We start from the raw sequence: 576,716 nt of genomic DNA on the forward strand, positions 1-576,716 counted from the left end.
ATCAGAGCTGGGGAATCAGAGGCGGGGATACAGAGGCGGGGAATCAGATATGGGCAATCAGAGGTGGGGAATCAGAGGTTGTGAATCAGAGATGGAGAATCAGAGGCGGGGAATCAGAGGCCGGTAATCAGACGCGGGGAATCAGAGGCGGGGTTTCAGAGCTGGGGAATCAGAGGCGGGGAATCAGAGTTGGGGAATCAGAGGCGGGGAATCAGATATGGGGAATCAGAGGCGGGGAATCAGAGGCGGGGAAACAGAGGCGGGGAATCAGATATGGGGAATCAGAGGTGGGGAATCAGAGTTGGGGAATCAGAGGCGGGGACTTAGATATTGGGAAACAGAGGCGGGGAATCAGAGGCGGGGAAACAGAGGCTGGAAATCAGATATGGGGAATCAGAGGTGGGGAATCAGAGGCAGGGACTCAGATGTGCGCAATCAGAGATGGGGAATCGGAGGCAGGGAATCAGAATCAGAAGCAGGGAATCAGAGGCCAGGAATCAGAGGCCGGAATCAGATGCCGGGAATAAGAGTCCGGGAATCAGAGGTGGGGAATCAGAGTCCGGGAATCAGAGATGGGGATTCAGAGGCGGGGAATGAGATATGGGGAATCAGAGGCGGGGAATCAGAGGCGGGGAAACAGAGGCGGGGAATCAGAGGCGGGGAATCAGAGGTGGCGAATGAAAGGCGGTGAATCAGAGATGGGGAATCAGAGGCCGGGAATCAGAGGCAGGGAATCAAACACGGGGAATAAGAGGCGGGGAATCAGAGCTGGGGAATCAGAGGCGGGGAATCAGTGTTGGGGAATCAGAGGCGGGGAATCAGAGGCAGGGAATCAATATGGGAATTCAGAGGTGCGGAATCAGATGTTGGGAATCAGAGGCAGGGAATCAGAGGCGAGGATTCAGAGCTGGGGAATCAGAGGCGGGGAATCAGAATTGGGGAATCAGAGATGGGGAATCAGAGATGGGGAATCAGAGATGGGGAATCAGAGGCGGGGAATCAGACGCTGGGAATCAGAGGTGGTGAATCAGAGATGTGGAATCAGAGGCGGGGAATCAGAGGCAGGGAATCAGACGCGGGGAATCAGAGGTGGGGAATCATAGCTGGCGAATCAGAGGCGGGGATTCAGAGGTGGGGAATCAGAGGCGGGGAATCAGATATTGTTAATCAGAGGTGGGGAATCAGAGGCGGGGAAACAGAGGCGGGGAATCAGATATGGGGAATCAGAGGTGGGGAATCAGAGGCCGGTAATCAGACGCGGGGAATCAGAGGCGGGGATTCAGAGCTGGGGAATCAGAGGCGGGGAATCAGAGTTGGGGAATCAGAGGCGGGGAATCAGAGTTGGGGAATCAGAGGCGGGGAATCAGAGGCAGGGAATCAATATGGGAATTCAGAGGTGCGGAATCAGATGTTGGGAATCAGAGGCAGGGAATCAGAGGCGAGGATTCAGAGCTGGGGAATCAGAGGCGGGGAATCAGAATTGGGGAATCAGAGATGGGGAATCAGAGATGGGGTATCAGAGATGGGGAATCAGAGGCGGGGAATCAGACGCTGGGAATCAGAGGTGGTGAATCAGAGATGTGGAATCAGAGGCGGGGAATCAGAGGCAGGGAATCAGACGCGGGGAATCAGAGGTGGGGAATCATAGCTGGCGAATCAGAGGCGGGGAATCAGAGGTGGGGAATCAGAGGCCGGGAATCAGATATTGTTAATCAGAGGTGGGGAATCAGAGGCGGGGAAACAGAGGCGGGGAATCAGATATGGGGAATCAGAGGTGGGGAATCAGAGGCCGGTATTCAGACGCGGGGAATCAGAGGCGGGGATTCAGAGCTGGGGAATCAGAGGCGGGGAATCAGAGTTGGGGAATCAGAGGCGGGGAATCAGATATGGGGAATCAGAGGCGGGGAATCAGAGGCGGGGAAACAGAGGCGGGGAATCAGATATGGGGAATCAGAGGTGGGGAATCAAGGGCGGGGTATCAGTGGCAGGGAATCAGAGGCGGGAAATCAGAGGCCGGGAATCAGAGGCGGTGAATCAGAGGCGGTGAATCAGAGGCGGGGAATCAGAGGCAGGGAATCTGATGTGCGGAATCAGAGATGGGGAATCAGAGGTGGGGAATCAGAGGCGGTGAATCAGACATGGGTAATCAGAGGCGGGGAATCAGAGGCAGGAAATCAGACACGGGGAATCAGATATGGGGAATCAGAGGTGGGGAATCAGAGGTGGTGAATCAGAGATGGGGAATCACAGGCGGGGAATCAGAGGCAGGGAAAAAAAAGCGGGGAATCAGAGGCAGGGAATTAGAGTTGGGGCATCAGAGGTTGGGAATTAGATATGGGGAAACAGAGGCGGGGAATCAGAGGCGGGGAAACAGAGGCGGGGAATCAGATATGGGGAATCAGAGGTGGGGAATCAGAGGCAGGGAATCAGATGTGCGGAATCAGAGATGGGGAATCAGAGGCAGGGAATCAGAATCAGAAGCGGGGAATCAGAGGCCGGGAATCAGAGGCCGGGAATCAGATGCTGGGAATAAGAGGCCGGGAATCAGAGGTGGGGAATCAGAGTCCGGGAATCAGAGATGGGGAATCAGAGGCGGGGAAACAGAGGTGGGGAATCAGATATGGGGAATCAGTGGTGGCGAATCAAAGGCGGTGAATCAGAGATGGGGAATCAGAGGCGGGCAATCAGAGGCAGGGAATCAAACACGGGGAATCAGAGGCGGGGAATCAGAGCTGGGGAATCAGAGGCGGGGAATCAGAGTTGGGGAATCAGAGGCGGGGAATCAGATATGGGGAAACAGGGGCGGGGAATCAGAGGCGGGGAAACAAGAGGCGAGGAATCAGATATGGGGAATCAGAGGTGTGGAATCAGAGGTTGGGAATCAGAGGCAGGGAATCAGAGGCGGGGAAACAGAGGACGGGAATCAGATATGGGGAATCAGAGGTGGCGAATCAAAGGCGGTGAAACAGAGATGGGGAATCAGGGCAGGGAATCAGAGGCAGGGAATCAAACACGGGGAATCAGAGCTGGGGAATCAGAGGCGGGGAATTAGAGTTGGGGAATCAGAGGAGGGGAGTCAGAGGCGGGGAAACAGGCGGGGAATCAGATATGGGGAATCAGAGGTGGAGAATCAGATGTTGGGAATCAGAGGCAGGGAATCAGAGGCGGGGAATCAGAGGCGGGGAATCAGAGGCAGGGAATCAGATGTGCGGAATCGGAGATGGGGAATCAGAGGCAGGGAATCAGAGGCGGGGAATCAGAGGCGGGGAATCAGAGGCCGGGAATCAGATATGGGGAAACAGAGGCGGGGAATCAGAGGCGGGGAAACAGAGGCGGGGAATCAGATATGGGAAATCAGAGGTGGGGAATCAGAGGTTGGGAATCAGAGGCAGGGAATCAGAGGCTTGGAATCAGATGCAGGGAATCAGATGTGGGGAATCAGAGGCGGGGAATCAGAGCTGGAGAATCAGAGGTGGGGAATCAGAGTTGGGGAATCAGAGGCGGGGACTTAGATATTGGGAAACAGAGGCGGGGAATCAGAGGCGGGGAAACAGAGGCGGGGAATCAGATATGGGGAATCAGAGGTGGGGAATCAGAGGCAGGGAATCAGATGTGCGCAATCAGAGATGGGGAATCAGAGGCAGGGAATCAGAATCAGAAGCAGGGAATCAGAGGCCGGGGATCAGAGGCCGGAATCAGATGCCGGGAATAAGAGGCCGGGAATCAGAGGTGGGGAATCAGAGTCCGGGAATCAGAGATGGGGATTCAGAGGCGGGGAATGAGATATGGTTAATAAGAGGCGGGGAATCAGAGGCGGGGAAACAGAGGCGGGGAATCAGATATGGGGAATCAGAGGTGGCGAATCAAAGGCGGTGAATCAGAGATGGGGAATCAGAGGCCGGGAATCAGAGGCAGGGAATCAAACACGGGGAATCAGAGGCAGGGAATCAGAGCTGGGGAATCAGAGGCGGGGAATCATAGCTGGCGAATCAGAGGCGGGGAATCAGAGGTGGGGAATCAGAGGCGGGGAATCAGATATTTTTAATCAGAGCTGGGGAATCAGAGGCGGGGATACAGAGGCGGGGAATCAGATATGGGCAATCAGAGGTGGGGAATCAGAGGTTGTGAATCAGAGATGGAGAATCAGAGGCGGGGAATCAGAGGCCGGTAATCAGACGCGGGGAATCAGAGGCGGGGTTTCAGAGCTGGGGAATCAGAGGCGGGGAATCAGAGTTGGGGAATCAGAGGCGGGGAATCAGATATGGGGAATCAGAGGCGGGGAATCAGAGGCGGGGAAACAGAGGCGGGGAATCAGATATGGGGAATCAGAGGTGGGGAATCAGTGTTGGGGAATCAGAGGCGGGGACTTAGATATTGGGAAACAGAGGCGGGGAATCAGAGGCGGGGAAACAGAGGCTGGAAATCAGATATGGGGAATCAGAGGTGGGGAATCAGAGGCAGGGAATCAGATGTGCGCAATCAGAGATGGGGAATCAGAGGCAGGGAATCAGAATCAGAAGCAGGGAATCAGAGGCCAGGAATCAGAGGCCGGAATCAGATGCCGGGAATAAGAGTCCGGGAATCAGAGGTGGGGAATCAGAGTCCGGGAATCAGAGATGGGGATTCAGAGGCGGGGAATGAGATATGGGGAATCAGAGGCGGGGAATCAGAGGCGGGGAAACAGAGGCGGGGAATCAGAGGCGGGGAATCAGAGGTGGCGAATGAAAGGCGGTGAATCAGAGATGGGGAATCAGAGGCCGGGAATCAGAGGCAGGGAATCAAACACGGGGAATAAGAGGCGGGGAATCAGAGCTGGGGAATCAGAGGCGGGGAATCAGTGTTGGGGAATCAGAGGCGGGGAATCAGAGGCAGGGAATCAATATGGGAATTCAGAGGTGCGGAATCAGATGTTGGGAATCAGAGGCAGGGAATCAGAGGCGAGGATTCAGAGCTGGGGAATCAGAGGCGGGGAATCAGAATTGGGGAATCAGAGATGGGGAATCAGAGATGGGGAATCAGAGATGGGGAATCAGAGGCGGGGAATCAGACGCTGGGAATCAGAGGTGGTGAATCAGAGATGTGGAATCAGAGGCGGGGAATCAGAGGCAGGGAATCAGACGCGGGGAATCAGAGGTGGGGAATCATAGCTGGCGAATCAGAGGCGGGGATTCAGAGGTGGGGAATCAGAGGCGGGGAATCAGATATTGTTAATCAGAGGTGGGGAATCAGAGGCGGGGAAACAGAGGCGGGGAATCAGATATGGGGAATCAGAGGTGGGGAATCAGAGGCCGGTAATCAGACGCGGGGAATCAGAGGCGGGGATTCAGAGCTGGGGAATCAGAGGCGGGGAATCAGAGTTGGGGAATCAGAGGCGGGGAAACAGAGGCGGGGAATCAGATATGGGGAATCAGAGGTGGGGAATCAGGGGCGGGGTATCAGTGGCAGGGAATCAGAGGCGGGAAATCAGAGGCCGGGAATCAGAGGCGGTGAATCAGAGGCGGTGAATCAGAGGCGGGGAATCAGAGGCAGGGAATCTGATGTGCGGAATCAGAGATGGGGAATCAGAGATGGGGAATCAGAGGCGGTGAATCAGACATGGGTAATCAGAGGCGGGGAATCAGAGGCAGGAAATCAGACACGGGGAATCAGATATGGGGAATCAGAGGTGGGGAATCAGAGGTGGTGAATCAGAGATGGGGAATCACAGGCGGGGAATCAGAGGCAGGGAATAGAACGCGGGGAATCAGAGGCAGGGAATTAGAATTGGGGCATCAGAGGTTGGGAATTAGATATGGGGAAACAGAGGCGGGGAATCAGAGGCGGGGAAACAGAGGTGGGGAATCAGATATGGGGAATCAGAGGTGGGGAATCAGAGGCAGGGAATCAGATGTGCGGAATCAGAGATGGGGAATCAGAGGCAGGGAATCAGAATCAGAAGCGGGGAATCAGAGGCCGGGAATCAGAGGCCGCGAATCAGATGCTGGGAATAAGAGGCCGGGAATCAGAGGTGGGGAATCAGAGTCCGGGAATCAGAGATGGGGATTCAGAGGCGGAGAATGAGATATGGAGAATCAGAGGCGGGGAATCAGAGGCGGGGAAACAGAGGTGGGGAATCAGATATGGGGAATCAGTGGTGGCGAATCAAAGGCGGTGAATCAGAGATGGGGAATCAGAGGCGGGCAATCAGAGGCAGGGAATCAAACACGGGGAATCAGAGGCGGGGAATCAGAGCTGGGGAAACAGAGGCGGGGAATCAGAGGCGGGGAATCAGAGGTGGCGAATGAAAGGCGGTGAATCAGAGATGGGGAATCAGAGGCCGGGAATCAGAGGCATGGAATCAAACACGGGGAATAAGAGGCGGGGAATCAGAGCTGGGGAATCAGAGGCGGGGAATCAGAGTTGGGGAATCAGAGGCGGGGAATCAGAGGCAGGGAATCAATATGGGAATTCAGAGGTGCGGAATCAGATGTTGGGAATCAGAGGCAGGGAATCAGAGGCGAGGATTCAGAGCTGGGGAATCAGAGGCGGGGAATCAGAATTGGGGAATCAGAGATGGGGAATCAGAGATGGGGAATCAGAGATGGGGAATCAGAGGCGGGGAATCAGACGCTGGGAATCAGAGGTGGTGAATCAGAGATGTGGAATCAGAGGCGGGGAATCAGAGGCAGGGAAGCAGACGCGGGGAATCAGAGGTGGGGAATCATAGCTGGCGAATCAGAGGCGGGGAATCAGAGGTGGGGAATCAGAGGCGGGGAATCAGATATTGTTAATCAGAGGTGGGGAATCAGAGGCGGGGAAACAGAGGCGGGGAATCAGATATGGGGAATCAGAGGTGGGGAATCAGAGGCCGGTAATCAGACGCGGGGAATCAGAGGCGGGGATTCAGAGCTGGGGAATCAGAGGCGGGGAATCAGAGTTGGGGAATCAGAGGCGGGGAATCAGATATGGGGAATCAGAGGCGGGGAATCAGAGGCGGGGAAACAGAGGCGGGGAATCAGATATGGGGAATCAGAGGTGGGGAATCAGGGGCGGGGTATCAGTGGCAGGGAATCAGAGGCGGGAAATCAGAGGCCGGGAATCAGAGGCGGTGAATCAGAGGCGGTGAATCAGAGGCGGGGAATCAGAGGCAGGGAATCTGATGTGCGGAATCAGAGATGGGGAATCAGAGGTGGGGAATCAGAGGCGGTGAATCAGACATGGGTAATCAGAGGCGGGGAATCAAAGGCGGTGAAACAGAGATGGGGAATCAGGGCAGGGAATCAGAGGCAGGGAATCAAACACGGGGAATCAGAGGTGGGGAATCAGAGTCCGGGAATCAGAGATGGGGATTCAGAGGCGGGGAATGAGATATGGGGAATAAGAGGCGGGGAATCAGAGGCGGGGAAACAGAGGCGGGGAATCAGATATGGGGAATCAGAGGTGGCGAATCAAAGGCGGTGAATCAGAGATGGGGAATCAGAGGCCGGGAATCAGAGGCAGGGAATCAAACACGGGGAATCAGAGGCAGGGAATCAGAGCTGGGGAATCAGAGGCGGGGAATCATAGCTGGCGAATCAGAGGCGGGGATACAGAGGCGGGGAATCAGATATGGGCAATCAGAGGTGGGGAATCAGAGGTTGTGAATCAGAGATGGAGAATCAGAGGCGGGGAATCAGAGGCCGGTAATCAGACGCGGGGAATCAGAGGCGGGGTTTCAGAGCTGGGGAATCAGAGGCGGGGAATCAGAGTTGGGGAATCAGAGGCGGGGAATCAGATATGGGGAATCAGAGGCAGGGAATCAGAGGCGGGGAAACAGAGGCGGGGAATCAGATATGGGGAATCAGAGGTGGGGAATCAGAGTTGGGGAATCAGAGGCGGGGACTTAGATATTGGGAAACAGAGGCGGGGAATCAGAGGCGGGGAAACAGAGGCTGGAAATCAGATATGGGGAATCAGAGGTGGGGAATCAGAGGCAGGGAATCAGATGTGCGCAATCAGAGATGGGGAATCAGAGGCAGGGAATCAGAATCAGAAGCAGGGAATCAGAGGCCAGGAATCAGAGGCCGGAATCAGATGCCGGGAATAAGAGTCCGGGAATCAGAGGTGGGGAAGCAGAGTCCGGGAATCAGAGATGGGGATTCAGAGGCGGGGAATGAGATATGGGGAATCAGAGGCGAGGAATCAGAGGCGGGGAAACAGAGGCGGGGAATCAGAGGCGGGGAATCAGAGGTGGCGAATGAAAGGCGGTGAATCAGAGATGGGGAATCAGAGGCCGGGAATCAGAGGCAGGGAATCAAACACGGGGAATAAGAGGCGGGGAATCAGAGCTGGGGAATCAGAGGCGGGGAATCAGAGTTGGGGAATCAGAGGCGGGGAATCAGAGGCAGGGAATCAATATGGGAATTCAGAGGTGCGGAATCAGATGTTGGGAATCAGAGGCAGGGAATCAGAGGCGAGGATTCAGAGCTGGGGAATCAGAGGCGGGGAATCAGAATTGGGGAATCAGAGATGGGGAATCAGAGATGGGGAATCAGAGATGGGGAATCAGAGGCGGGGAATCAGACGCTGGGAATCAGAGGTGGTGAATCAGAGATGTGGAATCAGAGGCGGGGAATCAGAGGCAGGGAATCAGACGCGGGGAATCAGAGGTGGGGAATCATAGCTGGCGAATCAGAGGCGGGGAATCAGAGGTGGGAAATCAGAGGCGGGGAATCAGATATTGTTAATCAGAGGTGGGGAATCAGAGGCGGGGAAACAGAGGCGGGGAATCAGATATGGGGAATCAGAGGTGGGGAATCAGAGGCCGGTAATCAGAGGCGGGGAATCAGAGGCGGGGATTCAGAGCTGGGGAATCAGAGGCGGGGAATCAGAGTTGGGGAATCAGAGGCGGGGAATCAGATATGGGGAATCAGAGGCGGGGAATCAGAGGCGGGGAAACAGAGGCGGGGAATCAGATATGGGGAATCAGAGGTGGGGAATCAGGGGCGGGGTATCAGTGGCAGGGAATCAGAGGCGGGAAATCAGAGGCCGGGAATCAGAGGCGGTGAATCAGAGGCGGTGAATCAGAGGCGGGGAATCAGAGGCAGGGAATCTGATGTGCGGAATCAGAGATGGGGAATCAGAGGTGGGGAATCAGAGGCGGTGAATCAGACATGGGTAATCAGAGGCGGGGAATCAGAGGCAGGAAATCAGACACGGGGAATCAGATATGGGGAATCAGAGGTGGGGAATCAGAGGTGGTGAATCAGAGATGGGGAATCACAGGCGGGGAATCAGAGGCAGGGAATAGAACGCGGGGAATCAGAGGCAGGGAATTAGAGTTGGGGCATCAGAGGTTGGGAATTAGATATGGGGAAACAGAGGCGGGGAATCAGAGGCGGGGAAACAGAGGCGGGGAATCAGATATGGGGAATCAGAGGTGGGGAATCAGAGGCAGGGAATCAGATGTGCGGAATCAGAGATGGGGAATCAGAGGCAGGGAATCAGAATCAGAAGCGGGGAATCAGAGGCCGGGAATCAGAGGCCGGGAATCAGATGCTGGGAATAAGAGGCCGGGAATCAGAGGTGGGGAATCAGAGTCCGGGAATCAGAGATGGGGATTCAGAGGCGGAGAATGAGATATGGAGAATCAGAGGCGGGGAATCAGAGGCGGGGAAACAGAGGTGGGGAATCAGATATGGGGAATCAGTGGTGGCGAATCAAAGGCGGTGAATCAGAGATGGGGAATCAGAGGCGGGCAATCAGAGGCAGGGAATCAAACACGGGGAATCAGAGGCGGGGAATCAGAGCTGGGGAATCAGAGGCGGGGAATCAGAGTTGGGGAATCAGAGGCGGGGAATCAGATATGGGGAAACAGGGGCGGGGAATCAGAGGCGGGGAAACAAGAGGCGAGGAATCAGATATGGGGAATCAGAGGTGTGGAATCAGAGGTTGGGAATCAGAGGCAGGGAATCAGAGGCGGGGAAACAGAGGACGGGAATCAGATATGGGGAATCAGAGGTGGCGAATCAAAGGCGGAGAAACAGAGATGGGGAATCAGGGCAGGGAATCAGAGGCAGGGAATCAAACACGGGGAATCAGAGCTGGGGAATCAGAGGCGGGGAATTAGAGTTGGAGAATCAGAGGAGGGGAGTCAGAGGCGGGGAAACAGGCGGGGAATCAGATATGGGGAATCAGAGGTGGAGAATCAGATGTTGGGAATCAGAGGCAGGGAATCAGAGGCGGGGAATCAGAGGCGGGGAATCAGAGGCAGGGAATCAGATGTGCGGAATCGGAGATGGGGAATCAGAGGCAGGGAATCAGAGGCGGGGAATCAGAGGCGAGGAATCAGAGGCCGGGAATCAGATATGGGGAAACAGAGGCGGGGAATCAGAGGCGGGGAAACAGAGGCGGGGAATCAGATATGGGAAATCAGAGGTGGGGAATCAGAGGTTGGGAATCAGAGGCAGGGAATCAGAGGCTTGGAATCAGATGCAGGGAATCAGATGTGGGGAATCAGAGGCGGGGAATCAGAGCTGGAGAATCAGAGGTGGGGAATCAGAGTTGGGGAATCAGAGGCGGGGACTTAGATATTGGGAAACAGAGGCGGGGAATCAGAGGCGGGGAAACAGAGGCGGGGAATCAGATATGGGGAATCAGAGGTGGGGAATCAGGGGCAGGGAATCAGATGTGCGCAATCAGAGATGGGGAATCAGAGGCAGGGAATCAGAATCAGAAGCAGGGAATCAGAGGCCGGGGATCAGAGGCCGGAATCAGATGCCGGGAATAAGAGGCCTGGAATCAGAGGTGGGGAATCAGAGTCCGGGAATCAGAGATGGGGATTCAGAGGCGGGGAATGAGATATGGGGAATAAGAGGCGGGGAATCAGAGGCGGGGAAACAGAGGCGGGGAATCAGATATGGGGAATCAGAGGTGGCGAATCAAAGGCGGTGAATCAGAGATGGGGAATCAGAGGCCGGGAATCAGAGGCATGGAATCAAACACGGGGAATCAGAGGCAGGGAATCAGAGCTGGGGAATCAGAGGCGGGGAATCATAGCTGGCGAATCAGAGGCGGGGAATCAGAGGTGGGGAATCAGAGGCGGGGAATCAGATATTTTTAATCAGAGCTGGGGAATCAGAGGCGGGGATACAGAGGCGGGGAATCAGATATGGGCAATCAGAGGTGGGGAATCAGAGGTTGTGAATCAGAGATGGAGAATCAGAGGCGGGGAATCAGAGGCCGGTAATCAGACGCGGGGAATCAGAGGCGGGGTTTCAGAGCTGGGGAATCAGAGGCGGGGAATCAGAGTTGGGGAATCAGAGGCGGGGAATCAGAGATGGGGAATCAGAGATGGGGAATCAGAGGCGGGGAATCAGACGCTGGGAATCAGAGGTGGTGAATCAGAGATGTGGAATCAGAGGCGGGGAATCAGAGGCAGGGAATCAGACGCGGGGAATCAGAGGTGGGGAATCATAGCTGGCGAATCAGATGCGGGGAATCAGAGGTGGGGAATCAGAGGCGGGGAATCAGATATTGTTAATCAGAGGTGGGGAATCAGAGGTGGGGAAACAGAGGCGGGGAATCAGATATGGGGAATCAGAGGTGGGGAATCAGAGGCCGGTAATCAGAGGCGGGGAATCAGAGGCGGGGATTCAGAGCTGGGGAATCAGAGGCGGGGAATCAGAGTTGGGGAATCAGAGGCGGGGAATCAGATATGGGGAATCAGAGGCGGGGAATCAGAGGCGGGGAAACAGAGGCGGGGAATCAGATATGGGGAATCAGAGGTGGGGAATCAGGGGCGGGGTATCAGTGGCAGGGAATCAGAGGTGGGAAATCAGAGGCCGGGAATCAGAGGCGGTGAATCAGAGGCGGTGAATCAGAGGCGGGGAATCAGAGGCAGGGAATCTGATGTGCGGAATCAGAGATGGGGAATCAGAGGTGGGGAATCAGAGGCGGTGAATCAGACATGGGTAATCAGAGGCGGGGAATCAGAGGCAGGAAATCAGACACGGGGAATCAGATATGGGGAATCAGAGGTGGGGAATCAGAGGTGGTGAATCAGAGATGGGGAATCACAGGCGGGGAATCAGAGGCAGGGAATAGAACGCGGGGAATCAGAGGCAGGGAATTAGAGTTGGGGCATCAGAGGTTGGGAATTAGATATGGGGAAACAGAGGCGGGGAATCAGAGGCGGGGAAACAGAGGCGGGGAATCAGATATGGGGAATCAGAGGTGGGGAATCAGAGGCAGGGAATCAGATGTGCGGAATCAGAGATGGGGAATCAGAGGCAGGGAATCAGAATCAGAAGCGGGGAATCAGAGGCCGGGAATCAGAGGCCGGGAATCAGATGCTGGGAATAAGAGGCCGGGAATCAGAGGTGGGGAATCAGAGTCCGGGAATCAGAGATGGGGATTCAGAGGCGGAGAATGAGATATGGAGAATCAGAGGCGGGGAATCAGAGGCGGGGAAACAGAGGTGGGGAATCAGATATGGGGAATCAGTGGTGGCGAATCAAAGGCGGTGAATCAGAGATGGGGAATCAGAGGCGGGCAATCAGAGGCAGGGAATCAAACACGGGGAATCAGAGGCGGGGAATCAGAGCTGGGGAATCAGAGGCGGGGAATCAGAGTTGGGGAATCAGAGGCGGGGAATCAGATATGGGGAAACAGGGGCGGGGAATCAGAGGCGGGGAAACAAGAGGCGAGGAATCAGATATGGGGAATCAGAGGTGTGGAATCAGAGGTTGGGAATCAGAGGCAGGGAATCAGAGGCGGGGAAACAGAGGACGGGAATCAGATATGGGGAATCAGAGGTGGCGAATCAAAGGCGGAGAAACAGAGATGGGGAATCAGGGCAGGGAATCAGAGGCAGGGAATCAAACACGGGGAATCAGAGCTGGGGAATCAGAGGCGGGGAATTAGAGTTGGAGAATCAGAGGAGGGGAGTCAGAGGCGGGGAAACAGGCGGGGAATCAGATATGGGGAATCAGAGGTGGAGAATCAGATGTTGGGAATCAGAGGCAGGGAATCAGAGGCGGGGAATCAGAGGCGGGGAATCAGAGGCAGGGAATCAGATGTGCGGAATCGGAGATGGGGAATCAGAGGCAGGGAATCAGAGGCGGGGAATCAGAGGCGAGGAATCAGAGGCTGGGAATCAGATATGGGGAAACAGAGGCGGGGAATCAGAGGCGGGGAAACAGAGGCGGGGAATCAGATATGGGAAATCAGAGGTGGGGAATCAGAGGTTGGGAATCAGAGGCAGGGAATCAGAGGCTTGGAATCAGATGCAGGGAATCAGATGTGGGGAATCAGAGGCGGGGAATCAGAGCTGGAGAATCAGAGGTGGGGAATCAGAGTTGGGGAATCAGAGGCGGGGACTTAGATATTGGGAAACAGAGGCGGGGAATCAGAGGCGGGGAAACAGAGGCGGGGAATCAGATATGGGGAATCAGAGGTGGGGAATCAGAGGCAGGGAATCAGATGTGCGCAATCAGAGATGGGGAATCAGAGGCAGGGAATCAGAATCAGAAGCAGGGAATCAGAGGCCGGGGATCAGAGGCCGGAATCAGATGCCGGGAATAAGAGGCCTGGAATCAGAGGTGGGGAATCAGAGTCCGGGAATCAGAGATGGGGATTCAGAGGCGGGGAATGAGATATGGGGAATAAGAGGCGGGGAATCAGAGGCGGGGAAACAGAGGCGGGGAATCAGATATGGGGAATCAGAGGTGGCGAATCAAAGGCGGTGAATCAGAGATGGGGAATCAGTGGCCGGGAATCAGAGGCAGGGAATCAAACACGGGGAATCAGAGGCAGGGAATCAGAGCTGGGGAATCAGAGGCGGGGAATCATAGCTGGCGAATCAGAGGCGGGGAATCAGAGGTGGGGAATCAGAGGCGGGGAATCAGATATTTTTAATCAGAGCTGGGGAATCAGAGGCGGGGATACAGAGGCGGGGAATCAGATATGGGCAATCAGAGGTGGGGAATCAGAGGTTGTGAATCAGAGATGGAGAATCAGAGGCGGGGAATCAGAGGCCGGTAATCAGACGCGGGGAATCAGAGGCGGGGTTTCAGAGCTGGGGAATCAGAGGCGGGGAATCAGAGTTGGGGAATCAGAGGCGGGGAATCAGATATGGGGAATCAGAGGCGGGGAATCAGAGGCGGGGAAACAGAGGCGGGGAATCAGATATGGGGAATCAGAGGTGGGGAATCAGAGTTGGGGAATCAGAGGCGGGGACTTAGATATTGGGAAACAGAGGCGGGGAATCAGAGGCGGGGAAACAGAGGCTGGAAATCAGATATGGGGAATCAGAGGTGGGGAATCAGAGGCAGGGACTCAGATGTGCGCAATCAGAGATGGGGAATCGGAGGCAGGGAATCAGAATCAGAAGCAGGGAATCAGAGGCCAGGAATCAGAGGCCGGAATCAGATGCCGGGAATAAGAGTCCGGGAATCAGAGGTGGGGAATCAGAGTCCGGGAATCAGAGATGGGGATTCAGAGGCGGGGAATGAGATATGGGGAATCAGAGGCGGGGAATCAGAGGCGGGGAAACAGAGGCGGGGAATCAGAGGCGGGGAATCAGAGGTGGCGAATGAAAGGCGGTGAATCAGAGATGGGGAATCAGAGGCCGGGAATCAGAGGCAGGGAATCAAACACGGGGAATAAGAGGCGGGGAATCAGAGCTGGGGAATCAGAGGCGGGGAATCAGTGTTGGGGAATCAGAGGCGGGGAATCAGAGGCAGGGAATCAATATGGGAATTCAGAGGTGCGGAATCAGATGTTGGGAATCAGAGGCAGGGAATCAGAGGCGAGGATTCAGAGCTGGGGAATCAGAGGCGGGGAATCAGAATTGGGGAATCAGAGATGGGGAATCAGAGATGGGGAATCAGAGATGGGGAATCAGAGGCGGGGAATCAGACGCTGGGAATCAGAGGTGGTGAATCAGAGATGTGGAATCAGAGGCGGGGAATCAGAGGCAGGGAATCAGACGCGGGGAATCAGAGGTGGGGAATCATAGCTGGCGAATCAGAGGCGGGGATTCAGAGGTGGGGAATCAGAGGCGGGGAATCAGATATTGTTAATCAGAGGTGGGGAATCAGAGGCGGGGAAACAGAGGCGGGGAATCAGATATGGGGAATCAGAGGTGGGGAATCAGAGGCCGGTAATCAGACGCGGGGAATCAGAGGCGGGGATTCAGAGCTGGGGAATCAGAGGCGGGGAATCAGAGTTGGGGAATCAGAGGCGGGGAATCAGAGTTGGGGAATCAGAGGCGGGGAATCAGAGGCAGGGAATCAATATGGGAATTCAGAGGTGCGGAATCAGATGTTGGGAATCAGAGGCAGGGAATCAGAGGCGAGGATTCAGAGCTGGGGAATCAGAGGCGGGGAATCAGAATTGGGGAATCAGAGATGGGGAATCAGAGATGGGGTATCAGAGATGGGGAATCAGAGGCGGGGAATCAGACGCTGGGAATCAGAGGTGGTGAATCAGAGATGTGGAATCAGAGGCGGGGAATCAGAGGCAGGGAATCAGACGCGGGGAATCAGAGGTGGGGAATCATAGCTGGCGAATCAGAGGCGGGGAATCAGAGGTGGGGAATCAGAGGCCGGGAATCAGATATTGTTAATCAGAGGTGGGGAATCAGAGGCGGGGAAACAGAGGCGGGGAATCAGATATGGGGAATCAGAGGTGGGGAATCAGAGGCCGGTATTCAGACGCGGGGAATCAGAGGCGGGGATTCAGAGCTGGGGAATCAGAGGCGGGGAATCAGAGTTGGGGAATCAGAGGCGGGGAATCAGATATGGGGAATCAGAGGCGGGGAATCAGAGGCGGGGAAACAGAGGCGGGGAATCAGATATGGGGAATCAGAGGTGGGGAATCAAGGGCGGGGTATCAGTGGCAGGGAATCAGAGGCGGGAAATCAGAGTCCGGGAATCAGAGGCGGTGAATCAGAGGCGGTGAATCAGAGGCGGGGAATCAGAGGCAGGGAATCTGATGTGCGGAATCAGAGATGGGGAATCAGAGGTGGGGAATCAGAGGCGGTGAATCAGACATGGGTAATCAGAGGCGGGGAATCAGACGCAGGAAATCAGACACGGGGAATCAGATATGGGGAATCAGAGGTGGGGAATCAGAGGTGGTGAATCAGAGATGGGGAATCACAGGCGGGGAATCAGAGGCAGGGAAAAAAAAGCGGGGAATCAGAGGCAGGGAATTAGAGTTGGGGCATCAGAGGTTGGGAATTAGATATGGGGAAACAGAGGCGGGGAATCAGAGGCGGGGAAACAGAGGCGGTGAATCAGATATGGGGAATCAGAGGTGGGGAATCAGAGGCAGGGAATCAGATGTGCGGAATCAGAGATGGGGAATCAGAGGCAGGGAATCAGAATCAGAAGCGGGGAATCAGAGGCCGGGAATCAGAGGCCGGGAATCAGATGCTGGGAATAAGAGGCCGGGAATCAGAGGTGGGGAATCAGAGTCCGGGAATCAGAGATGGGGAATCAGAGGCGGGGAAACAGAGGTGGGGAATCAGATATGGGGAATCAGTGGTGGCGAATCAAAGGCGGTGAATCAGAGATGGGGAATCAGAGGCGGGCAATCAGAGGCAGGGAATCAAACACGGGGAATCAGAGGCGGGGAATCAGAGCTGGGGAATCAGAGGCGGGGAATCAGAGTTGGGGAATCAGAGGCGGGGAATCAGATATGGGGAAACAGGGGCGGGGAATCAGAGGCGGGGAAACAAGAGGCGAGGAATCAGATATGGGGAATCAGAGGTGTGGAATCAGAGGTTGGGAATCAGAGGCAGGGAATCAGAGGCGGGGAAACAGAGGACGGGAATCAGATATGGGGAATCAGAGGTGGCGAATCAAAGGCGGTGAAACAGAGATGGGGAATCAGGGCAGGGAATCAGAGGCAGGGAATCAAACACGGGGAATCAGAGCTGGGGAATCAGAGGCGGGGAATTAGAGTTGGGGAATCAGAGGAGGGGAGTCAGAGGCGGGGAAACAGGCGGGGAATCAGATATGGGGAATCAGAGGTGGAGAATCAGATGTTGGGAATCAGAGGCAGGGAATCAGAGGCGGGGAATCAGAGGCGGGGAATCAGAGGCAGGGAATCAGATGTGCGGAATCGGAGATGGGGAATCAGAGGCAGGGAATCAGAGGCGGGGAATCAGAGGCGGGGAATCAGAGGCCGGGAATCAGATATGGGGAAACAGAGGCGGGGAATCAGAGGCGGGGAAACAGAGGCGGGGAATCAGATATGGGAAATCAGAGGTGGGGAATCAGAGGTTGGGAATCAGAGGCAGGGAATCAGAGGCTTGGAATCAGATGCAGGGAATCAGATGTGGGGAATCAGAGGCGGGGAATCAGAGCTGGAGAATCAGAGGTGGGGAATCAGAGTTGGGGAATCAGAGGCGGGGACTTAGATATTGGGAAACAGAGGCGGGGAATCAGAGGCGGGGAAACAGAGGCGGGGAATCAGATATGGGGAATCAGAGGTGGGGAATCAGAGGCAGGGAATCAGATGTGCGCAATCAGAGATGGGGAATCAGAGGCAGGGAATCAGAATCAGAAGCAGGGAATCAGAGGCCGGGGATCAGAGGCCGGAATCAGATGCCGGGAATAAGAGGCCGGGAATCAGAGGTGGGGAATCAGAGTCCGGGAATCAGAGATGGGGATTCAGAGGCGGGGAATGAGATATGGGGAATAAGAGGCGGGGAATCAGAGGCGGGGAAACAGAGGCGGGGAATCAGATATGGGGAATCAGAGGTGGCGAATCAAAGGCGGTGAATCAGAGATGGGGAATCAGAGGCCGGGAATCAGAGGCAGGGAATCAAACACGGGGAATCAGAGGCAGGGAATCAGAGCTGGGGAATCAGAGGCGGGGAATCATAGCTGGCGAATCAGAGGCGGGGAATCAGAGGTGGGGAATCAGAGGCGGGGAATCAGATATTTTTAATCAGAGCTGGGGAATCAGAGGCGGGGATACAGAGGCGGGGAATCAGATATGGGCAATCAGAGGTGGGGAATCAGAGGTTGTGAATCAGAGATGGAGAATCAGAGGCGGGGAATCAGAGGCCGGTAATCAGACGCGGGGAATCAGAGGCGGGGTTTCAGAGCTGGGGAATCAGAGGCGGGGAATCAGAGTTGGGGAATCAGAGGCGGGGAATCAGATATGGGGAATCAGAGGCGGGGAATCAGAGGCGGGGAAACAGAGGCGGGGAATCAGATATGGGGAATCAGAGGTGGGGAATCAGTGTTGGGGAATCAGAGGCGGGGACTTAGATATTGGGAAACAGAGGCGGGGAATCAGAGGCGGGGAAACAGAGGCTGGAAATCAGATATGGGGAATCAGAGGTGGGGAATCAGAGGCAGGGAATCAGATGTGCGCAATCAGAGATGGGGAATCAGAGGCAGGGAATCAGAATCAGAAGCAGGGAATCAGAGGCCAGGAATCAGAGGCCGGAATCAGATGCCGGGAATAAGAGTCCGGGAATCAGAGGTGGGGAATCAGAGTCCGGGAATCAGAGATGGGGATTCAGAGGCGGGGAATGAGATATGGGGAATCAGAGGCGGGGAATCAGAGGCGGGGAAACAGAGGCGGGGAATCAGAGGCGGGGAATCAGAGGTGGCGAATGAAAGGCGGTGAATCAGAGATGGGGAATCAGAGGCCGGGAATCAGAGGCAGGGAATCAAACACGGGGAATAAGAGGCGGGGAATCAGAGCTGGGGAATCAGAGGCGGGGAATCAGTGTTGGGGAATCAGAGGCGGGGAATCAGAGGCAGGGAATCAATATGGGAATTCAGAGGTGCGGAATCAGATGTTGGGAATCAGAGGCAGGGAATCAGAGGCGAGGATTCAGAGCTGGGGAATCAGAGGCGGGGAATCAGAATTGGGGAATCAGAGATGGGGAATCAGAGATGGGGAATCAGAGATGGGGAATCAGAGGCGGGGAATCAGACGCTGGGAATCAGAGGTGGTGAATCAGAGATGTGGAATCAGAGGCGGGGAATCAGAGGCAGGGAATCAGACGCGGGGAATCAGAGGTGGGGAATCATAGCTGGCGAATCAGAGGCGGGGATTCAGAGGTGGGGAATCAGAGGCGGGGAATCAGATATTGTTAATCAGAGGTGGGGAATCAGAGGCGGGGAAACAGAGGCGGGGAATCAGATATGGGGAATCAGAGGTGGGGAATCAGAGGCCGGTAATCAGACGCGGGGAATCAGAGGCGGGGATTCAGAGCTGGGGAATCAGAGGCGGGGAATCAGAGTTGGGGAATCAGAGGCGGGGAAACAGAGGCGGGGAATCAGATATGGGGAATCAGAGGTGGGGAATCAGGGGCGGGGTATCAGTGGCAGGGAATCAGAGGCGGGAAATCAGAGGCCGGGAATCAGAGGCGGTGAATCAGAGGCGGTGAATCAGAGGCGGGGAATCAGAGGCAGGGAATCTGATGTGCGGAATCAGAGATGGGGAATCAGAGATGGGGAATCAGAGGCGGTGAATCAGACATGGGTAATCAGAGGCGGGGAATCAGAGGCAGGAAATCAGACACGGGGAATCAGATATGGGGAATCAGAGGTGGGGAATCAGAGGTGGTGAATCAGAGATGGGGAATCACAGGCGGGGAATCAGAGGCAGGGAATAGAACGCGGGGAATCAGAGGCAGGGAATTAGAATTGGGGCATCAGAGGTTGGGAATTAGATATGGGGAAACAGAGGCGGGGAATCAGAGGCGGGGAAACAGAGGTGGGGAATCAGATATGGGGAATCAGAGGTGGGGAATCAGAGGCAGGGAATCAGATGTGCGGAATCAGAGATGGGGAATCAGAGGCAGGGAATCAGAATCAGAAGCGGGGAATCAGAGGCCGGGAATCAGAGGCCGCGAATCAGATGCTGGGAATAAGAGGCCGGGAATCAGAGGTGGGGAATCAGAGTCCGGGAATCAGAGATGGGGATTCAGAGGCGGAGAATGAGATATGGAGAATCAGAGGCGGGGAATCAGAGGCGGGGAAACAGAGGTGGGGAATCAGATATGGGGAATCAGTGGTGGCGAATCAAAGGCGGTGAATCAGAGATGGGGAATCAGAGGCGGGCAATCAGAGGCAGGGAATCAAACACGGGGAATCAGAGGCGGGGAATCAGAGCTGGGGAATCAGAGGCGGGGAATCAGAGTTGGGGAATCAGAGGCGGGGAATCAGATATGGGGAAACAGGGGCGGGGAATCAGAGGCGGGGAAACAAGAGGCGAGGAATCAGATATGGGGAATCAGAGGTGTGGAATCAGAGGTTGGGAATCAGAGGCAGGGAATCAGAGGCAGGGAAACAGAGGACGGGAATCAGATATGGGGAATCAGAAGTGGCGAATCAAAGGCGGTGAAACAGAGATGGGGAATCAGGGCAGGGAATCAGAGGCAGGGAATCAAACACGGGGAATCAGAGCTGGGGAATCAGAGGCGGGGAATAAGAGTTGGGGAATCAGAGGTGGGGAATCAGATGTTGGGAATCAGAGGCAGGGAATCAGAGGCGGGGAATCAGAGGCGGGGAATCAGAGGCAGGGAATCAGATGTGCGGAATCGGAGATGGGGAATCAGAGGCAGGGAATCAGAGGCGGGGAATCAGAGGCGGGGAATCAGAGGCCGGGAATCAGATATGGGGAAACAGAGGCGGGGAATCAGAGGCGGGGAAACAGAGGCGGGGAATCAGATATGGGGAATCAGAGGTGGGGAATCAGAGGTTGGGAATCAGATGCAGGGAATCAGAGGCTTGGAATCAGATGCAGGGAATCAGATGCGGGGAATCAGAGGCGGGGAATCAGAGCTGGAGAATCAGAGGTGGGGAATCAGAGTTGGGGTATCAGAGGCGGGGACTTAGATATTGGGAAACAGAGGCGGGGAATCAGAGGCGGGGAAACAGAGGCGGGAAATCAGATATGGGGAATCAGAGGTGGGGAATCAGAGGCAGGGAATCAGATGTGCGCAATCAGAGATGGGGAATCAGAGGCAGGGAATCAGAATCAGAAGCAGGGAATCAGAGGCCAGGAATCAGAGGCCGGAATCAGATGCCGGGAATAAGAGTCCGGGAATCAGAGGTGGGGAATCAGAGTCCGGGAATCAGAGATGGGGATTCAAAGGCGGGGAATGAGATATGGGGAATCAGAGGCGGGGAATCAGAGTCGGGGAAACAGAGGCGGGGAATCAGATATGGGGAATCAGAGGTGGCGAATGAAAGGCGGTGAATCAGAGATGGGGAATCAGAGGCCGGGAATCAGAGGCAGGGAATCAAACACGGGGAATAAGAGGCGGGGAATCAGAGCTGGGGAATCAGAGGCGGGGAATCAGAGTTGGGGAATCAGAGGCGGGGAATCAGAGGCAGGGAATCAATATGGGAATTCAGAGGTGGGGAATCAGATGTTGGGAATCAGAGGCAAGGAATCAGAGGCGAGGATTCAGAGCTGGGGAATCAGAGGCGGGGAATCAGAATTGGGGAATCAGAGATGGGGAATCAGAGATGGGGAATCAGAGATGGGGAATCAGAGGCGGGGAATCAGACGCTGGGAATCAGAGGTGGGGAATCATAGCTGGCGAATCAGAGGCGGGGAATCAGAGGTGGGGAATCAGAGGCGGGGAATCAGATATTGTTAATCAGAGGTGGGGAATCAGAGGCGGGGAAACAGAGGCGGGGAATCAGATATGGGGAATCAGAGGTGGGGAATCAGAGGCCGGTAATCAGATGCGGGGAATCAGAGGCGGGGATTCAGAGCTGGGGAATCAGAGGCGGGGAATCAGAGTTGGGGAATCAGAGGCGGGGAATCAGATATGGGAAATCAGAGGCGGGGAATCAGAGGCGGGGAAACAGAGGCGGGGAATCAGATATGGGGAATCAGAGGTGGGGAATCAGGGGCGGGGTATCAGTGGCAGGGAATCAGAGGCGGGAAATCAGAGGCCGGGAATCAGAGGCGGTGAATCAGAGGCGGGGAATCAGATGTGCGGAATCGGAGATGGGGAATCAGAGGCAGGGAATCAGAGGCGGGGAATCAGAGGCGGGGAATCAGAGGCGGGGAAACAGAGGCGGGGAATCAGATATGGGGAATCAGAGGTGGGGAATCAGAGATGGGGAATCAGAGATGGGGATTCAGAGGCGGAGAATGAGATATGGAGAATCAGAGGCGGGGAATCAGAGGCGGGGAAACAGAGGTGGGGAATCAGATATGGGGAATCAGTGGTGGCGAATCAAAGGCGGTGAATCAGAGATGGGGAATCAGAGGCGGGCAATCAGAGGCAGGGAATCAAACACGGGGAATCAGAGGCGGGGAATCAGAGCTGGGGAATCAGAGGCGGGGAATCAGAGTTGGGGAATCAGAGGCGGGGAATCAGATATGGGGAAACAGGGGCGGGGAATCAGAGGCGGGGAAACAAGAGGCGAGGAATCAGATATGGGGAATCAGAGGTGTGGAATCAGAGGTTGGGAATCAGAGGCAGGGAATCAGAGGCAGGGAAACAGAGGACGGGAATCAGATATGGGGAATCAGAGGTGGCGAATCAAAGGCGGTGAAACAGAGATGGGGAATCAGGGCAGGGAATCAGAGGCAGGGAATCAAACACGGGGAATCAGAGCTGGGGAATCAGAGGCGGGGAATAAGAGTTGGGGAATCAGAGGTGGGGAATCAGATGTTGGGAATCAGAGGCAGGGAATCAGAGGCGGGGAATCAGAGGCGGGGAATCAGAGGCAGGGAATCAGATGTGCGGAATCGGAGATGGGGAATCAGAGGCAGGGAATCAGAGGCGGGGAATCAGAGGCGGGGAATCAGAGGCCGGGAATCAGATATGGGGAAACAGAGGCGGGGAATCAGAGGCGGGGAAACAGAGGCGGGGAATCAGATATGGGGAATCAGAGGTGGGGAATCAGAGGTTGGGAATCAGATGCAGGGAATCAGAGGCTTGGAATCAGATGCAGGGAATCAGATGCGGGGAATCAGAGGCGGGGAATCAGAGCTGGAGAATCAGAGGTGGGGAATCAGAGTTGGGGTATCAGAGGCGGGGACTTAGATATTGGGAAACAGAGGCGGGGAATCAGAGGCGGGGAAACAGAGGCGGGAAATCAGATATGGGGAATCAGAGGTGGGGAATCAGAGGCAGGGAATCAGATGTGCGCAATCAGAGATGGGGAATCAGAGGCAGGGAATCAGAATCAGAAGCAGGGAATCAGAGGCCAGGAATCAGAGGCCGGAATCAGATGCCGGGAATAAGAGTCCGGGAATCAGAGGTGGGGAATCAGAGTCCGGGAATCAGAGATGGGGATTCAGAGGCTGGGAATGAGATATGGGGAATCAGAGGCGGGGAATCAGAGGCGGGGAAACAGAGGCGGGGAATCAGATATGGGGAATCAGAGGTGGCGAATGAAAGGCGGTGAATCAGAGATGGGGAATCAGAGGCCGGGAATCAGAGGCAGGGAATCAAACACGGGGAATAAGAGGCGGGGAATCAGAGCTGGGGAATCAGAGGCGGGGAATCAGAGTTGGGGAATCAGAGGCGGGGAATCAGAGGCAGGGAATCAATATGGGAATTCAGAGGTGGGGAATCAGATGTTGGGAATCAGAGGCAAGGAATCAGAGGCGAGGATTCAGAGCTGGGGAATCAGAGGCGGGGAATCAGAATTGGGGAATCAGAGATGGGGAATCAGAGATGGGGAATCAGAGATGGGGAATCAGAGGCGGGGAATCAGACGCTGGGAATCAGAGGTGGGGAATCATAGCTGGCGAATCAGAGGCGGGGAATCAGAGGTGGGGAATCAGAGGCGGGGAATCAGATATTGTTAATCAGAGGTGGGGAATCAGAGGCGGGGAAACAGAGGCGGGGAATCAGATATGGGGAATCAGAGGTGGGGAATCAGAGGCCGGTAATCAGATGCGGGGAATCAGAGGCGGGGATTCAGAGCTGGGGAATCAGAGGCGGGGAATCAGAGTTGGGGAATCAGAGGCGGGGAATCAGATATGGGAAATCAGAGGCGGGGAATCAGAGGCGGGGAAACAGAGGCGGGGAATCAGATATGGGGAATCAGAGGTGGGGAATCAGGGGCGGGGTATCAGTGGCAGGGAATCAGAGGCGGGAAATCAGAGGCCGGGAATCAGAGGCGGTGAATCAGAGGCGGGGAATCAGATGTGCGGAATCGGAGATGGGGAATCAGATGTGCGGAATCGGAGATGGGGAATCAGAGGCAGGGAATCAGAGGCGGGGAATCAGAGGCGGGGAATCAGAGGCCGGGAATCAGATATGGGGAAACAGAGGCGGGGAATCAGAGGCGGGGAAACAGAGGCGGGGAATCAGATATGGGGAATCAGAGGTGGGGAATCAGAGGTTGGGAATCGGATGCAGGGAATCAGAGGCTTGGAATCAGATGCAGGGAATCAGATGCGGGGAATCAGAGGCGGGGAATCAGAGCTGGAGAATCAGAGGTGGGGAATCAGAGTTGGGGTATCAGAGGCGGGGACTTAGATATTGGGAAACAGAGGCGGGGAATCAGAGGCGGGGAAACAGAGGCGGGAAATCAGATATGGGGAATCAGAGGTGGGGAATCAGAGGCAGGGAATCAGATGTGCGCAATCAGAGATGGGGAATCAGAGGCAGGGAATCAGAATCAGAAGCAGGGAATCAGAGGCCAGGAATCAGAGGCCGGAATCAGATGCCGGGAATAAGAGTCCGGGAATCAGAGGTGGGGAATCAGAGTCCGGGAATCAGAGATGGGGATTCAAAGGCGGGGAATGAGATATGGGGAATCAGAGGCGGGGAATCAGAGGCGGGGAAACAGAGGCGGGGAATCAGATATGGGGAATCAGAGGTGGCGAATGAAAGGCGGTGAATCAGAGATGGGGAATCAGAGGCCGGGAATCAGAGGCAGGGAATCAAACACGGGGAATAAGAGGCGGGGAATCAGAGCTGGGGAATCAGAGGCGGGGAATCAGAGTTGGGGAATCAGAGGCGGGGAATCAGAGGCAGGGAATCAATATGGGAATTCAGAGGTGGGGAATCAGATGTTGGGAATCAGAGGCAAGGAATCAGAGGCGAGGATTCAGAGCTGGGGAATCAGAGGCGGGGAATCAGAATTGGGGAATCAGAGATGGGGAATCAGAGATGGGGAATCAGAGATGGGGAATCAGAGGCGGGGAATCAGACGCTGGGAATCAGAGGTGGGGAATCATAGCTGGCGAATCAGAGGCGGGGAATCAGAGGTGGGGAATCAGAGGCGGGGAATCAGATATTGTTAATCAGAGGTGGGGAATCAGAGGCGGGGAAACAGAGGCAGGGAATCAGATATGGGGAATCAGAGGTGGGGAATCAGAGGCCGGTAATCAGACGCGGGGAATCAGAGGCGGGGATTCAGAGCTGGGGAATCAGAGGCGGGGAATCAGAGTTGGGGAATCAGAGGCGGGGAATCAGATATGGGAAATCAGAGGCGGGGAATCAGAGGCGGGGAAACAGAGGCGGGGAATCAGATATGGGGAATCAGAGGTGGGGAATCAGGGGCGGGGTATCAGTGGCAGGGAATCAGAGGCGGGAAATCAGAGGCCGGGAATCAGAGGCGGTGAATCAGAGGCGGTGAATCAGAGGCGGGGAATCAGAGGCAGGGAATCTGATGTGCGGAATCAGAGATGGGGAATCAGAGGTGGGGAATCAGAGGCGGTGAATCAGACATGGGTAATCAGAGGCGGGGAATCAGAGGCAGGAAATCTGACACGGGGAATCAGAGGCGGGGAATCAGAGCTGGGGAATTAGATGCAGGGAATCAGAGTTGGGGATTCAGAGGCGGGGCATCAGATATGGGGAAACAGTGGCGGGGAATCAGAGGCGGGGAAACAGAGGCGGGGAATCAGATATGGGGAATCAGAGGTGGGGAATCAGAGGCAGGGAATCAGATGTGTGGAATCAGAGATGGGGAATCAGAGGCAGGGAATCAGAATCAGAAGCAGGGAATAAGACGCGGGGAATCTGAGGCGGGGAATCAGAGCTGGGGAATCAGAGGCTGTGAATCAGAGGCGGGGAATCAGAAGCAGGGAATCGGATGTGCGGAATCAGAGATGGGGAATCAGAGATGGGGAATCAGAGGCGGTGAATCAGACATGGGTAATCAGAGGCGGGGAATCAGAGGCAGGAAATCAGACACGGGGAATCTGAGGCGGGGAATCAGAGGCGGGGAATCAGAGGCAGGGAATGGGATGTGCGGAATCAGAGATGGGGAATCAGAGGTGGGGAATCAGAGGCGGTGAATCAGACATGGGTAAACAGAGGCGGGGAATCAGAGGCAGGAAATCAGACACGGGGAATCAGAGGCGGGGAATCAGAGCTGGGGAATTAGATGCAGGGAATCAGAGTTGGGGATTCAGAGGCGGGGAATCAGATATGGGGAAACTGAGGTGGGGAATCAGAGGTGGGCAAATAGAGGCGGGGAATCAGATATGGGGAAACAGAGGCGGGGAATCAGAGGCGGGGAAACAGAGGCAGGGAATCAGATATGGGGAATAAGAGGTGGGGAATCAGAGTTTGGGAATCACAGGCAGGGAATCAGAGGCTGGGTATCAGATGCAGGGAATCAGATGCGGGGAATCAGAGGCGGGGAATCAGAGCTGGGGAATCAGAGGTGTGGAATCAGAGTTGGGGAATCAGAGGCGGGGACTTAGATATGGGGAAACAGAGGCGGGGAATCAGAGAAGGGGAAACAGAGGCGGTGAATCAGATATGGGGAATCAGAGGTGGGGAATCAGAGGCAGGGAATCAGATGTGCGGAATCAGAGATGGGGAATCAGAGGCAGGGAATCAGAATCAGAAGCAGGGAATAAGACGCGGGGAATCAGAGGCGGGGAATCAGAGCTGGGGAATCAGAGTCAGTGAATCAGAGGCGGGGAATCAGAGGCAGGGAATCGGATGTGCCGAATCAGAGATGGGGAATCAGAGGTGGGGAATCAGAGGCGGGGAATCAGACATGGGTAATCAGAGGCGGGGAATCAGAGGCAGGAAATCAGACACGGGGAATCAGAGGCGGGGAATCAGAGCTGGGAAATTAGAGGCAGGGAATCAGAGTTGGGGATTCAGAGGAGGGGAATCTGATATGGGGAAAAAGAGGCGGGGAAACAGAGGCGGGCAAATAGAGGCGGGGATCAGATATGGGGAAACAGAGGAGGGGAATCAGAGGCGGGGAAACAGAGGCGGGGAATCAGATATGGGGAATCAGAGGTGGGGAATCAGAGGTTGGGAATCAGAGGCAGGGAATCAGAGGCTGGGAATCATATGCATGGAATCAGATGCGGGGAATCAGAGGCGGGGAATCAGAGCTGGGGAATCAGAGGTGGGGAATCAAAGTTGGGGAATCAGAGTCGGGGACTTAGATATGGGGAAACAGAGGCGGGGAATCAGAGGCGGGGAACAGAAGGCGGGGAATCAGATATGGGGAATCAGAGATGGGGAATCAGAGGCAGGGAATTAGATGTGCGGAATCAGAGATGGGGAATCAGAGGTGGGGAATCAGAATCAGAAGCAGGGAATCAGAGGCAGGGAATCAGAGTTGGGGATTCAGAGGCGGGGAATCAGATATGGGGAAACAGAGGCGGGGAATCTGAGGCGGGAAAACAGAGGCGGGGAATTAGATATGGGGAATCAGAGGTGGGGAATCAGAGGTGGTGAATCAGAGATGGGGAATCACAGGCGTGGAATCAGAGGCAGGGAATAGAACGCGGGGAATCAGAGGCAGGGAATCAGAGTTGGGGCATCAGAGGTTGGGAATTAGATATGGGGAAACAGAGGCGGGGAATCAGAGGCGGGGAAACAGAGGCGGGGAATCAGATATGGGGAATCAGAGGTGGGGAATCAGAGGTTGGGAATCAGAGGCAGGGAATCAGAGGCTTGGAATCAGATGCAGGGAATCAGATGCGGGGAATCAGAAATGGGGAATCAGAGGTGGGGAATCAGAGGTTGGGAATCAGATGCAGGGAATCAGAGGCTTGGAATCAGATGCAGGGAATCAGATGCGGGGAATCAGAGGCGGGGAATCATAGCTGGAGAATCAGAGGTGGGGAATCAGAGTTGGGGAATCAGAGGCGGGTCTTAGATATTGGGAAACAGAGGCGGGGAATCAGAGGCGGGGAAACAGAGGCGGGAAATCAGATATGGGGAATCAGAGGTGGGGAATCAGAGGCAGGGAATCAGATGTGCGCAATCAGAGATGGGGAATCAGAGGCAGGGAATCAGAATCAGAAGCAGGGAATCAGAGGCCGGGAATCAGAGGCCGGAATCAGATGACGGGAATAAGAGGCCGGGAATCAGAGGTGGGGAATCAGAGTCCGGGAATCAGAGATGGGGATTCAGAGTCGGGGAATGAGATATGGGGAATCAGAGGCGGGGAATCAGAGGCGTGGAAACAGAGGCGGGGAATCAGATATGGGGAATCAGAGGTGGGGAATCAGAGGTGGTGAATCAGAGATGGGGAATCACAGGCGGGGAATCAGAGGCAGGGAATAGAACGCGGGGAATCAGAGGCAGGGAATCAGAGTTGGGGCATCAGAGGTTGGGAATTAGATATGGGGAAACAGAGGCGGGGAATCAGAGGTGGGGAAACAGAGGCGGGGAATCAGATATGGGGAATCAGAGGTGGGGAATCAGAGGCAGGGAATCAGATGTGCGGAATCAGAGATGGGGAATCAGAGGCAGGGAATCAGAATCAGAAGCGGGGAATCAGATATGGGGAATCAGAGGCCAGGAATCAGATGCTGGGAATAAGAGGCCGGGAATCAGAGGTGGGGAATCAGGGTCCGGGAATCAGAGATGGGGATTCAAAGGCGGGGAATGAGATATGGAGAATCAGAGGCGGGGAATTTGAGGCGTGGAAACAGTGGTGGGGAATCAGATATGGGGAATCAGAGGTGGCGAATCTAAGGCAGTGAATCAGAGATGGGGAATCAGAGGCGGGGAATCAGAGGCAGGGAATCAAACACAGGGAATCAGAGGCGGGGAATCAGAGCTGGGGAATCAGAGGCGGGGAATCTGAGTTGGGGAATAAGAGGCGGGGAATCAGATATGGGGAAACAGGGGCCGGGAATCAGAGGCGGGGAAACAGATGCGGGGAATCAGATATGGGGAATCAGAGGTGTGGAATCAGAGGTTGGGAAACAGAGGCGGGGAATCAGATATGGGGAATCAGAGGTGGGGAATCAGAGGTGGTGAATCAGAAATGGGGAATCACAGGCGGGGAATCAGAGGCAGGGAATAGAACGCGGGGAATCAGAGGCAGGGAATTAGAGTTGGGGCACCAGAGGTTCGGAATTAGATATGGGGAAACAGAGGCGGGGAATCAGAGGCGGGGAAACAGAGGCGGGGAATCAGATATGGGGAATCAGAGGTGGGGAATCAGAGGCAGGGAGTCAGATGTGCGGAATCAGAGATGGGGAATCAGAGGCAGGGAATCAGAATCAGAAGCGGGGAATCAGAGGCCGGGAATCAGAGGCCGGGAATCAGATGCTGGGAATAAGAGGCCGGGAATCAGAGGTGGGGAGTCAGTGTCCGGGAATCAGAGATGGGGATTCAGAGGCGGAGAATGAGATATGGAGAATCAGAGGCGGGGAATCAGAGGCGGGGAAACAGAGGTGGTGAATCAGATATGGGGAATCAGAGGTGGCGAATCAAAGGCGGTGAATCAGAGATGGGGAATCAGAGGCGGGCAATCAGAGGCAGGGAATCAAACACGGGGAATTTGAGGCGGGGAATCAGAGCTGGGGAATCAGAGGCGGGGAATCAGAGTTGGGGAATCAGAGGCGGGGAATCAGATATGGGGAAAGAGGGTCGGGGAATCAGAGGCGGGGAAACAGAGGCGAGGAATCAGAGATGGGGAATCAGAGGTGTGGAATCAGAGGTTGGGAATCAGAGGCAGGGAATCAGAGGCGGGGAAACAGAGGAGGGGAATCAGATATGGGGAATCAGAGGTGGCGAATCAAAGGCGGTGAAACAGAGATGGAGAATCAGGGCAGTGAATCAGAGGCAGGGAATCAAACACGGGGAATCAGAGCTGGGGAATCAGAGGCGGGGAATTAGAGTTGGGGAATCAGAGGAGGGGAGTCAGAGGCGGGGAAACAGGCGGGGAATCAGATATGGGGAATAAGAGGTGGGGAATCAGATGTTGGGAATCAGAGGCAGGGAATCAGAGGTGGGGAATCACAGGCGGGGAGTCAGAGGCAGGGAATCAGATGTGCGGAATCGGAGATGGGGAATCAGAGGCAGGGAATTAGAGGCGGGGAATCAGAGGCGGGGAATCAGAGGCCGGGAATCAGATATGGGGAAACAGAGGCGGGGAATCAGAGGCGGAGAAACAGAGGCGGGGAATCAGATATGGAAAATCAGAGGTGGGGAATCAGAGGTTGGGAATCAGAGGCAGGGAATCAGAGGCTTGGAATCAGATGCAGGGAATCAGAGGCGGGGAATCAGAGGCGGGGAAACAGAGACAGGGAATCAGATATGGGGAATCAGAGGTGGCGAATCAAAGGCGGTGAATCAGAGATGGGGAATCAGAGGCGGGCAATCAGCGGCAGGGAATCAAACACGGGGAATCAGAGGCGGGGAATCAGAGCTGGGGAATCAGAGGCTGGGAATCAGGGTTGGGGAATCAGAGGCGGGGAATCAGATATGGGGAAACAGGGGCGGGGAATCAGAGGTGGGGAAACACAGGCGGGGAATCAGATATGGGGAATCAGAGGTGTGGAATCAGAGGTTGGGAATCAGAGGCAGGGAATCAGAGGCGGGGAAACAGAGGCGGGGAATCAGATAAGGGGAATCAGAGGTGGCGAATCAAAGGCGGTGAAACAGAGATGGGGAATCAGGGCAGGGAATCAGAGGCAGGGAATCAAACACGGGGAATCAGAGCTGGGGAATCAGAGGCGGGGAATTAGAGTTGGGGAATCAGAGGAGGGGAATCAGAGGCAGGGAATCAGATGTGCGCAATCAGAGATGGGGAATCAGAGGCAGGGAATCAGAATCAGAAGCAGGGAATCAGAGGCCAGGAATCAGAGGCTGGAATCAGATGCCGGGAATAAGAGTCCGGGAATCAGAGGTGGGGAATCAGAGTCCGGGAATAAGAGATGGGGATTCAAAGGCGGGGAATGAGATATGGGGAATCAGAGGCGGGGAATCAGAGGCGGGGAAACAGAGGCGGGGAATCAGATATGGGGAATCAGAGGTGGCGAATGAAAGGCGGTGAATCAGAGATGGGGAATCAGAGGCCGGGAATCAGAGGCAGGGAATCAAACACGGGGAATAAGAGGCGGGGAATCAGAGCTGGGGAATCAGAGGCGGGGAATCAGAGTTGGGGAATCAGAGGCGGGGAATCAGAGGCAGGGAATCAATATGGGAATTCAGAGGTGGGGAATCAGATGTTGGGAATCAGAGGCAAGGAATCAGAGGCGAGGATTCAGAGCTGGGGAATCAGAGGCGGGGAATCAGAATTGGGGAATCAGAGATGGGGAATCAGAGATGGGGAATCAGAGATGGGGAATCAGAGGCGGGGAATCAGACGCTGGGAATCAGAGGTGGGGAATCATAGCTGGGGAATCAGAGGCGGGGAATCAGAGGTGGGGAATCAGAGGCGGGGAATCAGATATTGTTAATCAGAGGTGGGGAATCAGAGGCGGGGAAACAGAGGCAGGGAATCAGATATGGGGAATCAGAGGTGGGGAATCAGAGGCCGGTAATCAGACGCGGGGAATCAGAGGCGGGGATTCAGAGCTGGGGAATCAGAGGCGGGGAATCAGAGTTGGGGAATCAGAGGCGGGGAATCAGATATGGGAAATCAGAGGCGGGGAATCAGAGGCGGGGAAACAGAGGCGGGGAATCAGATATGGGGAATCAGAGGTGGGGAATCAGGGGCGGGGTATCAGTGGCAGGGAATCAGAGGCGGGAAATCAGAGGCCGGGAATCAGAGGCGGTGAATCAGAGGCGGCGAATCAGAGGCGGGGAATCAGAGGCAGGGAATCTGATGTGCGGAATCAGAGATGGGGAATCAGAGGTGGGGAATCAGAGGCGGTGAATCAGACATGGGTAATCAGAGGCGGGGAATCAGAGGCAGGAAATCTGACACGGGGAATCAGAGGCGGGGAATCAGAGCTGGGGAATTAGATGCAGGGAATCAGAGTTGGGGATTCAGAGGCGGGGCATCAGATATGGGGAAACAGTGGCGGGGAATCAGAGGCGGGGAAACAGAGGCGGGGAAAAAGATATGGGGAATCAGAGGTGGGGAATCAGAGGCAGGGAATCAGATGTGTGGAATCAGAGATGGGGAATCAGAGGCAGGGAATCAGAATCAGAAGCAGGGAATAAGACGCGGGGAATCTGAGGCGGGGAATCAGAGCTGGGGAATCAGAGGCTGTGAATCAGAGGCGGGGAATCAGAAGCAGGGAATCGGATGTGCGGAATCAGAGATGGGGAATCAGAGATGGGGAATCAGAGGCGGTGAATCAGACATGGGTAATCAGAGGCGGGGAATCAGAGGCAGGAAATCAGACACAGGGAATCTGAGGCGGGGAATCAGAGGCGGGGAATCAGAGGCAGGGAATGGGATGTGCGGAATCAGAGATGGGGAATCAGAGGTGGGGAATCAGAGGCGGTGAATCAGACATGGGTAAACAGAGGCGGGGAATCAGAGGCAGGAAATCAGACACGGGGAATCAGAGGCGGGGAATCAGAGCTGGGGAATTAGATGCAGGGAATCAGAGTTGGGGATTCAGAGGCGGGGAATCAGATATGGGGAAACTGAGGTGGGGAATCAGAGGTGGGCAAATAGAGGCGGGGAATCAGATATGGGGAAACAGAGGCGGGGAATCAGAGGCGGGGAAACAGAGGCGGGGAATCAGATATGGGGAATAAGAGGTGGGGAATCAGAGTTTGGGAATCACAGGCATGGAATCAGAGGCTGGGTATCAGATGCAGGGAATCAGATGCGGGGAATCAGAGGCGGGGAATCAGAGCTGGGGAATCAGAGGCGGGGACTTAGATATGGGGAAACAGAGGCGGGGAATCAGAGAAGGGGAAACAGAGGCGGGGAATCAGATATGGGGAATCAGAGGTGGGGAATCAGAGGCAGGGAATCAGATGTGCGGAATCAGAGATGGGGAATCAGAGGCAGGGAATCAGAATCAGAAGCAGGGAATAAGACGCGGGGAATCAGAGGCGGGGAATCAGAGCTGGGGAATCAGAGTCAGTGAATCAGAGGCGGGGAATCAGAGGCAGGGAATCGGATGTGCCGAATCAGAGATGGGGAATCAGAGGTGGGGAATCAGAGGCGGGGAATCAGACATGGGTAATCAGAGGCGGGGAATCAGAGGCAGGAAATCAGACACGGGGAATCAGAGGCGGGGAATCAGAGCTGGGAAATTAGAGGCAGGGATTCAGAGTTGGGGATTCAGAGGCGGGGAATCTGATATGGGGAAAAAGAGGCGGGGAAACAGAGGCGGGCAAATAGAGGCGGGGATCATATATGGGGAAACAGAGGAGGGGAATCAGAGGCGGGGAAACAGAGGCGGGGAATCAGATATGGGGAATCAGAGGTGGGGAATCAGAGGTTGGGAATCAGAGGCAGGGAATCAGAGGCTGGGAATCATATGCATGGAATCAGATGCGGGGAATCAGAGGCGGGGAATCAGAGCTGGGGAATCAGAGGTGGGGAATCAAAGTTGGGGAATCAGAGTCGGGGACTTAGATATGGGGAAACAGAGGCGGGGAATCAGAGGCGGGGAACAGAAGGCGGGGAATCAGATATGGGGAATCAGAGATGGGGAATCAGAGGCAGGGAATTAGATGTGCGGAATCAGAGATGGGGAATCAGAGGTGGGGAATCAGAATCAGAAGCAGGGAATCAGAGGCAGGGAATCAGAGTTGGGGATTCAGAGGCGGGGAATCAGATATGGGGAAACAGAGGCGGGGAATCTGAGGCGGGAAAACAGAGGCGGGGAATTAGATATGGGGAATCAGAGGTGGGGAATCAGAGGTGGTGAATCAGAGATGGGGAATCACAGGCGTGGAATCAGAGGCAGGGAATAGAACGCGGGGAATCAGAGGCAGGGAATCAGAGTTGGGGCATCAGAGGTTGGGAATTAGATATGGGGAAACAGAGGCGGGGAATCAGAGGCGGGGAAACAGAGGCGGGGAATCAGATATGGGGAATCAGAGGTGGGGAATCAGAGGTTGGGAATCAGAGGCAGGGAATCAGAGGCTTGGAATCAGATGCAGGGAATCAGATGCGGGGAATCAGAAATGGGGAATCAGAGGTGGGGAATCAGAGGTTGGGAATCAGATGCAGGGAATCAGAGGCTTGGAATCAGATGCAGGGAATCAGATGCGGGGAATCAGAGGCGGGGAATCATAGCTGGAGAATAAGAGGTGGGGAATCAGAGTTGGGGAATCAGAGGCGGGTCTTAGATATTGGGAAACAGAGGCGGGGAATCAGAGGCGGGGAAACAGAGGCGGGAAATCAGATATGGGGAATCAGAGGTGGGGAATCAGAGGCAGGGAATCAGATGTGCGCAATCAGAGATGGGGAATCAGAGGCAGGGAATCAGAATCAGAAGCAGGGAATCAGAGGCCGGGAATCAGAGGCCGGAATCAGATGACGGGAATAAGAGGCCGGGAATCAGAGGTGGGGAATCAGAGTCCGGGAATCAGAGATGGGGATTCAGAGTCGGGGAATGAGATATGGGGAATCAGAGGCGGGGAATCAGAGGCGTGGAAACAGAGGCGGGGAATCAGATATGGGGAATCAGAGGTGGGGAATCAGAGGTGGTGAATCAGAGATGGGGAATCACAGGCGGGGAATCAGAGGCAGGGAATCAGAGGCTGGGAATCATATGCATGGAATCAGATGCGGGGAATCAGAGGCGGGGAATCAGAGCTGGGGAATCAGAGGTGGGGAATCAAAGTTGGGGAATCAGAGTCGGGGACTTAGATATGGGGAAACAGAGGCGGGGAATCAGAGGCGGGGAACAGAAGGCGGGGAATCAGATATGGGGAATCAGAGATGGGGAATCAGAGGCAGGGAATTAGATGTGCGGAATCAGAGATGGGGAATCAGAGGTGGGGAATCAGAATCAGAAGCAGGGAATCAGAGGCAGGGAATCAGAGTTGGGGATTCAGAGGCGGGGAATCAGATATGGGGAAACAGAGGCGGGGAATCTGAGGCGGGAAAACAGAGGCGGGGAATTAGATATGGGGAATCAGAGGTGGGGAATCAGAGGTGGTGAATCAGAGATGGGGAATCACAGGCGTGGAATCAGAGGCAGGGAATAGAACGCGGGGAATCAGAGGCAGGGAATCAGAGTTGGGGCATCAGAGGTTGGGAATTAGATATGGGGAAACAGAGGCGGGGAATCAGAGGCGGGGAAACAGAGGCGGGGAATCAGATATGGGGAATCAGAGGTGGGGAATCAGAGGTTGGGAATCAGAGGCAGGGAATCAGAGGCTTGGAATCAGATGCAGGGAATCAGATGCGGGGAATCAGAAATGGGGAATCAGAGGTGGGGAATCAGAGGTTGGGAATCAGATGCAGGGAATCAGAGGCTTGGAATCAGATGCAGGGAATCAGATGCGGGGAATCAGAGGCGGGGAATCATAGCTGGAGAATCAGAGGTGGGGAATCAGAGTTGGGGAATCAGAGGCGGGTCTTAGATATTGGGAAACAGAGGCGGGGAATCAGAGGCGGGGAAACAGAGGCGGGAAATCAGATATGGGGAATCAGAGGTGGGGAATCAGAGGCAGGGAATCAGATGTGCGCAATCAGAGATGGGGAATCAGAGGCAGGGAATCAGAATCAGAAGCAGGGAATCAGAGGCCGGGAATCAGAGGCCGGAATCAGATGACGGGAATAAGAGGCCGGGAATCAGAGGTGGGGAATCAGAGTCCGGGAATCAGAGATGGGGATTCAGAGTCGGGGAATGAGATATGGGGAATCAGAGGCGGGGAATCAGAGGCGTGGAAACAGAGGCGGGGAATCAGATATGGGGAATCAGAGGTGGGGAATCAGAGGTGGTGAATCAGAGATGGGGAATCACAGGCGGGGAATCAGAGGCAGGGAATAGAACGCGGGGAATCAGAGGCAGGGAATCAGAGTTGGGGCATCAGAGGTTGGGAATTAGATATGGGGAAACAGAGGCGGGGAATCAGAGGTGGGGAAACAGAGGCGGGAAATCAGATATGGGGAATCAGAGGTGGGGAATCAGAGGCAGGGAATCAGATGTGCGGAATCAGAGATGGGGAATCAGAGGCAGGGAATCAGAATCAGAAGCGGGGAATCAGATATGGGGAATCAGAGGCCAGGAATCAGATGCTGGGAATAAGAGGCCGGGAATCAGAGGTGGGGAATCAGAGTCCGGGAATCAGAGATGGGGATTCAAAGGCGGGGAATGAGATATGGAGAATCAGAGGCGGGGAATTTGAGGCGTGGAAACAGTGGTGGGGAATCAGATATGGGGAATCAGAGGTGGCGAATCTAAGGCAGTGAATCAGAGATGGGGAATCAGAGGCGGGGAATCAGAGGCAGGGAATCAAACACAGGGAATCAGAGGCGGGGAATCAGAGCTGGGGAATCAGAGGCGGGGAATCTGAGTTGGGGAATAAGAGGCGGGGAATCAGATATGGGGAAACAGGGGCCGGGAATCAGAGGCGGGGAAACAGATGCGGGGAATCAGATATGGGGAATCAGAGGTGTGGAATCAGAGGTTGGGAAACAGAGGCGGGGAATCAGATATGGGGAATCAGAGGTGGGGAATCAGAGGTGGTGAATCAGAAATGGGGAATCACAGGCGGGGAATCAGAGGCAGGGAATAGAACGCGGGGAATCAGAGGCAGGGAATTAGAGTTGGGGCACCAGAGGTTCGGAATTAGATATGGGGAAACAGAGGCGGGGAATCAGAGGCGGGGAAACAGAGGCGGGGAATCAGATATGGGGAATCAGAGGTGGGGAATCAGAGGCAGGGAGTCAGATGTGCGGAATCAGAGATGGGGAATCAGAGGCAGGGAATCAGAATCAGAAGCGGGGAATCAGAGGCCGGGAATCAGAGGCCGGGAATCAGATGCTGGGAATAAGAGGCCGGGAATCAGAGGTGGGGAGTCAGTGTCCGGGAATCAGAGATGGGGATTCAGAGGCGGAGAATGAGATATGGAGAATCAGAGGCGGGGAATCAGAGGCGGGGAAACAGAGGTGGTGAATCAGATATGGGGAATCAGAGGTGGCGAATCAAAGGCGGTGAATCAGAGATGGGGAATCAGAGGCGGGCAATCAGAGGCAGGGAATCAAACACGGGGTATCAGAGGCGGGGAATCAGAGCTGGGGAATCAGAGGCGGGGAATCAGAGTTGGGGAATCAGAGGCGGGGAATCAGATATGGGGAAAGAGGGTCGGGGAATCAGAGGCGGGGAAGCAGAGCCGAGGAATCAGAGATGGGGAATCAGAGGTGTGGAATCAGAGGTTGGGAATCAGAGGCAGGGAATCAGAGGCGGGGAAACAGAGGAGGGGAATCAGATATGGGGAATCAGAGGTGGCGAATCAAAGGCGGTGAAACAGAGATGGAGAATCAGGGCAGTGAATCAGAGGCAGGGAATCAAACACGGGGAATCAGAGCTGGGGAATCAGAGGCGGGGAATTAGAGTTGGGGAATCAGAGGAGGGGAGTCAGAGGCGGGGAAACAGGCGGGGAATCAGATATGGGGAATAAGAGGTGGGGAATCAGATGTTGGGAATCAGAGGCAGGGAATCAGAGGTGGGGAATCACAGGCGGGGAGTCAGAGGCAGGGAATCAGATGTGCGGAATCGGAGATGGGGAATCAGAGGCAGGGAATTAGAGGCGGGGAATCAGAGGCGGGGAATCAGAGGCCGGGAATCAGATATGGGGAAACAGAGGCGGGGAATCAGAGGCGGGGAAACAGAGGCGGGGAATCAGATATGGAAAATCAGAGGTGGGGAATCAGAGGTTGGGAATCAGAGGCAGGGAATCAGAGGCTTGGAATCAGATGCAGGGAATCAGAGGCGGGGAATCAGAGGCGGGGAAACAGAGACAGGGAATCAGATATGGGGAATCAGAGGTGGCGAATCAAAGGCGGTGAATCAGAGATGGGGAATCAGAGGCGGGCAATCAGAGGCAGGGAATCAAACACGGGGAATCAGAGGCGGGGAATCAGAGCTGGGGAATCAGAGGCTGGGAATCAGGGTTGGGGAATCAGAGGCGGGGAATCAGATATGGGGAAACAGGGGCGGGGAATCAGAGGTGGGGAAACACAGGCGGGGAATCAGATATGGGGAATCAGAGGTGTGGAATAAGAGGTTGGGAATCAGAGGCAGGGAATCAGAGGCGGGGAAACAGAGGCGGGGAATCAGATAAGGGGAATCAGAGGTGGCGAATCAAAGGCGGTGAAACAGAGATGGGGAATCAGGGCAGGGAATCAGAGGCAGGGAATCAAACACGGGGAATCAGAGCTGGGGAATCAGAGGCGGGGAATTAGAGTTGGGGAATCAGAGGAGGGGAATCAGAGGCGGGGAAACAGAGGCGGGGAATCAGATATGGGGAATCAGAGGTGGGGAATCAGATGTTGGGAATCAGAGGCAGGGAATCAGAGGCGGGGAATCAGAGGCGGGGAATCAGAGGCAGGGAATCTGATGTGTGGAATCGGAGATGGGGAATCAGAGGCAGGGAATCAGAGGCGGGGAATCAGAGGCGGTGAATCAGATGTGCGGAATCAGAGATGGGGAATCAGAGGTGGGGAATCAGAGGCGGTGAGTCAGAGATGGGGAATCAGAGGCGGTGAATCAGAGGCAGGAAATCAGACACGGGAATCAGAGGCTGGGAATCAGACGGGGGGAATCAAAGGTGGGGAATCAGAGCTGGGGAATCAGAGGCAGGGAATCAGAGTTGGGGATTCAGAGGCGGGGAATCAGATATGGGGAAACAGAGGCGGGGAATCAGAGGCGGGAAAACAGAGGCGAGGAATTAGATATGGGGAATCAGAGGTGGGGAATCAGAGGTGGTGAATCAGAGATGGGGAATCACAGGCGGGGAATCAGAGGCAGGGAATAGAACGCGGGGAATCAGAGGCAGGGAATCAGAGTTGGGGCATCAGAGGTTGGGAATTAGATATGGGGAAACAGAGGCGGGGAATCAGAGGTGGGGAAACAGAGGAGGGGAATCAGATATGGGGAATCAGAGGTGGGGAATCAGAGGCAGGGAATCAGATGTGCGGAATCAGAGATGGGGAATCAGAGGCAGGGAATCAGAATCAGAAGCGGGGAATCAGATATGGGGAATCAGAGGCCAGGAATCAGATGCTGGGAATAAGAGGCCGGGAATCAGAGGTGGGGAATCAGAGTCCGGGAATCAGAGATGGGGATTCAAAGGCGGGGAATGAGATATGGAGAATCAGAGGCGGGGAATTTGAGGCGTGGAAACAGTGGTGGGGAATCAGATATGGGGAATCAGAGGTGGCGAATCAAAGGCAGTGAATCAGAGATGGGGAATCAGAGGCGGGGAATCAGAGGCAGGGAATCAAACACAGGGAATCAGAGGCGGGGAATCAGAGCTGGGGAATCAGAGGTGGGGAATCTGAGTTGGGGAATAAGAGGCGGGGAATCAGATATGGGGAAACAGGGGCCGGGAATCATAGGCGGTGAAACAGAGGCGGGGAATCAGATATGGGGAATCAAAGGTGTGGAATCAGAGGTTGGGAAACAGAGGCGGGGAATCAGATATGGGGAATCAGAGGTGGGGAATCAGAGGTGGTGAATCAGAGATGGGGAATCACAGGCGGGGAATCAGAGGCAGGGAATAGAACGCGGGGAATCAGATGCAGGGAATTAGAGTTGGGGCATCAGAGGTTCGGAATTAGATATGGGGAAACAGAGGCGGGGAATCAGAGGCGGGGAAACAGAGGCGGGGAATCAGATATGGGGAATCAGAGGTGGGGAATCAGAGGCAGGGAATCAGATGTGCGGAATCAGAGATGGGGAATCAGAGGCAGGGAATCAGAATCAGAAGCGGGGAATCAGAGGCCGGGATCAGAGGCCGGGAATCAGATGCTGGGAATAAGAGGCCGGGAATCAGAGGTGGGGAATCAGTGTCCGGGAATCAGAGATGGGGATTCAGAGGCGGAGAATGAGATATGGAGAATCAGAGGCGGGGAATCAGAGGCGGGGAAACAGAGGTGGGGAATCAGATATGGGGAATCAGAGGTGGCGAATCAAAGGCGGTGAATCAGAGATGGGGAATCAGAGGCGGGCAATCAGAGGCAGGGAATCAAACACGGGGAATCAGAGGCGGGGAATCAGAGCTGGGGAATCAGAGGCGGGGAATCAGAGTTGGGGAATCAGAGGCGGGGAATCAGATATGGGGAAAGAGGGGCGGGGAATCAGAGGCGGGGAAACAGAGGCGAGGAATCAGAGATGGGGAATCAGAGGTGTGGAATCAGAGGTTGGGAATCAGAGGCAGGGAATCAGAGGCGGGGAAACAGAGGAGGGGAATCAGATATGGGGAATCAGAGGTGGCGAATCAAAGGCGGTGAAACAGAGATGGGGAATCAGGGCAGGGAATCAGAGGCAGGGAATCAAACACGGGGAATCAGAGCTGGGGAATCAGAGGCGGGGAATTAGAGTTGGGGAATCAGAGGAGGGGAATCAGAGGCGGGGAAACAGAGGCGGGGAATCAGATATGGGGAATCAGAGGTGGGGAATCAGATGTTGGGAATCAGAGGCAGGGAATCAGAGGCGGGGAATCAGAGGCGGGGAATCAGAGGCAGGGAATCAGATGTGCGGAATCGGAGATGGGGAATCAGAGGCAGGGAATCAGAGGCGGGGAATCAGAGGCGGGGAATCAGAGGCCGGGAATCAGATATGGGGAAACAGAGGCGGGGAATCAGAGGCGGGGAAACAGAGGCGGGGAATCAGATATGGGGAATCAGAGGTGGGGAATCAGAGGTTGGGAATCAGATGCAGGGAATCAGAGGCTTGGAATCAGATGCAGGGAATCAGATGCGGGGAATCAGAGGCGGGGAATCAGAGCTGGAGAATCAGAGGTGGGGAATCAGAGTTGGGGAATCAGAGGCGGGGACTTAGATATTGGGAAACAGAGGCGGGGAATCAGAGGCGGGGAAACAGAGGCGGGAAATCAGATATGGGGAATCAGTGGTGGGGAATCAGAGGCAGGGAATCAGATGTGCGCAATCAGAGATGGGTAATCAGAGGCAGGGAATCAGAATCAGAAGCAGGGAATCAGAGGCCAGGAATCAGAGGCCGGAATCAGATGCCGGGAATAAGAGTCCGGGAATCAGAGGTGGGGAATCAGAGTCCGGGAATCAGAGATGGGGATTCAGAGGCGGGGAATGAGATATGGGGAATCAGAGGCGGGGAATCAGAGGCGGGGAAACAGAGGCGGGGAATCAGATATGGGGAATCAGAGGTGGCGAATGAAAGGCGGTGAATCAGAGATGGGGAATCAGAGGCCGGGAATCAGAGGCAGGGAATCAAACACGGGGAATAAGAGGCGGGGAATCAGAGCTGGGGAATCAGAGGCGGGGAATCAGAGTTGGGGAATCAGAGGCGGGGAATCAGAGGCAGGGAATCAATGTGGGAATTCAGAGGTGGGGAATCAGATGTTGGGAATCAGAGGCAGGGAATCAGAGGCGAGGATTCAGAGCTGGGGAATCAGAGGCGGGGAATCAGAATTGGGGAATCAGAGATGGGGAATCAGAGATGGGGAATCAAACACGGGGAATCAGAGCTGGGGAATCAGAGGCGGGGAATTAGAGTTGGGGAATCAGAGGAGGGGAGTCAGAGGCGGGGAAACAGGCGGGGAATCAGATATGGGGAATAAGAAGTGGGGAATCAGATGTTGGGAATCAGAGGCAGGGAATCAGAGGTGGGGAATCAGAGGCGGGGAATCAGAGGCAGGGAATCAGATGTGCGGAATCGGAGATGGGGAATCAGAGGCAGGGAATCAGAGGCGGGGAATCAGAGGCGGGGAATCAGAGGCCGGGAATCAGATATGGGGAAACAGAGGCGGGGAATCAGAGGCGGGGAAACAGAGGCGGGGAATCAGATATGGGAAATCAGAGGTGGGGAATCAGAGGTTGGGAATCAGAGGCAGGGAATCAGAGGCTTGGAATCAGATGCAGGGAATCAGAGGCGGGGAATCAGAGGCGGGGAAACAGAGACAGGGAATGAGATATGGGGAATCAGAGGTGGCGAATCAAAGGCGGTGAATCAGAGATGGGGAATCAGAGGCGGGCAATCAGAGGCAGGGAATCAAACACGGGGAATCAGAGGCGGGGAATCAGAGCTGGGGAATCAGAGGCTGGGAATCAGGGTTGGGGAATCAGAGGCGGGGAATCAGATATGGGGAAACAGGGGCGGGGAATCAGAGGTGGGGAAACACAGGCGGGGAATCAGATATGGGGAATCAGAGGTGTGGAATCAGAGGTTGGGAATCAGAGGCAGGGAATCAGAGGCGGGGAAACAGAGGCGGGGAATCAGATAAGGGGAATCAGAGGTGGCGAATCAAAGGCGGTGAAACAGAGATGGGGAATCAGGGCAGGGAATCAGAGGCAGGGAATCAAACACGGGGAATCAGAGCTGGGGAATCAGAGGCGGGGAATTAGAGTTGGGGAATCAGAGGAGGGGAATCAGAGGCGGGGAAACAGAGGCGTGGAATCAGATATGGGGAATCAGAGGTGGGGAATCAGATGTTGGGAATCAGAGGCAGGGAATCAGAGGCGGGGAATCAGAGGCGGGGAATCAGAGGCAGGGAATCAGATGTGCGGAATCGGAGATGGGGAATCAGAGGCAGGGAATCAGAGGCGGGGAATCAGAGGCGGGGAATCAGAGGCCGGGAATCAGATATGGGGAATCAGAGGTGGGGAATCAGAGGTTGGGAATCAGATGCAGGGAATCAGAGGCTTGGAATCAGATGCAGGGAATCAGATGCGGGGAATCAGAGGCGGGGAATCAGAGCTGGAGAATCAGAGGTGGGGAATCAGAGTTGGGGAATCAGAGGCGGGGACTTAGATATTGGGAAACAGAGGCGGGGAATCAGAGGCGGGGAAACAGAGGCGGGAAATCAGATATGGGGAATCAGAGGTGGGGAATCAGAGGCAGGGAATCAGATGTGCGCAATCAGAGATGGGTAATCAGAGGCAGGGAATCAGAATCAGAAGCAGGGAATCAGAGGCCAGGAATCAGAGGCCGGAATCAGATGCCGGGAATAAGAGTCCGGGAATCAGAGGTGGGGAATCAGAGTCCGGGAATCAGAGATGGGGATTCAGAGGCGGGGAATGAGATATGGGGAATCAGAGGCGGGGAATCAGAGGCGGGGAAACAGAGGCGGGGAATCAGATATGGGGAATCAGAGGTGGCGAATGAAAGGCGGTGAATCAGAGATGGGGAATCAGAGGCCGGGAATCAGAGGCAGGGAATCAAACACGGGGAATAAGAGGCGGGGAATCAGAGCTGGGGAATCAGAGGCGGGGAATCAGAGTTGGGGAATCAGAGGCGGGGAATCAGAGGCAGGGAATCAATATGGGAATTCAGAGGTGGGGAATCAGATGTTGGGAATCAGAGGCAGGGAATCAGAGGCGAGGATTCAGAGCTGGGGAATCAGAGGCGGGGAATCAGAATTGGGGAATCAGTAATGGGGAATCAGAGATGGGGAATCAGAGATGGGGAATCAGAGGCGGGGAATCAGACGCTGGGAATCAGAGGTGGTGAATCAGAGATGTGGAATCAGAGGAGGGGAATCAGAGGCAGGGAATCAGACGCGGGGAATCAGAGGTGGGGAATCATAGCTGGCGAATCAGAGGCGGGGAATCAGAGGTGGGGAATCAGAGGCAGGGAATCAGATGTGTGGAATCAGAGATGGGGAATCAGAGGCAGGGAATCAGAATCAGAAGCAGGGAATAAGACGCGGGGAATCTGAGGCGGGGAATCAGAGCTGGGGAATCAGAGGCTGTGAATCAGAGTCGGGGAATCAGAAGCAGGGAATCGGATGTGCGGAATCAGAGATGGGGAATCAGAGGTGGGGAATCAGAGGCGGTGAATCAGACATGCGTAAACAGAGGCGGGGAATCAGAGGCAGGAAATCAGACACGGGGAATCAGAGGCGGGGAATCATAGCTGGGGAATTAGATGCAGGTAATCAGAGTTGTGGATTCAGAGGCGGGGAATCAGATATGGGGAAACTGAGGTGGGGAATCATAGGTGGGCAAATAGAGGCGGGGAATCAGATATGGGGAAACAGAGGCGGGGAATCAGAGGCGGGGAAACAGAGGCGGGGAATCAGATATGGGGAATCAGAGGTGGGGAATCAGAGTTTGGGAATAACAGGCACGGAATCAGAGGCTGGGTATCAGATGCAGGGAATCAGATGCGGGGAATCAGAGGCGGGGAATCAGAGCTGGGGAATCAGAGGTGGGGAATCAGAGTTGGGGAATCAGAGGCGGGGACTTAGATATGGGGAAACAGAGGCGGGGAATCAGAGAAGGGGAAACAGAGGCGGGGAATCAGATATGGGGAATCAGAGGTGGGGAATCAGAGGCAGGGAATCAGATGTGCGGAATCAGAGATGGGGAATCAGAGGCAGGGAATCAGAATCAGAAGCAGGGAATAAGACGCGGGGAATCAGAGGCGGGGAATCAGAGCTGGGGAATCAGAGTCAGTGAATCAGAGGCGGGGAATCAGAGGCAGGGAATCGGATGTGCCGAATCAGAGATGGGGAATCAGAGGTGGGGAATCCGAGGCGGTGAATCAGACATGGGTAATCAGAGGCGGGGAATCAGAGGCAGGAAATCAGACACGGGGAATCAGAGGCGGGGAATCAGAGCTGGGAAATTAGAGGCAGGGAATCAGAGTTGGGGATTCAGAGGCGGGGAATCAGATATGGGGAAAAAGAGGCGGGGAAACAGAGGCGGGCAAATAGAGGCGGGGATCAGATATGGTGAAACAGAGGAAGGGAATCAGAGGCGGGGAAACAGAGGCGGGGAATCAGATATGGGGAATCAGAGGTGGGGAATCAGAGGTTGGGAATCAGAGGCAGGAAATCAGAGGCTGGGAATCATATGCATGGAATCAGATGCGGGGAATCAGAGGCGGGGAATCAGAGCTGGGGAATCAGAGGTGGGGAATCAAAGTTGGGGAATCAGAGTCGGGGACTTAGATATGGGGAAACAGAGGCGGGGAATCAGAGGCGGGGAACAGAAGGCGGGGAATCAGATATGGGGAATCAGAGATGGGGAATCAGAGGCAGGGAATTAGATGTGCGGAATCAGAGATGGGGAATCAGAGGTGGGGAATCAGAATCAGAAGCAGGGAATCAGAGGCAGGGAATCAGAGTTGGGGATTCAGAGGCGGGGAATTAGATATGGGGAATCAGAGGTGGGGAATCAGAGGTGGTGAATCAGGGATGGGGAATCACAGGCGTGGAATCAGAGGCAGGGAATAGAACGCGGGGAATCAGAGGCAGGGAATCAGAGTTGGGGCATCAGAGGTTGGGAATTAGATATGGGGAAACAGAGGCGGGGAATCAGAGGCGGGGAAACAGAGGCGGGGAATCAGATATGGGGAATCAGAGGTGGGGAATCAGAGGTTGGGAATCAGAGGCAGGGAATCAGAGGCTTGGAATCAGATGCAGGGAATCAGATGCGGGGAATCAGAAATGGGGAATCAGAGGTGGGGAATCAGAGGTTGGGAATCAGATGCAGGGAATCAGAGGCTTGGAATCAGATGCAGGGTATCAGATGCGGGGAATCAGAGGCGGGGAATCATAGCTGGAGAATCAGAGGTGGGGAATCAGAGTTGGGGAATCAGAGGCGGGTCTTAGATATTGGGAAACAGAGGCGGGGAATCAGAGGCGGGGATACAGAGGCGGGAAATCAGATATGGGGAATCAGAGGTGGGGAATCAGAGTCCGGGAATCAGAGATGGGGATTCAGAGTCGGGGAATGAGATATGGGGAATCAGAGGCGGGGAATCAGAGGCGGGGAAACAGAGGCGGGGAATCAGATATGGGGAATCAGAGGTGGCGAATCAAAGGCGGTGAATCAGAGCTGGGGAATCAGAGGCGGGGAATCAGAGTTGGGGAATCAGAGGCGGGGAATCAGAGCTGGGGAATCAGAGTCGGGGAATCAGAGGCAGGGAATCAGATGTGCGGAATCAGAGATGGGGAATCAGAGGTGGGGAATCAGAGGCGGTGAGTCAGAGATGGGGAATCAGAGGCGGTGAATCAGAGGCAGGAAATCAGACATGGGGATTCAGAGGCTGGGAATCAGACGGGGGGAATCAAAGGTGGGGAATCAGAGCTGCGGAATCAGAGGCAGGGAATCAGAGTTGGGGATTCAGAGGCGGGGAATCAGATATGGGGAAACAGAGGCGGGGAATCAGAGGCGGGAAAACAGAGGCGAGGAATTAGATATGGGGAATCAGAGGTGGGGAATCAGAGATGGGGAATCACAGGCGGGGAATCAGAGGCAGGGAATAGAACGCGGGGAATCAGAGGCAGGGAATCAGAGTTGGGGCATCAGAGGTTGGGAATTAGATATGGGGAAACAGAGGCGGGGAATCAGAGGTGGTGAATCAGAGATGGGGAATCACAGGCGGGGAATCAGAGGCAGGGAATAGAACGCGGGGAATCAGAGGCAGGGAATCAGAGTTGGGGCATCAGAGGTTGGGAATTAGATATGGGGAAACAGAGGCGGGGAATCAGAGGTGGGGAAACAGAGGCGGGGAATCAGATATGGGGAATCAGAGGTGGGGAATCAGAGGCAGGGAATCAGATGTGCGGAATCAGAGATGGGGAATCAGAGGCAGGGAATCAGAATCAGAAGCGGGGAATCAGATATGGGGAATCAGAGGCCAGGAATCAGATGCTGGGAATAAGAGGCCGGGAATCAGAGGTGGGGAATCAGAGTCCGGGAATCAGAGATGGGGATTCAAAGGCGGGGAATGAGATATGGAGAATCAGAGGCGGGGAATTTGAGGCGTGGAAACAGTGGTGGGGAATCAGATATGGGGAATCAGAGGTGGCGAATCAAAGGCAGTGAATCAGAGATGGGGAATCAGAGGCGGGGAATCAGAGGCAGGGAATCAAACACAGGGAATCAGAGGCGGGGAATCAGAGCTGGGGAATCAGAGGCGGGGAATCTGAGTTGGGGAATAAGTGGCGGGGAATCAGATATGGGGAAACAGGGGCCGGGAATCAGAGGCGGGGAAACAGAGGCGGGGAATCAGATATGGGGAATCAGAGGTGTGGAATCAGAGGTTGGGAAACAGAGGCGGGGAATCAGATATGGGGAATCAGAGGTGGGGAATCAGAGGTGGTGAATCAGAGATGGGGAATCACAGGCGGGGAATCAGAGGCAGGGAATAGAACGCGGGGAATCAGAGGCAGGAAATTAGAGTTGGGGCATCAGAGGTTCGGAATTAGATATGGGGAAACAGAGGCGGGGAATCAGAGGCGGGGAAACAGAGGCGGGGAATCAGATATGGGGAATCAGAGGTGGGGAATCAGAGGCAGGGAATCAGATGTGCGGAATCAGAGATGGGGAATCAGAGGCAGGGAATCAGAATCAGAAGCGGGGAATCAGAGGCCGGGAATCAGAGGCCGGGAATCAGATGCTGGGAATAAGAGGCCGGGAATCAGAGGTGGGGAATCAGTGTCCGGGAATCAGAGATGGGGATTCAGAGGCGGAGAATGAGATATGGAGAATCAGAGGCGGGGAATCAGAGGCGGGGAAACAGAGGTGGGGAATCAGATATGGTAAATCAGAGGTGGCGAATCAAAGGCGGTGAATCAGAGATGGGGAATCAGAGGCGGGCAATCAGAGGCAGGGAATCAAACACGGGGAATCAGAGGCGGGGAATCAGAGCTGGGGTATCAGAGGCGGGGAATCAGAGTTGGGGAATCAGAGGCGGGGAATCAGATATGGGGAAAGAGGGGCGGGGAATCAGAGGCGGGGAAACAGAGGCGAGGAATCTGAGATGGGGAATCAGAGGTGTGGAATCAGAGGTTGGGAATCAGAGGCAGGGAATCAGAGGCGGGGAAACAGAGGAGGGGAATCAGATATGGGGAATCAGAGGTGGCGAATCAAAGGCGGTGAAACAGAGATGGGGAATCAGGGCAGGGAATCAGAGGCAGGGAATCAAACACGGGGAATCAGAGCTGGGGAATCAGAGGCGGGGAATTAGAGTTGGGGAATCAGAGGAGGGGAGTCAGAGGCGGGGAAACAGGCGGGGAATCAGATATGGGGAATAAGAGGTGGGGAATCAGATGTTGGGAATCAGAGGCAGGGAATCAGAGGTGGGGAATCAGAGGCGGGGAATCAGAGGCAGGGAATCAGATGTGCGGAATCGGAGATGGGGAATCAGAGGCAGGGAATCAGAGGCGGGGAATCAGAGGCGGTGAATCAGAGGCCGGGAATCAGAGGCGGGGAAACAGAGGCGGGGAATCAGAGGCGGGGAAACAGAGGCGGGGAATCAGATATGGGAAATCAGAGGTGGGGAATCAGAGGTTGGGAATCAGAGGCAGGGAATCAGAGGCTTGGAATCAGATGCAGGGAATCAGATGCGGGGAATCAGAGGCGGGGAATCAGAGCTGGAGAATCAGAGGTGGGGAATCAGAGTTGGGGAATCAGAGGCGGGGACTTAGATATTGGGAAACAGAGGCGGGGAATCAGAGGCGGGGAAACAGAGGCGGGGAATCAGATATGGGGAATCAGAGGTGGGGAATCAGAGGCAGGGAATCAGATGTGCGCAATCAGAGATGGGGAATCAGAGGCAGGGAATCAGAATCAGAAGCAGGGAATCAGAGGCCGGGGATCAGAGGCCGGAATCAGATGCCGGGAATAAGAGGCCGGGAATCAGAGGTGGGGAATCAGAGTCCGGGAATCAGAGATGGGGATTCAGAGGCGGGGAATGAGATATGGGGAATCAGAGGCGGGGAATCAGAGGCGGGGAAACAGAGGCGGGGAATCAGATATGGGGAATCAGAGGTGGCGAATCAAAGGCGGTGAATCAGAGATGGGGAATCAGAGGCCGGGAATCAGAGGCAGAGAATCAAACACGGGGTATCAGAGGCGGGGAATAAGAGCTGGGGAATCAGAGGCGGGGAATCATAGCTGGCGAATCAGAGGCGGGGAATCAGAGGTGGGGAATCAGAGGCGGGGAATCAGATATTGTTAATCAGAGCTGGGGTATCAGAGGCGGGGAAACAGAGGCGGGGAATCAGATATTGTTAATCAGAGCTGGGGAATCAGAGGCGGGGAAACAGAGGCGGGGAATCAGATATGGGCAATCAGAGGTGGGGAATCAGAGGTTGTGAATCAGAGATGGAGAATCAGAGGCGGGGAATCAGAGGCCGGTAATCAGACGCGCGGAATCAGAGGCGGGGATTCAGAGCTGGGGAATCAGAGGCGGGGAATCAGAGTTGGGGAATCAGAGGCGGGGAATCAGATATGGGGAATCAGAGGCGGGGAATCAGAGGCGGGGAAACAGAGGAGGGGAATTAGATATGGGGAATCAGAGGTGGGGAATCAGGGGCGGGGTATCAGTGGCAGGGAATCAGAGGCGGGAAATCAGAGGCCGGGAATCAGAGGCGGTGAATCAGAGGCGGGGAATCAGAGGCAGGGAATCGGATGTGCGGAATCAGAGATGGGGAATCAGAGGTGGGGAATCAGAGGCGGTGAATCAGACATGGGTAATCAGAGGCGGGGAATCAGAGGCAGGAAATCAGACACGGGGAATCAGAGGCGGGGAATCAGAGCTGGGGAATTAGATGCAGGGAATCAGAGTTGGGGATTCAGAGGCGGGGAATCAGATATGGGGAATCAGAGGTGGGGAATCAGAGCTGGGGAATCAGAGGTGGGGAATCAGAGTTGGGGAATCAGAGGCAGGGACTTAGATATGGGGAAACAGAGGCGGGGAATCAGAGGCGGGGAAACAGAGGCGGGGAATCAGATATGGGGAATCAGAGGTGGGGAATCAGAGGCAGGGAATCAGATGTGCGGTATCAGAGATGGGGAATCAGAGGCAGGGAATCAGAATCAGAAGCAGGGAATAAGACGCGGGGAATCTGAGGCGGGGAATCAGAGCTGGGGAATCAGAGGCTGTGAATCAGTGGCGGGGAATCAGAAGCAGGGAATCGGATGTGCGGAATCAGAGATGGGGAATCAGAGGTGGGGAATCAGAGGCGGTGAATCAGACATGGGTAATCAGAGGCGGGGAATCAGAGGCAGGAAATCAGACACGGGGAATCTGAGGCGGGGAATCAGAGGCGGGGAATCAGAGGCAGGGAATGGGATGTGCGGAATCAGAGATGGGGAATCAGAGGTGGGGAATCAGAGGCGGTGAATCAGACATGGGTAATCAGAGGCGGGGAATCAGAGGCAGGAAATCAGACACGGGGAATCAGAGGCGGGGAATCAGAGCTGGTGAATTAGATGCAGGGAATCAGAGTTGGGGATTCAGAGGCGGGGAATCAGATATGGGGAAACTGAGGTGGGGAATCAGAGGTGGGCAAATAGAGGCGGGGAATCAGATATGGGGAAACAGAGGCGGGGAATCAGAGGTGGGGAAACAGAGGCGGGGAATCAGATATGGGGAATCAGAGGTGGGGAATCAGAGGTTGGGAATCACAGGCAGGGAATCAGAGGCGGGGAATCAGATATGGGGAATCAGAGGTGGGGAATCAGAGGCATGGAATCAGATGTGCGGAATCAGAGATGGGATCAGAGGCAGGGAATCTGAATCAGAAGCAGGGAATAAGACGCGGGGAATCAGAGGCGGAGAATCAGAGATGGGGAATCAGAGGTGGGGAATCAGAGGCGGTGATTCAGACATGGGTAATCAGAGGCGGGGAATCAGATGCAGGGAATCAGATGCGGGGAATCAGAGGCGGGGAATCAGAGCTGGGGAATCAGAGGTGGGGAATCAGAGTTGGGGAATCAGAGGCGGGGACTTAGATATGGGGAAACAGAGGCGGGGAATCAGAGGCGGGGAAACAGAGGCGGGGAATCAGATATGGGGAATCAGAGGTGGAGAATCAGAGGCAGGGAATCAGATGTGCGGAATCAGAGAATGGGAATCAGAGGCAGGGAATCAGAATCAGAAGCAGGGAATAAGACGCCGGGAATCAGAGGCGGGGAATCAGAGCTGGGGTATCAGAGGCAGTGAATCAGAGGCGGGGAATCAGAGGCAGGGAATCGGATGTGCGGAATCAGAGATGGGGAATCAGAGGTGGGGAATCAGAGGCGGTGAAATAGACATGGGTAATCAGAGGCGGGGAATCAGACGCAGGAAATCAGACACGGGGAATCAGAGGCGGGGAATCAGAGCTGGGAACTTAGAGGCAGGGAATCAGAGTTGGGGAATCAGATGCATGGAATCAGATGCGGGGAATCAGAGGCGGGGAATCAGAGCTGGGGAATCAGAGGTGGGGAATCAAAGTTGGGGAATCAGAGTCGGGGACTTAGATATGGGGAAACAGAGGAGGGGAATCAGAGGCGGGGAAACAGAGGCGGGGAATCAGATATGGGGAATCAGAGGTGGGGAATCAGAGGTTGGGAATCAGAGGCAGGGAATCAGAGGCTGGGAATCATATGCATGGAATCAGATGCGGGGAATCAGAGGCGGGGAATCAGAGCTGGGGAATCAGAGGTGGGGAATCAAAGTTGGGGATTCAGAGGCGGGGAATCAGATATGGGGAAACTGAGGCGGGGAATCAGAGGCGGGAAAACAGAGGCGAGGAATTAGATATGGGGAATCAGAGGTGGGGAATCAGAGGTGGGGAATCAGAGATGGGGAATCACAGGCGGGGAATCAGAGGCAGGGAATAGAACGCGGGGAATCAGAGGCAGGGAATCAGAGTTGGGGCATCAGAGGTTGGGAATTAGATATGGGGAACCAGAGGCGGGGAATCAGAGGTGGGGAAACAGAGGCGGGGAATCAGATATGGGGAATCAGAGGTGGGGAATCAGAGGCAGGGAATCAGATGTGCGGAATCAGAGATGGGGAATCAGAGGCAGGGAATCAGAATCAGAAGCGGGGAATCAGATATGGGGAATCAGAGGCCAGGAATCAGATGCTGGGAATAAGAGGCCGGGAATCAGAGGTGGGGAATCAGAGTCCGGGAATCAGAGATGGGGATTCAAAGGCGGGGAATGAGATATGGAGAATCAGAGGCGGGGAATTTGAGGCGTGGAAACAGTGTTGGGGAATCAGATATGGGGAATCAGATGTGGCGAATCAAAGGCAGTGAATCAGAGATGGGGAATCAGAGGCGGGGAATCAGAGGCAGGGAATCAAACACAGGGAATCAGAGGCGGGGAATCAGAGCTGGGGAATCAGAGGCGGGGAATCTGAGTTGGGGAATAAGTGGCGGGGAATCAGATATGGGGAAACAGGGGCCGGGAATCAGAGGCGGGGAAACAGAGGCGGGGAATCAGATATGGGGAATCAGAGGTGTGGAATCAGAGGTTGGGAAACAGAGGCGGGGAATCAGATATGGGGGATCAGAGGTGGGGAATCAGAGGTGGTGAATCAGAGATGGGGAATCACAGGCGGGGAATCAGAGGCAGGGAATAGAACGCGGGGAATCAGAGGCAGGGAATTAGAGTTGGGGCATCAGAGGTTCGGAATTAGATATGGGGAAACAGAGGCGGGGAATCAGAGGCGGGGAAACAGAGGCGGGGAATCAGATATGGGGAATCAGAGGTGGGGAATCAGAGGCAGGGAATCAGATGCTGGGAATAAGAGGCCGGGAATCAGAGGTGGGGAATCAGTGTCCGGGAATCAGAGATGGGGATTCAGAGGCGGAGAATGAGATATGGAGAATCAGAGGCGGGGAATCAGAGGCGGGGAAACAGAGGTGGGGAATCAGATATGGTAAATCAGAGGTGGCGAATCAAAGGCGGTGAATCAGAGATGGGGAATCAGAGGCGGGCAATCAGAGGCAGGGAATCAAACACGGGGAATCAGAGGCGGGGAATCAGAGCTGGGGAATCAGAGGCGGGGAATCAGAGTTGGGGAATCAGAGGCGGGGAATCAGATATGGGGAAAGAGGGGCGGGGAGTCAGAGGCGGGGAAACAGAGGCGAGGAATCTGAGATGGGGAATCAGAGGTGTGGAATCAGAGGTTGGGAATCAGAGGCAGGGAATCAGAGGCGGGGAAACAGAGGAGGGGAATCAGATATGGGGAATCAGAGGTGGCGAATCAAAGGCGGTGAAACAGAGATGGGGAATCAGGGCAGGGAATCAGAGGCAGGGAATCAAACACGGGGAATCAGAGCTGGGGAATCAGAGGCGGGGAATTAGAGTTGGGGAATCAGAGGAGGGGAGTCAGAGGCGGGGAAACAGGCGGGGAATCAGATATGGGGAATAAGAGGTGGGGAATCAGATGTTGGGAATCAGAGGCAGGGAATCAGAGGTGGGGAATCAGAGGCGGGGAATCAGAGGCAGGGAATCAGATGTGCGGAATCGGAGATGGGGAATCAGAGGCAGGGAATCAGAGGCGGGGAATCAGAGGCGGGGAATCAGAGGCCGGGAATCAGATATGGGGAAACAGAGGCGGGGAATCAGAGGCGGGGAAACAGAGGCGGGGAATCAGATATGGGAAATCAGAGGTGGGGAATCAGAGGTTGGGAATCAGAGGCAGGGAATCAGAGGCTTGGAATCAGATGCAGGGAATCAGATGCGGGGAATCAGAGGCGGGGAATCAGAGCTGGAGAATCAGAGGTGGGGAATCAGAGTTGGGGAATCAGAGGCGGGGACTTAGATATTGGGAAACAGAGGCGGGGAATCAGAGGCGGGGAAACAGAGGCGGGGAATCAGATATGGGGAATCAGAGGTGGGGAATCAGAGGCAGGGAATCAGATGTGCGCAATCAGAGATGGGGAATCAGAGGTAGGGAATCAGAATCAGAAGCAGGGAATCAGAGGCCGGGGATCAGAGGCCGGAATCAGATGCCGGGAATAAGAGGCCGGGAATCAGAGGTGGGGAATCAGAGTCCGGGAATCAGAGATGGGGATTCAGAGGCGGGGAATGAGATATGGGGAATCAGAGGCGGGGAATCAGAGGCGGGGAAACAGAGGCGGGGAATCAGATATGGGGAATCAGAGGTGGCGAATCAAAGGCGGTGAATCAGAGATGGGGAATCAGAGGCCGGGAATCAGAGGCAGAGAATCAAACACGGGGAATCAGAGGCGGGGAATAAGAGCTGGGGAATCAGAGGCGGGGAATCATAGCTGGCGAATCAGAGGCGGGGAATCAGAGGTGGGGAATCAGAGGCGGGGAATCAGATATTGTTAATCAGAGCTGGGGAATCAGAGGCGGGGAAACAGAGGCGGGGAATCAGATATTGTTAATCAGAGCTGGGGAATCAGAGGCGGGGAAACAGAGGCGGGGAATCAGATATTGTTAATCAGAGCTGGGGAATCAGAGGCGGGGAATCAGAGGCGGGGAAACAGAGGTGGGGAATCAGATATGGTAAATCAGAGGTGGCGAATCAAAGGCGGTGAATCAGAGATGGGGAATCAGAGGCGGGCAATCAGAGGCAGGGAATCAAACACGGGGAATCAGAGGCGGGGAATCAGAGCTGGGGAATCAGAGGCGGGGAATCAGAGTTGGGGAATCAGAGGCGGGGAATCAGATATGGGGAAAGAGGGGCGGGGAGTCAGAGGCGGGGAAACAGAGGCGAGGAATCTGAGATGGGGAATCAGAGGTGTGGAATCAGAGGTTGGGAATCAGAGGCAGGGAATCAGAGGCGGGGAAACAGAGGAGGGGAATCAGATATGGGGAATCAGAGGTGGCGAATCAAAGGCGGTGAAACAGAGATGGGGAATCAGGGCAGGGAATCAGAGGCAGGGAATCAAACACGGTGAATCAGAGCTGGGGAATCAGAGGCGGGGAATTAGAGTTGGGGAATCAGAGGAGGGGAGTCAGAGGCGGGGAAACAGGCGGGGAATCAGATATGGGGAATAAGAGGTGGGGAATCAGATGTTGGGAATCAGAGGCAGGGAATCAGAGGTGGGGAATCAGAGGCGGGGAATCAGAGGCAGGGAATCAGATGTGCGGAATCGGAGATGGGGAATCAGAGGCAGGGAATCAGAGGCGGGGAATCAGAGGCGGGGAATCAGAGGCCGGGAATCAGATATGGGGAAACAGAGGCGGGGAATCAGAGGCGGGGAAACAGAGGCGGGGAATCAGATATGGGAAATCAGAGGTGGGGCATCAGAGGTTGGGAATCAGAGGCAGGGAATCAGAGGCTTGGAATCAGATGCAGGGAATCAGATGCGGGGAATCAGAGGCGGGGAATCAGAGCTGGAGAATCAGAGGTGGGGAATCAGAGTTGGGGAATCAGAGGCGGGGACTTAGATATTGGGAAACAGAGGCGGGGAATCAGAGGCGGGGAAACAGAGGCGGGGAATCAGATATGGGGAATCAGAGGTGGGGAATCAGAGGCAGGGAATCAGATGTGCGCAATCAGAGATGGGGAATCAGAGGCAGGGAATCAGAATCAGAAGCAGGGAATCAGAGGCCGGGGATCAGAGGCCGGAATCAGATGCCGGGAATAAGAGGCCGGGAATCAGAGGTGGGGAATCAGAGTCCGGGAATCAGAGATGGGGATTCAGAGGCGGGGAATGAGATATGGGGAATCAGAGGCGGGGAATCAGAGGCGGGGAAACAGAGGCGGGGAATCAGATATGGGGAATCAGAGGTGGCGAATCAAAGGCGGTGAATCAGAGATGGGGAATCAGAGGCCGGGAATCAGAGGCAGAGAATCAAACACGGGGAATCAGAGGCGGGGAATAAGAGCTGGGGAATCAGAGGCGGGGAATCATAGCTGGCGAATCAGAGGCGGGGAATCAGAGGTGGGGAATCAGAGGCGGGGAATCAGATATTGTTAATCAGAGCTGGGGAATCAGAGGCGGGGAAACAGAGGCGGGGAATCAGATATTGTTAATCAGAGCTGGGGAATCAGAGGCGGGGAAACAGAGGCGGGGAATCAGATATGGGCAATCAGAGGTGGGGAATCAGAGGTTGTGAATCAGAGATGGAGAATCAGAGGCGGGGAATCAGAGGCCGGTAATCAGACGCGCGGAATCAGAGGCGGGGATTCAGAGCTGGGGAATCAGAGGCGGGGAATCAGAGTTGGGGAATCAGAGGCGGGGAATCAGATATGGGGAATCAGAGGCGGGGAATCAGAGGCGGGGAAACAGAGGAGGGGAATCAGATATGGGGAATCAGAGGTGGGGAATCAGGGGCGGGGTATCAGTGGCAGGGAATCAGAGGCGGGAAATCAGAGGCCGGGAATCAGAGGCGGTGAATCAGAGGCGGGGAATCAGAGGCAGGGAATCGGATGTGCGGAATCAGAGATGGGGAATCAGAGGTGGGGAATCAGAGGCGGTGAATCAGACATGGGTAATCAGAGGCGGGGAATCAGAGGCAGGAAATCAGACACGGGGAATCAGAGGCGGGGAATCAGAGCTGGGGAATTAGATGCAGGGAATCAGAGTTGGGGATTCAGAGGCGGGGAATCAGATATGGGGAATCAGAGGTGGGGAATCAGAGCTGGGGAATCAGAGGTGGGGAATCAGAGTTGGGGAATCAGAGGCGGGGACTTAGATATGGGGAAACAGAGGCGGGGAATCAGAGGCGGGGAAACAGAGGCGGGGAATCAGATATGGGGAATCAGAGGTGGGGAATCAGAGGCAGGGAATCAGATGTGCGGTATCAGAGATGGGGAATCAGAGGCAGGGAATCAGAATCAGAAGCAGGGAATAAGATGCGGGGAATCTGAGGCGGGGAATCAGAGCTGGGGAATCAGAGGCTGTGAATCAGAGGCGGGGAATCAGAAGCAGGGAATCGGATGTGCGGAATCAGAGATGGGGAATCAGAGGTGGGGAATCAGAGGCGGTGAATCAGACATGGGTAATCAGAGGCGGGGAATCAGAGGCAGGAAATCAGACACGGGGAATCTGAGGCGGGGAATCAGAGGCGGGGAATCAGAGGCAGGGAATGGGATGTGCGGAATCAGAGATGGGGAATCAGAGGTGGGGAATCAGAGGCGGTGAATCAGACATGGGTAATCAGAGGCGGGGAATCAGAGGCAGGAAATCAGACACGGGGAATCAGAGGCGGGGAATCAGAGCTGGGGAATTAGATGCAGGGAATCAGAGTTGGGGATTCAGAGGCGGGGAATCAGATATGGGGAAACTGAGGTGGGGAATCAGAGGTGGGCAAATAGAGGCGGGGAATCAGATATGGGGAAACAGAGGCGGGGAATCAGAGGTGGGGAAACAGAGGCGGGGAATCAGATATGGGGAATCAGAGGTGGGGAATCAGAGGTTGGGAATCACAGGCAGGGAATCAGAGGCGGGGAATCAGATATGGGGAATCAGAGGTGGGGAATCAGAGGCAGGGAATCAGATGTGCGGAATCAGAGATGGGATCAGAGGCAGGGAATCTGAATCAGAAGCAGGGAATAAGACGCGGGGAATCAGAGGCGGAGAATCAGAGATGGGGAATCAGAGGTGGGGAATCAGAGGCTGTGATTCAGACATGGGTAATCAGAGGCGGGGAATCAGATGCAGGGAATCAGATGCGGGGAATCAGAGGCGGGGAATCAGAGCTGGGGAATCAGAGGTGGGGAATCAGAGTTGGGGAATCAGAGGCGGGGACTTAGATATGGGGAAACAGAGGCGGGGAATCAGAGGCGGGGAAACAGAGGCGGGGAATCAGATATGGGGAATCAGAGGTGGAGAATCAGAGGCAGGGAATCAGATGTGCGGAATCAGAGATGGGGAATCAGAGGCAGGGAATCAGAATCAGAAGCAGGGAATAAGACGCGGGGAATCAGAGGCGGGGAATCAGAGCTGGGGTATCAGAGGCAGTGAATCAGAGGCGGGGAATCAGAGGCAGGGAATCGGATGTGCGGAATCAGAGATGGGTAATCAGAGGCGGGGAATCAGAGGCAGGAATTCAGACACGGGGAATCAGAGGCGGGGAATCAGAGCTGGGAACTTAGAGGCAGGGAATCAGAGTTGGGGAATCAGATGCATGGAATCAGATGCGGGGAATCAGAGGCGGGGAATCAGAGCTGGGGAATCAGAGGTGGGGAATCAAAGTTGGGGAATCAGAGTCGGGGACTTAGATATGGGGAAACAGAGGAGGGGAATCAGAGGCGGGGAAACAGAGGCGGGGAATCAGATATGGGGAATCAGAGGTGGGGAATCAGAGGTTGGGAATCAGAGGCAGAGAATCAGAGGCTGGGAATCATATGCATGGAATCAGATGCGGGGAATCAGAGGCGGGGAATCAGAGCTGGGGAATCAGAGGTGGGGAATCAAAGTTGGGGAATCAGAGTCGGGGACTTAGATATGGGGAAACAGAGGCGGGGAATCAGAGGCGGGGAACGGAAGGCGGGGAATCAGATATGGGGAATCAGAGATGGGGAATCAGAGGCAGGGAATTAGATGTGCGGATTCAGAGATGGGGAATCAGAGGTGGGGAATCAGAATCAGAAGCAGGGAATCAGAGGCAGGGAATCAGAGTTGGGGATTCAGAGGCGGGGAATCAGATATGGGGAAACAGAGGCGGGGAATCAGAGGCGGGAAAACAGAGGCGGGGAATTAGATATGGGGAATCAGAGGTGGGGAATCAGAGGTGGTGAATCAGAGATGGGGAATCACAGGCGTGGAATCAGAGGCAGGGAATAGAACGCGGGGAATCAGAGGCAGGGAATCAGAGTTGGGGCATCAGAGGTTGGGAATTAGATATGGGGAAACAGAGGCGGGGAATCAGAGGCGGGGAAACAGAGGCGGGGAATCAGAGGTGGGGAATCAGGGGCGGGGTATCAGTGGCAGGGAATCAGAGGCGGGAAATCAGAGGCCGGGAATCAGAGGCGGTGAATCAGAGGCGGTGAATCAGAGGCTGGGAATCAGAGGCAGGGAATCTGATGTGCGGAATCAGAGATGGGGAATCAGAGGTGGGGAATCAGAGGCGGTGAATCAGACATGGGTAATCAGAGGCGGGGAATCAGAGGCAGGAAATCTGACACGGGGAATCAGAGGCGGGGAATCAGAGCTGGGGAATTAGATGCAGGGAATCAGAATTGGGGATTCAGAGGCGGGGAATCAGATATGGGGAAACAGTGGCGGGGAATCAGAGGCGGGGAAACAGAGGCGGGGAATCAGATATGGGGAATCAGAGGTGGGTATTCAGAGCTGGGGAATCAGAGGTGTGGAATCAGAGTTGCGGAATCAGAGGCGGGGACTTAGATATGGGGAAACAGAGGCGGGGAATCAGAGGCGGGGAAACAGAGGCGGGGAATCAGATATGGGGAATCAGAGGTGGGGAATCAGAGGCAGGGAATCAGATGTGTGGATTCAGAGATGGGGAATCAGAGGCAGGGAATCAGAATCAGAAGCAGGGAATAAGACGCAGGGAATCTGAGGCGGGGAATCAGAGCTGGGGAATCAGTGGCTGTGAATCAGAGTCGGGGAATCAGAAGCAGGGAATCGGATATGCGGAATCAGAGATGGGGAATCAGAGGTGGGGAAGCAGAGGCGGTGAATCAGACATGGGTAATCAGAGGCGGGGAATCAGAGGCAGGAAATCAGACACGGGGAATCTGAGGCGGGGAATCAGAGGCGGGGAATCAGAGGCAGGGAATGGGATGTGCGGAATCAGAGATGGGGAATCAGAGGTGGGGAATCAGAGGCGGTGAATCAGACATGGGTAAACAGAGGCGGGTAATCAGAGGCAGGAAATCAGACACGGGGAATCAGAGGCGGGGAATCAGAGCTGGGGAATTAGATGCAGGGAATCAGAGTTGGGGATTCAGAGGCGGGGAATCAGATATGGGGAAACTGAGGTGGGGAATCATAGGTGGGCAAATAGAGGCGGGGAATCAGATATGGGGAAACAGAGGCGGGGAATCAGAGGCGGGGAAACAGAGGCGGGGAATCAGATATGGGGAATCAGAGGTGGGGAATCAGAGTTTGGGAATCACAGGCTGGGAATCAGAGGCTGGGTATCAGATGCAGGGAATCAGATGCGGGGAATCAGAGGCGGGGAATCAGAGCTGGGGAATCAGAGGTGGGGAATCAGAGTTGGGGAATCAGAGGCGGGGACTTAGATATGGGGAAACAGAGGCGGGGAATCAGAGAAGGGGAAACAGAGGCGGGGAATCAGAATCAGAAGCAGGGAATAAGACGCGGGGAATCAGAGGCGGGGAATCAGAGCTGGGGAATCAGAGTCAGTGAATCAGGGGCGGGGAATCAGAGGCAGGGAATCGGATGTGCCGAATCAGAGATGGGGAATCAGAGGTGGGGAATCCGAGGCGGTGAATCAGACATGGGTAATCAGAGGCGGAGAATCAGAGGCAGGAAATCAGACACGGGGAATCAGATGCGGGGAATCAGAGCTGGGAAATTAGAGGCAGGGAATCAGAGTTGGGGATTCAGAGGCGGGGAATCAGATATGGGGAAAAAGAGGCGGGGAAACAGAGGCGGGCAAATAGAGACGGGGATCAGATATGGGGAAACAGAGGAGGGGAATCAGAGGCGGGGAAACAGAGGCGGGGAATCAGATATGGGGAATCAGAGGTGGGGAATCAGAGGTTGGGAATCAGAGGCAGGGAATCAGAGGCTGGGAATCATATGCATGGAATCAGATGCGGGGAATCAGAGGCGGGGAATCAGAGCTGGGGAATCAGAGGTGGGGAATCAAAGTTGGGGAATCAGAGTCGGGGACTTAGATATGGGGAAACAGAGGCGGGGAATCAGAGGCGGGGAACAGAAGGCGGGGAATCAGATATGGGGAATCAGAGATGGGGAATCAGAGGCAGGGAATTAGATGTGCGGAATCAGAGATGGGGAATCAGAGGTGGGGAATCAGAATCAGAAGCAGGGAATCAGAGGCAGGGAATCAGAGTTGGGGATTCAGAGGCGGGGAATTAGATATGGGGAATCAGAGGTGGGGAATCAGAGGTGGTGAATCAGAGATGGGGAATCACAGGCGTGGAATCAGAGGCAGGGAATAGAACGCGGGGAATCAGAGGCAGGGAATCAGAGTTGGGGCATCAGAGGTTGGGAATTAGATATGGGGAAACAGAGGCGGGGAATCAGAGGCGGGGAAACAGAGGCGGGGAATCAGATATGGGGAATCAGAGGTGGGGAATCAGAGGTTGGGAATCAGAGGCAGTGAATCAGAGGCTTGGAATCAGATGCAGGGAATCAGATGCGGGGAATCAGAAATGGGGAATCAGAGGTGGGGAATCAGAGGTTGGGAATTAGATACAGGGAATCAGAGGCTTGGAATCAGATGCAGGGAATCAGATGCGGGGAATCAGAGGCGGGGAATCATAGCTGGAGAATCAGAGGTGGGGAATCAGAGTTGGGGAATCAGAGGCGGGTCTTAGATATTGGGAAACAGAGGCGGGGAATCAGAGGCGGGGAAACACAGGCGGGAAATCAGATATGGGGAATCAGAGGTGGGGAATCAGAGGCAGGGAATCAGATGTGCGCAATCAGAGATGGGGAATCAGAGGCAGGGAATCAGAATCAGAAGCAGGGAATCAGAGGCCGGGAATCAGAGGCCGGAATCAGATGACGGGAATAAGAGGCCGGGAATCAGAGGTGGGGAATCAGAGTCCGGGAATCAGAGATGGGGATGCAGAGTCGGGGAATGAGATATGGGGAATCAGAGGCGGGGAATCAGAGGCGGGGAAACAGAGGCGGGGAATCAGATATGGGGAATCAGAGGTGGCGAATCAAAGGCGGTGAATCAGAGCTGGGGAATCAGAGGCGGGGAATAAGAGCTGGGGAATCAGAGGCGGGGAATCATAGCTGGCGAATCAGAGGCGGGGAATCAGAGGTGGGGAATCAGAGGCGGGGAATCAGATATTGTTAATCAGAGCTGGGGAATCAGAGGCGGGGAAACAGAGGCGGGGAATCAGATATTGTTAATCAGAGCTGGGGAATCAGAGGCGGGGAAACAGAGATGGAGAATCAGAGGCGGGGAATCAGAGGCCGGTAATCAGACGCGCGGAATCAGAGGCGGGGATTCAGAGCTGGGGAATCAGAGGCGGGGAATCAGAGTTGGGGAATCAGAGGCGGGGAATCAGATATGGGGAATCAGAGGCGGGGAATCAGAGGCGGGGAAACAGAGGAGGGGAATCAGATATGGGGAATCAGAGGTGGGGAATCAGGGGCGGGGTATCAGTGGCAGGGAATCAGAGGCGGGAAATCAGAGGCCGGGAATCAGAGGCGGTGAATCAGAGGCGGGGAATCAGAGGCAGGGAATCGGATGTGCGAAATCAGAGATGGGGAATCAGAGGTGGGGAATCAGAGGCGGTGAATCAGACATGGGTAATCAGAGGCGGGGAATCAGAGGCAGGAAATCAGACACGGGGAATCAGAGGCGGGGAATCAGAGCTGGGGAATTTGATGCAGGGAATCAGAGTTGGGGATTCAGAGGCGGGGAATCAGATATGGGGAATCAGAGGTGGGGAATCAGAGCTGGGGAATCAGAGGTGGGGAATCAGAGTTGGGGAATCAGAGGCGGGGACTTAGATATGGGGAAACAGAGGCGGGGAATCAGAGGCGGGGAAACAGAGGCGGGGAATCAGATATGGGGAATCAGAGGTGGGGAATCAGAGGCAGGGAATCAGATGTGCGGTATCAGAGATGGGGAATCAGAGGCAGGGAATCAGAATCAGAAGCAGGGAATAAGACGCGGGGAATCTGAGGCGGGGAATCAGAGCTGGGGAATCAGAGGCTGTGAATCAGTGGCGAGGAATCAGAAGCAGGGAATCGGATGTGCGGAATCAGAGATGGGGAATCAGAGGTGGGGAATCAGAGGCGGTGAATCAGACATGGGTAATCAGAGGCGGGGAATCAGAGGCAGGAAATCAGACACGGGGAATCTGAGGCGGGGAATCAGAGGCGGGGAATCAGAGGCAGGGAATGGGATGTGCGGAATCAGAGATGGGGAATCAGAGGTGGGGAATCAGAGGCGGTGAATCAGACATGGGTAATCAGAGGCGGGGAATCAGAGGCAGGAAATCAGACACGGGGAATCAGAGGCGGGGAATCAGAGCTGGGGAATTAGATGCAGGGAATCAGAGTTGGGGATTCAGAGGCGGGGAATCAGATATGGGGAAACTGAGGTGGGGAATCAGAGGTGGGCAAATAGAGGCGGGGAATCAGATATGGGGAAACAGAGGCGGGGAATCAGAGGTGGGGAAACAGAGGCGGGGAATCAGATATGGGGAATCAGAGGTGGGGAATCAGAGGTTGGGAATCACAGGCAGGGAACCAGAGGCGGGGAATCAGATATGGGGAATCAGAGGTGGGGAATCAGAGGCAGGGAATCAGATGTGCGGAATCAGAGATGGGATCAGAGGCAGGGAATCTGAATCAGAAGCAGGGAATAAGACGCGGGGAATCAGAGGCGGAGAATCAGAGATGGGGAATCAGAGGTGGGGAATCAGAGGCGGTGATTCAGACATGGGTAATCAGAGGCGGGGAATCAGATGCAGGGAATCAGATGCGGGGAATCAGAGGCGGGGAATCAGAGCTGGGGAATCAGAGGTGGGGAATCAGAGTTGGGGAATCAGAGGCGGGGACTTAGATATGGGGAAACAGAGGCGGGGAATCAGAGGCGGGGAAACAGAGGCGGGGAATCAGATATGGGGAATCAGAGGTGGAGAATCAGAGGCAGGGAATCAGATGTGCGGAATCAGAGATGGGGAATCAGAGGCAGGGAATCAGAATCAGAAGCAGAGAATAAGACGCGGGGAATCTGAGGCGGGGAATCAGAGCTGGGGAATCAGAGGCTGTGAATCAGTGGCGGGGAATCAGAAGCAGGGAATCGGATGTGCGGAATCAGAGATGGGGAATCAGAGGTGGGGAATCAGAGGCGGTGAATCAGACATGGGTAATCAGAGGCGGGGAATCAGAGGCAGGAAATCAGACACGGGGAATCTGAGGCGGGGAATCAGAGGCGGGGAATCAGAGGCAGGGAATGGGATGTGCGGAATCAGAGATGGGGAATCAGAGGTGGGGAATCAGAGGCGGTGAATCAGACATGGGTAATCAGAGGCGGGGAATCAGAGGCAGGAAATCAGACACGGGGAATCAGAGGCGGGGAATCAGAGCTGGGGAATTAGATGCAGGGAATCAGAGTTGGGGATTCAGAGGCGGGGAATCAGATATGGGGAAACTGAGGTGGGGAATCAGAGGTGGGCAAATAGAGGCGGGGAATCAGATATGGGGAAACAGAGGCGGGGAATCAGAGGTGGGGAAACAGAGGCGGGGAATCAGATATGGGGAATCAGAGGTGGGGAATCAGAGGTTGGGAATCACAGGCAGGGAACCAGAGGCGGGGAATCAGATATGGGGAATCAGAGGTGGGGAATCAGAGGCAGGGAATCAGATGTGCGGAATCAGAGATGGGATCAGAGGCAGGGAATCTGAATCAGAAGCAGGGAATAAGACGCGGGGAATCAGAGGCGGAGAATCAGAGATGGGGAATCAGAGGTGGGGAATCAGAGGCGGTGATTCAGACATGGGTAATCAGAGGCGGGGAATCAGATGCAGGGAATCAGATGCGGGGAATCAGAGGCGGGGAATCAGAGCTGGGGAATCAGAGGTGGGGAATCAGAGTTGGGGAATCAGAGGCGGGGACTTAGATATGGGGAAACAGAGGCGGGGAATCAGAGGCGGGGAAACAGAGGCGGGGAATCAGATATGGGGAATCAGAGGTGGAGAATCAGAGGCAGGGAATCAGATGTGCGGAATCAGAGATGGGGAATCAGAGGCAGGGAATCAGAATCAGAAGCAGGGAATAAGACGCCGGGAATCAGAGGCGGGGAATCAGAGCTGGGGTATCAGAGGCAGTGAATCAGAGGCGGGGAATCAGAGGCAGGGAATCGGATGTGCGGAATCAGAGATGGGGAATCAGAGGTGGGGAATCAGAGGCGGTGAAATAGACATGGGTAATCAGAGGCGGGGAATCAGAGGCAGGAAATCAGACACGGGGAATCAGAGGCGGGGAATCAGAGCTGGGAACTTAGAGGCAGGGAATCAGAGTTGGGGAATCAGATGCATGGAATCAGATGCGGGGAATCAGAGGCGGGGAATCAGAGCTGGGGAATCAGAGGTGGGGAATCAAAGTTGGGGAATCAGAGTCGGGGACTTAGATATGGGGAAACAGAGGAGGGGAATCAGAGGCGGGGAAACAGAGGCGGGGAATCAGATATGGGGAATCAGAGGTGGGGAATCAGAGGTTGGGAATCAGAGGCAGGGAATCAGAGGCTGGGAATCATATGCATGGAATCAGATGCGGGGAATCAGAGGCGGGGAATCAGAGCTGGGGAATCAGAGGTGGGGAATCAAAGTTGGGGAATCAGAGTCGGGGACTTAGATATGGGGAAACAGAGGCGGGGAATCAGAGGCGGGGAACGGAAGGCGGGGAATCAGATATGGGGAATCAGAGATGGGGAATCAGAGGCAGGGAATTAGATGTGCGGATTCAGAGATGGGGAATCAGAGGTGGGGAATCAGAATCAGAAGCAGGGAATCAGAGGCAGGGAATCAGAGTTGGGGATTCAGAGGCGGGGAATCAGATATGGGGAAACTGAGGCGGGGAATCAGAGGCGGGAAAACAGAGGCGAGGAATTAGATATGGGGAATCAGAGGTGGGGAATCAGAGGTGGGGAATCAGAGATGGGGAATCACAGGCGGGGAATCAGAGGCAGGGAATAGAACGCGGGGAATCAGAGGCAGGGAATCAGAGTTGGGGCATCAGAGGTTGGGAATTAGATATGGGGAAACAGAGGCGGGGAATCAGAGGTGGGGAAACAGAGGCGGGGAATCAGATATGGGGAATCAGATGTGGGGAATCAGAGGCAGGGAATCAGATGTGCGGAATCAGAGATGGGGAATCAGAGGCAGGGAATCAGACTCAGAAGCGGGGAATCAGATATGGGGAATCAGAGGCCAGGAATCAGATGCTGGGAATAAGAGGCCGGGAATCAGAGGTGGGGAATCAGAGTCCGGGAATCAGAGATGGGGATTCAAAGGCGGGGAATGAGATATGGAGAATCAGAGGCGGGGAATTTGAGGCGTGGAAACAGTGTTGGGGAATCAGATATGGGGAATCAGATGTGGCGAATCAAAGGCAGTGAATCAGAGATGGGGAATCAGAGGCGGGGAATCAGAGGCAGGGAATCAAACACAGGGAATCAGAGGCGGGGAATCAGAGCTGGGGAATCAGAGGCGGGGAATCTGAGTTGGGGAATAAGTGGCGGGGAATCAGATATGGGGAAACAGGGGCCGGGAATCAGAGGCGGGGAAACAGAGGCGGGGAATCAGATATGGGGAATCAGAGGTGTGGAATCAGAGGTTGGGAAACAGAGGCGGGGAATCAGATATGGGGGATCAGTGGTGGGGAATCAGAGGTGGTGAATCAGAGATGGGGAATCACAGGCGGGGAATCAGAGGCAGGGAATCAGATGCGGGGAATCAGAGGCGGGGAATCAGAGCTGGGGAATCAGAGGTGGGGAATCAGAGTTGGGGAATCAGAGGCGGGGACTTAGATATGGGGAAACAGAGGCGGGGAATCAGAGGCGGGGAAACAGAGGCGGGGAATCAGATATGGGGAATCAGAGGTGGAGAATCAGAGGCAGGGAATCAGATGTGCGGAATCAGAGATGGGGAATCAGAGGCAGGGAATCAGAATCAGAAGCAGGGAATAAGACGCCGGGAATCAGAGGCGGGGAATCAGAGCTGGGGTATCAGAGGCAGTGAATCAGAGGCGGGGAATCAGAGGCAGGGAATCGGATGTGCGGAATCAGAGATGGGGAATCAGAGGTGGGGAATCAGAGGCGGTGAAATAGACATGGGTAATCAGAGGCGGGGAATCAGAGGCAGGAAATCAGACACGGGGAATCAGAGGCGGGGAATCAGAGCTGGGAACTTAGAGGCAGGGAATCAGAGTTGGGGAATCAGATGCATGGAATCAGATGCGGGGAATCAGAGGCGGGGAATCAGAGCTGGGGAATCAGAGGTGGGGAATCAAAGTTGGGGAATCAGAGTCGGGGACTTAGATATGGGGAAACAGAGGAGGGGAATCAGAGGCGGGGAAACAGAGGCGGGGAATCAGATATGGGGAATCAGAGGTGGGGAATCAGAGGTTGGGAATCACAGGCAGGGAACCAGAGGCGGGGAATCAGATATGGGGAATCAGAGGTGGGGAATCAGAGGCAGGGAATCAGATGTGCGGAATCAGAGATGGGATCAGAGGCAGGGAATCTGAATCAGAAGCAGGGAATAAGACGCGGGGAATCAGAGGCGGAGAATCAGAGATGGGGAATCAGAGGTGGGGAATCAGAGGCGGTGATTCAGACATGGGTAATCAGAGGCGGGGAATCAGATGCAGGGAATCAGATGCGGGGAATCAGAGGCGGGGAATCAGAGCTGGGGAATCAGAGGTGGGGAATCAGAGTTGGGGAATCAGAGGCGGGGACTTAGATATGGGGAAACAGAGGCGGGGAATCAGAGGCGGGGAAACAGAGGCGGGGAATCAGATATGGGGAATCAGAGGTGGAGAATCAGAGGCAGGGAATCAGATGTGCGGAATCAGAGATGGGGAATCAGAGGCAGGGAATCAGAATCAGAAGCAGGGAATAAGACGCCGGGAATCAGAGGCGGGGAATCAGAGCTGGGGTATCAGAGGCAGTGAATCAGAGGCGGGGAATCAGAGGCAGGGAATCGGATGTGCGGAATCAGAGATGGGGAATCAGAGGTGGGGAATCAGAGGCGGTGAAATAGACATGGGTAATCAGAGGCGGGGAATCAGAGGCAGGAAATCAGACACGGGGAATCAGAGGCGGGGAATCAGAGCTGGGAACTTAGAGGCAGGGAATCAGAGTTGGGGAATCAGATGCATGGAATCAGATGCGGGGAATCAGAGGCGGGGAATCAGAGCTGGGGAATCAGAGGTGGGGAATCAAAGTTGGGGAATCAGAGTCGGGGACTTAGATATGGGGAAACAGAGGAGGGGAATCAGAGGCGGGGAAACAGAGGCGGGGAATCAGATATGGGGAATCAGAGGTGGGGAATCAGAGGTTGGGAATCAGAGGCAGGGAATCAGAGGCTGGGAATCATATGCATGGAATCAGATGCGGGGAATCAGAGGCGGGGAATCAGAGCTGGGGAATCAGAGGTGGGGAATCAAAGTTGGGGAATCAGAGTCGGGGACTTAGATATGGGGAAACAGAGGCGGGGAATCAGAGGCGGGGAACGGAAGGCGGGGAATCAGATATGGGGAATCAGAGATGGGGAATCAGAGGCAGGGAATTAGATGTGCGGATTCAGAGATGGGGAATCAGAGGTGGGGAATCAGAATCAGAAGCAGGGAATCAGAGGCAGGGAATCAGAGTTGGGGATTCAGAGGCGGGGAATCAGATATGGGGAAACTGAGGCGGGGAATCAGAGGCGGGAAAACAGAGGCGAGGAATTAGATATGGGGAATCAGAGGTGGGGAATCAGAGGTGGGGAATCAGAGATGGGGAATCACAGGCGGGGAATCAGAGGCAGGGAATAGAACGCGGGGAATCAGAGGCAGGGAATCAGAGTTGGGGCATCAGAGGTTGGGAATTAGATATGGGGAAACAGAGGCGGGGAATCAGAGGTGGGGAAACAGAGGCGGGGAATCAGATATGGGGAATCAGATGTGGGGAATCAGAGGCAGGGAATCAGATGTGCGGAATCAGAGATGGGGAATCAGAGGCAGGGAATCAGACTCAGAAGCGGGGAATCAGATATGGGGAATCAGAGGCCAGGAATCAGATGCTGGGAATAAGAGGCCGGGAATCAGAGGTGGGGAATCAGAGTCCGGGAATCAGAGATGGGGATTCAAAGGCGGGGAATGAGATATGGAGAATCAGAGGCGGGGAATTTGAGGCGTGGAAACAGTGTTGGGGAATCAGATATGGGGAATCAGATGTGGCGAATCAAAGGCAGTGAATCAGAGATGGGGAATCAGAGGCGGGGAATCAGAGGCAGGGAATCAAACACAGGGAATCAGAGGCGGGGAATCAGAGCTGGGGAATCAGAGGCGGGGAATCTGAGTTGGGGAATAAGTGGCGGGGAATCAGATATGGGGAAACAGGGGCCGGGAATCAGAGGCGGGGAAACAGAGGCGGGGAATCAGATATGGGGAATCAGAGGTGTGGAATCAGAGGTTGGGAAACAGAGGCGGGGAATCAGATATGGGGGATCAGTGGTGGGGAATCAGAGGTGGTGAATCAGAGATGGGGAATCACAGGCGGGGAATCAGAGGCAGGGAATCAGATGCGGGGAATCAGAGGCGGGGAATCAGAGCTGGGGAATCAGAGGTGGGGAATCAGAGTTGGGGAATCAGAGGCGGGGACTTAGATATGGGGAAACAGAGGCGGGGAATCAGAGGCGGGGAAACAGAGGCGGGGAATCAGATATGGGGAATCAGAGGTGGAGAATCAGAGGCAGGGAATCAGATGTGCGGAATCAGAGATGGGGAATCAGAGGCAGGGAATCAGAATCAGAAGCAGGGAATAAGACGCCGGGAATCAGAGGCGGGGAATCAGAGCTGGGGTATCAGAGGCAGTGAATCAGAGGCGGGGAATCAGAGGCAGGGAATCGGATGTGCGGAATCAGAGATGGGGAATCAGAGGTGGGGAATCAGAGGCGGTGAAATAGACATGGGTAATCAGAGGCGGGGAATCAGAGGCAGGAAATCAGACACGGGGAATCAGAGGCGGGGAATCAGAGCTGGGAACTTAGAGGCAGGGAATCAGAGTTGGGGAATCAGATGCATGGAATCAGATGCGGGGAATCAGAGGCGGGGAATCAGAGCTGGGGAATCAGAGGTGGGGAATCAAAGTTGGGGAATCAGAGTCGGGGACTTAGATATGGGGAAACAGAGGAGGGGAATCAGAGGCGGGGAAACAGAGGCGGGGAATCAGATATGGGGAATCAGAGGTGGGGAATCAGAGGTTGGGAATCAGAGGCAGGGAATCAGAGGCTGGGAATCATATGCATGGAATCAGATGCGGGGAATCAGAGGCGGGGAATCAGAGCTGGGGAATCAGAGGTGGGGAATCAAAGTTGGGGAATCAGAGTCGGGGACTTAGATATGGGGAAACAGAGGCGGGGAATCAGAGGCGGGGAACGGAAGGCGGGGAATCAGATATGGGGAATCAGAGATGGGGAATCAGAGGCAGGGAATTAGATGTGCGGATTCAGAGATGGGGAATCAGAGGTGGGGAATCAGAATCAGAAGCAGGGAATCAGAGGCAGGGAATCAGAGTTGGGGATTCAGAGGCGGGGAATCAGATATGGGGAAACTGAGGCGGGGAATCAGAGGCGGGAAAACAGAGGCGAGGAATTAGATATGGGGAATCAGAGGTGGGGAATCAGAGGTGGGGAATCAGAGATGGGGAATCACAGGCGGGGAATCAGAGGCAGGGAATAGAACGCGGGGAATCAGAGGCAGGGAATCAGAGTTGGGGCATCAGAGGTTGGGAATTAGATATGGGGAAACAGAGGCGGGGAATCAGAGGTGGGGAAACAGAGGCGGGGAATCAGATATGGGGAATCAGATGTGGGGAATCAGAGGCAGGGAATCAGATGTGCGGAATCAGAGATGGGGAATCAGAGGCAGGGAATCAGACTCAGAAGCGGGGAATCAGATATGGGGAATCAGAGGCCAGGAATCAGATGCTGGGAATAAGAGGCCGGGAATCAGAGGTGGGGAATCAGAGTCCGGGAATCAGAGATGGGGATTCAAAGGCGGGGAATGAGATATGGAGAATCAGAGGCGGGGAATTTGAGGCGTGGAAACAGTGTTGGGGAATCAGATATGGGGAATCAGATGTGGCGAATCAAAGGCAGTGAATCAGAGATGGGGAATCAGAGGCGGGGAATCAGAGGCAGGGAATCAAACACAGGGAATCAGAGGCGGGGAATCAGAGCTGGGGAATCAGAGGCGGGGAATCTGAGTTGGGGAATAAGTGGCGGGGAATCAGATATGGGGAAACAGGGGCCGGGAATCAGAGGCGGGGAAACAGAGGCGGGGAATCAGATATGGGGAATCAGAGGTGTGGAATCAGAGGTTGGGAAACAGAGGCGGGGAATCAGATATGGGGGATCAGTGGTGGGGAATCAGAGGTGGTGAATCAGAGATGGGGAATCACAGGCGGGGAATCAGAGGCAGGGAATAGAACGCGGGGAATCAGAGGCAGGGAATTAGAGTTGGGGCATCGGAGGTTCGGAATTAGATATGGGGAAACAGAGGCGGGGAATCAGAGGCGGGGAAACAGAGGCGGGGAATCAGATATGGGGAATCAGAGGTGGGGAATCAGAGGCAGGGAATCAGATGCGCGGAATCAGAGATGGGGAATCAGAGGCAGGGAATCAGAATCAGAAGCGGGGAATCAGAGGCCGGGAATCAGAGGCCGGGAATCAGATGCTGGGAATAAGAGGCCGGGAATCAGAGGTGGGGAATCAGTGTCCGGGAATCAGAGATGGGGATTCAGAGGCGGAGAATGAGATATGGAGAATCAGAGGCGGGGAATCAGAGGCGGGGAAACAGAGGTGGGGAATCAGATATGGTAAATCAGAGGTGGCGAATCAAAGGCGGTGAATCAGAGATGGGGAATCAGAGGCGGGCAATCAGAGGCAGGGAATCAAACACGGGGAATCAGAGGCGGGGAATCAGAGCTGGGGAATCAGAGGCGGGGAATCAGAGTTGGGGAATCAGAGGCGGGGAATCAGATATGGGGAAAGAGGGGCGGGGAATCAGAGGCGGGGAAACAGAGGCGAGGAATCTGAGATGGGGAATCAGAGGTGTGGAATCAGAGGTTGGGAATCAGAGGCAGGGAATCAGAGGCGGGGAAACAGAGGAGGGGAATCAGATATGGGGAATCAGAGGTGGCGAATCAAAGGCGGTGAAACAGAGATGGGGAATCAGGGCAGGGAATCAGAGGCAGGGAATCAAACACGGGGAATCAGAGCTGGGGAATCAGAGGCGGGGAATTAGAGTTGGGGAATCAGAGGAGGGGAGTCAGAGGCGGGGAAACAGGCGGGGAATCAGATATGGGGAATAAGAGGTGGGGAATCAGATGTTGGGAATCAGAGGCAGGGAATCAGATGTGCGGAATCGGAGATGGGGAATCAGAGGCAGGGAATCAGAGGCGGGGAATCAGAGGCGGGGAATCAGAGGCCGGGAATCAGATATGGGGAAACAGAGGCGGGGAATCAGAGGCGGGGAAACAGAGGCGGGGAATCAGATATGGGAAATCAGAGGTGGGGAATCAGAGGTTGGGAATCAGAGGCAGGGAATCAGAGGCTTGGAATCAGATGCAGGGAATCAGATGCGGGGAATCAGAGGCGGGGAATCAGAGCTGGAGAATCAGAGGTGGGGAATCAGAGTTGGGGAATCAGAGGCGGGGACTTAGATATTGGGAAACAGAGGCGGGGAATCAGAGGCGGGGAAACAGAGGCGGGGAATCAGATATGGGGAATCAGAGGTGGGGAATCAGAGGCAGGGAATCAGATGTGCGCAATCAGAGATGGGGAATCAGAGGCAGGGAATCAGAATCAGAAGCAGTTAATCAGAGGCCGGGGATCAGAGGCCGGAATCAGATGCCGGGAATAAGAGGCCGGGAATCAGAGGTGGGGAATCAGAGTCCGGGAATCAGAGATGGGGATTCAGAGGCGGGGAATGAGATATGGGGAATCAGAGGCGGGGAATCAGAGGCGGCGAAACAGAGGCGGGGAATCAGATATGGGGAATCAGAGGTGGCGAATCAAAGGCGGTGAATCAGAGATGGGGAATCAGAGGCCGGGAATCAGAGGCAGAGAATCAAACACGGGGAATCAGAGGCGGGGAATAAGAGCTGGGGAATCAGAGGCGGGGAATCATAGCTGGCGAATCAGAGGCGGGGAATCAGAGGTGGGGAATCAGAGGCGGGGAATCAGATATTGTTAATCAGAGCTGGGGAATCAGAGGCGGGGAAACAGAGGCGGGGAATCAGATATTGTTAATCAGAGCTGGGGAATCAGAGGCGGGGAAACAGAGGCGGGGAATCAGATATGGGCAATCAGAGGTGGGGAATCAGAGGTTGTGAATCAGAGATGGAGAATCAGAGGCGGGGAATCAGAGGCCGGTAATCAGACGCGCGGAATCAGAGGCGGGGATTCAGAGCTGGGGAATCAGAGGCGGGGAATCAGAGTTGGGGAATCAGAGGCGGGGAATCAGATATGGGGAATCAGAGGCGGGGAATCAGAGGCGGGGAAACAGAGGAGGGGAATCAGATATGGGGAATCAGAGGTGGGGAATCAGGGGCGGGGTATCAGTGGCAGGGAATCAGAGGCGGGAAATCAGAGGCCGGGAATCAGAGGCGGTGAATCAGAGGCGGGGAATCAGAGGCAGGGAATCGGATGTGCGGAATCAGAGATGGGGAATCAGAGGTGGGGAATCAGAGGCGGTGAATCAGACATGGGTAATCAGAGGCGGGGAATCAGAGGCAGGAAATCAGACACGGGGAATCAGAGGCGGGGAATCAGAGCTGGGGAATTAGATGCAGGGAATCAGAGTTGGGGATTCAGAGGCGGGGAATCAGATATGGGGAATCAGAGGTGGGGAATCAGAGCTGGGGAATCAGAGGTGGGGAATCAGAGTTGGGGAATCAGAGGCGGGGACTTAGATATGGGGAAACAGAGGCGGGGAATCAGAGGCGGGGAAACAGAGGCGGGGAATCAGATATGGGGAATCAGAGGTGGGGAATCAGAGGCAGGGAATCAGATGTGCGGTATCAGAGATGGGGAATCAGAGGCAGGGAATCAGAATCAGAAGCAGGGAATAAGATGCGGGGAATCTGAGGCGGGGAATCAGAGCTGGGGAATCAGAGGCTGTGAATCAGAGGCGGGGAATCAGAAGCAGGGAATCGGATGTGCGGAATCAGAGATGGGGAATCAGAGGTGGGGAATCAGAGGCGGTGAATCAGACATGGGTAATCAGAGGCGGGGAATCAGAGGCAGGAAATCAGACACGGGGAATCTGAGGCGGGGAATCAGAGGCGGGGAATCAGAGGCAGGGAATGGGATGTGCGGAATCAGAGATGGGGAATCAGAGGTGGGGAATCAGAGGCGGTGAATCAGACATGGGTAATCAGAGGCGGGGAATCAGAGGCAGGAAATCAGACACGGGGAATCAGAGGCGGGGAATCAGAGCTGGGGAATTAGATGCAGGGAATCAGAGTTGGGGATTCAGAGGCGGGGAATCAGATATGGGGAAACTGAGGTGGGGAATCAGAGGTGGGCAAATAGAGGCGGGGAATCAGATATGGGGAAACAGAGGCGGGGAATCAGAGGTGGGGAAACAGAGGCGGGGAATCAGATATGGGGAATCAGAGGTGGGGAATCAGAGGTTGGGAATCACAGGCAGGGAATCAGAGGCGGGGAATCAGATATGGGGAATCAGAGGTGGGGAATCAGAGGCAGGGAATCAGATGTGCGGAATCAGAGATGGGATCAGAGGCAGGGAATCTGAATCAGAAGCAGGGAATAAGACGCGGGGAATCAGAGGCGGAGAATCAGAGATGGGGAATCAGAGGTGGGGAATCAGAGGCGGTGATTCAGACATGGGTAATCAGAGGCGGGGAATCAGATGCAGGGAATCAGATGCGGGGAATCAGAGGCGGGGAATCAGAGCTGGGGAATCAGAGGTGGGGAATCAGAGTTGGGGAATCAGAGGCGGGGACTTAGATATGGGGAAACAGAGGCGGGGAATCAGAGGCGGGGAAACAGAGGCGGGGAATCAGATATGGGGAATCAGAGGTGGAGAATCAGAGGCAGGGAATCAGATGTGCGGAATCAGAGATGGGGAATCAGAGGCAGGGAATCAGAATCAGAAGCAGGGAATAAGACGCGGGGTATCAGAGGCGGGGAATCAGAGCTGGGGTATCAGAGGCAGTGAATCAGAGGCGGGGAATCAGAGGCAGGGAATCGGATGTGCGGAATCAGAGATGGGGAATCAGAGGTGGGGAATCAGAGGCGGTGAAATAGACATGGGTAATCAGAGGCGGGGAATCAGAGGCAGGAAATCAGACACGGGGAATCAGAGGCGGGGAATCAGAGCTGGGAACTTAGAGGCAGGGAATCAGAGTTGGGGAATCAGATGCATGGAATCAGATGCGGGGAATCAGAGGCGGGGAATCAGAGCTGGGGAATCAGAGGTGGGGAATCAAAGTTGGGGAATCAGAGTCGGGGACTTAGATATGGGGAAACAGAGGAGGGGAATCAGAGGCGGGGAAACAGAGGCTGGGAATCAGATATGGGGAATCAGAGGTGGGGAATCAGAGTTTGGGAATCAGAGGCAGGGAATCAGAGGCTGGGAATCATATGCATGGAATCAGATGCGGGGAATCAGAGGCGGGGAATCAGAGCTGGGGAATCAGAGGTGGGGAATCAAAGTTGGGGAATCAGAGTCGGGGACTTAGATATGGGGAAACAGAGGCGGGGAATCAGAGGCGGGGAACGGAAGGCGGGGAATCAGATATGGGGAATCAGAGATGGGGAATCAGAGGCAGGGAATTAGATGTGCGGATTCAGAGATGGGGAATCAGAGGTGGGGAATCAGAATCAGAAGCAGGGAATCAGAGGCAGGGAATCAGAGTTGGGGATTCAGAGGCGGGGAATCAGATATGGGGAAACAGAGGCGGGGAATCAGAGGCGGGAAAACAGAGGCGGGGAATTAGATATGGGGAATCAGAGGTGGGGAATCAGAGGTGGTGAATCAGAGATGGGGAATCACAGGCGTGGAATCAGAGGCAGGGAATAGAACGCGGGGAATCAGAGGCAGGGAATCAGAGTTGGGGCATCAGAGGTTGGGAATTAGATATGGGGAAACAGAGGCGGGGAATCAGAGGCGGGGAAACAGAGGCGGGGAATCAGAGGTGGGGAATCAGGGGCGGGGTATCAGTGGCAGGGAATCAGAGGCGGGAAATCAGAGGCCGGGAATCAGAGGCGGTGAATCAGAGGCGGTGAATCAGAGGCTGGGAATCAGAGGCAGGGAATCTGATGTGCGGAATCAGAGATGGGGAATCAGAGGTGGGGAATCAGAGGCGGTGAATCAGACATGGGTAATCAGAGGCGGGGAATCAGAGGCAGGAAATCTGACACGGGGAATCAGAGGCGGGGAATCAGAGCTGGGGAATTAGATGCAGGGAATCAGAATTGGGGATTCAGAGGCGGGGAATCAGATATGGGGAAACAGTGGCGGGGAATCAGAGGCGGGGAAACAGAGGCGGGGAATCAGATATGGGGAATCAGAGGTGGGTATTCAGAGCTGGGGAATCAGAGGTGTGGAATCAGAGTTGCGGAATCAGAGGCGGGGACTTAGATATGGGGAAACAGAGGCGGGGAATCAGAGGCGGGGAAACAGAGGCGGGGAATCAGATATGGGGAATCAGAGGTGGGGAATCAGAGGCAGGGAATCAGATGTGTGGATTCAGAGATGGGGAATCAGAGGCAGGGAATCAGAATCAGAAGCAGGGAATAAGACGCGGGGAATCTGAGGCGGGGAATCAGAGCTGGGGAATCAGAGGCTGTGAATCAGAGTCGTGGAATCAGAAGCAGGGAATCGGATGTGCGGAATCAGAGATGGGGAATCAGAGGTGGGGAATCAGAGGCGGTGAATCAGACATGGGTAATCAGAGGCGGGGAATCAGAGGCAGGAAATCAGACACGGGGAATCTGAGGCGGGGAATCAGAGGCGGGGAATCAGAGGCAGGGAATGGGATGTGCGGAATCAGAGATGGGGAATCAGAGGTGGGGAATCAGAGGCGGTGAATCAGACATGGGTAAACAGAGGCGGGTAATCAGAGGCAGGAAATGAGACACGGGGAATCAGAGGCGGGGAATCAGAGCTGGGGAATTAGATGCAGGGAATCAGAGTTGGGGATTCAGAGGCGGGGAATCAGATATGGGGAAACTGAGGTGGGGAATCATAGGTGGGCAAATAGAGGCGGGGAATCAGATATGGGGAAACAGAGGCGGGGAATCAGAGGCGGGGAAACAGAGGCGGGGAATCAGATATGGGGAATCAGAGGTGGGGAATCAGAGTTTGGGAATCACAGGCTGGGAATCAGAGGCTGGGTATCAGATGCAGGGAATCAGATGCGGGGAATCAGAGGCGGGGAATCAGAGCTGGGGAATCAGAGGTGGGGAATCAGAGTTGGGGAATCAGAGGCGGGGACTTAGATATGGGGAAACAGAGGCGGGGAATCAGAGAAGGGGAAACAGAGGCGGGGAATCAGAATCAGAAGCAGGGAATAAGACGCGGGGAATCAGAGGCGGGGAATCAGAGCTGGGGAATCAGATTCAGTGAATCAGAGGCGGGGATTCAGAGGCAGGGAATCGGATGTGCCGAATCAGAGATGGGGAATCAGAGGTGGGGAATCCGAGGCGGTGAATCAGACATGGGTAATCAGAGGCGGAGAATCAGAGGCAGGAAATCAGACACGGGGAATCAGATGCGGGGAATCAGAGCTGGGAAATTAGAGGCAGGGAATCAGAGTTGGGGATTCAGAGGCGGGGAATCAGATATGGGGAAAAAGAGGCGGGGAAACAGAGGCGGGCAAATAGAGACGGGGATCAGATATGGGGAAACAGAGGAGGGGAATCAGAGGCGGGGAAACAGAGGCGGGGAATCAGATATGGGGAATCAGAGGTGGGAAATCAGAGGTTGGGAATCAGAGGCAGGGAATCAGAGGCTGGGAATCATATGCATGGAATCAGATGCGGGGAATCAGAGGCGGGGAATCAGAGCTGGGGAATCAGAGGTGGGGAATCAAAGTTGGGGAATCAGAGTCGGGGACTTAGATATGGGGAAACAGAGGCGGGGAATCAGAGGCGGGGAACAGAAGGCGGGGAATCAGATATGGGGAATCAGAGATGGGGAATCAGAGGCAGGGAATTAGATGTGCGGAATCAGAGATGGGGAATCAGAGGTGGGGAATCAGAATCAGAAGCAGGGAATCAGAGGCAGGGAATCAGAGTTGGGGATTCAGAGGCGGGGAATTAGATATGGGGAATCAGAGGTGGGGAATCAGAGGTGGTGAATCAGAGATGGGGAATCACAGGCGTGGAATCAGAGGCAGGGAATAGAACGCGGGGAATCAGAGGCAGGGAATCAGAGTTGGGGCATCAGAGGTTGGGAATTAGATATGGGGAAACAGAGGCGGGGAATCAGAGGCGGGGAAACAGAGGCGGGGAATCAGATATGGGGAATCAGAGGTGGGGAATCAGAGGTTGGGAATCAGAGGCAGGGAATCAGAGGCTTGGAATCAGATGCAGGGAATCAGATGCGGGGAATCAGAAATGGGGAATCAGAGGTGGGGAATCAGAGGTTGGGAATTAGATACAGGGAATCAGAGGCTTGGAATCAGATGCAGGGAATCAGATGCGGGGAATCAGAGGCGGGGAATCATAGCTGGAGAATCAGAGGTGGGGAATCAGAGTTGGGGAATCAGAGGCGGGTCTTAGATATTGGGAAACAGAGGCGGGGAATCAGAGGCGGGGAAACAGAGGCGGGAAATCAGATATGGGGAATCAGAGGTGGGGAATCAGAGGCAGGGAATCAGATGTGCGCAATCAGAGATGGGGAATCAGAGGCAGGGAATCAGAATCAGAAGCAGGGAATCAGAGGCCGGGAATCAGAGGCCGGAATCAGATGACGGGAATAAGAGGCCGGGAATCAGAGGTGGGGAATCAGAGTCCGGGAATCAGAGATGGGGATTCAGAGTCGGGGAATGAGATATGGGGAATCAGAGGCGGGGAATCAGAGGCGGGGAAACAGAGGCGGGGAATCAGATATGGGGAATCAGAGGTGGCGAATCAAAGGCGGTGAATCAGAGCTGGGGAATCAGAGGCGGGGAATCAGAGTTGGGGAATCAGAGGCGGGGAATCAGAGCTGGGGAATCAGAGTCGGGGAATCAGAGGCAGGGAATCAGATGTGCGGAATCAGAGATGGGGAATCAGAGGTGGGGAATCAGAGGCGGTGAGTCAGAGATGGGGAATCAGAGGCGGTGAATCAGAGGCAGGAAATCAGACACGGGGATTCAGAGGCTGGTAATCAGACGGGGGGAATCAAAGGTGGGGAATCAGAGCTGGGGAATCAGAGGCAGGGAATCAGAGTTGGGGATTCAGAGGCGGGGAATCAGATATGGGGAAACATAGGCGGGGAATCAGAGGCGGGAAAACAGAGGCGATGAATTAGATATGGGGAATCAGAGGTGGGGAATCAGAGGTGGTGAATCAGAGATGGGGAATCACAGGCGGGGAATCAGAGGCAGGGAATAGAACGCGGGGAATCAGAGGCAGGGAATCAGAGTTGGGGCATCAGAGGTTGGGAATTAGATATGGGGAAACAGAGGCGGGGAATCAGAGGTGGGGAAACAGAGGCGGGGAATCAGATATGGGGAATCAGAGGTGGGGAATCAGAGGCAGGGAATCAGATGTGCGGAATCAGAGATGGGGAATCAGAGGCAGGGAATCAGAATCAGAAGCGGGGAATCAGATATGGGGAATCAGAGGCCAGGAATCAGATGCTGGGAATAAGAGGCCGGGAATCAGAGGTGGGGAATCAGAGTCCGGGAATCAGAGATGGGGATTCAAAGGCGGGGAATGAGATATGGAGAATCAGAGGCGGGGAATTTGAGGCGTGGAAACAGTGGTGGGGAATCAGATATGGGGAATCAGAGGTGGCGAATCAAAGGCAGTGAATCAGAGATGGGGAATCAGAGGCGGGGAATCAGAGGCAGGGAATCAAACACAGGGAATCAGAGGCGGGGAATCAGAGCTGGGGAATCAGAGGCGGGGAATCTGAGTTGGGGAATAAGTGGCGGGGAATCAGATATGGGGAAACAGGGGCCGGGAATCAGAGGCGGGGAAACAGAGGCGGGGAATCAGATATGGGGAATCAGAGGTGTGGAATCAGAGGTTGGGAAACAGAGGCGGGGAATCAGATATGGGGAATCAGAGGTGGGGAATCAGAGGTGGTGAATCAGAGATGGGGAATCACAGGCGGGGAATCAGAGGCAGGGAATAGAACGCGGGGAATCAGAGGCAGGGAATTAGAGTTGGGGCATCAGAGGTTCGGAATTAGATATGGGGAAACAGAGGCGTGGAATCAGAGGCGGGGAAACAGAGGCGGGGAATCAGATATGGGGAATCAGAGGTGGGGAATCAGAGGCAGGGAATCAGATGTGCGGAATCAGAGATGGGGAATCAGAGGCAGGGAATCAGAATCAGAAGCGGGGAATCAGAGGCCGGGAATCAGAGGCCGGGAATCAGATGCTGGGAATAAGAGGCCGGGAATCAGAGGTGGGGAATCAGTGTCCGGGAATCAGAGATGGGGATTCAGAGGCGGAGAATGAGATATGGATAATTAGAGGCGGGGAATCAGAGGCGGGGAAACAGAGGTGGGGAATCAGATATGGTAAATCAGAGGTGGCGAAACAAAGGCGGTGAATCAGAGATGTGGAATCAGAGGCGGGCAATCAGAGGCAGGGAATCTAACACGGGGAATCAGAGGCGGGGAATCAGAGCTGGGGAATCAGAGGCGGGGAATCAGAGTTGGGGAATCAGAGGCGGGGAATCAGATATGGGGAAAGAGGGGCGGGGAATCAGAGGCGGGGAAACAGAGGCGAGGAATCTGAGATGGGGAATCAGAGGTGTGGAATCAGAGGTTGGGAATCAGAGGCAGGGAATCAGAGGCGGGGAAACAGAGGATGGGAATCAGATATGGGGAATCAGAGGTGGCGAATCAAAGGCGGTGAAACAGAGATGGGGAATCAGGGCAGGGATTCAGAGGCAGGGAATCAAACACGGGGAATCAGAGCTGGGGAATCAGAGGCGGGGAATTAGAGTTGGGGAATCAGAGGAGGGGAGTCAGAGGCGGGGAAACAGGCGGGGAATCAGATATGGGGAATAAGAGGTGGGGAATCAGATGTTGGGAATCAGAGGCAGGGAATCAGAGGTGGGGAATCAGAGGCGGGGAATCAGAGGCAGGGAATCAGATGTGCGGAAACGGAGATGGGGAATCAGAGGCAGGGAATCAGAGGCGGGGAATCAGAGGCGGGGATTCAGAGGCCGGGAATCAGATATGGGGAAACAGAGGCGGGGAATCAGAGGCGGGGAAACAGAGGCGGGGAATCAGATATGGGAAATCAGAGGTGGGGAATCAGAGGTTGGGAATCAGAGGCAGGGAATCAGAGGCTTGGAATCAGATGCAGGGAATCAGATGCGGGGAATCAGAGGCGGGGAATCAGAGCTGGAGAATCAGAGGTGGGGAATCAGAGTTGGGGAATCAGAGGCGGGGACTTAGATATTGGGAAACAGCGGCGGGGAATCAGAGGCGGGGAAACAGAGGCGGGGAATCAGATATGGGGAATCAGAGGTGGGGAATCAGAGGCAGGGAATCAGATGTGCGCAATCAGAGATGGGGAATCAGAGGCAGGGAATCAGAATCAGAAGCAGGGAATCAGAGGCCGGGGATCAGAGGCCGGAATCAGATGCCGGGAATAAGAGGCCGGGAATCAGAGGTGGGGAATCAGAGTCCGGGAATCAGAGATGGGGATTCAGAGGCGGGGAATGAGATATGGGGAATCAGAGGCGGGGAATCAGAGGCGGGGAAACAGAGGCGGGGAATCAGATATGGGGAATCAGAGGTGGCGAATCAAAGGCGGTGAATCAGAGATGGGGAATCAGAGGCCGGGAATCAGAGGCAGAGAATCAAACACGGGGAATCAGAGGCGGGGAATAAGAGCTGGATAATCAAGGCGGGGAATCATAGCTGGCGAATCAGAGGCGGGGAATCAGAGGTGGGGAATCAGAGGCGGGGAATCAGATATTGTTAATCAGAGCTGGGGAATCAGAGGCGGGGAAACAGAGGCGGGGAATAAGATATTGTTAATCAGAGCTGGGGAATCAGAGGCGGGGAAACAGAGGCGGGGAATCAGATATGGGCAATCAGAGGTGGGGAATCAGAGGTTGTGAATCAGAGATGGAGAATCAGAGGCGGGGAATCAGAGGCCGGTAATCAGACGCGCGGAATCAGAGGCGGGGATTCAGAGCTGGGGAATAGGAGGCGGGGAATCAGAGTTGGGGAATCAGAGGCGGGGAATCAGATATGGGGAATCAGAGGCGGGGAATCAGAGGCGGGGAAAAAGAGGAGGGGAATCAGATATGGGGAATCAGAGGTGGGGAATCAGGGGCGGGGTATCAGTGGCAGGGAATCAGAGGCGGGAAATCAGAGGCCGGGAATCAGAGGCGGTGTATCAGAGGCGGGGAATCAGAGGCAGGGAATCGGATGTGCGGAATCAGAGATGGGGAATCAGAGGTGGGGAATCAGAGGCGGTGAATCAGACATGGGTAATCAGAGGCGGGGAATCAGAGGCAGGAAATCAGACACGGGGAATCAGAGGCGGGGAATCAGAGCTGGGGAATTAGATGCAGGGAATCAGAGTTGGGGATTCAGAGGCGGGGAATCAGATATGGGGAATCAGAGGTGGGGAATCAGAGCTCGGGAATCAGAGGTGGGGAATCAGAGTTGGGGAATCAGAGGCGGGGACTTAGATATGGGGAAACAGAGGCGGGGAATCAGAGGCGGGGAAACAGAGGCGGGGAATCAGATATGGGGAATCAGAGGTGGGGAATCAGAGGCAGGGAATCAGATGTGCGGTATCAGAGATGGGGAATCAGAGGCAGGGAATCAGAATCAGAAGCAGGGAATAAGACGCGGGGAATCTGAGGCGGGGAGTCAGAGCTGGGGAATCAGAGGCTGTGAATCAGAGGCGGGGAATCAGAAGCAGGGAATCGGATGTGCGGAATCAGAGATGGGGAATCAGAGGTGGGGAATCAGAGGCGGTGAATCAGACATGGGTAATCAGAGGCGGGGAATCAGAGGCAGGAAATCAGACACGGGGAATCTGAGGCGGGGAATCAGAGGCGGGGAATCAGAGGCAGGGAATGGGATGTGCGGAATCAGAGATGGGGAATCAGAGGTGGGGAATCAGAGGCGGTGAATCAGAGCTGGGGAATTAGATGCAGGGAATCAGAGTTGGGGATTCAGAGGCGGGGAATCAGATATGGGGAAACTGAGGTGGGGAATCAGAGGTGGGCAAATAGAGGCGGGGAATCAGATATGGGGAAACAGAGGCGGGGAATCAGAGGTGGGGAAACAGAGGCGGGGAATCAGATATGGGGAATCAGAGGTGGGGAATCAGAGGTTGGGAATCACAGGCAGGGAATCAGAGGCGGGGAATCAGATATGGGGAATCAGAGGTGGGGAATCAGAGGCAGGGAATCAGATGTGCGGAATCAGAGATGGGATCAGAGGCAGGGAATCTGAATCAGAAGCAGGGAATAAGACGCGGGGAATCAGAGGCGGAGAATCAGAGATGGGGAATCAGAGGTGGGGAATCAGAGGCGGTGATTCAGACATGGGTAATCAGAGGTGGGGAATCAGATGCAGGGAATCAGATGCGGGGAATCAGAGGCGGGGAATCAGAGCTGGGGAATCAGAGGTGGGGAATCAGAGTTGGGGAATCAGAGGCGGGGACTTAGATATGGGGAAACAGAGGCGGGGAATCAGAGGCGGGGAAACAGAGGCGGGGAATCAGATATGGGGAATCAGAGGTGGAGAATCAGAGGCAGGGAATCAGATGTGCGGAATCAGAGATGGGGAATCAGAGGCAGGGAATCAGAATCAGAAGCAGGGAATAAGACGCGGGGAATCAGAGGCGGGGAATCAGAGCTGGGGTATCAGAGGCAGTGAATCAGAGGCGGGGAATCAGAGGCAGGGAATCGGATGTGCGGAATCAGAGATGGGGAATCAGAGGTGGGGAATCAGAGGCGGTGAAATAGACATGGGTAATCAGAGGCGGGGAATCAGAGGCAGGAAATCAGACACGGGGAATCAGAGGCGGGGAATCAGAGCTGGGAACTTAGAGGCAGGGAATCAGTGTTGGGGAATCAGATGCATGGAATCAGATGCGGGGAATCAGAGGCGGGGAATCAGAGCTGGGGAATCAGAGGTGGGGAATCAAAGTTGGGGAATCAGAGTCGGGGACTTAGATATGGGGAAACAGAGGAGGGGAATCAGAGGCGGGGAAACAGAGGCGGGGAATCAGATATGGGGAATCAGAGGTGGGGAATCAGAGGTTGGGAATCAGAGGCAGGGAATCAGAGGCTGGGAATCATATGCATGGAATCAGATGCGGGGAATCAGAGGCGGGGAATCAGAGCTGGGGAATCAGAGGTGGGGAATCAAAGTTGGGGAATCAGAGTCGGGGACTTAGATATGGGGAAACAGAGGCGGGGAATCAGAGGCGGGGAACAGAAGGCGGGGAATCAGATATGGGGAATCAGAGATTGGGAATCAGAGGCAGGGAATTAGATGTGCGGAATCAGAGATGGGGAATCAGAGGAGGGGAATCAGAATCAGAAGCAGGGAATCAGAGGCAGGGAATCAGAGTTGGGGATTCAGAGGCGGGGAATCAGATATGGGGAAACAGAGGCGGGGAATCAGAGGCGGGAAAACAGAGGCGGGGAATTAGATATGGGGAATCAGAGATGGGGAATCAGAGGTGGTGAATCAGAGATGGGGAATCACAGGCGTGGAATCAGAGGCAGGGAATAGAACGCGGGGAATCAGAGGCAGGGAATCAGAGTTGGGGCATCAGAGGTTGGGAATTAGATATGGGGAAACAGAGGCGGGGAATCAGAGGCGGGGAAACAGAGGCGGGGAATCAGATATGGGGAATCAGAGGTGGGGAATCAGAGGTTGGGAATCAGAGGCAGGGAATCAGAGGCTTGGAATCAGATGCAGGGAATCAGATGCGGGATATCAGAAATGGGGAATCAGAGGTGGGGAATCAGAGGTTGGGAATCAGATGCAGGGAATCAGAGGCTTGGAATCAGATGCAGGGAATCAGATGCGGGGAATCAGAGGCGGGGAATCATAGCTGGAGAATCAGAGGTGGGGAATCAGAGTTGGGGAATCAGAGGCGGGTCTTAGATATTGGGAAACAGAGACGGGGAATCAGAGGCGGGGAAACAGAGGCGGGAAATCAGATATGGGGAATCAGAGGTGGGGAATCAGAGGCAGGGAATCAGATGTGCGCAATCAGAGATGGGGAATCAGAGGCAGGGAATCAGAGGCAGGAAATCAGACACGGGGAATCAGAGGCGGGGAATCAGAGCTGGGAAATTAGAGGCAGGGAATCAGAGTTGGGGATTCAGAGGCGGTGAATCAGATATGGGGAAACAGGGGCAGGGAATCAGAGCTGGGGAATTAGATGCAGGGAATCAGAGTTGGGGATTCAGAGGCGGGGAATCAGATATGGGGAAACTGAGGTGGGGAATCAGAGGTGGGCAAATAGAGGCGGGGAATCAGATATGGGGAAACAGAGGCGGGGAATCAGAGGTGGGGAAACAGAGGCGGGGAATCAGATATGGGGAATCAGAGGTGGGGAATCAGAGGTTGGGAATCACAGGCAGGGAATCAGAGGCGGGGAATCAGATATGGGGAATCAGAGGTGGGGAATCAGAGGCAGGGAATCAGATGTGCGGAATCAGAGATGGGATCAGAGGCAGGGAATCTGAATCAGAAGCAGGGAATAAGACGCGGGGAATCAGAGGCGGAGATTCAGAGATGGGGAATCAGAGGTGGGGAATCAGAGGCGGTGATTCAGACATGGGTAATCAGAGGCGGGGAATCAGATGCGGGGAATCAGAGGCGGGGAATCAGAGCTGGGGAATCAGAGGTGGGGAATCAGAGTTGGGGAATCAGAGGCGGGGACTTAGATATGGGGAAACAGAGGCGGGGAATCAGAGGCGGGGAAACAGAGGCGGGGAATCAGATATGGGGAATCAGAGGTGGAGAATCAGAGGCAGGGAATCAGATGTGCGGAATCAGAGATGGGGAATCAGAGGCAGGGAATCAGAATCAGAAGCAGGGAATAAGACGCGGGGAATCAGAGGCGGGGAATCAGAGCTGGGGTATCAGAGGCAGTGAATCAGAGGCGGGGAATCAGAGGCAGGGAATCGGATGTGCGGAATCAGAGATGGGGAATCAGAGGTGGGGAATCAGAGGCGGTGAAATAGACATGGGTAATCAGAGGCGGGGAATCAGAGGCAGGAAATCAGACACGGGGAATCAGAGGCGGGGAATCAGAGCTGGGAACTTAGAGGCAGGGAATCAGAGTTGGGGAATCAGATGCATGGAATCAGATGCGGGGAATCAGAGGCGGGGAATCAGAGCTGGGGAATCAGAGGTGGGGAATCAAAGTTGGGGAATCAGAGTCGGGGACTTAGATATGGGGAAACAGAGGAGGGGAATCAGAGGCGGGGAAACAGAGGCGGGGAATCAGATATGGGGAATCAGAGGTGGGGAATCAGAGGTTGGGAATCAGAGGCAGGGAATCAGAGGCTGGGAATCATATGCATGGAATCAGATGCGGGGAATCAGAGGCGGGGAATCAGAGCTGGGGAATCAGAGGTGGGGAATCAAAGTTGGGGAATCAGAGTCGGGGACTTAGATATGGGGAAACAGAGGCGGGGAATCAGAGGCGGGGAACAGAAGGCGGGGAATCAGATATGGGGAATCAGAGATTGGGAATCAGAGGCAGGGAATTAGATGTGCGGAATCAGAGATGGGGAATCAGAGGTGGGGAATCAGAATCAGAAGCAGGGAATCAGAGGCAGGGAATCAGAGTTGGGGATTCAGAGGCGGGGAATCAGATATGGGGAAACAGAGGCGGGGAATCAGAGGCGGGAAAACAGAGGCGGGGAATTAGATATGGGGAATCAGAGGTGGGGAATCAGAGGTGGTGAATCAGAGATGGGGAATCACAGGCGTGGAATCAGAGGCAGGGAATAGAACGCGGGGAATCAGAGGCAGGGAATCAGAGTTGGGGCATCAGAGGTTGGGAATTAGATATGGGGAAACAGAGGCGGGGAATCAGAGGCGGGGAAACAGAGGCGGGGAATCAGATATGGGGAATCAGAGGTGGGGAATCAGAGGTTGGGAATCAGAGGCAGGGAATCAGAGGCTTGGAATCAGATGCAGGGAATCAGATGCGGGATATCAGAAATGGGGAATCAGAGGTGGGGAATCAGAGGTTGGGAATCAGATGCAGGGAATCAGAAGCTTGGAATCAGATGCAGGGAATCAGATGCGGGGAATCAGAGGCGGGGAATCATAGCTGGAGAATCAGAGGTGGGGAATCAGAGTTGGGGAATCAGAGGCGGGTCTTAGATATTGGGAAACAGAGGCGGGGAATCAGAGGCGGGGAAACAGAGGCGGGAAATCAGATATGGGGAATCAGAGGTGGGGAATCGGAGGCAGGGAATCAGATGTGCGCAATCAGAGATGGGGAATCAGAGGCAGGGAATCAGAATCAGAAGCAGGGAATCAGAGGCCGGGAATCAGAGGCCGGAATCAGATGACGGGAATAAGAGGCCGGGAATCAGAGGTGGGGAATCAGAGTCCGGGAATCAGAGATGGGGATTCAGAGTCGGGGAATGAGATATGGGGAATCAGAGGCGGGGAATCAGAGGCGGGGAAAAAGAGGCGGGGAATCAGATATGGGGAATCAGAGGTGGCGAATCAAAGGCGGTGAATCAGAGCTGGGGAATCAGAGGCGGGGAATCAGAGTTGGGGAAGCAGAGGCGGGGAATCAGAGCTGGGGAATCAGAGTCGGGGAATCAGAGGCAGGGAATCAGATGTGCGGAATCAGAGATGGGGAATCAGAGGTGGGGAATCAGAGGCGGTGAGTCAGAGATGGGGAATCAGAGGCGGTGAATCAGAGGCAGGAAATCAGACACGGGGTTTCAGAGGCTGGGAATCAGACGGGGGGAATCAAAGGTGGGGAATCAGAGCTGGGGAATCAGAGGCAGGGAATCAGAGTTGGGGATTCAGAGGCGGGGAATCAGATATGGGGAAACAGAGGCGGGGATTCAGAGGCGGGAAAACAGAGGCGAGGAATTAGATATGGGGAATCAGAGGTAGGGAATCAGAGGTGGTGAATCAGAGATGGGGAATCAGAGCTGGGGAATCAGAGGTGGGGAATCAGAGTTGGGGAATCAGAGGCGGGGACTTAGATATGGGGAAACAGAGGCGGGGAATCAGAGGCGGGGAAACAGAGGCGGGGAATCAGATATGGGGAATCAGAGGTGGAGAATCAGAGGCAGGGAATCAGATGTGCGGAATCAGAGATGGGGAATCAGAGGCAGGGAATCAGAATCAGAAGCAGGGAATAAGACGCGGGGAATCAGAGGCGGGGAATCAGAGCTGGGGAATCAGAGGCAGTGAATCAGAGGCGGGGAATCAGAGGCAGGGAATCGGATGTGCGGAATCAGAGATGGGGAATCAGAGGTGGGGAATCAGAGGCGGTGAAATAGACATGGGTAATCAGAGGCGGGGAATCAGAGGCAGGAAATCAGACACGGGGAATCAGAGGCGGGGAATCAGAGCTGGGAACTTAGAGGCAGGGAATCAGAGTTGGGGAATCAGATGCATGGAATCAGATGCGGGGAATCAGAGGCGGGGAATCAGAGCTGGGGAATCAGAGGTGGGGAATCAAAGTTGGGGAATCAGAGTCGGGGACTTAGATATGGGGAAACAGAGGAGGGGAATCAGAGGCGGGGAAACAGAGGCGGGGAATCAGATATGGGGAATCAGAGGTGGGGAATCAGAGGTTGGGAATCAGAGGCAGGGAATCAGAGGCTGGGAATCATATGCATGGAATCAGATGCGGGGAATCAGAGGCGGGGAATCAGAGCTGGGGAATCAGAGGTGGGGAATCAAAGTTGGGGAATCAGAGTCGGGGACTTAGATATGGGGAAACAGAGGCGGGAAATCAGAGGCGGGGAACAGAAGGTGGGGAATCAGATATGGGGAATCAGAGATGGGGAATCAGAGGCAGGGAATTAGATGTGCGGAATCAGAGATGGGGAATCAGAGGTGGGGAATCAGAATCAGAAGCAGGGAATCAGAGGCAGGGAATCAGAGTTGGGGATTCAGAGGCGGGGAATCAGATATGGGGAAACAGAGGCGGGGAATCAGAGGCGGGAAAACAGAGGCGGGGAATTAGATATGGGGAATCAGAGGTGGGGAATCAGAGGTGGTGAATCAGAGATGGGGAATCACAGGCGTGGAATCAGAGGCAGGGAATAGAACGCGGGGAATCAGAGGCAGGGAATCAGAGTTGGGGCATCAGAGGTTGGGAATTAGATATGGGGAAACAGAGGCGGGGAATCAGAGGCGGGGAAACAGAGGCGGGGAATCAGATATGGGGAATCAGAGGTGGGGAATCAGAGGTTGGGAATCAGAGGCAGGGAATCAGAGGCTTGGAATCAGATGCAGGGAATCAGATGCGGGATATCAGAAATGGGGAATCAGAGGTGGGGAATCAGAGGTTGGGCATCAGATGCAGGGAATCAGAGGCTTGAAATCAGATGCAGGGAATCAGATGCGGGGAATCAGAGGCGGGGAATCATAGCTGGAGAATCAGAGGTGGGGAATCAGAGTTGGGGAATCAGAGGCGGGTCTTAGATATTGGGAAACAGAGGCGGGGAATCAGAGGCGGGGAAACAGAGGCGGGAAATCAGATATGGGGAATCAGAGGTGGGGAATCAGAGGCAGGGAATCAGATGTGCACAATCAGAGATGGGGAATCAGAGGCAGGGAATCAGAATCAGAAGCAGGGAATCAGAGGCCGGGAATCTGAGGCCGGAATCAGATGACGGGAATAAGAGGCCGGGAATCAGAGGTGGGGAATCAGAGTCCGGGAATCAGAGATGGGGATTCAGAGTCGGGGAATGAGATATGGGGAATAAGAGGCGGGGAATCAGAGGCGGGGAAACAGAGGCGGGAAATCAGATATGGGGAATCAGAGGTGGCGAATCAAAGGCGGTGAATCAGAGCTGGGGAATCAGAGGCGGGGAATCAGAGTTGGGGAATCAGAGGCGGGGAATCAGAGCTGGGGAATCAGAGTCGGGGAATCAGAGGCAGGGAATCAGATGTGCGGAATCAGAGATGGGGAATCAGAGGTGGGGAATCAGAGGCGGTGAGTCAGAGATGGGGAATCAGAGGTGGTGAATCAGAGGCAGGAAATCAGACACGGGGATTCAGAGGCTGGGAATCAGACGGGGGGAATCAAAGGTGGGGAATCAGAGCTGGGGAATCAGAGGCAGGGAATCAGAGTTGGAGATTCAGAGGCGGGGAATCAGATATGGGGAAACAGAGGCGGGGAATCAGAGGCGGGAAAACAGAGGCGAGGAATTAGATATGGGGAATCAGAGGTGGGGAATCAGAGGTGGGGAATCAGAGGTGGTGAATCAGAGATGGGGAATCACAGGCGGGGAATCAGAGGCAGGGAATAGAACGCGGGGAATCAGAGGCAGGGAATCAGAGTTGGGGCATCAGAGGTTGGGAATTAGATATGGGGAAACAGAGGCGGGGAATCAGAGGTGGGGAAACAGAGGCGGGGAATCAGATATGGGGAATCAGAGGTGGGGAATCAGAGGCAGGGAATCAGATGTGCGGAATCAGAGATGGGGAATCAGAGGCAGGGAATCAGAATCAGAAGCGGGGAGTCAGATATGGGGAATCAGGGGCCAGGAATCAGATGCTGGGAATAAGAGGCCGGGAATCAGAGGTGGGGAATCAGAGTCCGGGAATCAGAGATGGGGATTCAAAGGCGGGGAATGAGATATGGAGAATCAGAGGCGGGGAATTTGAGGCGTGGAAACAGTGGTGGGGAATCAGATATGGGGAATCAGAGGTGGCGAATCAAAGGCAGTGAATCAGAGATGGGGAATCAGAGGCGGGGAATCAGAGGCAGGGAATCAAACACAGGGAATCAGAGGCGGGGAATCAGAGCTGGGGAATCAGAGGCGGGGAATCTGAGTTGGGGAATAAGTGGCGGGGAATCAGATATGGGGAAACAGGGGCCGGGAATCAGAGGCGGGGTAACAGAGGCGGGGAATCAGATATGGGGAATCAGAGGTGTGGAATCAGAGGTTGGGAAACAGAGGCGGGGAATCAGATATGGGGAATCAGAGGTGGGGAATCAGAGGTGGTGAATCAGAGATGGGGAATCACAGGCGGGGAATCGGAGGCAGGGAATAGAACGCGGGGAATCAGAGGCAGGGAATTAGAGTTGGGGCATCAGAGGTTCGGAATTAGATATGGGGAAACAGAGGCGGGGAATCAGAGGTGGGGAAACAGAGGCGGGGAATCAGATATGGGGAATCAGAGGTGGGGAATCAGAGGCAGGGAATCAGATGTGCGGAATCAGAGATGGGGAATCAGAGGCGGGGAAACAGAGGTGGGGAATCAGATATGGGGAATCAGAGGTGGCGAATCAAAGGCGGTGAATCAGAGATGGGGAATCAGAGGCGGGCAATCAGAGGCAGGGAATCAAACACGGGGAATCAGAGGCGGGGAATCAGAGCTGGGGAATCAGAGGCGGGGAATAAGAGTTGGGGAATCAGAGGCGGGGAATCAGATATGGGGAAAGAGGGGCGGGGAATCAGAGGCGGGGAAACAGAGGCGAGGAATCAGAGATGGGGAATCAGAGGTGTGGAATCAGAGGTTGGGAATCAGAGGCAGGGAATCAGAGGCGGGGAAACAGAGGAGGGGAATCAGATATGGGGAATCAGAGGTGGCGAATCAAAGGCGGTGAAACAGAGATGGGGAATCAGGGCAGGGAATCAGAGGCAGGGAATCAAACACGGGGAATCAGAGCTGGGGAATCAGAGGCGGGGAATCAGAGGCAGGGAATCAGATGTGCGGAATCGGAGATGGGGAATCAGAGGCAGGGAATCAGAGGCGGGGAATCAGAGGCGGGGAATCAGAGGCCGGGAATCAGATATGGGGAAACAGAGGCGGGGAATCAGAGGCGGGGAAACAGAGGCGGGGAATCAGATATGGGAAATCAGAGGTGGGGAATCAGACGTTGGGAATCAGAGGCAGGGAATCAGAGGCTTGGAATCAGATGCAGGGAATCAGATGCGGGGAATCAGAGGCGGGGAATCAGAGCTTGAGAATCAGAGGTGGGGAATCAGAGTTGGGGAATCAGAGGCGGGGACTTAGATATTGGGAAACAGAGGCGGGGAATCAGAGGCGGGGAAACAGAGGTGGGGAATCAGATATGGGGAATCAGAGGTGGGGAATCAGAGGCAGGGAATCAGATGTGCGCAATCAGAGATGGGGAATCAGAGGCAGGAAATCAGAATCAGAAGCAGGGAATCAGAGGCCGGGGATCAGAGGCCGGAATCAGATGCCGGGAATAAGAGGCCGGGAATCAGAGTTGGGGAATCAGAGTCCGGGAATCAGAGATGGGGATTCAGAGGCGGGGAATGAGATATGGGGAATCAGAGGCGGGGAATCAGAGGCGGGGAAACAGAGGCGGGGAATCAGATATGGGGAATCAGAGGTGGCGAATCAAAGGCGGTGAATCAGAGATGGGGAATCAGAGGCCGGGAATCAGAGGCAGAGAATCAAACAAGGGGAATCAGAGGCGGGGAATAAGAGCTGGGGAATCAGAGGCGGGGAATCATAGCTGGCGAATCAGAGGCGGGGAATCAGAGGTGGGGAATCAGAGGCGGGGAATCAGATATTGTTAATCAGAGCTGGGGAATCAGAGGCGGGGAAACTGAGGCGGGGAATCAGATATTGTTAATCAGAGCTGGGGAATCAGAGGCGGGGAAACAGAGGCGGGGAATCAGATATGGGCAATCAGAGGTGGGGAATCAGAGGTTGTGAATCAGAGATGGAGAATCAGAGGCGGGGAATCAGAGGCCGGTAATCAGACGCGCGGAATCAGAGGCGGGGATTCAGAGCTGGGGAATCAGAGGCGGGGAATCAGAGTTGGGGAATCAGAGGCGGGGAATCAGATATGGGGAATCAGAGGCGGGGAATCAGAGGCGGGGAAACAGAGGAGGGGAATCAGATATGGGGAATCAGAGGTGGGGAATCAGGGGCGGGGTATCAGTGGCAGGGAATCAGAGGCGGGAAATCAGAGGCCGGGAATCAGAGGCGGTGAATCAGAGGCGGGGAATCAGAGGCAGGGAATCGGATGTGCGGAATCAGAGATGGCGAATCAGAGGTGGGGAATCAGAGGCGGTGAATCAGACATGGGTAATCAGAGGCGGGGAATCAGAACTGGGGAATTAGATGCAGGGAATCAGAGTTGGGGATTCAGAGGCGGGGAATCAGATATGGGGAATCAGAGGTGGGGAATCAGAGCTGGGGAATCAGAGGTGGGGAATCAGAGTTGGGGAATCAGAGGCGGGGACTTAGATATGGGGAAACAGAGGCGGGGAATCAGAGGCGGGGAAACAGAGGCGGGGAATCAGATATGGGGAATCAGAGGTGGGGAATCAGAGGCAGGGAATCAGATGTGCGGTATCAGAGATGGGGAATCAGAGGCAGGGAATCAGAATCAGAAGTAGGGAATAAGACGCGGGGAATCTGAGGCGGGGAATCAGAGCTGGGGAATCAGATCCTGTGAATCAGAGGCGGGGAATCAGAAGCAGGGAATCGGATGTGCGGAATCAGAGATGGGGAATCAGAGGTGGGGAATCAGAGGCGGTGAATCAGACATGGGTAATCAGAGGCGGGGAATCAGAGGCAGGAAATCAGACACGGGGAATCTGAGGCGGGGAATCAGAGGCGGGGAATCAGAGGCAGGGAATGGGATGTGCGGAATCAGAGATGGGGAATCAGAGGTGGGGAATCAGAGGCGGTGAATCAGACATGGGTAATCAGAGGCGGGGAATCAGAGGCAGGAAATCAGACACGGGGAATCAGAGGCGGGGAATCAGAGCTGGGGAATTAGATGCAGGGAATCAGAGTTGGGGATTCAGAAGCGGGGAATCAGATATGGGGAAACTGAGGTGGGGAATCAGAGGTGGGCAAATAGAGGCGGGGAATCAGATATGGGGAAACAGAGGCGGGGAATCAGAGGTGGGGAAACAGAGGCGGGGAATCAGATATGGGGAATCAGAGGTGGGGAATCAGAGGTTGGGAATCACAGGCAGGGAATCAGAGGCGGGGAATCAGATATGGGGAATCAGAGGTGGGGAATCAGAGGCAGGGAATCAGATGTGCGGAATCAGAGATGGGATCAGAGGCAGGGAATCTGAATCAGAAGCAGGGAATAAGACGCGGGGAATCAGAGGCGTAGAATCAGAGATGGGGAATCAGAGGTGGGGAATCAGAGGCGGTGATTCAGACATGGGTAATCAGAGGCGGGGAATCAGATGCAGGGAATCAGATGCGGGGAATCAGAGGCGGGGAATCAGAGCTGGGGAATCAGAGGTGGGGAATCAGAGTTGGGGAATCAGAGGCGGGGACTTAGATATGGGGAAACAGAGGCGTGGAATCAGAGGCGGGGAAACAGAGGCGGGGAATCAGATATGGGGAATAAGAGGTGGGGAATCAGAGGCAGGGAATCAGATGTGCGGAATCAGAGATGGGGAATCAGAGGCAGGGAATCAGAATCAGAAGCAGGGAATAAGACGCGGGGAATCAGAGGCGGGGAATCAGAGCTGGGGAATCAGAGGCAGTGAATCAGAGGCGGGGAATCAGAGGCAGGGAATCGGATGTGCGGAATCAGAGATGGGGAATCAGAGGTGGGGAATCAGAGGCGGTGAAATAGACATGGGTAATCAGAGGCGGGGAATCAGAGGCAGGAAATCAGACACGGGGAATCAGAGGCGGGGAATCAGAGCTGGGAACTTAGAGGCAGGGAATCAGAGTTGGGGATTCAGAGGCGGGGAATCAGATATGGGGAAACAGAGGCGGGGAATCAGAGGCGGGCAAATAGAGGCGGGGATCAGATATGGGGAAACAGAGGAGGGGAATCAGAGGCGGGGAAACAGAGGCGGGGAATCAGATATGGGGAATCAGAGGTGGGAAATCAGAGGTTGGGAATCAGAGGCAGGGAATCAGAGGCTGGGAATCAGATGCATGGAATCAGATGCGGGGAATCAGAGGCGGGGAATCAGAGCTGGGGAATCAGAGGTGGGGAATCAAAGTTGGGGAATCAGAGTCGGGGACTTAGATATGGGGAAACAGAGGCGGGGAATCAGAGGTGGGGAACAGAAGGCGGGGAATCAGATATGGGGAATCAGAGATGGGGAATCAGAGGCAGGGAATTAGATGTGCGGAATCAGAGATGGGGAATCAGAGGTGGGGAATCAGAATCAGAAGCAGGGAATCAGAGGCAGGGAATCAGAGTTGGGGATTCAGAGGCGGGGAATCAGATATGGGGAAACAGAGGCGGGGAATCAGAGGCGGGAAAACAGAGGAGGGGAATTAGATATGGGGAATCAGAGGTGGGGAATCAGAGGTGGTGAATCAGAGATGGGGAATCACAGGCGGGGAATCAGAGGCAGGGAATAGAACGCGGGGAATCAGAGGCAGGGAATCAGAGTTGGGGCATCAGAGGTTGGGAATTAGGTATGGGGAAACAGAGGCGGGGAATCAGAGGCGGGGAAACAGAGGCGGGGAATCAGATATGGGGAATCAGAGGTGGGGAATCAGAGGTTGGGAATCAGAGGCAGGGAATCAGAGGCTTGGAATCAGATGCAGGGAATCAGATGCGGGGAATCAGATATGGGGAATCAGAGGCGGGGAATCAGAGGTGGGGAAACAGGGGCGGGGAATCTGATATGGGGAATCAGAGGTGGGGAATCAGGGGCGGGGTATCAGTGGCAGGGAATCAGAGGCGGGAAATCAGAGGCCGGGAATCAGAGGCGGTGAATCAGGGGCGGGGAATCAGAGGCAGGGAATCGGATGTGCGGAATCAGAGATGGGGAATCAGAGGTGGGGAATCAGAATCAGAAGCAGGGAATCAGAGGCCGGGAATTAGAGGCCGGAATCAGATGCCGGGAATAAGAGGCCGGGAATCAGAGGTTGGGAATCAGAGTCCGGGAATCAGAGATGGGGAATCAGAGGCGGGGAATGAGATATGGGGAATCAGAGGCGGGGAATCAGAGGCGGGGAAACAGAGGTGAGGAATCAAATATGGGGATTCAGAGGTGGCGAATCAAAGGCGGTGAATCAGAGGCGGGGAATCAGAGCTGGGGAATCAGAGGCGGGGAATCAGAGTTGGGGAATCAGAGGCGGGGAATCAGAGCTGGGGAATCAGAGTCGGGGAATCAGAGGCAGGGAATCAGATGTGCGGAATCAGAGATGGGGAATCAGATGTGGGGAATCAGAGCTGGAGAATCAGAGGTGGGGAATCAGAGTTGGGGAATCAGAGGCGGGGACTTAGATATTGGGAAACAGAGGCGGGGAATCAGAGCTGGGGAATCAGAGTCGGGGAATCAGAGTTGGGGAATCAGAGGCGTGGAATCAGATATGGGGAAACAGGGGCGGGGAATCAGAGGCGGGGAAAGAGAGGCGAGGAATCAGATATGGGGAATCAGAGGTGTGGAATCAGAGTTGGGGAATCAGAGGCAGGGACTTAGATATGGGGAAACAGAGGCGGGGAATCAGAGGCGGGGAAACAGAGGCGGGGAATCAGATATGGGGAATCAGAGGTGGGGAATCAGAGGCAGGGAATCAGATGTGCGGAATCAGAGATGGGGAATCAGAGGCAGGGAATCAGAATCAGAAGCAGGGAATAAGACGCGGGGAATCAGAGGCGGGGAATCAGAGCTGGGGAATCAGAGGCAGTGAATCAGAGGCGGGGAATCAGAGGCAGGGAATCGGATGTGCGGAATCAGAGATGGGGAATCAGAGGTGGGGAATCAGAGGCGGTGAATCAGAGGCAGGGATTTAGATGTGCGGAATCAGAGATGGGGAATCAGAGGTGGGGAATCAGAATCAGAAGCAGGGAATCAGAGGCAGGGAATCAGAGTTGGGGATTCAGAGGCGGGGAATCAGATATGGGGAAACAGAGGCGGGGAATCTGAGGCGGGAAAACAGAGGCGGGGAATTAGATATGGGGAATCAGAGGTGGGGAATCAGAGGTGGTGAATCAGAGATGGGGAATCACAGGCGGGAAATCAGAGGCCGGGAATCAGAGGCGGTGAATCAGGGGCGGGGAATCAGAGGCAGGGAATCGGATGTGCGGAATCAGAGATGGGGAATCAGAGGTGGGGAATCAGAATCAGAAGCAGGGAATCAGAGGCCGGGAATTAGAGGCCGGAATCAGATGCCGGGAATAAGAGGCCGGGAATCAGAGGTTGGGAATCAGAGTCCGGGAATCAGAGATGGGGAATCAGAGGCGGGGAATGAGATATGGGGAATCAGAGGCGGGGAATCAGAGGCGGGGAAACAGAGGCGAGGAATCAAATATGGGGATTCAGTGGTGGCGAATCAAAGGCGGTGAATCAGAGGCGGGGAATCAGAGCTGGGGAATCAGAGGCGGGGAATCAGAGTTGGGGAATCAGAGGCGGGGAATCAGAACTGGGGAATCAGAGTCGGGGAATCAGAGGCAGGGAATCAGATGTGCGGAATCAGAGATGGGGAATCAGAGGTGGGGAATCAGAGCTGGAGAATCAGAGGTGGGGAATCAGAGGCAGGGAATCAGAGGCGGGGACTTAGATATTGGGAAACAGAGGCGGGGAATCAGAGCTGGGGAATCAGAGGCGGGGAATCAGATATGGGGAAACAGGGGCGGGGAATCAGAGGCGGGGAAACAGAGGCGAGGAATCAGATATGGGGAATCAGAGGTGTGGAATCAGAGGTTGGGAATCAGAGGCAGGGAATCAGAGGCGGGGAAACAGAGGCGGGGAATCAGATATGGGGAATCAGAGGTGGCGAATCAAAGGCGGTGAAACAGAGATGGGGAATCAGGGCAGGGAATCAGAGGCAGGGAATCAAACACGTGGAATCAGAGCTGGGGAATCAGAGGCGGGGAATTAGAGTTGGGGAATCCGAGGAGGGGAATCAGAGGCGGGGAAACAGGCGGGGAATCAGATATGGGGAATCAGAGTTGGGGAATCAGATGTTGGGAATCAGAGGCAGGGAATCAGAGGCGGGTAATCAGAGGCGGGGAATCAGAGGCAGGGAATCAGATGTGCGGAATCGAAGATGGGGAATCAGAGGCAGGGAATCAGAGGCGGGGAATCAGAGGCGGGGAATCAGAGGCCGGGAATCAGATATGGGGAAACAGAGGCGGGGAATCAGAGGCGGGGAAACAGAGGCGGGGAATCAGATATGGGAAATCAGAGGTGGGGAATCAGAGGTTGGGAATCAGAGGCAGGGAATCAGAGGCTTGGAATCAGATGCAGGGTATCAGATGCGGGGAATCAGAGGCGGGGAATCAGAGCTGGAGAATCAGAGGTGGGGAATCAGAGTTGGGGAATCAGAGGCGGGGACTTAGATATTGGGAAACAGAGGCGGGGAATCAGAGGCGGGGAAACAGAGGCGGGGAATCAGATATGGGGAATCAGAGGTGGGGAATCAGAGGCAGGGAATCAGATGTGCGCAATCAGAGATGGGGAATCAGAGGCAGGGAATCAGAATCAGAAGCAGGGAATCAGAGGCCGGGGATCAGAGGCCGGAATCAGATGCCGGGAATAAGAGGCCGGGAATCAGAGGTGGGGAATCAGAGTCCGGGAATCAGAGATGGGGATTCAGAGGCGGGGAATGAGATATGGGAAATCAGAGGCGGGGAATCAGAGGCGGGGAAACAGAGGCGGGGAATCAGATATGGGGAATCAGAGGTGGTGAATCAAAGGCGGTGAATCAGAGATGGGGAATCAGAGGCCGGGAATCAGAGGCAGGGAATCAAACACGGGGAATCAGAGGCGGGGAATCAGAGCTGTGCAATCAGAGGCGGGGAATCATAGCTGGCGAATCAGAGGCGGGGAATCAGAGGTGGGGAATCAGAGGCGGGGAATCAGATATTGTTAATCAGAGCTGGGGAATCAGAGGCGGGGAAACAGAGGCGGGGAATCAGATATGGGGAATCAGAGGTGGGGAATCAGAGGTTGTGAATCAGATGCGGGGAATCAGAGGCGGGGATTCAGAGCTGGGGAATCAGAGGCGGGGAATCAGAGTTGGGGAATCAGAGGCGGGGAATCAGATATGGGGAATCAGAGGCGGGGAATAAGATATGGGGAATCAGAGGCGGGGAAACAGAGGCGGGGAATCAGATATGGGGAATCAGAGGTGGGGAATCAGGGGCGGGGTATCAGTGGCAGGGAATCAGAGGCGGGAAATCAGAGGCCGGGAATCAGAGGCGGGGAATCAGAGGCGGGGAAACAGAGGCGGGGAATCAGATATGGGGAATCAGAGGTGGAGAATCAGAGGCAGGGAATCAGATGTGCGGAATCAGAGATGGGGAATCAGAGGCAGGGAATCAGAATCAGAAGCAGGGAATAAGACGCGGGGAATCAGAGGCGGGGAATCAGAGCTGGGGAATCAGAGGCAGTGAATCAGAGGCGGGGAATCAGAGGCAGGGAATCGGATGTGCGGAATCAGAGATGGGGAATCAGAGGTGGGGAATCAGAGGCGGTGAAATAGACATGGGTAATCAGAGGCGGGGAATCAGAGGCAGGAAATCAGACACGGGGAATCAGAGGCGGGGAATCAGAGCTGGGAACTTAGAGGCAGGGAATCAGAGTTGGGGAATCAGATGCATGGAATCAGATGCGGGGAATCAGAGGCGGGGAATCAGAGCTGGGGAATCAGAGGTGGGGAATCAAAGTTGGGGAATCAGAGTCGGGGACTTAGATATGGGGAAACAGAGGAGGGGAATCAGAGGCGGGGAAACAGAGGCGGGGAATCAGATATGGGGAATCAGAGGTGGGGAATCAGAGGTTGGGAATCAGAGGCAGGGAATCAGAGGCTGGGAATCATATGCATGGAATCAGATGCGGGGAATCAGAGGCGGGGAATCAGAGCTGGGGAATCAGAGGTGGGGAATCAAAGTTGGGGAATCAGAGTCGGGGACTTAGATATGGGGAAACAGAGGCGGGAAATCAGAGGCGGGGAACAGAAGGCGGGGAATCAGATATGGGGAATCAGAGATGGGGAATCAGAGGCAGGGAATTAGATGTGCGGAATCAGAGATGGGGAATCAGAGGTGGGGAATCAGAATCAGAAGCAGGGAATCAGAGGCAGGGAATCAGAGTTGGGGATTCAGAGGCGGGGAATCAGATATGGGGAAACAGAGGCGGGGAATCAGAGGCGGGAAAACAGAGGCGGGGAATTAGATATGGGGAATCAGAGGTGGGGAATCAGAGGTGGTGAATCAGAGATGGGGAATCACAGGCGTGGAATCAGAGGCAGGGAATAGAACGCGGGGAATCAGAGGCAGGGAATCAGAGTTGGGGCATCAGAGGTTGGGAATTAGATATGGGGAAACAGAGGCGGGGAATCAGAGGCGGGGAAACAGAGGCGGGGAATCAGATATGGGGAATCAGAGGTGGGGAATCAGAGGTTGGGAATCAGAGGCAGGGAATCAGAGGCTTGGAATCAGATGCAGGGAATCAGATGCGGGATATCAGAAATGGGGAATCAGAGGTGGGGAATCAGAGGTTGGGAATCAGATGCAGGGAATCAGAGGCTTGAAATCAGATGCAGGGAATCAGATGCGGGGAATCAGAGGCGGGGAATCATAGCTGGAGAATCAGAGGTGGGGAATCAGAGTTGGGGAATCAGAGGCGGGTCTTAGATATTGGGAAACAGAGGCGGGGAATCAGAGGCGGGGAAACAGAGGCGGGAAATCAGATATGGGGAATCAGAGGTGGGGAATCAGAGGCAGGGAATCAGATGTGCACAATCAGAGATGGGGAATCAGAGGCAGGGAATCAGAATCAGAAGCAGGGAATCAGAGGCCGGGAATCTGAGGCCGGAATCAGATGACGGGAATAAGAGGCCGGGAATCAGAGGTGGGGAATCAGAGTCCGGGAATCAGAGATGGGGATTCAGAGTCGGGGAATGAGATATGGGGAATAAGAGGCGGGGAATCAGAGGCGGGGAAACAGAGGCGGGAAATCAGATATGGGGAATCAGAGGTGGCGAATCAAAGGCGGTGAATCAGAGCTGGGGAATCAGAGGCGGGGAATCAGAGTTGGGGAATCAGAGGCGGGGAATCAGAGCTGGGGAATCAGAGTCGGGGAATCAGAGGCAGGGAATCAGATGTGCGGAATCAGAGATGGGGAATCAGAGGTGGGGAATCAGAGGCGGTGAGTCAGAGATGGGGAATCAGAGGTGGTGAATCAGAGGCAGGAAATCAGACACGGGGATTCAGAGGCAGGGAATCAGAGTTGGGGCATCAGAGGTTGGGAATTAGATATGGGGAAACAGAGGCGGGGAATCAGAGGTGGGGAAACAGAGGCGGGGAATCAGATATGGGGAATCAGAGGTGGGGAATCAGAGGCAGGGAATTAGATGTGCGGAATCAGAGATGGGGAATCAGAGGCAGGGAATCAGAATCAGAAGCGGGGAGTCAGATATGGGGAATCAGGGGCCAGGAATCAGATGCTGGGAATAAGAGGCCGGGAATCAGAGGTGGGGAATCAGAGTCCGGGAATCAGAGATGGGGATTCAAAGGCGGGGAATGAGATATGGAGAATCAGAGGCGGGGAATTTGAGGCATGGAAACAGTGGTGGGGAATCAGATATGGGGAATCAGAGGTGGCGAATCAAAGGCAGTGAATCAGAGATGGGGAATCAGAGGCGGGGAATCAGAGGCAGGGAATCAAACACAGGGAATCAGAGGCGGGGAATCAGAGCTGGGGAATCAGAGGCGGGGAATCTGAGTTGGGGAATAAGTGGCGGGGAATCAGATATGGGGAAACAGGGGCCGGGAATCAGAGGCGGGGTAACAGAGGCGGGGAATCAGATATGGGGAATCAGAGGTGTGGAATCAGAGGTTGGGAAACAGAGGCGGGGAATCAGATATGGGGAATCAGAGGTGGGGAATCAGAGGTGGTGAATCAGAGATGGGGAATCACAGGCGGGGAATCGGAGGCAGGGAATAGAACGCGGGGAATCAGAGGCAGGGAATTAGAGTTGGGGCATCAGAGGTTCGGAATTAGATATGGGGAAACAGAGGCGGGGAATCAGAGGTGGGGAAACAGAGGCGGGGAATCAGATATGGGGAATCAGAGGTGGGGAATCAGAGGCAGGGAATCAGATGTGCGGAATCAGAGATGGGGAATCAGAGGCGGGGAAACAGAGGTGGGGAATCAGATATGGGGAATCAGAGGTGGCGAATCAAAGGCGGTGAATCAGAGATGGGGAATCAGAGGCGGGCAATCAGAGGCAGGGAATCAAACACGGGGAATCAGAGGCGGGGAATCAGAGCTGGGGAATCAGAGGCGGGGAATAAGAGTTGGGGAATCAGAGGCGGGGAATCAGATATGGGGAAAGAGGGGCGGGGAATCAGAGGCGGGGAAACAGAGGCGAGGAATCAGAGATGGGGAATCAGAGGTGTGGAATCGGAGGTTGGGAATCAGAGGCAGGGAATCAGAGGCGGGGAAACAGAGGAGGGGAATCAGATATGGGGAATCAGTGGTGGCGAATCAAAGGCGGTGAAACAGAGATGGGGAATCAGGGCAGGGAATCAGAGGCAGGGAATCAAACACGGGGAATCAGAGCTGGGGAATCAGAGGCGGGGAATCAGAGGCAGGGAATCAGATGTGCGGAATCGGAGATGGGGAATCAGAGGCAGGGAATCAGAGGCGGGGAATCAGAGGAGGGGAATCAGAGGCCGGGAATCAGATATGGGGAAACAGAGGCGGGGAATCAGAGGCGGGGAAACAGAGGCGGGGAATCAGATATGGGAAATCAGAGGTGGGGAATCAGACGTTGGGAATCAGAGGCAGGGAATCAGAGGCTTGGAATCAGATGCAGGGAATCAGATGCGGGGAATCAGAGGCGGGGAATCAGAGCTTGAGAATCAGAGGTGGGGAATCAGAGTTGGGGAATCAGAGGCGGGGACTTAGATATTGGGAAACAGAGGCGGGGAATCAGAGGCGGGGAAACAGAGGTGGGGAATCAGATATGGGGAATCAGAGGTGGGGAATCAGAGGCAGGGAATCAGATGTGCGCAATCAGAGATGGGGAATCAGAGGCAGGAAATCAGAATCAGAAGCAGGGAATCAGAGGCCGGGGATCAGAGGCCGGAATCAGATGCCGGGAATAAGAGGCCGGGAATCAGAGTTGGGGAATCAGAGTCCGGGAATCAGAGATGGTGATTCAGAGGCGGGGAATGAGATATGGGGAATCAGAGGCGGGGAATCAGAGGCGGGGAAACAGAGGCGGGGAATCAGATATGGGGAATCAGAGGTGGCGAATCAAAGGCGGTGAATCAGAGATGGGGAATCAGAGGCCGGGAATCAGAGGCAGAGAATCAAACAAGGGGAATCAGAGGCGGGGAATAAGAGCTGGGGAATCAGAGGCGGGGAATCATAGCTGGCGAATCAGAGGCGGGGAATCAGAGGTGGGGAATCAGAGGCGGGGAATCAGATATTGTTAATCAGAGCTGGGGAATCAGAGGCGGGGAAACAGAGGCGGGGAATCAGATATTGTTAATCAGAGCTGGGGAATCAGAGGCGGGGAAACAGAGGCGGGGAATCAGATATGGGCAATCAGAGGTGGGGAATCAGAGGTTGTGAATCAGAGATGGAGAATCAGAGGCGGGGAATCAGAGGCCGGTAATCAGACGCGCGGAATCAGAGGCGGGGATTCAGAGCTGGGGAATCAGAGGCGGGGAATCAGAGTTGGGGAATCAGAGGCGGGGAATCAGATATGGGGAATCAGAGGCGGGGAATCAGAGGCGGGGAAACAGAGGAGGGGAATCAGATATGGGGAATCAGAGGTGGGGAATCAGGGGCGGGGTATCAGTGGCAGGGAATCAGAGGCGGGAAATCAGAGGCCGGGAATCAGAGGCGGTGAATCAGAGGCGGGGAATCAGAGGCGGGGAATCAGAGGCAGGGAATCGGATGTGCGGAATCAGAGATGGCGAATCAGAGGTGGGGAATCAGAGGCGGTGAATCAGACATGGGTAATCAGAGGCGGGGAATCAGAACTGGGGAATTAGATGCAGGGAATCAGAGTTGGGGATTCAGAGGCGGGGAATCAGATATGGGGAATCAGAGGTGGGGAATCAGAGCTGGGGAATCAGAGGTGGGGAATCAGAGTTGGGGAATCAGAGGCGGGGACTTAGATATGGGGAAACAGAGGCGGGGAATCAGAGGCGGGGAAACAGAGGCGGGGAATCAGATATGGGGAATCAGAGGTGGGGAATCAGAGGCAGGGAATCAGATGTGCGGTATCAGAGATGGGGAATCAGAGGCAGGGAATCAGAATCAGAAGTAGGGAATAAAACGCGGGGAATCTGAGGCGGGGAATCAGAGCTGGGGAATCAGATCCTGTGAATCAGAGGCGGGGAATCAGAAGCAGGGAATCGGATGTGCGGAATCAGAGATGGGGAATCAGAGGTGGGGAATCAGAGGCGGTGAATCAGACATGGGTAATCAGAGGCGGGGAATCAGAGGCAGGAAATCAGACACGGGGAATCTGAGGCGGGGAATCAGAGGCGGGGAATCAGAGGCAGGGAATGGGATGTGCGGAATCAGAGATGGGGAATCAGAGGTGGGGAATCAGAGGCGGTGAATCAGACATGGGTAATCAGAGGCGGGGAATCAGAGGCAGGAAATCAGACACGGGGAATCAGAGGCGGGGAATCAGAGCTGGGGAATTAGATGCAGGGAATCAGAGTTGGGGATTCAGATGCGGGGAATCAGATATGGGGAAACTGAGGTGGGGAATCAGAGGTGGGCAAATAGAGGCGGGGAATCAGATATGGGGAAACAGAGGCGGGGAATCAGAGGTGGGGAAACAGAGGCGGGGAATCAGATATGGGGAATCAGAGGTGGGGAATCAGAGGTTGGGAATCACAGGCAGGGAATCAGAGGCGGGGAATCAGATATGGGGAATCAGAGGTGGGGAATCAGAGGCAGGGAATCAGATGTGCGGAATCAGAGATGGGATCAGAGGCAGGGAATCTGAATCAGAAGCAGGGAATAAGACGCGGGGAATCAGAGGCGTAGAATCAGAGATGGGGAATCAGAGGTGGGGAATCAGAGGCGGTGATTCAGACATGGGTAATCAGAGGCGGGGAATCAGATGCAGGGAATCAGATGCGGGGAATCAGAGGCGGGGAATCAGAGCTGGGGAATCAGAGGTGGGGAATCAGAGTTGGGGAATCAGAGGCGGGGACTTAGATATGGGGAAACAGAGGCGGGGAATCAGAGGCGGGGAAACAGAGGCGGGGAATCAGATATGGGGAATAAGAGGTGGGGAATCAGAGGCAGGGAATCAGATGTGCGGAATCAGAGATGGGGAATCAGAGGCAGGGAATCAGAATCAGAAGCAGGGAATAAGACGCGGGGAATCAGAGGCGGGGAATCAGAGCTGGGGAATCAGAGGCAGTGAATCAGAGGCGGGGAATCAGAGGCAGGGAATCGGATGTGCGGAATCAGAGATGGGGAATCAGAGGTGGGGAATCAGAGGCGGTGAAATAGACATGGGTAATCAGAGGCGGGGAATCAGAGGCAGGAAATCAGACACGGGGAATCAGAGGCGGGGAATCAGAGCTGGGAACTTAGAGGCAGGGAATCAGAGTTGGGGATTCAGAGGCGGGGAATCAGATATGGGGAAACAGAGGCGGGGAATCAGAGGCGGGCAAATAGAGGCGGGGATCAGATATGGGGAAACTGAGGAGGGGAATCAGAGGCGGGGAAACAGAGGCGGGGAATCAGATATGGGGAATCAGAGGTGGGAAATCAGAGGTTGGGAATCAGAGGCAGGGAATCAGAGGCTGGGAATCAGATGCATGGAATCAGATGCGGGGAATCAGAGGCGGGGAATCAGAGCTGGGGAATCAGAGGTGGGGAATCAAAGTTGGGGAATCAGAGTCGGGGACTTAGATATGGGGAAACAGAGGCGGGGAATCAGAGGTGGGGAACAGAAGGCGGGGAATCAGATATGGGGAATCAGAGATGGGGAATCAGAGGCAGGGAATTAGATGTGCGGAATCAGAGATGGGGAATCAGAGGTGGGGAATCAGAATCAGAAGCAGGGAATCAGAGGCAGGGAATCAGAGTTGGGGATTCAGAGGCGGGGAATCAGATATGGGGAAACAGAGGCGGGGAATCAGAGGCGGGAAAACAGAGGAGGGGAATTAGATATGGGGAATCAGAGGTGGGGAATCAGAGGTGGTGAATCAGAGATGGGGAATCACAGGCGGGGAATCAGAGGCAGGGAATAGATCGCGGGGAATCAGAGGCAGGGAATCAGAGTTGGGGCATCAGAGGTTGGGAATTAGGTATGGGGAAACAGAGGCGGGGAATCAGAGGCGGGGAAACAGAGGCGGGGAATCAGATATGGGGAATCAGAGGTGGGGAATCAGAGGTTGGGAATAAGAGGCAGGGAATCAGAGGCTTGGAATCAGATGCAGGGAATCAGATGCGGGGAATCAGATATGGGGAATCAGAGGCGGGGAATCAGAGGTGGGGAAACAGGGGCGGGGAATCAGATATGGGGAATCAGAGGTGGGGAATCAGGGGCGGGGTATCAGTGGCAGGGAATCAGAGGCGGGAAATCAGAGGCCGGGAATCAGAGGCGGTGAATCAGGGGCGGGGAATCAGAGGCAGGGAATCGGATGTGCGGAATCAGAGATGGGGAATCAGAGGTGGGGAATCAGAATCAGAAGCAGGGAATCAGAGGCCGGGAATTAGAGGCCGGAATCAGATGCCGGGAATAAGAGGCCGGGAATCAGAGGTTGGGAATCAGAGTCCGGGAATCAGAGATGGGGAATCAGAGGCGGGGAATGAGATATGGGGAATCAGAGGCGGGGAATCAGAGGCGGGGAAACAGAGGTGAGGAATCAAATATGGGGATTCAGAGGTGGCGAATCAAAGGCGGTGAATCAGAGGCGGGGAATCAGAGCTGGGGAATCAGAGGCGGGGAATCAGAGTTGGGGAATCAGAGGCGGGGAATCAGAGCTGGGGAATCAGAGTCGGGGAATCAGAGGCAGGGAATCAGATGTGCGGAATCAGAGATGGGGAATCAGAGGTGGGGAATCAGAGCTGGAGAATCAGAGGTGGGGAATCAGAGTTGGGGAATCAGAGGCGGGGACTTAGATATTGGGAAACAGAGGCGGGGAATCAGAGCTGGGGAATCAGAGTCGGGGAATCAGAGTTGGGGAATCAGAGGCGTGGAATCAGATATGGGGAAACAGGGGCGGGGAATCAGAGGCGGGGAAACAGAGGCGAGGAATCAGATATGGGGAATCAGAGGTGGGGAAACAGAGTTGGGGAATCAGAGGCAGGGACTTAGATATGGGGAAACAGAGGCGGGGAATCAGAGGCGGGGAAACAGAGGCGGGGAATCAGATATGGGGAATCAGAGGTGGGGAATCAGAGGCAGGGAATCAGATGTGCGGAATCAGAGATGGGGAATCAGAGGCAGGGAATCAGAATCAGAAGCAGGGAATAAGACGCGGGGAATCAGAGGCGGGGAATCAGAGCTGGGGAATCAGAGGCAGTGAATCAGAGGCGGGGAATCAGAGGCAGGGAATCGGATGTGCGGAATCAGAGATGGGGAATCAGAGGTGGGGAATCAGAGGCGGTGAATTAGACATGGGTAATCAGAGGCGGGGAATCAGAGGCAGGAAATCAGACACGGGGAATCAGAGGCGGGGAATCAGAGCTGGGAACTTAGAGGCAGGGAATCAGAGTTGGGGATTCAGAGGCGGGGAATCAGATATGGGGAAACAGAGGCGGGGAATCAGAGGCGGGCAAATAGAGGCGGGGATCAGATATGGGGAAACAGAGGAGGGGAATCAGAGGCGGGGAAACAGAGGCGGGGAATCAGATATGGGGAATCAGAGGTGGGGAATCAGAGTTTGGGAATCAGAGGCAGGGAATCAAAGGCTGGGAATCAGATGCATGGAATCAGATGCGGGGAATCAGAGGCGGGGAATCAGAGCTGGGGAATCAGAGGTGGGGAATCAAAGTTGGGGAATCAGAGTCGGGGACTTAGATATGGGGAAACAGAGGCGGGGAATCAGAGGTGGGGAACAGAAGGCGGGGAATCAGATATGGGGAGTCAGAGATGGGGAATCAGAGGCAGGGAATTAGATGTGCGGAATCAGAGATGGGGAATCAGAGGTGGGGAATCAGAATCAGAAGCAGGGAATCAGAGGCAGGGAATCAGAGTTGGGGATTCAGAGGCGGGGAATCAGATATGGGGAAACAGAGGCGGGGAATCAGAGGCGGTAAAACAGAGGCGGGGAATTAGATATGGGGAATCAGAGGTGGGGAATCAGAGGTGGTGAATCAGAGATGGGGAATCACAGGCGGGGAATCAGAGGCAGGGAATAGAACGCGGGGAATCAGAGGCAGGGAATCAGAGTTGGGGCATCAGAGGTTGGGAATTAGGTATGGGGAAACAGAGGCGGGGAATCAGAGGCGGGGAAACAGAGGCGGGGAATCAGATATGGGGAATCAGAGGTGGGGAATCAGAGGTTGGGAATCAGAGGCAGGGAATCAGAGGCTTGGAATCAGATGCAGGGAATCAGATGCGGGGAATCAGATATGGGGAATCAGAGGCGGGGAATCAGAGGTGGGGAAACAGGGCCGGGGAATCAGATATGGGGAATCAGAGGTGGGGAATCAGGGGCGGGGTATCAGTGGGAGGGAATCAGAGGCGGGAAATCAGAGGCCGGGTATCAGAGGCGGTGAATCAGGGGCGGGGAATCAGAGGCAGGGAATCGGATGTGCGGAATCAGAGATGGGGAATCAGAGGTGGGGAATCAGAATCAGAAGCAGGGAATCAGAGGCCGGGAATTAGAGGCCGGAAACAGATGCCGGGAATAAGAGGCCGGGAATCAGAGGTTGGGAATCAGAGTCCGGGAATCAGAGATGGGGAATCAGAGGCGGGGAATGAGATATGGGGAATCAGAGGCGGGGAATCAGAGGCGGGGAAACAGAGGCGAGGAATCAAATATGGGGATTCAGAGGTGGCGAATCAAAGGCGGTGAATCAGAGGCGGGGAATCAGAGCTGGGGAATCAGAGGCGGGGAATCAGAGTTGGGGAATCAGAGGCGGGGAATCAGAGCTGGGGAATCAGAGTCGGGGAATCAGAGGCAGGGAATCAGATGTGCGGAATCAGAGATGGGGAATCAGAGGTGGGGAATCAGAGCTGGAGAATCAGAGGTGGGGAATCAGAGTTGGGGAATAAGAGGCGGGGACTTAGATATTGGGAAACAGAGGCGGGGAATCAGAGCTGGGGAATCAGAGTCGGGGACTTAGATATGGGGAAACAGAGGCGGGGAATCAGAGGTGGGGAACAGAAGGCGGGGAATCAGATATGGGGAATCAGAGATGGGGAATCAGAGGCAGGGAATTAGATGTGCGGAATCAGAGATGGGGAATCAGAGGTGGGGAATCAGAATCAGAAGCAGGGAATCAGAGGCAGGGAATCAGAGTTGGGGATTCAGAGGCGGGGAATCAGATATGGGGAAACAGAGGCGGGGAATCAGAGGCGGGAAAACAGAGGCGGGGAATTAGATATGGGGAATCAGAGGTGGGGAATCAGAGGTGGTGAATCAGAGATGGGGAATCACTGGCGGGGAATCAGAGGCAGGGAATAGAACGCGGGGAATCAGAGGCAGGGAATCAGAGTTGGGGCATCAGAGGTTGGGAATTAGGTATGGGGAAACAGAGGCGGGGAATCAGAGTCGGGGAAACAGAGGCGGGGAATCAGATATGGGGAATCAAGGTGGGGAATCAGAGGTTGGGAATCAGAGGCAGGGAATCAGAGGCTTGGAATCAGATGCAGGGAATCAGATGCGGGGAATCAGATATGGGGAATCAGAGGCGGGGAATCAGAGGTGGGGAAACAGGGGCGGGGAATCAGATATGGGGAATCAGAGGTGGGGAATCAGGGGCGGGGTATCAGTGGCAGGGAATCAGAGGCGGGAAATCAGAGGCCGGGAATCAGAGGCGGTGAATCAGGGGCGGGGAATCAGAGGCAGGGAATCGGATGTGCGGAATCAGAGATGGGGAATCAGAGGTGTGGAATCAGAATCAGAAGCAGGGAATCAGAGGCCGGGAATTAGAGGCCGGAATCAGATGCCGGGAATAAGAGGCCGGGAATCAGAGGTTGGGAATCAGAGTCCGGGAATCAGAGATGGGGAATCAGAGGCGGGGAATGAGATATGGGGAATCAGAGGCGGGGAATCAGAGGCGGGGAAACAGAGGCGAGAAATCAAATATGGGGATTCAGAGGTGGCGAATCAAAGGCGGTGAATCAGAGGCGGGGAATCAGAGCTGGGGAATCAGAGGCGGGGAATCAGAGTTGGGGAATCAGAGGCGGGGAATCAGAACTGGGGAATCAGAGTCGGGGAATCAGAGGCAGGGAATCAGATGTGCGGAATCAGAGATGGGGAATCAGAGGTGGGGAATCAGAGCTGGAGAATCAGAGGTGGGGAATCAGAGGCAGGGAATCAGAGGCGGGGACTTAGATATTGGGAAACAGAGGCGGGGAATCAGAGCTGGGGAATCAGAGGCGGGGAATCAGATATGGGGAAACAGGGGCGGGGAATCAGAGGCGGGGAAACAGAGGCGAGGAATCAGATATGGGGAATCAGAGGTGTGGAATCAGAGGTTGGGAATCAGAGGCAGGGAATCAGAGGCGGGGAAACAGAGGCGGGGAATCAGATATGGGGAATCAGAGGTGGCGAATCAAAGGCGGTGAAACAGAGATGGGGAATCAGGGCAGGGAATCAGAGGCAGGGAATCAAACACGTGGAATCAGAGCTGGGGAATCAGAGGCGGGGAATTAGAGTTGGGGAATCCGAGGAGGGGAATCAGAGGCGGGGAAACAGGCGGGGAATCAGATATGGGGAATCAGAGTTGGGGAATCAGATGTTGGGAATCAGAGGCAGGGAATCAGAGGCGGGTAATCAGAGGCGGGGAATCAGAGGCAGGGAATCAGATGTGCGGAATCGAAGATGGGGAATCAGAGGCAGGGAATCAGAGGCGGGGAATCAGAGGCGGGGAATCAGAGGCCGGCAATCAGATATGGGGAAACAGAGGCGGGGAATCAGAGGCGGGGAAACAGAGGCGGGGAATCAGATATGGGAAATCAGAGGTGGGGAATCAGAGGTTGGGAATCAGAGGCAGGGAATCAGAGGCTTGGAATCAGATGCAGGGTATCAGATGCGGGGAATCAGAGGCGGGGAATCAGAGCTGGAGAATCAGAGGTGGGGAATCAGAGTTGGGGAAGCAGAGGCGGGGACTTAGATATTGGGAAACAGAGGCGGGGAATCAGAGGCGGGGAAACAGAGGCGGGGAATCAGATATGGGGAATCAGAGGTGGGGAATCAGAGGCAGGGAATCAGATGTGCGCAATCAGAGATGGGGAATCAGAGGCAGGGAATCAGAATCAGAAGCAGGGAATCAGAGGCCGGGGATCAGAGGCCGGAATCAGATGCCGGGAATAAGAGGCCGGGAATCAGAGGTGGGGAATCAGAGTCCGGGAATCAGAGATGGGGATTCAGAGGCGGGGAATGAGATATGGGGAATCAGAGGCGGGGAATCAGAGGCGGGGAAACAGAGGCGGGGAATCAGATATGGGGAATCAGAGGTGGTGAATCAAAGGCGGTGAATCAGAGATGGGGAATCAGAGGCCGGGAATCAGAGGCAGGGAATCAAACACGGGGAATCAGAGGCGGGGAATCAGAGCTGTGCAATCAGAGGCGGGGAATCATAGCTGGCGAATCAGAGGCGGGGAATCAGAGGTGGGGAATCAGAGGCGGGGAATCAGATATTGTTAATCAGAGCTGGGGAATCAGAGGCGGGGAAACAGAGGCGGGGAATCAGATATGGGGAATCAGAGGTGGGGAATCAGAGGTTGTGAATCAGATGCGGGGAATCAGAGGCGGGGATTCAGAGCTGGGGAATCAGAGGCGGGGAATCAGAGTTGGGGAATCAGAGGCGGGGAATCAGATATGGGGAATCAGAGGCGGGGAATAAGATATGGGGAATCAGAGGCGGGGAAACAGAGGCGGGGAATCAGATATGGGGAATCAGAGGTGGGGAATCAGGGGCGGGGTATCAGTGGCAGGGAATCAGAGGCGGGAAATCAGAGGCCGGGAATCAGAGGCGGGGAATCAGAGGCGGGGAAACAGAGGCGGGGAATCAGATATGGGGAATCAGAGGTGGAGAATCAGAGGCAGGGAATCAGATGTGCGGAATCAGAGATGGGGAATCAGAGGCAGGGAATCAGAATCAGAAGCAGGGAATAAGACGCGGGGAATCAGAGGCGGGGAATCAGAGCTGGGGAATCAGAGGCAGTGAATCAGAGGCGGGGAATCAGAGGCAGGGAATCGGATGTGCGGAATCAGAGATGGGGAATCAGAGGTGGGGAATCAGAGGCGGTGAAATAGACATGGGTAATCAGAGGCGGGGAATCAGAGGCAGGAAATCAGACACGGGGAATCAGAGGCGGGGAATCAGAGCTGGGAACTTAGAGGCAGGGAATCAGAGTTGGGGAATCAGATGCATGGAATCAGATGCGGGGAATCAGAGGCGGGGAATCAGAGCTGGGGAATCAGAGGTGGGGAATCAAAGTTGGGGAATCAGAGTCGGGGACTTAGATATGGGGAAACAGAGGAGGGGAATCAGAGGCGGGGAAACAGAGGCGGGGAATCAGATATGGGGAATCAGAGGTGGGGAATCAGAGGTTGGGAATCAGAGGCAGGGAATCAGAGGCTGGGAATCATATGCATGGAATCAGATGCGGGGAATCAGAGGCGGGGAATCAGAGCTGGGGAATCAGAGGTGGGGAATCAAAGTTGGGGAATCAGAGTCGGGGACTTAGATATGGGGAAACAGAGGCGGGAAATCAGAGGCGGGGAACAGAAGGCGGGGAATCAGATATGGGGAATCAGAGATGGGGAATCAGAGGCAGGGAATTAGATGTGCGGAATCAGAGATGGGGAATCAGAGGTGGGGAATCAGAATCAGAAGCAGGGAATCAGAGGCAGGGAATCAGAGTTGGGGATTCAGAGGCGGGGAATCAGATATGGGGAAACAGAGGCGGGGAATCAGAGGCGGGAAAACAGAGGCGGGGAATTAGATATGGGGAATCAGAGGTGGGGAATCAGAGGTGGTGAATCAGAGATGGGGAATCACAGGCGTGGAATCAGAGGCAGGGAATAGAACGCGGGGAATCAGAGGCAGGGAATCAGAGTTGGGGCATCAGAGGTTGGGAATTAGATATGGGGAAACAGAGGCGGGGAATCAGAGGCGGGGAAACAGAGGCGGGGAATCAGATATGGGGAATCAGAGGTGGGGAATCAGAGGTTGGGAATCAGAGGCAGGGAATCAGAGGCTTGGAATCAGATGCAGGGAATCAGATGCGGGATATCAGAAATGGGGAATCAGAGGTGGGGAATCAGAGGTTGGGAATCAGATGCAGGGAATCAGAGGCTTGAAATCAGATGCAGGGAATCAGATGCGGGGAATCAGAGGCGGGGAATCATAGCTGGAGAATCAGAGGTGGGGAATCAGAGTTGGGGAATCAGAGGCGGGTCTTAGATATTGGGAAACAGAGGCGGGGAATCAGAGGCGGGGAAACAGAGGCGGGAAATCAGATATGGGGAATCAGAGGTGGGGAATCAGAGGCAGGGAATCAGATGTGCACAATCAGAGATGGGGAATCAGAGGCAGGGAATCAGAATCAGAAGCAGGGAATCAGAGGCCGGGAATCTGAGGCCGGAATCAGATGACGGGAATAAGAGGCCGGGAATCAGAGGTGGGGAATCAGAGTCCGGGAATCAGAGATGGGGATTCAGAGTCGGGGAATGAGATATGGGGAATAAGAGGCGGGGAATCAGAGGCGGGGAAACAGAGGCGGGAAATCAGATATGGGGAATCAGAGGTGGCGAATCAAAGGCGGTGAATCAGAGCTGGGGAATCAGAGGCGGGGAATCAGAGTTGGGGAATCAGAGGCGGGGAATCAGAGCTGGGGAATCAGAGTCGGGGAATCAGAGGCAGGGAATCAGATGTGCGGAATCAGAGATGGGGAATCAGAGGTGGGGAATCAGAGGCGGTGAGTCAGAGATGGGGAATCAGAGGTGGTGAATCAGAGGCAGGAAATCAGACACGGGGATTCAGAGGCTGGGAATCAGACGGGGGGAATCAAAGGTGGGGAATCAGAGCTGGGGAATCAGAGGCAGGGAATCAGAGTTGGAGATTCAGAGGCGGGGAATCAGATATGGGGAAACAGAGGCGGGGAATCAGAGGCGGGAAAACAGAGGCGAGGAATTAGATATGGGGAATCAGAGGTGGGGAATCAGAGGTGGGGAATCAGAGGTGGTGAATCAGAGATGGGGAATCACAGGCGGGGAATCAAGGCAGGGAATAGAACGCGGGGAATCAGAGGCAGGGAATCAGAGTTGGGGCATCAGAGGTTGGGAATTAGATATGGGGAAACAGAGGCGGGGAATCAGAGGTGGGGAAACAGAGGCGGGGAATCAGATATGGGGAATCAGAGGTGGGGAATCAGAGGCAGGGAATTAGATGTGCGGAATCAGAGATGGGGAATCAGAGGCAGGGAATCAGAATCAGAAGCGGGGAGTCAGATATGGGGAATCAGGGGCCAGGAATCAGATGCTGGGAATAAGAGGCCGGGAATCAGAGGTGGGGAATCAGAGTCCGGGAATCAGAGATGGGGATTCAAAGGCGGGGAATGAGATATGGAGAATCAGAGGCGGGGAATTTGAGGCATGGAAACAGTGGTGGGGAATCAGATATGGGGAATCAGAGGTGGCGAATCAAAGGCAGTGAATCAGAGATGGGGAATCAGAGGCGGGGAATCAGAGGCAGGGAATCAAACACAGGGAATCAGAGGCGGGGAATCAGAGCTGGGGAATCAGAGGCGGGGAATCTGAGTTGGGGAATAAGTGGCGGGGAATCAGATATGGGGAAACAGGGGCCGGGAATCAGAGGCGGGGTAACAGAGGCGGGGAATCAGATATGGGGAATCAGAGGTGTGGAATCAGAGGTTGGGAAACAGAGGCGGGGAATCAGATATGGGGAATCAGAGGTGGGGAATCAGAGGTGGTGAATCAGAGATGGGGAATCACAGGCGGGGAATCGGAGGCAGGGAATAGAACGCGGGGAATCAGAGGCAGGGAATTAGAGTTGGGGCATCAGAGGTTCGGAATTAGATATGGGGAAACAGAGGCGGGGAATCAGAGGTGGGGAAACAGAGGCGGGGAATCAGATATGGGGAATCAGAGGTGGGGAATCAGAGGCAGGGAATCAGATGTGCGGAATCAGAGATGGGGAATCAGAGGCGGGGAAACAGAGGTGGGGAATCAGATATGGGGAATCAGAGGTGGCGAATCAAAGGCGGTGAATCAGAGATGGGGAATCAGAGGCGGGCAATCAGAGGCAGGGAATCAAACACGGGGAATCAGAGGCGGGGAATCAGAGCTGGGGAATCAGAGGCGGGGAATAAGAGTTGGGGAATCAGAGGCGGGGAATCAGATATGGGGAAAGAGGGGCGGGGAATCAGAGGCGGGGAAACAGAGGCGAGGAATCAGAGATGGGGAATCAGAGGTGTGGAATCGGAGGTTGGGAATCAGAGGCAGGGAATCAGAGGCGGGGAAACAGAGGAGGGGAATCAGATATGGGGAATCAGTGGTGGCGAATCAAAGGCGGTGAAACAGAGATGGGGAATCAGGGCAGGGAATCAGAGGCAGGGAATCAAACACGGGGAATCAGAGCTGGGGAATCAGAGGCGGGGAATCAGAGGCAGGGAATCAGATGTGCGGAATCGGAGATGGGGAATCAGAGGCAGGGAATCAGAGGCGGGGAATCAGAGGAGGGGAATCAGAGGCCGGGAATCAGATATGGGGAAACAGAGGCGGGGAATCAGAGGCGGGGAAACAGAGGCGGGGAATCAGATATGGGAAATCAGAGGTGGGGAATCAGACGTTGGGAATCAGAGGCAGGGAATCAGAGGCTTGGAATCAGATGCAGGGAATCAGATGCGGGGAATCAGAGGCGGGGAATCAGAGCTTGAGAATCAGAGGTGGGGAATCAGAGTTGGGGAATCAGAGGCGGGGACTTAGATATTGGGAAACAGAGGCGGGGAATCAGAGGCGGGGAAACAGAGGTGGGGAATCAGATATGGGGAATCAGAGGTGGGGAATCAGAGGCAGGGAATCAGATGTGCGCAATCAGAGATGGGGAATCAGAGGCAGGAAATCAGAATCAGAAGCAGGGAATCAGAGGCCGGGGATCAGAGGCCGGAATCAGATGCCGGGAATAAGAGGCCGGGAATCAGAGTTGGGGAATCAGAGTCCGGGAATCAGAGATGGTGATTCAGAGGCGGGGAATGAGATATGGGGAATCAGAGGCGGGGAATCAGAGGCGGGGAAACAGAGGCGGGGAATCAGATATGGGGAATCAGAGGTGGCGAATCAAAGGCGGTGAATCAGAGATGGGGAATCAGAGGCCGGGAATCAGAGGCAGAGAATCAAACAAGGGGAATCAGAGGCGGGGAATAAGAGCTGGGGAATCAGAGGCGGGGAATCATAGCTGGCGAATCAGAGGCGGGGAATCAGAGGTGGGGAATCAGAGGCGGGGAATCAGATATTGTTAATCAGAGCTGGGGAATCAGAGGCGGGGAAACAGAGGCGGGGAATCAGATATTGTTAATCAGAGCTGGGGAATCAGAGGCGGGGAAACAGAGGCGGGGAATCAGATATGGGCAATCAGAGGTGGGGAATCAGAGGTTGTGAATCAGAGATGGAGAATCAGAGGCGGGGAATCAGAGGCCGGTAATCAGACGCGCGGAATCAGAGGCGGGGATTCAGAGCTGGGGAATCAGAGGCGGGGAATCAGAGTTGGGGAATCAGAGGCGGGGAATCAGATATGGGGAATCAGAGGCGGGGAATCAGAGGCGGGGAAACAGAGGAGGGGAATCAGATATGGGGAATCAGAGGTGGGGAATCAGGGGCGGGGTATCAGTGGCAGGGAATCAGAGGCGGGAAATCAGAGGCCGGGAATCAGAGGCGGTGAATCAGAGGCGGGGAATCAGAGGCAGGGAATCGGATGTGCGGAATCAGAGATGGCGAATCAGAGGTGGGGAATCAGAGGCGGTGAATCAGACATGGGTAATCAGAGGCGGGGAATCAGAACTGGGGAATTAGATGCAGGGAATCAGAGTTGGGGATTCAGAGGCGGGGAATCAGATATGGGGAATCAGAGGTGGGGAATCAGAGCTGGGGAATCAGAGGTGGGGAATCAGAGTTGGGGAATCAGAGGCGGGGACTTAGATATGGGGAAACAGAGGCGGGGAATCAGAGGCGGGGAAACAGAGGCGGGGAATCAGATATGGGGAATCAGAGGTGGGGAATCAGAGGCAGGGAATCAGATGTGCGGTATCAGAGATGGGGAATCAGAGGCAGGGAATCAGAATCAGAAGTAGGGAATAAAACGCGGGGAATCTGAGGCGGGGAATCAGAGCTGGGGAATCAGATCCTGTGAATCAGAGGCGGGGAATCAGAAGCAGGGAATCGGATGTGCGGAATCAGAGATGGGGAATCAGAGGTGGGGAATCAGAGGCGGTGAATCAGACATGGGTAATCAGAGGCGGGGAATCAGAGGCAGGAAATCAGACACGGGGAATCTGAGGCGGGGAATCAGAGGCGGGGAATCAGAGGCAGGGAATGGGATGTGCGGAATCAGAGATGGGGAATCAGAGGTGGGGAATCAGAGGCGGTGAATCAGACATGGGTAATCAGAGGCGGGGAATCAGAGGCAGGAAATCAGACACGGGGAATCAGAGGCGGGGAATCAGAGCTGGGGAATTAGATGCAGGGAATCAGAGTTGGGGATTCAGATGCGGGGAATCAGATATGGGGAAACTGAGGTGGGGAATCAGAGGTGGGCAAATAGAGGCGGGGAATCAGATATGGGGAAACAGAGGCGGGGAATCAGAGGTGGGGAAACAGAGGCGGGGAATCAGATATGGGGAATCAGAGGTGGGGAATCAGAGGTTGGGAATCACAGGCAGGGAATCAGAGGCGGGGAATCAGATATGGGGAATCAGAGGTGGGGAATCAGAGGCAGGGAATCAGATGTGCGGAATCAGAGATGGGATCAGAGGCAGGGAATCTGAATCAGAAGCAGGGAATAAGACGCGGGGAATCAGAGGCGTAGAATCAGAGATGGGGAATCAGAGGTGGGGAATCAGAGGCGGTGATTCAGACATGGGTAATCAGAGGCGGGGAATCAGATGCAGGGAATCAGATGCGGGGAATCAGAGGCGGGGAATCAGAGCTGGGGAATCAGAGGTGGGGAATCAGAGTTGGGGAATCAGAGGCGGGGACTTAGATATGGGGAAACAGAGGCGGGGAATCAGAGGCGGGGAAACAGAGGCGGGGAATCAGATATGGGGAATAAGAGGTGGGGAATCAGAGGCAGGGAATCAGATGTGCGGAATCAGAGATGGGGAATCAGAGGCAGGGAATCAGAATCAGAAGCAGGGAATAAGACGCGGGGAATCAGAGGCGGGGAATCAGAGCTGGGGAATCAGAGGCAGTGAATCAGAGGCGGGGAATCAGAGGCAGGGAATCGGATGTGCGGAATCAGAGATGGGGAATCAGAGGTGGGGAATCAGAGGCGGTGAAATAGACATGGGTAATCAGAGGCGGGGAATCAGAGGCAGGAAATCAGACACGGGGAATCAGAGGCGGGGAATCAGAGCTGGGAACTTAGAGGCAGGGAATCAGAGTTGGGGATTCAGAGGCGGGGAATCAGATATGGGGAAACAGAGGCGGGGAATCAGAGGCGGGCAAATAGAGGCGGGGATCAGATATGGGGAAACTGAGGAGGGGAATCAGAGGCGGGGAAACAGAGGCGGGGAATCAGATATGGGGAATCAGAGGTGGGAAATCAGAGGTTGGGAATCAGAGGCAGGGAATCAGAGGCTGGGAATCAGATGCATGGAATCAGATGCGGGGAATCAGAGGCGGGGAATCAGAGCTGGGGAATCAGAGGTGGGGAATCAAAGTTGGGGAATCAGAGTCGGGGACTTAGATATGGGGAAACAGAGGCGGGGAATCAGAGGTGGGGAACAGAAGGCGGGGAATCAGATATGGGGAATCAGAGATGGGGAATCAGAGGCAGGGAATTAGATGTGCGGAATCAGAGATGGGGAATCAGAGGTGGGGAATCAGAATCAGAAGCAGGGAATCAGAGGCAGGGAATCAGAGTTGGGGATTCAGAGGCGGGGAATCAGATATGGGGAAACAGAGGCGGGGAATCAGAGGCGGGAAAACAGAGGAGGGGAATTAGATATGGGGAATCAGAGGTGGGGAATCAGAGGTGGTGAATCAGAGATGGGGAATCACAGGCGGGGAATCAGAGGCAGGGAATAGATCGCGGGGAATCAGAGGCAGGGAATCAGAGTTGGGGCATCAGAGGTTGGGAATTAGGTATGGGGAAACAGAGGCGGGGAATCAGAGGCGGGGAAACAGAGGCGGGGAATCAGATATGGGGAATCAGAGGTGGGGAATCAGAGGTTGGGAATCAGAGGCAGGGAATCAGAGGCTTGGAATCAGATGCAGGGAATCAGATGCGGGGAATCAGATATGGGGAATCAGAGGCGGGGAATCAGAGGTGGGGAAACAGGGGCGGGGAATCAGATATGGGGAATCAGAGGTGGGGAATCAGGGGCGGGGTATCAGTGGCAGGGAATCAGAGGCGGGAAATCAGAGGCCGGGAATCAGAGGCGGTGAATCAGGGGCGGGGAATCAGAGGCAGGGAATCGGATGTGCGGAATCAGAGATGGGGAATCAGAGGTGGGGAATCAGAATCAGAAGCAGGGAATCAGAGGCCGGGAATTAGAGGCCGGAATCAGATGCCGGGAATAAGAGGCCGGGAATCAGAGGTTGGGAATCAGAGTCCGGGAATCAGAGATGGGGAATCAGAGGCGGGGAATGAGATATGGGGAATCAGAGGCGGGGAATCAGAGGCGGGGAAACAGAGGTGAGGAATCAAATATGGGGATTCAGAGGTGGCGAATCAAAGGCGGTGAATCAGAGGCGGGGAATCAGAGCTGGGGAATCAGAGGCGGGGAATCAGAGTTGGGGAATCAGAGGCGGGGAATCAGAGCTGGGGAATCAGAGTCGGGGAATCAGAGGCAGGGAATCAGATGTGCGGAATCAGAGATGGGGAATCAGAGGTGGGGAATCAGAGCTGGAGAATCAGAGGTGGGGAATCAGAGTTGGGGAATCAGAGGCGGGGACTTAGATATTGGGAAACAGAGGCGGGGAATCAGAGCTGGGGAATCAGAGTCGGGGAATCAGAGTTGGGGAATCAGAGGCGTGGAATCAGATATGGGGAAACAGGGGCGGGGAATCAGAGGCGGGGAAACAGAGGCGAGGAATCAGATATGGGGAATCAGAGGTGGGGAAACAGAGTTGGGGAATCAGAGGCAGGGACTTAGATATGGGGAAACAGAGGCGGGGAATCAGAGGCGGGGAAACAGAGGCGGGGAATCAGATATGGGGAATCAGAGGTGGGGAATCAGAGGCAGGGAATCAGATGTGCGGAATCAGAGATGGGGAATCAGAGGCAGGGAATCAGAATCAGAAGCAGGGAATAAGACGCGGGGAATCAGAGGCGGGGAATCAGAGCTGGGGAATCAGAGGCAGTGAATCAGAGGCGGGGAATCAGAGGCAGGGAATCGGATGTGCGGAATCAGAGATGGGGAATCAGAGGTGGGGAATCAGAGGCGGTGAATTAGACATGGGTAATCAGAGGCGGGGAATCAGAGGCAGGAAATCAGACACGGGGAATCAGAGGCGGGGAATCAGAGCTGGGAACTTAGAGGCAGGGAATCAGAGTTGGGGATTCAGAGGCGGGGAATCAGATATGGGGAAACAGAGGCGGGGAATCAGAGGCGGGCAAATAGAGGCGGGGATCAGATATGGGGAAACAGAGGAGGGGAATCAGAGGCGGGGAAACAGAGGCGGGGAATCAGATATGGGGAATCAGAGGTGGGGAATCAGAGTTTGGGAATCAGAGGCAGGGAATCAAAGGCTGGGAATCAGATGCATGGAATCAGATGCGGGGAATCAGAGGCGGGGAATCAGAGCTGGGGAATCAGAGGTGGGGAATCAAAGTTGGGGAATCAGAGTCGGGGACTTAGATATGGGGAAACAGAGGCGGGGAATCAGAGGTGGGGAACAGAAGGCGGGGAATCAGATATGGGGAGTCAGAGATGGGGAATCAGAGGCAGGGAATTAGATGTGCGGAATCAGAGATGGGGAATCAGAGGTGGGGAATCAGAATCAGAAGCAGGGAATCAGAGGCAGGGAATCAGAGTTGGGGATTCAGAGGCGGGGAATCAGATATGGGGAAACAGAGGCGGGGAATCAGAGGCGGGAAAACAGAGGCGGGGAATTAGATATGGGGAATCAGAGGTGGGGAATCAGAGGTGGTGAATCAGAGATGGGGAATCACAGGCGGGGAATCAGAGGCAGGGAATAGAACGCGGGGAATCAGAGGCAGGGAATCAGAGTTGGGGCATCAGAGGTTGGGAATTAGGTATGGGGAAACAGAGGCGGGGAATCAGAGGCGGGGAAACAGAGGCGGGGAATCAGATATGGGGAATCAGAGGTGGGGAATCAGAGGTTGGGAATCAGAGGCAGGGAATCAGAGGCTTGGAATCAGATGCAGGGAATCAGATGCGGGGAATCAGATATGGGGAATCAGAGGCGGGGAATCAGAGGTGGGGAAACAGGGCCGGGGAATCAGATATGGGGAATCAGAGGTGGGGAATCAGGGGCGGGGTATCAGTGGGAGGGAATCAGAGGCGGGAAATCAGAGGCCGGGAATCAGAGGCGGTGAATCAGGGGCGGGGAATCAGAGGCAGGGAATCGGATGTGCGGAATCAGAGATGGGGAATCAGAGGTGGGGAATCAGAATCAGAAGCAGGGAATCAGAGGCCGGGAATTAGAGGCCGGAATCAGATGCCGGGAATAAGAGGCCGGGAATCAGAGGTTGGGAATCAGAGTCCGGGAATCAGAGATGGGGAATCAGAGGCGGGGAATGAGATATGGGGAATCAGAGGCGGGGAATCAGAGGCGGGGAAACAGAGGCGAGGAATCAAATATGGGGATTCAGAGGTGGCGAATCAAAGGCGGTGAATCAGAGGCGGGGAATCAGAGCTGGGGAATCAGAGGCGGGGAATCAGAGTTGGGGAATCAGAGGCGGGGAATCAGAGCTGGGGAATCAGAGTCGGGGAATCAGAGGCAGGGAATCAGATGTGCGGAATCAGAGATGGGGAATCAGAGGTGGGGAATCAGAGCTGGAGAATCAGAGGTGGGGAATCAGAGTTGGGGAATAAGAGGCGGGGACTTAGATATTGGGAAACAGAGGCGGGGAATCAGAGCTGGGGAATCAGAGTCGGGGACTTAGATATGGGGAAACAGAGGCGGGGAATCAGAGGTGGGGAACAGAAGGCGGGGAATCAGATATGGGGAATCAGAGATGGGGAATCAGAGGCAGGGAATTAGATGTGCGGAATCAGAGATGGGGAATCAGAGGTGGGGAATCAGAATCAGAAGCAGGGAATCAGAGGCAGGGAATCAGAGTTGGGGATTCAGAGGCGGGGAATCAGATATGGGGAAACAGAGGCGGGGAATCAGAGGCGGGAAAACAGAGGCGGGGAATTAGATATGGGGAATCAGAGGTGGGGAATCAGAGGTGGTTAATCAGAGATGGGGAATCACTGGCGGGGAATCAGAGGCAGGGAATAGAACGCGGGGAATCAGAGGCAGGGAATCAGAGTTGGGGCATCAGAGGTTGGGAATTAGGTATGGGGAAACAGAGGCGGGGAATCAGAGTCGGGGAAACAGAGGCGGGGAATCAGATATGGGGAATCAAGGTGGGGAATCAGAGGTTGGGAATCAGAGGCAGGGAATCAGAGGCTTGGAATCAGATGCAGGGAATCAGATGCGGGGAATCAGATATGGGGAATCAGAGGCGGGGAATCAGAGGTGGGGAAACAGGGGCGGGGAATCAGATATGGGGAATCAGAGGTGGGGAATCAGGGGCGGGGTATCAGTGGCAGGGAATCAGAGGCGGGAAATCAGAGGCCGGGAATCAGAGGCGGTGAATCAGGGGCGGGGAATCAGAGGCAGGGAATCGGATGTGCGGAATCAGAGATGGGGAATCAGAGGTGTGGAATCAGAATCAGAAGCAGGGAATCAGAGGCCGGGAATTAGAGGCCGGAATCAGATGCCGGGAATAAGAGGCCGGGAATCAGAGGTTGGGAATCAGAGTCCGGGAATCAGAGATGGGGAATCAGAGGCGGGGAATGAGATATGGGGAATCAGAGGCGGGGAATCAGAGGCGGGGAAACAGAGGCGAGGAATCAAATATGGGGATTCAGAGGTGGCGAATCAAAGGCGGTGAATCAGAGGCGGGGAATCAGAGCTGGGGAATCAGAGGCGGGGAATCAGAGTTGGGGAATCAGAGGCGGGGAATCAGAACTGGGGAATCAGAGTCGGGGAATCAGAGGCAGGGAATCAGATGTGCGGAATCAGAGATGGGGAATCAGAGGTGGGGAATCAGAGCTGGAGAATCAGAGGTGGGGAATCAGAGGCAGGGAATCAGAGGCGGGGACTTAGATATTGGGAAACAGAGGCGGGGAATCAGAGCTGGGGAATCAGAGGCGGGGAATCAGATATGGGGAAACAGGGGCGGGGAATCAGAGGCGGGGAAACAGAGGCGAGGAATCAGATATGGGGAATCAGAGGTGTGGAATCAGAGGTTGGGAATCAGAGGCAGGGAATCAGAGGCGGGGAAACAGAGGCGGGGAATCAGATATGGGGAATCAGAGGTGGCGAATCAAAGGCGGTGAAACAGAGATGGGGAATCAGGGCAGGGAATCAGAGGCAGGGAATCAAACACGTGGAATCAGAGCTGGGGAATCAGAGGCGGGGAATTAGAGGTGGGGAATCAGAGGCGGTGATTCAGACATGGGTAATCAGAGGCGGGGAATCAGATGCAGGGAATCAGATGCGGGGAATCAGAGGCGGGGAATCAGAGCTGGGGAATCAGAGGTGGGGAATCAGAGTTGGGGAATCAGAGGCGGGGACTTAGATATGGGGAAACAGAGGCGGGGAATCAGAGGCGGGGAAACAGAGGCGGGGAATCAGATATGGGGAATAAGAGGTGGGGAATCAGAGGCAGGGAATCAGATGTGCGGAATCAGAGATGGGGAATCAGAGGCAGGGAATCAGAATCAGAAGCAGGGAATAAGACGCGGGGAATCAGAGGCGGGGAATCAGAGCTGGGGAATCAGAGGCAGTGAATCAGAGGCGGGGAATCAGAGGCAGGGAATCGGATGTGCGGAATCAGAGATGGGGAATCAGAGGTGGGGAATCAGAGGCGGTGAAATAGACATGGGTAATCAGAGGCGGGGAATCAGAGGCAGGAAATCAGACACGGGGAATCAGAGGCGGGGAATCAGAGCTGGGAACTTAGAGGCAGGGAATCAGAGTTGGGGATTCAGAGGCGGGGAATCAGATATGGGGAAACAGAGGCGGGGAATCAGAGGCGGGCAAATAGAGGCGGGGATCAGATATGGGGAAACTGAGGAGGGGAATCAGAGGCGGGGAAACAGAGGCGGGGAATCAGATATGGGGAATCAGAGGTGGGAAATCAGAGGTTGGGAATCAGAGGCAGGGAATCAGAGGCTGGGAATCAGATGCATGGAATCAGATGCGGGGAATCAGAGGCGGGGAATCAGAGCTGGGGAATCAGAGGTGGGGAATCAAAGTTGGGGAATCAGAGTCGGGGACTTAGATATGGGGAAACAGAGGCGGGGAATCAGAGGTGGGGAACAGAAGGCGGGGAATCAGATATGGGGAATCAGAGATGGGGAATCAGAGGCAGGGAATTAGATGTGCGGAATCAGAGATGGGGAATCAGAGGTGGGGAATCAGAATCAGAAGCAGGGAATCAGAGGCAGGGAATCAGAGTTGGGGATTCAGAGGCGGGGAATCAGATATGGGGAAACAGAGGCGGGGAATCAGAGGCGGGAAAACAGAGGAGGGGAATTAGATATGGGGAATCAGAGGTGGGGAATCAGAGGTGGTGAATCAGAGATGGGGAATCACAGGCGGGGAATCAGAGGCAGGGAATAGATCGCGGGGAATCAGAGGCAGGGAATCAGAGTTGGGGCATCAGAGGTTGGGAATTAGGTATGGGGAAACAGAGGCGGGGAATCAGAGGCGGGGAAACAGAGGCGGGGAATCAGATATGGGGAATCAGAGGTGGGGAATCAGAGGTTGGGAATCAGAGGCAGGGAATCAGAGGCTTGGAATCAGATGCAGGGAATCAGATGCGGGGAATCAGATATGGGGAATCAGAGGCGGGGAATCAGAGGTGGGGAAACAGGGGCGGGGAATCAGATATGGGGAATCAGAGGTGGGGAATCAGGGGCGGGGTATCAGTGGCAGGGAATCAGAGGCGGGAAATCAGAGGCCGGGAATCAGAGGCGGTGAATCAGGGGCGGGGAATCAGAGGCAGGGAATCGGATGTGCGGAATCAGAGATGGGGAATCAGAGGTGGGGAATCAGAATCAGAAGCAGGGAATCAGAGGCCGGGAATTAGAGGCCGGAATCAGATGCCGGGAATAAGAGGCCGGGAATCAGAGGTTGGGAATCAGAGTCCGGGAATCAGAGATGGGGAATCAGAGGCGGGGAATGAGATATGGGGAATCAGAGGCGGGGAATCAGAGGCGGGGAAACAGAGGTGAGGAATCAAATATGGGGATTCAGAGGTGGCGAATCAAAGGCGGTGAATCAGAGGCGGGGAATCAGAGCTGGGGAATCAGAGGCGGGGAATCAGAGTTGGGGAATCAGAGGCGGGGAATCAGAGCTGGGGAATCAGAGTCGGGGAATCAGAGGCAGGGAATCAGATGTGCGGAATCAGAGATGGGGAATCAGAGGTGGGGAATCAGAGCTGGAGAATCAGAGGTGGGGAATCAGAGTTGGGGAATCAGAGGCGGGGACTTAGATATTGGGAAACAGAGGCGGGGAATCAGAGCTGGGGAATCAGAGTCGGGGAATCAGAGTTGGGGAATCAGAGGCGTGGAATCAGATATGGGGAAACAGGGGCGGGGAATCAGAGGCGGGGAAACAGAGGCGAGGAATCAGATATGGGGAATCAGAGGTGGGGAAACAGAGTTGGGGAATCAGAGGCAGGGACTTAGATATGGGGAAACAGAGGCGGGGAATCAGAGGCGGGGAAACAGAGGCGGGGAATCAGATATGGGGAATCAGAGGTGGGGAATCAGAGGCAGGGAATCAGATGTGCGGAATCAGAGATGGGGAATCAGAGGCAGGGAATCAGAATCAGAAGCAGGGAATAAGACGCGGGGAATCAGAGGCGGGGAATCAGAGCTGGGGAATCAGAGGCAGTGAATCAGAGGCGGGGAATCAGAGGCAGGGAATCGGATGTGCGGAATCAGAGATGGGGAATCAGAGGTGGGGAATCAGAGGCGGTGAATTAGACATGGGTAATCAGAGGCGGGGAATCAGAGGCAGGAAATCAGACACGGGGAATCAGAGGCGGGGAATCAGAGCTGGGAACTTAGAGGCAGGGAATCAGAGTTGGGGATTCAGAGGCGGGGAATCAGATATGGGGAAACAGAGGCGGGGAATCAGAGGCGGGCAAATAGAGGCGGGGATCAGATATGGGGAAACAGAGGAGGGGAATCAGAGGCGGGGAAACAGAGGCGGGGAATCAGATATGGGGAATCAGAGGTGGGGAATCAGAGTTTGGGAATCAGAGGCAGGGAATCAAAGGCTGGGAATCAGATGCATGGAATCAGATGCGGGGAATCAGAGGCGGGGAATCAGAGCTGGGGAATCAGAGGTGGGGAATCAAAGTTGGGGAATCAGAGTCGGGGACTTAGATATGGGGAAACAGAGGCGGGGAATCAGAGGTGGGGAACAGAAGGCGGGGAATCAGATATGGGGAGTCAGAGATGGGGAATCAGAGGCAGGGAATTAGATGTGCGGAATCAGAGATGGGGAATCAGAGGTGGGGAATCAGAATCAGAAGCAGGGAATCAGAGGCAGGGAATCAGAGTTGGGGATTCAGAGGCGGGGAATCAGATATGGGGAAACAGAGGCGGGGAATCAGAGGCGGGAAAACAGAGGCGGGGAATTAGATATGGGGAATCAGAGGTGGGGAATCAGAGGTGGTGAATCAGAGATGGGGAATCACAGGCGGGGAATCAGAGGCAGGGAATAGAACGCGGGGAATCAGAGGCAGGGAATCAGAGTTGGGGCATCAGAGGTTGGGAATTAGGTATGGGGAAACAGAGGCGGGGAATCAGAGGCGGGGAAACAGAGGCGGGGAATCAGATATGGGGAATCAGAGGTGGGGAATCAGAGGTTGGGAATCAGAGGCAGGGAATCAGAGGCTTGGAATCAGATGCAGGGAATCAGATGCGGGGAATCAGATATGGGGAATCAGAGGCGGGGAATCAGAGGTGGGGAAACAGGGCCGGGGAATCAGATATGGGGAATCAGAGGTGGGGAATCAGGGGCGGGGTATCAGTGGGAGGGAATCAGAGGCGGGAAATCAGAGGCCGGGAATCAGAGGCGGTGAATCAGGGGCGGGGAATCAGAGGCAGGGAATCGGATGTGCGGAATCAGAGATGGGGAATCAGAGGTGGGGAATCAGAATCAGAAGCAGGGAATCAGAGGCCGGGAATTAGAGGCCGGAATCAGATGCCGGGAATAAGAGGCCGGGAATCAGAGGTTGGGAATCAGAGTCCGGGAATCAGAGATGGGGAATCAGAGGCGGGGAATGAGATATGGGGAATCAGAGGCGGGGAATCAGAGGCGGGGAAACAGAGGCGAGGAATCAAATATGGGGATTCAGAGGTGGCGAATCAAAGGCGGTGAATCAGAGGCGGGGAATCAGAGCTGGGGAATCAGAGGCGGGGAATCAGAGTTGGGGAATCAGAGGCGGGGAATCAGAGCTGGGGAATCAGAGTCGGGGAATCAGAGGCAGGGAATCAGATGTGCGGAATCAGAGATGGGGAATCAGAGGTGGGGAATCAGAGCTGGAGAATCAGAGGTGGGGAATCAGAGTTGGGGAATAAGAGGCGGGGACTTAGATATTGGGAAACAGAGGCGGGGAATCAGAGCTGGGGAATCAGAGTCGGGGACTTAGATATGGGGAAACAGAGGCGGGGAATCAGAGGTGGGGAACAGAAGGCGGGGAATCAGATATGGGGAATCAGAGATGGGGAATCAGAGGCAGGGAATTAGATGTGCGGAATCAGAGATGGGGAATCAGAGGTGGGGAATCAGAATCAGAAGCAGGGAATCAGAGGCAGGGAATCAGAGTTGGGGATTCAGAGGCGGGGAATCAGATATGGGGAAACAGAGGCGGGGAATCAGAGGCGGGAAAACAGAGGCGGGGAATTAGATATGGGGAATCAGAGGTGGGGAATCAGAGGTGGTGAATCAGAGATGGGGAATCACTGGCGGGGAATCAGAGGCAGGGAATAGAACGCGGGGAATCAGAGGCAGGGAATCAGAGTTGGGGCATCAGAGGTTGGGAATTAGGTATGGGGAAACAGAGGCGGGGAATCAGAGTCGGGGAAACAGAGGCGGGGAATCAGATATGGGGAATCAAGGTGGGGAATCAGAGGTTGGGAATCAGAGGCAGGGAATCAGAGGCTTGGAATCAGATGCAGGGAATCAGATGCGGGGAATCAGATATGGGGAATCAGAGGCGGGGAATCAGAGGTGGGGAAACAGGGGCGGGGAATCAGATATGGGGAATCAGAGGTGGGGAATCAGGGGCGGGGTATCAGTGGCAGGGAATCAGAGGCGGGAAATCAGAGGCCGGGAATCAGAGGCGGTGAATCAGGGGCGGGGAATCAGAGGCAGGGAATCGGATGTGCGGAATCAGAGATGGGGAATCAGAGGTGTGGAATCAGAATCAGAAGCAGGGAATCAGAGGCCGGGAATTAGAGGCCGGAATCAGATGCCGGGAATAAGAGGCCGGGAATCAGAGGTTGGGAATCAGAGTCCGGGAATCAGAGATGGGGAATCAGAGGCGGGGAATGAGATATGGGGAATCAGAGGCGGGGAATCAGAGGCGGGGAAACAGAGGCGAGGAATCAAATATGGGGATTCAGAGGTGGCGAATCAAAGGCGGTGAATCAGAGGCGGGGAATCAGAGCTGGGGAATCAGAGGCGGGGAATCAGAGTTGGGGAATCAGAGGCGGGGAATCAGAACTGGGGAATCAGAGTCGGGGAATCAGAGGCAGGGAATCAGATGTGCGGAATCAGAGATGGGGAATCAGAGGTGGGGAATCAGAGCTGGAGAATCAGAGGTGGGGAATCAGAGGCAGGGAATCAGAGGCGGGGACTTAGATATTGGGAAACAGAGGCGGGGAATCAGAGCTGGGGAATCAGAGGCGGGGAATCAGATATGGGGAAACAGGGGCGGGGAATCAGAGGCGGGGAAACAGAGGCGAGGAATCAGATATGGGGAATCAGAGGTGTGGAATCAGAGGTTGGGAATCAGAGGCAGGGAATCAGAGGCGGGGAAACAGAGGCGGGGAATCAGATATGGGGAATCAGAGGTGGCGAATCAAAGGCGGTGAAACAGAGATGGGGAATCAGGGCAGGGAATCAGAGGCAGGGAATCAAACACGTGGAATCAGAGCTGGGGAATCAGAGGCGGGGAATTAGAGTTGGGGAATCCGAGGAGGGGAATCAGAGGCGGGGAAACAGGCGGGGAATCAGATATGGGGAATCAGAGTTGGGGAATCAGATGTTGGGAATCAGAGGCAGGGAATCAGAGGCGGGTAATCAGAGGCGGGGAATCAGAGGCAGGGAATCAGATGTGCGGAATCGAAGATGGGGAATCAGAGGCAGGGAATCAGAGGCGGGGAATCAGAGGCGGGGAATCAGAGGCCGGGAATCAGATATGGGGAAACAGAGGCGGGGAATCAGAGGCGGGGAAACAGAGGCGGGGAATCAGATATGGGAAATCAGAGGTGGGGAATCAGAGGTTGGGAATCAGAGGCAGGGAATCAGAGGCTTGGAATCAGATGCAGGGTATCAGATGCGGGGAATCAGAGGCGGGGAATCAGAGCTGGAGAATCAGAGGTGGGGAATCAGAGTTGGGGAAGCAGAGGCGGGGACTTAGATATTGGGAAACAGAGGCGGGGAATCAGAGGCGGGGAAACAGAGGCGGGGAATCAGATATGGGGAATCAGAGGTGGGGAATCAGAGGCAGGGAATCAGATGTGCGCAATCAGAGATGGGGAATCAGAGGCAGGGAATCAGAATCAGAAGCAGGGAATCAGAGGCCGGGGATCAGAGGCCGGAATCAGATGCCGGGAATAAGAGGCCGGGAATCAGAGGTGGGGAATCAGAGTCCGGGAATCAGAGATGGGGATTCAGAGGCGGGGAATGAGATATGGGGAATCAGAGGCGGGGAATCAGAGGCGGGGAAACAGAGGCGGGGAATCAGATATGGGGAATCAGAGGTGGTGAATCAAAGGCGGTGAATCAGAGATGGGGAATCAGAGGCCGGGAATCAGAGGCAGGGAATCAAACACGGGGAATCAGAGGCGGGGAATCAGAGCTGTGCAATCAGAGGCGGGGAATCATAGCTGGCGAATCAGAGGCGGGGAATCAGAGGTGGGGAATCAGAGGCGGGGAATCAGATATTGTTAATCAGAGCTGGGGAATCAGAGGCGGGGAAACAGAGGCGGGGAATCAGATATGGGGAATCAGAGGTGGGGAATCAGAGGTTGTGAATCAGATGCGGGGAATCAGAGGCGGGGATTCAGAGCTGGGGAATCAGAGGCGGGGAATCAGAGTTGGGGAATCAGAGGCGGGGAATCAGATATGGGGAATCAGAGGCGGGGAATAAGATATGGGGAATCAGAGGCGGGGAAACAGAGGCGGGGAATCAGATATGGGGAATCAGAGGTGGGGAATCAGGGGCGGGGTATCAGTGGCAGGGAATCAGAGGCGGGAAATCAGAGGCCGGGAATCAGAGGCGGTGAATCAGAGGCGGGGAATCAGAGGCAGGGAATCGGATGTGCGGAATCAGAGCTGGGGAATTAGATGCAGGGAATCAGAGTTGGGGATTCAGAGGCGGGGAATCAGATATGGGGAAACAGTGGCGGGGAATCAGAGGCGGGGAAACAGAGGCGGGGAATCAGATATGGGGAATCAGAGGTGGGGAATCAGAGCTGGGGAATCAGAGGTGGGGAATCAGAGTTGGGGAATCAGAGGCGGGGACTTAGATATGGGGAAACAGAAGTGCGGGAATCAGAGGCGGGGAAACAGAGGCGGGGAATCAGATATGGGGAATCAGAGGTGGGGAATCAGAGGCAGGGAATCAGATGTGCGGTATCAGAGATGGGGAATCAGAGGCAGGGAATCAGAATCAGAAGCAGGGAATAAGACGCGGGGAATCTGAGGCGGGGAATCAGAGCTGGGGAATCAGAGGCTGTGAATCAGAGGCGGGGAATCAGAAGCAGGGAATCGGATGTGCGGAATCAGAGATGGGGAATCAGAGGTGGGGAATCAGAGGCGCTGAATCAGACATGGGTAATCAGAGGCGGGGAATCAGAGGCAGGAAATCAGACACGGGGAATCTGAGGCGGGGAATCAGAGGCGGGGAATCAGAGGCAGGGAATCGGATGTGCCGAATCAGAGATGGGGAATCAGAGGTGGGGAATCAGAGGCGGTGAATCAGACATGGGTAATCAGAGGCGGGGAATCAGAGGCAGGAAATCAGACACGGGGAATCAGAGGCGGGGAATCAGAGCTGGGTAATTAGATGCAGGGAATCAGAGTTGGGGATTCAGAGGCGGAGAATCAGATATGGGGAAACTGAGGTGGGGAATCAGAGGTGGGCAAATAGAGGCGGGGAATCAGATATGGGGAAACAGAGGCGGGGAATCAGAGGCGGGGAAACAGAGGCGGGGAATTAGATATGGGGAATCAGAGGTGGGGAATCAGAGGTTGGGAATCACAGGCAGGGAATCAGAGGCTGTGAATCAGATGCAGGGAATCAGATGCGGGGAATCAGAGGCGGGGAATCAGAGCTGGGGAATCAGAGGTGAGGAATCAGAGTTGGGGAATCAGAGGCGGGGACTTAGATATGGGGAAACAGAGGCGGGGAATCAGAGGCGGGGAAACAGAGGCGGGGAATCAGATATGGGGAATCAGAGGTGGGGAATCAGAGGCAGGGAATCAGATGTGCGGAATCAGAGATGGGGAATCAGAGGCAGGGAATCAGAATCAGAAGCAGGGAATAAGATGCGGGGAATCAGAAGCGGGGAATCAGAGCTGGGGAATCAGAGGCAGTGAATCAGAGGCGGGGAATCAGAGGCAGGGAATCGGATGTGCGGAATCAGAGATGGGGAATCAGAGGTGGGGAATCAGAGGGGGTGAATCAGACATGGGTAATCAGAGGCAGGGAATCAGAGGCAGGAAATCAGACACGGGGAATCAGAGGCGGGGAATCAGAGCTGGGAAATTAGAGGCAGGGAATCAGCGTTGGGGATTCAGAGGCGGGGAATCAGATATGGGGAAACAGAGGCGGGGAATCAGAGGCGGGCAAATAGAGGCGGGGATCAGATATGGGGAAACAGAGGAGAGGAATCAGAGGCGGGGAAACAGAGGCGGTGTATCAGATATGGGGAATCAGAGGTGGGGAATCAGAGGATGGGAATCAGAGGCAGGGAATCAGAGGCTGGGAATCAGATGCATGGAATCAGATGCGGGGAATCAGAGGCGGGGAATCAGAGCTGGGAAATCAGAGGTGCGGAATCAAAGTTGGGGAATCAGAGTCGGGGACTTAGATATGGGGAAACAGAGGCGGGGAATCAGAGGTGGGGAACAGAAGGCGGGGAATCAGATATGGGGAATCAGAGATGGGGAATCAGAGGCTGGGAATTAGATGTGCGGAATCAGAGATTGGGAATCAGAGATGGGGAATCAGAATCAGAAGCAGGGAATCAGAGGCAGGGAATCAGAGTTGGGGATTCAGAGGTGGGGAATCAGAGGTGGTGAATCAGAGATGGGGAATCACAGGCGGGGAATCAGAGGCAGGGAATAGAACGCGGGGAATCAGAGGCAGGGAATCAGAGTTGGGGCATCAGAGGTTGGGAATTAGATATGGGGAATCAGAGGCGGGGAATCAGAGGCGGGGAAACAGAGGCGGGGAATCAGATATGGGGAATCAGAGGTGGGGAATCAGAGGTTGGGAATCAGAGGCAGGGAATCAGAGGCTTGGAATCAGATGCAGGGAATCAGATGCGGGGAATCAGAGGCGGGGAATCAGAGCTGGGGAATCAGAGGCCGGAATCAGATGCCGGGAATAAGAGGCCGGGAATCAGAGGTGGGGAATCAGAGTCCGGGAATCAGAGATGGGGATTCAGAGGCGGGGAATGAGATATGGGGAATCAGAGGCGGGGAATCAGAGGCGGGGAAACAGAGGCGGGGAATCAGATATGGTGAATCAGAGGTGGCGAATCAAAGGCGGTGAATGAGAGATGGGGAATCAGAGGCCGGGAATAAGAGGCAGTGAATCAAACACGGGGAATCAGAGGCGGGGAATCAGAGCTGGGGAATCAGAGGCGGGGAATAATAGCTGGCGAATCAGAGGCCGGGTATCAGAGGTGGGGAATCAGAGGCGGGGAATCAGATATTGTTAATCAGAGGTGGGGAATCAGAGGCGGGGAAACAGAGGCGGGGAATCAGATATGGGGAATCAGAGGTGGGGAATCAGATGTTGTGAATCAGAGATGGAGAATCAGAGGCGGGGAATCAGAGGCCGGTAATCAGACACGGGGAATCAGAGGCGGGGATTCAGAGCTGGGGAATCAGAGGCGGGGAATCAGAGTTGGGGAATCAGAGGCGGGGAATCAGATATGGGGAATCAGAGGCGGGGAATCAGAGGCGGGGAAACAGAGGCGGGGAATCAGATATGGGGAATCAGAGGTGGGGAATCAGGGGCGGCGTATCAGTGGCAGGGAATCAGAGGCGGGAAATCAGAGGCCGGGAATCAGAGGCGGTGAATCAGAGGCGGGGAATCAGAGGCAGGGAATCGGATGTGCGGAATCAGAGATGGGGAATCAGAGGTGGGGAATCAGAGGCGGTGAATCAGACATGGGTAATCAGAGGCGGGGAATCAGAGGCAGGAAATCAGACACGGGGAATCAGAGCTGGGGAATTAGATGCAGGGAATCAGAGTTGGGGATTCAGAGGCGGGGAATCAGATATGGGGAAACAGTGGCGGGGAATCAGAGGCGGGGAAACAGAGGCGGGGAATCAGATATGGGGAATCAGAGGTGGGGAATCAGAGGTTGGGAATCACAGGCAGGGAATCAGAGGCTGGGAATCAGATGCAGGGAATCAGATGCGGGGAATCAGAGGCGGGGAATCAGAGCTGGGGAATCAGAGGTGGGGAATCAGAGTTGGGGAATCAGAGGCGGGGACTTAGATATGGGGAAACAGAGGCGGGGAATCAGAGGCGGGGATACAGAGGCGGGGAATCAGATATGGGGAATCAGAGGTGGGGAATCAGAGGCAGGGAATCAGATGTGCGGAATCAGAGATGGGGAATCAGAGGCAGGGAATCAGAATCAGAAGCAGGGAATAAGACGCGGGGAATCAGAGGCGGGGAATCAGAGGCAGGGAATCGGATGTGCCGAATCAGAGATGGGGAATCAGAGGTGGGGAATCAGAGGCGGTGAATCAGACATGGGTAATCAGAGGCGGGGAATCAGAGGCAGGAAATCAGACACCGGGAATCAGAGGCGGGGAATCAGAGCTGGGAAATTAGAGGCAGGGAATCAGAGTTGGGGATTCAGAGGCGGGGAATCAGATATGGGGAAACAGAGGCGGGGAATCAGAGGCGGGCAAATAGAGGCGGGGATCAGATATGGGGAAACAGAGGAGGGGAATCAGAGGCGGGGAAACAGAGGCGGGGAATCAGATATGGGGAATCAGAGGTGGGGAATCAGAGGTTGGGAATCAGAGGCAGGGAATCAGAGGCTGGGAATCAGATGCATGGAATAAGATGCTGGTAATCAGAGGCGGGGAATCAGAGCTGGGGAATCAGAGGTGGGGAATCAAAGTTGGGGAATCAGAGTCGGGGACTTAGATATGGGGAAACAGAGGCGGGGAATCAGAGGTGGGGAACAGAAGGCGGGGAATCAGATATGGGGAATCAGAGATGGGGAATCAGAGGCAGGGAATTAGATGTGCGGAATCAGAGATGGGGAATCAGAGGTGGGGAATCAGAATCAGAAGCAGGGAATCAGAGGCAGGGAATCAGAGTTGGGGATTCAGAGGCGGGGAATCAGATATGGGGAAACAGAGGTGGGGAATCAGAGGCGGGAAAACAGAGGCGGGGAATTAGATATGGGGAATCAGAGGTGGGGAATCAGAGGTGGTGAATCAGAGATGGGGAATCACAGGCGGGGAATCAGAGGCAGGGAATAGAACGCGGGGAATCAGAGGCAGGGAATCAGAGTTGGGGCATCAGAGGTTGGGAATTAGATATGGGGAATCAGAGGTGGGGAATCAGAGGTTGGGAATCAGAGGCAGGGAATCAGAGGCTTGGAATCAGATGCAGGGAATTAGATGCGGGGAATCAGAGGCGGGGAATCAGAGCTGGGGAATCAGAGGCGGGGAATCAGAGTTGGGGAATCAGAGGCGGGGAATCAGATATGGGGAATCAGAGGCGGGGAATCAGAGGCGGGGAAACAGAGGGGGGAATCAGATATGGGGAATCAGAGGTGGGTAATCAGTGGCGGGGTATCAGTGGCAGGGAATCAGAGGCGGGAAATCAGAGGCCGGGAATCAGAGGCGGTGAATCAGGGGCGGGGAATCAGAGGCAGGCAATCGGATGTGCGGAATCAGAGATGGGGAATCAGAGGTGGGGAATCAGAATCAGAAGCAGGGAATCAGAGGCCGGGAATTAGAGGCCGGAATCAGATGCCGGGAATAAGAGGCCGGGAATCAGAGGTTGGGAATCAGAGTCCGGGAATCAGAGATGGGGAATCAGAGGCGGGGAATGAGATATGGGGAATCAGAGGCAGGGAATCAGAGGCGGGGAAACAGAGGCGAGGAATCAGATATGGGGATTCAGAGGTGGCGAATCAAAGGCGGTGAATCAGAGGCGGGGAATTAGAGCTGGGGAATCAGAGGCGGGGAATCAGAGTTAGGGAATCAGAGGCGGGGAATCAGAGCTGGGGAATCAGAGTCGGGGAATCAGAGGCAGGGAATCACATGTGCGGAATCAGAGATGGGGAATCAGAGGTGGGGAATCAGAGGCGGTGAATCAGAGATGGGGAATCAGAGGTGGTGAATCAGAGGCAGGAAATCAGACACGGGGATTCAGAGGCTGGGAATCAGACGGGGGGAATCAAAGGCGGGGAATAAGAGCTGGGGAATCAGAGGCAGGGAATCAGAGTTGGGGATTCAGAGGCGGGGAATCAGATATGGGGAAACTGAGGCGGGGAATCAGAGGCGGGAAAACAGAGGCGGGGAATTAGATATGGGGAATCAGAGGTGGGGAATCAGAGGTGGTGAATCAGAGATGGGGAATCACAGGCGGGGAATCAGAGGCAGGGAATAGAACGCGGGGAATCAGAGGCAGGGAATCAGAGTTGGGGCATCAGAGGTTGGGAATTAGATATGGGGAAACAGAGGCGGGGAATCAGAGGTGGGGAAACAGAGGCGGGGAATCAGATATGGGGAATCAGAGGTGGGGAATCAGAGGCAGGGAATCAGATGTGCGGAATCAGAGATGGGGAATCAGAGGCAGGGAATCAGAATCAGAAGCGGGGCATCAGAGGCCGGGAATCAGAGGCCGGGAATCAGATGCTGGGAATAAGAGGCCGGGAATCAGAGGTGGGGAATCAGAGTCCGGGAATCAGAGATGGGGATTCAGAGGCGGGGAATCAGATATGGGGAATGGAGTTGGGGAATCAGAGGCGGTGAAACAGAGATGGGGAATCAGGGTAGGGAATCAGAGGCAGGGAATCAAACACGGGGAATCAGAGCTGGGGAATCAGAGGCGGGGAATTAGAGTTGGGGAATCAGAGGAGGGGAATCAGAGGCCGGGAAACAGAGGCGGGGAATCAGATATGGGGAATCAGAGGTGGGGAATCAGATGTTGGGAATCAGAGGCAGGGAACCAGAGGCGGGGAAACAGAGGCGGGGAATCAGATATGGGGAATCAGAGGTGGGGAATCAGAGGTTGGGAATCAGAGGCAGGGAATCAGAGGCTTGGAATCAGATGCAGGGAATCAGATGCGGGGAATCAGAGGCGGGGAATCAGAGCTGGGGAATCAGAGGCGGGGAATCAGAGTTGGGGAATCAGAGGCGGGGAATCAGATATGGGAATCAGAGGCGGGGAATCAGAGGCGGGTAAACAGAGGCGGGGAATCAGATATGGGGAATCAGAGGTGGGGAATCAGGGGCGGGGTATCAGTGGCAGGGAATCAGATGCGGGAAATCAGAGGCCGGGAATCAGAGGCGGTGAATCAGGGGCGGGGAATCAGAGGCAGGGAATCGGATGTGCGGAATCAGAAATGGGGAATCAGAGGTGGGGAATCAGAATCAGAAGCAGGGAATCAGAGGCCGGGAATTAGAGGCCGGAATCAGATGCCGGGAATAAGAGGCCGGGAATCAGAGGTTGGGAATCAGAGTCCGGGAATCAGAGATGGGGAATCAGAGGCGGGGAATGAGATATGGGGAATCAGAGGAAGGGAATCAGAGGCGGGGAAACAGAGGCGAGGAATCAGATATGGGGATTCAGAGGTGGCGAATCAAATGCGGTGAATCAGAGGCGGGGAATCAGAGCTGGGGAATCAGAGGCGTGGAATCAGAGTTGGGGAATCAGAGGCGGGGAATCAGAGCTGGGGAATCAGAGTCGGGGAATCAGAGGCAGGGAATCAGATGTGCGGAATCAGAGATGGGGAATCAGAGGTGGGGAATCAGAGGCGGTGAATCAGAGATGGGGAATCAGAGGCGGTGAATCAGAGGCAGGAAATCAGACACGGGGATTCAGAGGCTGGGAATCAGACGGGGGGAATCAAAGGCGGGGAATCAGAGCTGGGGAATCAGAGGCAGGGAATCAGAGTTGGGGATTCAGAGGCGGGGAATCAGATATGGGGAAACAGAGGCGGGGAATCAGAGGCGGGAAAACAGAGGCGGGGAATTAGATATGGGGAATCAGAGGTGGGGAATCAGAGGTGGTGAATCAGAGATGGGGAATCACAGGCGGGGAATCAGAGGCAGGGAATAGAACGCGGGGAATCAGAGGCAGGGAATCAGAGTTGGGGCATCAGAGGTTCGGAATTAGATATTGGGAAACAGAGGCGGGGAATCAGAGGTGGGGAATCATGGGCGGGGTATCAGTGGCAGAGAATCAGAGGCGGGAAATCAGAGGCCGGGAATCAGAGGCGGTGAATCAGAGGCGGGGAATCAGAGGCAGGGAATCGGATGTGCGGAATCAGAGATGGGGAATCAGAGGTGGGGAATCAGAGGCGGTGAATCAGACATGGGTAATCAGAGGCGGGGAATCAGAGGCAGGAAATCAGACACGGGGAATCAGAGGCGGGGAATCAGAGCTGGGGAATTAGATGCAGGGAATCAGAGTTGGGGATTCAGAGGTGGGGAATCAGATATGGGGAAACAGTGGCGGGGAATCAGAGGCGGGGAAACAGAGGCGGGGAATCAGATATGGGGAATCAGAGGTGGGGAATCAGAGGTTAGGAATCACAGGCAGGGAATCAGAGGCTGGGAATCAGATGCAGGGAATCAGATGCGGGGAATCAGAGGCGGGGAATCAGAGCTGGGGAATCAGAGGTGGGGAATCAGAGTTGGGGAATCAGAGGCGGGGACTTAGATATGGGGAAACAGAGGCGGGGAATCAGAGGCGGGGAATCAGATATGGGGAATCAGAGGTGGGGAATCAGAGGCAGGAAATCAGATGTGCGGAATCAGAGATGGGGAATCAGAGGCAGGGAATCAGAATCAGAAGCAGGGAATAAGACGCGGGGAATCAGAGGCGGGGAATCAGAGCTGGGGAATCAGAGGCAGTGATTCAGAGGCGGGGAATCAGAGGCAGGGAATCGGATGTGCCAAATCACAGATGGGGAATCAGAGGCGGGGAATCAGAGGCAGGGAATCGGATGTGCCAAATCAGAGATGGGGAATCAGAGGCGGGGAATCAGAGGCGGGGAAACAGAGGCGGGGAATCAGATATGGGGAATCAGAGGTGGCGAATCAAAGGCGGTGAATCAGAGATGGGGTATCAGAGGCCGGGAATCAGAGGCAGAGAATCAAACACGGGGAATCAGAGGCGGGGAATAAGAGCTGGATAATCAAGGCGGGGAATCATAGCTGGCGAATCAGAGGCGGGGAATCAGAGGTGGGGAATCAGAGGCGGGGAATCAGATATTGTTAATCAGAGCTGGGGAATCAGAGGCGGGGAAACAGAGGCGGGGAATCAGATATTGTTAATCAGAGCTGGGGAATCAGAGGCGGGGAAACAGAGGCGGGGAATCAGATATGGGCAATCAGAGGTGGGGAATCAGAGGTTGTGAATCAGAGATGGAGAATCAGAGGCGGGGAATCAGAGGCCGGTAATCAGACGCGCGGAATCAGAGGCGGGGATTCAGAGCTGGGGAATAGGAGGCGGGGAATCAGAGTTGGGGAATCAGAGGCGGGGAATCAGATATGGGGAATCAGAGGCGGGGAATCAGAGGCGGGGAAAAAGAGGAGGGGAATCAGATATGGGGAATCAGAGGTGGGGAATCAGGGGCGGGGTATCAGTGGCAGGGAATCAGAGGCGGGAAATCAGAGGCCGGGAATCAGAGGCGGTGTATCAGAGGCGGGGAATCAGAGGCAGGGAATCGGATGTGCGGAATCAGAGATGGGGAATCAGAGGTGGGGAATCAGAGGCGGTGAATCAGACATGGGTAATCAGAGGCGGGGAATCAGAGGCAGGAAATCAGACACGGGGAATCAGAGGCGGGGAATCAGAGCTGGGGAATTAGATGCAGGGAATCAGAGGTGGGGATTCAGAGGCGGGGAATCAGATATGGGGAATCAGAGGTGGGGAATCAGAGCTCGGGAATCAGAGGTGGGGAATCAGAGTTGGGGAATCAGAGGCGGGGACTTAGATATGGGGAAACAGAGGCGGGGAATCAGAGGCGGGGAAACAGAGGCGGGGAATCAGATATGGGGAATCAGAGGTGGGGAATCAGAGGCAGGGAATCAGATGTGCGGTATCAGAGATGGGGAATCAGAGGCAGGGAATCAGAATCAGAAGCAGGGAATAAGACGCGGGGAATCTGAGGCGGGGAGTCAGAGCTGGGGAATCAGAGGCTGTGAATCAGAGGCGGGGAATCAGAAGCAGGGAATCGGATGTGCGGAATCAGAGATGGGGAATCAGAGGTGGGGAATCAGAGGCGGTGAATCAGACATGGGTAATCAGAGGCGGGGAATCAGAGGCAGGAAATCAGACACGTGGAATCTGAGGCGGGGAATCAGAGGCGGGGAATCAGAGGCAGGGAATGGGATGTGCGGAATCAGAGATGGGGAATCAGAGGTGGGGAATCAGAGGCGGTGAATCAGAGCTGGGGAATTAGATGCAGGGAATCAGAGTTGGGGATTCAGAGGCGGGGAATCAGATATGGGGAAACTGAGGTGGGGAATCAGAGGTGGGCAAATAGAGGCGGGGAATCAGATATGGGGAAACAGAGGCGGGGAATCAGAGGTGGGGAAACAGAGGCGGGGAATCAGATATGGGGAATCAGAGGTGGGGAATCAGAGGTTGGGAATCACAGGCAGGGAATCAGAGGCGGGGAATCAGATATGGGGAATCAGAGGTGGGGAATCAGAGGCAGGGAATCAGATGTGCGGAATCAGAGATGGGATCAGAGGCAGGGAATCTGAATCAGAAGCAGGGAATAAGACGCGGGGATTCAGAGGCGGAGAATCAGAGATGGGGAATCAGAGGTGGGGAATCAGAGGCGGTGATTCAGACATGGGTAATCAGAGGCGGGGAATCAGATGCAGGGAATCAGATGCGGGGAATCAGAGGCGGGGAATCAGAGCTGGGGAATCAGAGGTGGGGAATCAGAGTTGGGGAATCAGAGGCGGGGACTTAGATATGGGGAAACAGAGGCGGGGAATCAGAGGCGGGGAAACAGAGGCGGGGAATCAGATATGGGGAATCAGAGGTGGAGAATCAGAGGCAGGGAATCAGATGTGCGGAATCAGAGATGGGGAATCAGAGGCAGGGAATCAGAATCAGAAGCAGGGAATAAGACGCGGGGAATCAGAGGCGGGGAATCAGAGCTGGGGTATCAGAGGCAGTGAATCAGAGGCGGGGAATCAGAGGCAGGGAATCGGATGTGCGGAATCAGAGATGGGGAATCAGAGGTGGGGAATCAGAGGCGGTGAAATAGACATGGGTAATCAGAGGCGGGGAATCAGAGGCAGGAAATCAGACACGGGGAATCAGAGGCGGGGAATCAGAGCTGGGAACTTAGAGGCAGGGAATCAGTGTTGGGGAATCAGATGCATGGAATCAGATGCGGGGAATCAGAGGCGGGGAATCAGAGCTGGGGAATCAGAGGTGGGGAATCAAAGTTGGGGAATCAGAGTCGGGGACTTAGATATGGGGAAACAGAGGAGGGGAATCAGAGGCGGGGAAACAGAGGCGGGGAATCAGATATGGGGAATCAGAGGTGGGGAATCAGAGGTTGGGAATCAGAGGCAGGGAATCAGAGGCTGGGAATCATATGCATGGAATCAGATGCGGGGAATCAGAGGCGGGGAATCAGAGCTGGGGAATCAGAGGTGGGGAATCAAAGTTGGGGAATCAGAGTCGGGGACTTAGATATGGGGAAACAGAGGCGGGGAATCAGAGGCGGGGAACAGAAGGCGGGGAATCAGATATGGGGAATCAGAGATTGGGAATCAGAGGCAGGGAATTAGATGTGCGGAATCAGAGATGGGGAATCAGAGGTGGGGAATCAGAATCAGAAGCAGGGAATCAGAGGCAGGGAATCAGAGTTGGGGATTCAGAGGCGGGGAATCAGATATGGGGAAACAGAGGCGGGGAATCAGAGGCGGGAAAACAGAGGCGGGGAATTAGATATGGGGAATCAGAGATGGGGAATCAGAGGTGGTGAATCAGAGATGGGGAATCACAGGCGTGGAATCAGAGGCAGGGAATAGAACGCGGGGAATCAGAGGCAGGGAATCAGAGTTGGGGCATCAGAGGTTGGGAATTAGATATGGGGAAACAGAGGCGGGGAATCAGAGGCGGGGAAACAGAGGCGGGGAATCAGATATGGGGAATCAGAGGTGGGGAATCAGAGGTTGGGAATCAGAGGCAGGGAATCAGAGGCTTGGAATCAGATGCAGGGAATCAGATGCGGGATATCAGAAATGGGGAATCAGAGGTGGGGAATTAGAGGTTGGGAATCAGATGCAGGGAATCAGAGGCTTGGAATCAGATGCAGGGAATCAGATGCGGGGAATCAGAGGCGGGGAATCATAGCTGGAGAATCAGAGGTGGGGAATCAGAGTTGGGGAATCAGAGGCGGGTCTTAGATATTGGGAAACAGAGGCGGGGAATCAGAGGCGGGGAAACAGAGGCGGGAAATCAGATATGGGGAATCAGAGGTGGGGAATCAGAGGCAGGGAATCAGATGTGCGCAATCAGAGATGGGGAATCAGAGGCAGGGAATCAGAGGCAGGAAATCAGACACGGGGAATCAGAGGCGGGGAATCAGAGCTGGGAAATTAGAGGCAGGGAATCAGAGTTGGGGATTCAGAGGCGGGGAATCAGATATGGGGAAACAGGGGCAGGGAATCAGAGCTGGGGAATTAGATGCAGGGAATCAGAGTTGGGGATTCAGAGGCGGGGAATCAGATATGGGGAAACTGAGGTGGGGAATCAGAGGTGGGCAAATAGAGGCGGGGAATCAGATATGGGGAAACAGAGGCGGGGAATCAGAGGTGGGGAAACAGAGGCGGGGAATCAGATATGGGGAATCAGAGGTGGGGAATCAGAGGTTGGGAATCACAGGCAGGGAATCAGAGGCGGGGAATCAGATATGGGGAATCAGAGGTGGGGAATCAGAGGCAGGGAATCAGATGTGCGGAATCAGAGATGGGATCAGAGGCAGGGAATCTGAATCAGAAGCAGGGAATAAGACGCGGGGAATCAGAGGCGGAGATTCAGAGATGGGGAATCAGAGGTGGGGAATCAGAGGCGGTGATTCAGACATGGGTAATCAGAGGCGGGGAATCAGATGCAGGGAATCAGATGCGGGGAATCAGAGGCGGGGAATCAGAGCTGGGGAATCAGAGGTGGGGAATCAGAGTTGGGGAATCAGAGGCGGGGACTTAGATATGGGGAAACAGAGGCGGGGAATCAGAGGCGGGGAAACAGAGGCGGGGAATCAGATATGGGGAATCAGAGGTGGAGAATCAGAGGCAGGGAATCAGATGTGCGGAATCAGAGATGGGGAATCAGAGGCAGGGAATCAGAATCAGAAGCAGGGAATAAGACGCGGGGAATCAGAGGCGGGGAATCAGAGCTGGGGTATCAGAGGCAGTGAATCAGAGGCGGGGAATCAGAGGCAGGGAATCGGATGTGCGGAATCAGAGATGGGGAATCAGAGGTGGGGAATCAGAGGCGGTGAAATAGACATGGGTAATCAGAGGCGGGGAATCAGAGGCAGGAAATCAGACACGGGGAATCAGAGGCGGGGAATCAGAGCTGGGAACTTAGAGGCAGGGAATCAGAGTTGGGGAATCAGATGCATGGAATCAGATGCGGGGAATCAGAGGCGGGGAATCAGAGCTGGGGAATCAGAGGTGGGGAATCAAAGTTGGGGAATCAGAGTCGGGGACTTAGATATGGGGAAACAGAGGAGGGGAATCAGAGGCGGGGAAACAGAGGCGGGGAATCAGATATGGGGAATCAGAGGTGGGGAATCAGAGGTTGGGAATCAGAGGCAGGGAATCAGAGGCTGGGAATCATATGCATGGAATCAGATGCGGGGAATCAGAGGCGGGGAATCAGAGCTGGGGAATCAGAGGTGGGGAATCAAAGTTGGGGAATCAGAGTCGGGGACTTAGATATGGGGAAACAGAGGCGGGGAATCAGAGGCGGGGAACAGAAGGCGGGGAATCAGATATGGGGAATCAGAGATTGGGAATCAGAGGCAGGGAATTAGATGTGCGGAATCAGAGATGGGGAATCAGAGGTGGGGAATCAGAATCAGAAGCAGGGAATCAGAGGCAGGGAATCAGAGTTGGGGATTCAGAGGCGGGGAATCAGATATGGGGAAAAAGAGGCGGGGAATCAGAGGCGGGAAAACAGAGGCGGGGAATTAGATATGGGGAATCAGAGGTGGGGAATCAGAGGTGGTGAATCAGAGATGGGGAATCACAGGCGTGGAATCAGAGGCAGGGAATAGAACGCGGGGAATCAGAGGCAGGGAATCAGAGTTGGGGCATCAGAGGTTGGGAATTAGATATGGGGAAACAGAGGCGGGGAATCAGAGGCGGGGAAACAGAGGCGGGGAATCAGATATGGGGAATCAGAGGTGGGGAATCAGAGGTTGGGAATCAGAGGCAGGGAATCAGAGGCTTGGAATCAGATGCAGGGAATCAGATGCGGGATATCAGAAATGGGGAATCAGAGGTGGGGAATCAGAGGTTGGGAATCAGATGCAGGGAATCAGAAGCTTGGAATCAGATGCAGGGAATCAGATGCGGGGAATCAGAGGCGGGGAATCATAGCTGGAGAATCAGAGGTGGGGAATCAGAGTTGGGGAATCAGAGGCGGGTCTTAGATATTGGGAAACAGAGGCGGGGAATCAGAGGCGGGGAAACAGAGGCGGGAAATCAGATATGGGGAATCAGAGGTGGGGAATCAGAGGCAGGGAATCAGATGTGCGCAATCAGAGATGGGGAATCAGAGGCAGGGAATCAGAATCAGAAGCAGGGAATCAGAGGCCGGGAATCAGAGGCCGGAATCAGATGACGGGAATAAGAGGCCGGGAATCAGAGGTGGGGAATCAGAGTCCGGGAATCAGAGATGGGGATTCAGAGTCGGGGAATGAGATATGGGGAATCAGAGGCGGGGAATCAGAGGCGGGGAAAAAGAGGCGGGGAATCAGATATGGGGAATCAGAGGTGGCGAATCAAAGGCGGTGAATCAGAGCTGGGGAATCAGAGGCGGGGAATCAGAGTTGGGGAAGCAGAGGCGGGGAATCAGAGCTGGGGAATCAGAGTCGGGGAATCAGAGGCAGGGAATCAGATGTGCGGAATCAGAGATGGGGAATCAGAGGTGGGGAATCAGAGGCGGTGAGTCAGAGATGGGGAATCAGAGGCGGTGAATCAGAGGCAGGAAATCAGACACGGGGTTTCAGAGGCTGGGAATCAGACGGGGGGAATCAAAGGTGGGGAATCAGAGCTGGGGAATCAGAGGCAGGGAATCAGAGTTGGGGATTCAGAGGCGGGGAATCAGATATGGGGAAACAGAGGCGGGGATTCAGAGGCGGGAAAACAGAGGCGAGGAATTAGATATGGGGAATCAGAGGTAGGGAATCAGAGGTGGTGAATCAGAGATGGGGAATCAGAGCTGGGGAATCAGAGGTGGGGAATCAGAGTTGGGGAATCAGAGGCGGGGACTTAGATATGGGGAAACAGAGGCGGGGAATCAGAGGCGGGGAAACAGAGGCGGGGAATCAGATATGGGGAATCAGAGGTGGAGAATCAGAGGCAGGGAATCAGATGTGCGGAATCAGAGATGGGGAATCAGAGGCAGGGAATCAGAATCAGAAGCAGGGAATAAGACGCGGGGAATCAGAGGCGGGGAATCAGAGCTGGGGAATCAGAGGCAGTGAATCAGAGGCGGGGAATCAGAGGCAGGGAATCGGATGTGCGGAATCAGAGATGGGGAATCAGAGGTGGGGAATCAGAGGCGGTGAAATAGACATGGGTAATCAGAGGCGGGGAATCAGAGGCAGGAAATCAGACACGGGGAATCAGAGGCGGGGAATCAGAGCTGGGAACTTAGAGGCAGGGAATCAGAGTTGGGGAATCAGATGCATGGAATCAGATGCGGGGAATCAGAGGCGGGGAATCAGAGCTGGGGAATCAGAGGTGGGGAATCAAAGTTGGGGAATCAGAGTCGGGGACTTAGATATGGGGAAACAGAGGAGGGGAATCAGAGGCGGGGAAACAGAGGCGGGGAATCAGATATGGGGAATCAGAGGTGGGGAATCAGAGGTTGGGAATCAGAGGCAGGGAATCAGAGGCTGGGAATCATATGCATGGAATCAGATGCGGGGAATCAGAGGCGGGGAATCAGAGCTGGGGAATCAGAGGTGGGGAATCAAAGTTGGGGAATCAGAGTCGGGGACTTAGATATGGGGAAACAGAGGCGGGAAATCAGAGGCGGGGAACAGAAGGCGGGGAATCAGATATGGGGAATCAGAGATGGGGAATCAGAGGCAGGGAATTAGATGTGCGGAATCAGAGATGGGGAATCAGAGGTGGGGAATCAGAATCAGAAGCAGGGAATCAGAGGCAGGGAATCAGAGTTGGGGATTCAGAGGCGGGGAATCAGATATGGGGAAACAGAGGCGGGGAATCAGAGGCGGGAAAACAGAGGCGGGGAATTAGATATGGGGAATCAGAGGTGGGGAATCAGAGGTGGTGAATCAGAGATGGGGAATCACAGGCGTGGAATCAGAGGCAGGGAATAGAACGCAGGGAATCAGAGGCAGGGAATCAGAGTTGGGGCATCAGAGGTTGGGAATTAGATATGGGGAAACAGAGGCGGGGAATCAGAGGCGGGGAAACAGAGGCGGGGAATCAGATATGGGGAATCAGAGGTGGGGAATCAGAGGTTGGGAATCAGAGGCAGGGAATCAGAGGCTTGGAATCAGATGCAGGGAATCAGATGCGGGATATCAGAAATGGGGAATCAGAGGTGGGGAATCAGAGGTTGGGAATCAGATGCAGGGAATCAGAGGCTTGAAATCAGATGCAGGGAATCAGATGCGGGGAATCAGAGGCGGGGAATCATAGCTGGAGAATCAGAGGTGGGGAATCAGAGTTGGGGAATCAGAGGCGGGTCTTAGATATTGGGAAACAGAGGCGGGGAATCAGAGGCGGGGAAACAGAGGCGGGAAATCAGATATGGGGAATCAGAGGTGGGGAATCAGAGGCAGGGAATCAGATGTGCACAATCAGAGATGGGGAATCAGAGGCAGGGAATCAGAATCAGAAGCAGGGAATCAGAGGCCGGGAATCTGAGGCCGGAATCAGATGACGGGAATAAGAGGCCGGGAATCAGAGGTGGGGAATCAGAGTCCGGGAATCAGAGATGGGGATTCAGAGTCGGGGAATGAGATATGGGGAATAAGAGGCGGGGAATCAGAGGCGGGGAAACAGAGGCGGGAAATCAGATATGGGGAATCAGAGGTGGCGAATCAAAGGCGGTGAATCAGAGCTGGGGAATCAGAGGCGGGGAATCAGAGTTGGGGAATCAGAGGCGGGGAATCAGAGCTGGGGAATCAGAGTCGGGGAATCAGAGGCAGGGAATCAGATGTGCGGAATCAGAGATGGGGAATCAGAGGTGGGGAATCAGAGGCGGTGAGTCAGAGATGGGGAATCAGAGGTGGTGAATCAGAGGCAGGAAATCAGACACGGGGATTCAGAGGCTGGGAATCAGACGGGGGGAATCAAAGGTGGGGAATCAGAGCTGGGGAATCAGAGGCAGGGAATCAGAGTTGGAGATTCAGAGGCGGGGAATCAGATATGGGGAAACAGAGGCGGGGAATCAGAGGCGGGAAAACAGAGGCGAGGAATTAGATATGGGGAATCAGAGGTGGGGAATCAGAGGTGGGGAATCAGAGGTGGTGAATCAGAGATGGGGAATCACAGGCGGGGAATCAGAGGCAGGGAATAGAACGCGGGGAATCAGAGGCAGGGAATCAGAGTTGGGGCATCAGAGGTTGGGAATTAGATATGGGGAAACAGAGGCGGGGAATCTGAGGTGGGGAAACAGAGGCGGGGAATCAGATATGGGGAATCAGAGGTGGGGAATCAGAGGCAGGGAATCAGATGTGCGGAATCAGAGATGGGGAATCAGAGGCAGGGAATCAGAATCAGAAGCGGGGAGTCAGATATGGGGAATCAGGGGCCAGGAATCAGATGCTGGGAATAAGAGGCCGGGAATCAGAGGTGGGGAATCAGAGTCCGGGAATCAGAGATGGGGATTCAAAGGCGGGGAATGAGATATGGAGAATCAGAGGCGGGGAATTTGAGGCGTGGAAACAGTGGTGGGGAATCAGATATGGGGAATCAGAGGTGGCGAATCAAAGGCAGTGAATCAGAGATGGGGAATCAGAGGCGGGGAATCAGAGGCAGGGAATCAAACACAGGGAATCAGAGGCGGGGAATCAGAGCTGGGGAATCAGAGGCGGGGAATCTGAGTTGGGGAATAAGTGGCGGGGAATCAGATATGGGGAAACAGGGGCCGGGAATCAGAGGCGGGGTAACAGAGGCGGGGAATCAGATATGGGGAATCAGAGGTGTGGAATCAGAGGTTGGGAAACAGAGGCGGGGAATCAGATATGGGGAATCAGAGGTGGGGAATCAGAGGTGGTGAATCAGAGATGGGGAATCACAGGCGGGGAATCGGAGGCAGGGAATAGAACGCGGGGAATCAGAGGCAGGGAATTAGAGTTGGGGCATCAGAGGTTCGGAATTAGATATGGGGAAACAGAGGCGGGGAATCAGAGGTGGGGAAACAGAGGCGGGGAATCAGATATGGGGAATCAGAGGTGGGGAATCAGAGGCAGGGAATCAGATGTGCAGAATCAGAGATGGGGAATCAGAGGCGGGGAAACAGAGGTGGGGAATCAGATATGGGGAATCAGAGGTGGCGAATCAAAGGCGGTGAATCAGAGATGGGGAATCAGAGGCGGGCAATCAGAGGCAGGGAATCAAACACGGGGAATCAGAGGCGGGGAATCAGAGCTGGGGAATCAGAGGCGGGGAATAAGAGTTGGGGAATCAGAGGCGGGGAATCAGATATGGGGAAAGAGGGGCGGGGAATCAGAGGCGGGGAAACAGAGGCGAGGAATCAGAGATGGGGAATCAGAGGTGTGGAATCAGAGGTTGGGAATCAGAGGCAGGGAATCAGAGGCGGGGAAACAGAGGAGGGGAATCAGATATGGGGAATCAGAGGTGGCGAATCAAAGGCGGTGAAACAGAGATGGGGAATCAGGGCAGGGAATCAGAGGCAGGGAATCAAACACGGGGAATCAGAGCTGGGGAATCAGAGGCGGGGAATCAGAGGCAGGGAATCAGATGTGCGGAATCGGAGATGGGGAATCAGAGGCAGGGAATCAGAGGCGGGGAATCAGAGGCGGGGAATCAGAGGCCGGGAATCAGATATGGGGAAACAGAGGCGGGGAATCAGAGGCGGGGAAACAGAGGCGGGGAATCAGATATGGGAAATCAGAGGTGGGGAATCAGACGTTGGGAATCAGAGGCAGGGAATCAGAGGCTTGGAATCAGATGCAGGGAATCAGATGCGGGGAATCAGAGGCGGGGAATCAGAGCTTGAGAATCAGAGGTGGGGAATCAGAGTTGGGGAATCAGAGGCGGGGACTTAGATATTGGGAAACAGAGGCGGGGAATCAGAGGCGGGGAAACAGAGGTGGGGAATCAGATATGGGGAATCAGAGGTGGGGAATCAGAGGCAGGGAATCAGATGTGCGCAATCAGAGATGGGGAATCAGAGGCAGGAAATCAGAATCAGAAGCAGGGAATCAGAGGCCGGGGATCAGAGGCCGGAATCAGATGCCGGGAATAAGAGGCCGGGAATCAGAGTTGGGGAATCAGAGTCCGGGAATCAGAGATGGGGATTCAGAGGCGGGGAATGAGATATGGGGAATCAGAGGCGGGGAATCAGAGGCGGGGAAACAGAGGCGGGGAATCAGATATGGGGAATCAGAGGTGGCGAATCAAAGGCGGTGAATCAGAGATGGGGAATCAGAGGCCGGGAATCAGAGGCAGAGAATCAAACAAGGGGAATCAGAGGCGGGGAATAAGAGCTGGGGAATCAGAGGCGGGGAATCATAGCTGGCGAATCAGAGGCGGGGAATCAGAGGTGGGGAATCAGAGGCGGGGAATCAGATATTGTTAATCAGAGCTGGGGAATCAGAGGCGGGGAAACAGAGGCGGGGAATCAGATATTGTTAATCAGAGCTGGGGAATCAGAGGCGGGGAAACAGAGGCGGGGAATCAGATATGGGCAATCAGAGGTGGGGAATCAGAGGTTGTGAATCAGAGATGGAGAATCAGAGGCGGGGAATCAGAGGCCGGTAATCAGACGCGCGGAATCAGAGGCGGGGATTCAGAGCTGGGGAATCAGAGGCGGGGAATCAGAGTTGGGGAATCAGAGGCGGGGAATCAGATATGGGGAATCAGAGGCGGGGAATCAGAGGCGGGGAAACAGAGGAGGGGAATCAGATATGGGGAATCAGAGGTGGGGAATCAGGGGCGGGGTATCAGTGGCAGGGAATCAGAGGCGGGAAATCAGAGGCCGGGAATCAGAGGCGGTGAATCAGAGGCGGGGAATCAGAGGCAGGGAATCGGATGTGCGGAATCAGAGATGGCGAATCAGAGGTGGGGAATCAGAGGCGGTGAATCAGACATGGGTAATCAGAGGCGGGGAATCAGAACTGGGGAATTAGATGCAGGGAATCAGAGTTGGGGATTCAGAGGCGGGGAATCAGATATGGGGAATCAGAGGTGGGGAATCAGAGCTGGGGAATCAGAGGTGGGGAATCAGAGTTGGGGAATCAGAGGCGGGGACTTAGATATGGGGAAACAGAGGCGGGGAATCAGAGGCGGGGAAACGGAGGCGGGGAATCAGATATGGGGAATCAGAGGTGGGGAATCAGAGGCAGGGAATCAGATGTGCGGTATCAGAGATTGGGAATCAGAGGCAGGGAATCAGAATCAGAAGTAGGGAATAAGACGCGGGGAATCTGAGGCGGGGAATCAGAGCTGTGGAATCAGATCCTGTGAATCAGAGGCGGGGAATCAGAAGCAGGGAATCGGATGTGCGGAATCAGAGATGGGGAATCAGAGGTGGGGAATCAGAGGCGGTGAATCAGACATGGGTAATCAGAGGCGGGGAATCAGAGGCAGGAAATCAGACACGGGGAATCTGAGGCGGGGAATCAGAGGCGGGGAATCAGAGGCAGGGAATGGGATGTGCGGAATCAGAGATGGGGAATCAGAGGTGGGGAATCAGAGGCGGTGAATCAGACATGGGTAATCAGAGGCGGGGAATCAGATGCAGGAAATCAGACACGGGGAATCAGAGGCGGGGAATCAGAGCTGGGGAATTAGATGCAGGGAATCAGAGTTGGGGATTCAGAAGCGGGGAATCAGATATGGGGAAACTGAGGTGGGAAATCAGAGGTGGGCAAATAGAGGCGGGGAATCAGATATGGGGAAACAGAGGCGGGGAATCAGAGGTGGGGAAACAGAGGCGGGGAATCAGATATGGGGAATCAGAGGTGGGGAATCAGAGGTTGGGAATCACAGGCAGGGAATCAGAGGCGGGGAATCAGATATGGGGAATCAGAGGTGGGGAATCAGAGGCAGGGAATCAGATGTGCGGAATCAGAGATGGGATCAGAGGCAGGGAATCTGAATCAGAAGCAGGGAATAAGACGCGGGGAATCAGAGGCGTAGAATCAGAGATGGGGAATCAGAGGTGGGGAATCAGAGGCGGTGATTCAGACATGGGTAATCAGAGGCGGGGAATCAGATGCAGGGAATCAGATGCGGGGAATCAGAGGCGGGGAATCAGAGCTGGGGAATCAGAGGTGGGGAATCAGAGTTGGGGAATCAGAGGCGGGGACTTAGATATGGGGAAACAGAGGCGGGGAATCAGAGGCGGGGAAACAGAGGCGGGGAATCAGATATGGGGAATAAGAGGTGGGGAATCAGAGGCAGGGAATCAGATGTGCGGAATCAGAGATGGGGAATCAGAGGCAGGGAATCAGAATCAGAAGCAGGGAATAAGACGCGAGGAATCAGAGGCGGGGAATCAGAGCTGGGGAATCAGAGGCAGTGAATCAGAGGCGGGGAATCAGAGGCAGGGAATCGGATGTGCGGAATCAGAGATGGGGAATCAGAGGTGGGGAATCAGAGGCGGTGAAATAGACATGGGTAATCAGAGGCGGGGAATCAGAGGCAGGAAATCAGACACGGGGAATCAGAGGCGGGGAATCAGAGCTGGGAACTTAGAGGCAGGGAATCAGAGTTGGGGATTCAGAGGCGGGGAATCAGATATGGGGAAACAGAGGCGGGGAATGAGAGGCGGGCAAATAGAGGCGGGGATCAGATATGGGGAAACAGAGGAGGGGAATCAGAGGCGGGGAAACAGAGGCGGGGAATCAGATATGGGGAATCAGAGGTGGGAAATCAGAGGTTGGGAATCAGAGGCAGGGAATCAGAGGCTGGGAATCAGATGCATGGAATCAGATGCGGGGAATCAGAGGCGGGGAATCAGAGCTGGGGAATCAGAGGTGGGGAATCAAAGTTGGGGAATCAGAGTCGGGGACTTAGATATGGGGAAACAGAGGCGGGGAATCAGAGGTGGGGAACAGAAGGCGGGGAATCAGATATGGGGAATCAGAGATGGGGAATCAGAGGCAGGGAATTAGATGTGCGGAATCAGAGATGGGGAATCAGAGGTGGGGAATCAGAATCAGAAGCAGGGAATCAGAGGCAGGGAATCAGAGTTGGGGATTCAGAGGCGGGGAATCAGATATGGGGAAACAGAGGCGGGGAATCAGAGGCGGGAAAACAGAGGAGGGGAATTAGATATGGGGAATCAGAGGTGGGGAATCAGAGGTGGTGAATCAGAGATGGGGAATCACAGGCGGGGAATCAGAGGCAGGGAATAGAACGCGGGGAATCAGAGGCAGGGAATCAGAGTTGGGGCATCAGAGGTTGGGAATTAGGTATGGGGAAACAGAGGCGGGGAATCAGAGGCGGGGAAACAGAGGCGGGGAATCAGATATGGGGAATCAGAGGTGGGGAATCAGAGGTTGGGAATCAGAGGCAGGGAATCAGAGGCTTGGAATCAGATGCAGGGAATCAGATGCGGGGAATCAGATATGGGGAATCAGAGGCGGGGAATCAGAGGTGGGGAAACAGGGGCGGGGAATCAGATATGGGGAATCAGAGGTGGGGAATCAGGGGCGGGGTATCAGTGGCAGGGAATCAGAGGCGGGAAATCAGAGGCCGGGAATCAGAGGCGGTGAATCAGGGGCGGGGAATCAGAGGCAGGGAATCGGATGTGCGGAATCAGAGATGGGGAATCAGAGGTGGGGAATCAGAATCAGAAGCAGGGAATCAGAGGCCGGGAATTAGAGGCCGGAATCAGATGCCGGGAATAAGAGGCCGGGAATCAGAGGTTGGGAATCAGAGTCCGGGAATCAGAGATGGGGAATCAGAGGCGGGGAATGAGATATGGGGAATCAGAGGCGGGGAATCAGAGGCGGGGAAACAGAGGTGAGGAATCAAATATGGGGATTCAGAGGTGGCGAATCAAAGGCGGTGAATCAGAGGCGGGGAATCAGAGCTGGGGAATCAGAGGCGGGGAATCAGAGTTGGGGAATCAGAGGCGGGGAATCAGAGCTGGGGAATCAGAGTCGGGGAATCAGAGGCAGGGAATCAGATGTGCGGAATCAGAGATGGGGAATCAGAGGTGGGGAATCAGAGCTGGAGAATCAGAGGTGGGGAATCAGAGTTGGGGAATCAGAGGCAGGGACTTAGATATTGGGAAACAGAGGCGGGGAATCAGAGCTGGGGAATCAGAGTCGGGGAATCAGAGTTGGGGAATCAGAGGCGTGGAATCAGATATGGGGAAACAGGGGCGGGGAATCAGAGGCGGGGAAACAGAGGCGAGGAATCAGATATGGGGAATCAGAGGTGGGGAATCAGAGTTGGGGAATCAGAGGCAGGGACTTAGATATGGGGAAACAGAGGCGGGGAATCAGAGGCGGGGAAACAGAGGCGGGGAATCAGATATGGGGAATCAGAGGTGGGGAATCAGAGGCAGGGAATCAGATGTGCGGAATCAGAGATGGGGAATCAGAGGCAGGGAATCAGAATCAGAAGCAGGGAATAAGACGCGGGGAATCAGAGGCGGGGAATCAGAGCTGGGGAATCAGAGGCAGTGAATCAGAGGCGGGGAATCAGAGGCAGGGAATCGGATGTGCGGAATCAGAGATGGGGAATCAGAGGTGGGGAATCAGAGGCGGTGAATTAGACATGGGTAATCAGAGGCGGGGAATCAGAGGCAGGAAATCAGACACGGGGAATCAGAGGCGGGGAATCAGAGCTGGGAACTTAGAGGCAGGGAATCAGAGTTGGGGATTCAGAGGCGGGGAATCAGATATGGGGAAACAGAGGCGGGGAATCAGAGGCGGGCAAATAGAGGCGGGGATCAGATATGGGGAAACAGAGGAGGGGAATCAGAGGCGGGGAAACAGAGGCGGGGAATCAGATATGGGGAATCAGAGGTGGGGAATCAGAGTTTGGGAATCAGAGGCAGGGAATCAAAGGCTGGGAATCAGATGCATGGAATCAGATGCGGGGAATCAGAGGCGGGGAATCAGAGCTGGGGAATCAGAGGTGGGGAATCAAAGTTGGGGAATCAGAGTCGGGGACTTAGATATGGGGAAACAGAGGCGGGGAATCAGAGGTGGGGACTTAGATATGGGGAAACAGAGGCGGGGAATCAGAGGTGGGGAACAGAAGGCGGGGAATCAGATATGGGAAATCAGAGATGGGGAATCAGAGGCAGGGAATTAGATGTGCGGAATCAGAGATGGGGAATCAGAGGTGGGGAATCAGAATCAGAAGCAGGGAATCAGAGGCAGGGAATCAGAGTTGGGGATTCAGAGGCGGGGAATCAGATATGGGGAAACAGAGGCGGGGAATCAGAGGCGGGAAAACAGAGACGGGGAATTAGATATGGGGAATCAGAGGTGGGGAATCAGAGGTGGTGAATCAGAGATGGGGAATCACAGGCGGGGAATCAGAGGCAGGGAATAGAACGCGGGGAATCAGAGGCAGGGAATCAGAGTTGGGGCATCAGAGGTTGGGAATTAGGTATGGGGAAACAGAGGCGGGGAATCAGAGGCGGGGAAACAGAGGCGGGGAATCAGATATGGGGAATCAGAGGTGGGGAATCAGAGGTTGGGAATCAGAGGCAGGGAATCAGAGGCTTGGAATCAGATGCAGGGAATCAGATGCGGGGAATCAGATATGGGGAATCAGAGGCGGGGAATCAGAGGTGGGGAAACAGGGCCGGGGAATCAGATATGGGGAATCAGAGGTGGGGAATCAGGGGCGGGGTATCAGTGGGAGGGAATCAGAGGCGGGAAATCAGAGGCCGGGAATCAGAGGCGGTGAATCAGGGGCGGGGAATCAGAGGCAGGGAATCGGATGTGCGGAATCAGAGATGGGGAATCAGAGGTGGGGAATCAGAATCAGAAGCAGGGAATCAGAGGCCGGGAATTAGAGGCCGGAATCAGATGCCGGGAATAAGAGGCCGGGAATCAGAGGTTGGGAATCAGAGTCCGGGAATCAGAGATGGGGAATCAGAGGCGGGGAATGAGATATGGGGAATCAGAGGCGGGGAATCAGAGGCGGGGAAACAGAGGCGAGGAATCAAATATGGGGATTCAGAGGTGGCGAATCAAAGGCGGTGAATCAGAGGCGGGGAATCAGAGCTGGGGAATCAGAGGCGGGGAATCAGAGTTGGGGAATCAGAGGCGGGGAATCAGAGCTGGGGAATCAGAGTCGGGGAATCAGAGGCAGGGAATCAGATGTGCGGAATCAGAGATGGGGAATCAGAGGTGGGGAATCAGAGCTGGAGAATCAGAGGTGGGGAATCAGAGTTGGGGAATAAGAGGCGGGGACTTAGATATTGGGAAACATAGGCGGGGAATCAGAGCTGGGGAATCAGAGTCGGGGACTTAGATATGGGGAAACAGAGGCGGGGAATCAGAGGTGGGGAACAGAAGGCGGGGAATCAGATATGGGGAATCAGAGATGGGGAATCAGAGGCAGGGAATTAGATGTGCGGAATCAGAGATGGGGAATCAGAGGTGGGGAATCAGAATCAGAAGCAGGGAATCAGAGGCAGGGAATCAGAGTTGGGGATTCAGAGGCGGGGAATCAGATATGGGGAAACAGAGGCGGGGAATCAGAGGCGGGAAAACAGAGGCGGGGAATTAGATATGGGGAATCAGAGGTGGGGAATCAGAGGTGGTGAATCAGAGATGGGGAATCACAGGCGGGGAATCAGAGGCAGGGAATAGAACGCGGGGAATCAGAGGCAGGGAATCAGAGTTGGGGCATCAGAGGTTGGGAATTAGGTATGGGGAAACAGAGGCGGGGAATCAGAGGCGGGGAAACAGAGGCGGGGAATCAGATATGGGGAATCAAGGTGGGGAATCAGAGGTTGGGAATCAGAGGCAGGGAATCAGAGGCTTGGAATCAGATGCAGGGAATCAGATGCGGGGAATCAGATATGGGGAATCAGAGGCGGGGAATCAGAGGTGGGGAAACAGGGGCGGGGAATCAGATATGGGGAATCAGAGGTGGGGAATCAGGGGCGGGGTATCAGTGGCAGGGAATCAGAGGCGGGAAATCAGAGGCCGGGAATCAGAGGCGGTGAATCAGGGGCGGGGAATCAGAGGCAGGGAATCGGATGTGCGGAATCAGAGATGGGGAATCAGAGGTGGGGAATCAGAATCAGAAGCAGGGAATCAGAGGCCGGGAATTAGAGGCCGGAATCAGATGCCGGGAATAAGAGGCCGGGAATCAGAGGTTGGGAATCAGAGTCCGGGAATCAGAGATGGGGAATCAGAGGCGGGGAATGAGATATGGGGAATCAGAGGCGGGGAATCAGAGGCGGGGAAACAGAGGCGAGGAATCAAATATGGGGATTCAGTGGTGGCGAATCAAAGGCGGTGAATCAGAAGCGGGGAATCAGAGCTGGGGAATCAGAGGCGGGGAATCAGAGTTGGGGAATCAGAGGCGGGGAATCAGAACTGGGGAATCAGAGTCGGGGAATCAGAGGCAGGGAATCAGATGTGCGGAATCAGAGATGGGGAATCAGAGGTGGGGAATCAGAGCTGGAGAATCAGAGGTGGGGAATCAGAGGCAGGGAATCAGAGGCGGGGACTTAGATATTGGGAAACAGAGGCGGGGAATCAGAGCTGGGGAATCAGAGGCGGGGAATCAGATATGGGGAAACAGGGGCGGGGAATCAGAGGCGGGGAAACAGAGGCGAGGAATCAGATATGGGGAATCAGAGGTGTGGAATCAGAGGTTGGGAATCAGAGGCAGGGAATCAGAGGCGGGGAAACAGAGGCGGGGAATCAGATATGGGGAATCAGAGGTGGCGAATCAAAGGCGGTGAAACAGAGATGGGGAATCAGGGCAGGGAATCAGAGGCAGGGAATCAAACACGTGGAATCAGAGCTGGGGAATCAGAGGCGGGGAATTAGAGTTGGGGAATCCGAGGAGGGGAATCAGAGGCGGGGAAACAGGCGGGGAATCAGATATGGGGAATCAGAGTTGGGGAATCAGATGTTGGGAATCAGAGGCAGGGAATCAGAGGCGGGTAATCAGAGGCGGGGAATCAGAGGCAGGGAATCAGATGTGCGGAATCGAAGATGGGGAATCAGAGGCAGGGAATCAGAGGCGGGGAATCAGAGGCGGGGAATCAGAGGCCGGGAATCAGATATGGGGAAACAGAGGCGGGGAATCAGAGGCGGGGAAACAGAGGCGGGGAATCAGATATGGGAAATCAGAGGTGGGGAATCAGAGGTTGGGAATCAGAGGCAGGGAATCAGAGGCTTGGAATCAGATGCAGGGTATCAGATGCGGGGAATCAGAGGCGGGGAATCAGAGCTGGAGAATCAGAGGTGGGGAATCAGAGGCAGGGAATCAGAGGCGGGGAGTCAGACGCGGGTTAATCAGAGGCAGGGAATCAGATGTGCGGAATCAGAGATGGGGAATCAGAGGCAGTGAATCAGAGGCGGGGAACCAGAGGCGGGGAATCAGAGGTGGAGAATCAGAGCCAGGGAATCAGAGGCGGGGAATCAGAGGCGGGGAAACAGAGGCGGGGAAACAGATATGGGGAATCAGAGGTGGGGAATCAGAGGCAGGGAATCAGATGTGCGCAATCAGAGATGGGGAATCAGAGGCAGGGAATCAGAATCAGAAGCAGGGAATCAGAGGCCGGGGATCAGAGGCCGGAATAAGATGCCGGGAATAAGAGGCCGGGAATCAGAGGTGGGGAATCAGAGTCCGGGAATCAGAGATGGGGATTCAGAGGCGGGGAATGAGATATGGGGAATCAGAGGCGGGGAATCAGAGGCGGGGAAACAGAGGCGGGGAATCAGATATGGGGAATCAGAGGTGGTGAATCAAAGGCGGTGAATCAGAGATGGGGAATCAGAGGCCGGGAATCAGAGGCAGGGAATCAAACACGGGGAATCAGAGGCGGGGAATCAGAGCTGTGCAATCAGAGGCGGGGAATCATAGCTGGCGAATCAGAGGCGGGGAATCAGAGGTGGGGAATCAGAGGCGGGGAATCAGATATTGTTAATCAGAGCTGGGGAATCAGAGGCGGGGAAACAGAGGCGGGGAATCAGATATGGGGAATCAGAGGTGGGGAATCAGAGGTTGTGAATCAGATGCGGGGAATCAGAGGCGGGGATTCAGAGCTGGGGAATCAGAGGCGGGGAATCAGAGTTGGGGAATCAGAGGCGGGGAATCAGATATGGGGAATCAGAGGCGGGGAATAAGATATGGGGAATCAGAGGCGGGGAAACAGAGGCGGGGAATCAGATATGGGGAATCAGAGGTGGGGAATCAGGGGCGGGGTATCAGTGGCAGGGAATCAGAGGCGGGAAATCAGAGGCCGGGAATCAGAGGCGGGGAATCAGAGGCGGGGAAACAGAGGCGGGGAATCAGATATGGGGAATCAGAGGTGGAGAATCAGAGGCAGGGAATCAGATGTGCGGAATCAGAGATGGGGAATCAGAGGCAGGGAATCAGAATCAGAAGCAGGGAATAAGACGCGGGGAATCAGAGGCGGGGAATCAGAGCTGGGGAATCAGAGGCAGTGAATCAGAGGCGTGGAATCAGAGGCAGGGAATCGGATGTGCGGAATCAGAGATGGGGAATCAGAGGTGGGGAATCAGAGGCGGTGAAATAGACATGGGTAATCAGAGGCGGGGAATCAGAGGCAGGAAATCAGACACGGGGAATCAGAGGCGGGGAATCAGAGCTGGGAACTTAGAGGCAGGGAATCAGAGTTGGGGAATCAGATGCATGGAATCAGATGCGGGGAATCAGAGGCGGGGAATCAGAGCTGGGGAATCAGAGGTGGGGAATCAAAGTTGGGGAATCAGAGTCGGGGACTTAGATATGGGGAAACAGAGGAGGGGAATCAGAGGCGGGGAAACAGAGGCGGGGAATCAGATATGGGGAATCAGAGGTGGGGAATCAGAGGTTGGGAATCAGAGGCAGGGAATCAGAGGCTGGGAATCATATGCATGGAATCAGATGCGGGGAATCAGAGGCGGGGAATCAGAGCTGGGGAATCAGAGGTGGGGAATCAAAGTTGGGGAATCAGAGTCGGGGACTTAGATATGGGGAAACAGAGGCGGGAAATCAGAGGCGGGGAACAGAAGGCGGGGAATCAGATATGGGGAATCAGAGATGGGGAATCAGAGGCAGGGAATTAGATGTGCGGAATCAGAGATGGGGAATCAGAGGTGGGGAATCAGAATCAGAAGCAGGGAATCAGAGGCAGGGAATCAGAGTTTGGGATTCAGAGGCGGGGAATCAGATATGGGGAAACAGAGGCGGGGAATCAGAGGCGGGAAAACAGAGGCGGGGAATTAGATATGGGGAATCAGAGGTGGGGAATCAGAGGTGGTGAATCAGAGATGGGGAATCACAGGCGTGGAATCAGAGGCAGGGAATAGAACGCGGGGAATCAGAGGCAGGGAATCAGAGTTGGGGCATCAGAGGTTGGGAATTAGATATGGGGAAACAGAGGCGGGGAATCAGAGGCGGGGAAACAGAGGCGGGGAATCAGATATGGGGAATCAGAGGTGGGGAATCAGAGGTTGGGAATCAGAGGCAGGGAATCAGAGGCTTGGAATCAGATGCAGGGAATCAGATGCGGGATATCAGAAATGGGGAATCAGAGGTGGGGAATCAGAGGTTGGGAATCAGATGCAGGGAATCAGAGGCTTGAAATCAGATGCAGGGAATCAGATGCGGGGAATCAGAGGCGGGGAATCATAGCTGGAGAATCAGAGGTGGGGAATCAGAGTTGGGGAATCAGAGGCGGGTCTTAGATATTGGGAAACAGAGGCGGGGAATCAGAGGCGGGGAAACAGAGGCGGGAAATCAGATATGGGGAATCAGAGGTGGGGAATCAGAGGCAGGGAATCAGATGTGCACAATCAGAGATGGGGAATCAGAGGCAGGGAATCAGAATCAGAAGCAGGGAATCAGAGGCCGGGAATCTGAGGCCGGAATCAGATGACGGGAATAAGAGGCCGGGAATCAGAGGTGGAGAATCAGAGTCCGGGAATCAGAGATGGGGATTCAGAGTCGGGGAATGAGATATGGGGAATAAGAGGCGGGGAATCAGAGGCGGGGAAACAGAGGCGGGAAATCAGATATGGGGAATCAGAGGTGGCGAATCAAAGGCGGTGAATCAGAGCTGGGGAATCAGAGGCGGGGAATCAGAGTTGGGGAATCAGAGGCGGGGAATCAGAGCTGGGGAATCAGAGTCGGGGAATCAGAGGCAGGGAATCAGATGTGCGGAATCAGAGATGGGGAATCAGAGGTGGGGAATCAGAGGCGGTGAGTCAGAGATGGGGAATCAGAGGTGGTGAATCAGAGGCAGGAAATCAGACACGGGGATTCAGAGGCTGGGAATCAGACGGGGGGAATCAAAGGTGGGGAATCAGAGCTGGGGAATCAGAGGCAGGGAATCAGAGTTGGAGATTCAGAGGCGGGGAATCAGATATGGGGAAACAGAGGCGGGGAATCAGAGGCGGGAAAACAGAGGCGAGGAATTAGATATGGGGAATCAGAGGTGGGGAATCAGAGGTGGGGAATCAGAGGTGGTGAATCAGAGATGGGGAATCACAGGCGGGGAATCAGAGGCAGGGAATAGAACGCGGGGAATCAGAGGCAGGGAATCAGAGTTGGGGCATCAGAGGTTGGGAATTAGATATGGGGAAACAGAGGCGGGGAATCAGAGGTGGGGAAACAGAGGCGGGGAATCAGATATGGGGAATCAGAGGTGGGGAATCAGAGGCAGGGAATCAGAGTTGGGGCATCAGAGGTTGGGAATTAGATATGGGGAAACAGAGGCGGGGAATCAGAGGTGGGGAAACAGAGGCGGGGAATCAGATATGGGGAATCAGAGATGGGGAATCAGAGGCAGGGAATCAGAATCAGAAGCGGGGAGTCAGATATGGGGAATCAGGGGCCAGGAATCAGATGCTGGGAATAAGAGGCCGGGAATCAGAGGTGGGGAATCAGAGTCCGGGAATCAGAGATGGGGATTCAAAGGCGGGGAATGAGATATGGAGAATCAGAGGCGGGGAATTTGAGGCGTGGAAACAGTGGTGGGGAATCAGATATGGGGAATCAGAGGTGGCGAATCAAAGGCAGTGAATCAGAGATGGGGAATCAGAGGCGGGGAATCAGAGGCAGGGAATCAAACACAGGGAATCAGAGGCGGGGAATCAGAGCTGGGGAATCAGAGGCGGGGAATCTGAGTTGGGGAATAAGTGGCGGGGAATCAGATATGGGGAAACAGGGGCCGGGAATCAGAGGCGGGGTAACAGAGGCGGGGAATCAGATATGGGGAATCAGAGGTGTGGAATCAGAGGTTGGGAAACAGAGGCGGGGAATCAGATATGGGGAATCAGAGGTGGGGAATCAGAGGTGGTGAATCAGAGATGGGGAATCACAGGCGGGGAATCGGAGGCAGGGAATAGAACGCGGGGAATCAGAGGCAGGGAATTAGAGTTGGGGCATCAGAGGTTCGGAATTAGATATGGGGAAACAGAGGCGGGGAATCAGAGGTGGGGAATCAGAGGCAGGGAATCAGATGTGCGGAATCAGAGATGGGGAATCAGAGGCGGGGAAACAGAGGTGGGGAATCAGATATGGGGAATCAGAGGTGGCGAATCAAAGGCGGTGAATCAGAGATGGGGAATCAGAGGCGGGCAATCAGAGGCAGGGAATCAAACACGGGGAATCAGAGGCGGGGAATCAGAGCTGGGGAATCAGAGGCGGGGAATAAGAGTTGGGGAATCAGAGGCGGGGAATCAGATATGGGGAAAGAGGGGCGGGGAATCAGAGGCGGGGAAACAGAGGCGAGGAATCAGAGATGGGGAATCAGAGGTGTGGAATCAGAGGTTGGGAATCAGAGGCAGGGAATCAGAGGCGGGGAAACAGAGGAGGGGAATCAGATATGGGGAATCAGAGGTGGCGAATCAAAGGCGGTGAAACAGAGATGGGGAATCAGGGCAGGGAATCAGAGGCAGGGAATCAAACACGGGGAATCAGAGCTGGGGAATCAGAGGCGGGGAATCAGAGGCAGGGAATCAGATGTGCGGAATCGGAGATGGGGAATCAGAGGCAGGGAATCAGAGGCGGGGAATCAGAGGCGGGGAATCAGAGGCCGGGAATCAGATATGGGGAAACAGAGGCGGGGAATCAGAGGCGGGGAAACAGAGGCGGGGAATCAGATATGGGAAATCAGAGGTGGGGAATCAGACGTTGGGAATCAGAGGCAGGGAATCAGAGGCTTGGAATCAGATGCAGGGAATCAGATGCGGGGAATCAGAGGCGGGGAATCAGAGCTTGAGAATCAGAGGTGGGGAATCAGAGTTGGGGAATCAGAGGCGGGGACTTAGATATTGGGAAACAGAGGCGGGGAATCAGAGGCGGGGAAACAGAGGTGGGGAATCAGATATGGGGAATCAGAGGTGGGGAATCAGAGGCAGGGAATCAGATGTGCGCAATCAGAGATGGGGAATCAGAGGCAGGAAATCAGAATCAGAAGCAGGGAATCAGAGGCCGGGGATCAGAGGCCGGAATCAGATGCCGGGAATAAGAGGCCGGGAATCAGAGTTGGGGAATCAGAGTCCGGGAATCAGAGATGGGGATTCAGAGGCGGGGAATGAGATATGGGGAATCAGAGGCGGGGAATCAGAGGCGGGGAAACAGAGGCGGGGAATCAGATATGGGGAATCAGAGGTGGCGAATCAAAGGCGGTGAATCAGAGATGGGGAATCAGAGGCCGGGAATCAGAGGCAGAGAATCAAACAAGGGGAATCAGAGGCGGGGAATAAGAGCTGGGGAATCAGAGGCGGGGAATCATAGCTGGCGAATCAGAGGCGGGGAATCAGAGGTGGGGAATCAGAGGCGGGGAATCAGATATTGTTAATCAGAGCTGGGGAATCAGAGGCGGGGAAACAGAGGCGGGGAATCAGATATTGTTAATCAGAGCTGGGGAATCAGAGGCGGGGAAACAGAGGCGGGGAATCAGATATGGGCAATCAGAGGTGGGGAATCAGAGGTTGTGAATCAGAGATGGAGAATCAGAGGCGGGGAATCAGAGGCCGGTAATCAGACGCGCGGAATCAGAGGCGGGGATTCAGAGCTGGGGAATCAGAGGCGGGGAATCAGAGTTGGGGAATCAGAGGCGGGGAATCAGATATGGGGAATCAGAGGCGGGGAATCAGAGGCGGGGAAACAGAGGAGGGGAATCAGATATGGGGAATCAGAGGTGGGGAATCAGGGGCGGGGTATCAGTGGCAGGGAATCAGAGGCGGGAAATCAGAGGCCGGGAATCAGAGGCGGTGAATCAGAGGCGGGGAATCAGAGGCAGGGAATCGGATGTGCGGAATCAGAGATGGCGAATCAGAGGTGGGGAATCAGAGGCGGTGAATCAGACATGGGTAATCAGAGGCGGGGAATCAGAACTGGGGAATTAGATGCAGGGAATCAGAGTTGGGGATTCAGAGGCGGGGAATCAGATATGGGGAATCAGAGGTGGGGAATCAGAGCTGGGGAATCAGAGGTGGGGAATCAGAGTTGGGGAATCAGAGGCGGGGACTTAGATATGGGGAAACAGAGGCGGGGAATCAGAGGCGGGGAAACAGAGGCGGGGAATCAGATATGGGGAATCAGAGGTGGGGAATCAGAGGCAGGGAATCAGATGTGCGGTATCAGAGATGGGGAATCAGAGGCAGGGAATCAGAATCAGAAGTAGGGAATAAGACGCGGGGAATCTGAGGCGGGGAATCAGAGCTGGGGAATCAGATCCTGTGAATCAGAGGCGGGGAATCAGAAGCAGGGAATCGGATGTGCGGAATCAGAGATGGGGAATCAGAGGTGGGGAATCAGAGGCGGTGAATCAGACATGGGTAATCAGAGGCGGGGAATCAGAGGCAGGAAATCAGACACGGGGAATCTGAGGCGGGGAATCAGAGGCGGGGAATCAGAGGCAGGGAATGGGATGTGCGGAATCAGAGATGGGGAATCAGAGGTGGGGAATCAGAGGCAGTGAATCAGACATGGGTAATCAGAGGTGGGGAATCAGAGGCAGGAAATCAGACATGGGGAATCAGAGGCGGGGAATCAGAGCTGGGGAATTAGATGCAGGGAATCAGAGTTGGGGATTCAGATGCGGGGAATCAGATATGGGGAAACTGAGGTGGGGAATCAGAGGTGGGCAAATAGAGGCGGGGAATCAGATATGGGGAAACAGAGGCGGGGAATCAGAGGTGGGGAAACAGAGGCGGGGAATCAGATATGGGGAATCAGAGGTGGGGAATCAGAGGTTGGGAATCACAGGCAGGGAATCAGAGGCGGGGAATCAGATATGGGGAATCAGAGGTGGGGAATCAGAGGCAGTGAATCAGATGTGCGGAATCAGAGATGGGATCAGAGGCAGGGAATCTGAATCAGAAGCAGGGAATAAGACGCGGGGAATCAGAGGCGTAGAATCAGAGATGGGGAATCAGAGGTGGGGAATCAGAGGCGGTGATTCAGACATGGGTAATCAGAGGCGGGGAATCAGATGCAGGGAATCAGATGCGGGGAATCAGAGGCGGGGAATCAGAGCTGGGGAATCAGAGGTGGGGAATCAGAGTTGGGGAATCAGAGGCGGGGACTTAGATATGGGGAAACAGAGGCGGGGAATCAGAGGCGGGGAAACAGAGGCGGGGAATCAGATATGGGGAATAAGAGGTGGGGAATCAGAGGCAGGGAATCAGATGTGCGGAATCAGAGATGGGGAATCAGAGGCAGGGAATCAGAATCAGAAGCAGGGAATAAGACGCGGGGAATCAGAGGCGGGGAATCAGAGCTGGGGAATCAGAGGCAGTGAATCAGAGGCGGGGAATCAGAGGCAGGGAATCGGATGTGCGGAATCAGAGATGGGGAATCAGAGGTGGGGAATCAGAGGCGGTGAAATAGACATGGGTAATCAGAGGCGGGGAATCAGAGGCAGGAAATCAGACACGGGGAATCAGAGGCGGGGAATCAGAGCTGGGAACTTAGAGGCAGGGAATCAGAGTTGGGGATTCAGAGGCGGGGAATCAGATATGGGGAAACAGAGGCGGGGAATCAGAGGCGGGCAAATAGAGGCGGGGATCAGATATGGGGAAACAGAGGAGGGGAATCAGAGGCGGGGAAACAGAGGCGGGGAATCAGATATGGGGAATCAGAGGTGGGAAATCAGAGGTTGGGAATCAGAGGCAGGGAATCAGAGGCTGGGAATCAGATGCATGGAATCAGATGCGGGGAATCAGAGGCGGGGAATCAGAGCTGGGGAATCAGAGGTGGGGAATCAAAGTTGGGGAATCAGAGTCGGGGACTTAGATATGGGGAAACAGAGGCGGGGAATCAGAGGTGGGGAACAGAAGGCGGGGAATCAGATATGGGGAATCAGAGATGGGGAATCAGAGGCAGGGAATTAGATGTGCGGAAACAGAGATGGGGAATCAGAGGTGGGGAATCAGAATCAGAAGCAGGGAATCAGAGGCAGGGAATCAGAGTTGGGGATTCAGAGGCGGGGAATCAGATATGGGGAAACAGAGGCGGGGAATCAGAGGCGGGAAAACAGAGGAGGGGAATTAGATATGGGGAATCAGAGGTGGGGAATCAGAGGTGGTGAATCAGAGATGGGGAATCACAGGCGGGGAATCAGAGGCAGGGAATAGATCGCGGGGAATCAGAGGCAGGGAATCAGAGTTGGGGCATCAGAGGTTGGGAATTAGGTATGGGGAAACAGAGGCGGGGAATCAGAGGCGGGGAAACAGAGGCGGGGAATCAGATATGGGGAATCAGAGGTGGGGAATCAGAGGTTGGGAATCAGAGGCAGGGAATCAGAGGCTTGGAATCAGATGCAGGGAATCAGATGCGGGGAATCAGATATGGGGAATCAGAGGCGGGGAATCAGAGGTGGGGAAACAGGGGCGGGGAATCAGATATGGGGAATCAGAGGTGGGGAATCAGGGGCGGGGTATCAGTGGCAGGGAATCAGAGGCGGGAAATCAGAGGCCGGGAATCAGAGGCGGTGAATCAGGGGCGGGGAATCAGAGGCAGGGAATCGGATGTGCGGAATCAGAGATGGGGAATCAGAGGTGGGGAATCAGAATCAGAAGCAGGGAATCAGAGGCCGGGAATTAGAGGCCGGAATCAGATGCCGGGAATAAGAGGCCGGGAATCAGAGGTTGGGAATCAGAGTCCGGGAATCAGAGATGGGGAATCAGAGGCGGGGAATGAGATATGGGGAATCAGAGGCGGGGAATCAGAGGCGGGGAAACAGAGGTGAGGAATCAAATATGGGGATTCAGAGGTGGCGAATCAAAGGCGGTGAATCAGAGGCGGGGAATCAGAGCTGGGGAATCAGAGGCGGGGAATCAGAGTTGGGGAATCAGAGGCGGGGAATCAGAGCTGGGGAATCAGAGTCGGGGAATCAGAGGCAGGGAATCAGATGTGCGGAATCAGAGATGGGGAATCAGAGGTGGGGAATCAGAGCTGGAGAATCAGAGGTGGGGAATCAGAGTTGGGGAATCAGAAGCGGGGACTTAGATATTGGGAAACAGAGGCGGGGAATCAGAGCTGGGGAATCAGAGTCGGGGAATCAGAGTTGGGGAATCAGAGGCGTGGAATCAGATATGGGGAAACAGGGGCGGGGAATCAGAGGCGGGGAAACAGAGGCGAGGAATCAGATATGGGGAATCAGAGGTGGGGAAACAGAGTTGGGGAATCAGAGGCAGGGACTTAGATATGGGGAAACAGAGGCGGGGAATCAGAGGCGGGGAAACAGAGGCGGGGAATCAGATATGGGGAATCAGAGGTGGGGAATCAGAGGCAGGGAATCAGATGTGCGGAATCAGAGATGGGGAATCAGAGGCAGGGAATCAGAATCAGAAGCAGGGAATAAGACGCGGGGAATCAGAGGCGGGGAATCAGAGCTGGGGAATCAGAGGCAGTGAATCAGAGGCGGGGAATCAGAGGCAGGGAATCGGATGTGCGGAATCAGAGATGGGGAATCAGAGGTGGGGAATCAGAGGCGGTGAATTAGACATGGGTAATCAGAGGCGGGGAATCAGAGGCAGGAAATCAGACACGGGGAATCAGAGGCGGGGAATCAGAGCTGGGAACTTAGAGGCAGGGAATCAGAGTTGGGGATTCAGAGGCGGGGAATCAGATATGGGGAAACAGAGGCGGGGAATCAGAGGCGGGCAAATAGAGGCGGGGATCAGATATGGGGAAACAGAGGAGGGGAATCAGAGGCGGGGAAACAGAGGCGGGGAATCAGATATGGGGAATCAGAGGTGGGGAATCAGAGTTTGGGAATCAGAGGCAGGGAATCAAAGGCTGGGAATCAGATGCATGGAATCAGATGCGGGGAATCAGAGGCGGGGAATCAGAGCTGGGGAATCAGAGGTGGGGAATCAAAGTTGGGGAATCAGAGTCGGGGACTTAGATATGGGGAAACAGAGGCGGGGAATCAGAGGTGGGGAACAGAAGGCGGGGAATCAGATATGGGGAATCAGAGATGGGGAATCAGAGGCAGGGAATTAGATGTGCGGAATCAGAGATGGGGAATCAGAGGTGGGGAATCAGAATCAGAAGCAGGGAATCAGAGGCAGGGAATCAGAGTTGGGGATTCAGAGGCGGGGAATCAGATATGGGGAAACAGAGGCGGGGAATCAGAGGCGGGAAAACAGAGGCGGGGAATTAGATATGGGGAATCAGAGGTGGGGAATCAGAGGTGGTGAATCAGAGATGGGGAATCACAGGCGGGGAATCAGAGGCAGGGAATAGAACGCGGGGAATCAGAGGCAGGGAATCAGAGTTGGGGCATCAGAGGTTGGGAATTAGGTATGGGGAAACAGAGGCGGGGAATCAGAGGCGGGGAAACAGAGGCGGGGAATCAGATATGGGGAATCAGAGGTGGGGAATCAGAGGTTGGGAATCAGAGGCAGGGAATCAGAGGCTTGGAATCAGATGCAGGGAATCAGATGCGGGGAATCAGATATGGGGAATCAGAGGCGGGGAATCAGAGGTGGGGAAACAGGGCCGGGGAATCAGATATGGGGAATCAGAGGTGGGGAATCAGGGGCGGGGTATCAGTGGGAGGGAATCAGAGGCGGGAAATCAGAGGCCGGGAATCAGAGGCGGTGAATCAGGGGCGGGGAATCAGAGGCAGGGAATCGGATGTGCGGAATCAGAGATGGGGAATCAGAGGTGGGGAATCAGAATCAGAAGCAGGGAATCAGAGGCCGGGAATTAGAGGCCGGAATCAGATGCCGGGAATAAGAGGCCGGGAATCAGAGGTTGGGAATCAGAGTCCGGGAATCAGAGATGGGGAATCAGAGGCGGGGAATGAGATATGGGGAATCAGAGGCGGGGAATCAGAGGCGGGGAAACAGAGGCGAGGAATCAAATATGGGGATTCAGAGGTGGCGAATCAAAGGCGGTGAATCAGAGGCGGGGAATCAGAGCTGGGGAATCAGAGGCGGGGAATCAGAGTTGGGGAATCAGAGGCGGGGAATCAGAGCTGGGGAATCAGAGTCGGGGAATCAGAGGCAGGGAATCAGATGTGCGGAATCAGAGATGGGGAATCAGAGGTGGGGAATCAGAGCTGGAGAATCAGAGGTGGGGAATCAGAGTTGGGGAATAAGAGGCGGGGACTTAGATATTGGGAAACAGAGGCGGGGAATCAGAGCTGGGGAATCAGAGTCGGGGACTTAGATATGGGGAAACAGAGGCGGGGAATCAGAGGTGGGGAACAGAAGGCGGGGAATCAGATATGGGGAATCAGAGATGGGGAATCAGAGGCAGGGAATTAGATGTGCGGAATCAGAGATGGGGAATCAGAGGTGGGGAATCAGAATCAGAAGCAGGGAATCAGAGGCAGGGAATCAGAGTTGGGGATTCAGAGGCGGGGAATCAGATATGGGGAAACAGAGGCGGGGAATCAGAGGCGGGAAAACAGAGGCGGGGAATTAGATATGGGGAATCAGAGGTGGGGAATCAGAGGTGGTGAATCAGAGATGGGGAATCACAGGCGGGGAATCAGAGGCAGGGAATAGAACGCGGGGAATCAGAGGCAGGGAATCAGAGTTGGGGCATCAGAGGTTGGGAATTAGGTATGGGGAAACAGAGGCGGGGAATCAGAGGCGGGGAAACAGAGGCGGGGAATCAGATATGGGGAATCAAGGTGGGGAATCAGAGGTTGGGAATCAGAGGCAGGGAATCAGAGGCTTGGAATCAGATGCAGGGAATCAGATGCGGGGAATCAGATATGGGGAATCAGAGGCGGGGAATCAGAGGTGGGGAAACAGGGGCGGGGAATCAGATATGGGGAATCAGAGGTGGGGAATCAGGGGCGGGGTATCAGTGGCAGGGAATCAGAGGCGGGAAATCAGAGGCCGGGAATCAGAGGCGGTGAATCAGGGGCGGGGAATCAGAGGCAGGGAATCGGATGTGCGGAATCAGAGATGGGGAATCAGAGGTGGGGAATCAGAATCAGAAGCAGGGAATCAGAGGCCGGGAATTAGAGGCCGGAATCAGATGCCGGGAATAAGAGGCCGGGAATCAGAGGTTGGGAATCAGAGTCCGGGAATCAGAGATGGGGAATCAGAGGCGGGGAATGAGATATGGGGAATCAGAGGCGGGGAATCAGAGGCGGGGAAACAGAGGCGAGGAATCAAATATGGGGATTCAGAGGTGGCGAATCAAAGGCGGTGAATCAGAGGCGGGGAATCAGAGCTGGGGAATCAGAGGCGGGGAATCAGAGTTGGGGAATCAGAGGCGGGGAATCAGAACTGGGGAATCAGAGTCGGGGAATCAGAGGCAGGGAATCAGATGTGCGGAATCAGAGATGGGGAATCAGAGGTGGGGAATCAGAGCTGGAGAATCAGAGGTGGGGAATCAGAGGCAGGGAATCAGAGGCGGGGACTTAGATATTGGGAAACAGAGGCGGGGAATCAGAGCTGGGGAATCAGAGGCGGGGAATCAGATATGGGGAAACAGGGGCGGGGAATCAGAGGCGGGGAAACAGAGGCGAGGAATCAGATATGGGGAATCAGAGGTGTGGAATCAGAGGTTGGGAATCAGAGGCAGGGAATCAGAGGCGGGGAAACAGAGGCGGGGAATCAGATATGGGGAATCAGAGGTGGCGAATCAAAGGCGGTGAAACAGAGATGGGGAATCAGGGCAGGGAATCAGAGGCAGGGAATCAAACACGTGGAATCAGAGCTGGGGAATCAGAGGCGGGGAATTAGAGTTGGGGAATCTGAGGAGGGGAATCAGAGGCGGGGAAACAGGTGGGGAATCAGATATGGGGAATCAGAGTTGGGGAATCAGATGTTGGGAATCAGAGGCAGGGAATCAGAGGCGGGTAATCAGAGGCGGGGAATCAGAGGCAGGGAATCAGATGTGCGGAATCGAAGATGGGGAATCAGAGGCAGGGAATCAGAGGCGGGGAATCAGAGGCGGGGAATCAGAGGCCGGGAATCAGATATGGGGAAACAGAGGCGGGGAATCAGAGGCGGGGAAACAGAGGCGGGGAATCAGATATGGGAAATCAGAGGTGGGGAATCAGAGGTTGGGAATCAGAGGCAGGGAATCAGAGGCTTGGAATCAGATGCAGGGTATCAGATGCGGGGAATCAGAGGCGGGGAATCAGAGCTGGAGAATCAGAGGTGGGGAATCAGAGTTGGGGAATCAGAGGCGGGGACTTAGATATTGGGAAACAGAGGCGGGGAATCAGAGGCGGGGAAACAGAGGCGGGGAATCAGATATGGGGAATCAGAGGTGGGGAATCAGAGGCAGGGAATCAGATGTGCGCAATCAGAGATGGGGAATCAGAGGCAGGGAATCAGAATCAGAAGCAGGGAATCAGAGGCCGGGGATCAGAGGCCGGAATCAGATGCCGGGAATAAGAGGCCGGGAATCAGAGGTGGGGAATCAGAGTCCGGGAATCAGAGATGGGGATTCAGAGGCGGGGAATGAGATATGGGGAATCAGAGGCGGGGAATCAGAGGCGGGGAAACAGAGGCGGGGAATCAGATATGGGGAATCAGAGGTGGTGAATCAAAGGCGGTGAATCAGAGATGGGGAATCAGAGGCCGGGAATCAGAGGCAGGGAATCAAACACGGGGAATCAGAGGCGGGGAATCAGAGCTGTGCAATCGGAGGCGGGGAATCATAGCTGGCGAATCAGAGGCGGGGAATCAGAGGTGGGGAATCAGAGGCGGGGAATCAGATATTGTTAATCAGAGCTGGGGAATCAGAGGCGGGGAAACAGAGGCGGGGAATCAGATATGGGGAATCAGAGGTGGGGAATCAGAGGTTGTGAATCAGATGCGGGGAATCAGAGGCGGGGATTCAGAGCTGGGGAATCAGAGGCGGGGAATCAGAGTTGGGGAATCAGAGGCGGGGAATCAGATATGGGGAATCAGAGGCGGGGAATAAGATATGGGGAATCAGAGGCGGGGAAACAGAGGCGGGGAATCAGATATGGGGAATCAGAGGTGGGGAATCAGGGGCGGGGTATCAGTGGCAGGGAATCAGAGGCGGGAAATCAGAGGCCGGGAATCAGAGGCGGTGAATCAGAGGCGGGGAATCAGAGGCAGGGAATCGGATGTGCGGAATCAGAGCTGGGGAATTAGATGCAGGGAATCAGAGTTGGGGATTCAGAGGCGGGGAATCAGATATGGGGAAACAGTGGCGGGGAATCAGAGGCGGGGAAACAGAGGCGGGGAATCAGATATGGGGAATCAGAGGTGGGGAATCAGAGCTGGGGAATCAGAGGTGGGGAATCAGAGTTGGGGAATCAGAGGCGGGGACTTAGATATGGGGAAACAGAAGTGCGGGAATCAGAGGCGGGGAAACAGAGGCGGGGAATCAGATATGGGGAATCAGAGGTGGGGAATCAGAGGCAGGGAATCAGATGTGCGGTATCAGAGATGGGGAATCAGAGGCAGGGAATCAGAGCTGGGGAATCAGAGGCTGTGAATCAGAGGCGGGGAATCAGAAGCAGGGAATCGGATGTGCGGAATCAGAGATGGGGAATCAGAGGTGGGGAATCAGAGGCGCTGAATCAGACATGGGTAATCAGAGGCGGGGAATCAGAGGCAGGAAATCAGACACGGGGAATCTGAGGCGGGGAATCAGAGGCGGGGAATCAGAGGCAGGGAATCGGATGTGCCGAATCAGAGATGGGGAATCAGAGGTGGGGAATCAGAGGCGGTGAATCAGACATGGGTAATCAGAGGCGGGGAATCAGAGGCAGGAAATCAGACACGGGGAATCAGAGGCGGGGAATCAGAGCTGGGTAATTAGATGCAGGGAATCAGAGTTGGGGATTCAGAGGCGGGGAATCAGATATGGGGAAACTGAGGTGGGGAATCAGAGGTGGGCAAATAGAGGCGGGGAATCAGATATGGGGAAACAGAGGCGGGGAATCAGAGGCGGGGAAACAGAGGCGGGGAATTAGATATGGGGAATCAGAGGTGGGGAATCAGAGGTTGGGAATCACAGGCAGGGAATCAGAGGCTGTGAATCAGATGCAGGGAATCAGATGCGGGGAATCAGAGGCGGGGAATCAGAGCTGGGGAATCAGAGGTGAGGAATCAGAGTTGGGGAATCAGAGGCGGGGACTTAGATATGGGGAAACAGAGGCGGGGAATCAGAGGCGGGGAAACAGAGGCGGGGAATCAGATATGGGGAATCAGAGGTGGGGAATCAGAGGCAGGGAATCAGATGTGCGGAATCAGAGATGGGGAATCAGAGGCAGGGAATCAGAATCAGAAGCAGGGAATAAGATGCGGGGAATCAGAGGCGGGGAATCAGAGCTGGGGAATCAGAGGCAGTGAATCAGAGGCGGGGAATCAGAGGCAGGGAATCGGATGTGCGGAATCAGAGATGGGGAATCAGAGGTGGGGAATCAGAGGGGGTGAATCAGACATGGGTAATCAGAGGCAGGGAATCAGAGGCAGGAAATCAGACACGGGGAATCAGAGGCGGGGAATCAGAGCTGGGAAATTAGAGGCAGGGAATCAGAGTTGGGGATTCAGAGGCGGGGAATCAGATATGGGGAAACAGAGGCGGGGAATCAGAGGCGGGCAAATAGAGGCGGGGATCAGATATGGGGAAACAGAGGAGAGGAATCAGAGGCGGGGAAACAGAGGCGGTGTATCAGATATGGGGAATCAGAGGTGGGGAATCAGAGGATGGGAATCAGAGGCAGGGAATCAGAGGCTGGGAATCAGATGCATGGAATCAGATGCGGGGAATCAGAGGCGGGGAATCAGAGCTGGGAAATCAGAGGTGCGGAATCAAAGTTGGGGAATCAGAGTCGGGGACTTAGATATGGGGAAACAGAGGCGGGGAATCAGAGGTGGGGAACAGAAGGCGGGGAATCAGATATGGGGAATCAGAGATGGGGAATCAGAGGCTGGGAATTAGATGTGCGGAATCAGAGATTGGGAATCAGAGATGGGGAATCAGAATCAGAAGCAGGGAATCAGAGGCAGGGAATCAGAGTTGGGGATTCAGAGGTGGGGAATCAGAGGTGGTGAATCAGAGATGGGGAATCACAGGCGGGGAATCAGAGGCAGGGAATAGAACGCGGGGAATCAGAGGCAGGGAATCAGAGTTGGGGCATCAGAGGTTGGGAATTAGATATGGGGAATCAGAGGCGGGGAATCAGAGGCGGGGAAACAGAGGCGGGGAATCAGATATGGGGAATCAGAGGTGGGGAATCAGAGGTTGGGAATCAGAGGCAGGGAATCAGAGGCTTGGAATCAGATGCAGGGAATCAGATGCGGGGAATCAGAGGCGGGGAATCAGAGCTGGGGAATCAGAGGCCGGAATCAGATGCCGGGAATAAGAGGCCGGGAATCAGAGGTGGGGAATCAGAGTCCGGGAATCAGAGATGGGGATTCAGAGGCGGGGAATGAGATATGGGGAATCAGAGGCGGGGAATCAGAGGCGGGGAAACAGAGGCGGGGAATCAGATATGGTGAATCAGAGGTGGCGAATCAAAGGCGGTGAATGAGAGATGGGGAATCAGAGGCCGGGAATAAGAGGCAGTGAATCAAACACGGGGAATCAGAGGCGGGGAATCAGAGCTGGGGAATCAGAGGCGGGGAATAATAGCTGGCGAATCAGAGGCCGGGAATCAGAGGTGGGGAATCAGAGGCGGGGAATCAGATATTGTTAATCAGAGGTGGGGAATCAGAGGCGGGGAAACAGAGGCGGGGAATCAGATATGGGGAATCAGAGGTGGGGAATCAGATGTTGTGAATCAGAGATGGAGAATCAGAGGCGGGGAATCAGAGGCCGGTAATCAGACACGGGGAATCAGAGGCGGGGATTCAGAGCTGGGGAATCAGAGGCGGGGAATCAGAGTTGGGGAATCAGAGGCGGGGAATCAGATATGGGGAATCAGAGGCGGGGAATCAGAGGCGGGGAAACAGAGGCGGGGAATCAGATATGGGGAATCAGAGGTGGGGAATCAGGGGCGGGGTATCAGTGGCAGGGAATCAGAGGCGGGAAATCAGAGGCCGGGAATCAGAGGCGGTGAATCAGAGGCGGGGAATCAGAGGCAGGGAATCGGATGTGCGGAATCAGAGATGGGGAATCAGAGGTGGGGAATCAGAGGCGGTGAATCAGACATGGGTAATCAGAGGCGGGGAATCAGAGGCAGGAAATCAGACACGGGGAATCAGAGCTGTGGAATTAGATGCAGGGAATCAGAGTTGGGGATTCAGAGGCGGGGAATCAGATATGGGGAAACAGTGGCGGGGAATCAGAGGCGGGGAAACAGAGGCGGGGAATCAGATATGGGGAATCAGAGGTGGGGAATCAGAGGTTGGGAATCACAGGCAGGGAATCAGAGGCTGGGAATCAGATGCAGGGAATCAGATGCGGGGAATCAGAGGCGGGGAATCAGAGCTGGGGAATCAGAGGTGGGGAATCAGAGTTGGGGAATCAGAGGCGGGGACTTAGATATGGGGAAACAGAGGCGGGGAATCAGAGGCGGGGATACAGAGGCGGGGAATCAGATATGGGGAATCAGAGGTGGGGAATCAGAGGCAGGGAATCAGATGTGCGGAATCAGAGATGGGGAATCAGAGGCAGGGAATCAGAATCAGAAGCAGGGAATAAGACGCGGGGAATCAGAGGCGGGGAATCAGAGCTGGGGAATCAGAGGCAGTGAATCAGAGGCGGGGAATCAGAGGCAGGGAATCGGATGTGCCGAATCAGAGATGGGGAATCAGAGGTGGGGAATCAGAGGCGGTGAATCAGACATGGGTAATCAGAGGCGGGGAATCAGAGGCAGGAAATCAGACACGGGGAATCAGAGGCGGGGAATCAGAGCTGGGAAATTAGAGGCAGGGAATCAGAGTTGGGGATTCAGAGGCGGGGAATCAGATATGGGGAAACAGAGGCGGGGAATCAGAGGCGGGCAAATAGAGGCGGGGATCAGATATGGGGAAACAGAGGAGGGGAATCAGAGGCGGGGAAACAGAGGCGGGGAATCAGATATGGGGAATCAGAGGTGGGGAATCAGAGGTTGGGAATCAGAGGCAGGGAATCAGAGGCTGGGAATCAGATGCATGGAATAAGATGCTGGTAATCAGAGGCGGGGAATCAGAGCTGGGGAATCAGAGGTGGGGAATCAAAGTTGGGGAATCAGAGTCGGGGACTTAGATATGGGGAAACAGAGGCGGGGAATCAGAGGTGGGGAACAGAAGGCGGGGAATCAGATATGGGGAATCAGAGATGGGGAATCAGAGGCAGGGAATTAGATGTGCGGAATCAGAGATGGGGAATCAGAGGTGGGGAATCAGAATCAGAAGCAGGGAATCAGAGGCAGGGAATCAGAGTTGGGGATTCAGAGGCGGGGAATCAGATATGGGGAAACAGAGGTGGGGAATCAGAGGCGGGAAAACAGAGGCGGGGAATTAGATATGGGGAATCAGAGGTGGGGAATCAGAGGTGGTGAATCAGAGATGGGGAATCACAGGCGGGGAATCAGAGGCAGGGAATAGAACGCGGGGAATCAGAGGCAGGGAATCAGAGTTGGGGCATCAGAGGTTGGGAATTAGATATGGGGAATCAGAGGTGGGGAATCAGAGGTTGGGAATCAGAGGCAGGGAATCAGAGGCTTGGAATCAGATGCAGGGAATTAGATGCGGGGAATCAGAGGCGGGGAATCAGAGCTGGGGAATCAGAGGCGGGGAATCAGAGTTGGGGAATCAGAGGCGGGGAATCAGATATGGGGAATCAGAGGCGGGGAATCAGAGGCGGGGAAACAGAGGGGGGGAATCAGATATGGGGAATCAGAGGTGGGTAATCAGTGGCGGGGTATCAGTGGCAGGGAATCAGAGGCGGGAAATCAGAGGCCGGGAATCAGAGGCGGTGAATCAGGGGCGGGGAATCAGAGGCAGGCAATCGGATGTGCGGAATCAGAGATGGGGAATCAGAGGTGGGGAATCAGAATCAGAAGCAGGGAATCAGAGGCCGGGAATTAGAGGCCGGAATCAGATGCCGGGAATAAGAGGCCGGGAATCAGAGGTTGGGAATCAGAGTCCGGGAATCAGAGATGGGGAATCAGAGGCGGGGAATGAGATATGGGGAATCAGAGGCAGGGAATCAGAGGCGGGGAAACAGAGGCGAGGAATCAGATATGGGGATTCAGAGGTGGCGAATCAAAGGCGGTGAATCAGAGGCGGGGAATTAGAGCTGGGGAATCAGAGGCGGGGAATCAGAGTTAGGGAATCAGAGGCGGGGATTCAGAGCTGGGGAATCAGAGTCGGGGAATCAGAGGCAGGGAATCACATGTGCGGAATCAGAGATGGGGAATCAGAGGTGGGGAATCAGAGGCGGTGAATCAGAGATGGGGAATCAGAGGTGGTGAATCAGAGGCAGGAAATCAGACACGGGGATTCAGAGGCTGGGAATCAGACGGGGGGAATCAAAGGCGGGGAATAAGAGCTGGGGAATCAGAGGCAGGGAATCAGAGTTGGGGATTCAGAGGCGGGGAATCAGATATGGGGAAACTGAGGCGGGGAATCAGAGGCGGGAAAACAGAGGCGGGGAATTAGATATGGGGAATCAGAGGTGGGGAATCAGAGGTGGTGAATCAGAGATGGGGAATCACAGGCGGGGAATCAGAGGCAGGGAATAGAACGCGGGGAATCAGAGGCAGGGAATCAGAGTTGGGGCATCAGAGGTTGGGAATTAGATATGGGGAAACAGAGGCGGGGAATCAGAGGTGGGGAAACAGAGGCGGGGAATCAGATATGGGGAATCAGAGGTGGGGAATCAGAGGCAGGGAATCAGATGTGCGGAATCAGAGATGGGGAATCAGAGGCAGGGAATCAGAATCAGAAGCGGGGCATCAGAGGCCGGGAATCAGAGGCCGGGAATCAGATGCTGGGAATAAGAGGCCGGGAATCAGAGGTGGGGAATCAGAGTCCGGGAATCAGAGATGGGGATTCAGAGGCGGGGAATCAGATATGGGGAATGGAGTTGGGGAATCAGAGGCGGTGAAACAGAGATGGGGAATCAGGGTAGGGAATCAGAGGCAGGGAATCAAACACGGGGAATCAGAGCTGGGGAATCAGAGGCGGGGAATTAGAGTTGGGGAATCAGAGGAGGGGAATCAGAGGCCGGGAAACGGGGAATCAGATATGGGGAATCAGAGGTGGGGAATCAGATGTTGGGAATCAGAGGCAGGGAATCAGAGGCGGGGAATCAGAGGCGGGGAATCAGAGGCAGGGAATCAGATGTGCGGAATCGGAGATGGGGAATAAGAGGCAGGGAATCAGAGGCGGGGAATCAGAGGCGGGGAATCAGAGGCCGGGAATCAGATATGGGGAAACAGAGGCGGGGAATCAGAGGCGGGGAAACAGAGGCGGGGAATCAGATATGGGGAATCAGAGGTGGGGAATCAGAGGTTGGGAATCAGATGCAGGGAATCAGAGGCTTGGAATCAGATGCAGGGAATCAGATGCGGGGAATCAGAGGCGGGGAATCAGAGCTGGAGAATCAGAGGTGGGGAATCAGAGTTGGGGTATCAGAGGCGGGGACTTAGATATTGGGAAACAGAGGCGGGGAATCAGAGGCGGGGAAACAGAGGTGGGAAATCAGATATGGGGAATCAGAGGTGGGGAATCAGAGGCAGGGAATCAGATGTGCGCAATCAGAGATGGGGAATCAGAGGCAGGGAATCAGAATCAGAAGCAGGGAATCAGAGGCCAGGAATCAGAGGCCGGAATCAGATGCCGGGAATAAGAGTCCGGGAATCAGAGGTGGGGAATCAGAGTCCGGGAATCAGAGATGGGGATTCAGAGGCGGGGAATGAGATATGGGGAATCAGAGGCGGGGAATCAGAGGCGGGGAAACAGAGGCGGGGAATCAGATATGGGGAATCAGAGGTGGCGAATGAAAGGCGGTGAATCAGAGATGGGGAATCAGAGGCCGGGAATCAGAGGCAGGGAATCAAACACGGGGAATAAGAGGCGGGGAATCAGAGCTGGGGAATCAGAGGCGGGGAATCAGAGTTGGGGAATCAGAGGCGGGGAATCAGAGGCAGGGAATCAATATGGGAATTCAGAGGTGGGGAATCAGATGTTGGGAATCAGAGGCAAGGAATCAGAGGCGAGGATTCAGAGCTGGGGAATCAGAGGCGGGGAATCAGAATTGGGGAATCAGAGATGGGGAATCAGAGATGGGGAATCAGAGATGGGGAATCAGAGGCGGGGAATCAGACGCTGGGAATCAGAGGTGGGGAATCATAGCTGGCGAATCAGAGGCGGGGAATCAGAGGTGGGGAATCAGAGGCGGGGAATCAGATATTGTTAATCAGAGGTGGGGAATCAGAGGCGGGGAAACAGAGGCGGGGAATCAGATATGGGGAATCAGAGGTGGGGAATCAGAGGCCGGTAATCAGACGCGGGGAATCAGAGGCGGGGATTCAGAGCTGGGGAATCAGAGGCGGAGAATGAGATATGGAGAATCAGAGGCGGGGAATCAGAGGCGGGGAAACAGAGGTGGGGAATCAGATATGGGGAATCAGTGGTGGCGAATCAAAGGCGGTGAATCAGAGATGGGGAATCAGAGGCGGGCAATCAGATGCAGGGAATCAAACACGGGGAATCAGAGGCGGGGAATCAGAGCTGGGGAATCAGAGGCGGGGAATCAGAGTTGGGGAATCAGAGGCGGGGAATCAGATATGGGGAAACAGGGGCGGGGAATCAGAGGCGGGGAAACAAGAGGCGAGGAATCAGATATGAGGAATCAGAGGTGTGGAATCAGAGGTTGGGAATCAGAGGCAGGGAATCAGAGGCGGGGAAACAGAGGACGGGAATCAGATATGGGGAATCAGAGGTGGCGAATCAAAGGCGGTGAAACAGAGATGGGGAATCAGGGCAGGGAATCAGAGGCAGGGAATCAAACACGGGGAATCAGAGCTGGGGAATCAGAGGCGGGGAATTAGAGTTGGGGAATCAGAGGAGGGGAGTCAGAGGCGGGGAAACAGGCGGGGAATCAGATATGGGGAATCAGAGGTGGAGAATCAGATGTTGGGAATCAGAGGCAGGGAATCAGAGGCGGGGAATCAGAGGCGGGGAATCAGAGGCAGGGAATCAGATGTGCGGAATCGGAGATGGGGAATCAGAGGCAGGGAATCAGAGGCGGGGAATCAGAGGCGGGGAATCAGAGGCCGGGAATCAGATATGGGGAAACAGAGGCGGGGAATCAGAGGCGGGGAAACAGAGGCGGGGAATCAGATATGGGAAATCAGAGGTGGGGATTCAGAGGTTGGGAATCAGAGGCAGGGAATCAGAGGCTTGGAATCAGATGCAGGGAATCAGATGCGGGGAATCAGAGGCGGGGAATCAGAGATGGAGAATCAGAGGTGGGGAATCAGAGTTGGGGAATCAGAGGCGGGGACTTAGATATTGGGAAACAGAGGCGGGGAATCAGAGGCAGGGAAACAGAGGCGGGGAATCAGATATGGGGAATCAGAGGTGGGGAATCAGAGGCAGGGAATCAGATGTGCGCAATCAGAGATGGGGAATCAGAGGCAGGGAATCAGAATCAGAAGCAGGGAATCAGAGGCCGGGGATCAGAGGCCGGAATCAGATGCCGGGAATAAGAGGCCGGGAATCAGAGGTGGGGAATCAGAGTCCGGGAATCAGAGATGGGGATTCAGAGGCGGGGAATGAGATATGGGGAATCAGAGGCGGGGAATCAGAGGCGGGGAAACAGAGGCGGGGAATCAGATATGGGGAATCAGAGGTGGCGAATCAAAGGCGGTGAATCAGAGATGGGGAATCAGAGGCCGGGAATCAGAGGCAGGGAATCAAACACGGGGAATCAGAGGCAGGGAATCAGAGCTGGGGAATCAGAGGCGGGGAATCATAGCTGGCGAATCAGAGGCGGGGAATCAGAGGTGGGGAATCAGAGGCGGGGAATCAGATATTGTTAATCAGAGCTGGGGAATCAGAGGCGGGGATACAGAGGCGGGGAATCAGATATGGGCAATCAGAGGTGGGGAATCAGAGGTTGTGAATCAGAGATGGAGAATCAGAGGCGGGGAATCAGAGGCCGGCAATCAGACGCGGGGATTCAGAGGCGGGGTTTCAGAGCTGGGGAATCAGAGGCGGGGAATCAGAGTTGGGGAATCAGAGGCGGGGAATCAGATATGGGGAATCAGAGGCGGGGAATCAGAGGCGGGGAAACAGAGGCGGGGAATCAGATATGGGGAATCAGAGGTGGGGAATCAGGGGCGGGGTATCAGTGGCAGGGAATCAGAGGCGGGAAATCAGAGGCCGGGAATCAGAGGCGGTGAATCAGAGGCGGGGAATCAGAGGCAGGGAATCGGATGTGCGGAATCAGAGATGGGGAATCAGAGGTGGGGAATCAGAGGCGGTGAATCAGACATGGGTAATCAGAGGCGGGGAATAAGAGGCAGGAAATCAGACACGGGGAATCAGAGGCGGGGAATCAGAGCTGGGGAATTAGATGCAGGGAATCAGAGTTGGGGATTCAGAGGCGGGGAATCAGATATGGGGAATCAGAGGTGGGGAATCAGAGCTGGGGAATCAGAGGTGGGGAATCAGAGTTGGGGAATCAGAGGCGGGGACTTAGATATGGGGAAACAGAGGCGGGGAATCAGAGGCGGGGAAACAGAGGCGGGGAATCAGATATTGGGAATCAGAGGTGGGGAATCAGAGGCAGGGAATCAGATGTGCGGTATCAGAGATGGGGAATCAGAGGCAGGGAATCAGAATCAGAAGCAGGGAATAAGACGCGGGGAATCTGAGGCGGGGAATCAGAGCTGGGGAATCAGAGGCTGTGAATCAGAGGCGGGGAATCAGAAGCAGGGAATCGGATGTGCGGAATCAGAGATGGGGAATCAGAGGTGGGGAATCAGAGGCGGTGAATCAGACATGGGTAATCAGAGGCGGGGAATCAGAGGCAGGAAATCAGACACGGGGAATCTGAGGCGGGGAATCAGAGGCGGGGAATCAGAGGCAGGGAATGGGATGTGCGGAATCAGAGATGGGGAATCAGAAGTGGGGAATCAGAGGCGGTGAATCAGACATGGGTAATCAGAGGCGGGGAATCAGAGGCAGGAAATCAGACACGGGGAATCAGAGGCGGGGAATCAGAGCTGGGGAATTAGATGCAGGGAATCAGAGTTGGGGATTCAGAGGCGGGGAATCAGATATGGGGAAACTGAGGTGGGTAATCAGAGGTGGGCAAATAGAGGCGGGGAATCAGATATGGGGAAACAGAGGCGGGGAATCAGAGGTGGGGAAACAGAGGCGGGGAATCAGATATGGGGAATCAGAGGTGGGGAATCAGAGGTTGGGAATCACAGGCAGGGAATCAGAGGCTGGGAATCAGATGCAGGGAATCAGATGCGGGGAATCAGAGGCGGGGAATCAGAGCTGGGGAAACTGAGGTGGGGAATCAGAGGTGGGCAAATAGAGGCGGGGAATCAGATATGGGGAAACAGAGGCGGGGAATTAGAGGCGGGGAAACAGAGGCGGGGAATCAGATATGGGGAATCAGAGGTGGGGAATCAGAGGTTGGGAATCACAGGCAGGGAATCAGAGGCTGGGAATCAGATGCTGGGAATCAGATGCGGGGAATCAGAGGCGGGGAATCAGAGCTGGGGAATCAGAGGTGGGGAATCAGAGTTGGGGAATCAGAGGCGGGGACTTAGATATGGGGAAACAGAGGCGGGGAATCAGAGCTGGAGAATCAGAGGTGGGGAATCAGAGTTGGGGATCAGAGGCGGGGACTTAGATATTGGGAAACAGAGGCGGGGAATCAGAGGCGGGGAAACAGAGGCGGGGAATCAGATATGGGGAATCAGAGGTGGGGAATCAGAGGCAGGGAATCAAATGTGCGCAATCAGAGATGGGGAATCAGAGGCAGGGAATCAGAATCAGAAGCAGGGAATCAGAGGCCGGGAATCAGAGGCCGGAATCAGATGCCGGGAATAAGAGGCCGGGAATCAGAGGTGGGGAATCAGAGTCCGGGAATCAGAGATGGGGATTCAGAGGCGGGGAATGAGATATGGGGAATCAGAGGCGGGGAATCAGAGGTGGGGAAACAGAGACAGGGAATCAGATATGGGGAATCAGAGGTGGCGAATCAAAGGCGGTGAATCAGAGATGGGGAATCAGAGGCGGGCAATCAGAGGCAGGGAATCAAACACGGGGAATCAGAGGCGGGGAATCAGAGCTGGGGAATCAGAGGCTGGGAATCAGGGTTGGGGAATCAGAGGCGGGGAATCAGATATGGGGAAACAGGGGCGGGGAATCAGAGGTGGGGAAACACAGGCGGGGAATCAGATATGGGGAATCAGAGGTGTGGAATCAGAGGTTGGGAATCAGAGGCAGGGAATCAGAGGCGGGGAAACAGAGGCGGGGAATCAGATAAGGGGAATCAGAGGTGGCGAATCAAAGGCGATGAAACAGAGATGGGGAATCAGGGCAGGGAATCAGAGGCAGGGAATCAAACACGGGGAATCAGAGCTGGGGAAACAGAGGCGGGGAATCAGATATGGGGAATCAGAGGTGGGGAATCAGATGTTGGGAATCAGAGGCAGGGAATCAGAGGCGGGGAATCAGAGGCGGGGAATCAGAGGCAGGGAATCAGATGTGCGGAATCGGAGATGGGGAATCAGAGGCAGGGAATCAGAAGGCGGGGAATCAGAGGCCGGGAATCAGAGGCCGGGAATCAGATATGGGGAAACAGAGGCGGGGAATCAGAGGCGGGGAAACAGAGGCGGGGAATCAGATATGGGGAATCAGAGGTGGGGAATCAGAGGTTGGGAATCAGATGCAGGGAATCAGAGGCTTGGAATCAGATGCAGGGAATCAGATGCGGGGAATCAGAGGCGGGGAATCAGAGCTGGAGAATCAGAGGTGGGGAATCAGAGTTGGGGTATCAGAGGCGGGGAATTAGATATTGGGAAACAGAGGGGGGGAATCAGAGGCGGGGAAACAGAGGCGGGAAATCAGATATGGGGAATCAGAGGTGGGGAATCAGAAGCAGGGAATCAGATGTGCGCAGTCAGAGATGGGGAATCAGAGGCAGGGAATCAGAATCAGAAGCAGGGAATCAGAGGCCAGGAATCAGAGGCCGGAATCAGATGCCGGGAATAAGAGTCCGGGAATCAGAGGTGGGGAATCAGAGGTGGCGAATCAAAGGCGGTGAAACAGAGATGGGGAATCAGGGCAGGGAATCAGAGGCAGGGAATCAAACACGGGGAATCAGAGCTGGGGAATCAGAGGCGGGGAATTAGAGTTGGGGAATCAGAGGAGGGGAGTCAGAGGCGGGGAAACAGGCGGGGAATCAGATATGGGGAATCAGAGGTGGAGAATCAGATGTTGGGAATCAGAGGCAGGGAATCAGAGGCGGGGAATCAGAGGCGGGGAATCAGAGGCAGGGAATCAGATGTGCGGAATCGGAGATGGGGAGTCAGAGGCAGGGAATCAGAGGCGGGGAATCAGAGGCGGGGAATCAGAGGCCGGGAATCAGATATGGGGAAACAGAGGCGGGGAATCAGAGGCGGGGAAACAGAGGCGGGGAATCAGATATGGGAAATCAGAGGTGGGGAATCAGAGGTTGGGAATCAGAGGCAGGGAATCAGAGGCTTGGAATCAGATGCAGGGAATCAGATGCGGGGAATCAGAGGCGGGGAATCAGAGCTGGAGAATCAGAGGTGGGGAATCAGAGTTGGGGAATCAGAGGCGGGGACTTAGATATTGGGAAACAGAGGCGGGGAATCAGAGGCGGGGAAACAGAGGCGGGGAATCAGATATGGGGAATCAGAGGTGGGGAATCAGAGGCAGGGAATCAGATGTGCGCAATCAGAGATGGGGAATCAGAGGCAGGGAATCAGAATCAGAAGCAGGGAATCAGAGGCCGGGGATCAGAGGCCGGAATCAGATGCCGGGAATAAGAGGCCGGGAATCAGAGGTGGGGAATCAGAGTCCGGGAATCAGAGATGGGGATTCAGAGGCGGGGAATGAGATATGGGGAATCAGAGGCGGGGAATCAGAGGCGGGGAAACAGAGGCGGTGAATCAGATATGGGGAATCAGAGGTGGCGAATCAAAGGCGGTGAATCAGAGATGGGGAATCAGAGGCCGGGAATCAGAGGCAGGGAATCAAACACGGGGAATCAGAGGTAGGGAATCAGAGCTGGGGAATCAGAGGCGGGGAATCATAGCTGGCGAATCAGAGGCGGGGAATCAGAGGTGGGGAATCAGAGGCGGGGAATCAGATATTGTTAATCAGAGCTAAGGAATCAGAGGCGGGGATACAGAGGCGGGGAATCAGATATGGGCAATCAGAGGTGGGGAATCAGAGGTTGTGAATCAGAGATGGAGAATCAGAGGCGGGGAATCAGAGGCCGGCAATCAGACGCGGGGAATCAGAGGCGGGGTTTCAGAGCTGGGGAATCAGAGGCGGGGAATCAGAGTTGCGGAATCAGAGGCGGGGAATCAGATATGGGGAATCAGAGGCGGGGAATCATAGGCGGGGAAACAGAGGCGGGGAATCAGATATGGGGAATCAGAGGTGGGGAATCAGGAGCGGGGTATCAGTGGCAGGGAATCGGAGATGGGGAATCAGAGGCAGGGAATCAGAGGCGGGGAATCAGAGGCGGGGAATCAGAGGCCGGGAATCAGATATGGGGAAACAGAGGCGGGGAATCAGAGGCGGGGAAACAGAGGCGGGGAATCAGATATGGGAAATCAGAGGTGGGGAATCAGAGGTTGGGAATCAGAGGCAGGGAATCAGAGGCTTGGAATCAGATGCAGGGAATCAGATGCGGGGAATCAGAGGCGGGGAATCAGAGCTGGAGAATCAGAGGTGGGGAATCAGAGTTGGGGAATCAGAGGCGGGGACTTAGATATTGGAAAACAGAGGCGGGGAATCAGAGGCGGGGAAACAGAGGCGGGGAATCAGATATGGGGAATCAGAGGTGGGGAATCAGAGGCAGGGAATCAGATGTGCGCAATCAGAGATGGGGAATCAGAGGCAGGGAATCAGAATCAGAAGCAGGGAATCAGAGGCCGGGGATCAGAGGCCGGAATCAGATGCCGGGAATAAGAGGCCGGGAATCAGAGGTGGGGAATCAGAGTCCGGGAATCAGAGATGGGGATTCAGAGGCGGGGAATGAGATATGGGGAATCAGAGGCGGGGAATCAGAGGCGGGGAAACAGAGGCGGTGAATCAGATATGGGGAATCAGAGGTGGCGAATCAAAGGCGGTGAATCAGAGATGGGGAATCAGAGGCCGGGAATCAGAGGCAGGGAATCAAACACGGGGAATCAGAGGCAGCGAATCAGAGCTGGGGAATCAGAGGCGGGGAATCATAGCTGGCGAATCAGAGGCGGGGAATCAGAGGTGGGGAATCAGAGGCGGGGAATCAGATATTGTTAATCAGAGCTGGGGAATCAGAGGCGGGGATACAGAGGCGGGGAATCAGATATGGGCAATCAGAGGTGGGGAATCAGAGGTTGTGAATCAGAGATGGAGAATCAGAGGCGGGGAATCAGAGGCCGGCAATCAGACGCGGGGAATCAGAGGCGGGGTTTCAGAGCTGGGGAATCAGAGGCGGGGAATCAGAGTTGGGGAATCAGAGGCGGGGAATCAGATATGGGGAATCAGAGGCGGGGAATCAGAGGCTGGGAAACAGAGGCGGGGAATCAGATATGGGGAATCAGAGGTGGGGAATCAGGGGCGGGGTATCAGTGGCAGGGAATCAGAGGCGGGAAATCAGAGGCCGGGAATCAGAGGCGGTGAATCAGAGGCGGGGAATCAGAGGCAGGGAATCGGATGTGCGGAATCAGAGATGGGGAATCAGAGGTGGGGAATCAGAGGCGGTGAATCAGACATGGGTAATCAGAGGCGGGGAATCAGAGGCAGGAAATCAGACACGGGGAATCAGAGGCGGGGAATCAGAGCTGGGGAATTAGATGCAGGGAATCAGAGTTGGGGATTCAGAGGCGGGGAATCAGATATGGGGAATCAGAGGTGGGGAATCAGAGCTGGGGAATCAGAGGTGGGGAATCAGAGTTGGGGAATCAGAGGCGGGGACTTAGATATGGGGAAACAGAGGCGGGGAATCAGAGGCGGGGAAACAGAGGCGGGGAATCAGATATTGGGAATCAGAGGTGGTGAATCAGTGGCAGGGAATCAGATGTGCGGTATCAGAGATGGGGAATCAGAGGCAGGGAATCAGAATCAGAAGCAGGGAATAAGACGCGGGGAATCTGAGGCGGGGAATCAGAGCTGGGGAATCAGAGGCTGTGAATCAGAGGCGGGGAATCAGAAGCAGGGAATCGGATGTGCGGAATCAGAGATGGGGAATCAGAGGTGGGGAATCAGAGGCGGTGAATCAGACATGGGTAATCAGAGGCGGGGAATCAGAGGCAGGATATCAGACACGGGGAATCAGAGGCGGGGAATCAGAGCTGGGGAATTAGATGCAGGGAATCAGAGTTGGGGATTCAGAGGCGGGGAATCAGATATGGGGAAACTGAGGTGGGTAATCAGAGGTGGGCAAATAGAGGCGGGGAATCAGATATGGGGAAACAGAGGCGGGGAATCAGTGGTGGGGAAACAGAGGCGGGGAATCAGATATGGGGAATCAGAGGTGGGGAATCAGAGGTTGGGAATCACAGGCAGGGAATCAGAGGCTGGGAATCAGATGCAGGGAATCAGATGCGGGGAATCAGAGGCGGGGAATCAGAGCTGGGGAAACTGAGGTGGGGAATCAGAGGTGGGCAAATAGAGGCGGGGAATCAGATATGGGGAAACAGAGGCGGGGAATCAGAGGCGGGGAAACAGAGGCGGGGAATCAGATATGGGGAATCAGAGGTGGGGAATCAGAGGTTGGGAATCACAGGCAGGGAATCAGAGGCTGGGAATCAGATGCTGGGAATCAGATGCGGGGAATCAGAGGCGGGGAATCAGAGCTGGGGAATCAGAGGTGGGGAATCAGAGTTGGGGAATCAGAGGCGGGGACTTAGATATGGGGAAACAGAGGCGGGGAATCAGAGCTGGAGAATCAGAGGTGGGGAATCAGAGTTGGGGAATCAGAGGCGGGGACTTAGATATTGGGAAACAGAGGCGGGGAATCAGAGGCGGGGAAACAGAGGCGGGGAATCAGATATGGGGAATCAGAGGTGGGGAATCAGAGGCAGGGAATCAGATGTGCGCAATCAGAGATGGGGAATCAGAGGCAGGGAATCAGAATCAGAAGCAGGGAATCAGAGGCCGGGAATCAGAGGCCGGAATCAGATGCCGGGAATAAGAGGCCGGGAATCAGAGGTGGGGAATCAGAGTCCGGGAATCAGAGATGGGGATTCAGAGGCGGGGAATGAGATATGGGGAATCAGAGGCGGGGAATCAGAGGTGGGGAAACAGAGACAGGGAATCAGATATGGGGAATCAGAGGTGGCGAATCAAAGGCGGTGAATCAGAGATGGGGAATCAGAGGCGGGCAATCAGAGGCAGGGAATCAAACACGGGGAATCAGAGGCGGGGAATCAGAGCTGGGGAATCAGAGGCTGGGAATCAGGGTTGGGGAATCAGAGGCGGGGAATCAGATATGGGGAAACAGGGGCGGGGAATCAGAGGTGGGGAAACACAGGCGGGGAATCAGATATGGGGAATCAGATGTGTGGAATCAGAGGTTGGGAATCAGAGGCAGGGAATCAGAGGCGGGGAAACAGAGGCGGGGAATCAGATAAGGGGAATCAGAGGTGGCGAATCAAAGGCGGTGAAACAGAGATGGGGAATCAGGGCAGGGAATCAGAGGCAGGGAATCAAACACGGGGAATCAGAGCTGGGGAAACAGAGGCGGGGAATCAGATATGGGGAATCAGAGGTGGGGAATCAGATGTTGGGAATCAGAGGCAGGGAATCAGAGGCGGGGAATCAGAGGCGGGGAATCAGAGGCAGGGAATCAGATGTGCGGAATCGGAGATGGGGAATCAGAGGCAGGGAATCAGAGGCGGGGAATCAGAGGCGGGGAATCAGAGGCCGGGAATCAGATATGGGGAAACAGAGGCGGGGAATCAGAGGCGGGGAAACAGAGGCGGGGAATCAGATATGGGGAATCAGAGGTGGGGAATCAGAGGTTGGGAATCAGATGCAGGGAATCAGAGGCTTGGAATCAGATGCAGGGAATCAGATGCGGGGAATCAGAGGCGGGGAATCAGAGCTGGAGAATCAGAGGTGGGGAATCAGAGTTGGGGTATCAGAGGCGGGGACTTAGATATTGGGAAACAGAGGCGGGGAATCAGAGGCGGGGAAACAGAGGCGGGAAATCAGATATGGGGAATCAGAGGTGGGGAATCAGAGGCAGGGAATCAGATGTGCGCAATCAGAGATGGGGAATCAGAGGCAGGGAATCAGAATCAGAAGCAGGGAATCAGAGGCCAGGAATCAGAGGCCGGAATCAGATGCCGGGAATAAGAGTCCGGGAATCAGAGGTGGGGAATCAGATGTGGCGAATCAAAGGCGGTGAAACAGAGATGGGGAATCAGGGCAGGGAATCAGAGGCAGGGAATCAAACACGGGGAATCAGAGCTGGGGAATCAGAGGCGGGGAATTAGAGTTGGGGAATCAGAGGAGGGGAGTCAGAGGCGGGGAAACAGGCGGGGAATCAGATATGGGGAATCAGAGGTGGAGAATCAGATGTTGGGAATCAGAGGCAGGGAATCAGAGGCGGGGAATCAGAGGCGGGGAATCAGAGGCAGGGAATCAGATGTGCGGAATCGGAGATGGGGAATCAGAGGCAGGGAATCAGAGGCGGGGAATCAGAGGCGGGGAATCAGAGGCCGGGAATCAGATATGGGGAAACAGAGGCGGGGAATCAGAGGCGGGGAAACAGAGGCGGGGAATCAGATATGGGAAATCAGAGGTGGGGAATCAGAGGTTGGGAATCAGAGGCAGGGAATCAGAGGCTTGGAATCAGATGCAGGGAATCAGATGCGGGGAATCAGAGGCGGGGAATCAGAGCTGGAGAATCAGAGGTGGGGAATCAGAGTTGGGGAATCAGAGGCGGGGACTTAGATATTGGGAAACAGAGGCGGGGAATCAGAGGCGGGGAAACAGAGGCGGGGAATCAGATATGGGGAATCAGAGGTGGGGAATCAGAGGCAGGGAATCAGATGTGCGCAATCAGAGATGGGGAATCAGAGGCAGGGAATCAGAATCAGAAGCAGGGAATCAGAGGCCGGGGATCAGAGGCCGGAATCAGATGCCGGGAATAAGAGGCCGGGAATCAGAGGTGGGGAATCAGAGTCCGGGAATCAGAGATGGGGATTCAGAGGCGGGGAATGAGATATGGGGAATCAGAGGCGGGGAATCAGAGGCGGGGAAACAGAGGCGGTGAATCAGATATGGGGAATCAGAGGTGGCGAATCAAAGGCGGTGAATCAGAGATGGGGAATCAGAGGCCGGGAATCAGAGGCAGGGAATCAAACACGGGGAATCAGAGGCAGGGAATCAGAGCTGGGGAATCAGAGGCGGGGAATCATAGCTGGCGAATCAGAGGCGGGGAATCAGAGGTGGGGAATCAGAGGCGGAGAATCAGATATTGTTAATCAGAGCTGGGGAATCAGAGGCGGGGATACAGAGGCGGGGAATCAGATATGGGCAATCAGAGGTGGGGAATCAGAGGTTGTGAATCAGAGATGGAGAATCAGAGGCGGGGAATCAGAGGCCGGCAATCAGACGCGGGGAATCAGAGGCGGGGTTTCAGAGCTGGGGAATCAGAGGCGGGGAATCAGAGTTGGGGAATCAGAGGCGGGGAATCAGATATGGGGAATCAGAGGCGGGGAATCAGAGGCGGGGAAACAGAGGCGGGGAATCAGATATGGGGAATCAGAGGTGGGGAATCAGGGGCGGGGTATCAGTGGCAGGGAATCAGAGGCGGGAAATCAGAGGCCGGGAATCAGAGGCGGTGAATCAGAGGCGGGGAATCAGAGGCAGGGAATCGGATGTGCGGAATCAGAGATGGGGAATCAGAGGTGGGGAATCAGAGGCGGTGAATCAGACATGGGTAATCAGAGGCGGGGAATCAGAGGCAGGAAATCAGACACGGGGAATCAGAGGCGGGGAATCAGAGCTGGGGAATTAGATGCAGGGAATCAGAGTTGGGGATTCAGAGGCGGGGAATCAGATATGGGGAATCAGAGGTGGGGAATCAGAGCTGGGGAATCAGAGGTGGGGAATCAGAGTTGGGGAATCAGAGGCGGGGACTTAGATATGGGGAAACAGAGGCGGGGAATCAGAGGCGGGGAAACAGAGGCGGGGAATCAGATATTGGGAATCAGAGGTGGGGAATCAGAGGCAGGGAATCAGATGTGCGGTATCAGAGATGGGGAATCAGAGGCAGGGAATCAGAATCAGAAGCAGGGAATAAGACGCGGGGAATCTGAGGCGGGGAATCAGAGCTGGGGAATCAGAGGCTGTGAATCAGAGGCGGGGAATCAGAAGCAGGGAATCGGATGTGCGGAATCAGAGATGGGGAATCAGAGGTGGGGAATCAGAGGCGGTGAATCAGACATGGGTAATCAGAGGCGGGGAATCAGAGGCAGGAAATCAGACACGGGGAATCTGTGGCGGGGAATCAGAGGCGGGGAATCAGAGGCAGGGAATGGGATGTGCGGAATCAGAGATGGGGAATCAGAAGTGGGGAATCAGAGGCGGTGAATCAGACATGGGTAATCAGAGGCGGGGAATCAGAGGCAGGAAATCAGACACGGGGAATCAGAGGCGGGGAATCAGAGCTGGGGAATTAGATGCAGGGAATCAGAGTTGGGGATTCAGAGGCGGGGAATCAGATATGGGGAAACTGAGGTGGGTAATCAGAGGTGGGCAAATAGAGGCGGGGAATCAGATATGGGGAAACAGAGGCGGGGAATCAGAGGTGGGGAAACAGAGGCGGGGAATCAGATATGGGGAATCAGAGGTGGGGAATCAGAGGTTGGGAATCACAGGCAGGGAATCAGAGGCTGGGAATCAGATGCAGGGAATCAGATGCGGGGAATCAGAGGCGGGGAATCAGAGCTGGGGAAACTGAGGTGGGGAATCAGAGGTGGGCAAATAGAGGCGGGGAATCAGATATGGGGAAACAGAGGCGGGGAATCAGAGGCGGGGAAACAGAGGCGGGGAATCAGATATGGGGAATCAGAGGTGGGGAATCAGAGGTTGGGAATCACAGGCAGGGAATCAGAGGCTGGGAATCAGATGCTGGGAATCAGATGCGGGGAATCAGAGGCGGGGAATCAGAGCTGGGGAATCAGAGGTGGGGAATCAGAGTTGGGGAATCAGAGGCGGGGACTTAGATATGGGGAAACAGAGGCGGGGAATCAGAGCTGGAGAATCAGAGGTGGGGAATCAGAGTTGGGGAATCAGAGGCGGGGACTTAGATATTGGGAAACAGAGGCGGGGAATCAGAGGCGGGGAAACAGAGGCGGGGAATCAGATATGGGGAATCAGAGGTGGGGAATCAGAGGCAGGGAATCAGATGTGATCAATCAGAGATGGGGAATCAGAGGCAGGGAATCAGAATCAGAAGCAGGGAATCAGAGGCCGGGAATCAGAGGCCGGAATCAGATGCCGGGAATAAGAGGCCGGGAATCAGAGGTGGGGAATCAGAGTCCGGGAATCAGAGATGGGGATTCAGAGGCGGGGAATGAGATATGGGGAATCAGAGGCGGGGAATCAGAGGTGGGGAAACAGAGACAGGGAATCAGATATGGGGAATCAGAGGTGGCGAATGAAAGGCGGTGAATCAGAGATGGGGAATCAGAGGCGGGCAATCAGAGGCAGGGAATCAAACACGGGGAATCAGAGGCGGGGAATCAGAGCTGGGGAATCAGAGGCTGGGAATCAGGGTTGGGGAATCAGAGGCGGGGAATCAGATATGGGGAAACAGGGGCGGGGAATCAGAGGTGGGGAAACACAGGCGGGGAATCAGATATGGGGAATCAGAGGTGTGGAATCAGAGGTTGGGAATCAGAGGCAGGGAATCAGAGGCGGGGAAACAGAGGCGGGGAATCAGATAAGGGGAATCAGAGGTGGCGAATCAAAGGCGGTGCAACAGAGATGGGGAATCAGGGCAGGGAATCAGAGGCAGGGAATCAAACACGGGGAATCAGAGCTGGGGAAACAGAGGCGGGGAATCAGATATGGGGAATCAGAGGTGGGGAATCAGATGTTGGGAATCAGAGGCAGGGAATCAGAGGCGGGGAATCAGAGGCGGGGAATCAGAGGCAGGGAATCAGATGTGCGGAATCGGAGATGGGGAATCAGAGGCAGGGAATCAGAGGCGGGGAATCAGAGGCGGTGAATCAGAGGCCGGGAATCAGATATGGGGAAACAGAGGCGGGGAATCAGAGGCGGGGAAACAGAGGCGGGGAATCAGATATGGGGAATCAGAGGTGGGGAATCAGAGGTTGGGAATCAGATGCAGGGAATCAGAGGCTTGGAATCAGATGCAGGGAATCAGATGCGGGGAATCAGAGGCGGGGAATCAGAGCTGGAGAATCAGAGGTGGGGAATCAGAGTTGGGGTATCAGAGGCGGGGACTTAGATATTGGGAAACAGAGGCGGGGAATCAGAGGCGGGGAAACAGAGGCGGGAAATCAGATATGGTGAATCAGAGGTGGGGAATCAGAGGCAGGGAATCAGATGTGCGCAATCAGAGATGGGGAATCAGAGGCAGGGAATCAGAATCAGAAGCAGTGAATCAGAGGCCAGGAATCAGAGGCCGGAATCAGATGCCGGGAATAAGAGTCCGGGAATCAGAGGTGGGGAATCAGAGTCCGGGAATCAGAGATGGGGATTCAGAGGCGGGGAATGAGATATGGGGAATCAGAGGCCGGGAATCAGAGGCTGGGAAACAGAGGCGGGGAATCAGATATGGGGAATCAGAGGTGGCGAATGAAAGGCGGTGAATCAGAGATGGGGAATCAGAGGCCGGGAATCAGAGGCAGGGAATCAAACACGGGGAATAAGAGGCGGGGAATCAGAGCTGGGGAATCAGAGGCGGGGAATCAGAGTTGGGGAATCAGAGGCGGGGAATCAGAGGCAGGGAATCAATATGGGAATTCAGAGGTGGGGAATCAGATGTTGGGAATCAGAGGCAAGGAATCAGAGGCGAGGATTCAGAGCTGGGGAATCAGAGGCGGGGAATCAGAATTGGGGAATCAGAGATGGGGAATCAGAGATGGGGAATCAGAGATGGGGAATCAGAGGCGGGGAATCAGACGCTGGGAATCAGAGGTGGGGAATCATAGCTGGCGAATCAGAGGCGGGGAATCAGAGGTGGGGAATCAGAGGCGGGGAATCAGATATTGTTAATCAGAGGTGGGGAATCAGAGGCGGGGAAACAGATGCAGGGAATCAGATGCGGGGAATCAGAGGCGGGGAATCAGAGCTGGAGAATCAGAGGTGGGGAATCAGAGTTGGGGTATCAGAGGCGGGGACTTAGATATTGGGAAACAGAGGCGGGGAATCAGAGGCGGGGAAACAGAGGCGGGAAATCAGATATGGTGAATCAGAGGTGGGGAATCAGAGGCAGGGAATCAGATGTGCGCAATCAGAGATGGGGAATCAGAGGCAGGGAATCAGAATCAGAAGCAGGGAATCAGAGGCCAGGAATCAGAGGCCGGAATCAGATGCCGGGAATAAGAGTCCGGGAATCAGAGGTGGGGAATCAGAGTCCGGGAATCAGAGATGGGGATTCAGAGGCGGGGAATGAGATATGGGGAATCAGAGGCCGGGAATCAGAGGCTGGGAAACAGAGGCGGGGAATCAGATATGGGGAATCAGAGGTGGCGAATGAAAGGCGGTGAATCAGAGATGGGGAATCAGAGGCCGGGAATCAGAGGCAGGGAATCAAACACGGGGAATGAGGCGGGGAATCAGAGCTGGGGAATCAGAGGCGGGGAATCAGAGGCGGGGAATCAGAGCTGGGGAATTAGATGCAGGGAATCAGAGTTGGGGATTCAGAGGCGGGGAATCAGATATGGGGAATCAGAGGTGGGGAATCAGAGCTGGGGAATCAGAGGTGGGGAATCAGAGTTGGGGAATCAGAGGCGGGGTCTTAGATATGGGGAAACAGAGGCGGGGAATCAGAGGCGGGGAAACAGAGGCGGGGAATCAGATATTGGGAATCAGAGGTGGGGAATCAGAGGCAGGGAATCAGATGTGCGGTATCAGAGATGGGGAATCAGAGGCAGGGAATCAGAATCAGAAGCAGGGAATAAGACGCGGGGAATCTGAGGCGGGGAATCAGAGCTGGGGAATCAGAGGCTGTGAATCAGAGGCGGGGAATCAGAAGCAGGGAATCGGATGTGCGGAATCAGAGATGGGGAATCAGAGGTGGGGAATCAGAGGCGGTGAATCAGACATGGGTAATCAGAGGCGGGGAATCAGAGGCAGGAAATCAGACACGGGGAATCTGAGGCGGGGAATCAGAGGCGGGGAATCAGAGGCAGGGAATGGGATGTGCGGAATCAGAGATGGGGAATCAGAAGTGGGGAATCAGAGGCGGTGAATCAGACATGGGTAATCAGAGGCGGGGAATCAGAGGCAGGAAATCAGACACGGGGAATCAGAGGCGGGGAATCAGAGCTGGGGAATTAGATGCAGGGAATCAGAGTTGGGGATTCAGAGGCGGGGAATCAGATATGGGGAAACTGAGGTGGGTAATCAGAGGTGGGCAAATAGAGGCGGGGAATCAGATATGGGGAAACAGAGGCGGGGAATCAGAGGTGGGGAAACAGAGGCGGGGAATCAGATATGGGGAATCAGAGGTGGGGAATCAGAGGTTGGGAATCACAGGCAGGGAATCAGAGGCTGGGAATCAGATGCAGGGAATCAGATGCGGGGAATCAGAGGCGGGGAATCAGAGCTGGGGAAACTGAGGTGGGGAATCAGAGGTGGGCAAATAGAGGCGGGGAATCAGATATGGGGAAACAGAGGCGGGGAATCAGAGGCGGGGAAACAGAGGCGGGGAATCAGATATGGGGAATCAGAGGTGGGGAATCAGAGGTTGGGAATCACAGGCAGGGAATCAGAGGCTGGGAATCAGATGCTGGGAATCAGATGCGGGGAATCAGAGGCGGGGAATCAGAGCTGGGGAATCAGAGGTGGGGAATCAGAGTTGGGGAATCAGAGGCGGGGACTTAGATATGGGGAAACAGAGGCGGGGAATCAGAGCTGGAGAATCAGAGGTGGGGAATCAGAGTTGGGGAATCAGAGGCGGGGACTTAGATATTGGGAAACAGAGGCGGGGAATCAGAGGCGGGGAAACAGAGGCGGGGAATCAGATATGGGGAATCAGAGGTGGGGAATCAGAGGCAGGGAATCAGATGTGATCAATCAGAGATGGGGAATCAGAGGCAGGGAATCAGAATCAGAAGCAGGGAATCAGAGGCCGGGAATCAGAGGCCGGAATCAGATGCCGGGAATAAGAGGCCGGGAATCAGAGGTGGGGAATCAGAGTCCGGGAATCAGAGATGGGGATTCAGAGGCGGGGAATGAGATATGGGGAATCAGAGGCGGGGAATCAGAGGTGGGGAAACAGAGACAGGGAATCAGATATGGGGAATCAGAGGTGGCGAATCAAAGGCGGTGAATCAGAGATGGGGAATCAGAGGCGGGCAATCAGAGGCAGGGAATCAAACACGGGGAATCAGAGGCGGGGAATCAGAGCTGGGGAATTAGAGGCTGGGAATCAGGGTTGGGGAATCAGAGGCGGGGAATCAGATATGGGGAAACAGGGGCGGGGAATCAGAGGTGGGGAAACACAGGCGGGGAATCAGATATGGGGAATCAGAGGTGTGGAATCAGAGGTTGGGAATCAGAGGCAGGGAATCAGAGGCGGGGAAACAGAGGCGGGGAATCAGATAAGGGGAATCAGAGGTGGCGAATCAAAGGCGGTGCAACAGAGATGGGGAATCAGGGCAGGGAATCAGAGGCAGGGAATCAAACACGGGGAATCAGAGCTGGGGAAACAGAGGCGGGGAATCAGATATGGGGAATCAGAGGTGGGGAATCAGATGTTGGGAATCAGAGGCAGGGAATCAGAGGCGGGGAATCAGAGGCGGGGAATCAGAGGCAGGGAATCAGATGTGCGGAATCGGAGATGGGGAATCAGAGGCAGGGAATCAGAGGCGGGGAATCAGAGGCGGTGAATCAGAGGCCGGGAATCAGATATGGGGAAACAGAGGCGGGGAATCAGAGGCGGGGAAACAGAGGCGGGGAATCAGATATGGGGAATCAGAGGTGGGGAATCAGAGGTTGGGAATCAGATGCAGGGAATCAGAGGCTTGGAATCAGATGCAGGGAATCAGATGCGGGGAATCAGAGGCGGGGAATCAGAGCTGGAGAATCAGAGGTGGGGAATCAGAGTTGGGGTATCAGAGGCGGGGACTTAGATATTGGGAAACAGAGGCGGGGAATCAGAGGCGGGGAAACAGAGGCGGGAAATCAGATATGGTGAATCAGAGGTGGGGAATCAGAGGCAGGGAATCAGATGTGCGCAATCAGAGATGGGGAATCAGAGGCAGGGAATCAGAATCAGAAGCAGTGAATCAGAGGCCAGGAATCAGAGGCCGGAATCAGATGCCGGGAATAAGAGTCCGGGAATCAGAGGTGGGGAATCAGAGTCCGGGAATCAGAGATGGGGATTCAGTGGCGGGGAATGAGATATGGGGAATCAGAGGCCGGGAATCAGAGGCTGGGAAACAGAGGCGGGGAATCAGATATGGGGAATCAGAGGTGGCGAATGAAAGGCGGTGAATCAGAGATGGGGAATCAGAGGCCGGGAATCAGAGGCAGGGAATCAAACACGGGGAATAAGAGGCGGGGAATCAGAGCTGGGGAATCAGAGGCGGGGAATCAGAGTTGGGGAATCAGAGGCGGGGAATCAGAGGCAGGGAATCAATATGGGAATTCAGAGGTGGGGAATCAGATGTTGGGAATCAGAGGCAAGGAATCAGAGGCGAGGATTCAGAGCTGGGGAATCAGAGGCGGGGAATCAGAATTGGGGAATCAGAGATGGGGAATCAGAGATGGGGAATCAGAGATGGGGAATCAGAGGCGGGGAATCAGACGCTGGGAATCAGAGGTGGGGAATCATAGCTGGCGAATCAGAGGCGGGGAATCAGAGGTGGGGAATCAGAGGCGGGGAATCAGATATTGTTAATCAGAGGTGGGGAATCAGAGGCGGGGAAACAGATGCAGGGAATCAGATGCGGGGAATCAGAGGCGGGGAATCAGAGCTGGAGAATCAGAGGTGGGGAATCAGAGTTGGGGTATCAGAGGCGGGGACTTAGATATTGGGAAACAGAGGCGGGGAATCAGAGGCGGGGAAACAGAGGCGGGAAATCAGATATGGTGAATCAGAGGTGGGGAATCAGAGGCAGGGAATCAGATGTGCGCAATCAGAGATGGGGAATCAGAGGCAGGGAATCAGAATCAGAAGCAGGGAATCAGAGGCCAGGAATCAGAGGCCGGAATCAGATGCCGGGAATAAGAGTCCGGGAATCAGAGGTGGGGAATCAGAGTCCGGGAATCAGAGATGGGGATTCAGAGGCGGGGAATGAGATATGGGGAATCAGAGGCCGGGAATCAGAGGCTGGGAAACAGAGGCGGGGAATCAGATATGGGGAATCAGAGGTGGCGAATGAAAGGCGGTGAATCAGAGATGGGGAATCAGAGGCCGGGAATCAGAGGCAGGGAATCAAACACGGGGAATAAGAGGCGGGGAATCAGAGCTGGGGAATCAGAGGCGGGGAATCAGAGTTGGGGAATCAGAGGTGGGGAATCAGATGTTGGGAATCAGAGGCAAGGAATCAGAGGCGAGGATTCAGAGCTGGGGAATCAGAGGCGGGGAATCAGAATTGGGGAATCAGAGATGGGGAATCAGAGATGGGGAATCAGAGATGGGGAATCAGAGGCGGGGAATCAGACGCTGGGAATCAGAGGTGGGGAATCATAGCTGGCGAATCAGAGGCGGGGAATCAGAGGTGGGGAATCAGAGGCGGGGAATCAGATATTGTTAATCAGAGGTGGGGAATCAGAGGCGGGGAAACAGAGGCGGGGAATCAGATATGGGGAATCAGAGGTGGGGAATCAGAGGTTGGGAATCAGATGCAGGGAATCAGAGGCTTGGAATCAGATGCAGGGAATCAGATGCGGGGAATCAGAGGCGGGGAATCAGAGCTGGAGAATCAGAGGTGGGGAATCAGAGTTGGGGTATCAGAGGCGGGGACTTAGATATTGGGAAACAGAGGCGGGGAATCAGAGGCGGGGAAACAGAGGCGGGAAATCAGATATGGTGAATCAGAGGTGGGGAATCAGAGGCAGGGAATCAGATGTGCGCAATCAGAGATGGGGAATCAGAGGCAGGGAATCAGAATCAGAAGCAGGGAATCAGAGGCCAGGAATCAGAGGCCGGAATCAGATGCCGGGAATAAGAGTCCGGGAATCAGAGGTGGGGAATCAGAGTCCGGGAATCAGAGATGGGGATTCAGAGGCGGGGAATGAGATATGGGGAATCAGAGGCCGGGAATCAGAGGCTGGGAAACAGAGGCGGGGAATCAGATATGGGGAATCAGAGGTGGCGAATGAAAGGCGGTGAATCAGAGATGGGGAATCAGAGGCCGGGAATCAGAGGCAGGGAATCAAACACGGGGAATAAGAGGCGGGGAATCAGAGCTGGGGAATCAGAGGCGGGGAATCAGAGTTGGGGAATCAGAGGCGGGGAATCAGAGGCAGGGAATCAATATGGGAATTCAGAGGTGGGGAATCAGATGTTGGGAATCAGAGGCAAGGAATCAAAGGCGAGGATTCAGAGCTGGGGAATCAGAGGCGGGGAATCAGAATTGGGGAATCAGAGATGGGGATTCAGAGATGGGGAATCAGAGATGGGGAATCAGAGGCGGGGAATCAGACGCTGGGAATCAGAGGTGGGGAATCATAGCTGGCGAATCAGAGGCGGGGAATCAGAGGTGGGGAATCAGAGGCGGGGAATCAGATATTGTTAATCAGAGGTGGGGAATCAGAGGCGGGGAAACAGAGGCGGGGAATCAGATATGGGGAATCAGAGGTGGGGAATCAGAGGCCGGTAATCAGACGCGGGGAATCAGAGGCGGGGATTCAGAGCTGGTGTATCAGAGGCGGGGAATCAGAGTTGGGGAATCAGAGGCGGGGAATCAGATATGGGAAATCAGAGGCGGGGAATCAGAGGCGGGGAAACAGAGGCGGGGAATCAGATATGGGGAATCAGAGGTGGGGAATCAGGGGCGGGGTATCAGTGGCAGGGAATCAGAGGCGGGAAATCAGAGGCCGGGAATCAGAGGCGGTGAATCAGAGGCGGTGAATCAGAGGCGGGGAATCAGAGGCAGGGAATCTGATGTGCGGAATCAGAGATGGGGAATCAGAGGTGGGGAATCAGAGGCGGTGAATCAGACATGGGTAATCAGAGGCGGGGAATCAGAGGCAGGAAATCTGACACGGGGAATCAGAGGCGGGGAATCAGAGCTGGGGAATTAGATGCAGGGAATCAGAGTTGGGGATTCAGAGGCGGGGAATCAGATATGGGGAAACAGTGGCGGGGAATCAGAGGCGGGGAAACAGAGGCGGGGAATCAGATATGGGGAATCAGAGGTGGGTATTCAGAGCTGGGGAATCAGAGGTGTGGAATCAGAGTTGCGGAATCAGAGGCGGGGACTTAGATATGGGGAAACAGAGGCGGGGAATCAGAGGCGGGGAAACAGAGGCGGGGAATCAGATATGGGGAATCAGAGGTGGGGAATCAGAGGCAGGGAATCAGATGTGTGGAATCAGAGATGGGGAATCAGAGGCAGGGAATCAGAATCAGAAGCAGGGAATAAGACGCGGGGAATCTGAGGCGGGGAATCAGAGCTGGGGAATCAGAGGCTGTGAATCAGAGGCGGGGAATCAGAAGCAGGGAATCGGATGTGCGGAATCAGAGATGGGGAATCAGAGGTGGGGAATCAGAGGCGGTGAATCAGACATGGGTAATCAGAGGCGGGGAATCAGAGGCGGGGAATCAGAGGCAGGGAATGGGATGTGCGGAATCAGAGATGGTGAATCAGAGGTGGGGAATCAGAGGCGGTGAATCAGACATGGGTAAACAGAGGCGGGGATTCAGAGGCAGGAAATCAGACACGGGGAATCAGAGGCGGGGAATCAGAGCTGGGGAATTAGATGCAGGGAATCAGAGTAGGGGATTCAGAGGCGGGGAATCAGATATGGGGAAACTGAGGTGGGGAATCAGAGGTGGGCAAATAGAGGCGGGGAATCAGATATGGGGAAACAGAGGCGGGGAATCAGAGGCGGGGAAACAGAGGCGGGGAATCAGATATGGGGAATCAGAGGTGGGGAATCAGAGTTTGGTAATCACAGGCAGGGAATCAGAGGCTGGGTATCAGATGCAGGGAATCAGATGCGGGGAATCAGAGGCGGGGAATCAGAGCTGGGGAATCAGAGGTGGGGAATCAGAGTTGGGGAATCAGAGGCGGGGACTTAGATATGGGGAAACAGAGGCGGGGAATCAGAGAAGGGGAAACAGAGGCGGGGAATCAGATATGGGGAATCAGAGGTGGGGAATCAGAGGCAGGGAATCAGATGTGCGGAATCAGAGATGGGGAATCAGAGGCAGGGAATCAGAATCAGAAGCAGGGAATAAGACGCGGGGAATCAGAGGCGGGGAATCAGAGCTGGGGAATCAGAGTCAGTGAATCAGAGGCGGGGAATCAGAGGCAGGGAATCGGATGTGCCGAATCAGAGATGGGGAATCAGAGGTGGGGAATCAGAGGCGGTGAATCAGACATGGGTAATCAGAGGCGGGGAATCAGAGGCAGGAAATCAGACACGGGGAATCAGAGGCGGGGAATCAGAGCTGGGAAATTAGAGGCAGGGAATCAGAGTTGGGGATTCAGAGGCGGGGAATCTGATATGGGGAAAAAGAGGCGGGGAAACAGAGGCGGGCAAATAGAGGCGGGGATCAGATATGGGGAAACAGTGGAGGGGAATCAGAGGCGGGGAAACAGAGGCGGGGAATCAGATATGGGGAATCAGAGGTGGGGAATCAGAGGTTGGGAATCAGAGGCAGGGAATCATAGGCTGGGAATCATATGCATGGAATCAGATGCGGGGAATCAGAGGCGGGGAATCAGAGCTGGGGAATCAGAGGTGGGGAATCAAAGTTGGGGAATCAGAGTCGGGGACTTAGATATGGGGAAACAGAGGCGGGGAATCAGAGGCGGGGAACAGAAGGCGGGGAATCAGATATGGGGAATCAGAGATGGGGAATCAGAGGCAGGGAATTAAATGTGCGGAATCAGAGATGGGGAATCAGAGGTGGGGAATCAGAATCAGAAGCAGGGAATCAGAGGCAGGGAATCAGAGTTGGGGATTCAGAGGCGGGGAATCAGATATGGGGAAACAGAGGCGGGGAATCTGAGGCGGGAAAACAGAGGCGGGGAATTAGATATGGGGAATCAGAGGTGGGGAATCAGAGGTGGTGAATCAGAGATGGGGAATCACAGGCGTGGAATCAGAGGCAGGGAATAGAACGCGGGGAATCAGAGGCAGGGAATCAGAGTTGGGGCATCAGAGGTTGGGAATTAGATATGGGGAAACAGAGGCGGGGAATCAGAGGCGGGGAAACAGAGGCGGGGAATCAGATATGGGGAATCAGAGGTGGGGAATCAGAGGTTGGGAATCAGAGGCAGGGAATCAGAGGCTTGGAATCAGATGCAGGGAATCAGATGCGGGGAATCAGAAATGGGGAATCAGAGGTGGGGAATCAGAGGTTGGGAATCAGATGCAGGGAATCAGAGGCTTGGAATCAGATGCAGGGAATCAGATGCGGGGAATCAGAGGCGGGGAATCATAGCTGGAGAATCAGAGGTGGGGAATCAGAGTTGGGGAATCAGAGGCGGGTCTTAGATATTGGGAAACAGAGGCGGGGAATCAGAGGCGGGGAAACAGAGGCGGGAAATCAGATATGGGGAATCAGAGGTGGGGAATCAGAGGCAGGGAATCAGATGTGCGCAATCAGAGATGGGGAATCAGAGGCAGGGAATCAGAATCAGAAGCAGGGAATCAGAGGCCGGGAATCAGAGGCCGGAATCAGATGACGGGAATAAGAGGCCGGGAATCAGAGGTGGGGATTCAGAGTCGGGGAATGAGATATGGGGAATCAGAGGCGGGGAATCAGAGGCGTGGAAACAGAGGCGGGGAATCAGATATGGGGAATCAGAGGTGGGGAATCAGAGGTGGTGAATCAGAGATGGGGAATCACAGGCGGGGAATCAGAGGCAGGGAATAGAACGCGGGGAATCAGAGGCAGGGAATCAGAGTTGGGGCATCAGAGGTTGGGAATTAGATATGGGGAAACAGAGGCGGGGAATCAGAAGTGGGGAAACAGAGGCGGGGAATCAGATATGGGGAATCAGAGGTGGGGAATCAGAGGCAGGGAATCAGATGTGCGGAATCAGAGATGGGGAATCAGAGGCAGGGAATCAGAATCAGAAGCGGGGAATCAGATATGGGGAATCAGAGGCCAGGAATCAGATGCTGGGAATAAGAGGCCGGGAATCAGAGGTGGGGAATCAGAGTCCGGGAATCAGAGATGGGGATTCAAAGGCGGGGAATGAGATATGGAAAATCAGAGGCGGGGAATTTGAGGCGTGGAAACAGTGGTGGGGAATCAGATATGGGGAATCAGAGGTGGCGAATCTAAGGCAGTGAATCAGAGATGGGGAATCAGAGGCGGGGAATCAGAGGCAGGGAATCAAACACAGGGAATCAGAGGCGGGGAATCAGAGCTGGGGAATCAGAGGCGGGGAATCTGAGTTGGGGAATAAGAGGCGGGGAATCAGATATGGGGAAACAGGGGCCGGGAATCAGAGGCGGGGAAACAGAGGCGGGGAATCAGATATGGGGAATCAGAGGTGTGGAATCAGAGGTTGGGAAACAGAGGCGGGGAATCAGATATGGGGAATCAGAGGTGGGGAATCAGAGGTGGTGAATCAGAGATGGGGAATCACACGCGGGGAATCAGAGGCAGGGAATAGAACGCGGGGAATCAGAGGCAGGGAATTAGAGTTGGGGCATCAGAGGTTCGGAATTAGATATGGGGAAACAGAGGCGGGGAATTAGAGGCGGGGAAACAGAGGCGGGGAATCAGATATGGGGAATCAGAGGTGGGGAATCAGTGGCAGGGAATCAGATGTGCGGAATCAGAGATGGGGAATCAGAGGCAGGGAATCAGAATCAGAAGCGGGGAATCAGAGGCCGGGAATCAGAGGCCGGGAATCAGATGCTGGGAATAAGAGGCCGGGAATCAGAGGTGGGGAGTCAGTGTCCGGGAATCAGAGATGGGGATTCAGAGGCGGAGAATGAGATATGGAGAATCAGAGGCGGGGAATCAGAGGCGGGGAAACAGAGGTGGTGAATCAGATATGGGGAATCAGAGGTGGCGAATCAAAGGCGGTGAATCAGAGATGGGGAATCAGAGGCGGGCAATCAGAGGCAGGGAATCAAACACGGGGAATCAGAGGCGGGGAATCAGAGCTGGGGAATCAGAGGCGGGGTATCAGAGTTGGGGAATCAGAGGCGTGGAATCAGATATGGGGAAAGAGGGGCGGGGAATCAGAGGCGGGGAAACAGAGGCGAGGAATCAGAGATGGGGAATCAGAGGTGTGGAATCAGAGGTTGGGAATCAGAGGCAGGGAATCAGAGGCGGGGAAACAGAGGAGGGGAATCAGATATGGGGAATCAGAGGTGGCGAATCAAAGGCGGTGAAACAGAGATGGAGAATCAGGGCAGTGAATCAGAGGCAGGGAATCAAACACGGGGAATCAGAGCTGGGGAATCAGAGGCGGGGAATTAGAGTTGGGGAATCAGAGGAGGGGAGTCAGAGGCGGGGAAACAGGCGGGGAATCAGATATGGGGAATAAGAGGTGGGGAATCAGATGTTGGGAATCAGAGGCAGGGAATCAGAGGTGGGGAATCACAGGCGGGGAATCAGAGGCAGGGAATCAGATGTGCGGAATCGGAGATGGGGAATCAGAGGCAGGGAATCAGAGGCGGGGAATCAGAGGCGGGGAATCAGAGGCCGGGAATCAGATATGGGGAAACAGAGGCGGGGAATCAGAGGCGGGGAAACAGAGGCGGGGAATCAGATATGGAAAATCAGAGGTGGGGAATCAGAGGTTGGGAATCAGAGGCAGGGAATCAGAGGCTTGGAATCAGATGCAGGGAATCAGAGGCGGGGAATCAGAGGCGGGGAAACAGAGACAGGGAATCAGATATGGGGAATCAGAGGTGGCGAATCAAAGGCGGTGAATCAGAGATGGGGAATCAGAGGCGTGCAATCAGAGGCAGGGAATCAAACACGGGGAATCAGAGGCGGGGAATCAGAGCTGGGGAATCAGAGGCTGGGAATCAGGGTTGGGGAATCAGAGGCGGGGAATCAGATATGGGGAAACAGGGGCGGGGAATCAGAGGTGGGGAAACACTGGCGGGGAATCAGATATGGGGAATCAGAGGTGTGGAATCAGAGGTTGGGAATCAGAGGCAGGGAATCAGAGGCGGGGAAACAGAGGCGGGGAATCAGATAAGGGGAATCAGAGGTGGCGAAACAAAGGCGGTGAAACAGAGATGGGGAATCAGGGCAGGGAATCAGAGGCAGGGAATCAAACACGGGGAATCAGAGCTGGGGAATCAGAGGCGGGGAATTAGAGTTGGGGAATCAGAGGAGGGGAATCAGAGGCGGGGAAACAGAGGCGGGGAATAAGATATGGGGAATCAGAGGTGGGGAATCAGATGTTGGGAATCAGAGGCAGGGAATCAGAGGCGGGGAATCAGAGGCGGGGAATCAGAGGCAGGGAATCAGATGTGCGGAATCGGAGATGGGGAATCAGAGCCAGGGAATCAGAGGCGGGGAATCAGAGGCGGGGAATCAGATGTGCGGAATCAGAGATGGGGAATCAGAGGTGGGGAATCAGAGGCGGTGAGTCAGAGATGGGGAATCAGAGGCGGTGAATCAGAGGCAGGAAATCAGACACGGGGATTCAGAGGCTGGGAATCAGACGGGGGGAATCAAAGGTGGGGAATCAGAGCTGGGGAATCAGAGGCAGGGAATCAGAGTTGGGGATTCAGAGGCGGGGAATCAGATATGGGGAAACAGAGGCGGGGAATCAGAGGCGGGAAAACAGAGGCGAGGAATTAGATATGGGGAATCAGAGGTGGGGAATCAGAGGTGGTGAATCAGAGATGGGGAATCACAGGCGGGGAATCAGAGGCAGGGAATCAGAGGCGGGGAATCAGAGGCGGGGAATCAGAGGCCGGGAATCAGATATGGGGAAACAGAGGCGGGGAATCAGAGGCGGGGAAACAGAGGCGGGGAATCAGATATGGGGAATCAGAGGTGGGGAATCAGAGGTTGGGAATCAGATGCAGGGAATCAGAGGCTTGGAATCAGATGCAGGGAATCAGATGCGGGGAATCAGAGGCGGGGAATCAGAGCTGGAGAATCAGAGGTGGGGAATCAGAGTTGGGGTATCAGAGGCGGGGACTTAGATATTGGGAAACAGAGGCGGGGAATCAGAGGCGGGGAAACAGAGGCGGGAAATCAGATATGGGGAATCAGAGGTGGGGAATCAGAGGCAGGGTATCAGATGTGCGCAATCAGAGATGGGGAATCAGAGGCAGGGAATCAGAATCAGAAGCAGGGAATCAGAGGCCAGGAATCAGAGGCCGGAATCAGATGCCGGGAATAAGAGTCCGGGAATCAGAGGTGGGGAATCAGAGGTGGCGAATCAAAGGCGGTGAAACAGAGATGGGGAATCAGGGCAGGGAATCAGAGGCAGGGAATCAAACACGGGGAATCAGAGCTGGGGAATCAGAGGCGGGGAATTAGAGTTGGGGAATCAGAGGAGGGGAGTCAGAGGCGGGGAAACAGGCGGGGAATCAGATATGGGGAATCAGAGGTGGCGAATCAAAGGCGGTGAATCAGAGATGGGGAATCAGAGGCCGGGAATCAGAGATGGGGATTCAGAGGCGGGGAATGAGATATGGGGAATCAGAGGCGGGGAATCAGAGGCGGGGAAACAGAGGCGGTGAATCAGATATGGGGAATCAGAGGTGGCGAATCAAAGGCGGTGAATCAGAGATGGGGAATCAGAGGCCGGGAATCAGAGGCAGGGAATCAAACACGGGGAATCAGAGGCAGGGAATCAGAGCTGGGGAATCAGAGGCGGGGAATCATAGCTGGCGAATCAGAGGCGGGGAATCAGAGGTGGGGAATCAGAGGCGGGGAATCAGATATTGTTAATCAGAGCTGGGGAATCAGAGGCGGGGATACAGAGGCGGGGAATCAGATATGGGCAATCAGAGGTGGGGAATCAGAGGTTGTGAATCAGAGATGGAGAATCAGAGGCGGGGAATCAGAGGCCGGCAATCAGACGCGGGGAATCAGAGGCGGGGTTTCAGAGCTGGGGAATCAGAGGGTGGGAATCAGAGTTGGGGAATCAGAGGCGGGGAATCAGATATGGGGAATCAGAGGCGGGGAATCAGAGGCTGGGAAACAGAGGCGGGGAATCAGATATGGGGAATCAGAGGTGGGGAATCAGGGGCGGGGTATCAGTGGCAGGGAATCAGAGGCGGGAAATCAGAGGCCGGGAATCAGAGGCGGTGAATCAGAGGCGGGGAATCAGAGGCAGGGAATCGGATGTGCGGAATCAGAGATGGGGAATCAGAGGTGGGGAATCAGAGGCGGTGAATCAGACATGGGTAAGCAGAGGCGGGGAATCAGAGGCAGGAAATCAGACACGGGGAATCAGAGGCGGGGAATCAGAGCTGGGGAATTAGATGCAGGGAATCAGAGTTGGGGATTCAGAGGCGGGGAATCAGATATGGGGAATCAGAGGTGGGGAATCAGAGCTGGGGAATCAGAGGTGGGGAATCAGAGGCGGGGAAACAGAGGCGGGGAATCAGATATGGGGAAACAGAGGTGGTGAATCAGTGGCAGGGAATCAGATGTGCGGTATCAGAGATGGGGAATCAGAGGCAGGGAATCAGAATCAGAAGCAGGGAATAAGACGCGGGGAATCTGAGGCGGGGAATCAGAGCTGGGGAATCAGAGGCTGTGAATCAGAGGCGGGGAATCAGAAGCAGGGAATCGGATGTGCGGAATCAGAGATGGGGAATCAGAGGTGGGGAATCAGAGGCGGTGAATCAGACATGGGTAATCAGAGGCGGGGAATCAGAGGCAGGAAATCAGACACGGGGAATCTGAGGCGGGGAATCAGAGGCGGGGAATCAGAGGCAGGGAATGGGATGTGCGGAATCAGAGATGGGGAATCAGAAGTGGGGAATCAGAGGCAGTGAATCAGACATGGGTAATCAGAGGCGGGGAATCAGAGGCAGGATATCAGACACGGGGAATCAGAGGCGGGGAATCAGAGCTGGGGAATTAGATGCAGGGAATCAGAGTTGGGGATTCAGAGGCGGGGAATCAGATATGGGGAAACTGAGGTGGGTAATCAGAGGTGGGCAAATAGAGGCGGGGAATCAGATATGGGGAAACAGAGGCGGGGAATCAGAGGTGGGGAAACAGAGGCGGGGAATCAGATATGGGGAATCAGAGGTGGGGAATCAGAGGTTGGGAATCACAGGCAGGGAATCAGAGGCTGGGAATCAGATGCAGGGAATCAGATGCGGGGAATCAGAGGCGGGGAATCAGAGCTGGGGAAACTGAGGTGGGGAATCAGAGGTGGGCAAATAGAGGCGGGGAATCAGATATGGGGAAACAGAGGCGGGGAATCAGAGGCGGGGAAACAGAGGCGGGGAATCAGATATGGGGAATCAGAGGTGGGGAATCAGAGGTTGGGAATCACAGGCAGGGAATCAGAGGCTGGGAATCAGATGCTGGGAATCAGATGCGGGGAATCAGAGGCGGGGAATCAGAACTGGGGAATCAGAGGTGGGGAATCAGAGTTGGGGAATCAGAGGCGGGGACTTAGATATGGGGAAACAGAGGCGGGGAATCAGAGCTGGAGAATCAGAGGTGGGGAATCAGAGTTGGGGAATCAGAGGCGGGGACTTAGATATTGGGAAACAGAGGCGGGGAATCAGAGGCGGGGAAACAGAGGCGGGGAATCAGATATGGGGAATCAGAGGTGGGGAATCAGAGGCAGGGAATCAGATGTGCGCAATCAGAGATGGGGAATCAGAGGCAGGGAATCAGAATCAGAAGCAGGGAATCAGAGGCCGGGAATCAGAGGCCGGAATCAGATGCCGGGAATAAGAGGCCGGGAATCAGAGGTGGGGAATCAGAGTCCGGGAATCAGAGATGGGGCTTCAGAGGCGGGGAATGAGATATGGGGAATCAGAGGCGGGGAATCAGAGGTGGGGAAACAGAGACAGGGAATCAGATATGGGGAATCAGAGGTGGCGAATCAAAGGCGGTGAATCAGAGATGGGGAATCAGAGGCGGGCAATCAGAAGCAGGGAATCAAACACGGGGAATCAGAGGTGGGGAATCAGAGCTGGGGAATCAGAGGCTGGGAATCAGGGTTGGGGAATCAGAGGCGGGGAATCAGATATGGGGAAACAGGGGCGGGGAATCAGAGGTGGGGAAACACAGGCGGGGAATCAGATATGGGGAATCAGAGGTGTGGAATCAGAGGTTGGGAATCAGAGGCAGGGAATCAGAGGCGGGGAAACAGAGGCGGGGAATCAGATAAGGGGAATCAGAGGTGGCGAATCAAAGGCGGTGAAACAGAGATGGGGAATCAGGGCAGGGAATCAGAGGCAGGGAATCAAACACGGGGAATCAGAGCTGGGGAAACAGAGGCGGGGAATCAGATATGGGGAATCAGAGGTGGGGAATCAGATGTTGGGAATCAGAGGCAGGGAATCAGAGGCGGGGAATCAGAGGCGGGGAATCAGAGGCAGGGAATCAGATGTGCGGAATCGGAGATGGGGAATCAGAGGCAGGGAATCAGAGGCGGGGAATCAGAGGCGGGGAATCAGAGGCCGGGAATCAGATATGGGGAAACAGAGGCGGGGAATCAGAGGCGGGGAAACAGAGGCGGGGAATCAGATATGGGGAATCAGAGGTGGGGAATCAGATGTTGGGAATCAGATGCAGGGAATCAGAGGCTTGGAATCAGATGCAGGGAATCAGATGCGGGGAATCAGAGGCGGGGAATCAGAGCTGGAGAATCAGAGGTGGGGAATCAGAGTTGGGGTATCAGAGGCGGGGACTTAGATATTGGGAAACAGAGGCGGGGAATCAGAGGCGGGGAAACAGAGGTGGGAAATCAGATATGGGGAATCAGAGGTGGGGAATCAGAGGCAGGGAATCAGATGTGCGCAATCAGAGATGGGGAATCAGAGGCAGGGAATCAGAATCAGAAGCAGGGAATCAGAGGCCAGGAATCAGAGGCCGGAATCAGATGCCGGGAATAAGAGTCCGGGAATCAGAGATGGGGAATCAGAGGTGGCGAATCAAAGGCGGTGAAACAGAGATGGGGAATCAGGGCAGGGAATCAGAGGCAGGGAATCAAACACGGGGAATCAGAGCTGGGGAATCAGAGGCGGGGAATTAGAGTTGGGGAATCAGAGGAGGGGAGTCAGAGGCGGGGAAACAGGCGGGGAATCAGATATGGGGAATCAGAGGTGGAGAATCAGATGTTGGGAATCAGAGGCAGGGAATCAGAGGCGGGGAATCAGAGGCGGGGAATCAGAGGCAGGGAATCAGATGTGCGGAATCGGAGATGGGGAATCAGAGGCAGGGAATCAGAGGCGGGGAATCAGAGGCGGGGAATCAGAGGCCGGGAATCAGATATGGGGAAACAGAGGCGGGGAATCAGAGGCGGGGAAACAGAGGCGGGGAATCAGATATGGGAAATCAGAGGTGGGGAATCAGAGGTTGGGAATCAGAGGCAGGGAATCAGAGGCTTGGAATCAGATGCAGGGAATCAGATGCGGGGAAACAGAGGCGGGGAATCAGAGCTGGAGAATCAGAGGTGGGGAATCAGAGTTGGGGAATCAGAGGCGGGGACTTAGATATTGGGAAACAGAGGCGGGGAATCAGAGGCGGGGAAACAGAGGCGGGGAATCAGATATGGGGAATCAGAGGTGGGGAATCAGAGGCAGGGAATCAGATGTGCGCAATCAGAGATGGGGAATCAGAGGCAGGGAATCAGAATCAGAAGCAGGGAATCAGAGGCCGGGAATCAGAGGTGGGGAATCAGAGTCCGGGAATCAGAGATGGGGATTCAGAGGCGGGGAATGAGATATGGGGAATCAGAGGCGGGGAATCAGAGGCGGGGAAACAGAGGCGGTGAATCAGATATGGGGAATCAGAGGTGGCGAATCAAAGGCGGTGAATCAGAGATGGGGAATCAGAGGCCGGGAATCAGAGGCAGGGAATCAAACACGGGAAATCAGAGGCAGGGAATCAGAGCTGGGGAATCAGAGGCGGGGAATCATAGCTGGCGAATCAGAGGCGGGGAATCAGAGGTGGGGAATCAGAGGCGGAGAATCAGATATTGTAAATCAGAGCTGGGGAATCAGAGGCGGGGATACAGAGGCGGGGAATCAGATATGGGCAATCAGAGGTGGGGAATCAGAGGTTGTGAATCAGAGATGGAGAATCAGAGGCGGGGAATCAGAGGCCGGCAATCAGACGCGGGGAATCAGAGGCGGGGTTTCAGAGCTGGGGAATCAGAGGCGGGGAATCAGAGTTGGGGAATCAGAGGCGGGGAATCAGATATGGGGAATCAGAGGCGGGGAATCAGAGGCGGGGAAACAGAGGCGGGGAATCAGATATGGGGAATCAGAGGTGGGGAATCAGGGGCGGGGTATCAGTGGCAGGGAATCAGAGGCGGGAAATCAGAGGCCGGGAATCAGAGGCGGTGAATCAGAGGCGGGGAATCAGAGGCAGGGAATCGGATGTGCGGAATCAGAGATGGGGAATCAGAGGTGGGGAATCAGAGGCGGTGAATCAGACATGGGTAATCAGAGGCGGGGAATCAGAGGCAGGAAATCAGACACGGGGAATCAGAGGCGGGGAATCAGAGCTGGGGAATTAGATGCAGGGAATCAGAGTTGGGGATTCAGAGGCGGGGAATCAGATATGGGGAATCAGAGGTGGGGAATCAGAGCTGGGGAATCAGAGGTGGGGAATCAGAGTTGGGGAATCAGAGGCGGGGACAGATATGGGGAAACAGAGGCGGGGAATCAGAGGCGGGGAAACAGAGGCGGGGAATCAGATATTGGGAATCAGAGGTGGGGAATCAGAGGCAGGGAATCAGATGTGCGGTATCAGAGATGGGGAATCAGAGGCAGGGAATCAGAATCAGAAGCAGGGAATAAGACGCGGGGAATCTGAGGCGGGGAATCAGAGCTGGGGAATCAGAGGCTGTGAATCAGAGGCGGGGAATCAGAAGTAGGGAATCGGATGTGCGGAATCAGAGATGGGGAATCAGAGGTGGGGAATCAGAGGCGGTGAATCAGACATGGGTAATCAGAGGCGGGGAATCAGAGGCAGGAAATCAGACACGGGGAATCTGAGGCGGGGAATCAGAGGCGGGGAATCAGAGGCAGGGAATGGGATGTGCGGAATCAGAGATGGGGAATCAGAAGTGGGGAATCAGAGGCGGTGAATCAGACATGGGTAATCAGAGGCGGGGAATCAGAGGCAGGAAATCAGACATGGGGAATCAGAGGCGGGGAATCAGAGCTGGGGAATTAGATGCAGGGAATCAGAGTTGGGGATTCAGAGGCGGGGAATCAGATATGGGGAAACTGAGGTGGGTAATCAGAGGTGGGCAAATAGAGGCGGGGAATCAGATATGGGGAAACAGAGGCGGGGAATCAGAGGTGGGGAAACAGAGGCGGGGAATCAGATATGGGGAATCAGAGGTGGGGAATCAGAGGTTGGGAATCACAGGCAGGGAATCAGACGCTGGGAATCAGATGCAGGGAATCAGATGCGGGGAATCAGAGGCGGGGAATCAGAGCTGGGGAAACTGAGGTGGGGAATCAGAGGTGGGCAAATAGAGGCGGGGAATCAGATATGGGGAAACAGAGGCGGGGAATCAGAGGCGGGGAAACAGAGGCGGGGAATCAGATATGGGGAATCAGAGGTGGGGAATCAGAGGTTGGGAATCACAGGCAGGGAATCAGAGGCTGGGAATCAGATGCTGGGAATCAGATGCGGGGAATCAGAGGCGGGGAATCAGAGCTGGGGAATCAGAGGTGGGGAATCAGAGTTGGGGAATCAGAGGCGGGGACTTAGATATGGGGAAACAGAGGCGGGGAATCAGAGCTGGAGAATCAGAGGTGGGGAATCAGAGTTGGGGAATCAGAGGCGGGGACTTAGATATTGGGAAACAGAGGCGGGGAATCAGAGGCGGGGAAACAGAGGCGGGGAATCAGATATGGGGAATCAGAGGTGGGGAATCAGAGGCAGGGAATCAGATGTGATCAATCAGAGATGGGGAATCAGAGGCTGGGAATCAGAATCAGAAGCAGGGAATCAGAGGCCGGGAATCAGAGGCCGGAATCAGATGCCGGGAATAAGAGGCCGGGAATCAGAGGTGGGGAATCAGAGGCGGGGAATCAGAGGCCGGGAATCAGATATGGGGAAACAGAGGCGGGGAATCAGAGGCGGGGAAACAGAGGCGGGGAATCAGATATGGGGAATCAGAGGTGGGGAATCAGATGTTGGGAATCAGATGCAGGGAATCAGAGGCTTGGAATCAGATGCAGGGAATCAGATGCGGGGAATCAGAGGCGGGGAATCAGAGCTGGAGAATCAGAGGTGGGGAATCAGAGTTGGGGTATCAGAGGCGGGGACTTAGATATTGGGAAACAGAGGCGGGGAATCAGAGGCGGGGAAACAGAGGTGGGAAATCAGATATGGGGAATCAGAGGTGGGGAATCAGAGGCAGGGAATCAGATGTGCGCAATCAGAGATGGGGAATCAGAGGCAGGGAATCAGAATCAGAAGCAGGGAATCAGAGGCCAGGAATCAGAGGCCGGAATCAGATGCCGGGAATAAGAGTCCGGGAATCAGAGGTGGGGAATCAGAGGTGGCGAATCAAAGGCGGTGAAACAGAGATGGGGAATCAGGGCAGGGAATCAGAGGCAGGGAATCAAACACGGGGAATCAGAGCTGGGGAATCAGAGGCGGGGAATTAGAGTTGGGGAATCAGAGGAGGGGAGTCAGAGGCGGGGAAACAGGCGGGGAATCAGATATGGGGAATCAGAGGTGGAGAATCAGATGTTGGGAATCAGAGGCAGGGAATCAGAGGCGGGGAATCAGAGGCGGGGAATCAGAGGCAGGGAATCAGATGTGCGGAATCGGAGATGGGGAATCAGAGGCAGGGAATCAGAGGCGGGGAATCAGAGGCGGGGAATCAGAGGCCGGGAATCAGATATGGGGAAACAGAGGCGGGGAATCAGAGGCGGGGAAACAGAGGCGGGGAATCAGATATGGGAAATCAGAGGTGGGGAATCAGAGGTTGGGAATCAGAGGCAGGGAATCAGAGGCTTGGAATCAGATGCAGGGAATCAGATGCGGGGAAACAGAGGCGGGGAATCAGAGCTGGAGAATCAGAGGTGGGGAATCAGAGTTGGGGAATCAGAGGCGGGGACTTAGATATTGGGAAACAGAGGCGGGGAATCAGAGGCGGGGAAACAGAGGCGGGGAATCAGATATGGGGAATCAGAGGTGGGGAATCAGAGGCAGGGAAAAAGATGTGCGCAATCAGAGATGGGGAATCAGAGGCAGGGAATCAGAATCAGAAGCAGGGAATCAGAGGCCGGGAATCAGAGGTGGGGAATCAGAGTCCGGGAATCAGAGATGGGGATTCAGAGGCGGGGAATGAGATATGGGGAATCAGAGGCGGGGAATCAGAGGCGGGGAAACAGAGGCGGTGAATCAGATATGGGGAATCAGAGGTGGCGAATCAAAGGCGGTGAATCAGAGATGGGGAATCAGAGGCCGGGAATCAGAGGCAGGGAATCAAACACGGGAAATCAGAGGCAGGGAATCAGAGCTGGGGAATCAGAGGCGGGGAATCATAGCTGGCGAATCAGAGGCGGGGAATCAGAGGTGGGGAATCAGAGGCGGAGAATCAGATATTGTAAATCAGAGCTGGGGAATCAGAGGCGGGGATACAGAGGCGGGGAATCAGATATGGGCAATCAGAGGTGGGGAATCAGAGGTTGTGAATCAGAGATGGAGAATCAGAGGCGGGGAATCAGAGGCCGGCAATCAGACGCGGGGAATCAGAGGCGGGGTTTCAGAGCTGGGGAATCAGAGGCGGGGAATCAGAGTTGGGGAATCAGAGGCGGGGAATCAGATATGGGGAATCAGAGGTGGGGAATCAGAGGTTGGGAATCACAGGCAGGGAATCAGAGGCTGGGTATCAGATGCAGGGAATCAGATGCGGGGAATCAGAGGCGGGGAATCTGAGCTGGGGAATCAGAGGTGGGGAATCAGTGTTGGGGAATCAGAGGCGGGGACTTAGATATGGGGAAACCTAGGCGGGGAATCAGAGGCGGGGAAACAGAGGCGGGGAATCAGATATGGGGAATCAGAGGTGGGGAATCAGAGGCAGGGAATCAGATGTGTGGAATCAGAGATGGGGAATCAGAGGCAGGGAATCAGAATCAGAAGCAGGGAATAAGACGCGGGGAATCAGAGGCGGGGAATCAGATATGGGGAATCAGAGGTGGGGAATCAGAGGCGGTGAATCAGACATGGGTAATCAGAGGCGGGGAATCAGAGGCAGGAAATCAGACACGGGGAATCAGAGGCGGGGAATCAGAGCTGGGAAATTAGAGGCAGGGAATCAGAGTTGGGGATTCAGAGGCGGGGAATCAGATATGGGGAAACAGAGGCGGGGAATCAGAGGCGGGCAAATAGAGGCGGGGATCAGATATGCGGAAACAGAGGAGGGGAATCAGAGGCGGGGAAACAGAGGCGGGGAATCAGATATGGGGAATCAGAGGTGGGGAATCAGAGGTTGGGAATCAGAGGCAGGGAATCAGAGGCTGGGAATCAGATGCATGGAATCAGATGCGGGGAATCAGAGGCGGGGAATCAGAGCTGGGGAATCAGAGGTGGGGAATCAAAGTTTGGGAATCAGAGTCGGGGAATCAGATATGGGGAAACAGAGGCGGGGAATCAGAGGCGGGAAAACAGAGGCGGGGAATTAGATATGGGGAATCAGAGGTGGGGAATCAGAGGTGGTGAATCAGAGATGGGGAATCACAGGCGGGGAATCAGAGGCAGGGAATAGAACGCGGGGAATCAGAGGCTGGGTATCAGAGTTGGGGAATCAGAGGTTGGGAATTAGATATGGGGAAACAGAGGCGGGGAATCAGAGGTGGGGAAACAGAGGCGGGGAATCAGATATGGGGAATCAGAGGTGGGGAATCGGAGGCAGGGAATCAGATGTGCGGAATCAGAGATGGGGAATCAGAAGCAGGGAATCAGAATCAGAAGCGGGGAATCAGAGGCCGGGAATCAGAGGCCGGGAATCAGATGCTGGGAATAAGAGGCCGGGAATCAGAGGTGGGGAATCAGAGTCCGGGAAACAGAGATGGGGATTCAAAGGCGGGGAATGAGATATGGAGAATCAGAGGCGGGGAATCAGAGGCGTGGAAACAGAGGTGGGGAATCAGATATGGGGAATCAGAGGTGGCGAATCAAAGGCAGTGAATCAGAGATGGGGAATCAGAGGCGGGGAATCAGAGGCAGGGAATCAAACACAGGGAATCAGAGGCGGGGAATCAGAGCTGGGGAATCAGAGGCGGGGAATCAGAGTTGGGGAATCAGAGGCGGGGAATCAGATATGGGGAAACAGGGGCCGGGAATCAGAGGCGGGGAAACAGAGGCGGGGAATCAGATATGGGGAATCAGAGGTGGTGAATCAGAGATGGGGAATCACAGGCGGGGAATCAGAGGCAGGGAATAGAATGCGGGGAATCAGAGGCAGGGAATTAGAGTTGGGGCATCAGAGGTTGGGAATTAGATATGGGGAAACAGAGGCGGGGAATCAGAGGCGGGGAAACAGAGGCGGGGAATCAGATATGGGGAATCAGAGGTGGGGAATCAGAGGCAGGGAATCAGATGTGCGGAATCAGAGATGGGGAATCAGAGGCAGGGAATCAGAATCAGAAGCGGGTAATCAGAGGCCGGGAATCAGAGGCCGGGAATCAGATGCTGGGAATAAGAGGCCGGGAATCAGAGGTGGGGAATCAGAGTCCGGGAATCAGAGATGGGGATTCAGAGGCGGGGAATGAGATATGGAGAATCAGGGGCGGGGAATCAGAGGCGGGGAAACAGAGGTGGGGAATAAGATATGGGGAATCAGAGGTGGCGAATCAAAGGCGGTGAATCAGAGATGGGGAATCAGAGGCGGGCAATCAGAGGCAGGGAATCAAACACCGGGAATCAGAGGCGGAAATCAGAGCTGGGGAATCAGAGGCGGGGAATCAGAGTTGGGGAATCAGAGGCGGGGAATCAGATATGGGGAAACAGGGGCGGGGAATCAGAGGCGGGGAAACAGAGGCGAGGAATCAGATATGGGGAATCAGAGGTGTGGAATCAGAGGTTGGGAATCAGAGGCAGGGAATCAGAGGCGGGGAATCAGAGTTGGGGAATCAGAGGCGGGGAATCAGATATGGGGAAACAGGGGCGGGGAATCAGAGGCGGGGAAACAGAGGCGGGGAATCAGATATGGGGAATCAGAGGTGGGTATTCAGAGCTAGGGAATCAGAGGTGGGGAATCAGAGTTGGGGAATCAGAGGCAGGGACTTAGATATGGGGAAACAGAGGCGGGGAATCAGAGGCAGGGAAACAGAGGCGGGGAATCAGATATGGGGAATCAGAGGTGGGGAATCAGAGGCAGGGAATCAGATGTGCGGAATCAGAGATGGGGAATCAGAGGCAGGGAATCAGAATCAGAAGCAGGGAATAAGACGCGGTGAATCTGAGGCGGGGAATCAGAGCTGGGGAATCAGAGGCAGGGAATCAGATGCGGGGAATCAGAGGCGGTGAATCAGACATGGGTAATCAGAGGCGGGGAATCAGAGGCAGGAAATCAGACACTGGGAATCTGAGGCGGGGAATCCGAGGCGGGGAATCAGAGGCAGGGAATGGGATGTGCGGAATCAGAGATGGGGAATCAGAGGTGGGGAATCAGAGGCGGTGAATCAGACATGGGTAAACAGAGGCGGGATATCAGAGGCAGGAAGTCAGACACGGGGAATCAGAGGCGGGGAATCAGAGCTGGGGAATTAGATGCAGGGAATCAGAGTTGGGGATTCAGAGGCGGGGAATCAGATATGGGGAAACAGAGGCGGGGAATCAGAGGCGGGGAAACAGAGGCGGGGAATCAGATATGGGGAATCAGAGGTGGGGAATCAGAGGTTGGGAATCACAGGCAGGGAATCAGAGGCTGGGTATCAGATGCAGGGAATCAGATGCGGGGAATCAGAGGCGGGGAATCTGAGCTGGGGAATCAGAGGTGGGGAATCAGTGTTGGGGAATCAGAGGCGGGGACTTAGATATGGGGAAACCTAGGCGGGGAATCAGAGGCGGGGAAACAGAGGCGGGGAATCAGATATGGGGAATCAGAGGTGGGGAATCAGAGGCAGGGAATCAGATGTGTGGAATCAGAGATGGGGAATCAGAGGCAGGGAATCAGAATCAGAAGCAGGGAATAAGACGCGGGGAATCAGAGGCGGGGAATCAGATATGGGGAATCAGAGGTGGGGAATCAGAGGCGGTGAATCAGACATGGGTAATCAGAGGCGGGGAATCAGAGGCAGGAAATCAGACACGGGGAATCAGAGGCGGGGAATCAGAGCTGGGAAATTAGAGGCAGGGAATCAGAGTTGGGGATTCAGAGGCGGGGAATCAGATATGGGGAAACAGAGGCGGGGAATCAGAGGCGGGCAAATAGAGGCGGGGATCAGATATGCGGAAACAGAGGAGGGGAATCAGAGGCGGGGAAACAGAGGCGGGGAATCAGATATGGGGAATCAGAGGTGGGGAATCAGAGGTTGGGAATCAGAGGCAGGGAATCAGAGGCTGGGAATCAGATGCATGGAATCAGATGCGGGGAATCAGAGGCGGGGAATCAGAGCTGGGGAATCAGAGGTGGGGAATCAAAGTTTGGGAATCAGAGTCGGGGACTTAGATATGGGGAAACAGAGGCGGGGAATCAGAGGCGGGGAACAGAAGGCGTGGAATCAGATATGGTGAATCAGAGGCAGGAAATCAGACACGTGGATTCAGAGGCTGGAAATCAGACGGGGGGAATCAAAGGCGGGGAATCAGAGCTGGGGAATCAGAGGCAGGGAATCAGAGTTGGGGATTCAGAGGCGGGGAATCAGATATGGGGAAACACTGGCGTGGAATCAGAGGCGGGAAATCAGAGGCGGGGAATTAGATATGGGGAATCAGAGGTGGGGAATCAGAGGTGGTGAATCAGAGATGGGGAATCACAGGCGGGGAATCAGAGGCAGGGAATAGAACGCGGGGAATCAGAGGCAGGGAATCAGAGTTGGGGCATCAGAGGTTGGGAATTAGATATGGGGAAACAGAGGTGGGGAATCAGAGGCGGGGAAACAGAGGCGGGGAATCAGATATGGGGAATCAGAGGTGGGGAATCAGAGGTTGGGAATCAGAGGCAGGGAATCAGAGGCTTGGAATCAGATGCAGGGAATCAGATGCGGGGAATCAGATATGGGGAATCAGAGGTGGGGAATCAGAGGTTGGGAATCAGAGGCAGGGAATCAGAGGCTTGGAATCAGATGCAGGGAATCAGATGCGGGGATTCAGAGTCGGGGAATGAGATATGGGGAATCAGAGGCGGGGAATCAGAGGCGGGGAATCAGAGGCGGGGAATCAGATATGGGGAATCAGAGGTGGCGAATCAAAGGCGGTGAATCAGAGCTGGGGAATCAGAGGCGGGGATCAGATATGGGGAATCAGATGTGGGGAATCAGAGGCAGGGAATCAGATGTGCGCAATCAGAGATGGGGAATCAGAGGCAGGGAATCAGAATCAGAAGCAGGGAATCAGAGGCCGGGAATCAGAGGCCGGAATCAGATGCCGGGAATAAGAGGCCGGGAATCAGAGGTGGGGAATCAGAGTCCGGGAATCAGAGATGGGGATTCAGAGTCGGGGAATGAGATATGGGGAATCAGAGGCGGGGAATCAGAGGCGGGGAAACAGAGGCGGGGAATCAGATATGGGGAATCAGAGGTGGCGAATCAAAGGCGGTGAATCAGAGCTGGGGAATCAGAGGCGGGGAATCAGAGTTGGGGAATCAGAGGCGGGGAATCAGAGCTGGGGAATCAGAGTCGGGGAATCAGAGGCAGGGAATCAGATGTGCGGAATCAGAGATGGGGAATCATAGGTGGGGAATCAGAGGCGGTGAGTCAGAGATGGGGAATTAGAGGCGGTGAATCAGAGGCAGGAAATCAGACACGGGGATTCAGAGGCTGGGAATCAGACGGGGGGAATCAAAGTCGGGGAATCAGAGCTGGGGAATCAGAGGCAGGGAATCAGAGTTGGGGATTCAGAGGCGGGGAATCAGATATGGGGAAACAGAGGCGGGGAATCAGAGGCGGGAAAACAGAGGCGGGGAATTAGATATGGGGAATCAGAGGTGGGGAATCAGAGGTGGTGAATCAGAGATGGGGAATCACAGGCGGGGAATCAGAGGCAGGGAATAGAACGCGGGGAATCAGAGGCTGGGTATCAGAGTTGGGGCATCAGAGGTTGGGAATTAGATATGGGGAAACAGAGGCGGGGAATCAGAGGTGGGGAAACAGAGGCGGGGAATCAGATATGGGGAATCAGAGGTGGGGAATCGGAGGCAGGGAATCAGATGTGCGGAATCAGAGATGGGGAATCAGAAGCAGGGAATCAGAATCAGAAGCGGGGAATCAGAGGCCGGGAATCAGAGGCCGGGAATCAGATGCTGGGAATAAGAGGCCGGGAATCAGAGGTGGGGAATCAGAGTCCGGGAATCAGAGATGGGGATTCAAAGGCGGGGAATGAGATATGGAGAATCAGAGGCGGGGAATCAGAGGCGTGGAAACAGAGGTGGGGAATCAGATATGGGGAATCAGAGGTGGCGAATCAAAGGCAGTGAATCAGAGATGGGGAATCAGAGGCGGGGAATCAGAGGCAGGGAATCAAACACAGGGAATCAGAGGCGGGGAATCAGAGCTGGGGAATCAGAGGCGGGGAATCAGAGTTGGGGAATCAGAGGCGGGGAATCAGATATGGGGAAACAGGGGCCGGGAATCAGAGGCGGGGAAACAGAGGCGGGGAATCAGATATGGGGAATCAGAGGTGGTGAATCAGAGATGGGGAATCACAGGCGGGGAATCAGAGGCAGGGAATAGAATGCGGGGAATCAGAGGCAGGGAATTAGAGTTGGGGCATCAGAGGTTGGGAATTAGATATGGGGAAACAGAGGCGGGGAATCAGAGGCGGGGAAACAGAGGCGGGGAATCAGATATGGGGAATCAGAGGTGGGGAATCAGAGGCAGGGAATCAGATGTGCGGAATCAGAGATGGGGAATCAGAGGCAGGGAATCAGAATCAGAAGCGGGTAATCAGAGGCCGGGAATCAGAGGCCGGGAATCAGATGCTGGGAATAAGAGGCCGGGAATCAGAGGTGGGGAATCAGAGTCCGGGAATCAGAGATGGGGATTTAGAGGCGGGGAATGAGATATGGAGAATCAGGGGCGGGGAATCAGAGGCGGGGAAACAGAGGTGGGGAATAAGATATGGGGAATCAGAGGTGGCGAATCAAAGGCGGTGAATCAGAGATGGGGAATCAGAGGCGGGCAATCAGAGGCAGGGAATCAAACACCGGGAATCAGAGGCGGAAATCAGAGCTGGGGAATCAGAGGCGGGGAATCAGAGTTGGGGAATCAGAGGCGGGGAATCAGATATGGGGAAACAGGGGCGGGGAATCAGAGGCGGGGAAACAGAGGCGAGGAATCAGATATGGGGAATCAGAGGTGTGGAATCAGAGGTTGGGAATCAGAGGCAGGGAATCAGAGGCGGGGAAACAGAGGCGGGGAATCAGATATGGGGAATCAGAGGTGGCGAATCAAAGGCGGTGAAACAGAGATGGGGAATCAGGGCAGGGAATCAGAGGCAGGGAATCAAACACGGGGAATCAGAGCTGGGCAATCAGAGGCGGGGAATTAGAGTTGGGGAATCAGAGGAGGGGAATCAGAGGCGGGGAAACAGGCGGGGTATCAGATATGGGGAATCAGAGGTGGGGAATCAGATGTTGGGAATCAGAGACAGGGAATCAGAGGCGGGGAATCAGAGGCGGGGAATCAGAGGCAGGGAATCAGATGTGCGGAATCGGAGATGGGGAATCAGAGGCAGGGAATCAGAGACGGGGAATCAGAGGCGGGGAATCAGAGGCCGGGAATCAGATATGGGGAAACAGAGGCGGGGAATCAGAGGCGGGGAAACAGAGGCGGGGAATCAGATATGGGAAATCAGAGGTGGGGAATCAGAGGTTGGGAATCAGAGGCAGGGAATCAGAGGCTTGGAATCAGATGCAGGGAATCAGATGCGGGGAATCAGAGGCGGGGAATCAGAGCTGGAGAATCAGAGGTGGGGAATCAGAGTTGGGGAATCAGAGGCGGGGACTTAGATATTGGGAAACAGAGGCGGGGAATCAGAGGCGGGGAAACAGAGGCGGGGAATCAGATATGGTGAATCAGAGGTGGGGAATCAGAGGCAGGGAATCAGATGTGCGCAATCAGAGATGGGGAATCAGAAGCAGGGAATCAGAGGCCGGGGATCAGAGGCCGGAATCAGATGCCGGGAATAAGAGGCCGGGAATCAGAGGTGGGGAATCAGAGTCCGGGAATCAGAGATGGGGATTCAGAGGCGGGGAATGAGATACGGGGAATCAGAGGCGGGGAATCAGAGGCGGGGAAACAGAGGCGGGGAATCAGATATGGGGAATCAGAGGTGGCGAATCAAAGGCGGTGATTCAGAGATGGGGAATCAGAGGCCGGGAATCAGAGGCAGGGAATCAAACACGGGGAATCAGAGGCGGGGAATCAGAGCTGGGGAATCAGAGGCGGGGAATCATAGCTGGCGAATCAGAGGCGGGGAATCAGAGGTGGGGAATCAGAGGCGGGGAATCAGATATTGTTAATCAGAGGTGTGGAATCAGAGGCGGGGAAACAGAGGCGGGGAATCAGATATGGGGAATCAGAGGTGGGGAATCAGAGGTTGTGAATCAGAGTTGGGGAATCAGAGGCGGGGAATCAGATATGGGGAATCAGAGGCGGGGAATCAGAGCCGGGAAATCAGAGGCCGGGAATCAGAGGCGGTGAATCAGAGGCGGGGAATCAGAGGCAGGGAATCGGATGTGCGGAATCAGAGATGGGGAATCAGAGGTGGGGAATCAGAGGCAGTGAATCAGACATGGGTAATCAGAGGCGGGGAATCAGAGGCAGGAAATCAGACACGGGGAATCAGAGGCGGGGAATCAGAGCTGGGGAATTAGATGCAGGGAATCAGAGTTGGGGATTCAGAGGCGGGGAATCAGATATGGGGAAACAGTGGCGGGGAATCAGAGGCGGGGAAACAGAGGCGGGGAATCAGATATGGGGAATCAGAGGTGGGGAATCAGAGCTGGGGAATCAGAGGTGGGGAATCAGAGTTGGGGAATCAGAGGCGGGGACTTAGATATGGGGAAACAGAGTCGGGGAATCAGAGGCGGGGAAACAGAGGCGGGGAATCAGATATGGGGAATCAGAGGTGGGGAATCAGAGGCAGGGAATCAGATGTGCGGAATCAGAGATGGGGAATCAGAGGCAGGGAATCAGAATCAGAAGCAGGGAATAAGACGCGGGGAATCTGAGGCGGGGAATCAGAGCTGGGGAATCAGAGGCTGTGAATCAGAGGCGGGGAATCAGAGGCAGGGAATCGGATGTGCGGAATCAGAGATGGGGAATCAGAGGTGGTGAATCAGAGGCGGTGAATCAGACATGGGTAATCAGAGGCGGGGAATCAGAGGCAGGAAATCAGACACGGGGAATCAGAGGCTGGGAATCAGAGCTGGGAAATTAGAGGCAGGGAATCAGAGTTGGGTAATCAGAGGCAGGGAATCAGAATCAGAAGCGGGTAATCAGAGGCCGGGAATCAGAGGCCGGGAATCAGATGCTGGGAATAAGAGGCCGGGAATCAGAGGTGGGGAATCAGAGTCCGGGAATCAGAGATGGGGATTCAGAGGCGGGGAATGAGATATGGAGAATCAGGGGCGGGGAATCAGAGGCGGGGAAACAGAGGTGGGGAATCAGATATTGGGAATCAGAGGTGGCGAATCAAAGGCGGTGAATCAGAGATGGGGAATCAGAGGCGGGCAATCAGAGGCAGGGAATCAAACACCGGGAATCAGAGGCGGAAATCAGAGCTGGGGAATCAGAGGCGGGGAATCAGAGTTGGGGAATCAGAGGCGGGGAATCAGATATGGGGAAACAGGGGCGGGGAATCAGAGGCGGGGAAACAGAGGCGAGGAATCAGATATGGGGAATCAGAGGTGTGGAATCAGAGGTTGGGAATCAGAGGCAGGGAATCAGAGGCGGGGAAACAGAGGCGGGGAATCAGATATGGGGAATCAGAGGTGGCGAATCAAAGGCGGTGAAACAGAGATGGGGAATCAGGGCAGGGAATCAGAGGCAGGGAATCAAACACGGGGAATCAGAGCTGGGCATTCAGAGGCGGGGAATTAGATTTGGTGAATCAGAGGAGGGGAATCAGAGGCGGGGAAACAGGCGGGGAATCAGATATGGGGAATCAGAGGTGGGGAATCAGATGTTGGGAATCAGAGGCAGGGAATCAGAGGCGGGGAATCAGAGGCGGGGAATCAGAGGCAGGGAATCAGATGTGCGGAATCGGAGATGGGGAATCAGAGGCAGGGAATCAGAGACGGGGAATCAGAGGCGGGGAATCAGAGGCCGGGAATCAGATATGGGGAAACAGAGGCGGGGAATCAGAGGCGGGGAAACAGAGGCGGGGAATCAGATATGGGAAATCAGAGGTGGGGAATCAGAGGTTGGGAATCAGAGGCAGGGAATCAGAGGCTTGGAATCAGATGCAGGGAATCAGATGCGGGGAATCAGAGGCGGGGAATCAGAGCTGGAGAATCAGAGGTGGGGAATCAGAGTTGGGGAATCAGAGGCGGGGACTTAGATATTGGGAAACAGAGGCGGGGAATCAGAGGCGGGGAAACAGAGGCGGGGAATCAGATATGGTGAATCAGAGGTGGGGAATCAGAGGCAGGGAATCAGATGTGCGCAATCAGAGATGGGGAATCAGAGGCAGGGAATCAGAGGCCGGGGATCAGAGGCCGGAATCAGATGCCGGGAATAAGAGGCCGGGAATCAGAGGTGGGGAATCAGAGTCCGGGAATCAGAGATGGGGATTCAGAGGCGGGGAATGAGATACGGGTAATCAGAGGCGGGGAATCGGAGGCGGGGAAGCAGAGGCGGGGAATCAGATATAGGGAATCAGAGGTGGCGAATCAAAGGCGGTGATTCAGAGATGGGGAATCAGAGGCCGGGAATCAGAGGCAGGGAATCAAACACGGGGAATCAGAGGCGGGGAATCAGAGCTGGGGAATCAGAGGCGGGGAATCATAGCTGGCGAATCAGAGGCGGGGAATCAGAGGTGGGGAATCAGAGGCGGGGAATCAGATATTGTTAATCAGAGGTGTGGAATCAGAGGCGGGGAAACAGAGGCGGGGAATCAGATATGGGGAATCAGAGGTGGGGAATCAGAGGTTGTGAATCAGAGTTGGGGAATCAGAGGCGGGGAATCAGATATGGGGAAGCAGAGGCGGGGAATCAGAGCCGGGAAATCAGAGGCCGGGAATCAGAGGCGGTGAATCAGAGGCGGGGAATCAGAGGCAGGGAATCGGATGTGCGGAATCAGAGATGGGGAATCAGAGGTGGGGAATCAGAGGCGGTGAATCAGACATGGGTAATCAGAGGCGGGGAATCAGAGGCAGGAAATCAGACACGGGGAATCAGAGGCGGGGAATCAGAGCTGGGGAATTAGATGCAGGGAATCAGAGTTGGGGATTTAGAGGCGGGGAATCAGATATGGGGAAACAGTGGCGGGGAATCAGAGGCGGGGAAACAGAGGCGGGGAATCAGATATGGGGAATCAGAGGTGGGGAATCAGAGCTGGGGAATCAGAAGTGGGGAATCAGAGTTGGGGAATCAGAGGCGGGGACTTAGATATGGGGAAACAGAGTCGGGGAATCAGAGGCGGGGAAACAGAGGCGGGGAATCAGATATGGGGAATCAGAGGTGGGGAATCAGAGGCAGGGAATCAGATGTGCGGAATCAGAGATGGGGAATCAGAGGCAGGGAATCAGAATCAGAAGCAGGGAATAAGACGCGGGGAATCTGAGGCGGGGAATCAGAGCTGGGGAATCAGAGGCTGTGAATCAGAGGCGGGGAATCAGAAGCAGGGAATCGGATGTGCGGAATCAGAGATGTGGAATCAGAGGTTGGGAATCAGAGGCGGTGAATCAGACATGGGTAATCAGAGGCGGGGAATCAGAGGCAGGAAATCAGACACGGGGAATCTGAGGCGGGGAATCAGAGGCGGGGAATCAGAGGCAGGGAATGGGATGTGCGGAATCAGAGATGGGGAAACAGAGGTGGGGAATCAGAGGCGGTGAATCAGACATGGGTAATCAGAGGCGGGGAATCAGAGGCAGGAAATCAGACACGGGGAATCAGAGGCGGGGAATCAGAGCTGGGGAATTAGATGCAGGGAATCAGAGTTGGGGATTCAGAGGCGGGGAATCAGATATGGGGAAACTGAGGTGGGGAATCAGAGGTGGGCAAATAGAGGCGGGGAATCAGATATGGGGAAACAGAGGCGGGGAATCAGAGGCGGGGAAACAGAGGCGGGGAATCAGATATGGGGAATCAGAGGTGGGGAATCAGAGGTTGGGAATCACAGGCAGGGAATCAGAGGCGGGAATCAGATGCGGGGAATCAGATGCGGGGAATCAGAGGCGGGGAATCAGAGCTGGGGAATCAGAGGTGGGGAATCAGAGTTGGGGAATCAGAGGCGGGGACTTAGATATGGGGAAACAGAGGCGGGGAATTAGAGGCGGGGAAACAGAGGCGGGGAATCAGATATGGGGAATCAGAGGTGGGGAATCAGAGGCAGGGAATCAGATGTGCGGATCAGAGATGGGGAATCAGAGGCAGGGAATCAGAATCAGAAGCAGGGAATAAGACGCGGGGAATCAGAGGCGGGGAATCAGAGCTGGGGAATCAGAGGCAGTGAATCAGAGGCGGGGAATCAGAGGCAGGGAATCGGATGTGCGGAATCAGAGATGGGGAATCAGAGGTGGTGAATCAGAGGCGGTGAATCAGACATGGGTAATCAGAGGCGGGGAATCAGAGGCAGGAAATCAGACACGGCGAATCAGAGGCTGGGAATCAGAGCTGGGAAATTAGAGGCAGGGAATCAGAGTTGGGGATTCAGAGGCGGGGAATCAGATATGGGGAAACAGAGGCGGGGAATCAGAGGCGGGCAAATAGAGGCGGGGATCAGATATGGGGAAACAGAAGAGGGGAATCAGAGGCGGGGAAACAGAGGCGGGGAATCAGATATGGGGAATCAGAGGTGGGGAATCAGAGGTTGGGAATCAGAGGCAGGGAATCAGAGGCTGGGAATCAGATGCTTGGAATCAGATGCGGGGAATCAGAGGCGGGGAATCAGAGCTGGGGAATCAGAGGTGGGGAATCAAAGTTGGGGAATCAGAGTCGGGGACTTAGATATGGGGAAACAGAGGCGGGGAATCAGAGGTGGGGTACAGAAGACGGGGAATCAGATATGGGGAATCAGAGATGGGGAATCAGAGGCAGGGAATTAGATGTGCGGAATCAGAGATGGGGAATCAGAGGTGGGGAATCAGAATCAGAAGCAGGGAATCAGAGGCAGGGAATCAGAGTTGGGGATTCAGAGGCGGGGAATCAGATATGGGGAAACAGAGGCGGGGAATCAGAGGCGGGAAAACAGAGGCGGGGAATTAGATATGGGGAATCAGAGGTGGGGAATCAGAGGTGGTGAATCAGAGATGGGGAATCACAGGCGGGGAATGAGAGGCAGGGAATAGAACGCGGGGAATCAGAGGCAGGGAATCAGAGTTGGGGCATCAGAGGTTGGGAATTAGATATGGGGGAACAGAGGCGGGGAATCAGAGGCGGGGAAACAGAGGCGGGGAATCAGATATGGGGAATCAGAGGTGGGGAATCAGAGGTTGGGAATCAGAGGCAGGGATTCAGAGGCTTGGAATCAGATGCAGGGAATCAGATGCGGGGAATCAGAGGCGGGGAATCAGAGCTGGGGAATCAGAGGCGGGGAATCAGAGTTGGGGAATCAGAGGCGGGGAATCAGATATGGGGAATCAGAGGCGGGGAATCAGAGGCGGGGAAAGAGAGGCGGGGAATCAGATATGGGGAATCAGAGGTGGGGAATCAGGGGCGGGGTATCAGTGGCAGGGAATCAGAGGCGGGAAATCAGAGGCCGGGAATCAGAGGCGGTGAATCAGGGGCGGGGAATCAGAGGCAGGGAATCGGATGTGCGGAATCAGAGATGGGGAATCAGAGGTGGGGAATCAGAATCAGAAGCAGGGAATCAGAGGCCGGGAATTAGAGGCCGGAATCAGATGCCGGGAATAAGAGGCCGGGAATCAGAGGTTGGGAAACAGAGTCCGGAAATCAGAGATGGGGAATCAGAGGCGGGGAATGAGATATGGGGAATCAGAGGCGGGGAATCAGAGGCGGGGAAACAGAGGCGAGGAATCAGATATGGGGATTCAGAGGCGGGGAATCAGAGTTGGGGAATCAGAGGCGGGGAATCAGAGCTGGGGAATCAGAGTCGGGGAATCAGAGGCAGGGAATCAGATGTGCTGAATCAGAGATGGGGAATCAAAGGCGGGGAATCAGAGCTGGAGAATCAGAGGTGGGGAATCAGAGTTGGGGAATCAGAGGCGGGGACTTAGATATTGGGAAACAGAGGCGGGGAATCAGAGGCGGGGAAACAGAGGCGGGGAATCAGATATGGGGAATCAGAGGTGGGGAATCAGAGGCAGGGAATCAGATGTGCGCAATCAGAGATGGGGAATCAGAGGCAGGGAATCAGAATCAGAAGCAGGGAATCAGAGGCCGGGGATCAGAGGCCAGAATCAGATGCCGGGAATAAGAGGCCGGGAATCAGAGTTGGGGAATCAGAGTCCGGGAATCAGAGATGGGGAATCAGAGGTGGCGAATCAAAGGCGGTGAATCAGAGATGGGGAATCAGAGGCCGGGAATCAGAGGCAGGGAATCAAACACGGGGAATCAGAGGCGGGGAATCAGAGCTGGGGAATCAGAGGCGGGGAATCATAGCTGGCGAATCAGAGGCAGGGAATCAGAGGTGGGGAATCAGAGGCGGGGAATCAGATATTGTTAATCAGAGGTGGGGAATCAGAGGCGGGGAAACAGAGGCGGGGAATCAGATATGGGGAATCAGAGGTGGGGAATCAGAGGTTGTGAATCAGAGATGGAGAATCAGAGGCGGGGAATCAGAGGCCAGTAATCAGACGCGGGGAATCAGAGGCGGGGATTCAGAGCTGGGGAATCAGAGGCGGGGAATCAGAGTTGGGGAATCAGAGGTGGGGAATCAGATATGGGGAATCAGAGGCGGGGAATCAGAGGCGGGGAAACAGAGGCGGGGAATCAGATATGGGGAATCAGAGGTGGGGAATCAGGGGCGGGGTATCAGTGGCAGGGAATCAGAGGCGGGAAATCAGAGGCCGGGAATCAGAGGCGGTGAATCAGAGGCGGGGAATCAGAGGCAGGGAATCGGATGTGCGGAATCAGAGATGGGGAATCAGAGGTGGGGAATCAGAGGCGGTGAATCAGACATGGGTAATCAGAGGCGGGGAATCAGAGGCAGGAAATCAGACACGGGGAATCAGAGGCGGGGAATCAGAGCTGGGGAATTAGATGCAGGGAATCAGAGTTGGGGATTCAGAGGCGGGGAATCAGATATGGGGAAACAGTGGCGGGGAATCAGAGGCGGGGAAACAGAGGCGGGGAATCAGATATGGGGAATCAGATTTGGGGAATCAGAGCTGGGGAATCAGAGGTGGGGAATCAGAGTTGGGGAATCAGAGGCGGGGACTTAGATATTGGGAAACAGAGGCGGGGAATCAGAGGCGGGGAAACAGAGGCGGGGAATCAGATATGGGGAATCAGAGGTGAGGAATCAGAGGCAGGGAATCAGATGTGCGGAATCAGAGATGGGGAATCAGAGGCAGGGAATCATAATCAGAAGCAGGGAATAAGACGCGGGGAATCTGAGGCGGGGAATCAGAGCTGGGGAATAAGAGGCTGTGAATCAGAGGCGGGGAATCAGAAGCAGGGAATCGGATGTGCGGAATCAGAGATGGGGAATCAGAGGTGGGGAATCAGAGGCGGTGAATCAGACACGGGGAATTTGAGGCGGGGAATCAGAGGCAGGGAATGGGATGTGCGGAATCAGAGATGGGGAATCAGAGGTGGGGAATCATATGCGGTGAATCAGACATGGGTAATCAGAGGCGTGGAATCAGAGGCAGGAAATCAGACACGGGGAATCAGAGGCGGGGAATCAGAGCTGGGGAATTAGATGCAGGGAATCAGAGTTGGGGATTCAGAGGCGGGGAATCAGATATGGGGAAACTGAGGTGGGGAATCAAAGGTGGGCAAATAGAGGCGGGGAATCAGATATGGGGAAACAGAGGCGGGGAATCAGAGGCGGGGAAACAGAGGCGGGGAATCAGATATGGGGAATCAGAGGTGGGGAATCAGAGGTTGGGAATCACAGGCAGGGAATCAGAGGCTGGGATTCAGATGCAGGGAATCAGATGCGGGGAATCAGAGGCGGGGAATCAGAGCTGGGGATTCAGAGGTGGGGAATCAGAGTTGGGGAATCAGTGGCGGGGACTTAGATATGGGGAAACAGAGGCGGTGAATCAGAGCTGGAGAATCAGAGGTGGGGAATCAGAGTTGGGGAATCAGAGGCGGGGACTTAGATATTGGGAAACAGAGGCGGGGAATCAGAGGCGGGGAATCAGAGGCGGGGACTTAGATATTGGGAAACAGAGGCGGGGAATCAGAGGCAGGGAATCAGATGTGCGCAATCAGAGATGGGGAATCAGAGGCAGGGAACCAGAATCAGAAGCAGGGAATCAGAGGCCGGGAATCAGAGGCCGGAATCAGATGCCGGGAATAAGAGGCCGGGAATCAGAGGTGGGGAATCAGAGTCCGGGAATCAGAGATGGGGATTCAAAGGCGGGGAATGAGATATGGAGAATCAGAGGCGGGGAATCAGAGGCGTGGAAACAGAGGTGGGGAATCAGATATGGGGAATCAGAGGTGGCGAATCAAAGGCAGTGAATCAGAGATGGGGAATCAGAGGCGGGGAATCAGAGGCAGGGAATCAAACAAAGGGAATCAGAGGCGGGGAATCAGAGGCGGGGAAACAGAGGCGGGGAATCAGATATGGGGAATCAGAGGTGGGGAATCAGGGGTGGGGTATCAGTGGCAGGGAATCAGAGGCGGGAAATCAGAGGCCGGGAATCAGAGGCGGTGAATCAGAGGCGGGGAATCAGAGGCAGGGAATCGGATGTGCGGAATCAGAGATGGGGAATCAGAGGTGGGGAATCAGAGGCGGTGAATCAGACATGGGTAATCAGAGGCGGGGAATCAGAGGCAGGAAATCAGACACGGGGAATCAGAGGCGGGGAATCAGAGCTGGGGAATTAGATGCAGGGAATCAGAGTTGGGGATTCAGAGGCGGGGAATCAGATATGGGGAAACAGTGGCGGGGAATCAGAGGCGGGGAAACAGAGGCGGGGAATCAGATATGGGGAATCAGAGGTGGGGAATCAGAGCTGGGGAATCAGAGGTGGGGAATCAGAGTTGGGGAATCAGAGGCGGGGACTTAGATATTGGGAAACAGAGGCGGGGAATCAGAGGCGGGGAAACAGAGGCGGGGAATCAGATATGGGGAATCAGAGGTGAGGAATCAGAGGCAGGGAATCAGATGTGCGGAATCAGAGATGGGGAATCAGAGGCAGGGAATCAGAATCAGAAGCAGGGAATAAGACGCGGGGAATCTGAGGCGGGGAATCAGAGCTGGGGAATAAGAGGCTGTGAATCAGAGGCGGGGAATCAGAAGCAGGGAATCGGATGTGCGGAATCAGAGATGGGGAATCAGAGGTGGGGAATCAGAGGCGGTGAATCAGACACGGGGAATTTGAGGCGGGGAATCAGAGGCAGGGAATGGGATGTGCGGAATCAGAGATGGGGAATCAGAGGTGGGGAATCATATGCGGTGAATCAGACATGGGTAATCAGAGGCGTGGAATCAGAGGCAGGAAATCAGACACGGGGAATCAGAGGCGGGGAATCAGAGCTGGGGAATTAGATGCAGGGAATCAGAGTTGGGGATTCAGAGGCGGGGAATCAGATATGGGGAAACTGAGGTGGGGAATCAGAGGTGGGCAAATAGAGGCGGGGAATCAGATATGGGGAAACAGAGGCGGGGAATCAGAGGCGGGGAAACAGAGGCGGGGAATCAGATATGGGGAATCAGAGGTGGGGAATCAGAGGTTGGGAATCACAGGCAGGGAATCAGAGGCTGGGAATCAGATGCAGGGAATCAGATGCGGGGAATCAGAGGCGGGGAATCAGAGCTGGGGATTCAGAGGTGGGGAATCAGAGTTGGGGAATCAGTGGCGGGGACTTAGATATGGGGAAACAGAGGCGGTGAATCAGAGCTGGAGAATCAGAGGTGGGGAATCAGAGTTGGGGAATCAGAGGCGGGGACTTAGATATTGGGAAACAGAGGCGGGGAATCAGAGGCGGGGAAACAGAGGCGGGGAATCAGATATGGGGAATCAGAGGTGGGGAATCAGAGGCAGGGAATCAGATGTGCGCAATCAGAGATGGGGAATCAGAGGCAGGGAACCAGAATCAGAAGCAGGGAATCAGAGGCCGGGAATCAGAGGCCGGAATCAGATGCCGGGAATAAGAGGCCGGGAATCAGAGGTGGGGAATCAGAGTCCGGGAATCAGAGATGGGGATTCAAAGGCGGGGAATGAGATATGGAGAATCAGAGGCGGGGAATCAGAGGCGTGGAAACAGAGGTGGGGAATCAGATATGGGGAATCAGAGGTGGCGAATCAAAGGCAGTGAATCAGAGATGGGGAATCAGAGGCGGGGAATCAGAGGCAGGGAATCAAACACAGGGAATCAGAGGCGGGGAATCAGAGCTGGGGAATCAGAGGCGGGGAATCAGAGTTGGGGAATCAGAGGCGGGGAATCAGATATGGGGAAACAGGGGCCGGGAATCAGAGGCGGGGAAACAGAGGCGGGGAATCAGATATGGGGAATCAGAGGTGGTGAATCAGAGATGGGGAATCACAGGCGGGGAATCAGAGGCAGGGAATAGAATGCGGGGAATCAGAGGCAGGGAATTAGAGTTGGGGCATCAGAGGTTGGGAATTAGATATGGGGAAACAGAGGCGGGGAATCAGAGGCGGGGAAACAGAGGCGGGGAATCAGATATGGGGAATAAGAGGTGGGGAATCAGAGGCAGGGAATCAGATGTGCGGAATCAGAGATGGGGAATCAGAGGCAGCGAATCAGAATCAGAAGCGGGTAATCAGAGGCCGGGAATCAGAGGCCGGGAATCAGATGCTGGGAATAAGAGGCCGGGAATCAGAGGTGGGGAATCAGAGTCCGGGAATCAGAGATGGGGATTCAGAGGCGGGGAATGAGATATGGAGAATCAGGGGCGGGGAATCAGAGGCGGGGAAACAGAGGTGGGGAATAAGATATGGGGAATCAGAGGTGGCGAATCAAAGGCGGTGAATCAGAGATGGGGAATCAGAGGCGGGCAATCAGAGGCAGGGAATCAAACACCGGGAATCAGAGGCGGAAATCAGAGCTGGGGAATCAGAGGCGGGGAATCAGAGTTGGGGAATCAGAGGCGGGGAATCAGATATGGGGAAACAGGGGCGGGGAATCAGAGGCGGGGAAACAGAGGCGAGGAATCAGATATGGGGAATCAGAGGTGTGGAATCAGAGGTTGGGAATCAGAGGCAGGGAATCAGAGGCGGGGAAACAGAGGCGGGGAATCAGATATGGGGAATCAGAGGTGGCGAATCAAAGGCGGTGAAACAGAGATGGGGAATCAGGGCAGGGAATCTGAGGCAGGGAATCAAACACGGGGAATCAGAGCTGGGCAATCAGAGGCGGGGAATTAGAGTTGGGGAATCAGAGGAGGGGAATCAGAGGCGGGGAAACAGGCGGGGTATCAGATATGGGGAATCAGAGGTGGGGAATCAGATGTTGGGAATCAGAGGCTGGGAATCAGAGGCGGGGAATCAGAGGCGGGGAATCAGAGGCAGGGAATCAGATGTGCGGAATCGGAGATGGGGAATCAGAGGCAGGGAATCAGAGACGGGGAATCAGAGGTGGGGAATCAGAGGCCGGGAATCAGATATGGGGAAACAGAGGCGGGGAATCAGAGGCGGGGAAACAGAGGCGGGGAATCAGATATGGGAAATCAGAGGTGGGGAATCAGAGGTTGGGAATCAGAGGCAGGGAATCAGAGGCTTGGAATCAGATGCAGGGAATCAGATGCGGGGAATCAGAGGCGGGGAATCAGAGCTGGAGAATCAGAGGTGGGGAATCAGAGTTGGGGAATCAGAGGCGGGGACTTAGATATTGGGAAACAGAGGCGGGGAATCAGAGGCGGGGAAACAGAGGCGGGGAATCAGATATGGTGAATCAGAGGTGGGGAATCAGAGGCAGGGAATCAGATGTGCGCAATCAGAGATGGGGAATCAGAAGCAGGGAATCAGAGGCCGGGGATCAGAGGCCGGAATCAGATGCCGGGAATAAGAGGCCGGGAATCAGAGGTGGGGAATCAGAGTCCGGGAATCAGAGATGGGGATTCAGAGGCGGGGAATGAGATACGGGGAATCAGAGGCGGGGAATCAGAGGCGGGGAAACAGAGGCGGGGAATCAGATATGGGGAATCAGAGGTGGCGAATCAAAGGCGGTGATTCAGAGATGGGGAATCAGAGGCCGGGAATCAGAGGCAGGGAATCAAACACGGGGAATCAGAGGCGGGGAATCAGAGCTGGGGAATCAGAGGCGGGGAATCATAGCTGGCAAATCAGAGGCGGGGAATCAGAGGTGGGGAATCAGAGGCGGGGAATCAGATATTGTTAATCAGAGGTGTGGAATCAGAGGCGGGGAAACAGAGGCGGGGAATCAGATATGGGGAATCAGAGGTGGGGAATCAGAGGTTGTGAATCAGAGTTGGGGAATCAGAGGCGGGGAATCAGATATGGGGAATCAGAGCCGGGGAATCAGAGCCGGGAAATCAGAGGCCGGGAATCAGAGGCGGTGAATCAGAGGCGGGGAATCAGAGGCAGGGAATCGGATGTGCGGAATCAGAGATGGGGAATCAGAGGTGGGGAATCAGAGGCAGTGAATCAGACATGGGTAATCAGAGGCGGGGAATCAGAGGCAGGAAATCAGACACGGGGAATCAGAGGCGGGGAATCAGAGCTGGGGAATTAGATGCAGGGAATCAGAGTTGGGGATTCAGAGGCGGGGAATCAGATATGGGGAAACAGTGGCGGGGAATCAGAGGCGGGGAAACAGAGGCGGGGAATCAGATATGGGGAATCAGAGGTGGGGAATCAGAGCTGGGGAATCAGAGGTGGGGAATCAGAGTTGGGGAATCAGAGGCGGGGACTTAGATATGGGGAAACAGAGTCGGGGAATCAGAGGCGGGGAAACAGAGGCGGGGAATCAGATATGGGGAATCAGAGGTGGGGAATCAGAGGCAGGGAATCAGATGTGCGGAATCAGAGATGGGGAATCAGAGGCAGGGAATCAGAATCAGAAGCAGGGAATAAGACGCGGGGAATCTGAGGCGGGGAATCAGAGCTGGGGAATCAGAGGCTGTGAATCAGAGGCGGGGAATCAGAGGCAGGGAATCGGATGTGCAGAATCAGAGATGGGGAATCAGAGGTGGTGAATCAGAGGCGGTGAATCAGACATGGGTAATCAGAGGCGGGGAATCAGAGGCAGGAAATCAGACACGGGGAATCAGAGGCTGGGAATCAGAGCTGGGAAATTAGAGGCAGGGAATCAGAGTTGGGTAATCAGAGGCAGGGAATCAGATGTGCGGAATCGGAGATGGGGAATCAGAGGCAGGGAATCAGAGACGGGGAATCAGAGGCGGGGAATCAGAGGCCGGGAATCAGATATGGGGAAACAGAGGCGGGGAATCAGAGGCGGGTAATCAGAGGTTGGGAATCAGAGGCAGGGAATCAGAGGCTTGGAATCAGATGCAGGGAATCAGATGCGGGGAATCAGAGGCGGGGAATCAGAGCTGGAGAATCAGAGGTGGGGAATCAGAGTTGGGGAATCAGAGGCGGGGACTTAGATATTGGGAAACAGAGGCGGGGAATCAGAGGCGGGGAAACAGAGGCGGGGAATCAGATATGGTGAATCAGAGGTGGGGAATCAGAGGCAGGGAATCAGATGTGCGCAATCAGAGATGGGGAATCAGAGGCAGGGAATCAGAGGCCGGGGATCAGAGGCCGGAATCAGATGCCGGGAATAAGAGGCCGGGAATCAGAGGTGGGGAATCAGAGTCCGGGAATCAGAGATGGGGATTCAGAGGCGGGGAATGAGATACGGGGAATCAGAGGCGGGGAATCGGAGGCGGGGAAGCAGAGGCGGGGAATCAGATATAGGGAATCAGAGGTGGCGAATCAAAGGCGGTGATTCAGAGATGGGGAATCAGAGGCCGGGAATCAGAGGCAGGGAATCAAACACGGGGAATCAGAGGCGGGGAATCAGAGCTGGGGAATCAGAGGCGGGGAATCATAGCTGGCGAATCAGAGGCGGGGAATCAGAGGTGGGGAATCAGAGGCGGGGAATCAGATATTGTTAATCAGAGGTGTGGAATCAGAGGCGGGGAAACAGAGGCGGGGAATCAGATATGGGGAATCAGAGGTGGGGAATCAGAGGTTGTGAATCAGAGTTGGGGAATCAGAGACGGGGAATCAGATATGGGGAATCAGAGGCGGGGAATCAGAGCCGGGAAATCAGAGGCCGGGAATCAGAGGCGGTGAATCAGAGGCGGGGAATCAGAGGCAGGGAATCGGATGTGCGGAATCAGAGATGGGGAATCAGAGGTGGGGAATCAGAGGCGGTGAATCAGACATGGGTAATCAGAGGCGGGGAATCAGAGGCAGGAAATCAGACACGGGGAATCAGAGGCGGGGAATCAGAGCTGGGGAATTAGATGCAGGGAATCAGAGTTGGGGATTCAGAGGCGGGGAATCAGATATGGGGAAACAGTGGCGGGGAATCAGCGGCGGGGAAACAGAGGCGGGGAATCAGATATGGGGAATCAGAGGTGGGGAATCAGAGCTGGGGAATCAGAAGTGGGGAATCAGAGTTGGGGAATCAGAGGCGGGGACTTAGATATGGGGAAAGAGAGTCGGGGAATCAGAGGCGGGGAAACAGAGGCGGGGAATCAGATATGGGGAATCAGAGGTGGGGAATCAGAGGCAGGGAATCAGATGTGCGGAATCAGAGATGGGGAATCAGAGGCAGGGAATCAGAATCAGAAGCAGGGAATAAGACGCGGGGAATCTGAGGCGGGGAATCAGAGCTGGGGAATCAGAGGCTGTGAATCAGAGGCGGGGAATCAGAAGCAGGGAATCGGATGTGCGGAATCAGAGATGTGGAATCAGAGGTTGGGAATCAGAGGCGGTGAATCAGACATGGGTAATCAGAGGCGGGGAATCAGAGGCAGGAAATCAGACACGGGGAATCTGAGGCGGGGAATCAGAGGCGGGGAATCAGAGGCAGGGAATGGGATGTGCGGAATCAGAGATGGGGAAACAGAGGTGGGGAATCAGAGGCGGTGAATCAGACATGGGTAATCAGAGGCGGGGAATCAGAGGCAGGAAATCAGACACGGGGAATCAGAGGCGGGGAATCAGAGCTGGGGAATTAGATGCAGGGAATCAGAGTTGGGGATTCAGAGGCGGGGAATCAGATATGGGGAAACTGAGGTGGGGAATCAGAGGTGGGCAAATAGAGGCGGGGAATCAGATATGGGGAAACAGAGGCGGGGAATCAGAGGCGGGGAAACAGAGGCGGGGAATCAGATATGGGGAATCAGAGGTGGGGAATCAGAGGTTGGGAATCACAGGCAGGGAATCAGAGGCGGGAATCAGATGCGGGGAATCAGATGCGGGGAATCAGAGGTGGGGAATCAGAGCTGGGGTATCAGAGGTGGGGAATCAGAGTTGGGGAATCAGAGGCGGGGAGTTAGATATGGGGAAACAGAGGCGGGGAATTAGAGGCGGGGAAACAGAGGCGGGGAATCAGATATGGGGAATCAGAGGTGGGGAATCAGAGGCAGGGAATCAGATGTGCGGAATCAGAGATGGGGAATCAGAGGCAGGGAATCAGAATCAGAAGCAGGGAATAAGACGCGGGGAATCAGAGGCGGGGAATCAGAGCTGGGGAATCAGAGGCAGTGAATCAGAGGCGGGGAATCAGAGGCAGGGAATCGGATGTGCGGAATCAGAGATGGGGAATCAGAGGTGGTGAATCAGAGGCGGTGAATCAGACATGGGTAATCAGAGGCGGGGAATCAGAGGCAGGAAATCAGACACGGCGAATCAGAGGCTGGGAATCAGAGCTGGGAAATTAGAGGCAGGGAATCAGAGTTGGGGATTCAGAGGCGGGGAATCAGATATGGGGAAACAGAGGCGGGGAATCAGAGGCGGGCAAATAGAGGCGGGGATCAGATATGGGGAAACAGAAGAGGGGAATCAGAGGCGGGGAAACAGAGGCGGGGAATCAGATATGGGGAATCAGAGGTGGGGAATCAGAGGTTGGGAATCAGAGGCAGGGAATCAGAGGCTGGGAATCAGATGCTTGGAATCAGATGCGGGGAATCAGAGGCGGGGAATCAGAGCTGGGGAATCAGAGGTGGGGAATCAAAGTTGGGGAATCAGAGTCGGGGACTTAGATATGGGGAAACAGAGGCGGGGAATCAGAGGTGGGGTACAGAAGACGGGGAATCAGATATGGGGAATCAGAGATGGGGAATCAGAGGCAGGGAATTAGATGTGCGGAATCAGAGATGGGGAATCAGAGGTGGGGAATCAGAATCAGAAGCAGGGAATCAGAGGCAGGGAATCAGAGTTGGGGATTCAGAGGCGGGGAATCAGATATGGGGAAACAGAGGCGGGGAATCAGAGGCGGGAAAACAGAGGCGGGGAATTAGATATGGGGAATCAGAGGTGGGGAATCAGAGGTGGTGAATCAGAGATGGGGAATCAGAGGCGGGGAATGAGAGGCAGGGAATAGAACGCGGGGAATCAGAGGCAGGGAATCAGAGTTGGGGCATCAGAGGTTGGGAATTAGATATGGGGGAACAGAGGCGGTGAATCAGAGGCGGGGAAACAGAGGCGGGGAATCAGATATGGGGAATCAGAGGTGGGGAATCAGAGGTTGGGAATCAGAGGCAGGGATTCAGAGGCTTGGAATCAGATGCAGGGAATCAGATGCGGGGAATCAGAGGCGGGGAATCAGAGCTGGGGAATCAGAGGCGGGGAATCTGAGTTGGGGAATCAGAGGCGGGGAATCAGATATGGGGAATCAGAGGCGGGGAATCAGAGGCGGGAAAACAGAGGCGGGGAATCAGATATGGGGAATCAGAGGTGGGGAATCAGGGGCGGGGTATCAGTGGCAGGGAATCAGAGGCGGGAAATCAGAGGCCGGGAATCAGAGGCGGTGAATCAGGGGCGGGGAATCAGAGGCAGGGAATCGGATGTGCGGAATCAGAGATGGGGAATCAGAGGTGGGGAATCAGAATCAGAAGCAGGGAATCAGAGGCCGGGAATTAGAGGCCGGAATCAGATGCCGGGAATAAGAGGCCGGGAATCAGAGGTTGGGAATCAGAGTCCGGAAATCAGAGATGGGGAATCAGAGGCGGGGAATGAGATATGGGGAATCAGAGGCGGGGAATCAGAGGCGGGGAAACAGAGTCGAGGAATCAGATATGGGGATTCAGAGGCGGGGAATCAGAGTTGGGGAATCAGAGGCGGGGAATCAGAGCTGGGGAATCAGAGTCGGGGAATCAGAGGCAGGGAATCAGATGTGCTGAATCAGAGATGGGGAATCAAAGGCGGGGAATCAGAGCTGGAGAATCAGAGGTGGGGAATCAGAGTTGGGGAATCAGAGGCGGGGACTTAGATATTGGGAAACAGAGGCGGGGAATCAGAGGCGGGGAAACAGAGGCGGGGAATCAGATATGGGGAATCAGAGGTGGGGAATCAGAGGCAGGGAATCAGATGTGCGCAATCAGAGATGGGGAATCAGAGGAAGGGAATCAGAATCAGAAGCAGGGAATCAGAGGCCGGGGATCAGAGGCCAGAATCAGATGCCGGGAATAAGAGGCCGGGAATCAGAGTTGGGGAATCAGAGTCCGGGAATCAGAGATGGGGAATCAGAGGTGGCGAATCAAAGGCGGTGAATCAGAGATGGGGAATCAGAGGCCGGGAATCAGAGGCAGGGAATCAAACACGGGGAATCAGAGGCGGGGAATCAGAGCTGGGGAATCAGAGGCGGGGAATCATAGCTGGCGAATCAGAGGCGGGGAATCAGAGGTGGGGAATCAGAGGCGGGGAATCAGATATTGTTAATCAGAGGTGGGGAATCAGAGGCGGGGAAACAGAGGCGGGGAATCAGATATGGGGAATCAGAGGTGGGGAATCAGAGGTTGTGAATCAGAGATGGAGAATCAGAGGCGGGGAATCAGAGGCCGGTAATCAGACGCGGGGAATCAGAGGCGGGGATTCAGAGCTGGGGAATCAGAGGCGGGGAATCAGAGTTGGGGAATCAGAGGCGGGGAATCAGATATGGGGAATCAGAGGCGGGGAATCAGAGGCGGGGAAACAGAGGCGGGGAATCAGATATGGGGAATCAGAGGTGGGGAATCAGGGGCGGGGTATCAGTGGCAGGGAATCAGAGGCGGGAAATCAGAGGCCGGGAATCAGAGGCGGTGAATCAGAGGCGGGGAATCAGAGGCAGGGAATCGGATGTGCGGAATCAGAGATGGGGAATCAGAGGTGGGGAATCAGAGGCGGTGAATCAGACATGGGTAATCAGAGGCGGGGAATCAGAGGCAGGAAATCAGACACGGGGAATCAGAGGCGGGGAATCAGAGCTGGGGAATTAGATGCAGGGAATCAGAGTTGGGGATTCAGAGGCGGGGAATCAGATATGGGGAAACAGTGGCGGGGAATCAGAGGCGGGGAAACAGAGGCGGGGAATCAGATATGGGGAATCAGAGGTGGGGAATCAGAGCTGGGGAATCAGAGGTGGGGAATCAGAGTTGGGGAATCAGAGGCGGGGACTTAGATATTGGGAAACAGAGGCGGGGAATCAGAGGCGGGGAAACAGAGGCGGGGAATCAGATATGGGGAATCAGAAGTGGGGAATCAGAGGCAGGGAATCAGATGTGCGTAATCAGAGATGGGGAATCAGAGGCAGGGAATCAGAATCAGAAGCAGGGAATAAGACGCGGGGAATCTGAGGCGGGGAATCAGAGCTGGGGAATCAGAGTCGGGGAATCAGAGGCAGGGAATCAGATGTGCTGAATCAGAGATGGGGAATCAAAGGCGGGGAATCAGAGCTGGAGAATCAGAGGTGGGGAATCAGAGTTGGGGAATCAGAGGCGGGGACTTAGATATTGGGAAACAGAGGCGGGGAATCAGAGGCGGGGAAACAGAGGCGGGGTATCAGATATGGGGAATCAGAGGTGGGGAATCAGAGGCAGGGAATCAGATGTGCGCAATCAGAGATGGGGAATCAGAGGCAGGGAATCAGAATCAGAAGCAGGGAATCAGAGGCCGGGGATCAGAGGCCAGAATCAGATGCCGGGAATAAGAGGCCGGGGATCAGAGTTGGGGAATCAGAGTCCGGGAATCAGAGATGGGGAATCAGAGGTGGCGAATCAAAGGCGGTGAATCAGAGATGGGGAATCAGAGGCCGGGAATCAGAGGCAGGGAATCAAACACGGGGAATCAGAGGCGGGGAATCAGAGCTGGGGAATCAGAGGCGGGGAATCATAGCTGGCGAATCAGAGGCGGGGAATCAGAGGTGGGGAATCAGAGGCGGGGAATCAGATATTGTTAATCAGAGGTGGGGAATCAGAGGCGGGGAAACAGAGGCGGGGAATCAGATATGGGGAATCAGAGGTGGGGAATCAGAGGTTGTGAATCAGAGGCGGGGAATCAGAGGCCGGTAATCAGACGCGGGGAATCAGAGGCGGGGATTCAGAGCTGGGGAATCAGAGGCGGGGAATCAGAGTTGGGGAATCAGAGGCGGGGAATCAGATATGGGGAATCAGAGGCGGGGAATCAGAGGCGGGGAAACAGAGGCGGGGAATCAGATATGGGGAATCAGAGGTGGGGAATCAGGGGCGGGGTATCAGTGGCAGGGAATCAGAGGCGGGAAATCAGAGGCCGGGAATCAGAGGCGGTGAATCAGAGGCGGGGAATCAGAGGCAGGGAATCGGATGTGCGGAATCAGAGATGGGGAATCAGAGGTGGGGAATCAGAGGCGGTGAATCAGACATGGGTAATCAGAGGCGGGGAATCAGAGGCAGGAAATCAGACACGGGGAATCAGAGGCGGGGAATCAGAGCTGGGGAATTAGATGCAGGGAATCAGAGTTGGGGATTCAGAGGCAGGGAATCAGATATGGGGAAACAGTGGCGGGGAATCAGAGGCGGGGAAACAGAGGCGGGGAATCAGATATGGGGAATCAGAGGTGGGGAATCAGAGCTGGGGAATCAGAGGTGGGGAAGGCGGGGAATCAGATATGGGGAAACTGAGGTGGGGAATCAGAGGTGGGCAAATAGAGGCGGGGAATCAGATATGGGGAAACAGAGGCGGGGAATCAGAGGCGGGGAAACAGAGGCGGGGAATCAGATATGGGGAATCAGAGGTGGGGAATCAGAGGTTGGGAATCACAGGCAGGGAATCAGAGGCTGGGAATCAGATGCAGGGAATCAGATGCGGGGAATCAGAGGCGGGGAATCAGAGCTGGGGATTCAGAGGTGGGGAATCAGAGTTGGGGAATCAGTGGCGGGGACTTAGATATGGGGAAACAGAGGCGGTGAATCAGAGCTGGAGAATCAGAGGTGGGGAATCAGAGTTGGGGAATCAGAGGCGGGGACTTAGATATTGGGAAACAGAGGCGGGGAATCAGAGGCGGGGAAACAGAGGCGGGGAATCAGATATGGGGAATCAGAGGTGGGGAATCAGAGGCAGGGAATCAGATGTGCGCAATCAGAGATGGGGAATCAGAGGCAGGGAACCAGAATCAGAAGCAGGGAATCAGAGGCCGGGAATCAGAGGCCGGAATCAGATGCCGGGAATAAGAGGCCGGGAATCAGAGGTGGGGAATCAGAGTCCGGGAATCAGAGATGGGGATTCAGAGGCGGGGAATGAGATATGGGGAATCAGAGGCGGGTAATCAGAGGCGGGGAAACAGAGACGGGGAATCAGATATGGGGAATCAGAGGTGGCGAATCAAAGGCGGTGAATCAGAGATGGGGAATCAGAGGCGGGCAATCAGAGGCAGGGAATCAAACACGGGGAATCAGAGGCGGGGAATCAGAGCTGGGGAATCAGAGGCGGGGAATCAGGGTTGGGGAATCAGAGGCGGGGAATCAGATATGGGGAAACAGGGGCGGGGAATCAGAGGTGGGGAAACACAGGCGGGGAATCAGATATGGGGAATCAGAGGTGTGGAATCAGAGGTTGGGAATCAGAGGCAGGGAATCAGAGGCGGGGAAACAGAGGCGGGGAATCAGATATGGGGAATCAGAGGTGGCGAATCAAAGGCGTTGAAACAGAGATGGGGAATCAGGGCAGGGAATCAGAGGCAGGGAATCAAACACGGGGAATCAGAGCTGGGGAATCAGAGGCGGGGAATTAGAGTTGGGGAATCAGAGGAGGGGAATCAGAGGCGGGTAAACAGAGGCGGGGAATCAGATATGGGGAATCAGAGGTGGAGAATCAGATGTTGGGAAAGAGAGGCAGGGAATCAGAGGCGGGGAATCAGAGGCGGGGAATCAGAGGCAGGGAATCAGATGTGCGGAATCGGAGATGGGGAATCAGAGGCAGGGAATCAGAGGCGGGGAATCAGAGGCGGGGAATCAGAGGCCGGGAATCAGATATGGGGAAACAGAGGCGGGGAATCAGAGGCGGGGAAACAGAGGCGGGGAATCAGATATGGGGAATCAGAGGTGGGGAATCAGAGGTTGGGAATCAGATGCAGGGAATCAGAGGCTTGGAATCAGATGCAGGGAATCAGATGCGGGGAATCAGAGGCGGGGAATCAGAGTTGGGGAATCAGAGTCGGGGACTTAGATATGGGGAAACAGAGGCGGGGAATCAGAGGTGGGGAACAGAAGGCGGGGAATCAGATATGGGGAATCAGAGATGGGGAATCAGAGGCAGGGAATTAGATGTGCGGAATCAGAGATAGGGAATCAGAGGTGGGGAATCAGAATCAGAAGCAGGGAATCAGAGGCAGGGAATCAGAGTTGGGGATTCAGAGGCGGGGAATCAGATATGGGGAAACAGAGGCGGGGAATCAGAGGCGGGAAAACAGAGGCGGGGAATTAGATATGGGGAATCAGAGGTGGGGAATCAGAGGTGGTGAATCAGAGATGGGGAATCACAGGCGGGGAATCAGAGGCAGGGAATAGAACGCGGGGAATCAGAGGCAGGGAATCAGAGTTGGGGCATCAGAGGTTGGGAATTAGATATGGGGAAACAGAGGCGGGGAATCAGAGGCGGGGAATCAGATGCGGGGAATCAGAGGCGGGGAATCAGAGCTGGGGAATCAGAGGCGGGGAATCAGAGTTGGGGAATCAGAGGCGGGGACTTAGATATGGGGAAACAGAGGCGGGGAATCAGAGGCGGGGAAACAGAGGCGGGGAATCAGATATGGGGAATCAGAGGTGGGGAATCAGAGGCAGGGAATCAGATGTGCGGAATCAGAGATGGGGAATCAGAGGCAGGGAAACAGAATCAGAAGCAGGGAATAAGACGCGGGGAATCTGAGGCGGGGAATCAGAGCTGGGGAATCAGAGGCTGTGAATCAGAGGCGGGGAATCAGAAGCAGGGAATCGGATGTTCGGAATCAGAGATGGGGAATCAGAGGTGGGGAATCAGAGGCGGTGAATCAGACACGGGGAATTTGAGGCGGGGAATCAGAGGCGGGGAATCAGAGGCAGGGAATGGGATGTGCGGAATCAGAGATGGGGAATCAGAGGTGGGGAATCATAGGCGGTGAATCAGACATGGGTAATCAGAGGCGTGGAATCAGAGGCAGGAAATCAGACACGGGGAATCAGAGGCGGGGAATCAGAGCTGGGGAATTACATGCAGGGAATCGGAGTTGGGGATTCAGAGGCGGGGAATCAGATATGGGGAAACTGAGGTGGGGAATCAGAGGTGGGCAAATAGAGGCGGGGAATCAGATATGGGGAAACAGAGGCGGGGAATCAGAGGCGGGGAAACAGAGGCGGGGAATCAGATATGGGGAATCAGAGGTGGGGAATCAGAGGTTGGGAATCACAGGCAGGGAATCAGAGGCTGGGAATCAGATGCAGGGAATCAGATGCGGGGAATCAGAGGCGGGGAATCAGAGCTGGGGATTCAGAGGTGGGGAATCAGAGTTGGGGAATCAGTGGCGGGGACTTAGATATGGGGAAACAGAGGCGGGGAATCAGAGCTGGAGAATCAGAGGTGGGGAATCAGAGTTGGGGAATCAGAGGCGGGGACTTAGATATTGGGAAACAGAGGCGGGGAATCAGAGGCGGGGAAACAGAGGCGGGGAATCAGATATGGGGAATCAGAGGTGGGGAATCAGAGGCAGGGAATCAGATGTGCGCAATCAGAGATGGGGAATCAGAGGCAGGGAATCAGAATCAGAAGCAGGGAATGAGAGGCCGGGAATCAGAGGCCGGAATCAGATGCCGGGAATAAGAGGCCGGGAATCAGAGGCCGGAATCAGATGCCGGGAATAAGAGGCCGGGAATCAGAGGTGGGGAATCAGAGTCCGGGAATCAGAGATGGGGATTCAGAGGCGGGGAATGAGATATGGGGAATCAGAGGCGGGTAATCAGAGGCGGGGAAACAGAGACGGGGAATCAGATATGGGGAATCAGAGGTGGCGAATCAAAGGCGGTGAATCAGAGATGGGGAATCAGAGGCGGGCAATCAGAGGCAGGGAATCAAACACGGGGAATCAGAGGCGGGGAATCAGAGCTGGGGAATCAGAGGCGGGGAATCAGGGTTGGGGAATCAGAGGCGGGGAATCAGATATGGGGAAACAGGGGCGGGGAATCAGAGGTGGGGAAACACAGGCGGGGAATCAGATATGGGGAATCAGAGGTGTGGAATCAGAGGTTGGGAATCAGAGGCAGGGAATCAGAGGCGGGGAAACAGAGGCGGGGAATCAGATATGGGGAATCAGAGGTGGCGAATCAAAGGCGTTGAAACAGAGATGGGGAATCAGGGCAGGGAATCAGAGGCAGGGAATCAAACACGGGGAATCAGAGCTGGGGAATCAGAGGCGGGGAATTAGAGTTGGGGAATCAGAGGAGGGGAATCAGAGGCGGGTAAACAGAGGCGGGGAATCAGATATGGGGAATCAGAGGTGGAGAATCAGATGTTGGGAATCAGAGGCAGGGAATCAGAGGCGGGGAATCAGAGGCGGGGAATCAGAGGCAGGGAATCAGATGTGCGGAATCGGAGATGGGGAATCAGAGGCAGGGAATCAGAGGCGGGGAATCAGAGGCGGGGAATCAGAGGCCGGGAATCAGATATGGGGAAACAGAGGCGGGGAATCAGAGGCGGGGAAACAGAGGCGGGGAATCAGATATGGGGAATCAGAGGTGGGGAATCAGAGGTTGGGAATCAGATGCAGGGAATCAGAGGCTTGGAATCAGATGCAGGGAATCAGATGCGGGGAATCAGAGGCGGGGAATCAGAGTTGGGGAATCAGAGTCGGGGACTTAGATATGGGGAAACAGAGGCGGGGAATCAGAGGTGGGGAACAGAAGGTGGGGAATCAGATATGGGGAATCAGAGATGGGGAATCAGAGGCAGGGATTTAGATGTGCGGAATCAGAGATAGGGAATCAGAGGTGGGGAATCAGAATCAGAAGCAGGGAATCAGAGGCAGGGAATCAGAGTTGGGGATTCAGAGGCGGGGAATCAGATATGGGGAAACAGAGGCGGGGAATCAGAGGCGGGAAAACAGAGGCGGGGAATTAGATATGGGGAATCAGAGGTGGGGAATCAGAGGTGGTGAATCAGAGATGGGGAATCACAGGCGGGGAATCAGAGGCAGGGAATAGAACGCGGGGAATCAGAGGCAGGGAATCAGAGTTGGGGCATCAGAGGTTGGGAATTAGATATGGGGAAACAGAGGCGGGGAATCAGAGGCGGGGAATCAGATGCGGGGAATCAGAGGCGGGGAATCAGAGCTGGGGAATCAGAGGCGGGGAATCAGAGTTGGGGAATCAGAGGCGGGGACTTAGATATGGGGAAACAGAGGCGGGGAATCAGAGGCGGGGAAACAGAGGCGGGGAATCAGATATGGGGAATCAGAGGTGGGGAATCAGAGGCAGGGAATCAGATGTGCGGAATCAGAGATGGGGAATCAGAGGCAGGGAAACAGAATCAGAAGCAGGGAATAAGACGCGGGGAATCTGAGGCGGGGAATCAGAGCTGGGGAATCAGAGGCTGTGAATCAGAGGCGGGGAATCAGAAGCAGGGAATCGGATGTTCGGAATCAGAGATGGGGAATCAGAGGTGGGGAATCAGAGGCGGTGAATCAGACACGGGGAATTTGAGGCGGGGAATCAGAGGCGGGGAATCAGAGGCAGGGAATGGGATGTGCGGAATCAGAGATGGGGAATCAGAGGTGGGGAATCATAGGCGGTGAATCAGACATGGGTAATCAGAGGCGTGGAATCAGAGGCAGGAAATCAGACACGGGGAATCAGAGGCGGGAAATCAGAGCTGGGGAATTACATGCAGGGAATCGGAGTTGGGGATTCAGAGGCGGGGAATCAGATATGGGGAAACTGAGGTGGGGAATCAGAGGTGGGCAAATAGAGGCGGGGAATCAGATATGGGGAAACAGAGGCGGGGAATCAGAGGCGGGGAAACAGAGGCGGGGAATCAGATATGGGGAATCAGAGGTGGGGAATCAGAGGTTGGGAATCACAGGCAGGGAATCAGAGGCTGGGAATCAGATGCAGGGAATCAGATGCGGGGAATCAGAGGCGGGGAATCAGAGCTGGGGATTCAGAGGTGGGGAATCAGAGTTGGGGAATCAGTGGCGGGGACTTAGATATGGGGAAACAGAGGCGGGGAATCAGAGCTGGAGAATCAGAGGTGGGGAATCAGAGTTGGGGAATCAGAGGCGGGGACTTAGATATTGGGAAACAGAGGCGGGGAATCAGAGGCGGGGAAACAGAGGCGGGGAATCAGATATGGGGAATCAGAGGTGGGGAATCAGAGGCAGGGAATCAGATGTGCGCAATCAGAGATGGGGAATCAGAGGCAGGGAATCAGAATCAGAAGCAGGGAATGAGAGGCCGGGAATCAGAGGCCGGAATCAGATGCCGGGAATAAGAGGCCGGGAATCAGAGGTGGGGAATCAGAGTCCGGGAATCAGAGATGGGGATTCAGAGGCGGGGAATGAGATATGGGGAATCAGAGGCGGGTAATCAGAGGCGGGGAAACAGAGACGGGGAATCAGATATGGGGAATCAGAGGTGGCGAATCAAAGGCGGTGAATCAGAGATGGGGAATCAGAGGCGGGCAATCAGAGGCAGGGAATCAAACACGGGGAATCAGAGGCGGGGAATCAGAGCTGGGGAATCAGAGGCGGGGAAACAGAGGCGGGGAATAAGATATGGGGAATCAGAGGTGGCGAATCAAAGGCGTTGAAACAGAGATGGGGAATCAGGGCAGGGAATCAGAGGCAGGGAATCAAACACGGGGAATCAGAGCTGGGGAATCAGAGGCGGGGAATTAGAGTTGGGGAATCAGAGGAGGGGAATCAGAGGCGGGGAAACAGAGGCGGGGAATCAGATATGGGGAATCAGAGGAGGAGAATCAGATGTTGGGAATCAGAGGCAGGGAATCAGAGGCGGGGAATCAGAGGCGGGGAATCAGAGGCAGGGAATCAGATGTGCGGAATCGGAGATGGGGAATCAGAGGCAGGGAATCAGAGGCGGGGAATCAGAGGCGGGGAATCAGAGGCCGGGAATCAGATATGGGGAAACAGAGGCGGGGAATCAGAGGCGGGGAAACAGAGGCGGGGAATCAGATATGGGGAATCAGAGGTGGGGAATCAGAGGTTGGGAATCAGATGCAGGGAATCAGAGGCTTGGAATCAGATGCAGGGAATCAGATGCGGGGAATCAGAGGCGGGGAATCAGAGTTGGGGAATCAGAGTCGGGGACTTAGATATGGGGAAACAGAGGCGGGGAATCAGAGGTGGGGAACAGAAGGCGGGGAATCAGATATGGGGAATCAGAGATGGGGAATCAGAGGCAGGGAATTAGATGTGCGGAATCAGAGATAGGGAATCAGAGGTGGGGAATCAGAATCAGAAGCAGGGAATCAGAGGCAGGGAATCAGAGTTGGGGATTCAGAGGCGGGGAATCAGATATGGGGAAACAGAGGCGGGGAATCAGAGGCGGGAAAACAGAGGCGGGGAATTAGATATGGGGAATCAGAGGTGGGGAATCAGAGGTGGTGAATCAGAGATGGGGAATCACAGGCGGGGAATCAGAGGCAGGGAATAGAACGCGGGGAATCAGAGGCAGGGAATCAGAGTTGGGGCATCAGAGGTTGGGAATTAGATATGGGGAAACAGAGGCGGGAATCAGAGGCGGGGAAACAGAGGCGGGGAATCAGATATGGGGAATCAGAGGTGGGGAATCAGAGGTTGGGAATCAGAGGCAGGGAATCAGAGGCTTGGAATCAGATGCAGGGAATCAGATGCGGGGAATCAGAGGCGGGGAATCAGAGCTGGGGAATCAGAGGCGGGGAATCAGAGTTGGGGAATCAGAGGCGGGGAATCAGATATGGGGAATCAGAGGCGTGGAATCAGAGGCGGGGAAACAGAGGCGGGGAATCAGATATGGGGAATCAGAGGTGGGGAATCAGGGGCGGGGTATCAGTGGCAGGGAATCAGAGGCGGGAAATCAGAGGCCGGGAATCAGGGGCGGTGAATCAGGGGCGGGGAATCAGAGGCAGGGAATCAGGGGCGGGGAATCAGAGGCAGGGAATCAGAGGCTTGGAATCAGATGCAGGGAATCAGATGCGGGGAATCAGAGGCGGGGAATCAGAGCTGGGGAATCAGAGGCGGGCAATCAGAGTTGGGGAATCAGAGGCGGGGAATCAGATATGGGGAATCAGAGGCGGGGAATCAGAGGCGGGGAAACAGAGGCGGGGAATCAGATATGGGGAATCAGAGGTGGGGAATCAGGGGCGGGGTATCAGTGGCAGGGAATCAGAGGCGGGAAATCAGAGGCCGGGAATCAGAGGCGGTGAATCAGGGGCGGGGAATCAGAGGCAGGGAATCGGATGTGCGGAATCAGAGATGGGGAATCAGAGGTGGGGAATCAGAATCAGAAGCAGGGAATCAGAGGCCGGGAATTAGAGGCCGGAATCAGATGCCGGGAATAAGAGGCCGGGAATCAGAGGTTGGGAATCAGAGTCCGGGAATCAGAGATGGGGAATCAGAGGCGGGGAATGAGATATGGGGAATCAGAGGCGGGGAATCAGAGGCGGGGAAACAGAGGCGAGGAATCAGATATGGGGATTCAGAGGTGGCGAATCAAAGGCGGTGAATCAGAGGCGGGGAATCAGAGCTGGGGAATCAGAGGCGGGGAATCAGAGTTGGGGAATCAGAGGCGGGGAATCAGAGCTGGGGAATCAGAGTCGGGGAATCAGAGGCAGTGAATCAGATGAGCGGAATCAGAGATGGGGAATCAGAGGCGGGGAATCAGAGCTGGAGAATCAGAGGTGGGGAATCAGAGTTGGGGAATCAGAGGCGGGGACTTAGATATTGGGAAACAGAGGCGGGGAATCAGAGGCGGGGAAACAGAGGCGGGGAATCAGATATGGGGAATCAGAGGTGGGGAATCAGAGGCAGGGAATCAGATGTGCGCAATCAGAGATGGGGAATGAGAGGCAGGGAATCAGAATCAGAAGCAGCGAATCAGAGGCCGGGGTTCAGAGGCCGGAATCAGATGCCGGGAATAAGAGGCCGGGAATCAGAGGTGGGGAATCAGAGTCCGGGAATCAGAGATGGGGATTCAGAGGTGGGGAATGAGATATGGGGAATCAGAGGCGGGGAATCAGAGGCGGGGAAACAGAGGCGGGGAATCAGATCTGGGGAATCAGAGGTGGCGAATCAAAGGCGGTGAATCAGAGATGGGGAATCAGAGGCCGGGAATCAGAGGCAGGGAATGAAACACGGGGAATCAGAGGCGGGGAAACAGAGCTGGGGAATCAGAGGCGGGGAATCATAGCTGGCGAATCAGAGGCGGGGAATCAGAGGTGGGGAATCAGAGGCGGGGAATCAGATATTGTTAATCAGAGGTGGGGAATCAGAGGCGGGGAAACAGAGGCGGGGAATCAGATATGGGGAATCAGAGGTGGGGAATCAGAGGTTGTGAATCAGAGATGGAGAATCAGAGGCGGGGAATCAGAGGCCGGTAATGAGACGCGGGGTATCAGAGGCGGGGATTCAGAGCTGGGGAATCAGAGGCGGGGAATCAGAGTTGGGGAATCAGAGGCGGGGAATCAGATATGGGGAATCAGAGGCGGGGAATCAGAGGCGGGGAAACAGAGGCGGGGAATCAGATATGGGGAATCAGAGGTGGGGAATCAGGGGCGGGGTATCAGTGGCAGGGAATCAGAGGCAGGAAATCAGAGGACGGGAATCAGAGGCGGTGAATCAGAGGCGGGGAATCAGAGGCAGGGAATCGGATGTGCGGAATCAGAGATGGGGAATCAGAGGTGGGGAATCAGAGGCGGTGAATCAGACATGGGTAATCAGAGGCGGGGAATCAGAGGCAGGAAATCAGACACGGGGAATCAGAGGCGGGGAATCAGAGCTGGGGAATTAGATGCAGGGAATCAGAGTTGGGGATTCAGAGGCGGGGAATCAGATATGGGGAAACAGTGGCGGGGAATCAGAGGTGGGGAAACAGAGGCGGGGAATCAGATATGGGGAATCAGAGGTGGGGAATCAGAGCTGGGGAATCAGAGGTGGGGAATCAGAGTTGGGGAATCAGAGGAGGGGACTTAGATATGGGGAAACAGAGGCGGGGAATCAGAGGCGGGGAAACAGAGGCGGGGAATCAGATATGGGGAATCAGAGGTGGGGAATCAGAGGCAGGGAATCAGATGTGCGGAATCAGAGATGGGGAATCAGATGCGGGGAATCAGAGGCGGGGAATCAGAGTTGGGGAATCAGAGTCGGGGACTTAGATATGGGGAAACAGAGGCGGGGAATCAGAGGTGGGGAACAGAAGGCGGGGAATCAGATATGGGGAATCAGAGATGGGGAATCAGAGGCAGGGAATTAGATGTGCGGAATCAGAGATAGGGAATCAGAGGTGGGGAATCAGAATCAGAAGCAGGGAATCAGAGGCAGGGAATCAGAGTTGGGGATTCAGAGGCGGGGAATCAGATATGGGGAAACAGAGGCGGGGAATCAGAGGCGGGAAAACAGAGGCGGGGAATTAGATATGGGGAATCAGAGGTGGGGAATCAGAGGTGGTGAATCAGAGATGGGGAATCACAGGCGGGGAATCAGAGGCAGGGAATAGAACGCGGGGAATCAGAGGCAGGGAATCAGAGTTGGGGCATCAGAGGTTGGGAATTAGATATGGGGAAACAGAGGCGGGGAATCAGAGGCGGGGAATCAGATGCGGGGAATCAGAGGCGGGGAATCAGAGCTGGGGAATCAGAGGCGGGGAATCAGAGTTGGGGAATCAGAGGCGGGGACTTAGATATGGGGAAACAGAGGCGGGGAATCAGAGGCGGGGAAACAGAGGCGGGGAATCAGATATGGGGAATCAGAGGTGGGGAATCAGAGGCAGGGAATCAGATGTGCGGAATCAGAGATGGGGAATCAGAGGCAGGGAAACAGAATCAGAAGCAGGGAATAAGACGCGGGGAATCTGAGGCGGGGAATCAGAGCTGGGGAATCAGAGGCTGTGAATCAGAGGCGGGGAATCAGAAGCAGGGAATCGGATGTTCGGAATCAGAGATGGGGAATCAGAGGTGGGGAATCAGAGGCGGTGAATCAGACACGGGGAATTTGAGGCGGGGAATCAGAGGCGGGGAATCAGAGGCAGGGAATGGGATGTGCGGAATCAGAGATGGGGAATCAGAGGTGGGGAATCATAGGCGGTGAATCAGACATGGGTAATCAGAGGCGTGGAATCAGAGGCAGGAAATCAGACACGGGGAATCAGAGGCGGGAAATCAGAGCTGGGGAATTACATGCAGGGAATCGGAGTTGGGGATTCAGAGGCGGGGAATCAGATATGGGGAAACTGAGGTGGGGAATCAGAGGTGGGCAAATAGAGGCGGGGAATCAGATATGGGGAAACAGAGGCGGGGAATCAGAGGCGGGGAAACAGAGGCGGGGAATCAGATATGGGGAATCAGAGGTGGGGAATCAGAGGTTGGGAATCACAGGCAGGGAATCAGAGGCTGGGAATCAGATGCAGGGAATCAGATGCGGGGAATCAGAGGCGGGGAATCAGAGCTGGGGATTCAGAGGTGGGGAATCAGAGTTGGGGAATCAGTGGCGGGGACTTAGATATGGGGAAACAGAGGCGGGGAATCAGAGCTGGAGAATCAGAGGTGGGGAATCAGAGTTGGGGAATCAGAGGCGGGGACTTAGATATTGGGAAACAGAGGCGGGGAATCAGAGGCGGGGAAACAGAGGCGGGGAATCAGATATGGGGAATCAGAGGTGGGGAATCAGAGGCAGGGAATCAGATGTGCGCAATCAGAGATGGGGAATCAGAGGCAGGGAATCAGAATCAGAAGCAGGGAATCAGAGGCCGGGAATCAGAGGCCGGAATCAGATGCCGGGAATAAGAGGCCGGGAATCAGAGGTGGGGAATCAGAGTCCGGGAATCAGAGATGGGGATTCAGAGGCGGGGAATGAGATATGGGGAATCAGAGGCGGGTAATCAGAGGCGGGGAAACAGAGACGGGGAATCAGATATGGGGAATCAGAGGTGGCGAATCAAAGGCGGTGAATCAGAGATGGGGAATCAGAGGCGGGCAATCAGAGGCAGGGAATCAAACACGGGGAATCAGAGGCGGGGAATCAGAGCTGGGGAATCAGAGGCGGGGAAACAGAGGCGGGGAATAAGATATGGGGAATCAGAGGTGGCGAATCAAAGGCGTTGAAACAGAGATGGGGAATCAGGGCAGGGAATCAGAGGCAGGGAATCAAACACGGGGAATCAGAGCTGGGGAATCAGAGGCGGGGAATTAGAGTTGGGGAATCAGAGGAGGGGAATCAGAGGCGGGGAAACAGAGGCGGGGAATCAGATATGGGGAATCAGAGGAGGAGAATCAGATGTTGGGAATCAGAGGCAGGGAATCAGAGGCGGGGAATCAGAGGCGGGGAATCAGAGGCAGGGAATCAGATGTGCGGAATCGGAGATGGGGAATCAGAGGCAGGGAATCAGAGGCGGGGAATCAGAGGCGGGGAATCAGAGGCCGGGAATCAGATATGGGGAAACAGAGGCGGGGAATCAGAGGCGGGGAAACAGAGGCGGGGAATCAGATATGGGGAATCAGAGGTGGGGAATCAGAGGTTGGGAATCAGATGCAGGGAATCAGAGGCTTGGAATCAGATGCAGGGAATCAGATGCGGGGAATCAGAGGCGGGGAATCAGAGTTGGGGAATCAGAGTCGGGGACTTAGATATGGGGAAACAGAGGCGGGGAATCAGAGGTGGGGAACAGAAGGCGGGGAATCAGATATGGGGAATCAGAGATGGGGAATCAGAGGCAGGGAATTAGATGTGCGGAATCAGAGATAGGGAATCAGAGGTGGGGAATCAGAATCAGAAGCAGGGAATCAGAGGCAGGGAATCAGAGTTGGGGATTCAGAGGCGGGGAATCAGATATGGGGAAACAGAGGCGGGGAATCAGAGGCGGGAAAACAGAGGCGGGGAATTAGATATGGGGAATCAGAGGTGGGGAATCAGAGGTGGTGAATCAGAGATGGGGAATCACAGGCGGGGAATCAGAGGCAGGGAATAGAACGCGGGGAATCAGAGGCAGGGAATCAGAGTTGGGGCATCAGAGGTTGGGAATTAGATATGGGGAAACAGAGGCGGGAATCAGAGGCGGGGAAACAGAGGCGGGGAATCAGATATGGGGAATCAGAGGTGGGGAATCAGAGGTTGGGAATCAGAGGCAGGGAATCAGAGGCTTGGAATCAGATGCAGGGAATCAGATGCGGGGAATCAGAGGCGGGGAATCAGAGCTGGGGAATCAGAGGCGGGGAATCAGAGTTGGGGAATCAGAGGCGGGGAATCAGATATGGGGAATCAGAGGCGTGGAATCAGAGGCGGGGAAACAGAGGCGGGGAATCAGATATGGGGAATCAGAGGTGGGGAATCAGGGGCGGGGTATCAGTGGCAGGGAATCAGAGGCGGGAAATCAGAGGCCGGGAATCAGGGGCGGTGAATCAGGGGCGGGGAATCAGAGGCAGGGAATCAGGGGCGGGGAATCAGAGGCAGGGAATCAGAGGCTTGGAATCAGATGCAGGGAATCAGATGCGGGGAATCAGAGGCGGGGAATCAGAGCTGGGGAATCAGAGGCGGGCAATCAGAGTTGGGGAATCAGAGGCGGGGAATCAGATATGGGGAATCAGAGGCGGGGAATCAGAGGCGGGGAAACAGAGGCGGGGAATCAGATATGGGGAATCAGAGGTGGGGAATCAGGGGCGGGGTATCAGTGGCAGGGAATCAGAGGCGGGAAATCAGAGGCCGGGAATCAGAGGCGGTGAATCAGGGGCGGGGAATCAGAGGCAGGGAATCGGATGTGCGGAATCAGAGATGGGGAATCAGAGGTGGGGAATCAGAATCAGAAGCAGGGAATCAGAGGCCGGGAATTAGAGGCCGGAATCAGATGCCGGGAATAAGAGGCCGGGAATCAGAGGTTGGGAATCAGAGTCCGGGAATCAGAGATGGGGAATCAGAGGCGGGGAATGAGATATGGGGAATCAGAGGCGGGGAATCAGAGGCGGGGAAACAGAGGCGAGGAATCAGATATGGGGATTCAGAGGTGGCGAATCAAAGGCGGTGAATCAGAGGCGGGGAATCAGAGCTGGGGAATCAGAGGCGGGGAATCAGAGTTGGGGAATCAGAGGCGGGGAATCAGAGCTGGGGAATCAGAGTCGGGGAATCAGAGGCAGTGAATCAGATGAGCGGAATCAGAGATGGGGAATCAGAGGCGGGGAATCAGAGCTGGAGAATCAGAGGTGGGGAATCAGAGTTGGGGAATCAGAGGCGGGGACTTAGATATTGGGAAACAGAGGCGGGGAATCAGAGGCGGGGAAACAGAGGCGGGGAATCAGATATGGGGAATCAGAGGTGGGGAATCAGAGGCAGGGAATCAGATGTGCGCAATCAGAGATGGGGAATGAGAGGCAGGGAATCAGAATCAGAAGCAGCGAATCAGAGGCCGGGGTTCAGAGGCCGGAATCAGATGCCGGGAATAAGAGGCCGGGAATCAGAGGTGGGGAATCAGAGTCCGGGAATCAGAGATGGGGATTCAGAGGTGGGGAATGAGATATGGGGAATCAGAGGCGGGGAATCAGAGGCGGGGAAACAGAGGCGGGGAATCAGATCTGGGGAATCAGAGGTGGCGAATCAAAGGCGGTGAATCAGAGATGGGGAATCAGAGGCCGGGAATCAGAGGCAGGGAATGAAACACGGGGAATCAGAGGCGGGGAAACAGAGCTGGGGAATCAGAGGCGGGGAATCATAGCTGGCGAATCAGAGGCGGGGAATCAGAGGTGGGGAATCAGAGGCGGGGCATCAGATATTGTTAATCAGAGGTGGGGAATCAGAGGCGGGGAAACAGAGGCGGGGAATCAGATATGGGGAATCAGAGGTGGGGAATCAGAGGTTGTGAATCAGAGATGGAGAATCAGAGGCGGGGAATCAGAGGCCGGTAATGAGACGCGGGGTATCAGAGGCGGGGATTCAGAGCTGGGGAATCAGAGGCGGGGAATCAGAGTTGGGGAATCAGAGGCGGGGAATCAGATATGGGGAATCAGAGGCGGGGAATCAGAGGCGGGGAAACAGAGGCGGGGAATCAGATATGGGGAATCAGAGGTGGGGAATCAGGGGCGGGGTATCAGTGGCAGGGAATCAGAGGCAGGAAATCAGAGGACGGGAATCAGAGGCGGTGAATCAGAGGCGGGGAATCAGAGGCAGGGAATCGGATGTGCGGAATCAGAGATGGGGAATCAGAGGTGGGGAATCAGAGGCGGTGAATCAGACATGGGTAATCAGAGGCGGGGAATCAGAGGCAGGAAATCAGACACGGGGAATCAGAGGCGGGGAATCAGAGCTGGGGAATTAGATGCAGGGAATCAGAGTTGGGGATTCAGAGGCGGGGAATCAGATATGGGGAAACAGTGGCGGGGAATCAGAGGTGGGGAAACAGAGGCGGGGAATCAGATATGGGGAATCAGAGGTGGGGAATCAGAGCTGGGGAATCAGAGGTGGGGAATCAGAGTTGGGGAATCAGAGGAGGGGACTTAGATATGGGGAAACAGAGGCGGGGAATCAGAGGCGGGGAAACAGAGGCGGGGAATCAGATATGGGGAATCAGAGGTGGGGAATCAGAGGCAGGGAATCAGATGTGCGGAATCAGAGATGGGGAATCAGAGGCAGGGAATCAGAATCAGAAGCAGGGAATAAGACGCGGGGAATCTGAGGCGGGGAATCAGAGCTGGGGAATCAGAGGCTGTGAATCAGAGGCGGGGAATCAGAAGCAGGGAATCGGATGTGCGGAATCAGAGATGGGGAATCAGAGGTGGGGAATCAGAGGCGGTGAATCAGACACGGGGAATTTGAGGCGGGGAATCAGAGGCGGGGAATCAGAGGCAGGGAATGGGATGTGCGGAATCAGAGATGGGGAATCAGAGGTGGGGAATCAGAGGCGGTGAATGAGACATGGGTAATCAGAGGCGTGGAATCAGAGGCAGGAAATCAGACACGGGGAATCAGAGGCGGGGAATCAGAGCTGGGGAATTAGATGCAGGGAATCAGAGTTGGGGATTCAGAGGCGGGGAATCAGATATGGGGAAACTGAGGTGGGGAATCAGAGGTGGGCAAATAGAGGCGGGGAATCAGATATGGGGAAACAGAGGCGGGGAATCAGAGGCGGGGAAACAGAGGCGGGGAATCAGATATGGGGAATCAGAGGTGGGGAATCAGAGGTTGGGAATCACAGGCAGGGAATCAGAGGCTGGGAATCAGATGCAGGGAATCAGATGCGGGGAATCAGAGGCGGGGAATCAGAGCTGGGGATTCAGAGGTGGGGAATCAGAGTTGGGGAATCAGTGGCGGGGACTTAGATATGGGGAAACAGAGGCGGGGAATCAGAGCTGGAGAATCAGAGGTGGGGAATCAGAGTTGGGGAATCAGAGGCGGGGACTTAGATATTGGGAAACAGAGGCGGGGAATCAGAGGCGGGGAAACAGAGGCGGGGAATCAGATATGGGGAATCAGAGGTGGGGAATCAGAGGCAGGGAATCAGATGTGCGCAATCAGAGATGGGGAATCAGAGGCAGGGAATCAGAATCAGAAGCAGGGAATCAGAGGCCGGGAATCAGAGGCCGGAATCAGATGCCGGGAATAAGAGGCCGGGAATCAGAGGTGGGGAATCAGAGTCCGGGAATCAGAGATGGGGATTCAGAGGCGGGGAATGAGATATGGGGAATCAGAGGCGGGTAATCAGAGGCGGGGAAACAGAGACGGGGAATCAGATATGGGGAATCAGAGGTGGCGAATCAAAGGCGGTGAATCAGAGATGGGGAATCAGAGGCGGGCAATCAGAGGCAGGGAATCAAACACGGGGAATCAGAGGCGGGGAATCAGAGCTGGGGAATCAGAGGCGGGGAATCAGGGTTGGGGAATCAGAGGCGGGGAATCAGATATGAGGAAACAGGGGCGGGGAATCAGAGGTGGGGAAACACAGGCGGGGAATCAGATATGGGGAATCAGAGGTGTGGAATCAGAGGTTGTGAATCAGAGGCAGGGAATCAGAGGCGGGGAAACAGAGGCGGGGAATAAGATATGGGGAATCAGAGGTGGCGAATCAAAGGCGTTGAAACAGAGATGGGGAATCAGGGCAGGGAATCAGAGGCAGGGAATCAAACACGGGGAATCAGAGCTGGGGAATCAGAGGCGGGGAATTAGAGTTGGGGAATCAGAGGAGGGGAATCAGAGGCGAGGAAACAGAGGCGGGGAATCAGATATGGGGAATCAGAGGTGGAGAATCAGATGTTGGGAATCAGAGGCAGGGAATCAGAGGCGGGGAATCAGAGGCGGGGAATCAGAGGCAGGGAATCAGATGTGCGGAATCGGAGATGGGGAATCAGAGGCAGGGAATCAGAGGCGGGGAATCAGAGGCGGGGAATCAGAGGCCGGGAATCAGATATGGGGAAACAGAGGCGGGGAATCAGAGGCGGGGAAACAGAGGCGGGGAATCAGATATGGGGAATCAGAGGTGGGGAATCAGAGGTTGGGAATCAGATGCAGGGAATCAGAGGCTTGGAATCAGATGCAGGGAATCAGATGCGGGGAATCAGAGGCGGGGAATCAGAGTTGGGGAATCAGAGTCGGGGACTTAGATATGGGGAAACAGAGGCGGGGAATCAGAGGTGGGGAACAGAAGGCGGGGAATCAGATATGGGGAATCAGAGATGGGGAATCAGAGGCAGGGAATTAGATGTGCGGAATCAGAGATAGGGAATCAGAGGTGGGGAATCAGAATCAGAAGCAGGGAATCAGAGGCAGGGAATCAGAGTTGGGGATTCAGAGGCGGGGAATCAGATATGGGGAAACAGAGGCGGGGAATTCAGAGGCGGGAAAACAGAGGCGGGGAATTAGATATGGGGAATCAGAGGTGGGGAATCAGAGGTGGTGAATCAGAGATGGGGAATCACAGGCGGGGAATCAGAGGCAGGGAATAGAACGCGGGGAATCAGAGGCAGGGAATCAGAGTTGGGGCATCAGAGGTTGGGAATTAGATATGGGGAAACAGAGGCGGGAATCAGAGGCGGGGAAACAGAGGCGGGGAATCAGATATGGGGAATCAGAGGTGGGGAATCAGAGGTTGGGAATCAGAGGCAGGGAATCAGAGGCTTGGAATCAGATGCAGGGAATCAGATGCGGGGAATCAGAGGCGGGGAATCAGAGCTGGGGAATCAGAGGCGGGGAATCAGAGTTGGGGAATCAGAGGCGGGGAATCAGATATGGGGAATCAGAGGCGGGGAATCAGAGGCGGGGAAACAGAGGCGGGGAATCAGATATGGGGAATCAGAGGTGGGGAATCAGGGGCGGGGTATCAGTGGCAGGGAATCAGAGGCGGGAAATCAGAGGCCGGGAATCAGAGGCGGTGAATCAGGGGCGGGGAATCAGAGGCAGGGAATCAGGGGCGGGGAATCAGAGGCAGGGAATCAGAGGCTTGGAATCAGATGCAGGGAATCAGATGCGGGGAATCAGAGGCGGGGAATCAGAGCTGGGGAATCAGAGGCGGGGAATCAGATATGGGGAATCAGAGGCGGGGAATCAGAGGCGGGGAAACAGAGGCGGGGAATCAGATATGGGGAATCAGAGGTGGGGAATCAGGGGCGGGGTATCAGTGGCAGGGAATCAGAGGCGGGAAATCAGAGGCCGGGAATCAGAGGCGGTGAATCAGGGGCGGGGAATCAGAGGCAGGGAATCGGATGTGCGGAATCAGAGATGGGGTATCAGAGGTGGGGAATCAGAATCAGAAGCAGGGAATCAGAGGCCGGGAATTAGAGGCCGGAATCAGATGCCGGGAATAAGAGGCCGGGAATCAGAGGTTGGGAATCAGAGTCCGGGAATCAGAGATGGGGAATCAGAGGCGGGGAATGAGATATGGGGAATCAGAGGCGGGGAATCAGAGGCGGGGAAACAGAGGCGAGGAATCAGATATGGGGATTCAGAGGTGGCGAATCAAAGGCGGTGAATCAGAGGCGGGGAATCAGAGCTGGGGAATCAGAGGCGGGGAATCAGAGGTGGGGAATCAGAGTTGGGGAATCAGAGGCGGGGACTTAGATATTGGGAAACAGAGGCGGGGAATCAGAGGCGGGGAAACAGAGGCGGGGAATCAGATATGGGGAATCAGAGGTGGGGAATCAGAGGCAGGGAATCAGATGTGCGCAATCAGAGATGGGGAATCAGAGGCAGGGAATCAGAATCAGAAGCAGGGAATCAGAGGCCGGGGATCAGAGGCCGGAATCAGATGCCGGGAATAAGAGGCCGGGAATCAGAGGTGGGGAATCAGAGTCCGGGAATCAGAGGCGGGGAAACAGAGGCGGGGAATCAGATATGGGGAATCAGAGGTGGCGAATCAAAGGCGGTGAATCAGAGATGGGGAATCAGAGGCCGGGAATCAGAGGCAGGGAATGAAACACGGGGAATCAGAGGCGGGGAATCAGAGCTGGGGAATCAGAGGCGGGGAATCATAGCTGGCGAATCAGAGGCGGGGAATCAGAGGTGGGGAATCAGAGGCGGGGAATCAGATATTGTTAATCAGAGGTGGGGAATCCGAGGCGGGGAAACAGAGGCGGGGAATCAGATATGGGGAATCAGAGGTGGGGAATCAGAGGTTGTGAATCAGAGATGGAGAATCAGAGGCGGGGAATCAGAGGCCGGTAATGAGACGCGGGGAATCAGAGGCGGGGATTCAGAGCTGGGGAATCAGAGGCGGGGAATCAGAGTTGGGGAATCAGAGGCGGGGAATCAGATATGGGGAATCAGAGGCGGGGAATCAGAGGCGGGGAAACAGAGGCGGGGAATCAGATATGGGGAATCAGAGGTGGGGAATCAGGGGCGGGGTATCAGTGGCAGGGAATCAGAGGCAGGAAATCAGAGGCCGGGAATCAGAGGCGGTGAATCAGAGGCGGGGAATCAGAGGCAGGGAATCCGATGTGCGGAATCAGAGATGGGGAATCAGAGGTGGGGAATCAGAGGCGGTGAATCAGACATGGGTAATCAGAGGCGGGGAATCAGAGGCAGGAAATCAGACACGGGGAATCAGAGGCGGGGAATAAGAGCTGGGGAATTAGATGCAGGGAATCAGAGTTGGGGATTCAGAGGCGGGGAATCAGATATGGGGAAACAGTGGCGGGGAATCAGAGGCGGGGAAACAGAGGCGGGGAATCAGATATGGGGAATCAGAGGTGGGGAATCAGAGCTGGGGAATCAGAGGTGGGGAATCAGAGTTGGGAAATCAGAGGCGGGGACTTAGATATGGGGAAACAGAGGCGGGGAATCAGAGGCGGGGAAACAGAGGCGGGGAATCAGATATGGGGAATCAGAGGTGGGGAATCAGAGGCAGGGAATCAGATGTGCGGAATCAGAGATGGGGAATCAGAGGCAGGGAATCAGAATCAGAAGCAGGGAATAAGACGCGGGGAATCTGAGGCGGGGAATCAGAGCTGGGGAATCAGAGGCTGTGAATCAGAGGCGGGGAATCAGAAGCAGGGAATCGGATGTGCGGAATCAGAGATGGGGAATCAGAGGTGGGGAATCAGAGGCGGTGAATCAGACACGGGGAATTTGAGGCGGGGAATCAGAGGCGGGGAATCAGAGGCAGGGAATGGGATGTGCGGAATCAGAGATGGGGAATCAGAGGTGGGGAATCAGAGGCGGTTAATCAGACATGGGTAATCAGAGGCGTGGAATCAGAGGCAGGAAATCAGACACGGGGAATCAGAGGCGGGGAATCAGAGCTGGGGAATTAGATGCAGGGAATCAGAGTTGGGGATTCAGAGGCGGGGAATCAGATATGGGGAAACTGAGGTGGGGAATCAGAGGTGGGCAAATAGAGGCGGGGAATCAGATATGGGGAAACAGAGGCGGGGAATCAGAGGCGGGGAAACAGAGGCGGGGAATCAGATATGGGGAATCAGAGGTGGGGAATCAGAGGTTGGGAATCACAGGCAGGGAATCAGAGGCTGGGAATCAGATGCAGGGAATCAGATGCGGGGAATCAGAGGCGGGGAATCAGAGCTGGGGATTCAGAGGTGGGGAATCAGAGTTGGGGAATCAGTGGCGGGGACTTAGATATGGGGAAACAGAGGCGGGGAATCAGAGCTGGAGAATCAGAGGTGGGGAATCAGAGTTGGGGAATCAGAGGCGGGGACTTAGATATTGGGAAACAGAGGCGGGGAATCAGAGGCGGGGAAACAGAGGCGGGGAATCAGATATGGGGAATCAGAGGTGGGGAATCAGAGGCAGGGAATCAGATGTGCGCAATCAGAGATGGGGAATCAGAGGCAGGGAATCAGAATCAGAAGCAGGGAATCAGAGGCCGGGAATCAGAGGCCGGAATCAGATGCCGGGAATAAGAGGCCGGGAATCAGAGGTGGGGAATCAGAGTCCGGGAATCAGAGATGGGGATTCAGAGGCGGGGAATGAGATATGGGGAATCAGAGGCGGGTAATCAGAGGCGGGGAAACAGAGACGGGGAATCAGATATGGGGAATCAGAGGTGGCGAATCAAAGGCGGTGAATCAGAGATGGGGAATCAGAGGCGGGCAATCAGAGGCAGGGAATCAAACACGGGGAATCAGAGGCGGGGAATCAGAGCTGGGGAATCAGAGGCGGGGAATCAGGGTTGGGGAATCAGAGGCGGGGAATCAGATATGGGGAAACAGGGGCGGGGAATCAGAGGTGGGGAAACACAGGCGGGAATCAGATATGGGGAATCAGAGGTGTGGAATCAGAGGTTGGGAATCAGAGGCAGGGAATCAGAGGCGGGGAAACAGAGGCGGGGAATCAGATATGGGGAATCAGAGGTGGCGAATCAAAGGCGTTGAAACAGAGATGGGGAATCAGGGCAGGGAATCAGAGGCAGGGAATGAAACACGGGGAATCAGAGCTGGGGAATCAGAGGCGGGGAATTAGTGTTGGCGAATCAGAGGAGGGGAATCAGAGGCGGGGAAACAGAGGCGGGGAATCAGATATGGGGAATCAGAGATGGAGAATCAGATGTTGGGAATCAGAGGCAGGGAATCAGAGGCGGGGAATCAGAGGCGGGGAATCAGAGGCAGGGAATCAGATGTGCGGAATCGGAGATGGGGAATCAGAGGCAGGGAATCAGAGGCGGGGAATCAGAGGCGGGGAATCAGAGGCCGGGAATCAGATATGGGGAAACAGAGGCGGGGAATCAGAGGCGGGGAAACAGAGGCGGGGAATCAGATATGGGGAATCAGAGGTGGGGAATCAGAGGTTGGGAATCAGATGCAGGGAATCAGAGGCTTGGAATCAGATGCAGGGAATCAGATGCGGGGAATCAGAGGCGGGGAATCAGAGTTGGGGAATCAGAGTCGGGGACTTAGATATGGGGAAACAGAGGCGGGGAATCAGAGGTGGGGAACAGAAGGCGGGGAATCAGATATGGGGAATCAGAGATGGGGAATCAGAGGCAGGGAATTAGATGTGCGGAATCAGAGATAGGGAATCAGAGGTGGGGAATCAGAATCAGAAGCAGGGAATCAGAGGCAGGGAATCAGAGTTGGGGATTCAGAGGCGGGGAATCAGATATGGGGAAACAGAGGCGGGAATCAGAGGCGGGAAAACAGAGGCGGGGAATTAGATATGGGGAATCAGAGGTGGGGAATCAGAGGTGGTGAATCAGAGATGGGGAATCACAGGCGGGGAATCAGAGGCAGGGAATAGAACGCGGGGAATCAGAGGCAGGGAATCAGAGTTGGGGCATCAGAGGTTGGAAATTAGATATGGGGAAACAGAGGCGGAAATCAAAGGCGGGGAAACAGAGGCGGGGAATCAGATATGGGGAATCAGAGGTGGGGAATCAGAGGTTGGGAATCAGAGGCAGGGAATCAGAGGCTTGGAATCAGATGCAGGGAATCAGATGCGGGGAATCAGAGGCGGGGAATCAGAGCTGGGGAATCAGAGGCGGGGAATCAGAGTTGGGGAATCAGAGGCGGGGAATCAGATATGGGGAATCAGAGGCGGGGAATCAGAGGCGGGGAAACAGAGGCGGGGAATCAGATATGGGGAATCAGAGGTGGGGAATCAGGGGCGGGGTATCAGTGGCAGGGAATCAGAGGCGGGAAATCAGAGGCCGGGAATCAGAGGCGGTGAATCAGGGGCGGGGAATCAGAGGCAGGGAATCGGATGTGCGGAATCAGAGATGGGGAATCAGAGGTGGGGAATCAGAATCAGAAGCAGGGAATCAGAGGCCGGGAATCAGAGGCGGGGAATCAGAGCTGGGGATTCAGAGGTGGGGAATCAGAGTTGGGGAATCAGTGGCGGGGACTTAGATATGGGGAAACAGAGGCGGGGAATCAGAGCTGGAGAATCAGAGGTGGGGAATCAGAGTTGGGGAATCAGAGGCGGGGACTTAGATATTGGGAAACAGAGGCGGGGAATCAGAGGCGGGGAAACAGAGGCGGGGAATCAGATATGGGGAATCAGAGGTGGGGAATCAGAGGCAGGGAATCAGATGTGCGCAATCAGAGATGGGGAATCAGAGGCAGGGAATCAGAATCAGAAGCAGGGAATCAGAGGCCGGGAATCAGAGGCCGGAATCAGATGCCGGGAATAAGAGGCCGGGAATCAGAGGTGGGGAATCAGAGTCCGGGAATCAGAGATGGGCATTCAGAGGCGGGGAATGAGATATGGGGAATCAGAGGCGGGTAATCAGAGGCGGGTAATCAGAGGCGGGGAAACAGAGACGGGGAATCAGATATGGGGAATCAGAGGTGGCGAATCAAAGGCGGTGAATCAGAGATGGGGAATCAGAGGCGGGCAATCAGAGGCAGGGAATCAAACACGGGGAATCAGAGGCGGGGAATCAGAGCTGGGGAATCAGAGGCGGGGAATCAGGGTTGGGGAATCAGAGGCGGGGAATCAGATATGGGGAAACAGGGGCGGGGAATCAGAGGTGGGGAAACACAGGCGGGGAATCAGATATGGGGAATCAGAGGTGTGGAATCAGAGAATCAGAATCAGAAGCAGGGAATCAGAGGCCGGGGATCAGAGGCCGGAATCAGATGCCGGGAATAAGAGGCCGGGAATCAGAGGTGGGGAATCAGAGTCCGGGAATCAGAGGCGGGGAAACAGAGGCGGGGAATCAGATATGGGGAATCAGAGGTGGCGAATCAAAGGCGGTGAATCAGAGATGGGGAATCCGAGGCCGGGAATCAGAGGCAGGGAATGAAACACGGGGAATCAGAGGCGGGGAATCAGAGCTGGGGAATCAGAGGCGGGGAATCATAGCTGGCGAATCAGAGGCGGGGAATCAGAGGTGGGGAATCAGAGGCGGGGAATCAGATATTGTTAATCAGAGGTGGGGAATCAGAGGCGGGGAAACAGAGGCGGGGAATCAGATATGGGGAATCAGAGGTGGGGAATCAGAGGTTGTGAATCAGAGATGGAGAATCAGAGGCGGGGAATCAGAGGCCGGTAATGAGACGCGGGGAATCAGAGGCGGGGATTCAGAGCTGGGGAATCAGAGGCGGGGAATCAGAGTTGGGGAATCAGAGGCGGGGAATCAGATATGGGGAATCAGAGGCGGGGAATCAGAGGCGGGGAAACAGAGGCGGGGAATCAGATATGGGGAATCAGAGGTGGGGAATCAGGGGCGGGGTATCAGTGGCAGGGAATCAGAGGCAGGAAATCAGAGGCCGGGAATCAGAGGCGGTGAATCAGAGGCGGGGAATCAGAGGCAGGGAATCGGATGTGCGGAATCAGAGATGGGGAATCAGAGGTGGGGAATCAGAGGCGGTGAATCAGACATGGGTAATCAGAGGCGGGGAATCAGAGGCAGGAAATCAGACACGGGGAATCAGAGGCGGGGAATCAGAGCTGGGGAATTAGATGCAGGGAATCAGAGTTGGGGATTCAGAGGCGGGGAATCAGATATGGGGAAACAGTGGCGGGGAATCAGAGGCGGGGAAACAGAGGCGGGGAATCAGATATGGGGAATCAGAGGTGGGGAATCAGAGCTGGGGAATCAGAGGTGGGGAATCAGAGTTGGGGAATCAGAGGCGGGGACTTAGATATGGGGAAACAGAGGCGGGGAATCAGAGGCGGGGAAACAGAGGCGGGGAATCAGAGGTGGGGAAACAGAGGCGGGGAATCAGATATGGGGAATCAGAGGTGGGGAATCAGAGCTGGGGAATCAGAGGTGGGGAATCAGAGTTGGGGAATCAGAGGAGGGGACTTAGATATGGGGAAACAGAGGCGGGGAATCAGAGGCGGGGAAACAGAGGCGGGGAATCAGATATGGGGAATCAGAGGTGGGGAATCAGAGGCAGGGAATCAGATGTGCGGAATCAGAGATGGGGAATCAGAGGCAGGGAATCAGAATCAGAAGCAGGGAATAAGACGCGGGGAATCTGAGGCGGGGAATCAGAGCTGGGGAATCAGAGGCTGTGAATCAGAGGCGGGGAATCAGAAGCAGGGAATCGGATGTGCGGAATCAGAGATGGGGAATCAGAGGTGGGGAATCAGAGGCGGTGAATCAGACACGGGGAATTTGAGGCGGGGAATCAGAGGCGGGGAATCAGAGGCAGGGAATGGGATGTGCGGAATCAGAGATGGGGAATCAGAGGTGGGGAATCAGAGGCGGTGAATCAGACACGGGGAATCAGAGGCGGGGAATCAGAGCTGGGGAATTAGATGCAGGGAATCAGAGTTGGGGATTCAGAGGCGGGGAATCAGATATGGGGAAACTGAGGTGGGGAATCAGAGGTGGGCAAATAGAGGCGGGGAATCAGATATGGGGAAACAGAGGCGGGGAATCAGAGGCGGGGAAACAGAGGTGGGGAATCAGATATGGGGAATCAGAGGTGGGGAATCAGAGGTTGGGAATCACAGGCAGGGAATCAGAGGCTGGGAATCAGATGCAGGGAATCAGATGCGGGGAATCAGAGGCGGGGAATCAGAGCTGGGGATTCAGAGGTGGGGAATCAGAGTTGGGGAATCAGTGGCGGGGACTTAGATATGGGGAAACAGAGGCGGGGAATCAGAGCTGGAGAATCAGAGGTTGGGAATCAGAGTTGGGGAATCAGAGGCGGGGACTTAGATATTGGGAAACAGAGGCGGGGAATCAGAGGCGGGGAAACAGAGGCGGGGAATCAGATATGGGGAATCAGAGGTGGGGAATCAGAGGCAGGGAATCAGATGTGCGCAATCAGAGATGGGGAATCAGAGGCAGGGAATCAGAATCAGAAGCAGGGAATCAGAGGCCGGGAATCAGAGGCCGGAATCAGATGCCGGGAATAAGAGGCCGGGAATCAGAGGTGGGGAATCAGAGTCCGGGAATCAGAGATGGGGATTCAGAGGCGGGGAATGAGATATGGGGAATCAGAGGCGGGTAATCAGAGGCGGGGAAACAGAGACGGGGAATCAGATATGGGGAATCAGAGGTGGCGAATCAAAGGCGGTGAATCAGAGATGGGGAATCAGAGGCGGGCAATCAGAGGCAGGGAATCAAACACGGGGAATCAGAGGCGGGGAATCAGAGCTGGGGAATCAGAGGCGGGGAATCAGGGTTGGGGAATCAGAGGCGGGGAATCAGATATGGGGAAACAGGGGCGGGGAATCAGAGGTGGGGAAACACAGGCGGGGAATCAGATATGGGGAATCAGAGGTGTGGAATCAGAGGTTGGGAATCAGAGGCAGGGAATCAGAGGCGGGGTAACAGAGGCGGGGAATAAGATATGGGGAATCAGAGGTGGCGAATCAAAGGCGTTGAAACAGAGATGGGGAATCAGGGCAGGGAATCAGAGGCAGGGAATCAAACACGGGGAATCAGAGCTGGGGAATCAGAGGCGGGGAATTAGAGTTGGGGAATCAGAGGAGGGGAATCAGAGGCGGGGAAACAGAGGCGGGGAATCAGATATGGGGAATCAGAGGTGGAGAATCAGATGTTGGGAATCAGAGGCAGGGAATCAGAGGCAGGGAATCAGAGGCGGGGAATCAGAGGCAGGGAATCAGATGTGCGGAATCGGAGATGGGGAATCAGAGGCAGGGAATCAGAGGCGGGGAATCAGAGGCGGGGAATCAGAGGCCGGGAATCAGATATGGGGAAACAGAGGCGGGGAATCAGAGGCGGGGAAACAGAGGCGGGGAATCAGATATGGGGAATCAGAGGTGGGGAATCAGAGGTTGGGAATCAGATGCAGGGAATCAGAGGCTTGGAATCAGATGCAGGGAATCAGATGCGGGGAATCAGAGGCGGGGAATCAGAGTTGGGGAATCAGAGTCGGGGACTTAGATATGGGGAAACAGAGGCGGGGAATCAGAGGTGGGGAACAGAAGGCGGGGAATCAGATATGGGGAATCAGAGATGGGGAATCAGAGGCAGGGAATTAGATGTGCGGAATCAGAGATAGGGAATCAGAGGTGGGGAATCAGAATCAGAAGCAGGGAATCAGAGGCAGGGAATCAGAGTTGGGGATTCAGAGGCGGGGAATCAGATATGGGGAAACAGAGGCGGGGAATCAGAGGCGGGAAAACAGAGGCGGGGAATTAGATATGGGGAATCAGAGGTGGGGAATCAGAGGTGGTGAATCAGAGATGGGGAATCACAGGCGGGGAATCAGAGGCAGGGAATAGAACGCGGGGAATCAGAGGCAGGGAATCAGAGTTGGGGCATCAGAGGTTGGGAATTAGATATGGGGAAACAGAGGCGGGAATCAGAGGCGGGGAAACAGAGGCGGGGAATCAGATATGGGGAATCAGAGGTGGGGAATCAGAGGTTGGGAATCAGAGGCAGGGAATCAGAGGCTTGGAATCAGATGCAGGGAATCAGATGCGGGGAATCAGAGGCGGGGAATCAGAGCTGGGGAATCAGAGGCGGGGAATCAGAGTTGGGGAATCAGAGGCGGGGAATCAGATATGGGGAATCAGAGGCGGGGAATCAGAGGCGGGGAAACAGAGGCGGGGAATCAGATATGGGGAATCAGAGGTGGGGAATCAGGGGCGGGGTATCAGTGGCAGGGAATCAGAGGCGGGAAATCAGAGGCCGGGAATCAGAGGCGGTGAATCAGGGGCGGGGAATCAGAGGCAGGGAATCAGGGGCGGGGAATCAGAGGCAGGGAATCAGAGGCTTGGAATCAGATGCAGGGAATCAGATGCGGGGAATCAGAGGCGGGGAATCAGAGCTGGGGAATCAGAGGCGGGGAATCAGAGTTGGGGAATCAGAGGCGGGGAATCAGATATGGGGAATCAGAGGCGGGGAATCAGAGGCGGGGAAACAGAGGCGGGGAATCAGATATGGGGAATCAGAGGTGGGGAATCAGGGGCGGGGTATCAGTGGCAGGAAATCAGAGGCGGGAAATCAGAGGCCGGGAATCAGAGGCGGTGAATCAGGGGCGGGGAATCAGAGGCAGGGAATCGGATGTGCGGAATCAGAGATGGGGAATCAGAGGTGGGGAATCAGAATCAGAAGCAGGGAATCAGAGACCGGGAATTAGAGGCCGGAATCAGATGCCGGGAATAAGAGGCCGGGAATCAGAGGTTGGGAATCAGAGTCCGGGAATCAGAGATGGGGAATCAGAGGCGGGGAATGAGATATGGGGAATCAGAGGCGGGGAATCAGAGGCGGGGAAACAGAGGCGAGGAATCAGATATGGGGATTCAGAGGTGGCGAATCAAAGGCGGTGAATCAGAGGCGGGGAATCAGAGCTGGGGAATCAGAGGCGGGGAATCAGAGTTGGGGAATCAGAGGCGGGGAATCAGAGCTGGGGAATCAGAGTCGGGGAATCAGAGACAGTGAATCAGATGAGCGGAATCAGAGATGGGGAATCAGAGGCGGGGAATCAGAGCTGGAGAATCAGAGGTGGGGAATCAGAGGCAGGGAATTAGATGTGCGGAATCAGAGATAGGGAATCAGAGGTGGGGAATCAGAATCAGAAGCAGGGAATCAGAGGCAGGGAATCAGAGTTGGGGATTCAGAGGCGGGGAATCAGATATGGGGAAACAGAGGCGGGGAATCAGAGGCGGGAAAACAGAGGCGGGGAATTAGATATGGGGAATCAGAGGTGGGGAATCAGAGGTGGTGAATCAGAGATGGGGAATCACAGGCGGGGAATCAGAGGCAGGGAATAGAACGCGGGGAATCAGAGGCAGGGAATCAGAGTTGGGGCATCAGAGGTTGGGAATTAGATATGGGGAAACAGAGGCGGGAATCAGAGGCGGGGAAACAGAGGCGGGGAATCAGATATGGGGAATCAGAGGTGGGGAATCAGAGGTTGGGAATCAGAGGCAGGGAATCAGAGGCTTGGAATCAGATGCAGGGAATCAGATGCGGGGAATCAGAGGCGGGGAATCAGAGCTGGGGAATCAGAGGCGGGGAATCAGAGTTGGGGAATCAGAGGCGGGGAATCAGATATGGGGAATCAGAGGCGGGGAATCAGAGGCGGGGAAACAGAGGCGGGGAATCAGATATGGGGAATCAGAGGTGGGGAATCAGGGGCGGGGTATCAGTGGCAGGGAATCAGAGGCGGGAAATCAGAGGCCGGGAATCAGAGGCGGTGAATCAGGGGCGGGGAATCAGAGGCAGGGAATCAGGGGCGGGGAATCAGAGGCAGGGAATCAGAGGCTTGGAATCAGATGCAGGGAATCAGATGCGGGGAATCAGAGGCGGGGAATCAGAGCTGGGGAATCAGAGGCGGGGAATCAGAGTTGGGGAATCAGAGGCGGGGAATCAGATATGGGGAATCAGAGGCGGGGAATCAGAGGCGGGGAAACAGAGGCGGGGAATCAGATATGGGGAATCAGAGGTGGGGAATCAGGGGCGGGGTATCAGTGGCAGGGAATCAGAGGCGGGAAATCAGAGGCCGGGAATCAGAGGCGGTGAATCAGGGGCGGGGAATCAGAGGCAGGGAATCGGATGTGCGGAATCAGAGATGGGGAATCAGAGGTGGGGAATCAGAATCAGAAGCAGGGAATCAGAGGCCGGGAATTAGAGGCCGGAATCAGATGGCGGGAATAAGAGGCCGGGAATCAGAGGTTGGGAATCAGAGTCCGGGAATCAGAGATGGGGAATCAGAGGCGGGGAATGAGATATGGGGAATCAGAGGCGGGGAATCAGAGGCGGGGAAACAGAGGCGAGGAATCAGATATGGGGATTCAGAGGTGGCGAATCAAAGGCGGTGAATCAGAGGCGGGGAATCAGAGCTGGGGAATCAGAGGCGGGGAATCAGAGTTGGGGAATCAGAGGCGGGGAATCAGAGCTGGGGAATCAGAGTCGGGGAATCAGAGACAGTGAATCAGATGAGCGGAATCAGAGATGGGGAATCAGAGGCGGGGAATCAGAGCTGGAGAATCAGAGGTGGGGAATCAGAGTTGGGGAATCAGAGGCGGGGACTTAGATATTGGGAAACAGAGGCGGGGAATCAGAGGCGGGGAAACAGAGGCGGGGAATCAGATATGGGGAATCAGAGGTGGGGAATCAGAGGCAGGGAATCAGATGTGCGCAATCAGAGATGGGGAATCAGAGGCAGGGAATCAGAATCAGAAGCAGGGAATCAGAGGCCGGGGATCAGAGGCCGGAATCAGATGCCGGGAATAAGAGGCCGGGAATCAGAGGTGGGGAATCAGAGTCCGGGAATCAGAGGCGGGGAAACAGAGGCGGGGAATCAGATATGGGGAATCAGAGGTGGCGAATCAAAGGCGGTGAATCAGAGATGGGGAATCAGAGGCCGGGAATCAGAGGCAGGGAATGAAACACGGGGAATCAGAGGCGGGGAATCAGAGCTGGGGAATCAGAGGCGGGGAATCATAGCTGGCGAATCAGAGGCGGGGAATCAGAGGTGGGGAATCAGAGGCGGGGAATCAGATATTGTTAATCAGAGGTGGGGAATCAGAGGCGGGGAAACAGAGGCGGGGAATCAGATATGGGGAATCAGAGGTGGGGAATCAGAGGTTGTGAATCAGAGATGGAGAATCAGAGGCGGGGAATCAGAGGCCGGTAATGAGACGCGGGGAATCAGAGGCGGGGATTCAGAGCTGGGGAATCAGAGGCGGGGAATCAGAGTTGGGGAATCAGAGGCGGGGAATCAGATATGGGGAATCAGAGGCGGGGAATCAGAGGCGGGGAAACAGAGGCGGGGAATCAGATATGGGGAATCAGAGGTGGGGAATCAGGGGCGGGGTATCAGTGGCAGGGAATCAGAGGCAGGAAATCAGAGGCCGGGAATCAGAGGCGGTGAATCAGAGGCGGGGAATCAGAGGCAGGGAATCGGATGTGCGGAATCAGAGATGGGGAATCAGAGGTGGGGAATCAGAGGCGGTGAATCAGACATGGGTAATCAGAGGTGGGGAATCAGAGGCAGGAAATCAGACACGGGGAATCAGAGGCGGGGAATCAGAGCTGGGGAATTAGATGCAGGGAATCAGAGTTGGGGATTCAGAGGCGGGGAATCAGATATGGGGAAACAGTGGCGGGGAATCAGAGGCGGGGAAACAGATGCGGGGAATCAGATATGGGGAATCAGAGGTGGGGAATCAGAGCTGGGGAATCAGAGGTGGGGAAATAGAGTTGGGGAATCAGAGGCGGGGACTTAGATATGGGGAAACAGAGGTGGGGAATCAGAGGCGGGGAAACAGAGGCGGGGAATCAGATATGGGGAATCAGAGGTGGGGAATCAGAGGCAGGGAATCAGATGTGCGGAATCAGAGATGGGGAATCAGAGGCAGGGAATCAGAATCAGAAGCAGGGAATAAGACGCGGGGAATCTGAGGCGGGGAATCAGAGCTGGGGAATCAGAGGCTGTGAATCAGAGGCGGGGAATCAGAAGCAGGGAATCGGATGTGCGGAATCAGAGATGGGGAATCAGAGGTGGGGAATCAGAGGCGGTGAATCAGACACGGGGAATTTGAGGCGGGGAATCAGAGGCGGGGAATCAGAGGCAGGGAATGGGATGTGCGGAATCAGAGATGGGGAATCAGAGGTGGGGAATCAGAGGCGGTGAATCAGACATGGGTAATCAGAGGCGTGGAATCAGAGGCAGGAAATCAGACACGGGGAATCAGAGGCGGGGAATCAGAGCTGGGGAATTAGATGCAGGGAATCAGAGTTGGGGATTCAGAGGCGGGGAATCAGATATGGGGAAACTGAGGTGGGGAATCAGAGGTGGGCAAATAGAGGCGGGGAATCAGATATGGGGAAACAGAGGCGGGGAATCAGAGGCGGGGAAACAGAGGCGGGGAATCAGATATGGGGAATCAGAGGTGGGGAATCAGAGGTTGGGAATCACAGGCAGGGAATCAGAGGCTGGGAATCAGATGCAGGGAATCAGATGCGGGGAATCAGAGGCGGGGAATCAGAGCTGGGGATTCAGAGGTGGGGAATCAGAGTTGGGGAATCAGTGGCGGGGACTTAGATATGGGGAAACAGAGGCGGGGAATCAGAGCTGGAGAATCAGAGGTGGGGAATCAGAGTTGGGGAATCAGAGGCGGGGACTTAGATATTGGGAAACAGAGGCGGGGAATCAGAGGCGGGGAAACAGAGGCGGGGAATCAGATATGGGGAATCAGAGGTGGGGAATCAGAGGCAGGGAATCAGATGTGCGCAATCAGAGATGGGGAATCAGAGGCAGGGAATCAGAATCAGAAGCAGGGAATCAGAGGCCGGGAATCAGAGGCCGGAATCAGATGCCGGGAATAAGAGGCCGGGAATCAGAGGTGGGGAATCAGAGTCCGGGAATCAGTGATGGGGATTCAGAGGCGGGGAATGAGATATGGGGAATCAGAGGCGGGTAATCAGAGGCGGGGAAACAGAGACGGGGAATCAGATATGGGGAATCAGAGGTGGCGAATCAAAGGCGGTGAATCAGAGATGGGGAATCAGAGGCGGGCAATCAGAGGCAGGGAATCAAACACGGGGAATCAGAGGCGGGGAATCAGAGCTGGGGAATCAGAGGCGGGGAATCAGGGTTGGGGAATCAGAGGCGGGGAATCAGATATGGGGAAACAGGGGCGGGGAATCAGAGGTGGGGAAACACAGGCGGGAATCAGATATGGGGAATCAGAGGTGTGGAATCAGAGGTTGGGAATCAGAGGCAGGGAATCAGAGGCGGGGAAACAGAGGCGGGGAATCAGATATGGGGAATCAGAGGTGGCGAATCAAAGGCGTTGAAACAGAGATGGGGAATCAGGGCAGGGAATCAGAGGCAGGGAATGAAACACGGGGAATCAGAGCTGGGGAATCAGAGGCGGGGAATTAGTGTTGGCGAATCAGAGGAGGGGAATCAGAGGCGGGGAAACAGAGGCGGGGAATCAGATATGGGGAATCAGAGATGGAGAATCAGATGTTGGGAATCAGAGGCAGGGAATCAGAGGCGGGGAATCAGAGGCGGGGAATCAGAGGCAGGGAATCAGATGTGCGGAATCGGAGATGGGGAATCAGAGGCAGGGAATCAGAGGCGGGGAATCAGAGGCGGGGAATCAGAGGCCGGGAATCAGATATGGGGAAACAGAGGCGGGGAATCAGAGGCGGGGAAACAGAGGCGGGGAATCAGATATGGGGAATCAGAGGTGGGGAATCAGAGGTTGGGAATCAGATGCAGGGAATCAGAGGCTTGGAATCAGATGCAGGGAATCAGATGCGGGGAATCAGAGGCGGGGAATCAGAGTTGGGGAATCAGAGTCGGGGACTTAGATATGGGGAAACAGAGGCGGGGAATCAGAGGTGGGGAACAGAAGGCGGGGAATCAGATATGGGGAATCAGAGATGGGGAATCAGAGGCAGGGAATTAGATGTGCGGAATCAGAGATAGGGAATCAGAGGTGGGGAATCAGAATCAGAAGCAGGGAATCAGAGGCAGGGAATCAGAGTTGGGGATTCAGAGGCGGGGAATCAGATATGGGGAAACAGAGGCGGGAATCAGAGGCGGGAAAACAGAGGCGGGGAATTAGATATGGGGAATCAGAGGTGGGGAATCAGAGGTGGTGAATCAGAGATGGGGAATCACAGGCGGGGAATCAGAGGCAGGGAATAGAACGCGGGGAATCAGAGGCAGGGAATCAGAGTTGGGGCATCAGAGGTTGGGAATTAGATATGGGGAAACAGAGGCGGGAATCAAAGGCGGGGAAACAGAGGCGGGGAATCAGACATGGGGAATCAGAGGTGGGGAATCAGAGGTTGGGAATCAGAGGCAGGGAATCAGAGGCTTGGAATCAGATGCAGGGAATCAGATGCGGGGAATCAGAGGCGGGGAATCAGAGCTGGGGAATCAGAGGCGGGGAATCAGAGTTGGGGAATCAGAGGCGGGGAATCAGATATGGGGAATCAGAGGCGGGGAATGAGAGGCGGGGAAACAGAGGCGGGGAATCAGATATGGGGAATCAGAGGTGGGGAATCAGGGGCGGGGTATCAGTGGCAGGGAATCAGAGGCGGGAAATCAGAGGCCGGGAATCAGAGGCGGTGAATCAGGGGCGGGGAATCAGAGGCAGGGAATCGGATGTGCGGAATCAGAGATGGGGAATCAGAGGTGGGGAATCAGAATCAGAAGCAGGGAATCAGAGGCCGGGAATCAGAGGCGGGGAATCAGAGCTGGGGATTCAGAGGTGGGGAATCAGAGTTGGGGAATCAGTGGCGGGGACTTAGATATGGGGAAACAGAGGCGGGGAATCAGAGCTGGAGAATCAGAGGTGGGGAATCAGAGTTGGGGAATCAGAGGCGGGGACTTAGATATTGGGAAACAGAGGCGGGGAATCAGAGGCGGGGAAACAGAGGCGGGGAATCAGATATGGGGAATCATAGGTGGGGAATCAGAGGCAGGGAATCAGATGTGCGCAATCAGAGATGGGGAATCAGAGGCAGGGAATCAGAATCAGAAGCAGGGAATCAGAGGCCGGGAATCAGAGGCCGGAATCAGATGCCGGGAATAAGAGGCCGGGAATCAGAGGTGGGGAATCAGAGTCCGGGAATCAGAGATGGGGATTCAGAGGCGGGGAATGAGATATGGGGAATCAGAGGCGGGTAATCAGAGGCGGGGAAACAGAGACGGGGAATCAGATATGGGGAATCAGAGGTGGCGAATCAAAGGCGGTGAATCAGAGATGGGGAATCAGAGGCGGGCAATCAGAGGCAGGGAATCAAACACGGGGAATCAGAGGCGGGGAATCAGAGCTGGGGAATCAGAGGCGGGGAATCAGGGTTGGGGAATCAGAGGCGGGGAATCAGATATGGGGAAACAGGGGCGGGGAATCAGAGGTGGGGAAACACAGGCGGGGAATCAGATATGGGGAATCAGAGGTGTGGAATCAGAGAATCAGAATCAGAAGCAGGGAATCAGAGGCCGGGGATCAGAGGCCGGAATCAGATGCCGGGAATAAGAGGCAGGGAATCAGAGGTGGGGAATCAGAGTCCGGGAATCAGAGGCGGGGAAACAGAGGCGGGGAATCAGATATGGGGAATCAGAGGTGGCGAATCAAAGGCGGTGAATCAGAGATGGGGAATCAGAGGCCGGGAATCAGAGGCAGGGAATGAAACACGGGGAATCAGAGGCGGGGAATCAGAGCTGGGGAATCAGAGGCGGGGAATCATAGCTGGCGAATCAGAGGTGGGGAATCAGAGGTGGGGAATCAGAGGCGGGGAAACAGAGGCGGGGAATCAGATATGGGGAATCAGAGGTGGGGAATCAGAGGTTGTGAATCAGAGATGGAGAATCAGAGGCGGGGAATCAGAGGCCGGTAATGAGACGCGGGGAATCAGAGGCGGGGATTCAGAGCTGGGGAATCAGAGGCGGGGAATCAGAGTTGGGGAATCAGAGGCGGGGAATCAGATATGGGGAATCAGAGGCGGGGAATCAGAGGCGGGGAAACAGAGGCGGGGAATCAGATATGGGGAATCAGAGGTGGGGAATCAGGGGCGGGGTATCAGTGGCAGGGAATCAGAGGCAGGAAATCAGAGGCCGGGAATCAGAGGCGGTGAATCAGAGGCGGGGAATCAGAGGCAGGGAATCGGATGTGCGGAATCAGAGATGGGGAATCAGAGGTGGGGAATCAGAGGCGGTGAATCAGACATGGGTAATCAGAGGCGGGGAATCAGAGGCAGGAAATCAGACACGGGGAATCAGAGGCGGGGAATCAGAGCTGGGGAATTAGATGCAGGGAATCAGAGTTGGGGATTCAGAGGCGGGGAATCAGATATGGGGAAACAGTGGCGGGGAATCAGAGGCGGGGAAACAGAGGCGGGGAATCAGATATGGGGAATCAGAGGTGGGGAATCAGAGATGGGGAATCAGAGGTGGGGAATCAGAGTTGGGGAATCAGAGGCGGGGACTTAGATATGGGGAAACAGAGGCGGGGAATCAGAGGCGGGGAAACAGAGGCGGGGTATCAGAGGTGGGGAAACAGAGGCGGGGAATCAGATATGGGGAATCAGAGGTGGGGAATCAGAGCTGGGGAATCAGAGGTGGGGAATCAGAGTTGGGGAATCAGAGGAGGGGACTTAGATATGGGGAAACAGAGGCGGGGAATCAGAGGCGGGGAAACAGAGGCGGGGAATCAGATATGGGGAATCAGAGGTGGGGAATCAGAGGCAGGGAATCAGATGTGCGGAATCAGAGATGGGGAATCAGAGGCAGGGAATCAGAATCAGAAGCAGGGAATAAGACGCGGGGAATCTGAGGCGGGGAATCAGAGCTGGGGAATCAGAGGCTGTGAATCAGAGGCGGGGAATCAGAAGCAGGGAATCGGATGTGCGGAATCAGAGATGGGGAATCAGAGGTGGGGAATCAGAGGCGGTGAATCAGACACGGGGAATTTGAGGCGGGGAATCAGAGGCGGGGAATCAGAGGCAGGGAATGGGATGTGCGGAATCAGAGATGGGGAATCAGAGGTGGGGAATGAGAGGCGGTGAATCAGACACGGGGAATCAGAGGCGGGGAATCAGAGCTGGGGAATTAGATGCAGGGAATCAGAGTTGGGGATTCAGAGGCGGGGAATCAGATATGGGGAAACTGAGGTGGGGAATCAGAGGTGGGCAAATAGAGGCGGGGAATCAGATATGGGGAAACAGAGGCGGGGAATCAGAGGCGGGGAAACAGAGGTGGGGAATCAGATATGGGGAATCAGAGGTGGGGAATCAGAGGTTGGGAATCACAGGCAGGGAATCAGAGGCTGGGAATCAGATGCAGGGAATCAGATGCGGGGAATCAGAGGCGGGGAATCAGAGCTGGGGATTCAGAGGTGGGGAATCAGAGTTGGGGAATCAGTGGCGGGGACTTAGATATGGGGAAACAGAGGCGGGGAATCAGAGCTGGAGAATCAGAGGTGGGGAATCAGAGTTGGGGAATCAGAGGCGGGGACTTAGATATTGGGAAACAGAGGTGGGGAATCAGAGGCGGGGAAACAGAGGCGGGGAATCAGATATGGGGAATCAGAGGTGGGGAATCAGAGGCAGGGAATCAGATGTGCGCAATCAGAGATGGGGAATCAGAGGCAGGGAATCAGAATCAGAAGCAGGGAATCAGAGGCCGGGAATCAGAGGCCGGAATCAGATGCCGGGAATAAGAGGCCGGGAATCAGAGGTGGGGAATCAGAGTCCGGGAATCAGAGATGGGGATTCAGAGGCGGGGAATGAGATATGGGGAATCAGAGGCGGGTAATCAGAGGCGGGGAAACAGAGACGGGGAATCAGATATGGGGAATCAGAGGTGGCGAATCAAAGGCGGTGAATCAGAGATGGGGAATCAGAGGCGGGCAATCAGAGGCAGGGAATCAAACACGGGGAATCAGAGGCGGGGAATCAGAGCTGGGGAATCAGAGGCGGGGAATCAGGGTTGGGGAATCAGAGGCGGGGAATCAGATATGGGGAAACAGGGGCGGGGAATCAGAGGTGGGGAAACACAGGCGGGGAATCAGATATGGGGAATCAGAGGTGTGGAATCAGAGGTTGGGAATCAGAGGCAGGGAATCAGAGGCGGGGTAACAGAGGCGGGGAATAAGATATGGGGAATCAGAGGTGGCGAATCAAAGGCGTTGAAACAGAGATGGGGAATCAGGGCAGGGAATCAGAGGCAGGGAATCAAACACGGGGAATCAGAGCTGGGGAATCAGAGGCGGGGAATTAGAGTTGGGGAATCAGAGGAGGGGAATCAGAGGCGGGGAAACAGAGGCGGGGAATCAGATATGGGGAATCAGAGGTGGAGAATCAGATGTTGGGAATCAGAGGCAGGGAATCAGAGGCGGGGAATCAGAGGCGGGGAATCAGAGGCAGGGAATCAGATGTGCGGAATCGGAGATGGGGAATCAGAGGCAGGGAATCAGAGGCGGGGAATCAGAGGCGGGGAATCAGAGGCCGGGAATCAGATATGGGGAAACAGAGGCGGGGAATCAGAGGCGGGGAAACAGAGGCGGGGAATCAGATATGGGGAATCAGAGGTGGGGAATCAGAGGTTGGGAATCAGATGCAGGGAATCAGAGGCTTGGAATCAGATGCAGGGAATCAGATGCGGGGAATCAGAGGCGGGGAATCAGAGTTGGGGAATCAGAGTCGGGGACTTAGATATGGGGAAACAGAGGCGGGGAATCAGAGGTGGGGAACAGAAGGCGGGGAATCAGAGGTGGTGAATCAGAGATGGGGAATCACAGGCGGGGAATCAGAGGCAGGGAATAGAACGCGGGGAATCAGAGGCAGGGAATCAGAGTTGGGGCATCAGAGGTTGGGAATTAGATATGGGGAAACAGAGGCGGGAATCAGAGGCGGGGAAACAGAGGCGGGGAATCAGATATGGGGAATCAGAGGTGGGGAATCAGAGGTTGGGAATCAGAGGCAGGGAATCAGAGGCTTGGAATCAGATGCAGGGAATCAGATGCGGGGAATCAGAGGCGGGGAATCAGAGCTGGGGAATCAGAGGCGGGGAATCAGAGTTGGGGAATCAGAGGCGGGGAATCAGATATGGGGAATCAGAGGCGGGGAATCAGAGGCGGGGAAACAGAGGCGGGGAATCAGATATGGGGAATCAGAGGTGGGGAATCAGGGGCGGGGTATCAGTGGCAGGGAATCAGAGGCGGGAAATCAGAGGCCGGGAATCAGAGGCGGTGAATCAGGGGCGGGGAATCAGAGGCAGGGAATCAGGGGCGGGGAATCAGAGGCAGGGAATCAGAGGCTTGGAATCAGATGCAGGGAATCAGATGCGGGGAATCAGAGGCGGGGAATCAGAGCTGGGGAATCAGAGGCGGGGAATCAGAGTTGGGGAATCAGAGGCGGGGAATCAGATATGGGGAATCAGAGGCGGGGAATCAGAGGCGGGGAAACAGAGGCGGGGAATCAGATATGGGGAATCAGAGGTGGGGAATCAGAGGCAGGGAATCAGATGTGCGCAATCAGAGATGGGGAATCAGAGGCAGGGAATCAGAATCAGAAGCAGGGAATCAGAGGCCGGGAATCAGAGGCCGGAATCAGATGCCGGGAATAAGAGGCCGGGAATCAGAGGTGGGGAATCAGAGTCCGGGAATCAGAGATGGGGATTCAGAGGCGGGGAATGAGATATGGGGAATCAGAGGCGGGTAATCAGAGGCGGGGAAACAGAGACGGGGAATCAGATATGGGGAATCAGAGGTGGCGAATCAAAGGCGGTGAATCAGAGATGGGGAATCAGAGGCGGGCAATCAGAGGCAGGGAATCAAACACGGGGAATCAGAGGCGGGGAATCAGAGCTGGGGAATCAGAGGCGGGGAATCAGGGTTGGGGAATCAGAGGCGGGGAATCAGATATGGGGAAACAGGGGCGGGGAATCAGAGGTGGGGAAACACAGGCGGGGAATCAGATATGGGGAATCAGAGGTGTGGAATCAGAGAATCAGAATCAGAAGCAGGGAATCAGAGGCCGGGGATCAGAGGCCGGAATCAGATGCCGGGAATAAGAGGCAGGGAATCAGAGGTGGGGAATCAGAGTCCGGGAATCAGAGGCGGGGAAACAGAGGCGGGGAATCAGATATGGGGAATCAGAGGTGGCGAATCAAAGGCGGTGAATCAGAGATGGGGAATCAGAGGCCGGGAATCAGAGGCAGGGAATGAAACACGGGGAATCAGAGGCGGGGAATCAGAGCTGGGGAATCAGAGGCGGGGAATCATAGCTGGCGAATCAGAGGTGGGGAATCAGAGGTGGGGAATCAGAGGCGGGGAAACAGAGGCGGGGAATCAGATATGGGGAATCAGAGGTGGGGAATCAGAGGTTGTGAATCAGAGATGGAGAATCAGAGGCGGGGAATCAGAGGCCGGTAATGAGACGCGGGGAATCAGAGGCGGGGATTCAGAGCTGGGGAATCAGAGGCGGGGAATCAGAGTTGGGGAATCAGAGGCGGGGAATCAGATATGGGGAATCAGAGGCGGGGAATCAGAGGCGGGGAAACAGAGGCGGGGAATCAGATATGGGGAATCAGAGGTGGGGAATCAGGGGCGGGGTATCAGTGGCAGGGAATCAGAGGCAGGAAATCAGAGGCCGGGAATCAGAGGCGGTGAATCAGAGGCGGGGAATCAGAGGCAGGGAATCGGATGTGCGGAATCAGAGATGGGGAATCAGAGGTGGGGAATCAGAGGCGGTGAATCAGACATGGGTAATCAGAGGCGGGGAATCAGAGGCAGGAAATCAGACACGGGGAATCAGAGGCGGGGAATCAGAGCTGGGGAATTAGATGCAGGGAATCAGAGTTGGGGATTCAGAGGCGGGGAATCAGATATGGGGAAACAGTGGCGGGGAATCAGAGGCGGGGAAACAGAGGCGGGGAATCAGATATGGGGAATCAGAGGTGGGGAATCAGAGATGGGGAATCAGAGGTGGGGAATCAGAGTTGGGGAATCAGAGGCGGGGACTTAGATATGGGGAAACAGAGGCGGGGAATCAGAGGCGGGGAAACAGAGGCGGGGTATCAGAGGTGGGGAAACAGAGGCGGGGAATCAGATATGGGGAATCAGAGGTGGGGAATCAGAGCTGGGGAATCAGAGGTGGGGAATCAGAGTTGGGGAATCAGAGGAGGGGACTTAGATATGGGGAAACAGAGGCGGGGAATCAGAGGCGGGGAAACAGAGGCGGGGAATCAGATATGGGGAATCAGAGGTGGGGAATCAGAGGCAGGGAATCAGATGTGCGGAATCAGAGATGGGGAATCAGAGGCAGGGAATCAGAATCAGAAGCAGGGAATAAGACGCGGGGAATCTGAGGCGGGGAATCAGAGCTGGGGAATCAGAGGCTGTGAATCAGAGGCGGGGAATCAGAAGCAGGGAATCGGATGTGCGGAATCAGAGATGGGGAATCAGAGGTGGGGAATCAGAGGCGGTGAATCAGACACGGGGAATTTGAGGCGGGGAATCAGAGGCGGGGAATCAGAGGCAGGGAATGGGATGTGCGGAATCAGAGATGGGGAATCAGAGGTGGGGAATGAGAGGCGGTGAATCAGACACGGGGAATCAGAGGCGGGGAATCAGAGCTGGGGAATTAGATGCAGGGAATCAGAGTTGGGGATTCAGAGGCGGGGAATCAGATATGGGGAAACTGAGGTGGGGAATCAGAGGTGGGCAAATAGAGGCGGGGAATCAGATATGGGGAAACAGAGGCGGGGAATCAGAGGCGGGGAAACAGAGGTGGGGAATCAGATATGGGGAATCAGAGGTGGGGAATCAGAGGTTGGGAATCACAGGCAGGGAATCAGAGGCTGGGAATCAGATGCAGGGAATCAGATGCGGGGAATCAGAGGCGGGGAATCAGAGCTGGGGATTCAGAGGTGGGGAATCAGAGTTGGGGAATCAGTGGCGGGGACTTAGATATGGGGAGACAGAGGCGGGGAATCAGAGCTGGAGAATCAGAGGTGGGGAATCAGAGTTGGGGAATCAGAGGCGGGGACTTAGATATTGGGAAACAGAGGTGGGGAATCAGAGGCGGGGAAACAGAGGCGGGGAATCAGATATGGGGAATCAGAGGTGGGGAATCAGAGGCAGGGAATCAGATGTGCGCAATCAGAGATGGGGAATCAGAGGCAGGGAATCAGAATCAGAAGCAGGGAATCAGAGGCCGGGAATCAGAGGCCGGAATCAGATGCCGGGAATAAGAGGCCGGGAATCAGAGGTGGGGAATCAGAGTCCGGGAATCAGAGATGGGGATTCAGAGGCGGGGAATGAGATATGGGGAATCAGAGGCGGGTAATCAGAGGCGGGGAAACAGAGACGGGGAATCAGATATGGGGAATCAGAGGTGGCGAATCAAAGGCGGTGAATCAGAGATGGGGAATCAGAGGCGGGCAATCAGAGGCAGGGAATCAAACACGGGGAATCAGAGGCGGGGAATCAGAGCTGGGGAATCAGAGGCGGGGAATCAGGGTTGGGGAATCAGAGGCGGGGAATCAGATATGGGGAAACAGGGGCGGGGAATCAGAGGTGGGGAAACACAGGCGGGGAATCAGATATGGGGAATCAGAGGTGTGGAATCAGAGGTTGGGAATCAGAGGCAGGGAATCAGAGGCGGGGTAACAGAGGCGGGGAATAAGATATGGGGAATCAGAGGTGGCGAATCAAAGGCGTTGAAACAGAGATGGGGAATCAGGGCAGGGAATCAGAGGCAGGGAATCAAACACGGGGAATCAGAGCTGGGGAATCAGAGGCGGGGAATTAGAGTTGGGGAATCAGAGGAGGGGAATCAGAGGCGGGGAAACAGAGGCGGGGAATCAGATATGGGGAATCAGAGGTGGAGAATCAGATGTTGGGAATCAGAGGCAGGGAATCAGAGGCGGGGAATCAGAGGCGGGGAATCAGAGGCAGGGAATCAGATGTGCGGAATCGGAGATGGGGAATCAGAGGCAGGGAATCAGAGGCGGGGAATCAGAGGCGGGGAATCAGAGGCCGGGAATCAGATATGGGGAAACAGAGGCGGGGAATCAGAGGCGGGGAAACAGAGGCGGGGAATCAGATATGGGGAATCAGAGGTGGGGAATCAGAGGTTGGGAATCAGATGCAGGGAATCAGAGGCTTGGAATCAGATGCAGGGAATCAGATGCGGGGAATCAGAGGCGGGGAATCAGAGTTGGGGAATCAGAGTCGGGGACTTAGATATGGGGAAACAGAGGCGGGGAATCAGAGGTGGGGAACAGAAGGCGGGGAATCAGATATGGGGAATCAGAGATGGGGAATCAGAGGCAGGGAATTAGATGTGCGGAATCAGAGATAGGGAATCAGAGGTGGGGAATCAGAATCAGAAGCAGGGAATCAGAGGCAGGGAATCAGAGTTGGGGATTCAGAGGCGGGGAATCAGATATGGAGAAACAGAGGCGGGGAATCAGAGGCGGGAAAACAGAGGCGGGGAATTAGATATGGGGAATCAGAGGTGGGGAATCAGAGGTGGTGAATCAGAGATGGGGAATCACAGGCGGGGAATCAGAGGCAGGGAATAGAACGCGGGGAATCAGAGGCAGGGAATCAGAGTTGGGGCATCAGAGGTTGGGAATTAGATATGGGGAAACAGAGGCGGGAATCAGAGGCGGGGAAACAGAGGCGGGGAATCAGATATGGGGAATCAGAGGTGGGGAATCAGAGGTTGGGAATCAGAGGCAGGGAATCAGAGGCTTGGAATCAGATGCAGGGAATCAGATGCGGGGAATCAGAGGCGGGGAATCAGAGCTGGGGAATCAGAGGCGGGGAATCAGAGTTGGGGAATCAGAGGCGGGGAATCAGATATGGGGAATCAGAGGCGGGGAATCAGAGGCGGGGAAACAGAGGCGGGGAATCAGATATGGGGAATCAGAGGTGGGGAATCAGGGGCGGGGTATCAGTGGCAGGGAATCAGAGGCGGGAAATCAGAGGCCGGGAATCAGAGGCGGTGAATCAGGGGCGGGGAATCAGAGGCAGGGAATCAGGGGCGGGGAATCAGAGGCAGGGAATCAGAGGCTTGGAATCAGATGCAGGGAATCAGATGCGGGGAATCAGAGGCGGGGAATCAGAGCTGGGGAATCAGAGGCGGGGAATCAGAGTTGGGGAATCAGAGGCGGGGAATCAGATATGGGGAATCAGAGGCGGGGAATCAGAGGCGGGGAAACAGAGGCGGGGAATCAGATATGGGGAATCAGAGGTGGGGAATCAGGGGCGGGGTATCAGTGGCAGGGAATCAGAGGCGGGAAATCAGAGGCCGGGAATCAGAGGCGGTGAATCAGGGGCGGGGAATCAGAGGCAGGGAATCGGATGTGCGGAATCAGAGATGGGGAATCAGAGGTGGGGAATCAGAATCAGAAGCAGGGAATCAGAGGCCGGGAATTAGAGGCCGGAATCAGATGCCGGGAATAAGAGGCCGGGAATCAGAGGTTGGGAATCAGAGTCCGGGAATCAGAGATGGGGAATCAGAGGCGGGGAATGAGATATGGGGAATCAGAGGCGGGGAATCAGAGGCGGGGAAACAGAGGCGAGGAATCAGATATGGGGATTCAGAGGTGGCGAATCAAAGGCGGTGAATCAGAGGCGGGGAATCAGAGCTGGGGAATCAGAGGCGGGGAATCAGAGTTGGGGAATCAGAGGCGGGGAATCAGAGCTGGGGAATCAGAGTCGGGGAATCAGAGACAGTGAATCAGATGAGCGGAATCAGAGATGGGGAATCAGAGGCGGGGAATCAGAGCTGGAGAATCAGAGGTGGGGAATCAGAGGCAGGGAATTAGATGTGCGGAATCAGAGATAGGGAATCAGAGGTGGGGAATCAGAATCAGAAGCAGGGAATCAGAGGCAGGGAATCAGAGTTGGGGATTCAGAGGCGGGGAATCAGATATGGGGAAACAGAGGCGGGGAATCAGAGGCGGGAAAACAGAGGCGGGGAATTAGATATGGGGAATCAGAGGTGGGGAATCAGAGGTGGTGAATCAGAGATGGGGAATCACAGGCGGGGAATCAGAGGCAGGGAATAGAACGCGGGGAATCAGAGGCAGGGAATCAGAGTTGGGGCATCAGAGGTTGGGAATTAGATATGGGGAAACAGAGGCGGGAATCAGAGGCGGGGAAACAGAGGCGGGGAATCAGATATGGGGAATCAGAGGTGGGGAATCAGAGGTTGGGAATCAGAGGCAGGGAATCAGAGGCTTGGAATCAGATGCAGGGAATCAGATGCGGGGAATCAGAGGCGGGGAATCAGAGCTGGGGAATCAGAGGCGGGGAATCAGAGTTGGGGAATCAGAGGCGGGGAATCAGATATGGGGAATCAGAGGCGGGGAATCAGAGGCGGGGAAACAGAGGCGGGGAATCAGATATGGGGAATCAGAGGTGGGGAATCAGGGGCGGGGTATCAGTGGCAGGGAATCAGAGGCGGGAAATCAGAGGCCGGGAATCAGAGGCGGTGAATCAGGGGCGGGAAATCAGAGGCCGGGAATCAGAGGCGGTGAATCAGGGGCGGGGAATCAGAGGCAGGGAATCGGATGTGCGGAATCAGAGATGGGGAATCAGAGGTGGGGAATCAGAATCAGAAGCAGGGAATCAGAGGCCGGGAATTAGAGGCCGGAATCAGATGCCGGGAATAAGAGGCCGGGAATCAGAGGTTGGGAATCAGAGTCCGGGAATCAGAGATGGGGAATCAGAGGCGGGGAATGAGATATGGGGAATCAGAGGCGGGGAATCAGAGGCGGGGAAACAGAGGCGAGGAATCAGATATGGGGATTCAGAGGTGGCGAATCAAAGGCGGTGAATCAGAGGCGGGGAATCAGAGCTGGGGAATCAGAGGCGGGGAATCAGAGTTGGGGAATCAGAGGCGGGGAATCAGAGCTGGGGAATCAGAGTCGGGGAATCAGAGACAGTGAATCAGATGAGCGGAATCAGAGATGGGGAATCAGAGGCGGGGAATCAGAGCTGGAGAATCAGAGGTGGGGAATCAGAGTTGGGGAATCAGAGGCGGGGACTTAGATATTGGGAAACAGAGGCGGGGAATCAGAGGCGGGGAAACAGAGGCGGGGAATCAGATATGGGGAATCAGAGGTGGGGAATCAGAGGCAGGGAATCAGATGTGCGCAATCAGAGATGGGGAATCAGAGGCAGGGAATCAGAATCAGAAGCAGGGAATCAGAGGCCGGGGATCAGAGGCCGGAATCAGATGCCGGGAATAAGAGGCCGGGAATCAGAGGTGGGGAATCAGAGTCCGGGAATCAGAGGCGGGGAAACAGAGGCGGGGAATCAGATATGGGGAATCAGAGGTGGCGAATCAAAGGCGGTGAATCAGAGATGGGGAATCAGAGGCCGGGAATCAGAGGCAGGGAATGAAACACGGGGAATCAGAGGCGGGGAATCAGAGCTGGGGAATCAGAGGCGGGGAATCATAGCTGGCGAATCAGAGGCGGGGAATCAGAGGTGGGGAATCAGAGGCGGGGAATCAGATATTGTTAATCAGAGGTGGGGAATCAGAGGCGGGGAAACAGAGGCGGGGAATCAGATATGGGGAATCAGAGGTGGGGAATCAGAGGTTGTGAATCAGAGATGGAGAATCAGAGGCGGGGAATCAGAGGCCGGTAATGAGACGCGGGGAATCAGAGGCGGGGATTCAGAGCTGGGGAATCAGAGGCGGGGAATCAGAGTTGGGGAATCAGAGGCGGGGAATCAGATATGGGGAATCAGAGGCGGGGAATCAGAGGCGGGGAAACAGAGGCGGGGAATCAGATATGGGGAATCAGAGGTGGGGAATCAGGGGCGGGGTATCAGTGGCAGGGAATCAGAGGCAGGAAATCAGAGGCCGGGAATCAGAGGCGGTGAATCAGAGGCGGGGAATCAGAGGCAGGGAATCGGATGTGCGGAATCAGAGATGGGGAATCAGAGGTGGGGAATCAGAGGCGGTGAATCAGACATGGGTAATCAGAGGTGGGGAATCAGAGGCAGGAAATCAGACACGGGGAATCAGAGGCGGGGAATCAGAGCTGGGGAATTAGATGCAGGGAATCAGAGTTGGGGATTCAGAGGCGGGGAATCAGATATGGGGAAACAGTGGCGGGGAATCAGAGGCGGGGAAACAGAGGCGGGGAATCAGATATGGGGAATCAGAGGTGGGGAATCAGAGCTGGGGAATCAGAGGTGGGGAATCAGAGTTGGGGAATCAGAGGCGGGGACTTAGATATGGGGAAACAGAGGCGGGGAATCAGAGGCGGGGAAACAGAGGCGGGGAATCAGATATGGGGAATCAGAGGTGGGGAATCAGAGGCAGGGAATCAGATGTGCGGAATCAGAGATGGGGAATCAGAGGCAGGGAATCAGAATCAGAAGCAGGGAATAAGACGCGGGGAATCTGAGGCGGGGAATCAGAGCTGGGGAATCAGAGGCTGTGAATCAGAGGCGGGGAATCAGAAGCAGGGAATCGGATGTGCGGAATCAGAGATGGGGAATCAGAGGTGGGGAATCAGAGGCGGTGAATCAGACACGGGGAATTTGAGGCGGGGAATCAGAGGCGGGGAATCAGAGGCAGGGAATGGGATGTGCGGAATCAGAGATGGGGAATCAGAGGTGGGGAATCAGAGGCGGTGAATCAGACATGGGTAATCAGAGGCGTGGAATCAGAGGCAGGAAATCAGACACGGGGAATCAGAGGCGGGGAATCAGAGCTGGGGAATTAGATGCAGGGAATCAGAGTTGGGGATTCAGAGGCGGGGAATCAGATATGGGGAAACTGAGGTGGGGAATCAGAGGTGGGCAAATAGAGGCGGGGAATCAGATATGGGGAAACAGAGGCGGGGAATCAGAGGCGGGGAAACAGAGGCGGGGAATCAGATATGGGGAATCAGAGGTGGGGAATCAGAGGTTGGGAATCACAGGCAGGGAATCAGAGGCTGGGAATCAGATGCAGGGAATCAGATGCGGGGAATCAGAGGCGGGGAATCAGAGCTGGGGATTCAGAGGTGGGGAATCAGAGTTGGGGAATCAGTGGCGGGGACTTAGATATGGGGAAACAGAGGCGGGGAATCAGAGCTGGAGAATCAGAGGTGGGGAATCAGAGTTGGGGAATCAGAGGCGGGGACTTAGATATTGGGAAACAGAGGCGGGGAATCAGAGGCGGGGAAACAGAGGCGGGGAATCAGATATGGGGAATCAGAGGTGGGGAATCAGAGGCAGGGAATCAGATGTGCGCAATCAGAGATGGGGAATCAGAGGCAGGGAATCAGAATCAGAAGCAGGGAATCAGAGGCCGGGAATCAGAGGCCGGAATCAGATGCCGGGAATAAGAGGCCGGGAATCAGAGGTGGGGAATCAGAGTCCGGGAATCAGAGATGGGGATTCAGAGGCGGGGAATGAGATATGGGGAATCAGAGGCGGGTAATCAGAGGCGGGGAAACAGAGACGGGGAATCAGATATGGGGAATCAGAGGTGGCGAATCAAAGGCGGTGAATCAGAGATGGGGAATCAGAGGCGGGCAATCAGAGGCAGGGAATCAAACACGGGGAATCAGAGGCGGGGAATCAGAGCTGGGGAATCAGAGGCGGGGAATCAGGGTTGGGGAATCAGAGGCGGGGAATCAGATATGGGGAAACAGGGGCGGGGAATCAGAGGTGGGGAAACACAGGCGGGAATCAGATATGGGGAATCAGAGGTGTGGAATCAAAGGTTGGGAATCAGAGGCAGGGAATCAGAGGCGGGGAAACAGAGGCGGGGAATCAGATATGGGGAATCAGAGGTGGCGAATCAAAGGCGTTGAAACAGAGATGGGGAATCAGGGCAGGGAATCAGAGGCAGGGAATGAAACACGGGGAATCAGAGCTGGGGAATCAGAGGCGGGGAATTAGTGTTGGCGAATCAGAGGAGGGGAATCAGAGGCGGGGAAACAGAGGCGGGGAATCAGATATGGGGAATCAGAGATGGAGAATCAGATGTTGGGAATCAGAGGCAGGGAATCAGAGGCGGGGAATCAGAGGCGGGGAATCAGAGGCAGGGAATCAGATGTGCGGAATCGGAGATGGGGAATCAGAGGCAGGGAATCAGAGGCGGGGAATCAGAGGCGGGGAATCAGAGGCCGGGAATCAGATATGGGGAAACAGAGGCGGGGAATCAGAGGCGGGGAAACAGAGGCGGGGAATCAGATATGGGGAATCAGAGGTGGGGAATCAGAGGTTGGGAATCAGATGCAGGGAATCAGAGGCTTGGAATCAGATGCAGGGAATCAGATGCGGGGAATCAGAGGCGGGGAATCAGAGTTGGGGAATCAGAGTCGGGGACTTAGATATGGGGAAACAGAGGCGGGGAATCAGAGGTGGGGAACAGAAGGCGGGGAATCAGATATGGGGAATCAGAGATGGGGAATCAGAGGCAGGGAATTAGATGTGCGGAATCAGAGATAGGGAATCAGAGGTGGGGAATCAGAATCAGAAGCAGGGAATCAGAGGCAGGGAATCAGAGTTGGGGATTCAGAGGCGGGGAATCAGATATGGGGAAACAGAGGCGGGAATCAGAGGCGGGAAAACAGAGGCGGGGAATTAGATATGGGGAATCAGAGGTGGGGAATCAGAGGTGGTGAATCAGAGATGGGGAATCACAGGCGGGGAATCAGAGGCAGGGAATAGAACGCGGGGAATCAGAGGCAGGGAATCAGAGTTGGGGCATCAGAGGTTGGGAATTAGATATGGGGAAACAGAGGCGGGAATCAAAGGCGGGGAAACAGAGGCGGGGAATCAGATATGGGGAATCAGAGGTGGGGAATCAGAGGTTGGGAATCAGAGGCAGGGAATCAGAGGCTTGGAATCAGATGCAGGGAATCAGATGCGGGGAATCAGAGGCGGGGAATCAGAGCTGGGGAGTCAGAGGCGGGGAATCAGAGTTGGGGAATCAGAGGCGGGGAATCAGATATGGGGAATCAGAGGCGGGGAATCAGAGGCGGGGAAACAGAGGCGGGGAATCAGATATGGGGAATCAGAGGTGGGGAATCAGGGGCGGGGTATCAGTGGCAGGGAATCAGAGGCGGGAAATCAGAGGCCGGGAATCAGAGGCGGTGAATCAGGGACGGGGAATCAGAGGCAGGGAATCGGATGTGCGGAATCAGAGATGGGGAATCAGAGGTGGGGAATCAGAATCAGAAGCAGGGAATCAGAGGCCGGGAATCAGAGGCGGGGAATCAGAGCTGGGGATTCAGAGGTGGGGAATCAGAGTTGGGGAATCAGTGGCGGGGACTTAGATATGGGGAAACAGAGGCGGGGAATCAGAGCTGGAGAATCAGAGGTGGGGAATCAGAGTTGGGGAATCAGAGGCGGGGACTTAGATATTGGGAAACAGAGGCGGGGAATCAGAGGCGGGGAAACAGAGGCGGGGAATCAGATATGGGGAATCAGAGGTGGGGAATCAGAGGCAGGGAATCAGATGTGCGCAATCAGAGATGGGGAATCAGAGGCAGGGAATCAGAATCAGAAGCAGGGAATCAGAGGCCGGGAATCAGAGGCCGGAATCAGATGCCGGGAATAAGAGGCCGGGAATCAGAGGTGGGGAATCAGAGTCCGGGAATCAGAGATGGGGATTCAGAGGCGGGGAATGAGATATGGGGAATCAGAGGCGGGTAATCAGAGGCGGGGAAACAGAGACGGGGAATCAGATATGGGGAATCAGAGGTGGCGAATCAAAGGCGGTGAATCAGAGATGGGGAATCAGAGGCGGGCAATCAGAGGCAGGGAATCAAACACGGGGAATCAGAGGCGGGGAATCAGAGCTGGGGAATCAGAGGCGGGGAATCAGGGTTGGGGAATCAGAGGCGGGGAATCAGATATGGGGAAACAGGGGCGGGGAATCAGAGGTGGGGAAACACAGGCGGGGAATCAGATATGGGGAATCAGAGGTGTGGAATCAGAGAATCAGAATCAGAAGCAGGGAATCAGAGGCCGGGGATCAGAGGCCGGAATCAGATGCCGGGAATAAGAGGCCGGGAATCAGAGGTGGGGAATCAGAGTCCGGGAATCAGAGGCGGGGAAACAGAGGCGGGGAATCAGATATGGGGAATCAGAGGTGGCGAATCAAAGGCGGTGAATCAGAGATGGGGAATCAGAGGCCGGGAATCAGAGGCAGGGAATGAAACACGGGGAATCAGAGGCGGGGAATCAGAGCTGGGGAATCAGAGGCGGGGAATCATAGCTGGCGAATCAGAGGCGGGGAATCAGAGGTGGGGAATCAGAGGCGGGGAATCAGATATTGTTAATCAGAGGTGGGGAATCAGAGGCGGGGAAACAGAGGCGGGGAATCAGATATGGGGAATCAGAGGTGGGGAATCAGAGGTTGTGAATCAGAGATGGAGAATCAGAGGCGGGGAATCAGAGGCCGGTAATGAGACGCGGGGAATCAGAGGCGGGGATTCAGAGCTGGGGAATCAGAGGCGGGGAATCAGAGTTGGGGAATCAGAGGCGGGGAATCAGATATGGGGAATCAGAGGCGGGGAATCAGAGGCGGGGAAACAGAGGCGGGGAATCAGATATGGGGAATCAGAGGTGGGGAATCAGGGGCGGGGTATCAGTGGCAGGGAATCAGAGGCAGGAAATCAGAGGCCGGGAATCAGAGGCGGTGAATCAGAGGCGGGGAATCAGAGGCAGGGAATCGGATGTGCGGAATCAGAGATGGGGAATCAGAGGTGGGGAATCAGAGGCGGTGAATCAGACATGGGTAATCAGAGGCGGGGAATCAGAGGCAGGAAATCAGACACGGGGAATCAGAGGCGGGGAATCAGAGCTGGGGAATTAGATGCAGGGAATCAGAGTTGGGGATTCAGAGGCGGGGAATCAGATATGGGGAAACAGTGGCGGGGAATCAGAGGCGGGGAAACAGAGGCGGGGAATCAGAGGTGGGGAATCAGAGTTGGGGAATCAGAGGCGGGGACTTAGATATGGGGAAACAGAGGCGGGGAATCAGAGGCGGGGAAACAGAGGCGGGGAATCAGATATGGGGAATCAGAGGTGGGGAATCAGAGGCAGGGAATCAGATGTGCGGAATCAGAGATGGGGAATCAGAGGCAGGGAATCAGAATCAGAGGCAGGAAATCAGACACGGGGAATCAGAGGCGGGGAATCAGAGCTGGGGAATTAGATGCAGGGAATCAGAGTTGGGGATTCAGAGGCGGGGAATCAGATATGGGGAAACAGTGGCGGGGAATCAGAGGTGGGGAATCAGAGCTGGGGAATCAGAGGCGGTGAATCAGACATGGGTAATCAGAGGCGTGGAATCAGAGGCAGGAAATCAGACACGGGGAATCAGAGGCGGGGAATCAGAGCTGGGGAATTAGATGCAGGGAATCAGAGTTGGGGATTCAGAGGCGGGGAATCAGATATGGGGAAACTGAGGTGGGGAATCAGAGGTGGGCAAATAGAGGCGGGGAATCAGATATGGGGAAACAGAGGCGGGGAATCAGAGGCGGGGAAACAGAGGCGGGGAATCAGATATGGGGAATCAGAGGTGGGGAATCAGAGGTTGGGAATCACAGGCAGGGAATCAGAGGCTGGGAATCAGATGCAGGGAATCAGATGCGGGGAATCAGAGGCGGGGAATCAGAGCTGGGGATTCAGAGGTGGGGAATCAGAGTTGGGGAATCAGTGGCGGGGACTTAGATATGGGGAAACAGAGGCGGGGAATCAGAGCTGGAGAATCAGAGGTGGGGAATCAGAGTTGGGGAATCAGAGGCGGGGACTTAGATATTGGGAAACAGAGGCGGGGAATCAGAGGCGGGGAAACAGAGGCGGGGAATCAGATATGGGGAATCAGAGGTGGGGAATCAGAGGCAGGGAATCAGATGTGCGCAATCAGAGATGGGGAATCAGAGGCAGGGAATCAGAATCAGAAGCAGGGAATCAGAGGCCGGGAATCAGAGGCCGGAATCAGATGCCGGGAATAAGAGGCCGGGAATCAGAGGTGGGGAATCAGAGTCCGGGAATCAGAGATGGGGATTCAGAGGCGGGGAATGAGATATGGGGAATCAGAGGCGGGTAATCAGAGGCGGGGAAACAGAGACGGGGAATCAGATATGGGGAATCAGAGGTGGCGAATCAAAGGCGGTGAATCAGAGATGGGGAATCAGAGGCGGGCAATCAGAGGCAGGGAATCAAACACGGGGAATCAGAGGCGGGGAATCAGAGCTGGGGAATCAGAGGCGGGGAATCAGGGTTGGGGAATCAGAGGCGGGGAATCAGATATGGGGAAACAGGGGCGGGGAATCAGAGGTGGGGAAACACAGGCGGGAATCAGATATGGGGAATCAGAGGTGTGGAATCAAAGGTTGGGAATCAGAGGCAGGGAATCAGAGGCGGGGAAACAGAGGCGGGGAATCAGATATGGGGAATCAGAGGTGGCGAATCAAAGGCGTTGAAACAGAGATGGGGAATCAGGGCAGGGAATCAGAGGCAGGGAATGAAACACGGGGAATCAGAGCTGGGGAATCAGAGGCGGGGAATTAGTGTTGGCGAATCAGAGGAGGGGAATCAGAGGCGGGGAAACAGAGGCGGGGAATCAGATATGGGGAATCAGAGATGGAGAATCAGATGTTGGGAATCAGAGGCAGGGAATCAGAGGCGGGGAATCAGAGGCGGGGAATCAGAGGCAGGGAATCAGATGTGCGGAATCGGAGATGGGGAATCAGAGGCAGGGAATCAGAGGCGGGGAATCAGAGGCGGGGAATCAGAGGCCGGGAATCAGATATGGGGAAACAGAGGCGGGGAATCAGAGGCGGGGAAACAGAGGCGGGGAATCAGATATGGGGAATCAGAGGTGGGGAATCAGAGGTTGGGAATCAGATGCAGGGAATCAGAGGCTTGGAATCAGATGCAGGGAATCAGATGCGGGGAATCAGAGGCGGGGAATCAGAGTTGGGGAATCAGAGTCGGGGACTTAGATATGGGGAAACAGAGGCGGGGAATCAGAGGTGGGGAACAGAAGGCGGGGAATCAGATATGGGGAATCAGAGATGGGGAATCAGAGGCAGGGAATTAGATGTGCGGAATCAGAGATAGGGAATCAGAGGTGGGGAATCAGAATCAGAAGCAGGGAATCAGAGGCAGGGAATCAGAGTTGGGGATTCAGAGGCGGGGAATCAGATATGGGGAAACAGAGGCGGGAATCAGAGGCGGGAAAACAGAGGCGGGGAATTAGATATGGGGAATCAGAGGTGGGGAATCAGAGGTGGTGAATCAGAGATGGGGAATCACAGGCGGGGAATCAGAGGCAGGGAATGAAACACGGGGAATCAGAGGCGGGGAATCAGAGCTGGGGAATCAGAGGCGGGGAATCATAGCTGGCGAATCAGAGGCGGGGAATCAGAGGTGGGGAATCAGAGGCGGGGAATCAGATATTGTTAATCAGAGGTGGGGAATCAGAGGCGGGGAAACAGAGGCGGGGAATCAGATATGGGGAATCAGAGGTGGGGAATCAGAGGTTGTGAATCAGAGATGGAGAATCAGAGGCGGGGAATCAGAGGCCGGTAATGAGACGCGGGGAATCAGAGGCGGGGATTCAGAGCTGGGGAATCAGAGGCGGGGAATCAGAGTTGGGGAATCAGAGGCGGGGAATCAGATATGGGGAATCAGAGGCGGGGAATCAGAGGCGGGGAAACAGAGGCGGGGAATCAGATATGGGGAATCAGAGGTGGGGAATCAGGGGCGGGGTATCAGTGGCAGGGAATCAGAGGCAGGAAATCAGAGGCCGGGAATCAGAGGCGGTGAATCAGAGGCGGGGAATCAGAGGCAGGGAATCGGATGTGCGGAATCAGAGATGGGGAATCAGAGGTGGGGAATCAGAGGCGGTGAATCAGACATGGGTAATCAGAGGTGGGGAATCAGAGGCAGGAAATCAGACACGGGGAATCAGAGGCGGGGAATCAGAGCTGGGGAATTAGATGCAGGGAATCAGAGTTGGGGATTCAGAGGCGGGGAATCAGATATGGGGAAACAGTGGCGGGGAATCAGAGGCGGGGAAACAGAGGCGGGGAATCAGATATGGGGAATCAGAGGTGGGGAATCAGAGCTGGGGAATCAGAGGTGGGGAATCAGAGTTGGGGAATCAGAGGCGGGGACTTAGATATGGGGAAACAGAGGCGGGGAATCAGAGGCGGGGAAACAGAGGCGGGGAATCAGATATGGGGAATCAGAGGTGGGGAATCAGAGGCAGGGAATCAGATGTGCGGAATCAGAGATGGGGAATCAGAGGCAGGGAATCAGAATCAGAAGCAGGGAATAAGACGCGGGGAATCTGAGGCGGGGAATCAGAGCTGGGGAATCAGAGGCTGTGAATCAGAGGCGGGGAATCAGAAGCAGGGAATCGGATGTGCGGAATCAGAGATGGGGAATCAGAGGTGGGGAATCAGAGGCGGTGAATCAGACACGGGGAATTTGAGGCGGGGAATCAGAGGCGGGGAATCAGAGGCAGGGAATGGGATGTGCGGAATCAGAGATGGGGAATCAGAGGTGGGGAATCAGAGGCGGTGAATCAGACATGGGTAATCAGAGGCGTGGAATCAGAGGCAGGAAATCAGACACGGGGAATCAGAGGCGGGGAATCAGAGCTGGGGAATTAGATGCAGGGAATCAGAGTTGGGGATTCAGAGGCGGGGAATCAGATATGGGGAAACTGAGGTGGGGAATCAGAGGTGGGCAAATAGAGGCGGGGAATCAGATATGGGGAAACAGAGGCGGGGAATCAGAGGCGGGGAAACAGAGGCGGGGAATCAGATATGGGGAATCAGAGGTGGGGAATCAGAGGTTGGGAATCACAGGCAGGGAATCAGAGGCTGGGAATCAGATGCAGGGAATCAGATGCGGGGAATCAGAGGCGGGGAATCAGAGCTGGGGATTCAGAGGTGGGGAATCAGAGTTGGGGAATCAGTGGCGGGGACTTAGATATGGGGAAACAGAGGCGGGGAATCAGAGCTGGAGAATCAGAGGTGGGGAATCAGAGTTGGGGAATCAGAGGCGGGGACTTAGATATTGGGAAACAGAGGCGGGGAATCAGAGGCGGGGAAACAGAGGCGGGGAATCAGATATGGGGAATCAGAGGTGGGGAATCAGAGGCAGGGAATCAGATGTGCGCAATCAGAGATGGGGAATCAGAGGCAGGGAATCAGAATCAGAAGCAGGGAATCAGAGGCCGGGAATCAGAGGCCGGAATCAGATGCCGGGAATAAGAGGCCGGGAATCAGAGGTGGGGAATCAGAGTCCGGGAATCAGAGATGGGGATTCAGAGGCGGGGAATGAGATATGGGGAATCAGAGGCGGGTAATCAGAGGCGGGGAAACAGAGACGGGGAATCAGATATGGGGAATCAGAGGTGGCGAATCAAAGGCGGTGAATCAGAGATGGGGAATCAGAGGCGGGCAATCAGAGGCAGGGAATCAAACACGGGGAATCAGAGGCGGGGAATCAGAGCTGGGGAATCAGAGGCGGGGAATCAGGGTTGGGGAATCAGAGGCGGGGAATCAGATATGGGGAAACAGGGGCGGGGAATCAGAGGTGGGGAAACACAGGCGGGAATCAGATATGGGGAATCAGAGGTGTGGAATCAAAGGTTGGGAATCAGAGGCAGGGAATCAGAGGCGGGGAAACAGAGGCGGGGAATCAGATATGGGGAATCAGAGGTGGCGAATCAAAGGCGTTGAAACAGAGATGGGGAATCAGGGCAGGGAATCAGAGGCAGGGAATGAAACACGGGGAATCAGAGCTGGGGAATCAGAGGCGGGGAATTAGTGTTGGCGAATCAGAGGAGGGGAATCAGAGGCGGGGAAACAGAGGCGGGGAATCAGATATGGGGAATCAGAGATGGAGAATCAGATGTTGGGAATCAGAGGCAGGGAATCAGAGGCGGGGAATCAGAGGCGGGGAATCAGAGGCAGGGAATCAGATGTGCGGAATCGGAGATGGGGAATCAGAGGCAGGGAATCAGAGGCGGGGAATCAGAGGCGGGGAATCAGAGGCCGGGAATCAGATATGGGGAAACAGAGGCGGGGAATCAGAGGCGGGGAAACAGAGGCGGGGAATCAGATATGGGGAATCAGAGGTGGGGAATCAGAGGTTGGGAATCAGATGCAGGGAATCAGAGGCTTGGAATCAGATGCAGGGAATCAGATGCGGGGAATCAGAGGCGGGGAATCAGAGTTGGGGAATCAGAGTCGGGGACTTAGATATGGGGAAACAGAGGCGGGGAATCAGAGGTGGGGAACAGAAGGCGGGGAATCAGATATGGGGAATCAGAGATGGGGAATCAGAGGCAGGGAATTAGATGTGCGGAATCAGAGATAGGGAATCAGAGGTGGGGAATCAGAATCAGAAGCAGGGAATCAGAGGCAGGGAATCAGAGTTGGGGATTCAGAGGCGGGGAATCAGATATGGGGAAACAGAGGCGGGAATCAGAGGCGGGAAAACAGAGGCGGGGAATTAGATATGGGGAATCAGAGGTGGGGAATCAGAGGTGGTGAATCAGAGATGGGGAATCACAGGCGGGGAATCAGAGGCAGGGAATAGAACGCGGGGAATCAGAGGCAGGGAATCAGAGTTGGGGCATCAGAGGTTGGGAATTAGATATGGGGAAACAGAGGCGGGAATCAAAGGCGGGGAAACAGAGGCGGGGAATCAGATATGGGGAATCAGAGGTGGGGAATCAGAGGTTGGGAATCAGAGGCAGGGAATCAGAGGCTTGGAATCAGATGCAGGGAATCAGATGCGGGGAATCAGAGGCGGGGAATCAGAGCTGGGGAGTCAGAGGCGGGGAATCAGAGTTGGGGAATCAGAGGCGGGGAATCAGATATGGGGAATCAGAGGCGGGGAATCAGAGGCGGGGAAACAGAGGCGGGGAATCAGATATGGGGAATCAGAGGTGGGGAATCAGGGGCGGGGTATCAGTGGCAGGGAATCAGAGGCGGGAAATCAGAGGCCGGGAATCAGAGGCGGTGAATCAGGGGCGGGGAATCAGAGGCAGGGAATCGGATGTGCGGAATCAGAGATGGGGAATCAGAGGTGGGGAATCAGAATCAGAAGCAGGGAATCAGAGGCCGGGAATCAGAGGCGGGGAATCAGAGCTGGGGATTCAGAGGTGGGGAATCAGAGTTGGGGAATCAGTGGCGGGGACTTAGATATGGGGAAACAGAGGCGGGGAATCAGAGCTGGAGAATCAGAGGTGGGGAATCAGAGTTGGGGAATCAGAGGCGGGGACTTAGATATTGGGAAACAGAGGCGGGGAATCAGAGGCGGGGAAACAGAGGCGGGGAATCAGATATGGGGAATCAGAGGTGGGGAATCAGAGGCAGGGAATCAGATGTGCGCAATCAGAGATGGGGAATCAGAGGCAGGGAATCAGAATCAGAAGCAGGGAATCAGAGGCCGGGAATCAGAGGCCGGAATCAGATGCCGGGAATAAGAGGCCGGGAATCAGAGGTGGGGAATCAGAGTCCGGGAATCAGAGATGGGGATTCAGAGGCGGGGAATGAGATATGGGGAATCAGAGGCGGGTAATCAGAGGCGGGGAAACAGAGACGGGGAATCAGATATGGGGAATCAGAGGTGGCGAATCAAAGGCGGTGAATCAGAGATGGGGAATCAGAGGCGGGCAATCAGAGGCAGGGAATCAAACACGGGGAATCAGAGGCGGGGAATCAGAGCTGGGGAATCAGAGGCGGGGAATCAGGGTTGGGGAATCAGAGGCGGGGAATCAGATATGGGGAAACAGGGGCGGGGAATCAGAGGTGGGGAAACACAGGCGGGGAATCAGATATGGGGAATCAGAGGTGTGGAATCAGAGAATCAGAATCAGAAGCAGGGAATCAGAGGCCGGGGATCAGAGGCCGGAATCAGATGCCGGGAATAAGAGGCCGGGAATCAGAGGTGGGGAATCAGAGTCCGGGAATCAGAGGCGGGGAAACAGAGGCGGGGAATCAGATATGGGGAATCAGAGGTGGCGAATCAAAGGCGGTGAATCAGAGATGGGGAATCAGAGGCCGGGAATCAGAGGCAGGGAATGAAACACGGGGAATCAGAGGCGGGGAATCAGAGCTGGGGAATCAGAGGCGGGGAATCATAGCTGGCGAATCAGAGGCGGGGAATCAGAGGTGGGGAATCAGAGGCGGGGAATCAGATATTGTTAATCAGAGGTGGGGAATCAGAGGCGGGGAAACAGAGGCGGGGAATCAGATATGGGGAATCAGAGGTGGGGAATCAGAGGTTGTGAATCAGAGATGGAGAATCAGAGGCGGGGAATCAGAGGCCGGTAATGAGACGCGGGGAATCAGAGGCGGGGATTCAGAGCTGGGGAATCAGAGGCGGGGAATCAGAGTTGGGGAATCAGAGGCGGGGAATCAGATATGGGGAATCAGAGGCGGGGAATCAGAGGCGGGGAAACAGAGGCGGGGAATCAGATATGGGGAATCAGAGGTGGGGAATCAGGGGCGGGGTATCAGTGGCAGGGAATCAGAGGCAGGAAATCAGAGGCCGGGAATCAGAGGCGGTGAATCAGAGGCGGGGAATCAGAGGCAGGGAATCGGATGTGCGGAATCAGAGATGGGGAATCAGAGGTGGGGAATCAGAGGCGGTGAATCAGACATGGGTAATCAGAGGCGGGGAATCAGAGGCAGGAAATCAGACACGGGGAATCAGAGGCGGGGAATCAGAGCTGGGGAATTAGATGCAGGGAATCAGAGTTGGGGATTCAGAGGCGGGGAATCAGATATGGGGAAACAGTGGCGGGGAATCAGAGGCGGGGAAACAGAGGCGGGGAATCAGAGGTGGGGAATCAGAGTTGGGGAATCAGAGGCGGGGACTTAGATATGGGGAAACAGAGGCGGGGAATCAGAGGCGCGGAAACAGAGGCGGGGAATCAGATATGGGGAATCAGAGGTGGGGAATCAGAGGCAGGGAATCAGATGTGCGGAATCAGAGATGGGGAATCAGAGGCAGGGAATCAGAATCAGAGGCAGGAAATCAGACACGGGGAATCAGAGGCGGGGAATCAGAGCTGGGGAATTAGATGCAGGGAATCAGAGTTGGGGATTCAGAGGCGGGGAATCAGATATGGGGAAACAGTGGCGGGGAATCAGAGGTGGGGAATCAGAGCTGGGGAATCAGAGGTGGGGAATCAGAGTTGGGGAATCAGAGGCGGGGACTTAGATATGGGGAAACAGAGGCGGGGAATCAGAGGCGGGGAAACAGAGGCGGGGAATCAGATATGGGGAATCAGAGGTGGGGAATCAGAGGCAGGGAATCAGATGTGCGGAATCAGAGATGGGGAATCAGAGGCAGGGAATCAGAATCAGAAGCAGGGAATAAGACGCGGGGAATCTGAGGCGGGGAATCAGAGCTGGGGAATCAGAGGCTGTGAATCAGAGGCGGGGAATCAGAAGCAGGGAATCGGATGTGCGGAATCAGAGATGGGGAATCAGAGGTGGGGAATCAGAGGCGGTGAATCAGACACGGGGAATTTGAGGCGGGGAATCAGAGGCGGGGAATCAGAGGCAGGGAATGGGATGTGCGGAATCAGAGATGGGGAATCAGAGGTGGGGAATCAGAGGCGGTGAATCAGACATGGGTAATCAGAGGCGTGGAATCAGAGGCAGGAAATCAGACACGGGGAATCAGAGGCGGGGAATCAGAGCTGGGGAATTAGATGCAGGGAATCAGAGTTGGGGATTCAGAGGCGGGGAATCAGATATGGGGAAACTGAGGTGGGGAATCAGAGGTGGGCAAATAGAGGCGGGGAATCAGATATGGGGAAACAGAGGCGGGGAATCAGAGGCGGGGAAACAGAGGCGGGGAATCAGATATGGGGAATCAGAGGTGGGGAATCAGAGGTTGGGAATCACAGGCAGGGAATCAGAGGCTGGGAATCAGATGCAGGGAATCAGATGCGGGGAATCAGAGGCGGGGAATCAGAGCTGGTGATTCAGAGGTGGGGAATCAGAGTTGGGGAATCAGTGGCGGGGACTTAGATATGGGGAAACAGAGGCGGGGAATCAGAGCTGGAGAATCAGAGGTGGGGAATCAGAGTTGGGGAATCAGAGGCGGGGACTTAGATATTGGGAAACAGAGGCGGGGAATCAGAGGCGGGGAAACAGAGGCGGGGAATCAGATATGGGGAATCAGAGGTGGGGAATCAGAGGCAGGGAATCAGATGTGCGCAATCAGAGATGGGGAATCAGAGGCAGGGAATCAGAATCAGAAGCAGGGAATCAGAGGCCGGGAATCAGAGGCCGGAATCAGATGCCGGGAATAAGAGGCCGGGAATCAGAGGTGGGGAATCAGAGTCCGGGAATCAGAGATGGGGATTCAGAGGCGGGGAATGAGATATGGGGAATCAGAGGCGGGTAATCAGAGGCGGGGAAACAGAGACGGGGAATCAGATATGGGGAATCAGAGGTGGCGAATCAAAGGCGGTGAATCAGAGATGGGGAATCAGAGGCGGGCAATCAGAGGCAGGGAATCAAACACGGGGAATCAGAGGCGGGGAATCAGAGCTGGGGAATCAGAGGCGGGGAATCAGGGTTGGGGAATCAGAGGCGGGGAATCAGATATGGGGAAACAGGGGCGGGGAATCAGAGGTGGGGAAACACAGGCGGGAATCAGATATGGGGAATCAGAGGTGTGGAATCAGAGGTTGGGAATCAGAGGCAGGGAATCAGAGGCGGGGAAACAGAGGCGGGGAATCAGATATGGGGAATCAGAGGTGGCGAATCAAAGGCGTTGAAACAGAGATGGGGAATCAGGGCAGGGAATCAGAGGCAGGGAATGAAACACGGGGAATCAGAGCTGGGGAATCAGAGGCGGGGAATTAGTGTTGGCGAATCAGAGGAGGGGAATCAGAGGCGGGGAAACAGAGGCGGGGAATCAGATATGGGGAATCAGAGATGGAGAATCAGATGTTGGGAATCAGAGGCAGGGAATCAGAGGCGGGGAATCAGAGGCGGGGAATCAGAGGCAGGGAATCAGATGTGCGGAATCGGAGATGGGGAATCAGAGGCAGGGAATCAGAGGCGGGGAATCAGAGGCGGGGAATCAGAGGCCGGGAATCAGATATGGGGAAACAGAGGCGGGGAATCAGAGGCGGGGAAACAGAGGCGGGGAATCAGATATGGGGAATCAGAGGTGGGGAATCAGAGGTTGGGAATCAGATGCAGGGAATCAGAGGCTTGGAATCAGATGCAGGGAATCAGATGCGGGGAATCAGAGGCGGGGAATCAGAGTTGGGGAATCAGAGTCGGGGACTTAGATATGGGGAAACAGAGGCGGGGAATCAGAGGTGGGGAACAGAAGGCGGGGAATCAGATATGGGGAATCAGAGATGGGGAATCAGAGGCAGGGAATTAGATGTGCGGAATCAGAGATAGGGAATCAGAGGTGGGGAATCAGAATCAGAAGCAGGGAATCAGAGGCAGGGAATCAGAGTTGGGGATTCAGAGGCGGGGAATCAGATATGGGGAAACAGAGGCGGGAATCAGAGGCGGGAAAACAGAGGCGGGGAATTAGATATGGGGAATCAGAGGTGGGGAATCAGAGGTGGTGAATCAGAGATGGGGAATCACAGGCGGGGAATCAGAGGCAGGGAATAGAACGCGGGGAATCAGAGGCAGGGAATCAGAGTTGGGGCATCAGAGGTTGGGAATTAGATATGGGGAAACAGAGGCGGGAATCAAAGGCGGGGAAACAGAGGCGGGGAATCAGATATGGGGAATCAGAGGTGGGGAATCAGAGGTTGGGAATCAGAGGCAGGGAATCAGAGGCTTGGAATCAGATGCAGGGAATCAGATGCGGGGAATCAGAGGCGGGGAATCAGAGCTGGGGAATCAGAGGCGGGGAATCAGTGTTGGGGAATCAGAGGCGGGGAATCAGATATGGGGAATCAGAGGCGGGGAATCAGAGGCGGGGAAACAGAGGCGGGGAATCAGATATGGGGAATCAGAGGTGGGGAATCAGGGGCGGGGTATCAGTGGCAGGGAATCAGAGGCGGGAAATCAGAGGCCGGGAATCAGAGGCGGTGAATCAGGGGCGGGGAATCAGAGGCAGGGAATCGGATGTGCGGAATCAGAGATGGGGAATCAGAGGTGGGGAATCAGAATCAGAAGCAGGGAATCAGAGGCCGGGAATCAGAGGCGGGGAATCAGAGCTGGGGATTCAGAGGTGGGGAATCAGAGTTGGGGAATCAGTGGCGGGGACTTAGATATGGGGAAACAGAGGCGGGGAATCAGAGCTGGAGAATCAGAGGTGGGGAATCAGAGTTGGGGAATCAGAGGCGGGGACTTAGATATTGGGAAACAGAGGCGGGGAATCAGAGGCGGGGAAACAGAGGCGGGGAATCAGATATGGGGTATCAGAGGTGGGGAATCAGAGGCAGGGAATCAGATGTGCGCAATCAGAGATGGGGAATCAGAGGCAGGGAATCAGAATCAGAAGCAGGGAATCAGAGGCCGGGAATCAGAGGCCGGAATCAGATGCCCGGAATAAGAGGCCGGGAATCAGAGGTGGGGAATCAGAGTCCGGGAATCAGAGATGGGGATTCAGAGGCGGGGAATAAGATATGGGGAATCAGAGGCGGGTAATCAGAGGCGGGGAAACAGAGACGGGGAATCAGATATGGGGAATCAGAGGTGGCGAATCAAAGGCGGTGAATCAGAGATGGGGAATCAGAGGCGGGCAATCAGAGGCAGGGAATCAAACACGGGGAATCAGAGGCGGGGAATCAGAGCTGGGGAATCAGAGGCGGGGAATCAGGGTTGGGGAATCAGAGGCGGGGAATCAGATATGGGGAAACAGGGGCGGGGAATCAGAGGTGGGGAAACACAGGCGGGGAATCAGATATGGGGAATCAGAGGTGTGGAATCAGAGGTTGGGAATCAGAGGCAGGGAATCAGAGGCGGGGAAACAGAGGCGGGGAATAAGATATGGGGAATCAGAGGTGGCGAATCAAAGGCATTGAAACAGAGATGGGGAATCAGGGCAGGGAATCAGAGGCAGGGAATCAAACACGGGGAATCAGAGCGGGGGAATCAGAGGCGGGGAATTAGTGTTGGGGAATCAGAGGAGGGGAATCAGAGGCGGGGAAACAGAGGCGGGGAATCAGATATGGGGAATCAGAGGTGGAGAATCAGATGTTGGGAATCAGAGGCAGGGAATCAGAGGCGGGGAATCAGAGGCGGGGAATCAGAGGCAGGGAATCAGATGTGCGGAATCGGAGATGGGGAATCAGAGGCAGGGAATCAGAGGCGGGGAATCTGAGGCGGGGAATCAGAGGCCGGGAATCAGATATGGGGAAACAGAGGCGGGGAATCAGAGGCGGGGAAACAGAGGCGGGGAATCAGATATGGGGAATCAGAGGTGGGGAATCAGAGGTTGGGAATCAGATGCAGGGAATCAGAGGCTTGGAATCAGATGCAGGGAATCAGATGCGGGGAATCAGAGGCGGGGAATCAGAGTTGGGGAATCAGAGTCGGGGACTTAGATATGGGGAAACAGAGGCGGGGAATCAGAGGTGGGGAACAGAAGGCGGGGAATCAGATATGGGGAATCAGAGATGGGGAATCAGAGGCAGGGAATTAGATGTGCGGAATCAGAGATAGGGAATCAGAGGTGGGGAATCAGAATCAGAAGCAGGGAATCAGAGGCAGGGAATCAGAGTTGGGGATTCAGAGGCGGGGAATCGGATATGGGGAAACAGAGGCGGGGAATCAGAGGCGGGAAAACAGAGGCGGGGAATTAGATATGGGGAATCAGAGGTGGGGAATCAGAGGTGGTGAATCAGAGATGGGGAATCACAGGCGGGGAATCAGAGGCAGGGAATAGAACGCGGGGAATCAGAGGCAGGGAATCAGAGTTGGGGCATCAGAGGTTGGGAATTAGATATGGGGAAACAGAGGCGGGAATCAGAGGCGGGGAAACAGAGGCGGGGAATCAGATATGGGGAATCAGAGGTGGGGAATCAGAGGTTGGGAATCAGAGGCAGGGAATCAGAGGCTTGGAATCAGATGCAGGGAATCAGATGCGGGGAATCAGAGGCGGGGAATCAGAGCTGGGGAATCAGAGGCGGGGAATCAGAGTTGGGGAATCAGAGGCGGGGAATCAGATATGGGGAATCAGAGGCGGGGAATCAGAGGCGGGGAAACAGAGGCGGGGAATCAGATATGGGGAATCAGAGGTGGGGAATCAGGGGCGGGGTATCAGTGGCAGGGAATCAGAGGCGGGAAATCAGAGGCCGGGAATCAGAGGCGGTGAATCAGGGGCGGGGAATCAGAGGCAGGGAATCGGATGTGCGGAATCAGAGATGGGGAATCAGAGGTGGGGAATCAGAATCAGAAGCAGGGAATCAGAGGCCGGGAATTAGAGGCCGGAATCAGATGCCGGGAATAAGAGGCCGGGAATCAGAGGTTGGGAATCAGAGTCCGGGAATCAGAGATGGGGAATCAGAGGCGGGGAATGAGATATGGGGAATCAGAGGCGGGGAATCAGAGGCGGGGAAACAGAGGCGAGGAATCAGATATGGGGATTCAGAGGTGGCGAATCAAAGGCGGTGAATCAGAGGCGGGGAATCAGAGCTGGGGAATCAGAGGCGGGGAATCAGAGTTGGGGAATCAGAGGCGGGGAATCAGAGCTGGGGAATCAGAGTCGGGGAATCTGAGGCAGTGAATCAGATGAGCGGAATCAGAGATGGGGAATCAGAGGCGGGGAATCAGAGCTGGAGAATCAGAGGTGGGGAATCAGAGTTGGGGAATCAGAGGCGGGGACTTAGATATTGGGAAACAGAGGCGGGGAATCAGAGGCGGGAAAACAGAGGCGGGGAATCAGATATGGGGAATCAGAGGTGGGGAATCAGAGGCAGGGAATCAGATGTGCGCAATCAGAGATGGGGAATCAGAGGCAGGGAATCAGAATCAGAAGCAGGGAATCAGAGGCCGGGGATCAGAGGCCGGAATCAGATGCCGGGAATAAGAGGCCGGGAATCAGAGGTGGGGAATCAGAGTCCGGGAATCAGAGATGGGGATTCAGAGGTGGGGAATGAGATATGGGGAATCAGAGGCGGGGAATCAAAGGCGGGGAAACAGAGGCGGGGAATCAGATATGGGGAATCAGAGGTGGCGAATCAAAGGTGGTGAATCAGAGATGGGGAATCAGAGGCCGGGAATCAGAGGCAGGGAATGAAACACGGGGAATCAGAGGCGGGGAATCGGAGCTGGGGAATCAGAGGCGGGGAATCATAGCTGGCGAATCAGAGGCGGGGAATCAGAGGTGGGGAATCAGAGGCGGGGAATCAGATATTGTTAATCAGAGGTGGGGAATCAGAGGCGGGGAAACAGAGGCGGGGAATCAGATATGGGGAATCAGAGGTGGGGAATCAGAGGTTGTGAATCAGAGATGGAGAATCAGAGGCGGGGAATCAGAGGCCGGTAATGAGACGCGGGGAATCAGAGGTGGGGATTCAGAGCTGGGGAATCAGAGGCGGGGAATCAGAGTTGGGGAATCAGAGGCGGGGAATCAGATATGGGGAATCAGAGGCGGGGAATCAGAGGCGGGGAAACAGAGGCGGGGAATCAGATATGGGGAATCAGAGGTGGGGAATCAGGGGCGGGGTATCAGTGGCAGGGAATCAGAGGCAGGAAATCAGAGGCCAGGAATCAGAGGCGGTGAATCAGAGGCGGGGAATCAGAGGCAGGGAATCGGATGTGCGGAATCAGAGATGGGGAATCAGAGGTGGGGAATCAGAGGCGGTGAATCAGACATGGGTAATCAGAGGCGGGGAATCAGAGGCAGGAAATCAGACACGGGGAATCAGAGGCGGGGAATCAGAGCTGGGGAATTAGATGCAGGGAATCAGAGTTGGGGATTCAGAGGCGGGGAATCAGATATGGGGAAACAGTGGCGGGGAATCAGAGGCGGGGAAACAGAGGCGGGGAATCAGATATGGGGAATCAGAGGTGGGGAATCAGAGCTGGGGAATCAGAGGTGGGGAATCAGAGTTGGGGAATCAGAGGCGGGGACTTAGATATGGGGAAACAGAGGCGGGGAATCAGAGGCGGGGAAACAGAGGCGGGGAATCAGATATGGGGAATCAGAGGTGGGGAATCAGAGGCAGGGAATCAGATGTGCGGAATCAGAGATGGGGAATCAGAGGCAGGGAATCAGAATCAGAAGCAGGGAATAAGACGCGGGGAATCTGAGGCGGGGAATAAGAGCTGGGGAATCAGAGGCTGTGAATCAGAGGCGGGGAATCAGAAGCAGGGAATCGGATGTGCGGAATTAGAGATGGGGAATCAGAGGTGGGGAATCAGAGGCGGTGAATCAGACACGGGGAATTTGAGGCGGGGAATCAGAGGCGGGGAATCAGAGGCAGGGAATGGGATGTGCGGAATCAGAGATGGGGAATCAGAGGTGGGGAATCAGAGGCGGTGAATCAGACATGGGTAATCAGAGGCGTGGAATCAGAGGCAGGAAATCAGACACGGGGAATCAGAGGCGGGGAATCAGAGCTGGGGAATTAGATGCAGGGAATCAGAGTTGGGGATTCAGAGGCGGGGAATCAGATATGGGGAAACTGAGGTGGGGAATCAGAGGTGGGCAAATAGAGGCAGGGAATCAGATATGGGGAAACAGAGGCGGGGAATCAGAGGCGGGGAAACAGAGGCGGGGAATCAGATATGGGGAATCAGAGGTGGGGAATCAGAGGTTGGGAATCACAGGCAGGGAATCAGAGGCTGGGAATCAGATGCAGGGAATCAGATGCGGGGAATCAGAGGCGGGGAATCAGAGCTGGGGATTCAGAGGTGGGGAATCAGAGTTGGGGAATCAGTGGCGAGGACTTAGATATGGGGAAACAGAGGCGGGGAATCAGAGCTGGAGAATCAGAGGTGGGGAATCAGAGTTGGGGAATCAGAGGCGGGGACTTAGATATTGGGAAACAGAGGCGGGGAATCAGAGGCGGGGAAACAGAGGCGGGGAATCAGATATGGGGAATCAGAGGTGGGGAATCAGAGGCAGGGAATCAGATGTGCGCAATCAGAGATGGGGAATCAGAGGCAGGGAATCAGAATCAGAAGCAGGGAATCAGAGGCCGGGAATCAGAGGCCGGGAATCAGAGGCCGGAATCAGATGCCGGGAATAAGAGGCCGGGAATCAGAGGTGGGGAATCAGAGTCCGGGAATCAGAGATGGGGATTCAGAGGCGGGGAATGAGATATGGGGAATCAGAGGCGGGTAATCAGAGGCGGGGAAACAGAGACGGGGAATCAGATATGGGGAATCAGAGGTGGCGAATCAAAGGCGGTGAATCAGAGATGGGGAATCAGAGGCGGGCAATCAGAGGCAGGGAATCAAACACGGGGAATCAGAGGCGGGGAATCAGAGCTGGGGAATCAGAGGCGGGGAATCAGGGTTGGGGAATCAGAGGTGGGGAATCAGATATGGGGAAACAGGGGCGTGGAATCAGAGGTGGGGAAACACAGGCGGGAATCAGATATGGGGAATCAGAGGTGTGGAATCAGAGGTTGGGAATCAGAGGCAGGGAATCAGAGGCGGGGAAACAGAGGCGGGGAATCAGATATGGGGAATCAGAGGTGGCGAATCAAAGGCGTTGAAACAGAGATGGGGAATCAGGGCAGGGAATCAGAGGCAGGGAATGAAACACGGGGAATCAGAGGCGGGGAAACAGAGGCGGGGAATCAGATATGGGGAATCAGAGATGGAGAATCAGATGTTGGGAATCAGAGGCAGGGAATCAGAGGCGGGGAATCAGAGGCGGGGAATCAGAGGCAGGGAATCAGATGTGCGGAATCGGAGATGGGGAATCAGAGGCAGGGAATCAGAGGCGGGGAATCAGAGGCGGGGAATCAGAGGCCGGGAATCAGATATGGGGAAACAGAGGCGGGGAATCAGAGGCGGGGAAACAGAGGCGGGGAATCAGATATGGGGAATCAGAGGTGGGGAATCAGAGGCGGGGAAACAGAGGCGGGGAATCAGATATGGGGAATCAGAGGTGGGGAATCAGAGGTTGTGAATCAGAGATGGAGAATCAGAGGCGGGGAATCAGAGGCCGGTAATGAGACGCGGGGAATCAGAGGTGGGGATTCAGAGCTGGGGAATCAGAGGCGGGGAATCAGAGTTGGGGAATCAGAGGCGGGGAATCAGATATGGGGAATCAGAGGCGGGGAATCAGAGGCGGGGAAACAGAGGCGGGGAATCAGATATGGGGAATCAGAGGTGGGGAATCAGAGGTTGTGAATCAGAGATGGAGAATCAGAGGCGGGGAATCAGAGGCCGGTAATGAGACGCGGGGAATCAGAGGTGGGGATTCAGAGCTGGGGAATCAGAGGCGGGGAATCAGAGTTGGGGAATCAGAGGCGGGGAATCAGATATGGGGAATCAGAGGCGGGGAATCAGAGGCGGGGAAACAGAGGCGGGGAATCAGATATGGGGAATCAGAGGTGGGGAATCAGGGGCGGGGTATCAGTGGCAGGGAATCAGAGGCAGGAAATCAGAGGCCAGGAATCAGAGGCGGTGAATCAGAGGCGGGGAATCAGAGGCAGGGAATCGGATGTGCGGAATCAGAGATGGGGAATCAGAGGTGGGGAATCAGAGGCGGTGAATCAGACATGGGTAATCAGAGGCGGGGAATCAGAGGCAGGAAATCAGACACGGGGAATCAGAGGCGGGGAATCAGAGCTGGGGAATTAGATGCAGGGAATCAGAGTTGGGGATTCAGAGGCGGGGAATCAGATATGGGGAAACAGTGGCGGGGAATCAGAGGCGGGGAAACAGAGGCGGGGAATCAGATATGGGGAATCAGAGGTGGGGAATCAGAGCTGGGGAATCAGAGGTGGGGAATCAGAGTTGGGGAATCAGAGGCGGGGACTTAGATATGGGGAAACAGAGGCGGGGAATCAGAGGCGGGGAAACAGAGGCGGGGAATCAGATATGGGGAATCAGAGGTGGGGAATCAGAGGCAGGGAATCAGATGTGCGGAATCAGAGATGGGGAATCAGAGGCAGGGAATCAGAATCAGAAGCAGGGAATAAGACGCGGGGAATCTGAGGCGGGGAATAAGAGCTGGGGAATCAGAGGCTGTGAATCAGAGGCGGGGAATCAGAAGCAGGGAATCGGATGTGCGGAATTAGAGATGGGGAATCAGAGGTGGGGAATCAGAGGCGGTGAATCAGACACGGGGAATTTGAGGCGGGGAATCAGAGGCGGGGAATCAGAGGCAGGGAATGGGATGTGCGGAATCAGAGATGGGGAATCAGAGGTGGGGAATCAGAGGCGGTGAATCAGACATGGGTAATCAGAGGCGTGGAATCAGAGGCAGGAAATCAGACACGGGGAATCAGAGGCGGGGAATCAGAGCTGGGGAATTAGATGCAGGGAATCAGAGTTGGGGATTCAGAGGCGGGGAATCAGATATGGGGAAACTGAGGTGGGGAATCAGAGGTGGGCAAATAGAGGCAGGGAATCAGATATGGGGAAACAGAGGCGGGGAATCAGAGGCGGGGAAACAGAGGCGGGGAATCAGATATGGGGAATCAGAGGTGGGGAATCAGAGGTTGGGAATCACAGGCAGGGAATCAGAGGCTGGGAATCAGATGCAGGGAATCAGATGCGGGGAATCAGAGGCGGGGAATCAGAGCTGGGGATTCAGAGGTGGGGAATCAGAGTTGGGGAATCAGTGGCGAGGACTTAGATATGGGGAAACAGAGGCGGGGAATCAGAGCTGGAGAATCAGAGGTGGGGAATCAGAGTTGGGGAATCAGAGGCGGGGACTTAGATATTGGGAAACAGAGGCGGGGAATCAGAGGCGGGGAAACAGAGGCGGGGAATCAGATATGGGGAATCAGAGGTGGGGAATCAGAGGCAGGGAATCAGATGTGCGCAATCAGAGATGGGGAATCAGAGGCAGGGAATCAGAATCAGAAGCAGGGAATCAGAGGCCGGGAATCAGAGGCCGGGAATCAGAGGCCGGAATCAGATGCCGGGAATAAGAGGCCGGGAATCAGAGGTGGGGAATCAGAGTCCGGGAATCAGAGATGGGGATTCAGAGGCGGGGAATGAGATATGGGGAATCAGAGGCGGGTAATCAGAGGCGGGGAAACAGAGACGGGGAATCAGATATGGGGAATCAGAGGTGGCGAATCAAAGGCGGTGAATCAGAGATGGGGAATCAGAGGCGGGCAATCAGAGGCAGGGAATCAAACACGGGGAATCAGAGGCGGGGAATCAGAGCTGGGGAATCAGAGGCGGGGAATCAGGGTTGGGGAATCAGAGGTGGGGAATCAGATATGGGGAAACAGGGGCGTGGAATCAGAGGTGGGGAAACACAGGCGGGAATCAGATATGGGGAATCAGAGGTGTGGAAAAAGAGGTTGGGAATCAGAGGCAGGGAATCAGAGGCGGGGAAACAGAGGCGGGGAATCAGATATGGGGAATCAGAGGTGGCGAATCAAAGGCGTTGAAACAGAGATGGGGAATCAGGGCAGGGAATCAGAGGCAGGGAATGAAACACGGGGAATCAGAGGCGGGGAAACAGAGGCGGGGAATCAGAGGCAGGGAATCAGATGTGCGGAATCGGAGATGGGGAATCAGAGGCAGGGAATCAGAGGCGGGGAATCAGAGGCGGGGAATCAGAGGCCGGGAATCAGATATGGGGAAACAGAGGCGGGGAATCAGAGGCGGGGAAACAGAGGCGGGGAATCAGATATGGGGAATCAGAGGTGGGGAATCAGAGGTTGGGAATCAGATGCAGGGAATCAGAGGCTTGGAATCAGATGCAGGGAATCAGATGCGGGGAATCAGAGGCGGGGAATCAGAGTTGGGGAATCAGAGTCGGGGACTTAGATATGGGGAACCAGAGGCGGGGAATCAGAGGTGGGGAACAGAAGGCGGGGAATCAGATATGGGGAATCAGAGATGGGGAATCAGAGGCAGGGAATTAGATGTGCGGAATCAGAGATAGGGAATCAGAGGTGGGGAATCAGAATCAGAAGCAGGGAATCAGAGGCAGGGAATCAGAGTTGGGGATTCAGAGGCGGGGAATCAGATATGGGGAAACAGAGGCGGGGAATCAGAGGCGGGAAAACAGAGGCGGGGAATTAGATATGGGGAATCAGAGGTGGGGAATCAGAGGTGGTGAATCAGAGATGGGGAATCACAGGCGGGGAATCAGAGGCAGGGAATAGAACGCGGGGAATCAGAGGCAGGGAATCAGAGTTGGGGCATCAGAGGTTGCGACTTAGATATGGGGAAACAGAGGCGGGGAATCAGAGCTGGAGAATCAGAGGTGGGGAATCAGAGTTGGGGAATCAGAGGCGGGGACTTAGATATTGGGAAACAGAGGCGGGGAATCAGAGGCGGGGAAACAGAGGCGGGGAATCAGATATGGGGAATCAGAGGTGGGGAATCAGAGGCAGGGAATCAGATGTGCGCAATCAGAGATGGGGAATCAGAGGCAGGGAATCAGAATCAGAAGCAGGGAATTAGAGGCCGGGAATCAGAGGCCGGAATCAGATGCCGGGAATAAGAGGCCGGGAATCAGAGGTGGGGAATCAGAGTCCGGGAATCAGAGATGGGGATTCAGAGGCGGGGAATGAGATATGGGGAATCAGAGGCGGGTAATCAGAGGCGGGGAAACAGAGACGGGGAATCAGATATGGGGAATCAGAGGTGGCGAATCAAAGGCGGTGAATCAGAGATGGGGAATCAGAGGCGGGCAATCAGAGGCAGGGAATCAAACACGGGGAATCAGAGGCGGGGAATCAGAGCTGGGGAATCAGAGGCGGGGAATCAGGGTTGGGGAATCAGAGGCGGGGAATCAGATATGGGGAAACAGGGGCGGGGAATCAGAGGTGGGGAAACACAGGCGGGAATCAGATATGGGGAATCAGAGGTGTGGAATAAGAGGTTGGGAATCAGAGGCAGGGAATCAGAGGCGGGGAAACAGAGTTGGGGAATCAGAGGCGGGGAATCAGATATGGGGAATCAGAGGCGGGGAATCAGAGGCGGGGAAACAGAGGCGGGGAATCAGATATGGGGAATCAGAGGTGGGGAATCAGGGGCGGGGTATCAGTGGCAGGGAATCAGAGGCAGGAAATCAGAGGCCAGGAATCAGAGGCGGTGAATCAGAGGCGGGGAATCAGAGGCAGGGAATCGGATGTGCGGAATCAGAGATGGGGAATCAGAGGTGGGGAATCAGAGGCGGTGAATCAGACATGGGTAATCAGAGGCGGGGAATCAGAGGCAGGAAATCAGACACGGGGAATCAGAGGCGGGGAATCAGAGCTGGGGAATTAGATGCAGGGAATCAGAGTTGGGGATTCAGAGGCGGGGAATCAGATATGGGGAAACAGTGGCGGGGAATCAGAGGCGGGGAAACAGAGGCGGGGAATCAGATATGGGGAATCAGAGGTGGGGAATCAGAGCTGGGGAATCAGAGGTGGGGAATCAGAGTTGGGGAATCAGAGGCGGGGACTTAGATATGGGGAAACAGAGGCGGGGAATCAGAGGCGGGGAAACAGAGGCGGGGAATCAGATATGGGGAATCAGAGGTGGGGAATCAGAGGCAGGGAATCAGATGTGCGGAATCAGAGATGGGGAATCAGAGGCAGGGAATCAGAATCAGAAGCAGGGAATAAGACGCGGGGAATCTGAGGCGGGGAATAAGAGCTGGGGAATCAGAGGCTGTGAATCAGAGGCGGGGAATCAGAAGCAGGGAATCGGATGTGCGGAATTAGAGATGGGGAATCAGAGGTGGGGAATCAGAGGCGGTGAATCAGACACGGGGAATTTGAGGCGGGGAATCAGAGGCGGGGAATCAGAGGCAGGGAATGGGATGTGCGGAATCAGAGATGGGGAATCAGAGGTGGGGAATCAGAGGCGGTGAATCAGACATGGGTAATCAGAGGCGTGGAATCAGAGGCAGGAAATCAGACACGGGGAATCAGAGGCGGGGAATCAGAGCTGGGGAATTAGATGCAGGGAATCAGAGTTGGGGATTCAGAGGCGGGGAATCAGATATGGGGAAACTGAGGTGGGGAATCAGAGGTGGGCAAATAGAGGCAGGGAATCAGATATGGGGAAACAGAGGCGGGGAATCAGAGGCGGGGAAACAGAGGCGGGGAATCAGATATGGGGAATCAGAGGTGGGGAATCAGAGGTTGGGAATCACAGGCAGGGAATCAGAGGCTGGGAATCAGATGCAGGGAATCAGATGCGGGGAATCAGAGGCGGGGAATCAGAGCTGGGGATTCAGAGGTGGGGAATCAGAGTTGGGGAATCAGTGGCGAGGACTTAGATATGGGGAAACAGAGGCGGGGAATCAGAGCTGGAGAATCAGAGGTGGGGAATCAGAGTTGGGGAATCAGAGGCGGGGACTTAGATATTGGGAAACAGAGGCGGGGAATCAGAGGCGGGGAAACAGAGGCGGGGAATCAGATATGGGGAATCAGAGGTGGGGAATCAGAGGCAGGGAATCAGATGTGCGCAATCAGAGATGGGGAATCAGAGGCAGGGAATCAGAATCAGAAGCAGGGAATCAGAGGCCGGGAATCAGAGGCCGGGAATCAGAGGCCGGAATCAGATGCCGGGAATAAGAGGCCGGGAATCAGAGGTGGGGAATCAGAGTCCGGGAATCAGAGATGGGGATTCAGAGGCGGGGAATGAGATATGGGGAATCAGAGGCGGGTAATCAGAGGCGGGGAAACAGAGACGGGGAATCAGATATGGGGAATCAGAGGTGGCGAATCAAAGGCGGTGAATCAGAGATGGGGAATCAGAGGCGGGCAATCAGAGGCAGGGAATCAAACACGGGGAATCAGAGGCGGGGAATCAGAGCTGGGGAATCAGAGGCGGGGAATCAGGGTTGGGGAATCAGAGGTGGGGAATCAGATATGGGGAAACAGGGGCGTGGAATCAGAGGTGGGGAAACACAGGCGGGAATCAGATATGGGGAATCAGAGGTGTGGAATCAGAGGTTGGGAATCAGAGGCAGGGAATCAGAGGCGGGGAAACAGAGGCGGGGAATCAGATATGGGGAATCAGAGGTGGCGAATCAAAGGCGTTGAAACAGAGATGGGGAATCAGGGCAGGGAATCAGAGGCAGGGAATGAAACACGGGGAATCAGAGGCGGGGAAACAGAGGCGGGGAATCAGATATGGGGAATCAGAGATGGAGAATCAGATGTTGGGAATCAGAGGCAGGGAATCAGAGGCGGGGAATCAGAGGCGGGGAATCAGAGGCAGGGAATCAGATGTGCGGAATCGGAGATGGGGAATCAGAGGCAGGGAATCAGAGGCGGGGAATCAGAGGCGGGGAATCAGAGGCCGGGAATCAGATATGGGGAAACAGAGGCGGGGAATCAGAGGCGGGGAAACAGAGGCGGGGAATCAGATATGGGGAATCAGAGGTGGGGAATCAGAGGCGGGGAAACAGAGGCGGGGAATCAGATATGGGGAATCAGAGGTGGGGAATCAGAGGTTGTGAATCAGAGATGGAGAATCAGAGGCGGGGAATCAGAGGCCGGTAATGAGACGCGGGGAATCAGAGGTGGGGATTCAGAGCTGGGGAATCAGAGGCGGGGAATCAGAGTTGGGGAATCAGAGGCGGGGAATCAGATATGGGGAATCAGAGGCGGGGAATCAGAGGCGGGGAAACAGAGGCGGGGAATCAGATATGGGGAATCAGAGGTGGGGAATCAGAGGTTGTGAATCAGAGATGGAGAATCAGAGGCGGGGAATCAGAGGCCGGTAATGAGACGCGGGGAATCAGAGGTGGGGATTCAGAGCTGGGGAATCAGAGGCGGGGAATCAGAGTTGGGGAATCAGAGGCGGGGAATCAGATATGGGGAATCAGAGGCGGGGAATCAGAGGCGGGGAAACAGAGGCGGGGAATCAGATATGGGGAATCAGAGGTGGGGAATCAGGGGCGGGGTATCAGTGGCAGGGAATCAGAGGCAGGAAATCAGAGGCCAGGAATCAGAGGCGGTGAATCAGAGGCGGGGAATCAGAGGCAGGGAATCGGATGTGCGGAATCAGAGATGGGGAATCAGAGGTGGGGAATCAGAGGCGGTGAATCAGACATGGGTAATCAGAGGCGGGGAATCAGAGGCAGGAAATCAGACACGGGGAATCAGAGGCGGGGAATCAGAGCTGGGGAATTAGATGCAGGGAATCAGAGTTGGGGATTCAGAGGCGGGGAATCAGATATGGGGAAACAGTGGCGGGGAATCAGAGGCGGGGAAACAGAGGCGGGGAATCAGATATGGGGAATCAGAGGTGGGGAATCAGAGCTGGGGAATCAGAGGTGGGGAATCAGAGTTGGGGAATCAGAGGCGGGGACTTAGATATGGGGAAACAGAGGCGGGGAATCAGAGGCGGGGAAACAGAGGCGGGGAATCAGATATGGGGAATCAGAGGTGGGGAATCAGAGGCAGGGAATCAGATGTGCGGAATCAGAGATGGGGAATCAGAGGCAGGGAATCAGAATCAGAAGCAGGGAATAAGACGCGGGGAATCTGAGGCGGGGAATAAGAGCTGGGGAATCAGAGGCTGTGAATCAGAGGCGGGGAATCAGAAGCAGGGAATCGGATGTGCGGAATTAGAGATGGGGAATCAGAGGTGGGGAATCAGAGGCGGTGAATCAGACACGGGGAATTTGAGGCGGGGAATCAGAGGCGGGGAATCAGAGGCAGGGAATGGGATGTGCGGAATCAGAGATGGGGAATCAGAGGTGGGGAATCAGAGGCGGTGAATCAGACATGGGTAATCAGAGGCGTGGAATCAGAGGCAGGAAATCAGACACGGGGAATCAGAGGCGGGGAATCAGAGCTGGGGAATTAGATGCAGGGAATCAGAGTTGGGGATTCAGAGGCGGGGAATCAGATATGGGGAAACTGAGGTGGGGAATCAGAGGTGGGCAAATAGAGGCAGGGAATCAGATATGGGGAAACAGAGGCGGGGAATCAGAGGCGGGGAAACAGAGGCGGGGAATCAGATATGGGGAATCAGAGGTGGGGAATCAGAGGTTGGGAATCACAGGCAGGGAATCAGAGGCTGGGAATCAGATGCAGGGAATCAGATGCGGGGAATCAGAGGCGGGGAATCAGAGCTGGGGATTCAGAGGTGGGGAATCAGAGTTGGGGAATCAGTGGCGAGGACTTAGATATGGGGAAACAGAGGCGGGGAATCAGAGCTGGAGAATCAGAGGTGGGGAATCAGAGTTGGGGAATCAGAGGCGGGGACTTAGATATTGGGAAACAGAGGCGGGGAATCAGAGGCGGGGAAACAGAGGCGGGGAATCAGATATGGGGAATCAGAGGTGGGGAATCAGAGGCAGGGAATCAGATGTGCGCAATCAGAGATGGGGAATCAGAGGCAGGGAATCAGAATCAGAAGCAGGGAATCAGAGGCCGGGAATCAGAGGCCGGGAATCAGAGGCCGGAATCAGATGCCGGGAATAAGAGGCCGGGAATCAGAGGTGGGGAATCAGAGTCCGGGAATCAGAGATGGGGATTCAGAGGCGGGGAATGAGATATGGGGAATCAGAGGCGGGTAATCAGAGGCGGGGAAACAGAGACGGGGAATCAGATATGGGGAATCAGAGGTGGCGAATCAAAGGCGGTGAATCAGAGATGGGGAATCAGAGGCGGGCAATCAGAGGCAGGGAATCAAACACGGGGAATCAGAGGCGGGGAATCAGAGCTGGGGAATCAGAGGCGGGGAATCAGGGTTGGGGAATCAGAGGTGGGGAATCAGATATGGGGAAACAGGGGCGTGGAATCAGAGGTGGGGAAACACAGGCGGGAATCAGATATGGGGAATCAGAGGTGTGGAAAAAGAGGTTGGGAATCAGAGGCAGGGAATCAGAGGCGGGGAAACAGAGGCGGGGAATCAGATATGGGGAATCAGAGGTGGCGAATCAAAGGCGTTGAAACAGAGATGGGGAATCAGGGCAGGGAATCAGAGGCAGGGAATGAAACACGGGGAATCAGAGGCGGGGAAACAGAGGCGGGGAATCAGAGGCAGGGAATCAGATGTGCGGAATCGGAGATGGGGAATCAGAGGCAGGGAATCAGAGGCGGGGAATCAGAGGCGGGGAATCAGAGGCCGGGAATCAGATATGGGGAAACAGAGGCGGGGAATCAGAGGCGGGGAAACAGAGGCGGGGAATCAGATATGGGGAATCAGAGGTGGGGAATCAGAGGTTGGGAATCAGATGCAGGGAATCAGAGGCTTGGAATCAGATGCAGGGAATCAGATGCGGGGAATCAGAGGCGGGGAATCAGAGTTGGGGAATCAGAGTCGGGGACTTAGATATGGGGAACCAGAGGCGGGGAATCAGAGGTGGGGAACAGAAGGCGGGGAATCAGATATGGGGAATCAGAGATGGGGAATCAGAGGCAGGGAATTAGATGTGCGGAATCAGAGATAGGGAATCAGAGGTGGGGAATCAGAATCAGAAGCAGGGAATCAGAGGCAGGGAATCAGAGTTGGGGATTCAGAGGCGGGGAATCAGATATGGGGAAACAGAGGCGGGGAATCAGAGGCGGGAAAACAGAGGCGGGGAATTAGATATGGGGAATCAGAGGTGGGGAATCAGAGGTGGTGAATCAGAGATGGGGAATCACAGGCGGGGAATCAGAGGCAGGGAATAGAACGCGGGGAATCAGAGGCAGGGAATCAGAGTTGGGGCATCAGAGGTTGCGACTTAGATATGGGGAAACAGAGGCGGGGAATCAGAGCTGGAGAATCAGAGGTGGGGAATCAGAGTTGGGGAATCAGAGGCGGGGACTTAGATATTGGGAAACAGAGGCGGGGAATCAGAGGCGGGGAAACAGAGGCGGGGAATCAGATATGGGGAATCAGAGGTGGGGAATCAGAGGCAGGGAATCAGATGTGCGCAATCAGAGATGGGGAATCAGAGGCAGGGAATCAGAATCAGAAGCAGGGAATTAGAGGCCGGGAATCAGAGGCCGGAATCAGATGCCGGGAATAAGAGGCCGGGAATCAGAGGTGGGGAATCAGAGTCCGGGAATCAGAGATGGGGATTCAGAGGCGGGGAATGAGATATGGGGAATCAGAGGCGGGTAATCAGAGGCGGGGAAACAGAGACGGGGAATCAGATATGGGGAATCAGAGGTGGCGAATCAAAGGCGGTGAATCAGAGATGGGGAATCAGAGGCGGGCAATCAGAGGCAGGGAATCAAACACGGGGAATCAGAGGCGGGGAATCAGAGCTGGGGAATCAGAGGCGGGGAATCAGGGTTGGGGAATCAGAGGCGGGGAATCAGATATGGGGAAACAGGGGCGGGGAATCAGAGGTGGGGAAACACAGGCGGGAATCAGATATGGGGAATCAGAGGTGTGGAATAAGAGGTTGGGAATCAGAGGCAGGGAATCAGAGGCGGGGAAACAGAGGCGGGGAATCAGATATGGGGAATCAGAGGTGGCGAATCAAAGGCGTTGAAACAGAGATGGGGAATCAGGGCAGGGAATCAGAGGCAGGGAATGAAACACGGGGAATCAGAGCTGGGGAATCAGAGGCGGGGAATTAGTGTTGGCGAATCAGAGGAGGGGAATCAGAGGCGGGGAAACAGAGGCGGGGAATCAGATATGGGGAATCAGAGATGGAGAATCAGATGTTGGGAATCAGAGGCAGGGAATCAGAGGCGGGGAATCAGAGGCGGGGAATCAGAGGCAGGGAATCAGATGTGCGGAATCGGAGATGGGGAATCAGAGGCAGGGAATCAGAGGCGGGGAATCAGAGGCGGGGAATCAGAGGCCGGGAATCAGATATGGGGAAACAGAGGCGGGGAATCAGAGGCGGGGAAACAGAGGCGGGGAATCAGATATGGGGAATCAGAGGTGGGGAATCAGAGGTTGGGAATCAGATGCAGGGAATCAGAGGCTTGGAATCAGATGCAGGGAATCAGATGCGGGGAATCAGAGGCGGGGAATCAGAGTTGGGGAATGAGAGTCGGGGACTTAGATATGGGGAAACAGAGGCGGGGAATCAGAGGTGGGGAACAGAAGGCGGGGAATCAGATATGGGGAATCAGAGATGGGGAATCAGAGGCAAGGAATTAGATGTGCGGAATCAGAGATAGGGAATCAGAGGTGGGGAATCAGAATCAGAAGCAGGGAATCAGAGGCAGGGAATTAGAGTTGGGGATTCAGAGGCGGGGAATCAGATATGGGGAAACAGAGGCGGGAATCAGAGGCGGGAAAACAGAGGCGGGGAATTAGATATGGGGAATCAGAGGTGGGGAATCAGAGGTGGTGAATCAGAGATGGGGAATCACAGGCGGGGAATCAGAGGCAGGGAATAGAACGCGGGGAATCAGAGGCAGGGAATCAGAGTTGGGGCATCAGAGGTTGGGAATTAGATATGGGGAAACAGAGGCGGGAATCAAAGGCGGGGAAACAGAGGCGGGGAATCAGATATGGGGAATCAGAGGTGGGGAATCAGAGGTTGGGAATCAGAGGCAGGGAATCAGAGGCTTGGAATCAGATGCAGGGAATCAGATGCGGGGAATCAGAGGCGGGGAATCAGAGCTGGGGAATCAGAGGCGGGGAATCAGAGTTGGGGAATCAGAGGCGGGGAATCAGATATGGGGAATCAGAGGCGTGGAATCAGAGGCGGGGAAACAGAGGCGGGGAATCAGATATGGGGAATCAGAGGTGGGGAATCAGGGGCGGGGTATCAGTGGCAGGGAATCAGAGGCGGGAAATCAGAGGCCGGGAATCAGAGGCGGTGAATCAGGGGCGGGGAATCAGAGGCAGGGAATCGGATGTGCGGAATCAGAGATGGGGAATCAGAGGTTGGGAATCAGAATCAGAAGCAGGGAATCAGAGGCCGGGAATCAGAGGCGGGGAATCAGAGCTGGGGATTCAGAGGTGGGGAATCAGAGTTGGGGAATCAGTGGCGGGGACTTAGATATGGGGAAACAGAGGCGGGGAATCAGAGCTGGAGAATCAGAGGTGGGGAATCAGAGTTGGGGAATCAGAGGCGGGGACTTAGATATTGGGAAACAGAGGCGGGGAATCAGAGGCGGGGAAACAGAGGCAGGGAATCAGATATGGGGAATCAGAGGTGGGGAATCAGAGGCAGGGAATCAGATGTGCGCAATCAGAGATGGGGAATCAGAGGCAGGGAATCAGAATCAGAAGCAGGGAATCAGAGGCCGGGAATCAGAGGCCGGAATCAGATGCCGGGAATAAGAGGCCGGGAATCAGAGGTGGGGAATCAGAGTCCGGGAATCAGAGATGGGGATTCAGAGGCGGGGAATGAGATATGGGGAATCAGAGGCGGGTAATCAGAGGCGGGGAAACAGAGACGGGGAATCAGATATGGGGAATCAGAGGTGGCGAATCAAAGGCGGTGAATCAGAGATGGGGAATCAGAGGCGGGCAATCAGAGGCAGGGAATTAAACACGGGGAATCAGAGGCGGGGAATCAGAGCTGGGGAATCAGAGGCGGGGAATCAGGGTTGGGGAATCAGAGGCGGGGAATCAGATATGGGGAAACAGGGGCGGGGAATCAGAGGTGGGGAAACACAGGCGGGGAATCAGATATGGGGAATGAGAGGTGTGGAATCAGAGGTTGGGAATCAGAGGCAGGGAATCAGAGGCGGGGAAACAGAGGCGGGGAATAAGATATGGGGAATCAGAGGTGGCGAATCAAAGGCGTTGAAACAGAGATGGGGAATCAGGGCAGGGAATCAGAGGCAGGGAATCAAACACGGGGAATCAGAGCTGGGGAATCAGAGGCGGGGAATTAGAGTTGGGGAATCAGAGGAGGGGAATCAGAGGCGGGGAAACAGAGGCGGGGAATCAGATATGGGGAATCAGAGGTGGAGAATCAGATGTTGGGAATCAGAGGCAGGGAATCAGAGGCGGGGAATCAGAGGCGGGGAATCAGAGGCAGGGAATCAGATGTGCGGAATCGGAGATGGGGAATCAGAGGCAGGGAATCAGAGGCGGGGAAGCAGAGGCGGGGAATCAGAGGCCGGGAATCAGATATGGGGAAACAGAGGCGGGGAATCAGAGGCGGGGAAACAGAGGCGGGGAATCAGATATGGGGAATCAGAGGTGGGGAATCAGAGGTTGGGAATCAGATGCAGGGAATCAGAGGCTTGGAATCAGATGCAGGGAATCAGATGCGGGGAATCAGAGGCGGGGAATCAGAGTTGGGGAATCAGAGTCGGGGACTTAGATATGGGGAAACAGAGGCGGGGAATCAGAGGTGGGGAACAGAAGGCGGGGAATCAGATATGGGGAATCAGAGATGGGGAATCAGAGGCAGGGAATTAGATGTGCGGAATCAGAGATAGGGAATCAGAGGTGGGGAATCAGAATCAGAAGCAGGGAATCAGAGGCAGGGAATCAGAGTTGGGGATTCAGAGGCGGGGAATCAGATATGGGGAAACAGAGGCGGGGAATCAGAGGCGGGAAAACAGAGGCGGGGAATTAGATATGGGGAATCAGAGGTGGGGAATCAGAGGTGGTGAATCAGAGATGGGGAATCACAGGCGGGGAATCAGAGGCAGGGAATAGAACGCGGGGAATCAGAGGCAGGGAATCAGAGTTGGGGCATCAGAGGTTGGGAATTAGATATGGGGAAACAGAGGCGGGAATCAGAGGCGGGGAAACAGAGGCGGGGAATCAGATATGGGGAATCAGAGGTGGGGAATCAGAGGTTGGGAATCAGAGGCAGGGAATCAGAGGCTTGGAATCAGATGCAGGGAATCAGATGCGGGGAATCAGAGGGGGGGAATCAGAGCTGGGGAATCAGAGGCGGGGAATCAGAGTTGGGGAATCAGAGGCGGGGAATCAGATATGGGGAATCAGAGGCGGGGAATCAGAGGCGGGGAAACAGAGGCGGGGAATCAGATATGGGGAATCAGAGGTGGGGAATCAGGGGCGGGGTATCAGTGGCAGGGAATCAGAGGCGGGAAATCAGAGGCCGGGAATCAGAGGCGGTGAATCAGGGGCGGGGAATCAGAGGCAGGGAATCGGATGTGCGGAATCAGAGATGGGGAATCAGAGGTGGGGAATCAGAATCAGAAGCAGGGAATCAGAGGCCGGGAATTAGAGGCCGGAATCAGATGCCGGGAATAAGAGGCCGGGAATCAGAGTTTGGGAATCAGAGTCCGGGAATCAGAGATGGGGAATCAGAGGCGGGGAATGAGATATGGGGAATCAGAGGCGGGGAATCAGAGGCGGGGAAACAGAGGCGAGGAATCAGATATGGGGATTCAGAGGTGGCGAATCAAAGGCGGTGAATCAGAGGCGGGGAATCAGAGCTGGGGAATCAGAGGCGGGGAATCAGAGTTGGGGAATCAGAGGCGGGGAATCAGAGCTGGGGAATCAGAGTCGGGGAATCAGAGGCAGTGAATCAGATGAGCGGAATCAGAGATGGGGAATCAGAGGCGGGGAATCAGAGCTGGAGAATCAGAGGTGGGGAATCAGAGTTGGGGAATCAGAGGCGGGGACTTAGATATTGGGAAACAGAGGCGGGGAATCAGAGGCGGGGAAACAGAGGCGGGGAATCAGATATGGGGAATCAGAGGTGGGGAATCAGAGGCAGGGAATCAGATGTGCGCAATCAGAGATGGGGAATCAGAGGCAGGGAATCAGAATCAGAAGCAGGGAATCAGAGGCCGGGGATCAGAGGCCGGAATCAGATGCCGGGAATAAGAGGCCGGGAATCAGAGGTGGGGAATCAGAGTCCGGGAATCAGAGATGGGGATTCAGAGGTGGGGAATGAGATATGGGGAATCAGAGGCGGGGAATCAAAGGCGGGGAAACAGAGGCGGGGAATCAGATATGGGGAATCAGAGGTGGCGAATCAAAGGCGGTGAATCAGAGATGGGGAATCAGAGGCCGGGAATCAGAGGCAGGGAATGAAACACGGGGAATCAGAGGCGGGGAATCGGAGCTGGGGAATCAGAGGCGGGGAATCATAGCTGGCGAATCAGAGGCGGGGAATCAGAGGTGGGGAATCAGAGGCGGGGAATCAGATATTGTTAATCAGAGGTGGGGAATCAGAGGCGGGGAAACAGAGGCGGGGAATCAGATATGGGGAATCAGAGGTGGGGAATCAGAGGTTGTGAATCAGAGATGGAGAATCAGAGGCGGGGAATCAGAGGCCGGTAATGAGACGCGGGGAATCAGAGGCGGGGATTCAGAGCTGGGGAAACAGAGGCGGGGAATCAGAGTTGGGGAATCAGAGGCGGGGAATCAGATATGGGGAATCAGAGGCGGGGAATCAGAGGCGGGGAAACAGAGGCGGGGAATCAGATATGGGGAATCAGAGGTGGGGAATCAGGGGCGGGGTATCAGTGGCAGGGAATCAGAGGCAGGAAATCAGAGGCCGGGAATCAGAGGCGGTGAATCAGAGGCGGGGAATCAGAGGCAGGGAATCGGATGTGCGGAATCAGAGATGGGGAATCAGAGGTGGGGAATCAGTTGCGGTGAATCAGACATGGGTAATCAGAGGCGGGGAATCAGAGGCAGGAAATCAGACACGGGGAATCAGAGGCGGGGAATCAGAGCTGGGGAATTAGATGCAGGGAATCAGAGTTGGGGATTCAGAGGCGGGGAATCAGATATGGGGAAACAGTGGCGGGGAATCAGAGGCGGGGAAACAGAGGCGGGGAATCAGATATGGGGAATCAGAGGTGGGGAATCAGAGCTGGGGAATCAGAGGTGGGGAATCAGAGTTGGGGAATCAGAGGCAGGGACTTAGATATGGGGAAACAGAGGCGGGGAATCAGAGGCGGGGAAACAGAGGCGGGGAATCAGATATGGGGAATCAGAGGTGGGGAATCAGAGGCAGGGAATCAGATGTGCGGAATCAGAGATGGGGAATCAGAGGCAGGGAATCAGAATCAGAAGCAGGGAATAAGACGCGGGGAATCTGAGGCGGGGAATAAGAGCTGGGGAATCAGAGGCTGTGAATCAGAGGCGGGGAATCAGAAGCAGGGAATCGGATGTGCGGAATCAGAGATGGGGAATCAGAGGTGGGGAATCAGAGGCGGTGAATCAGACACGGGGAATTTGAGGCGGGGAATCAGAGGCGGGGAATCAGAGGCAGGGAATGGGATGTGCGGAATCAGAGATGGGGAATCAGAGGTGGGGAATCAGAGGCGGTGAATCAGACATGGGTAATCAGAGGCGTGGAATCAGAGGCAGGAAATCAGACACGGGGAATCAGAGGCGGGGAATCAGAGCTGGGGAATTAGATGCAGGGAATCAGAGTTGGGGATTCAGAGGCGGGGAATCAGATATGGGGAAACTGAGGTGGGGAATCAGAGGTGGGCAAATAGAGGCAGGGAATCAGATATGGGGAAACAGAGGCGGGGAATCAGAGGCGGGGAAACAGAGGCGGGGAATCAGATATGGGGAATCAGAGGTGGGGAATCAGAGGTTGGGAATCACAGGCAGGGAATCAGAGGCTGGGAATCAGATGCAGGGAATCAGATGCGGGGAATCAGAGGCGGGGAATCAGAGCTGGGGATTCAGAGGTGGGGAATCAGAGTTGGGGAATCAGTGGCGGGGACTTAGATATGGGGAAACAGAGGCGGGGAATCAGAGCTGGAGAATCAGAGGTGGCGAATCAGAGTTGGGGAATCAGAGGCGGGGACTTAGATATTGGGAAACAGAGGCGGGGAATCAGAGGCGGGGAAACAGAGGCGGGGAATCAGATATGGGGAATCAGAGGTGGGGAATCAGAGGCAGGGAATCAGATGTGCGCAATCAGAGATGGGGAATCAGAGGCAGGGAATCAGAATCAGAAGCAGGGAATCAGAGGCCGGGAATCAGAGGCCGGAATCAGATGCCGGGAATAAGAGGCCGGGAATCAGAGGTGGGGAATCAGAGTCCGGGAATCAGAGATGGGGATTCAGAGGCGGGGAATGAGATATGGGGAATCAGAGGCGGGTAATCAGAGGCGGGGAAACAGAGACGGGGAATCAGATATGGGGAATCAGAGGTGGCGAATCAAAGGCGGTGAATCAGAGATGGGGAATCAGAGGCGGGCAATCAGAGGCAGGGAATCAAACACGGGGAATCAGAGGCGGGGAATCAGAGCTGGGGAATCAGAGGCGGGGAATCAGGGTTGGGGAATCAGAGGTGGGGAATCAGATATGGGGAAACAGGGGCGTGGAATCAGAGGTGGGGAAACACAGGCGGGAATCAGATATGGGGAATCAGAGGTGTGGAATCAGAGGTTGGGAATCAGAGGCAGGGAATCAGAGGCGGGGAAACAGAGGCGGGGAATCAGATATGGGGAATCAGAGGTGGCGAATCAAAGGCGTTGAAACAGAGATGGGGAATCAGGGCAGGGAATCAGAGGCAGGGAATGAAACACGGGGAATCAGAGCTGGGGAATCAGAGGCGGGGAATTAGTGTTGGCGAATCAGAGGAGGGGAATCAGAGGCGGGGAAACAGAGGCGGGGAATCAGATATGGGGAATCAGAGATGGAGAATCAGATGTTGGGAATCAGAGGCAGGGAATCAGAGGCGGGGAATCAGAGGCGGGGAATCAGAGGCAGGGAATCAGATGTGCGGAATCGGAGATGGGGAATCAGAGGCAGGGAATCAGAGGCGGGGAATCAGAGGCGGGGAATCAGAGGCCGGGAATCAGATATGGGGAAACAGAGGCGGGGAATCAGAGGCGGGGAAACAGAGGCGGGGAATCAGATATGGGGAATCAGAGGTGGGGAATCAGAGGTTGGGAATCAGATGCAGGGAATCAGAGGCTTGGAATCAGATGCAGGGAATCAGATGCGGGGAATCAGAGGCGGGGAATCAGAGTTGGGGAATCAGAGTCGGGGACTTAGATATGGGGAACCAGAGGCGGGGAATCAGAGGTGGGGAACAGAAGGCGGGGAATCAGATATGGGGAATCAGAGATGGGGAATCAGAGGCAGGGAATTAGATGTGCGGAATCAGAGATAGGGAATCAGAGGTGGGGAATCAGAATCAGAAGCAGGGAATCAGAGGCAGGGAATCAGAGTTGGGGCATCAGAGGCGGGGAATCAGATATGGGGAAACAGAGGCGGGGAATCAGAGATGGGGAATCACAGGCGGGGAATCAGAGGCAGGGAATAGAACGCGGGGAATCAGAGGCAGGGAATCAGAGTTGGGGCATCAGAGGTTGGGAATTAGATATGGGGAAACAGAGGCGGGAATCAGAGGCGGGGAAACAGAGGCGGGGAATCAGATATGGGGAATCAGAGGTGGGGAATCAGAGGTTGGGAATCAGAGGCAGGGAATCAGAGGCTTGGAATCAGATGCAGGGAATCAGATGCGGGGAATCAGAGGCGGGGAATCAGAGCTGGGGAATCAGAGGCGGGGAATCAGAGTTGGGGAATCAGAGGCGGGGAATCAGATATGGGGAATCAGAGGCGGGGAATCAGAGGCGGGGAAACAGAGGCGGGGAATCAGATATGGGGAATCAGAGGTGGGGAATCACGGGCGGGGTATCAGTGGCAGGGAATCAGAGGCGGGAAATCAGAGGCCGGGAATCAGAGGCGGTGAATCAGGGGCGGGGAATCAGAGGCAGGGAATCGGATGTGCGGAATCAGAGATGGGGAATCAGAGGTGGGGAATCAGAATCAGAAGCAGGGAATCAGAGGCCGGGAATTAGAGGCCGGAATCAGATGCCGGGAATAAGAGGCCGGGAATCAGAGGTTGGGAATCAGAGTCCGGGAATCAGAGATGGGGAATCAGAGGCGGGGAATGAGATATGGGGAATCAGAGGCGGGGAATCAGAGGCGGTGAAACAGAGGCGAGGAATCAGATATGGGGATTCAGAGGTGGCGAATCAAAGGCGGTGAATCAGAGTTGGGGAATCAGAGGCGGGGAATCAGAGCTGGGGAATCAGAGTCGGGGAATCAGAGGCAGGGAATCAGATGAGCGGAATCAGAGATGGGGAATCAGAGGCGGGGAATCAGAGCTGGAGAATCAGAGGTGGGGAATCAGAGTTGGGGAATCAGAGTTGGGGAATCAGAGGCGGGGACTTAGATATTGGGAAACAGAGGCGGGGAATCAGAGGCGGGGAAACAGAGGCGGGGAATCAGATATGGGGAATCAGAGGTGGGGAATCAGAGGCAGGGAATCAGATGTGCGCAATCAGAGATGGGGAATCAGAGGCAGGGAATCAGAATCAGAAGCAGGGAATCAGAGGCCAGGGATCAGAGGCCGGAATCAGATGCCGGGAATAAGAGGCCGGGAATCAGAGGTGGGGAATCAGAGTCCGGGAATCAGAGATGGGGATTCAGAGGTGGGGAATGAGATATGGGGAATCAGAGGCGGGGAATCAGAGGCGGGGAAACAGAGGCGGGGAATCAGATATGGGGAATCAGAGGTGGCGAATCAAAGGCGGTGAATCAGAGATGGGGAATCAGAGGCCGGGAATCAGAGGCAGGGAATGAAACACGGGGAATCAGAGGCGGGGAATCAGAGCTGGGGAATCAGAGGCGGGGAATCATAGCTGGCGAATCAGAGGCGGGGAATCAGAGGTGGGGAATCAGAGGCGGGGAATCAGATATTGTTAATCAGAGGTGGGGAATCAGAGGCGGGGAAACAGAGGCGGGGAATCAGATATGGGGAATCAGAGGTGGGGAATCAGAGGTTGTGAATCAGAGATGGAGAATCAGAGGCGGGGAATCAGAGGCCGGTAATGAGATGCGGGGAATCAGAGGTGGGGATTCAGAGCTGGGGAATCAGAGGCGGGGAATCAGAGTTGGGGAATCAGAGGCGGGGAATCAGATATGGGGAATCAGAGGCGGGGAATCAGAGGCGGGGAAACAGAGGCGGGGAATCAGATATGGGGAATCAGAGGTGGGGAATCAGGGGCGGGGTATCAGTGGCAGGGAATCAATCAGAGGCAGGAAATCAGAGGCCGGGAATCAGAGGCGGTGAATCAGAGGCGGGGAATCAGAGGCAGGGAATCGGATGTGCGGAATCAGAGATGGGGAATCAGAGGTGGGGAATCAGAGGCGGTGAATCAGACATGGGTAATCAGAGGCGGGGAATCAGAGGCAGGACATCAGACACGGGGAATCAGAGGCGGGGAATCAGAGCTGGGGAATTAGATGCAGGGAATCAGAGTTGGGGATTCAGAGGCGGGGAATCAGATATGGGGAAACAGTGGCGGGGAATCAGAGGCGGGGAAACAGAGGCGGGGAATCAGATATGGGGAATCAGAGGTGGGGAATCAGAGCTGGGGAATCAGAAGTGGGGAATCAGAGTTGGGGAATCAGAGGCGGGGACTTAGATATGGGGAAACAGAGGCGGGGAATCAGAGGCGGGGAAACAGAGGCGGGGAATCAGATATGGGGAATCAGAGGTGGGGAATCAGAGGCAGGGAATCAGATGTGCGGAATCAGAGATGGGGAATCAGAGGCAGGGAATCAGAATCAGAAGCAGGGAATAAGACGCGGGGAATCTGAGGCGGGGAATCAGAGCTGGGGAATCAGAGGCTGTGAATCAGAGGCGGGGAATCAGAAGCAGGGAATCGGATGTGCGGAATCAGAGATGGGGAATCAGAGGTGGGGAATCAGAGGCGGTGAATCAGACACGGGGAATTTGAGGCGGGGAATCAGAGGCGGGGAATCAGAGGCAGGGAATGGGATGTGCGGAATCAGAGATGGGGAATCAGAGGTGGGGAATCAGAGGCGGTGAATCAGACATGGGTAATCAGAGGCGTGGAATCAGAGGCAGGAAATCAGACACGGGGAATCAGAGGCGGGGAATCAGAGCTGGGGAATTAGATGCAGGGAATCAGAGGCGGGGAATAAGAGCTGGGGAATCAGAGGTGGGGAATCAGAGTTGGGGAATCAGAAGCGGGGACTTAGATATGGGGAAACAGAGGTGGGGAATCAGAGCTGGAGTATCAGAGGTGGGGAATCAGAGTTGGGGAATCAGAGGCGGGGACTTAGATATTGGGAAACAGAGGCGGGGAATCAGAGGCGGGGAAACAGAGGCGGGGAATCAGATATGGGGAATCAGAGGTTGGGAATCAGAGGCAGGGAATCAGATGTGCGCAATCAGAGATGGGGAATCAGAGGCAGGGAATCAGAATCAGAAGCAGGGAATCAGAGGCCGGGAATCAGAGGCCGGAATCAGATGCCGGGAATAAGAGGCCGGGAATCAGAGGTGGGGAATCAGAGTCCGGGAATCAGAGATGGGGATTCAGAGGCGGGGAATGAGATATGGGGAATCAGAGGCGGGGAATCAGAGGCGGGGAAACAGAGACGGGGAATCAGATATGGGGAATCAGAGGTGGCGAATCAAAGGCGGTGAATCAGAGATGGGGAATCAGAGGCCGGGAATCAGAGGCAGGGAATCAAACACGGGGAATCAGAGGCGGGGAATCAGAGCTGGGGAATCAGAGGCGGGGAATCAGGGTTGGGGAATCAGAGGCGGGGAATCAGATATGGGGAAACAGGGGCGGGGAATCAGAGGTGGGGAAACACAGGCGGGGAATCAGATATGGGGAATCAGAGGTGTGGAATCAGAGGTTGGGAATCAGAGGCAGGGAATCAGAGGCGGGGAAACAGAGGCGGGGAATCAGATATGGGGAATCAGAGGTGGCGAATCAAAGGCGGTGAAACAGAGATGGGGAATCAGGGCAGGGAATCAGAGGCAGGGAATCAGAGGCGGGGAATCAGAGGCGGGGAATCAGAAAAGGGTATCAGATGTGCGGAATCGGAGATGGGGAATCAGAGGCCGGGAATCAGAGGCGGGGAATCAGAGGCGGGGAATCAGAGGCCGGGAATCAGATATGGGGAAACAGAGGCGGGGAATCAGAGGTGGGGAAACAGAGGCGGGGAATCAGATATGGGGATTCAGAGGGTGGGAATCAGAGGTTGGGAATCAGAGGCAGGGAATCAGAGGCTTGGAATCAGATGCAGGGAAACAGATGCGGGGAATCAGAGGCGGGGAATCAGAGCTGGAGAATCAGAGGTGGGGAATCAGAGTTGGGGAATCAGAGGCGGGGACTTAGATATTGGGAAACAGAGGCGGGGAATCAGAGGCGGGGAAACAGAAGCGGGAAATCAGATATGGGGAATCAGAGGTGGGGAATCAGAGGCAGGGAATCAGATGTGCGCAATCAGAGATGGGGAATCAGAGGCAGGGAATCAGAATCAGGAGCAGGGAATCAGAGGCCAGGAATCAGAGGCCGGAATCAGATGCCGGGAATAAGAGTCCGGGAATCAGAGGTGGGGAATCAGAGTCCGGGAATCAGAGATGGGGATTCAGAGGCGGGGAATGAGATATGGGGAATCAGAGGCGGGGAATCAGAGGCGGGGAAACAGAGGCGGGGAATCAGATATGGGGAATCAGAGGTGGCGAATGAAAGGCGGTGAATCAGAGAAGGGGAATCAGAGGCCGGGAATCAGAGGCAGGGAATCAAACACGGGGAATCAGAGGCGGGGAATCAGAGCTGGGGAATCAGAGGCGGGGAATCAGAGTTGGGGAATCAGAGGCGGGGAATCAGAGGCAGGGAATCAATATGGGAAGTCAGAGGTGGGGAATCAGATGTTGGGAATCAGAGGCAGGGAATCAGAGGCGAGGATTCAGAGCTGGGGAATCAGAGGCGGGGAATCAGAATTGGGGAATCAGAGATGGGGAATCAGAGATGGGGAATCAGAGATGGGGAATCAGAGGCGGGGAATCAGAGCTGGGGAATCAGAGGCGGGGAATCAGAGTTGGGGAATCAGAGGCGGGGAGTCAGAGCTGGGGAATCAGAGTCGGGGAATCAGAGGCAGGGAATCAGATGTGCGGAATCAGAGATGGGGAATCAGAGGCAGGGAATCAGAATCAGAAGCAGGGAATCAGAGGCCGGGAATCAGAGGCCGGAATCAGATGCCAGGAATAAGAGGCCGGGAATCAGAGGTGGGGAATCAGAGTCCGGGAATCAGAGATGGGGATTCAGAGGCGGGGAATGAGATATGGGGAATCAGAGGCGGGGAATCGGAGGCGGGGAAACAGAGACGGGGAATCAGATATGGGGAATCAGAGGTGGCGAATCAAAGGCGGTGAATCAGAGATGGGGAATCAGAGGCCGGGAATCAGAGGCAGGGAATCAAACACGGGGAATCAGAGGCGGGGAATCAGAGCTGGGGAATCAGAGGCGGGGAATCAGGGTTGGGGAATCAGAGGCGGGGAATCAGATATGGGGAAACAGGGGCGGGGAATCAGAGGTGGGGAAACACAGGCGGGGAATCAGATATGGCGAATCAGAGGTGTGGAATCAGAGGTTGGGAATCAGAGGCAGGGAATCAGAGGCTGGGAAACAGAGGCGGGGAATCAGATATGGGGAATCAGAGGTGGCGAATCAAAGGCGGTGAAACAGAGATGGGGAATCAGGGCAGGGAATCAGTGGCAGGGAATCAAACACGGGGAATCAGAGCTGGGGAATCAGAGGCGGGGAATTAGAGTTGGGGAATCAGAGGAGGGGAATCAGAGGCGGGGAAACAGAGGCGGGGAATCAGATATGGGGAATCAGAGGTGGGGAATCAAATGTTGGGAATCAGAGGCAGGGAATCAGAGGCGGGGAATCAGAGGCGGGGAATCAGAGGCAGGGTATCAGATGTGCGGAATCGGAGATGGGGAATCAGAGGCAGGGAATCAGAGGCGGGGAATCAGAGGCGGGGAATCAGAGGCCGGGAATCAGATATGGGGAAACAGAGGCGGGGAATCAGAGGCGGGGAAACAGAGGCGGGGAATCAGATATGGGGAATCAGAGGGCGGGAATCAGAGGTTGGGAATCAGAGGCAGGGAATCAGAGGCTTGGAATCAGATGCAGGGAATCAGATGCGGGGAATCAGAGGCGGGGAATCAGAGCTGGAGAATCAGAGGTGGGGAATCAGAGTTGGGGAATCAGAGGCGGGGACTTAGATATTGGGAAACAGAGGCGGGGAATCAGAGGCGGGGAAACAGAGGCGGGAAATCAGATATGGGGAATCAGAGGTGGGGAATCAGAGGCAGGGAATCAGATGTGCGCAATCAGAGATGGGGAATCAGAGGCAGGGAATCAGAGATGGGGATTCAGAGGCGGGGAATGAGATATGGGGAATCAGAGGCGGGGAATCAGAGGCGGGGAAACAGAGGCGGGGAATCAGATATGGGGAATCAGTGGCGAATGAAAGGCGGTGAATCAGAGATGGGGAATCAGAGGCCGGGAATCAGAGGCAGGGAATCAAACACGGGGAATCAGAGGCGGGGAATCAGAGCTGGGGAATCAGAGGCGGGGAATCAGAGGCGGGGAAACAGAGGCGGGGAATCAGATATGGGGAATCAGTGGCGAATGAAAGGCGGTGAATCAGAGATGGGGAATCAGAGGCCGGGAATCAGAGGCAGGGAATCAAACACAGGGAATCAGATATGGGGAAACAGAGGCGGGGAATCAGAGGAGGGAAACAGAGGCGGGGAATCAGATATGGGGAATCAGAGGTGGGGAATCAGAGGTTGGGAATCACAGGCAGGGAATCAGAGGCTGGGAATCAGATGCAGGGAATCAGATGCGGGGAATCAGAGGCGGGGAATCAGAGCTGGGGATTCAGAGGTGGGGAATCAGAGTTGGGGAATCAGTGGCGGGGACTTAGATATGGGGAAACAGAGGCGGGGAATCAGAGCTGGAGAATCAGAGGTGGGGAATCAGAGTTGGGGAATCAGAGGCGGGGAAACAGAGGCGGGGAATCAGATATGGGGAATCAGTGGCGAATGAAAGGCGGTGAATCAGAGATGGGGAATCAGAGGCCGGGAATCAGAGGCAGGGAATCAAACACGGGGAATCAGAGGAGGGGAATCAGAGCTGGGGAATCAGAGGCGGGGAATCAGAGGCGGGGAAACAGAGGCGGGGAATCAGATATGGGGAATCAGTGGCGAATGAAAGGCGGTGAATCAGAGATGGGGAATCAGAGGCCGGGAATCAGAGGCAGGGAATCAAACACAGGGAATCAGATATGGGGAAACAGAGGCGGGGAATCAGAGGAGGGAAACAGAGGCGGGGAATCAGATATGGGGAATCAGAGGTGGGGAATCAGAGGTTGGGAATCACAGGCAGGGAATCAGAGGCTGGGAATCAGATGCAGGGAATCAGATGCGGGGAATCAGAGGCGGGGAATCAGAGCTGGGGATTCAGAGGTGGGGAATCAGAGTTGGGGAATCAGTGGCGGGGACTTAGATATGGGGAAACAGAGGCGGGGAATCAGAGCTGGAGAATCAGAGGTGGGGAATCAGAGTTGGGGAATCAGAGGCGGGGACTTAGATATTGGGAAACAGAGGCGGGGAATCAGAGGCGGGGAAACAGAGGCGGGGAATCAGATATGGGGAATCAGAGGTGGGGAATCAGAGGCAGGGAATCAGATGTGCGCAATCAGAGATGGGGAATCAGAGGCAGGGAATCAGAATCAGAAGCAGGGAATCAGAGGCCGGGAATCAGAGGCCGGAATCAGATGCCGGGAATAAGAGGCCGGGAATCAGAGGTGGGGAATCAGAGTCCGGGAATCAGAGATGGGGATTCAGAGGCGGGGAATGAGATATGGGGAATCAGAGGCGGGTAATCAGAGGCGGGGAAACAGAGACGGGGAATCAGATATGGGGAATCAGAGGTGGCGAATCAAAGGCGGTGAATCAGAGATGGGGAATCAGAGGCGGGCAATCAGAGGCAGGGAATCAAACACGGGGAATCAGAGGCGGGGAATCAGAGCTGGGGAATCAGAGGCGGGGAATCAGGGTTGGGGAATCAGAGGTGGGGAATCAGATATGGGGAAACAGGGGCGTGGAATCTGAGGTGGGGAAACACAGGCGGGAATCAGATATGGGGAATCAGAGGTGTGGAATCAGAGGTTGGGAATCAGAGGCAGGGAATCAGAGGCGGGGAAACAGAGGCGGGGAATCAGATATGGGGAATCAGAGGTGGCGAATCAAAGGCGTTGAAACAGAGATGGGGAATCAGGGCAGGGAATCAGAGGCAGGGAATGAAACACGGGGAATCAGAGCTGGGGAATCAGAGGCGGGGAATTAGTGTTGGCGAATCAGAGGAGGGGAATCAGAGGCGGGGAAACAGAGGCGGGGAATCAGATATGGGGAATCAGAGATGGAGAATCAGATGTTGGGAATCAGAGGCAGGGAATCAGAGGCGGGGAATCAGAGGCGGGGAATCAGAGGCAGGGAATCAGATGTGCGGAATCGGAGATGGGGAATCAGAGGCAGGGAATCAGAGGCGGGGAATCAGAGGCGGGGAATCAGAGGCCGGGAATCAGATATGGGGAAACAGAGGCGGGGAATCAGAGGCGGGGAAACAGAGGCGGGGAATCAGATATGGGGAATCAGAGGTGGGGAATCAGAGGTTGGGAATCAGATGCAGGGAATCAGAGGCTTGGAATCAGATGCAGGGAATCAGATGCGGGGAATCAGAGGCGGGGAATCAGAGTTGGGGAATCAGAGTCGGGGACTTAGATATGGGGAACCAGAGGCGGGGAATCAGAGGTGGGGAACAGAAGGCGGGGAATCAGATATGGGGAATCAGAGATGGGGAATCAGAGGCAGGGAATTAGATGTGCGGAATCAGAGATAGGGAATCAGAGGTGGGGAATCAGAATCAGAAGCAGGGAATCAGAGGCAGGGAATCAGAGTTGGGGATTCAGAGGCGGGGAATCAGATATGGGGAAACAGAGGCGGGGAATCAGAGGCGGGAAAACAGAGGCGGGGAATTAGATATGGGGAATCAGATGTGGGGAATCAGAGGTGGTGAATCAGAGATGGGGAATCACAGGCGGGGAATCAGAGGCAGGGAATAGAACGCGGGGAATCAGAGGCAGGGAATCAGAGTTGGGGCATCAGAGGTTGGGAATTAGATATGGGGAAACAGAGGCGGGAATCAGAGGCGGGGAAACAGAGGCGGGGAATCAGATATGGGGAATCACAGGTGGGGAATCAGAGGTTGGGAATCAGAGGCAGGGAATCAGAGGCTTGGAATCAGATGCAGGGAATCAGATGCGGGGAATCAGAGGCGGGGAATCAGAGCTGGGGAATCAGAGGCGGGGAATCAGAGTTGGGGAATCAGAGGCGGGGAATCAGATATGGGGAATCAGAGGCGGGGAATCAGAGGCGGGGAAACAGAGGCGGGGAATCAGATATGGGGAATCAGAGGTGGGGAATCACGGGCGGGGTATCAGTGGCAGGGAATCAGAGGCGGGAAATCAGAGGCCGGGAATCAGAGGCGGTGAATCAGGGGCGGGGAATCAGAGGCAGGGAATCGGATGTGCGGAATCAGAGATGGGGAATCAGAGGTGGGGAATCAGAATCAGAAGCAGGGAATCAGAGGCCGGGAATTAGAGGCCGGAATCAGATGCCGGGAATAAGAGGCCGGGAATCAGAGGTTGGGAATCAGAGTCCGGGAATCAGAGATGGGGAATCAGAGGCGGGGAATGAGATATGGGGAATCAGAGGCGGGGAATCAGAGGCGGTGAAACAGAGGCGAGGAATCAGATATGGGGATTCAGAGGTGGCGAATCAAAGGCGGTGAATCAGAGTTGGGGAATCAGAGGCGGGGAATCAGAGCTGGGGAATCAGAGTCGGGGAATCAGAGGCAGGGAATCAGATGAGCGGAATCAGAGATGGGGAATCAGAGGCGGGGAATCAGAGCTGGAGAATCAGAGGTGGGGAATCAGAGTTGGGGAATCAGAGTTGGGGAATCAGAGGCGGGGACTTAGATATTGGGAAACAGAGGCGGGGAATCAGAGGCGGGGAAACAGAGGCGGGGAATCAGATATGGGGAATCAGAGGTGGGGAATCAGAGGCAGGGAATCAGATGTGCGCAATCAGAGATGGGGAATCAGAGGCAGGGAATCAGAATCAGAAGCAGGGAATCAGAGGCCGGGGATCAGAGGCCGGAATCAGATGCCGGGAATAAGAGGCCGGGAATCAGAGGTGGGGAATCAGAGTCCGGGAATCAGAGATGGGGATTCAGAGGTGGGGAATGAGATATGGGGAATCAGAGGCGGGGAATCAGAGGCGGGGAAACAGAGGCGGGGAATCAGATATGGGGAATCAGAGGTGGCGAATCAAAGGCGGTGAATCAGAGATGGGGAATCAGAGGCCGGGAATCAGAGGCAGGGAATGAAACACGGGGAATCAGAGGCGGGGAATCAGAGCTGGGGAATCAGAGGCGGGGAATCATAGCTGGCGAATCAGAGGCGGGGAATCAGAGGTGGGGAATCAGAGGCGGGGAATCAGATATTGTTAATCAGAGGTGGGGAATCAGAGGCGGGGAAACAGAGGCGGGGAATCAGATATGGGGAATCAGAGGTGGGGAATCAGAGGTTGTGAATCAGAGATGGAGAATCAGAGGCGGGGAATCAGAGGCCGGTAATGAGACGCGGTGAATCAGAGGCGGGGAATCAGAAGCAGGGAATCGGATGTGCGGAATCAGAGATGGGGAATCAGAGGTGGGGAATCAGAGGCGGTGAATCAGACATGGGTAATCAGAGGCGGGGAATCAGAGGCAGGACATCAGACACGGGGAATCAGAGGCGGGGAATCAGAGCTGGGGAATTAGATGCAGGGAATCAGAGTTGGGGATTCAGAGGCGGGGAATCAGATATGGGGAAACAGTGGCGGGGAATCAGAGGCGGGGAAACAGAGGCGGGGAATCAGATATGGGGAATCAGAGGTGGGGAATCAGAGCTGGGGAATCAGAAGTGGGGAATCAGAGTTGGGGAATCAGAGGCGGGGACTTAGATATGGGGAAACAGAGGCGGGGAATCAGAGGCGGGGAAACAGAGGCGGGGAATCAGATATGGGGAATCAGAGGTGGGGAATCAGAGGCAGGGAATCAGATGTGCGGAATCAGAGATGGGGAATCAGAGGCAGGGAATCAGAATCAGAAGCAGGGAATAAGACGCGGGGAATCTGAGGCGGGGAATCAGAGCTGGGGAATCAGAGGCTGTGAATCAGAGGCGGGGAATCAGAAGCAGGGAATCGGATGTGCGGAATCAGAGATGGGGAATCAGAGGTGGGGAATCAGAGGCGGTGAATCAGACACGGGGAATTTGAGGCGGGGAATCAGAGACGGGGAATCAGAGGCAGGGAATGGGATGTGCGGAATCAGAGATGGGGAATCAGAGGTGGGGAATCAGAGGCGGTGAATCAGACATGGGTAATCAGAGGCGTGGAATCAGAGGCAGGAAATCAGACACGGGGAATCAGAGGCGGGGAATCAGAGCTGGGGAATTAGATGCAGGGAATCAGAGGCGGGGAATAAGAGCTGGGGAATCAGAGGTGGGGAATCAGAGTTGGGGAATCAGAGGCGGGGACTTAGATATGGGGAAACAGAGGTGGGGAATCAGAGCTGGAGTATCAGAGGTGGGGAATCAGAGTTGGGGAATCAGAGGCGGGGAGTTAGATATTGGGAAACAGAGGCGGGGAATCAGAGGCGGGGAAACAGAGGCGGGGAATCAGATATGGGGAATCAGAGGTTGGGAATCAGAGGCAGGGAATCAGATGTGCGCAATCAGAGATGGGGAATCAGAGGCAGGGAATCAGAATCAGAAGCAGGGAATCAGAGGCCGGGACTCAGAGGCCGGAATCAGATGCCGGGAATAAGAGGCCGGGAATCAGAGGTGGGGAATCAGAGTCCGGGAATCAGAGATGGGGATTCAGAGGCGGGGAATGAGATATGGGGAATCAGAGGCGGGGAATCAGAGGCGGGGAAACAGAGACGGGGAATCAGATATGGGGAATCAGAGGTGGCGAATCAAAGGCGGTGAATCAGAGATGGGGAATCAGAGGCCGGGAATCAGAGGCAGGGAATCAAACACGGGGAATCAGAGGCGGGGAATCAGAGCTGGGGAATCAGAGGCGGGGAATCAGGGTTGGGGAATCAGAGGCGGGGAATCAGATATGGGGAAACAGGGGCGGGGAATCAGAGGTGGGGAAACACAGGCGGGGAATCAGATATGGGGAATCAGAGGTGTGGAATCAGAGGTTGGGAATCAGAGGCAGGGAATCAGAGGCGGGGAAACAGAGGCGGGGAATCAGATATGGGGAATCAGAGGTGGCGAATCAAAGGCGGTGAAACAGAGATGGGGAATCAGGGCAGGGAATCAGAGGCAGGGAATCAGAGGCGGGGAATCAGAGGCGGGGAATCAGAAAAGGGTATCAGATGTGCAGAATCGGAGATGGGGAATCAGAGGCCGGGAATCAGAGGCGGGGAATCAGAGGCGGGGAATCAGAGGCCGGGAATCAGATATGGGGAAACAGAGGCGGGGAATCAGAGGTGGGGAAACAGAGGCGGGGAATCAGATATGGGGAATCAGAGGGTGGGAATCAGAGGTTGGGAATCAGAGGCAGGGAATCAGAGGCTTGGAATCAGATGCAGGGAAACAGATGCGGGGAATCAGAGGCGGGGAATCAGAGCTGGAGAATCAGAGGTGGGGAATCAGAGTTGGGGAATCAGAGGCGGGGACTTAGATATTGGGAAACAGAGGCGGGGAATCAGAGGCGGGGAAACAGAAGCGGGAAATCAGATATGGGGAATCAGAGGTGGGGAATCAGAGGCAGGGAATCAGATGTGCGCAATCAGAGATGGGGAATCAGAGGCAGGGAATCAGAATCAGGAGCAGGGAATCAGAGGCCAGGAATCAGAGGCCGGAATCAGATGCCGGGAATAAGAGTCCGGGAATCAGAGGTGGGGAATCAGAGTCCGGGAATCAGAGATGGGGATTCAGAGGCGGGGAATGAGATATGGGGAATCAGAGGCGGGGAATCAGAGGCGGGGAAACAGAGGCGGGGAATCAGATATGGGGAATCAGAGGTGGCGAATGAAAGGCGGTGAATCAGAGAAGGGGAATCAGAGGCCGGGAATCAGAGGCAGGGAATCAAACACGGGGAATCAGAGGCGGGGAATCAGAGCTGGGGAATCAGAGGCGGGGAATCAGAGTTGGGGAATCAGAGGCGGGGAATCAGAGGCAGGGAATCAATATGGGAAGTCAGAGGTGGGGAATCAGATGTTGGGAATCAGAGGCAGGGAATCAGAGGCGAGGATTCAGAGCTGGGGAATCAGAGGCGGGGAATCAGAATTGGGGAATCAGAGATGGGGAATCAGAGATGGGGAATCAGAGATGGGGAATCAGAGGCGGGGAATCAGAGCTGGGGAATCAGAGGCGGGGAATCAGAGTTGGGGAATCAGAGGCGGGGAGTCAGAGCTGGGGAATCAGAGTCGGGGAATCAGAGGCAGGGAATCAGATGTGCGGAATCAGAGATGGGGAATCAGAGGCAGGGAATCAGAATCAGAAGCAGGGAATCAGAGGCCGGGAATCAGAGGCCGGAATCAGATGCCAGGAATAAGAGGCCGGGAATCAGAGGTGGGGAATCAGAGTCCGGGAATCAGAGATGGGGATTCAGAGGCGGGGAATGAGATATGGGGAATCAGAGGCGGGGAATCAGAGGCGGGGAAACAGAGACGGGGAATCAGATATGGGGAATCAGAGGTGGCGAATCAAAGGCGGTGAATCAGAGATGGGGAATCAGAGGCCGGGAATCAGAGGCAGGGAATCAAACACGGGGAATCAGAGGCGGGGAATCAGAGCTGGGGAATCAGAGGCGGGGAATCAGGGTTGGGGAATCAGAGGCGGGGAATCAGATATGGGGAAACAGGGGCGGGGAATCAGAGGTGGGGAAACACAGGCGGGGAATCAGATATGGCGAATCAGAGGTGTGGAATCAGAGGTTGGGAATCAGAGGCAGGGAATCAGAGGCGGGGAAACAGAGGCGGGGAATCAGATATGGGGAATCAGAGGTGGCGAATCAAAGGCGGTGAAACAGAGATGGGGAATCAGGGCAGGGAATCAGTGGCAGGGAATCAAACACGGGGAATCAGAGCTGGGGAATCAGAGGCGGGGAATTAGAGTTGGGGAATCAGAGGAGGGGAATCAGAGGCGGGGAAACAGAGGCGGGGAATCAGATATGGGGAATCAGAGGTGGGGAATCAAATGTTGGGAATCAGAGGCAGGGAATCAGAGGCGGGGAATCAGAGGCGGGGAATCAGAGGCAGGGTATCAGATGTGCGGAATCGGAGATGGGGAATCAGAGGCAGGGAATCAGAGGCGGGGAATCAGAGGCGGGGAATCAGAGGCCGGGAATCAGATATGGGGAAACAGAGGCGGGGAATCAGAGGCGGGGAAACAGAGGCGGGGAATCAGATATGGGGAATCAGAGGGCGGGAATCAGAGGTTGGGAATCAGAGGCAGGGAATCAGAGGCTTGGAATCAGATGCAGGGAATCAGATGCGGGGAATCAGAGGCGGGGAATCAGAGCTGGAGAATCAGAGGTGGGGAATCAGAGTTGGGGAATCAGAGGCGGGGACTTAGATATTGGGAAACAGAGGCGGGGAATCAGAGGCGGGGAAACAGAGGCGGGAAATCAGATATGGGGAATCAGAGGTGGGGAATCAGAGGCAGGGAATCAGATGTGCGCAATCAGAGATGGGGAATCAGAGGCAGGGAATCAGAATCAGAAGCAGGGAATCAGAGGCCAGGAATCAGAGACCGGAATCAGATGCCGGGAATAAGAGTCCGGGAATCAGAGGTGGGGAATCAGAGTCCGGGAATCAGAGATGGGGATTCAGAGGCGGGGAATGAGATATGGGGAATCAGAGGCGGGGAATCAGAGGCGGGGAAACAGAGGCGGGGAATCAGATATGGGGAATCAGTGGCGAATGAAAGGCGGTGAATCAGAGATGGGGAATCAGAGGCCGGGAATCAGAGGCAGGGAATCAAACACGGGGAATCAGAGGCGGGGAATCAGAGCTGGGGAATCAGAGGCGGGGAATCAGAGTTGGGGAATCAGAGGCGGGGAATCAGAGTCAGGGAATCAATATGGGAAGTCAGAGGTGGGGAATCAGATGTTGGGAATCAGAGGCAGGGAATCAGAGGCGAGGATTCAGAGCTGGGGAATCAGAGGCGGGGAATCAGAATTGGGGAATCAGAGATGGGGAATCAGAGATGGGGAATCAGAGTCGGGGAATCAGAGGCAGGGAATCAGATGTGCGGAATCAGAGATGGGGAATCAGAGGCGGGGAATCAGAGCTGGAGAATCAGAGGTGGGGAATCAGAGTTGGGGAATCAGAGGCGGGGACTTAGATATTGGGAAACAGAGGCGGGGAATCAGAGGCGGGGAAACAGAGGCGGCGAATCAGATATGGGGAATCAGAGGTGGGGAATCAGAGGCAGGGAATCAGATGTGCGCAATCAGAGATGGGGAATCAGAGGCAGGGAATCAGAATCAGAAGCAGGGAATCAGAGGCCGGGGATCAGAGGCCGGAATCAGATGCCGGGAATAAGAGGCCGGGAATCAGAGGTGGGGAATCAGAGTCCGGGAATCAGAGATGGGGATTCAGAGGTGGGGAATGAGATATGGGGAATCAGAGGCGGGTATCAGAGGCGGGGAAACAGAGGCGGGGAATCAGATATGGGGAATCAGAGGTGGCGAATCAAAGGCGGTGAATCAGAGATGGGGAATCAGAGGCCGGGAATCAGAGGCAGGGAATCAAACACGGGGAATCAGAGGCGGGGAATCAGAGGTGGGGAATCAGAGGCGGGGAATCAGATATTGTTAATCAGAGGTGGGGAATCAGAGGCGGGGAAACAGAGGCGGGGAATCAGATATGGGGAATCAGAGGTGGGGAATCAGAGGTTGTGAATCAGAGATGGAGAATCAGAGGCGGGGAATCAGAGGCCGGTAATCAGACGCGGGGAATCAGAGGCGGGGATTCAGAACTGGGGAATCAGAGGCGGGGAATCAGAGTTGGGGAATCAGAGGCGGGGAATCAGATATGGGGAATCAGAGGCGGGGAATCAGAGGCGGGGAAACAGAGGCGGGGAATCAGATATGGGGAATCAGAGGTGGGGCATCAGGGGCGGGGTATCAGTGGCAGGGAATCAGAGGCGGGAAATCAGAGGCCGGGAATCAGAGGCGGTGAATCAGAGGCGGGGAATCAGAGGCAGGGAATCGGATGTGCGGAATCAGAGATGGGGAATCAGAGGTGGGGAATCAGAGGCGGTGAATCTGACATGGGTAATCAGAGGCGGGGAATCAGAGGCAGGAAATCAGACACGGGGAATCAGAGGCGGGGAATCAGAGCTGGGGAATTAGATGCAGGGAATCAGAGTTGGGGATTCAGAGGCGGGGAATCAGATATGGGGAAACAGTGGCGGGGAATCAGAGGCGGGGAAACAGAGGCGGGGAATCAGATATGGGGAATCAGAGGTGGGGAATCAGAGTTGGGGAATCAGAGGCGGGGACTTAGATATGGGGAAACAGAGGCGGGGAATCAGAGGCGGGGAAACAGAGTCGGGGAATCAGATATGGGGAATCAGAGGTGGGGAATCAGAGGCAGGGAATCAGATGTGCGGAATCAGAGATGGGGAATCAGAGGCAGGGAATCAGAATCAGAAGCAGGGAATAAGACGCGGGGAATTTGAGGCGGGGAATCAGAGCTGGGGAATCAGAGGCTGTGAATCAGAGGCGGGGAATCAGAAGCAGGGAATCGGATGTGCGGAATCAGAGATGGGGAATCAGAGGTGGGGAATCAGAGGCGGTGAATCAGACACGGGGAATTTGAGGCGTGGAATCAGAGGCGGGGAATCAGAGGCAGGGAATGGGATGTGCGGAATCAGAGATGGGGAATCAGAGGTGGGGAATCAGAGGCGGTGAATCAGACATGGGTAATCAGAGGCGTGGAATCAGAGGCAGGAAATCAGACATGGGGAATCAGAGGCGGGGAATCAGAGCTGGGGAATTAGATGCAGGGAATCAGAGGCGGGGAATCAGAGCTGGGGAATCAGAGGTGGGGAATAAGAGTTGCGGAATCAGAGGCGGGGATTTAGATATGGGGAAACAGAGGCGGGGAATCAGAGCTGGAGAATCAGAGGTGGGGAATCAGAGTTGGGGAATAAGAGGCGGGGACTTAGATATTGGGAAACAGAGGCGGGGAATCCGAGGCGGGGAAACAGAGGCGGGGAATCAGATATGGGGAATCAGAGGTGGGGAATCAGAGGCAGGGAATCAGATGTGCGCAATCAGAGATGGGGAATCAGAGGCAGGGAATCAGAATCAGAAGCAGGGAATCAGAGGCCGGGAATCAGAGGCCGGAATCAGATGCCGGGAATAAGAGGCCGGGAATCAGAGGTGGGGAATCAGAGTCCGGGAATCAGAGATGGGGATTCAGAGGCGGGGAATGAGATATGGGGAATCAGAGGCGGGGAATCAGAGGCGGGGAAACAGAGACGGGGAACCAGATATGGGGAATCAGAGGTGGCGAATCAAAGGCGGTGAATCAGAGATGGGGAATCAGAGGCGGGCAATCAGAGGCAGGGAATCAAACACGGGGAATCAGAGGCGGGGAATCAGAGCTGGGGAATCAGAGGCGGGGAATCAGGGTTGGGGAATCAGAGGCGGGGAATCAGATATGGGGAAACAGGGGCGGGGAATCAGAGGTGGGGAAACACAGGCGGGGAATCAGATATGGGGAATCAGAGGTGTGGAATCAGAGGTTGGGAATCAGAGGCAGGGAATCAGAGGCGGGGAAACAGAGGCGGGGAATCAGATATGGGGAATCAGAGGTGGCGAATCAAAGGCGGTGAAACAGAGATGGGGAATCAGGGCAGGGAATCAGAGGCAGGGAATCAAACACGGGGAATCAGAGCTGGGGAATCAGAGGCGGGGAATTAGAGTTGGGGAATCAGAGGAGGGGAATCAGAGGCGGGGAAACAGAGGCGGGGAATCAGATATGGGGAATCAGAGGTGGGGATCAGATGTTGGGAATCAGAGGCAGGGAATCAGAGGCGGGGAATCAGAGGCGGGGAATCAGAGGCAGGGTATCAGATGTGCGGAATCGGAGATGGGGAATCAGAGGCAGGGAATCAGAGGCGGGGAATCAGAGGCGGGGAATCAGAGGCCGGGAATCAGATATGGGGAAACAGAGGCGGGGAATCAGAGGCGGGGAAACAGAGGCGGGGAATCAGATATGGGGAATCAGAGGTGGGGAATCAGAGGTTGGGAATCATATGCAGGGAATCAGAGGCTTGGAATCAGATGCAGGGAATCAGATGCGGGGAATCAGAGGCGGGGAATCAGAGCTGGAGAATCAGAGGTGGGGAATCAGAGTTGGGGAATCAGAGGCGGGGACTTAGATATTGGGAAACAGAGGCGGGGAATCAGAGGCGGGGAAACAGAGGCGGGAAATCAGATATGGGGAATCAGAGGTGGGGAATCAGAGGCAGGGAATCAGATGTGCGCAATCAGAGATGGGGAATCAGAGGCAGGGAATCAGAATAGGAAGCAGGGAATCAGAGGCCAGGAATCAGAGGCCGGAATCAGATGCCGGGAATAAGAGTCCGGGAATCAGAGGTGGGGAATCAGAGTCCGGGAATCAGAGATGGGGATTCAGAGGCGGGGAATGAGATATGGGGAATCAGAGGCGGGGAATCAGAGGCGGGGAAACAGAGGCGGGGAATCAGATATGGGGAATCAGAGGTGGCGAATGGAAGGCGGTGAATCAGAGATGGGGAATCAGAGGCCGGGAATCAGAGGCAGGGAATCAAACACGGGGAATCAGAGGCGGGGAATCAGAGCTGGGGAATCAGAGGCGGGGAATCAGAGTTGGGGAATCAGAGGCGGGGAATCAGAGACAGGGAATCAATATGGGAATTCAGAGGTGGGGAATCAGATGTTGGGAATCAGAGGCAGGGAATCAGAGGCGAGGATTCAGAGCTGGGGAATCAGAGGCGGGGAATCAGAATTGGGGAATCAGAGATGGGGAATCAGAAATGGGGAATCAGAGATGGGGAATCAGAGGCGGGGAATCAGACGCTGGGAATCAGAGGTGGTGAATCAGAGATGTGGAATCAGAGGCGGGGAATCAGAGGCAGGGAATCAGACGCGGGGAATCAGAGGTGGGGAATCATAGCTGGCGAATCAGAGGCGGGGAATCAGAGGTGGGGAATCAGAGGCGGGGAATCAGATATTGTTAATCAGAGGTGGGGAATCAGAGGCGGGGAAACAGAGGTGGGGAATCAGATATGGGGAATCAGAGGCGGGAAATCAGAGGCCGGGAATCAGAGGCGGTGAATCAGAGGCGGGGAATCAGAGGCAGGGAATCGGATGTGCGGAATCAGAGATGGGGAATCAGAGGTGGGGAATCAGAGGCGGTGAATCAGACATGGGTAATCAGAGGCGGGGAATCAGAGGCAGGAAATCAGACACGGGGAATCAGAGGCGGGGAATCAGAGCTGGGGAATTAGATGCAGGGAATCAGAGTTGGGGATTCAGAGGCGGGGAATAAGAGTTGCGGAATCAGAGGCGGGGACTTAGATATGGGGAAACAGAGGCGGGGAATCAGAGCTGGAGAATCAGAGGCAGGGAATCAGATGTGCGGAATCAGAGATGGGGAATTAGAGGCAGGGAATCAGAATCAGAAGCAGGGAATAAGACGCGGGGAATCTGAGGCGGGGAATCAGAGCTGGGGAATCAGAGGCTGTGAATCAGAGGCGGGGAATCAGAAGCAGGGAATCGGATGTGCGGAATCAGAGATGGGGAATCAGAGGTGGGGAATCAGAGGCGGTGAATCAGACACGGGGAATTTGAGGCGGGGAATCAGAGGCGGGGAATCAGAGGAAGGGAATGGGATGTGCGGAATCAGAGATGGGGAATCAGAGGTGGGGAATCAGAGGCGGTGAATCAGACATGGGTAATCAGAGGCGTGGAATCAGAGGCAGGAAATCAGACACGGGGAATCAGAGGTGGGGAATCAGAGCTGGGGAATTAGATGCAGGGAATCAGAGGCGGGGAATCAGAGCTGGGGAATCAGAGGTGGGGAATAAGAGTTGCGGAATCAGAGGCGGGGACTTAGATATGGGGAAACAGAGGCGGGGAATCAGAGCTGGAGAATCAGAGGTGGGGAATCAGAGTTGGGGAATCAGAGGCGGGGACTTAGATATTGGGAAACAGAGGCGGGGAATCCGAGGCGGGGAAACAGAGGCGGGGAATCAGATATGGGGAATCAGAGGTGGGGAATCAGAGGCAGGGAATCAGATGTGCGCAATCAGAGATGGGCAATCAGAGGCAGGGAATCAGAATCAGAAGCAGGGAATCAGAGGCCGGGAATCAGAGGCCGGAATCAGATGCCGGGAATAAGAGGCCGGGAATCAGAGGTGGGGAATCAGAGTCCGGGAATCAGAGATGGGGATTCAGAGGCGGGGAATGAGATATGGGGAATCAGAGGCGGGGAATCAGAGGCGGGGAAACAGAGACGGGGAATCAGATATGGGGAATCAGAGGTGGCGAATCAAAGGCGGTGAATCAGAGATGGGGAATCAGAGGCGGGCAATCAGAGGCAGGGAATCAAACACGGGGAATCAGAGGCGGGGAATCAGAGCTGGGGAATCAGAGGCGGGGAATCAGGGTTGGGGAATCAGAGGCGGGGAATCAGATATGGGGAATCAGAGGTGTGGAATCAGAGGTTGGGAATCAGAGGCAGGGAATCAGAGGCGGGGAAACAGAGGCGGGGAATCAGATATGGGGAATCAGAGGTGGCGAATCAAAGGCGGTGAAACAGAGATCGGGAATCAGGGCAGGGAATCAGAGGCAGGGAATCAAACACGGGGAATCAGAGCTGGGGAATCAGAGGCGGGGAATTAGAGTTGGGGAATCAGAGGAGGGGAATCAGAGGCGGGGAAACAGAGGCGGTGAATCAGATATGGGGAATCAGAGGTGGGGATCAGATGTTGGGAATCAGAGGCAGGGAATCAGAGGCGGGGAATCAGAGGCGGGGAATCAGAGGCAGGGTATCAGATGTGCGGAATCGGAGATGGGGAATCAGAGGCAGGGAATCAGAGGCGGGGAATCAGAGGCGGGGAATCAGAGGCCGGGAATCAGATATGGGGAAACAGAGGCGGGGAATCAGAGGCGGGGAAACAGTGGCGGGGAATCAGATATGGGGAATCAGAGGTGGGGAATCAGAGGTTGGGAATCAGATGCAGGGAATCAGAGGCTTGGAATCAGATGCAGGGAATCAGATGCGGGGAATCAGAGGCGGGGAATCAGAGCTGGAGAATCAGAGGTGGGGAATCAGAGTTGGGGAATCAGAGCCGGGGACTTAGATATTGGGTAACAGAGGCGGGGAATCAGAGGCGGGGAAACAGAGGCGGGAAATCAGATATGGGGAATCAGAGGTGGGGAATCAGAGGCAGGGAATCAGATGTGCGCAATCAGAGATGGGGTATCAGAGGCAGGGAATCAGAATCAGAAGCAGGGAATCAGAGGCCAGGAATCAGAGGCCGGAATCAGATGCCGGGAATAAGAGTCCGGGAATCAGAGGTGGGGAATCAGAGTCCGGGAATCAGAGATGGGGATTCAGAGGCGGGGAATGAGATATGGGGAATCAGAGGCGGGGAATCAGAGGCGGGGAAACAGAGGCGGGGAATCAGATATGGGGAATCAGAGGTGCCGAATGAAAGGCGGTGAATCAGAGATGGGGAATCAGAGGCCGGGAATCAGAGGCAGGGAATCAAACACGGGGAATCAGAGGCGGGGAATCAGAGGCGGGGAAACAGAGGCGGGGAATCAGATATGGGGAATCAGAGGTGGGGAATCAGGGGCGGGGTATCAGTGGCAGGGAATCAGAGGTGGGAAATCAGAGGCCGGGAATCAGAGGCGGTGAATCAGGGGCGGGGAATCAGAGGCAGGGAATCGGATGTGCGGAATCAGAGATGGGGAATCAGAGGTGGGGAATCAGAATCAGAAGCAGGGAATCAGAGGCCGGGAATTAGAGGCCGGAATCAGCTGCCGGGAATAAGAGGCCGGGAATCAGAGGAGGGGAATCAGAGGCGGGGAAACAGAGGCGGGGAATCAGATATGGAGAATCAGAGGTGGGGATCAGATGTTGGGAATCAGAGGCAGGGAATCAGAGGCGGGGAATCAGAGGCGGGGAATCAGAGGCAGGGTATCAGATGTGCGGAATCGGAGATGGGGAATCAGAGGCAGGGAATCAGAGGCGGGGAATCAGAGGCGGGGAATCAGAGGCCGGGAATCAGATATGGGGAAACAGAGGCGGGGAATCAGAGGCGGGGAAACAGAGGCGGGGAATCAGATATGGGGAATCAGAGGTGGGGAATCAGAGGTTGGGAATCAGATGCAGGGAATCAGAGGCTTGGAATCAGATGCAGGGAATCAGATGCGGGGAATCAGAGGCGGGGAATCAGAGGTGGAGAATCAGAGGTGGGGAATCAGAGTTGGGGAATCAGAGGCGGGGACTTAGATATTGGGAAACAGAGGCGGGGAATCAGAGGCGGGGAAACAGAGGCGGGAAATCAGATATGGGGAATCAGAGGTGGGGAATCAGAGGCAGGGAATCAGATGTGCGCAATCAGAGATGGGGAATCAGAGGCAGGGAATCAGAATCAGAAGCAGGGAATCAGAGGCCAGGAATCAGAGGCCGGAATCAGATGCCGGGAATAAGAGTCCGGGAATCAGAGGTGGGGAATCAGAGTCCGGGAATCAGAGATGGGGATTCAGAGGCGGGGAATGAGATATGGGGAATCAGAGGCGGGGAATCAGAGGCGGGGAAACAGAGGCGGGGAATCAGATATGGGGAATCAGAGGTGGCGAATGGAAGGCGGTGAATCAGAGATGGGGAATCAGAGGCCGGGAATCAGAGGCAGGGAATCAAACACGGGGAATCAGAGGCGGGGAATCAGAGCTGGGGAATCAGAGGCGGGGAATGAGAGTTGGGGAATCAGAGGCGGGGAATCAGAGACAGGGAATCAATATGGGAATTCAGAGGTGGGGAATCAGATGTTGGGAATCAGAGGCAGGGAATCAGAGGCGAGGATTCAGAGCTGGGGAATCAGAGGCGGGGAATCAGAATTGGGGAATCAGAGATGGGGAATCAGAAATGGGGAATCAGAGATGGGGAATCAGAGGCTGGGAATCAGACGCTGGGAATCAGAGGTGGTGAATCAGAGATGTGGAATCAGAGGCGGGGAATCAGAGGCAGGGAATCAGACGCGGGGAATCAGAGGTGGGGAATCATAGCTGGCGAATCAGAGGCGGGGAATCAGAGGTGGGGAATCAGAGGCGGGGAATCAGATATTGTTAATCAGAGGTGGGGAATCAGAGGCGGGGAAACAGAGGTGGGGAATCAGATATGGGGAATCAGAGGCGGGAAATCAGAGGCCGGGAATCAGAGGCGGTGAATCAGAGGCGGGGAATCAGAGGCAGGGAATCGGATGTGCGGAATCAGAGATGGGGAATCAGAGGTGGGGAATCAGAGGCGGTGAATCAGACATGGGTAATCAGAGGCGGGGAATCAGAGGCAGGAAATCAGACACGGGGAATCAGAGGCGGGGAATCAGAGCTGGGGAATTAGATGCAGGGAATCAGAGTTGGGGATTCAGAGGCGGGGAATCAGGTATGGGGAAACAGTGGCGGGGTATCAGAGGCGGGGAAACAGAGGCGGGGAATCAGATATGGGGAATCAGAGGTGGGGAATCAGAGTTGTGGAATCAGAGGCGGGGACTTAGATATGGGGAAACAGATGCGGGGAATTAGAGGCGGGGAAACAGAGGCGGGGAATCAGATATGGGGAATCAGAGGTGGGGAATCAGAGGCAGGGAATCAGATGTGCGGAATCAGAGATGGGGAATTAGAGGCAGGGAATCAGAATCAGAAGCAGGGAATAAGACGCGGGGAATCTGAGGCGGGGAATCAGAGCTGGGGAATCAGAGGCTGTGAATCAGAGGCGGGGAATCAGAAGCAGGGAATCGGATGTGCGGAATCAGAGATGGGGAATCAGAGGTGGGGAATCAGAGGCGGTGAATCAGACACGGGGAATTTGAGGCGGGGAATCAGAGGCGGGGAATCAGAGGAAGGGAATGGGATGTGCGGAATCAGAGATGGGGAATCAGAGGTGGGGAATCAGAGGCGGTGAATCAGACATGGGTAATCAGAGGCGTGGAATCAGAGGCAGGAAATCAGACACGGGGAATCAGAGGTGGGGAATCAGAGCTGGGGAATTAGATGCAGGGAATCAGAGGCGGGGAATCAGAGCTGGGGAATCAGAGGTGGGGAATAAGAGTTGCGGAATCAGAGGCGGGGACTTAGATATGGGGAAACAGAGGCGGGGAATCAGAGCTGGAGAATCAGAGGTGGGGAATCAGAGTTGGGGAATCAGAGGCGGGGACTTAGATATTGGGAAACAGAGGCGGGGAATCCGAGGCGGGGAAACAGAGGCGGGGAATCAGATATGGGGAATCAGAGGTGGGGAATCAGAGGCAGGGAATCAGATGTGCGCAATCAGAGATGGGCAATCAGAGGCAGGGAATCAGAATCAGAAGCAGGGAATCAGAGGCCGGGAATCAGAGGCCGGAATCAGATGCCGGGAATAAGAGGCCGGGAATCAGAGGTGGGGAATCAGAGTCCGGGAATCAGAGATGGGGATTCAGAGGCGGGGAATGAGATATGGGGAATCAGAGGCGGGGAATCAGAGGCGGGGAAACAGAGACGGGGAATCAGATATGGGGAATCAGAGGTGGCGAATCAAAGGCGGTGAATCAGAGATGGGGAATCAGAGGCGGGCAATCAGAGGCAGGGAATCAAACACGGGGAATCAGAGGCGGGGAATCAGAGCTGGGGAATCAGAGGCGGGGAATCAGGGTTGGGGAATCAGAGGCGGGGAATCAGATATGGGGAAACAGGGGCGGGGAATCAGAGGTGGGGAAACACAGGCGGGGAATCAGATATGGGGAATCAGAGGTGTGGAATCAGAGGTTGGGAATCAGAGGCAGGGAATCAGAGGCGGGGAAACAGAGGCGGGGAATCAGATATGGGGAATCAGAGGTGGCGAATCAAAGGCGGTGAAACAGAGATCGGGAATCAGGGCAGGGAATCAGAGGCAGGGAATCAAACACGGGGAATCAGAGCTGGGGAATCAGAGGCGGGGAATTAGAGTTGGGGAATCAGAGGAGGGGAATCAGAGGCGGGGAAACAGAGGCGGGGAATCAGATATGGGGAATCAGAGGTGGGGATCAGATGTTGGGAATCAGAGGCAGGGAATCAGAGGCGGGGAATCAGAGGCGGGGAATCAGAGGCAGGGTATCAGATGTGCGGAATCGGAGATGGGGAATCAGAGGCAGGGAATCAGAGGCGGGGAATCAGAGGCGGGGAATCAGAGGCCGGGAATCAGATATGGGGAAACAGAGGCGGGGAATCAGAGGCGGGGAAACAGTGGCGGGGAATCAGATATGGGGAATCAGAGGTGGGGAATCAGAGGTTGGGAATCAGATGCAGGGAATCAGAGGCTTGGAATCAGATGCAGGGAATCAGATGCGGGGAATCAGAGGCGGGGAATCAGAGCTGGAGAATCAGAGGTGGGGAATCAGAGTTGGGGAATCAGAGGCGGGGACTTAGATATTGGGAAACAGAGGCGGGGAATCAGAGGCGGGGAAACAGAGGCGGGAAATCAGATATGGGGAATCAGAGGTGGGGAATCAGAGGCAGGGAATCAGATGTGCGCAATCAGAGATGGGGTATCAGAGGCAGGGAATCAGAATCAGAAGCAGAGAATCAGAGGCCAGGAATCAGAGGCCGGAATCAGATGCCGGGAATAAGAGTCCGGGAATCAGAGGTGGGGAATCAGAGTCCGGGAATCAGAGATGGGGATTCAGAGGCGGGGAATGAGATATGGGGAATCAGAGGCGGGGAATCAGAGGCGGGGAAACAGAGGCGGGGAATCAGATATGGGGAATCAGAGGTGCCGAATGAAAGGCGGTGAATCAGAGATGGGGAATCAGAGGCCAGGAATCAGAGGCAGGGAATCAAACACGGGGAATCAGAGGCGGGGAATCAGAGGCGGGGAAACAGAGGCGGGGAATCAGATATGGGGTATCAGAGGTGGGGAATCAGGGGCGGGGTATCAGTGGCAGGGAATCAGAGGCGGGAAATCAGAGGCCGGGAATCAGAGGCGGTGAATCAGGGGCGGGGAATCAGAGGCAGGGAATCGGATGTGCGGAATCAGAGATGGGGAATCAGAGGTGGGGAATCAGAATCAGAAGCAGGGAATCAGAGGCCGGGAATTAGAGGCCGGAATCAGCTGCCGGGAATAAGAGGCCGGGAATCAGAGGTTGGGAATCAGAGTCCGGGAATCAGAGATGGGGAATCAGAGGCGGGGAATGAGATATGGGGAATCAGAGGCGGGGAATCAGAGGCGGGGAAACAGAGGCGAGGAATCAGATATGGGGATTCAGAGGTGGCGAATCAAAGGCGGTGAATCAGAGGCGGGGAATCAGAGCTGGGGAATCAGAGGCGGGGACTCAGAGTTGGGGAATCAGAGGCGGGGAATCAGAGCTGGGGAATCAGAGTCGGGGAATCAGAGGCAGGGAATCAGATGAGCGGAATCAGAGATGGGGAATCAGAGGCGGGGAATCAGAGCTGGAGAATCAGAGGTGGGGAATCAGAGTTGGGGAATCAGAGGCGGGGACTTAGATATTGGGAAACAGAGGCGGGGAATCAGAGGCGGGGAAACAGAGGCGGGGAATCAGATATGGGGAATCAGAGGTGGGGAATCAGAGGCAGGGAATCAGATGTGCGCAATCAGAGATGGGGAATCAGAGGCAGGGAATCAGAATCAGAAGCAGGGAATCAGAGGCCGGGGATCAGAGGCCGGAATCAGATTCCGGGAATAAGAGTCCGGGAATCAGAGGTGGGGAATCAGAGTCCGGGAATCAGAGATGGGGATTCAGAGGTGGGGAATGAGATATGGGGAATCAGAGGTGGGGAATCAGAGGCGGGGAAACAGAGGCGGGGAATCAGATATGGGGAATCAGAGGTGGCGAATCAAAGGCGGTGAATCAGAGATGGGGAATCAGAGGCCAGGAATCAGAGGCAGGAAATCAGACACGGGGAATCAGAGGCGGGGAATCAGAGCTGGGGAATTAGATGCAGGGAATCAGAGTTGGGGATTCAGAGGCGGGGAATCAGATATGGGGAAACAGTGGCGGGGAATCAGAGGCGGGGAAACAGAGGCGGGGAATCAGATATGGGGAATCAGAGGTGGGGAATCAGAGCTGGGGAATCAGAGGTGGGGAATCAGAGTTGGGGAATCAGAGGCGGGGACTTAGATATGGGGAAACAGAGGCGGGGAATCAGAGGCGGGGAAACAGAGGCGGGGAATCAGATATGGGGAATCAGAGGTGGGAAATCAGAGGCAGGGAATCAGATGTGCGGAATCAGAGATGGGGAATCAGAGGCAGGGAATCAGAATCAGAAGCAGGGAATAAGACGCGGGGAATCTGAGGCGGGGAATCAGAGCTGGGGAATCAGAGGCTGTGAATCAGAGGCGGGGAATCAGAAGCAGGGAATCGGATGTGCGGAATCAGAGATGGGGAATCAGAGGTGGGGAATCAGAGGCGGTGAATCAGACACGGGGAATTTGAGGCGGGGAATCAGAGGCGGGGAGTCAGAGGCAGGGAATGGGATGTGCGGAATCAGAGATGGGGAATCAGAGGTGGGGAATCAGAGGCGGTGAATCAGACATGGGTAATCAGAGGCGTGGAATCAGAGGCAGGAAATCAGACACGGGAATCAGAGGCGGGGAATCAGAGCTGGGGAATTAGATGCAGGGAATCAGAGGCGGGGAATCAGAGCTGGGGAATCAGAGGTGGGGAATCAGAGTTGGGGAATCAGAGGCGGGGACTTAGATATGGGGAAACAGAGGCGGGGAATCAGAGCTGGAGAATCAGAGGTGGGGAATCAGAGTTGGGGAATCAGAGGCGGGGACTTAGATATTGGGAAACAGAGGCGGGGAATCAGAGGCGGGGAAACAGAGGCGGGGAATCAGATATGGGGAATCAGAGGTGGGGAATCAGAGGCAGGGAATCAGATGTGCGCAATCAGAGATGGGGAATCAGAGGCAGGGAATCAGAATCAGAAGCAGGGAATCAGAGGCCGGGAATCAGAGGCCGGAATCAGATGCCGGGAATAAGAGGCCGGGAATCAGAGGTGGGGAATCAGAGTCCGGGAATCAGAGATGTGGATTCAGAGGCGGGGAATGAGATATGGGGAATCAGAGGCGGGGAATCAGAGGCGGGGAAACAGAGACGAGGAATCAGATATGGGGAATCAGAGGTGGCGAATCAAAGGCGGTGAATCAGAGATGGGGAATCAGAGGCCGGGAATCAGAGGCAGGGAATCAAACACGGGGAATCAGAGGCGGGGAATCAGAGCTGGGGAATCAGAGGCGGGGAATCAGGGTTGGGGAATCAGAGGCGGGGAATCAGATATGGGGAAACAGGGGCGGGGAATCAGAGGTGGGGAAACACAGGCGGGGAATCAGATATGGCGAATCAGAGGTGTGGAATCAGAGGTTGGGAATCAGAGGCAGGGAATCAGAGGCGGGGAAACAGAGGCGGGGAATCAGATATGGGGAATCAGAGGTGCCGAATGAAAGGCGGTGAATCAGAGATGGGGAATCAGAGGCCGGGAATCAGAGGCAGGGAATCAAACACGGGGAATCAGAGGCGGGGAATCAGAGGCGGGGAAACAGAGGCGGGGAATCAGATATGGGGAATCAGAGGTGGGGAATCAGGGGCGGGGTATCAGTGGCAGGGAATCAGAGGCGGGAAATCAGAGGCCGGGAATCAGAGGCGGTGAATCAGGGGCGGGGAATCAGAGGCAGGGAATCGGATGTGCGGAATCAGAGATGGGGAATCAGAGGTGGGGAATCAGAATCAGAAGCAGGGAATCAGAGGCCGGGAATTAGAGGCCGGAATCAGCTGCCGGGAATAAGAGGCCGGGAATCAGAGGTTGGGAATCAGAGTCCGGGAATCAGAGATGGGGAATCAGAGGCGGGGAATGAGATATGGGGAATCAGAGGCGGGGAATCAGAGGCGGGGAAACAGAGGCGAGGAATCAGATATGGGGATTCAGAGGTGGCGAATCAAAGGCGGTGAATCAGAGGCGGGGAATCAGAGCTGGGGAATCAGAGGCGGGGACTCAGAGTTGGGGAATCAGAGGCGGGGAATCAGAGCTGGGGAATCAGAGTCGGGGATTCAGAGGCAGGGAATCAGATGAGCGGAATCAGAGATGGGGAATCAGAGGCGGGGAATCAGAGCTGGAGAATCAGAGGTGGGGAATCAGAGTTGGGGAATCAGAGGCGGGGACTTAGATATTGGGAAACAGAGGCGGGGAATCAGAGGCGGGGAAACAGAGGCGGGGAATCAGATATGGGGAATCAGAGGTGGGGAATCAGAGGCAGGGAATCAGATGTGCGCAATCAGAGATGGGGAATCAGAGGCAGGGAATCAGAATCAGAAGCAGGGAATCAGAGGCCGGGGATCAGAGGCCGGAATCAGATGCCGGGAATAAGAGTCCGGGAATCAGAGGTGGGGAATCAGAGTCCGGGAATCAGAGATGGGGATTCAGAGCTGGGGAATGAGATATGGGGAATCAGAGGTGGGGAATCAGAGGCGGGGAAACAGAGGCGGGGAATCAGATATGGGGAATCAGAGGTGGCGAATCAAAGGCGGTGAATCAGAGATGGGGAATCAGAGGCCAGGAATCAGAGGCAGGAAATCAGACACGGGGAATCAGAGGCGGGGAATCAGAGCTGGGGAATTAGATGCAGGGAATCAGAGTTGGGGATTCAGAGGCGGGGAATCAGATATGGGGAAACAGTGGCGGGGAATCAGAGGCGGGGAAACAGAGGCGGGGAATCAGATATGGGGAATCAGAGGTGGGGAATCAGAGCTGGGGAATCAGAGGTGGGGAATCAGAGTTGGGGAATCAGAGGCGGGGACTTAGATATGGGGAAACAGAGGCGGGGAATCAGAGGCGGGGAAACATAGGCGGGGAATCAGATATGGGGAATCAGAGGTGGGAAATCAGAGGCAGGGAATCAGATGTGCGGAATCAGAGATGGGGAATCAGACGCAGGGAATCAGAATCAGAAGCAGGGAATCTGAGGCGGGGAATCAGAGCTGGGGAATCAGAGGCTGTGAATCAGAGGCGGGGAATCAGAAGCAGGGAATCGGATGTGCGGAATCAGAGATGGGGAATCAGAGGTGGGGAATCAGAGGCGGTGAATCAGACACGGGGAATTTGAGGCGGGGAATCAGAGGCGGGGAGTCAGAGGCAGGGAATGGGATGTGCGGAATCAGAGATGGGGAATCAGAGGTGGGGAATCAGAGGCGGTGAATCAGACATGGGTAATCAGAGGCGTGGAATCAGAGGCAGGAAATCAGACACGGGGAATCAGAGGCGGGGAATCAGAGCTGGGGAATTAGATGCAGGGAATCAGAGGCGGGGAATCAGAGCTGGGGAATCAGAGGCGGGGAATCAGGGCTGGGGAATCAGAGGCGGGGAATCAGATATGGGGAAACAGGGGCGGGGAATCAGAGGTGGGGAAACACAGGCGGGGAATCAGATATGGCGAATCAGAGGTGTGGAATCAGAGGTTGGGAATCAGAGGCAGGGAATCAGAGGCGGGGAAACAGAGGCGGGGAATCAGATATGGGGAATCAGAGGTGGCGAATCAAAGGCGGTGAAACAGAGATGGGGAATCAGGGCAGGGAATCAGTGGCAGGGAATCAAACACGGGGAATCAGAGCTGGGGAATCAGAGGCGGGGAATTAGATTTGGGGAATCAGAGGAGGGGAATCAGAGGCGGGGAAACAGAGGCGGGGAATCAGATATGGGGAATCAGAGGTGGGGAATCAAATGTTGGGAATCAGAGGCAGGGAATCAGAGGCGGGGAATCAGAGGCGGGGAATCAGAGGCAGGGTATCAGATGTGCGGATTCGGAGATGGGGAATCAGAGGCAGGGAATCAGAGGCGGGGAATCAGAGGCGGGGAATCAGAGGCCGGGAATCAGATATGGGGAAACAGAGGCGGGGAATCAGAGGCGGGGAAACAGAGGCGGGGAATCAGATATGGGGAATCAGAGGGTGGGAATCAGAGGTTGGGAATCAGAGGCAGGGAATCAGAGGCTTGGAATCAGATGCAGGGAATCAGATGCGGGGAATCAGAGGCCGGGAATCAGAGCTGGAGAATCAGAGGTGGGGAATCAGAGTTGGGGAATCAGAGGCGGGGACTTAGATATTGGGAAACAGAGGCGGGGAATCAGAGGCGGGGAAACAGAGGCGGGAAATCAGATATGGGGAATCAGAGGTGGGGAATCAGAGGCAGGGAATCAGATGTGCGCAATCAGAGGTGGGGAATCAGAGGCAGGGAATCAGAATCAGAAGCAGGGAATCAGAGGCCAGGAATCAGAGGCCGGAATCAGATGCCGGGAATAAGAGTCCGGGAATCAGAGGTGGGGAATCAGAGTCCGGGAATCAGAGATGGGGATTCAGAGGCGGGGAATGAGATATGGGGAATCAGAGGCGGGGAATCAGAGGCGGGGAAACAGAGGCGGGGAATCAGATATGGGGAATCAGAGGTGGCGAATGAAAGGCGGTGAATCAGAGATGGGGAATCAGAGGCCGGGAATCAGAGGCAGGGAATCAAACACGGGGAATCAGAGGCGGGGAATCAGAGCTGGGGCATCAGAGGCGGGGAATCAGAGTTGGGGAATCAGAGGCGGGGAATCAGAGTCAGGGAATCAATATGGGAAGTCAGAGGTGGGGAATCAGATGTTGGGAATCAGAGGCAGGGAATCAGAGGCGAGGATTCAGAGCTGGGGAATCAGAGGCGGGGAATCAGAATTGGGGAATCAGAGATGGGGAATCAGAGATGGGGAATCAGAGATGGGGAATCAGAGGCGGGGAATCAGAGCTGGGGAATCAGAGGCGGGGAATCAGAGTTGGGGAATCAGAGGCGGGGAATCAGAGCTGGGGAATCAGAGTCGGGGAATCAGAGGCAGGGAATCAGATGTGCGGAATCAGAGATGGGGAATCAGAGGCGGGGAATCAGAGCTGGAGAATCAGAGGTGGGGAATCAGAGTTGGGGAATCAGAGGCGGGGACTTAGATATTGGGAAACAGAGGCGGGGAATCAGAGGCGGGGAAACAGAGGCGGCGAATCAGATATGGGGAATCAGAGGTGGGGAATCAGAGGCAGGGAATCAGATGTGCGCAATCAGAGATGGGGAATCAGAGGCAGGGAATCAGAATCAGAAGCAGGGAATCAGAGGCCGGGGATCAGAGGCCGGAATCAGATGCCGGGAATAAGAGGCCGGGAATCAGAGGTGGGGAATCAGAATCCGGGAATCAGAGATGGGGATTCAGAGGTGGGGAATGAGATATGGGGAATCAGAGGCGGGTATCAGAGGCGGGGAAACAGAGGTGGGGAATCAGATATGGGGAATCAGAGGTGGCGAATCAAAGGCGGTGAATCAGAGATGGGGAATCAGAGGCCGGGAATCAGAGGCAGGGAATCAAACACGGGGAATCAGAGGCGGGGAATCAGAGCTGGGGAATCAGAGGCGGGGAATCATAGCTGGCGAATCAGAGGCGGGGAATCAGAGGTGGGGAATCAGAGGCGGGGAATCAGATATTGTTAATCAGAGGTGGGGAATCAGAGGCGGGGAAACAGAGGCGGGGAATCAGATATGGGGAATCAGAGGTGGTGAATCAGAGGTTGTGAATCAGAGATGGAGAATCAGAGGCGGGGAATCAGAGGCCGGTAATCAGACGCGGGGAATCAGAGTCGGGGATTCAGAGCTGGGGAATCAGAGGCGGGGAATCAGAGTTGGGGAATCAGAGGCGGGGAATCAGATATGGGGAATCAGAGGCGGGGAATCAGAGGCGGGGAAACAGAGGCGGGGAATCAGATATGGGGAATCAGAGGTGGGGAATCAGGGGCGGGGTATCAGTGGCAGGGAATCAGAGGCGGGAAATCAGAGGCCGGGAATCAGAGGCGGTGAATCAGAGGCGGGGAATCAGAGGCAGGGAATCGGATGTGCGGAATCAGAGATGGGGAATCAGAGGTGGGGAATCAGAGGCGGTGAATCACACATGGGTAATCAGAGGCGGGGAATCAGAGGCAGGAAATCAGACACGGGGAATCAGAGGCGGGGAATCAGAGCTGGGGAATTAGATGCAGGGAATCAGAGTTGGGGATTCAGAGGCGGGGAATCAGATATGGGGAAACAGTGGCGGGGAATCAGAGGCGGGGAAACAGAGGCGGGGAATCAGATATGGGGAATCAGAGGTGGGGAATCAGAGTTTGGGAATCAGAGGCGGGGACTTAGATATGGGGAAACAGAGGCGGGGAATCAGAGGCGGGGAAACAGAGGCGGGGAATCAGATATGGGGAATCAGAGGTGGGGAATCAGAGGCAGGGAATCAGATGTGCAGAATCAGAGATGGGGAATCAGAGGCAGGGAATCAGAATCAGAAGCAGGGAATAAGACGCGGGGAATCTGAGGCGGGGAATCAGAGCTGGGGAATCAGAGGCTGTGAATCAGAGGCGGGGAATCAGAAGCAGGGAATCGGATGTGCGGAATCAGAGATGGGGAATCAGAGGTGGGGAATCAGAGGCGGTGAATCAGACACGGGGAATTTGAGGCGGGGAATCAGAGGCGGGGAATCAGAGGCAGGGAATGGGATGTGCGGAATCAGAGATGGGGAATCAGAGGTGGGGAATCAGAGGCGGTGAATCAGACATGGGTAATCAGAGGCGTGGAATCAGAGGCAGGAAATCAGACACGGGGAATCAGAGGCGGGGAATCAGAGCTGGGGAATTAGATGCAGGGAATCAGAGGCGGGGAATCAGAGCTGGGGAATCAGAGGTGGGGAATAAGAGTTGCGGAATCAGAGGCGGGGACTTAGATATGGGGAAACAGAGGCGGGGAATCAGAGCTGGAGAATCAGAGGTGGGGAATCAGAGTTGGGGAATCAGAGGCGGGGACTTAGATATTGGGAAACAGAGGCGAGGAATCCGAGGCGGGGAAACAGAGGCGGGGAATCAGATATGGGGAATCAGAGGTGGGGAATCAGAGGCAGGGAATCAGATGTGCGCAATCAGAGATGGGGAATCAGAGGCAGGGAATCAGAATCAGAAGCAGGGAATCAGAGGCCGGGAATCAGAGGCCGGAATCAGATGCCGGGAATAAGAGGCCGGGAATCAGAGGTGGGGAATCAGAGTCCGGGAATCAGAGATGGGGATTCAGAGGCGGGGAATGAGATATGGGGAATCAGAGGCGGGGAATCAGAGGCGGGGAAACAGATATGGGGAATCAGAGCTGGCGAATCAAAGGCGGTGAATCAGAGATGGGGAATCAGAGGCGGGCAATCAGAGGCAGGGAATCAAACACGGGGAATCAGAGGCGGGGAATCAGAGCTGGGGAATCAGAGGCGGGGAATCAGGGTTGGGGAATCAGAGGCGGGGAATCAGATATGGGGAAACAGGGGCGGGGTATCAGAGGTGGGGAAACACAGGCGGGGAATCAGATATGGGGAATCAGAGGTGTGGAATCAGAGGCAGGGAATCAGATGTGCGCAATCAGAGATGGGGAATCAGAGGCAGGGAATCAGAATCAGAAGCAGGGAATCAGAGGCCAGGAATCAGAGGCCGGAATCAGATTCCGGGAATAAGAGTCCGGGAATAAGAGTCCGGGAATCAGAGGTGGGGAATCAGAGTCCGGGAATCAGAGATGGGGATTCAGAGGCGGGGAATGAGATATGGGGAATCAGAGGCGGGGAATCAGAGGCGGGGAAACAGAGGCGGGGAATCAGATATGGGGAATCAGAGGTTGCGAATGAAAGGCGGTGAATCAGAGATGGGGAATCAGAGGCCGGGAATCAGAGGCAGGGAATCAAACATGGGGAATCAGAGGCGGGGAATCAGAGCTGGAGAATCAGAGGCGGGGAATCAGAGTTGGGGAATCAGAGGCGGGGAATCAGAGACAGGGAATCAATATGGGAATTCAGAGGTGGGGAATCAGATGTTGGGAATCAGAGTCAGGGAATCAGAGGCGAGGATTCAGAGCTGGGGAATCAGAGGCGGGGAATCAGAATTGGGGAATCAGAGATGGGGAATCAGAAATGGGGAATCAGAGATGGGGAATCAGAGGCGGGGAATCAGACGCTGGGAATCAGAGGTGGTGAATCAGAGATGTGGAATCAGAGGCGGGGAATCAGAGGCAGGGAATCAGACGCGGGGAATCAGAGGTGGGGAATCATAGCTGGCGAATCAGAGGCGGGGAATCAGAGGTGGGGAATCAGAGGCGGGGAATCAGATATTGTTAATCAGAGGTGGGGAATCAGAGGCGGGGAAACAGAGGTGGGGAATCAGATATGGGGAATCAGAGGCGGGAAATCAGAGGCCGGGAATCAGAGGCGGTGAATCAGAGGCGGGGAATCAGAGGCAGGGAATCGGATGTGCGGAATCAGAGATGGGGAATCAGAGGTGGGGAATCAGAGGCGGTGAATCAGACATGGGTAATCAGAGGCGGGGAATCAGAGGCAGGAAATCAGACACGGGGAATCAGAGGCGGGGAATCAGAGCTGGGGAATTAGATGCAGGGAATCAGAGTTGGGGATTCAGAGGCGGGGAATCAGATATGGGGAAACAGTGGCGGGGAATCGGAGGCGGGGAAACAGAGGCGGGGAATCAGATATGGGGAATCAGAGGTGGGGAATCAGAGTTGGGGAATCAGAGGCGGGGACTTAGATATGGGGAAACAGAGGCGGGGAATCAGAGGCGGGGAAACAGAGGCGGGGAATCAGATATGGGGAATCAGAGGTGGGGAATCAGAGGCAGGGAATCAGATGTGCGGAATCAGAGATGGGGAATCAGAGGCAGGGAATCAGAATCAGAAGCAGGGAATAAGACGCGGGGAATCTGAGGCGGGGAATCAGAGCTGGGGAATCAGAGGCTGTGAATCAGAGGCGGGGAATCAGAAGCAGGGAATCGGATGTGCGGAATCAGAGATGGGGAATCAGAGGTGGGGAATCAGAGGCGGTGAATCAGACACGGGGAATTTGAGGCGGGGAATCAGAGGCGGGGAATCAGAGGCAGGGAATGGGATGTGCGGAATCAGAGATGGGGAATCAGAGGTGGGGAATCAGAGGCGGTGAATCAGACATGGGTAATCAGAGGCGTGGAATCAGAGGCAGGAAATCAGACACGGGGAATCAGAGGCGGGGAATCAGAGCTGGGGAATTAGATGCAGGGAATCAGAGGCGGGGAATCAGAGCTGGGGAATCAGAGGTGGGGAATAAGAGTTGCGGAATCAGAGGCGGGGACATAGATATGGGGAAACAGAGGCGGGGAATCAGAGCTGGAGCATCAGAGGTGGGGAATCAGAGTTGGGGAATCAGAGGCGGGGACTTAGATATTGGGAAACAGAGGCGGGGAATCCGAGGCGGGGAAACAGAGGTGGCGAATCAAAGGCGGTGAAGCAGAGATGGGGAATCAGAGGCGGGCAATCAGAGGCAGGGAATCAAACACGGGGAATCAGAGGCGGGGAATCAGAGGCAGGGAATCAGATGTGCGCAATCAGAGATGGGGAATCAGAGGCAGGGAATCAGATTCAGAAGCAGGGAATCAGAGGCCGGGAATCAGAGGCCGGAATCAGATGCCGGGAATAAGAGGCCGGGAATCAGAGGTGGGGAATCAGAGTCCGGGAATCAGAGATGGGGATTCAGAGGCGGGGAATGAGATATGGGGAATCAGAGGCGGGGAATCAGAGGCGGGGAAACAGAGACGGGGAATCAGATATGGGGAATCAGAGGTGGCGAATCAAAGGCGGTGAATCAGAGATGGGGAATCAGAGGCGGGCAATCAGAGGCAGGGAATCAAACACGGGGAATCAGAGGCGGGGAATCAGAGCTGGGGAATCAGAGGCGGGGAATCAGGGTTGGGGAATCAGAGGCGGGGAATCAGATATGGGGAAACAGGGGCGGGGAATCAGAGGTGGGGAAACACAGGTGGGGAATCAGATATGGGGAATCAGAGGTGTGGAATCAGAGGTTGGGAATCAGAGGCAGGGAATCAGAGGCGGGGAAACAGAGGCGGGGAATCAGATATGGGGAATCGGAGGTGGCGAATCAAAGGCGGTGAAACAGAGATGGGGAATCAGGGCAGGGAATCAGAGGCAGGGAATCAAACACGGGGAATCAGAGCTGGGGAATCAGAGGCGGGGAATTAGAGTTGGGGAATCAGTGGAGGGGAATCAGAGGCGGGGAAACAGAGGCGGGGAATCAGATATGGGGAATCAGAGGTGGGGATCAGATGTTGGGAATCAGAGGCAGGGAATCAGAGGCGGGGAATCAGAGGCGGGGAATCAGAGGCAGGGTATCAGATGTGCGGAATCGGAGATGGGGAATCAGAGGCAGGGAATCAGAGGCGGGGAATCAGAGGCGGGGAATCAGAGGCCGGGAATCAGATATGGGGAAACAGAGGCGGGGAATCAGAGGCGGGGAAACAGAGGCGGGGAATCAGATATGGGGAATCAGAGGTGGGGAATCAGAGGTTGGGAATCAGATGCAGGGAATCAGAGGCTTGGAATCAGATGCTGGGAATCAGATGCGGGGAATCAGAGGCGGGGAATCAGAGCTGGAGAATCAGAGGTGGGGAATCAGAGTTGGGGAATCAGAGGCGGGGACTTAGATATTGGGAAACAGAGGCGGGGAATCAGAGGCGGGGAAACAGAGGCGGGAAATCAGATATGGGGAATCAGAGGTGGGGAATCAGAGGCAGGGAATCAGATGTGCGCAATCAGAGATGGGGAATCAGAGGCAGGGAATCAGAATCAGAAGCAGGGAATCAGAGGCCAGGAATCAGAGGCCGGAATCAGATGCCGGGAATAAGAGTCCGGGAATCAGAGGTGGGGAATCAGAGTCCGGGAATCAGAGATGTGGATTCAGAGGCGGGGAATGAGATATGGGGAATCAGAGGCGGGGAATCAGAGGCGGGGAAACAGAGGCGGGGAATCAGATATGGGGAATCAGAGGTGGCGAATGAAAGGCGGTGAATCAGAGATGGGGAATCAGAGGCCGGGAATCAGAGGCAGGGAATCAAACACGGGGAATCAGAGGCGGGGAATCAGAGCTGGGGAATCAGAGGCGGGGAATCAGAGTTGGGGAATCAGAGGCGGGGAATCAGAGACAGGGAATCAATATGGGAATTCAGAGGTGGGGAATCAGATGTTGGGAATCAGAGGCAGGGAATCAGAGGCGAGGATTCAGAGCTGGGGAATCAGAGGCGGGGAATCAGAATTGGGGAATCAGAGATGGGGATTCAGAAATGGGGAATCAGAGATGGGGAATCAGAGGCGGGGAATCAGACGCTGGGAATCAGAGGTGGTGAATCAGAGATGTGGAATCAGAGGCGGGGAATCAGAGGCAGGGAATCAGACGCGGGGAATCAGAGGTGGGGAATCATAGCTGGCGAATCAGAGGCGGGGAATCAGAGGTGGGGAATCAGAGGCGGGGAATCAGATATTGTTAATCAGAGGTGGGGAATCAGAGGCGGGGAAACAGAGGTGGGGAATCAGATATGGGGAATCAGAGGTGGGGAATCAGAGGCCGGTAATCAGACGCGGGGAATCAGAGGCGGGGATTCAGAGCTGGGGAATCAGAGTTGGGGAATCAGAGGCGGGGAATCAGATATGGGGAATCAGAGGCGGGGAATCAGAGGCGGGGAAACAGAGGCGGGGAATCAGATATGGGGAATCAGAGGTGGGGAATCAGGGGCGGGGTATCAGTGGCAGGGAATCAGAGGCAGGAAATCAGAGGCCGGGAATCAGAGGCGGTGAATCAGAGGCGGGGAATCAGAGGCAGGGAATCAGATGTGCGCAATCAGAGATGGGGAATCAGAGGTGGGGAATCAGAGGCGGTGAATCGGACATGGGTAATCAGAGGCGGGGAATCAGAGGCAGGAAATCAGACACGGGGAATCAGAGGCGGGGAATCAGAGCTGGGGAATTAGATGCAGGGAATCAGAGTTGGGGATTCAGAGGCGGGGAATCAGATATGGGGAAACAGTGGTGGGGAATCAGAGGCGGGGAATCAAAGGCAGGGAATCAGATATGGGGAATCAGAGGTGGGTAATCAGAGCTGGGGTATCAGAGGTGGGGAATCAGAGTTGCGGAATCAGAGGCGGGGACTTAGATATGGGGAAACAGAGGCGGGGAATCAGAGGCGGGGAAACAGAGACGGGGAATCAGATATGGGGAATCAGAGGTGGGGAATCAGAGGCAGGGAATCAGATGTGCGGAATCAGAGATGGGGAATCAGAGGCAGGGAATCAGAATCAGAAGCAGGGAATAAGACGCGGGGAATCTGAGGCGGGGAATCAGAGCTGGGGAATCAGAAGCTGTGAATCAGAGGCGGGGAATCAGAAGCAGGGAATCGGATGTGCGGAATCAGAGATGGGGAATCAGAGGTGGGGAATTAGATGCAGGGAATCAGAGTTGGGGATTCAGAGGCGGGGAATCAGATATGGGGAAACAGAGGTGGGGAATCAGAGGTGGGCAAATAGAGGCGGGGAATCAGATATGGGGAAACAGAGGTGGGGAATCAGAGGCGGGGAAACAGAGGCGGGGAATCAGATATGGGGAATCAGAGGTGGGGAATCAGAGTTTGGGAATCACAGGCAGGGAATCAGAGGCTGGGTATCAGATGCAGGGAATCAGATGCGGGGAATCAGAGGCGGGGAATCAGAGCTGGGGAATCAGAGGTGGGGAATCAGAGTCGGGGAATCAGAGGCAGGGAATTAGATGTGCGGAATCAGAGATGGGGAATCAGAGGTGGGGAATCAGAATCAGAAGCAGGGAATCAGAGGCAGGGAATCAGAGTTGGGGATTCAGAGGCGGGGAATCAGATATGGGGAATCAGAGGTGGGGAATCAGAGGCAGGGAATCAGATGTGCGGAATCAGAGATGGGGAATCAGAGGCAGGGAATCGGAATCAGAAGCAGGGAATAAGACGCGGGGAATCTGAGGCGGGGAATCAGAGCTGGGGAATCAGAAGCTGTGAATCAGAGGCGGGGAATCAGAAGCAGGGAATCGGATGTGCGGAATCAGAGATGGGGAATCAGAGGTGGGGAATTAGATGCAGGGAATCAGAGTTGGGGATTCAGAGGCGGGGAATCAGATATGGGGAAACAGAGGTGGGGAATCAGAGGTGGGCAAATAGAGGCGGGGAATCAGATATGGGGAAACAGAGGCGGGGAATCAGAGGCGGGGAAACAGAGGCGGGGAATCAGATATGGGGAATCAGAGGTGGGGAATCAGAGTTTGGGAATCACAGGCAGGGAATCAGAGGCTGGGTATCAGATGCAGGGAATCAGATGCGGGGAATCAGAGGCGGGGAATCAGAGCTGGGGAATCAGAGGTGGGGAATCAGAGTTGAGGAATCAGAGGCGGGGACTTAGATATGGGGAAACAGAGGCGGGGAATCAGAGAAGGGGAAACAGAGGCGGGGAATCAGATATGGGGAATCAGAGGTGGGGAATCAGAGGCAGGGAATCAGATGTGCGGAATCAGAGATGGGGAATCAGAGGCAGGGAATCAGAATCAGAAGCAGGGAATAAGACGCGGGGAATCAGAGGCGGGGAATCAGAGCTGGGGAATCAGAGGCAGTGAATCAGAGGCGGGGAATCAGAGGCAGGGAATCGGATGTGCCGAATCAGAGATAGGGAATCAGAGGTGGGGAATCAGAGGCGGTGAATCAGACATGGGTAATCAGAGGCGGGGAATCAGTGGCAGGAAATCAGACACGGGGAATCAGAGGCGGGGAATCTGAGCTGGGAAATTAGAGGCAGGGAATCAGAGTTGGGGATTCAGAGGCGGGGAATCAGATATGGGGAAAAAGAGGCGGGGAAACAGAGGCGGGCAAATAGAGGCAGGGATCAGATATGGGGAAACAGAGGAGGGGAATCAGAGGCGGGGAAACAGAGGCGGGGAATCAGATATGGGGAATCAGAGGTGGGGAATCAGAGGTTGGGAATCAGAGGCAGGGAATCAGAGGCTGGGAATCATATGCATGGAATCAGATGCGGGGAATCAGAGGCGGGGAATCAGACCTGGGGAATCAGAGGTGGGGAATCAAAGTTGGGGAATCAGAGTCGGGGACTTAGATATGGGGAAACAGAGGCGGGGAATCAGAGGCGGGGAACAGAAGGCGGGGAATCAGATATGGGGAATCAGAGATGGGGAATCAGAGGCAGGGAATTAGATGTGCGGAATCAGAGATGGGGAATCAGAGGTGGGGAATCAGAATCAGAAGCAGGGAATCAGAGGCAGGGAATCAGAGTTGGGGATTCAGAGGCGGGGAATCAGATATGGGGAAACAGAGGCGGGGAATCAGAGGCGGGAAAACAGAGGCGGGGAATTAGATATGGGGAATCAGAGGTGGGGAATCAGAGGTGGTGAATCAGCGATGGGGAATCACAGGCGGGGAATCAGAGGCAGGGAATAGAACGCGGGGAATCAGAGGCAGGGAGTCAGAGTTGGGGCATCAGAGGTTGGGAATAAGATATGGGGAAACAGGCGGGGAATCAGAGGCGGGGAAACAGAGGCGGGGAATCAGATATGGGGAATCAGAGGTGGGGAATCAGAGGTTGGGAATCAGAGGCAGGGAATCAGAGGCTTGGAATCAGATGCAGGGAATCAGATGCGGGGAATCAGATATGGGGAATCAGAGGTTGGGAATCAGAGGTTGGGAATCAGAGGCAGGGAATCAGAGGCTTGGAATCAGATGCAGGGAATCAGATGCGGGGAATCAGAGGCGGGGAATCAGAGCTGGGGAATCAGTGGTGGGGAATCAGAGTTGGGGAATCAGAGGCGGGGACTTAGATATTGGGAAACAGAGGCGGGGAATCAGAGGCTGGGAAACAGAGGCGGGAAATCAGATATGGGGAATCAGAGGTGGGGAATCAGAGGCAGGGAATCAGATGTGCGCAATCAGAGATGGGGAATCAGAGGCAGGGAATCAGAATCAGAAGCAGGGAATCAGAGGCCGGGAATCAGAGGCCGGAATCAGATGCCTGGAATAAGAGGCCGGGAATCAGAGGTGGGGAATCAGAGTCCGGGAATCAGAGATGGGGATTCAGAGTCGGGGAATGAGATATGGGGAATCAGAGGCGGGGAATCAGAGGCGGGGAAACAGAGGCGGGGAATCAGATATGGGGAATCAGAGGTGGCGAATCAAAGGCGGTGAATCAGAGCTGGGGAATCAGAGGCGGGGAATCAGAGTTGGGGAATCAGAGGCGGGGAATCAGAGTCGGGGAATCAGAGGCAGGGAATCAGATGTGCGGAATCAGAGATGGGGAATCAGAGGTGGGGAATCAGAGGCGGTGAGTCAGAGATAGGGAATCAGAGGCGGTGAATCAGAGGCAGGAAATCAGACACGGGGATTCAGAGGCTGGGAATCAGACGGGGGGAATCAAAGGTGGGGAATCAGAGCTGGGGAATCAGAGGCAGGGAATCAGAGTTGGGGATTCAGAGGAGGGGAATCAGATATGGGGAAACAGAGGCGGGGAATCAGAGGCGGGAAAACAGAGGCGGGGAATTAGATATGGGGAATCAGAGGTGGGGAATCAGAGGTGGTGAATCAGAGATGGGGAATCACAGGCGGGGAATCAGAGGCAGGGAATAGAACGCGGGGAATCAGAGGCAGGGAATCAGAGTTGGGGCATCAGAGGTTGGGAATTAGATATGGGGAAACAGAGGCGGGGAATCAGAGGTGGGGAAACAGAGGCGGGGAATCAGATATGGGGAATCAGAGGTGGGGAATCAGAGGCAGGGAATCAGATGTGCGGAATCAGAGATGGGGAATCAGAGGCAGGGAATCAGAATCAGAAGCGGGGAATCAGATATGGGGAATCAGAGGCCAGGAATCAGATGCTGGGAATAAGAGGCCGGGAATCAGAGGTGGGGAATCAGAGTCCGGGAATCAGAGATGGGGATTCAAAGGCGGGGAATGAGATATGGAGAATCAGAGGCGGGGAATTTGAGGCGTGGAAACAGTGGTGGAGAATCAGATATGGGGAATCAGAGGTGGCGAATCAAAGGCAGTGAATCAGAGATGTGGAATCAGAGGCGGGGAATCAGAGGCAGGGAATCAAACACAGGGAATCAGAGGCGGGGAATCAGAGCTGGGGAATCAGAGGCGGGGAATCAGAGTTGGGGAATCAGAGGCGGGGAATCAGATATGGGGAAACAGGGGCCGGGAATCAGAGGCGGGGAAACAGAGGCGGGGAATCAGATATGGGGAATCAGAGGTGTGGAATCAGAGGTTGGGAAACAGAGGCGGGGAATCAGATATGGGGAATCAGAGGTGGGGAATCAGAGGTGGTGAATCAGAGATGGGGCATCACAGGCGGGGAATCAGAGGCAGGGAATAGAACGCGGGGAATCAGAGGCAGGGAATTAGAGTTGGGGCATCAGAGGTTGGGAATTAGATATGGGGAAACAGAGGCGGGGAATCAGAGGCGCGGAAACAGAGGCGGGGAATCAGATATGGGGAATCAGAGGTGGGGAATCAGAGGCAGGGAGTCAGATGTGCTGAATCAGAGATGGGGAATCAGAGGCAGGGAATCAGAATCAGAAGCGGGGAATCAGAGGCCGGCAATCAGAGGCCGGGAATCAGATGCTGGGAATAAGAGGCCGGGAATCAGAGGTGGGGAATCAGAGTCCGGGAATCAGAGATGGGGATTCAGAGGCGGAGAATGAGATATGGAGAATCAGAGGCGGGGAATCAGACGCGGGGAAACAGAGGTGGGGAATCAGATATGGGGAATCAGAGGTGGTGAATCAAAGGCGGTGAATCAGAGATGGGGAATCAGAGGTGGGCAATCAGAGGCAGGGAATCAAACACGGGGAATCAGAGGCGGGGAATCAGAGCTGGGGAATCAGAGGCGGGGAATCAGAGTTGAATCAGAGGCGGGGAATCAGATATGGGGAAACAGGGGCGGGGAATCAGAGGCGGGGAAACAGAGGCGAGGAATCAGATATGGGGAATCAGAGGTGTGGAATCAGAGGTTGGGAATCAGAGGCAGGGAATCAGAGGCGGGGAAACAGAGGAGGGGAATCAGATATGGGGAATCAGAGGTGGCGAATCAAAGGCGGTGAAACAGAGATGGGGAATCAGGGCAGGGAATCAGAGGCAGGGAATCAAACACGGGGAATCAGAGCTGGGGAATCAGAGGCGGGGAATTAGAGTTGGGGAATCAGAGGAGAGGAGTCAGAGGCGGGGAAACAGGCGGGGAATCAGATATGGGGAATCAGAGGTGGGGAATCAGATGTTGGGAATCAGAGGCAGGGAATCAGAGGCGGGGAATGAGAGGCGGGGAATCAGAGGCAGGGAATCAGATGTGCGGAATCGGAGATGGGGAATCAGAGGCAGTGAATCAGAGGCGGGGAATCAGAGGCGGGGAATCAGAGGCCGGGAATCAGATATGGGGAAACAGAGGCGGGGAATCAGAGGCGGGGAAACAGAGGCGGGGAATCAGATATGGGAAATCAGAGGTGGGGAATCAGAGGTTGGGAATCAGAGGCAGGGAATCAGAGGCTTGGAATCAGATGCAGGGAATCAGATGCGGGGAATCAGAGGCGGGGAATCAGAGCTGGAGAATCAGAGGTGGGGAATCAGAGTTGGGGAATCAGCGGCGGGGACTTAGATATTGGGAAACAGAGGCGGGGAATCTGAGGCGGGGAAACAGAGGCGGGGAATCAGATATGGGGAATCAGAGGTGGGGAATCAGAGGCAGGGAATCAGATGTGCGCAATCAGAGATGGGGAATCAGAGGCAGGGAATCAGAATCAGAAGCAGGGAATCAGAGGCCGGGGATCAGAGGCCGGAATCAGATGCCGGGAATAAGAGGCCGGGAATCAGAGGTGGGGAATCAGAGTCCGGGAATCAGAGATGGTGATTCAGAGGCGGGGAATGAGATATGGGGAATCAGAGGCGGGGAATCAGAGGCGGGGAAACAGAGGCGGGGAATCAGATATGGGGAATCAGAGGTGGCGAATGAAAGGCGGTGAATCAGAGATGGGGAATCAGAGGCCGGGAATCAGAGGCAGGGAATCAAACACGGGGAATCAGAGGCGGGGAATCAGAGCTGGGGAATCAGAGGCGGGGAATCATAGCTGGCGAATCAGAGGCGGGGTATCAGAGGTGGGGAATCAGAGGCGGGGAATCAGATATTGTTAATCAGAGCTGGGGAATCAGAGGCGGGGAAAGAGAGGCGGGGAATCAGATATGGGGAATCAGAGGTGGGGAATCAGAGGTTGTGAATCAGAGATGGAGAATCAGATGCGGGGAATCAGAGGCCGGTAATCAGACGCGGGGAATCAGAGGCGGGGATTCAGAGCTGGGGAATCAGAGGCGGGGAATCAGAGTTGGGGAATCAGAGGCGGGGAATCAGATATGGGGAATCAGATGCAGGGAATCAGGTGCGGGGAATCAGAGGCGGGGTATCAGAGGTGGGGAATCAGAGGCGGTGAGTCAGAGATAGGGAATCAGAGGCGGTGAATCAGAGGCAGGAAATCAGACACGGGGATTCAGAGGCTGGGAATCAGACGGGGGGAATCAAAGGTGGGGAATCAGAGCTGGGGAATCAGAGGCAGGGAATCAGAGTTGGGGATTCAGAGGCGGGGAATCAGATATGGGGAAACAGAGGCGGGGAATCAGAGGCGGGAAAACAGAGGCGGGGAATTAGATATGGGGAATCAGAGGTGGGGAATCAGAGGTGGTGAATCAGCGATGGGGAATCACAGGCGGGGAATCAGAGGCAGGGAATAGAACGCGGGGAATCAGAGGCAGGGAATCAGAGTTGGGGCATCAGAGGTTGGGAATAAGATATGGGGAAACAGGCGGGGAATCAGAGGCGGGGAAACAGAGGCGGGGAATCAGATATGGGGAATCAGAGGTGGGGAATCAGAGGTTGGGAATCAGAGGCAGGGAATCAGAGGCTTGGAATCAGATGCAGGGAATCAGATGCGGGGAATCAGATATGGGGAATCAGAGGTGGGGAATCAGAGGTTGGGAATCAGAGGCAGGGAATCAGAGGCTTGGAATCAGATGCAGGGAATCAGATGCGGGGAATCAGAGGCGGGGAATCAGAGCTGGGGAATCAGTGGTGGGGAATCAGAGTTGGGGAATCAGAGGCGGGGACTTAGATATTGGGAAACAGAGGCGGGGAATCAGAGGCTGGGAAACAGAGGCGGGAAATCAGATATGGGGAATCAGAGGTGGGGAATCAGAGGCAGGGAATCAGATGTGCGCAATCAGAGATGGGGAATCAGAGGCAGGGAATCAGAATCAGAAGCAGGGAATCAGAGGCCGGGAATCAGAGGCCGGAATCAGATGCCGGGAATAAGAGGCCGGGAATCAGAGGTGGGGAATCAGAGTCCGGGAATCAGAGATGGGGATTCAGAGTCGGGGAATGAGATATGGGGAATCAGAGGCGGGGAATCAGAGGCGGGGAAACAGAGGCGGGGAATCAGATATGGGGAATCAGAGGTGGCGAATCAAAGGCGGTGAATCAGAGCTGGGGAATCAGAGTCGGGGAATCAGAGTTGGGGAATCAGAGGCGGGGAATCAGAGTCGGGGAATCAGAGGCAGGGAATCAGATGTGCGGAATCAGAGATGGGGAATCAGAGGTGGGGAATCAGAGGCGGTGAGTCAGAGATAGGGAATCAGAGGCGGTGAATCAGAGGCAGGAAATCAGACACGGGGATTCAGAGGCTGGGAATCAGACGGGGGGAATCAAAGGTGGGGAATCAGAGCTGGGGAATCAGAGGCAGGGAATCAGAGTTGGGGATTCAGAGGAGGGGAATCAGATATGGGGAAACAGAGGCGGGGAATCAGAGGCGGGAAAACAGAGGCGGGGAATTAGATATGGGGAATCAGAGGTGGGGAATCAGAGGTGGTGAATCAGAGATGGGGAATCACAGGCGGGGAATCAGAGGCAGGGAATAGAACGCGGGGAATCAGAGGCAGGGAATCAGAGTTGGGGCATCAGAGGTTGGGAATTAGATATGGGGAAACAGAGGCGGGGAATCAGAGGTGGGGAAACAGAGGCGGGGAATCAGATATGGGGAATCAGAGGTGGGGAATCAGAGGCAGGGAATCAGATGTGCGGAATCAGAGATGGGGAATCAGAGGCAGGGAATCAGAATCAGAAGCGGGGAATCAGATATGGGGAATCAGAGGCCAGGAATCAGATGCTGGGAATCAGATGCAGGGAATCAGATGCGGGGAATCAGAGGCGGGGTATCAGAGCTGGGGAATCAGAGGTGGGGAATCAGAGTTGGGGAATCAGAGGCGGGGACTTTGATATGGGGAAACAGAGGCGGGGAATCAGAGAAGGGGAAACAGAGGCGGGGAATCAGATATGGGGAATCAGAGGTGGGGAATCAGAGGCAGGGAATCAGATGTGCAGAATCAGAGATGGGGAATCAGAGGCAGGGAATCAGAATCAGAAGCAGGGAATAAGACGCGGGGAATCAGAGGCGGGGAATCAGAGCTGGGGAATCAGAGGCAGTGAATCAGAGGCGGGGAATCAGAGGCAGGGAATCGGATGTGCCGAATCAGAGATGGGGTATCAGAGGTGGGGAATCAGAGGCGGTGAATCAGACATGGGTAATCAGAGGCGGGGAATCAGAGGCAGGAAATCAGACACGGGGAATCAGAGGTGGGGAATCAGAGCTGGGAAATTAGAGGCAGGGAATCAGAGTTGGGGATTCAGAGGCGGGGAATCAGATATGGGGAAAAAGAGGCGGGGAAACAGAGGCGGGCAAATAGAGGCAGGGATCAGATATGGGGAAACAGAGGAGGGGAATCAGAGGCGGGGAAACAGAGGCGGGGAATCAGATATGGGGAATCAGAGGTGGGGAATCAGAGGTTGGGAATCAGAGGCAGGGAATCAGAGGCTGGGAATCATATGCATGGAATCAGATGCGGGGAATCAGAGGCGGGGAATCAGAGCTGGGGAATCAGAGGTGGGGAATCAAAGTTGGGGAATCAGAGTCGGGGACTTAGATATGGGGAAACAGAGGCGGGGAATCAGAGGCGGGGAACAGAAGGCGGGGAATCAGAAATGGGGAATCAGAGATGGGGAATCAGAGGCAGGGAATTAGATGTGCGGAATCAGAGATGGGGAATCAGAGGTGGGGAATCAGAATCAGAAGCAGGGAATCAGAGGCAGGGAATCAGAGTTGGGGATTCAGAGGCGGGGAATCAGATATGGGGAAACAGAGGCGGGGAATCAGAGGCGGGAAAACAGAGGCGGGGAATTAGATATGGGGAATCAGAGGTGGGGAATCAGAGGTGGTGAATCAGAGATGGGGAATCACAGGCGGGGAATCAGAGGCAGGGAATAGAACACGGGGAATCAGAGGCAGGGAATCAGAGTTGGGGCATCAGAGGTTGGGAATAAGATATGGGGAATCAGAGGCGGGGAATCAGAGGCGGGGAAACAGAGGCGGGGAATCAGATATGGGGAATCAGAGGTGGGGAATCAGAGGTTGGGAATCAGAGGCAGGGAATCAGAGGCTTGGAATCAGATGCAGGGAATCAGATGCGGGGATTCAGATATTGGGAATCAGAGGTGGGGAATCAGAGGTGGGGAATCAGAGGTTGGGAATCAGAGGCAGGGAATCAGAGGCTTGGAATCAGATGCAGGGAATCAGATGCGGGGAATCAGAGGCGGGGAATCAGAGCTGGAGAATCAGAGGTGGGGAATCAGAGTTGGGGAATCAGCGGCGGGGACTTAGATATTGGGAAACAGAGGCGGGGAATCAGAGGCGGGGAAACAGAGGCGGGGAATCAGATATGGGGAATCAGAGGTGGGGAATCAGAGGCAGGGAATCAGATGTGCGCAATCAGAGATGGGGAATCAGAGGCAGGGAATCAGAATCAGAAGCAGGGAATCAGAGGCCGGGGATCAGAGGCCGGAATCAGATGCCGGGAATAAGAGGCCGGGAATCAGAGGTGGGGAATCAGAGTCCGGGAATCAGAGATGGGGATTCAGAGGCGGGGAATGAGATATGGGGAATCAGAGGCGGGGAATCAGAGGCGGGGAAACAGAGGCGGGGAATCAGATATGGGGAATCAGAGGTGGCGAATGAAAGGCGGTGAATCAGAGATGGGGAATCAGAGGCCGGGAATCAGAGGCAGGGAATCAAACACGGGGAATCAGAGGCGGGGAATCAGAGCTGGGGAATCAGAGGCGGGGAATCATAGCTGGCGAATCAGAGGCGGGGAATCAGAGGTGGGGAATCAGAGGCGGGGAATCAGATATTGTTAATCAGAGCTGGGGAATCAGAGGCGGGGAAACAGAGGCGGGGAATCAGATATGGGGAATCAGAGGTGGGGTATCAGAGGTTGTGAATCAGAGATGGAGAATCAGATGCGGGGAATCAGAGGCCGGTAATCAGACGCGGGGAATCAGAGGCGGGGATTCAGAGCTGGGGAATCAGAGGCGGGGAATCAGAGTTGGGGAATCAGAGGCGGGGAATCAGATATGGGGAATCAGATGCAGGGAATCAGATGCGGGGAATCAGAGGCGGGGTATCAGAGGTGGGGAATCAGAGGCGGTGAGTCAGAGATAGGGAATCAGAGGCGGTGAATCAGAGGCAGGAAATCAGACACGGGGATTCAGAGGCTGGGAATCAGACGGGGGGAATCAAAGGTGGGGAATCAGAGCTGGGGAATCAGAGGCAGGGAATCAGAGTTGGGGATTCAGAGGCGGGGAATCAGATATGGGGAAACAGAGGCGGGGAATCAGAGGCGGGAAAACAGAGGCGGGGAATTAGATATGGGGAATCAGAGGTGGGGAATCAGAGGTGGTGAATCAGCGATGGGGAATCACAGGCGGGGAATCAGAGGCAGGGAATAGAACGCGGGGAATCAGAGGCAGGGAATCAGAGTTGGGGCATCAGAGGTTGGGAATAAGATATGGGGAAACAGGCGGGGAATCAGAGGCGGGGAAACAGAGGCGGGGAATCAGATATGGGGAATCAGAGGTGGGGAATCAGAGGTTGGGAATCAGAGGCAGGGAATCAGAGGCTTGGAATCAGATGCAGGGAATCAGATGCGGGGAATCAGATATGGGGAATCAGAGGTGGGGAATCAGAGGTTGGGAATCAGAGGCAGGGAATCAGAGGCTTGGAATCAGATGCAGGGAATCAGATGCGGGGAATCAGAGGCGGGGAATCAGAGCTGGGGAATCAGTGGTGGGGAATCAGAGTTGGGGAATCAGAGGCGGGGCTTAGATATTGGGAAACAGAGGTGGGGAATCAGAGGCTGGGAAACAGAGGCGGGAAATCAGATATGGGGAATCAGAGGTGGGGAATCAGAGGCAGGGAATCAGATGTGCGCAATCAGAGATGGGGAATCAGAGGCAGGGAATCAGAATCAGAAGCAGGGAATCAGAGGCCGGGAATCAGAGGCCGGAATCAGATGCCGGGAATAAGAGGCCGGGAATCAGAGGTGGGGAATCAGAGTCCGGGAATCAGAGATGGGGATTCAGAGTCGGGGAATGAGATATGGGGAATCAGAGGCGGGGAATCAGAGGCGGGGAAACAGAGGCGGGGAATCAGATATGGGGAATCAGAGGTGGCGAATCAAAGGCGGTGAATCAGAGCTGGGGAATCAGAGGCGGGGAATCAGAGTTGGGGAATCAGAGGCGGGGAATCAGAGTCGGGGAATCAGAGGCAGGGAATCAGATGTGCGGAATCAGAGATGGGGAATCAGAGGTGGGGAATCAGAGGCGGTGAGTCAGAGATAGGGAATCAGAGGCGGTGAATCAGAGGCAGGAAATCAGACACGGGGATTCAGAGGCTGGGAATCAGACGGGGGGAATCAAAGGTGGGGAATCAGAGCTGGGGAATCAGAGGCAGGGAATCAGAGTTGGGGATTCAGAGGAGGGGAATCAGATATGGGGAAACAGAGGCGGGGAATCAGAGGCGGGAAAACAGAGGCGGGGAATTAGATATGGGGAATCAGAGGTGGGGAATCAGAGGTGGTGAATCAGAGATGGGGAATCACAGGCGGGGAATCAGAGGCAGGGAATAGAACGCGGGGAATCAGAGGCAGGGAATCAGAGTTGGGGCATCAGAGGTTGGGAATTAGATATGGGGAAACAGAGGCGGGGAATCAGAGGTGGGGAAACAGAGGCGGGGAATCAGATATGGGGAATCAGAGGTGGGGAATCAGAGGCAGGGAATCAGATGTGCGGAATCAGAGATGGGGAATCAGAGGCAGGGAATCAGGATCAGAAGCGGGGAATCAGATATGGGGAATCAGAGGCCAGGAATCAGATGCTGGGAATCAGATGCAGGGAATCAGATGCGGGCAATCAGAGGCGGGGTATCAGAGCTGGGGAATCAGAGGTGGGGAATCAGAGTTGGGGAATCAGAGGCGGGGACTTTGATATGGGGAAACAGAGGCGGGGAATCAGAGAAGGGGAAACAGAGGCGGGGAATCAGATATGGGGAATCAGAGGTGGGGAATCAGAGGCAGGGAATCAGATGTGCGGAATCAGAGATGGGGAATCAGAGGCAGGGAATCAGAATCAGAAGCAGGGAATAAGACGCGGGGAATCAGAGGCGGGGAATCAGAGCTGGGGAATCAGAGGCAGTGAATCAGAGGCGGGGAATCAGAGGCAGGGAATCGGATGTGCCGAATCAGAGATGGGGAATCAGAGGTGGGGAATCAGAGGCGGTGAATCAGACATGGGTAATCAGAGGCGGGGAATCAGAGGCAGGAAATCAGACACGGGGAATCAGAGGCGGGGAATCAGAGCTGGGAAATTAGAGGCAGGGAATCAGAGTTGGGGATTCAGAGGCGGGGAATCAGATATGGGGATTAAGAGGCGGGGAAACAGAGGCGGGCAAATAGAGGCAGGGATCAGATATGGGGAAACAGAGGAGGGGAATCAGAGGCGGGGAAACAGAGGCGGGGAATCAGATATGGGGAATCAGAGGTGGGGAATCAGAGGTTGGGAATCAGAGGCAGGGAATCAGAGGCTGGGAATCATATGCATGGAATCAGATGCGGGGAATCAGAGGCGGGGAATCAGAGCTGGGGAATCAGAGGTGGGGAATCAAAGTTGGGGAATCAGAGTCGGGGACTTAGATATGGGGAAACAGAGGCGGGGAATCAGAGGCGGGGAACAGAAGGCGGGGAATCAGATATGGGGAATCAGAGATGGGGAATCAGAGGCAGGGAATTAGATGTGCGGAATCAGAGATGGGGAATCAGAGGTGGGGAATCAGAATCAGAAGCAGGGAATCAGAGGCAGGGAATCAGAGTTGGGGATTCAGAGGCGGGGAATCAGATATGGGGAAACAGAGGCGGGGAATCAGAGGCGGGAAAACAGAGGCGGGGAATTAGATATGGGGAATCAGAGGTGGGGAATCAGAGGTGGTGAATCAGAGATGGGGAATCACAGGCGGGGAATCAGAGGCAGGGAATAGAACGGGGGGTATCAGAGGCAGGGAATCAGAGTTGGGGCATCAGAGGTTGGGAATAAGATATGGGGAAACAGAGGCGGGGAATCAGAGGCGGGGAAACAGAGGCGGGGAATCAGATATGGGGAATCAGAGGTGGGGAATCAGAGGTTGGGAATCAGAGGCAGGGAATCAGAGGCTTGGAATCAGATGCAGGGAATCAGATGCGGGGAATCAGATATGGGGAATCAGAGGTGGGGAATCAGAGGTTGGGAATCAGAGGCAGGGAATCAGAGGCTTGGAATCAGATGCAGGGAATCAGATGCGGGGAATCAGAGGCGGGGAATCAGAGCTGGGGAATCAGAGGTGGGGAATCAGAGTTGGGGAATCAGAGGCGGGGACTTAGATATTGGGAAACAGAGGCGGGGAATCAGAGGCGGGGAAACAGAGGCGGGAAATCAGATATGGGGAATCAGAGGTGGGGAATCAGAGGCAGGGAATCAGATGTGCGCAATCAGAGATGGGGAATCAGAGGCAGGGAATCAGAATCAGAAGCAGGGAATCAGAGGCCGGGAATCAGAGGCCGGAATCAGATGCCGGGAATAAGAGGCCGGGAATCAGAGGTGGGGAATCAGAGTCCGGGAATCAGAGATGGGGATTCAGAGTCGGGGAATGAGATATGGGGAATCAGAGGCGGGGAATCAGAGGCGGGGAAACAGAGGCGGGGAATCAGATATGGGGAATCAGAGGTGGCGAATCAAAGGCGGTGAATCAGAGCTGGGGAATCAGAGGCGGGGAATCAGAGTTGGGGAATCAGAGGCTGGGAATCAGAGTCGGGGAATCAGAGGCAGGGAATCAGATGTGCAAAATCAGAGATGGGGAATCAGAGGTGGGGAATCAGAGGCGGTGAGTCAGAGATAGGGAATCAGAGGCGGAGAATCAGAGGCAGGAAATCAGACACGGGGATTCAGAGGCTGGGAATCAGACGGGGGGAATCAAAGGTGGGGAATCAGAGCTGGGGAATCAGAGGCAGGGAATCAGAGTTGGGGATTCAGAGGCGGGGAATCAGATATGGGGAAACAGAGGCGGGGAATCAGAGGCGGGAAAACAGAGGCGGGGAATTAGATATGGGGAATCAGAGGTGGGGAATCAGAGGTGGTGAATCAGAGATGGGGAATCACAGGCGGGGAATCAGAGGCAGGGAATAGAACGTGGGGAATCAGAGGCAGGGAATCAGAGTTGGGGCATCAGAGTTTGGGAATCAGATATGGGGAAACAGAGGCGGGGAATCAGAGGTGGGGAAACAGATGCGGGGAATCAGATATGGGGAATCAGATGTGGGGAATCAGAGGCAGGGAATCAGATGTGCGGAATCAGAGATGGGGAATCAGAGGCAGGGAATCAGAATCAGAAGCGGGGAATCAGATATGGGGAATTAGAGGCCAGGAATCAGATGCTGGGAATAAGAGGCCGGGAATCAGAGGTGGGGAATCAGAGTCCGGGAATCAGAGATGGGGATTCAAAGGCGGGGAATGAGATATGGAGAATCAGAGGCGGGGAATTTGAGGCGTGGAAACAGTGGTGGGGAATCAGATATGGGGAATCAGAGGTGGCGAATCAAAGGCAGTGAATCAGAGATGGGGATTCAGAGGCGGGGAATCAGAGGCAGGGAATCAAACACAGGGAATCAGAGGCGGGGAATCAGAGCTGGGGAATCAGAGGCGGGGAATCAGAGTTGGGGAATCAGAGGCGGGGAATCAGATATGGGGAAACAGGGGCCGGGAATCAGAGGCGGGGAAACAGAGGCGGGGAATCAGATATGGGGAATCAGAGGTGTGGAATCAGAGGTTGGGAAACAGAGGCGGGGAATCAGATATGGGGAATCAGAGGTGGGGAATCAGAGGTGGTGAATCAGAGATGGGGAATCACAGGCGGGGAATCAGTGGCAGGGAATAGAACGCGGGGAATCAGAGGCAGGGAATTAGAGTTGGGGCATCAGAGGTTGGGAATTAGATATGGGGAAACAGAGGAGGGGAATCAGAGGCGGGGAAACAGAGGAGGGGAATCAGATATGGGGAAGCAGAGGTGGCGAATAAAAGGCGGTGAAACAGAGATGGGAATCAGGGCAGGGAATCAGAGGCAGGGAATCAAACACGGGGAATCAGAGCTGGGGAATCAGAGGCGGGGAATTAGAGTTGGGGAATCAGAGGAGGGGAGTCAGAGGCGGGGAAACAGGCGGGGAATCAGATATGGGGAATCAGAGGTGGGGAATCAGATGTTGGGAATCAGAGGCAGGGAATCAGAGGCGGGGAATGAGAGGCGGGGAATCAGAGGCAGGGAATCAGATGTGCGGAATCGGAGATGGGGAATCAGAGGCAGGGAATCAGAGGCGGGGAATCAGAGGCGGGGAATCAGAGGCCGGGAATCAGATATGGGGAAACAGAGGCGGGGAATCAGAGGCGGGGAAACAGAGGCGGGGAATCAGATATGGGAAATCAGCGGTGGGGAATCAGAGTTTGGGAATCAGAGGCAGGGAATCAGAGGCTTGGAATCAGATGCAGGGAATCAGATGCGGGGAATCAGAGGCGGGGAATCAGAGCTGGAGAATCAGAGGTGGGGAATCAGAGTTGGGTAATCAGAGGCGGGGAATTAGATATTGGGAAACAGAGGCGGGGAATCAGAGGCGGGGAAACAGAGGCGGGGAATCAGATATGGGGAATCAGAGGTGGGGAATCAGAGGCAGGGAATCAGATGTGCGCAATCAGAGATGGGGAATCAGAGGCAGGGAATCAGAATCAGAAGCAGGGAATCAGAGGCCGGGGATCAGAGGCCGGAATCAGATGCCGGGAATAAGAGGCCGGGAATCAGAGGTGGGGAATCAGAGTCCGGGAATCAGAGATGGAGATTCAGAGGCGGGGAATGAGATATGTGGAATCAGAGGCGGGGAATCAGAGGCGGGGAAACAGAGGCGGGGAATCAGATATGGGGAATCAGAGGTGGCGAATCAAAGGCGGTGAATCAGAGATGGGGAATCAGAGGCCGGGAATCAGAGGCAGGGAATCAAACACGGGGAATCAGAGGCGGGGAATCAGAGCTGGGGAATCAGAGGCGGGGAATCATAGCTGGCGAATCAGAGGCGGGGAATCAGAGGTGGGGAATCAGAGGCGGGGAATCAGATATTGTTAATCAGAGCTGGGGAATCAGAGGCGGGGAAACAGAGGCGGGGAATCAGAGGCGGGGAATCAGAGTTGGGGAATCAGAGGCGGGGAATCTGAGTCGGGGAATCAGAGGCAGGGAATCAGATGTGCGGAATCAGAGATGGGGAATCAGAGGTGGGGAATCAGAGGCGGTGAGTCAGAGATAGGGAATCAGAGGCGGTGAATCAGAGGCAGGAAATCAGACACGGGGATTCAGAGGCTGGGAATCAGACGGGGGGAATCAAAGGTGGGGAATCAGAGCTGGGGAATCAGAGGCAGGGAATCAGAGTTGGGGATTCAGAGGCGGGGAATCAGATATGGGGAAACAGAGGCGGGGAATCAGAGGCGGGAAAACAGAGGCGGGGAATTAGATATGGGGAATCAGAGGTGGGGAATCAGAGGTGGTGAATCAGAGATGGGGAATCACAGGCGGGGAATCAGAGGCAGGGAATAGAACGCGGGGAATCAGAGGCAGGGAATCAGAGTTGGGGCATCAGAGGTTGGGCATTAGATATGGGGAAACAGAGGCGGGGAATCAGAGGTGGGGAAACAGAGGCGGGGAATCAGATATGGGGAATCAGAGGTGGGGAATCAGAGGCAGGGAATCAGATGTGCGGAATCAGAGATGGGGAATCAGAGGCAGGGAATCAGAATCAGAAGCGGGGAATCAGATATGGGGAATCAGAGGCCAGGAATCAGATGCTGGGAGTAAGAGGCCGGGAATCAGAGGTGGGGAATCAGAGTCCGGGAATCAGAGATGGGGATTCAAAGGCGGGGAATGAGATATGGAGAATCAGAGGCGGGGAATTTGAGGCGTGGAAACAGTGGTGGGGAATCAGATATGGGGAATCAGAGGTGGCGAATCAAAGGCAGTGAATCAGAGATGGGGAATCAGAGGCGGGGAATCAGAGGCAGGGAATCAAACACAGGGAATCAGAGGCGGGGAATCAGAGCTGGGGAATCAGAGGCGGGGAATCAGAGTTGGGGAATCAGAGGCGGGGAATCAGATATGGGGAAACAGGGGCTGGGAATCAGAGGCGGGGAAACAGAGGCGGGGAATCAGATATGGGGAATCAGAGGTGTGGAATCAGAGGTTGGGAAACAGAGGCGGGGAATCAGATATGGGGAATCAGAGGTGGGGAATCAGAGGTGGTGAATCAGAGATGGGGAATCACAGGCGGGGAATCAGAGGCAGGGAATAGAACGCGGGGAATCAGAGGCAGGGAATTAGAGTTGGGGCATCAGAGGTTGGGAATTAGATATGGGGAAACAGAGGCGGGGAATCAGAGGTGGGGAAACAGAGGCGGGGAATCAGATATGCGGAATCAGAGGTGGGGAATCAGAGGCAGGGAATCAGATGTGCGGAATCAGAGATGGGGAATCAGAGGCAGGGAATCAGAATCAGAAGCGGGGAATCAGAGGCCGGGAATCAGAGGCCGGGAATCAGATGCTGGGAATAAGAGGCCGGGAATCAGAGGTGGGGAATCAGAGTCCGGGAATCAGAGATGGGGATTCAGAGGCGGAGAATGAGATATGGAGAATCAGAGGCGGGGAATCAGAGGCGGGGAAACAGAGGTGGGGAATCAGATATGGGGAATCAGAGGTGGCGAATCAAAGGCGGTGAATCAGAGATGGGGAATCAGAGGCGGGCAATCAGAGGCAGGGAATCAAACACGGGGAATCAGAGGCGGGGAATCAGAGCTGGGGAATCAGAGGCGGGGAATCAGAGTTGAATCAGAGGCGGGGAATCAGATATGGGGAAACAGGGGCGGGGAATCAGAGGCGGGGAAACAGAGGCGAGGAATCAGATATGGGGAATCAGAGGTGTGGAATCAGAGGTTGGGAATCAGAGGCAGGGAATCAGAGGCGGGGAAACAGAGGAGGGGAATCAGATATGGGGAATCAGAGGTGGCGAATCAAAGGCGGTGAAACAGAGATGGGGAATCAGGGCAGGGAATCAGAGGCAGGGAATCAAACACGGGGAATCAGAGCTGGGGAATCAGAGGCGGGGAATTAGAGTTGGGGAATCAGAGGAGGGGAGTCAGAGGCGGGGAAACAGGCGGGGAATCAGATATGGGGAATCAGAGGTGGGGAATCAGATGTTGGGAATCAGAGGCAGGGAATCAGAGGCGGGGAATGAGAGGCGGGGAATCAGAGGCAGGGAATCAGATGTGCGGAATCGGAGATGGGGAATCAGAGGCAGGGAATCAGAGGCGGGGAATCAGAGGCGGGGAATCAGAGGCCGGGAATCAGATATGGGGAAACAGAGGCGGGGAATCAGAGGCGGGGAAACAGAGGCGGGGAATCAGATATGGGAAATCAGAGGTGGGGAATCAGAGGTTGGGAATCAGAGGCAGGGAATCAGAGGCTTGGAATCAGATGCAGGGAATCAGATGCGGGGAATCAGAGGCGGGGAATCAGAGCTGGAGAATCAGAGGTGGGGAATCAGAGTTGGGGAATCAGAGGCGGGGACTTAGATATTGGGAAACAGAGGCGGGGAATCAGAGGCGGGGAAACAGAGGCGGGGAATCAGATATGGGGAATCAGAGGTGGGGAATCAGAGGCAGGGAATCAGATGTGCGCAATCAGAGATGGGGTATCAGAGGCAGGGAATCAGAATCAGAAGCAGGGAATCAGAGGCCGGGGATCAGAGGCCGGAATCAGATGCCGGGAATAAGAGGCCGGGAATCAGAGGTGGGGAATCAGAGTCCGGGAATCAGAGATGGGGATTCAGAGGCGGGGAATGAGATATGTGGAATCAGAGGCGGGGAATCAGAGGCGGGGAAACAGAGGCGGGGAATCAGATATGGGGAATCAGAGGTGGCGAATCAAAGGCGGTGAATCAGACATGGGGAATCAGAGGCCGGGAATCAGAGGCAGGGAATCAAACATGGGGAATCAGAGGCGGGGAATCAGAGCTGGGGAATCAGAGGCGGGGAATCATAGCTGGCGAATCAGAGGCGGGGAATCAGAGGTGGGGAATCAGAGGCGGGGAATCAGATATTGTTAATCAGAGCTGGGGAATCAGATGCGGGGAAACAGAGGCGGGGAATCAGATATGGGGAATCAGAGGTGGGGAATCAGAGGTTGTGAATCAGAGATGGAGAATCAGAGGCGGGTAATCAGAGGCCGGTAATCAGACGCGGGGAATCAGAGGCGGGGATTCAGAGCTGGGGAATCAGAGGCGGGGAATCAGAGTTGGGGAATCAGAGGCGGGGAATCAGATATGGGGAATCAGAGGCGGGGAATCAGAGGCGGGGAAACAGAGGCGGGGAATCAGATATGGGGAATCAGAGGTGGGGAATCAGGGGCGGGGTATCAGTGGCAGGGAATCACAGGCGGGAAATCAGAGGCCGGGAATCAGAGGCGGTGAATCAGAGGCGGGGAATCAGAGGCAGGGAATCGGATGTGCGGAATCAGAGATGGGGAATCAGAGGTGGGGAATCAGAGGCGGTGAATCAGACATGGGTAATCAGAGGCGGGGAATCAGAGGCAGGAAATCAGACATGGGGAATCAGAGGCGGGGAATCAGAGCTGGGGAATTAGATGCAGGGAATCAGAGTTGGGGATTCAGAGGCGGGGAATCAGATATGGGGAATCAGAGGTGGGGAATCAGAGGTGGGGAATCAGAGGTGGGGAATCAGAGTTGGGGAATCAGAGGCGGGGACTTAGATATGGGGAAACAGAGGCTGGGAATCAGAGGCGGGGAAACAGAGGCGGGGAATCAGATATGGGGAATCAGAGGTGGGGAATCAGAGGCAGGGAATCAGATGTGCGGTATCAGAGATGGGGAATCAGAGGCAGGGAATCAGAATCAGAAGCAGGGAATAAGACGCGGGGAATCTGAGGCGGGGAATCAGAGCTGGGGAATCAGAGGCTGTGAATCAGAGGCGGGGAATCAGAAGCAGGGAATCGGATGTGCGGAATCAGAGATGGGGAATCAGAGGTGGGGAATCAGAGGCGGTGAATCAGACATGGGTAATCAGAGGCGGGGAATCAGAGGCAGGAAATCAGACACGGGGAATCTGAGGCGGGGAATCAGAGGCGGGGAATCAGAGGCAGGGAATGGGATGTGCGGAATCAGAGATGGGGAATCAGAGGTGGGGAATCAGAGGCGGTGAATCAGACATGGGTAATCAGAGGCGGGGAATCAGAGGCAGGAAATCAGACACGGGGAATCAGACGCGGGGAATCAGAGCTGGGGAATTAGATGCAGGGAATCAGAGTTGGGGATTCAGAGGCGGGGAATCAGATATGGGGAAACTGAGGTGGGGAATCAGAGGTTGGCAAATAGAGGCGGGGAATCAGATATGGGGAAACAGAGGCGGGGAATCAGAGGTGGGGAAACAGAGGCGGGGAATCAGATATGGGGAATCAGAGGTGGGGAATCAGAGGTTGGGAATCACAGGCAGGGAATCAGAGGCTGGGAATCAGATGCAGGGAATCAGATGCGGGGAATCAGAGGCGGGGAATCAGATCTGGGGAATCAGAGGTGGGGAATCAGAGTTGGGGAATCAGAGGCGGGGACTTAGATATGGGGAAACAGAGGCGGGGAATCAGAGGCGGGGAAACAGAGGCGGGGAATCAGATATGGGGAATCAGAGGTGGGGAATCAGAGGCAGGGAATCAGATGTGCGGAATCAGAGATGGGGAATCAGAGGCAGGGAATCAGAATCAGAAGCAGGGAATAAGACGCGGGGAATCAGAGGTGGGGAATCAGAGCTGGGGAATCAGAGGCAGTGAATCAGAGGGGGGGAATCAGAGGCAGGGAATCGGATGTGCGGAATCAGAGATGGGGAATCAGAGGTGGGGAATCAGAGGCGGTGAATCAGACATGGGTAATCAGAGGCGGGGAATCAGAAGCAGGAAATCAGACACGGGGAATCAGAGGCGGGGAATCAGAGCTGGGAACTTAGAGGCAGGGAATCAGAGGCGGGCAAATAGAGGCGGGGATCAGATATGGGGAAAGAGAGGAGGGGAATCAGAGGCGGGGAAACAGAAGCCGGGAATCAGATATGGGGAATCAGAGGTGGGGAATCAGAGGTTGGGAATCAGAGGCAGGGAATCAGAGGCTGGGAATCAGATGCATGGAATCAGATGCGGGGAATCAGAGGCGGGGAATCAGAGCTGGGGAATCAGAGGTGGGGAATCAAAGTTGGGGAATCAGAGTCGGGGACTTAGATATGGGGAAACAGAGGCGGGGAATCAGAGGTGGGGAACAGAAGGCGGGGAATCAGATATGGGGAATCAGAGATGGGGAATCAGAGGCAGGGTATTAGATGTGCGGAATCAGAGATGGGGAATCAGAGGTGGGGAATCAGAATCAGAAGCAGGGAATCAGAGGCAGGGAATCAGAGTTGGGGATTCAGAGGCGGGGAATCAGATATGGGGAAACAGAGGCGGGGAATCAGAGGCGGGAAAACAGAGGCGGGGAATTAGATATGGGGAATCAGAGGTGGGGAATCAGAGGTGGTGAATCAGAGATGGGGAATCACAGGCGGGGAATCAGAGGCAGGGAATAGAACGCGGGGCATCAGAGGCAGGGAATCAGAGTTGGGGCATCAGAGGTTGGGAATTAGATATGGGGAAACAGAGGCGGCGAATCAGAGGCGGGGAAACAGAGGCGGGGAATCAGATATGGGGAATCAGAGGTGGGGAATCAGAGGTTGGGAATCAGAGGCAGGGAATCAGAGGCTTGGAATCAGATGCAGGGAATCAGATGCGGGGAATCAGATATGGGGAATCAGAGGCGGGGAATCAGAGGCGGGGAAACAGAGGCGGGGAATCAGATATGGGGAATCAGAGGTGGGGAATCAGGGGCGGGGTATCAGTGGCAGGGAATCAGAGGCGGGAAATCAGAGGCCGGGTATTAGAGGCGGTGAATCAGGGGCGGGGAATCAGAGGCAGGGAATCGGATGTGCGGAATCAGAGATGGGGAATCAGAGGTGGGGAATCAGAATCAGAAGCAGGGAATCAGAGGCCGGGAATTAGAGGACGGAATCAGATGCCGGGAATAAGAGGCCGGGAATCAGAGGTTGGGAATCAGAGTCCGGGAATCAGAGATGGGGAATCAGAGGCGGGGAATGAGATATGGGGAATCAGAGGCGGGGAATCAGAGGCGGGGAAACAGAGGCGAGGAATCAAATATGGGGATTCAGAGGTGGCGAATCAAAGGCGGTGAATCAGAGGCGGGGAATCAGAGCTGGGGAATCAGAGGCGGGGAATCAGAGTTGGGGAATCAGAGGCGGGGAATCAGAGCTGGGGATTCAGAGTCGGGGAATCAGAGGCAGGGAATCAGATGTGCGGAATCAGAGATGGGGAATCAGAGGTGGGGAATCAGAGCTGGAGAATCAGAGGTGGGGAATCAGAGTTGGGGAATCAGAGGCGGGGACTTAGATATTGGGAAACAGAGGCGGGGAATCAGAGCTGGGGAATCAGAGGCGGGGAATCAGAGTTGGGGAATCAGAGGCGGGGAATCAGATATGGGGAAACAGGGGCGGGGAATCAGAGGCGGGGAAACGGAGGCGAGGAATCAGATATGGGGAATCAGAGGTGTGGAATCAGAGGTTGGGAATCAGAGGCAGGGAATCAGAGGCGGGGAAACAGAGGCGGGGAATCAGATATGGGGAATCAGAGGTGGCGAATCAAAGGCGGTGAAACAGAGATGGGGAATCAGGGCAGGGAATCAGAGGCAGGGAATCAAACACGGGGAATCAGAGCTGGGGAATCAGAGGCGGGGAATGAGAGTTGGGGAATCCGAGGAGGGGAATCAGAGGCGGGGAAACAGGCGGGGAATCAGATATGGGGAATCAGAGGTGGGGAATCAGATGTTGGGAATCAGAGGCAGGGAATCAGAGGCGGGTAATCAGAGGCGGGGAATCAGAGGCAGGGAATCAGATGTGCGGAATCGGAGATGGGGAATCAGAGGCAGGGAATCAGAGACGGGGAATCAGAGGCGGGGAATCAGAGGCCGGGAATCAGATATGGGGAAACAGATGCGGGGAATCAGAGGCGGGGAATCAGAGCTGGAGAATCAGAGGTGGGGAATCAGAGATGGGGAATCAGAGGCGGGGACTTAGATATTGGGAAACAGAGGCGGGGAATCAGAGGCGGGGAAACAGAGGCGGGGAATCAGATATGGTGAATCAGAGGTGGGGAATCAGAGGCAGGGAATCAGGTGTGCGCAATCAGAGATGGGGAATCAGAGGCAGGGAATCAGAATCAGAAGCAGGGAATCAGAGGCCGGGGATCAGAGGCCGGAATCAGATGCCGGGAATAAGAGGCCGGGAATCAGAGGTGGGGAATCAGAGTCCGGGAATCAGAGATGGGGATTCAGAGGCGGGGAATGAGATATGGGGAATCAGAGGCGGGGAATCAGAAGCGGGGAAACAGAGGCGGGGAATCAGATATGGGGAATCAGAGGTGGCGAATCAAAGGCGGTGAATCAGAGATGGGGAATCAGAGGCCGGGAATCAGAGGCAGGGAATCAAACACGGGGAATCAGAGGCGGGGAATCAGAGCTGGGGAATCAGAGGCGGGGAATCATAGCTGGCGAATCAGAGGCGGGGAATCAGAGGTGGGGAATCAGAGGCGGGGAATCAGATATTGTTAATCAGAGGTGTGGAATCAGAGGCGGGGAAACAGAGGCGGGTTATCAGATATGGGGAATCAGAGGTGGGGAATCAGAGGTTGTGAATCAGAGTTGAGGAATCAGAGGCGGGGAATCAGATATGGGGAATCAGAGGCGGGGAATCAGAGGCGGGGAAACAGAGGCGGGGAATCAGATATGGGGAATCAGAGGTGGGGAATCAGGGGCGGGGTATCAGTGGCAGGGAATCAGAGCCGGGAAATCAGAGGCCGGGAATCAGAGGCGGTGAATCAGAGGCGGGGAATCAGAGGCAGGGAATCGGATGTGCGGAATCAGAGATGGGGAATCAGAGGTGGGGAATCAGAGGCGGTGAATCAGACATGGGTAATCAGAGGCGGGGAATCAGAGGCAGGAAATCAGACACGGGGAATCAGAGGCGGGGAATCAGAGCTGGGGAATTAGATGCAGGGAATCAGAGTTGGGGATTCAGAGGCGGGGAATCAGATATGGGGAAACAGTGGCGGGGAATCAGAGGCGGGGAAACAGAGGCGGGGAATCAGATATGGGGAATCAGAGGTGGGGAATCAGAGCTGGGGAATCAGAGGTGGGGAATCAGAGTTGGGGAATCAGAGGCGGGGACTTAGATATGGGGAAACAGAGTCGGGGAATCAGAGGCGGGGAAACAGAGGCGGGGAATCAGATATGGGGAATCAGAGGTGGGGAATCAGAGGCAGGGAATCAGATGTGCGGAATCAGAGATGGGGAATCAGAGGCAGGGAATCAGAATCAGAAGCAGGGAATAAGACGCGGGGAATCTGAGGCGGGGAATCAGAGCTGGGGAATCAGAGGCTGTGAATCAGAGGCGGGGAATCAGAAGCAGGGAATCGGATGTGCGGAATCAGAGATGTGGAATCAGAGGTTGGGAATCAGAGGCGGTGAATCAGACATGGGTAATCAGAGGCGGGGAATCAGAGGCAGGAAATCAGACACGGGGAATCTGAGGCGGGGAATCAGAGGCGGGGAATCAGAGGCAGGGAATCGGATGTGCCGAATCAGAGATGGGGAATCAGAGGTGGGGAATCAGAGGCGGTGAATCAGACATGGGTAATCAGAGGCGGGGAATCAGAGGCAGGAAATCAGACACGGGGAATCAGAGGCGGGGAATCAGAGCTGGGGAATTAGATGCAGGGAATCAGAGTTGGGGATTCTGAGGCGGGGAATCAGATATGGGGAAACTGAGGTGGGGAATCAGAGGTGGGCAAATAGAGGCGGGGAATCAGATATGGGGAAACAGAGGCGGGGAATCTGAGGCGGGGAAACAGAGGCGGGGAATCAGATATGGGGAATCAGAGGTGGGGAATCAGAGGTTGGGAATCACAGGCAGGGAATCAGAGGCTGGGAATCAGATGCAGGGAATCAGATGCGGGGAATCAGAGGCGGGGAATCAGAGCTGGGGAATCAGAGGTGGGGAATCAGAGTTGGGGAATCAGAGGCGGGGACTTAGATATGGGGAAACAGAGGCGGGGAATCAGAGGCGGGGAAACAGAGGCGGGGAATCAGATATGGGGAATCAGAGGTTGGGAATCAGAGGCAGGGAATCAGATGTGCGGAATCAGAGATGGGGAATCAGAGGCAGGGAATCAGAATCCGAAGCAGGGAATAAGACGCGGGGAATCAGAGGCGGGGAATCAGAGCTGGGGAATCAGAGGCAGTGAATCAGAGGCGGGGAATCAGAGGCAGGGAATCGGATGTGCAGAATCAGAGATGGGGAATCAGAGGTGGGGAATCAGAGGTGGTGAATCAGAGATGGGGAATCACAGGCGGGGTATCAGAGGCAGGGAATAGAACGCGGGGAATCAGAGGCAGGGAATCAGAGTTGGGGCATCAGAGGTTGGGAATTAGATATGGGGAAACAGAGGCGGGGAATCAGAGGCGGGGAAACAGACGCGGGGAATCAGATATGGGGAATCAGAGTTGGGGAATCAGAGGTTGGGAATCAGAGGCAGGGAATCAGAGGCTTGGAATCAGATGCAGGGAATCAGATGCGGGGAATCAGAGGCGGGGAATCAGAGCTGGGGAATCAGAGGCGGGGATTCAGAGTTGGGGAATCAGAGGCGGGGAATCAGAGCTGGGAACTTAGAGGCAGGGAATCAGAGGCGGGCAAATAGAGGCGGGGATCAGATATGGGGAAAGAGAGGAGGGGAATCAGAGGCGGGGAAACAGAGGCCGGGAATCAGATATGGGGAATCAGAGGTGGGGAATCAGAGGTTGGGAATCAGAGGCAGGGAATCAGAGGCTGGGAATCAGATGCATGGAATCAGATGCGGGGAATCAGAGGCGGGGAATCAGAGCTGGGGAATCAGAGGTGGGGAATCAAAGTTGGGGAATCAGAGTGGGGGACTTAGATATGGGGAAACAGAGGCGGGGAATCAGAGGTGGGGAACAGAAGGCGGGGAATCAGATATGGGGAATCAGTGATGGGGAATCAGAGGCAGGGAATTAGATGTGCGGAATCAGAGATGGGGAATCAGAGGTGGGGAATCAGAATCAGAAGCAGGGAATCAGAGGCAGGGAATCAGAGTTGGGGATTCAGAGGCGGGGAATCAGATATGGGGAATCAGAGGCGGGGAATCAGAGGCGGGAAAACAGAGGCGGGGAATTAGATATGGGGAATCAGAGGTGGGGAATCAGAGGTGGTGAATCAGAGATGGGGAATCACAGGCGGGGAATCAGAGGCAGGGAATAGAACGCGGGGCATCAGAGGCAGGGAATCAGAGTTGGGGCATCAGAGGTTGGGAATTAGATATGGGGAAACAGAGGCGGCGAATCAGAGGCGGGGAAACAGAGGCGGGGAATCAGATATGGGGAATCAGAGGTGGGGAATCAGAGGTTGGGAATCAGAGGCAGGGAATCAGAGGCTTGGAATCAGATGCAGGGAATCAGATGCGGGGAATCAGATATGGGGAATCAGAGGCGGGGAATCAGAGGCGGGGAAACAGAGGCGGATAATCAGATATGGGGAATCAGAGGTGGGGAATCAGGGGCGGGGTATCAGTGGCAGGGAATCAGGGGCGGGAAATCAGAGGCCGGGAATTAGAGGCGGTGAATCAGGGGCGGGGAATCAGAGGCAGGGAATCGGATGTGCGGAATCAGAGATGGGGAATCAGAGGTGGGGAATCAGAATCAGAAGCAGGGAATCAGAGGCCGGGAATTAGAGGACGGAATCAGATGCCGGGAATAAGAGGCCGGGAATCAGAGGTTGGGAATCAGAGTCCGGGAATCAGAGATGGGGAATCAGAGGCGGGGAATGAGATATGGGGAATCAGAGGCGGGGAATCAGAGGCGGGGAAACAGAGGCGAGGAATCAAATATGGGGATTCAGAGGTGGCGAATCAAAGGCGGTGAATCAGAGGCGGGGAATCAGAGCTGGGGAATCAGAGGCGGGGAATCAGAGTTGGGGAATCAGAGGCGGGGAATCAGAGCTGGGGATTCAGAGTCGGGGAATCAGAGGCAGGGAATCAGATGTGCGGAATCAGAGATGGGGAATCAGAGGTGGGGAATCAGAGCTGGAGAATCAGAGGTGGGGAATCAGAGTTGGGGAATCAGAGGCGGGGACTTAGATATTGGGAAACAGAGGCGGGGAATCAGAGCTGGGGAATCAGAGGCGGGGAATCAGAGTTGGGGAATCAGAGGCGGGGAATCAGATATGGGGAAACAGGGGCGGGGAATCAGAGGCGGGGAAACGGAGGCGAGGAATCAGATATGGGGAATCAGAGGTGTGGAATCAGAGGTTGGGAATCAGAGGCAGGGAATCAGAGGCGGGGAAACAGAGGCGGGGAATCAGATATGGGGAATCAGAGGTGGCGAATCAAAGGCGGTGAAACAGAGATGGGGAATCAGGGCAGGGAATCAGAGGCAGGGAATCAAACACGGGGAATCAGAGCTGGGGAATCAGAGGCGGGGAATGAGAGTTGGGGAATCCGAGGAGGGGAATCAGAGGCGGGGAAACAGGCGGGGAATCAGATATGGGGAATCAGAGGTGGGGAATCAGATGTTGGGAATCAGAGGCAGGGAATCAGAGGCGGGTAATCAGAGGCGGGGAATCAGAGGCAGGGAATCAGATGTGCGGAATCGGAGATGGGGAATCAGAGGCAGGGAATCAGAGACGGGGAATCAGAGGCGGGGAATCAGAGGCCGGGAATCAGAAATGGGGAAACAGAGGCGGGGAATCAGAGGAGGGGAAACAGAGGCGGGGAATCAGATATGGGAAATCAGAGGTGGGGAATCAGAGGTTGGGAATCAGAGGCAGGGAATCAGAGGCTTGGAATCAAATGCAGGGAATCAGATGCGGGGAATCAGAGGCGGGGAATCAGAGCTGGAGAATCAGAGGTGGGGAATCAGAGATGGGGAATCAGAGGCGGGGACTTAGATATTGGGAAACAGAGGCGGGGAATCAGAGGCGGGGAAACAGAGGCGGGGAATCAGATATGGTGAATCAGAGGTGGGGAATCAGAGGCAGGGAATCAGGTGTGCGCAATCAGAGATGGGGAATCAGAGGCAGGGAATCAGAATCAGAAGCAGGGAATCAGAGGTGGGGAATCAGAGTCCGGGAATCAGAGATGGGGATTCAGAGGCGGGGAATGAGATATGGGGAATCAGAGGCGGGTAATCAGAAGCGGGGAAACAGAGGCGGGGAATCAGATATGGGGAATCAGAGGTGGCGAATCAAAGGCGGTGAATCAGAGATGGGGAATCAGAGGCCGGGAATCAGAGGCAAGGAATCAAACACGGGGAATCAGAGGCGGGGAATCAGAGCTGGGGAATCAGAGGCGGGGAATCATAGCTGGCGAATCAGAGGCGGGGAATCAGAGGTGGGGAATCAGAGGCGGGGAATCAGATATTGTTAATCAGAGGTGTGGAATCAGAGGCGGGGAAACAGAGGCGGGTAATCAGATATGGGGAATCAGAGGTGGGGAATCAGAGGTTGTGAATCAGAGTTGAGGAATCAGAGGCGGGGAATCAGATATGGGGAATCAGAGGCGGGGAATCAGAGGCGGGGAAACAGAGGCGGGGAATCAGATATGGGGAATCAGAGGTGGGGAATCAGGGGCGGGGTATCAGTGGCAGGGAATCAGAGCCGGGAAATCAGAGGCCGGGAATCAGAGGCGGTGAATCAGAGGCGGGGAATCAGAGGCAGGGAATCGGATGTGCGGAATCAGAGATGGGGAATCAGAGGTGGGGAATCAGAGGCGGTGAATCAGACATGGGTAATCAGAGGCGGGGAATCAGAGGCAGGAAATCAGACACGGGGAATCAGAGGCGGGGAATCAGAGCTGGGGAATTAGATGCAGGGAATCAGAGTTGGGGATTCAGAGGCGGGGAATCAGATATGGGGAAACAGTGGCGGGGAATCAGAGGCGGGGAAACAGAGGCGGGGAATCAGATATGGGGAATTAGAGGTGGGGAATCAGAGCTGGGGAATCAGAGGTGGAGAATCAGAGTTGGGGAATCAGAGGCGGGGACTTAGATATGGGGAAACAGAGTCGGGGAATCAGAGGCGGGGAAACAGAGGCGGGGAATCAGATATGGGGAATCAGAGGTGGGGAATCAGAGGCAGGGAATCAGATGTGCGGAATCAGAGATGGGGAATCAGAGGCAGGGAATCAGAATCAGAAGCAGGGAATAAGACGCGGGGAATCTGAGGCGGGGAATCAGAGCTGGGGAATCAGAGGCTGTGAATCAGAGGCGGGGAATCAGAAGCAGGGAATCGGATGTGCGGAATCAGAGATGTGGAATCAGAGGTTGGGAATCAGAGGCGGTGAATCAGACATGGGTAATCAGAGGCGGGGAATCAGAGGCAGGAAATCAGACACGGGGAATCTGAGGCGGGGAATCAGAGGCGGGGAATCAGAGGCAGGGAATCGGATGTGCCGAATCAGAGATGGGGAATCAGAGGTGGGGAATCAGAGGCGGTGAATCAGACATGGGTAATCAGAGGCGGGGAATCAGAGGCAGGAAATCAGACACGGGGAATCAGAGGCGGGGAATCAGAGCTGGGGAATTAGATGCAGGGAATCAGAGTTGGGGATTCTGAGGCGGGGAATCAGATATGGGGAAACTGAGGTGGGGAATCAGAGGTGGGCAAATAGAGGCGGGGAATCAGATATGGGGAAACAGAGGCGGGGAATCTGAGGCGGGGAAACAGAGGCGGGGAAACAGATATGGGGAATCAGAGGTGGGGAATCAGAGGTTGGGAATCACAGGCAGGGAATCAGAGGCTGGGAATCAGATGCAGGGAATCAGATGCGGGGAATCAGAGGCGGGGAATCAGAGCTGGGGAATCAGAGGTGGGGAATCAGAGTTGGGGAATCAGAGGCGGGGACTTAGATATGGGGAAACAGAGGCGGGGAATCAGAGGCGGGGAAACAGAGGCGGGGAATCAGATATGGGGAATCAGAGGTGGGGAATCAGAGGCAGGGAATCAGATGTGCGGAATCAGAGATGGGGAATCAGAGGCAGGGAATCAGAATCAGAAGCAGGGAATAAGACGCGGGGAATCAGAGGCGGGGAATCAGAGCTGGGGAATCAGAGGCAGTGAATCAGAGGCGGGGAATCAGAGGCAGGGAATCGGATGTGCAGAATCAGAGATGGGGAATCAGAGGTGGGGAATCAGAGGCGGTGAATCAGACATGGGTAATCAGAGGCGGGGAATCAGAGGCAGGAAATCAGACACGGGGAATCAGAGGCTGGGAATCAGAGCTGGGAAATTAGAGGCAGGGAATCAGAGTTGGGGATTCAGAGGCGGGGAATCAGATATGGGGAAACAGAGGCGGGGAATCAGAGGCGGGCAAATAGAGGCGGGGATCAGATATGGGGAAACAGAAGAGGGGAATCAGAGGCGGGGAAACAGAGGCGGGAATCAGATATGGGGAATCAGAGGTGGGGAATCAGAGGTTGGGAATCAGAGGCAGGGAATCAGAGGCTGGGAATCAGATGCATGGAATCAGATGCGGGGAATCAGAGGCGGGGAATCAGAGCTGGGGAATCAGAGGTGGGGAATCAAATTTGGGGAATCAGAGTCGGGGACTTAGATATGGGGAAACAGAGGCGGGGAATCAGAGGTGGGGAACAGAAGGCGGGGAATCAGATATGGGGAATCAGAGATGGGGAATCAGAGGCAGGGAATTAGATGTGCGGAATCAGAGATGGGGAATCAGAGGTGGGGAATCAGAATCAGAAGCAGGGAATCACAGGCAGGGAATCAGAGTTGGGGCATCAGAGGTTGGGAATTAGATATGGGGAAACAGAGGCGGGGAATCAGAGGCGGGGAAACAGACGCGGGGAATCAGATATGGGGAATCAGAGTTGGGGAATCAGAGGTTGGGAATCAGAGGCAGGGAATCAGAGGCTTGGAATCAGATGCAGGGAATCAGATGCGGGGAATCAGAGGCGGGGAATCAGAGCTGGGGAATCAGAGGCGGGGAATCAGAGTTGGGGAATCAGAGGCGGGGAATCAGATATGGGGAATCAGAGGCGGGGAATCAGAGGCGGGGAAACAGAGGCGGGGAATCAGATATGGGGAATCAGAGGTGGGGAATCAGGGGCGGGGTATCAGTGGCAGGGAATCAGAGGCGGGAAATCAGAGGCCGGGAATCAGAGGCGGTGAATCAGGGGCGGGGAATCAGAGGCAGGGAATCGGATGTGCGGAATCAGAGATGGGGAATCAGAGGTGGGGAATCAGAATCAGAAGCAGGGAATCAGAGGCCGGGAATTAGAGGCCGGAATCAGATGCCGGGAATAAGAGGCCGGGAATCAGAGGTTGGGAATCAGAGTCCGGGAATCAGAGATGGGGAATCAGAAGCGGGGAATGAGATATGGGGAATCAGAGGCGGGGAATCAGAGGCGGGGAAACAGAGGCGAGGAATCAGATATGGGGATTCAGAGGTGGCGAATCAAAGGCGGTGAATCAGAGGCAGGGAATCGGAGCTGGGGAATCAGAGGCGGGGAATCAGAGTTGGGGAATCAGAGGCGGGGAATCAGAGCTGGGGAATCAGAGTCGGGGAATCAGAGGCAGGGAATCAGATGTGCGGAATCAGAGATGGGGAATCAGAGGCGGGGAATCAGAGCTGGAGAATCAGAGGTGGGGAATCAGAGTTGGGGAATCAGTGGCTGGGACTTAGATATTGGGAAACAGAGGCGGGGAATCAGAGGCGGGGAAATAGAGGCGGGGAATCAGATATGGGGAATCAGAGGTTGGGAATCAGAGGCAGGGAATCAGATGTGCGCAATCAGAGATGGGGAATCAGAGGCAGGGAATCAGAATCAGAAGCAGGGAATCAGAGGCCGGGGATCAGAGGCCGGAATCAGAGGCTTGGAATCAGATGCAGGGAATCAGATGCGGGGAATCAGAGGCGGGGAATCAGAGCTGGGGAATCAGAGGCGGGGAATCAGAGTTGGGGAATCAGAGGCGGGGAATCAGATATGGGGAATCAGAGGCGGGGAATCAGAGGCGGGGAAACAGAGGCGGGGAATCAGATATGGGGAATCAGAGGTGGGGAATCAGGGGCGGGGTATCAGTGGCAGGGAATCAGAGGCGGGAAATCAGAGGCCGGGAATCAGAGGCGGTGAATCAGGGGCGGGGAATCAGAGGCAGGGAATCGGATGTGCGGAATCAGAGATGGGGAATCAGAGGTGGGGAATCAGAATCAGAAGCAGGGAATCAGAGGCCGGGAATTAGAGGCCGGAATCAGATGCCGGGAATAAGAGGCCGGGAATCAGAGGTTGGGAATCAGAGTCCGGGAATCAGAGATGGGGAATCAGAAGCGGGGAATGAGATATGGGGAATCAGAGGCGGGGAATCAGAGGCGGGGAAACAGAGGCGAGGAATCAGATATGGGGATTCAGAGGTGGCGAATCAAAGGCGGTGAATCAGAAGCAGGGAATCGGAGCTGGGGAATCAGAGGCGGGGAATCAGAGTTGGGGAATCAGAGGCGGGGAATCAGAGCTGGGGAATCAGAGTCGGGGAATCAGAGGCAGGGAATCAGATGTGCGGAATCAGAGATGGGGAATCAGAGGCGGGGAATCAGAGCTGGAGAATCAGAGGTGGGGAATCAGAGTTGGGGAATCAGTGGCTGGGACTTAGATATTGGGAAACAGAGGCGGGGAATCAGAGGCGGGGAAATAGAGGCGGGGAATCAGATATGGGGAATCAGAGGTGGGGAATCAGAGGCAGGGAATCAGATGTGCGCAATCAGAGATGGGGAATCAGAGGCAGGGAATCAGAATCAGAAGCAGGGAATCAGAGGCCGGGGATCAGAGGCCGGAATCAGATGCCGGGAATAAGAGGCCGGGAATCAGAGGTGGGGAATCAGAGTCCGGGAATCAGAGATGGGGATTCAGAGGCGGGGAATGAGATATGGGGAATCAGAGGCGGGGAATCAGAGGCGGGTAAACAGAGGCGGGGAATCAGATATGGGGAATCAGAGGTGGCGAATCAAAGGCGGTGAATAAGAGATTGGGAATCAGAGGCCGGGAATCAGAGGCAGGGAATCAAACACGGGGAATCAGAGGCGGGGAATCAGAGCTGGGGAATCAGAGGCGGGGAATCATAGCTGGCGAATCAGAGGCGGGGAATCAGAGGTGGGGAATCAGAGGCGGGGAATCAGATATTGTTAATCTGAGGTGGGGAATCAGAGGCGGGGAAACAGAGGCGGGGAATCAGATATGGGGAATCAGAGGTGGGGAATCAGAGGTTGTGAATCAGAGATGGAGAATCAGAGGCGGGGAATCAGAGGCCGGTAATCAGACGCGGGGAATCAGAGGCGGGGATTCAGAGCTGGGGAATCAGAGGCGGGGAATCAGAGTTGGGGAATCAGAGGCGGGGAATCAGATATGGGGAATCAGAGGCGGGGAATCAGAGGCGGGGAAACAGAGGCGGGGAATCAGATATGGGGAATCAGAGGTGGGGAATCAGGGGCGGGGTATCAGTGGCAGGGAATCAGAGGCGGGAAATCAGAGGCCGGGAATCAGAGGCGGTGAATCAGAGGCGGGGAATCAGAGGCAGGGAATCGGATGTGCGGAATCAGAGATGGGGAATCAGAGGTGGGGAATCAGAGGCGGTGAATCAGACATGGGTAATCAGAGGCGGGGAATCAGGGGCAGGAAATCAGACACGGGGAATCAGAGGCGGGGAATCAGAGCTGGGGAATTAGATGCAGGGAATCAGAGTTGGGGATTCAGAGGCGGGGAATCAGATATGGGGAAACAGTGGCGGGGAATCAGAGGCGGGGAAACAGAGGCAGGGAATCAGATATGGGGAATCAGAGGTGGGGAATCAGAGCTGGGGAATCAGAGGTGGGGAATCAGAGTTGGGGAATCAGAGGCGGGGATTTAGATATGGGGAAATAGAGGCGTGGAATCAGAGGCGGGGAAACAGAGGCGGGGAATCAGATATGGGGAATCAGAGGTGGGGAATCAGAGGCAGGGAATCAGATGTGCGGAATCAGAGATGGGGAATCAGAGGCAGGGAATCAGAATCAGAAGCAGGGAATAAGACGCGGGGAATCTGAGGCGGGGAATCAGAGCTGGGGAATCAGAGGCTGTGAATCAGAGGCGGGGAATCAGAAGCAGGGAATCGGATGTGCGGAATCAGAGATGGGGAATCAGAGGTGGGGAATCAGAGGCGGTGAATCAGACACGGGGAATCTGAGGCGGGGAATCAGAGGCGGGGAATCAGAGGCAGGGAATGGGATGTGCGGAATCAGAGATGGGGAATCAGAGGTGGGGAATCAGAGGCGGTGAATCAGATATGGGTAATCAGAGGCGTGGAATCAGAGGCAGGAAATCAGACACGGGGAATCAGAGGCGGGGAATCAGAGCTGGGGAATTAGATGCAGGGAATCAGAGTTGGGGATTCAGAGGCGGGGAATCAGATATGGGGAAACTGAGGTGGGGAATCAGAGGTGGGCAAATAGAGGCGGGGAATCAGATATGGGGAAACAGAGGCGGGGAATCAGAGGCGGGGAAACAGAGGCGGGGAATCAGATATGGGGAATCAGAGGTGGGGAATCAGAGGTTGGGAATCACAGGCAGGGAATCAGAAGCTGGGAATCAGATGCAGGGAATCAGATGCGGGGAATCAGAGGCGGGGAATAAGAGCTGGGGAATCAGAGGTGGGGAATCAGAGCTGGAGAATCAGAGGTGGGGAATCAGAGTTGGGGAATCAGAGGCGGGGACTTAGATATTGGGAAACAGAGGCGGGGAATCAGAGGCGGGGAAACAGAGGCGGGGAATCAGATATGGGGAATCAGAGGTGGGGAATCAGAGGCAGGGAATCAGATGTGCGCAATCAGAGATGGGGAATCAGAGGCAGGGAATCAGAATCAGAAGCAGGGAATCAGAGGCCGGGAATCAGAGGCCGGAATCAGATGCCGGGAATAAGAGGCCGGGAACCAGAGGTGGGGAATCAGAGTCCAGGAATCAGAGATGGGGATTCAGAGGCGGGGAATGAGATATGGGGAATCAGAGGCGGGGAATCAGAGGCGGGGAAACAGAGACAGGGAATCAGATATGGGGAATCAGAGGTGGCGAATCAAAGGCGGTGAATCAGAGAAGGGGAATCAGAGGCGGCAATCAGAGGCAGGGAATCAAACACGGGGAATCAGAGGCGGGGAATCAGAGCTGGGGAATCAGAGGCGGGGAATCAGGGTTGGGGAATCAGAGGCGGGGAATCAGATATGGGGAAACAGCGGCGGGGAATCAGAGGTGGGGAAACACAGGCGGGGAATCAGATATGGGGAATCAGAGGTGTGGAATCAGAGGTTGGGAATCAGAGGCAGGGAATCAGAGGCGGGGAAACAGAGGCGGGGAATCAGATAAGGGGAATCAGAGGTGGCGAATCAAAGGCGGTGAAACAGAGATGGGGAATCAGGGCAGGGAATCAGAGGCAGGGAATCAAACACGGGGAATCAGAGCTGGGGAATCAGAGGCGGGGAATTAGAGTTGGGGAATCAGAGGAGGGGAATCAGAGGCGGGGAAACAGAGGCGGGGAATCAGATATGGGGAATCAGAGGTGGGGAATCAGATGTTGGGAATCCGAGGCAGGGAATCAGAGGCGGGGAATCAGACATGGGTAATCAGAGGCGGGGAATCAGGGGCAGGAAATCAGACACGGGGAATCAGAGGCGGGGAATCAGAGCTGGGGAATTAGATGCAGGGAATCAGAGTTGGGGATTCAGAGGCGGGGAATCAGATATGGGGAAACAGTGGCGGGGAATCAGAGGCGGGGAAACAGAGGCAGGGAATCAGATATGGGGAATCAGAGGTGGGGAATCAGAGCTGGGGAATCAGAGGTGGGGAATCAGAGTTGGGGAATCAGAGGCGGGGATTTAGATATGGGGAAATAGAGGCGTGGAATCAGAGGCGGGGAAACAGAGGCGGGGAATCAGATATGGGGAATCAGAGGTGGGGAATCAGAGGCAGGGAATCAGATGTGCGGAATCAGAGATGGGGAATCAGAGGCAGGGAATCAGAATCAGAAGCAGGGAATAAGACGCGGGGAATCTGAGGCGGGGAATCAGAGCTGGGGAATCAGAGGCTGTGAATCAGAGGCGGGGAATCAGAAGCAGGGAATCGGATGTGCGGAATCAGAGATGGGGAATCAGAGGTGGGGAATCAGAGGCGGTGAATCAGACACGGGGAATCTGAGGCGGGGAATCAGAGGCGGGGAATCAGAGGCAGGGAATGGGATGTGCGGAATCAGAGATGGGGAATCAGAGGTGGGGAATCAGAGGCGGTGAATCAGATATGGGTAATCAGAGGCGTGGAATCAGAGGCAGGAAATCAGACACGGGGAATCAGAGGCGGGGAATCAGAGCTGGGGAATTAGATGCAGGGAATCAGAGTTGGGGATTCAGAGGCGGGGAATCAGATATGGGGAAACTGAGGTGGGGAATCAGAGGTGGGCAAATAGAGGCGGGGAATCAGATATGGGGAAACAGAGGCGGGGAATCAGAGGCGGGGAAACAGAGGCGGGGAATCAGATATGGGGAATCAGAGGTGGGGAATCAGAGGTTGGGAATCACAGGCAGGGAATCAGAAGCTGGGAATCAGATGCAGGGAATCAGATGCGGGGAATCAGAGGCGGGGAATAAGAGCTGGGGAATCAGAGGTGGGGAATCAGAGCTGGAGAATCAGAGGTGGGGAATCAGAGTTGGGGAATCAGAGGCGGGGACTTAGATATTGGGAAACAGAGGCGGGGAATCAGAGGCGGGGAAACAGAGGCGGGGAATCAGATATGGGGAATCAGAGGTGGGGAATCAGAGGCAGGGAATCAGATGTGCGCAATCAGAGATGGGGAATCAGAGGCAGGGAATCAGAATCAGAAGCAGGGAATCAGAGGCCGGGAATCAGAGGCCGGAATCAGATGCCGGGAATAAGAGGCCGGGAACCAGAGGTGGGGAATCAGAGTCCAGGAATCAGAGATGGGGATTCAGAGGCGGGGAATGAGATATGGGGAATCAGAGGCGGGGAATCAGAGGCGGGGAAACAGAGACAGGGAATCAGATATGGGGAATCAGAGGTGGCGAATCAAAGGCGGTGAATCAGAGAAGGGGAATCAGAGGCGGCAATCAGAGGCAGGGAATCAAACACGGGGAATCAGAGGCGGGGAATCAGAGCTGGGGAATCAGAGGCGGGGAATCAGGGTTGGGGAATCAGAGGCGGGGAATCAGATATGGGGAAACAGCGGCGGGGAATCAGAGGTGGGGAAACACAGGCGGGGAATCAGATATGGGGAATCAGAGGTGTGGAATCAGAGGTTGGGAATCAGAGGCAGGGAATCAGAGGCGGGGAAACAGAGGCGGGGAATCAGATAAGGGGAATCAGAGGTGGCGAATCAAAGGCGGTGAAACAGAGATGGGGAATCAGGGCAGGGAATCAGAGGCAGGGAATCAAACACGGGGAATCAGAGCTGGGGAATCAGAGGCGGGGAATTAGAGTTGGGGAATCAGAGGAGGGGAATCAGAGGCGGGGAAACAGAGGCGGGGAATCAGATATGGGGAATCAGAGGTGGGGAATCAGATGTTGGGAATCCGAGGCAGGGAATCAGAGGCGGGGAATCAGAGGCGGGGAATCAGAGGCAGGGAATCAGATGTGCGGAATCGGAGATGGGGAATCAGAGGCAGGGAATCAGAGGCGGGGAATCAGAGGCGGGGAATCAGAGGCCGGGAATCAGATATGGGGAAACAGAGGCGGGGAATCAAAGGCGGGGAAACAGAGGCGGGGAATCAGATATGGGGAATCAGAGGTGGGGAATCAGAGGTTGGGAATCAGATGCAGGGAATCAGAGGCTTGGAATCAGATGCAGGGAATCAGATGCGGGGAATCAGAGGCGGGGAATCAGAGCTGGAGAATCAGAGGTGGGGAATCAGAGTTGGGGAATCAGAGGCGGGGACTTAGATATTGGGAAACAGAGGCGGGGAATCAGAGGCGGGGAAACAGAGGCGGGAAATCAGATATGGGGAATCAGAGGTGGGGAATCAGAGGCAGGGAATCAGATGTGCGCAATCAGAGATGGGGAATCAGAGGCAGGGAATCAGAATCAGAAGCAGGGAATCAGAGGCCAGGAATCAGAGGCCGGAATCAGATGCCGGGAATAAGAGTCCGGGAATCAGAGGTGGGGAATCAGAGTCCGGGAATCAGAGATGGGGATTCAGAGGCGGGGAATGAGATATGGGGAATCAGAGGCGGGGAATCAGAGGCGGGGAAACAGAGGCGGGGAATCAGATATGGGGAATCAGAGGTGGCGAATGAAAGGCGGTGAATCAGAGATGGGGAATCAGAGGCCGGGAATCAGAGGCAGGGAATCAAACACGGGGAATAAGAGGCGGGGAATCAGAGCTGGGGAATCAGAGGCGGGGAATCAGAGTTGGGGAATCAGAGGCGGGGAATCAGAGGCAGGGAATCAATATGGGAATTCAGAGGTGGGGAATCAGATGTTGGGAATCAGAAGCAGGGAATCAGAGGCGAGGATTCAGAGCTGGGGAATCAGAGGCGGGGAATCAGATTTGGGGAATCAGAGATGGGGAATCAGAGACGGGGAATCAGAGATGGGGAATCAGAGGCGGGGAATCAGACGCTGGGAATCAGAGGTGGTGAATCAGAGGCGGGGAATCAGAGGCGGGGAATCAGAGGCAGGGAATCAGACGCGGGGAATCAGAGGTGGGGAATCATAGCTGGCGAATCAGAGGCGGGGAATCAGAGGTGGGGAATCAGAGGCGGGGAATCAGATATTGTTAATCAGAGGTGGGGAATCAGAGTCGGGGAAACAGAGGCGGGGAATCAGATATGGGGAATCAGAGGTGGGGAATCAGAGGCCGGTAATCAGACGCGGGGAATCAGAGGCGGGGATTCAGAGCTGGGGAATCAGAGGCGGGGAATCAGAGTTGGGGAATCAGAGGCGGGGAATCAGATATGGGGAATCAGAGGCGGGGAATCAGAGGCGGGGAAACAGAGGCGGGGAATCAGATATGGGGAATCAGAGGTGGGGAATCAGGGGCGGGGTATCAGTGGCAGGGAATCAGAGGCGAGAAATCAGAGGCCGGGAATCAGAGGCGGTGAATCAGAGGCGGGGAATCAGAGGCAGGGAATCGGATGTGCGGAATCAGAGATGGGGAATCAGAGGTGGGGAATCAGAGGCGGTGAATCAGACATGGGTAATCAGAGGCGGGGAATCAGAGGCAGGAAATCAGACACGGGGAATCAGAGGCAGGGAATCAGAGCTGGGGAATTAGATGCAGGGAATCAAAGTTGGGGATTCAGAGGCGGGGAATCAGATATGGGGAAACAGTGGTGGGGAATCAGAGGCGGGGAAACAGAGGCGGGGAATCAGATATGGGGAATCAGAGGTGGGTAATCAGAGCTGGGGAATCAGAGGTGGGGAATCAGAGTTGCGGAATCAGAGGCGGGGACTTAGATATGGGGAAACAGAGGCGGGGAATCAGAGGCGGGGAAACAGAGGCAGGGAATCAGATATGGGGAATCAGAGGTGGGGAATCAGAGGCAGGGAATCAGATGTGCGGAATCAGAGATGGGGAATCAGAGGCAGGGAATCGGAATCAGAAGCAGGGAATAAGACGTGGGGAATCTGAGGCGGGGAATCAGAGCTGGGGAATCAGAGGCTGTGAATCAGAGGCGGGGAATCAGAAGCAGGGAATCGGATGTGCGGAATCAGAGATGGGGAATCAGAGGTGGGGAATCAGAGGCGGTGAATCAGACATGGGTAATCAGAGGCAGGGAATCAGAGGCAGGAAATCAGACACGGGGAATCTGAGGCGGGGAATCAGAGGCGGGGAATCAGAGGCAGGGAATGGGATGTGCGGAATCAGAGATGGGGAATCAGAGGTGGGGAATCAGAGGTGGTGAATCAGACATGGGTAAACAGAGGCGGGGAATCAGAGGCAGGAAATCAGACACGGGGAATCAGAGGCGGGGAATCAGAGCTGGGGAATTAGATGCAGGGAATCAGAGTTGGGGATTCAGAGGCGGGGAATCATATATGGGGAAACTGAGGTGGGGAATCAGAGGTGGGCAAATAGAGGCGGGGAATCAGATATGGGGAAACAGAGGCGGGGAATCAGAGGCGGGGAAACAGAGGCGGGGAATCAGATATGGGGAATCAGAGGTGGGGAATCAGAGTTTGGGAATCACAGGCAGGGAATCAGATGTGCGGAATCAGAGATGGGGAATCAGAGGCAGGGAATCAGAATCAGAAGCAGGGAATAAGACGCGGGGAATCTGAGGCGGGGAATCAGAGCTGGGGAATCAGAGGCTGTGAATCAGAGGCTGGGAATCAGAAGCAGGGAATCGGATGTGCGGAATCAGAGATGGGGAATCAGAGGTGGGGAATCAGAGGCGGTGAATCAGACACGGGGAATCTGAGGCGGGGAATCAGAGGCGGGGAATCAGAGCTGGGGAATTAGATGCAGGGAATCAGAGTTGGGGATTCAGAGGCGGGGAATCAGATATGGGGAAACTGAGGTGGGGAATCAGAGGTGGGCAAATAGAGGCGGGGAATCAGATATGGGGAAACAGAGGCGGGGAATCAGAGGCGGGGAAACAGAGGCGGGGAATCAGATATGGGGAATCAGAGGTGGGGAATCAGAGGTTGGGAATCACAGGCAGGGAATCAGAAGCTGGGAATCAGATGCAGGGAATCAGATGCGGGGAATCAGAGGCGGGGAATAAGAGCTGGGGAATCAGAGGTGGGGAATCAGAGCTGGAGAATCAGAGGTGGGGAATCAGAGTTGGGGAATCAGAGGCGGGGACTTAGATATTGGGAAACAGAGGCGGGGAATCAGAGGCGGGGAAACAGAGGCGGGGAATCAGATATGGGGAATCAGAGGTGGGGAATCAGAGGCAGGGAATCAGATGTGCGCAATCAGAGATGGGGAATCAGAGGCAGGGAATCAGAATCAGAAGCAGGGAATCAGAGGCCGGGAATCAGAGGCCGGAATCAGATGCCGGGAATAAGAGGCCGGGAACCAGAGGTGGGGAATCAGAGTCCAGGAATCAGAGATGGGGATTCAGAGGCGGGGAATGAGATATGGGGAATCAGAGGCGGGGAATCAGAGGCGGGGAAACAGAGACAGGGAATCAGATATGGGGAATCAGAGGTGGCGAATCAAAGGCGGTGAATCAGAGAAGGGGAATCAGAGGCGGCAATCAGAGGCAGGGAATCAAACACGGGGAATCAGAGGCGGGGAATCAGAGCTGGGGAATCAGAGGCGGGGAATCAGGGTTGGGGAATCAGAGGCGGGGAATCAGATATGGGGAAACAGCGGCGGGGAATCAGAGGTGGGGAAACACAGGCGGGGAATCAGATATGGGGAATCAGAGGTGTGGAATCAGAGGTTGGGAATCAGAGGCAGGGAATCAGAGGCGGGGAAACAGAGGCGGGGAATCAGATAAGGGGAATCAGAGGTGGCGAATCAAAGGCGGTGAAACAGAGATGGGGAATCAGGGCAGGGAATCAGAGGCAGGGATTCAAACACGGGGAATCAGAGCTGGGGAATCAGAGGCGGGGAATTAGAGTTGGGGAATCAGAGGAGGGGAATCAGAGGCGGGGAAACAGAGGCGGGGAATCAGATATGGGGAATCAGAGGTGGGGAATCAGATGTTGGGAATCCGAGGCAGGGAATCAGAGGCGGGGAATCAGAGGCGGGGAATCAGAGGCAGGGAATCAGATGTGCGGAATCGGAGATGGGGAATCAGAGGCAGGGAATCAGAGGCGGGGAATCAGAGGCGGGGAATCAGAGGCCGGGAATCAGATATGGGGAAACAGAGGCGCGGAATCAAAGGCGGGGAAACAGAGGCGGGGAATCAGATATGGGGAATCAGAGGTGGGGAATCAGAGGTTGGGAATCAGATGCAGGGAATCAGAGGCTTGGAATCAGATGCAGGGAATCAGATGCGGGGAATCAGAGGCGGGGAATCAGAGCTGGAGAATCAGAGGTGGGGAATCAGAGTTGGGGAATCAGAGGCGGGGACTTAGATATTGGGAAACAGAGGCGGGGAATCAGAGGCGGGGAAACAGATGCGGGAAATCAGATATGGGGAATCAGAGGTGGGGAATCAGAGGCAGGGAATCAGATGTGCGCAATCAGAGATGGGGAATCAGAGGCAGGGAATCAGAATCAGAAGCAGGGAATCAGAGGCCAGGAATCAGAGGCCGGAATCAGATGCCGGGAATAAGAGTCCGGGAATCAGAGGTGGGGAATCAGAGTCCGGGAATCAGAGATGGGGATTCAGAGGCGGGGAATGAGATATGGGGAATCAGAGGCGGGGAATCAGAGGCGGGGAAACAGAGGCGGGGAATCAGATATGGGGAATCAGAGGTGGCGAATGAAAGGCGGTGAATCAGAGATGGGGAATCAGAGGCCGGGAATCAGAGGCAGGGAATCAAACACGGGGAATAAGAGGCGGGGAATCAGAGCTGGGGAATCAGAGGCGGGGAATCAGAGTTGGGGAATCAGAGGCGGGGAATCAGAGGCAGGGAATCAATATGGGAATTCAGAGGTGGGGAATCAGATGTTGGGAATCAGAAGCAGGGAATCAGAGGCGAGGATTCAGAGCTGGGGAATCAGAGGCGGGGAATCAGATTTGGGGAATCAGAGATGGGGAATCAGAGACGGGGAATCAGAGATGGGGAATCAGAGGCGGGGAATCAGACGCTGGGAATCAGAGGTGGTGAATCAGAGGCGGGGAATCAGAGGCGGGGAATCAGAGGCAGGGAATCAGACGCGGGGAATCAGAGGTGGGGAATCATAGCTGGCGAATCAGAGGCGGGGAATCAGAGGTGGGGAATCAGAGGCGGGGAATCAGATATTGTTAATCAGAGGTGGGGAATCAGAGTCGGGGAAACAGAGGCGGGGAATCAGATATGGGGAATCAGAGGTGGGGAATCAGAGGCCGGTAATCAGACGCGGGGAATCAGAGGCGGGGATTCAGAGCTGGGGAATCAGAGGCGCGGAATCAGAGTTGGGGAATCAGAGGCGGGGAATCAGATATGGGGAATCAGAGGCGGGGAATCAGAGGCGGGGAAACAGAGGCGGGGAATCAGATATGGGGAATCAGAGGTGGGGAATCAGGGGCGGGGTATCAGTGGCAGGGAATCAGAGGCGAGAAATCAGAGGCCGGGAATCAGAGGCGGTGAATCAGAGGCGGGGAATCAGAGGCAGGGAATCGGATGTGCGGAATCAGAGATGGGGAATCAGAGGTGGGGAATCAGAGGCGGTGAATCAGACATGGGTAATCAGAGGCGGGGAATCAGGGGCAGGAAATCAGACACGGGGAATCAGAGGCGGGGAATCAGAGCTGGGGAATTAGATGCAGGGAATCAGAGTTGGGGATTCAGAGGCGGGGAATCAGATATGGGGAAACAGTGGTGGGGAATCAGAGGCGGGGAAACAGAGGCGGGGAATCAGATATGGGGAATCAGAGGTGGGTAATCAGAGCTGGGGAATCAGAGGTGGGGAATCAGAGTTGCGGAATCAGAGGCGGGGACTTAGATATGGGGAAACAGAGGCGGGGAATCAGAGGCGGGGAAACAGAGGCAGGGAATCAGATATGGGGAATCAGAGGTGGGGAATCAGAGGCAGGGAATCAGATGTGCGGAATCAGAGATGGGGAATCAGAGGCAGGGAATCAGAGGCGGTGAATCAGACACGGGGAATCTGAGGCGGGGAATCAGAGGCGGGGAATCAGAGCTGGGGAATTAGATGCAGGGAATCAGAGTTGGGGATTCAGAGGCGGGGAATCAGATATGGGGAAACTGAGGTGGGGAATCAGAGGTGGGCAAATAGAGGCGGGGAATCAGATATGGGGAAACAGAGGCGGGGAATCAGAGGCGGGGAAACAGAGGCGGGGAATCAGATATGGGGAATCAGAGGTGGGGAATCAGAGGTTGGGAATCACAGGCAGGGAATCAGAAGCTGGGAATCAGATGCAGGGAATCAGATGCGGGGAATCAGAGGCGGGGAATAAGAGCTGGGGAATCAGAGGTGGGGAATCAGAGCTGGAGAATCAGAGGTGGGGAATCAGAGTTGGGGAATCAGAGGCGGGGACTTAGATATTGGGAAACAGAGGCGGGGAATCAGAGGCGGGGAAACAGAGGCGGGGAATCAGATATGGGGAATCAGAGGTGGGGAATCAGAGGCAGGGAATCAGATGTGCGCAATCAGAGATGGGGAATCAGAGGCAGGGAATCAGAATCAGAAGCAGGGAATCAGAGGCCGGGAATCAGAGGCCGGAATCAGATGCCGGGAATAAGAGGCCGGGAACCAGAGGTGGGGAATCAGAGTCCAGGAATCAGAGATGGGGATTCAGAGGCGGGGAATGAGATATGGGGAATCAGAGGCGGGGAATCAGAGGCGGGGAAACAGAGACAGGGAATCAGATATGGGGAATCAGAGGTGGCGAATCAAAGGCGGTGAATCAGAGAAGGGGAATCAGAGGCGGCAATCAGAGGCAGGGAATCAAACACGGGGAATCAGAGGCGGGGAATCAGAGCTGGGGAATCAGAGGCGGGGAATCAGGGTTGGGGAATCAGAGGCGGGGAATCAGATATGGGGAAACAGCGGCGGGGAATCAGAGGTGGGGAAACACAGGCGGGGAATCAGATATGGGGAATCAGAGGTGTGGAATCAGAGGTTGGGAATCAGAGGCAGGGAATCAGAGGCGGGGAAACAGAGGCGGGGAATCAGATAAGGGGAATCAGAGGTGGCGAATCAAAGGCGGTGAAACAGAGATGGGGAATCAGGGCAGGGAATCAGAGGCAGGGATTCAAACACGGGGAATCAGAGCTGGGGAATCAGAGGCGGGGAATTAGAGTTGGGGAATCAGAGGAGGGGAATCAGAGGCGGGGAAACAGAGGCGGGGAATCAGATATGGGGAATCAGAGGTGGGGAATCAGATGTTGGGAATCCGAGGCAGGGAATCAGAGGCGGGGAATCAGAGGCGGGGAATCAGAGGCAGGGAATCAGATGTGCGGAATCGGAGATGGGGAATCAGAGGCAGGGAATCAGAGGCGGGGAATCAGAGGCGGGGAATCAGAGGCCGGGAATCAGATATGGGGAAACAGAGGCGCGGAATCAAAGGCGGGGAAACAGAGGCGGGGAATCAGATATGGGGAATCAGAGGTGGGGAATCAGAGGTTGGGAATCAGATGCAGGGAATCAGAGGCTTGGAATCAGATGCAGGGAATCAGATGCGGGGAATCAGAGGCGGGGAATCAGAGCTGGAGAATCAGAGGTGGGGAATCAGAGTTGGGGAATCAGAGGCGGGGACTTAGATATTGGGAAACAGAGGCGGGGAATCAGAGGCGGGGAAACAGATGCGGGAAATCAGATATGGGGAATCAGAGGTGGGGAATCAGAGGCAGGGAATCAGATGTGCGCAATCAGAGATGGGGAATCAGAGGCAGGGAATCAGAATCAGAAGCAGGGAATCAGAGGCCAGGAATCAGAGGCCGGAATCAGATGCCGGGAATAAGAGTCCGGGAATCAGAGGTGGGGAATCAGAGTCCGGGAATCAGAGATGGGGATTCAGAGGCGGGGAATGAGATATGGGGAATCAGAGGCGGGGAATCAGAGGCGGGGAAACAGAGGCGGGGAATCAGATATGGGGAATCAGAGGTGGCGAATGAAAGGCGGTGAATCAGAGATGGGGAATCAGAGGCCGGGAATCAGAGGCAGGGAATCAAACACGGGGAATAAGAGGCGGGGAATCAGAGCTGGGGAATCAGAGGCGGGGAATCAGAGTTGGGGAATCAGAGGCGGGGAATCAGAGGCAGGGAATCAATATGGGAATTCAGAGGTGGGGAATCAGATGTTGGGAATCAGAAGCAGGGAATCAGAGGCGAGGATTCAGAGCTGGGGAATCAGAGGCGGGGAATCAGATTTGGGGAATCAGAGATGGGGAATCAGAGACGGGGAATCAGAGATGGGGAATCAGAGGCGGGGAATCAGACGCTGGGAATCAGAGGTGGTGAATCAGAGGCGGGGAATCAGAGGCGGGGAATCAGAGGCAGGGAATCAGACGCGGGGAATCAGAGGTGGGGAATCATAGCTGGCGAATCAGAGGCGGGGAATCAGAGGTGGGGAATCAGAGGCGGGGAATCAGATATTGTTAATCAGAGGTGGGGAATCAGAGTCGGGGAAACAGAGGCGGGGAATCAGATATGGGGAATCAGAGGTGGGGAATCAGAGGCCGGTAATCAGACGCGGGGAATCAGAGGCGGGGATTCAGAGCTGGGGAATCAGAGGCGCGGAATCAGAGTTGGGGAATCAGAGGCGGGGAATCAGATATGGGGAATCAGAGGCGGGGAATCAGAGGCGGGGAAACAGAGGCGGGGAATCAGATATGGGGAATCAGAGGTGGGGAATCAGGGGCGGGGTATCAGTGGCAGGGAATCAGAGGCGAGAAATCAGAGGCCGGGAATCAGAGGCGGTGAATCAGAGGCGGGGAATCAGAGGCAGGGAATCGGATGTGCGGAATCAGAGATGGGGAATCAGAGGTGGGGAATCAGAGGCGGTGAATCAGACATGGGTAATCAGAGGCGGGGAATCAGGGGCAGGAAATCAGACACGGGGAATCAGAGGCGGGGAATCAGAGCTGGGGAATTAGATGCAGGGAATCAGAGTTGGGGATTCAGAGGCGGGGAATCAGATATGGGGAAACAGTGGTGGGGAATCAGAGGCGGGGAAACAGAGGCGGGGAATCAGATATGGGGAATCAGAGGTGGGTAATCAGAGCTGGGGAATCAGAGGTGGGGAATCAGAGTTGCGGAATCAGAGGCGGGGACTTAGATATGGGGAAACAGAGGCGGGGAATCAGAGGCGGGGAAACAGAGGCAGGGAATCAGATATGGGGAATCAGAGGTGGGGAATCAGAGGCAGGGAATCAGATGTGCGGAATCAGAGATGGGGAATCAGAGGCAGGGAATCGGAATCAGAAGCAGGGAATAAGACGTGGGGAATCTGAGGCGGGGAATCAGAGCTGGGGAATCAGAGGCTGTGAATCAGAGGCGGGGAATCAGAAGCAGGGAATCGGATGTGCGGAATCAGAGATGGGGAATCAGAGGTGGGGAATCAGAGGCGGTGAATCAGACATGGGTAATCAGAGGCAGGGAATCAGAGGCAGGAAATCAGACACGGGGAATCTGAGGCGGGGAATCAGAGGCGGGGAATCAGAGGCAGGGAATGGGATGTGCGGAATCAGAGATAGGGAATCAGAGGTGGGGAATCAGAGGTGGTGAATCAGACATGGGTAAACAGAGGCGGGGAATCAGAGGCAGGAAATCAGACACGGGGAATCAGAGGCGGGGAATCAGAGCTGGGGAATTAGATGCAGGGAATCAGAGTTGGGGATTCAGAGGCGGGGAATCATATATGGGGAAACTGAGGTGGGGAATCAGAGGTGGGCAAATAGAGGCGGGGAATCAGATATGGGGAAACAGAGGCGGGGAATCAGAGGCGGGGAAACAGAGGCGGGGAATCAGATATGGGGAATCAGAGGTGGGGAATCAGAGTTTGGGAATCACAGGCAGGGAATCAGAGGCTGGGTATCAGATGCAGGGAATCAGATGCGGGGAATCAGCGGCGGGGAATCAGAGCTGGGGAATCAGAGGTGGGGAATCAGAGTTGGGGAATCAGAGGCGGGGACTTAGATATTGGGAAACAGAGGCGGGGAATCAGAGAAGGGGAAACAGAGGCGGGGAATCAGATATGGGGAATCAGAGGTGGGGAATCAGAGGCAGGGAATCAGATGTGCGGAATCAGAGATGGGGAATCAGAGGCAGGGAATCAGAATCAGAAGCAGGGAATAAGACGCGGGGAATCAGAGGCGGGGAATCAGAGCTGGGGAATCAGAGGCAGTGAATCAGAGGCGGGGAATCAGAGGCAGGGAATCGGATGTGCCGAATCAGAGATGGGGAATCAGAGGTGGGGAATCAGAGGCGGTGAATCAGACATGGGTAATCAGAGGCGGGGAATCAGAGGCAGGAAATCAGACACGGGGAATCAGAGGCGGGGAATCAGAGCTGGGAAATTAGAGGCAGGGAATCAGAGTTGGGGATTCAGAGGCGGGGAATCAGATATGGGGAAAAAGAGGCGGGGAAACAGAGGCGGGCAAATAGAGGCGGGGATCAGATATGGGGAAACAGAGGAGGGGAATCAGAGGCGGGGAAACAGAGGCGGGGAATCAGATATGGGGAATCAGAGGTGTGGAATCAGAGGTTGGGAATCAGAGGCAGGGAATCAGAGGCGGGGAAACAGAGGCGAGGAATCAGATATGGGGAATCAGAGGTGTGGAATCAGAGGTTGGGAATCAGAGGCAGGGAATCAGAGGCGGGGAAACAGAGGCGGGGAATCAGATATGGGGAATCAGAGGTGGCGAATCAAAGGCGGTGAAACAGAGATGGGGAATCAGGGCAGGGAATCAGAGGCAGGGAATCAAACACGGGGAATCAGAGCTGCGGAATCAGAGGCGGGGAATGAGAGTTGGGGAATCCGAGGAGGGGAATCAGAGGCGGGGAAACAGGCGGGGAATCAGATATGGGGAATCAGAGGTGGGGAATCAGATGTTGGGAATCAGAGGCAGGGAATCAGAGGCGGGTAATCAGAGGCGGGGAATCAGAGGCAGGGAATCAGATGTGCGGAATCGGAGATGGGGAATCAGAGACGGGGAATCAGAGGCGGGGAATCAGAGGCGGGGAATCAGAGGCCGGGAATCAGATATGGGGAAACAGAGGCGGGGAATCAGAGGAGGGGAAACAGAGGCGGGGAATCAGATATGGGAAATCAGAGGTGGGGAATCAGAGGTTGGGAATCAGAGGCAGGGAATCAGAGGCTTGGAATCAAATGCAGGGAATCAGATGCGGGGAATCAGAGGCGGGGAATCACAGCTGGAGAATCAGAGGTGGGGAATCAGAGATGGGGAATCAGAGGCGGGGACTTAGATATTGGGAAACAGAGGCGGGGAATCAGAGGCGGGGAAACAGAGGCGGGGAATCAGATATGGTGAATCAGAGGTGGGGAATCAGAGGCAGGGAATCAGGTGTGCGCAATCAGAGATGGGGAATCAGAGGCAGGGAATCAGAATCAGAAGCAGGGAATCAGAGGCCGGGGATCAGAGGCCGGAATCAGATGCCGGGAATAAGAGGCCGGGAATCAGAGGTGGGGAATCAGAGTCCGGGAATCAGAGATGGGGATTCAGAGGCGGGGAATGAGATATGGGGAATCAGAGGCGGGGAATCAGAAGCGGGGTAACAGAGGCGGGGAATCAGATATGGGGAATCAGAGGTGGCGAATCAAAGGCGGTGAATCAGAGATGGGGAATCAGAGGCCGGGAATCAGAGGCAGGGAATCAAACACGGGGAATCAGAGGCGGGGAATCAGAGCTGGGGAATCAGAGGCGGGGAATCATAGCTGGCGAATCAGAGGCGGGGAATCAGAGGTGGGGAATCAGAGGCGGGGAATCAGATATTGTTAATCAGAGGTGTGGAATCAGAGGCGGGGAAACAGAGGCGGGTAATCAGATATGGGGAATCAGAGGTGGGGAATCAGAGGTTGTGAATCAGAGTTGAGGAATCAGAGGCGGGGAATCAGATATGGGGAATCAGAGGCGGGGAATCAGAGGCGGGGAAACAGAGGCGGGGAATCAGATATGGGGAATCAGAGGTGGGGAATCAGGGGCGGGGTATCAGTGGCAGGGAATCAGAGCCGGGAAATCAGAGGCCGGGAATCAGAGGCGGTGAATCAGAGGCGGGGAATCAGAGGCAGGGAATCGGATGTGCGGAATCAGAGATGGGGAATCAGAGGTGGGGAATCAGAGGCGGTGAATCAGACATGGGTAATCAGAGGCGGGGAATCAGAGGCAGGAAATCAGACACGGGGAATCAGAGGCGGGGAATCAGAGCTGGGGAATTAGATGCAGGGAATCAGAGTTGGGGATTCAGAGGCGGGGAATCAGATATGGGGAAACAGTGGAGGGGAATCAGAGGCGGGGAAACAGAGGCGGGGAATCAGATATGGGGAATCAGAGGTGGGGAATCAGAGCTGGGGAATCAGAGGTGGGGAATCAGAGTTGGGGAATCAGAGGCGGGGACTTAGATATGGGGAAACAGAGTCGGGGAATCAGAGGCGGGGAAACAGAGGCGGGGAATCAGATATGGGGAATCAGAGGTGGGGAATCAGAGGCAGGGAATCAGATGTGCGGAATCAGAGATGGGGAATCAGAGGCAGGGAATCAGAATCAGAAGCAGGGAATAAGACGCGGGGAATCTGAGGCGGGGAATCAGAGCTGGGGAATCAGAGGCTGTGAATCAGAGGCGGGGAATCAGAAGCAGGGAATCGGATGTGCGGAATCAGAGATGTGGAATCAGAGGTTGGGAATCAGAGGCGGTGAATCAGACATGGGTAATCAGAGGCGGGGAATCAGAGGCAGGAAATCAGACACGGGGAATCTGAGGCGGGGAATCAGAGGCGGGGAATCAGAGGCAGGGAATCGGATGTGCCGAATCAGAGATGGGGAATCAGAGGTGGGGAATCAGAGGCGGTGAATCAGACATGGGTAATCAGAGGCGGGGAATCAGAGGCAGGAAATCAGACACGGGGAATCAGAGGCGGGGAATCAGAGCTGGGGAATTAGATGCAGGGAATCAGAGTTGGGGATTCTGAGGCGGGGAATCAGATATGGGGAAACTGAGGTGGGGAATCAGAGGTGGGCAAATAGAGGCGGGGAATCAGATATGGGGAAACAGAGGCGGGGAATCTGAGGCGGGGAAACAGAGGCGGGGAATCAGATATGGGGAATCAGAGGTGGGGAATCAGAGGTTGGGAATCACAGGCAGGGAATCAGAGGCTGGGAATCAGATGCAGGGAATCAGATGCGGGGAATCAGAGGCGGGGAATCAGAGCTGGGGAATCAGAGGTGGGGAATCAGAGTTGGGGAATCAGAGGCGGGGACTTAGATATGGGGAAACAGAGGCGGGGAATCAGAGGCGGGGAAACAGAGGCGGGGAATCAGATATGGGGAATCAGAGGTTGGGAATCAGAGGCAGGGAATCAGATGTGCGGAATCAGAGATGGGGAATCAGAGGCAGGGAATTAGAATCAGAAGCAGGGAATAAGACGCGGGGAATCAGAGGCGGGGAATCAGAGCTGGGGAATCAGAGGCAGTGAATCAGAGGCGGGGAATCAGAGGCAGGGAATCGGATGTGCAGAATCAGAGATGGGGAATCAGAGGTGGGGTATCAGAGGTGGTGAATCAGAGATGGGGAATCACAGGCGGGGTATCAGAGGCAGGGAATAGAACGCGGGGAATCAGAGGCAGGGAATCAGAGTTGGGGCATCAGAGGTTGGGAATTAGATATGGGGAAACAGAGGCGGGGAATCAGAGGCGGGGAAACAGACGCGGGGAATCAGATATGGGGAATCAGAGTTGGGGAATCAGAGGTTGGGAATCAGAGGCAGGGAATCAGAGGCTTGGAATCAGATGCAGGGAATCAGATGCGGGGAATCAGAGGCGGGGAATCAGAGCTGGGGAATCAGAGGCGGGGAATCAGAGTTGGGGAATCAGAGGCGGGGAATCAGAGCTGGGAACTTAGAGGCAGGGAATCAGAGGCGGGCAAATAGAGGCGGGGATCAGATATGGGGAAAGAGAGGAGGGGAATCAGAGGCGGGGAAACAGAGGCCGGGAATCAGATATGGGGAATCAGAGGTGGGGAATCAGAGGTTGGGAATCAGAGGCAGGGAATCAGAGGCTGGGAATCAGATGCATGGAATCAGATGCGGGGAATCAGAGGCGGGGAATCAGAGCTGGGGAATCAGAGGTGGGGAATCAAAGTTGGGGAATCAGAGTCGGGGACTTAGATATGGGGAAACAGAGGCGGGGAATCAGAGGTGGGGAACAGAAGGCGGGGAATCAGATATGGGGAATCAGAGATGGGGAATCAGAGGCAGGGAATTAGATGTGCGGAATCAGAGATGGGGAATCAGAGGTGGGGAATCAGAATCAGAAGCAGGGAATCAGAGGCAGGGAATCAGAGTTGGGGATTCAGAGGCGGGGAATCAGATATGGGGAATCAGAGGCGGGGAATCAGAGGCGGGAAAACAGAGGCGGGGAATTAGATATGGGGAATCAGAGGTGGGGAATCAGAGGTGGTGAATCAGAGATGGGGAATCACAGGCGGGGAATCAGAGGCAGGGAATAGAACGCGGGGCATCAGAGGCAGGGAATCAGAGTTGGGGCATCAGAGGTTGGGAATTAGATATGGGGAAACAGAGGCGGCGAATCAGAGGCGGGGAAACAGAGGCGGGGAATCAGATATGGGGAATCAGAGGTGGGGAATCAGAGGTTGGGAATCAGAGGCAGGGAATCAGAGGCTTGGAATCAGATGCAGGGAATCAGATGCGGGGAATCAGATATGGGGAATCAGAGGCGGGGAATCAGAGGCGGGGAAACAGAGGCGGGGAATCAGATATGGGGAATCAGAGGTGGGGAATCAGGGGCGGGGTATCAGTGGCAGGGAATCAGAGGCGGGAAATCAGAGGCCGGGAATTAGAGGCGGTGAATCAGGGGCGGGGAATCAGAGGCAGGGAATCGGATGTGCGGAATCAGAGATGGGGAATCAGAGGTGGGGAATCAGAATCAGAAGCAGGGAATCAGAGGCCGGGAATTAGAGGACGGAATCAGATGCCGGGAATAAGAGGCCGGGAATCAGAGGTTGGGAATCAGAGTCCGGGAATCAGAGATGGGGAATCAGAGGCGGGGAATGAGATATGGGGAATCAGAGGCGGGGAATCAGAGGCGGGGAAACAGATGCGAGGAATCAAATATGGGGATTCAGAGGTGGCGAATCAAAGGCGGTGAATCAGAGGCGGGGAATAAGAGCTGGGGAATCAGAGGCGGGGAATCAGAGTTGGGGAATCAGAGGCGTGGAATCAGAGCTGGGGATTCAGAGTCGGGGAATCAGAGGCAGGGAATCAGATGTGCGGAATCAGAGATGGGGAATCAGAGGTGGGGAATCAGAGCTGGAGAATCAGAGGTGGGGAATCAGAGTTGGGGAATCAGAGGCGGGGACTTAGATATTGGGAAACAGAGGCGGGGAATCAGAGCTGGGGAATCAGAGGCGGGGAATCAGAGTTGGGGAATCAGAGGCGGGGAATCAGATATGGGGAAACAGGGGCGGGGAATCAGAGGCGGGGAAACGGAGGCGAGGAATCAGATATGGGGAATCAGAGGTGTGGAATCAGAGGTTGGGAATCAGAGGCAGGGAATCAGAGGCGGGGAAACAGAGGCGGGGAATCAGATATGGGGAATCAGAGGTGGCGAATCAAAGGCGGTGAAACAGAGATGGGGAATCAGGGCAGGGAATCAGAGGCAGGGAATCAAACACGGGGAATCAGAGCTGGGGAATCAGAGGCGGGGAATGAGAGTTGGGGAATCCGAGGAGGGGAATCAGAGGCGGGGAAACAGGCGGGGAATCAGATATGGGGAATCAGAGGTGGGGAATCAGATGTTGGGAATCAGAGGCAGGGAATCAGAGGCAGGTAATCAGAGGCGGGGAATCAGAGGCAGGGAATCAGATGTGCGGAATCGGAGATGGGGAATCAGAGGCAGGGAATCAGAGACGGGGAATCAGAGGCGGGGAATCAGAGGCCGGGAATCAGATATGGGGAAACAGAGGCGGGGAATCAGAGGAGGGGAAACAGAGGCGGGGAATCAGATATGGGAAATCAGAGGTGGGGAATCAGAGGTTGGGAATCAGAGGCAGGGAATCAGAGGCTTGGAATCAAATGCAGGGAATCAGATGCGGGGAATCAGAGGCGGGGAATCAGAGCTGGAGAATCAGAGGTGGGGAATCAGAGATGGGGAATCAGAGGCGGGGACTTAGATATTGGGAAACAGAGGCGGGGAATCAGAGGCGGGGAAACAGAGGCGGGGAATCAGATATGGTGAATCAGAGGTGGGGAATCAGAGGCAGGGAATCAGGTGTGCGCAATCAGAGATGGGGAATCAGAGGCAGGGAATCAGAATCAGAAGCAGGGAATCAGAGGTGGGGAATCAGAGTCCGGGAATCAGAGATGGGGATTCAGAGGCGGGGAATGAGATATGGGGAATCAGAGGCGGGTAATCAGAAGCGGGGAAACAGAGGCGGGGAATCAGATATGGGGAATCAGAGGTGGCGAAGCAAAGGCGGTGAATCAGAGATGGGGAATCAGAGGCCGGGAATCAGAGGCAAGGAATCAAACACGGGGAATCAGAGGCGGGGAATCAGAGCTGGGGAATCAGAGGCGGGGAATCATAGCTGGCGAATCAGAGGCGGGGAATCAGAGGTGGGGAATCAGAGGCGGGGAATCAGATATTGTTAATCAGAGGTGTGGAATCAGAGGCGGGGAAACAGAGGCGGGTAATCAGATATGGGGAATCAGAGGTGGGGAATCAGAGGTTGTGAATCAGAGTTGAGGAATCAGAGGCGGGGAATCAGATATGGGGAATCAGAGGCGGGGAATCAGAGGCGGGGAAACAGAGGCGGGGAATCAGATATGGGGAATCAGAGGTGGGGAATCAGGGGCGGGGTATCAGTGGCAGGGAATCAGAGCCAGGAAATCAGAGGCCGGGAATCAGAGGCGGTGAATCAGAGGCGGGGAATCAGAGGCAGGGAATCGGATGTGCGGAATCAGAGATGGGGAATCAGAGGTGGGGAATCAGAGGCGGTGAATCAGACATGGGTAATCAGAGGCGGGGAATCAGAGGCAGGAAATCAGACACGGGGAATCAGAGGCGGGGAATCAGAGCTGGGGAATTAGATGCAGGGAATCAGAGTTGGGGATTCAGAGGCGGGGAATCAGATATGGGGAAACAGTGGCGGGGAATCAGAGGCGGGGAAACAGAGGCGGGGAATCAGATATGGGGAATCAGAGGTGGGGAATCAGAGCTGGGGAATCAGAGGTGGAGAATCAGAGTTGGGGAATCAGAGGCGGGGACTTAGATATGGGGAAACAGAGTCGGGGAATCAGAGGCGGGGAAACAGAGGCGGGGAATCAGATATGGGGAATCAGAGGTGGGGAATCAGAGGCAGGGAATCAGATGTGCGGAATCAGAGATGGGGAATCAGAGGCAGGGAATCAGAATCAGAAGCAGGGAATAAGACGCGGGGAATCTGAGGCGGGGAATCAGAGCTGGGGAATCAGAGGCTGTGAATCAGAGGCGGGGAATCAGAAGCAGGGAATCGGATGTGCGGAATCAGAGATGTGGAATCAGAGGTTGGGAATCAGAGGCGGTGAATCAGACATGGGTAATCAGAGGCGGGGAATCAGAGGCAGGAAATCAGACACGGGGAATCTGAGGCGGGGAATCAGAGGCGGGGAATCAGAGGCAGGGAATCGGATGTGCCGAATCAGAGATGGGGAATCAGAGGTGGGGAATCAGAGGCGGTGAATTAGACATGGGTAATCAGAGGCGGGGAATCAGAGGCAGGAAATCAGACACGGGGAATCAGAGGCGGGGAATCAGAGCTGGGGAATTAGATGCAGGGAATCAGAGTTGGGGATTCTGAGGCGGGGAATCAGATATGGGGAAACTGAGGTGGGGAATCAGAGGTGGGCAAATAGAGGCGGGGAATCAGATATGGGGAAACAGAGGCGGGGAATCTGAGGCGGGGAAACAGAGGCGGGGAATCAGATATGGGGAATCAGAGGTGGGGAATCAGAGGTTGGGAATCACAGGCAGGGAATCAGAGGCTGGGAATCAGATGCAGGGAATCAGATGCGGGGAATCAGAGGCGGGGAATCAGAGCTGGGGAATCAGAGGTGGGGAATCAGAGTTGGGGAATCAGAGGCGGGGACTTAGATATGGGGAAACAGAGGCGGGGAATCAGAGGCGGGGAAACAGAGGCGGGGAATCAGATATGGGGAATCAGAGGTGGGGAATCAGAGGCAGGGAATCAGATGTGCGGAATCAGAGATGGGGAATCAGAGGCAGGGAATCAGAATCAGAAGCAGGGAATAAGACGCGGGGAATCAGAGGCGGGGAATCAGAGCTGGGGAATCAGAGGCAGTGAATCAGAGGCGGGGAATCAGAGGCAGGGAATCGGATGTGCAGAATCAGAGATGGGGAATCAGAGGTGGGGAATCAGAGGCGGTGAATCAGACATGGGTAATCAGAGGCGGGGAATCAGAGGCAGGAAATCAGACACGGGGAATCAGAGGCTGGGAATCAGAGCTGGGAAATTAGAGGCAGGGAATCAGAGTTGGGGATTCAGAGGCGGGGAATCAGATATGGGGAAACAGAGGCGGGGAATCAGAGGCGGGCAAATAGAGGCGGGGATCAGATATGGGGAAACAGAAGAGGGGAATCAGAGGCGGGGAAACAGAGGCGGGAATCAGATATGGGGAATCAGAGGTGGGGAATCAGAGGTTGGGAATCAGAGGCAGGGAATCAGAGGCTGGGAATCAGATGCATGGAATCAGATGCGGGGAATCAGAGGCGGGGAATCAGAGCTGGGGAATCAGAGGTGGGGAATCAAATTTGGGGAATCAGAGTCGGGGACTTAGATATGGGGAAACAGAGGCGGGGAATCAGAGGTGGGGAACAGAAGGCGGGGAATCAGATATGGGGAATCAGAGATGGGGAATCAGAGGCAGGGAATTAGATGTGCGGAATCAGAGATGGGGAATCAGAGGTGGGGAATCAGAATCAGAAGCAGGGAATCAGAGGCAGGGAATCAGAGTTGGGGATTCAGAGGCGGGGAATCAGATATGGGGAAACAGAGGCGGGGAATCAGAGGCGGGAAAACTGAGGCAGGGAATTAGATATGGGGAATCAGTGGTGGGGAATCAGAGGTGGTGAATCAGAGATGGGGAATCACAGGCGGGGTATCAGAGGCAGGGAATAGAACGCGGGGAATCAGAGGCAGGGAATCAGAGTTGGGGCATCAGAGGTTGGGAATTAGATATGGGGAAACAGAGGCGGGGAATCAGAGGCGGGGAAACAGATGCGGGGAATCAGATATGGGGAATCAGTGTTGGGGAATCAGAGGTTGGGAATCAGAGGCAGGGAATCAGAGGCTTGGAATCAGATGCAGGGAATCAGATGCGGGGAATCAGAGGCGGGGAATCAGAGCTGGGGAATCAGAGGCGGGGAATCAGAGTTGGGGAATCAGAGGCGGGGAATCAGATATGGGGAATCAGAGGCGGGGAATCAGAGGCGGGGAAACAGAGGCGGGGAATCAGATATGGGGAATCAGAGGTGGGGAATCAGGGGCGGGGTATCAGTGGCAGGGAATCAGAGGCGGGAAATCAGAGGCCGGGAATCAGAGGCGGTGAATCAGGGGCGGGGAATCAGAGGCAGGGAATCGGATGTGCGGAATCAGAGATGGGGAATCAGAGGTGGGGAATCAGAATCAGAAGCAGGGAATCAGAGGCCGGGAATTAGAGGCCGGAATCAGATGCCGGGAATAAGAGGCCGGGAATCAGAGGTTGGGAATCAGAGTCCGGGAATCAGAGATGGGGAATCAGAAGCGGGGAATGAGATATGGGGAATCAGAGGCGGGGAATCAGAGGCGGGGAAACAGAGGCGAGGAATCAGATATGGGGATTCAGAGGTGGCGAATCAAAGGCGGTGAATCAGAGGCAGGGAATCGGAGCTGGGGAATCAGAGGCGGGGAATCAGAGTTGGGGAATCAGAGATGGGGAATCAGAGGCGGGGAATCAGAGCTGGAGAATCAGAGGTGGGGAATCAGAGTTGGGGAATCAGTGGCTGGGACTTAGATATTGGGAAACAGAGGCGGGGAATCAGAGGCGGGGAAATAGAGGCGGGGAATCAGATATGGGGAATCAGAGGTGGGGAATCAGAGGCAGGGAATCAGATGTGCGCAATCAGAGATGGGGAATCAGAGGCAGGGAATCAGAATCAGAAGCAGGGAATCAGAGGCCGGGGATCAGAGGCCGGAATCAGATGCCGGGAATAAGAGGCCGGGAATCAGAGGTGGGGAATCAGAGTCCGGGAATCAGAGATGGGGATTCAGAGGCGGGGAATGAGATATGGGGAATCAGAGGCGGGGAATCAGAGGCGGGTAAACAGAGGCGGGGAATCAGATATGGGGAATCAGAGGTGGCGAATCAAAGGCGGTGAATCAGAGATTGGGAATCAGAGGCCGGGAATCAGAGGCAGGGAATCAAACACGGGGAATCAGAGGCGGGGAATCAGAGCTGGGGAATCAGAGGCGGGGAATCATAGCTGGCGAATCAGAGGCGGGGAATCAGAGGTGGGGAATCAGAGGCGGGGAATCAGATATTGTTAATCAGAGGTGGGGAATCAGAGGCGGGGAAACAGAGGCGGGGAATCAGATATGGGGAATCAGAGGTGGGGAATCAGAGGTTGTGAATCAGAGATGGAGAATCAGAGGCGGGGAATCAGAGGCCGGTAATCAGACGCGGGGAATCAGAGGCAGGGATTCAGAGCTGGGGAATCAGAGGCGGGGAATCAGAGTTGGGGAATCAGAGGCGGGGAATCAGATATGGGGAATCAGAGGCGGGGAATCAGAGGCGGGGAAACAGAGGCGGGGAATCAGATATGGGGAATCAGAGGTGGGGAATCAGGGGCGGGGTATCAGTGGCAGGGAATCAGAGGCGGGAAATCAGAGGCCGGGAATCAGAGGCGGTGAATCAGAGGCGGGGAATCAGAGGCAGGGAATCGGATGTGCGGAATCAGAGATGGGGAATCAGAGGTGGGGAATCAGAGGCGGTGAATCAGACATGGGTAATCAGAGGCGGGGAATCAGGGGCAGGAAATCAGACACGGGGAATCAGAGGCGGGGAATCAGAGCTGGGGAATTAGATGCAGGGAATCAGAGTTGGGGATTCAGAGGCGGGGAATCAGATATGGGGAAACAGTGGCGGGGAATCCGAGGCGGGGAAACAGAGGCGGGGAATCAGATATGGGGAATCAGAGGTGGGGAATCAGAGCTGGGGAATCAGAGGTGGGGAATCAGAGTTGGGGAATCAGAGGCGGGGATTTAGATATGGGGAAATAGAGGCGGGGAATCAGAGGCGGGGAAACAGAGGCGGGGAATCAGATATGGGGAATCAGAGGTGGGGAATCAGAGGCAGGGAATCAGATGTGCGGAATCAGAGATGGGGAATCAGAGGCAGGGAATCAGAATCAGAAGCAGGGAATAAGACGCGGGGAATCTGAGGCGGGGAATCAGAGCTGGGGAATCAGAGGCTGTGAATCAGAGGCGGGGAATCAGAAGCAGGGAATCGGATGTGCGGAATCAGAGATGGGGAATCAGAGGTGGGGAATCAGAGGCGGTGAATCAGACACGGGGAATCTGAGGCGGGGAATCAGAGGCGGGGAATCAGAGGCAGGGAATGGGATGTGCGGAATCAGAGATGGGGAATCAGAGGTGGGGAATCAGAGGCGGTGAATCAGATATGGGTAATCAGAGGCGTGGAATCAGAGGCAGGAAATCAGACACGGGGAATAGGAGGCGGGGAATCAGAGCTGGGGAATTAGATGCAGGGAATCAGAGTTGGGGATTCAGAGGCGGGGAATCAGATATGGGGAAACTGAGGTGGGGAATCAGAGGTGGGCAAATAGAGGCGGGGAATCAGATATGGGGAAACAGAGGCGGGGAATCAGAGGCGGGGAAACAGAGGCGGGGAATCAGATATGGGGAATCAGAGGTGGGGAATCAGAGGTTGGGAATCACAGGCAGGGAATCAGAAGCTGGGAATCAGATGCAGGGAATCAGATGCGGGGAATCAGAGGCGGGGAATAAGAGCTGGGGAATCAGAGGTGGGGAATCAGAGCTGGAGAATCAGAGGTGGGGAATCAGAGTTGGGGAATCAGAGGCGGGGACTTAGATATTGGGAAACAGAGGCGGGGAATCAGAGGCGGGGAAACAGAGGCGGGGAATCAGATATGGGGAATCAGAGGTGGGGAATCAGAGGCAGGGAATCAGATGTGCGCAATCAGAGATGGGGAATCAGAGGCAGGGAATCAGAATCAGAAGCAGGGAATCAGAGGCCGGGAATCAGAGGCCGGAATCAGATGCCGGGAATAAGAGGCCGGGAACCAGAGGTGGGGAATCAGAGTCCAGGAATCAGAGATGGGGATTCAGAGGCGGGGAATGAGATATGGGGAATCAGAGGCGGGGAATCAGAGGCGGGCAAACAGAGACAGGGAATCAGATATGGGGAATCAGAGGTGGCGAATCAAAGGCGGTGAATCAGAGAAGGGGAATCAGAGGCGGGCAATCAGAGGCAGGGAATCAAACACGGGGAATCAGAGGCGGGGAATCAGAGCTGGGGAATCAGAGGCGGGGAATCAGGGTTGGGGAATCAGAGGCGGGGAATCAGATATGGGGAAACAGCGGCGGGGAATCAGAGGTGGGGAAACACAGGCGGGGAATCAGATATGGGGAATCAGAGGTGTGGAATCAGAGGTTGGGAATCAGAGGCAGGGAATCAGAGGCGGGGAAACAGAGGCGGGGAATCAGATAAGGGGAATCAGAGGTGGCGAATCAAAGGCGGTGAAACAGAGATGGGGAATCAGGGCAGGGAATCAGAGGCAGGGAATCAAACACGGGGAATCAGAGCTGGGGAATCAGAGGCGGGGAATTAGTGTTGGGGAATCAGAGGAGGGGAATCAAAGGCGGGGAAACAGAGGCGGGGAATCAGATATGGGGAATCAGAGGTGGGGAATCAGATGTTGGGAATCCGAGGCAGGGAATCAGAGGCGGGGAATCAGAGGCGGGGAATCAGAGGCAGGGAATCAGATGTGCGGAATCGGAGATGGGGAATCAGAGGCAGGGAATCAGAGGCGGGGACTCAGAGGCGGGGAATCAGAGGCCGGGAATCAGATATGGGGAAACAGAGGCGGGGAATCAGAGGCGGGGAAACAGAGGTGGGGAATCAGATATGGGGAATCAGAGGTGGGGAATCAGAGGTTGGGAATCAGATGCAGGGAATCAGAGGCTTGGAATCAGATGCAGGGAATCAGATGCGGGGAATCAGAGGCGGGGAATCAGAGCTGGAGAATCAGAGGTGGGGAATCAGAGTTGGGGAATCAGAGGCGGGGACTTAGATATTGGGAAACAGAGGCGGGGAATCAGAGGCGGGGAAACAGAGGCGGGAAATCAGATATGGGGAATCAGAGGTGGGGAATCAGAGGCAGGGAATCAGATGTGCGCAATCAGAGATGGGGAATCAGAGGCAGGGAATCAGAATCAGAAGCAGGGAATCAGAGGCCAGGAATCAGAGGCCGGAATCGGATGCCGGGAATAAGAGTCCGGGAATCAGAGGTGGGGAATCAGAGTCCGGGAATCAGAGATGGGGATTCAGAGGCGGGGAATGAGATATGGGGAATCAGAGGCGGGGAATCAGAGGCGGGGAAACAGAGGCGGGGAATCAGATATGGGGAATCAGAGGTGGCGAATGAAAGGCGGTGAATCAGAGATGGGGAATCAGAGGCCGGGAATCAGAGGCAGGGAATCAAACACGGGGAATAAGAGGCGGGGAATCAGAGCTGGGGAATCAGAGGCGGGGAATCAGAGTTGGGGAATCAGAGGCGGGGAATCAGAGGCAGGGAATCAATATGGGAATTCAGAGGTGGGGAATCAGATGTTGGGAATCAGAAGCAGGGAATCAGAGGCGAGGATTCAGAGCTGGGGAATCAGAGGCGGGGAATCAGATTTGGGGAATCAGAGATGGGGAATCAGAGACGGGGAATCAGAGATGGGGAATCAGAGGCGGGGAATCAGACGCTGGGAATCAGAGGTGGTGAATCAGAGGCGGGGAATCAGAGGCGGGGAATCAGAGGCAGGGAATCAGACGCGGGGAATCAGAGGTGGGGAATCATAGCTGGCGAATCAGAGGTGGGGAATCAGAGGTGGGGAATCAGAGGCGGGGAATCAGATATTGTTAATCAGAGGTGGGGAATCAGAGGCGGGGAAACAGAGGCGGGGAATCAGATATGGGGAATCAGAGGTGGGGAATCAGAGGCCGGTAATCAGACGCGGGGAATCAGAGGCGGGGATTCAGAGCTGGGGAATCAGAGGCGGGGAATCAGAGTTGGGGAATCAGAGGCGGGGAATCAGATATAGGGGAATCAGAGGCGGGGAATCAGAGGCGGGGAAACAGAGGCGGGGAATCAGATATGGGGAATCAGAGGTGGGGAATCAGGGGCGGGGTATCAGTGGCAGGGAATCAGAGGCGAGAAATCAGAGGCCGGGAATCAGAGGCGGTGAATCAGAGGCGGGGAATCAGAGGCAGGGAATCGGATGTGCGGAATCAGAGATGGGGAATCAGAGGTGGGGAATCAGAGGCGGTGAATCAGACATGGGTAATCAGAGGCGGGGAATCAGAGGCAGGAAATCAGACACGGGGAATCAGAGGCAGGGAATCAGAGCTGGGGAATTAGATGCAGGGAATCAAAGTTGGGGATTCAGAGGCGGGGAATCAGATATGGGGAAACAGTGGTGGGGAATCAGAGGCGGGGAAACAGAGGCGGGGAATCAGATATGGGGAATCAGAGGTGGGTAATCAGAGCTGGGGAATCAGAGGTGGGGAATCAGAGTTGCGGAATCAGAGGCGGGGACTTAGATATGGGGAAACAGAGGCGGGGAATCAGAGGCGGGGAAACAGAGGCAGGGAATCAGATATGGGGAATCAGAGGTGGGGAATCAGAGGCAGGGAATCAGATGTGCGGAATCAGAGATGGGGAATCAGAGGCAGGGAATCAGAATCAGAAGCAGGGAATAAGACGTGGGGAATCTGAGGCGGGGAATCAGAGCTGGGGAATCAGAGGCTGTGAATCAGAGGCGGGGAATCAGAAGCAGGGAATCGGATGTGCGGAATCAGAGATGGGGAATCAGAGGTGGGGAATCAGAGGCGGTGAATCAGACATGGGTAATCAGAGGCAGGGAATCAGAGGCAGGAAATCAGACACGGGGAATCTGAGGCGGGGAATCAGAGGCGGGGAATCAGAGGCAGGGAATGGGATGTGCGGAATCAGAGATAGGGAATCAGAGGTGGGGAATCAGAGGTGGTGAATCAGACATGGGTAAACAGAGGCGGGGAATCAGAGGCAGGAAATCAGACACGGGGAATCAGAGGCGGGGAATCAGAGCTGGGGAATTAGATGCAGGGAATCAGAGTTGGGGATTCAGAGGCGGGGAATCATATATGGGGAAACTGAGGTGGGGAATCAGAGGTGGGCAAATAGAGGCGGGGAATCAGATATGGGGAAACAGAGGCGGGGAATCAGAGGCGGGGAAACAGAGGCGGGGAATCAGATATGGGGAATCAGAGGTGGGGAATCAGAGTTTGGGAATCACAGGCAGGGAATCAGAGGCTGGGTATCAGATGCAGGGAATCAGATGCGGGGAATCAGCGGCGGGGAATCAGAGCTGGGGAATCAGAGGTGGGGAATCAGAGTTGGGGAATCAGAGGCGGGGACTTAGATATTGGGAAACAGAGGCGGGGAATCAGAGAAGGGGAAACAGAGGCGGGGAATCAGATATGGGGAATCAGAGGTGGGGAATCAGAGGCAGGGAATCAGATGTGCGGAATCAGAGATGGGGAATCAGAGGCAGGGAATCAGAATCAGAAGCAGGGAATAAGACGCGGGGAATCAGAGGCGGGGAATCAGAGCTGGGGAATCAGAGGCAGTGAATCAGAGGCGGGGAATCAGAGGCAGGGAATCGGATGTGCCGAATCAGAGATGGGGAATCAGAGGTGGGGAATCAGAGGCGGTGAATCAGACATGGGTAATCAGAGGCGGGGAATCAGAGGCAGGAAATCAGACACGGGGAATCAGAGGCGGGGAATCAGAGCTGGGAAATTAGAGGCAGGGAATCAGAGTTGGGGATTCAGAGGAGGGGAATCAGATATGGGGAAAAAGAGGCGGGGAAACAGAGGCGGGCAAATAGAGGCGGGGATCAGATATGGGGAAACAGAGGAGGGGAATCAGAGGCGGGGAAACAGAGGCGGGGAATCAGATATGGGGAATCAGAGGTGGGGAATCAGAGGTTGGGAATCAGACGCGGGGAATCAGAGGCGGGGATTCAGAGCTGGGGAATCAGAGGCGGGGAATCAGAGTTGGGGAATCAGAGGCGGGGAATCAGATATGGGGAATCAGAGGCGGGGAATCAGAGGCGGGGAAACAGAGGCGGGGAATCAGATATGGGGAATCAGAGGTGGGGAATCAGGGGCGGGGTATCAGTGGCAGGGAATCAGAGGCGGGAAATCAGAGGCCGGGAATCAGAGGTGGTGAATCAGAGGCGGGGAATCAGAGGCAGGGAATCGGATGTGCGGAATCAGAGATGGGGAATCAGAGGTGGGGAATCAGAGGCGGTGAATCAGACATGGGTAATCAGAGGCGGGGAATCAGGGGCAGGAAATCAGACACGGGGAATCAGAGGCGGGGAATCAGAGCTGGGGAATTAGATGCAGGGAATCAGAGTTGGGGATTCAGAGGCGGGGAATCAGATATGGGGAAACAGTGGCGGGGAATCAGAGGCGGGGAAACAGAGGCGGGGAATCAGATATGGGGAATCAGAGGTGGGGAATCAGAGCTGGTGAATCAGAGGTGGGGAATCAGAGTTGGGGAATCAGAGGCGGGGATTTAGATATGGGGAAACAGAGGCGGGGAATCAGAGGCGGGGAAACAGAGGCGGGGATTCAGATATGGGGAATCAGAGGTGGGGAATCAGAGGCAGGGAATCAGATGTGCGGAATCAGAGATGGGGAATCAGAGGCAGGGAATCAGAATCAGAAGCAGGGAATGAGACGCGGGGAATCTGAGGCGGGGAATCAGAGCTGGGGAATCAGAACCTGTGAATCAGAGGCGGGGAATCAGAAGCAGGGAATCGGATGTGCGGAATCAGAGATGGGGAATCAGAGGTGGGGAATCAGAGGCGGTGAATCAGACACGGGGAATCTGAGGCGGGGAATCAGAGGCGGGGAATCAGAGGCAGGGAATGGGATGTGCGGAATCAGAGATGGGGAATCAGAGGTGGGGAATCAGAGGCGGTGAATCAGATATGGGTAATCAGAGGCGTGGAATCAGAGGCAGGAAATCAGACACGGGGAATCAGAGGCGGGGAATCAGAGCTGGGGAATTAGATGCAGGGAATCAGAGTTGGGGATTCAGCGGCGGGGAATCAGATATGGGGAAACTGAGGTGGGGAATCTGAGGTGGGCAAATAGAGGCGGGGAATCAGATATGGGGAAACAGAGGCGGGGAATCAGAGGCGGGGAAACAGAGGCGGGGAATCAGATATGGGGAATCAGAGGTGGGGAATCAGAGGTTGGGAATCACAGGCAGGGAATCAGAGGCTGGGTATCAGATGCAGGGAATCAGATGCGGGGAATCAGAGGCGGGGAATCAGAGCTGGGGAATCAGAGGTGGGGAATCAGAGCTGGAGAATCAGAGGTGGGGAATCAGAGTTGGGGAATCAGAGGCGGGGACTTAGATATTGGGAAACAGAGGCGGGGAATCAGAGGCGGGGAAACAGAGGCAGGGGATCAAACACGGGGAATCAGAGGCGGGGAATCAGAGCTGTGGAATCAGAGGCGGGGAATCAGAGTTGGGGAATCAGAGGCGGGGAATCAGAGCTGGGGAATCAGAGGTGGGGAATCAGAGTCGGGGAATCAGAGGCAGGGAGTCGGATGTGCGGAATCAGAGATGGGGAATCAGAGGTGGGGAATCAGAGGCGGTGAATCTGAGATGGGGAATCAGAGGCGGGGAATCAGAGGCAGGTTATCAGACACGGGGATTCAGAGGCTGGGAATCAGACGGGGGGAATCAAAGACGGGGAATGAAGCTGGGGAATCAGAGGCAGGGAATCAGAGTTGGGGATTCAGAGGCGGGGAATCAGATATGGGGAAACAGAGGCGGGGAATCAGAGGAGGGCAAACAGAGGCGGGGAATTAGATATGGGGAATCAGTGGTGGGGAATCAGAGGTGGTTTATCAGAGATGGGGAATCACAGGCGGGGAATCAGAGGCAGGGAATAGAACGCGGGGAATCAGAGGCAGGGAATCAGAGCTGGTGAATCAGAGGCGGGGAATCATAGTTGGGAATCAGAGGCGGGGAATCAGATATGGGGAAACAGAGGCGGGGAATCAGGGGCGGGGAAACAGAGGCGGGGAATCAGATATGGGGAATCGGATGCGGGGAATCAGAGGCGGGGAATCAGATATGGGGAATCAGAGGTGGGGAATCAGAGGCAGGTAATCAGATGTGCGGAATCAGAGATGGGGAATCAGAGGCAGGGAATCAGAATCAGAAGCGGGGAGTCAGAGGCCGGGAATCAGAGGCCTGGAATCAGATGCTGGGAATAAGAGGCCGGGAATCAGAGGTGGGGAATCAGAGTCCAGGAATCAGAGATGGGGATTCAGAGGCGGGGAATGAGATATGGAGAATCAGAGGCGGGGAATCAGAGCTGGGGAATCAGAGGCTGGGAATCAAAGTTGGGGAATCAGAGGCAGGGAATCAGATATGGGGAAACAGGGGCGGGGAATCAGAGGCGGGGAAACAGAGGCGGGGAATCGGATATGGGGAATCAGAGGCGGGGAATTAGAGTTGGGGAATCAGAGGCGGGGAATCAGAGGCGGGGAAACAGAAGCGGGGAATCAAACACGGGGAATCAGAGGTGGGGAATCAGAGGTTGGGAATCAGAGGCAGGGAATCAGAGGCGGGGAATCAGAGGCAGGGAATCAGAGGCAGGGAATCAGATGTGCGGAATCGGAGATGGGGAATCAGAGGCAGGGAATCAGAGGCGGGGAATCAGAGGCGGGGAATCAGAGGCCGGGAATCAGATATGGGGAAACAGAGGCGGGGAATCAGAGGCGGGGAAACAGAGGCTGTGAATCAGATATGGGGAATCAGAGGTGGGGAATCAGAGGTTGGGAATCAGAGGCAGGGAATCAGAGGCTTGGAATCAGATGCAGGGAATCAGATGCGGGGAATCAGAGGCGGGGAATCAGAGCTGGGGAATCAGAAGTGGGGAATCAGAGTTGGGGAATCAGAGGCGGGGACTTAGATATTGGGAAACAGAGGCAGGGAATCAGAGGCGGGGAATCAGATATGGGGAATCAGAGATGGGGAATCAGAGGCAGGGAATCAGATGTGCAGAATCAGAGATGGGGAATCAAAGGCAGGGAATCAGAATCAGAAGCAGGGAATCAGAGGCCGGGAATCAGAGGCCGGAATCAGATGCCGGGAATAAGAGGCCGGAAATCAGAGGTGGGGAATCAGAGTCCGGGAATCAGAGATGGGGATTCAGAGGCGGGGAATGAGATATGGGGAATCAGAGGCGGGGAATCAGAGGCGGGGAAACAGAGGCGGGGAATCAGATATGGCGAATCAGAGGTGGCGAATCAAAGGCGGTGAATCAGAGATGGGGAATCAGAGGCCGGGAATCAGAGGCAGGGAATCAAACACGGGGAATCAGAGGAGGGGAATCAGAATTGGGGAATCAGAGATGGGGAATCAGAGATGGGGAATTTTAGGCAGGGAATCAGACGCGGGGAATCAGAGGTGGTGAATCAGAGATGTGGAATCAGAGGCGGGGAATCAGAGGCAGGGAATCAGACGCGGGGAATAAGAGGCGGGGAATCATAGCTGGCGAATCAGAGGCGGGGAATCAGAGGTGGGGAATCAGAGGCGGGGAATCAGATATTGGGAATCAGAGGTGGGGAATCAGAGGCGGGGAAACAGAGGCCGGGAATCAGAGGCGGGGAAACAGAGGCGGGGAATCAGATATGGGGAATCAGAGGTGTGGAATCAGAGGTTTTGAATCAGAGATGCGGAATTGGAGGCGGGGAATGGGATATGGGGAATCAGAGGCGGGGAATCAGAGGCGGGGAAACAGAGGCGGGGAATCAGATATGGGGAATCAGAGGTGTGGAATCAGAGGTTGGGAATCAGAGGTTGGGAATCAGAGGCAGGGAATCAGAGGCTTGGAATCAGTTGCAGGGAATGAGATGCGGGGAATCAGAGGCGGGGAATCAGAGCTGGGGAATCAGAGGTGGGGAATCAGAGTTGGGGAATCAGAGGCGGGGACTTAGATATTGGGAAACAGAGGCGGGGAATCAAAGGTGGGGAAACAGAGGCGGGGAATCAGATATGGTGAATCAGAGGTGGGGAATCAGAGGCAGGGAATCAGATGTGCGGAATCAGAGATGGGGAATCAGAGGCAGGGAATCAGAATCAGACGCAGGGAATCAGAGGCCGGGAATCAGAGGCCGGAATCAGATGCCGGGAATAAGAGGCCGGGAATCAGAGGTGGGGAATCAGAGTCCGGGAATCAGAGATGGGGATTTAGAGGCGGGGAATGAGATATGGGGAATCAGAGGCGGGGAATCAGAGGCGGGGAAACAGAGGCGGGGAATCAGATATGGGGAATCAGAGGTGGGGAATCAGAGGCAGGGAATCAGAGATGGGGAATCAGAGTCAGGGAATCAGAGGCAGGGAATCAAACACGGGGAATCAGATGCGGGGAATCAGAGCTGGGGAATCAGAGGCGGGGAATCAGAGTTGGGGAATCAGAGGCGGGGAATCAGACGCAGGGAATCAATATGGGAAATCAGAAGTGGGGAATCAGACGCAGGGAATCAATATGGGAAGTCAGAGTTGGGGAATCAGAGGTTGGGAATCAGAGGAATGGAATCAGAGGCGAGGAATCAGAGCTGGGGAATCAGAGGCGGGGAATCAGAATTGGGGAATCAGAGATGGGGAATCAGAGGCGGGGAATCAGACGCGTGGAATCAGAGGTGGTGAATCAGAGATGTGGAATCAGAGGCGGGGAATCAGAGGCAGGAAATCGGACGCGGGGAATCAGAGGCGGGGAATCATAGCTGGCGAATCAGAGGCGGGGAATGAGATATGGGGAATCAGAGGCGGGGAATCAGAGGCGGGGAAACAGTGGCGAGGAATCAGATATGGGGAATCAGAGGTGGCGAATCAAAGGCGGTGAATCAGAGATGGGGAATCAGAGGCGGGGAATCAGAGGCAGGGGATCAGAGGCGAGGAATCAGAGCTGGGGAATCAGAGGCGGGGAATCAGAATTGGGGAATCAGAGATGGGGAATCAGAGATGGGGAATCAGAGGCGGGGAATCAGACGCGTGGAATCAGAGGTGGTGTATCAGAGATGTGGAATCAGAGGCGGGGAATCAGAGGCAGGGAATCAGACGCGGGGAATCAGAGGCGGGGAATCATAGCTGGCGAATCAGAGGTGGGGAATGAGATATGGGTAATCAGAGGCGGGGAATCAGAGGCGGGGAAACAGTGGCGAGGAATCAGATATGGGGAATCAGAGGTGGCGAATCAAAGACGGTGAATCAGAGATGGGGAATCAGAGGCGGGGAATCAGAGGCAGGGGATCAAACACGGGGAATCAGAGGCGGGGAATCAGAGCTGTGGAATCAGAGGCGGGGAATCAGAGTTGGGGAATCAGAGGCGAGGAATCAGAGCTGGGGAATCAGAGGTGGGGAATCAGAGTCGGGGAATCAGAGGCAGGGAGTCGGATGTGCGGAATCAGAGATGGGGAATCAGAGGTGGGGAATCAGAGGTGGTGAATCTGAGATGGGGAATCAGAGGCAGGGAATAAGAGGCAGGTTATCAGACACGGGGATTCAGAGGCTGGGAATCAGACGGGGGGAATCAAAGGCGGGGAATGAAGCTGGGGAATCAGAGGCAGGGAATCAGAGTTGGGGATTCAGAGGCGGGGAATCAGATATGGGGAAACAGAGGCGGGGAATCAGAGGCGGGCAAACAGAGGCGGGGAATTAGATATGGGGAATCAGTGGTGGGGAATCAGAGGTGGTTTATCAGAGATGGGGAATCACAGGCGGGGAATCAGAGGCAGGGAATAGAACACGGGGAATCAGAGGCAGGGAATCAGAGCTGGGGAATCAGAGGCGGGGAATCATAGTTGGGAATCAGAGGCGGGGAATCAGATATGGGGAAACAGAGGCGGGGAATCAGGCGCGGGGAAACAGAGGCGGGGAATCAGATATGGGGAATCGGATGCGGGGAATCAGAGGCGGGGAATCAGATATGGGGAATCAGAGGTGGGGAATCAGAGGCAGGTAATCAGATGTGCGGAATCAGAGATGGGGAATCAGAGGCAGGGAATCAGAATCAGAAGCGGGGAGTCAGAGGCCGGGAATCAGAGGCCTGGAATCAGATGCTGGGAATAAGAGGCCGGGAATCAGAGGTGGGGAATCAGAGTCCGGGAATCAGAGATGGGGATTCAGAGGCTTTGAATGAGATATGGAGAATCAGAGGCGGGGAATCAGAGGCGGGAAAACAGAGGTGGGGAATCAGATATGGGGAATCAGAGGTGGCGAATCAAAGGTGGTGAATCAGAGATGGGGAATCAGAGGAGGGGAATCAGAGGCAGGGAATCAAACACGGTGAATCAGAGGCGGGGAATCAGAGCTGGGGAATCAGAGGCTGGGAATCAAAGTTGGGGAATCAGAGGCAGGGAATCAGATATGGGGAAACAGGGGCGGGGAATCAGAGGCGGGGAAACAGAGGCGGGGAATCAGATATGGGGAATCAGAGGCGGGGAATTAGAGTTGGGGAATCAGAGGCGGGGAATCAGAGGCGGGGAAACAGAAGCGGGGAATCAAACACGGGGAATCAGAGGTGGGGAATCAGAGGTTGGGAATCAGAGGCAGGGAATCAGAGGCGGGGAATCAGAGGCGGGGAATCAGAGGCAGGGAATCAGATGTGCGGAATCGGAGATGGGGAATCAGAGGCAGGGAATCAGAGGCGGGGAATCAGAGGCGGGGAATCAGAGGCCGGGAATCAGATATGGGGAAACAGAGGCGGGGAATCAGAGGCGGGGAAACAGAGGCTGGGAATCAGATATGGGGAATCAGAAGTGGGGAATCAGAGGTTGGGAATCAGAGGCAGGGAATCAGAGGCTTGGAATCAGATGCAGGGAATCAGATGCGGGGAATCAGAGGTGGGGAATCAGAGCTGGGGAATCAGAGGTGGGGAATCAGAGTTGGGGAATCAGAGGCGGGGACTTAGATATTGGGAAACAGAGGCAGGGAATCAGAGGCGGGGAATCAGATATGGGGAATCAGAGATGGGGAATCAGAGGCAGGGAATCAGATGTGCGGAATCGGAGATGGGGAATCAGAGGCAGGGAATCAGAGGCGGGGAATCAGAGGCGGGGAATCAGAGGCCGGGAATCAGATATGGGGAAACAGAGGCGGGGAATCAGAGGCGGGGAAACAGAGGCTGGGAATCAGATATGGGGAATCAGAAGTGGGGAATCAGAGGTTGGGAATCAGAGGCAGGGAATCAGAGGCTTGGAATCAGATGCAGGGAATCAGACGCGTGGAATCAGAGGTGGTGTATCAGAGATGTGGAATCAGAGGCGGGGAATCAGAGGCAGGGAATCAGACGCGGGGAATCAGAGGCGGGGAATCATAGCTGGCGAATCAGAGGTGGGGAATGAGATATGGGTAATCAGAGGCGGGGAATCAGAGGCGGGGAAACAGTGGCGAGGAATCAGATATGGGGAATCAGAGGTGGCGAATGAAAGACGGTGAATCAGAGATGGGGAATCAGAGGCGGGGAATCAGAGGCAGGGGATCAAACACGGGGAATCAGAGGCGGGGAATCAGAGCTGTGGAATCAGAGGCGGGGAATCAGAGTTGGGGAATCAGAGGCGAGGAATCAGAGCTGGGGAATCAGAGGTGGGGAATCAGAGTCGGGGAATCAGAGGCAGGGAGTCGGATGTGCGGAATCAGAGATGGGGAATCAGAGGTGGGGAATCAGAGGTGGTGAATCTGAGATGGGGAATCAGAGGCAGGGAATAAGAGGCAGGTTATCAGACACGGGGATTCAGAGGCTGGGAATCAGACGGGGGGAATCAAAGGCGGGGAATGAAGCTGGGGAATCAGAGGCAGGGAATCAGAGTTGGGGATTCAGAGGCGGGGAATCAGATATGGGGAAACAGAGGCGGGGAATCAGAGGCGGGCAAACAGAGGCGGGGAATTAGATATGGGGAATCAGTGGTGGGGAATCAGAGGTGGTTTATCAGAGATGGGGAATCACAGGCGGGGAATCAGAGGCAGGGAATAGAACACGGGGAATCAGAGGCAGGGAATCAGAGCTGGGGAATCAGAGGCGGGGAATCATAGTTGGGAATCAGAGGCGGGGAATCAGATATGGGGAAACAGAGGCGGGGAATCAGGCGCGGGGAAACAGAGGCGGGGAATCAGATATGGGGAATCGGATGCGGGGAATCAGAGGCGGGGAATCAGATATGGGGAATCAGAGGTGGGGAATCAGAGGCAGGTAATCAGATGTGCGGAATCAGAGATGGGGAATCAGAGGCAGGGAATCAGAATCAGAAGCGGGGAGTCAGAGGCCGGGAATCAGAGGCCTGGAATCAGATGCTGGGAATAAGAGGCCGGGAATCAGAGGTGGGGAATCAGAGTCCGGGAATCAGAGATGGGGATTCAGAGGCTTTGAATGAGATATGGAGAATCAGAGGCGGGGAATCAGAGGCGGGAAAACAGAGGTGGGGAATCAGATATGGGGAATCAGAGGTGGCGAATCAAAGGTGGTGAATCAGAGATGGGGAATCAGAGGAGGGGAATCAGAGGCAGGGAATCAAACACGGTGAATCAGAGGCGGGGAATCAGAGCTGGGGAATCAGAGGCTGGGAATCAAAGTTGGGGAATCAGAGGCAGGGAATCAGATATGGGGAAACAGGGGCGGGGAATCAGAGGCGGGGAAACAGAGGCGGGGAATCAGATATGGGGAATCAGAGGCGGGGAATTAGAGTTGGGGAATCAGAGGCGGGGAATCAGAGGCGGGGAAACAGAAGCGGGGAATCAAACACGGGGAATCAGAGGTGGGGAATCAGAGGTTGGGAATCAGAGGCAGGGAATCAGAGGCGGGGAATCAGAGGCGGGGAATCAGAGGCAGGGAATCAGATGTGCGGAATCGGAGATGGGGAATCAGAGGCAGGGAATCAGAGGCGGGGAATCAGAGGCGGGGAATCAGAGGCCGGGAATCAGATATGGGGAAACAGAGGCGGGGAATCAGAGGCGGGGAAACAGAGGCTGGGAATCAGATATGGGGAATCAGAAGTGGGGAATCAGAGGTTGGGAATCAGAGGCAGGGAATCAGAGGCTTGGAATCAGATGCAGGGAATCAGATGCGGGGAATCAGAGGTGGGGAATCAGAGCTGGGGAATCAGAGGTGGGGAATCAGAGTTGGGGAATCAGAGGCGGGGACTTAGATATTGGGAAACAGAGGCAGGGAATCAGAGGCGGGGAATCAGATATGGGGAATCAGAGATGGGGAATCAGAGGCAGGGAATCAGATGTGCGGAATCAGAGATGGGGAATCAAAGGCAGGGAATCAGAATCAGAAGCAGGGAATCAGAGGCCGGGAATCAGAGGCCGGAATCAGATGCCGGGAATAAGAGGCCGGAAATCAGAGGTGGGGAATCAGAGTCCGGGAATCAGAGATGGGGATTCAGAGGCGGGGAATGAGATATGGGGAATCAGAGGCGGGGAATCAGAGGCGGGGAAACAGAGGCGGGGAATCAGATATGGCGAATCAGAGGTGGCGAATCAAAGGCGGTGAATCAGAGATGGGGAATCAGAGGCCGGGAATCAGAGGCAGGGAATCAAACACGGGGAATCAGAGGAGGGGAATCAGAATTGGGGAATCAGAGATGGGGAATCAGAGATGGGGAATCAGAGGCAGGGAATCAGATGCGGGGAATCAGAGGTGGTGAATCAGAGCTGGGGAATCAGAGGCTGGGAATCAAAGTTGGGGAATCAGAGGCAGGGAATCAGATATGGGGAAACAGGGGCGGGGAATCAGAGGCGGGGAAACAGAGGCGGGGAATCAGATATGGGGAATCAGAGGCGGGGAATTAGAGTTGGGGAATCAGAGGCGGGGAATCAGAGGCGGGGAAACAGAAGCGGGGAATCAAACACGGGGAATCAGAGGTGGGGAATCAGAGGTTGGGAATCAGAGGCAGGGAATCAGAGGCGGGGAATCAGAGGCGGGGAATCAGAGGCAGGGAATCAGATGTGCGGAATCGGAGATGGGGAATCAGAGGCAGGGAATCAGAGGCGGGGAATCAGAGGCGGGGAATCAGAGGCCGGGAATCAGATATGGGGAAACAGAGGCGGGGAATCAGAGGCGGGGAAACAGAGGCTGGGAATCAGATATGGGGAATCAGAAGTGGGGAATCAGAGGTTCGGAATCAGAGGCAGGGAATCAGAGGCTTGGAATCAGATGCAGGGAATCAGATGCGGGGAATCAGATGTGGGGAATCAGAGCTGGGGAATCAGAGGTGGGGAATCAGAGTTGGGGAATCAGAGGCGGGGACTTAGATATTGGGAAACAGAGGCAGGGAATCAGAGGCGGGGAATCAGATATGGGGAATCAGAGATGGGGAATCAGAGGCAGGGAATCAGATGTGCGGAATCAGAGATGGGGAATCAAAGGCAGGGAATCAGAATCAGAAGCAGGGAATCAGAGGCCGGGAATCAGAGGCCGGAATCAGATGCCGGGAATAAGAGGCCGGAAATCAGAGGTGGGGAATCAGAGTCCGGGAATCAGAGATGGGGATTCAGAGGCGGGGAATGAGATATGGGGAATCAGAGGCGGGGAATCAGAGGCGGGGAAACAGAGGCGGGGAATCAGATATGGCGAATCAGAGGTGGCGAATCAAAGGCGGTGAATCAGAGATGGGGAATCAGAGGCCGGGAATCAGAGGCAGGGAATCAAACACGGGGAATCAGAGGAGGGGAATCAGAATTGGGGAATCAGAGATGGGGAATCAGAGATGGGGAATCAGAAGCAGGGAATCAGACGCGGGGAATCAGAGGTGGTGAATCAGAGATGTGGAATCAGAGGCGGGGAATCAGAGGCAGGGAATCAGACGCGGGGAATAAGAGGCGGGGAATCATAGCTGGCGAATCAGAGGCGGGGAATCAGAGGTGGGGAATCAGAGGCGGGGAATCAGATATTGAGAATCAGAGGTGGGGAATCAGAGGCGGGGAAACAGAGGCGGGGAATCAGAGGCGGGGAAACAGAGGCGGGGAATCAGATATGGGGAATCAGAGGTGGGGAATCAGAGGTTGGGAATCAGAGATGCGGAATTGGAGGCGGGGAATGGGATATGGGGAATCAGAGGCGGGGAATCAGAGGCGGGGAAACAGAGGCGGGGAATCAGATATAGGGAATCAGAGGTGTGGAATCAGAGGTTGGGAATCAGAGGTTGGGAATCAGAGGCAGGGAATCAGAGGCTTGGAATCAGTTGCAGGGAATCAGATGCGGGGAATCAGAGGCGGGGAATCAGAGCTGGGGAATCAGAGGTGGGGAATCAGAGTTGGGGAATCAGAGGCGGGGACTTAGATATTGGGAAACAGAGGCGGGGAATCAAAGGTGGGGAAACAGAGGCGGGGAATCAGATATGGGGAATCAGAGGTGGGGAATCAGAGGCAGCGAATCAGATGTGCGGAATCAGAGATGGGGAATCAGAGGCAGGGAATCAGAATCAGACGCAGGGAATCAGAGGCCGGGAATCAGAGGCCGGAATCAGATGCCGGGAATAAGAGGCCAGGAATCAGAGGTGGGGAATCAGAATTGGGGAATCAGAGATGGGGAATCAGAGATGGGGAATCAGAGGCAGGGAATCAGACGCGGGGAATCAGAGGTGGTGAATCAGAGATGTGGAATCAGAGGCGGGGAAGCAGAGGCAGGGAATCAGACGCGGGGAATAAGAGGCGGGGAATCATAGCTGGCGAATCAGAGGCGGGGAATCAGAGGTGGGGAATCAGAGGCGGGGAATCAGATATTGGGAATCAGAGGTGGGGAATCAGAGGCGGGGAAACAGAGGCCGGGAATCAGAGGCGGGGAAACAGAGGCGGGGAATCAGAGGCGGGGACTTAGATATTGGGAAACAGAGGCGGGGAATCAAAGGTGGGGAAACAGAGGCGGGGAATCAGATATGGGGAATCAGAGGTGGGGAATCAGAGGCAGCGAATCAGATGTGCGGAATCAGAGATGGGGAATCAGAGGCAGGGAATCAGAATCAGACGCAGGGAATCAGAGGCCGGGAATCAGAGGCGGGAATCAGATGCCGGGAATAAGAGGCCGGGAATCAGAGGTGGGGAATCAGAATTGGGGAATCAGAGATGGGGAATCAGAGATGGGGAATCAGAGGCAGGGAATCAGACGCGGGGAATCAGAGGTGGTGAATCAGAGATGTGGAATCAGAGGCGGGGAAGCAGAGGCAGGGAATCAGACGCGGGGAATAAGAGGCGGGGAATCATAGCTGGCGAATCAGAGGCGGGGAATCAGAGGTGGGGAATCAGAGGCGGGGAATCAGATATTGGGAATCAGAGGTGGGGAATCAGAGGCGGGGAAACAGAGGCCGGGAATCAGAGGCGGGGAAACAGAGGCGGGGAATCAGATATGGGGAATCAGAGGTGTGGAATCAGAGGTTGTGAATCAGAGATGCGGAATTGGAGGCGGGGAATGGGATATGGGGAATCAGAGGCGGGGAATCAGAGGCGGGGAAACAGAGGCGGGGAATCAGATATGGGGAATCAGAGGTGTGGAATCAGAGGTTGGGAATCAGAGGTTGGGAATCAGAGGCAGGGAATCAGAGGCTTGGAATCAGTTGCAGGGAATCAGATGCGGGGAATCAGAGGCGGGGAATCAGAGCTGGGGAATCAGAGGTGGGGAATCAGAGTTGGGGAATCAGAGGCGGGGACTTAGATATTGGGAAACAGAGGCGGGGAATCAAAGGTGGGGAAACAGAGGCGGGGAATCAGATATGGGGAATCAGAGGTGGGGAATCAGAGGCAGGGAATCAGATGTGCGGAATCAGAGATGGGGAATCAGAGGCAGGGAATCAGAATCAGACGCAGGGAATCAGAGGACGGGAATCAGAGGCCGGAATCAGATGCCGGGAATAAGAGGCCGGGAATCAGAGGTGGGGAATCAGAGTCCGGGAATCAGAGATGGGGATTTAGAGGCGGGGAATGAGATATGGGGAATCAGAGGCGGGGAATCAGAGGCGGGGAAACAGAGGCGGGGAATCAGATATGGGGAATCAGAGGTGGGGAATCAGAGGCAGGGAATCAGAGATGGGGAATCAGAGTCCGGGAATCAGAGGCAGGGAATCAAACACGGGGAATCAGATGCGGGGAATCAGAGCTGGGGAATCAGAGGCGGGGAATCAGAGTTGGGGAATCAGAGGCGGGGAATCAGACGCAGGGAATCAATATGGGAAGTCAGAGTTGGGGAATCAGAGGTTGGGAATCAGAGGAATGGAATCAGAGGCGAGGAATCAGAGCTGGGGAATCAGAGGCGGGGAATCAGAATTGGGGAATCAGAGATGGGGAATCAGAGGCGGGGAATCAGACGCGTGGAATCAGAGGTGGTGAATCAGAGATGTGGAATCAGAGGCGGGGAATCAGAGGCAGGAAATCGGACGCGGGGAATCAGAGGCGGGGAATCATAGCTGGCGAATCAGAGGCGGGGAATGAGATATGGGGAATCAGAGGCGGGGAATCAGAGGCGGGGAAACAGTGGCGAGGAATCAGATATGGGGAATCAGAGGTGGCGAATCAAAGGCGGTGAATCAGAGATGGGGAATCAGAGGCGGGGAATCAGAGGCAGGGGATCAGAGGCGAGGAATCAGAGCTGGGGAATCAGAGGCGGGGAATCAGAATTGGGGAATCAGAGATGGGGAATCAGAGATGGGGAATCAGAGGCGGGGAATCAGACGCGTGGAATCAGAGGTGGTGTATCAGAGATGTGGAATCAGAGGCGGGGAATCAGAGGCAGGGAATCAGACGCGGGGAATCAGAGGCGGGGAATCATAGCTGGCGAATCAGAGGTGGGGAATGAGATATGGGTAATCAGAGGCGGGGAATCAGAGGCGGGGAAACAGTGGCGAGGAATCAGATATGGGGAATCAGAGGTGGCGAATCAAAGACGGTGAATCAGAGATGGGGAATCAGAGGCGGGGAATCAGAGGCAGGGGATCAAACACGGGGAATCAGAGGCGGGGAATCAGAGCTGTGGAATCAGAGGCGGGGAATCAGAGTTGGGGAATCAGAGGCGAGGAATCAGAGCTTGGGAATCAGAGGTGGGGAATCAGAGTCGGGGAATCAGAGGCAGGGAGTCGGATGTGCGGAATCAGAGATGGGGAATCAGAGGTGGGGAATCAGAGGTGGTGAATCTGAGATGGGGAATCAGAGGCAGGGAATCAGAGGCAGGTTATCAGACACGGGGATTCAGAGGCTGGGAATCAGACGGGGGGAATCAAAGGCGGGGAATGAAGCTGGGGAATCAGAGGCAGGGAATCAGAGTTGGGGATTCAGAGGCGGGGAATCAGATATGGGGAAACAGAGGCGGGGAATCAGAGGCGGGCAAACAGAGGCGGGGAATTAGATATGGGGAATCAGTGGTGGGGAATCAGTGGTGGTTTATCAGAGATGGGGAATCACAGGCGGGGAATCAGAGGCAGGGAATAGAACACGGGGAATCAGAGGCAGGGAATCAGAGCTGGGGAATCAGAGGCGGGGAATCATAGTTGGGAATCAGAGGCGGGGAATCAGATATGGGGAAACAGAGGCGGGGAATCAGGGGCGGGGAAACAGAGGCGGGGAATCAGATATGGGGAATCGGATGCGGGGAATCAGAGGCGGGGAATCAGATATGGGGAATCAGAGGTGGGGAATCAGAGGCAGGTAATCAGATGTGCGGAATCAGAGATGGGGAATCAGAGGCAGGGAATCAGAATCAGAAGCGGGGAGTCAGAGGCCGGGAATCAGAGGCCTGGAATCAGATGCTGGGAATAAGAGGCCGCGAATCAGAGGTGGGGAATCAGAGTCCGGGAATCAGAGATGGGGATTCAGAGGCTTTGAATGAGATATGGAGAATCAGAGGCGGGGAATCAGAGGCGGGAAAACAGAGGTGGGGAATCAGATATGGGGAATCAGAGGTGGCGAATCAAAGGTGGTGAATCAGAGATGGGGAATCAGAGGAGGGGAATCAGAGGCAGGGAATCAAACACGGGGAATCAGAGGCGGGGAATCAGAGCTGGGGAATCAGAGGCTGGGAATCAAAGTTGGGGAATCAGAGGCAGGGAATCAGATATGGGGAAACAGGGGCGGGGAATCAGAGGCGGGGAAACAGAGGCGGGGAATCAGATATGGGGAATCAGAGGCGGGGAATTAGAGTTGGGGAATCAGAGGCGGGGAATCAGAGGCGGGGAAACAGAAGCGGGGAATCAAACACGGGGAATCAGAGGTGGGGAATCAGAGGTTGGGAATCAGAGGCAGGGAATCAGAGGCGGGGAATCAGAGGCGGGGAATCAGAGGCAGGGAATCAGATGTGCGGAATCGGAGATGGGGAATCAGAGGCAGGGAATCAGAGGCGGGGAATCAGAGGCGGGGAATCAGAGGCCGGGAATCAGATATGGGGAAACAGAGGCGGGGAATCAGAGGCGGGGAAACAGAGGCTGGGAATCAGATATGGGGAATCAGAGGTGGGGAATCAGAGGTTGGGAATCAGAGGCAGGGAATCAGAGGCTTGGAATCAGATGCAGGGAATCAGATGCGGGGAATCAGAGGCGGGGAATCAGAGCTGGGGAATCAGAGGTGGGGAATCAGAGTTGGGGAATCAGAGGCGGGGACTTAGATATTGGGAAACAGAGGCAGGGAATCAGAGGCTGGGAATCAGATATGGGGAATCAGAGATGGGGAATCAGAGGCAGGGAATCAGATGTGCGGAATCAGAGATGGGGAATCAGAGGCAGGGAATCAGAGGCCGGGAATCAGAGGCCGGAATCAGATGCCGGGAATAAGAGGCCGGAAATCAGAGGTGGGGAATCAGAGTCCGGGAATCAGAGATGGGGATTCAGAGGCGGGGAATGAGATATGGGGAATCAGAGGCGGGGAATCAGAGGCGGGGAAACAGAGGCGGGGAATCAGATATGGCGAATCAGAGGTGGCGAATCAAAGGCGGTGAATCAGAGATGGGGAATCAGAGGCCGGGAATCAGAGGCAGGGAATCAAACACGGGGAATCAGAGGAGGGGAATCAGAATTGGGGAATCAGAGATGGGGAATCAGAGATGGGGAATCAGAGGCAGGGAATCAGACGCGGGGAATCAGAGGTGGTGAATCAGAGATGTGGAATCAGAGGCGGGGAATCAGAGGCAGGGAATCAGACGCGGGGAATAAGAGGCGGGGAATCATAGCTGGCGAATCAGAGGCGGGGAATCAGAGGTGGGGAATCAGAGGCGGGGAATCAGATATTGGGAATCAGAGGTGGGGAATCAGAGGCGGGGAAACAGAGGCGGGGAATCAGAGGCGGGGAAACAGAGGCGGGGAATCAGATATGGGGAATCAGAGGTGGGGAATCAGAGGTTGGGAATCAGAGATGCGGAATTGGAGGCGGGGAATGGGATATGGGGAATCAGAGGCGGGGAATCAGAGGCGGGGAAACAGAGGCGGGGAATCAGATATGGGGAATCAGAGGTGTGGAATCAGAGGTTGGGAATCAGAGGTTGGGAATCAGAGGCAGGGAATCAGAGGCTTGGAATCAGTTGCAGGGAATCAGATGCGGGGAATCAGAGGCGGGGAATCAGAGCTGGGGAATCAGAGGTGGGGAATCAGAGTTGGGGAATCAGAGGCGGGGACTTAGATATTGGGAAACAGAGGCGGGGAATCAAAGGTGGGGAAACAGAGGCGGGGAATCAGATATGGGGAATCAGAGGTGGGGAATCAGAGGCAGCGAATCAGATGTGCGGAATCAGAGATGGGGAATCAGAGGCAGGGAATCAGAATCAGACACAGGGAATCAGAGGCCGGGAATCCGAGGCCGGAATCAGATGCCGGGAATAAGAGGCCGGGAATCAGAGGTGGGGAATCAGAGTCCGGGAATCAGAGATGGGGATTTAGAGGCTGGGAATCAGAGATGGGGAATCAGAGGCCGGGAATCAGAGGCAGGGAATCAAACACGGGGAATCAGATGCGGGGAATCAGAGCTGGGGAATCAGAGGCGGGGAATCAGAGTTGGGGAATCAGAGGCGGGGAATCAGACGCAGGGAATCAATATGGGAAATCAGAGGTGGGGAATCAGACGCAGGGAATCAATATGGGAAATCAGAGTTGGGGAATCAGAGGTTGGGAATCAGAGGAAGGGAATCAGAGGCGAGGAATCAGAGCTGGGGAATCAGAGGCGGGGAATCAGAATTGGGGAATCAGAGATGGGGAATCAGAGATGGGGAATCAGAGGCGGGGAATCAGACGCGTGGAATCAGAGGTGGTGAATCAGAGATGTGGAATCAGAGGCGGGGAATCAGAGGCAGGGAATCAGACGCGGGGAATCAGAGGCGGGGAATCATAGCTGGCGAATCAGAGGCGGGGAATGAGATATGGGGAATCAGAGGCGGGGAATCAGAGGCGGGGAAACAGTGGCGAGGAATCAGATATGGGGAATCAGAGGTGGCGAATCAAAGGCGGTGAATCAGAGATGGGGAATCAGAGGCGGGGAATCAGAGGCAGGGGATCAAACACGGGGAATCAGAGGCGGGGAATCAGAGCTGTGGAATCAGAGGCGGGGAATCAGAGTTGGGGAATCAGAGGCGGGGAATCAGAGCTGGGGAATCAGAGGTGGGGAATCATATCTGGCGAATCAGAGGCGGGGAATCAGAGGTGGGGAATCAGAGGCGGGGAATCAGATATTGGGAATCAGGGGTGGGGAATCAGAGGCGGGGAAACAGAGGCGGGGAATCAGATATGGGGAATCAGAGGTGGGGAATCAGAGGTTGTGAATCAGAGATGGGGAATCAGAGGCGGGGAATCAGAGGCCGGTAATCAGACGCGGGGAATCAGAGGCGGGGAATCAGACATGGGAAATTAGAGGCAGGGAATCAGAGTTGGGGATTCAGAGGCGGGGAATCAGATATGGGGAAAGAGAGGCGGGGAATCAGAGGCGGGCAAATAGAGGCGGGGATCAGATATGGGGAAACAGAGGCGGGGAATCAGAGGCGGGGAAACAGAGGCGGGGAATCAGATATGGGGAATCAGAGGTGGGGAATCAGAGGTGGGGAATCAGAGGTTGGGAATCAGAGATGCGGAATTGGAGGCGGGGAATGGGATATGGGGAATCAGAGGCGGGGAATCAGAGGCGGGGAAACAGAGGCGGGGAATCAGATATGGGGAATCAGAGGTGTGGAATCAGAGGTTGGGAATCAGAGGTTGGGAATCAGAGGCAGGGAATCAGAGGCTTGGAATCAGTTGCAGGGAATCAGATGCGGGGAATCAGAGGCGGGGAATCAGAGCTGGGGAATCAGAGGAGGGGAATCAGAGTTGGGGAATCAGAGGCGGGGACTTAGATATTGGGAAACAGAGGCGGGGAATCAAAGGTGGGGAAACAGAGGCGGGGAATCAGATATGGGGAATCAGAGGTGGGGAATCAGAGGCAGGGAATCAGATGTGCGGAATCAGAGATGGGGAATCAGAGGCAGGGAATCAGAATCAGACGCAGGGAATCAGAGGCCGGCAATCAGAGGCCGGAATCAGATGCCGGGAATAAGAGGCCGGGAATCAGAGGTGGGGAATCAGAGTCCGGGAATCAGAGATGGGGATTTAGAGGCGGGGAATCAGATATGGGGAATCAGAGGTTGCGAATCAAAGGCGGTGCATCAGAGATGGGGAATCAGAGGCCGGGAATCAGAGGCAGGGAATCAAACACGGGGAATCAGATGCGGGGAATCAGAGCTGGGGAATCAGAGGCGGGGAATCAGAGTTGGGGAATCAGAGGCGGGGAATCAGACGCAGGGAATCAATATGGGAAATCAGAGGTGGGGAATCAGACGCAGGGAATCAATATGGGAAATCAGAGTTGGGGAATCAGAGGTTGGGAATCAGAGGAAGGGAATCAGAGGCGAGGAATCAGAGCTGGGGAATCAGAGGCGGGGTATCAGAATTGGGGAATCAGAGATGGGGAATCAGAGATGGGGAATCAGAGGCGGGGAATCAGACGCGTGGAATCAGAGGTGGTGAATCAGAGATGTGGAATCAGAGGCGGGGAATCAGAGGCAGGGAATCAGACGCGGGGAATCAGAGGCGGGGAATCATAGCTGGCGAATCAGAGGCGGGGAATGAGATATGGGGAATCAGAGGCGGGGAAACAGTGGCGAGGAATCAGATATGGGGAATCAGAGGTGGCGAAACAAAGGCGGTGAATCAGAGATGGGGAATCAGAGGCGGGGAATCAGAGGCAGGGGATCAAACACGGGGAATCAGAGGCGGGGAATCAGAGCTGTGGAATCAGAGGCGGGGAATCAGAGTTGGGGAATCAGAGGCGGGGAATCAGAGCCTGGGAATCAGAGGTGGGGAATCAGAGTCGGGGAATCAGAGGCAGGGAGTCAGATGTGCGGAATCAGAGATGGGGAATCAGAGGTGGGGAATCAGAGGCGGTGAATCTGAGATGGGGAATCAGAGGCGGGGAATCAGAGGCAGGTTATCAGACGCGGGGATTCAGAGGCTGGGAATCAGACGGGGGAATCAAAGGCGGGGAATGAAGCTGGGGAATCAGAGGCAGGGAATCAGAGTTGGGGATTCAGAGGCGGGGAATCAGATATGGGGAAACAGAGGCGGGGAATCAGAGGCGGGCAAACAGAGGTGGGGAATTAGATATGGGGAATCAGTGGTGGGGAATCAGAGGTGGTTTATCAGAGATGGGGAATCAGAGGCGGGGAATCAGAGGCAGGGTATAGAACGCAGGGAATCAGAGGCAGGGAATCAGAGCTGGGGAATTAGAGGCGGGGAATCATAGTTGGGAATCAGAGGCGGGGAATCAGATATGGGGAAACAGAGGCGGGGAATCAGGGGCGGGGAAACAGAGGCGGGGAATCAGATATGGGGAATCGGATGCGGGGAATCAGAGGCGGGGAATCAGATATGGGGAATCAGAGGTGGGGAATCAGAGGCAGGTAATCAGATGTGCGGAATCAGAGATGGGGAATCAGAGGCAGGGAATCAGAATCAGAAGCGGGGAGTCAGAGGCCGGGAATCAGAGGCCTGGAATCAGATGCTGGGAATAAGAGGCCGGGAATCAGAGGTGGGGAATCAGAGTCCGGGAATCAGAGATGGGGATTCAGAGGCGGGGAATGAGATATGGAGAATCAGAGGCGGGGAATCAGAGGCGGGAAAACAGAGGTGGGGAATCAGATATGGGGAATCAGAGGTGGCGAATCAAAGGTGGTGAATCAGAGATGGGGAATCAGAGGAGGGGAATCAGAGGAAGGGAATCAAACACGGGGAATCAGAGGCGGGGAATCAGAGCTGGGGAATCAGAGGCTGGGAATCAAAGTTGGGGAATCAGAGGCAGGGAATCAGATATGGGGAAACAGGGGCGGGGAATCAGAGGCGGGGAAACAGAGGCGGGGAATCAGATATGGGGAATCAGAGGCGGGGAATTAGAGTTGGGGAATCAGAGGCGGGGAATCAGAGGCGGGGAAACAGAAGCGGGGAATCAAACACGGGGAATCAGAGGTGGGGAATCAGAGGTTGGGAATCAGAGGCAGGGAATCAGAGGCGGGGAATCAGAGGCGGGGAATCAGAGGCAGGGAATCAGATGTGCGGAATCGGAGATGGGGAATCAGAGGCAGGGAATCAGAGGCGGGGAATCAGAGGCGGGGAATCAGAGGCCGGGAATCAGATATGGGGAAACAGAGGCGGGGAATCAGAGGCGGGGAAACAGAGGCTGGGAATCAGATATGGGGAATCAGAGGTGGGGAATCAGAGGTTGGGAATCAGATGCAGGGAATCAGAGGCTTGGAATCAGATGCAGGGAATCAGATGCGGGGAATCAGAGGCGGGGAATCAGAGCTGGGGAATCAGAGGTGGGGAATCAGAGTTGGGGAATCAGAGGCGGGGACTTAGATATTGGGAAACAGAGGCAGGGAATCAGAGGCGGGGAATCAGATATGGGGAATCAGAGATGGGGAATTAGAGGCAGGGAATCAGATGTGCGGAATCAGAGATGGGGAATCAAAGGCAGGGAATCAGAATCAGAAGCAGGGAATCAGAGGCCGGGAATCAGAGGCCGGAATCAGATGCCGGGAATAAGAGGCCGGAAATCAGAGGTGGGGAATCAGAGTCCGGGAATCAGAGATGGGGATTCAGAGGCGGGGAATGAGATATGGGGAATCAGAGGCGGGGAATCAGAGGCGGGGAAACAGAGGCGGGGAATCAGATATGGCGAATCAGAGGTGGCGAATCAAAGGCGGTGAATCAGAGATGGGGAATCAGAGGCCGGGAATCAGAGGCAGGGAATCAAACACGGGGAATCAGAGGAGGGGAATCAGAATTGGGGAATCAGAGATGGGGAATCAGAGATGGGGAATCAGAGGCAGGGAATCAGACGCGGGGAATCAGAGGTGGTGAATCAGAGATGTGGAATCAGAGGCGGGGAATCAGAGGCAGGGAATTAGACGCGGGGAATAAGAGGCGGGGAATCATAGCTGGCGAATCAGAGGCGGGGAATCAGAGGTGGGGAATCAGAGGCGGGGAATCAGATATTGGGAATCAGAGGTGGGGAATCAGAGGCGGGGAAACAGAGGCGGGGAATCAGAGGCGGGGAAACAGAGGCGGGGAATCAGATATGGGGAATCAGAGGTGGGGAATCAGAGGTTGGGAATCAGAGATGCGGAATTGGAGGCGGGGAATGGGATATGGGGAATCAGAGGCGGGGAATCAGAGGCGGGGAAACAGAGGCGGGGAATCAGATATGGGGAATCAGAGGTGTGGAATCAGAGGTTGGGAATCAGAGGTTGGGAATCAGAGGCAGGGAATCAGAGGCTTGGAATCAGTTGCAGGGAATCAGATGCGGGGAATCAGAGGCGGGGAATCAGAGCTGGGGAATCAGAGCTGGGGAATCAGAGTTGGGGAATCAGAGGCGGGGACTTAGATATTGGGAAACAGAGGCGGGGAATCAAAGGTGGGGAAACAGAGGCGGGGAATCAGATATGGGGAATCAGAGGTGGGGAATCAGAGGCAGCGAATCAGATGTGCGGAATCAGAGATGGGGAATCAGAGGCAGGGAATCAGAATCAGACGCAGGGAATCAGAGGCCGGGAATCAGAGGCCGGAATCAGATGCCGGGAATAAGAGGCCGGGAATCAGAGGTGGGGAATCAGAGTCCGGGAATCAGAGATGGGGATTTAGAGGCTGGGAATGAGATATGGGGAATCAGAGGCGGGGAATCAGAGGCGGGGAAACAGAGGCGGTGAATCAGAGTTGGGGAATCAGAGGCGGGGAATCAGACACAGGGAATCAATATGGGAAATCAGAGGTGGGGAATCAGACGCAGGGAATCAATATGGGAAATCAGAGTTGGGGAATCAGAGGTTGGGAATCAGAGGAAGGGAATCAGAGGCGAGGAATCAGAGCTGGGGAATCAGAGGCGGGGAATCAGAATTGGGGAATCAGAGATGGGGAATCAGAGATGGGGAATCAGAGGCGGGGAATCAGACGCGTGGAATCAGAGGTGGTGAATCAGAGATGTGGAATCAGAGGCGGGGAATCAGAGGCAGGGAATCAGACGCGGGGAATCAGAGGCGGGGAATCATAGCTGGCGAATCAGAGGCGGGGAATGAGATATGGGGAATCAGAGGCGGGGAATCAGAGGCGGGGAAACAGTGGCGAGGAATCAGATATGGGGAATCAGAGGTGGCGAATCAAAGGCGGTGAATCAGAGATGGGGAATCAGAGGCGGGGAATCAGAGGCAGGGGATCAAACATGGGGAATCAGAGGCGGGGAATCAGAGCTGTGGAATCAGAGGCGGGGAATCAGAGTTGGGGAATCAGAGGCGGGGAATCAGAGCTGGGGAATCAGAGGTGGGGAATCATAGCTGGCGAATCAGAGGCGGGGAATCAGAGGTGGGGAATCAGAGGCGGGGAATCAGATATTGGGAATCAGGGGTGGGGAATCAGAGGCGGGGAAACAGAGGCGGGGAATCAGATATGGGGAATCAGAGGTGGGGAATCAGAGGTTGTGAATCAGAGATGGGGAATCAGAGGCGGGGAATCAGAGGCCGGTAATCAGACGCGGGGAATCAGAGGCGGGGAATCAGACATTGGAAATTAGAGGCAGGGAATCAGAGTTGGGGATTCAGAGGCGGGGAATCAGATATGGGGAAACAGAGGCGGGGAATCAGAGGCGGGCAAATAGAGGCGGGGATCAGATATGGGGAAACAGAGGCGGGGAATCAGAGGCGGGGAAACAGAGGCGGGGAATCAGATATGGGGAATCAGAGGTGGGGAATCAGAGGTGGGGAATCAGAGGTTGGGAATCAGAGATGCGGAATTGGAGGCGGGGAATGGGATATGGGGAATCAGAGGCGGGGAATCAGAGGCGGGGAAACAGAGGCGGGGAATCAGATATGGGGAATCAGAGGTGTGGAATCAGAGGTTGGGAATCAGAGGTTGGGAATCAGAGGCAGGGAATCAGAGGCTTGGAATCAGTTGCAGGGAATCAGATGCGGGGAATCAGAGGCGGGGAATCAGAGCTGGGGAATCAGAGGTGGGGAATCAGAGTTGGGGAATCAGAGGCGGGGACTTAGATATTGGGAAACAGAGGCGGGGAATCAAAGGTGGGGAAACAGAGGCGGGGAATCAGATATGGGGAATCAGAGGTGGGGAATCAGAGGCAGGGAATCAGATGTGCGGAATCAGAGATGGGGAATCAGAGGCAGGGAATCAGAATCAGACGCAGGGAATCAGAGGCCGGGAATCAGAGGCCGGAATCAGATGCCGGGAATAAGAGGCCGGGAATCAGAGGTGGGGAATCAGAGTCCGGGAATCAGAGATGGGGATTTAGAGGCGGGGAATGAGATATGGGGAATCAGAGGCGCGGAATCAGAGGCGGGGAAACAGAGGCGGGGAATCAGATATGGGGAATCAGAGATTGCGAATCAAAGGCGGTGCATCAGAGATGGGGAATCAGAGGCCGGGAATCAGAGGCAGGGAATCAAACACGGGGAATCAGATGCGGGGAATCAGAGCTGGGGAATCAGAGGCGGGGAATCAGAGTTGGGGAATCAGAGGCGGGGAATCAGACGCAGGGAATCAATATGGGAAATCAGAGGTGGGGAATCAGACGCAGGGAATCAATATGGGAAATCAGAGTTGGGGAATCAGAGGTTGGGAATCAGAGGAAGGGAATCAGAGGCGAGGAATCAGAGCTGGGGAATCAGAGGCGGGGAATCAGAATTGGGGAATCAGAGATGGGGAATCAGAGATGGGGAATCAGAGGCGGGGAACCAGACGCGTGGAATCAGAGGTGGTGAATCAGAGATGTGGAATCAGAGGCGGGGAATCAGAGGCAGGGAATCAGACGCGGGGAATCAGAGGCGGGGAATCATAGCTGGCGAATCAGAGGCAGGGAATGAGATATGGGGAATCAGAGGCGGGGAATCAGAGGCGGGGAAACAGTGGCGAGGAATCAGATATGGGGAATCAGAGGTGGCGAATCAAAGGTGGTGAATCAGAGATGGGGAATCAGAGGCGGGGAATCAGAGGCAGGGGATCAAACACGGGGAATCAGAGGCGGGGAATCAGAGCTGTGGAATCAGAGGCGGGGAATCAGAGTTGGGGAATCAGAGGCGGGGAATCAGAGCCTGGGAATCAGAGGTGGGGAATCTGAGTCGGGGAATCAGAGGCAGGGAGTCGGATGTGCGGAATCAGAGATGGGGAATCAGAGGTGGGGAATCAGAGGCGGTGAATCTGAGATGGGGAATCAGAGGCGGGGAATCAGAGGCAGGTTATCAGACGCGGGGATTCAGAGGCTGGGAATCAGACGGGGGGAATCAAAGGCGGGGAATGAAGCTGGGGAATCAGAGGCAGGGAATCAGAGTTGGGGATTCAGAGGCGGGGAATCAGATATGGGGAAACAGAGGCGGGGAATCAGAGGCGGGCAAACAGAGGCGGGGAATTAGATATGGGGAATCAGTGGTGGGGAATCAGAGGTGGTTTATCAGAGATGGGGAATCAGAGGCGGGGAATCAGAGGCAGGGAATAGAACGCAGGGAATCAGAGGCAGGGAATCAGAGCTGGGGAATTAGAGGCGGGGAATCATAGTTGGGAATCAGAGGCGGGGAATCAGATATGGGGAAACAGAGGCGGGGAATCAGGGGCGGGGAAACAGAGGCGGGGAATCAGATATGGGGAATCGGATGCGGGGAATCAGAGGCGGGGAATCAGATATGGGGAATCAGAGGTGGGGAATCAGAGGCAGGTAATCAGATGTGCGGAATCAGAGATGGGGAATCAGAGGCAGGGAATCAGAATCAGAAGCGGGGAGTCAGAGGCCTGGAATCAGAGGCCTGGAATCAGATGCTGGGAATAAGAGGCCGGGAATCAGAGGTGGGGAATCAGAGTCCGGGAATCAGAGATGGGGATTCAGAGGCGGGGAATGAGATATGGAGAATCAGAGGCGGGGAATCAGAGGCGGGAAAACAGAGGTGGGGAATCAGATATGGGGAATCAGAGGTGGCGAATCAAAGGTTGTGAATCAGAGATGGGGAATCAGAGGAGGGGAATCAGAGGCAGGGAATCAAACACGGGGAATCAGAGGCGGGGAATCAGAGCTGGGAAATCAGAGGCTGGGAATCAAAGTTGGGGAATCAGAGGCAGGGAATCAGATATGGGGAAACAGGGGCGGGGAATCAGAGGCGGGGAAACAGAGGCGGGGAATCAGATATGGGGAATCAGAGGCGGGGAATTAGAGTTGGGGAATCAGAGGCGGGGAATCAGAGGCGGGGAAACAGAAGCGGGGAATCAAACACGGGGAATCAGAGGTGGGGAATCAGAGGTTGGGAATCAGAGGCAGGGAATCAGAGGCGGGGAATCAGAGGCGGGGAATCAGAGGCAGGGAATCAGATGTGCGGAATCGGAGATGGGGAATCAGAGGCAGGGAATCAGAGGCGGGGAATCAGAGGCGGGGAATCAGAGGCCGGGAATCAGATATGGGGAAACAGAGGCGGGGAATCAGAGGCGGGGAAACAGAGGCTGGGAATCAGATATGGGGAATCAGAGGTGGGGAATCAGAGGTTGGGAATCAGGGGCAGGGAATCAGAGGCTTGGAATCAGATGCAGGGAATCAGATGCGGGGAATCAGAGGCGGGGAATCAGAGCTGGGGAATCAGAGGTGGGGAATCAGAGTTGGGGAATCAGAGGCGGGGACTTAGATATTGGGAAACAGAGGCAGGGAATCAGAGGCGGGGAATCAGATATGGGGAATCAGAGATGGGGAATCAGAGGCAGGGAATCAGATGTGCGGAATCAGAGATGGGGAATCAAAGGCAGGGAATCAGAATCAGAAGCAGGGAATCAGAGGCCGGGAATCAGAGGCCGGAATCAGATGCCGGGAATAAGAGGCCGGAAATCAGAGGTGGGGAATCAGAGTCCGGGAATCAGAGATGGGGATTCAGAGGCGGGGAATCAGATATGGTGAAACAGAGGCGGGGAATCAGAGGCGGGCAAACAGAGGCGGGGAATTAGATATGGGGAATCAGTGGTGGGGAATCAGAGGTGGTTTATCAGAGATGGGGAATCACAGGCGGGGAATCAGAGGCAGGGAATAGAACGCGGGGAATCAGAGGCAGGGAATCAGAGCTGGGGAATCAGAGGCGGGGAATCATAGTTGGGAATCAGAGGCGGGGAATCAGATATGGGGAAACAGAGGTGGGGAATCAGGGGCGGGGAAACAGAGGCGGGGAATCAGATATGGGGATTCGGATGCGGGGAATCAGAGGCGGGGAATCAGATATGGGGAATCAGAGGTGGGGAATCAGAGGCAGGTAATCAGATGTGCGGAATCAGAGATGGGGAATCAGAGGCAGGGAATCAGAATCAGAAGCGGGGAGTCAGAGGCCGGGAATCAGAGGCCTGGAATCAGATGCTGGGAATAAGAGGCCGGGAATCAGAGGTGGGGAATCAGAGTCCAGGAATCAGAGATGGGGATTCAGAGGCGGGGAATGAGATATGGAGAATCAGAGGCGGGGAATCAGAGGCGGGAAAACAGAGGTGGGGAATCAGATATGGGGAATCAGAGGTGGTGAATCAAAGGTGGTGAATCAGAGATGGGGAATCAGAGGAGGGGAATCAGAGGCAGGGAATCAAACACGGGGAATCAGAGGCGGGGAATCAGAGCTGGGGTATCAGAGGCTGGGAATCAAAGTTGGGGAATCAGAGGCAGGGAATCAGATATGGGGAAACAGGGGCGGGGAATCAGAGGCGGGGAAACAGAGGCGGGGAATCGGATATGGGGAATCAGAGGCGGGGAATTAGAGTTGGGGAATCAGAGGCGGGGAATCAGAGGCGGGGAAACAGAAGCGGGGAATCAAACACGGGGAATCAGAGGTGGGGAATCAGAGGTTGCGAATCAGAGGCAGGGAATCAGAGGCGGGGTATCAGAGGCAGGGAATCAGAGGCGGGGAATCAGAGGCGGGGAATCAGAGGCCGGGAATCAGATATGGGGAAACAGAGGCGGGGAATCAGAGGCGGGGAAACAGAGGCTGGGAATCAGATATGGGGAATCAGATGCGGGGAATCAGAGGCGGGGAATCAGAGCTGGGGAATCAGAAGTGGGGAATCAGAGTTGGGGAATCAGAGGCGGGGACTTAGATATTGGGAAACAGAGGCAGGGAATCAGAGGCGGGGAATCAGATATGGGGAATCAGAGATGGGGAATCAGAGGCAGGGAATCAGATGTGCAGAATCAGAGATGGGGAATCAAAGGCAGGGAATAAGAATCAGAAGCAGGGAATCAGAGGCCGGGAATCAGAGGCCGGAATCAGATGCCGGGAATAAGAGGCCGGAAATCAGAGGTGGGGAATCAGAGTCCGGGAATCAGAGATGGGGATTCAGAGGCGGGGAATGAGATATGGGGAATCAGAGGCGGGGAATCAGAGGCGGCGAAACAGAGGCGGGGAATCAGATATGGCGAATCAGAGGTGGCGAATCAAAGGCGGTGAATCAGAGATGGGGAATCAGAGGCCGGGAATCAGAGGCAGGGAATCAAACACGGGGAATCAGAGGAGGGGAATCAGAATTGGGGAATCAGAGATGGGGAATCAGAGATGGGGAATCAGAGGCAGGGAATCAGACGCGGGGAATCAGAGGTGGTGAATCAGAGATGTGGAATCAGAGGCGGGGAATCAGAGGCAGGGAATCAGACGCGGGGAATAAGAGGCGGGGAATCATAGCTGGCGAATCAGAGGCGGGGAATCAGAGGTGGGGAATCAGAGGCGGGGAATCAGATATTGGGAATCAGAGGTGGGGAATCAGAGGCGGGGAAACAGAGGCGGGGAATCAGAGGCGGGGAAACAGAGGCGGGGAATCAGATATGGGGAATCAGAGGTGTGGAATCAGAGGTTGTGAATCAGAGATGCGGAATTGGAGGCGGGGAATGGGATATGGGGAATCAGAGGCGGGGAATCAGAGGCGGGGAAACAGAGGCGGGGAATCAGATATGGGGAATCAGAGGTGTGGAATCAGAGGTTGGGAATCAGAGGTTGGGAATCAGAGGCAGGGAATCAGAGGCTTGGAATCAGTTGCAGGGAATCAGATGCGGGGAATCAGAGGCGGGGAATCAGAGCTGGGGAATCAGAGGTGGGGAATCAGAGTTGGGGAATCAGAGGCGGGGACTTAGATATTGGGAAACAGAGGCGGGGAATCAAAGGTGGGGAAACAGAGGCGGGGAATCAGATATGGGGAATCAGAGGTGGGGAATCAGAGGCAGGGAATCAGATGTGCGGAATCAGAGATGGGGAATCAGAGGCAGGGAATCAGAATCAGACGCAGGGAATCAGAGGCCGGGAATCAGAGGCCGGAATCAGATGCCGGGAATAAGAGGCCGGGAATCAGAGGTGGGGAATCAGAGTCCGGGAATCAGAGATGGGGATTTAGAGGCGGGGAATGAGATATGGGGAATCAGAGGCGGGGAATCAGAGGCGGGGAAACAGAGGCGGGGAATCAGATATGGGGAATCAGAGGTGGGGAATCTGAGGCAGGGAATCAGAGATGGGGAATCAGAGTCCGGGAATCAGAGGCAGGGAATCAAACACGGGGAATCAGATGCGGGGAATCAGAGCTGGGGAATCAGAGGCGGGGAATCAGAGTTGGGGAATCAGAGGCGGGGAATCAGACGCAGGGAATCAATATGGGAAATCAGAAGTGGGGAATCAGACGCAGGGAATCAATATGGGAAGTCAGAGTTGGGGAATCAGAGGTTGGGAATCAGAGGAATGGAATCAGAGGCGAGGAATCAGAGCTGGGGAATCAGAGGCGGGGAATCAGAATTGGGGAATCAGAGATGGGGAATCAGAGGCGGGGAATCAGACGCGTGGAATCAGAGGTCGTGAATCAGAGATGTGGAATCAGAGGCGGGGAATCAGAGGCAGGAAATCGGACGCGGGGAATCAGAGGCGGGGAATCATAGCTGGCGAATCAGAGGCGGGGAATGAGATATGGGGAATCATAGGCGGGGAATCAGAGGCGGGGAAACAGTGGCGAGGAATCAGATATGGGGAATCAGAGGTGGCGAATCAAAGGCGGTGAATCAGAGATGGGGAATCAGAGGCGGGGAATCAGAGGCAGGGGATCAGAGGCGAGGAATCAGAGCTGGGGAATCAGAGGCGGGGAATCAGAATTGGGGAATCAGAGATGGGGAATCAGAGATGGGGAATCAGAGGCGGGGAATCAGATGCGTGGAATCAGAGGTGGTGTATCAAAGATGTGGAATCAGAGGCGGGGAATCAGAGGCAGGGAATCAGAGGCGGGGAATCAGAGGCGGGGAAACAGTGGCGAGGAATCAGAGATGGGGAATCAGAGGCGGGGAATCAGAGGCAGGGGATCAAACACGGGGTATCAGAGGCGGGGAATCAGAGCTGTGGAATCAGAGGCGGTGAATCAGAGTTGGGGAATCAGAGGCGGGGAATCAGAGCTGGGGAATCAGAGGTGGGGAATCAGAGTCGGGGAATCAGAGGCAGGGAGTCGGATGTGCGGAATCAGAGATGGGGAATCAGAGGTGGGGAATCAGAGGTGGTGAATCTGAGATGGGGAATCAGAGGCAGGGAATCAGAGGCAGGTTATCAGACACGGGGATTCAGAGGCTGGGAATCAGACGGGGGGAATCAAAGGCGGGGAATGAAGCTGGGGAATCAGAGGCAGGGAATCAGAGTTGGGGATTCAGAGGCGGGGAATCAGATATGGGGAAACAGAGGCGGGGAATCAGAGGCGGGCAAACAGAGGCGGGGAATTAGATATGGGGAATCAGTGGTGGGGAATCAGAGGTGGTTTATCAGAGATGGGGAATCACAGGCGGGGAATCAGAGGCAGGGAATAGAACACGGGGAATCAGAGGCAGGGAATCAGAGCTGGGGAATCAGAGGCGGGGAATCATAGTTGGGAATCAGAGGCGGGGAATCAGATATGGGGAAACAGAGGCGGGGAATCAGGGGCGGGGAAACAGAGGCGGGGAATCAGATATGGGGAATCGGATGCGGGGAATCAGAGGCGGGGAATCAGATATGGGGAATCAGAGGTGGGGAATCAGAGGCAGGTAATCAGATGTGCGGAATCAGAGATGGGGAATCAGAGGCAGGGAATCAGAATCAGAAGCGGGGAGTCAGAGGCCGGGAATCAGAGGCCTGGAATCAGATGCTGGGAATAAGAGGCCGGGAATCAGAGGTGGGGAATCAGAGTCCGGGAATCAGAGATGGGGATTCAGAGGCGGGGAATGAGATATGGAGAATCAGAGGCGGGGAATCAGAGGCGGGAAAACAGAGGTGGGGAATCAGATATGGGGAATCAGAGGTGGCGAATCAAAGGTGGTGAATCAGAGATGGGGAATCAGAGGAGGGGAATCAGAGGCAGGGAATCAAACACGGGGAATCAGAGGCGGGGAATCAGAGCTGGGGAATCAGAGGCTGGGAATCAAAGTTGGGGAATCAGAGGCAGGGAATCAGATATGGGGAAACAGGGGCGGGGAATCAGAGGCGGGGAAACAGAGGCGGGGAATCAGATATGGGGAATCAGAGGCGGGGAATTAGAGTTGGGGAATCAGAGGCGGGGAATCAGAGGCGGGGAAACAGAAGCGGGGAATCAAACACGGGGAATCAAAGGTGGGGAATCAGAGGTTGGGAATCAGAGGCAGGGAATCAGAGGCGGGGAATCAGAGGCGGGGAATCAGAGGCAGGGAATCAGATGTGCGGAATCGGAGATGGGGAATCAGAGGCAGGGAATCAGAGGCGGGGAATCAGAGGCGGGGAATCAGAGGCCGGGAATCAGATATGGGGAAACAGAGGCGGGGAATCAGAGGCGGGGAAACAGAGGCTGGGAATCAGATATGGGGAATCAGAGGTGGGGAATCAGAGGTTGGGAATCAGAGGCAGGGAATCAGAGGCTTGGAATCAGATGCAGGGAATCAGATGCGGGGAATCAGAGGCGGGGAATCAGAGCTGGGGAATCAGAGGTGGGGAATCAGAGTTGGGGAATCAGAGGCGGGGACTTAGATATTGGGAATCAGAGGCGGGGAAACAGAGGCGGGGAATCAGATATGGCGAATCAGAGGTGGCGAATCAAAGGCGGTGAATCAGAGATGGGGAATCAGAGGCCGGGAATCAGAGGCAGGGAATCAAACACGGGGAATCAGAGGAGGGGAATCAGAATTGGGGAATCAGAGATGGGGAATCAGAGATGGGGAATCAGAGGCAGGGAATCAGACGCGGGGAATCAGAGGTGGTGAATCAGAGATGTGGAATCAGAGGCGGGGAATCAGAGGCAGGGAATCAGACGCGGGGAATAAGAGGCGGGGAATCATAGCTGGCGAATCAGAGGCGGGGAATCAGAGGTGGGGAATCAGAGGCGGGGAATCAGAGATGGGGAATCAGAGGTGGGGAATCAGAGGCGGGGAAACAGAGGCGGGGAATCAGAGGCGGGGAAACAGAGGCGGGGAATCAGATATGGGGAATCAGAGGTGGGGAATCAGAGGTTGGGAATCAGAGATGCGGAATTGGAGGCGGGGAATGGGATATGGGGAATCAGAGGCGGGGAATCAGAGGCGGGGAAACAGAGGCGGGGAATCAGATATGGGGAATCAGAGGTGTGGAATCAGAGGTTGGGAATCAGAGGTTGGGAATCAGAGGCAGGGAATCAGAGGCTTGGAATCAGTTGCAGGGAATCAGATGCGGGGAATCAGAGGCGGGGAATCAGAGCTGGGGAATCAGAGGTGGGGAATCAGAGTTGGGGAATCAGAGGCGGGGACTTAGATATTGGGAAACAGAGGCGGGGAATCAAAGGTGGGGAAACAGAGGCGGGGAATCAGATATGGGGAATCAGAGGTGGGGAATCAGAGGCAGCGAATCAGATGTGCGGAATCAGAGATGGGGAATCAGAGGCAGGGAATCAGAATCAGACGCAGGGAATCAGAGGCCGGGAATCAGAGGCCGGAATCAGATGCCGGGAATAAGAGGCCGGGAATCAGAGGTGGGGAATCAGAGTCCGGGAATCAGAGATGGGGATTTAGAGGCTGGGAATGAGATATGGGGAATCAGAGGCGGGGAATCAGAGGCGGGGAAACAGAGGCGGGGAATCAGATATGGGGAATCAGAGGTGGGGAATCAGAGGCAGGGAATCAGAGATGGGGAATCAGAGGCCGGGAATCAGAGGCAGGGAATCAAACACGGGGAATCAGATGCGGGGAATCAGAGCTGGGGAATCAGAGGCGGGGAATCAGAGTTGGGGAATCAGAGGTGGGGAATCAGACGCAGGGAATCAATATGGGAAATCAGAGGTGGGGAATCAGACGCAGGGAATCAATATGGGAAATCAGAGTTGGGGAATCAGAGGTTGGGAATCAGAGGAAGGGAATCAGAGGCGAGGAATCAGAGCTGGGGAATCAGAGGCGGGGAATCACAATTGGGGAATCAGAGATGGGGAATCAGAGATGGGGAATCAGAGGCGGGGAATCAGACGCGTGGAATCAGAGGTGGTGAATCAGAGATGTGGAATCAGAGGCGGGGAATCAGAGGCAGGGAATCAGACGCGGGGAATCAGAGGCGGGGAATCATAGCTGGCGAATCAGAGGCGGGGAATGAGATATGGGGAATCAGAGGCGGGGAATCAAAGGCGGGGAAACAGTGGCGAGGAATCAGATATGGGGAATCAGAGGTGGCGAATCAAAGGCGGTGAATCAGAGATGGGGAATCAGAGGCGGGGAATCAGAGGCAGGGGATCAAACACGGGGAATCAGAGGCGGGGAATCAGAGCTGTGGAATCAGAGGCGGGGAATCAGAGTTGGGGATTCAGAGGCGGGGAATCAGATATGGGGAAACAGAGGCGGGGAATCAGAGGCGGGCAAATAGAGGCGGGGATCAGATATGGGGAAACAGAGGCGGGGAATCAGAGGCGGGGAAACAGAGGCGGGGAATCAGATATGGGGAATCAGAGGTGGGGAATCAGAGGTGGGGAATCAGTGGTTGGGAATCAGAGATGCGGAATTGGAGGCGGGGAATGGAATATGGGGAATCAGAGGCGGGGAATCAGAGGCGGGGAAACAGAGGCGGGGAATCAGATATGGGGAATCAGAGGTGTGGAATCAGAGGTTGGGAATCAGAGGTTGGGAATCAGAGGCAGGGAATCAGAGGCTTGGAATCAGTTGCAGGGAATCAGATGCGGGGAATCAGAGGCGGGGAATCAGAGCTGGGGAATCAGAGGTGGGGAATCAGAGTTGGGGAATCAGAGGCGGGGACTTAGATATTGGGAAACAGAGGCGGGGAATCAAAGGTGGGGAAACAGAGGCGGGGAATCAGAGGTGGGGAATCAGAGGCAGGGAATCAGATGTGCGGAATCAGAGATGGGGAATCAGAGGCAGGGAATCAGAATCAGACGCAGGGAAACAGAGGCCGGGAATCAGAGGCCGGAATCAGATGCCGGGAATAAGAGGCCGGGAATCAGAGGTGGGGAATCAGAGTCCGGGAATCAGAGATGGGGATTTAGAGGCGGGGAATGAGATATGGGGAATCAGAGGCGGGGAATCAGAGGCGGGGAAACAGAGGCGGGGAATCAGATATGGGGAATCAGAGGTTGCGAATCAAAGGCGGTGCATCAGAGATGGGGAATCAGAGGCCGGGAATCAGAGGCAGGGAATCAAACACGGGGAATCAGATGCGGGGAATCAGAGCTGGGGAATCAGAGGCGGGGAATCAGAGTTGGGGAATCAGAGGCGGGGAATCAGACGCAGGGAATCAATATGGGAAATCAGAGGTGGGGAATCAGACGCAGGGAATCAATATGGGAAATCAGAGTTGGGGAATCAGAGGTTAGGAATCAGAGGAAGGGAATCAGAGGCGAGGAATCAGAGCTGGGGAATCAGAGGCGGGGAATCAGAATTGGGGAATCAGAGATGGGGAATCAGAGATGGGGAATCAGAGGCGGGGAATCAGACGCGTGGAATCAGAGGTGGTGAATCAGAGATGTGGAATCAGAGGCGGGGAATCAGAGGCAGGGAATCAGACGCGGGGAATCAGAGGCGGGGAATCATAGCTGGCGAATCAGAGGCGGGGAATGAGATATGGGGAATCAGAGGTGGGGAATCAGAGGTTGGGAATCAGAGATGCGGAATTGGAGGCGGGGAATGGGATATGGGGAATCAGAGGCGGGGAATCAGAGGCGGGGAAACAGAGGCGGGGAATCAGATATGGGGAATCAGAGGTGTGGAATCAGAGGTTGGGAATCAGAGGTTGGGAATCAGAGGCAGGGAATCAGAGGCTTGGAATCAGTTGCAGGGAATCAGATGCGGGGAATCAGAGGCGGGGAATCAGAGCTGGGGAATCAGAGGTGGGGAATCAGAGTTGGGGAATCAGAGGCGGGGACTTAGATATTGGGAAACAGAGGCGGGGAATCAAAGTTGGGGAAACAGAGGCGGGGAATCAGATATGGGGAATCAGAGGTGGGGAATCAGAGGCAGCGAATCAGATGTGCGGAATCAGAGATGGGGAATCAGAGGCAGGGAATCAGAATCAGACGCAGGGACTCAGAGGCCGGGAATCAGAGGCCGGAATCAGATGCCGGGAATAAGAGGCCGGGAATCAGAGGTGGGGAATCAGAGTCCGGGAATCAGAGATGGGGATTTAGAGGCTGGGAATGAGATATGGGGAATCAGAGGCGGGGAATCAGAGGCGGGGAAACAGAGGCGGGGAATCAGATATGGGGAATCAGAGGTGGGGAATCAGAGGCAGGGAATCAGAGATGGGGAATCAGAGGCCGGGAATCAGAGGCAGGGAATCAAACACGGGGAATCAGATGCGGGGAATCAGAGCTGGGGAATCAGAGGCGGGGAATCAGAGTTGGGGAATCAGAGGCGGGGAATCAGACGCAGGGAATCAATATGGGAAATCAGAGGTGGGGAATCAGACGCAGGGAATCAATATGGGAAATCAGAGTTGGGGAATCAGAGGTTGGGAATCAGAGGAAGGGAATCAGAGGCGAGGAATCAGAGCTGGGGAATCAGAGGCGGGGAATCAGAATTGGGGAATCAGAGATGGGGAATCAGAGATGGGGAATCAGAGGCGGGGAATCAGACGCGTGGAATCAGAGGTGGTGAATCAGAGATGTGGAATCAGAGGCGGGGAATCAGAGGCAGGGAATCAGACGCGGGGAATCAGAGGCGGGGAATCATAGCTGGCGAATCAGAGGCGGGGAATGAGATATGGGGAATCAGAGGCGGGGAATCAGAGGCGGGGAAACAGTGGCGAGGAATCAGATATGGGGAATCAGAGGTGGCGAATCAAAGGCGGTGAATCAGAGATGGGGAATCAGAGGCGGGGAATCAGAGGCAGGGGATCAAACACGGGGAATCAGAGGCGGGGAATCAGAGCTGTGGAATCAGAGGCGGGGAATCAGAGTTGGGGAATCAGAGGCGGGGAATCAGAGCTGGGGAATCAGAGGTGGGGAATCATAGCTGGCGAATCAGAGGCGGGGAATCAGAGGTGGGGAATCAGAGGCGGGGAATCATATATTGGGAATCAGAGGTGGGGAATCAGAGGCGAGGAATCAGAGCTGGGGAATCAGAGGCGGGGAATCAGAATTGGGGAATCAGAGATGGGGAATCAGAGATGGGGAATCAGAGGCGGGGAATCAGACGCGTGGAATCAGAGGTGGTGAATCAGAGATGTGGAATCAGAGGCGGGGAATCAGAGGCAGGGAATCAGACGCGGGGAATCAGAGGCGGGGAATCATAGCTGGCGAATCAGAGGCGGGGAATGAGATATGGGGAATCAGAGGCGGGGAATCAGAGGCGGGGAAATAGTGGCGAGGAATCAGATATGGGGAATCAGAGGTGGCGAATCAAAGGCGGTGAATCAGAGATGGGGAATCAGAGGCGGGGAATCAGAGGCAGGGGATCAAACACGGGGAATCAGAGGCGGGGAATCAGAGCTGTGGAATCAGAGGCGGGGAATCTGAGTTGGGGATTCAGAGGCGGGGAATCAGATATGGGGAAACAGAGGCGGGGAATCAGAGGCGGGCAAATAGAGGCGGGGATCAGATATGGGGAAACAGAGGCGGGGAATCAGAGGCGGGGAAACAGATGCGGGGAATCAGATATGGGGAATCAGATGTGGGGAATCAGAGGTGGGGAATCAGAGGTTGGGAATCAGAGATGCGGAATTGGAGGCGGGGAATGGGATATGGGGAATCAGAGGCGGGGAATCAGAGGCGGGGAAACAGAGGCGGGGAATCAGATATGGGGAATCAGAGGTGTGGAATCAGAGGTTGGGAATCAGAGGTTGGGAATCAGAGGCAGGGAATCAGAGGCTTGGAATCAGTTGCAGGGAATCAGAGGCGGGGAATCAGAGGCGGGGAATCAGAGCTGGGGAATCAGAGGTGGGGAATCAGAGTTGGGGAATCAGAGGCGGGGACTTAGATATTGGGAAACAGAGGCGGGGAATCAAAGGTGGGGAAACAGAGGCGGGGAATCAGAGGTGGGGAATCAGAGGCAGGGAATCAGATGTGCTGAATCAGAGATGGGGAATCAGAGGCAGGGAATCAGAATCAGACGCAGGGAATCAGAGGCGGGGAATCAGATATTGGGAATCAGAGGTGGGGAATCAGAGGCGGGGAAACAGAGGCGGGGAATCAGATATGGGGAATCAGTGGTGGGGAATCAGAGGTTGTGAATCAGAGATGGGGAATCAGAGGCGGGGAATCAGAGGCCGGTAATCAGACGCGGGGAATCAGAGGCGGGGAATCAGACATGGGAAATTAGAGGCAGGGAATCAGAGTTGGGGATTCAGAGGCGGGGAATCAGATATGGGGAAACAGAGGCGGGGAATCAGAGGCGGGCAAATTGAGGCGGGGATCAGATATGGGGAAACAGAGGCGGGGAATCAGAGGCGGGGAAACAGAGGCGGGGAATCAGATATGGGGAATCAGAGGTGGGGAATCAGAGGTGGGGAATCAGAGGTTGGGAATCAGAGATGCGGAATTGGAGGCGGGGAATGGGATATGGGGAATCAGAGGCGGGGAATCAGAGGCGGGGAAACAGAGGCGGTGAATCAGATATGGGGAATCAGAGGTGTGGAATCAGAGGTTGGGAATCAGAGGTTGGGAATCAGAGGCAGGGAATCAGAGGCTTGTAATCAGTTGCAGGGAATCAGATGCGGGGAATCAGAGGCGGGGAATCAGAGCTGGGGAATCAGAGGTGGGGAATCAGAGTTGGGGAATCAGAGGCGGGGACTTAGATATTGGGAAACAGAGGCGGGGAATCAAAGGTGGGGAAACAGAGGCGGGGAATCAGATATGGGGAATCAGAGGTGGGGAATCAGAGGCAGGGAATCAGATGTGCGGAATCAGAGATGGGGAATCAGAGGCAGGGAATCAGAATCAGACGCAGGGAATCAGAGGCCGGGAATCAGAGGCCGGAATCAGATGCCGGGAATAAGAGGCCGGGAATCAGAGGTGGGGAATCAGAGTCCGGGAATCAGAGATGGGGATTTAGAGGCGGGGAATGAGATATGGGGAATCAGAGGCGGGGAATCAGAGGCGGGGAAACAGAGGCGGGGAATCAGATATGGGGAATCAGAGGTTGCGAATCAAAGGCGGTGCATCAGAGATGGGGAATCAGAGGCCGGGAATCAGAGGCAGGGAATCAAACACGGGGAATCAGATGCGGGGAATCAGAGCTGGGGAATCAGAGGTGGGGAATCAGAGTTGGGGAATCAGAGGCGGGGAATCAGACGCAGGGAATCAATATGGGAAATCAGAGGTGGGGAATCAGACGCAGGGAATCAATATGGGAAATCAGAGTTGGGGAATCAGAGGTTGGGAATCAGAGGAAGGGAATCAGAGGCGAGGAATCAGAGCTGGGGAATCAGAGGCGGGGAATCAGAATTGGGGAATCAGAGATGGGGAATCAGAGATGGGGAATCAGAGGCGGGGAATCAGACGCGTGGAATCAGAGGTGGTGAATCAGAGATGTGGAATCAGAGGCGGGGAATCACAGGCAGGGAATCAGACGCGGGGAATCAGAGGCGGGGAATCATAGCTGGCGAATCAGAGGCGGGGAATGAGATATGGGGAATCAGAGGCGGGGAATCAGAGGCGGGGAAACAGTGGCGAGGAATCAGATATGGGGAATCAGAGGTGGCGAATCAAAGGCGGTGAATCAGAGATGGGGAATCAGAGGCGGGGAATCAGAGGCAGGGGATCAAACACGGGGAATCAGAGGCGGGGAATCAGAGCTGTGGAATCAGAGGCGGGGAATCAGAGTTGGGGAATCAGAGGCGGGGAATCAGAGCCTGGGAATCAGAGGTGGGGAATCAGAGTCGGGGAATCAGAGGCAGGGAGTCGGATGTGCGGAATCAGAGATGGGGAATCAGAGGTGGGGAATCAGAGGCGGTGAATCTGAGATGGGGAATCAGAGGCGGGGAATCAGAGGCAGGTTATCAGACGCGGGGAATCAGAGGCAGGGAATCAGAGTTGGGGATTCAGAGGCGGGGAATCAGATATGGGGAAACAGAGGCGGGGAATCAGAGGCGGGCAAACAGAGGCGGGGAATTAGATATGGGGAATCAGTGGTGGGGAATCAGAGGTGGTTTATCAGAGATGGGGAATCAGAGGCGGGGAATCAGAGGCAGGGAATAGAACGCAGGGAATCAGAGGCAGGGAATCAGAGCTGGGGAATTAGAGGCGGGGAATCATAGTTGGGAATCAGAGGCGGGGAATCAGATATGGGGAAACAGAGGCAGGGAATCAGGTGCGGGGAAACAGAGGCGGGGAATCAGATATGGGGAATCGGATGCGGGGAATCAGAGGCGGGGATCAGATATGGGGAATCAGAGGTGGGGAATCAGAGGCAGGTAATCAGATGTGCGGAATCAGAGATGGGGAATCAGAGGCAGGGAATCAGAATCAGAAGCGGGGTGTCAGAGGCCGGGAATCAGAGGCCTGGAATCAGATGCTGGGAATAAGAGGCCGGGAATCAGAGGTTGGGAATCAGAGTCCGGGAATCAGAGATGGGGATTCAGAGGCGGGGAATGAGATATGGAGAATCAGAGGCGGGGAATCAGAGGCGGGAAAACAGAGGTGGGGAATCAGATATGGGGAATCAGAGGTGGCGAATCAAAGGTGGTGAATCAGAGATGGGGAATCAGAGGAGGGGAATCAGAGGCAGGGAATCAAACACGGGGAATTAGAGGCGGGGAATCAGAGCTGGGGAATCAGAGGCTGGGAATCAAAGTTGGGGAATCAGAGGCAGGGAATCAGATATGGGGAAACAGGGGCGGGGAATCAGAGGCGGGGAAACAGAGGCGGGGAATCAGATATGGGGAATCAGAGGCGGGGAATTAGAGTTGGGGAATCAGAGGCGGGGAATCAGAGGCGGGGAAACAGAAGCGGGGAATCAAACACGGGGAATCAGAGGTGGGGAATCAGAGGTTGGGAATCAGAGGCAGGGAATCAGAGGCGGGGAATCAGAGGCGGGGAATCAGAGGCAGGGAATCAGATGTGCGGAATCGGAGATGGGGAATCAGAGGCAGGGAATCAGAGGCGGGGAATCAGAGGCGGGGAATCAGAGGACGGGAATCAGATATGGGGAAACAGAGGCGGGGAATCAGAGGCGGGGAAACAGAGGCTGGGAATCAGATATGGGGAATCAGAGGTGGGGAAACAGAGGTTGGGAATCAGAGGCAGGGAATCAGAGGCTTGGAATCAGATGCAGGGAATCAGATGCGGGGAATCAGAGGCGGGGAATCAGAGCTGGGGAATCAGAGGTGGGGAATCAGAGTTGGGGAATCAGAGGCGGGGACTTAGATATTGGGAAACAGATGCAGGGAATCAGAGGCGGGGAATCAGATATGGGGAATCAGAGATGGGGAATCAGAGGCAGGGAATCAGATGTGCGGAATCAGAGATGGGGAATCAAAGGCAGGGAATCAGAATCAGAAGCAGGGAATCAGAGGCCGGGAATCAGAGGCCGGAATCAGATGCCGGGAATAAGAGGCCGGAAATCAGAGGTGGGGAATCAGAGTCCGGGAATCAGAGATGGGGATTCAGAGGCGGGGAATGAGATATGGGGAATCAGAGGCGGGGAATCAGAGGCGGGGAAACAGAGGCGGGGAATCAGATATGGCGAATCAGAGGTGGCGAATCAAAGGCGGTGAATCAGAGATGGGGAATCAGAGGCCGGGAATCAGAGGCAGGGAATCAAACACGGGGAATCAGAGGCGGGGAATCAGAATTGGGGAATCAGAGATGGGGAATCAGAGATGGGGAATCAGAGGCAGGGAATCAGACGTGGGGAATCAGAGGTGGTGAATCAGAGATGTGGAATCAGAGGCGGAGAATCAGAGGCAGGGAATCAGACGCGGGGAATAAGAGGCGGGGAATCATAGCTGGCGAATCAGAGGCGGGGAATCAGAGGTGGGGAATCAGAGGCGGGGAATCAGATATTGGGAATCAGAGGTGGGGAATCAGAGGCGGGGAAACAGAGGCGGGGAATCAGAGGCGGGGAAACAGAGGCGGGGAATCAGATATGGGGAATCAGAGGTGGGGAATCAGAGGTTGGGAATCAGAGATGCGGAATTGGAGGCGGGGAATGGGATATGGGGAATCAGAGGCGGGGAATCAGAGGCGGGGAAACAGAGGCGGGGAATCAGATATGGGGAATCAGAGGTGTGGAATCAGAGGTTGGGAATCAGAGGTTGGGAATCAGAGGCAGGGAATCAGAGGCTTGGAATCAGTTGCAGGGAATCAGATGCGGGGAAACAGAGGCGGGGAATCAGAGCTGGGGAATCAGAGGTGGGGAATCAGAGTTGGGGAATCAGAGGCGGGGACTTAGATATTGGGAAACAGAGGCGGGGAATCAAAGGTGGGGAAACAGAGGCGGGGAATCAGATATGGGGAATCAGAGGTGGGGAATCAGAGGCAGGGAATCAGATGTGCGGAATCAGAGATGGGGAATCAGAGGCAGGGAATCAGAATCAGACGCAGGGAATCAGAGGCCGGGAATCAGAGGCCGGAATCAGATGCCGGGATTAAGAGGCCGGGAATCAGAGGTGGGGAATCAGAGTCCGGGAATCAGAGATGGGGATTTAGAGGCGGGGAATGAGATATGGGGAATCAGAGGCGGGGAATCAGAGGCGGGGAAACAGAGGCGGGGAATCAGATATGGGGAATCAGAGGTGGGGAATCAGAGATGGGGAATCAGAGGCCGGGAATCAGAGGCAGGGAATCAAACACGGGGATTCAGATGCGGGGAATCAGAGCTGGGGAATCAGAGGCGGGGAATCAGAGTTGGGGAATCAGAGGCGGGGAATCAGACGCAGGGAATCAATATGGGAAATCAGAGGTGGGGAATCAGACGCAGGGAATCAATATGGGAAACCAGAGTTGGGGAATCAGAGGTTGGGAATCAGAGGAAGGGAATCAGAGGCGAGGAATCAGAGCTGGGGAATCAGAGGCGGGGAATCAGAATTGGGGAATCAGAGATGGGGAATCAGAGATGGGGAATCAGAGGCGGGGAATCAGACGCGTGGAATCAGAGGTGGTGAATCAGAGATGTGGAATCAGAGGCGGGGAATCAGAGGCAGGAAATCAGACGCGGGGAATCAGAGGCGGGGAATCATAGCTGGCGAATCAGAGGCGGGTATGAGATATGGGGAATCAGAGGCGGGGAATCAAAGGCGGTGAATCAGAGATGGGGAATCAGAGGCGGGGAATCAGAGGCAGGGAATCAGAGGCGGGGAATCAGAGGCGGGGAATCAGAGGCAGGGAATCAGATGTGCGGAATCGGAGATGGGGAATCAGAGGCAGGGAATCAGAGGCGGGGAATCAGAGGCGGGGAATCAGAGGCCGGGAATCAGATATTGGGAAACAGAGGCGGGGAATCAGAGGCGGGGAAACAGAGGCTGGGAATCAGATATGGGGAATCAGAGGTGGGGAATCAGAGGTTGGGAATCAGAGGCAGGGAATCAGAGGCTTGGAATCAGATGCAGGGAATCAGATGCGGGGAATCAGAGGCGGGGAATCAGAGCTGGGGAATCAGAGGTGGGGAATCAGAGTTGGGGAATCAGAGGCGGGGACTTAGATATTGGGAAACAGAGGCAGGGAATCAGAGGCGGGGAATCAGATATGGGGAATCAGAGATGGGGAATCAGAGGCAGGGAATCAGATGTGCGGAATCAGAGATGGGGAATCAAAGGCAGGGAATCAGAATCAGAAGCAGGGAATCAGAGGCCGGGAATCAGAGGCCGGAATCAGATGCCGGGAATAAGAGGCCGGAAATCAGAGGTGGGGAATCAGAGTCCGGGAATCAGAGATGGGGATTCAGAGGCGGGGAATCAGAGGCGGGCAAACAGAGGCGGGGAATTAGATATGGGGAATCAGTGGTGGGGAATCAGAGGTGGTTTATCAGAGATGGGGAATCACAGGCGGGGAATCAGAGGCAGGGAATAGAACGCGGGGAATCAGAGGCAGGGAATCAGAGCTGGGGAATCAGAGGCGGGGAATCATAGTTGGGAATCAGAGGCGGGGAATGAGATATGGGGAAACAGAGGCGGGGAATCAGGGGCGGGGAAACAGAGGCGGGGAATCAGATATGGGGAATCGGATGCGGGGAATCAGAGGCGGGGAATCAGATATGGGGAATCAGAGGTGGGGAATCAGAGGCAGGTAATCAGATGTGCGGAATCAGAGATGGGGAATCAGAGGCAGGGAATCAGAATCAGAAGCGGGGAGTCAGAGGCCGGGAATCAGAGGCCTGGAATCAGATGCTGGGAATAAGAGGCCGGGAATCAGAGGTGGGGAATCAGAGTCCAGGAATCAGAGATGGGGATTCAGAGGCGGGGAATGAGATATGGAGAATCAGAGGCGGGGAATCAGAGGCGGGAAAACAGAGGTGGGGAATCAGATATGGGGAATCAGAGGTGGCGAATCAAAGGTGGTGAATCAGAGATGGGGAATCAGAGGAGGGGAATCAGAGGCAGGGAATCAAACACGGGGAATCAGAGGCGGGGAATCAGAGCTGGGGAATCAGAGGCTGGGAATCAAAGTTGGGGAATCAGAGGCAGGGAATCAGATATGGGGAAACAGGGGCGGGGAATCAGAGGCGGGGAAACAGAGGCGGGGAATCGGATATGGGGAATCAGAGGCGGGGAATTAGAGTTGGGGAATCAGAGGCGGGGAATCAGAGGCGGGGAAACAGAAGCGGGGAATCAAACACGGGGAATCAGAGGTGGGGAATCAGAGGTTGGGAATCAGAGGCAGGGAATCAGAGGCGGGGAATCAGAGGCAGGGAATCAGAGGCAGGGAATCAGATGTGCGGAATCGGAGATGGGGAATCAGAGGCAGGGAATCAGAGGCGGGGAATCAGAGGCGGGGAATCAGAGGCCGGGAATCAGATATGGGGAAACAGAGGCGGGGAATCAGAGGCGGGGAAACAGAGGCTGGGAATCAGATATGGGGAATCAGATGCGGGGAATCAGAGGCGGGGAATCAGAGCTGGGGAATCAGAAGTGGGGAATCAGAGTTGGGGAATCAGAGGCGGGGACTTAGATATTGGGAAACAGAGGCAGGGAATCAGAGGCGGGGAATCAGATATGGGGAATCAGAGATGGGGAATCAGAGGCAGGGAATCAGATGTGCAGAATCAGAGATGGGGAATCAAAGGCAGGGAATCAGAATCAGAAGCAGGGAATCAGAGGCCGGGAATCAGAGGCCGGAATCAGATGCCGGGAATAAGAGGCCGGAAATCAGAGGTGGGGAATCAGAGTCCGGGAATCAGAGATGGGGATTCAGAGGCGGGGAATGAGATATGGGGAATCAGAGGCGGGGAATCAGAGGCGGGGAAACAGAGGCGGGGAATCAGATATGGCGAATCAGAGGTGGCGAATCAAAGGCGGTGAATCAGAGATGGGGAATCAGAGGCCGGGAATCAGAGGCAGGGAATCAAACACGGGGAATCAGAGGTGGGGAATCAGAATTGGGGAATCAGAGATGGGGAATCAGAGATGGGGAATCAGAGGCAGGGAATCAGACGCGGGGAATCAGAGGTGGTGAATCAGAGATGTGGAATCAGAGGCGGGGAATCAGAGGCAGGGAATCAGACGCGGGGAATAAGAGGCGGGGAATCATAGCAGGCGAATCAGAGGCAGGGAATCAGAGGTGGGGAATCAGAGGCGGGGAATCAGATATTGGGAATCAGAGGTGGGGAATCAGAGGCGGGGAAACAGAGGCGGGGAATCAGAGGCGGGGAAACAGAGGCGGGGAATCAGATATGGGGAATCAGAGGTGTGGAATCAGAGGTTGTGAATCAGAGATGCGGAATTGGAGGCGGGGAATGGGATATGGGGAATCAGAGGCGGGGAATCAGAGGCGGGGAAACAGAGGCGGGGAATCAGATATGGGGAATCAGAGGTGTGGAATCAGAGGTTGGGAATCAGAGGTTGGGAATCAGAGGCAGGGAATCAGAGGCTTGGAATCAGTTGCAGGGAATCAGATGCGGGGAATCAGAGGCGGGGAATCAGAGCTGGGGAATCAGAGGTGGGGAATCAGAGTTGGGGAATCAGAGGCGGGGAATCAGAGGCGGGGACTTAGATATTGGGAAACAGAGGCGGGGAATCAAAGGTGGGGAAACAGAGGCGGGGAATCAGATATGGGGAATCAGAGGTGGGGAATCAGAGGCAGGGAATCAGATGTGCGGAATCAGAGATGGGGAATCAGAGGCAGGGAATCAGAATCAGACGCAGGGAATCAGAGGCCGGGAATCAGAGGCCGGAATCAGATGCCGGGAATAAGAGGCCGGGAATCAGAGGTGGGGAATCAGAGTCCGGGAATCAGAGATGGGGATTTAGAGGCGGGGAATGAGATATGGGGAATCAGAGGCGGGGAATCAGAGGCGGGGAAACAAAGGCGGGGAATCAGATATGGGGAATCAGAGGTGGAGAATCAGAGGCAGGGAATCAGAGATGGGGAATCAGAGTCCGGGAATCAGAGGCAGGGAATCAAACACGGGGAATCAGATGCGGGGAATCAGAGCTGGGGAATCAGAGGCGGGGAATCAGAGTTGGGGAATCAGAGGCGGGGAATCAGACGCAGGGAATCAATATGGGAAATCAGAAGTGGGGAATCAGACGCAGGGAATCAATATGGGAAGTCAGAGTTGGGGAATCAGAGGTTGGGAATCAGAGGAATGGAATCAGAGGCGAGGAATCAGAGCTGGGGAATCAGAGGCGGGGAATCAGAATTGGGGAATCAGAGATGGGGAATCAGAGGCGGGGAATCAGACGCGTGGAATCAGAGGTGGTGAATCAGAGATGTGGAATCAGAGGCGGGGAATCAGAGGCAGGAAATCGGACGCGGGGAATCAGAGGCGGGGAATCATAGCTGGCGAATCAGAGGCGGGGAATGAGATATGGGGAATCATAGGCGGGGAATCAGAGGCGGGGAAACAGTGGCGAGGAATCAGATATGGGGAATCAGAGGTGGCGAATCAAAGGCGGTGAATCAGAGATGGGGAATCAGAGGCGGGGAATCAGAGGCAGGGGATCAGAGGCGAGGAATCAGAGCTGGGGAATCAGAGGCGGGGAATCAGAATTGGGGAATCAGAGATGGGGAATCAGAGATGGGGAATCAGAGGCGGGGAATCAGAGGCGGGGAATCAGACGCGTGGAATCTGAGGTGGTGTATCAGAGATGTGGAATCAGAGGCGGGGAATCAGAGGCAGGGAATCAGACGCGGGGAATCAGAGGCGGGGAATCATAGCTGGCGAATCAGAGGCGGGGAATGAGATATGGGTAATCAGAGGCGGGGAATCAGAGGCGGGGAAACAGTGGCGAGGAATCAGATATGGGGAATCAGAGGTGGCGAATCAAAGAATCAGAGATGGGGAATCAGAGGCGGGGAATCAGAGGCAGGGGATCAAACACGGGGAATCAGAGGCGGGGAATCAGAGCTGTGGAATCAGAGGCGGTGAATCAGAGTTGGGGAATCAGAGGCGGGGAATCAGAGCTGGGGAATCAGAGGTGGGGAATCAGAGTCGGGGAATCAGAGGCAGGGAGTCGGATGTGCGGAATCAGAGATGGGGAATCAGAGGTGGGGAATCAGAGGTGGTGAATCTGAGATGGGGAATCAGAGGCAGGGAATCAGAGGCAGGTTATCAGACACGGGGATTCAGAGGCTGGGAATCAGACGGGGGGAATCAAAGGCGGGGAATGAAGCTGGGGAATCAGAGGCAGGGAATCAGAGTTGGGGATTCAGAGGCGGGGAATCAGATATGGGGAAACAGAGGCGGGGAATCAGAGGCGGGCAAACAGAGGCGGGGAATTAGATATGGGGAATCAGTGGTGGGGAATCAGAGGTGGTTTATCAGAGATGGGGAATCACAGGCGGGGAATCAGAGGCAGGGAATAGAACACGGGGAATCAGAGGCAGGGAATCAGAGCTGGGGAATCAGAGGCGGGGAATCATAGTTGGGAATCAGAGGCGGGGAATCAGATATGGGGAAACAGAGGCGGGGAATCAGGGGCGGGGAAACAGAGGCGGGGAATCAGATATGGGGAATCGGATGCGGGGAATCAGAGGCGGGGAATCAGATATGGGGAATCAGAGGTGGGGAATCAGAGGCAGGTAATCAGATGTGCGGAATCAGAGATGGGGAATCAGAGGCAGGGAATCAGAATCAGAAGCGGGGAGTCAGAGGCCGGGAATCAGAGGCCTGGAATCAGATGCTGGGAATAAGAGGCCGGGAATCAGAGGTGGGGAATCAGAGTCCGGGAATCAGAGATGGGGATTCAGAGGCGGGGAATGAGATATGGAGAATCAGAGGCGGGGAATCATAGGCGGGAAAACAGAGGTGGGGAATCAGATATGGGGAATCAGAGGTGGCGAATCAAAGGTGGTGAATCAGAGATGGGGAATCAGAGGAGGGGAATCAGAGGCAGGGAATCAAACACGGGGAATCAGAGGCGGGGAATCAGAGCTGGGGAATCAGAGGCTGGGAATCAAAGTTGGGGAATCAGAGGCAGGGAATCAGATATGGGGAAACAGGGGCGGGGAATCAGAGGCGGGGAAACAGAGGCGGGGAATCAGATATGGGGAATCAGAGGCGGGGAATTAGAGTTGGGGAATCAGAGGCGGGGAATCAGAGGCGGGGAAACAGAAGCGGGGAATCAAACACGGGGAATCAGAGGTGGGGAATCAGAGGTTGGGAATCAGAGGCAGGGAATCAGAGGCGGGGAATCAGAGGCGGGGAATCAGAGGCAGGGAATCAGATGTGCGGAATCGGAGATGGGGAATCAGAGGCAGGGAATCAGAGGCGGGGAATCAGAGGCGGGGAATCAGAGGCCGGGAATCAGATATGGGGAAACAGAGGCGGGGAATCAGAGGCGGGGAAACAGAGGCTGGGAATCAGATATGGGGAATCAGAGGTGGGGAATCAGAGGTTGGGAATCAGAGGCAGGGAATCAGAGGCTTGGAATCAGATGCAGGGAATCAGATGCGGGGAATCAGAGGCGGGGAATCAGAGCTGGGGAATCAGAATTGGGGAATCAGAATTGGGGAATCAGAGATGGGGAATCAGAGATGGGGAATCAGAGGCAGGGAATCAGACGCGGGGAATCAGAGGTGGTGAATCAGAGATGTGGAATCAGAGGCGGGGAATCAGAGGCAGGGAATCAGACGCGGGGAATAAGAGGCGGGGAATCATAGCTGGCGAATCAGAGGCGGGGAATCAGAGGTGGGGAATCAGAGGCGGGGAATCAGAGATGGGGAATCAGAGGTGGGGAATCAGAGGCGGGGAAACCGAGGCGGGGAATCAGAGGCGGGGAAACAGAGGCGGGGAATCAGATATGGGGAATCAGAGGTGGGAAATCAGAGGTTGGGAATCAGAGATGCGGAATTGGAGGCGGGGAATGGGATATGGGGAATCAGAGGCGGGGAATCAGAGGCGGGGAAACAGAGGCGGGGAATCAGAGGTGTGGAATCAGAGGTTGGGAATCAGAGGTTGGGAATCAGAGGCAGGGAATCAGAGGCTTGGAATCAGTTGCAGGGAATCAGATGCGGGGAATCAGAGGCGGGGAATCAGAGCTGGGGAATCAGAGGTGGGGAATCAGAGTTGGGGAATCATAGGCGGGGACTTAGATATTGGGAAATAGAGGCGGGGAATCAAAGGTGGGGAAACAGAGGCGGGGAATCAGATATGGGGAATCAGAGGTGGGGAATCAGAGGCAGCGAATCAGATGTGCGGAATCAGAGATGGGGAATCAGAGGCAGGGAATCAGAATCAGACGCAGGGAATCAGAGGCCGGGAATCAGAGGCCTGAATCAGATGCCGGGAATAAGAGGCCGGGAATCAGAGGTGGGGAATCAGAGTCCGGGAATCAGAGATGGGGATTTAGAGGCTGGGAATGAGATATGGGGAATCAGAGGCGGGGAATCAGAGGCGGGGAAACAGAGGCGGGGAATCAGATATGGGGAATCAGAGGTGGGGAATCAGAGGCAGGGAATCAGAGATGGGGAATCAGAGGCCGGGAATCAGAGGCAGGGAATCAAACACGGGGAATCAGATGCGGGGAATCAGAGCTGGGGAATCAGAGGCGGGGAATCAGAGTTGGGGAATCAGAGGCGGGGAATCAGACGCAGGGAATCAATATGGGAAATCAGAGGTGGGGAACCAGACGCAGGGAATCAATATGGGAAATCAGAGTTGGGGAATCAGAGGTTGGGAACCAGAGGAAGGGAATCAGAGGCGAGGAATCAGAGCTGGGGAATCAGAGGCGGGGAATCAGCATTGGGGAATCAGAGATGGGGAATCAGAGATGGGGAATCAGTGGCGGGGAATCAGACGCGTGGAATCAGAGGTGGTGAATCAGAGATGTGGAATCAGAGGCGGGGAATCAGAGGCAGGGAATCAGACGCGGGGAATCAGAGGCGGGGAATCATAGCTGGCGAATCAGAGGCGGGGAATGAGATATGGGGAATCAGAGGCGGGGAATCAGAGGCGGGGAAACAGTGGCGAGGAATCAGATATGGGGAATCAGAGGTGGCGAATCAAAGGCGGTGAATCAGAGATGGGGAATCAGAGGCGGGGAATCAGAGGCAGGGGATCAAACATGGGGAATCAGAGGCGGGGAATCAGAGTTGGGGATTCAGAGGCGGGGAATCAGATATGGGGAAACAGAGGCGGGGAATCAGAGGCGGGCAAATAGAGGCGGGGATCAGATATGGGGAAACAGAGGCGGGGAATCAGAGGCGGGGAAACAGAGGCGGGGAATCAGATATGGGGAATCAGAGGTGGGGAATCAGAGGTGGGGAATCAGAGGTTGGGAATCAGAGATGCGGAATTGGAGGCGGGGAATGGGATATGGGGAATCAGAGGCGGGGAATCAGAGGCGGGGAAACAGAGGCGGGGAATCAGATATGGGGAATCAGAGGTGTGGAATCAGAGGTTGGGAATCAGAGGTTGGGAATCAGAGGCAGGGAATCAGAGGCTTGGAATCAGTTGCAGGGAATCAGATGCGGGGAATCAGAGGCGGGGAATAAGAGCTGGGGAATCAGATGTGGGGAATCAGAGTTGGGGAATCAGAGGCGGGGACTTAGATATTGGGAAACAGAGGCGGGGAATCAAAGGTGGGGAAACAGAGGCGGGGAATCAGATATGGGGAATCAGAGGTGGGGAATCAGAGGCAGGGAATCAGATGTGCGGAATCAGAGATGGGGAATCAGAGGCAGGGAATCAGAATCAGACGCAGGGAATCAGAGGCCGGGAATCAGAGGCCGGAATCAGATGCCGGGAGTAAGAGGCCGGGAATCAGAGGTGGGGAATCAGAGTCCGGGAATCAGAGATGGGGATTTAGAGGCGGGGAATGAGATATGGGGAATCAGAGGCGGGGAATCAGAGGCGGGGAAACAGAGGCGGGGAATCAGATATGGGGAATCAGAGGTTGCGAATCAAAGGCGGTGCATCAGAGATGGGGAATCAGAGGCCGGGAATCAGAGGCAGGGAATCAAACACGGGGAATCAGATGCGGGGAATCAGAGCTGGGGAATCAGAGGCGGGGAATCAGAGTTGGGGAATCAGAGGCGGGGAATCAGACGCAGGGAATCAATATGGGAAATCAGAGGTGGGGAATCAGACGCAGGGAATCAATATGGGAAATCAGAGTTGGGGAATCAGAGGTTGGGAATCAGAGGAAGGGAATCAGAGGCGAGGAATCAGAGCTGGGGAATCAGAGGCGGGGAATCAGAATTGGGGAATCAGAGATGGGGAATCAGAGATGGGGAATCAGAGGCGGGGAATCAGACGCGTGGAATCAGAGGTGGTGAATCAGAGATGTGGAATCAGAGGCGGGGAATCAGAGGCAGGGAATCAGACGCGGGGAATCAAAGGCGGGGAATCATAGCTGGCGAATCAGAGGCGGGGAATGAGATATGGGGAATCAGAGGTGGGGAATCAGAGGTTGGGAATCAGAGATGCGGAATTGGAGGCGGGGAATGGGATATGGGGAATCAGAGGCGGGGAATCAGAGGCGGGGAAACAGAGGCGGGGAATCAGATATGGGGAATCAGAGGTGTGGAATCAGAGGTTGGGAATCAGAGGTTGGGAATCAGAGGCAGGGAATCAGAGGCTTGGAATCAGTTGCAGGGAATCAGATGCGGGGAATCAGAGGCGGGGAATCAGAGCTGGGGAATCAGAGGTGGGGAATCAGAGTTGGGGAATCAGAGGCGGGGACTTAGATATTGGGAAACAGAGGCGGGGAATCAAAGGTGGGGAAACAGAGGCGGGGAATCAGATATGGGGAATCAGAGGTGGGGAATCAGAGGCAGCGAATCAGATGTGCGGAATCAGAGATGGGGAATCAGAGGCAGGGAATCAGAATCAGACGCAGGGAATCAGAGGCCAGGAATCAGAGGCCGGAATCAGATGCCGGGAATAAGAGGCCGGGAATCAGAGGTGGGGAATCAGAGTCCGGGAATCAGAGATGGGGATTTAGAGGCTGGGAATGAGATATGGGGAATCAGAGGCGGGGAATCAGAGGCGGGGAAACAGAGGCGGGGAATCAGATATGGGGAATCAGAGGTGGGGAATCAGAGGCAGGGAATCAGAGATGGGGAATCAGAGGCCGGGAATCAGAGACAGGGAATCAAACACGGGGAATCAGATGCGGGGAATCAGAGCTGGGGAATCAGAGGCGGGGAATCAGAGTTGGGGAATCAGAGGCGGGGAATCAGACACAGGGAATCAATATGGGAATCAGAGGTGGGGAATCAGACGCAGGGAATCAATATGGGAAATCAGAGTTGGGGAATCAGAGGTTGGGAATCAGAGGAAGGGAAACAGTGGCGAGGAATCAGATATGGGGAATCAGAGGTGGCGAATCAAAGGCGGTGAATCAGAGATGGGGAATCAGAGGCGGGGAATCAGAGGCAGGGGATCAAACACGGGGAATCAGAGGCGGGGAATCAGAGCTGTCGAATCAGAGGCGGGGAATCAGAGTTGGGGAATCATAGGCGGGGAATCAGAGCTGGGGAATCAGAGCTGGGGAATCATAGCTGGCGAATCAGAGGCGGGGAATCAGAGGTGGGGAATCAGAGGCGGGGAATCAGATATTGGGAATCAGAGGTGGGGAATCAGAGGCGGGGAAACAGAGGCGGGGAATCAGATATGGGGAATCAGAGGTGGGGAATCAGAGGTTGTGAATCAGAGATGGGGAATCAGAGGCGGGGAATCAGAGGCCGGTAATCAGACGCGGGGAATCAGAGGCGGGGAATCAGACATGGGAAATTAGAGGCAGGGAATCAGAGTTGGGGATTCAGAGGCGGGGAATCAGATATGGGGAAACAGAGGCGGGGAATCAGAGGCGGGCAAATAGAGGCGGGGATCAGATATGGGGAAACAGAGGCGGGGAATCAGAGGCGGGGAATCAGAGGCGGGGAATCAGATATGGGGAATCAGAGGTGGGGAATCAGAGGTGGGGAATCAGAGGTTGGGAATCAGAGATGCGGAATTGGAGGCGGGGAATGGAATATGGGGAATCAGAGGCGGGGAATCAGAGGCGGGGAAACAGAGGCGGGGAATCAGATATGGGGAATCAGAGGTGTGGAATCAGAGGTTGGGAATCAGAGGTTGGGAATCAGAGGCAGGGAATCAGAGGCTTGGAATCAGTTGCAGGGAATCAGATGCGGGGAATCAGAGGAGGGGAATCAGAGCTGGGGAATCAGAGGTGGGGAATCAGAGTTGGGGAATCAGAGGCGGGGACTTAGATATTGGGAAACAGAGGCGGGGAATCAAAGGTGGGGAAACAGAGGCGGGGAATCAGATATGGGGAATCAGAGGTGGGGAATCAGAGGCAGGGAATCAGATGTGCGGAATCAGAGATGGGGAATCAGAGGCAGGGAATCAGAATCAGACGCAGGGAATCAGAGGCCGGGAATCAGAGGCCGGAATCAGATGCCGGGAATAAGAGGCCGGGAATCAGAGGTGGGGAATCAGAGTCCGGGAATCAGAGATGGGGATTTAGAGGCGGGGAATGAGATATGGGGAATCAGAGGCGGGGAATCAGAGGCGGGGAAACAGAGGCGGGGAATCAGATATGGGGAATCAGAGGTTGCGAATCAAAGGCGGTGCATCAGAGATGGGGAATCAGAGGCCGGGAATCAGAGGCAGGGAATCAAACACGGGGAATCAGATGCGGGGAATCAGAGCTGGGGAATCAGAGGCGGGGAATCAGAGTTGGGGAATCAGAGGCGGGGAATCAGACGCAGGGAATCAATATGGGAAATCAGAGGTGGGGAATCAGACGCAGGGAATCAATATGGGAAATCAGAGTTGGGGAATCAGAGGTTGGGAATCAGAGGAAGGGAATCAGAGGCGAGGAATCAGAGCTGGGGTATCAGAGGCGGGGAATCAGACGCGTGGAATCAGAGGTGGTGAATCAGAGATGTGGAATCAGAGGCGGGGAATCAGAGGCAGGGAATCAGACGCGGGGAATCAGAGGCGGGGAATCATAGCTGGCGAATCAGAGGCGGGGAATGAGATATGGGGAATCAGAGGCGGGGAATCAGAGGCGGGGAAACAGTGGCGAGGAATCAGATATGGGGAATCAGAGGTGGCGAATCACAGGCGGTGAATCAGAGATGGGGAATCAGAGGCGGGGAATCAGAGGCAGGGGATCAAACACGGGGAATCATAGGCGGGGAATCAGAGCTGTGGAATCAGAGGCGGGGAATCAGAGTTGGGGAATCAGAGGCGGGGAATCAGAGCCTGGGAATCAGAGGTGGGGAATCAGAGTCGGGGAATCAGAGGCAGGGAGTCGGATGTGCGGAATCAGAGATGGGGAATCAGAGGCGGGGAATCAGAGGCGGTGAATCTGAGATGGGGAATCAGAGGCGGGGAATCAGAGGCAGGTTATCAGACGCGGGGATTCAGAGGCTGGGAATCAGACGGGGGGAATCAAAGGCGGGGAATGAAGCTGGGGAATCAGAGGCAGGGAATCAGAGTTGGGGATTCAGAGGCGGGGAATCAGATATGGGGAATCAGAGGCGGGGAATCAGAGGCGGGCAAACAGAGGCGGGGAATTAGATATGGGGAATCAGTGGTGGGGAATCAGAGGTGGTTTATCAGAGATGGGGAATCAGAGGCGGGGAATCAGAGGCAGGGAATAGAACGCAGGGAATCAGAGGCAGGGAATCAGAGCTGGGGAATTAGAGGCGGGGAATCATAGTTGGGAATCAGAGGCGGGGAATCAGATATGGGGAAACAGAGGCGGGGAATCAGGGGCGGGGAAACAGAGGCGGGGAATCAGATATGGGGAATCGGATGCGGGGAATCAGAGGCGGGGATCAGATATGGGGAATCAGAGGTGGGGAATCAGAGGCAGGTAATCAGATGTGCGGAATCAGAGATGGGGAATCAGAGGCAGGGAATCAGAATCAGAAGCGGGGAGTCAGAGGCCGGGAATCAGAGGCCTGGAATCAGATGCTGGGAATAAGAGGCCGGGAATCAGAGGTGGGGAATCAGAGTCCGGGAATCAGAGATGGGGATTCAGAGGCGGGGAATGAGATATGGAGAATCAGAGGCGGGGAATCAGAGGCGGGAAAACAGAGGTGGGGAATCAGATATGGGGAATCAGAGGTGGCGAATCAAAGGTGGTGAATCAGAGATGGGGAATCAGAGGAGGGGAATCAGAGGCAGGGAATCAAACTCGGGGAATCAGAGGCGGGGAATCAGAGCTGGGGAATCAGAGGCTGGGAATCAAAGTTGGGGAATCAGAGGCAGGGAATCAGATATGGGGAAACAGGGGCGGGGAATCAGAGGCGGGGAAACAGAGGCGGGGAATCAGATATGGGGAATCAGAGGCGGGGAATTAGAGTTGGGGAATCAGAGGCGGGGAATCAGAGGCGGGGAAACAGAAGCGGGGAATCAAACACGGGGAAACAGAGGTGGGGAATCAGAGGTTGGGAATCAGAGGCAGGGAACCAGAGGCGGGGAAACAGAGGCGGGGAATCAGATATGGGGAATCAGAGGTGGGGAATCAGAGATGGGGAATCAGAGGCCGGGAATCAGAGGCAGGGAATCAAACGCGGGGATTCAGATGCGGGGAATCAGAGCTGGGGAATCAGAGGCGGGGAATCAGAGTTGGGGAATCAGAGGCGGGGAATCAGACGCAGGGAATCAATATGGGAAATCAGAGGTGGGGAATCAGACGCAGGGAATCAATATGGGAAACCAGAGTTGGGGAATCAGAGGTTGGGAATCAGAGGAAGGGAATCAGAGGCGAGGAATCAGAGCTGGGGAATCAGAGGCGGGGAATCAGAATTGGGGAATCAGAGATGGGGAATCAGAGATGGGGAATCAGAGGCGGGGAATCAGACGCGTGGAATCAGAGGTGGTGAATCAGAGATGTGGAATCAGAGGCGGGGAATCAGAGGCAGGAAATCAGACGCGGGGAATCAGAGGCGGGGAATCATAGCTGGCGAATCAGAGGCGGGTATGAGATATGGGGAATCAGAGGCGGGGAATCAAAGGCGGTGAATCAGAGATGGGGAATCAGAGGCGGGGAATCAGAGGCAGGGGATCAAACACGGGGAATCAGAGGCGGGGAATCAGAGCTGTGGAATCAGAGGCGGGGAATCAGAGTTGGGGAATCAGAGGCGGGGAATCAGAGCTGGGGAATCAGAGGTGGGGAATCAGAGTCGGGGAATCAGAGGCAGGGAGTCGGATGTGCGGAATCAGAGATGGGGAATCAGAGGTGGGGAATCAGAGGCGGTGAATCTGAGATGGGGAATCAGAGGCGGGGAATCAGAGGCAGGTTATCAGACACGGGGATTCAGAGGCTGGGAATCAGACGGGGGGAATCAAAGGCGGGGAATGAAGCTGGGGAATCAGAGGCAGGGAATCAGAGTTGGGGATTCAGAGGCGGGGAATCAGATATGGGGAAACAGAGGCGGGGATTCAGAGGCGGGCAAACAGAGGCGGGGAATTAGATATGGGGAATCAGTGGTGGGGAATCAGAGGTGGTTTATCAGAGATGGGGAATCACAGGCGGGGAATCAGAGACAGGGAATAGAACGCGGGGAATCAGAGGCAGGGAATCAGAGCTGGGGAATCAGAGGCGGGGAATCATAGTTGGGAATCAGAGGCGGGGAATCAGATATGGGGAAACAGAGGCGGGGAATCAGGGGCGGGGAAACAGAGGCGGGGAATCAGATATGGGGAATCGGATGCGGGGAATCAGAGGCGGGGAATCAGATATGGGGAATCAGAGGTGGGGAATCAGAGGCAGGTAATCAGATGTGCGGAATCAGAGATGGGGAATCAGAGGCAGAGAATCAGAATCAGAAGCGGGGAGTCAGAGGCCGGGAATCAGAGGCCTGGAATCAGATGCTGGGAATAAGAGGCCGGGAATCAGGGGTGGGGATTCAGAGTCCGGGAATCAGAGATGGGGATTCAGAGGCGGGGAATGAGATATGGAGAATCAGAGGCGGGGAATCAGAGGCGGGAAAACAGAGGTGGGGAATCAGATATGGGGAATCAGAGGTGGCGAATCAAAGGTGGTGAATCAGAGATGGGGAATCAGAGGAGGGGAATCAGAGGCAGGGAATCAAACACGGGGAATCAGAGGCGGGGAATCTGAGCTGGGGAATCAGAGGCTGGGAATCAAAGTTGGGGAATCAGAGGCAGGGAATCAGATATGGGGAAACAGGGGCGGGGAATCAGAGGCGGGGAAACAGAGGCGGGGAATCAGATATGGGGAATCAGAGGCGGGGAATTAGAGTTGGGGAATCAGAGGCAGGGAATCAGAGGCGGGGAAACAGAGGCGGGGAATCAAACACGGGGAATCAGAGGTGGGGAATCAGAGGTTGGGAATCAGAGGCAGGGAATCAGAGGCGGGGAATCAGAGGCGGGGAATCAGAGGCAGGGAATCAGATGTGCGGAATCGGAGATGGGGAATCAGAGGCAGGGAATCAGAGGCGGGGAATCAGAGGCGGGGAATCAGAGGCCGGGAATCAGATATGGGGAAACAGAGGCGGGGAATCAGAGGCGGGGAAACAGAGGCTGGGAATCAGATATGGGGAATCAGAGTTGGGGAATCAGAGGTTGGGAATCAGAGGCAGGGAATCAGAGCCTTGGAATCAGATGCAGGGAATCAGATGCGGGGAATCAGAGGCGGGGAATCAGAGCTGGGGAATCAGAGGTGGGGAATCAGAGTTGGGGAATCAGAGGCGGGGACTTAGATATTGGGAAACAGAGGCAGGGAATCAGAGGCGGGGAATCAGATATGGGGAATCAGAGATGGGGAATCAGAGGCAGGGAATCAGATGTGCGGAATCAGAGATGGGGAATCAAAGGCAGGGAATCAGAATCAGAAGCAGGGAATCAGAGGCCGGGAATCAGAGGCCGGAATCAAATGCCGGGAATAAGAGGCCGGAAATCAGAGCTGGGGAATCAGAGATGGGGATTCAGAGGCGGGGAATGAGATATGGGGAATCAGAGGCGGGGAATCAGAGGCGGGGAAACAGAGGCGGGGAATCAGATATGGCGAATCAGAGGTGGCGAATCAAAGGCGGTGAATCAGAGATGGGGAATCAGAGGCCGGGAATCAGAGGCAGGGAATCAAACACGGGGAATCAGAGGAGGGGAATCAGAATTGGGGAATCAGAGATGGGGAATCAGAGATGGGGAATCAGAGGCAGGGAATCAGACGCGGGGAATCAGAGGTGGTGAATCAGAGATGTGGAATCAGAGGCGGGGAATCAGAGGCAGGGAATCAGACGCGGGGAATAAGAGGCGGGGAATCATAGCTGGCGAATCAGAGGCGGGGAATCAGAGGTGGGGAATCAGAGGCGGGGAATCAGATATTGGGAATCAGAGGTGGGGAATCAGAGGTTGTGAATCAGAGATGGGGAATCAGAGGCGGGGAATCAGAGGCCGGTAATCAGACGCGGGGAATCAGAGGCGGGGAATCAGAGCTGGGAAATTAGAGGCAGGGAACAGATATGGGGAAACAGAGGCGGGGAATCAGAGGCGGGCAAATAGAGGCGGGGATCAGATATGGGGAAACAGAGGCGGGGAATCAGAGGCGGGGAAACAGAGACGGGGAATCAGATATGGGGATCAGAGGTGGGGAATCAGTGGTTGGGAATCAGACGCTGGGAATCAGAGGCTGGGAATCGGATGCATGGAATCAGATGCGGGGAATCAGAGGCGGGGAATCAGAGCTGGGGAATCAGAGGTGGGGAATCAAAGTTGGGGAATCAGAGGCGGGGAATTAGATATGGGGAAAGAGAGGCGGGGAATCAGAGGCGGGGAAACAGAGGCGGGGAATCAGATATGGGGAATCAGAGGTGGGGAATCAGAGGCGGGCAAATAGAGGCGGGGATCAGATATGGGGAAACAGAGGCGGGGAATCAGAGGCGGGGAAACAGAGGCGGGGAATCAGATATGGGGAATCAGAGGTGGGGAATCAGAGGTTGGGAATAAGAGATGCGGAATTGGAGGCGGGGAATGGGATATGGGGAATCAGAGGCGGGGAATCAGAGGCGGGGAAACAGAGGCGGGGAATCAGATATGGGGAATCAGAGGTGTGGAATCAGAGGTTGGGAATCAGAGGTTGGGAATCAGAGGCAGGGAATCAGAGGCTTGGAATCAGTTGCAGGGAATCAGATGCGGGGAATCAGAGGCGGGGAATCAGAGCTGGGGAATCAGAGGTGGGGAATCAGAGTTGGGGAATCAGAGGCGGGGACTTAGATATTGGGAAACAGAGGCGGGGAATCAAAGGTGGGGAAACAGAGGCGGGGAATCAGATATGGGGAATCAGAGGTGGGGAATCAGAGGCAGGGAATCAGAATCAGACGCAGTGAATCAGAGGCCGGGAATCAGAGGCCGGAATCAGATGCCGGGAATAAGAGGCCGGGAATCAGAGGTGGGGAATCAGAGTCCGGGAATCAGAGATGGGGATTTAGAGGCGGGGAATGAGGTATGGGGAATCAGAGGCGGGGAATCAGAGGCGGGGAAACAGAGGCGGGGAATCAGATATGGGGAATCAGAGGTTGCGAATCAATGGCGGTGAATCAGAGATGGGGAATCAGAGGCCGGGAATCAGAGGCAGGGAATCAAACACGGGGAATCAGATGCGGGGAATCAGAGCTGGGGAATCAGAGGCGGGGAATCAGAGTTGGGGAATCAGAGGCGGGGAATCAGACGCAGGGAATCAATATGGGAAATCAGAGGTGGGGAATCAGACGCAGGGAATCAATATGGGAAATCAGAGTTGGGGAATCAGAGGTTGGGAATCAGAGGAAGGGAATCAGAGGCGAGGAATCAGAGCTGGGGAATCAGAGGCGGGGAATCAGAATTGGGGAATCAGAGATGGGGAATCAGAGATGGGGAATCAGAGGCGGGGAATCAGACGCGTGGAATCAGAGGTGGTGAATCAGAGATGTGGAATCAGAGGCGGGGAATCAGAGGCAGGGAATCAGACGCGGGGAATCAGAGGCGGGGAATCATAGCTGGCGAATCAGAGGCGGGGAATGAGATATGGGGAATCAGAGGCAGGGAATCAGACGCGGGGAATCAGAGGCGGGGAATCATAGCTGGCGAATCAGAGGCGGGGAATGAGATATGGGGAATCAGAGGCGGGGAATCAGAGGCGGGGAAACAGTGGCGAGGAATCAGATATGGGGAATCAGAGGTGGCGAATCACAGGCGGTGAATCAGAGATGGGGAATCAGAGGCGGGGAATCAGAGGCAGGGGATCAAACACGGGGAATCATAGGCGGGGAATCAGAGCTGTGGAATCAGAGGCGGGGAATCAGAGTTGGGGAATCAGAGGCGGGGAATCAGAGCCTGGGAATCAGAGGTGGGGAATCAGAGTCGGGGAATCAGAGGCAGGGAGTCGGATGTGCGGAATCAGAGATGGGGAATCAGAGGCGGGGAATCAGAGGCGGTGAATCTGAGATGGGGAATCAGAGGCGGGGAATCAGAGGCAGGTTATCAGACGCGGGGATTCAGAGGCTGGGAATCAGACGGGGGGAATCAAAGGCGGGGAATGAAGCTGGGGAATCAGAGGCAGGGAATCAGAGTTGGGGATTCAGAGGCGGGGAATCAGATATGGGGAATCAGAGGCGGGGAATCAGAGGCGGGCAAACAGAGGCGGGGAATTAGATATGGGGAATCAGTGGTGGGGAATCAGAGGTGGTTTATCAGAGATGGGGAATCAGAGGCGGGGAATCAGAGGCAGGGAATAGAACGCAGGGAATCAGAGGCAGGGAATCAGAGCTGGGGAATTAGAGGCGGGGAATCATAGTTGGGAATCAGAGGCGGGGAATCAGATATGGGGAAACAGAGGCGGGGAATCAGGGGCGGGGAAACAGAGGCGGGGAATCAGATATGGGGAATCGGATGCGGGGAATCAGAGGCGGGGATCAGATATGGGGAATCAGAGGTGGGGAATCAGAGGCAGGTAATCAGATGTGCGGAATCAGAGATGGGGAATCAGAGGCAGGGAATCAGAATCAGAAGCGGGGAGTCAGAGGCCGGGAATCAGAGGCCTGGAATCAGATGCTGGGAATAAGAGGCCGGGAATCAGAGGTGGGGAATCAGAGTCCGGGAATCAGAGATGGGGATTCAGAGGCGGGGAATGAGATATGGAGAATCAGAGGCGGGGAATCAGAGGCGGGAAAACAGAGGTGGGGAATCAGATATGGGGAATCAGAGGTGGCGAATCAAAGGTGGTGAATCAGAGATGGGGAATCAGAGGAGGGGAATCAGAGGCAGGGAATCAAACTCGGGGAATCAGAGGCGGGGAATCAGAGCTGGGGAATCAGAGGCTGGGAATCAAAGTTGGGGAATCAGAGGCAGGGAATCAGATATGGGGAAACAGGGGCGGGGAATCAGAGGCGGGGAAACAGAGGCGGGGAATCAGATATGGGGAATCAGAGGCGGGGAATTAGAGTTGGGGAATCAGAGGCGGGGAATCAGAGGCGGGGAAACAGAAGCGGGGAATCAAACACGGGGAATCAGAGGTGGGGAATCAGAGGTTGGGAATCAGAGGCAGGGAATCAGAGGCGGGGAAACAGAGGCGGGGAATCAGATATGGGGAATCAGAGGTGGGGAATCAGAGATGGGGAATCAGAGGCCGGGAATCAGAGGCAGGGAATCAAACGCGGGGATTCAGATGCGGGGAATCAGAGCTGGGGAATCAGAGGCGGGGAATCAGAGTTGGGGAATCAGAGGCGGGGAATCAGACGCAGGGAATCAATATGGGAAATCAGAGGTGGGGAATCAGACGCAGGGAATCAATATGGGAAACCAGAGTTGGGGAATCAGAGGTTGGGAATCAGAGGAAGGGAATCAGAGGCGAGGAATCAGAGCTGGGGAATCAGAGGCGGGGAATCAGAATTGGGGAATCAGAGATGGGGAATCAGAGATGGGGAATCAGAGGCGGGGAATCAGACGCGTGGAATCAGAGGTGGTGAATCAGAGATGTGGAATCAGAGGCGGGGAATCAGAGGCAGGAAATCAGACGCGGGGAATCAGAGGCGGGGAATCATAGCTGGCGAATCAGAGGCGGGTATGAGATATGGGGAATCAGAGGCGGGGAATCAAAGGCGGTGAATCAGAGATGGGGAATCAGAGGCGGGGAATCAGAGGCAGGGGATCAAACACGGGGAATCAGAGGCGGGGAATCAGAGCTGTGGAATCAGAGGCGGGGAATCAGAGTTGGGGAATCAGAGGCGGGGAATCAGAGCTGGGGAATCAGAGGTGGGGAATCAGAGTCGGGGAATCAGAGGCAGGGAGTCGGATGTGCGGAATCAGAGATGGGGAATCAGAGGTGGGGAATCAGAGGCGGTGAATCTGAGATGGGGAATCAGAGGCGGGGAATCAGAGGCAGGTTATCAGACACGGGGATTCAGAGGCTGGGAATCAGACGGGGGGAATCAAAGGCGGGGAATGAAGCTGGGGAATCAGAGGCAGGGAATCAGAGTTGGGGATTCAGAGGCGGGGAATCAGATATGGGGAAACAGAGGCGGGGATTCAGAGGCGGGCAAACAGAGGCGGGGAATTAGATATGGGGAATCAGTGGTGGGGAATCAGAGGTGGTTTATCAGAGATGGGGAATCACAGGCGGGGAATCAGAGACAGGGAATAGAACGCGGGGAATCAGAGGCAGGGAATCAGAGCTGGGGAATCAGAGGCGGGGAATCATAGTTGGGAATCAGAGGCGGGGAATCAGATATGGGGAAACAGAGGCGGGGAATCAGGGGCGGGGAAACAGAGGCGGGGAATCAGATATGGGGAATCGGATGCGGGGAATCAGAGGCGGGGAATCAGATATGGGGAATCAGAGGTGGGGAATCAGAGGCAGGTAATCAGATGTGCGGAATCAGAGATGGGGAATCAGAGGCAGAGAATCAGAATCAGAAGCGGGGAGTCAGAGGCCGGGAATCAGAGGCCTGGAATCAGATGCTGGGAATAAGAGGCCGGGAATCAGGGGTGGGGATTCAGAGTCCGGGAATCAGAGATGGGGATTCAGAGGCGGGGAATGAGATATGGAGAATCAGAGGCGGGGAATCAGAGGCGGGAAAACAGAGGTGGGGAATCAGATATGGGGAATCAGAGGTGGCGAATCAAAGGTGGTGAATCAGAGATGGGGAATCAGAGGAGGGGAATCAGAGGCAGGGAATCAAACACGGGGAATCAGAGGCGGGGAATCTGAGCTGGGGAATCAGAGGCTGGGAATCAAAGTTGGGGAATCAGAGGCAGGGAATCAGATATGGGGAAACAGGGGCGGGGAATCAGAGGCGGGGAAACAGAGGCGGGGAATCAGATATGGGGAATCAGAGGCGGGGAATTAGAGTTGGGGAATCAGAGGCAGGGAATCAGAGGCGGGGAAACAGAGGCGGGGAATCAAACACGGGGAATCAGAGGTGGGGAATCAGAGGTTGGGAATCAGAGGCAGGGAATCAGAGGCGGGGAATCAGAGGCGGGGAATCAGAGGCAGGGAATCAGATGTGCGGAATCGGAGATGGGGAATCAGAGGCAGGGAATCAGAGGCGGGGAATCAGAGGCGGGGAATCAGAGGCCGGGAATCAGATATGGGGAAACAGAGGCGGGGAATCAGAGGCGGGGAAACAGAGGCTGGGAATCAGATATGGGGAATCAGAGTTGGGGAATCAGAGGTTGGGAATCAGAGGCAGGGAATCAGAGCCTTGGAATCAGATGCAGGGAATCAGATGCGGGGAATCAGAGGCGGGGAATCAGAGCTGGGGAATCAGAGGTGGGGAATCAGAGTTGGGGAATCAGAGGCGGGGACTTAGATATTGGGAAACAGAGGCAGGGAATCAGAGGCGGGGAATCAGATATGGGGAATCAGAGATGGGGAATCAGAGGCAGGGAATCAGATGTGCGGAATCAGAGATGGGGAATCAAAGGCAGGGAATCAGAATCAGAAGCAGGGAATCAGAGGCCGGGAATCAGAGGCCGGAATCATATGCCGGGAATAAGAGGCCGGAAATCAGAGGTGGGGAATCAGAGATGGGGATTCAGAGGCGGGGAATGAGATATGGGGAATCAGAGGCGGGGAATCAGAGGCGGGGAAACAGAGGCGGGGAATCAGATATGGCGAATCAGAGGTGGCGAATCAAAGGCGGTGAATCAGAGATGGGGAATCAGAGGCCGGGAATCAGAGGCAGGGAATCAAACACGGGGAATCAGAGGAGGGGAATCAGAATTGGGGAATCAGAGATGGGGAATCAGAGATGGGGAATCAGAGGCAGGGAATCAGACGCGGGGAATCAGAGGTGGTGAATCAGAGATGTGGAATCAGAGGCGGGGAATCAGAGGCAGGGAATCAGACGCGGGGAATAAGAGGCGGGGAATCATAGCTGGCGAATCAGAGGCGGGGAATCAGAGGTGGGGAATCAGAGGCGGGGAATCAGATATTGGGAATCAGAGGTGGGGAATCAGAGGTTGTGAATCAGAGATGGGGAATCAGAGGCGGGGAATCAGAGGCCGGTAATCAGACGCGGGGAATCAGAGGCGGGGAATCAGAGCTGGGAAATTAGAGGCAGGGAACAGATATGGGGAAACAGAGGCGGGGAATCAGAGGCGGGCAAATAGAGGCGGGGATCAGATATGGGGAAACAGAGGCGGGGAATCAGAGGCGGGGAAACAGAGACGGGGAATCAGATATGGGGATCAGAGGTGGGGAATCAGTGGTTGGGAATCAGACGCTGGGAATCAGAGGCTGGGAATCGGATGCATGGAATCAGATGCGGGGAATCAGAGGCGGGGAATCAGAGCTGGGGAATCAGAGGTGGGGAATCAAAGTTGGGGAATCAGAGGCGGGGAATTAGATATGGGGAAAGAGAGGCGGGGAATCAGAGGCGGGGAAACAGAGGCGGGGAATCAGATATGGGGAATCAGAGGTGGGGAATCAGAGGCGGGCAAATAGAGGCGGGGATCAGATATGGGGAAACAGAGGCGGGGAATCAGAGGCGGGGAAACAGAGGCGGGGAATCAGATATGGGGAATCAGAGGTGGGGAATCAGAGGTTGGGAATAAGAGATGCGGAATTGGAGGCGGGGAATGGGATATGGGGAATCAGAGGCGGGGAATCAGAGGCGGGGAAACAGAGGCGGAGAATCAGATATGGGGAATCAGAGGTGTGGAATCAGAGGTTGGGAATCAGAGGTTGGGAATCAGAGGCAGGGAATCAGAGGCTTGGAATCAGTTGCAGGGAATCAGATGCGGGGAATCAGAGGCGGGGAATCAGAGCTGGGGAATCAGAGGTGGGGAATCAGAGTTGGGGAATCAGAGGCGGGGACTTAGATATTGGGAAACAGAGGCGGGGAATCAAAGGTGGGGAAACAGAGGCGGGGATTCAGATATGGGGAATCAGAGGTGGGGAATCAGAGGCAGGGAATCAGAATCAGACGCAGTGAATCAGAGGCCGGGAATCAGAGGCCGGAATCAGATGCCGGGAATAAGAGGCCGGGAATCAGAGGTGGGGAATCAGAGTCCGGGAATCAGAGATGGGGATTTAGAGGCGGGGAATGAGGTATGGGGAATCAGAGGCGGGGAATCAGAGGCGGGGAAACAGAGGCGGGGAATCAGATATGGGGAATCAGAGGTTGCGAATCAAAGGCGGTGAATCAGAGATGGGGAATCAGAGGCCGGGAATCAGAGGCAGGGAATCAAACACGGGGAATCAGATGCGGGGAATCAGAGCTGGGGAATCAGAGGCGGGGAATCAGAGTTGGGGAATCAGAGGCGGGGAATCAGACGCAGGGAATCAATATGGGAAATCAGAGGTGGGGAATCAGACGCAGGGAATCAATATGGGAAATCAGAGTTGGGGAATCAGAGGTTGGGAATCAGAGGAAGGGAATCAGAGGCGAGGAATCAGAGCTGGGGAATCAGAGGCGGGGAATCAGAATTGGGGAATCAGAGATGGGGAATCAGAGATGGGGAATCAGAGGCGGGGAATCAGACGCGTGGAATCAGAGGTGGTGAATCAGAGATGTGGAATCAGAGGCGGGGAATCAGAGGCAGGGAATCAGACGCGGGGAATCAGAGGCGGGGAATCATAGCTGGCGAATCAGAGGCGGGGAATGAGATATGGGGAATCAGAGGCGGGGAATCAGAGGCGGGGAAACAGTGGCGAGGAATCAGATATGGGGAATCAGAGGTGGCGAATCAAAGGCGGTGAATCAGAGATGGGGAATAAGAGGCGGGGAATCAGAGGCAGGGGATCAAACACGGGGAATCAGAGGCGGGGAATCAGAGCTGTGGAATCAGAGGCGGGGAATCAGAGTTGGGGAATCAGAGGCGGGGAATCAGAGCTGGGGAATCAGAGGTGGGGAATCAGAGTCGGGGAATCAGAGGCAGGGAGTCGGATGTGCGGAATCAGAGATGGGGAATCAGAGGTGGGGAATCAGAGGCGGTGAATCTGAGATGGGGAATCAGAGGCGGGGAATCAGAGGCAGGTTATCAGACACGGGGATTCAGAGGCTGGGAATCAGACGGGGGGAATCAAAGGCGGGGAATGAAGCTGGGGAATCAGAGGCAGGGAATCAGAGTTGGGGATTCAGAGGCGGGGAATCAGATATGGGGAAACAGAGGCGGGGAATCAGAGGCGGGCAAACAGAGGCGGGGAATTAGATATGGGGAATCAGTGGTGGGGAATCAGAGGTGGTTTATCAGAGATGGGGAATCACAGGCGGGGAATCAGAGGCAGGGAATAGAACGCGGGGAATCAGAGGCAGGGAATCAGAGCTGGGGAATCAGAGGCGGGGAATCATAGTTGGGAATCAGAGGCGGGGAATCAGATATGGGGAAACAGAGGCGGGGAATCAGGGGCGGGGAAACAGAGGCGGGGAATCAGATATGGGGAATCGGATGCGGGGAATCAGAGGCGGGGAATCAGATATGGGGAATCAGAGGTGGGGAATCAGAGGCAAGTAATCAGATGTGCGGATTCAGAGATGGGGAATCAGAGGCAGGGAATCAGAATCAGAAGCGGGGAGTCAGAGGCCGGGAATCAGAGGCCTGGAATCAGATGCTGGGAATAAGAGGCCGGGAATCAGAGGTGGGGAATCAGAGTCCGGGAATCAGAGATGGGGATTCAGAGGCGGGGAATGAGATATGGAGAATCAGAGGCGGGGAATCAGAGGCGGGAAAACAGAGGTGGGGAATCAGATATGGGGAATCAGAGGTGGCGAATCAAAGGTGGTGAATCAGAGATGGGGAATCAGAGGAGGGGAATCAGAGGCAGGGAATCAAACACGGGGAATCCGAGGCGGGGAATCAGAGCTGGGGAATCAGAGGCTGGGAATCAAAGTTGGGGAATCAGAGGCAGGGAATCAGATATGGGGAAACAGGGGCGGGGAATCAGAGGCGGGGAAACAGAGGCGGGGAATCAGATATGGGGAATCAGAGTCGGGGAATTAGAGTTGGGGAATCAGAGGCGGGGAATCAGAGGCGGGGAAACAGAGGCGGGGAATCAAACACGGGGTATCAGAGGTGGGGAATCAGAGGTTGGGAATCAGAGGCAGGGAATCAGAGGCGGGGAATCAGAGGCGGGGAATCAGAGGCAGGGAATCAGATGTGCGGAATCGGAGATGGGGAATCAGAGGCAGGGAATCAGAGGCGGGGAATCAGAGGCGGGGAATCAGAGGCCGGGAATCAGATATGGGGAAACAGATGCGGGTAATCAGAGGCGGGTAACAGAGGCTGGGAATCAGATATGGGGAATCAGAGGTGGGGAATCAGAGGTTGGGAATCAGAGGCAGGGAATCAGAGGCTTGGAATCAGATGCAGGGAATCAGATGCGGGGAATCAGAGGCGGGGAAACAGAGCTGGGGAATCAGAGGTGGGGAATCAGAGTTGGGGAATCAGAGGCGGGGACTTAGATATTGGGAAACAGAGGCAGGGAATCAGAGGCGGGGAATCAGATATGGGGAATCAGAGATGGGGAATCAGAGGCAGGGAATCAGATGTGCGGAATCAGAGATGGGGAATCAAAGGCAGGGAATCAGAATCAGAAGCAGGGAATCAGAGGCCGGGAATCAGAGGCCGGAATCAGATGCCGGGAATAAGAGGCCGGAAATCAGAGGTGGGGAATCAGAGTCCGGGAATCAGAGATGGGGATTCAGAGGCGGGGAATGAGATATGGGGAATCAGAGGCGGGGAATCAGAGGCGGGGAAACAGAGGCGGGGAATCAGATATGGCGAATCAGAGGTGGAGAATCAAAGGCGGTGATTCAGAGATGGGGAATCAGAGGCCGGGAATCAGAGGCAGGGAATCAAACACGGGGAATCAGAGGAGGGGAATCAGAATTGGGGAATCAGAGATGGGGAATCAGAGATGGGGAATCAGAGGCAGGGAATCAGACGCGGGGAATCAGAGGTGGTGAATCAGAGATGTGCAATCAGAGGCGCGGAATCAGAGGCAGGGAATCAGACGCGGGGAATAAGAGGCGGGGAATCATAGCTGGCGAATCAGAGGCGGGGAATCAGAGGTGGGGAATCAGAGGCGGGGAATCAGATATTGGGAATCAGAGGTGGGGAATCAAAGGCGGGGAAACAGAGGCGGGGAATCAGATATGGGGTATCAGAGGTGGGGAATCAGAGGATGTGAATCAGAGATGGGGAATCAGAGGCGGGGAATCAGAGCTGGGAAATTAGAGGCAGGGAATCAGAGTTGGGGATTCAGAGGCGGGGAATCAGATATGGGGAAACAGAGGCGGGGAATCAGAGGCGGGCAAATAGAGGCGGGGATCAGATATGGGGAAACAGAGGCGGGTGATCAGAGGCGGGGAAACAGAGGCGGGGAATCAGATATGGGGATCAGAGGTGGGGAATCAGAGGTTGGGAATCAGAGGCTGGGAATCAGAGGCTGGGAATCAGATGCATGGAATCAGATGCGGTGAATCAGAGGCGGGGAATCAGAGCTGGGGAATCAGAGGTGGGGAATCAAAGTTGGGGAATCAGAGGCGGGGAATTAGATATGGGGAAACAGAGGCGGGGAATCAGAGGCGGGGAAACAGAGGCGGGGAATCAGATATGGGGAATCAGAGGTGGGGAATCAGAGGCAGGGAATTAGATTTGCGGAATCAGAGATGGGGAATCAGAAGCAGGGAATCATAGGCCGGGAATCAGAGGCCGGAATCAGATGCCGGGAATAAGAGGCCGGGAATCAGAGGTGGGGAATCAGAGTCCGGGAATCAGATATGGGGAATCAGAGGCGGGGAATGAGATATGGGGAATCAGAGGAGGGAAATCAGAGGCGGGGAAACAGAGGCGAGGAATCAGATATGGGGAATCAGAGGTGGCGAATCAAAGGCGTTGAATCACAGATGGGGAATCAGAGGCGGGGAATCAGAGGCAGGGAATCAAACACGGGGAATCAGAGGCGGGGAATCAGAGCTGGGGAATCAAAGACGGGGAATCAGAGTTGGGGAATCAGAGGCGGGGAATCAGAGCTGGGGAATCAGAGGTGGGGATCAGAGTCGGGGAATCAGAGGCAGGGAATCAGATGTGCGGAATCAGAGATGGGGAATCAGAGGTGGGGAATCACAGGCTGTGAATCAGAGATGGGGAATCAGAGGCGGGGAATCAGAGGCAGGAAATCAGACACGGGGACTCAGAGGCTGGGAATCAGACGGGGGGAATCAAAGGTGGGGAATCAGAGCTGGGGAATCAGAGGCGGGGAATCAGAGTTGGGGAATCAGAGGCGGGGAATCAGATATGGGGAAACAGAGGAGGGGAATCAGAGGCGGGGAAACAGAGGCGGGGAATCTGATATGGGGAATCAGAGGTGGCGAATGAAAGGCGGTGAATCAGAGATGGGGAATCAGAGGCGGGGAATCAGAGGCAGTGAATCAAACATGGGGAATCATAGGTGGGGAATCAGAGCTGGGGAATCAGAGGCGGGGAATCAGAGTTGGGGAATCAGAGGCGGGGAATCAGATATGGGGAAACAGAGGCTGGGAATCAGAGGCAGGGAAACAGAGGTGGGGAATCATATATGGGGAATCAGAGGTGGGGAATCAGAGGTTGCGAAACAGAGGCAGGGAATCAGAGCTGGGGAATCAGAGGCGGGGAATCAGAGCTGGGGAATCAGAGGCAGGGAATCAGAGATGGGGATTCAGAGGCGGGGAATCAGAGCTGGGGAATCAGAGGCGGGGAATCAGAGGCGGGAAAACAGAGGTGGGGAATCAGATATGGGGAATCAGAGGTGGCGAATCAAAGGTGGTGAATCAGAGATGGGGAATCAGAGGAGGGGAATCAGAGGCAGGGAATCAAACACGGGGAATCAGAGGCGGGGAATCAGAGCTGGGGAATCAGAGGCTGGGAATCAAAGTTGGGGAATCAGAGGCAGGGAATCAGATATGGGGAAACAGGGGTGGGGAATCAGAGATGGGGAATCAGAGATGGGGAATCAGAGGTGGGGAATTAGAGTTGGGGAATCAGAGGCGGGGAATCAGAGGCGGGGAAACAGAGGCGGGGAATCAAACACGGGGAATCAGAGGTGGGGAATCAGAGGGTGGGAATCAGAGGCAGGGAATCAGAGGCTTGGAATCAGATGCAGGGAATCAGAGCTGGGGAATCAGAGGTGGGGAATCAGAGTTGGGGAATCAGAGGCGGGGACTTAGATATTGGGAAACAGAGGCAGGGAATCAGAGGCGGGGAATCAGATATGGGGAATCAGAGATGGGGAATCAGAGGTGGCGAATCAAAGGTGGTGAATCAGAGATGGGGAATCAGAGGAGGGGAATCAGAGGCAGGGAATCAAACACGGGGAATCAGAGGCGGGGAATCAAAGGCAGCGAATCAGAATCAGAAGCAGGGAATCAGAGGCCGGGAATCAGAGGCCGGAATCAGATGCCGGGAATAAGAGGCCGGAAATCAGAGGTGGGGAATCAGAGTCCGGGAATCAGAGATGGGGATTCAGAGGCGGGGAATGAGATATGGGGAATCAGAGGCGGGGAATCAGAGGCGGGGAAACAGAGGCGGGGAATCAGATATGGCGAATCAGAGGTGGCGAATCAAAGGCGGTGAATCAGAGATGGGGAATCAGAGGCCGGGAATCAGAGGCAGGGAATCAAACACGGGGAATCAGAATTGGGGAATCAGAGATGGGGAATCAGAGATGGGGAATCAGAGGCAGGGAATCAGATGCGGGGAATCAGAGGTGGTGAATCAGAGATGTGGAATCAGAGGCGGGGAATCAGAGGCAGGGAATCAGACGCGGGGAATAAGAGGCGGGGAATCATAGCTGGCGAATCAGAGGCGGGGAATCAGAGGTGGGGAATCAGAGGCGGGGAATCAGATATTGGGAATCAGAGGTGGGGAATCAGAGGCGGGGAAACAGAGGCGGGGAATCAGATATGGGGTATCAGAGGTGGGGAATCAGAGGTTGTGAATCAGAGATGGGGAATCAGAGGCGGGGAAACAGAGGCGGGGAATTAGAGGCGGGGAAACAGAGGCGGGGAATCAGATATGGGGAATCAGAGGTGGGGAATCAGAGGCAGGGAATCAGATGTGCGGAATCAGAGATGGGGAATCAGAGGCAGGGATCAGAATCAGAAGCGGGGAATCAGAGGCCGGGATCAGAGGCCGGGAATCAGATGCCGGGAATAAGAGGCCAGGAATCAGAGTCCGGGAATCAGAGATGGGGAATCAGAGGCGGAGAATGAAATATGGGGAATCAGAGTCGGGGTATCAGAGGCGGGGAAACAGAGGCGGGGAATCTGATATGGGGAATCAGGGTGGCGAATGAAAGGCGGTGAATCAGAGATGGTGAATCAGAGGCGGGGAATCAGAGGCAGGGAATCAAACACGGGGAATCAGAGGCGGGGAATCAGAGCTGGGGAATCAGAGGCGGGGAATCAGAGTTGGGGAATCAGAGGCGGGGAATCAGATATGGGGAAACAGAGGCGGGGAATCAGATATGGGGAATCAGAGGTGGGGAATCAGAGGATGGGAAACAGAGGCAGGGAATCAGAGGCGGGGAGTCAGAGGCGGGGAGTCAGAGGCAGGGAATCAGATGTGCAGAATCAGAGATGGGGAATCAGAGGCAGCGAATCAGAGGCGGGGAATCAGAGGCAGGGAATCAGAGGCCGGCAATCAGAGGCCGGGAATCAGAGATGGGGAATCAGAGGCGGGGAATCAAACACGGGGAATCAGAGCTGGGGAATCAGAGGCAGGGAATCAGAGGCGGGGAGTCAGAGGAAGGGAATCAGATGTGGGGAATCAGAGGCGGGGAATCAGAGCTGTGGAATCAGAGGCGGGGAATCAGAGTTTGGGAATCAGAGGCGTGGAATTAGATATGGGGAAACAGAGGCGGGGAATCAGAGGCCGGGAAACAGAGCTGGGGAATCAGAGGCGGGGAAATCAGAGTTGGGGAATCGGAGGCGGGGAATCAGATATGGGGAATCAGAGGCGGGGAATTAGAGGCACGGAAAGAGAGGCGGGGAATCAGATATGGGGAATCAGAGGTGGGGAATCAGGGGTGGGGTATCAGAGGCTGGGTATCAGACACGGGGATTCAGAGGCGGGGAATCAGAGGCAGGGAATCAGACGCGGGGAATCAGAGGCGGGGAATCAGAGCTGGGTAATCAGAGGCGAGGAATCAGATTTGGGGAATCAGAGGCGGGGAATCAGAGACGGGGAATTAGATATGGGGAAACAGAGGCGGGGAATCAGAGGCGGGGAAACAGAGGCGGGGAATCAGATATGGGGAATCAGAGGTGTGGAATCAGAGTCAGGGAATCAATTGTGCGGAATCAGAGATGGGGAATCAGAGGCTGGGAACAGAATCAGAAGTGGGGAATCAGAGGCCGGGATCAGAGGCCGGGAATCAGATGCCGGGAATAAGAGGCCAGGAATCAGAGTCCGGGAATCAGAGATGGGGAATCAGAGGTTGGGAATGAGATATGGGGAATCAGAGGTTGGGAAACAGAGGCAGGGAATCAGAGGCGGGGAGTCAGAGGTGGGGAATCAGAGGCAGAGATTCAGATGTGCGGAATCAGAGATGGGGAATCAGAGGCGGGGAATCAGAGGCCGGGAATCAGAGGCCGGGGATGAGACGCCGGGAATCAGAGGCCGGCAATCAGAGGCCGGGAATCAGAGATGGGGAATCAGAGGCGGGGAATCAAACACGGGGAATCAGAGCTGGGGAATCAGAGGCGGGGAATCAGAGTTGGGGAATCAGAGGCGGGGAATCAGATATGGGGAAACAGAGGCGGGGAATCAGAGGCGGGGAATCAGAGCTGGGGAATCAGAGGCGTGGAATCAGGGGCGGGGTATCAGAGGCTGGGTATCAGACACGGGGATTCAGAGGCTGGGAATCAGAGATGGGGAATCAGAGGCGGGGAATCAGAGGCAGGGAATCAGACGCGGGGAATCAGAGGCGGGGAATCAGAGCTGGGGAATCAGAGGCGGGGAATCAGACTTGGGGAATCAGAGTGGGGAATCAGATATGGGGAAACAGAGGCGGGGAATCAGAGGCGGGGAAACAGAGGCGGGGAATCAGATATGGGGACTCAGAGGTGGGGAATCAGAGGTTGGGAATCAGAGGAAGGAATCAGAGGCGGGGAATCAGAGGCGGGGTATCAGAGGCAGGGAATCGGATGTGCGGAATCAGAGATGGGGAATCAGAGGTGGGGAGTCAGAGTCGAGGAATCAGAGATGGGGAATCAGAGGCGGGGAATCAGAGGCGGGGAAACATAGGTGGGGAATCAGATATGGGGAATCAGAGATGGCTAATCGGAGGCGGGGAATCAAAGGCAAGAAATCAAACACGGGGAATCAGAGGCTGTGAATCAGAGGCGGGGAATCTGAGGCGGGGAATCAGAGCTGGGGAATCTGAGGCAGGGAATCAGAGTTGGGGATTCAGAGGCGGGGAATCAGATATGCGGAAACTGAGGCGGGGAATTAGAGGCGGGCAAACAGAGGCGGGGAATCAGATATGGGGAATCAGAGGTGGGGAATAAGAGGTTGTGAATCAGAGATGGGGAATCACAGGCGGGAAATCAGATGCAGGGAATAAGAGCTAGGGAATCAGAGGCGGGGAATCAGAGCTGGGGAATCAGAGGCAGGGAATCAGAGTTGGTGATTCAGAGGTGGGGAATCAGAGCTGGGGAATCAGAGGCGGGGAATCAGAGTTGGGGAATCAGAGGCGGGGAATCAGATGTGGGGAATCAGAGGGGTGAATCAGAGGCGGGGAAACTGAGGCGGGGAATCAGATATGGGGAATCAGAGGTGGTGAATCAGAGGTGGTGAATCAGAGATGGGGAATCAGAGGCGGGGAATGAGAGGAAGGGAATCAGACATGGGGAATCAGAGGCGGGGAATCAGAGGCGGGGAATCAGAGGCAGGGAATCAGACGCGGGGAGTAAGAGGCGGGGAATCAGACACGGGGATTCAGAGGCGGGGAATCAGAGATGGGGAATCAGAGGCTGGGAATCAGAGGCAGGGAATCAGACGCGGGGAATCAGAGGCGGGGAATCAGAGCTGGGTAATCAGAGGCGGGGAATCAGAGTTGGGGAATCAGAGGCGGGGAATCAGATATGGGGAAACAGAGGAGGGGAATCAGAGGCGGGGAAACAGAGGCGGGGAATCTGATATGGGGAATCAGAGGTGGCGAATGAAAGGCGGTGAATCAGAGATGGGGAATCAGAGGCGGAGAATCAGAGGCAGTGAATCAAACACGGGGAATCATAGGTGGGGAATCAGAGCTGGGGAATCAGAGGCGGGGAATCAGAGTTGGGGAATCAGAGGCGGGGAATCTGATATGGAGAAACAGAGGCTGGGAATCAGAGGCAGGGAAACAGAGGTGGGGAATCATATATGGGGAATCAGAGGTGGGGAATCAGAGGTTGCGAAACAGAGGCAGAGAATCAGAGGCGGGGAATCAGAGCTGGGGAATCAGAGGCAGGGAATCAGAGTTGGGGATTCAGAGGCGGGGAATCAGAGCTGGGGAATCAGAGGCGGGGTATCAGAGTTGGGGAATCAGAGGCGGGGATTCAGATATGGGAATCAGAGGGGGGAATCAGAGGCGGGGAAACTGAGGCGGGGAATCAAATATGGGGAATCAGAGGTGGTGAATCAGAGGTGGGGAATCAGAGATGGGGAAACAGAGGCGGGGAATCAGAGGCGGGGAAACAGAGGCGGGGAATCAGATATGGGGAATCAGAGGTGGGGAATCAGAGGCAGGGAATTAGATTTGCGGAATCAGAGATGGGGAATCAGAAGCAGGGAATCATAGGCCGGGAATCAGAGGCCGGAATCAGATGCCGGGAATAAGAGGCCGGGAATCAGAGGTGGGGAATCAGAGTCCGGGAATCAGATATGGGGAATCAGAGGCGGGGAATGAGATATGGGGAATCAGAGGAGGGAAATCAGAGGCGGGGAAACAGAGGCGAGGAATCAGATATGGGGAATCAGAGGTGGCGAATCAAAGGCGTTGAATCAGAGATGGGGAATCAGAGGCGGGGAATCAGAGGCAGGGAATCAAACACGGGGAATCAGAGGCGGGGAATCAGAGCTGGGGAATCAAAGACGGGGAATCAGAGTTGGGGAATCAGAGGCGGGGAATCAGAGCTGGGGAATCAGAGGTGGGGATCAGAGTCGGGGAATCAGAGGCAGGGAATCAGATGTGCGGAATCAGAGATGGGGAATCAGAGGTGGGGAATCACAGGCTGTGAATCAGAGATGGGGAATCAGAGGCGGGGAATCAGAGGCAGGAAATCAGACACGGGGACTCAGAGGCTGGGAATCAGACGGGGGGAATCAAAGGTGGGGAATCAGAGCTGGGGAATCAGAGGCGGGGAATCAGAGTTGGGGAATCAGAGGCGGGGAATCAGATATGGGGAAACAGAGGAGGGGAATCAGAGGCGGGGAAACAGAGGCGGGGAATCTGATATGGGGAATCAGAGGTGGCAAATGAAAGGCGGTGAATCAGAGATGGGGAATCAGAGGCGGGGAATCAGAGGCAGTGAATCAAACATGGGGAATCATAGGTGGGGAATCAGAGCTGGGGAATCAGAGGCGGGGAATCAGAGTTGGGGAATCAGAGGCGGGGAATCAGATATGGGGAAACAGAGGCTGGGAATCAGAGGCAGGGAAACAGAGGTGGGGAATCATATATGGGGAATCAGAGGTGGGGAATCAGAGGTTGCGAAACAGAGGCAGGGAATCAGAGCTGGGGAATCAGAGGCGGGGAATCAGAGCTGGGGAATCAGAGGCAGGGAATCAGAGATGGGGATTCAGAGGCGGGGAATCAGAGCTGGGGAATCAGAGGCGGGGAATCAGAGGCGGGAAAACAGAGGTGGGGAATCAGATATGGGGAATCAGAGGTGGCGAATCAAAGGTGGTGAATCAGAGATGGGGAATCAGAGGAGGGGAATCAGAGGCAGGGAATCAAACACGGGGAATCAGAGGCGGGGAATCAGAGCTGGGGAATCAGAGGCTGGGAATCAAAGTTGGGGAATCAGAGGCAGGGAATCAGATATGGGGAAACAGGGGTGGGGAATCAGAGATGGGGAATCAGAGATGGGGAATCAGAGGTGGGGAATTAGAGTTGGGGAATCAGAGGCGGGGAATCAGAGGCGGGGAAACAGAGGCGGGGAATCAAACACGGGGAATCAGAGGTGGGGAATCAGAGGTTGGGAATCAGAGGCAGGGAATCAGAGGCGGGGAATCAGAGGCAGGGAATCAGATGTGCGGAATCGGAGATGGGGAATCAGAGGCAGGGAATCAGAGGCGGGGAATCAGAGGCGGGGAATCAGAGGCCGGGAATCAGATATGGGGAAACAGAGGCGGGGAATCAGAGGCGGGCAAACAGAGGCTGGGAATCAGAGGCGGGGAATCAGATGTGGGGAATCAGAGGTTGGGAATCAGAGGCAGGGAATCAGAGGCTTGGAATCAGATGCAGGGAATCAGAGCTGGGGAATCAGAGGTGGGGAATCAGAGTTGGGGAATCAGAGGCGGGGACTTAGATATTGGGAAACAGAGGCAGGGAATCAGAGGCGGGGAATCAGATATGGGGAATCAGAGATGGGGAATCAGAGGTGGCGAATCAAAGGTGGTGAATCAGAGATGGGGAATCAGAGGAGGGGAATCAGAGGCAGGGAATCAAACACGGGGAATCAGAGGCGGGGAATCAAAGGCAGGGAATCAGAATCAGAAGCAGGGAATCAGAGGCCGGGAATCAGAGGCCGGAATCAGATGCCGGGAATAAGAGGCCGGAAATCAGAGGTGGGGAATCAGAGTCCGGGAATCAGAGATGGGGATTCAGAGGCGGGGAATGAGATATGGGGAATCAGAGGCGGGGAATCAGAGGCGGGGAAACAGAGGCGGGGAATCAGATATGGCGAATCAGAGGTGGCGAATCAAAGGCGGTGAATCAGAGATGGGGAATCAGAGGCCGGGAATCAGAGGCAGGGAATCAAACACGGGGAATCAGAATTGGGGAATCAGAGATGGGGAATCAGAGATGGGGAATCAAAGGCAGGGAATCAGACGCGGGGAATCAGAGGTGGTGAATCAGAGATGTGGAATCAGAGGCGGGGAATCAGAGGCAGGGAATCAGACGCGGGGAATAAGAGGCGGGGAATCATAGCTGGCGAATCAGAGGCGGGGAATCAGAGGTGGGGAATCAGAGGCGGGGAATCAGATATTGGGAATCAGAGGTGGGGAATCAGAGGTTGTGAATCAGAGATGGGGAATCAGAGGCGGGGAATCAGAGGCCGGTAATCAGACGCGGGGAATCAGAGGCGGGGAATCAGAGCTGGGAAATTAGAGGCAGGGAACAGATATGGGGAAACAGAGGCGGGGAATCAGAGGCGGGCAAATAGAGGCGGGGATCAGATATGGGGAAACAGAGGCGGGGAATCAGAGGCGGGGAAACAGAGACGGGGAATCAGATATGGGGATCAGAGGTGGGGAATCAGTGGTTGGGAATCAGACGCTGGGAATCAGAGGCTGGGAATCGGATGCATGGAATCAGATGCGGGGAATCAGAGGCGGGGAATCAGAGCTGGGGAATCAGAGGTGGGGAATCAAAGTTGGGGAATCAGAGGCGGGGAATTAGATATGGGGAAAGAGAGGCGGGGAATCAGAGGCGGGGAAACAGAGGCGGGGAATCAGATATGGGGAATCAGAGGTGGGGAATCAGAGGCGGGCAAATAGAGGCGGGGAATCAGAGCTGGGGAATCAGAGGTGGGGAATCAAAGTTGGGGAATCAGAGGCGGGGAATTAGATATGGGGAAAGAGAGGCGGGGAATCAGAGGCGGGGAAACAGAGGCGGGGAATCAGATATGGGGAATCAGAGGTGGGGAATCAGAGGCGGGCAAATAGAGGCGGGGATCAGATATGGGGAAACAGAGGCGGGGAATCAGAGGCGGGGAAACAGAGGCGGGGAATCAGATATGGGGAATCAGAGGTGGGGAATCAGAGGTTGGGAATAAGAGATGCGGAATTGGAGGCGGGGAATGGGATATGGGGAATCAGAGGCGGGGAATCAGAGGCGGGGAAACAGAGGCGGGGAATCAGATATGGGGAATCAGAGGTGTGGAATCAGAGGTTGGGAATCAGAGGTTGGGAATCAGAGGCAGGGAATCAGAGGCTTGGAATCAGTTGCAGGGAATCAGATGCGGGGAATCAGAGGCGGGGAATCAGAGCTGGGGAATCAGAGGTGGGGAATCAGAGTTGGGGAATCAGAGGCGGGGACTTAGATATTGGGAAACAGAGGCGGGGAATCAAAGGTGGGGAAACAGAGGCGGGGAATCAGATATGGGGAATCAGAGGTGGGGAATCAGAGGCAGGGAATCAGAATCAGACGCAGTGAATCAGAGGCCGGGAATCAGAGGCCGGAATCAGATGCCGGGAATAAGAGGCCGGGAATCAGAGGTGGGGAATCAGAGTCCGGGAATCAGAGATGGGGATTTAGAGGCGGGGAATGAGGTATGGGGAATCAGAGGCGGGGAATCAGAGGCGGGGAAACAGAGGCGGGGAATCAGATATGGGGAATCAGAGGTTGCGAATCAAAGGCGGTGAATCAGAGATGGGGAATCAGAGGCCGGGAATCAGAGGCAGGGAATCAAACACGGGGAATCAGATGCGGGGAATCAGAGCTGGGGAATCAGAGGCGGGGAATCAGAGTTGGGGAATCAGAGGCGGGGAATCAGACGCAGGGAATCAATATGGGAAATCAGAGGTGGGGAATCACACGCAGGGAATCAATATGGGAAATCAGAGTTGGGGAATCAGAGGTTGGGAATCAGAGGAAGGGAATCAGAGGCGAGGAATCAGAGCTGGGGAATCAGAGGCGGGGAATCAGAATTGGGGAATCAGAGATGGGGAATCAGAGATGGGGAATCAGAGGCGGGGAATCAGACGCGTGGAATCAGAGGTGGTGAATCAGAGATGTGGAATCAGAGGCGGGGAATCAGAGGCAGGGAATCAGACGCGGGGAATCAGAGGCGGGGAATCATAGCTGGCGAATCAGAGGCGGGGAATGAGATATGGGGAATCAGAGGCGGGGAATCAGAGGCGGGGAAACAGTGGCGAGGAATCAGATATGGGGAATCAGAGGTGGCGAATCAAAGGCGGTGAATCAGAGATGGGGAATAAGAGGCGGGGAATCAGAGGCAGGGGATCAAACACGGGGAATCAGAGGCGGGGAATCAGAGCTGTGGAATCAGAGGCGGGGAATCAGAGTTGGGGAATCAGAGGCGGGGAATCAGAGCTGGGGAATCAGAGGTGGGGAATCAGAGTCGGGGAATCAGAGGCAGGGAGTCGGATGTGCGGAATCAGAGATGGGGAATCAGAGGTGGGGAATCAGAGGCGGTGAATCTGAGATGGCGAATCAAAGGCGGGGAATGAAGCTGGGGAATCAGAGGCAGGGAATCAGAGTTGGGGATTCAGAGGCGGGGAATCAGATATGGGGAAACAGAGGCGGGGAATCAGAGGCGGGCAAACAGAGGCGGGGAATTAGATATGGGGAATCAGTGGTGGGGAATCAGAGGTGGTTTATCAGAGATGGGGAATCACAGGCGGGGAATCAGAGGCAGGGAATAGAACGCGGGGAATCAGAGGCAGGGAATCAGAGCTGGGGAATCAGAGGCGGGGAATCATAGTTGGGAATCGGAGGCGGGGAATCAGATATGGGGAAACAGAGGCGGGGAATCAGGGGCGGGGAAACAGAGGCGGGGAATCAGATATGGGGAATCGGATGCGGGGAATCAGAGGCGGGGAATCAGATATGGGGAATCAGAGGTGGGGAATCAGAGGCAAGTAATCAGATGTGCGGATTCAGAGATGGGTAATCAGAGGCAGGGAATCAGAATCAGAAGCGGGGAGTCAGAGGCCGGGAATCAGAGGCCTGGAATCAGATGCTGGGAATAAGAGGCCGGGAATCAGAGGTGGGGAATCAGAGTCCGGGAATCAGAGATGGGGATTCAGAGGCGGGGAATGAGATATGGAGAATCAGAGGCGGGGAATCAGAGGCGGGAAAACAGAGGTGGGGAATCAGATATGGGGAATCAGAGGTGGCGAATCAAAGGTGGTGAATCAGAGATGGGGAATCAGAGGAGGGGAATCAGAGGCAGGGAATCAAACACGGGGAATCAGAGGCGGGGAATCAGAGCTGGGGAATCAGAGGCTGGGAATCAAAGTTGGGGAATCAGAGGCAGGGAATCAGATATGGGGAAACAGGGGCGGGGAATCAGAGGCGGGGAAACAGAGGCGGGGAATCAGATATGGGGAATCAGAGTCGGGGAATTAGAGTTTGGGAATCAGAGGCGGGGAATCAGAGGCGGGGAAACAGAGGCGGGGAATCAAACACGGGGAATCAGAGGTGGGGAATCAGAGGTTGGGAATCAGAGGCAGGGAATCAGAGGCGGGGAATCAGAGGCGGGGAATCAGAGGCAGGGAATCAGATGTGCGGAATCGGAGATGGGGAATCAGAGGCAGGGAATCAGAGGCGGGGAATCAGAGGCGGGGAATCAGAGGCCGGGAATCAGATATGGGGAAACAGATGCGGGTAATCAGAGGCGGGGAAACAGAGGCTGGGAATCAGATATGGGGAATCAGAGGTGGGGAATCAGAGGTTGGGAATCAGAGGCAGGGAATCAGAGGCTTGGAATCAGATGCAGGGAATCAGATGCGGGGAATCAGAGGCGGGGAAACAGAGCTGGGGAATCAGAGGTGGGGAATCAGAGTTGGGGAATCAGAGGCGGGGACTTAGATATTGGGAAACAGAGGCAGGGAATCAGAGGCGGGGAATCAGATATGGGGAATCAGAGATGGGGAATCAGAGGCAGGGAATCAGATGTGCGGAATCAGAGATGGGGAATCAAAGGCAGGGAATCAGAATCAGAAGCAGGGAATCAGAGGCCGGGAATCAGAGGCCGGAATCAGATGCCGGGAATAAGAGGCCGGAAATCAGAGGTGGGGAATCAGAGTCCGGGAATCAGAGATGGGGATTCAGAGGCGGGGAATGAGATATGGGGAATCAGAGGCGGGGAATCAGAGGCGGGGAAACAGAGGCGGGGAATCAGATATGGCGAATCAGAGGTGGAGAATCAAAGGCGGTGAATCAGAGATGGGGAATCAGAGGCCGGGAATCAGAGGCAGGGAATCAAACACGGGGAATCAGAGGAGGGGAATCAGAATTGGGGAATCAGAGATGGGGAATCAGAGATGGGGAATCAGAGGCAGGGAATCAGACGCGGGGAATCAGAGGTGGTGAATCAGAGATGTGGAATCAGAGGCGCGGAATCAGAGGCAGGGAATCAGACGCGGGGAATAAGAGGCGGGGAATCATAGCTGGCGAATCAGAGGCGGGGAATCAGAGGTGGGGAATCAGAGGCGGGGAATCAGATATTGGGAATCAGAGGTGGGGAATCAAAGGCGGGGAAACAGAGGCGGGGAATCAGATATGGGGTATCAGAGGTGGGGAATCAGAGGATGTGAATCAGAGATGGGGAATCAGAGGCGGGGAATCAGAGCTGGGAAATTAGAGGCAGGGAATCAGAGTTGGGGATTCAGAGGCGGGGAATCAGATATGGGGAAACAGAGGCGGGGAATCAGAGGCGGGCAAATAGAGGCGGGGATCAGATATGGGGAAACAGAGGCGGGTGATCAGAGGCGGGGAAACAGAGGCGGGGAATCAGATATGGGGATCAGAGGTGGGGAATCAGAGGTTGGGAATCAGAGGCTGGGAATCAGAGGCTGGGAATCAGATGCATGGAATCAGATGCGGTGAATCAGAGGCGGGGAATCAGAGCTGGGGAATCAGAGGTGGGGAATCAAAGTTGGGGAATCAGAGGCGGGGAATTAGATATGGGGAAACAGAGGCGGGGAATCAGAGGCGGGGAAACAGAGGCGGGGAATCAGATATGGGGAATCAGAGGTGGGGAATCAGAGGCAGGGAATTAGATTTGCGGAATCAGAGATGGGGAATCAGAAGCAGGGAATCATAGGCCGGGAATCAGAGGCCGGAATCAGATGCCGGGAATAAGAGGCCGGGAATCAGAGGTGGGGAATCAGAGTCCGGGAATCAGATATGGGGAATCAGAGGCGGGGAATGAGATATGGGGAATCAGAGGAGGGAAATCAGAGGCGGGGAAACAGAGGCGAGGAATCAGATATGGGGAATCAGAGGTGGCGAATCAAAGGCGTTGAATCAGAGATGGGGAATCAGAGGCGGGGAATCAGAGGCAGGGAATCAAACACGGGGAATCAGAGGCGGGGAATCAGAGCTGGGGAATCAAAGACGGGGAATCAGAGTTGGGGAATCAGAGGCGGGGAATCAGAGCTGGGGAATCAGAGGTGGGGATCAGAGTCGGGGAATCAGAGGCAGGGAATCAGATGTGCGGAATCAGAGATGGGGAATCAGAGGTGGGGAATCACAGGCTGTGAATCAGAGATGGGGAATCAGAGGCGGGGAATCAGAGGCAGGAAATCAGACACGGGGACTCAGAGGCTGGGAATCAGACGGGGGGAATCAAAGGTGGGGAATCAGAGCTGGGGAATCAGAGGCGGGGAATCAGAGTTGGGGAATCAGAGGCGGGGAATCAGATATGGGGAAACAGAGGAGGGGAATCAGAGGCGGGGAAACAGAGGCGGGGAATCTGATATGGGGAATCAGAGGTGGCGAATGAAAGGCGGTGAATCAGAGATGGGGAATCAGAGGCGGGGAATCAGAGGCAGTGAATCAAACATGGGGAATCATAGGTGGGGAATCAGAGCTGGGGAATCAGAGGCGGGGAATCAGAGTTGGGGAATCAGAGGCGGGGAATCAGATATGGGGAAACAGAGGCTGGGAATCAGAGGCAGGGAAACAGAGGTGGGGAATCATATATGGGGAATCAGAGGTGGGGAATCAGAGGTTGCGAAACAGAGGCAGGGAATCAGAGCTGGGGAATCAGAGGCGGGGAATCAGAGCTGGGGAATCAGAGGCAGGGAATCAGAGATGGGGATTCAGAGGCGGGGAATCAGAGCTGGGGAATCAGAGGCGGGGAATCAGAGGCGGGAAAACAGAGGTGGGGAATCAGATATGGGGAATCAGAGGTGGCGAATCAAAGGTGGTGAATCAGAGATGGGGAATCAGAGGAGGGGAATCAGAGGCAGGGAATCAAACACGGGGAATCAGAGGCGGGGAATCAGAGCTGGGGAATCAGAGGCTGGGAATCAAAGTTGGGGAATCAGAGGCAGGGAATCAGATATGGGGAAACAGGGGTGGGGAATCAGAGATGGGGAATCAGAGATGGGGAATCAGAGGTGGGGAATTAGAGTTGGGGAATCAGAGGCGGGGAATCAGAGGCGGGGAAACAGAGGCGGGGAATCAAACACGGGGAATCAGAGGTGGGGAATCAGAGGGTGGGAATCAGAGGCAGGGAATCAGAGGCGGGGAATCAGAGGCAGGGAATCAGATGTGCGGAATCGGAGATGGGGAATCAGAGGCAGGGAATCAGAGGCGGGGAATCAGAGGCGGGGAATCAGAGGCCGGGAATCAGATATGGGGAAACAGAGGCGGGGAATCAGAGGCGGGGAAACAGAGGCTGGGAATCAGAGGCGGGGAATCAGATGTGGGGAATCAGAGGTTGGGAATCAGAGGCAGGGAATCAGAGGCTTGGAATCAGATGCAGGGAATCAGAGCTGGGGAATCAGAGGTGGGGAATCAGAGTTGGGGAATCAGAGGCGGGGACTTAGATATTGGGAAACAGAGGCAGGGAATCAGAGGCGGGGAATCAGATATGGGGAATCAGAGATGGGGAATCAGAGGTGGCGAATCAAAGGTGGTGAATCAGAGATGGGGAATCAGAGGAGGGGAATCAGAGGCAGGGAATCAAACACGGGGAATCAGAGGCGGGGAATCAAAGGCAGGGAATCAGAATCAGAAGCAGGGAATCAGAGGCCGGGAATCAGAGGCCGGAATCAGATGCCGGGAATAAGAGGCCGGAAATCAGAGGTGGGGAATCAGAGTCCGGGAATCAGAGATGGGGATTCAGAGGCGGGGAATGAGATATGGGGAATCAGAGGCGGGGAATCAGAGGCGGGGAAACAGAGGCGGGGAATCAGATATGGCGAATCAGAGGTGGCGAATCAAAGGCGGTGAATCAGAGATGGGGAATCAGAGGCCGGGAATCAGAGGCAGGGAATCAAACACGGGGAATCAGAATTGGGGAATCAGAGATGGGGAATCAGAGATGGGGAATCAGAGGCAGGGAATCAGACGCGGGGAATCAGAGGTGGTGAATCAGAGATGTGGAATCAGAGGCGGGGAATCAGAGGCAGGGAATCAGACGCGGGGAATAAGAGGCGGGGAATCATAGCTGGCGAATCAGAGGCGGGGAATCAGAGGTGGGGAATCAGAGGCGGGGAATCAGATATTGGGAATCAGAGGTGGGGAATCAGAGGCGGGGAAACAGAGGCGGGGAATCAGATATGGGGTATCAGAGGTGGGGAATCAGAGGTTGTGAATCAGAGATGGGGAATCAGAGGCGGGGAAACAGAGGCGGGGAATTAGAGGCGGGGAAACAGAGGCGGGGAATCAGATATGGGGAATCAGAGGTGGGGAATCAGAGGCAGGGAATCAGATGTGCGGAATCAGAGATGGGGAATCAGAGGCAGGGATCAGAATCAGAAGCGGGGAATCAGAGGCCGGGATCAGAGGCCGGGAATCAGATGCCGGGAATAAGAGGCCAGGAATCAGAGTCCGGGAATCAGAGATGGGGAATCAGAGGCGGAGAATGAAATATGGGGAATCAGAGTCGGGGTATCAGAGGCGGGGAAACAGAGGCGGGGAATCTGATATGGGGAATCAGGGTGGCGATTGAAAGGCGGTGAATCAGAGATGGTGAATCAGAGGCGGGGAATCAGAGGCAGGGAATCAAACACGGGGAATCAGAGGCGGGGAATCAGAGCTGGGGAATCAGAGGCGGGGAATCAGAGTTGGGGAATCAGAGGCGGGGAATCAGATATGGGGAAACAGAGGCGGGGAATCAGATATGGGGAATCAGAGGTGGGGAATCAGAGGATGGGAAACAGAGGCAGGGAATCAGATGCGGGGAGTCAGAGGCGGGGAGTCAGAGGCAGGGAATCAGATGTGCAGAATCAGAGATGGGGAATCAGAGGCAGCGAATCAGAGGCGGGGAATCAGAGGCAGGGAATCAGAGGCCGGCAATCAGAGGCCGGGAATCAGAGATGGGGAATCAGAGGCGGGGAATCAAACACGGGGAATCAGAGCTGGGGAATCAGAGGCAGGGAATCAGAGGCGGGGAGTCAGAGGAAGGGAATCAGATGTGGGGAATCAGAGGCGGGGAATCAGAGCTGTGGAATCAGAGGCGGGGAATCAGAGTTTGGGAATCAGAGGCGTGGAATTAGATATGGGGAAACAGAGGCGGGGAATCAGAGGCCGGGAAACAGAGCTGGGGAATCAGAGGCGGGGAAATCAGAGTTGGGGAATCGGAGGCGGGGAATCAGATATGGGGAATCAGAGGCGGGGAATTAGAGGCACGGAAAGAGAGGCGGGGAATCAGATATGGGGAATCAGAGGTGGGGAATCAGGGGTGGGGTATCAGAGGCTGGGTATCAGACACGGGGATTCAGAGGCGGGGAATCAGAGGCAGGGAATCAGACGCGGGGAATCAGAGGCGGGGAATCAGAGCTGGGTAATCAGAGGCGAGGAATCAGATTTGGGGAATCAGAGGCGGGGAATCAGAGACGGGGAATTAGATATGGGGAAACAGAGGCGGGGAATCAGAGGCGGGGAAACAGAGGCGGGGAATCAGATATGGGGAATCAGAGGTGTGGAATCAGAGTCAGGGAATCAATTGTGCGGAATCAGAGATGGGGAATCAGAGGCTGGGAACAGAATCAGAAGTGGGGAATCAGAGGCCGGGATCAGAGGCCGGGAATCAGATGCCGGGAATAAGAGGCCAGGAATCAGAGTCCGGGAATCAGAGATGGGGAATCAGAGGTTGGGAATGAGATATGGGGAATCAGAGGTTGGGAAACAGAGGCAGGGAATCAGAGGCGGGGAGTCAGAGGTGGGGAATCAGAGGCAGAGATTCAGATGTGCGGAATCAGAGATGGGGAATCAGAGGCGGGGAATCAGAGGCCGGGAATCAGAGGCCGGGGATGAGACGCCGGGAATCAGAGGCCGGCAATCAGAGGCCGGGAATCAGAGATGGGGAATCAGAGGCGGGGAATCAAACACGGGGAATCAGAGCTGGGGAATCAGAGGCGGGGAATCAGAGTTGGGGAATCAGAGGCGGGGAATCAGATATGGGGAAACAGAGGCGGGGAATCAGAGGGGGGGAATCAGAGCTGGGGAATCAGAGGCGTGGAAGCAGGGGCGGGGTATCAGAGGCTGGGTATCAGACACGGGGATTCAGAGGCTGGGAATCAGAGATGGGGAATCAGAGGCGGGGAATCAGAGGCAGGGAATCAGACGCGGGGAATCAGAGGCGGGGAATCAGAGCTGGGGAATCAGAGGCGGGGAATCAGACTTGGGGAATCAGAGTGGGGAATCAGATATGGGGAAACAGAGGCGGGGAATCAGAGGCGGGGAAACAGAGGCGGGGAATCAGATATGGGGACTCAGAGGTGGGGAATCAGAGGTTGGGAATCAGAGGAAGGAATCAGAGGCGGGGAATCAGAGGCGGGGTATCAGAGGCAGGGAATCGGATGTGCGGAATCAGAGATGGGGAATCAGAGGTGGGGAGTCAGAGTCGAGGAATCAGAGATGGGGAATCAGAGGCGGGGAATCAGAGGCGGGGAAACATAGGTGGGGAATCAGATATGGGGAATCAGAGATGGCTAATCGGAGGCGGGGAATCAAAGGCAAGAAATCAAACACGGGGAATCAGAGGCTGTGAATCAGAGGCGGGGAATCTGAGGCGGGGAATCAGAGCTGGGGAATCTGAGGCAGGGAATCAGAGTTGGGGATTCAGAGGCGGGGAATCAGATATGCGGAAACTGAGGCGGGGAATTAGAGGTGGGCAAACAGAGGCGGGGAATCAGATATGGGGAATCAGAGGTGGGGAATAAGAGGTTGTGAATCAGAGATGGGGAATCACAGGCGGGAAATCAGATGCAGGGAATAAGAGCTAGGGAATCAGAGGCGGGGAATCAGAGCTGGGGAATCAGAGGCAGGGAATCAGAGTTGGTGATTCAGAGGTGGGGAATCAGAGCTGGGGAATCAGAGGCGGGGAATCAGAGTTGGGGAATCAGAGGCGGGGAATCAGATGTGGGGAATCAGAGGGGTGAATCAGAGGCGGGGAAACTGAGGCGGGGAATCAGATATGGGGAATCAGAGGTGGTGAATCAGAGGTGGTGAATCAGAGATGGGGAATCAGAGGCGGGGAATGAGAGGAAGGGAATCAGACATGGGGAATCAGAGGCGGGGAATCAGAGGCGGGGAATCAGAGGCAGGGAATCAGACGCGGGGAGTAAGAGGCGGGGAATCAGACACGGGGATTCAGAGGCGGGGAATCAGAGATGGGGAATCAGAGGCTGGGAATCAGAGGCAGGGAATCAGACGCGGGGAATCAGAGGCGGGGAATCAGAGCTGGGTAATCAGAGGTGGGGAATCAGAGTTGGGGAATCAGAGGCGGGGAATCAGATATGGGGAAACAGAGGAGGGGAATCAGAGGCGGGGAAACAGAGGCGGGGAATCTGATATGGGGAATCAGAGGTGGCGAATGAAAGGCGGTGAATCAGAGATGGGGAATCAGAGGCGGAGAATCAGAGGCAGTGAATCAAACACGGGGAATCATAGGTGGGGAATCAGAGCTGGGGAATCAGAGGCGGGGAATCAGAGTTGGGGAATCAGAGGCGGGGAATCTGATATGGAGAAACAGAGGCTGGGAATCAGAGGCAGGGAAACAGAGGTGGGGAATCATATATGGGGAATCAGAGGTGGGGAATCAGAGGTTGCGAAACAGAGGCAGAGAATCAGAGGCGGGGAATCAGAGCTGGGGAATCAGAGGCAGGGAATCAGAGTTGGGGATTCAGAGGCGGGGAATCAGAGCTGGGGAATCAGAGGCGGGGTATCAGAGTTGGGGAATCAGAGGCGGGGATTCAGATATGGGAATCAGAGGGGGGAATCAGAGGCGGGGAAACTGAGGCGGGGAATCAAATATGGGGAATCAGAGGTGGTGAATCAGAGGTGGGGAATCAGAGATGGGGAAACAGAGGCGGGGAATCAGAGGCGGGGAAACAGAGGCGGGGAATCAGATATGGGGAATCAGAGGCAGGGAATTAGATTTGCGGAATCAGAGATGGGGAATCAGAAGCAGGGAATCATAGGCCGGGAATCAGAGGCCGGAATCAGATGCCGGGAATAAGAGGCCGGGAATCAGAGGTGGGGAATCAGAGTCCGGGAATCAGATATGGGGAATCAGAGGCGGGGAATGAGATATGGGGAATCAGAGGAGGGAAATCAGAGGCGGGGAAACAGAGGCGAGGAATCAGATATGGGGAATCAGAGGTGGCGAATCAAAGGCGTTGAATCAGAGATGGGGAATCAGAGGCGGGGAATCAGAGGCAGGGAATCAAACACGGGGAATCAGAGGCGGGGAATCAGAGCTGGGGAATCAAAGACGGGGAATCAGAGTTGGGGAATCAGAGGCGGGGAATCAGAGCTGGGGAATCAGAGGTGGGGATCAGAGTCGGGGAATCAGAGGCAGGGAATCAGATGTGCGGAATCAGAGATGGGGAATCAGAGGTGGGGAATCACAGGCTGTGAATCAGAGATGGGGAATCAGAGGCGGGGAATCAGAGGCAGGAAATCAGACACGGGGACTCAGAGGCTGGGAATCAGACGGGGGGAATCAAAGGTGGGGAATCAGAGCTGGGGAATCAGAGGCGGGGAATCAGAGTTGGGGAATCAGAGGCGGGGAATCAGATATGGGGAAACAGAGGAGGGGAATCAGAGGCGGGGAAACAGAGGCGGGGAATCTGATATGGGGAATCAGAGGTTGCAAATGAAAGGCGGTGAATCAGAGATGGGGAATCAGAGGCGGGGAATCAGAGGCAGTGAATCAAACATGGGGAATCATAGGTGGGGAATCAGAGCTGGGGAATCAGAGGCGGGGAATCAGAGTTGGGGAATCAGAGGCGGGGAATCAGATATGGGGAAACAGAGGCTGGGAATCAGAGGCAGGGAAACAGAGGTGGGGAATCATATATGGGGAATCAGAGGTGGGGAATCAGAGGTTGCGAAACAGAGGCAGGGAATCAGAGCTGGGGAATCAGAGGCGGGGAATCAGAGCTGGGGAATCAGAGGCAGGGAATCAGAGATGGGGATTCAGAGGCGGGGAATCAGAGCTGGGGAATCAGAGGCGGGGAATCAGAGGCGGGAAAACAGAGGTGGGGAATCAGATATGGGGAATCAGAGGTGGCGAATCAAAGGTGGTGAATCAGAGATGGGGAATCAGAGGAGGGGAATCAGAGGCAGGGAATCAAACACGGGGAATCAGAGGCGGGGAATCAGAGCTGGGGAATCAGAGGCTGGGAATCAAAGTTGGGGAATCAGAGGCAGGGAATCAGATATGGGGAAACAGGGGTGGGGAATCAGAGATGGGGAATCAGAGATGGGGAATCAGAGGTGGGGAATTAGAGTTGGGGAATCAGAGGCGGGGAATCAGAGGCGGGGAAACAGAGGCGGGGAATCAAACACGGGGAATCAGAGGTGGGGAATCAGAGGTTGGGAATCAGAGGCAGGGAATCAGAGGCGGGGAATCAGAGGCAGGGAATCAGATGTGCGGAATCGGAGATGGGGAATCAGAGGCAGGGAATCAGAGGCGGGGAATCAGAGGCGGGGAATCAGAGGCCGGGAATCAGATATGGGGAAACAGAGGCGGGGAATCAGAGGCGGGGAAACAGAGGCTGGGAATCAGAGGCGGGGAATCAGATGTGGGGAATCAGAGGTTGGGAATCAGAGGCAGGGAATCAGAGGCTTGGAATCAGATGCAGGGAATCAGAGCTGGGGAATCAGAGGTGGGGAATCAGAGTTGGGGAATCAGAGGCGGGGACTTAGATATTGGGAAACAGAGGCAGGGAATCAGAGGCGGGGAATCAGATATGGGGAATCAGAGATGGGGAATCAGAGGTGGCGAATCAAAGGTGGTGAATCAGAGATGGGGAATCAGAGGAGGGGAATCAGAGGCAGGGAATCAAACACGGGGAATCAGAGGCGGGGAATCAAAGGCAGGGAATCAGAATCAGAAGCAGGGAATCAGAGGCCGGGAATCAGAGGCCGGAATCAGATGCCGGGAATAAGAGGCCGGAAATCAGAGGTGGGGAATCAGAGTCCGGGAATCAGAGATGGGGATTCAGAGGCGGGGAATGAGATATGGGGAATCAGAGGCGGGGAATCAGAGGCGGGGAAACAGAGGCGGGGAATCAGATATGGCGAATCAGAGGTGGCGAATCAAAGGCGGTGAATCAGAGATGGGGAATCAGAGGCCGGGAATCAGAGGCAGGGAATCAAACACGGGGAATCAGAATTGGGGAATCAGAGATGGGGAATCAGAGATGGGGAATCAGAGGCAGGGAATCAGACGCGGGGAATCAGAGGTGGTGAATCAGAGATGTGGAATCAGAGGCGGGGAATCAGAGGCAGGGAATCAGACGCGGGGAATAAGAGGCGGGGAATCATAGCTGGCGAATCAGAGGCGGGGAATCAGAGGTGGGGAATCAGAGGCGGGGAATCAGATATTGGGAATCAGAGGTGGGGAATCAGAGGCGGGGAAACAGAGGCGGGGAATCAGATATGGGGTATCAGAGGTGGGGAATCAGAGGTTGTGAATCAGAGATGGGGAATCAGAGGCGGGGAAACAGAGGCGGGGAATTAGAGGCGGGGAAACAGAGGCGGGGAATCAGATATGGGGAATCAGAGGTGGGGAATCAGAGGCAGGGAATCAGATGTGCGGAATCAGAGATGGGGAATCAGAGGCAGGGATCAGAATCAGAAGCGGGGAATCAGAGGCCGGGATCAGAGGCCGGGAATCAGATGCCGGGAATAAGAGGCCAGGAATCAGAGTCCGGGAATCAGAGATGGGGAATCAGAGGCGGAGAATGAAATATGGGGAATCAGAGGCGGGGTATCAGAGGCGGGGAAACAGAGGCGGGGAATCTGATATGGGGAATCAGGGTGGCGAATGAAAGGCGGTGAATCAGAGATGGTGAATCAGAGGCGGGGAATCAGAGGCAGGGAATCAAACACGGGGAATCAGAGGCGGGGAATCAGAGCTGGGGAATCAGAGGCGGGGAATCAGAGTTGGGGAATCAGAGGCGGGGAATCAGATATGGGGAAACAGAGGCGGGGAATCAGATATGGGGAATCAGAGGTGGGGAATCAGAGGATGGGAAACAGAGGCAGGGAATCAGAGGCGGGGAGTCAGAGGCGGGGAGTCAGAGGCAGGGAATCAGATGTGCAGAATCAGAGATGGGGAATCAGAGGCAGCGAATCAGAGGCGGGGAATCAGAGGCAGGGAATCAGAGGCCGGCAATCAGAGGCCGGGAATCAGAGATGGGGAATCAGAGGCGGGGAATCAAACACGGGGAATCAGAGCTGGGGAATCAGAGGCAGGGAATCAGAGGCGGGGAGTCAGAGGAAGGGAATCAGATGTGGGGAATCAGAGGCGGGGAATCAGAGCTGTGGAATCAGAGGCGGGGAATCAGAGTTTGGGAATCAGAGGCGTGGAAGTAGATATGGGGAAACAGAGGCGGGGAATCAGAGGCCGGGAAACAGAGCTGGGGAATCAGAGGCGGGGAAATCAGAGTTGGGGAATCGGAGGCGGGGAATCAGATATGGGGAATCAGAGGCGGGGAATTAGAGGCACGGAAAGAGAGGCGGGGAATCAGATATGGGGAATCAGAGGTGGGGAATCAGGGGTGGGGTATCAGAGGCTGGGTATCAGACACGGGGATTCAGAGGCGGGGAATCAGAGGCAGGGAATCAGACGCGGGGAATCAGAGGCGGGGAATCAGAGCTGGGTAATCAGAGGCGAGGAATCAGATTTGGGGAATCAGAGGCGGGGAATCAGAGACGGGGAATTAGATATGGGGAAACAGAGGCGGGGAATCAGAGGCGGGGAAACAGAGGCGGGGAATCAGATATGGGGAATCAGAGGTGTGGAATCAGAGTCAGGGAATCAATTGTGCGGAATCAGAGATGGGGAATCAGAGGCTGGGAACAGAATCAGAAGTGGGGAATCAGAGGCCGGGATCAGAGGCCGGGAATCAGATGCCGGGAATAAGAGGCCAGGAATCAGAGTCCGGGAATCAGAGATGGGGAATCAGAGGTTGGGAATGAGATATGGGGAATCAGAGGTTGGGAAACAGAGGCAGGGAATCAGAGGCGGGGAGTCAGAGGTGGGGAATCAGAGGCAGAGATTCAGATGTGCGGAATCAGAGATGGGGAATCAGAGGCGGGGAATCAGAGGCCGGGAATCAGAGGCCGGGGATGAGACGCCGGGAATCAGAGGCCGGCAATCAGAGGCCGGGAATCAGAGATGGGGAATCAGAGGCGGGGAATCAAACACGGGGAATCAGAGCTGGGGAATCAGAGGCGGGGAATCAGAGTTGGGGAATCAGAGGCGGGGAATCAGATATGGGGAAACAGAGGCGGGGAATCAGAGGCGGGGAATCAGAGCTGGGGAATCAGAGGCGTGGAATCAGGGGCGGGGTATCAGAGGCTGGGTATCAGACACGGGGATTCAGAGGCTGGGAATCAGAGATGGGGAATCAGAGGCGGGGAATCAGAGGCAGGGAATCAGACGCGGGGAATCAGAGGCGGGGAATCAGAGCTGGGGAATCAGAGGCGGGGAATCAGACTTGGGGAATCAGAGTGGGGAATCAGATATGGGGAAACAGAGGCGGGGAATCAGAGGCGGGGAAACAGAGGCGGGGAATCAGATATGGGGACTCAGAGGTGGGGAATCAGAGGTTGGGAATCAGAGGAGGGAATCAGAGGCGGGGAATCAGAGGCGGGGTATCAGAGGCAGGGAATCGGATGTGCGGAATCAGAGATGGGGAATCAGAGGTGGGGAGTCAGAGTCGAGGAATCAGAGATGGGGAATCAGAGGCGGGGAATCAGAGGCGGGGAAACATAGGTGGGGAATCAGATATGGGGAATCAGAGATGGCTAATCGGAGGCGGGGAATCAAAGGCAAGAAATCAAACACGGGGAATCAGAGGCTGTGAATCAGAGGCGGGGAATCTGAGGCGGGGAATCAGAGCTGGGGAATCTGAGGCAGGGAATCAGAGTTGGGGATTCAGAGGCGGGGAATCAGATATGCGGAAACTGAGGCGGGGAATTAGAGGCGGGCAAACAGAGGCGGGGAATCAGATATGGGGAATCAGAGGTGGGGAATAAGAGGTTGTGAATCAGAGATGGGGAATCACAGGCGGGAAATCAGATGCAGGGAATAAGAGCTAGGGAATCAGAGGCGGGGAATCAGAGCTGGGGAATCAGAGGCAGGGAATCAGAGTTGGTGATTCAGAGGTGGGGAATCAGAGCTGGGGAATCAGAGGCGGGGAATCAGAGTTGGGGAATCAGAGGCGGGGAATCAGATGTGGGGAATCAGAGGGGTGAATCAGAGGCGGGGAAACTGAGGCGGGGAATCAGATATGGGGAATCAGAGGTGGTGAATCAGAGGTGGTGAATCAGAGATGGGGAATCAGAGGCGGGGAATCAGAGGAAGGGAATCAGACATGGGGAATCAGAGGCGGGGAATCAGAGGCGGGGAATCAGAGGCAGGGAATCAGACGCGGGGAGTAAGAGGCGGGGAATCAGACACGGGGATTCAGAGGCGGGGAATCAGAGATGGGGAATCAGAGGCTGGGAATCAGAGGCAGGGAATCAGACGCGGGGAATCAGAGGCGGGGAATCAGAGCTGGGTAATCAGAGGCGGGGAATCAGAGTTGGGGAATCAGAGGCGGGGAATCAGATATGGGGAAACAGAGGAGGGGAATCAGAGGCGGGGAAACAGAGGCGGGGAATCTGATATGGGGAATCAGAGGTGGCGAATGAAAGGCGGTGAATCAGAGATGGGGAATCAGAGGCGGAGAATCAGAGGCAGTGAATCAAACACGGGGAATCATAGGTGGGGAATCAGAGCTGGGGAATCAGAGGCGGGGAATCAGAGTTGTGGAATCAGAGGCGGGGAATCTGATATGGAGAAACAGAGGCTGGGAATCAGAGGCAGGGAAACAGAGGTGGGGAATCATATATGGGGAATCAGAGGTGGGGAATCAGAGGTTGCGAAACAGAGGCAGAGAATCAGAGGCGGGGAATCAGAGCTGGGGAATCAGAGGCAGGGAATCAGAGTTGGGGATTCAGAGGCGGGGAATCAGAGCTGGGGAATCAGAGGCGGGGTATCAGAGTTGGGGAATCAGAGGCGGGGATTCAGCTATGGGAATCAGAGGGGGGAATCAGAGGCGGGGAAACTGAGGCGGGGAATCAAATATGGGGAATCAGAGGTGGTGAATCAGAGGTGGGGAATCAGAGATGGGGAATCAGAGGCTGGGAATCAGAGGCATGGAATCAGACGCGGGGATTCAGAGGCGGGGAATCAGAGCTGGGGAATCAGATGCGGTGAATCAGAGTTGGGGAATCAGAGGCGGGGAATTAGAGGCGGGGAATCAGTGGCAGGGAATCAGACACGGGGAATCAGAGGCGGGGAATCAGTGATGGGGAATCAGAGGCGGGGCATCAGAGGCAGGGAATCAGATGCGGGGAATCAGAGGCGGGGAATCAGAGCTGGGGAATCAGAGGCGGGGAATCAGAGTTGGGGAATCAGAGGCGGGGAATCAGATATGGGGAAACAGAGGCGGGGAATCAGAGGCGGGGAAACAGAGGCGGGGAATCAGATATGGGGAATCAGAGGTGGGGAATCAGAGTTTGGGAATCAGAGGCGGGGAATCAAAGGCGGGGAATCAGAGGCAGGGAATCAGAGGCAGGGAATCAGATATGGGGATTCAGAGGTGGGGAATCAGAGGTTGGGAATCAGAGGCAGGGAATCAGAAGCGAATCAGAGGCAGGGAATCAGATGTGGGAAATCAGAGGCGGGGAATGAGAGCTGGGGAATCAGAGGCGGGGAATCAGAGTTTGGGAATCAGAGGCGGGGAATTAGATATGGGGAAACAGAGGCGGGGAATCAGAGGCGGGGAAACAGAGCTGGGGAATCAGAGGCGGGGAATCTGAGTTGGGGAATCAGAGTCGGGGAATCAGATATGGGGAATCAGAGGAGGGGAATCAGAGGCGCGGAAAGTGAGGCGGGGAATCAGATATGGGGAATCAGAGGTGGGGAATCAGGGGCGGGGTATCAGAGGCTGGGTATCAGACACGGGGATTCAGAGGCGGGGAATCAGAGATGGGGAATCAGAGGCTGGGAATCAGAGGCAGGGAATCAGACGCGGGGAATCAGAGACGGGGAATCAGAGCTGGGTAATCAGAGGCGGGGAATCAGAGTTGGGGAATCAGAGGCGGGGAATCAGATATGGGGAAACAGAGGAGGGGAATCAGAGGCGGGGAAACAGAGGCGGGGAATCTGATATGGGGAATCAGAGGTGGCGAATGAAAGGTGGTGAATCAGAGATGGGGAATCAGAGGCGGGGAATCAGAGGCAGTGAATCAAACACGGGGAATCATAGGTGGGGAATCAGAGCTGGGGAATCAGAGGCGGGGAATCAGAGGCGGGGAATCAGATATGGGGAAACAGAGGCTGGGAATCAGAGGCAGGGAAACAGAGGTGGGGAATCATATATGGGGAATCAGAGGTGGGGAATCAGAGGTTGCGAAACAGAGGCAGGGAATCAGAGCTGGGGAATCAGAGGCAGGGAATCAGAGCTGGGGAATCAGAGGCAGGGAATCAGAGTTGGGGATTCAGAGGCGGGGAATCAGAGCTGGGGAATCAGAGGCGGGGAATCAGAGTTGGGGAATCAGAGGCGGGGAATCAGATATGGGAATCAGAGGGGGGAATCAGAGGCGGGGAAACTGAGGCGGGGAATCAAATATGGGGAATCAGAGGTGGTGAATCAGAGGTGGGGAATCAGAGATGGGGAATCAGAGGCTGGGAATCAGAGGCACGGAATCAGACGTGGGGATTCAGAGGCGGGGAATCAGAGCTGGGGAATCAGATGCGGTGAATCAGAGTTGGGGAATCCGAGGCGGGGAATCAGAGGCGGGGAATCAGTGGCAGGGAATCAGACACGGGGAATCAGAGGCGGGGAATCAGTGATGGGGAATCAGAGGCGGGGCATCAGAGGCAGGGAATCAGATGCGGGGAATCAGAGGCGGGGAATCGGAGCTGGGAAATCAGAGGCGGGGAATCAGAGTTGGGGAAACAGAGGCGGGGAATCAGAGGCGGGGAAACAGAGGCGGGGAATCAGATATGGGGAATCAGAGGTGGGGAATCAGAAGTTGGGAATCAGAGGCAGGGAATCAGATGTGCGGAATCAGAGATGGGGAATCAAGGGCAGCAAATCAGAGGCGGGGTACCAGAGGCGGGGAATCAGAGGCCGGGAATCAGAGGCCGGGAATGAGAAGCCGGGAATCAGAGGCCGGGAATCAGAGGCCGGGAATCAGAGTTGGGGATTCATAGGCGGAGCATCAGAGGAGCATCAGTTGAGCATCAGTGGAGCATCAGAGGAGCATCGGAGGAGCATCAGAGGAGAATCAGAGGAGCATCAGATGAGCATCACAGGAGCATCAGAGGAGCATCAGAGGAGCATCAGAGGAGCATCTGAGGAGCATCAGAGGAGCATCAGAGGAGCATCAGAGGAGCATCAGAGGTGCATCAGGGGAGCATCAGATGTGAAGGAGCAGGAGCAGGAGCAGAAACAGGAGCAGGAGCAGGAGCAGGAGCAGAAGCAGGAGCAGGAGCAGGAGCAGGAGCAGGAGCAGGAGCAGGAGCAGGAGCGTCAGAGGAGCATCGGAGGAGCATCGGAGGAGCATCGGAGGAGCATCAGAGGAGCATCAGAGGAGCATCAGAGGAGCATCAGAGGAGCCTCAGAGGAGCATCAGAGGAGCATCAGAGGAGCATCAGAGGAGCATCAGAGGAGCATCAGAGGAGCATCAGAGGAGCATCAGAGGAGCATCAGAGGAGCATCAGAGGAGCATCAGAGGAGCAACAGAGGAGCATCAGAGGAGCATCAGAGGAGCCTCAGAGGAGCCTCAGATGAGCATCAGAGGAGCATCAGAGGAGCATCAGAGGAGCATCAGAGGAGCATCAGAGGAGCATCAGAGGAGCCTCAGAGGAGCGTCAGAGGAGCATCAGAGGAGCATCAGAGGAGCATCAGAGGAGCATCAGAGGAGCATAGGAGGAGCATCAGAGGAGGATCAGAGGAGCATCAGAGGACCATCAGAGGAGCATCAGAGGAGAATCAGAGGAGCATCAGAGGAGCATCAGAGGAGCAACAGAGGAGCATCAGAGGAGCATCAGAGGAGCCTCAGAAGAGCCTCAGAGGAGCATTAGAGGAGCATCAGAGGAGCATCAGAGGAGCATCAGAGGAGCATCAGAGGAGCATCAGTGGAGCATCAGTGGAGCATCAGAGGAGCATCAGAGGAGCATCAGTTGAGCATCAGAGGAGCATCAGTTGAGCATCAGTGGAGCATCAGAGGAGCATCAGTGGAGCATCAGAGGAGCATCAGAGGAGCATCAGAGGAGCATCAGAGGAGCATCAGAGGAGCATCAGAGGTGCATCAGAGGAGCATCAGTGGAGCATCAGAGGAGCATCAGAGGAGCATCAGAGGAGCATCAGAGGAGCATCAGAGGAGCATCAGAGGAGCATCAGAGGAGCATCAGAGGAGCATAAGAGGAGCATCAGAGGAGCATCAGAGGAGCATCAGAGGAGCATCAGAGGAGCATCAGAGGTGCATCAGTGGAGCATCAGTGGAGCATCAGAGGAGCATCAGAGGAGCATCAGAGGAGCATCAGAGGAGCAACAGAGGAGCATCAGAGGAGCATCAGAGGAGCATCAGAGGAGCATCAGAGGAGCATCAGAGGAGCATCAGAGGTGCATCAGTGGAGCATCAGTGGAGCATCAGAGGAGCATCAGAGGAGCATCAGAGGAGCATCAGAGGAGCAACAGAGGAGCATCAGAGGAGCATCAGAGTAGCATCAGAGGAGCATCAGAGGAGCATCAGAGGAGCATCAGTGTAGCATCAGAGGAGCATCAGAGGAGCATCAGAGGAGCATCAGAGGAGCATCAGAGGAGCAACAGAGGAGCATCAGAGGAGCAACAGAGGAGCATCAGAGGAGCATCAGAGAAGCATCAGAGGAGCCTCAGAGGAGCATCGGAGGAGCATCAGAGGAGCATCAGAGGAGCATCAGAGGAGCATCAGAGGAGCATCAGAGGAGCATCAGAGGAGCATCATTGGAGCATCAGAGCAGCATCAGAGGAGCATCAGAGGAGCATCAGAGGTGCAACAGAGGAGCATCAGAGGAGCATCAGAGGAGCATCAGAGGAGCATCAGAGGAGCATCAGAGGAGCATCAGAGGAGCATCAGAGGAGCATCAGAGGAGCATCAGTGTAGCATCAGAGGAGCATCAGACGAGCATCAGAGGAGCATCAGAGGAGCATCAGAGGAGCATCAGAGGAGCATCAGAGGAGCAACAGAGGAGCATCAGAGGAGCATCAGAGGAGCATCAGAGGAGCATCAGAGGAGCATCAGTGTAGCATCAGAGGAGCATCAGAGGAGCATCAGAGGAGCATCAGAGGAGCATCAGAGGAGCATCAGAGGAGCAACAGAGGAGCATCAGAGGAGCAACAGAGGAGCATCAGAGGAGCATCAGAGGAGCATCAGAGGAGCATCAGAGGAGCATCAGAGTAGCATCAGTGGAGCATCAGAGGAGCATCAGTTGAGCATCAGTGGAGCATCAGAGGAGCATCAGTGGAGCATCAGAGGAGCATCAGAGGAGCATCAGAGGAGCATCAGAGGAGCATCAGAGGAGCATCAGTGGAGCATCAGAGGAGCATCAGAGGAGCATCAGAGGAGCATCAGAGGAGCATCAGAGGAGCATCAGAGGAGCATCAGAGGAGCATCAGAGGAGCATCAGAGGAGCATCAGAGGAGAATCAGAGGAGCATCAGTGGAGCATCAGTGGAGCATCAGAGGAGCATCAGAGGAGCATCAGAGGAGCATCAGAGGAGCAACAGAGGAGCATCAGAGGAGCATCAGAGGTGAATCAGTGGAGCATCAGAGGAGCAACAGAGGAGCATCAGAGGAGCAACAGAGGAGCATCAGAGGAGAATCAGAGAAGCATCAGAGGATCCTCAGAGGAGCATCGGAGGAGCATCAGAGGAGCATCAGAGGAGAATCAGAGGAGCATCAGATGAGCATCACAGGAGCATCAGAGGAGCATCAGAGGAGCATCAGAGGAGCATCTGAGGAGCATCAGAGGAGCATCAGAGGAGCATCAGAGGAGCATCAGAGGTGCATCAGGGGAGCATCAGAGGTGAAGGAGCAGGAGCAGGAGCAGAAACAGGAGCAGGAGCAGGAGCAGGAGCAGAAGCAGGAGCAGGAGCAGGAGCAGGAGCAGGAGCAGGAGCAGGAGCAGGAGCGTCAGAGGAGCATCGGAGGAGCATCGGAGGAGCATCGGAGGAGCATCAGAGGAGCATCAGAGGAGCATCAGAGGAGCATCAGAGGAGCCTCAGAGGAGCATCAGAGGAGCATCAGAGGAGCATCAGAGGAGCATCAGAGGAGCATCAGAGGAGCATCAGAGGAGCATCAGAGGAGCATCAGAGGAGCATCAGAGGAGCAACAGAGGAGCATCAGAGGAGCATCAGAGGAGCCTCAGAGGAGCCTCAGAGGAGCATCAGAGGAGCATCAGAGGAGCATCAGAGGAGCATCAGAGGAGCATCAGAGGAGCATCAGAGGAGCCTCAGAGGAGCGTCAGAGGAGCATCAGAGGAGCATCAGAGGAGCATCAGAGGAGCATCAGAGGAGCATAGGAGGAGCATCAGAGGAGGATCAGAGGAGCATCAGAGGACCATCAGAGGAGCATCAGAGGAGAATCAGAGGAGCATCAGAGGAGCATCAGAGGAGCAACAGAGGAGCATCAGAGGAGCATCAGAGGAGCCTCAGAAGAGCCTCAGAGGAGCATTAGAGGAGCATCAGAGGAGCATCAGAGGAGCATCAGAGGAGCATCAGAGGAGCATCAGAGGAGCATCAGTGGAGCATCAGTGGAGCATCAGAGGAGCATCAGAGGAGCATCAGTTGAGCATCAGAGGAGCATCAGTTGAGCATCAGTGGAGCATCAGAGGAGCATCAGTGGAGCATCAGAGGAGCATCAGAGGAGCATCAGAGGAGCATCAGAGGAGCATCAGAGGAGCATCAGAGGTGCATCAGAGGAGCATCAGTGGAGCATCAGAGGAGCATCCGAGGAGCATCAGAGGAGCATCAGAGGAGCATCAGAGGAGCATCAGAGGAGCATCAGAGGAGCATCAGAGGAGCATAAGAGGAGCATCAGAGGAGCATCAGAGGAGCATCAGAGGAGCATCAGAGGAGCATCAGAGGAGCATCAGAGGAGCATCAGAGGAGCATCAGAGGTGCATCAGTGGAGCATCAGTGGAGCATCAGAGGAGCATCAGAGGAGCATCAGAGGAGCATCAGAGGAGCAACAGAGGAGCATCAGAGGAGCATCAGAGGAGCATCAGAGGAGCATCAGAGGAGCATCAGAGGAGCATCAGAGGTGCATCAGTGGAGCATCAGTGGAGCATCAGAGGAGCATCAGAGGAGCATCAGAGGAGCATCAGAGGAGCAACAGAGGAGCATCAGAGGAGCATCAGAGGAGCATCAGAGGAGCATCAGAGGAGCATCAGAGGAGCATCAGTGTAGCATCAGAGGAGCATCAGAGGAGCATCAGAGGAGCATCAGAGGAGCATCAGAGGAGCAACAGAGGAGCATCAGAGGAGCAACAGAGGAGCATCAGAGGAGCATCAGAGAAGCATCAGAGGAGCCTCAGAGGAGCATCGGAGGAGCATCAGAGGAGCATCAGAGGAGCATCAGAGGAGCATCAGAGGAGCATCAGAGGAGCATCAGAGGAGCATCAGTGGAGCATCAGAGCAGCATCAGAGGAGCATCAGAGGAGCATCAGAGGTGCATCAGAGGAGCATCAGAGGAGCATCAGAGGAGCATCAGAGGAGCATCAGAGGAGCATCAGAGGAGCATCAGAGGAGCATCAGAGGAGCATCAGAGGAGCATCAGTGTAGCATCAGACGAGCATCAGACGAGCATCAGAGGAGCATCAGAGGAGCATCAGAGGAGCATCAGAGGAGTATCAGAGGAGCAACAGAGGAGCATCAGAGGAGCATCAGAGGAGCATCAGAGGAGCATCAGAGGAGCATCAGTGTAGCATCAGAGGAGCATCAGAGGAGCATCAGAGGAGCATCAGAGGAGCATCAGAGGAGCATCAGAGGAGCACCAGAGGAGCATCAGAGGAGCAACAGAGGAGCATCAGAGGAGCATCAGAGGAGCATCAGAGGAGCATCAGAGGAGCATCAGAGTAGCATCAGTGGAGCATCAGAGGAGCATCAGTTGAGCATCAGTGGAGCATCAGAGGAGCATCAGTGGAGCATCAGAGGAGCATCAGAGGAGCATCAGAGGAGCATCAGAGGAGCATCAGAGGAGCATCAGTGGAGCATCAGAGGAGCATCAGAGGAGCATCAGAGGAGCATCAGAGGAGCATCAGAGGAGCATCAGAGGAGCATCAGAGGAGCATAAGAGGAGCATCAGAGGAGCATCAGAGGAGCATCAGAGGAGCATCAGAGGAGCATCAGAGGAGCATCAGAGGAGCATCAGAGGAGCATCAGAGGTGCATCAGTGGAGCATCAGTGGAGCATCAGAGGAGCATCAGAGGAGCATCAGAGGAGCATCAGAGGAGCAACAGAGGAGCATCAGAGGAGCATCAGAGGAGCATCAGAGGAGCATCAGAGGAGCATCAGAGGAGCATCAGAGGTGCATCAGTGGAGCATCAGTGGAGCATCAGAGGAGCATCAGAGGAGCATCAGAGGAGCATCAGAGGAGCAACAGAGGAGCATCAGAGGAGCATCAGAGGAGCATCAGAGGAGCATCAGAGGAGCATCAGAGGAGCATCAGTGTAGCATCAGAGGAGCATCAGAGGAGCATCAGAGGAGCATCAGAGGAGCAACAGAGGAGCATCAGAGGAGCAACAGAGGAGCATCAGAGGAGCATCAGAGAAGCATCAGAGGAGCCTCAGAGGAGCATCGGAGGAGCATCAGAGGAGCATCAGAGGAGCATCAGAGGAGCATCAGAGGAGCATCAGAGGAGCATCAGAGGAGCATCAGTGGAGCATCAGAGCAGCATCAGAGGAGCATCAGAGGAGCATCAGAGGTGCATCAGAGGAGCATCAGAGGAGCATCAGAGGAGCATCAGAGGAGCATCAGAGGAGCATCAGAGGAGCATCAGAGGAGCATCAGAGGAGCATCAGAGGAGCATCAGTGTAGCATCAGACGAGCATCAGACGAGCATCAGAGGAGCATCAGAGGAGCATCAGAGGAGCATCAGAGGAGCATCAGAGGAGCAACAGAGGAGCATCAGAGGAGCATCAGAGGAGCATCAGAGGAGCATCAGAGGAGCATCAGTGTAGCATCAGAGGAGCATCAGAGGAGCATCAGAGGAGCATCAGAGGAGCATCAGAGGAGCATCAGAGGAGCAACAGAGGAGCATCAGAGGAGCAACAGAGGAGCATCAGAGGAGCATCAGAGGAGCATCAGAGGAGCATCAGAGGAGCATCAGAGTAGGATCAGTGGAGCATCAGAGGAGCATCAGTTGAGCATCAGTGGAGCATCAGAGGAGCATCAGTGGAGCATCAGAGGAGCATCAGAGGAGCATCAGAGGAGCATCAGAGGAGCATCAGAGGAGCATCAGTGGAGCATCAGAGGAGCATCAGAGGAGCATCAGAGGAGCATCAGAGGAGCATCAGAGGAGCATCAGAGGAGCATCAGAGGAGCATCAGAGGAGCATCAGAGGAGAATCAGAGGAGCATCAGTGGAGCATCAGTGGAGCATCAGAGGAGCATCAGAGGAGCATCAGATGAGCATCAGAGGAGCAAAAGAGGAGCATCAGAGGAGCATCAGAGGAGAATCAGAGGAGCATCAGAGGAGCAACAGAGGAGCATCAGAGGAGCAACAGAGGAGCATCAGAGGAGAATCAGAGAAGCATCAGAGGATCCTCAGAGGAGCATCGGAGGAGCATCAGAGGAGCATCAGTGGAGCATCAGAGGAGCATCAGAGGAGCATCAGAGGAGCATCAGAGGAGCATCAGAGGAGCATCAGAGGAGAATCAGAGGAGCATCAGAGGAGCATCAGAGGAGCATCAGAGGAGCATCAGAGGAGCATCAGAGGAGCATCAGAGGAGCATCAGAGGAGCATCAGTGGAGCATCAGAGGAGCATCAGAGGAGCATCAGAGGAGAATCAGAGGAGCATCAGAGGAGCAACAGAGGAGCATCAGAGGAGCAACAGAGGAGCATCAGAGGAGCATCAGAGGAGCATCAGAGGAGCAACAGAGGAGCATCAGAGGAGCATCAGAGGAGCATCAGAGGAGCATCAGTGTAGCATCAGAGGAGCATCAGAGGAGCATCAGAGGAGAATCAGAGGAGCATCAGAGGAGCAACAGAGGAGCATCAGAGGAGCAACAGAGGAGCATCAGAGGAGAATCAGAGAAGCATCAGAGGATCCTCAGAGGAGCATCGGAGGAGCATCAGAGGAGCATCAGATGAGCATCAGAGGAGCATCAGAGGAGCATCAGAGGAGCATCAGAGGAGCATCAGAGGAGCATCAGTGGAGCATCAGAGCAGCATCAGAGGAGCATCAGAGGAGCATCAGAGGAGCATCAGAGGAGCATCAGAGGAGCATCAGAGGAGCATCAGAGGAGCATCAGAGGAGCATCAGAGGAGCATCAGTGGAGCATCAGAGGAGCATCAGAGGAGCATCAGAGGAGCATCAGAGGAGCATCAGAGGAGCATCAGTGGAGCATCAGAGCAGCATCAGAGGAGCATCAGAGGAGCATCAGAGGAGCATCAGAGGAGCATCAGAGGAGCATCAGAGGAGCATCAGAGGAGCATCAGAGGAGCATCAGAGGGGCATCAGAGGAGCATCAGAGGAGCATCAGAGGAGCATCAGAGGAGCATCAGTGGAGCATCAGTGGAGCATCAGAGGAGCATCAGTGGAGCATCAGAGGAGCATCAGAGGAGCATCAGAGGAGCATCAGAGGAGCATCAGAGGAGCATCAGAGGAGCATCAGAGGAGCATCAGAGGAGCATCAGAGGAGCATCAGAGGAGCATCAGAGGAGCATCAGAGGAGCATCAGTGGAGCATCAGAGGAGCATCAGAGGAGCATCAGAGGAGCATCAGAGGAGCATCAGAGGAGCATCAGTGGAGCATCAGAGCAGCATCAGAGGAGCATCAGAGGAGCATCAGAGGAGCATCAGAGGAGCAACAGAGGAGCATCAGAGGAGCATCAGAGGAGCATCAGAGGAGCATCAGAGGAGCATCAGAGGAGCATCAGAGGAGCATCAGAGGAGCATCAGAGGAGCATCAGAGGAGCATCAGAGGAGCATCAGAGGAGCATCAGAGGAGCATAAGAGGAGCATCAGAGGAGCATCAGAGGAGCATCAGAGGAGCATCAGAGGAGCATCAGAGGAGCATCAGAGGAGCATCAGAGGAGCATCAGAGGTGCATCAGTGGAGCATCAGTGGAGCATCAGAGGAGCATCAGAGGAGCATCAGAGGAGCATCAGAGGAGCAACAGAGGAGCATCAGAGGAGCATCAGAGGAGCATCAGAGGAGCATCAGAGGAGCATCAGAGGAGCATCAGAGGTGCATCAGTGGAGCATCAGTGGAGCATCAGAGGAGCATCAGAGGAGCATCAGAGGAGCATCAGAGGAGCAACAGAGGAGCATCAGAGGAGCATCAGAGGAGCATCAGAGGAGCATCAGAGGAGCATCAGAGGAGCATCAGTGTAGCATCAGAGGAGCATCAGAGGAGCATCAGAGGAGCATCAGAGGAGCATCAGAGGAGCAACAGAGGAGCATCAGAGGAGCAACAGAGGAGCATCAGAGGAGCATCAGAGAAGCATCAGAGGAGCCTCAGAGGAGCATCGGAGGAGCATCAGAGGAGCATCAGAGGAGCATCAGAGGAGCATCAGAGGAGCATCAGAGGAGCATCAGAGGAGCATCAGTGGAGCATCAGAGCAGCATCAGAGGAGCATCAGAGGAGCATCAGAGGTGCATCAGAGGAGCATCAGAGGAGCATCAGAGGAGCATCAGAGGAGCATCAGAGGAGCATCAGAGGAGCATCAGAGGAGCATCAGAGGAGCATCAGAGGAGCATCAGTGTAGCATCAGACGAGCATCAGACGAGCATCAGAGGAGCATCAGAGGAGCATCAGAGGAGCATCAGAGGAGTATCAGAGGAGCAACAGAGGAGCATCAGAGGAGCATCAGAGGAGCATCAGAGGAGCATCAGAGGAGCATCAGTGTAGCATCAGAGGAGCATCAGAGGAGCATCAGAGGAGCATCAGAGGAGCATCAGAGGAGCATCAGAGGAGCAACAGAGGAGCATCAGAGGAGCAACAGAGGAGCATCAGAGGAGCATCAGAGGAGCATCAGAGGAGCATCAGAGGAGCATCAGAGTAGCATCAGTGGAGCATCAGAGGAGCATCAGTTGAGCATCAGTGGAGCATCAGAGGAGCATCAGTGGAGCATCAGAGGAGCATCAGAGGAGCATCAGAGGAGCATCAGAGGAGCATCAGAGGAGCATCAGTGGAGCATCAGAGGAGCATCAGAGGAGCATCAGAGGAGCATCAGAGGAGCATCAGAGGAGCATCAGAGGAGCATAAGAGGAGCATCAGAGGAGCATCAGAGGAGCATCAGAGGAGCATCAGAGGAGCATCAGAGGAGCATCAGAGGAGCATCAGAGGAGCATCAGAGGTGCATCAGTGGAGCATCAGTGGAGCATCAGAGGAGCATCAGAGGAGCATCAGAGGAGCATCAGAGGAGCAACAGAGGAGCATCAGAGGAGCATCAGAGGAGCATCAGAGGAGCATCAGAGGAGCATCAGAGGAGCATCAGAGGTGCATCAGTGGAGCATCAGTGGAGCATCAGAGGAGCATCAGAGGAGCATCAGAGGAGCATCAGAGGAGCAACAGAGGAGCATCAGAGGAGCATCAGAGGAGCATCAGAGGAGCATCAGAGGAGCATCAGAGGAGCATCAGTGTAGCATCAGAGGAGCATCAGAGGAGCATCAGAGGAGCATCAGAGGAGCAACAGAGGAGCATCAGAGGAGCAACAGAGGAGCATCAGAGGAGCATCAGAGAAGCATCAGAGGAGCCTCAGAGGAGCATCGGAGGAGCATCAGAGGAGCATCAGAGGAGCATCAGAGGAGCATCAGAGGAGCATCAGAGGAGCATCAGAGGAGCATCAGTGGAGCATCAGAGCAGCATCAGAGGAGCATCAGAGGAGCATCAGAGGTGCATCAGAGGAGCATCAGAGGAGCATCAGAGGAGCATCAGAGGAGCATCAGAGGAGCATCAGAGGAGCATCAGAGGAGCATCAGAGGAGCATCAGAGGAGCATCAGTGTAGCATCAGACGAGCATCAGACGAGCATCAGAGGAGCATCAGAGGAGCATCAGAGGAGCATCAGAGGAGCATCAGAGGAGCAACAGAGGAGCATCAGAGGAGCATCAGAGGAGCATCAGAGGAGCATCAGAGGAGCATCAGTGTAGCATCAGAGGAGCATCAGAGGAGCATCAGAGGAGCATCAGAGGAGCAACAGAGGAGCATCAGAGGAGCGACAGAGGAGCAACAGAGGAGCAGGAGCAGGAGCAGGTGCAGGAGCAGAAGCAGGAGCAGGAGCAGGTGCAGGTGCAGGAGGAAGAGCATCAGAGGAGCATCAGAGGAGCAGGAGCAGGAGCAGGAGCAGGAGCATCAGAGGAGCATCATAGGAGCATCAGAGGAGCATCAGAGGAGCATCAGAGGAGCATCAGAGGAGCATCAGAGGAGCATCAGAGGAGCATCAGAGGAGCATCAGAGGAGCATCAGAGGAGCATCAGTGGAGCATCAGTGGAGCATCAGAGGAGCATCAGAGGAGCATCAGAGGAGCAACGGAGGAGCATCAGAGGAGCATCAGAGGAGCATCAGAGGAGCATCAGAGGAGCATTAGAGGAGCATCAGAGGAGCATCAGAGGAGCATCAGAGGAGCATCAGAGGAGCATCAGAGGAGCAACAGAGGAGCATCAGAGGAGCAACAGAGGAGCATCCGAGGAGCATCAGAGAAGCATCAGAGGAGCCTCAGAGGAGCATCGGAGGAGCATCAGAGGAGCATCAGAGGAGCATCAGAGGAGCATCAGAGGAGCATCAGAGGAGCATCAGAGGAGCATCAGAGGAGCATCAGAGGAGCATCAGAGGAGCCTCAGAGGAGCCTCAGAGGAGCATCAGAGGAGCATCAGAGGAGCATCAGAGGAGCATCAGAGGAGCATCAGAGGAGCAACAGAGGAGAATCAGAGGAGCATCAGAGGAGCCTCAGAGGAGCGTCAGAGGAGCATCAGAGGAGCATCAGAGGAGCATCAGAGGAGCATCAGAGGAGCATCAGAGGAGCATCAGAGGAGAATCAGAGGAGCATCAGAGGAGCAACAGAGGAGCATCAGAGGAGCAACAGAGGAGCATCAGAGGAGAATCAGAGAAGCATCAGAGGATCCTCAGAGGAGCATCGGAGGAGCATCAGAGGAGCATCAGATGAGCATCAGAGGAGCATCAGAGGAGCATCAGAGGAGCATCAGTGGAGCATCAGAGCAGCATCAGAGGAGCATCAGAGGAGCATCAGAGGAGCATCAGAGGAGCATCAGAGGAGCATCAGAGGAGCATCAGAGGAGCATCAGAGGAGCATCAGAGGAGCATCAGTGGAGCATCAGAGGAGCATCAGAGGAGCATCAGAGGAGCATCAGAGGAGCATCAGAGGAGCATCAGTGGAGCATCAGAGCAGCATCAGAGGAGCATCAGAGGAGCATCAGAGGAGCATCAGAGGAGCATCAGAGGAGCATCAGAGGAGCATCAGAGGAGCATCAGAGGAGCATCAGAGGGGCATCAGAGGAGCATCAGAGGAGCATCAGAGGAGCATCAGAGGAGCATCAGTGGAGCATCAGTGGAGCATCAGAGGAGCATCAGTGGAGCATCAGAGGAGCATCAGAGGAGCATCAGAGGAGCATCAGAGGAGCATCAGAGGAGCATCAGAGGAGCATCAGAGGAGCATCAGAGGAGCATCAGAGGAGCATCAGAGGAGCATCAGAGGAGCATCAGAGGAGCATCAGTGGAGCATCAGAGGAGCATCAGAGGAGCATCAGAGGAGCATCAGAGGAGCATCAGAGGAGCATCAGTGGAGCATCAGAGCAGCATCAGAGGAGCATCAGAGGAGCATCAGAGGAGCATCAGAGGAGCAACAGAGGAGCATCAGAGGAGCATCAGAGGAGCATCAGAGGAGCATCAGAGGAGCATCAGAGGAGCATCAGAGGAGCATCAGAGGAGCATCAGAGGAGCATCAGAGGAGCATCAGAGGAGCATCAGAGGAGCATCAGAGGAGCATCAGAGGAGCATAAGAGGAGCATCAGAGGAGCATCAGAGGAGCATCAGAGGAGCATCAGAGGAGCATCAGAGGAGCATCAGAGGAGCATCAGAGGAGCATCAGAGGTGCATCAGTGGAGCATCAGTGGAGCATCAGAGGAGCATCAGAGGAGCATCAGAGGAGCATCAGAGGAGCAACAGAGGAGCATCAGAGGAGCATCAGAGGAGCATCAGAGGAGCATCAGAGGAGCATCAGAGGAGCATCAGAGGTGCATCAGTGGAGCATCAGTGGAGCATCAGAGGAGCATCAGAGGAGCATCAGAGGAGCATCAGAGGAGCATCAGAGGAGCATCAGAGGAGCATCAGAGGAGCATCAGAGGAGCATCAGAGGAGCATCAGTGTAGCATCAGAGGAGCATCAGAGGAGCATCAGAGGAGCATCAGAGGAGCATCAGAGGAGCAACAGAGGAGCATCAGAGGAGCAACAGAGGAGCATCAGAGGAGCATCAGAGAAGCATCAGAGGAGCCTCAGAGGAGCATCGGAGGAGCATCAGTGTAGCATCAGAGGAGCATCAGAGGAGCATCAGAGGAGCATCAGAGGAGCATCAGAGGAGCATCAGTGGAGCATCAGAGGAGCAACAGAGGAGCATCAGAGGAGCATCAGAGGAGCATCAGAGGAGCATCAGAGGAGCATCAGAGTAGCATCAGTGGAGCATCAGAGGAGCATCAGTTGAGCATCAGTGGAGCATCAGAGGAGCATCAGTGGAGCATCAGAGGAGCATCAGAGGAGCATCAGAGGAGTATCAGAGGAGCATCAGAGGAGCATCAGAGGAGCATCAGAGGAGCATCAGAGGAGTATCAGAGGAGCAACAGAGGAGCATCAGAGGAGCATCAGAGGAGCATCAGAGGAGCATCAGAGGAGCATCAGTGTAGCATCAGAGGAGCATCAGAGGAGCATCAGAGGAGCATCAGAGGAGCATCAGAGGAGCATCAGAGGAGCAACAGAGGAGCATCAGAGGAGCAACAGAGGAGCATCAGAGGAGCATCAGAGGAGCATCAGAGGAGCATCAGAGGAGCATCAGAGTAGCATCAGTGGAGCATCAGAGGAGCATCAGTTGAGCATCAGTGGAGCATCAGAGGAGCATCAGTGGAGCATCAGAGGAGCATCAGAGGAGCATCAGAGGAGCATCAGAGGAGCATCAGAGGAGCATCAGTGGAGCATCAGAGGAGCATCAGAGGAGCATCAGAGGAGCATCAGAGGAGCATCAGAGGAGCATCAGAGGAGCATAAGAGGAGCATCAGAGGAGCATCAGAGGAGCATCAGAGGAGCATCAGAGGAGCATCAGAGGAGCATCAGAGGAGCATCAGAGGAGCATCAGAGGTGCGTCAGTGGAGCATCAGTGGAGCATCAGAGGAGCATCAGAGGAGCATCAGAGGAGCATCAGAGGAGCAACAGAGGAGCATCAGAGGAGCATCAGAGGAGCATCAGAGGAGCATCAGAGGAGCATCAGAGGAGCATCAGAGGTGCATCAGTGGAGCATCAGTGGAGCATCAGAGGAGCATCAGAGGAGCATCAGAGGAGCATCAGAGGAGCAACAGAGGAGCATCAGAGGAGCATCAGAGGAGCATCAGAGGAGCATCAGAGGAGCATCAGAGGAGCATCAGTGTAGCATCAGAGGAGCATCAGAGGAGCATCAGAGGAGCATCAGAGGAGCAACAGAGGAGCATCAGAGGAGCAACAGAGGAGCATCAGAGGAGCATCAGAGAAGCATCAGAGGAGCCTCAGAGGAGCATCGGAGGAGCATCAGAGGAGCATCAGAGGAGCATCAGAGGAGCATCAGAGGAGCATCAGAGGAGCATCAGAGGAGCATCAGTGGAGCATCAGAGCAGCATCAGAGGAGCATCAGAGGAGCATCAGAGGTGCATCAGAGGAGCATCAGAGGAGCATCAGAGGAGCATCAGAGGAGCATCAGAGGAGCATCAGAGGAGCATCAGAGGAGCATCAGAGGAGCATCAGAGGAGCATCAGTGTAGCATCAGACGAGCATCAGACGAGCATCAGAGGAGCATCAGAGGAGCATCAGAGGAGCATCAGAGGAGCATCAGAGGAGCAACAGAGGAGCATCAGAGGAGCATCAGAGGAGCATCAGAGGAGCATCAGAGGAGCATCAGTGTAGCATCAGAGGAGCATCAGAGGAGCATCAGAGGAGCATCAGAGGAGCAACAGAGGAGCATCAGAGGAGCGACAGAGGAGCAACAGAGGAGCAGGAGCAGGAGCAGGTGCAGGAGCAGAAGCAGGAGCAGGAGCAGGTGCAGGTGCAGGAGGAAGAGCATCAGAGGAGCATCAGAGGAGCAGGAGCAGGAGCAGGAGCAGGAGCATCAGAGGAGCATCATAGGAGCATCAGAGGAGCATCAGAGGAGCATCAGAGGAGCATCAGAGGAGCATCAGAGGAGCATCAGAGGAGCATCAGAGGAGCATCAGAGGAGCATCAGAGGAGCATCAGTGGAGCATCAGTGGAGCATCAGAGGAGCATCAGAGGAGCATCAGAGGAGCAACGGAGGAGCATCAGAGGAGCATCAGAGGAGCATCAGAGGAGCATCAGAGGAGCATTAGAGGAGCATCAGAGGAGCATCAGAGGAGCATCAGAGGAGCATCAGAGGAGCATCAGAGGAGCAACAGAGGAGCATCAGAGGAGCAACAGAGGAGCATCCGAGGAGCATCAGAGAAGCATCAGAGGAGCCTCAGAGGAGCATCGGAGGAGCATCAGAGGAGCATCAGAGGAGCATCAGAGGAGCATCAGAGGAGCATCAGAGGAGCATCAGAGGAGCATCAGAGGAGCATCAGAGGAGCATCAGAGGAGCCTCAGAGGAGCCTCAGAGGAGCATCAGAGGAGCATCAGAGGAGCATCAGAGGAGCATCAGAGGAGCATCAGAGGAGCAACAGAGGAGAATCAGAGGAGCATCAGAGGAGCCTCAGAGGAGCGTCAGAGGAGCATCAGAGGAGCATCAGAGGAGCATCAGAGGAGCATCAGAGGAGCATCAGAGGAGCATCAGAGGAGCATCAGAGGAGCATCAGAGGAGCAACAGAGGAGCATCAGAGGAGCAACAGAGGAGCATCAGAGGAGCATCAGAGGAGCATCAGAGGAGCATCAGAGGAGCATCAGAGTAGCATCAGAGGAGCATCGGAGGAGCATCAGTTGAGCATCAGTGGAGCATCAGAGGAGCATCAGTGGAGCATCAGAGGAGCATCAGAGGAGCATCAGAGGAGCATCAGTGGAGCATCAGAGAGGCATCAGAGGAGCATCAGAGGAGCATCAGAGGAGCATCAGAGGAGCATCAGAGGAGCATCAGAGGAGCATCAGAGGAGCATCAGAGGAGCATCAGAGGAGCATCAGTGGAGCATCAGAGGAGCATCAGAGGAGCATCAGAGGAGCATCAGAGGAGCATCAGAGGAGCATCAGAGGAGCATCAGAGGAGCATCAGAGGAGCATCAGAGGAGCATCAGAGGAGCATCAGAGGAGCATCAGTGGAGCATCAGAGGAGCATCAGAGGAGCATCAGAGGAGCATCAGAGGAGCATCAGAGGAGCATCAGAGGAGCATCAGAGGAGCATCAGAGGAGCATCAGAGGAGCATCAGAGGAGCATCAGAGGAGCATCAGTGGAGCATCAGAGGAGCATCAGAGGAGCATCAGAGGAGCATCAGAGGAGCATCAGAGGAGCATCAGTGGAGCATCAGAGCAGCATCAGAGGAGCATCAGAGGAGCATCAGAGGAGCATCAGAGGAGCATCAGAGGAGCATCAGAGGAGCATCAGAGGAGCATCAGAGGAGCATCAGAGGAGCATCAGAGGGGCATCAGAGGAGCATCAGAGGAGCATCAGAGGAGCATCAGAGGAGCATCAGTGGAGCATCAGTGGAGCATCAGAGGAGCATCAGTGGAGCATCAGAGGAGCATCAGAGGAGCATCAGAGGAGCATCAGAGGAGCATGAGAGGAGCATCAGAGGAGCATCAGAGGAGCATCAGAGGAGCATCAGAGGAGCATCAGAGGAGCATCAGAGGAGCATCAGAGGAGCATCAGAGGAGCATCAGAGGAGCATCAGAGTTGCATCAGTGGAGCATCAGTGGAGCATCAGAGGAGCATCAGAGGAGCATCAGAGGAGCAACAGAGGAGCATCAGAGGAGCAACAGAGGAGCATCAGAGGAGAATCAGAGAAGCATCAGAGGATCCTCAGAGGAGCATCGGAGGAGCATCAGAGTTGCATCAGTGGAGCATCAGTGGAGCATCAGAGGAGAATCAGAGGAGCATCAGAGGAGCAACAGAGGAGCATCAGAGGAGCAACAGAGGAGCATCAGAGGAGAATCAGAGAAGCATCAGAGGATCCTCAGAGGAGCATCGGAGGAGCATCAGAGGAGCATCAGTGGAGCATCAGAGGAGCATCAGAGGAGCATCAGAGGAGCATCAGAGGAGCATCAGAGGAGCATCAGAGGAGCATGAGAGGAGCATCAGAGGAGCATCAGAGGAGCATCAGAGGAGCATCAGAGGAGCATCAGAGGAGCATCAGAGGAGCATCAGAGGAGCATCAGTGGAGCATCAGAGGAGCATCAGAGGAGCATCAGAGGAGAATCAGAGGAGCATCAGAGGAGCAACAGAGGAGCATCAGAGGAGCAACAGAGGAGCATCAGAGGAGCATCAGAGGAGCATCAGAGGAGCAACAGAGGAGCATCAGAGGAGCATCAGAGGAGCATCAGAGGAGCATCAGTGTAGCATCAGAGGAGCATCAGAGGAGCATCAGAGGAGAATCGGAGGAGCATCAGAGGAGCAACAGAGGAGCATCAGAGGAGCAACAGAGGAGCATCAGAGGAGAATCAGAGGAGCATCAGAGGATCCTCAGAGGAGCATCGGAGGAGCATCAGAGGAGCATCAGATGAGCATCAGAGGAGCATCAGAGGAGCATCAGAGGAGCATCAGAGGAGCATCAGAGGAGCATCAGTGGAGCATCAGAGCAGCATCAGAGGAGCATCAGAGGAGCATCAGAGGAACATCAGAGGAGCATCAGAGGAGCATCAGAGGAGCATCAGAGGAGCATCAGAGGAGCATCAGAGGAGCATCAGAGGAGCATCAGTGGAGCATCAGAGGAGCATCAGAGGAGCATCAGAGGAGCATCAGAGGAGCATCAGAGGAGCATCAGTGGAGCATCAGAGCAGCATCAGAGGAGCATCAGAGGAGCATCAGAGGAGCATCAGAGGAGCATCAGAGGAGCATCAGAGGAGCATCAGAGGAGCATCAGAGGAGCATCAGAGGGGCATCAGAGGAGCATCAGAGGAGCATCAGAGGAGCATCAGAGGAGCATCAGTGGAGCATCAGTGGAGCATCAGAGGAGCATCAGTGGAGCATCAGAGGAGCATCAGAGGAGCATCAGAGGAGCATCAGAGGAGCATGAGAGGAGCATCAGAGGAGCATCAGAGGAGCATCAGAGGAGCATCAGAGGAGCATCAGAGGAGCATCAGAGGAGCATCAGAGGAGCATCAGAGGAGCATCAGAGGAGCATCAGAGTTGCATCAGTGGAGCATCAGTGGAGCATCAGAGGAGCATCAGAGGAGCATCAGAAGAGCATCAGAGGAGCAACAGAGGAGCATCAGAGGAGCATCAGATGAGCATCAGAGGAGCATCAGAGGAGCATCAGAGGAGCATCAGAGGAGCATCAGAGGAGCATCAGAGGAGCATCAGAGGAGCATCAGAGGATCATCAGAGGAGCATCAGAGGAGCATCAGAGGAGCAACAGAGGAGCATCAGAGGAGCGACAGAGGAGCAACAGAGGAGCAGGAGCAGGAGCAGGTGCAGGAGCAGAAGCAGGAGCAGGAGCAGGTGCAGGTGCAGGAGGAAGAGCATCAGAGGAGCATCAGAGGAGCAGGAGCAGGAGCAGGAGCAGGAGCATCAGAGGAGCATCATAGGAGCATCAGAGGAGCATCAGAGGAGCATCAGAGGAGCATCAGAGGAGCATCAGAGGAGCATCAGAGGAGCATCAGAGGAGCATCAGAGGAGCATCAGAGGAGCATCAGTGGAGCATCAGTGGAGCATCAGAGGAGCATCAGAGGAGCATCAGAGGAGCAACGGAGGAGCATCAGAGGAGCATCAGAGGAGCATCAGAGGAGCATCAGAGGAGCATTAGAGGAGCATCAGAGGAGCATCAGAGGAGCATCAGAGGAGCATCAGAGGAGCATCAGAGTAGCATCAGAGGAGCATCGGAGGAGCATCAGTTGAGCATCAGAGGAGCATCAGAGGAGCATCAGAGGAGCATCAGAGGAGCATCAGAGGAGCATAAGAGGAGCATCAGAGGAGCATCAGAGGAGCATCAGAGGAGCATCAGAGGAGCATCAGAGGAGCATCAGAGGAGCATCAGAGGAGCATCAGAGGTGCATCAGTGGAGCATCAGTGGAGCATCAGAGGAGCATCAGAGGAGCATCAGAGGAGCATCAGAGGAGCAACAGAGGAGCATCAGAGGAGCATCAGAGGAGCATCAGAGGAGCATCAGAGGAGCATCAGAGGAGCATCAGAGGTGCATCAGTGGAGCATCAGTGGAGCATCAGAGGAGCATCAGAGGAGCATCAGAGGAGCATCAGAGGAGCAACAGAGGAGCATCAGAGGAGCATCAGAGGAGCATCAGAGGAGCATCAGAGGAGCATCAGAGGAGCATCAGTGTAGCATCAGAGGAGCATCAGAGGAGCATCAGAGGAGCATCAGAGGAGCATCAGAGGAGCAACAGAGGAGCATCAGAGGAGCAACAGAGGAGCATCAGAGGAGCATCAGAGAAGCATCAGAGGAGCCTCAGAGGAGCATCGGAGGAGCATCAGAGGAGCATCAGAGGAGCATCAGAGGAGCATCAGAGGAGCATCAGAGGAGCATCAGAGGAGCATCATTGGAGCATCAGAGCAGCATCAGAGGAGCATCAGAGGAGCATCAGAGGTGCAACAGAGGAGCATCAGAGGAGCATCAGAGGAGCATCAGAGGAGCATCAGAGGAGCATCAGAGGAGCATCAGAGGAGCATCAGAGGAGCATCAGAGGAGCATCAGTGTAGCATCAGAGGAGCATCAGACGAGCATCAGAGGAGCATCAGAGGAGCATCAGAGGAGCATCAGAGGAGCATCAGAGGAGCAACAGAGGAGCATCAGAGGAGCATCAGAGGAGCATCAGAGGAGCATCAGAGGAGCATCAGTGTAGCATCAGAGGAGCATCAGAGGAGCATCAGAGGAGCATCAGAGGAGCATCAGAGGAGCATCAGAGGAGCAACAGAGGAGCATCAGAGGAGCAACAGAGGAGCATCAGAGGAGCATCAGAGGAGCATCAGAGGAGCATCAGAGGAGCATCAGAGTAGCATCAGTGGAGCATCAGAGGAGCATCAGTTGAGCATCAGTGGAGCATCAGAGGAGCATCAGTGGAGCATCAGAGGAGCATCAGAGGAGCATCAGAGGAGCATCAGAGGAGCATCAGAGGAGCATCAGTGGAGCATCAGAGGAGCATCAGAGGAGCATCAGAGGAGCATCAGAGGAGCATCAGAGGAGCATCAGAGGAGCATCAGAGGAGCATCAGAGGAGCATCAGAGGAGCATCAGAGGAGAATCAGAGGAGCATCAGTGGAGCATCAGTGGAGCATCAGAGGAGCATCAGAGGAGCATCAGAGGAGCATCAGAGGAGCAACAGAGGAGCATCAGAGGAGCATCAGAGGAGAATCAGTGGAGCATCAGAGGAGCAACAGAGGAGCATCAGAGGAGCAACAGAGGAGCATCAGAGGAGAATCAGAGAAGCATCAGAGGATCCTCAGAGGAGCATCGGAGGAGCATCAGAGGAGCATCAGAGGAGGATCAGAGGAGCATCAGATGAGCATCACAGGAGCATCAGAGGAGCATCAGAGGAGCATCAGAGGAGCATCTGAGGAGCATCAGAGGAGCATCAGAGGAGCATCAGAGGAGCATCAGAGGTGCATCAGGGGAGCATCAGAGGTGAAGGAGCAGGAGCAGGAGCAGAAACAGGAGCAGGAGCAGGAGCAGGAGCAGAAGCAGGAGCAGGAGCAGGAGCAGGAGCAGGAGCAGGAGCAGGAGCAGGAGCGTCAGAGGAGCATCGGAGGAGCATCGGAGGAGCATCGGAGGAGCATCAGAGGAGCATCAGAGGAGCATCAGAGGAGCATCAGAGGAGCCTCAGAGGAGCATCAGAGGAGCATCAGAGGAGCATCAGAGGAGCATCAGAGGAGCATCAGAGGAGCATCAGAGGAGCATCAGAGGAGCATCAGAGGAGCATCAGAGGAGCAACAGAGGAGCATCAGAGGAGCATCAGAGGAGCCTCAGAGGAGCCTCAGAGGAGCATCAGAGGAGCATCAGAGGAGCATCAGAGGAGCATCAGAGGAGCATCAGAGGAGCCTCAGAGGAGCGTCAGAGGAGCATCAGAGGAGCATCAGAGGAGCATCAGAGGAGCATCAGAGGAGCATAGGAGGAGCATCAGAGGAGGATCAGAGGAGCATCAGAGGACCATCAGAGGAGCATCAGAGGAGAATCAGAGGAGCATCAGAGGAGCATCAGAGGAGCAACAGAGGAGCATCAGAGGAGCATCAGAGGAGCCTCAGAAGAGCCTCAGAGGAGCATTAGAGGAGCATCAGAGGAGCATCAGAGGAGCATCAGAGGAGCATCAGAGGAGCATCAGAGGAGCATCAGTGGAGCATCAGTGGAGCATCAGAGGAGCATCAGAGGAGCATCAGTTGAGCATCAGAGGAGCATCAGTTGAGCATCAGTGGAGCATCAGAGGAGCATCAGTGGAGCATCAGAGGAGCATCAGAGGAGCATCAGAGGAGCATCAGAGGAGCATCAGAGGAGCATCAGAGGTGCATCAGAGGAGCATCAGTGGAGCATCAGAGGAGCATCAGAGGAGCATCAGAGGAGCATCAGAGGAGCATCAGAGGAGCATCAGAGGAGCATCAGAGGAGCATAAGAGGAGCATCAGAGGAGCATCAGAGGAGCATCAGAGGAGCATCAGAGGAGCATCAGAGGAGCATCAGAGGAGCATCAGAGGCGGGGAATCAGAGGCAGGTTATCAGACACGGGGATTCAGAGGCTGGGAATCAGAGCTGTGGAATCAGAGGCGGGGAATCAGAGTTGGGGAATCAGAGGCGGGGAATCAGAGCTGGGGAATCAGAGGTGGGGAATCAGAGTCGGGGAATCAGAGGCAGGGAGTCGGATGTGCGGAATCAGAGATGGGGAATCAGAGGTGGGGAATCAGAGGCGGTGAATCTGAGATGGGGAATCAGAGGCGGGGAATCAGAGGCAGGTTATCAGACACGGGGATTCAGAGGCTGGGAATCAGACGGGGGAATCAAAGGCGGGGAATGAAGCTGGGGAATCAGAGGCAGGGAATCAGAGTTGGGGATTCAGAGGCGGGGAATCAGATATGGGGAAACAGAGGCGGGGAATCAGAGGCGGGCAAACAGAGGCGGGGAATTAGATATGGGGAATCAGTGGTGGGGAATCAGAGGTGGTTTATCAGAGATGGGGAATCACAGGCGGGGAATCAGAGGCAGGGAATAGAACACGGGGAATCAGAGGCAGGGAATCAGAGCTGGGGCATCAGAGGCGGGGAATCATAGTTGGGAATCAGAGGCGGGGAATCAGAGGTGGGGAATCAGAGTCGGGGAATCAGAGGCAGGGAATCGGATGTGCGGAATCAGAGATGGGGAATCAGAGGTGGGGAATCAGAGGCGGTGAATCTGAGATGGGGAATCAGAGGCGGGGAATCAGAGGCAGGTTATCAGACACGGGGATTCAGAGGCTGGGAATCAGACGGGGGGAATCAAAGGCGGGGAATGAAGCTGGGGAATCAGAGGCAGGGAATCAGAGGCAGGGAATCAAACACGGGGAATCAGAGCTGGGGAATCAGAGGCGGGGAATTAGAGTTGGGGAAACAGAGGAGGGGAATCAGAGGCGGGGAAACAGAGGCGGGGAATCAGATATGGGGAATCAGAGGTGGGGAATCAGAGGTTGGGAATCAGAGGCAGGGAATCAGAGTCGGGGAATCAGAGGCAGGGAATCAGATGTGCGGAATCGGAGATGGGTAATCAGAGGTAGGGAATCAGAGGTGGGGAATCAGAGGCGGGGAATTAGATATGGGGAATCAGTGGTGGGGAATCAGAGGTGGTTTATCAGAGATGGGGAATCACAGGCGGGGAATCAGAGGCAGGGAATAGAACACGGGGAATCAGAGGCAGGGAATCAGAGCTGGGGCATCAGAGGTGGGGAATCAGAGGTGGGGAATCAGAGCTGGGGAATCAGAGGTGGGGAATCAGAGTCGGGGAATCAGAGGCAGGGAATCGGATGTGCGGAATCAGAGATGGGGAATCAGAGGTGGGGAATCAGAGGCGGTGAATCTGAGATGGGGAATCAGAGGCGGGGAATCAGAGGCAGGTTATCAGACACGGGGATTCAGAGGCTGGGAATCAGACGGGGGGAATCAAAGGCGGGGAATGAAGCTGGGGAATCAGAGGCAGGGAATCAGAGGCAGGGAATCAAACACGGGGAATCAGAGCTGGGGAATCAGAGGCGGGGAATTAGAGTTGGGGAAACAGAGGAGGGGAATCAGAGGCGGGGAAACAGAGGCGGGGAATCAGATATGGGGAATCAGAGGTGGGGAATCAGAGGTTGGGAATCAGAGGCAGGGAATCAGAGTCGGGGAATCAGAGGCAGGGAATCAGATGTGCGGAATCGGAGATGGGTAATCAGAGGTAGGGAATCAGAGGTGGGGAATCAGAGGCGGGGAATAAGAGGCCGGGAATCAGATATGGGGAAACAGAGGTGGGGAATCAGAGGCGGGGAAACAGAGGCGGGGAATCAGATATGGGGAATCAGAGGTGGGGAATCAGAGGTTGGGAATCAGAGGCCAGAATCAGATGCCGGGAATAAGAGGTCGGGAATCAGAGGTGGGGAATCAGAGTCCGGGAATCAGAGATGGGGAATCAGAGGCGGGGAATGAGATATGGGGAATCAGAGGCGGGGAATCAGAGGCGGGAAAACAGTGGCGAGGAATCAGATATGGGGAATCAGAGGTGGCGAATCAAAGGCGGTGAATCAGAGCTGCGGAATCAGAGGTGGGGAATCAGAGTCGGGGAATCAGAGGCAGGGAATCGGATGTGCGGAATCAGAGATGGGGAATCAGAGGTGGGGAATCAGAGGCGGTGAATCTGAGATGGGGAATCAGAGGCGGGGAATCAGAGGCAGGTTATCAGACACGGGGATTCAGAGGCTGGGAATCAGACGGGGGAATCAAAGGCGGGGAATGAAGCTGGGGAATCAGAGGCAGGGAATCAGAGTTGGGGATTCAGAGGCGGGGAATCAGATATGGGGAAACAGAGGCGGGGAATCAGAGGCGGGCAAACAGAGGCGGGGAGTTAGATATGGGGAATCAGTGGTGGGGAATCAGAGGTGGTTTATCAGAGATGGGGAATCACAGGCGGGGAATCAGAGGCAGGGAATAGAACACGGGGAATCAGAGGCAGGGAATCAGAGCTGGGGAATCAGAGGCGGGGAATCATAGTTGGGAATCAGAGGCGGGGAATCAGATATGGGGAAACAGAGGCGGGGAATCAGGGGCGGGGAAACAGAGGCGGGGAATCAGAGCTGGGGAATCAGAGGTGGGGAATCAGAGGCGGGGAATCAGAGCTGGGGAATCAGAGGTGGGGAATCAGAGTCGGGGAATCAGAGGCAGGGAATCGGATGTGCGGAATCAGAGATGGGGAATCAGAGGCGGGGAATCAGAGGCAGGTTTTCAGACACGGGGATTCAGAGGCTGGGAATCAGACGGGGGGAATCAAAGGCGGGGAATGAAGCTGGGGAATCAGAGGCAGGGAATTAGAGTTGGGGAAACAGAGGAGGGGAATCAGAGGCGGGGAAACAGAGGCGGGGAATCAGATATGGGGAATCAGAGGTGGGGAATCAGAGGTTGGGAATCAGAGGCAGGGAATCAGAGGCGGGGAATCAGAGGCAGGGAATCAGATGTGCGGAATCGGAGATGGGTAATCAGAGGTAGGGAATCAGAGGTGGGGAATCAGAGGCGGGGAATAAGAGGCCGGGAATCAGATATGGGGAAACAGAGGTGGGGAATCAGAGGCGGGGAAACAGAGGCGGGGAATCAGATATGGGGAATCAGAGGTGGGGAATCAGAGGTTGGGAATCAGAGGCAGGGAATCAGAGGCTTGGAATCAGATGCAGGGAATCAGATGCGGGGAATCAGAGGCGGGGAATCAGAGCTGGGGAATCAGAGGTGGGGAATCAGAGTTGGGGAATCAGAGGCGGGGACTTAGATATTGGGAAACAAAGGCGGGGAATCAGAGGCGGGGAAACAGAGGCGGGGAGTCAGATATGGGGAATCAGAGGTGGGGAATCAGAGGCAGGGAATCAGATGTGCGGAATCAGAGATGGGGAATCAGAGGCAGGGAATCAGAATCAGAAGCAGGGAATCAGAGGCCGGGAATCAGAGGCTGGAATCAGATGCCGGGAATAAGAGGCCGGGAATCAGAGGTGGGGAATCAGAGTCCGGGAATCAGAGATGGGGATTCAGAGGCGGGGAATGAGATATGGGGAATCAGAGGCGGGGAATCAGAGGCGGGGAAACAGATGCGGGGAATCAGATATGGGGAATCAGAGGTTGGGAATCAAAGTTGGGGAAACAGAGGTGGGGAATCAGATATGGGGAATCAGAGGCCTGGAATCAGAGGCCGGAATCAGATGCCGGGAATAAGAGGTCGGGAATCAGAGGTGGGGAATCAGAGTCCGGGAATCAGAGATGGGGAATCAGAGGCGGGGAATGAGATATGGGGAATCAGAGGCGGGGAATCAGAGGCGGGAAAACAGTGGCGAGGAATCAGATATGGGGAATCAGAGGTGGCGAATCAAAGGCGGTGAATCAGAGATGGGGAATCAGAGCTGGGGAATCAGAGGCAGGGGATCAAACACGGGGAATCAGAGGCGGGGAATCAGAGCTGGGGAATCAGAGGCGGGGAATCAGAGTTGGGGAATCAGAGGCGGGGAATCAGAGCTGGGGAATCAGAGGTGGGGAATCAGAGTCGGGGAATCAGAGGCAGGGAATCGGATGTGCGGAATCAGAGATGGGGAATCAGAGGTGGGGAATCAGAGGCGGTGAATCTGAGATGGGGAATCAGAGGCGGGGAATCAGAGGCAGGTTATCAGACACGGGGATTCAGAGGCTGGGAATCAGAGCTGTGGAATCAGAGGCGGGGAATCAGAGTTGGGGAATCAGAGGCGGGGAATCAGAGCTGGGGAATCAGAGGTGGGGAATCAGAGTCGGGGAATCAGAGGCAGGGAGTCGGATGTGCGGAATCAGAGATGGGGAATCAGAGGTGGGGAATCAGAGGCGGTGAATCTGAGATGGGGAATCAGAGGCGGGGAATCAGAGGCAGGTTATCAGACACGGGGATTCAGAGGCTGGGAATCAGACGGGGGAATCAAAGGCGGGGAATGAAGCTGGGGAATCAGAGGCAGGGAATCAGAGTTGGGGATTCAGAGGCGGGGAATCAGATATGGGGAAACAGAGGTGGGGAATCAGAGGCGGGCAAACAGAGGCGGGGAATTAGATATGGGGAATCAGTGGTGGGGAATCAGAGGTGGTTTATCAGAGATGGGGAATCACAGGCGGGGAATCAGAGGCAGGGAATAGAACACGGGGAATCAGAGGCAGGGAATCAGAGCTGGGGAATCAGAGGCGGGGAATCATAGTTGGGAATCAGAGGCGGGGAATCAGATATGGGGAAACAGAGGCGGGGAATCAGGGGCGGGGAAACAGAGGCGGGGAATCAGAGCTGGGGAATCAGAGGTGGGGAATCAGAGGCGGGGAATCAGAGCTGGGGAATCAGAGGTGGGGAATCAGAGTCGGGGAATCAGAGGCAGGGAATCGGATGTGCGGAATCAGAGATGGGGAATCAGAGGTGGGGAATCAGAGGCGGTGAATCTGAGATGGGGAATCAGAGGCGGGGAATCAGAGGCAGGTTATCAGACACGGGGATTCAGAGGCTGGGAATCAGACGGGGGGAATCAAAGGCGGGGAATGAAGCTGGGGAATCAGAGGCAGGGAATCAGAGGCAGGGAATCAAACACGGGGAATCAGAGCTGGGGAATCAGAGGCGGGGAATTAGAGTTGGGGAAACAGAGGAGGGGAATCAGAGGCGGGGAAACAGAGGCGGGGAATCAGATATGGGGAATCAGAGGTGGGGAATCAGAGGTTGGGAATCAGAGGCAGGGAATCAGAGGCGGGGAATCAGAGGCAGGGAATCAGATGTGCGGAATCGGAGATGGGTAATCAGAGGTAGGGAATCAGAGGTGGGGAATCAGAGGCGGGGAATAAGAGGCCGGGAATCAGATATGGGGAAACAGAGGTGGGGAATCAGAGGCGGGGAAACAGAGGCGGGGAATCAGATATGGGGAATCAGAGGTGGGGAATCAGAGGTTGGGAATCAGAGGCAGGGAATCAGAGGCTTGGAATCAGATGCAGGGAATCAGATGCGGGGAATCAGAGGCGGGGAATCAGAACTGGGGAATCAGAGGTGGGGAATCAGAGTTGGGGTATCAGAGGCGGGGACTTAGATATTGGGAAACAAAGGCGGGGAATCAGAGGCGGGGAAACAGAGGCGGGGAGTCAGATATGGGGAATCAGAGGTGGGGAATCAGAGGCAGGGAATCAGATGTGCGGAATCAGAGATGGGGAATCAGAGGCAGGGAATCAGAATCAGAAGCAGGGAATCAGAGGCCGGGAATCAGAGGCCGGAATCAGATGCCGGGAATAAGAGGCCGGGAATCAGAGGTGGGGAATCAGAGTCCGGGAATCAGAGATGGGGATTCAGAGGCGGGGAATGAGATATGGGGAATCAGAGGCGGGGAATCAGAGGCGGGGAAACAGATGCGGGGAATCAGATATGGGGAATCAGAGGTTGGGAATCAAAGTTGGGGAAACAGAGGTGGGGAATCAGATATGGGGAATCAGAGGCCTGGAATCAGAGGCCGGAATCAGATGCCGGGAATAAGAGGTCGGGAATCAGAGGTGGGGAATCAGAGTCCGGGAATCAGAGATGGGGAATCAGAGGCGGGGAATGAGATATGGGGAATCAGAGGCGGGGAATCAGAGGCGGGAAAACAGTGGCGAGGAATCAGATATGGGGAATCAGAGGTGGCGAATCAAAGGCGGTGAATCAGAGATGGGGAATCAGAGCTGGGGAATCAGAGGCAGGGGATCAAACACGGGGAATCAGAGGCGGGGTATCAGAGCTGGGGAATCAGTGGCGGGGAATCAGAGTTGGGGAATCAGAGGCGGGGAATCAGAGCTGGGGAATCAGAGGTGGGGAATCAGAGTCGGGGAATCAGAGGCAGGGAATCGGATGTGCGGAATCAGAGATGGGGAATCAGAGGTGGGGAATCAGAGGCGGTGAATCTGAGATGGGGAATCAGAGGCGGGGAATCAGAGGCAGGTTATCAGACACGGGGATTCAGAGGCTGGGAATCAGACGGGGGGAATCAAAGGCGGGGAATGAAGCTGGGGAATCAGAGGCAGGGAATCAGAGGCAGGGAATCAAACACGGGGAATCAGAGCTGGGGAATCAGAGGCGGGGAATTAGAGTTGGGGAATCAGAGGAGGGGAATCAGAGGCGGGGAAACAGAGGCGGGGAATCAGAAATGGGGAATCAGAGGTGGGGAATCAGAGGTTGGGAATCAGAGGCAGGGAATCAGAGGCGGGGAATCAGAGGCAGGGAATCAGATGTGCGGAATCGGAGATGGGCAATCAGAGGTAGGGAATCAGAGGTGGGGAATCAGAGTCGGGGAATAAGAGGCCGGGAATCAGATATGGGGAAACAGAGGTGGGGAATCAGAGGCGGGGAAACAGAGGCGGGTAATCAGATATGGGGAATCAGAGGTGGGGAATCAGAGGTTGGGAATCAGATGCAGGGAATCAGATGCGGGGAATCAGAGGCGGGGAATCAGAGCTGGGGAATCAGAGGTGGGGAATCAGAGTTGGGGAATCAGAGGCGGGGACTTAGATATTGGGAAACAAAGGCGGGGAATCAGAGGCGGGGAAACAGAGGCGGGGAGTCAGATATGGGGAATCAGAGGTGGGGAATCAGAGGCAGGGAATCAGATGTGCGGAATCAGAGATGGGGAATCAGAGGCAGTGAATCAGAATCAGAAGCAGGGAATCAGAGGCCGGGAATCAGAGGCCGGAATCAGATGCCGGGAATAAGAGGCCGGGAATCAGAGGTGGGGAATCAGAGTCCGGGAATCAGAGATGGGGATTCAGAGGCGGGGAATGAGATATGGGGAATCAGAGGCGGGGAATCAGAGGCGGGGAAACAGATGCGGGGAATCAGATATGGGGAATCAGAGGTGGCGAATCAAAGGCGGTGAATCAGAGATGGGGAATCAGAGGCCGGGAATCAGAGGCAGGGAATCAAACACGGGGAATCAGAGGCGGGGAATCAGAGCTGGGGAATCAGAGTTGGGGAATCAGAGGCGGGGAAGCAGAGGCAGGGAATCAGACGCGGGGATTCAGAGGCGGGGAATCATAGTTGGGAATCAGAGGCGGATAATCAGATATGGGGAAAAAGAGGCGGGGAATCAGGGGCGGGGAAACAGAGGCGGGGAATCAGATATGGGGAATCGGATGCAGGGAATCAGAGGCGGGGAATCAGAGCTGGGGAATCAGAGGCGGGGAATCAGAGTTGGGGCATCAGAGATGGGGAATTAGATATGGGGAAACAGAGGCGGGGAATCAGAGGCATGGAAACAGAGGCGGGGAATCAGATATGGGGAATCAGAGGTGGGGAATCAGAGGCAGGTAATCAGATGTGCGGAATCAGAGATGGGGAATCAGAGGCAGGGAATCAGAATCAGAAGCGGGGAGTCAGAGGCCGGGAATCAGAGGCCTGGAATCAGATGCTGGGAATAAGAGGCCGGGAATCAGAGGTGGGGAATCAGAGTCCGGGAATCAGAGATGGGGAGTCAGAGGCGGGGAATGAGATATGGAGAATCAGAGGCGGGGAATCAGAGGCGGGGAAACGGAGGTGGGGAATCAGATATGGGGAATCAGAGGTGGCGAATCAAAGGCGGTGAATCAGAGATGGGGAATCAGAGGCGGGGAATCAGAGGCAGGGAATCAAACACGGGGAATCAGAGGCGGGGAATCAGAGCTGGGGAATCTGAGGCTGGGAATCAAAGTTGGGGAATCAAAGTCAGGGAATCAGATATGGGGAAACAGGGGCGGGGAATCAGAGGCGGGGAAACAGAGGCGGGGAATCAGATATGGGGAATCAGAGGCGGGGAATTAGAGTTGGGGAAACAGAGGTGGGGAATCAGATATGGGGAATCAGAGGCCTGGAATCAGAGGCCGGAATCAGATGCCGGGAATAAGAGGTCGGGAATCAGAGGTGGGGAATCAGAGTCCGGGAATCAGAGATGGGGAATCAGAGGCGGGGAATGAGATATGGGGAATCAGAGGCGGGGAATCAGAGGCGGGAAAACAGTGGCGAGGAATCAGATATGGGGAATCAGAGGTGGCGAATCAAAGGCGGTGAATCAGAGATGGGGAATCAGAGCTGGGGAATCAGAGGCAGGGGATCAAACACGGGGAATCAGAGGCGGGGAATCAGAGCTGGGGAATCAGAGGCGGGGAATCAGAGTTGGGGAATCAGAGGCGGGGAATCAGAGCTGGGGAATCAGAGGTGGGGAATCAGAGTCGGGGAATCAGAGGCAGGGAATCGGATGTGCGGAATCAGAGATGGGGAATCAGAGGTGGGGAATCAGAGGCGGTGAATCTGAGATGGGGAATCAGAGGCGGGGAATCAGAGGCAGGTTATCAGACACGGGGATTCAGAGGCTGGGAATCAGAGCTGTGGAATCAGAGGCGGGGAATCAGAGTTGGGGAATCAGAGGCGGGGAATCAGAGCTGGGGAATCAGAGGTGGGGAATCAGAGTCGGGGAATCAGAGGCAGGGAGTCGGATGTGCGGAATCAGAGATGGGGAATCAGAGGTGGGGAATCAGAGGCGGTGAATCTGAGATGGGGAATCAGAGGCGGGGAATCAGAGGCAGGTTATCAGACACGGGGATTCAGAGGCTGGGAATCAGACGGGGGAATCAAAGGCGGGGAATGAAGCTGGGGAATCAGAGGCAGGGAATCAGAGTTGGGGATTCAGAGGCGGGGAATCAGATATGGGGAAACAGAGGTGGGGAATCAGAGGCGGGCAAACAGAGGCGGGGAATTAGATATGGGGAATCAGTGGTGGGGAATCAGAGGTGGTTTATCAGAGATGGGGAATCACAGGCGGGGAATCAGAGGCAGGGAATAGAACACGGGGAATCAGAGGCAGGGAATCAGAGCTGGGGAATCAGAGGCGGGGAATCATAGTTGGGAATCAGAGGCGGGGAATCAGATATGGGGAAACAGAGGCGGGGAATCAGGGGCGGGGAAACAGAGGCGGGGAATCAGAGCTGGGGAATCAGAGGTGGGGAATCAGAGGCGGGGAATCAGAGCTGGGGAATCAGAGGTGGGGAATCAGAGTCGGGGAATCAGAGGCAGGGAATCGGATGTGCGGAATCAGAGATGGGGAATCAGAGGTGGGGAATCAGAGGCGGTGAATCTGAGATGGGGAATCAGAGGCGGGGAATCAGAGGCAGGTTATCAGACACGGGGATTCAGAGGCTGGGAATCAGACGGGGGGAATCAAAGGCGGGGAATGAAGCTGGGGAATCAGAGGCAGGGAATCAGAGGCAGGGAATCAAACACGGGGAATCAGAGCTGGGGAATCAGAGGCGGGGAATTAGAGTTGGGGAAACAGAGGAGGGGAATCAGAGGCGGGGAAACAGAGGCGGGGAATCAGATATGGGGAATCAGAGGTGGGGAATCAGAGGTTGGGAATCAGAGGCAGGGAATCAGAGGCGGGGAATCAGAGGCAGGGAATCAGATGTGCGGAATCGGAGATGGGTAATCAGAGGTAGGGAATCAGAGGTGGGGAATCAGAGGCGGGGAATAAGAGGCCGGGAATCAGATATGGGGAAACAGAGGTGGGGAATCAGAGGCGGGGAAACAGAGGCGGGGAATCAGATATGGGGAATCAGAGGTGGGGAATCAGAGGTTGGGAATCAGAGGCAGGGAATCAGAGGCTTGGAATCAGATGCAGGGAATCAGATGCGGGGAATCAGAGGCGGGGAATCGGAACTGGGGAATCAGAGGTGGGGAATCAGAGTTGGGGTATCAGAGGCGGGGACTTAGATATTGGGAAACAAAGGCGGGGAATCAGAGGCGGGGAAACAGAGGCGGGGAGTCAGATATGGGGAATCAGAGGTGGGGAATCAGAGGCAGGGAATCAGATGTGCGGAATCAGAGATGGGGAATCAGAGGCAGGGAATCAGAATCAGAAGCAGGGAATCAGAGGCCGGGAATCAGAGGCCGGAATCAGATGCCGGGAATAAGAGGCCGGGAATCAGAGGTGGGGAATCAGAGTCCGGGAATCAGAGATGGGGATTCAGAGGCGGGGAATGAGATATGGGGAATCAGAGGCGGGGAATCAGAGGCGGGGAAACAGATGCGGGGAATCAGATATGGGGAATCAGAGGTTGGGAATCAAAGTTGGGGAAACAGAGGTGGGGAATCAGATATGGGGAATCAGAGGCCTGGAATCAGAGGCCGGAATCAGATGCCGGGAATAAGAGGTCGGGAATCAGAGGTGGGGAATCAGAGTCCGGGAATCAGAGATGGGGAATCAGAGGCGGGGAATGAGATATGGGGAATCAGAGGCGGGGAATCAGAGGCGGGAAAACAGTGGCGAGGAATCAGATATGGGGAATCAGAGGTGGCGAATCAAAGGCGGTGAATCAGAGATGGGGAATCAGAGCTGGGGAATCAGAGGCAGGGGATCAAACACGGGGAATCAGAGGCGGGGTATCAGAGCTGGGGAATCAGTGGCGGGGAATCAGAGTTGGGGAATCAGAGGCGGGGAATCAGAGCTGGGGAATCAGAGGTGGGGAATCAGAGTCGGGGAATCAGAGGCAGGGAATCGGATGTGCGGAATCAGAGATGGGGAATCAGAGGTGGGGAATCAGAGGCGGTGAATCTGAGATGGGGAATCAGAGGCGGGGAATCAGAGGCAGGTTATCAGACACGGGGATTCAGAGGCTGGGAATCAGACGGGGGGAATCAAAGGCGGGGAATGAAGCTGGGGAATCAGAGGCAGGGAATCAGAGGCAGGGAATCAAACACGGGGAATCAGAGCTGGGGAATCAGAGGCGGGGAATTAGAGTTGGGGAATCAGAGGAGGGGAATCAGAGGCGGGGAAACAGAGGCGGGGAATCAGAAATGGGGAATCAGAGGTGGGGAATCAGAGGTTGGGAATCAGAGGCAGGGAATCAGAGGCGGGGAATCAGAGGCAGGGAATCAGATGTGCGGAATCGGAGATGGGCAATCAGAGGTAGGGAATCAGAGGTGGGGAATCAGAGTCGGGGAATAAGAGGCCGGGAATCAGATATGGGGAAACAGAGGTGGGGAATCAGAGGCGGGGAAACAGAGGCGGGTAATCAGATATGGGGAATCAGAGGTGGGGAATCAGAGGTTGGGAATCAGATGCAGGGAATCAGATGCGGGGAATCAGAGGCGGGGAATCAGAGCTGGGGAATCAGAGGTGGGGAATCAGAGTTGGGGAATCAGAGGCGGGGACTTAGATATTGGGAAACAAAGGCGGGGAATCAGAGGCGGGGAAACAGAGGCGGGGAGTCAGATATGGGGAATCAGAGGTGGGGAATCAGAGGCAGGGAATCAGATGTGCGGAATCAGAGATGGGGAATCAGAGGCAGTGAATCAGAATCAGAAGCAGGGAATCAGAGGCCGGGAATCAGAGGCCGGAATCAGATGCCGGGAATAAGAGGCCGGGAATCAGAGGTGGGGAATCAGAGTCCGGGAATCAGAGATGGGGATTCAGAGGCGGGGAATGAGATATGGGGAATCAGAGGCGGGGAATCAGAGGCGGGGAAACAGATGCGGGGAATCAGATATGGGGAATCAGAGGTGGCGAATCAAAGGCGGTGAATCAGAGATGGGGAATCAGAGGCCGGGAATCAGAGGCAGGGAATCAAACACGGGGAATCAGAGGCGGGGAATCAGAGCTGGGGAATCAGAGTTGGGGAATCAGAGGCGGGGAAGCAGAGGCAGGGAATCAGACGCGGGGATTCAGAGGCGGGGAATCATAGTTGGGAATCAGAGGCGGATAATCAGATATGGGGAAAAAGAGGCGGGGAATCAGGGGCGGGGAAACAGAGGCGGGGAATCAGATATGGGGAATCGGATGCAGGGAATCAGAGGCGGGGAATCAGAGCTGGGGAATCAGAGGCGGGGAATCAGAGTTGGGGCATCAGAGATGGGGAATTAGATATGGGGAAACAGAGGCGGGGAATCAGAGGCATGGAAACAGAGGCGGGGAATCAGATATGGGGAATCAGAGGTGGGGAATCAGAGGCAGGTAATCAGATGTGCGGAATCAGAGATGGGGAATCAGAGGCAGGGAATCAGAATCAGAAGCGGGGAGTCAGAGGCCGGGAATCAGAGGCCTGGAATCAGATGCTGGGAATAAGAGGCCGGGAATCAGAGGTGGGGAATCAGAGTCCGGGAATCAGAGATGGGGAGTCAGAGGCGGGGAATGAGATATGGAGAATCAGAGGCGGGGAATCAGAGGCGGGGAAACGGAGGTGGGGAATCAGATATGGGGAATCAGAGGTGGCGAATCAAAGGCGGTGAATCAGAGATGGGGAATCAGAGGCGGGGAATCAGAGGCAGGGAATCAAACACGGGGAATCAGAGGCGGGGAATCAGAGCTGGGGAATCTGAGGCTGGGAATCAAAGTTGGGGAATCAAAGTCAGGGAATCAGATATGGGGAAACAGGGGCGGGGAATCAGAGGCGGGGAAACAGAGGCGGGGAATCAGATATGGGGAATCAGAGGCGGGGAATTAGAGTTGGGGAATCAGAGGCGGGGAATCAGTGGCGGGGAAACAGAGGCGGGGAATCAAACACGGGGAATCAGAGGTGGGGAATCAGAGGTTGGAAATCAGAGGCAGGGAATCAGAGGCGGGGAATCAGAGGCGGGGAATCAGAGGCAGGGAATCAGATGTGCGGAATCGGAGATGGGGAATCAGAGGCAGGGAATCAGAGGCGGGGAATCAGAGGCGGGGAATCAGAGGCCGGGAATCAGATATGGGGAAACAGAGGCGGGGAATCAGAGGCGGGGTAACAGTGGCTGGGAATCAGATATGGGGAATCAGAGGAGGGGAATCAGAGGTTGGGAATCAGAGGCAGGGAATCAGAGGCTTGGAATCAGATGCAGGGAATCAGATGCGGGGAATCAGAGGCGGGGAATCAGAGCTGGGGAATCAGAGTCTGGGAATCAAAGTTGGGGAATCAGAGGCAGGGAATCAGATATGGGGAAACAGGGGCGGGGAATCAGAGGCGGGGAAACAGAGGCGGGGAATCAGATATGGGGAATCAGAGGCGGGGAATTAGGGTTGGGGAATCAGAGGCGGGGAATCAGAGGCGGGGAAACAGAGGCGGGGAATCAAACACGGGGAATCAGAGGTGGGGAATCAGAGGTTGGGAATCAGAGGCAGGGAATCAGAGGCGGGGAATCAGAGGCGGGGAATGAGAGGCAGGGAATCGGATGTGCGGAATCGGAGATGGGGAATCAGAGGCAGGGAATCAGAGGCGGGGAATCAGAGGCAGGGAATCAGAGGCCGGGAATCAGATATGTGGAAACAGAAGCGGGTAATCAGAGGCGGGGAAACAGAGGCAGGGAATCAGGTATGGGGAATCAGAGGTGGGGAATCAGAGGCGGGGAATCAGAGCTGGGGAATCAGAGGTGGGGAATCAAAGTTGGGGAATCAGAGGCGGGGACTTAGATATGGGGAAACAGAGGCGGGGAATCAGAGACGGGGAAACAGAGGCGGGGATTCAGATATGGGGAATCAGAGGTGGGGAATCAGAGGCAGGGAATTAGATGTGCGGAATCAGAAATGGGGAATCAGAGGCAGGGAATCAGAATCAGAAGCAGGGAATCAGAGGCCGGGAATCAGAGGCCGGAATCAGATGCCGGGAATAAGAGGTCGGGAATCAAAGGTGGGGAATCAGAGTCCGGGAATCAGAGATGGGGAATCAGAGGCGGTGAATGAGATATGGGGAATCAGAGGCGGGGAATCAGAGGCAGGGAATCAGAGGCCGGGAATCAGATATGTGGAAACAGAAGCGGGTAATCAGAGGCGGGGAAACAGAGGCAGGGAATCAGGTATGGGGAATCAGAGGTGGGGAATCAGAGGCGGGGAATCAGAGCTGGGGAATCAGAGGTGGGGAATCAAAGTTGGGGAATCAGAGGCGGGGACTTAGATATGGGGAAACAGAGGCGGGGAATCAGAGACGGGGAAACAGAGGCGGGGATTCAGATATGGGGAATCAGAGGTGGGGAATCAGAGGCAGGGAATTAGATGTGCGGAATCAGAAATGGGGAATCAGAGGCAGGGAATCAGAATCAGAAGCAGGGAATCAGAGGCCGGGAATCAGAGGCCGGAATCAGATGCCGGGAATAAGAGGTCGGGAATCAGAGGTGGGGAATCAGAGTCCGGGAATCAGAGATGGGGAATCAGAGGCGGTGAATGAGATATGGGGAATCAGAGGCGGGGAATCAGAGGCGGGGAAACAGTGGCGAGGAATCAGATATGGGGAATCAGAGGTGGCGAATCAAAGGCGGTGTATCAGAGATGGGGAATCAGAGCTGGGGAATCAGAGGCAGGGGATCAAACACGGGGAATCAGAGGCGGGGAATCAGAGCCGGGGAATCAGAGGCGTGGAATCAGAGTTGGGGAATCAGAGGCGGGGAATCAGAGCTGGGGAATCAGAGGTGGGGAATCAGAGTCGGGGAATCAGAGGCAGGGAATCGGATGTGCGGAATCAGAGATGGGGAATCAGAGGTGGGGACTCAGAGCCGGTGAATCTGAGATGGGGAATCAGAGGCGGGGAATCAGAGGCAGGTTATCAGACACGGGGATTCAGAGGCTGGGAATCAGACGGGGGGAATCAAAGGCGGGGAATGAAGCTGGGGAATCAGAGGCAGGGAATCAGAGGCAGGGAATCAAACACGGGGAATCAGAGCTGGGGAATCAGAGGCGGGAAATTAGAGTTGGGGAATCAGAGGAGGGGAATCAGAGGCGGGGAAACAGAGGCGGGGAATCAGATATGGGGAATCAGAGGTGGGGAATCAGAGGTTGGGAATCAGAGGCAGGGAATCAGAGGCGGGGAATCAGAGGCGGGGAATCATAGCTGGCGAATCAGAGGCGGGGAATCAGAGTTGGGGAATCAGAGGCGGGGAGTCAGAGCTGGGGAATCAGAGTCGGGGAATCAGAGGCAGGGAATCAGATGTGCGGAATCAGAGATGGGGAATCAGAGGCAGGGAATCAGAATCAGAAGCAGGGAATCAGAGGCCGGGAATCAGAGGCCGGAATCAGATGCCAGGAATAAGAGGCCGGGAATCAGAGGTGGGGAATCAGAGTCCGGGAATCAGAGATGGGGATTCAGAGGCGGGGAATGAGATATGGGGAATCAGAGGCGGGGAATCAGAGGCGGGGAAACAGAGACGGGGAATCAGATATGGGGAATCAGAGGTGGCGAATCAAAGGCGGTGAATCAGAGATGGGGAATCAGAGGCCGGGAATCAGAGGCAGGGAATCAAACACGGGGAATCAGAGGCGGGGAATCAGAGCTGGGGAATCAGAGGCGGGGAATCAGGGTTGGGGAATCAGAGGCGGGGAATCAGATATGGGGAAACAGGGGCGGGGAATCAGAGGTGGGGAAACACAGGCGGGGAATCAGATATGGCGAATCAGAGGTGTGGAATCAGAGGTTGGGAATCAGAGGCAGGGAATCAGAGGCGGGGAAACAGAGGCGGGGAATCAGATATGGGGAATCAGAGGTGGCGAATCAAAGGCGGTGAAACAGAGATGGGGAATCAGGGCAGGGAATCAGTGGCAGGGAATCAAACACGGGGAATCAGAGCTGGGGAATCAGAGGCGGGGAATTAGAGTTGGGGAATCAGAGGAGGGGAATCAGAGGCGGGGAAACAGAGGCGGGGAATCAGATATGGGGAATCAGAGGTGGGGAATCAAATGTTGGGAATCAGAGGCAGGGAATCAGAGGCGGGGAATCAGAGGCGGGGAATCAGAGGCAGGGTATCAGATGTGCGGAATCGGAGATGGGGAATCAGAGGCAGGGAATCAGAGGCGGGGAATCAGAGGCGGGGAATCAGAGGCCGGGAATCAGATATGGGGAAACAGAGGCGGGGAATCAGAGGCGGGGAAACAGAGGCGGGGAATCAGATATGGGGAATCAGAGGGCGGGAATCAGAGGTTGGGAATCAGAGGCAGGGAATCAGAGGCTTGGAATCAGATGCAGGGAATCAGATGCGGGGAATCAGAGGCGGGGAATCAGAGCTGGAGAATCAGAGGTGGGGAATCAGAGTTGGGGAATCAGAGGCGGGGACTTAGATATTGGGAAACAGAGGCGGGGAATCAGAGGCGGGGAAACAGAGGCGGGAAATCAGATATGGGGAATCAGAGGTGGGGAATCAGAGGCAGGGAATCAGATGTGCGCAATCAGATATGGGGAATCAGAGGCAGGGAATCAGAATCAGAAGCAGTGAATCAGAGGCCAGGAATCAGAGGCCGGAATCAGATGCCGGGAATAAGAGTCCGGGAATCAGAGGTGGGGAATCAGAGTCCGGGAATCAGAGATGGGGATTCAGAGGCGGGGAATGAGATATGGGGAATCAGAGGCGGGGAATCAGAGGCGGGGAAACAGAGGCGGGGAATCAGATATGGGGAATCAGTGGCGAATGAAAGGCGGTGAATCAGAGATGGGGAATCAGAGGCCGGGAATCAGAGGCAGGGAATCAAACACGGGGAATCAGAGGCGGGGAATCAGAGCTGGGGAATCAGAGGCGGGGAATCAGAGGCGGGGAAACAGAGGCGGGGAATCAGATATGGGGAATCAGTGGCGAATGAAAGGCGGTGAATCAGAGATGGGGAATCAGAGGCCGGGAATCAGAGGCAGGGAATCAAACACAGGGAATCAGATATGGGGAAACAGAGGCGGGGAATCAGAGGCGGGGAAACAGAGGCGGGGAATCAGATATGGGGAATCAGAGGTGGGGAATCAGAGGTTGGGAATCACAGGCAGGGAATCAGAGGCTGGGAATCAGATGCAGGGAATCAGATGCGGGGAATCAGAGGCGGGGAATCAGAGCTGGGGATTCAGAGGTGGGGAATCAGAGTTGGGGAATCAGTGGCGGGGACTTAGATATGGGGAAACAGAGGCGGGGAATCAGAGCTGGAGAATCAGAGGTGGGGAATCAGAGTTGGGGAATCAGAGGCGGGGACTTAGATATTGGGAAACAGAGGCGGGGAATCAGAGGCGGGGAAACAGAGGCGGGGAATCAGATATGGGGAATCAGAGGTGGGGAATCAGAGGCAGGGAATCAGATGTGCGCAATCAGAGATGGGGAATCAGAGGCAGGGAATCAGAATCAGAAGCAGGGAATCAGAGGCCGGGAATCAGAGGCCGGAATCAGATGCCGGGAATAAGAGGCCGGGAATCAGAGGTGGGGAATCAGAGTCCGGGAATCAGAGATGGGGATTCAGAGGCGGGGAATGAGATATGGGGAATCAGAGGCGGGTAATCAGAGGCGGGGAAACAGAGACGGGGAATCAGATATGGGGAATCAGAGGTGGCGAATCAAAGGCGGTGAATCAGAGATGGGGAATCAGAGGCGGGCAATCAGAGGCAGGGAATCAAACACGGGGAATCAGAGGCGGGGAATCAGAGCTGGGGAATCAGAGGCGGGGAATCAGGGTTGGGGAATCAGAGGTGGGGAATCAGATATGGGGAAACAGGGGCGTGGAATCAGAGGTGGGGAAACACAGGCGGGAATCAGATATGGGGAATCAGAGGTGTGGAATCAGAGGTTGGGAATCAGAGGCAGGGAATCAGAGGCGGGGAAACAGAGGCGGGGAATCAGATATGGGGAATCAGAGGTGGCGAATCAAAGGCGTTGAAACAGAGATGGGGAATCAGGGCAGGGAATCAGAGGCAGGGAATGAAACACGGGGAATCAGAGCTGGGGAATCAGAGGCGGGGAATTAGTGTTGGCGAATCAGAGGAGGGGAATCAGAGGCGGGGAAACAGAGGCGGGGAATCAGATATGGGGAATCAGAGATGGAGAATCAGATGTTGGGAATCAGAGGCAGGGAATCAGAGGCGGGGAATCAGAGGCGGGGAATCAGAGGCAGGGAATCAGATGTGCCGAATCGGAGATGGGGAATCAGAGGCAGGGAATCAGAGGCGGGGAATCAGAGGCGGGGAATCAGAGGCCGGGAATCAGATATGGGGAAACAGAGGCGGGGAATCAGAGGCGGGGAAACAGAGGCGGGGAATCAGATATGGGGAATCAGAGGTGGGGAATCAGAGGTTGGGAATCAGATGCAGGGAATCAGAGGCTTGGAATCAGATGCAGGGAATCAGATGCGGGGAATCAGAGGCGGGGAATCAGAGTTGGGGAATCAGAGTCGGGGACTTAGATATGGGGAACCAGAGGCGGGGAATCAGAGGTGGGGAACAGAAGGCGGGGAATCAGATATGGGGAATCAGAGATGGGGAATCAGAGGCAGGGAATTAGATGTGCGGAATCAGAGATAGGGAATCAGAGGTGGGGAATCAGAATCAGAAGCAGGGAATCAGAGGCAGGGAATCAGAGTTGGGGATTCAGAGGCGGGGAATCAGATATGGGGAAACAGAGGCGGGGAATCAGAGGCGGGAAAACAGAGGCGGGGAATTAGATATGGGGAATCAGAGGTGGGGAATCAGAGGTGGTGAATCAGAGATGGGGAATCACAGGCGGGGAATCAGAGGCAGGGAATAGAATGCGGGGAATCAGAGGCAGGGAATCAGAGTTGGGGCATCAGAGGTTGGGAATTAGATATGGGGAAACAGAGGCGGGAATCAGAGGCGGGGAAACAGAGGCGGGGAATCAGATATGGGGAATCAGAGGTGGGGAATCAGAGGTTGGGAATCAGAGGCAGGGAATCAGAGGCTTGGAATCAGATGCAGGGAATCAGATGCGGGGAATCAGAGGCGGGGAATCAGAGCTGGGGAATCAGAGGCGGGGAATCAGAGTTGGGGAATCAGAGGCGGGGAATCAGATATGGGGAATCAGAGGCGGGGAATCAGAGGCGGGGAAACAGAGGCGGGGAATCAGATATGGGGAATCAGAGGTGGGGAATCACGGGCGGGGTATCAGTGGCAGGGAATCAGAGGCGGGAAATCAGAGGCCGGGAATCAGAGGCGGTGAATCAGGGGCGGGGAATCAGAGGCAGGGAATCGGATGTGCGGAATCAGAGATGGGGAATCAGAGGTGGGGAATCAGAATCAGAAGCAGGGAATCAGAGGCCGGGAATTAGAGGCCGGAATCAGATGCCGGGAATAAGAGGCCTGGAATCAGAGGTTGGGAATCAGAGTCCGGGAATCAGAGATGGGGAATCAGAGGCAGGGAATGAGATATGGGGAATCAGAGGCGGGGAATCAGAGGCGGTGAAACAGAGGCGAGGAATCAGATATGGGGATTCAGAGGTGGCGAATCAAAGGCGGTGAATCAGAGTTGGGGAATCAGAGGCGGGGAATCAGAGCTGGGGAATCAGAGTCGGGGAATCAGAGGCAGGGAATCAGATGAGCGGAATCAGAGATGGGGAATCAGAGGCGGGGAATCAGAGCTGGAGAATCAGAGGTGGGGAATCAGAGTTGGGGAATCAGAGTTGGGGAATCAGAGGCGGGGACTTAGATATTGGGAAACAGAGGCGGGGAATCAGAGGCGGGGAAACAGAGGCGGGGAATCAGATATGGGGAATCAGAGGTGGGGAATCAGAGGCAGGGAATCAGATGTGCGCAATCAGAGATGGGGAATCAGAGGCAGGGAATCAGAATCAGAAGCAGGGAATCAGAGGCCGGGGATCAGAGGCCGGAATCAGATGCCGGGAATAAGAGGCCGGGAATCAGAGGTGGGGAATCAGAGTCCGGGAATCAGAGATGGGGATTCAGAGGTGGGGAATGAGATATGGGGAATCAGAGGCGGGGAATCAGAGGCGGGGAAACAGAGGCGGGGAATCAGATATGGGGAATCAGAGGTGGCGAATCAAAGGCGGTGAATCAGAGATGGGGAATCAGAGGCCGGGAATCAGAGGCAGGGAATGAAACACGGGGAATCAGAGGCGGGGAATCAGAGCTGGGGAATCAGAGGCGGGGAATCATAGCTGGCGAATCAGAGGCGGGGAATCAGAGGTGGGGAATCAGAGGCGGGGAATCAGATATTGTTAATCAGAGGTGGGGAATCAGAGGCGGGGAAACAGAGGCGGGGAATCAGATATGGGGAATCAGAGGTGGGGAATCAGAGGTTGTGAATCAGAGATGGAGAATCAGAGGCGGGGAATCAGAGGCCGGTAATGAGACGCGGGGAATCAGAGGCGGGGATTCAGAGCTGGGGAATCAGAGGCGGGGAATCAGAGTTGGGGAATCAGAGGCGGGGAATCAGATATGGGGAATCAGAGGCGGGGAATCAGAGGCGGGGAAACAGAGGCGGGGAATCAGATATGGGGAATCAGAGGTGGGGAATCAGGGGCGGGGTATCAGTGGCAGGGAATCAATCAGAGGCAGGAAATCAGAGGCCGGGAATCAGAGGCGGTGAATCAGAGGCGGGGAATCAGAGGCAGGGAATCGGATGTGCGGAATCAGAGATGGGGAATCAGAGGTGGGGAATCAGAGGCGGTGAATCAGACATGGGTAATCAGAGGCGGGGAATCAGAGGCAGGACATCAGACACGGGGAATCAGAGGCGGGGAATCAGAGCTGGGGAATTAGATGCAGGGAATCAGAGTTGGGGATTCAGAGGCGGGGAATCAGATATGGGGAAACAGTGGCGGGGAATCAGAGGCGGGGAAACAGAGGCGGGGAATCAGATATGGGGAATCAGAGGTGGGGAATCAGAGCTGGGGAATCAGAAGTGGGGAATCAGAGTTGGGGAATCAGAGGCGGGGACTTAGATATGGGGAAACAGAGGCGGGGAATCAGAGGCGGGGAAACAGAGGCGGGGAATCAGATATGGGGAATCAGAGGTGGGGAATCAGAGGCAGGGAATCAGATGTGCGGAATCAGAGATGGGGAATCAGAGGCAGGGAATCAGAATCAGAAGCAGGGAATAAGACGCGGGGAATCTGAGGCGGGGAATCAGAGCTGGGGAATCAGAGGCTGTGAATCAGAGGCGGGGAATCAGAAGCAGGGAATCGGATGTGCGGAATCAGAGATGGGGAATCAGAGGTGGGGAATCAGAGGCGGTGAATCAGACACGGGGAATTTGAGGCGGGGAATCAGAGGCGGGGAATCAGAGGCAGGGAATGGGATGTGCGGAATCAGAGATGGGGAATCAGAGGTGGGGAATCAGAGGCGGTGAATCAGACATGGGTAATCAGAGGCGTGGAATCAGAGGCAGGAAATCAGACACGGGGAATCAGAGGCGGGGAATCAGAGCTGGGGAATTAGATGCAGGGAATCAGAGGCGGGGAATAAGAGCTGGGGAATCAGAGGTGGGGAATCAGAGTTGGGGAATCAGAGGCGGGGACTTAGATATGGGGAAACAGAGGTGGGGAATCAGAGCTGGAGTATCAGAGGTGGGGAATCAGAGTTGGGGAATCAGAGGCGGGGACTTAGATATTGGGAAACAGAGGCGGGGAATCAGAGGCGGGGAAACAGAGGCGGGGAATCAGATATGGGGAATCAGAGGTTGGGAATCAGAGGCAGGGAATCAGATGTGCGCAATCAGAGATGGGGAATCAGAGGCAGGGAATCAGAATCAGAAGCAGGGAATCAGAGGCCGGGAATCAGAGGCCGGAATCAGATGCCGGGAATAAGAGGCCGGGAATCAGAGGTGGGGAATCAGAGTCCGGGAATCAGAGATGGGGATTCAGAGGCGGGGAATGAGATATGGGGAATCAGAGGCGGGGAATCAGAGGCGGGGAAACAGAGACGGGGAATCAGATATGGGGAATCAGAGGTGGCGAATCAAAGGCGGTGAATCAGAGATGGGGAATCAGAGGCCGGGAATCAGAGGCAGGGAATCAAACACGGGGAATCAGAGGCGGGGAATCAGAGCTGGGGAATCAGAGGCGGGGAATCAGGGTTGGGGAATCAGAGGCGGGGAATCAGATATGGGGAAACAGGGGCGGGGAATCAGAGGTGGGGAAACACAGGCGGGGAATCAGATATGGGGAATCAGAGGTGTGGAATCAGAGGTTGGGAATCAGAGGCAGGGAATCAGAGGCGGGGAAACAGAGGCGGGGAATCAGATATGGGGAATCAGAGGTGGCGAATCAAAGGCGGTGAAACAGAGATGGGGAATCAGGGCAGGGAATCAGAGGCAGGGAATCAGAGGCGGGGAATCAGAGGCGGGGAATCAGAAAAGGGTATCAGATGTGCGGAATCGGAGATGGGGAATCAGAGGCCGGGAATCAGAGGCGGGGAATCAGAGGCGGGGAATCAGAGGCCGGGAATCAGATATGGGGAAACAGAGGCGGGGAATCAGAGGTGGGGAAACAGAGGCGGGGAATCAGATATGGGGAATCAGAGGGTGGGAATCAGAGGTTGGGAATCAGAGGCAGGGAATCAGAGGCTTGGAATCAGATGCAGGGAAACAGATGCGGGGAATCAGAGGCGGGGAATCAGAGCTGGAGAATCAGAGGTGGGGAATCAGAGTTGGGGAATCAGAGGCGGGGACTTAGATATTGGGAAACAGAGGCGGGGAATCAGAGGCGGGGAAACAGAAGCGGGAAATCAGATATGGGGAATCAGAGGTGGGGAATCAGAGGCAGGGAATCAGATGTGCGCAATCAGAGATGGGGAATCAGAGGCAGGGAATCAGAATCAGGAGCAGGGAATCAGAGGCCAGGAATCAGAGGCCGGAATCAGATGCCGGGAATAAGAGTCCGGGAATCAGAGGTGGGGAATCAGAGTCCGGGAATCAGAGATGGGGATTCAGAGGCGGGGAATGAGATATGGGGAATCAGAGGCGGGGAATCAGAGGCGGGGAAACAGAGGCGGGGAATCAGATATGGGGAATCAGAGGTGGCGAATGAAAGGCGGTGAATCAGAGAAGGGGAATCAGAGGCCGGGAATCAGAGGCAGGGAATTAAACACGGGGAATCAGAGGCGGGGAATCAGAGCTGGGGAATCAGAGGCGGGGAATCAGAGTTGGGGAATCAGAGGCGGGGAATCAGAGGCAGGGAATCAATATGGGAAGTCAGAGGTGGGGAATCAGATGTTGGGAATCAGAGGCAGGGAATCAGAGGCGAGGATTCAGAGCTGGGGAATCAGAGGCGGGGAATCAGAATTGGGGAATCAGAGATGGGGAATCAGAGATGGGGAATCAGAGATGGGGAATCAGAGGCGGGGAATCAGAGCTGGGGAATCAGAGGCGGGGAATCAGAGTTGGGGAATCAGAGGCGGGGAGTCAGAGCTGGGGAATCAGAGTCGGGGAATCAGAGGCAGGGAATCAGATGTGCGGAATCAGAGATGGGGAATCAGAGGCAGGGAATCAGAATCAGAAGCAGGGAATCAGAGGCCGGGAATCAGAGGCCGGAATCAGATGCCAGGAATAAGAGGCCGGGAATCAGAGATGGGGATTCAGAGGCGGGGAATGAGATATGGGGAATCAGAGGCGGGGAATCAGAGGCGGGGAAACAGAGACGGGGAATCAGATATGGGGAATCAGAGGTGGCGAATCAAAGGCGGTGAATCAGAGATGGGGAATCAGAGGCCGGGAATCAGAGGCAGGGAATCAAACACGGGGAATCAGAGGCGGGGAATCAGAGCTGGGGAATCAGAGGCGGGGAATCAGGGTTGGGGAATCAGAGGCGGGGAATCAGATATGGGGAAACAGGGGCGGGGAATCAGAGGTGGGGAAACACAGGCGGGGAATCAGATATGGCGAATCAGAGGTGTGGAATCAGAGGTTGGGAATCAGAGGCAGGGAATCAGAGGCGGGGAAACAGAGGCGGGGAATCAGATATGGGGAATCAGAGGTGGCGAATCAAAGGCGGTGTAACAGAGATGGGGAATCAGGGCAGGGAATCAGTGGCAGGGAATCAAACACGGGGAATCAGAGCTGGGGAATCAGAGGCGGGGAATTAGAGTTGGGGAATCAGAGGAGGGGAATCAGAGGCAGGGAAACAGAGGCGGGGAATCAGATATGGGGAATCAGAGGTGGGGAATCAAATGTTGGGAATCAGAGGCAGGGAATCAGAGGCGGGGAATCAGAGGCGGGGAATCAGAGGCAGGGTATCAGATGTGCGGAATCGGAGATGGGGAATCAGAGGCAGGGAATCAGAGGCGGGGAATCAGAGGCGGGGAATCAGAGGCCGGGAATCAGATATGGGGAAACAGAGGCGGGGAATCAGAGGCGGGGAAACAGAGGCGGGGAATCAGATATGGGGAATCAGAGGGCGGGAATCAGAGGTTGGGAATCAGAGGCAGGGAATCAGAGGCTTGGAATCAGATGCAGGGAATCAGATGCGGGGAATCAGAGGCGGGGAATCAGAGCTGGAGAATCAGAGGTGGGGAATCAGAGTTGGGGAATCAGAGGCGGGGACTTAGATATTGGGAAACAGAGGCGGGGAATCAGAGGCGGGGAAACAGAGGCGGGAAATCAGATATGGGGAATCAGAGGTGGGGAGTCAGAGGCAGGGAATCAGATGTGCGCAATCAGAGATGGGGAATCAGAGGCAGGGAATCAGAATCAGAAGCAGGGAATCAGAGGCCAGGAATCAGAGGCCGGAATCAGATGCCGGGAATAAGAGTCCTGGAATTAGAGGTGGGGAATCAGAGTCCGGGAATCAGAGATGGGGATTCAGAGGCGGGGAATGAGATATGGGGAATCAGAGGCGGGGAATCAGAGGCGGGGAAACAGAGGCGGGGAATCAGATATGGGGAATCAGTGGCGAATGAAAGGCGGTGAATCAGAGATGGGGAATCAGAGGCCGGGAATCAGAGGCAGGG

The sequence above is a fragment of the Narcine bancroftii genome, chromosome 5 (assembly GCF_036971445.1).
Source record: "Narcine bancroftii isolate sNarBan1 chromosome 5, sNarBan1.hap1, whole genome shotgun sequence".
NCBI classification, from domain to species: domain Eukaryota; kingdom Metazoa; phylum Chordata; class Chondrichthyes; order Torpediniformes; family Narcinidae; genus Narcine; species Narcine bancroftii.